At 38.0% G+C, this 487,587-nt stretch overlaps 1 protein-coding gene across 1 annotated transcript; it reads right to left on the reverse strand.

Annotated features, from left to right (window-relative positions):
• Positions 1-125,689: 125,689 nt before the first annotated feature.
• On the reverse strand, positions 125,690-482,632 carry LOC150085660 (protein Skeletor, isoforms B/C-like). The gene is made up of 13 exons (XM_090373427.1): positions 482,571-482,632; positions 435,288-435,425; positions 277,165-277,237; positions 258,149-258,329; positions 230,652-230,754; positions 213,504-213,646; positions 212,574-212,697; positions 196,272-196,385; positions 180,416-180,607; positions 160,218-160,414; positions 142,754-142,814; positions 133,708-133,871; positions 125,690-125,926 (listed from the first exon to the last, which is right to left on the reverse strand). The coding sequence occupies exons 1-13, from the start codon at positions 482,623-482,625 to the stop codon at positions 125,780-125,782; spliced, it is 1,692 nt and encodes a 563-aa protein (XP_090229553.1). The 5' UTR covers positions 482,626-482,632; the 3' UTR covers positions 125,690-125,779.
• Positions 482,633-487,587: the final 4,955 nt, after the last annotated feature.

Here is a 487,587-nt window from a genome sequence, read left to right on the forward strand (position 1 = left end):
TGAGCAAACCATAAGCACCATCTCCCTCAACAGTTAAGAACCACGCAGCTCTCTGAGCAGCTTAAACTGCAGCGTTTACCAGACATCATTGCCTGGAAACGATTAATAACCACAATCGAAACGATGACTGGCACGATATCATCACCATGCTTCTGGCAGCTTTGTGAGTGGCACATCCCGCCATATGCATTAGGAGGCACAAAATCCTTGAGAATGAAGACCAACAGACTGAAGATGGCCGACAGGTTTATACCCGCCAGTGCGTTAGAATCAATTCAGTGCCTAACACGTATAGGAATTGACCTACTAAGGTCAATTTCAACAGGATCTAGAAAATTTGGGCAGATGGGCTGAGAAGTGGCAACTGAAGTGTAACATTGACAAATGCAAAGTACTGCATATGGGTAGAAGTAACTCCAGATGAACGTGCCAACTGTGTGATACTATACTTAGGGTTGTATAAAATGAAAAATACCTGGGAGTAATTGTGCAGTCAGATATGAAGTTTTCTGAGCAGTGCAGACAGGCTGCAAGAGCAGGTCATGGGGTTTTGTCAATGATATAGAGCAATTTTGCAAGCAGGAAAAAGCAGGTGATTATCCCTTTGTATAAGGCAATGATCAGGCCACGCCTTGAGTACTGCGTACAGGTCTAGAGGCCTCATTTAGGAAGGATGTAGATTTGCTTTAGTGTGTATAGAGAAGGGCAACAAGATTGGTGGGGGAATGAAGGAATTCTCTTACCAAGAGAGGGTTAAGTTCTGCAAATTGCAACGGCTGGAGACTAGCACCTGCTATGTAATCTACTTGAGGTGTATAAGGCCTTGAATGGGTTGAGCACGCTGAATTCTGATGGGATTCTTCCACTTGCTGAGATTACGAACCTAAGGGGGCATAAATTCAAATTGAGGATAGACATTTGTAGAATAGATGTGCGGAAATTTGCCTTTAGACAGGGGATGTTTAATTGCTGGAACAAACTTCCATATGTCGTTGTGGAAGTTGACAGCTTAAATAAATTCAGGGAGAAACTGGACAAACTTTTTTTTTTCTTTACTTTTTTTTTTTTTTTTTTTTTGGCTGGTGCTACATAAGCTCATACGCTTGCTTTCTTGTATCACGTACCCCTATTACTATTACTATATCGCGGTCTGCAAAATATTGAAGTAAATTAATGTAATTTTGCATTTTCGTGTTTTTTGTTGCTGGTTCCAGGGAGCTGTTCAAATTTAGCTTGAAGATCTGTGTTATTTCCATCCGCGTAGCAGTTTAGACATACGGCACTATGTCATACAGATCGCTTGACGTTCAAAAACGTCTGTAGCTTAGGAGCTCAATGAGTGTTTTTATAAACAAGCCGTGTTTTTTGCCCCATCACGTGGACAAACAGGTACAGAATTATGTGATTATAGCAGCTTTATGAATATAGTTTAAATTTAAAAACAATTCCTATAATTACAGTTTTAGGCAAAAATTTTTGAAGCAGAATAATTTCAAAAATCAAAATGCAAGTTGCACCCCAACCGCTTACTTCTTTCCGTAATCCGGCACTGAGTTTGATGCTTTACTGAAAAATGACATATGCGAAGCAAGCCTGTTATTAAAATCAGGACAAAATTATGATGATTTGATAATATGTAGTTTGCTAATCTTATATTTAAAAGAATATCTAAAAAGACTTACCAGATCATTCTCCACGAAACGAATGAAAGACGCCCTTTCAACCTCCACTAGCTGACCTACCCTGTCGAAGAGTGCAATGCTGAACTGAAAAAAGTTGCTTTTCCGAAGATTTGATGGAGGATACTTTTCAAATACAGCTTTTCCAAGACTCATGCTAGGGAAGAAAACACATTTTTTTAAACGCAATGAAAAAGAGTTATAGTTTACAAACAGTAAGTTAAAATTCACAATACGTTCACTTAACGACTGGAGACATTTCTGGATTCTTTGTTTAACAATATATACAGAGGATAAAATTCCCCTGTACATATTATTCCAAACTTCTACTATTCTTTCATTGGACCGGATAATAAGACTTTAACACGGAATCCAGAACGTCACCAGTTGTTAAATGGTTGTAGTATGTGGCAGAGGTCTGCACGGGTCCGTGCAGGTAATATTTTTGATAATTATTATTCTCGGGTAATTATTTTGGATTATTATTGTTATATAATTATTAATATTGAATTTTGAATCTCAGAGTTTATTTTTTTATTATTATGAAACTTCAAAGTAATGCTAGCGATTTTATTTATATAAAAAGTTTCAATCGGGAGATAAAAATCGATTCTGGAAATTGGTTCTTTGAAAAAAAAAAATTGCCCTCGAGTCGCGTCGGGCCGTCTAGACTACGGACTGAGCCTGGTAAAAATAAAAAAATTTAGGCCCGTGCAAACCTATAGTATGTGTTTTTTTTTTTTTTTTTCCTTTTATGAAAATCCCAAACACGAGAGGTATTAGAAAATATAGTACTTAGTACCTTGTTTGGGTTGGAGGTTGAGGAGACGAAAGAAGATATTTGTTGAGATTGGACTTGAACTTCTGAAGACTAATTTCCAGGAAATACGTGTGAAGGAAGGTTTTTCCAGAAAACAGCAGTTGAATGAATAAACGAGGAGGATGAAAAGTTGGTTCTGTAAGTTTGAAGTTGGACAGTAAATGGATGTTGGCTGGTGGCAGCACGTGTTCGGACTGTTTTCAAAGAGAGAGAGCGAGAATTATAGAAGCCAGTTCAGAAGAACACTGCCCATGGAATTATCTGTAGAAAAGGCATGCAGCAGAAACAGTACGTCTATGAGACAGAGAGTGGAGAGAATCTGTTAGAGAGGAGTTACTAATTAACCTAACTGCCCTCTTCTGAATGGAATCTAGAAGCCTCAGAGAGGTTTTGGGGGCACCGCCCCAGATGTAGGAACAATATTTCATGGTAGGGCAGATTTGCGATTTGAACAGAGTGAACAGCTCTTTGTAAGAAAAGTAACGCAGAGAGCGAAAGAGAAAACCAAGTTTTTTAGTTGCATAGGAAGCAATATTTGTAATGTGTTGTGCCAAGAGAGAGAGAGAGAGAGAGAGAGAGAGAGAGAGAGAGAGAGAGAGAGAGATTAGAAGTCAGGGTAATCTCCAAAAGAGATATATCATTTTGCCTAGAAATCAGAGTGTAACCAATGAAAAACATACGAGCAGAAGAATTCTTTTTGCGAGATATAAGACAAGACTGAGTTTTAGAACGATTGACATCAACTAAGTTGTCTTTGCCCCACTGGAGAATTACTTGGAGATCGGCATTTAAGGAATTGGTAGCGGATATTCGAGAAGTTGAAGCTGATTGAGGAGGGCAAGGTTTTTCAAAATGGAAAGTAGAATGCAATGTGCTATCATCGGCAAACCTATGGATAGGATTTCCAGTCAATGGAAGAAGGTCATTAATATACAAGAGGAAAATAGTGGGGGAAAGAACTGAACCTTGTGGAACACTAGCATTAGATGGAGAAGTTAGAAGACAGAGAGCCGTGTACCATTACCCTCAGTGAGCGATCAGAGAGAAAACTGGATATCCAATTACAAAAAACAGTTGGCAAACCATAAGATTGGAAGCTTGTGTAGAAGGCCTTTATGCCAAACACGATCGAAAGCCTTTGAGATATCAAGAGCAACTGCTTGCGTTTCACCAAACTTTTCCATTGAATTTGTCCATATTTGAGAACATAAGCCAGAATATCACCAGTGGATCGACACTGACGGAATCCATACTGGCGATCGTTGATCAGACGGAAGGTTTCTAGGTTGTTTAACAGTTGGCGGTTAATTGATTTCTCCATTATTTTACAAAGAGTAGAAGTAATTTCAATGGGACGATAATTGGATATAATTGGATGGGAGGGACTTATCACCCTTTTTAGGAACTGACTGGTTATGAGCAAATTTCCGAGGAGAAGGAAAAACACCTTTGGAATAAGAAAGTGAAAAAAGGCGGCAAAGAACAGAATTAAGTTCAGGAGTACAGGTTTTGAGAACAAGTGGAGAAATACCATCAGGAACTGGAGCTTTCTTAGCATCGAGATTTGTCAAAATCCTTCTGACATTCTTTTGACGGAAGACCACAGGAGGCATGGAATGGACCGTGTTGGGAATGTTGGGAGGTGTTTTACCAAGATCATTAATACATGAGTTGGAAGAAAAATGGGATGCTAGCAGGTCGCTTTATCCTTGGCTAAAGTGACAACAGAACCATCTGGTTTGGACAGAGGTTCCCGCAGAGATGGGTAAAACTTGCGGCCAATAGCTTTGGCAAGAGACCAGAATGTTGGGCTACCATTAGGGCAAGAAGCAAGTTTTCTACTCTTAGCCTGTTCAAAATCTAGTCTGCACTGATTGATAACTGCTTTACAATTGTTGGGAGCTTTGGTGTATGCAGAAAATGAAACTGAAGAATTGGAAACAAGCCAATTACTATATGCAATGTTCTTCTCTTGAACGGCCTTAGCACATTTATTGGAAAACCAAGGTTTAGATGAAGGAGACGAGATTTTAAAGTGGAGTGTGGAATAAAGGATTCCATTCCTGCAAGAATTATTTCACTGACACGATCTGAGCAAACGTTGAATATCAGAAGTTTTGAAACAGTAATCCGACCAGAGAAAAGAAGAAAAGAAATCTCGCAGGTCATTCCATTTTGCATTCTTGTAATGCCAAACAATACGAGGTTGGGAATAGCCATGAGATAAAGGCTCCATTGGAGAAGAGACAATCACCAAGTTGTGATCTGAGGTACCTAAAGGACCACTCACTTCGACGGTGTATTTAGAAGGGTTGTTTGTGAGAAAAATATCAAGCGTGTTGGCTGTATGGTTGGGATTGTCCGGTATTCTTTAGCTAAATGAACAATCTGTGCAAGGTCATTACGAATTGCAAAAGTCTCAGCATCTCGACCAGCTGGGTCGGTGTAAATAGAAAACGGAAGCCAGCTGGAGTTGTGAACATTAAAATCACCAAGGAAAATTACCTCACTGTTAGGAAAGTTGGACTGGAGAAAGTCAAGTTGCAAAGAGAGAGAGTCAAAGAGCTCCAAGTGATTAGTGGAGTTGGGAGAACTGTAGGGACAACAGATGAATTGGACACAATGAGGTAGAGAGATTTTAAGCAAGAAAAGCTCGAAAAGAAGAGATTCCAAATTACAAAATTCCAAATCTCTGACAGGGAATATCGGAACAGACATATGCACAAATACCACCTTTGATGCGAAAAGAATCACACAGCGAATAATTTGGGCATCTGAGATGAGCAGAAGTTGAATCAACCGATAACTGAGATTCTGTCAGAAAAAGTACATGGGGTTTGGCAGACTGCAAGTGGAAATGGACATAGTTGAAATTAGAATTGAGACCACGTATATTTGTGAAATGAACTAGGAAGTGGTTGGGAGGTTTAGATCTTTTCGCATATAAGCTTACTCTATTAGTTTGAGAATTTATGGTGTTTTCAATAGTAAGGAAAAGTGGGGGGGGGACATGCTGTATGAAGTAATGAAATTTTTGGATATGGCGTACACATGGTAAAAATATACCCAGATTCTTGACATAACGTGGTCTCGACAATCTCCCCACCTCACATACACACTGCTCGGACTCCCTCCAGTCACTATCTGGCAGAATAAAGGTAGCAAGGTTATCCACTAGCTGATCCAGAAGCCTCCTAGAGTTACAGAACCAATTGGTTCTGTCCGGTGTACTAACTAGCGGCTGGCCTCCCGTTTTAGAGCTGTACTCTCGAAATGTAAGGAAGATTTGATCTCGCCATGATATTCATCATAACCTCAAAAGTCATCAGTCATACTGCATGATGGGAGAGAGTGGGAATGGTTGAAGGCCATAGTTACAATTCATAATTAGTAAGCTAAATTTCTCACACAATAAAGTAATTTACCATTTCTACACGCAGCCAGCTGCTATGATGCCATTTCCTAACTAGGAATTAGCATCATTAAATATATCTGATATTGTGAATACCTTCACAACGAGTTACCATGATAGTGCACTATCTGGGATGAGGAATGCTTCACCAGTGGAGAAGACTTTTGTTACTTATTCTTGGCGGACACCACCACCACCCAGACAGCACCATTTCGGAGCTTGTTGGCTCTTCATCAGTGGGTGGGCAGGTACCCTGGTGATGCCCTTATAGCCCGAAAGTGCTGTATAAAGTTATTTAACCATTGGCGATATTTCCGGATTCCGAAAGGGAGAATTAACATGAAGGAATGGATACAGGTTAGATCAAAAGATAACTCTTAATTCCTTAATAATATTTGTAGTTTCAGTGGAAGAACTACCTATAATCTATACGTTAGAAAGTGATGGTCTAATCATACGATTAGGAAACAAAAGCGGCATGTTGTTTGTTGTTTGGTTTTCAGGAGCATTAGCAACGAAGGCCATATTGCTCCGGGAATATGCGGTGGTCATTCCCTTGACCTTTCCAGATCGTCCGTATTTGGTGGTGACAGGCTCGAACCCCGGTCTAATCAAGAAGCGTGTGCTCCTTCCCACCTGGCTACGGCGGCGCCTCAAAAGCGGCATGATTTATATTTAGAAAGATTTACAAACAGGTGGTAGCTCACAGATTTTGTTTATCGTTCTCCTTTTTGTTATTCAGCAAAAGAGAATCGAAAGAAGGCTAAAGCTTCACATCATCCGTAGATAGTTGTCACTGGAATATGGACGGATAAATGACAATTACTAAGCAGTTAATCAAGCGGATTCAGTAAGGGGTGAACGCAAAATGTAAGGAACACAAATGGATAACTGAGCAGAATCAGACACTTGCTGTTGACAATGTAAAGCGCATACATAGGACGCATGCAAACGTTCGTCGCATTGCAAGACAACTGCATTCATAAACGTTTGCCAACCTCGTGCACGTGCTTCCCTGTCTAATGCATAACCACTCCCAGCATCATTTGATGTTCCATTGTAACGTTTTTTGTATATTAATGTTAGCTGAAGAAGGGATACATTGTCCTGATATAGTTTGTATATTTGTAAAGAGTTTAGTGTTTTGTAAATATTTGTATAGTTTATAAATATTTTTGTTAAATATTTTAGTTCTGCAAAAGGACTTTTCCTAAGTGAGCTATGTAAACGCAGGTAAATAATTATATAGTGATATTTATTCGATGTTGAGAATTCCACGTGGTGAGGGTGGGGTAGCCAATGGGAGAGTAGGAATGCGGGTCACGTGGTACAATTGGGCGGAGCAATTGCATCACTACAAATTCCATAGGTCATTACATAGGTCGTTTCCTGATTACATATTGATCAAAGTGTAAAGCATATTTAGTGTCAAACAGCACCAAGGGTTCCTCTGCGTTGCTTTCATTGTAGGTGTACCAGTTCACTGGGAAGACCAGAGATTTAAAAATGGATGGATATTGTATGAGTGTAGTGTTGTGTATCGTTGTTCTTGTATATTGTATGAGTGTAGTGTTGTGTATCGTTGTACTTCTTGTATGTTGTATGAGTGTAGTGTTGTGTATCGTTGTACTTCTTGTATGTTGTATGAGTGTAGTGTTGTGTATCGTTGTTCTTCTTGTATATAAATAAATAAAATAAATTTTCTGTTTATACTCCGGGACGACCACACGGCCAAAGGAGTTCGCATGATAGAGTGAATACAAGAAACAGCACCGTATTCAGTAGTCACGGGCTTGAACCCCGGTCACTCAAGGCACGTGTACTTAGTCACCCGCGCGCTTGACCACTTGTATGAGTATAGTGTTGTGTATCGTTGTTCTTCGCTAGATCCCTGCTGGGGCCCAACGTTGTCCACACTATGCCTCGTGGAGACAGACTAGGTACACCAGTATTTAGATATTTACTCTGGCAGGTCCTGCCACCTAGTTTCCTGAGATTTCAGTGACTAGGGCCAATGAAAAAAAAAAAAAAAAATATATATATATATATATATATATATATATATAATATATATATATAGGGGTGATGGACGCTAGACTCTAGTTAGGCCGAAAGGAGTTCACGTATGCGGTGAGTATTTGGGCACTTTTAAAAATTTTCCATTGTGTGGGACGTTTGCTGGCGATATAGGCAGAGTAGGGAGGGAGGCTGAAGACTGTATGGGAAAGACAGAAGTATGGGGACGATAGAGACGCGACCCCAAGGCAGAACAGAGTAGTGTAGAGTGTGTTTAGTGTCAAACGGCACCAGGGGTTTCCCTCATTTCCGCGTGCTATACATTTTGGGTGTGAAACAGAACCCTGTCAATGCCAGAAGTTTAAAAGTGTATGGATTTTGTATATATATGTAGTGTCGTGTATCGTTGTTTCTCAGGTCATTTAGCCGCTGGGCCCCTAATGGGACCCAACATTGCCCCAGTCAGCCACGTGGAGGCAGACCAGGTACACTAGTATCATAGTTATTTACTCTGGCAGGTCCTGCCACCTAATTTCCTGAGATTTCAGTGGCAAGGACCTAAAAAAAAAAAAAAAAAAACACTATAGATAGGAGTCAGCCAAAACGAAAGGAGTACTAGTTGGGCGATTCGATGTTATTAAGTTTTTGAGTGTAGGGCTCAAGCAATTTGGAGTTGACTCAGACGCTAGTTGTAAGTTAGAGAAGGGGAGGGAGACTGAAGACTGGGGGGAAAAGATAGAAATACGGGATCCGTAGAGAAGATAACCCCCCAAGTCAATGGAGCAGGCCCATTCCCCACCAGAGTGAAAAAATATAGGGGCGGATGGGGGGGAGACCAGGGTAACCTCCCCTTCCGCCCAGGGAGGCAAAGGATCACGCAAGGGAGCATAGCTAGGAGTGTCCTCCCTTAGCCATGCTCATAGCTCAGCTGCTGGTGGTTGTCATTCCTGGGACGAACCAAGGAAGGAGTTTCTCTCTCTCTCTCTCTCTCTCTCTCTCTCTGAGAGGACAGTCATATCCAGGAAGTTTCTTGTTTTGATCTTCAATGGGTGGTGTTTGGGTGCCTAACCCGTCTAGCAGTGAAGACAGACTGCGCAAACTCAGTAAAGGCGGCGTAGCGCTGCTCGTCCATTATAATCAGGTACTCACAATGCCGGTGATTATCTTGTATTTTAGTGGCAAACCTTAGCCGGAACGCTTCATATTCATAGCAATCATACATTACTTGATCCCACGTTTCTTCAACCCCACAGTGACACAATGGATCATCTTCTGTGCATAGGGATTTTAGCTTCCCTTTAAAGGGTCCGTGGCCTGTCAATAGAAATGTAGTATGGATGCCTGGTGGGGAGGAGACTTTGGACTGATGAGGTTCACAGAGGGAATGAACTTTTTGTTTATTAATCCTTTATTGGTGGTGTTCCGTGTCTCTTGCCAGGTCCTGTACTTAATTTCAGAGATTCTCTTCCTTTCCTGTTTGGGGTTGTTTATCAAGGTTAAGAGTGATGCCTGATGTTTCGGTGGGAATACTCTTTTTTCAACCGTTGATACAGTCCTCCTCTAGGTGTAGGGGTATACATCCAGCTAGCACCTGTAGAGCTGGGGTGCTTACTGTACGGCACGCTCTTGTTACGGTAAGGAATATAGAACGCTGTATGGAGTCTAGTTTACGGCGATTTCGGTCGAAGGAGTCCCTAGTACACCATACTGAGGCTCCATAGCAAACTATTGGGACAAATATGGCATTATAGATGAGGGCCAGAGTCCGGCGCTTAAGACCGCAATCTGTACGGCTTATGCGGATGATCATGGCCGAGTATTTTTTATTTTCTCTGACATATATTTCAAGTGAGGGTGGAAATTTAGCTTCATATCTAAGACGATTCCTAAATATTTGATTTCAGGGTATAATCTTATGGAGGTGTGGTCAATTTTGATAACCGGTGGTCTTCGTAGTCGGAACGTTCCCTTGAAAAATATAGATTTTGTTTTCTCTCCCGAGATCTTTAGTCAGTGGATGGCCGCCCAATCCTGGAACTTAGTTAATTCGCAATTTGCACGCTCCTCTAGCTCAGCTCTTGTGTCACCATGCACCACCACCAAAACCAAATCGTCAGCAAACGCAAGGGGTTGAGTCATCCCCAAGTGCTCCCAAGGAACTCGTCCAGGACGATGGACCAAAAGAAAGGCCCCAGGATCGAGTCCTGGGGAGAGCCTCGGGCGACCTGGTTAGTGACAGATTTGTACCTGGTACTAACCTGGACAGTGCGGTGTCTCAGTTACTCCTTGACACAGCTATAAAGGTTGAGTGGTGCTTTGGCTGGACGGAGTCTTCTGAGAATACTTGGCCACCACAGCCAATCAAATGCTCCAACAAAGTCAACTGTGATGATTCTCATAAACCTTGTGTGAAACACAAGGTTTATGAGAATCATTTAGTAGCTATCTCGTTGTGCTTGTCGACAGGTTTGAAAGTTCCAGCGGACAGACTAGACAGTGTTGTTAATTGTCCATTGTATGTTATTTATTGTTTTCTTGGTTCTCAGGAATTCAGAGACTCTGAGCATATTTTAAAAAAAAAAAAAGTATTGTATATATCTGTTTAATATAATAATTACTGTTTCTCGGTGGTGGTGAGGATAATTTGTGGAAATTCTCCACTAGTAATTCACTTGTCGACACCCACTGGTGTTGCACTACATCCGGTGGGTGCGGGACTTGTGCATTCGGCAAAAATACGTAACGTAAACCCGAGCTTAGAGAAGGGCACCGGGCAGCAGCTGTCTTATATTGGCGGTGGTAAAATACCTCGCACATGTTTTTAGGCTAGGTTTGTTGAGGTTCTACTCCAAAAAAGATGAACTAGGTGGAGACAGGCTTTTGCCTAGGGGCCACCCTTGACTTATATTATATTTGATATAATATAAGACATTATATTATATCAAATATAATAAATGTCTTATATATGTGTAATGAGAATGTTAATGTATATAAAATTGTATATATATCTTCATGTAAGTATTGTATATATATATATGTAATAATTGTGTGTACTAATAAATGGAAAGTCTTAAAATTATAGGGTAGATGCCATCAATCCCAGAAGCCTTACTGGCCTGTGCACTCGAAAGTTTTTTCATTAAATAAATATGTGAAATTTCAACATCATTAATTACATTTTTTTTCAACTTCACTCCCATAATTTCTCATTGACACAAAGGGTTTTTCTTCTGTTAATATCGATGCAAAGTAACTGTTGAGTTCATCTGCAACTTCAGCTGAGGTATCTAACACTATCCCACGTCCATTACATAAGGGTCCGAACTGGTTTGTACTTCTCTTCTTTGCATTTATATATGTGAAGAATTCCTTATCCCCACTCTTTGCCAGCGATTTCTCATAATCTGCCTTTGCCAGCCTTGTGGGGCACTATTACAGATCAATTTATAGCTGTTATAGGCTTCAGTACTCTTTATTGCTCTGTAACTTTTCCATGCCGTCTTTTTCTGCTCAAGTAATCTGGCAACTTCATTATTCATCCAACTTGTAATCCTCCTCGTGAAGTATTTTTTAATGGTATATAAGGACGTGATTAATGTTTTAAAGGTATGCCATACTTCAGTTGTATTCGCTCTCTGTGAGATATCTACTCAGTTAATAGAGGCCATGTAGCATCTTAAGCCCTCGTAATTTCCTTTCCTGAAATTATAACCCATTCCTTTGCCTTTAACTACAGCTGCCTCTCTCTTCATCGTACACCGTAGAACTCCGCGATCATTCCTGTACTGTCAGCCCTATTGTGTCATCTGGTTCATGTGTGATGATCAGGTCTAGAGTATTCCCAGAGTATTCTATTCTAGAGTATTCCCAGAGTATTCTATTCTAGAGTATTCCCAGAGTATTCTATTCTAGAGTATGCCCTGAGTATTCTATTCTAGAGTATTCCCAGAGTATTCTATTCTAGAGTATGCCCTGAGTATTCTATTCTAGAGTATTCCCTCGTACTTTCCCTGACATGTTGATACAAATAGCAATCATCTAGTTGATTTAAAATATTTTGTCCCCCATGTGGAGTTTCCTTCCTATTTGCTGCAATCAATTAGAGGCAAATTAAAATCACCCATAATAAGACATTCACACTTACTTGCCCATTACATTTTCATGTAGAAGCTCACATCACAATGTTCACAATCATCTAGCGTGTAGATTACTCCCACTCTCATTATACCTTTGCTTCCAAGTATCTCACACCATACAGATTCTATACTAGCATGCGAAACGTCTGAATTTGGGAAAGCTTTCGTCGCGCTCAGGCTGCTTTTGATAAGAAGCATGACCCCGCCACCCTTTCTATCCTTCCTAAATACATTATACATACTGACTGAAACTCATCGTCCCCTATCTCCGGGAGGCACCAGGTTTCATAGAAGCCCTATTATGTCAGCGTTACTTGTCCTAACTAGCAGTTCGTATTCACTCTATTTATTGACGACATTTCTTACATTATTGTATAAACAATTATGACTTAGTGTTCTTTTATACAGGGTGTCTCAAAAATACACGGCATAACTTCAGGAATGAGTTTCTCATATGTAGACAATAAAAATATTTTATATCAACATAGTTCCGGAAATGCTTGGTTCCCGAATTATTAACCGGAATGTCTTATCTCCTGCAGGTGATTTCCTTCATCACAAGGTACTGACAAAACTGGTGGTCTTCCATTCCGACTCAAATCAGGAGCAAGCGGATATGCACTTTATTACGGTTTGGGGGACGGCAATGCTGTGGAGGCTCGTCGTTTGTACTACGAAAAGTTCCCAGAACGAAGATGTCCAGACAGGAAAACGTTTGAAGGTATCCATCTCCGCCTTTGTGAACATGGGACATTTACACCTCGTGCTGCCGACAGAGGACGACCAAGATCTACGACTCCTGAAGTAGAGGAGGAGATTCTGGATGTTGTGCATGCCACTCCTGGAATCAGCACACGCAGAATAGCAATGCAACTGGCTGTTCAACTTGGACTATTTGAAGAGTGTGGCAAGAACACAAACTGCATTCTTACCATCTGCAGTGGGTACAGGCCTTGTCACCAGCAGATTACCCTGCGCGAGTAGTGTTCTGCCAGTGGTTCTTGCAGCAGTGTGGTACAACTCCTCACTTTCCTGCCTTAGTGATATTCACAGATGAAGCACAGTTCACACGAGAAGGAATCCAAAACTTTCACAATCAGCATGTATGGGCTGAGGAAAACCCACATGCAGTTCTTCCATCACATCTCCAACAGCGGTTCAACCTCAACATCTGGGCGGGTATTTTTGGTGATAAGTTATTTGGGCCTCATGTACTTCCAAACAAACTCACAGGGCAGGCGTACAGAAACTTTCTGGAAAACAACATGCCTGATTTCTTGGACGACACGCCACTGATCATTCGTCAACAAGCACAGTTCATGCACGATGGCGCTCCCGCACATTTCAGCCACCTAGCCCGCAATTACCTGGCTCGGAGGTTTCCTGGTCTGTGGATAGGTAGAGGTGGACCAACTGCCTGGCCTCCACGCTCAATTGATTTAAACCCACTAGATTTCTTCTTGTGGGGCCATTTAAAGTCATTGGTGTATTCTACTCCGATGTAGCTGATGTGGAAACTTTCCGCAATCGAATTGTAGCAGGTTGTGAGACAATACGAAACATGCCAGGAATTTGGCATCGTCTTCGCGAGTCCATGAGATGTCGATGTGAGGCCTGTGTTCAGGCAGAAGGTGGATATTTTGAACAATTAGTATAAGGTGATGTGAACAGTTAAGTGTCATAGACAAACCTTCAAAACTCGGAAAACAAGCATTTCCGGAACTATGTTGATATAAAATATTTTTATTGTCTGCATATGAGGAAGTCATTCCTGAAGTTATGCCGTGTATTTTTGAGACACCCTAGAGTTAACTACCCTGACACACTCCTTAAAATTTATTTAAGATCGCTTCCCTGGCATTAACTACCCGCTCATTTGAAACGTTTCTGCCCTCGGAACATTTAGCTAATATTTAAAGATTCACGGGACAAACAAAGTAATCAAAAAAAAAAGATAAAGCTGGTATTTAGGCAATATAATGAGGAATATATCAAATATGGATTTGTATACTCCGATAATTCTTCTCTTCCTAGACCCATATGTCTTATTTACCTAGAAGAGTTACCGAATGAAGCAATGGTATCAAGTAAACTACTTCGGCAACCTTACCAAGGAACATCCATCATGTGAGGAAAAAGATTTGAATGTTTTTTAAGCGTCTTCAAACGTGAAAGAGGAAACAAAGTTCTGTTATGAATTCGATTACAACAGTATCAAATCGAATTCAACAGGCTAGTTATAAGGTCGCCCAGTTGGTAGCCAAATCCAAAAATTGCAGAATCGCTTATTTTACCAGCCTGCATTGAAATTGTTAACACTATGCTTGGTGGGAAAGAAGCAGCAAAGGAAATTTAAAAAGTGTCACTTTCGAATAACTCTATTAGTAGACGCATTGAAAGCATCAAATGACATAAAAACAAAATTAATTCAGAGAATTATCGAATATAAAAAAATTTCATTGCAAATTGATGAATCTACAGACTTTAGTAACTGTTCTCAGTTAAATAGCACTAGATAGAATAATTGAAGAGAAATGCTTGAAAGAACATTATTTATTCTGCAAAGAGCTGCCAAATCACACTACTGGAGATGAAATATTCAAAGTGGTAAAAAAAATTGCTTAAGCTTGTATCAGGGTGGTTAACAATACATGACTATGATAATGCAGCTGCAATTACTGGAAGAATTAAAGGTTTTACATGAAGAGTTCGTTCTGAAAACCCGGAAATTCAGGTAATACATTGTTTTATTCACAGAGAAGCTCTCATATCTAAAAGTTTGCCAGTGGATCTGAATTCCACATTACATGATGTTATCAAGATTGTGAATTTAATAAAATCCAAGTTGTTAAAGTCATGTCTGTTTTCAGCCTTTGTGAAGAAATGGGATCGAAATATCACTCTCTGCTATTTCACACTGAAGTACGTTGGCTGTCCAAAGGAAGAGTTTTATCAAGAATTTATGAGCAAAGAGAAGAGTTGAATTTTTTTTTTTTTTTTTTTTGTGAATAATTCTTATTTTGCAGATTTAATGAAGGATAGTTATTGGCTCCAAAAACTAGTATTTAGTATTAGTAATGGCCACATGGTGCAAGGAAGTCTATGGCTTAGCGCAAAATAAATAAATAAATAAAATATATAATAATAAAATAAAACAACAAAACTACACAAAATAATAAGAATAAAAACAAATTAATAATAATAAGAAGAAAATTAAAAAAACAACAGAAAAGAAAATGGATGACCTAATGCATTTCCCTCCTCCCTTAGGTAATTATCCAGCTGACCTTTGAATTTCTCGAGACTGTCAATCTCTAGCTTACTTAGCTGATATTTTTGAGCACCTGAATGAGTTAAATCGAAAATTGCAAGGATCACATGAAAACATACTAACGTGTACGGACAAAGTTTATTGATTCAAAGAAAAAATTCAACTTTGGGAAAATGAGGTTAAAAACGGATCACTAATGATGTTTAATCGGTGTTATAATTTAAATCCTAATAAAGAATTATTGGGATTAGTAGAGCAACATTTGTTTTTACTTGAAGAAAAACTTCATCACTACCTGATGTAAAAAAAAAAATTGATTAAATTCGCAATCCATTCGCATTATCCCTAGCATTAGATTTATCAATAAAAGAAAAAGAAGAGCTGTTAGATTTAAGAAATCATCGCACCCTTCAAGCACAATTTAAAGAAATAGAGTTATCCGAATTTTGATTAATGGCGAGAAAGGAGTTTCCTTCTATGGGAAAAAAGCAATTGACTCTTCTTCCATTTGCTGCTACCTATTTGTGCGAACAAAGTTTCTCGTCGATGTGACTATCAAGAATTCATTAAAAAGTCTGGATTAGGAGTTACGCGTAGCCAATTTCAAGAAAAAAACCTGATATAAAAATGTTATGTTCACAGAAGCAAGCTGAAGTTTGTTTCTCATTAAAAAATTTTGAAAAGATTTTATTTTGAAGTTTTGTATGAATTTAGTATTAAATACAGTTTTTAATATCTTCCGTAGTATTTATATTTTACTTTTCTTATCATAATTACATATTAACGCAAATGTAATAAATTTTCTCACAAAGTCCTTACCCCAAAATCTGCTCCACAAAAATTATAATTTTCCAAGTGTTCCATGGCGCGAAAAAGGTTGGGAAGCACTGCAGTAGCGCATCTAGCATCGTCTATTTTAGGCGGTGCCTGTGGCAAGTGCCTCACTTGCGCACCGCTAGCGCCGGCTGTGTGTTGTCGCTAGAGGCCACCTGCTATCTAATGAGGGAGTATTTAGTCCTGAAAGCGGTTGTCATAGCAGTCTCAGCTTTTAAATAAGTGGCTATTTAACCTTTTGGAGAAGCCATCTGTTTGAAAGTAGTGCAATACCAGTACAACTCATTGCAAATGCAAGTTTATTCTGCGTTATTTGTGCAGTTAAAAATTTATTGCCCCCCCCCCAAACGGATTAGACAAGCTTGTCCTGCCAACTTATAAAGAGAAACATGGCTTTTTTTTTTTTTTTTTTTTTTTTTTTGCGATTGCCGGATTGATTTCTTAATATTTCAGATTGTAAAATGTTGATTTTTTTAAATTAGAATATGCCGTATTTTACAGGGTTTACTGTACTATGCATTTTCATTACAATATATATAATTATTGATAAAAAAAAAAAGTTAAAACGACAATAACTGTAACTAATATGTAAATAATATTTATGAGTCAATGCAGTTGCAAGCAATCATGCAATACACCCATAATGTCTAGAATATTAAGGATAATATAAAGAACCATTAGAATAAGTAAATCAATCCAATAATAATACCATCAGGGATCTAAGAAAACGCAAAAAAAAAAAAAAAAAAAAAAAATTTATATATATATATATATATATATATATATATATATTATCGCTTTTTACCGACAATCTAGATGACTTCAACTGGGGCCAACCACCCAGAATGAAGGCAAAAAACGACAAGAAGTTCTTTGTTTCTGTGATGATCAATATATGCTAAGTAATTTAAATCTAACCAAATATAAACCAGAATAAACCGGATGTAAATCGAATATAAATAAATCGAAAGAAGATAATAAAAGTTTAAAAAAAATTTGAAATATTAGAATCAAAGGTAAGAAATATAAGTAAAATATAAATGTAAGCATATATTAATCATCGTTGACCCGACAGAGAACGTAATTTAATGATTACAATAAGATTAAATATATAATACATACTACATATTGACCGTATCTAGGACATAATGTAATAGTCGTCAAAATAATATGTGGTGCCCCCTATGTGATGGATACGGTAAAAATAAATAATTAAATTAACGCATAGAGAAACATGCAGACAGTAAGAAGAAAAACTAAAGGAGTAGGAATAATAGAACCTGAACTCCATAAAGGCGAAAAATAGTGGTATAGATAAGAAATAGTTTCTCCTACGTCCTCGGATTGCCCTAATAATTTCGGAGAAATAAAAGTAAAGAGTGTAGGACAGTTTAAAGACATTACAAGATATAAGTTGTGGCTCGGGTATGCCCGGGATCGCAAACCCGTTCCTATAGTAGGACCCTGAGCTGAATTTGCATGTTATCTCAGCGTGAACTTAAGTAAATTTTTAAATGAATTTAACTATATATATTAAAAAAAAAAAAAAAAAAGAAATGATACACTGTAATTTGCAAGCCGGTGGATTTTACGCCGTAAGACACCAAGAATGCAAAGTGTATCCTATTTACATATATACATGGCACTAAATATAACGATTATATTGAAAATTATATTAAAACAATAGGTTCATTAAAACAATAGGTTTTCTGAACCTATTGTTTTAATATGATTTTCAATATAATCGTTATATTTAGTGCCATGTATATGTGTAAATAGGATACACTTTGCATTCTTGGTGTCTTACGGCGTAGAAAACTTGTACCCAACGGCTTGCAAATTACAGTGTATCATTTCTTTTTTTTTTTTTTTTAATATATATAGTTAAATTCATTTAAATTTACTTAAGTTCACGCTGAGATACATGCAAATTCAGCTCAGGGTCCTACTATATGAACGGGTTTGCGATCCCGGGCATACCCGAGCCACAACTTATATCTTGTAATGTCTTTAAACTGTCCTACACTCTTTACTTTTATTTCTCCGAAATTATTAGGGCAATCCGAGGACGTAGGAGAAACTATTTCTTATCTATACCACTAATTTTCGCCTTTACGGAGTTCAGGTTCTATTATTCCTACTCCTTTAGTTTTTCTTCTTACTATCTGCATGTTTCTCTATGCGTTAATTTAATTATTTATTTTTACCGTATCCATCACATAGGGGGCACCACATATTATTTTGACGACTATTACATTATGTCCTAGATACGGTCAATATGTAGTATGTATTATATATTTAATCTTATTGTAATCATTAAATTACGTTCTCTGTCGGGTCAACGATGATTAATATATGCTTACATTTATATTTTACTTATATTTCTTACCTTCGATTATAATATTTCAAAATTTTTTTAACTTTTATTATCTTCTTTCGATTTATTTATATTCGATTTACATCCGGCTTATTCTGGTTTATATTTGGTTAGATTGAAATTACTTAGCATATATTGATCATCACAGAAACAGAGAACTTCTTGTCGTTTTTTGCCTTCATTCTGGGTGGTTGGCCCCAGTTGAAGTCATCTAGATTGTCGGTAAAAAGCGATAATATATATATATATATATATATATTTTTTTTTTTTTTTTTTTTTTGCGTTTTCTTAGATCCCTGATGGTATTATTATTGGATTGATTTACTTATTCTAATGGTTCTTTATATTATCCTTAATATTATATATATATATATATATATATATATATATATATATATATATATATATATATATATATATATATATATATATTTGTATTGTTATCGTGTCTTGCTTCTTTCTTTCTTTTTTTTTTTGTTGTAAGTATAAACATTGCGGTTGGGTTTGTGGGCAGTTTCAGTTACTCATTAAGTAGTGTGGGTCTAATACAATGAACCCCGCACAGGATTCTATTCTACCCTTGGCTACTCTTAAAAATTCAGTTTTCCCTTATTTTAAATCACTTTTTTTTCGCAAAAAAAAATAAAAAAATATATATATAGTGGGCCTCGACTCATAATGACATTGAACGCCGATATTCTCAAGAACCGATATACCTTCCATATGATCTTTTATTTTAAGGACCGATGATATTTGCAAGTACCGATGGCGTTCCGAAATAGCTGTAACGATACATGGGTGGAAATTTTCAGACGCGTGGTGCACGGAACATCGCTCGTATGATTGTTCTCAACAAGTTACCGTCTTTTTTTTTTATTATTTTTAAGTTTTTATGTATTCAACAACTTTATTTTTCAATGCGTGACGCACAGAACATCACTCGTACGATCGTTTCAGATCTATGAACGATCTGAAACTTAAAAAAAAAAAAAAAAAAAAAAAAAAAGTAGCATGTCCTCCTTGGACAACATGTTTCCACACAACTCCTTCCAAATATTTAACAGATTAGCCATAGACGCTGAGAAACTTTGCAAGGACAGAACCTACAGATCTTCCATTCTTGCAGACATGTATGCCTTAGTCATGCTCTAGGTGGACTCTCTGTGATACCGCAATATCCATGCTTCGATGTATCCGGATGCACTTTTATTTGTTGTAACTTTATGTTTTTGTACTTGTAACTTTATGTTTTTGTATTTGTTATGACTTTATGTTTTTGTATCTTCACCAGTGGCTGTTTAAGGCCGTATATTGTATCTGGCTCTGTATGCAAGCATATGTCTGTATTTTATGTTTTTTCTCTGTATATAACTCATGTCCTCTAGCTGCACAGCTGTAAAAGGACATTTCTTCGGAAATAAATTGATATTAATAATAATAATAATAATCCCATCAACCAGTGGCTGTGCTGCGCGCTTTAAAGCCAGCAGAGGCTGGTTTGAGCGCTTCAAAAAAGGGCAAATATCAAGTGTTGAAAGGCATGGAGAGACATCCAGTGCTGGTAAAAAAAAAAAAAAAAAAAAAAAAAAAGCAGCTGAGACCTTTAAAATTGAATTCCAAGAGTTTGTTGATCAGGTGGGTTATCTTCCCCTGCAGGTTTTTAACATTGACGAAACAGGCCTCTTCTGGAAGCGAATGCCCAGGAGAAGGTACATCACTAAGGATGAGGCTAGTTTACTTGGACGTAAGCCTATGAAAGATAGGCTTACTCTCTTGTTGAGTGCAAATGCCTCTTGAGGTTTTGAGCTGAAGCCTTTGCTTGTGTATCACTCTAACACTCCAGAGCTCCCGCCATTCCTTTGTCAAAAGGTCGACAAAGGAAGTGTTTTGGCACAGTAACAAGGCCTGGGTTACAGAATATGTCTTCAATGAATGGGAGCTCGAAGTTTTTTGTCTTTCAGTAAGACAAATGTGAGTTATTATTATTATTATTAGCCGTATGATGCAATAAAGCTTGAGATTTATGTTGCACCAGCCAAAAAAGATTCCCGAGTTACCCCCGGTTTGCTAAGCCCATACTCATCAGAAGTGAGTTGAGTTTCAGTGAGTTATCTTGAGAAAAATAAGCTTCCTGTGAAGGCACTGCTCCTGCTGGATAATGTTTCAGGCCATGATCCCACCTTGTTTAATTCCTTGAGGCACAATTTCACTTTGTTCAAGTCAAATTTTTGCCACCCAAACCACTCTTCTTCAACCAGTGAACCAGCAAGTGATTGCAAACTTCAAGAAAATCTACACCACGATAATGTTCGCAGGTTGCATTGAAAATGCTGTCATCCTCAAAGATTTTTGGAGGTCGAAGTTCAACTTTCTGGATTCTATGAGGCTGAATATAAATTCTTGGAATGATTTTTCTGCCAGGTGCTTAAATTAAGCCTTGAGAAACATCTGGCCTTTAATTATAATTATCCATAACGATGGATTTGAAGATGATGGTGCTTTGACCAATAATATTATCACTCCTGAAACATAAGGTGGAAACGTAAACTAATAACATTACATGAACAAATAAAGTGAAAATTAAAAAATAAAGTGAGATTTCACATAATTCGGAAATGGGTGCTTACTAGGGGTCGCCGCTAAATTTCTTTTAATTGGCTTAATTTCTAAATTATTTTAGGAACGTTGCTTCAACACTACCCTTTTCTTCTTTTCCCTCTCCGCTATATTTTTATGTTATTGTTATTTTATTTGGTTCAGTTCATTTTCACTCTACTAGTTTGCCATGCTACTGGCAATATCCTATTTTAATTTAGTTTATTATACGCAACATGTAGTGGATTGTGCTTTTTTTGCTGCCACTGATGTTAGCTTTTCTATTATTTTTCAGTAATTTTTATTTCTCCATTTAATTTTTGGATTAATTTGATCATATATATATATATATATATATATACAGCAGACTCTCGATTAACCGGGACACTTCAAGACCAAATTATTAAAAAAAAAAAAAAAAAAAAAAAAAAAAATCATCAACCAGAAATCAAAATATTCAAGTAATAACTAGAATAGGTATAAACATATTTTGCGAGTCGTAAATAAACGACAAGCGGAATTATAAGTCGTCATTGGGAGATTAGAGTAGGCCGCCGTAGCCTAGTGGTCAGGCGCGCGGGTGCATAAGTATACGTGCCTTGAGTGACCGGGGTTCAAGCCCGTGACTACTGAATACGGTGCTGTTTCTTGTATTCTGTCTATTTGTGAACTCCTCTGACCGTTTGGTCGTCCCGGAGTATAAACAGAAAATTTATTTATATTATTTTGCAATCCCCGCTGTCTTCACACCCGCCGCTCAACAAAAAAAAAAAAAAAAAGAGAGAGACCAAATGTTTAGTTTGTTTTAGTGCGTCGCATCGATTGTTGTGTTCCGTTGCTGCGCAAAAGGACAGATTTTGTTTCGTTATTTATGTCAGGGATGTCGGAATTTTTTTTTTTTTTTTTTTAGTAAATTTTTTATTTTTTTTTTTTTGTTTAGAAATCGCGAAAATTATGGGTAAACGCAGAAGAGTTGCGTTTTCAGTTAAACAAAAACTTGAAATTATTCAGAAGTTTGAAAACGGTGTATCTGTTAAATATCTGAGGAATTATAATAAGGATGTATCAAAATGGCCAAACATTAACAAGTATCGCGCGGAATTCAGATTTGCCAATAATGATATAGTAGTAATATGTTATTAGTCATTCCCGAGTTACGTAAAACTCGACGAAGTTAGAAGTCCTGGAATGCATCTCTTACGTATGTGGTACTTTGTATTTTTTTGGATTAACCAGGAAATCGATTATCCGGGATTTGTTTTTTACCATCTATCCCGGATAATCGAGATTCTACTGTGTGTATATATATATACACACACACACACACACTGGTGTTCAAAGAAGGCGCATCACTTAGGAATTTCACATTTCTAACCCTTTTTCGCGATGGTATGTTACATTAATGACTAGCATCACAAATAGAAATATAAACAAAAGATATTTATTAACATTTAGTTGAACCGCCTCTGGCCCTGATGACAGCAGCACGCCATCAAGGCATTGACAAGATCAATTTCTGAAGATAATCAACTGATAGTTCGTAGTTCCAAACACGAATTATGAAGTTCACGAAGGGTCTTTGCTTTCTTTCTGGCAACTGTAGATTCCACACGATGTCAACAGTTCTCTATAGGATTCAGGTCCGGGCTGTTTCCTGGCCAGGTAACAGTTGTAATGGACCGTTCTTCCAACCATTTTTTCACCTGTAACAAATGTGAACATATTACTGTCGAACCTCTAATGCAGAAATAAAGCTAAGGTAATTACAGAAGTGCCTACTTTCACTTTTCGCCCGATGACAAGGAGCAGAGTCATCCTGAAAGATGCAGTTACTTGGCAGGTTGAAATGGTCTCTAATGGTTGGCAGAAATTTGCCTTTCAATATAGCCATGTATCCATTGGCATTTATGGAACCTTTTATAAACTGCAGGTGATACGAAATGCACCCCCATATCATTTGGCTGGTAGAGTTCACTGTAGACATCACACAGTCTGGATGGTATTCTTCATGTCTATGGCGAGTCGTTTGTCTTCCATCAGAGCCATGCAGGTTATATTTCTTCTCATCCGAGAAAATAACTGACTTCCACTGCTCGGGGGTCTATTTGTAGTTACACCAAATTAATCGGGCCTTTTTCGTTTTTTGTGTGAAGAGGGATTTCTTCTTAGGACCACGGGCTGCAATTCCATTTTTTAAGAGGCTTCTGACTATTACTACACTTGCTACCACTCCTGTATGTTCTTCCCATTCTCTTTTCAGACGAAGAAGCTTTACGGTTTTTAAAGTATAAGCGCTTCAAAAAGCGGTCCTGTTTTGGCGTAGAGACTCGTTTGCGTCCGGTTCCTTTCTTCCTATCAGCAGAACCAGTATTCTTGATTTTGGAAAGAAATCTACTCACTGTCGACTAGTAAAGCAACAATAGCACTCATTTTTCGTGGCGGCAACTGCATGTAACTCGCCATCCTGACACAGCCAAGGAATGACTGCAACTCTTGCAGAGCGTGCTCATATAGCTGAAAGTAACAGCTGATGCAATATTACATCACCTACGCGTGTCAATGTTATCTGATGCAATCTGTAAGAAATATTGCCATATACTTACGTTATTCCTGACGACAGTTACAATTTAAGGGGCTATGCACTTTCTTTGAACACCAGTGTGTGTGTGTGTGTGTGTGTGTGTGTGTGTGTGTGTGTGTGTGTGTGTGTGTATATATATTATTATTATTTTTTTTCTCTCGCCTTTTTCCCATTATTATGTGGGGTCAGTGTTTTTTATTTATTTATTTTTTTTTTTTTTGGCATGCAATTTTTACGGCCGGATGCCCTTCCTGACGCCAACCCTCACCCTTTAATCGGGCTGGGAATATGCGCTGGTCATTCCCTGATCTGCCGCATCTTCCGTATTTGGTGGGTAACATATATATATATATAATCTATCATCTCTCCGCCTCTGTCGGGGGCGCCTCCGTAGCCAGGTGGGAAGGAGCAGCAGCAGTGCGTAGCACACGCTTCTTGATTAGACCGGGGTTCGAACCCGTCACCACCAAATATGGAGGATGCGGAAAGGTCAAGGAATGACCACCGCATATTCCGGAGCAATATGGCCTTAGTTGCTAATGCTCCTAAAAACCAAAACAACAACAGCCTCTGTCGGGTCAGCCATGATATACATTAGCATTACGATTTACCTGGCTTCCGATCATTAACAACAAACTAAAAACCGGGTATCTTTTTACCACGTGCTACGTATATTTCATGTTATAAACTTACTTTGCCTTATTTTTTTCTGCATTTTGATTGATTTTGACGGCTGATCCTCGTTAACGACGTTGAAATCATCTGAAGTACTGCACGAAATACTTATAATATTTTTGACTTTTTGTGTTGCAGGTTCGAATTGTATTATTTTATGACTGCCTTTCCATGTTATCTAACCCGTAGATTGATTACACTACCTGCAGTTCTCTCTCCTCACTAAAAGCATAACCTCCTATATTTCTTTTATTTATTTTTAGTCGTTGGGTGCCTTCTACTCTACATAGTAGTAACCCAGCTCTATATTCCTCTTATTACAACTCCCGTACCTATTACTTCTATTCTATATATATATATACCGGGTGTTTCAAAAGTGATGGTCAGTAATTTAAAGATGAACTGCACAGACTACAATATGCAAAAAAATGCCCAGTAAACATGGGTCCTTGAATCGTTTTCGAGATATTGCACATTTCTAGTTGGGATCCACCACTGACAAGGTGAACTGTACAGAGTTGGGATCCACCACTAACTTGTTTCTTTAGGTTAGATTATGCTCATTCTCTCCCTTTCCCCCTCTCTCAATGCTCTGAGACATAGCAGGCATACTAGTACTTGTCAAAGGATAGTCAATATGGAAAGAGGTTACAGCAACGAAGAGTATGCAGACATGCACTTCATGTATGGTAAAGCCAACGGCAGTGCACTCGAGGCTGCACGTTTGTACCAAGAAGCATTTACCCGCCAAAGGCAGCCCAACAGGTGCACATCAAGGTACATCAACGCCTTAGAGAACATGGGCGCTTCGCACATGTAGTACGAGCAGGTAAGCCCAGAAGCATAACACCTGATGTTGAGGAAAGGGTGTTAGAAAGAATATGTATGTGTGTGTTTTATGTAAGGGCGTCTCCTAGAACAACGTTCATCTCCGCCTCGTTGCACTCTTCATTTTTACAGACTGTTAAAGTTAGGCCATATGTGTGTAGTGAGGGGGGGAAACACGAAAGTAGAAGGGGAAAAATTTTTTCATCCCCACTCGGGAGAAAATGATAGAATAGAAAAAAATTGTTAGTGAGCTTATGTGTGTGTTCTGTGGTGTAATGTTGTGTTTTGGCTACCTAGAAACCGCAATCACCAGGACAGCTGCCTCCAGGTACTCGTCCCTAGCCACAGGAAGGCAAGGATTCCCTTGCTACTAGCTGGCCCCGCTGGGAGGAATTACTAACTGGATGAAGAGGAAAAAGGGGGGGTAGGATGAAAGGGGAGGAGAGGATCTCTCAGCTCAAAGTGTACCAAGGTATAGTGCGAGAGAGAGAGAGAAAAAAAAAGAAGAAAATGTAGCTGTTCAGAACTGGGGAGCCCCAGTTCATGTCAAAGCGCGAGAAAAAAAAAATAAAAATAATAATAAATAGAGAATGGAGGAATTTCGACAAGGAGGGTTGCTCTACAAGAGCGTGTACTGAGCCATAGCAGTGTGGCGAATTCTACATCGCCAATTACTGTACCCCTACCATATCCAGCGTGTACAAGGTCTTAGCAACAGACTACCCTCCCAGAGTGAACTTCTGCCAGTGGACGCAACAACAGTGTCCTGAACCCCCAATTTTTAAATAACATTTTGTTCAGTGACCAAGCTGGGTTTTCTCGTGATGTTATTTTTAATTTTCATAACTGTCACGTTTGGTCCGACGAAAATCCTAATGCAATTCACGAGTCACGACATCAGCAACGTTTCTCATTGAATGTCTGGCAGGACTACTAGGAGACCGTCTAATTGGACCATATTTTCTGCCAAACAGGCTAGCAGTACCTTCAGTTCCTGCAAAATGTTCTGGAAGAACATTTTGCAGGAACTGAAGGTTCTTCCAGAACATTTTGCAGGAACCTCCTTTGATGATGATAATGTTCCACTTCAGTACATGTGGTTTATGCATGATGGTGCCCCGACACATTTTGCTCGAGTTGTGACTCTGTATCTAACTAGGAGGTATGGTCAACGGTGGATAGATAGAGGTGGGCCTGTAATGTGGCCTCCTAGATCTCCAGACTTAAATCCTATGGATTTTTGTATCTGGGGTCATGTAAAAAGCTTGATGTACACTTCTGATATTAACCCAGTTGAGGAATTGCAGCGTCGGGTTGAAGGAGCCTTTCAGCAAACCAGAAATGACCCAGGAATGTCTGAGAGGATTCGCAACTCAATGCAGAGAAGACTACAAAACTGCGTACGGATGCAAGGACACCTTTTGTAGCACGGAGCAATATGGCCTTAGTTGCTAATGCTCCTAAAAAACCAAATAACAAACAATCAAACAAACCTTTTGTAGCATCCTGTAATATGGAAAATCCTGTGGTGTTGAAACCAAAAATTAAAAATGTATTATCTTATGTTTAATAAAACCACCCTTGGCAAAGGATTCACAGCTTTTTGCTAAACTAGTGCTCCTGTAGTCAGTGGCGGATCTTAACAGAAAATGTGCATTATCTCGAAAACGGTTCATTTGCGGCCCGATGTTCACTGGGACTTTTTTGCTTATTTTAGTTTGTACTTTTCACCTTAGGACTGCTTGGGTAGCACAGTGGTATCGTCACCGTCCTCCCCACACCGGGTGGAAAAGGCCCCGGTTCGAATCTTGTCGACGACGAGAGGAACTTTAATGGGCTTTTTTCACTATGTGGTTGAGTTAATCAGTCAGTCTCAGGCGTAGACAGCAAGGTTTTCCCCAAGAAACTGGGGTTTTTCGTCCAGAAAACAGAAAATCGACCATAGAACACACGCAATTAACAGACATAAGACACAGCACAGCAGATGAATTTAATTATTCGGGTGGCCTAAAAAAAAATAATAGTAATGTACTTTTCACCTTTAAATTATTGACCATCATTTTTTGAAACACCCTGTATGTAACAAAGGGTTGGTGTTACCAAGAAACTGGAGACGAGGCACCTGCGAGGTGATCTAATTGAGGTGTATAAGGCCTTGAATAGATTGAGCAAGCGCAATGCTAATGGCATTCTTCCTCCTGCTCAGATTACTCACCTGAGGGGGCATAAATTCGAATTGAGGAAAGACAATTGTAGAATAGTTGATTCAATCTGTTGTATTGGAGGTCAGCAACTTAAATAAGTTCAAGGCAGAACTAGACAAACATTTGGAGTGAATGGATGGGTGAAATGTAAAGGGTTTTTATTTTTTTTTTGGTGATGCTATATAAGCTTGCTTTCTTGCATCATATGCGTCTTCTAATACTAATGATAAACTTGCCGTTTTTAATTTTCTTTAATTAATTTATTTGATAAGCTTGCCATTTTATTTTTTAAATCATTTCATTTATTATGTTTTATTTTATGTACTTATTTATTTTTTTCCTGTTTTAACTGAATTTATATTTAAAAAAATGTTCTGTTTATATTCCGACACAACCACTAGCAATAGTGATCAGAGGAGTTTGCAATTAGTCGTTTCGACAATGAATACAATTGTTTTTTAATGAACAGTATTTGGCCGTTGCGCTTTCTGGAACTGCTGCCGCTCCAAAGCGTGGTACTCTTGCACTTCACCAGTTGTGTACTTCGGGCCAGACATGTTTTCTTAGAATTCTGCTTGCGTTAGTGAAATATTTTTCACGTCCATTAGCCAAATAGTTCCTTCACTTATCCATAAATTAATTCTTTGAAAGATGCGATGCGAAATTTACCAAGTCCAGTCTCATTATTAATACTTGTCTACAATATTTTTTTCTTTGATATTACTTTTCATTTGGATGTACTACCTTAGAATTAGCTTAGATTCGAGTATGTTTATATACGTTTTATAGACTTTCCAAATGTAAAGTCATATAAATTTGAATGGAAATGATAAAAATATGCACTAAATTGAGAGAGGGGGGGGGGAAACTCGCATGTACGTACGTTTAGTTGATGGATTAAAGAATTGATGCATTAAAACAATTACTTACGGCGCGGCGCGATTTATATGTACCGATTAAACGCATCTAAAAGCTTAGATACGGTAGTGAATGGAACTAGTGTTTAGAGTTCTCCCAGCCCCTATCTTCCCCACGCCATATGTATATTCTCGCATATGCGAGAATATACATATGGTCGGCCATAGTCATGCGATTGGCGAGCAATGGATGGAAATCATTAACGTTGAAGCTCCCAATCTGGCAAGCCACCCGAAAATCGGCAAATTTAGTTCTCGGATCGAGGTTTCGGCTCTGTTTTTACCATGCTCCAACGATACTGATAAATTTATGTCATGGAATTGTCTGCTCCGTGGATAACGTTAGCAACTCATTGATAAGCGATGGATTTCAAGTTTCACGATTCGTACATAAATCATTAGAGTAGTGTGTACTCACACTATTCTGACACCCCTGTGACTTAGAAAAAATGAACCATACCTACCATCCACATGTCAGGAATAAAATCAACTTGTGTGAACACTAGCAACTGATCAAGAAATGTAGTAGATAGGTCAAAGCGTTGAGTTTAGTGAGGAATTCAGTAGTTAATCTGGTCGTGCGATCGCAGCAAAACTACAGTGTATGGGAGAAGTGAAATGAAGTTTGTGTGATGACACTAAATAATACAGTTCGCATAAATTCCACAACCGCTGAGTGAATTAAAAGAAGCGATGCCAATTTAGGTAAGATTGATAAGATTAAAAGATCATAATCTCTATGAAGAAAATTTATAATATTTTTAAGTTCTGTAGAATAAAATGATCAAATTTGTTTAGATGCGTAATAAGTTTTTGCATATTCCCATAACGAGTTTATTCACATTCAAAGTGTGCAGTTAAGTGTCGAACAAAACAAGTAATTATTAACGTGTATTCCAGACGTAAAGCTAAAAGTACATGGAGAGCCAAATAAGCGGAATTTCTGTTTGGAAAGTCAAGAGAATTAGAGAGGAAATTATAAACTTCACAACGATAAAACATGAAACTAAAGGCACCATAATTTTTTTTTTTTTTTATAATTCACTCAGTAGAGTAGTGTTAAGTCATTGAAATTAGTAATATATCAAAGGTGCGTGTTGTTCAGAGGTACCCAAATGTGCCCCCGGGCACACTTGGTTTTTTGGGGGACGCTTATTATTTTCATGTTTTTTTATTTATTATTTTTAACGAAATATGGACGAACTATCCCACTAATCCAAGTACGGAGCGTTTTTTATTTATTTATTTATGATTCGTATTTATTTCATGGAGATTAAATGTACTAATTTATAAAAGCTCTGTATATTCATAACTAAATTTAATGTCAAATCTGTTTATTTGTGCTTATTCTGGAACTTGGGGGGCCTTAAATTTAGGGCCTTAAAATTAAAGGGGCTTAAGTGTGGGAACATAACTTCCCTGCAACCTGCCCTTCATCTTGAAAATGGTTCTCTGCACATTGATATGCTTCCCAGCTGAAAGGGCGCCTTCGTGGGCAGGAGCAGCAGTGCGTAGCACACGCTTCTTGATTAGACCGGGGTTCGAGCCAGTGACCACCAAATGCGGAAAGGTCAGGGAATGACTAGCGCCATATCTCCGAAGTAATATGGCCTTAGTTGCTAATGCTCCTAAAAACCAAATAACAAATAAACCCAACTGAAAATCGGTTAGTCCCACATAGCTAACAGTGACTTTACTTACTGTCGCAAACTTTAGTTCAGCGGTGTCATAAATATTAACGGTGCTACATATTTATGGTGCTACCACAGCCTGGAAACGTTCGAATAGACCAGTGGTGCCAATCTGCGGGCCGGATATGGCCCGCGAATAATTTTTATACGGCCCACAAGAAAGTGAACGCAGTTGAAATTTTGTTAATTTCAAGAACCGTGTACATTCGACGCTAAAATAAGTGGAAATAAACGATTTTAAAGACTGGCACTCTTTGCGGCGAATATGTGTTGAAGTTACGAAGCCACTTGTTGGTGTCGCGAATTCTGTTTCTTTTATCTATTCTATGTGTGAAATATGCGCATGCTCGGCCAGAAGCGTCTGTATATACGAGGTGCTATCAAAATGTTCCGAGACTCCAATTATGGTGCGCCTTCTGCTTGACACTTGGTGGCATGCACGAAAGTATGCGCAGTACACAGAAAATGTAATACACTAATTTTTCTTGAATCGCCCAGTGCGACCCGCGAAAGAAATCTAACTTTTATTATGGTCCCTGTACGAGAAAAGGTTGGTCACCACTGGAACAGACAATAGAAATTAACGGGGAGAGAGAGAGAGCGGAACGGCTCTCAGAAGCTGGTACGCAACTCCCGCTAGTCCTCGTAGAACAAGTTTGCCCGAAGTAGTGATCTTAACTCCACTGAACACTTGAGGTGAACCGGAACGGACCAAAATATTGTCTTACTGTTACCCAAAAATTCATTCGGTGGATACAGTGTGTAAATAAGGCTAAAGGTTGGTTGCAATACCTTTTTTTTTTTTTTTTTTAATATAAGGTTCTTTGAAACATTGTCCAGAGTTATGAATAACTGAGTAATTCATAGCTATGGACATGAACTGTTTACACAAAGTGAACCCTATATTGTGAGAGATTGAAATTTACCCAAAGGGCAATGAAGAGCTTTTAGGATCAAGGCTGAAATCCAAGGATCTTCTGGTTTAAGGAACAGTCTTTTCATAGCATAGACACTGTGAGGGGAAAAAAAAAAAAAAATTCCCCATTTTTCTGAAGAAGACTCCATTATAAATACTGTATATTGCAGCAACATTCCTTTTGATTATGAACTTGTTTGGAATTTTCTGCAAACCAACGAAAGTGGAGGCTACTTTTTGACTCGTCGAAGCAACGTCTCAAAGAAGTTCTCCGTCATAATGGAAGCAAGTATGCATCCATTCAGGACATTTTAAAGAAAACTACGAAAATGTTAAACGTTTTTTTTTTTTGTTTATTTTATTTTTTTTAAAAAAAAAAAAAAAAAAATTCAGTACAAGGATCATATGGCTGGCTAGTATGTAGAGATTTTCAAAGTTATTGATGCTACTCGGCCAACAACTTAGTTATACAAATTGACACTTGGTGGCATGCACGAAAGTATGCGCAGTACACAGAAAATGTAATACACTAATTTTTCTCGAATCGCCCAGTGCGAAAGAAAGAAAAGTGGCAACCAAGGCAGTCCTGACACCAAGTTCAAAGGACATTAAACACTAGCCATTAGGCAGATCGAAACAAGATACTGTTTACCTCCTTAAAACTAAGTACATGAAACAGTTTGCCCAAGCCACGGTTAAAGAAGGAAATTGGACTGCAAGCTGCTGCTGGACTTCGTATTTGAAGAATCCATGAACCAAACTGAAAGACGCTTGGACTGGCTTTAAAAATGTAGTACATGTACTCAGTTTTTTTTTGGGGGGGGGGGAGCAGTAAACATCGAGATTGAGTGCACTTTTATCTCAACTATTATCAGAAAATTTAGATAGTATAATGAAGAGCTGGGAAAAAAATTAAAGATGTAAAAGAAATGGGAGGAAAACGGCACCAAGGAGATGGATGAAAGTTGTTGGTGGTTGTTTTCCTTTTCGGTTAGATACTAAAAAAGAGAAACAACTACTGAAATTAGCTGCCCGAGGAATTAAAAATGCGTAAGTTTTAATCCACTTTAGTGTATGAGGAATCCAGTTCACGGGCGTCAGTACTTGACAGGAAGACGTAGGTAGCCTTTATTGTTTTTATTTTATTTTTTTTAAATAATAACATTTGTAAAATCTCTAAGAATACAATATATACAAAGGGTACTAGGAAAGTTTTGCAATACAGCTTTGTTTATTTAATTTTTTCAAAGTAATTTCCTCTACATTCAATACACCTCTCCATCTTTAAACCAGTTCTGCCAAGTTTCACTAGGGAGTAAAGCACACTCGTTGTCCCAAGCCCGTAGAAGGTCCTCATCACTGGAAAACCGCCTCCCTTTTAGCTTCATTTTCACATGCGGGAACAATGCAAAGTCGCAGGGAGCAAGGTCTGGGCTGTAGGGAGGGTGCTCGAGAAGTTTCAGTCCTGTCGTGGTCAAATATTCGGTGCAGGCTTTGGCGCGGTGAGCTGGAGCATTATCGGGATGGAGGTACCAGGTGTCCATTCTTGACTTTGGCCGCAGGTTCTTCATAGATCCAATGACTTTAGGCAGGCATTGTTCAGTATACCACTTAGCTGTGACTGTCTTCTGCGTGTCCAAAACGTCACGTTCCACAATTCCACTCGATTTGAAAAATACAGCTATCATTTTCTTCTTTACAGATCGGGATTTTCTGACAATTACGGGTGTTTCGTCATCATCAAAGACCCAAACTTTGTTCTGAGCCTTGGTCGGCAGATCGTAATAGTACAGCCAAGTCTCGTCACCTGTCACGATGTTGTTCACATACCGAGATTGTCCCTTATCAAACTTTTTTAACATCTCCCGGCACCAAGTCACACGTCGTGTCATCTGCTCTTCAGTCAGTTGATGCGGCACCCAAAGAGAACAAAGTTTCTTCACGTGCAAATGATCTTGCAGAATCGAACGAATTGCTGGTGCATTTAGGCCCAAAGTATCCTCTATCTGTTGGTAGGTCACTCGCCTGTTTTCGTCAAGCATTTTCCTCACAGCAGTAACGTTTTCCTCCGTAACTGACGTTCGTGGCCTTCCCGGCCTCTCAGAATCGTCCAGAGTGAAATTTCCCCTTTGGAATTCTCTATACCACCTGAATATCGTTGTACGATGTGGACAATTATCATCTAGTGCAAGAGTCATTTCTTCTAAGCACTGGTCTATGGTTAAACCACGCACGAAATTATACCGCAAAACTGTCCTTATCTCATTTCGTGACCACGATGCCATCGCAAGCACTTTACACTCTCACTACTAATGAATAACTGAGCCCATCGAATTGGCGCGGCGGCTACTATGCACGTATGAACATGTCTCAACATGCAGCAACAAGCAGCTTCCTGTGATTCATTGTTGCGTCATATTGCAAAACTTTCCTAGTACCCTTTGTATCAGAAGTACCTCCTGAGATATATATTTCTCTTATTTGTAAAATATTCTGACGTGATAGAGCAAATTAAGTAGCTTTCAAAATTTTCAGTAAAAATGTAATTCGAATTTTTTATCAAAGTAAAACATTGTAATTTTCTTAAAATGCAGATTAGTGTAGTGGTTCTTGTCCAGATAATTGTTTGATCCATGATCATGGAATTACCGGACCCCAGTGTCTAAAAGATATTAGAGAAATTGGAACAAAAAAAAAAAAAAAAAAAAAAAAAACACAACTATCAGAAGAAAAATGGGAGGGGAGCATAGGATTGATATATGGTGTCAGAGGAAATCTTGTGAAGTTTGAAAGATCTGGTAATAACCTATCTAGTAGGAAAGGAAAACCACTTAGTTACTCGTAAACGAGAGAGAGAGAGAGAGAGAGAGAGAGAGAGAGAGCGCGCAATTGGTACAATTGATACTGTACTGTTTGACGATACAGTGTCAGTGGCACAACTGTCAACTTCCAATCGAAAACCTCTTAGTATTATCGTGATTCTGAATAGACTGAGATAAAAACCTTCCTGTTACTGTAGGTGCTACAAATAAGAACGGCCCGATATATATATATATATATATATATATATATATATATAATATTAAGAATAATAGAAAAAGTAAATCAATCAAATAATAATACTATCAGGGACTTAAGAAAACGCAAAAAAAAAAAATTATCGCTTTTTACCGACAATCTAGATGACTTCAACTGGGGCCAACCACCCAGACTGAAGGCAAAAAACGACAAGAAAAAAAAAACTATATATATATATATATATATAGTTCGATATTACTGCAAAGACAAATAGGACGTTTCTATTAACTCCGAAAAATTTTCGCTCCAACGAGTTAAATTCCCAAAATAGTGCCCAGTTACTCGTCTGACAAGTGAAATGTCGTCTCATTACCGGGAAACAGCTTGTTCATAATCGTGCCACCATTAGACAAGTTTCCGAATGAAAATTTGCCGTTTCACTTTGATTTTTATTGGCACGATTCACCTTATCCTCTAGATCATTTTTATTCACTATACCGTTTCAATTTGTGAATCTGTATTGGTGGGCAGTAACACTGGGTAGGTAACGCTGCCCGATATGCAGTAAAATGAAGGTACAGTACTGTACTTTCATAGCTTGCTAAAACCAGTTGTTTTTGATATGTTAATTGCCCAATAGCTCGCTGACTTTTTTTTTTTTTTTTTTCAGAGTGATTGCTTAGTGTTTTCAATAAGTTCTTCACTCGTGCAGACCCAACTATCGTCTCAAAACGCTTGTACCAACCCAAACAAACAGTGGTTTACTTGGTGAATCCTTTCGTACTTTTTTTAAGCTGGAAGTATCGTGGCACTGTCGCAACAGCTTTAATTTCATCAAAAGCTAACACAAATAGCGATATTTCGGGCACTATGATTTAAATTTATTAAGCTCCTTTCGTACTTATTTCTTTCTGGGATTTGAAAACAATTGAAATAAACTTATTAACGTTTCTGTTGTGATAACGTAATATGCAAATAGAAATTATGTATTTAGTAAACGTATGATGAAAGAAAAAAAATAGAGCAACGATTCTAATAAATTTTATTTTTGAATTTTCATTGAATAATTGTTTTTCTTCCCCCCCCCCCCCCTCCCAAAGTCTTTAAAAAACCAGAGGGTATACGGCATATACCATCCACTACAGCCCTGGGTACACCTTGTCAGCAGGTTGCGGGCATGGCCAAATTCGGAACGGATTTTGCCAAGCAAAAGTAGTTTGTTTTGTAGGCTTTACGGCGCAAGGGCAGCATGGCCATAATGCGTCGCAAAAGAAGTGTGGGTTATTAATAATCTTCATTTTTGCATAGTGAAAAAAGGCGTAGCTTAGGTTAGTCTACGCCAGTAATTCGGGACGGATTCAAGCAAAAGAAGCCACTTCCTTCGGAGGTGTACCCATAAACTGGAGAATAACTCATTTTCCTAATTAGCATACGACAACAAACATAATTTTCAGAGCTTCAGCTACAATATATGGATAGCCTATGTGATATGTATAAATAATTTCCGGATTTATATTGGTCTGATTTCAATGAAATTTGGGATGGCTCGACAAATCTGTCTTAAAACAACCAAATATAAAATTTCATGAAAATCCATAACATGCCGATGACGGACAGGTATGGGGACAGACTAATAGGCGGTTTAACGCATATAGGTAACAAAAATGTAGGAAACGATATGACAATTAACTATTTTGGTACATTTTTAAAACTTCCTTTTTTTTTTTTTTTACCAAGCGAATTTGTATGGGCCACATAGTGCCGTTTATAAGTTTCTTATAAACTTTCTTTCCTTGCGAACCAACGTTTTATGCACAGGTGAACTTAAACAGATAATTCGTTGTACTGAATTTTTCGCAAAACTATTTTGACGTTCTATTTCAAATGAGACTTTCAAAAGCACTAATATAATAAATGAAGTCTGCCAAACAGAAATATTTTTATAATGAAATTTTCGTTAAATTGGTGTTCGTTGTTGCGGGATTTTACTGTATTGTCTCTTGTTGGCTATAGCTATTCCAACTACGTGGAATTAATTGCTAGCATTGTAATAGATCAAATATCTTTTGAAGATATTACTCAATTTCTTGGAATTTTTTTTTTTTTTTCCTTAAGGAAATTTCCGATTTTTGTTATCCCATTCACCCCCAACCCTCGCTCACTTCATTAAACACATTCAGTTAGTTCCTTGGTAGCTGTTGGTGGGGGTTCATTATAGCAGTACGAAAAATGTATTGTGGAAACCCGGTTAATTGCATAGTTGTATATGCAGTGTCCCCTTTGTTCAGGGGCAATCCCAGGATTTTCTAAAGGAGGGGTTAGAGCAGTGATTTTTGCCGTTATGTTTAATAACGGTACCCTTAAGTAATTTATTTTGTGGCACCCCTACTCAATTTCTTGCTTGTTAGATCAGATTCTCTCTCGATAGTTATTATAAGGATGTAACTCTTTGTAATAAAATAAATACTTAAAACTAGGTTCAAGTAACTTAAAACCCAAATTACGTGGCACCCCTGGAATGTTGTTGTTGCACCCCAGTTGAAACCCCCTGGGTTAGAGCATCGTTCCGTTATAAAGCTTTAACCATGTAGCTGTAAAATAATCCGCATTATTTTGATCAAGGAGAAGGGGCTATAGCCCCTTAAGTCCCAACCTGGGACTGCTCCCGACCACTAATTAAGTTCATAGTGGGAAAAACTTTTCTATTCTTAATATATTTATTTTACAGTTAACGTATGTACGCGGTCGGAATTATTAATGAGCACAACGCCTGGACTCTAGTTGGATCTGCTACCGCAACAGTTTCTCACTGTCCCGCGGAACACTAGTGTTTCGCGAATAATCATAATCAAAGAAAAAAAAAAATATTGCATGTTTGTAGCATACACCACATGGAGAAATATGCGTAGAGGTAATGACACCTACAAAAAGGTAGTGATCTAGTATGGCAAGTATGCCATTCGTATGCGATTTAGCCTGGAGTACACGGGTTGAAGGAGAGGAAGCGAACCGATATTATAATTAAACTCACTTCCTTGTATAAATATTTTTTGATAATTATTAGTATTTCGAAATATTACTATTAAAATAAATAACCATGGATTTGTAGTTGAAAAAAAGCAACTTTAAAACGAGAAGCAAACTACTTCTAGTAATGCAACTGTAGTCTATGAAAACGAACACAATATTGTCTCACTTCAAAGTGAGGATGAAAAATCCAGCGTTTTGTTCCCCAGAAATCCGAAGTGAAAAAACGGGAACCAACTAATGAAAGACCAAAACGAGTGTATAATGACAGTTATTTGAATTTCGGCTTTACATGTGTTGGAAATTGATGCACAGTGCGCCATATGTAATAAAATATTAGCAATAGTTCTTCGGCTATCGCTAAACTTGTGTTCCGTGAATATGTTGTGAGATTAAGTGTTCCGTGACTAAAGTTTGGAAAACGCTGTTACCGTAATCCAAGAACTCATTCGCACTGCTCGACCTTACCCCTCTTCGAGAAAGGGGACTTTCTTAGTCATGTTCTCCGCCACGAATGAGTTACATGGGGAATATAAAAGGTCGTCCGTCGCAGTAATTCTGCACGGTAAGCTGTTGAGACTTTTTATCCCCCCCCCTTAACATTTTCTGGAAGCCAAAATATAAGCTAATATGTATCGAGCATACAGACTCAATTTTGTTTTAAATCTGCATACTTTGTAATGGTAAATTTTGATGATGTTTTGTTAGTCGATCACAATGTTTTATTATTAAGAATAATAAAACAGTATTTTGATTTGGGGCTCCTCTTGTACATTGCTTCTCAAACTATCTGTAATGAAGGACCAGTTTCTTTTATTTCCAATCCGTCGCGGACCGATACTTTTGTAAAATATCAATCAGTGGGCCGGTAGCGGACGAATCGTCGCAGAGCGATAACGTCCGTGAAGAACTGGAACCGGTACCAAACAGTCTGCGAACTGCACTTTGAGTAGCACTGCTCTAGTAAAGCTGTTAATAAATAATTTTTCTGTTTATACTCCGAGACGACCAAACGGTCAGAGGAGTTAGCAAGGTAGATTGAATACACGAAACAGCACCGTATTCAGCAGTCACGAGTTTGAACCCCGGTCACACAAGGCAAGTGTACTTATGCACCCACGCGCCTGACCACTAGGCTACGGCGGCCTCCATATCCGAAATAGTTTTCATAATGTTATCTTATGTGCAGGCTACCTGTCGAATATCGCAGATTTATTTTATTTTATTTATTCATTTTTTTTTTTTTGTTACTTGTTGGCGCATTGGCATCAGTGGCCATAATGCACCTCCCAACGTTCTTGAATTTTCCTGTTATCCAAGCCCGAGGCGGGATTCTAACCCGCGATCTTTGGATTGCCAGACAGGTACCCACCTGGATAGCCCGGTCGGCGATGCATTTTATATATATTCACTTGGTTGCGGTGTTATTACAATCTCCTCAACGTACCGAAGAATCACCAAGTATCTACGGAGGTTGCCCCAGGGTTCAGTCCTTTTCTGTGGAACATTGTCCTAGATGAGCTCCTTGAACTGGACCTAGGTCCTGTAGCTATACAGGCGTTTGCTGGTGATGTGACCATCTCCATTGAGGCTGACAGCAGAACTGGGCAGCCCTACACAAGCTAAGACTCTCACCCCCAAAAGACACAATCCATTCTACTGAAGGGATCACTGCAGCCTACTAGAAACCCCACTATCAAACTTCAAGGCCAAACCATCAAGCTAGTTTCTACGTTAAAATACTGGGAATAGTACTTGACCCTAAGCTCACTTTCTCTCTGCATCTTGCACACCTCCATGCGAAAGTGAAAAACTACATTGCTCTCATTGCACGGGTGAGTCGTCGTGATTGGGGATTGAATCGACACACCCTTAAGGTTCTGTACAAATCAATCTTCCTTCCCTTCATAACGCATGGATCTGGGGTCTGGTTTCGCAGGGCAACTCTTTACAACAACAAACGTAAACTGGAACCATCCAGCGCACCATCCTTACTATTACAAGGGTGCTGCACAGTTAGCAACCCAGCCCTTCAGGTTCTTGCGGACGTCCTTCCGCTTGATCTGGAGGTTATTCGGAGGGGGCTCCACTACTGTCTATTCAGGGGCATACCAGCAACTATCCTTGGACACTCCATCAATAACCCGAATGAAATCAGGCAGGAAAAGAAATAAATTGCCATCCTACTTCAGACTTGGCAGGACAGATGGACTGCTACCGACAAGGGCCCAATCACCAAGAAATTTATACCTTATGTGAATGCTGTATTTTCCAAATTGGTTCTCTCCTGGTCTTTATACCACCTATCTCATTACCGGACACGGATCAATAAACCACAAACTAACATCCATGGGAATTATTGACAACCCCTACTGTGCATACGGTGAAATAGAAGACTGGAACCATCTGGTATATACCTGTCATTATTATGAGGACCTCCGCAGCATCCTGTTTACTCGTATACAAGATAACCCTCAAGGAAATGAACACTTCTTCATCACAGAAGAAAACTATTATTATGAGTTTACCAAGTTTGCACAAGCCCTCTTGCCGACCCGGCTAGCCGGGTGGGTAAAGCGCCTGCCTGGCAACCCAAAGGTCGCGGGTTCGAATCCCGCCTGGGGCTTGGATCAAAGTACTGCAAAAACCTTGGGAGGTGCATTATGGCCACAGAAGCCGATGCGCCAATAACTACCAAAGGGGGGGAAAAAAAACAAGCCCTCTTCACAAGACGGAGCACCGTATTGCCAACGCAAAATAGGAACACTCCGAACATCTGATCCTTGCCTAACTGGCAAACCGATCTTAATCTGGATAGGATCAACTGGCGTACGGGCCACCTGATTCCTCAGTGGCAACTTACACACAGCTCTCTTGCTGTGTCTTATTTATCCTCCTTCCCGGGTACCCCTCTCACCTGATGGCGCTTATTGCTCCATTGATAACCTGGAGGATGTCTTTGCCTACATCCTCCATATTTCTGCGTACACTCTGTATGTCCCAGACTACCGTTTTGTTTTGTCTTGTCTCCGTCCAGGAAGCCTTGGCGGAGACAAGCTAGAGAATAATGGGCAGCCTGGCTACCTCCTAGTGGTGTGTGTGTGTGCGGGCAACGTGGAGTCCCACCAGGGGCCCTGCGGCCAAATGTCTGGACACACAACAGAACCTAACGCAATATGTCATACACAACACTTTTCTGGCATGTACTGTATTTCTTCACAGCGAACATATGGCGCAGATGTGGGAAACCACAGATGGCGCCTGACCATAATACTATGCACACTATGTAGTTCATTTTCCCGAAATCTCAAGGGTTCTGCACACATTCCTATTTGGAATGTGGAGTTCAAAAATTTAATTCATATGTAGATACAAATAAAAAAAAAAAAATTAGATTGTTCAAATTTACAATAATTAGACAGTTTTTTTTTTTAGTTGTCTCTTACAACATAAACATTTGGCAGTAGTTTGTCAGTATACTGGGGCCTTCCACCTTTCTTGGCTATATTCTCCATGGTAATAATATCGTGAAGAAAACTTTCACCGTGTTCCTTATGAACGTGCCCAGCGTTATCTGGGAAACAGTCTGACTGGTAATGAAGTGTATTTTTAGAGACATTCCGACCTAGATTTTGATAAATTTTGTAATAAATTCTCGATCAACTCTTTTTTTTTTTTTTTTGCTCCTTTTGTTTCCCGAGGAATGGTCCAACATATTGGAAATCCAAGTTCCTCGTACACGCTGCATTAATTGTGTGGAATTTATGAAGAGTTCGTTTCTTGTGTGATCTCTTAATTTGTCAAAATAATTATTTTTAATAGGGGCATTATAGACTATTTGTAAGATTGATTATGTAATCACCGCACGCAAAACCAAAGCTGTTCGGTGAATGAACACGCTGATGTGACCTTTTCTAAAAGGCTGACAGCTAGGGGCGGGCCCTTCCGAGTGTGCACCCGTGCGCTTGAAAACCTGACACTTGCATCCACACAAATGAAGAAAATTTTAAAGGGGCGCCAAATTTCAATTGGCACTCGGGCGCCACATACCGTAGGAGCGGCCCTGTCGACAGCAATTGGTGCAGAAAACCATTAGAGCAAGAGTATGCAATTAACTCGCATACACTAATTTCCACAGATTTGTCTCTAGGAAGTTTTTCCTTTTATACATTCATCTGATATTTAGAGATCAATTGGGGATAGCACAATCTAGAAACTGACCATTGCATCAATGACTAAAAACGCGTCTGACTAGAACTTCGCAATCAACGCCCCAAGTAATATGAACAGATATAAAAAAAAAAAAGACAGCGCATTCGAAATCAGAATTAGAAAATTCACCAAGTCCATTTTTCTATTAAAAAAAAATTCAAAATTGTTGTTCAATATAATTATACCAGACAGTGAACTGAAAACACAATAGGTATAATAGACCTCATGTAAAAATAGCGTTTACGAAACTGGTAAAATATAGATCAGACACACTAGTGAATGGAAACATCAGCTACTACTTCGAATGTAGTCTCAGAATTTGGTTGGTCCTCGAAATCAAAGTAATGCATAAGGTTAAGAGCGTTAGCTCTTTGACACTGAAGCATGCGCTTGCAGTTTATTATTTCAAAGTTAATTCATAAAAAAAAAAAAAAAAAAAAAAAAAGTGCAACTGAAGTGCTAAACATGATTCTGAATTCGAGCGTGTCGAGCTTAAAATCGAGAGCCCGCATAAGAATTTTCGAATGTCGCATTTTTCCATAAATAAAATACAGTAATGCCGTAGTTTAGGCCTACTTGGCGTTGCCCAATGCAGGCCTGACGTAGCAGAGTGGTCATTAGCTGGAGTGCAGTAGCACGCGCTCTTTGAGTGGACCGGTGTTCCAGCCCGTGACTGCTAAATACGATAAATATTTGTATTGATTGATTGTGAACCGGAGCATAAACAAGAACATTGTTGAAATAATACATTTTCTGTTTATACTCCGGGACGACCACACGGTCAGGGGTTCACAAGATAGAGAGAATACAAGAAACTGCCCGATATTTAGCAATCACGGGCTTTAACCTCGGTCACTCAAGGCACGTGTACTTATGCACCCTCGCGCTTGGACCACTTGGCCACGCCGGCACTAACTCGAAAATATTCAAGTTAGCTTGTCAACAGTGTTCGTATCGTCAAAATTAGGAAATAAAGATGAAAAAGGAGAGTGCATACTACGGACGAACTTTCAAAAAGGAATTGAAGTTCGGTGGAAATGCTGTTCATGAAATTCGTATGATATTTTAACTCGTTTACATCTTCTCTGCGTTTATTCGGGCATGCAGCTACAAAAAGTAGTAATAAATAAGTGAAATGTTTAAATTGTAATTTTATTTATTTGAATTCTTATTTTATACTTTGGAATTTACAACAGTGAGCATTACATCTCTATGGGAATATGGCTCGCCGTGCACACTCATCAGAGAAAAATTATTTCTTTCACATCTTTTGCTTTCTGAAAAGAGCGTACCGTTTACTCATAAGATTATTTGGTACAATTTCCGTGTGCTGAATCCGTTTAAAAATGTTTAGTAATCGTTAATGCACACAATTAGCGGCAAGTTAATGGAAGGTGTGGTAGCAGACTGTGATAGAAAGTATTCCCTGGCCTTGATACATCCCTGGGGAGTTATTCCTGACCTTGGCGAAGTGAAATAAGAAACTCAGAATTAACGTTCGATACTATAGGAATTACAAGGTATAATTTTCTGCTGTACTTCATTGCTGTTCCCTTTCAGAGTATTCTGTTTAAATCTTGACTGCTTGGAGAAGCCAGCAGAATGAGTTATCCAAAAAAGAAGTATAATATAAGGCGCCAGACACCGGCTAACTTCGAGGTAATAAAGAGATGAGGTGTAAGACGAATATGTGAAGTACAATACAAGTATTTGAAGGGACTATTTACTGAAAAAGCAATACAACTCCGCCTGAGATCTGTTAACCAGCTCCAATTTGAAGAGACTTTTTTTTTAAGAATTCTTCCCATCTCGGACGGGATTTTTATGGAGGCGGAGGATATGGAGCCTTGAAAGAATGTAATTTTCGATAGTCATCACTTCTCAAAAAAAGTTCTTTTAATATATCGGATTTTCTCCAATGTACCATCTTGCACTGTGTGTGTGTGTGTGTGTGTGTGTGTGTGTGTGTGTGTGTGTATGTTCCAATTATAATAAAATAAGTAAAGAGCTGCAGTTTATTTCCCATAAAGAATAAAGCTTTTACTTAAAAAAAAAAAAAAAAAACTGTGTAGAAACCGGTACAGTGAGACTTCGTCTTACAGTTGATAAAATAAAACCTCGTTTATATCGCTAATATCTCAATCAGTAGCCCGTCAGTATGGAATATAAACAGTAGTTAAGGTAATAAGCATGTCAGTTGGGCTGGGTTGTTGTTGGGGAAATAATTAAACAATCTTTTACTATATTAAAACATTAAACAGAACAGAAAACATCCAACAATTGATAAAGACAAATTTGTACTAACGGTACTGTTTAGTCAGTGATATTCAACCTTTTGTTGGCATGCGTCCTTCGGTTTTCTTGACAAATATTGTACTGTATATCCTTTATTATACATTTTCATGTCTACGTTGCACTTGATTAACACAAATTTGCAATATAGATATTAAATATTTTTCTAAATCTTTTAATAAAGTAAATTTCATATGCCAGTACCACCGTTTTGAATGTTATTGGTCTATATAGTATCTGGGATATATACGTTTTTATATAACTTTTCTCAAAGGCTGATGTGGAAGGGGAGATTTAAATTTATTTTTTTTTTATAGTTTAATATAGTATAGAGTGATTTTGTATTTTTTTTAACAAACGCAGAGCGTGTAATTATTAACCCGCGTGGTATCCTACAAATACATTGTTATTTCAAAATTGTTCGTTTTGATCTTTCGATAATGTAAAGGCTCCAAATGGAAATTTTTTTTTTTTTTTTTTTTTTTTTTTTAGACTGAACGCTTATCAGGAAAATATAACGGTATATAAGCAGTTAAATTTATCCGACTTTGTCATATGGCGAAACGGAATGGCGTTCATCCGATCCATGCACTCTATTTTAAATTTTACAATATTATTTTGCTGATTGTATAGGCCGATTTTTTTAAAAAATGAGTTCTCCGATTTTAAAACAGCGGTAAGGATGGGGGATGGGGAGAGATAAACACTCTAAGACTAACCAAAGCGGGCTAGGCATGCAGTGACGTCACGCCTCGAAACTCAACCGGAAGGGTACTAGCCTGTAAAGATTAACCCACATTATTTAAGTTTCGTAATTTTTTTTTTTTTTTTTTTTTTTTTTCCCCGTCCAGCGCCGCCCTGATCTCTTGTTCCTTTGTCACTAGGCCAGAGTTTCCCAAACTTCCTCGGTTCACGGCACCTTAGTGTCTCAGTAATTTTTTTTTTTTTTTTTTTCCACCGGGCATTTAGGCCAAAAGTACCTCAATCAGTAGCCCATCAGTATGGAATATCAACAGTAGTTAAGGTAATAAGCGTGTCAGTTGGGCTAGGTTGCTGTGGGGGAATAATTAAACATGATCTTTTACTATATTAAAACATTTATACAGAACAGAAAACATTGAACAATTGATAGACAAATTTTGTTCTAACGGTATTATTTAGTTCTGTTGAACCTAACACTTCTGTTTATTAAGTAGTTAGGTCCAAACAACTTAATTTATAGCAAAATAATACACATAAATTGAAAGAAAATATTTCATTCTTAAATAACCACAGTTACTTACTAATTTTTCCCCGGAAAATTTAAAATATCTCACGGCGCCCCTGTGAGTTCGCGGCGCACAGTTTGGGATACGCGGCACTAGCCGTCAAGTTTAAACTTGTAACATAACTTCAGTTTGTTGAATCATTCATGAATCCCCCTTCCCACCCAAAAAGGAAAGGACGCTCAATTTGAAACACTTATTGATGAAAATCATACTGGTTGGGAGCAGGATCGTGCCGAGCCATTTTAGTACCTGAGGCAAGAATAAAAAAAAAAATTGTGCCCTTCCCTAAAATATAAAAAAATGACTTTTATTTAAAATACATTTCGGCTAAGATTTAGTACTCGGTGCACCCTCTCCACACTCGCCGACACGGCAGTGATTGACGGGTGCTGACTCCGCCCAGTGTCACGTGTTCTCCTGAACATACGGAAACATCTGGCACGCGTGCCACGCCGTGCGTGTCACCCGTGTTATGAATTTCGCTGTTAGAAGTGTCACGTGGTGTTAATACTTGATTAGCATATTATTTAATTTTATCGATGCGTAATTCTAAAGCAAAAAAAAAAAGTTTTTTTTGGTTTTGGAAAAGGCTGAATAATACGTATATCGGGGGTGTGGGGGCAGACGTCCCCACAGAAACGGGGAGTCTGGGGGCAGAGCCCCCCAGAAAAAAAAAACTATTTGCGTATTCGATTGTTAGTGACTTACTGTTTGGTTTCCCATGGTTGAGACGGGTGGCTGTTGTATTGGGTGTTTTTTTTTTTTTTTTTTTTCCCCTGCGAAATATTAGTTCGAAAATGTTGGGTTGTTTTGAAAATATAATTCGATTGATGAGGTGAGTGGTTTTCTGTCGTTTTAGCATTTCTGTTGGGCATCAGCAATTTTCAGTGTTGCCCATGGTGTTAATTTTTTATTTTAGATCAGTGATTATTAGCTTGCTTGTGATTAATTTTTTGCTTTTAGCATTTCTGTTGACGGGCATCAGCAATTTTTAGTGTTGCACGTGGTGTTAATTTTTGTTACAAATAATACTAATTATCAAATGCACGCGGTGTTGGAAAAGGCTGAATAATACGTATATCGGGGGTGTGGGGGAGAAGCCCCACAGAAACGGGGGTCTGGGGGCAAGCCCCCCCAAAAAAAATGATCCCCCTATTTGCGCTAAAAATAATTGCCCTAAAAATATAGCTTAGATTGTAACATATAGCTTAGAAAAACGTGCATTTTTGTTTGTTTTATTTTTAATAATTGTTCATTTGCCGTTCCTTTTCTTTCGCGAAAATTACCTTTCCCCCCCCTCCTTTTTTTTTTCTTTTCGGTTGTATCCGACTTATTCAAATGTCACGTGATATTTTGTGATCCACGAAAACCGTATTTTTGTAACTTGAACTTCTGAAATTATTGGATTTATCCTGTTTTCAGCCGCCGTATTTGTTGCTCTGCCACCCGCCTGTCACCTAGTACCGTTTGCCGAGGAGAATGCGGGAACGCAGTGAGTGGGCGGAGTCACAATCCGTCAATCACTGCTTTCCCCCTCTTCTCTTCGCCGCCATTTTGAAGGGTGCACCGAGTATTAAATCTTAACCAATATTTCTTTTGGCGCCCCCTTTTTTCCAGCTTTTAACCTGAGGCAGGTGCCTCGTTCGCCTCGGCACTGATTTTGGGAGCTAAACTGAAAAGTATCCGGACATCTTTTCAGGCAATTGTGCTATTAATGAATAGTCCTTGCATCTATTAATGAATAGTCAATTCTAACATGCATTTTATAGATAAATACACTTGTGTATAGGACAGGTAGTATACAAGCACTCATGCTTTTTTTAAAGTAGAAAAGAGCGTTATTAACTGGATACTTTATTCTGGCAATGTTTTATTTTTCTCTCGAAATCCCAGCTGCATGCAGATAAAACAAATGTAGCTATCGAAATTTGCAAGTCGATATAATAAAGCTCAAAATATGATGTAACTTACCTTTGATTCATGGTAAGATGAGCCCACGATACTGGTATTATTGCTGTATTTGAATTCTCTTCCTTCATATTAGCCAGAAGTGAATTATCACTGGAACTGAACATAACTCTGCTCTCTAAAATTTCGTAATTTTACTTCACAAGAAAATCCTGGGATTGTTCACTTATATCGCAAGATACAGTTTTCATTACGAAAACTACGATTTTGCATAATATAAAGTTGATATTGTGCACTTAAAAATATTCGGTAACTGTTTTTGACGAATAGGAACAGTGTGCTAAAGTTAGCGTCCCTCCGGGATATTTTCTGATGGTGTGGAAACAAATCACGTCGGTTGTCCCTCTAACTCCTGCGATTCTGGCTGCGAACTGTGATCATTTGACTTTGCGCACAACCTGACACCGTAAATCTCAAGGGAGGTCTCTGTTCCAGAGGCTACAGCACATTGGTAGCTTTCCCCAGGGTGTTGATAATACTCGGATGTTTATTGGCTACATCGTTCTGCAGTCCACCTACCTTTTTATTTATAGCCAATAGGTTTACTAAGAAACGCAACCGATACTATCGTTCTCGGTTGCCAATGTAACCATTTCCATTATTATTACTAGATTAGCTAATACTGTATTTAATAATACCGCGAGAGCATAAATACTTGTGTTTTTTTTTTTTTAATTTTTTTTTTTTTGTATAGAATACCTGCAGTGTATCTAATTGATTTAGACAAATTGTATTGTCATTTATGGTTTGTCCCTGTCATTACCTCCTGTATGCATAAACTAATAAATTTTCTGGTTATACTCCGGGACGACCAAACGGTCAGAGGAGTTCACAAGATGGACAGGATACAAGAAACAGCATCGTATTTAGCAGTCACGGGATTGAACCCCGGTCACTCAAGGCACGTGTACTTATGCACCCGCTCGATTGACCACTCGGCTACGGCGGCCGATAATACAGTAATAATAAAAAGTAGAATGAAACTACTTTCTCTGTAAGGCAACATTGCATAAAAATATGCCCATATAGATAGGTTTTTAAATGAAATACATTACTGAAGTAAAACAAAGCCATATATTTAAGTTCAAGTGAATGAGTGTAATGCCACTGAAATTAAAATATAATTAAGTTTTGTTTATATCATAATTTAGCTCCCAACGATATTAGAATATCAGTAAATTAAGTTACGAAGCTAAGAGTGGAATGTGGGATTTTTTTTTTTTTTTTTTGTATTTTTCTCTACCTTGTAACCTCTTACAACCGTGTGGTCATCCCGGAGTATAAACAGAAAATTGGTTTTTTTTTTTAAATCGTCACAATGTTAATCTCCGATAATAGAGCTATTTTATTACAGCAGTAAGTTGCAACTTGGCAAGCTAAAGAATTACTGAAAGGAATTTGAAGAATGTTGTCTAATACGAGATGCAATGATTGATTTATATAAGACTAGTTGCTTCTACTGTATGTTCTAGCATATTTGTTCCTGAACAAATATGCTAGAATTCAGAACAGGCATTTTAAAATATTAAGCAGAACATTCAGTTGCTTCTGTTGGTCAATCATTGTATCTCACATAGGCAACCTTCAAGTTATCCTTGTCAGTAATTCAGGAACTTACGAAATTCCAAAAACTTTGCAACGTTTTATTCTGTAATAAAATAAGCCCATTATCAGTGATTAATATTATGGTGATCGATTGTGAAACATTTCAGTAGTCCATTTGAACACAGCAGTGAGGAAACAAGACAGTAGAAATATTGACTTAAATCGTGACGCACCTAAACTAATTATCCGAAGGACATTTGTGGTCGCCAAAGTCTGTTGTGGCTAACCGCGCGCTTGTCAACAAGCTGAAAAGACAAGATATACAACTTAACTTGGCTATTATCCCCCGAAGGAGCTGTCGGTGATATTTTCTTGGCAACACCCTTCTCCATTAAAGGGTGGTTTGTGTTAGAGCGCTAAACGGTGCTATAAAACACTTAGTTTGCGGGCAGCTCTCTTAAACGATACCACTTAACGGGCACAGCTTTCTTCCAAGACAGTGCGACCTTCAAGAAGCTGGTCTTTCTTTTACTCAGTTTTTCTCGTTTCCTAAATTAGGTTTTAATTCTGTGGGAAAATTAGGAAGGTAGTCCTAGGTGCAAAACGTTTTTACACCTAGAAACCTTGACTTCGTATCCGTCATTTACACCGTGAATTGTTATTAGGTAATCACTACCTGCATTTGCTTCTGCGTTGATGAAAGGTAAGTTCCCTCAGCATGAATTGTTGAGGAGGCTTCCATCCTGCAGTGGGTTGATAATGGCTGCAGTTTACTTTTTTTTTTTAAGGTAAGAATTTATAGAAATAGCCAAAACTCAGAACGCCATTTCGGTTTGTTACAGGAATCGTACGTACATGGTTCTTGAAAATAAGAGATTTCATTATCGGGCGTTTCGGTTCGTAAGATTTTCCAATTGAACCCCCGGGATTATCTCAGTTTGAAAATTGTCGATGATTCGCCAAGCCACCACTGCAGACTACGTATTACCAGCAGTGGTGGCTTGGCGAATCAGAAGGCACTTGGAGAGAAGAATTAGTGAGAGCCATCCCCACCTCCCGGGGAGCAAACTATATTTAAATCTTTTAGGCTAAAAAAAAAAAAAAAAAAAAATTCTGTTTGTACTCCGGCATGACAACCAAGTCAGAGTTTACAATAAATCGTCAATACAAATATTTATCGTATTTTAGTAGTAACGGGCTTGAACCCCACTGCACTCAAGGAACGCTCCTGACCACTAGGCTACGTCAAGCCAGATTTAAGTACTTCCTACTGTAAAAGGACAACCTAGCATTTGATTATCCGAGAAATCCAATTAACTGGTATCTAAGTGGGCCGGTCAACCAACTTCGAAGGAACAGTAACGAGAATACTTAAGTTATTTTAGAATTAAGGTTCTTTTGTAGGAAAAGTGGCTCACTGATAATTAGCGTTTGGGGAATTTTTATTTTTTTTTTTTTAGTCACTTGGTTCTTACATGAATTAAGATTGCTTATAATCATTGATATAATGCATTTTAATTATTTGTAAACAGCGTCTGTACAACAACCTTTTTAACCATTTTGTATCTGACCGAGGGGGGGGGGGGGATGTTTGAAGATCATGCATTGATGACAGCATTATATTGTATATTTCCCTACACTGGATGGAAAAGGCCTGCATCCGAATGACGCGAGGAACTTTTATGGGCTTTTTCGCTCCGTGGCTAAATTAATTGGTCTAGGCTAGGATGGCATTCAAGGAATGCGAATGAATTTCTTTTTTCCCAACTAAACAGCCAAACCAATCAGAGGACAATTTACAGACCTGATACAAGAGTATGAGGTAATGCTCGGGTTGCCCTAAAATAATTAAGGCTTTTTATATTATAACTCTAATAAAGCTTGGTTCGCATGTACAACATGTGCGGGAGCTTGAGGCATCTCGAGCCGTTATATCACTCCCTTGTCGGGCTTCCCTCAAATAGTTGGACATCGGTTTAGATGCTAGTCTAAACTAATAATGGTAAACAGTTGAACAAACTTAATTTCTATTAAAAAAAAGAAACTCGGCTAAATACCAGCACAACATGTAAATCAGCATGTGAATGCCGATTTATACACTTAAACAGATGTAATACACAGCGCAATATGTACGCTAATTGGTACATGAATCAAAATAACAGCAGCATCTAATTACTTTTCGTGGATTCTGAGATCCCAGAGTAAATCTTATTTAACATTTAAATAAGAGGGGCTTAATTTTTCAGTCGGGATGCCCCCCCCCCCTTCCACAGGTGCGAAGCTCTTCGCCGCTACTGGTGCGGTTTGTCCAACTTGCATAGATCAAATCTTTTCCTCTGCTAAAAGATGTTCATCGCTTATACTTGTATTGTGAGTTATAATTGAAACATTTTACGAAAGGGACTTCTCGTTAGTAAAATATCTTATTTTTAATAATATAGTATGTATATGATTATTACCGATGCGTTTGACGGAACGGCTCTGGTCCGTTTCAAGTCCTGGACTGTGCTAAATTCTTTCATTATAATTCTGGATACGAATGCTGTCAAACTAATATTCAGGGAAAAGTTTTTTTTTTTTTTTTTTTTTTTCCATTTGCAACTCATAGGATGTGACATTTAATGGGAATTCATTATTATTCCCCTCCCATTTCAGATATTCTTTTTATTCAGTTAAGAAGTTAGGTAAATAAGAGAAATGTAATACTGACGCTCAACAATGAATGAGTAGAATCTTTGTTAATTTTGATAGGAGCCAGAAAAACTTAATTTTTTTTTTTTTTTTTTAACAAAATTTCATCCGCCTTATACAGTTTACCTGTGTGCTTCTGTTAAATACAGGTCAGCTACCACAACTGGTTTTTACTATTTTCACTACCGTGTTTTGGCTCGGAGTTTTACACGTGAGGTGAGCATTCCCTCACAAATGTCGCTAGTTTATTAGCAGTGAACATTAAAATTGGAAGCCAATGTTAGAATTGGAAGTTTATAAGCCACTATTTGCGTCTATTACACCAGATAGGTGTAATAGACGCAAATAGTGGCTTATAAACATTGTTTGGAACTATTTCTTTCTTTTCTAAGACCAACGAGTAGATTAATATAGATCAGCGTTTCTTAAGTGATTGGCTGTGAAGGAATTTATGGCTGAAAAGTTTAAGGGTACGAGTAGAGATTTTCTTATTTTTCCAGATGAACAATTTTCCAGAAGAAAGGGCAGAAGATTTAAGTCCTGCGGGTAACCTTTATTCACAGGGCGTGTCCTCCACTCGCTTAGTGGAGTTTACTCCACCTAATAATTTTGAGGATTCCTTCCTCCAGACCTCAATATTTCTTACCCTGGAACGTATAATAAATGCAGCTACACACAGCAATAGTAAATACTTCCTTATCTCCATCGACTTTGCCAGCCGACCGGGCTAGCCGGGTGGGTAAACTGCCTGCCTGGCAACCCAAAGGTCGCGGGTTCGAATCCCGCCTCGGGCTTGGATCACAGTACTGCTAAAACTTTGGGAGGTGCATTATGGCCACAGAAGCCGATGCGCCAACAACTAACTAAAAAAAAAAAAAAAAAAAAAAATCGACTTTGCCGGGGCATTTGACTCACTTTGGTGGCCAAGTGTCCTAGGCAGACTCCGGGAGGCAAACATTCCCAGCAACTTATACCAATGCATTAGAACCTATCTTTCGGACAGAAGGATCTCAGTATCTACACCCTATAGCCAACTCACCCGGCCGGTGTTCCGGGGATGCCCACAGGGATCAGTCCTGGGGCCTCTCCTCTGGAACTTGGTGTTGGACGGCTTCCTCAACCAGGATCTAAACGGAGCAGATGCTCAAGCCTTCGCAGATGACCTGATGCTGGAGGCGGACAATCGTGCACAACTTGAGGCTATTTGCAGACAGGGCCATAGATACCCTCCAAGAATGGTCAAAAAATGATCACTTAAGTATATCACCTTATAAGACATCCTCAAGCCTTTTAAAAGGCTCCCTTGATATCAGGAGGCCACCTCAGATAAAAATAGAAGGAAAAACCATAAAACTGACCACGGAATTAAAATACTTAGGAATCATCATCCTTGACAAAAATCTTTCATTCACCCCACACATCGTATATCTACAAAAAAAATCAAAAACTACTCAGCCCTCATAGCAAGAGTCTCGCGAAAGGATTGGGGCTTAAGGAAAAGAACCGTGATCCTCTTTTACAAGGCTTTCTTCATTCCAGCCATCAGCTATGCAGCAGGGATCTGGTTTAAAAAAGCAACCACTGCAGTCAACAAAAGAAAGCTAGAAACGATACAGCGCAGCATCTTACTCACAGTCTCCAAGAGCATGCTGCACAGTCAGCTCACAAACACTGCAGGCCCTTGTGGGACTCCTACCCTTGAACCTGGAGATTGTCCGCTGTGGCATGCTATATCAACTATCAAGAGGGAACAGTGTAATGTAACTTGCATTGGCTTCACCACAGACCCGACCAACAACAGCAACGCAGAAAAGAAACGACTAACCAAATATCTTCAACAAACCTGGCAGTCCAGATGGGCGGACTCAACTAAAGGTGAGATAACCCGGAAGTTCATCCCGGACATTACCCAAGTGTATCCCGAACAGCCAAACTGGTTCTCACTGGGGCACTACACCACCTTTCTTCTAACAGGGCATGCCTCTTTGAATGCCAAGCTGTCAACTTTTGGCATCAGGGATTCCCCATTATGCCACTGGAGAAAGCCAAACATGGTCACACCTAATGCACGATTGTCTCCTCTTTCAGGACATCAGATGTCATTTCATCACAAAGATACGCTTTAATCCGAAGGAACGGGAACACCTTATATTACATGAGAAGGAGCACTACAAGGCCCTCTCGTGCTTTGCACATGAGCTGTTTACCCGGCTAAGGGCAATGACCCAGGCTTGATGCAGGACCTAACTACAACTCATCGGACGGGACTTTGCTCCCACGAACATCACAATCAAACACAGACACCCTGTCAACTGGACCGACAGCGCATGTAATTTACCCAACGAACTACCCTAGAATGTGACAATCACCATATGCAGGAGTAACAATACTGCATCGACGCCCAGATAACAGAACAAACAGTGAAAGTGACCTTTTCCTGGCGCACTATAACCCTGCTGTTTTTGCGCCACAAAAAAATCAAAAATCAAATCATCGAAAGTGACCACATACCAACAGTGACCACCCAAAATGGAAATAGAAGGACCATGACCAAACTGGATGAGACCTTGATCCCATGACCAACTCAGGCATTCGACCGATCTGTGAACAAGTCGGTAGAGACCTTGTCCCTGGATGTACTTCCTGGTGGGGCCAGTGTTGTGATGCTGTCCTGAACCTGCTGGCCTAGCCACCACTCTGCAGCTAGGCTGCACACACGCCATATTGGCGACCTGTGCCGGCTCCCTTGCCCGGCCCTTTCTATCCCACCCCGGCAGGGGGAGGAAACGGTCATACTGTTTCCTCCCCTCCACGCCACCCCCCCATTCTTCCTTCTGGCAGGGCATGGGCATGCCCTGCTGACACCAAATTGAGGCCTCCTACTCTATTGGCCTTATCCTTCCTCCTTTAACCCCCCCCAGTCTTCATTCTCCCCCCTCTATCTTTACACAAGCGAATTCCCCCCCCCATACACATAAATTCAATGAATCCAAATTAACTTACGCCCATATTTCGGTCTATCCTTATTCAAGCGACATCACCCTACGCAATCGAGAGATAAAAAAAAAAAGTAAAGTGCAGCCATTATCAACCCACTGCAGGATGGAAGCCTCCTCAACAATTCATGAATCGAGAGATATCACACATATGTGGGGGGTAAAAAAAAAACCTTTTTTTTTTTAAGGTCCTAGCCACTGAAATCTCAGGAAATTAGGTGGCAGGACCTGCCAGAGTGAACGAAAGACTCTCGGGTACCTGGTCTGCCTCCATGGGGCGTAAGTGGGGCAACGTTTGGCCTCAGAAGAGATCCAGCGGCTAAATGGCCAGAGGAACAACGGTACAAAACACCACACTTCAATAATCCATACACTTCTAAATCTCTGGCCTTCCCAGTGAACTGGTACACCCACAATAAAAGCAACGCGGAGATGGGGGAAACCCCTGGTGCCGTTAGACACTGAAAACACTTACTTCACAAGAGTACTTATGGCGCTGTTGTGAGAAACCACCGGTGGCGCTCAATTCCCAAACACAGTTCTGTACTGCTGTTAGTAGGCGATGCATGGCATCCTCCGTACAGCTGCCCTGCTTAAAGCCATACTGATTATGAGTGATATCCTGCTTCCGTATAGTATAATGATATTCTATTATAAATTAATCTTTCTACAATACAGGGAGGATGGCTGTTGGTCTATAAGATTTTGGATCTGTGTGGGAGGGTTCTTGAGAATTACCCGAGTACTGCTTTTTTCCAGATTGTAGGCAATTTTCCTTCAGTCATATAATGCTTTGGAAGACTATTAGTTTATCAGGTGCAATCTCAGCATTTTTTTTTTTTTTTCAACTTCTAAGAGGTCGAATTAGGACATTTGTTCTTATTTTTAATTAAAGCTGTTTCTAATTCTGCTATTGTAAATAGAGGCTCTGTTAGCATTTTCATATCCTGTGTTTTCTTTAATGATGCCAATCTGAGCCTCAGTCTGGATAATACTAATATGTATTGTTAACAGACTCTGTCCAACACACGGTTGGGGTTCCATCTGGTTTTAGTATAATTGTTCTTACACATGAACATCAGCTTTTGTCGTCTTTCCTTCACTTTTCTTTTTTCCTTTCCTGCAAGAAGCTAAAAAGAAAATCAACGCTGCATGCATGTTCATTAATATCTCATAGCCATTACAGAAACTACTTTCGTATCAGGTGTTTCCACTATTTTGTCCACCCGTGTGTATATGTTATTTAATCTTACACCACCCAAGGAACTTCGGGGCAAATGCCTCTTAATACAGTACGAACTCTATAGAACATAACTGCGCATTTCTTATAAAAATAATCTTAAAACAACCTTAAAGTTTTTTTTTTTTTTTTTTTTTTTTTCCTCCACGAAAAATAGTTACTTTCGGTTATTATATACATTGTTCAGTCGAAATATTATGACCACCCCTGTGGTTTAGCAATTGGCGGTTCCGTCTGGTGTCGCGATGAGAACCCGTAAATGTGATACTGTAGGTTAATGAAATGCAGTCCTAAGCTGGATTTCCAGAAACCAATCTCCTCTATGACTTGCTATCCTTTCGAACTGGAACCCATTTGAAGTCTCTTCAGAAGCTGTTGCCACACAATACTAGAGTCCTTCGAACAAATGGTCGTCTTCTCATCAGTTAGCGATTGGCCTCCTATTAGCGAATGTATGTCTAACTTGGACTAATGTATTTTGTTTAAGCGTGCAGTTATGTTGTAATAACGTTCGTATTATGAGACATTTGTCCAGAAATATCTTGGATGGTTTAACACACCCCCACACACGGGGTACAAAATAATGGAAACACCTGATATGAAAATTGTAGTTTTTTTGTACTGCCTGTATGACGTATTTATAAACATGCAGCAATGATTTTCTTTGTTTCTCGCAGGAAACAAAAAAGAAAGTGAAGGAAAGACGATAAAAGCTGATATTCATTTATGTGATATGATGAAAGATACATGAAGAAAATGATTGAACTGTCTCAATTACAAAGAGTTCAAATTAATTCAAAATTGTTGGTACACGTTTAGCAGGGGCATCGGTGACTAAAACTGCCGCTCTGTTTAATGTATCCAGAGTAACCGTGTGTAAAGTGTATTGATGTCTAGCGGCACCAGGGGTTTCCCCCATCTCCGCGTTGCTTTCATTGTGGGTGTACCAGTTTGCTGTGAAGGCCAGTGATTTAAAAGTGTATGGATTATGGAAGTGTGGTGTTTTGTACCGTTGTTCCTCTGGCCATTTAGCCGCTGGACCTCTGCTCAGGCCAAACGTTGCCCCACTTACGCCCCGTGGAGGCAGACCAGGTACCCGAGAGTCTTTAGTTCACTCTGGCAGGTCCTACCACCTAATTTCCTGAGATTTCAGTGGCTAGGACCTAAAAAAAAAAAATTACACATATGTATGATATCTATCGATTACGTAGGGTGATATCGCTTGAATAAGGAAAGTCCGAAGTATGGGCGTAAGTTAATTTGGATTCATTGAATTTATGTGTGTGGGGTCATTCACTTGTGTAAAGATAGAGGGGGAGACTGAAGACTGGGGGGGTAAAAGGAAGAAGGATGAGGCCAATAGAGTAGGAGGCCTCAATTTATTGTCAGTAGGGCATGCCCTGACAGAAGGAAGAATGGGGTGGTGTGGAGGGGAGGAAACAGTATGACAGTCTCTGCCGGGGTTGGGTAAAAAGGGCCGGACAAAGGAGCCAGCACGGGTCGCCAATATGTATAAGGCATTCCCTTGTATAAGGCAATGGTCAGACCACACCTAGAGTACTGTATACAGGTCTGGAGGCCTCATTTCAAGAAGGATGTAGAGCTGCTGGAACGAGTACAGAGAAGGGCAACAAGATTAGTGAATGGAACAAAGGGGTGCTCTTACGAAGAAAGACTTAAGTTTTGCAAATTGCAGTGCCTGGAGACTAGGCACCAGCGAGGTGATCTGATAGAGGTGTATAAAGCATTGAATGGTTTGAGCATGCTCAATGCTGATGGGATTCTTCCTCTCGCTCAGAATAATCACCTGAGAGGGCATAAATTCAAATTGAGGAAGGACAGATGTAGGATAGACGTGCGGAAATTTGCCTTTAGCCAGCGAATGGTTGGTTGGTGGAACAGACTTCCATCCCTTGTCGTGGAAGTTGATAGCCTAAATAAGTTTAAGGCTCAGCTGGACAGGGATTTTGAACGAACAGAAGGGTGAAGTGGAAGTGGTGTGTGTTTTTTTTTTTTTTTGGCTGATGCTGCATAAGCTTGCTTTCTTGCATCAAATGCCTCTACTAATGCTATGGCGTGTGTGCAGAGTGGCTAGGTCAGCAGGTTCAGAAGAGCATCACGACACTGGCCCCCACCAGGAGGTACATCCAGGGACAAAGTCTCTACCGACTTGATCACAGATTGGTTGAGTGTTGGTCATGGGATCAAGGTCTCATCCAGTTTGGCCGTGGTCATGGTCCTATTTCCATTTTGGGTGGTCAATCTTGGTATGGGGTTACTTCCACTGTTTGTTTTGTTGTCTGGGCGCCGATGGTGGTTGTCACATCCTAGGGTAGTTCGTTGGGTAAATTACATGCGCTGTCGGTCCAGTTAACAGGGTGTCCGTGTTTGATAGTGACGCTCATGGGAGCAAAGTCTCGTCCGATATCGTGGTACTCTGATCTTTCTGGTTCAGTTGACAAGGTAATGGCACTCATGAGAGCAGAGTCCTGTCCGGTGAGTTGTAGTCAGGTCTGCATCAGGCTTGGGGAAGTTGGGTCATTGCCCTTAGCCGGGTAAACAGCTCATGTGCAAAGAACGAGAGGGCCTTGTAGTGCTCCTTCTCATGTAATATAAGGTGCTCCCGTTCCTTCGGGTTAAGGCGTATCTTTGTGATGAAATGACATCTGATGTCCTCAAAGAGGAGACAATCGTGCATTAGGTGTGACCATGTTTGGTTTTCTCTGCAGTGGCATAATGGGGAATCCCTCATGCTGAAAATTGACAGCTTGGCATTTAAAGAGCCGTGCCCCGTTAGAAGAAAGGTGGTGTAGAGCCCCAGTGAGAACCAGTTTGGCTGTTCAGGATATACATTGGGTAATGTTCGGGATGAACTTCCGGGTTATCTCACCTTTAGTTGAGTCCGCCCATCGAGACTGCCAGGTTATTTGAAGATATTTGGTTAGCCGTTTCTTTTCTGCGTTGCCCTTGTTGGTCGGGTCTGTGGTGAAGCCAATGTAAGTTACACTGTTCCCTCTTGATAATTGATATAGCATGCCACAGCAGACAATCTCCAGGTCCAAGGGTAAGAGCCCCACAAGGGCCTGCAGTGTGTGTGTGAGCTGACCGTGCAGCATGCTCTGGAGATGGTGAGTAAGATGCTGCGCTGTATCGTTTCTAGCTTTCTTTTATTGACTGCGGTGGTTGCTTGATGATCGTTAAGTGAGCGGGATACCACTTGCATAATAAAGCCCGAAAATATGGGCGAACGGTAATTTAGACAGAAGTTGTGTGGGGCATTCGCTGGCGTAAAGATAGTGGGGGGGGGGGTTAAGGTAGAACTATGGGGATGATAGTGTAGGCAATCCCAGAAGTCAGTGAGGCAGGCCCGTGCCCCACCATTATTTTATTTTTATTTATTTATTTATTTATTTTTGTGCTTTTGTATGGGCGGCTCCTAGAACAGAAGTTCATCTCCGCCTCGTTGCTCTGTTCAGTTTTTATAGACTCTGTAAGGGTAAGGCCGGTGTGTGTCTTATAAAAATAAATAATTTTTTTTTTTTTTTTTTTTTTTTCCAAACCGAATCCACACAGGAATATCCCAGATTGGATGAAGATAGATGAAAAGGAAGGGGAGAGAGGGAAAAAAAAAAAAAAAAAAAAGCTTTTCATCCCGCACGGGAGAAAGTGATAGGAAAGAAAAACTGTGTTTGTGAGCTTATGTGTGTGTGTTCTGTAGCGTGATGTTGTGTTTTGGCCTATTGGCTACCTGGAAGGAGTGAGCACCTGGACGGTTCCTCCAGGTACTCGTCCCTAGCAGAAGAAGGGCAAGGCCTCCCCTACTATCTGCACGCCCTCCTCCCTGGGGAAGAGTTCCCAGGGAAGAAAGAAAAACTTGTATAAGATGAAGAGAGGGAAGGAGTAAAGAGGAGAAGGACTGTTCCGGCCCAGGAAAGTCCCAGTCCAGGATGGATAGCTAGAACAACAACGCAAACAAATAAATAAATAAATAATAATAATAAAAAAAAAAAAAAAAAATTAGTGTGAGAGAGGAGCTTTCCTGGTCTGGGGAGCCCCAGCCCAGGTCAGAACGCGAAACCATGCCCCACCAGGAGAAAGTAGTGCGCCGGGGTATCGTCCCCCACCGGCGCAGAGGAGGGGTAGAAAGGTACCAGGCAAGGGAGCCCAGTGCGATCGCCAACAGGCGTCTGCAGGCAAACTATACATGACACCACCTGCTGGTGGTGTCATGTGAGAGTTGTCATCCGTGGGACCGGGGTCTCGTCCGTGTTAGTCCTTTACCTTAGTGTGGTTTATTTCCTAAGTCTCCCATTCCTGAGAACTGGGTCTTGTTCACATATACCCAGCTAGTGGGGTGTCCAAGTTTTGGTAGTCATTCCCATTTGTCATTCATGGGACATGGGTCCTGTCCATGTTAGTCTACTTTGGTATAGTTAGTTTCCTGAATTTTCTATTTCTTGGGGGTGGGTCATTTCTGGTGTCTCTCGGTCTAAGCGAGCTGAAGAACAATGTTCGCTGGTTGTAGTGGGATGCGGCGATTTGGTTTCTTCTCCTCGCGAACAGTGCCTGTGCTTAATCCGAGAACGCTTGATACTCCTCCTTCGTATCGAAAGTGATGTCTGCATTCACCAAATATGGAAAAACAATCTGGTAACACGAATTGTGACAGAAAATTGAAGCTGACTGAAAGAAAGCGCCGGACACTGAAAAGCTCTTGAAGTCCGAAAACAAAAGTACTCCCTCAAAAATAACTGCCAAGCCACCCGTTACTGATGGCAATGCTAGAAAGAGGATGCAATCGGTTCTTCCAGTCACAGTTCCTTGAGGAGCTGTTGTGGCCACCAACAAATTTTTCCAACGACATCGATCATATGCTATACGAGCGGCTTCGAAAATGTCACGCCGAAAAGTTCACTGATCCCATCCTTCCACCTAGTTGGAAGTCTTCCTTTAACAGCAGTTTTTGGAGTTGGTTTCTGTAGCGTCAGATATTGTGGTGGTATGCCATTGCCTACCACATGGCCGGCCGATTTTGTAAGGGGCCAGACTTTAATCATAGGAAGAGTTCATGCATCCCACGAGAGGCTCTTGAAGAGGAAAGAAAGACAACAGAGCCCCGCTTAGTGTAGAAGGCCGATTACAACTGTTCTGTGAGGCAGAAGGCTGATTACAAGTTCTGTGAGGACAAGCTCTACAGAAAGGAATGCCTCAAGAACTGTTACCAACTATTGAACCTGTTACGATCTCCTACACCTGGACTTTTTGCCTGCTGCATTTTTTTTTTTTTTTTTTTTTTTTCATATTTTTATTTATTTTTTATTTGAAACGTATGTAAGTTCAATTATGTAAATATCTCGGGTCGAGCACGCATGCACTCTTGTACATGTGGTTCCTCGCACCTCAGTATGCAAATGTCTCGCCCTCCTGGTACACTGCCGTCCCGGGATGAACCACCGTTTCTTGTGGTTAATAAACGGATAATAACTGGTTTTCGCCTGGTTTCCAGAGGTCGTCTATGTATATAAACGGATATATATTATTCATTAGATTCTCACAAGTAGTTATCTTCAGTCAATGAATTTATTCATAAGGTGACGCTATTATCTCTTTTTCTTTCTTCGATGTCTAATTAATGCCCAATATTTCCAATTATGTCGAGTATATTTTGAATAACTTTCTCCCAAACCATAAAGCATGCAACGTTTCCTTACTATAAGCATATTTTCATGCTGATTCGCAGTCTTAATCCCAAATGAATACATTTCTTACGTTTTTAAAATATTCGTTCCTGTATTTCAATTTATACTCCTTTCATATGGCATAATCGCGCTATGCAGCGGTTACCGTTAAACTTATTTTGAATTTTAGGAAGCCCGAGGCTTGTGCTGGACACACAGCGCCTGGGTATGCCAAGCCCATACTCACTAGATATGAGTCCCTATAACATGTCTAATGAATCCTCTGTACCATCTTCTGTATGGTAAGATGTATGCAATGGGTTAGGAGCACCAAAACTGAAGTCTGATTGGAAACAAGTGATTTTTCAGAGGATGATCGTTCACATTTTTCAAACAACATCAGAAGAGTTTACGTTTGGCGGATGCCCAAGGAAGAGAATCATTGTGACTGTCTTATGCCATACGTAAAATATTGGAGGAGGAGGATCATCAGTGGTTTGGGCAGCACAATCTTGGTATTCTTGAGGTCCTGACATCACCCGGAACGAGTAGGTTCTGACTGATCAGGTTTATTCCATAGTGCAATCGTTCATTTTCCACAAATGATGACATGTTTAGAGTTAATAATGCTCCAATGCACAGCAGATGTGTTCATTCTTGGTTTCAGGAGCATAAACTGAGGCTAAGCATCTCCTGTGGTCTGTGGAATCACCAGACTTAAACGTTATTGAGCCACTGTGGGCATATTTGGAGAGGAGTGTTAGAAGCAGATTTCTTTCACCTTCATCATTCATGGTGCTTGAAACAATATTCTTCCATGTAGAATGGTCCCATATTCATCTTAAGACAGTTCAAGATTTAAACTAGTCTATTCCAGTAGAATAGATTCAAAAAGTAAAGTATGGCCAGGCACCATATTAGTGCATATGACTCTTATTAGAGGTGTTCCCATTATTTTCTCTCCTCCCCTCGTATATATACACGAGGGCATTTGAAAAGTTCGTGTCTGAGTATGAGGAGTTTATTTGAGGAGTTTGGTAACATGTTACTTTTCAACATTTGAACCCTCACTTTTGGAGTCGGTACACTTTTGCCACCGATGCTGCAATAAGTTTGACTCCAGCTGTGAAGAATGTTTTCTGGGTAACTACAGTGCATTTGCAGTGAGCCCATTAACACGCTAGACTTTGCCGCAGAGCAGTTTTCTTCACTTGTTTTCTCTTGCGCTTTCACTTCAGCAATGACGTCATTCGGTGGGGAAATGGATGCTAGCCAGGTATATTTGTGTGTGTATTTTTTTTTTTTTTAAAGGGGATGATTTCAAAGCAGCACGCATGCAGTGCAGCCATGGCAATGACAGACCTTCGAGCAGGTGTTGTCCTTTGAAAGGGGCATTTTACATCGGCGTTTCTCTCTGTTTTTACGAAGACGCCTTACAAGGTCTTCATACTATGCCCTTGTGACTCTCTGGCCTTTCTGAAGGTAATCTGCTAGCAACACTTCATCAGCATAAAAAAAAAAAAAAAAAAAAAACATCCAACCGAAGACGTCACCTTTTGCTAGCAGCAGAAGGAATCGATTTGACTATTCTTTGAAATGGGGAGAGCAGCTGTTTCCACAGTTTGGACTGCTCCTTTTCCTCTGGCTGAAAGTAATCGACCCACGACTCATCCATGGTCACAAACTTAGCAAAGAAATTTGCTGGATAGGCTTGAAAACGATGTAAATGTTCTGTGGGCTCGACAACTTCGGGATCCATCGTGTTGGTACCCTTTCTTGGCGAAAATATCTGTTATGTACACACTTTCAGATGAGATGTTCAATACGCTTGCAGTGAACCGAACTGTCAATCGTTTATCACCATATCATGCACGCTGCTGTCAGTTCTGGACTGAGGCTGTTGCAAGTCTTTCACACCGTGGATCATAGACTTTCCCACCCCTCGTTTAAATTCTGTTGCCTACCTTGGAATAAGAGGGGGCATCCTCCTCCAATATTGTAACCATATCCTCAGAAATTGCTTTTGGCGTAAGCCCCCCGCCCTAAAAATATTAAATTGCATGGTGATTGATTTTGTCCCTGTTTCCTCATTCATACAACTTTGACTTTAAAACCTGTAATTAAAAAAATTGTTAAAATTGCACAAAATTTGGTGGGTTACTATTTGAAGTGTAAAATACAGAAATTAACACAATCCTTTCATACGCAAGCCAGGAAATAACCTAAAGGGTGCTTTGAAAAAAGGTTAAAGTAAACTTAAATATACTTTTTTATTTTTTAAAAAAGAATAAAATCGGGGAGAAAACAAACGCAAAACTTATTTGCGTTTGTTTTCTATTATTATTCTAAACTACACAGGTAAAACGACGTCAAACAATTGTATTTATTGGTAGTGGAATTAAACATTTAGTGATTTTTCTACCATACTTTGGTGACCGAATATTGAGGTCAAAATTTGGCTGTCGGTTGCGAAAACGTTCTCAGAGTTGCAGAAATGATAAACGCAATCACTGGGCTAGTTCACCAGGTGGGCAAAGTGCCTGCCTGGCAACCCAAAGGTCCCGGGTTCGAATCCCGCCTCGGGCTTGGATCAAAGTACTGCAAAAACCTTGGGAGGTGCACTATGGCCACAGAAGCCGATGCGCCAACAACTACCAAAAAAAAAAAAAAAAAAAAAGGCTAGTTCACTTTTTGCCCTTTTTATTCTTTGCTTAACCTAGACTTTTTTGTGTTTTGCAATACATTATTTGGTGTTAAATAATGTATGCATCGAACCAAATGTTCAGCCAAGTAGGACGTATACCCTGTTCAAAGTCTGTTACAATCGCACGAACATGAAATCTAAATAAGAAAACTTCTTGAGAGGCTCAAAGGACGTTTTGTATGTTGCTTCTCTTTTGATTAGGTAGCAAACAAAGTGCTATGGGTATGTTCATTTTCAAGAACATGCAGTCTGTAGCTATAACTTCATGCAATACTGGATTTCGCAGTGCACAGCCAAAAATACTCGTGACTTTTTAAAACTAATTTTTCGATATGTGAAACAATCTAGGAGTAATAAAACTTGTCCATTTTCGGATGGTGATCAACTTTAATATTTCGTATGTGTAAATATAATCTATGTAAAATGTTTCATCCATGTAAATCTTGATACATTTGCACAGAAACTACTATTGGGTTTGGAATAAGACTCCACAAACATTATTTATCGAAAATGAGCAAACTTGAATCCCCTTTCGGTATCAGCAAGTTCACTTCATCCAATTTGGCCAAGAACTCAAGATTGTCGAGTAATGGTGTTTGTTTGTTCTTTGTTTCCATGGTTATACGATTAATGTTTTGATAAATACAAGCAACATTTTCTGTGATGTCTATCTAAGCTTTTGCGTGCTATTTAATAGCTGCGATGATTAACTTTCGATAATTGCTGTAATATCCTCTTCTGCTTTTTCTCTTGGCAACGCTTAATGGTGTTTTTTTTTTTTTTTATTATAGTTGTGTTGGGTGTTGCTTCGAATAATTAAATCTTCAAGTCGTGAAAGTATATTTTTTTTTTTCAGAGCGAAAAGTACTCGTGACTTTTTAAAACTAATTTTTCGATAATGTGAAATCCTCTACTACTAGCAATAAATCTTTCCAGTTGTCGGAAACTGGTCAAATCACTTCCATCATAAACCCTTCCACTGACTTCGTGACACTATTACTTGAGATAATGGTGTGTATGTGTTTTATGTAAGGGCGGCTCCTAGAACAAAGTTAATCTCCGCCTGGTTTCACTGTTCATTTTTACAGAATCTGTTAAGGTTAGGCCAAATGTGTGTAGTGGGGGAAAAAGGGGGGGGGGGATTAAATAGAAGAGAAAGGGAAATAGAGGGAGAAAAAAATTTCATCCCGCTCAAGAAATCTTCATCCCCACTCGGGAGAAAGTGAAAGGATAGGAAGAAAAAAAAATTGTTAGTGAGCTTGTGTGTGTTCTGTAGTTTAATGTTGTCTTTTGGCTACCTGGAAGTGCAATCACCAGGACAGCTGCTTCCAGGTACTCTTCCCTAGCCGCGGGAAGGCAAGGCCTCCCCTATAACTAGCTCGCCCCCCCCCGAAGGAAGAATTCCCCAGGGAGGAATTACTTACTGGGGGAAAGGGGGTAGGATGTGCGAGGAGGGACATCTCAGCCAAGAGGGTCCCGTACCAGGATGTAGTGTGAGGAGAAAATGGGAATGTGGCTGTCCAGAACTGGGGAGCCCAGTTCGTGGCAGAGCGCGAAAAAAAAAAAAAGTGTGGCTGTCCAGAACTGGGGAGCCCAGTTCGTGGCAGAGCGCGAAAAAAAAAAAAAGTGTCTAGTATGGCAAGAGGGCCATAACAGTAATATAATCTGCTGCGACTACTTCTGCTTCAGTGATTGGTGTCTTCTTGGTTATTGCTATTCGCTGCGAGGTAGAGCGTTTTTCTTTTCGTGAAAACATCTTTAGCAAAAGTCTGGAATGCTTCAAGGGTTTGTGGAGGAAGTTGTTGTCCAAGTGTGTCCGGGGTGAGATTTGGGAGACTCTCTCTAAATAGCCGTTCTCTGTGATCACAATATTCTGGGCATGTGAAGATTATATGCTGCCAGTCCTCGCAACCCCCGCAGAAACATTGATCTGTGTTAAGTAAGTTTTGCGTTTATTGATCCGTGTCCTGTGACTAAAAATGAGGCTTCAAGGGATAGTGAAAACCAAGAGTACCCCTTTCTGGTTGTTGTGAATTTCACATCGGGGGAATGGTAATTTGTGGTCCAGTTTTCAATTTTCAAATGGGATTAGAGAGTTGAAGATACTTTAAAACAGTGCTACTAAAAGTGTGGCCCGCGAACTGTTTGTTACCGGTCCGCAACGAATTGGAAATCGGTCGCGGACGTTACCAGTCTCCGACGATTCTTCTGTTACACGTCCTGTCCGCGGCGGATTGGAAATAAAACACCCGGGTGTAAAAGGCCCGGGTTCGAATCCTGTCGATGACGCGAGGAACTTTAGTGAACTTTTTTTTTTCACCCCGTGGCTGAGTTAGTCGGTCTCTGGCGTAGATAGTATGATTTCGCCCTCCCAGAAACTAGGGCTTTTTCCTTCCAGCAAAACAGGCAAATCGGCCAGAGAACACACGCAATCTACAGATACAAAATATAGGTTTATGTATTAAATTACGGTAACCCTAATATAATAATTCAAATTTTTGAATTTGAAGGTATACTCTGTGCTTATTAATCCAATTTCACAGGGTATACGGCATATACCCGAATGTGTCTATATTAAACAATAATGAAACTAAGTATTGCCTAATAATCAAATTCTAATAAATTTTTATTTTTTAATTTTCAGTAAATATTTTAATACTTTTTTTTTTCCAAGTCTTTCAAAAACCAGAAGGTATACGCTATTCACTAAAACAAAAAAAAAAAAAAATATATATATATTCAGAGGGTATACAGCGCATACCCTCCGATACAACCGTGACTGCTTTAAAACATTTACTTCGCAATCTTCCTATAGGGCTGGCGAAAGTACTGTACCGACTCCGTGGGGAGGGACGACGACTGATGTGGTTAAAGATCATGTGGGGGGGGGGGCCGTTCAGCAGTCTTTCGGGACAGCCCATAATTTATAATTTCGTTTTTGTTTTGGAATTGCGAATTAATGATAAATGTGTAAGCTGACATTATTCCATGAAGAAATAAGCCAATATCTGGGTAGAAATTCATTCCCAGAGAATGAATTCATTTCATTTAGTAACTAGATTATTGAACATGGATACGAGTCTCCGAAAATATATTAAGGGATTGCGTGAACAAAAGAGTGACTGTCACTATTGTAGCGCACAGCACGACTTTCCAATTAAGAGATTAACTCCGGTCTGGTGTCACTAAAAACGGCTTTAGTGAAACTAGTGATGATCTTCAAGTTACACTAACACTGGAATAGAGGCGATAATGCTTTGAACCCTTGGAGGAAAAGGTTGAGGTAAGCTTTCCGGAACGGAGTGTTGGTGAAAATATTTCTTTACGTAGAATAAAACGTTCAGCTCGACAGTATTTTTAATAATAATATCATTATTTAACTTAGTTATTTTCCTTAATTTGTATTGCCGTCAAAAAAATTCTCTGCAACTGCCACAGCATTACTGTGAACCTATATAGGAACAAGTTACATAATGTAATGTACGCAAGCGTCACATTACAGCCACGTTCGATCTTTTCCTTAAATTTATCGAATGTTCGATTTCTGTGATTAATAGAAATGAAAAATAAGGAATTAACTTGTGGCCAACTACTACTGTACTTACAAATTTAATTCCTTGAATCAGATTATTTTACGATCTGATTGAAATGTGTAGGGCGCTGAAGGGGATTGAGAAGATTTTAGAACACTGAAATAGTTTGTACACTGAAATAGATTGTTTTCTGAAATGACAAAGGTAGCGAGTCTGGCTAAGTTCAAATCAGAATTGAATGGTTACCTTGAGGAATGGGAATAGTATGGGTTTTTTTTTTTTTTTTAAATATTATTAGTGCTGATGCACTAAAACTATTCTTCCTGGCATCATTTGGCCTTAGTAATAATAACTAAATGAATAAAAGCAGTTCTTTTCACTTCACACCACATAATATTCACTCAAACTTTTTTTTTAATGTAATTTATTAATATCCACGAGAAAATAAGTAAATGTGAAACGTAATTCACGTTTCTGCTGTACTTAATTTTTTTTTAAAAAAAGTAACAGTTCGTTAATCATATACGAATTTGATAGTATGTATCAAAGCTACGATGCTCAATACGTTCTACGTTGATATCAATATACGTAGAACGTATTGAGCATCATAGCTCTGTTACATACTATCGAATTCGTATTTTAAACTCTTATTGACTATTTCATTCACATCTTTCTCTCCATCTCACATACTCCGTAATTTCCATTCCTGTGATCACGATGAGGCCGCCGTAGCCTAGTGGTCAGGCGCGCGGGTGCATAAGTACACGTGCCTTGAGTGACCGGGGTTCAAGCCCGTGACTGCTGAATACGGTGCTGTTTCTTGTATTCTGTCTATTTGTGAACTCCTCTGACCGTTTGGTCGTCCCGGAGTATAAACAGAAAATTTATTTATTTATTTATATACGGTCGAAAAGCACGAAAAGTACTTCTCCAGTGGGACAAAGACAATTTAGTTGATTTAAACCCTTCTAAAACTCAGTCTTGTCTTATATCTCGCAAAAAGGATTGTTCTGCTCCTATGCTTATCTTTAGTGGCACTCCGATTTCTAAGCAAAATGATACCTCTTTTGGGGATTACCCTGACTTCTAATCTCTCTTGGCACAAGCACATTGCAAATATTGCCTCCTCTGCATCTAAAAAAACTTGGTTTTCTCTTTCGCTGTCGGCATTACTTTTCTTCCAAACAGCTGCTCACTCTGTATAAATCGCAAATCCGCCCTGCCATGGAATATTGTTCCCACATCTGGGGTGGTGCCCCCAAAACCTCTCAGGCTTCTTGATTCCATTCAGAAGAGGGCAGTTAGGTTAATTAATGATTCATCTCTAACAGAGTCTCTCCACTCGCTGTTTCATTGACGTACTGTTTCTGCTGCATACCTCTTCTACAGATACTTCCATGGGCACTGTTCTTCTGAATTGGCTTCTATAATTCCCACTCTCTCTTTCAAAACAGTCCGAACACGTGCCGCCACCAGCCATTTACTGTCCAACTTCAAACCCGCAGAACCAACTTTTCTTCATCTTCCTCATTTATTCATTCAACTGCCGTTTTCCGGAACAACCTTCCTTCGTATTTCCTGAAAATTACAATCTACAGAAGTTCAAATCCAATGTCGACAAATATCTTCTTTCGTCTTCTCAACCTTCACCCACGCACGGTACTAAGAACTATAGGTTCTAATACCTCTCATGTTTGGGGTTTACATAAAAAAAAAACTCTCCTTCAGGAAGGAAAATCGTTTTTCAAAATTTACGTTAATTTTTTTTTTATTTTGTTTTCAGTTGGTGTTTTTTTTTTTTTTTTTACCGTAGTCATTTTGAGTTAATCTTTTATTCTTTTTGATTTTCTGGAGAGTATCATTGGGAAGTGTTCAACGTATCAGATTTCTCTTATTCTTCTACAAATGTTAATCACACTCGTAGTCAATTTATAAGAAAACAAGCTGTTGAAAACTTTTTTTTTTTTTTTTTTTTTATGCGAAGAACTTTCTTTTGCGCCTCTGCCGTATTACTTTTTTATTCTTCCAATTAGCTCACTGCAACGCAGTATCCCAGTGCTTCAGCTACAATTTCTATACAGTGTATAGAAAAACCATATGCCAGTATGAGAAAAAATGAAATAACTTCCGAATTTTTGTGTGTCCAATTTTGATGGAATCGCTCGACAAATATTTCTCAAGAGTTAAAGATAAATTTCATGATAATCTGCCCAGTAGAAGTTTGAATTGTTACATGCGGATGGATGGACGGACATGGTGATGACAGTGGTCTCAGTTTTTAAATTCTGTACAGTGGGACCAACTGTTGTTGTCCAACAACAGTTGGACAACTGTTGTTACCAACAGCAGATTAAGTGGAAGCATTCAAGGAATTAATCTTGGGAACTACTAGACGTTTCATACCTAATTAAGAAATTGTTCAAGGTTTAGGCCTAAATGGTTGTCAAATGGACTAATGAGAATCGTGGCAGAGAAGAAAAATATATATGGGATGCATATACATTATCGGGCGACACAAAGCCTAAAGCAGATTACGAGAAATCTTTGACAAAAGATGTTAAGAAAAACAGCAAGGATTTCTTTACTTATATAAACTCCTAAAAGGAAGGGGATTGGTCCACTTGACATCATCGATGGCTTGTCTGTTGATGATCCTGCTCAGAAAGAAAAACTGAATGAGTATTTTGCGTCCTCATTCACACATGAGGAATTATTCAATGAGGGGAATGCCAGAAGTTTATCAAACTGTTAACAGAGAGCTAAGTGATTTTATAATAACTGAGAGCAAAGTGGAGGAGAAATTTTTCAAGTTAAACATAAAGGCAGATGGAATTTATCCAGTTATATTAAAGGAGGCGATAAAGGAAGTAAGCAAATCCTTAGCCATAATTATGAGAGCATCCTTGGACTCAGGGGAGGTCCCCATGGACTGGAGATGTGCAAATGTACCCCAGTTCACAAAGGGGATCGAAGGGTGACATGAGTAATTACAGAACAGTTAGTTTAACTTCTGTTCCCGGTAAAATAATGGAGTCACTGGTTAAAGATGCATTGCAGGATCATCTATACAAGACTGCAGCAATAATTCACACAGCATGGGTTTGTTAAGGGAAAGTCTTGTCTGACCAATTTGATTGAATACTATGTGGTTACAAAGGAACTGGATGAAAAAAATAATTTTGATATCATATACTCGGATTTCAGGAAAGCTTTTGACACTGTTGCGCATGGAAGACTATTGTACAAATTGGAGCAGAATGGTAGTAAGGGTAAGTTGCTACAATGGATAAGAGTATGGTTGAGTGGGAGAAGACAGAGGGTGGTAATCAATGGGTGCTGCTCTACGTGGAGTAATGTTATTAGTGGAGTCCCACAGGGTTCGGTGTTGGGCCCACTGTTGTTTTTGTATATTTATCAGTGATCTTGATGAAGGTATCTCAGGTTTAGTATCGAAGTTTGCAGATGATACAAAGGTTGGCAGGGTTCTTAATGGCAGTATGCTACTGCAACAGGATCTAGAAAATTTGGGCAGATGGGCTGAGAAGTGGCAACTGTAGTTTAACATTGACAAATGAAAAGTACTGCATATGGGTAGAAGTAACTCCAGAGGAAAGTACCAACTGTGTGATACTACACTTAGGGTGGTATAAAATGAAAAAGACCTGGGCGTAATTGTGCAGTCAGATATGGAGTTTTCTGAGCAATGCGTACAGGCTGCAAGAGCAGGTCATGGGGTTTTGTCAGTGATATAGAGGAATTTTGAAAGCAGGAAAAGGTGATTATCCCTTTGTATAAGGCAATGGTGAGGCCACGCCTTGAGTACTGCGTACAGGTCTGGAGGCCTCATTTAGGAAGGATGTAGATTTGCTTGAGCGTGTACAGAGAAGGGCAACAAGATTGGTGAGGGGAATGAAGGGATCCTCTTGCCAAGAGAGGCTTAAGTTGTGAAAATTTTGCAGCAGCTGGAGGCGAGGTGATCTGAATGAGGTGTATAAGGCCTTGAATGGGTTGAGCACGCTGAATTCTGAATGAGATTCTACCACTTGCTCAGATTACGAATCTAAGGGAGCATAAATTAAAATTGAGGAAAAACTGTTGTAGAATAGATGTGCGGAAATTTGCCTTTGGCCAGGGGGTGGTTAATTGCTGGAACAAACTTCCATCTGTCGTTGTGGAAGTTGATAGCTTAAATAAATTCGGGGAGGAACTGGACGAACATTTAGAGGAAATGGTTGGGTGAATTTTTTTTTTTTTTTTTTTTTTTGGCTGATGCTACATAAGCTCATACATTTGCTTTGTATCACATGCCTCTATTACTATGACAATAAGCACTTTACACATACAGGAACGCCTCTATTACTATGACAATAAGCACTTTACACATACAGGAACGCCTCTAAAAATTGGTAGCGTACCGGTAATGCATCAACTTTGAGCGCTAGTTGAGACTATTCTGTTCTTGAAAGTTTTCAGCTCCCAATATGGTTGTATAAATGTCCATTATTGTATAGTTTCGGTGTTTGGAACTGACATACGATTGGCTATGTTTTAGTAGTTTGGTAAATTTGCGTAGTAAATTTGCTAGAACTTTGTACAAAAATGGAAGAATTGCAATTCACAAAATGCACTTATTGACAAAATTTAAAAGGTGAAATTTATTTACAGTCTCTCATACAAAAGTAGATGTTCAGCAGTCATTTCATGTTGGTCATTCCATATTCTTTATCCAAGTAGTTTCCTCAGGGGGTGTTGTTCTATAGTCGAAGTAAGCTGTGCGCTTCAGAGTGGCACTTGCTTTCGGAGTATTCCGAACTGTTTTTATAAAAATTTAGCATGACAGATAAACCAATCTCTATTTAAGAAACCATTTTCTTCTAAATTTGTTAAATTATGTCTAATTGTTATTGGAATATACTCATTTTCTAACCTGTCATTAATTTTTCTTTTTAAGTCAAGTCAAAATGTGTTTTGCAACATCAGAAGTAGTTACTCTATCTCCTTCAATTCTCTTCATTGTATTATGGAATAATGATGCTAGCTGATGAAGAAGCTTCAGCCACAATTCTGAATATTCTTCAGTAAAAAAAGTCTGTTTAGTATTGTTATCTCAGGAAAAGTGTCCAACACTTCCTGAGATAAGTAAGGTTTCAAGGGTACAAATTTTAAAACTCTTTCACTGTAAGGAAAAAGTGACCACCTTGTCTTAAATAAGAGCACTGTAAATTTGATTCTTATTTTATGTATAGTAGACTCTCGATTTTCCGGGATAGATTGTAAAAAAACAAATCCCGAATAATCGATTTCCCGGTTAATCCAAAAATACAAAAGTCCCCGACATACGTAAAAGATACGTTCCAGGACTTACTTAGTCGAGTTTTACGTAACTCGGGAATGCCTAATAAAATTGCTACTATATTATTATTGACAAATCTGAATTCCGCGCGATACTTAATGTTTGGCCCATTTTCATACATCCTTATTAGTTTAGTTTAATTTTCTGATCCAAATCGATGGCTTTCCTTTTGTTGGTAGATTTATTAGTACCGCTGTCACTTATTCTTAGTCGGCACCATGATAACGGTCAAAATGATTTTCTGAAAAGAACTTCACACAGGGTTAAACAATTTGCATCTTCCCGGTTACTGGGCTATTCTGTTCTTGCATCTAATTATAAACGGGTAGTAAACTCTATCTTATTGCATTTTTGATAATACCGATAGCTGGAATTGTGTGGGTTTTTACGTTTATTGTGTTCCCCTTCACTGAAATCTTGTAATATTTAAAAAAAAAAAAAAAAAAAAAAAAAAAACCATAAATTGTAAGTCTTCTCTTCTTTCCTATTTTTTTGCTTGTTACTCCGTATCTCATTTGTGTGTGCCGTGATCGTTGTTATTGATTGTTTATTTTATTTATTTATTATTTTTTGTTTGTTTTAAACTTACAATCCTAAAAAAAATTTGCGTAAATCGGGGACTTACTGTATCGAAAAATGTTCAGTAACCTACCTAAAAAAATATGGCTATAGATAAAAAACGAAAACTTACCATGCACTACTCGCGTGTCCAATACGATGTTTCCCTTTATTTTTTGCGATGTCGATTTTAAATCTAATAGGTTATTTTTTTATGATGTTGCGTATGGTTTGGTCACCAACATTATAATGGTTCCTTAGAGACTTAACAGATGCATATTTTTCAAACTTTTGAATAATTTCAAGTTTTTATTATTATTATTAAATCTGTTTATTGCCCTGCCAAAGAGCCACCCTCTGGACAGCTAGAAGCTAGGGGGTGATATTACACACAGAGGTTAAGACAGGGACATGTGCCTGGTGGTTACATGGGGCCCATGTATGCTTAACCCGACAGGTACAGAACTTAGTGTTTATTATTTTACATAATTAAAAGAATTAAAGGATATTATTTTCTCAAAATTGCTATAAATTACATAAGCATGAGGGAAATATACAAAATATAAAGAAATGAGGCAGTCCTTCACCGGTTGTTACACGTGGTATTTCTTAAATCTTGAACGTAATAGTGCAGCCAGGCGTCTTTGGAGTAATAGATTCTAAGTAAGAGAGGACCAGTGATGGCTTCACCTATCTTTAACGGGATGCATTGTGGTGGCATTTTCCTTCTGGTGGCGTCTCATAAGTTTTTATGTTTGCATATGTGTTCTTTAGTTTCTGACGTCTGTATGAATGCTGTTCGCAGAATCTATCCAGGGCGATGGCTAGATTGTTCATCAAATCTACCGTGTTTCCTGGGAACATGCGTCTCAATCCTTTCAGGTTGTTCAAGCTGATTGTGAGTGGGAGCCTTGGGTCCATTTTGATTCCTTCCCGCAATGCGTGGAGTTTTTATTAAATCAGTGATGTCAGGGGTGTCGAGTCGTCTTGTGATTAGTCTGGCAAGTGTAAGAAGGTTTGCTGCCACAATCTGTTGTTTCCATGGGGTGACTTCCAGATTTATGTAGAACTGAGCCCTAGAAATGGTGTATTGGTTGCCTGTCCGCCAGTTGAGCCATTTCAGGAGCCAGTATTCCAGGCTGAGGAACTTGTTGAAGTGTGTTGTGGGAGCAGAGGACCAAATGGTTGCGGCATAGAGAGGTATAGGATAGACACATCGGACAACATATTTCTTTACCAGGTCGGCGTCATGAATTCCCGTTAGTTCCTGGCGGATCGCCCACATAGCGGAGTACATTTTTGTTTTTGTGTTCAGGAGGTGAGCCTGGAATGTTAGCCCATCATCCCACACTAATCAGAGATCTTTGTGCGTTTTAACTTTCTGAATGGGTGATCCATTGATAGTAAGTTTAATGTCATTGCGTGACTTCTTCCAGGTGATGGACATTTGAGCTGTCTTTGTTTGGTTAATCTGTAGTCCGATGGAAGCCAAATATTGTTGAAGGTTATGTATGGTTTTATTTGCCTGTAAGGTAGTGCTACAAACCTGAGTTTGGTCAGAGGATGTAATATAAAGTTTCAGGTCATCGGCGTATGATTGGAAGTCAGTTTGGGATGCAAGGAAGGGCTCCAGCGCTGCGGCAAATAGGGTTGGTGATAGGACTCCCCCTTGCGGGACACCCCTATCAGTAATGCAAGTTGTCTGAAATCTGCGATGTGATATGATGAGATGTCAATGCTCCAGGATTGATTTAATGATACGGAGAATCCTTCCAGTGATGTTAAAGTACTTCCGGAGAATAGTGATTAGAGCTGTTATATCTATTTTGTCATAGGCCGCTTTTATGTCAAAGAAAATAACATCAAGCTGTGTCCTGTTGTTGAGGGCTTTCTGGATTCTGGTAAGGGTGTCTAGGAGGTTGCTGTTAGATCTCCCCTTAATCACAGTGTGGAGGTACGGAGGCCTGTGATTGAAACAGTGGTCTGCAATGGTGGGCTGGATTGCTTTTTCAAATATCTTTAGGAACCCACAGCCGATGGCAATCGGCCTGAAATCTTGAGACCGCTTGGGGTCCCTGCATTTAGGGACTGGCCGCACAAAGTATGTGTTCCAGATATTTGGAATCTCCCCACTTTCTAAGATTTTGTTAAAAATATGGACTAGTGGGTCTATAATATATGTACTGCAGATTTTGATTAGAAACAGAGGAAACCGGTCGGGACCCACAACAGCTTTCAGCGGAAGTTTTTTGATGACCTCCATCAGATGGTTTCGGGTTATGGTTATGAGTGATATTGGAGGTTTGAAGAGAGGGCCAAAAAGTGTAACAGGGGGTGGAACATGTGACTGGTCGGTCTGTTGAAAAGTAAGCTCAGTCAATTCTTTAAATATTTCTTCCTTCTTTTTGTTTAACTGAAAACGCAACTCTTGAGTTTACCCATCATTTTTGCGATTTCTAAACAACAAAAAAAAAAAAAAAAATACTATAAAAATTCTGACATAAATAACGAAGCAATTTCCTTTTGCGCTGCAACGGAACACAAAATCGACGCGACACACTAAAACAAACTAAACATTTGGTCTTTTTTTTTTTTTTTTTTTTTTTTTGAACGACGGGTGTGAAGATAGCGGGGATTGCAAGATAATAAGGTACACTACTCTCCCAATGACGACTTATAATACCTCTTGTCGCTTATTTACGACTCGCAAATATCTGTTTATACTTATTCTAGTTATTACTTGAATTTTTTTTTTTAATTTCTGGTTGGGTTTTTTTTTTTTTTTTTTAATTTGGAGTCTTGCAGTGTCCCGGTTAATACGATCCCAGTTACTCGAGTCTGGTGTGTGTGTGTGTGTATATATATTTATTTATATATATATTTATTTTTTTTTTTTGAAAATGAGAATGGTATTTTAAGTGAAGTTTAGATAATATCGTACTTGCTTGACTTGATGCGTGTCTCCGATGGACATTAAACTTTTCCAGCGAAAAAGAAAATGTGATTAATATTCACAAACTAAAATGTAATAAATTCTAGTATTACAAACGTGAAACGCACTGAGATATCAAGAGAAAAACATTAAACTCAAACGATGTTTTTGTGTTTACATCGGATAAGAAAACCGAAGTACAGTATACAGCTAGTCTACTCTGTCAATATTCGAAGTTTTCGACTGCGACTGACTGTTGTTTAAGAGGGGAAAAAATCGAATAATACTATACATATTTATTCTTAGTTTCACATTTTAATATACATTTCTGTTGCAAATTTCTTTTATTATTAATATTTGGGTGTTTTTTTTTTTTTTTTTTTTTACACGCCTCGCATCAACTTTATCTCCTACTATCCAACTTTCCAGTGTATCTGGATTCTATGAAATTTCTAGGTGAAACTTTACTCCACTTTTTCCCCTTGCGGTGCTACAAAAATAGCTGAGATTCCTCGAGCTTATACGTACTGCCAATTGTTTTAAAGCTCTCGTATTGTCAATGGGACAGCGAAATCGAAAATTCTCTAAAAATGAGGACAAGCAGAACAGATTGTGAGAATGTGGGACATTTTCCAGGACACACGACCATGTGGGATAAACTGTCGAAATCTGAGACTGTTCTGCCTAATCCGGGACGGTTCGCTACCCTACACATGATAGATTTAAGTTGTTTTTATTGTAATGAAAATTTCAATACAAACAATTGGACGACCAGTGCCGCCCCGTGGATAACAGGCACCTTTATTCAAAGTTATATTTCAGCGCCCCCATAAAACAGAATTTGCAAATTAAAATGAAATTAATTTCAAGAATTTAATTTTCAATTACATATGTATACCTGTCTCACAGTGGCACCACGACTATTCGTCAATCTCCAATTGTCATGTAGAGGGGGGAAAATCCTCTTAATCACATCGGCCTGCAGTGTAAATGTGTATTTACCAGGCCTCTCTGCCATCAGGTGGCAGCCACCAACATGGGCAAATACCAGTCGAAGCTCGCCCTAGCACAACGAGCCGAACCTGGGTCTACTCTTATGTCAGTGCTAACATAGCACCAGAAAATCCTGCACCCACCAGTGGCCGTGCAAAACCGGCAGGTGCCCGCAAAATCCCGCTCCCAGGGCGCCCACACCCAGAGAGCCAGCAAAAAAAAAAAAAAAAAAAAAAAAATCAGATGCCAGCAATCCCGCTCATCAATTGCAATGTGCACATTTAGCTAGCATGTACGTTGCAACTGAGCCAGCATAAAAACAATAAAATAACAAAAAAATTATCAAAAAAATCGCAACACAATAATACATTTTGGACTTTGCCATATATATATATTTTTTTTAAGTTAATGGAATTTGTGGGAAATTTATAAAATACTCTGCGCGTTGCTACGACAAATATTCATCCAGATATCGATTCGCCGATAAAAAAAAAAAATTAAACAGTATCAAATCTCTCATTAAATATTTTAAAATTAAAATATTGCAGTTTTTGTTACTGGAATTGTATTTTGTTACTTTAATTGTATTTTTGAATTTGTATTTCAATTTTTCTTTTAATAAAAATTGTTATGTATAAATATTATAATCAACTGTTTTTGACAATTTTTCCACCAGTTATACTTTTTTTTTTTTTTTTTAATCCTAAAAATCGTGGAAAGCTTAAAAAAAAAAAAAAAAGACCCGCGTGTACTTCACAGAAATTTTATTTGGCCCGCCATTTATAAAGGTTGCCCACCCCTGTTTTAAAACTTTTGATTCTAAAACAAAACGTTTTTAGCAGGTACTGAAGCAGTTTTTTTTTTTTTTTTTTAAACAAAACCAACTTTTTAAAAAAATAACTCTGATCTTATGGATTTCTTGTTTTTGATACTACAGCGCAGAAAAAGAATTATAGGCAGCTTTGTGTTCTTTTCGTACCTTGTGCAGCTCATCGAAGTTTCTCAGTCTCTCGTGTAAGCAAAATATTCAACAGGCGGTTTCCAAGAAGCCATCGATCATTCCTATTCTTACCTTCCTGTTTGTTCTGTAGTTATCTCCTGTTTCTTTAGCGTGCGATCATGCACAACGCAAAGGCGATCGAACCATAATGGATTTAGAGTGATAATCACATTTGTGCAGGAGGCTTCTGTAAAGGATTTCCAGGTGAAGTCGCCTCCAGCAGCGAAATTGAGAAAATCCCCCCCCCCCCTCAAGAAATACAAAAGAAGCGTTCTAGGATCTGTTCAGTGACAATGAGTGCTTAGGTGACTTTTGTAGTCTAGTTGACTTTAGCACGTCATTGTTCCAACGCGATATTTGGACTTTTGTGTGCAAATAGCCAATTTCCCGTGTTTCTAATCTGAAAGTTCAAAACAACTTGCTAGTAGAAGATAACAAAATAATTTCCATCCTTTTACCCATTTTAATTACTTTTTTTTTTTTTGATTATTTGCTTAGGAACGTTAATTTTCATGCTCTTTCCTCTCAGGAATAGTTTTCGATATTAAGAACGCTGCAAAATTTAAAAAAAGAAAAACGAATTTATTAGACCAAATTCCAGATTGTCACGTATGACAGACACAGGTCATTGCACAAAATTTAAAAACTGTCTGAGACTACAGAATGGTGACCATTTTTAAAGCTAATGCATTTAACAGTAGTTACATCTTTAAGTAAATCCTATATTATCACTCCCACCTAGTGGTTCTTTTAAGTGCAGATAATTAATGCATGAAAGGTCACTACTGATAATCAAAGCAAGAGCATTTCTTTCACTTGTTGCATCTCTAACATGTTAATGTAGGAAACAATCTTCATATATAAATCCATAAAACTCTTGTTAGTGTGTGAGTGACCAATCCACAAGTTATTGTCTGTGGCAACCTCAAGGACCTCTCTCAGATACGCCAGACAAGCTGTACTTACTACCTGGGAGTCTAAAACGCTGATCGAACTAATTCGGGTGACATTCCAGTTAAGTGGACCCAATTTCGGCGACGTCCGGATGGTCTGTGACATTCAAATCCTCTGCTTGCATCTTCACGATGGTGGGACTCAGAGTAGTAACATACAGAGTGGACACTCCCATAGACGACAATGGCAATTCCGGCTAAATGTTAAAACGCACAGACAGTGGAGGCCTCACTTTCAGGGCATAGAAACAGGCCGGAACATTGCGAAGAAATTCGCAATGTTCCGGCACCTTCTAAAATTTTGTTATTGCGTTGGACAATATGAATTCGCAGATTATTAATATATAATTTTTATAATTGTTATTCCGATCCAAAAAAAAAAACAGAACGGCGGATGAATACCAAACCGTAACATATTAACCCCAGGGGCTCACATCTGGTGATATGGGCTTGGCACACCCAGGGTCCTGAGCTGGATATAATCATTCTTCTTTCTAGGTGATTTTTCTCTCTCTCTCTCTCTCTCTCTCTCTCTCTCTCTCAGGGTAACTCAATTTTTTTTTTTTTTTTTTGGCTGGTGCACAATAAGCCTCAGGCTTCCTTGCACCATATGGCTAATAATAAGAATAACGTTTCGGCAAATTTACATAAGCGGTTAAAGTAGCGGTGTGGTAACGTGAAATGCCGCAGTTTTCTCTTTCCGCGATTCGAATCCCATGTTTTCACCCCCTGGTATTTTCTTTTTCCTCCCCACTTATACTTTCAATTCATTGCTCTGTTAAATTATGGAAATTTACTTGTTTTCACCTAAATAAAATTATTTAATTAGTAATAAATTATATTTTTATAAGTCATGGCCAAACACCCATAATGTAGCTTAAGATGCCATTTGCAATAGACATTAATAAATACACTTTTTATTTACATTACTGGGTTCAGGTGGCTAATTATAGCAGGTTTCAGTACAATGAGGCCAGTACACCTGTCTCACTGTATTGAAACCTTTTATTTTCACCCACCTCAATCCAGTAGTGTTTACATAAAATTCTGTATTTATTAATGTTTATTGCAAATGGCACACATCACTGTCATCTTCATATCCTTCTTGGATGCATTTTAGGCAATGTCTGGTCATTATATTTTTAAATATTACTTTTTTTGAACCTTAACTCTATAAATTTACATCTGTCATTTTCGACTGATCTCAACTGTTGTTTTTTTAGATTTCGATGTAATGAATGAAGTGAACTGCTTTTAACTTCGGTTCTAATTTTTAATTAATTCTTTTCCTTTATTTATTGTTTTATGTCTAGCCTCCTATGAACACTGCATCATTTCCTTGCTAACCAGAGCCACTAACTTTTTTTTTTTTTTTTTTTTTTTATACACTTCACAGAAATACAAAATCTGGAATGAATGAAAAATGTGGAAGACAGTTCTCTGACTAAATTTCGACGTGTTTTTTTTTTTTTTTTTTTTTTTTTGCTGGGTTTGTTACTTTCTTTAACAAAAGGAATTTAGCATTCTTTCATTTAGATCATTATTTGAGTTAGCATTACAAAAAAAAAAAAAAAAACCCACTATATAATTAATTCTTTCCATTCGTGAATTCTCATTTCATATGAAAGATATATTTGGATTAAGCGTAGTCCAATGTAAATTGAATAAGTAATACCTTCACATGAAATGTCCTGTAATATATAAAAAGAGCATGCTGATTTAATTCATAAATTAAAAGCAAGACTTTTAATGCCCAGTACAAGAAACAAATGAATTAATAATAAAAATAATGACCCAACATAATCCAGACAGGCCTATCAGTTGTATCCTAACGATATACAAGATTATGACCAGCTGTAACCAAGAGGTTATCATGCCACTTGAAGAGCCAGAACATAATAGCCGAACGTAGTGTATAGTGTTAATTGTATGGTGCCAAAGACCCTAGCAGCACCAGGTCTCCCAGAGAACATATACAAGGAACTCCAGAAAGTTGCAATCCTGAATACCTGTAGGCAGAGCCGGCCCGAGGGGGGTGCGAACGGTGCGAGCGCACAAGGCCCCGAGTTTCTGAAGGCCTCGCGCCGCGGACTGATTTTGCAAAAGAAAAATGGTTTCATTTTTTTTTTTTGTTTTAATACTGTTGCAAAATCTAGCGACATCGCCATAAAATGGCCATATTTTTAATATACATAAGAAATAAAATGTCAATAATCAAATTTATTTATTTTATGTTATTAACATTATCTGAAAGCCCGCCAAGAATTCTCTAAAGAACACGGAAAAATATATTTTCTTTTAAATATATTTAAAATATCTCTCCTTACAAGTCGCTCAGACGTACGATTATACAGGGTGTTTCAGTTAAACGTTTCAGAACTTCTAAGAGGGGTAGGGTACATCCTGACAACTCGAAATCATATAGCAATGTGGGGTCGGAAATGCTTTCCTGAAGCGGTGTTGTACACAGAAGCACCATAAAGAAAAGAGACCGTAAGTGAGAAATCGTTTTAATAATACATGAAAAGAAGCAAAAGGTACATGGATTAAAGTAAGTGTTCGAAGTTTCTTCCACGGGCTACAATGCACGCCTCACATCTCCGACGCATGGACATCCGAACATTCTGGAATACTCCAGACGAATTTCGAATTTCTTCGGCAGCTACTGCGATTCTTGCAACCAGCTCCTCAGCATTGTCAACAGGGGTGTCATAAACTAGCGATTTCATATGACCCCAGAAATAAAAATCAAGACATGATAGGTCGGGTGACCGAGCAGGCCAACGCACGGGACCACCACGTCCGATTCACTGTTGACCAAATGTGACATCCAGGTAGTTACGAACATCTCCGCTATAATGGGCAGGGGCTCCATCTTGTTGGAACCACATTGTCTGTTGCGTCGATGCAGAAATCTGTTCATCTCTCAAAAGTTGTGGCAATACTTGCTGCAGAAAGATCAAGTAGATAGGTCCGGTTAGATGACACGGTAACAGGTAAGGTCCGATGAGGTGATCTCGCAGGCCAACGCACGGGACGTGGTGGTCCCGTGCGTTGGCCTGCTCGGTCACCCGACCTATCATGTCTTGATTTTTATTTCTGGGGTCATATGAAATCGCTAGTTTATGACACCCCTGTTGACAATGCTGAGGAGCTGGTTGCAAGAATCGCAGTAGCTGCCGAAGAAATTCGAAATTCGCCTGGAGTATTCCAGAATGTTCGGATGTCCATGCGTCGGAGATGTGAGGCGTGCATTGTAGCCCGTGGAAGAAACTTCGAACACTTACTTTAATCCATGTACCTTTTTTGCTTCTTTTCATGTATTATTAAAACGATTTCTCACTTACGGTCTCTTTTCTTTATGGTGCTTCTGTGTACAACACCGCTTCAGGAAAGCATTTCCGACCCCACATTGCTATATGATTTCGAGTTGTCAGGATGTACCCTACCCCTCTTAGAAGTCCTGAAACGTTTAACTGAAACACCCTGTATGTTGCCAGCGTTTGCATAGTTATCGCACTCTAAAGGCTATATACCATAGTTATCGTACTCTAAAGGCTATATACCACGGACTAGGTTTTCTCTGCCCTTTTTCGCTTTCTACCTTCGAGAGATCGAGCGAATTCGAAATTATTCAAAAAGTCGACTTAAATTTTCTTCTGAGAAAATTTAAAGTTAATAATATTGGTTTGACCAAAGCACTTATCCTGCAAAAGAATTCCAAAGCACAATATATGCCCTGCGGAAGCCATAATTTAAATTTAGTTCTTGGAGACATTTCAAAATAATCTTCTCTTGCAAATTCATTTTTTTTTTGAGACTTTACAAAGCATATATAATATTTTTGCAAGTTCTGGTATATATTAAAAGAGCATGTCAAACATCTTACTCTAAAACCACTGTCAGAAACGAGGTGGGAATGTCGCCTCGAAAGTGTGAAATCTGTGAGATACCAAGTACCACAATTTTCTCTAGCTTTGAAATACCTTCAATCAATCGAAAATAAACTTACTTCATTTGAATTTTTATTAAGTTTGGTCATTTGGTATGACATACTGAATGAAGTAAATATTGTGAGCAAGATATTTCAAAATTCAAATATAGATATCGGTACTACAAATTCACATTTAAAAGGCCTTTTAAATTTTTTTTGAACAGTATCGGGAATCGGGATTCAAATCTTCTTTAATAACTGCAAAGGAAATAGCTGAAGAATTACGAGTGACATCTGAATTTAAGAATCAAAGAACTGGACGAAAAATAAAGCAATTTTGTTATGAAGGAACCGATCAGCCTATTTCATCAGGCGAAGAATATTTCTGAATTCAATATTTTCTAGTCATAATCGATAGTGCGATTATTTCTTTTAAGAAAAGATTCGAAATTTATCATGAACATGAGACATTAGCATTAGTAGAGGCATTTGATGCAAGAAAGCAAGCTTATGCAGCATCAGTCAAAAAATAAAATAAAAATAATAAAATAAAAAATAACCACTTCCACTTCACCCCTCTGTTCGTTCGAAATACCTGTCCAGCTGAGCCTTAAACTTATTTAGGCTATCAACTTCCACGACAAGGGATGGAAGTCTGTTCCACCAACCAACCACCCGCTGGCTAAAGGCAAATTTCCGCACGTCTATCCTACATCTGTCTTTCCTCAATTTGAATTTATGCCCTCTCAGGTGATTATTCTGAGCAAGAGGAAGAATCCCATCAGCACTGAGCATGCTCAAACCATTCAAGGCTTTATACACCTCTATCAGATCACCTCGCTGGTGCCTAGTCTCCAGACACTGTAATTTGCAAAACTTAAGCCTTTCTTCGTAAGAGCACCCCTTTGTTCCATTCCCTAATCTTGTTGCCCTTCTCTGTACTCGTTCCAGCAGCTCTACATCCTTCTTGAAATGAGGCCTCCAGACCTGTATACAGTACTCTAGGTGTGGCATGACCATTGCCTTATACAAGGGAATAATCACCTCCTTATCCCTGCTAGAAAAATTCCTATATATCATTGACAATACACCATGAGCTACTCTTGCAGCCCGTCTGCACTGCTCAGAGAACTTCATATCTGCCTGCACAACCACCCCCAGGTCCCTTTCATTCTCTACCACTGTCAGTGTAGTACCACAGAGTTGATACGTTGCTCTGGGGTTGCTGTTTCCCATATGTAATACTTTACATTTGTCAATGTTAAATTTCATTTGCTATCTCTCAGCCCATCTGCTCAACCTTTCCAGATCCTGTTGCAGCAGCGTAGTGTCCTTGACAACCCTGCCAACCTTCGTATCGTCTGCAAACTTGGACATTAAGCCCGATATACCATCATCAATATCATTTATAAATACAGAAAACAATACTGAACCCTGAGGGACTCCACTAATAACATTAGTCCACGATGAGCAGTGTCCGTTGATTACCACTCTGTCTTCTCCCCCTGAACCACCCCTTTATCCATAGCAGCAATCTGCCTGCTATGGTTTTTTCTATAATTCGGATAATATTCAAAAATTGACTGAAAACGATCTTCTTAAATGTTGCAAAGACTTAAATGCGACCTTGCAAAACGATATTGATTGCATTGATTTTTTTTTAATGAAATCAAAATTTGTCGTCGAGTTTTGCCTTCCAGGATCACAATATTACAATATTTACTGAAAAATAATTTATTTGAATTGTATCCAAATTTTGTTACTGTTCTGAAAATTATATTAACCTTACCAATTACCGTCGCATCTGCAGAAAGATCTTTCTCAAGATTGAAAATAATAAAAAATTACTTGAGATCTAGCATTTAGTCAAGAACGATTTACCTCCTTAGCCATTTTATCTATCGAATCCGAAATAGTCAAAAAACTAAAATTATGATGATCAACGAATTTGCTATAAAACATGTAAGAAAATGAAACAAAAGTCACATATTGTGACCTTATTCGATTAAGTCGCATACCAAATTGTATTTTATAAGTATATGAAGCAATTATTTTTCTTATTTGATTTATTAAAGATTTTTTTGTGATTGAAATGTTAAGTTTATTAAAATAATTTAATTATTTATCATTTTCATGTAATCCTTACTAAACCAATTTGTGCAATGTAATAAATATCAAAATGCAATAAATTATTTTGTTGTATGAATTTGTATCAAGGCCCCGCAAGTCAACTTTGCACCGGGTCCCGCTTTTGTTCGGGCCGGCCCTGCCTGTAGGATAGTCAGAGTTCCTAGATCTACAGTAACACGACACATAACAGCCACCCTGTGCACTTGGTAGTATACCTGTCGTGGGGTAGATCCACTCAATCAGTAATAATGTAAGAACAACAATACTACTAATAATAAAGCACTGTGTCCCAGTCCATAATCCAATCATAGATTTCATAATCTGTAGGGATGACATCACATATTTTGAAATGAAGTATTGCACTGAGTGGGATAAAGAGTTGACTTCACTTGATTGTTAATGACACAGAGAGCATTGCATTATATAGCTTCTCAGACACAAGAGCATTGTGACCCTACATAACACTAGCAGCTATATTGTAGGTGGAATTAAAACCTACAATAATCCCTTTTTCCGGGATTATTGTAGGTGGAATTAAAACTGAATTTCACAGCATTTTATTTATTCACACATTTTTTATATATAAACTACAAATTGAAACGAATTCAAAACTTGCTTTTCAGAAACTTAACATGTTCTTTTTAAACCTTGACAGACTAGTGACTACATTGTTAAACAAAAATTTATTTCACTTTAGTTTATTTTGAAACTGATTTGGCAATTGACATGTAATATGAATGTAAGAAACACAGGCAATTTACACTTTTATCGCTGAGTCTAGTTCTAAGTTTGGTTATAAAAAAAGTCCTGCAGCCGAAAAGGACCTTTCAGCTTCTACACTTGTTAGTGGTATGGATTCGAGAGCTTCAGCTTCATGTTGAGGGTCTTTAGAAACACATTGTTTGTTTATTTTTTGATTTGACGCGCCAATTTCTCACAAAGCGTCTGCTGTCTTTCGCTCTCACTGTCACTCTTTCTCGGAGTCGGAATGTGACGAATTAGATTGCGATGATTCAGAAGAGGAAAACCCAAGAAGAGTTATTATTCGTTTTGCTGTAACCAACAAGGCTGACTTGCTTGGAAATGGTTGTAACTCGGTTTCTACTATTTTTCTATTTCTTTTATAATATGTTTTTCCAGTTTTTATATACTTCAATAATCCAACCAAAGCCTTTTGCCTTCTCTCGTTTATCCTTAAAATTAGTGCTTCTTGAACTTTTCTCTCGAAAAGATAGAATTTTGCTCAGAAAGTTCTTGTATGATGAAAGAAAAAACTCCCTCTGCAGTAAGAAGCGTCGTATCACGACTGCAAAGGTTTTGCGATCCGATTTCGACGGGTTTCAACGCACGCACAAGCTCATTAAGAGCTATATACTCTACTTCAGATATTGGATTTTTCATGTTATAGTCAATCATTGTTTTTTCAATTTGTTATTTTAACTGTAAGAATCGTTCTACCATGGCTACCAAACTGTTCCATCTAGTTTTAGAATCGGGTACTACTAGGCTTAAATTTTTTTGTTTGAATGATTTAACATAATTCTGAAGAGTATCATTTTTCAAGGGAGACTTTCGAACCATTCGCACAATCGTTCTAACTTTATTAATGATATTAGCTATGTTTAATGCACCGGAGAATAGGTCATCTCTGAAATCACATTTTTGTTCCTTATCAGGATTGCTTTCGAAGCTTAGATTTGAACCGTAATTTTCCGTTTCATCCTCTTCTAAATCTTCCTCGCTGTCTTCAGTTGTTTCTACCTCAATTACACCTTCCGAATCATTCAGTCTCTTATCGCATATTGCAAGGTGATGTTCACAATCTATCAACTGTCCGAATTTCACCATAATAATCGCCCCCATCCGTTACGCACGCAACTATGATGCTATATTGATAATTTAAACTCCAATAACTTCTGTTTTACTTCTTCAACCATTTCTTGAGCGTTTATTCTACCATTAATAGCAATCATTCATAGATTCCAAAATTTGTCTTTATCTTGATGAACATTGATATTTAAATATCAATGTTCATATTATACTGTTATAATGTTCAATATTATACTGTTTATACACTAATTGCATAACATGATTGAGATTTTTAGGAAGAAGCAAACCTTTTTCACTGAATGCTTGCTGAATAAATTCACTTTTACATATGGCACTGATCGGAAATCCATCTACAGCTACAAGCTTTGCAATGATTTCTTCTTTTGTGTCTTTCTTTAAAAAACTAAACAATGTTGGCTGAGAATGAACACTTTTTAAACATTTCGAAGAGCTTTCTACAGATTCATCCCCTGCAGAACGTTTGAGGTTACAATCATTTGCCGACGTAGGCTTCTTAATAGAATGTTTAGTTTTTAAATGCCGAAGCAAGCCACTTGTAGAAAAACCTCTACATTTCAGTATTGCTCCACAATGACTACACTTTGCTTCTTCATTATTATTACATTTAATGAAGTACTACCAGACGAATGTTTTTGATCTCTCCATCGTCACAAAATATTAAAACAATAAAATATATATAAAGCGGCTTAACTGCGAGAGGATAATTCTAGGACAAATGACATGTATAATCGAGAAATGACGACGACATTACAGAAATATGTAAGAAAGTGCTGGCCATTCGCTTTCTGCTTTATATATATATTGGAAATGTAATGTATGAAAATAAATATTTTTCTAAATTAAAATAATACACATCTTTATTACTGACGATATCTCAAATTATGAAGAAACTATTTATCTTGCCAGCGCGCGATGATCGCATATATATATTTATAATGTGTGTGTAAGACTGTTAGTATTGATTATTAAAGTTAGTAATTCAGACCGGGAAATCACGGAATAAAGAATTTCCCGGGATAAAGCCCGCAGCAAAAATCAACCGGGATCTTGAAATCCCGGGAAACAATCCCTAATGATGACACTATTGGAACATTTGTATTATACAGCTCCTTAGCCACAACAGCAATGTGACCCTAGATAACAGCAATAAGACTCCCAGAGAAAACTTACATACTCATGCTGACTTTCCACAACCAAAGCCATGTTGATTTTTGATGTATGTAAGGCTTGAAAAAATTGAAAACTTGTTTATGCACTAATGTGTCAAATAGTTTAAAAAGGTGTTTTTTTTTTTTTTTTGCTGGGGAGTGGTCTGTATAAGATTTCATCTGAAATCTTATACAGATCACTTGTCACCTCTTTTGACATACCAGAAGTATGTTAACCTGATTGAAATGATTTGGGTAAATGCCCAATCTCAGATATAAGTTTCAAATATGAAGCATGATAGTAGTAACAGTTTTTTTTTTTTTTTTTTTTTTTTTTCCCTTCCCAAAATACGGTTAGTGAGTCATTTGGGTCTTTTTGTATTGTCATTTTTCATATATATATTTTTTTTTTATGAGAACCCCAAACACGAGAAGTATTATAACCTATAGTACTTAGTACCGTGCTTGGGTTGGAGGTTGAAGACGAAAGAAGATATTTGTTGATATTGGACTTGAACTTCTGTAGATTGTAATTTTCAGGAAATACGCATGAAGGAAGGTTGTTCCAGAAAACGGCAGTTGAATGAATAAATGAGGAAGATGAAAATTTGGTTCTGTGGGTTTAAAGTTGGACAGTAAATGGCTGGTGGCGGCACGTGTTCGGACTGTTTTGAAAGAGAGAGCGGGAATTATAGAAGCCAATTCAGAAGAACAGTGCCCATGAAAGTATCTGTAGAAGAGGCAGGCAGAAACAGTGCGTCTATGAGAAAGCGAGTGGAGAGACTCTGTTAGAGACGAATCATTAATTAACCTAACTGCCCTCTTCTGAATGGAATCAAGAAGCCTGAGAGAGGTTTTGGGGGCACCACCCCAGATGTGGGAACAATATTCCATGGCAGGGCGGATTTGCGATTTATACAGAGTGAGAAGCTGTTTGGAGGAAAAGTAACGCCGAGAGCGAAAGAGAAAACCAAGTTTTTTAGATGCAGAGGAAGCAATATTTGTAATGTGCTTGTGCCAAGAGAGATCAGAAGTCAGGGTAATCCCCAGAAGAGATATCATTTTGCCTAGAAATCGGAGTGTCACTAAAGATAAGCATAGGAGCAGAAGAATCCTTTTTGCGAAATATAAGACAAGATTGAGTTTTAGAAGGGTTGAAATGAACTAAGTTGTCTTTGCCCCACTGGAGAATTAACTGAAGATCGGCATTTAAGGAACTGGCAGCAGATTTTCGAGAACTTGAAGCTGATTGAGCTGGACAAGGTTTCTCAAAATGGAAAGTTGAATGCAATGTGCTATCATCGGCAAAACTATGGATAGGATTTCCAGTCAATGGAAGAAGGTCATTGATATACAAGAGCAAAAGAGTGGGGGAAAGAACTGAACCTTGGGGGACACCGGCATTAGTGGAGAAGTTAGAAGACAGAGAGCCATCTACCATCACCCTCAGTGAGCGATCAGAGAGAAAACTGGATAACCAATTACTAAAAACAGTTGGTAAACCATAAGATGGAAGCTTGTTTAGAAGACCTTTATGCCAAACACGATCAAAAGCCTTTGAGATGTCAAGAGCAACTACTTGTGTTTCACCGAACCTTTCCATTGAATTAGTCCATTAGTAAATTAATAAGAGGAGTATACCTCAATATAGTACGTGGAACACTTCCGTATGATACCCTCCAGAAATTAAAACGGAAAAAACGAAAAAATCGACAACTTACCGGTACATTAAAGTAAAATATAAATAATTAAAAATAATTAAATAATCAATTTAACACAATTCAAAATCAATTCAAAACAATTAAAATTCAAATTAACGTAATTAAAAGAATCTAACGAAAATATTCAAAACGATTTTCCTTCCTGAAGCTGACAATGCTTTTCGACCGACTGTCGTGATCACAGGAATGAAAATTATCGAATCAGGCTAAACCTGCAACTTAAATAGTGATTGTGTCTTCGCGCATGCGCGTAAAGGTCCACGCATCGGAGATCAAATATGGCCGCCGAACATTAACAGAATTCTCGTGTAATTTAATTTCAACGGTTTCTGCAATTAATAGTCGCGTATAATTACGTTGAACGTTAAGTATTTTGGCCTCGTTAAATAAAAAAGTATGTTTTTCGTTAATGGCATGAAAGGCTAATTCTGACGCTGCTGAACGAGAAGCACGAACAGAGGCTTCGTGTTGATTTACACGGATATTAAGAGAAAACCGCGTGGAACCCTGATAAGACGAGTCGCAATCACCGCAAGAAATGTTGTATACTAGATCATTAATTTGTGTTGCGAACGCCGAAAGAACCGAGCGATTGTTCAGTATAGTGTGTAACTTCCGTATAGGCCTAGCTATAATTTTAAATTCGGTATCTTTAAAGAATCTGTTAAGCTGTTTGTGCCACTGTTCAACATATGGGACAGAAATAAAGTATTTTTTGATATTACTATTGTTGATTGGTGCAGTATTTTGTATCCTATCCTTAGCTTGTACCCTAATTCGATTTATTGTGTTAATGGGATAACCCCTGTTCAAGAATCTGCTAGTTAATATTTGTATTTCTGAGTCTAAAGCAGAATCCGTCGTTGAATATTTATAGGCATTTAGAAATTGATTAAAGATAATCGATCTTTTGTAGGTGAACGGGTGGTAGCTATTATAATGTAGAAGCATACCGGTGTTTGTGGGTTTTCGATAGATGCTAAATTGTATTTTGTTCGAGTCCCGGGTAAGCGTGAAATTTAGAAAGTTTAATGACTTAGTATCCGTATCTTCCCTTTCCAATGTAAATTTGAGTCTAGAATGAATATTGTTAAACGAATGTAAAATATCTTGGATAGTACTACTATCGGTAATAACTAGAACATCGTCTAAATACCTCCCATAGTATGTGATACGGGGACGAAAAGGTGTCAAATGTATCTGCTCAATCGTTGAGAGATAGATCTCTGACATTAAGCCACTCAGGCTCAAACCCATTGGTAATCCAAAAATTTGTTTGTACACCTTGTCTCGAAAGGTGATGTAGTTAGCCTCAACTAATAGTTTAATTAAGTGAAAAATCTCCTTTATAGGCAGCTTATTATTCTCATTAGATGTTACATCATTATATACGAATGTAAACGTTGAATACACATTAGATATTATTTGGGATATGTTAAATAAAAACTCGACACCGATTAATTATACGAAGCTGCCTATAAAGGAGATTTTTCACTTAATTAAACTATTAGTTGAGGCTAACTACATCACCTTTCGAGACAAGGTGTACAAACAAATTTTTGGATTACCAATGGGTTTGAGCCTGAGTGGCTTAATGTCAGAGATCTATCTCTCAACGATTGAGCAGATACATTTGACACCTTTTCGTCCCCGTATCACATACTATGGGAGGTATTTAGACGATGTTCTAGTTATTACCGATAGTAGTACTATCCAAGATATTTTACATTCGTTTAACAATATTCATTCTAGACTCAAATTTACATTGGAAAGGGAAGATACGGATACTAAGTCATTAAACTTTCTAAATTTCACGCTTACCCGGGACTCGAACAAAATACAATTTAGCATCTATCGAAAACCCACAAACACCGGTATGCTTCTACATTATAATAGCTACCACCCGTTCACCTACAAAAGATCGATTATCTTTATTCAATTTCTAAATGCCTATAAATATTCAACGACGGATTCTGCTTTAGACTCAGAAATACAAATATTAACTAGCAGATTCTTGAACAGGGGTTATCCCATTAACACAATAAATCGAATTAGGGTACAAGCTAAGGATAGGATACAAAATACTGCACCAATCAACAATAGTAATATCAAAAAATACTTCATTTCTGTCCCATATGTTGAACAGTGGCACAAACAGCTTAACAGATTCTTTAAAGATACCGAATTTAAAATTATAGCTAGGCCTATACGGAAGTTACACACTATACTGAACAATCGCTCGGTTCTTTCGGCGTTCGCAACACAAATTAATGATCTAGTATACAACATTTCTTGCGGTGATTGCGACTCGTCTTATCAGGGTTCCACGCGGTTTTCTCTTAATATCCGTGTAAATCAACACGAAGCCTCTGTTCGTGCTTCTCGTTCAGCAGCGTCAGAATTAGCCTTTCATGCCATTAACGAAAAACATACTTTTTTATTTAACGAGGCCAAAATACTTAACGTTCAACGTAATTATACGCGACTATTAATTGCAGAAACCGTTGAAATTAAATTACACGAGAATTCTGTTAATGTTCGGCGGCCATATTTGATCTCCGATGCGTGGACCTTTACGCGCATGCGCGAAGACACATAATCACTATTTAAGTTGCAGGTTTAGCCTGATTCGATAATTTTCATTCCTGTGATCACGACAGTCGGTCGAAAAGCATTGTCAGCTTCAGGAAGGAAAATCGTTTTGAATATTTTCGTTAGATTCTTTTAATTGCGTTAATTTGAATTTTAATTGTTTTGAATTGATTTTGAATTGTGTTAAATTGATTATTTAATTATTTTTAATTATTTATATTTTACTTTAATGTACCGGTAAGTTGTCGATTTTTTCGTTTTTTCCATTTTAATTTCTGGAGGGTATCATACGGAAGTGTTCCACGTACTATATTGAGGTATACTCCTCTTATTAATTTACTAATATCATTATCAACGTAGAACATATTGAGTATTACAGCTCTGATTCATACTATCTAATTGAATTAGTCCATAAATGGGTAACATAATATTCTTATTATGTTAAGAATAACATAATATTCTTATGTTACCCATAATTTTTTCAACATAATAATATTCTTCAATACTGAGTTTTGGTCATCCTCATTGATCAACAGATCTCATCTAAGAAATGAAACCAAAAGGCTCCATATCAGTAGTCTCAATGCTTGACAAATACTTTACAGTGTGGAATTAATCAGACAATAGAATTCGAACTGAATTATGGAGCTATGTTATTTATCATTAAGGTATGTGTAGTTCAGAATGGACAGTTAATATAGTATTGATCAATTAATATTGCTCTGATACAAGTGATCTCTAAAATAAGAGAAATCATAACACAATTTTCCCAAGAAAAATCAAATCACGACAATTTTCCCCTCTATCTTTTACAGCACATGCTTAACATTTCTCATTTACATGTGTTTAACATGTTTCAATAGTTTTTAAAGGGAGTTTCATGCTTGACTGGATAGACAAGCCAAATTCATATTTTTCACTTTTTTGTTTTTTCATAATTTAAAAGATAGACTGAATAAGCACCTTTTGTGCATGTGCTTGGTACTTCTGGTCCCCAAACCACTGAACCAAGTCAATAAAACTTTTTTTAGCATAAAGATTTTGTAGAACTTTTTCCTTATGAAATAACAAATAGCCTTCAGAAAAGCAAAATATTTGATACACTTCTCATTGTATTCAATAATTCCTTTGATAGCCATTTTAACTCTCTCTCTCTCATATTAACATTAATACAACAAGTCCATATCATGATCTTTTGGGCCTAATTGTAAATCTTTACATGTTTCACAAGTATTGCTCTTTAAAATATTTCTAGCTAGGTAACCTGAGACATATGCCAATAAATTTTCATCATAAATATCCATATCCTCACAGTACCTGGGCTTTAACTCTTTCACTTTGTCAGTGATACTGGCTGACTTGACTGGATTTCAGAAAACAGTAAAGATGTTACGACATATTTCATGAAGTTTTTTTATGGAATAATCTATTTCATAAACTATTATTTCAATTAATATCAACACACTATTCATATAAATTAATGTAATAAGTAGACTATGTATATTTTAGTGCAAATGCATCATTTATACACAGCTTATTATAGATTAGCAAATTTGCAATAGCGGCATCGTTTAAGTTACATCTCATATTGTGAATACCTTCACGACGAGTTGCCACGACATTGCACTACTTCGGATAAGTAACGCTTTACCCGAAGGAGAAGACAGATGATAATAATAATGTAATAAGTTATGAATTAGTTATTATTTATTATTATTAGCCATATGGTGCAAGGAAGCCAGAGGCTTATGCTGTACCAGCCAAAAAAAAAAAAAATTTCCGAGTTACCCTGAGAGAGAATCAGAAGTAGAAAGGAATCACCAAGAAAGAGAAGAATGATTATATCCAGCTCAGGACCCTGGGTGTGCCAAGGCCATACTCGCCAGATGTGAGCCCCCGGGGTTAAATTAGCTATTCACTTTTTTTTAAACATTTCCAAGTTTCTTATTTATTGGTTTGAAATTATTGTTTTTCTAAAACTTTTGATTTAAATTTAGTAGTATAGCATTATTTTGTGATTTTTCTGATTAATCTGGTGTATTTATTCTTTACTCGGCCTTGTAATTACATAAAAGTATCGGTAAGGGTATCAAATCCATGTGTTACCAGTTGCAGCTCCGCTGAACGGGAAGTTTTTTTTTTTTTTTTTTTCAGCCGCTTTATTGACCAACTGAGACATCAAATTATTTTATATAAGTAGCTTATAGACCCAGTCAGGATCGTTAGTTTATTCTGAATTGAGACGGCGAGATTTGGAAGTTAATACTTAAGTGTCCGTAGATTTACCGTTCGTAACTTGCGCCATTGTTATACGATACAACGTTATATCCCGAACTAGATAGCGTTATAGTAAAAATATAGACTCATTTATATTTTTGTAAAAAATATGCACAATATTTTTGTAAATGATATACATACAATTATGCTATACATATTATGACTTTATCTTAAGAAAAATACATACAGTAATCACTTATTTTCTTCTGCACCTTCTTCCGGCTGATAATTTTGTTTTCAACATTTGTTTGGAGTGAAGAAACCATCGAAAGTCCTTCAGTATCTTCTTCAGCGGCAAAAAACATTTTTAAACGATTGATTTGTATGAGCGCTTCTTCTATTTTCATCGGTGGTTCGTCGTTAATATGTTCTTCGACAGAATGACCTCCTTCCATTTCTACATCCTCATGAGGAACGTCTTGAAAAATATCGATGATAATGTCGTTGATATCTAGAGCACCATCTTCTGTAGTGAGGTTCGAGTCTATATCTTTATAGCCAGGGTCACTTGTAGCGGAAGTATCGTACATTATCAATAGATGTTGAAGTTCTTGTTCTTCTTGGTGCTCCACATTGCTGTTCACAACTTCAATTTTTCCGTTTGAGAAGTCAGACTTTACAAAACAGTTCACGACAGTTTTTGTTTTCTAATTGCGTTTACTGAAGAGGAAATCCATTGAATCGCATCTAGGATGCCGAGTTGCTTTGCAAGGTCACTCGCACATGTTACATCGTTCATGTTCGCAATGAGATGTCTTAAAACACGTTTTCTGTAGTGAAGTTTAAAATTTATTATCCCTTGAGCCGAGGGCTGACACTCTGCAGATGTGTTTGGTGGCAGAAAAACGATTTGAATGTTGGGCAATTCAATGTTCGGGTGAGATGCAGCATTATCCATGAAAAGAATAATTTTTCAGTTTTGACGAATCATGTTTTGGTTAAAGTGACTTATCCGTTCGCCCATGATATCTCGTGTCATCCACGCTTTTTTATTAGACTTCCAGTCAACGTTCAAAAGATTCAACTTTATGCCCTTGAAACAACGAGGATTTTGTGGTTTTCCTATAACAAGAAGTTGTTCAAAGTCTCCCAGCATATTTGTACACAATAGTACAGTCAAGCGTTCCTTAGAAATTTTTCCGCCCTGGCACTTTTCGTTTTTTAGACTGTTTTTTCAGGAAGAGCTTTAAAAAACAACCCTGTTTCGTCTCAGTTGTAAATATTCTTGGCTTCAAAATCACGACATAAATCTTCCAATTTGACTGTCCACTCTTTTACAACCCCATTATCAACAGATCCACCTTCACCACTTACGGTTTTCCAAGAAATTTTATGCTGAGTTTTGAACTTGTCTAGCCATCCCACAGAAGCTTTGAACTCATTTACTCCCATAGATTTCGCAACCTCCAAAGCCTTTTCCCTAATAATAGGCCCATTAATGGGAATTTTTTTAGCGCGTGCGCGACAAAACCATTCATACGTAACATACGTCATACACTCATACACAATTTGAAGTCCAACAGTTTTCGGGAATGATTTTTGAACCTGATCATTTACGTGTTGCAAAATTGTTTGAGCAGTTCATTTTTTTTCTTTAGGATGTCGCTTACCTGCGTCTTCCCGATTTTGAATTTTGCAGCGAGATTGCGAACACTATGTTTTTTGCCGATCATACGCATTAATGAGTTCGCTTTATCTTTTAAAGTTAAATGTTTACGAGAAGACATTGTGCACTTCACACGACACTGAACAAAACTGAAAACTGAAAAGACGAAAGGCCGACCATATTCTCCCCCCCCCCTGCACACACCGAATTCATCAGAAGTTTTACACGTGCCTTAAAATTCTTGAAAAAGGGTTTAGAACCGCGACATAAACCTTGATAAAATTCAGAGAATCGGAAATAGAAAATAAACACACGAGGCAATACGTGAGAAAAAAGGGCCGTGAGCTCGCGAGCTGTCCGTTATGGGGAGATCAAATTAAGTGCTAATCTAAACGAAACAGTGCAGATTGCCTGTCCGCGTCCGTTACAGAGAATGTCCGCTAGACAGAAGCTGAAAACACGTTAAAACCAATAGAGGAGAGTTGGGGAAGTTGAAAATGTCCGTTAGAAGTTTCACTGTATAATATAATATTGTCAATTAATCAGCAAAATCTATTAATTTTGTTAAACTATGTTGTCAATTAAATTAAATTGTACTTTTAACTAAATACATATAACGACTTAGATTACAAACGTAACATAATTAATTAATACATAACTTGATACTTAAGTTATATAAACGGAACTTGTAGATATTTGATATTGAAAAATATATATAGCGTTATAACTGTGTTGGGATACAAGTTTAGGGTTATAACTTTGTACTGAATTTTTATTGAAATTAAATAGAAATCATGACTCAGACTAGAGCAGCAAAGCAAAAGGCTCAAGCTAATGTGAGTGCTGTGGCTCAGAGGAGAACTGAGGGGGGGGGGCAGTTGCCCTCTGAATCACAGCCTTTTAAAATGCACTGCTTGCATGATGTTTGCGGATCAGTCGGGTACGGGACATGATATTGCCATGGGGATGTGTGTGTGTGTGATGCAAAGAGTGTAACGAAATCAGGCAACAACTCAGCGTTGTTATGGGCCTATATGAGAGCTTGAAGGACAGGGTGGATGCCCTCGGAGGATCTAAAGTGAGCGGCCCATCAAGCTCTCAGCTGCCCACATCAACGCCAGAGCTTACACTTGGTCATCATGCAACACAGCGGCAATCTCCAAGGCAGAATGCACTGGTCCCACAGGAACTAGTAGTTGTTGGTGACTCTTGTCAGGGAAATGGGGAACATGCTTTGTAAAAAGGATAGGTGGAACAAGACTAGGGTATGCAGTGAGGCATGTGAGGGCACAAGGTAGGCCATTCAACTATTAAACTGATGTTCATTGTTACTGCATGGACATGTGTAGTTTTGCCTCCAGCAGTTATCTAGACTTAAAACAGTTGTCTCTAAGATGGTATACCTTTGCAGCAGTTCATGGCTCTTGAATTACACAATATATTAAGTGACTCTAAGCAGAGGCGGTGGTGAAGTATCAGGACTGGTAGATCACTTCGTAGTTCTGCTTAGGATTGAGATCATGGCGGGTCGACCAAAAGTGTTCCGCGATTGCGGACTTGTCGGTCTCAGCAAGGCAAATCGATCTGTTGCGTTCTGCAAGGCGGTCTTGAAGACATCTCGAGGTCTCTCCTATGTAGCAGCTGTCACAATCTTTGCAGTGGTGTAGTATACTGCTATGTGGTATATACTACACTGCTGCGTAGGAGAGGTGTGATCTGAGTCTATGTTGGAAACTAGAGAACATAACTTTCTACCAGGCAGCTGCATGCATTTTATGTGGTATTCTTGGAGGATATTTGAGATCCGGCCCGACATGCCTGGATAGTAGAGAATGTGGGCGGTAGGCACATTATTTTGAGTTGATGACGGTCTTGGGTGGTGTGAGCTCCTGCACTTGAAATAAGCACTTGTCCAATATGTGGGTTGGGTAGCCACAATTGAAGCAACATTGCTAGAATATCTCAATTCCTTGTCGGTGTTCATCCAGTTCACTCTAGAGTCAGAAGTAGACAGATCTCTCCCATTCTTGGAAGCCCTGCTAAAAGGTGTGGGCCCACACTAAGAAACCGGAGTATACCATAAGCCAATGTCGTGCAGACAGTTCACAAACTACAGGATCTGGCCATGCCCCTAGCCATCTCAACAGCACTGCCTGCACTCTATTCTCCAGGGATGGAGCCACTCCAGCACAGATGAAGCTAGGTGCAATGAGATTTCCGGAGTGAGGACAGACTTGATCAATTGTGGCTATCCACAATTGATCAGACAGTTATGTTAATAACTCCTCTCTAACCGTCTCTCCACTTGCTGTCTCATAGACATACTGTTTCTGCTGCATGCCTTTTCTACAGATACTTCCATGGGTACTGTTCTTCTGAATTGGCTTCTATAATTCCTGCTCTCTTTCAAAACAGTCCAAACCCTTGCCACCAACATCCATTTTATGTCCAACTCCAAACTCATGGAACCAACTTTCATCTTCCCCATTTATTTATTCAACTGCTGTTTTCTGGAACAACCTTCCTTCATATGTCTTTCCTGAAAATTAGTCTACAGAAGGTTAGTCTAATGTCAACAAATATTCTCTCGGCTTCTCAACCTCCAACACAAGCACAGTACTAAGTACTATAGGTTCTTATACTCTTGTGTTTGGGGCTTTCATAAAAAAAAAACTAGAGCAGCAAAGCAATGTAAACAAAGTAGCAGGAGTGCTGTGGCTCACGGGAGTACAAAGGGGCAATTCTCCAATGCATCACAGCATAAAGAAATGTGCAGTTTGTGAAATGTTTGCGGACTTTCTGGGATGGGATGTTGCCAAGGGGATTAATTTTTTCCGTGCTTGATGTAAGCAGTGTGAAGAAGTTAGGCACCAACTCATTGTTCTTATGGGTCTTTATGAGCGCTGGAAGGACAGGGTAGATGCACTCAAAGACTTGCATTGGGAGAACCATCAAGCTCTCAGCTATCCAGATGAATGCCAGAGCTTGCACTTGATCATCTGGCAACACAGCGGCAACCTTCAGGGCAGAATGTGCTGGTCCCACAGGAGCTAGTTATTGTTGGTGACTCTATTGGCAGGGAGATGGGAAATACATTGTGCAAAAAGGATAGGTGGAATACGACCAGGGTATGTCTGCCAGGGGCAAAAGTTGATGATATTGTAGAGTAAATAACATCTTTTAAGGGCACAAAGAGTGATGTTGTACATGTCAGCACTACCATGAGTCTTTTACACGGTAAGATCTGCAGACTTACTTAACGAGTACAGGTAAAGGTTGGAAAAAAGTCATGAGTTAGGGTTAAATTTGATGTTCAAAAGCTACAGTTGAACCTTCCAAATTTAGTACCGTCCATTTTGCAACACTATAAGGAAAAATGGACAAATCCAGCAAACTATGAATTATGCGGACATTTGGATACACTAAATGACGTTATGATTACATTTTTGTCAACAGCAGTGGCACAGCAATTTTCATTTATTTTTTTATATAAATGTCAGCCGGGGGGGGGGGGGGGGACTGATCTAAAGAATTGGGGTGGTTCAAAATGTAAATGGAGGTCATTAATTATTGTGAAAAGATTAGATTATAGGTAATTTAGGAAAAGGCCTTTTGCTTTGGGTTCCATAATAAAGAATACTGCCACATCAGAAAGAGCAGGAACTGAAATATTTAATAGGTTAGGATACAAAATCTACAAATTATATAGATAAACAGGAGCTTTTGGGACGATAGGTCACTTCATCAGCTAATGTTATATATATATACTGGTGTTCGAAGTAGGTGATGCACTTTCTTCATTTGTAGAGGCATTTCTTTTGGCATTTGTAGAGGCATACGATCAACTACCTGCTGGCTGAAGGCAAACTTCCGCACATCTATCCTACAACTGTCTCTCTCCTCAATTTATGCCCTCTCAGGTGATTATTTTGAGTAAGAGGAAGAATCCCATCAGCATTGAGCATGCTCAAACCATTCAAGACTTTATACACCTCAATCAGATCACCTCGCAGGTGCCTAGTCTCCCAACACTAATCTGCAAAACCTAAGCCTTTCTTCGTAAGAGCAAACTTTTTTGTTCCATTCACTAATGTTGTTGCCCTTCTCTGTACTTGTTCCAACAGCTCTACATCCTTCTTAAAATGAGGCCTCCAGACCTGTATATAGTACTTAAGGTGTGGCCTGACCATTGCCTTATACAAGGAGATAATCATCTCCTTATTCCTGCTTGAAAAATTCCTGTATATCATTGACAAGACACCATGAGCTACTCTTGCAGAACATCTGCACTGCTCAGAAAACTTCATATCTACCTGCACAATTACTCCACATCCTTTTCATTCTCTACCACTGTTAATGTAGTACTACAGAGTTGATACGTTACTCTGGGGTTATTGCTTCCCATATGTAGTACTTTACATTTGTCAATGTTAAACTTCATTTGCCACCTCTCAGTGCATCTGCTCAACTTTTCTAGATCTTGTCGCAGCAGTTTACTGTCATTAACAAGCCTGCCGACCTTTATATCATCTGCAAACTTGGAGCCTGATATACCATCATCAGTATCATTAATGAAAACAGACAACAACAATGGACCCAACACTGAACCGTGGGGACTCCACTTAACATTAGTCCACGAAGAGCAGTGTCCACTGATTAACACTGTCTTCTCCCACTCAACCATCCCTTTATCCACAGCAACAATTTGCCTCCAATGCTGCACTGCTCCAATTTGTGCAGCAGTCTTCCATGTGCAACTGGATCAAAAGCCTTTCTAAGATCCACATATATGATATCAAAGTTATTCCCTGCATCCAGTTGCTTTGTGATCACATCATATCCAATCAAATTGGTCAAATTTCTAACTCTTTTTTGTGATGGTATGTTACATTAATCACTAACATCACAAATAGAAATATAAACAAAAGATATTAATAGTTAAGGCAAAGCTAAGTAATATTAGATAGGTGGAATAGTATGCAAAGTATTCCAAAATGAGCATTTCCAACCTTTATACAACAGTCTTGGTTATTGTCGGTGACTCTATTGTCAGTGAGACGGTAATATAGTATGCAAAAATGATAGTTGGAACAGGACCAAGGTATGTCTGCCAGGGGCAAAAGTTGATGGTGTTGAGCAGATATCTTTTAAGGGCACAAAAGGTGATATTGTTGTACATGTTGGAACTAATGACCTTAAGAGTAAGAGATCTGCAGATTTACTTAACAAGTACAGATCAATGGTGAAAAAAAGTCGCGAGTTAGGGTGAAATTTGAAAGTGTCTGCAATTCTGCCCAGACATGATAGAAGGGAGAATATAACGAGAGCAATTTGGCCCTAAAGAGATTGTGCAAGGCTCATGGGGGAGAATTTTCTAGCTTGCTGGGATTCAGATTAATAGATTAATGGTAGCCACAAGCAGAGGTGAGGTACTCAGGATTTCAAGGATAGCTGGGAGGAATGGAACAAGTAAATACATGGGTCATGTTAAAGGCTGCAAGAGTAGCTCATGGTGTCTTCAAAAGGTGACACAAGTAACTATGGACCTGTTATTTTAACTTGTGTTCCAGGAAAAATAATGGAATCACTGGTTAAAGAAGCATTGCAGGATCATTTAGACTAGACTGCAGTTATAGTTCAGACACAGCATGGGTTTGTTAAGGGGAAGTCTAGTCTGACAAATTTGATTGGATACTATGATGTGGTGACAAAGGAATTGAATGCAAAGAATAATTTTGATATATACTTGGATTTTAGGAAAACTGTTAATACCATGACATGTGGAAGACTCGTGTCTTAATATTCATGTCTGTTGGATCCGCAGCCACATTAAGGTCAGGGGAAATGGTTCTGTAGACAAACACACCCAGTAATCAGCTCCTCTAGAGACTACTGGCAAGCAATATGGAAGAAACAGATTTCACAATGGGCAGGATTGAACAAATTGAGATTAAGCTGTTAGTTATTTGGATTTAGGAGCTTTAGCACCTAAAGCTATATTGCTCCAGGGATATGCCGTGGCCATTCCCTGACCTTTCCTCCGTATTTGGTGGTCACAGGCTCTAACCCCAGTTTAATCAAGAAGCATGTGCTATGCACTGCTGCTCCTGGCTATGGAGGCACCTGAGATTAAGCCTGTAATCCATTATGGTATAGCAGTCAAGTCTGTGTGGTAATCATAAAGAGGATGTTGTTTTAGCTCATCTATGCATAAGACATAGCTGAGTCATTGTTATATCCACTTTTCTGCTGAAGGCTGATGACCCTCCCTCTGAGCACTGTAATACCATTTTAAGCACGAAATAGGTTTTTACCTCTTCACGTTTGTTCAAATTTTATCCATTATCATTTATGTTTTAGCATAGCATTTACCAAAATGTGGTATGCAAAATGATTTTAGGTGGTATATGAATGTTTTTTTTATTTTAACATTTGTGTATTGACCTTAAGTTATATTAGAAAACATAACTGGCATATCAAAACTATGATTTCGCAGATATTACTACAGCTGTGTATGGATGATGTTGATCACTAATATGGATTCTCATTCTGAATTTTCATGTGCATTGCTATATTCTTTTCAGTGAAACGCCACTTTTGGAAGTTGATAAAACCATTAACTATTTTTTTTTTTTTTATCCCATTGTGAATCATTGATTTTTAAAAGCAGGTTTTTGAAAATGTAAAGGTTGACCACTGTGATGGAAATAGGGTAATAGTGGAGATTGTGATAAAATCAGGTCATATCTAAAGACAGGACTATCTGAAGAAATCAAATGTTCTAAGGTGTGTGTGTGTGTGTAGCTTTAGTTTTCAAGAAATATGTTAAGAATTTATGTCATTTGGTAGCAAAGAAATGGATACAAAATGAGACATGATTACATTGTAATATAGTGAATATTTTTATAAAAGGAAAAAAATTAAAAATGCATCAATAAAATCAGTTCAAATAGACATCAATAAATAAGAGTTCCTCAAAGAAAAGAACCCTTAAATATCACACAGTGCTTTCATTTATTTACTTATTTCCTATTTACAATTTTATCAGTTTCATTGTTCTATGAACACATACTTTATAGAGATGGAATACACAAGCATCTTAGATGCTTGTCTATATAAATAATAACAGAAACAATTTTTTTTTTTTTTTTTTTTTCATATGTTATTCTTTTAAGGCTTTAACAGTTTTGCCAGATTTAGAATACTCCATGTCTTATTAGCTGACACAACATTATTATTAATATAAACTTTTCAGTCATTTAAAAATATATGTCCTTCTAGTAGTTTCAATTTTTCAAGTGATTTATTTTGCTGCTGGCTGCTGGTAAGCAGTTTACTGTGTAATATAATATTTGTACAGGCATTGCAAATTTTTGTTCTGTAAAACAAATTTGCAATGTTTTTTGCAAATTTCATATTTGCAATGGAATTTTGTTTTTACTTCCTTTTTCAAACTCCAGTGGTTATATAGATTGATTTTCATATTGCAGTCTTCAGAATCTTATAATTCAGTCATGTGCGAATAATTTTTCTACCTTGATCTTTTTCTTGTTATTAATATGAATAGCTTAACGTATTACTATGTTTTAAACTACAAACTGCCTGTATTTTCATGCTATAAAACGTTCATAGGAAAGATAATTCCATTTTTGAGATTTAGCAGTTCAAAATTAAAATACTATATTTCCATATTTTTTATAAAGAAACTGCAGCAGGTAAAAGTGAACAAAGCACCTGGTTGATGGAATATATCCAGTTTTACTAAAATAAACTGTAAAGGAGGCAATTAAACCTTCAGTTATCATAACAATATCATCTTTAAATTCAGGTGAAGTACCTGCAGACTGGAAATGTGCAAAGGTATCTCATATTCACAAGGTAGTTCAAAGGGTGAAGTGGGAAACGACAGAGCTGTAAGTTTAACTTCTGTACCAGGGAAAGTAATGAAATTAAAGAAGTAATCCAAGATGGTTTTGGCAGGAGTTTGGCAATTACAGTGTGGATTTGTTAAAGGGAGATAATGTCGCACCAATGTGATGAGCTGCTAAGAGGTTGTTAAAAAGGAGCTAGATGCAAAGAATAATTTTCTTTTTGGCATAATCTAATTAGATTTCAGCAAAACCTTTTTATACTCTAAACATCTAGGCTTGTTATAAAAAGGGTAACTAAGTTGTAGGAAACAGTATTTATCAATGGCCATTGCTTACATGGACTAATGTGATAAGTGGGGTTCCACAGAGCTAAAGTTGGGCCCCTTATTGTTTTTAATATTTATTAATGTTACTGAATTAAGTATTTCAAGTTTGATGTCTAACTTTGTTTATGATATAAAGGTGGGCACAGTAGTTAATGACAGTAATCAGGGTACAGCACTTAGAAAGGATCTAGATAAGCACAGCAGATAGAGTGGAAATGGAAGGTAAACAGTGATAAATGAAAAGTACTGCATTTGAGTAGTAGTAAGACAAGAATAACATAAAATTCGAGTGGTATCAAATTGAAAGTAACGAAGTATAAAACAGATCTAGGGGTAATTGTACAGACCAACTTAATCCTCTGACCAGTGCAGACAAGTACTAAGACAGTACGTGGTATTCTATCAATGATAGTAGCCGAGTGGGCAGGAGTGGGAGTGCAGTAGCACACGCTCTTTGAGTAGACTGGGGTTCAAGCCCCTGCCTGCTGAATACGGTCGATCTGCCAACCCGCACTGGACCAGCGTGGTAGATTATGGTCCATTTACCTCAACACAAATTGTTGAGGAGGCTTCCATCCTGCAGTGGGTTGATAATGGCTGCACTTTACTTTTTTTTTTTTTTTAACTTTGCAGTGGGAACAAAGAGGTGATTGATTATAAATTAAAAGGTAACCTGCAGCCCTTACCAATCCACTGCAGGAAGGAAGCCTCCTCGATGATTCATTTTGAGAGTGGGTTGGCAGATCAACCATATTTAGCACTCAGGGGCTTGAACCCTGGTATACTTAAAGAGTGCACTACTGCTACTGACTACTTGGCTGTGGAGGCCTTTATACCATTAGGTGATTATACCATTGTATATGGAAATGGTTAGGCCACATCTAGAATACTGCATACAGGTTCGGAAAAGTCCTTTTCAAAAGGACATAGATCTATTGGAAAGGGTATAGAGAACAGCAACAAGATTAGTCAGGGGGACAAAAGAATTCTTAGCAAGAAATTGTCTCTGGCATTTGCATAATGACCATACTACTAAGTGTATAAGGCTTTAAAAGGTTTAAGTAAACTAGATACTGATGTCTTTACTCTTTCTGAGATGAAACCCACAAGATGGATACATTTAAATTGGAAAATAGTTGCAGAACAGATGTGAAGAAATTTGTATTCAGCCAAAGAAATTGTTGGGATAAACTTCCACCTACTAGTGTGGTGGTGGATAGTTTGAATACATTTAAGGAAGACTTAAAATCAAATCTTATTTTATTGTTATTATTTTGGCTGGTGCTATATATAAATTTTGCCAATACTAATTTTATTTTAATTTATTTTTTTTTAAATTAGAGCACCCTGTATTTACAAGCTTATAATGCAGCTGGAGATATTTCTTCCAAAAAATTTTTTTTTTTTTCTATTTATCTCTTAGTTGACATAGTTCTAAGCTAGTGTTGTCTAACCTTTTTGATAGTTGGTGTCTTATTTTTAAAAAGGCACCACCAGCTTTTAAAAAAAAAAAAAAAAAAGGGAAATAAGTAAATATTCATGAGAAATAAGCCTGTCTATATTTCTTTCCTGCTTCTTACATAATTAGCTATATAGAAAAATATATGTGCAGTTTTCCACTCAAAAATGTTAATTTGGAGAAATTATATTTATTAATCTAATTTCATACAACTTCACAAATTACAGGCAGTATTTTGTTATTTTCTGTGATTTGCCTTAGTACAAAAATATGAATATGGTATCCCTTGTTTTTATCTGACTGTTCTCCCTTAACATTACATTTGACTATACTTTATTTATATAAATACTAGAAGAAAGGAGATGAAACACTGATCCACTAGATAAGAACGGTTTGGCTCAAGTTACTGTATAGATATTTTGTATATCAAGTAGACTGTCGAAATAATGGCACCCCAAATAACAGCACCTTGAGATTGGATCTATACATAGACTTTATGCACTGTACAGTGACTGTTAAGTCGTTGGTTGATTCATGGTGCATTCAGGGTGTATTAATGGCAGAATATAACATTGGATTGTCAACATGGCTTTTTTTTTTTATGTGCAGTTAATAAAATTGCATTCTTAATCTCTATTTCTTATTTGGCCTCATTATTTCTGCATTAAATAAATTAAAAATAACTTTTTTTGATAATGAAAAAATCGAAATAACACCACCTTGGATCCAAGGTGCCGTTATTTCGAAAAGTTTTTCATTATTTCAAAAGTCTACTGTACATTCACATATGAGAAATTTTTTTAAAGGTGGGAATGCTGAAAGTTCATCAGATTCTAACAGGGAACAAAATTATTTTGTGATAACTGAGAGGAAAGTGGAAGAAAAATTGAAGCTAAGCATAAATAAGACATCTGGGACAGTGGGATTTATATATAATTATAGTGAGAGGCAGCAAAATTTTTTTTTTTGGCAAATTTTTAGTCATCATTATGAGAGCATTGTTGGATTCAGGGGAGGGCTTAAGACTGGAAATGTGTGAATGTATCCCCAATTTACAAAGAAGATCAAAGGGTGAAGTGAGTAGTCTATAGGCCATTAGACAAGAATGCAGTTATATGGTAGTCACAGCATGTGTTTAAGCGCCAATCTGATTGGATACTACGACACAATAACAAAGGAGTTGGATGCAAAAAATAATTGACATCATATAACTCAGATTTCAGAAAAGCTTTTGATACTTTGCACATAAAATACTGCTGTTCAAATTGGAGCAGTATAGTGTTAGGGGTAAGTTAACGGAATGGTTGATTGGTACATGACTTAGTTATCAATAGACACTGCTCCTCTTTAACTACTGTTATTAGTGGTTTCCCAGGATTCAGTGCTGGTCCCAGTTGTTTTCTATATTTATTAATGATAGTGATGAAGGCTTATCTCATCAGGCTTAATATTAATGTCTACATTTTACAGATTATATGAAGGTTGGCGAAGTGGTTAATGATGATAGTAATCAGGGTATGCAACAAGGTCTAGAAAAATTAGGTAGATGAGCTGAAGTAGCAGTTGAAGTTAAATATTGACAAATGCAATGTACTGCATATGAGTAGCTATAATTCCAGAATAACATCCTAACTGTTGGGTACCACATTCAGGATAGTGGAGAATGAAAAAGACCTGGGAGTAATTGTGCAATCATACATAAAGTTCTCTGAGCAGTGCAGATAGGCTGCTAGGACAGTAATATACACAAGTTTTTGCTGGCAGCAATAAGGAGGTGATTATCCCATTGTATAAGGCAGGGGTTAGGCCACATCTTGAGATCTAAAAGCCTCATTTTAGTATGTTGAAATGGGTATGTTACAAGATTAGAGAGGTGGGGAGGAAGAGGGCTCTTATCAATTCTGCATATTGTAGTGTCTCAAAGTGCTTAGGTACTTTTCAAGGAGATTGATTGAAGTATTTAAGGCTGAGTCGATTGTGTAACCTAAGTGCTGATGGCATCCTTCCTCTTGTTCAGATAACACCCATGGGGGGACATAAATATAAACCGAGGAAGGTTAGAGGTGCAGAAATTTGGCTTTGGCCAGCATTGTAGTTGATTGCTGGAACAAACTTCCTTCTGCTGTAGAAGTGTGAGTAGGTTGAATAAATTTAGGGATGAACTAAACAAATGATTAGAGGGTTAGCCAGGTGATGTGGGTTTTTTTTTTCTGATGCTGTCATGCATCATTTAGTTGCTATAATTCCACAGATTTTACCTGGTGTGTCAGGGAGTGAAATTTCTCAGTTTCCACATTTAGTTTTATTTCCCTTTTTATACATTAGTGCTGTGGTTCTCAATCAGCAGTTCGGTACCTGTGGGGGTACCTCAAGCAGTACCAAGGGGATACCGTTGACGTTGCATCTAAAATGGTGGATTTTCATGTGCTTAGTTGTTAGTAAAATAATTATCAGCTAACTGAGAAATTTTACTGAGTTTGCAGTGTATTTATTTCTACTAGCCTAGAACTTATTGTGTTTTGAGAAAACTAAATCAAAACTAAACTGTCCAGCCTATCATAGTGCCATGATTTCTTGTGATTTCTCCATAAAAAGAAGTTGTGATTTCTCCATAAAATCACTTGTCAGTTCGTGTATTTTTGTCTAGTTTAATCCTTAGCAGTTTTTGTTATCCTAAGTGTAACTTCTGGTTAATGAAAGGATGTCATGTGCTATTTTAAAAAAAACAAAACTTTATTTTGTAAGTAGTATACTGCACTTCATGAACAGTAGCTCTATTCCCCTCCAGAGGTGTGTTTGTTATTAGTGTTCCACTGAAATATTATTTTATTGCATCTCCAGCTGAAGGGAGAAACTAGGTGTTTACAGTAATTATTCACTGACAAGTCCTGTTATTAGTGACAAATGGGCCTGGAGTACTGGGGTCCATAGTTTAACAGATATTTATTTAAAGTATACCCAGTAAAATAAAATAAAATAAAATATTTCCAGAAGCTTTCGGAACTCGTGTCCCTTTCTCAACTGACAGAATTTTTAAATACATTACAAGCAAACTGTGGCACGTTACTCATTCGTCATTGTTGTAGCACGGACGTGTGCTGCCTTGCGCCAGTGATCATCCATCAATAAAACGGTTGTCTCCAGGATTGGATGTATACGCATGCCTTTCTGGCGATTTAATGCCTTAGGGTTGTTCATTATGTTTAGTGACTCTAGCCATAGGCGGTGGCGAAAGTGTCGCGCGTGGTCCACTATCTCAAAGTCGCGCTTGGGGTCAAGATCGTGGTTGGTAGCCCAAAAATGTTCTGCAAGCGCGGACTGGTCAGTTTCGGCAAGCCGGATTGCTCTGTCGTGTTCCGTGAGGCGATCCTGGAGACGTCTCGATGTCTCACCTACGTAGCAACTGTTACAGGCCCTACAGGTGATACGGTACACTACATTGCTGCGTAAGACAGGTGTGACAGGGGTCTTCACACTGGAGACAAGTGAACGTAGGTTCCTACCTGGTAATTGTACACATTTTATGTTGTAACTTCTCAGGATCTTCGAGATACGTCCTGACACTCCTGGATAATACGGAATGTAGGCGGATGATATGCCGACTTGCTTCGGAGGTCTTGGGTTGGAAGTAAGTTCTTGTGCCTGTAACAAGCATCTGTTTAGTACATGGGATGGATAACCGCATCTGGTTAAGTCCGCCTTCACACGGGAGATCTCGTTACGTCTAATTGTGTCGGTGCTGGAATGGCTCCAGGCCCTGGAGAACAGGGTGCGGGCAGTGCTACTGAGATGGCTTGGAGCGTGGCCGGACCCGTAGTTGGTGAATTGACCGCACCACATGGGTTTGCGGTATACTGAGGTCTCTAGATGTGGGCCTACGCGATGCACTAGCACGTCCAGAAACGGGAGCGAACCGTCCACCTCTGATTCTACGGTAAACTTGATGAAATTGGATAGAGAGTTGAGGTATTCTAGTAGTACCGTTTCAGAACCACGTGGTATTATGGTAAAAATATCGTCGACATATCTACACCACGTTGTAATAGGTGTAGGTGGGTTCTGGTGTATCTGCTTCTCCAGATCTTCCATGGCGATGTTAGCTACTACGGAACTGACAGGGGCACCCATAGCAGTGCCATGTACTTGTTTGTAGAGTGAGTCTTCAAAGGTGAAGATGCTGCTAGAGAGGCATAGGTTGAGGGCGGTACAGATGTCATCAGTGGATAGTGACGTCCTGGATTGGAGGCTTAAGTCGCTCTCAAGGAGCCTTCTGGCGCAGTGCACGGCCTGTTGGACGGGAATCGAGGTGAATAAAGAAACCACGTCAAATGATGCCATGACAGAGTTATCAGGGATTGAAATGTCCTTAATGGTGTTAATGAATTCACTGCTGTTTTTAACGGTGTGAGATGTATTACCTATAAGAGGCGAGAGGAGGCTCGCGATGTGTTTGGACAGTTCATACGTTGGGGCACTGCAGCAAGACACTATAGGTCTGAGAGGAATACCCGGTTTATGGATCTTTGGTAATCCGTAGAATTGTGGTAGTTGGCAGCCAGTAGCACGCAGAAGATGGTGAGTCGCGGTCGGGATCTTCTTATCTTTAAGCCATGCGTGGACAAGTTTATTAACATTTGCTTCCAGACGTTTCAAGACTTTAACGGGAGGATCAGGTAGAGGTTCATATACGTTAGGATCGAGTAATAGGGCCAAGGCTTTCTCTCGGTAGGCTGATCGGTCCAGCACAACAGTCCGGCGCCCTTTATCAGCAGGAAGTACAACGATGGAGTTGTCTTTTCTTATAGATGACAGGGCGGCACGTTGGCGGTGGTTGAGGTTTGAGCACGTTTTTCGAGTGTTGCGGAGGACTGCGGCAGTCTTGAATCGGATCTCGTTGGCAGTTTCTTCGGGAAGGTTGGTAATACTGGCTTCTATGCCCATAGCGAGCTGTGTGATGGGAGGTTTCGATGGTATAACGGCGAATTTCATACCGTTTGATAAAACACTCAGCTGCTCATTGGACAGTTGTTTGTTACTTAGATTCAAGACGAAAGAAGTCGTGTCGTCTGAACGAGTGTTCGTCTTTAAGGAGTTAGTTTCTATGCTCAAGTTTATGAACTTGCGCTGTTGGCGTAAACGGTAGGTATCCGAGGTCTGACTAGCCCGATGGCAGATGGTATGTATAAGGTTTGTAAATACAATAGGCGAGACCTTACCTTGTATGTGTTGTAACAGTCTGGACTTGTTGTAGTCAGCGTTCCTGATTTCACGGTGGAGATGGGATATCCATAAATTTAACGTGCGCAGGCTGAAGTTAAAGCAGGCACGATCCATATGAGAGTTGTGGAACGGGGCTTTGTATCGGAACCCTTTAGGTATAATTCGATTGCTTTTGCATCTGTGGGCGAAGCGTAAATGTTGCCTGTAGCGAGCTATTGAGAGGAAGCACTTTTGCAACTGTGCACAATCGTTGTAGGTATTATGGCCATAAAGTGATCGAATAGTGACAAATGGGCCTGGAGTACTGGGGTCCATAGTTTAACAGATATTTATTTAAAGTATACCCAGTAAAATAAAATAAAATAAAATATTATACCCAGTAAAATATTATTTATTTTACTGGGTATACTTTAAATAAATATCTGTTAAGTCCTGTTATTTACAAAAAGTACTAATAACGAATATGTCAAAGCAAATATACAGGCAATTTTGTGCTGGAGCAACATGGTGGTTTTCCCACAACTATTTTTAATTTTTATGTCACACAGTCTAGTCATGGATAAATTTTTAGTAAGAGGAACAAAGAGAAAGTTAGATTCTATGGAGAGAACAGAAAATCCTGACAAAAGATGTGAAGACAAGGAGATTGAGAACACCTCAGTATGACAGACCAAGTGGCGAGCGTAATCATGACAATTTGCCAAGCCAGTCTGAGCAAATCAATTCCAGATTTAAAAAAAAAAAAAGTCATTATTAATATGAATATTTGAAATATGGGCTTCTGTTTACATATTTTTAATATGTGAACTCTGTTGATGAGCGATTTTGAAAGAAATCATTGAGACTTGAACAAGTCCATTGCTTATTTCGAAGAGAAAGTATTACATTAAAAGAAAAAAAAAAAACAAACTTTGTTGGTGAAATATATTTGAATTGTAAAAAAAGAATTATTAGAAGCATCTGAACGTGAGCTATTATATTGCTGTCAAGGAGATGTTCATACTACTTGTGAAAATTTGATAATGCCATGTGCTATTGACAATATTTAGACCCAATAAATCAGCAAAAATAAAATGGGTGCTGCTTTCTAATGACACTGTAAAAAATTTTACTTTGCTTAGCCAACCTCAGTGAATTCATTTGTAGACTTAAGTTGTCGCTCTATTTTTCCTTGCAACTCAATGGGAGCAATGATGTTAGTAGCCTAGCTGTGCTTAGTATTTGTTCGATATCTGTATAATGATGAGCTGTGTGAAGACGCTCTTATGTGACAATTTGAAAACCACACTGGAGCTGCTATTTTGGAAAAAATTGGCAGCTTTTTTTTTTTTTTTTTTTTTTTTGTACTTGTGAACTTTACTGGAAGAAGTGTACAGACTGTGCCAATGCTATGCAGGGTCCCACTTCAGGTCTTGTTCCAAGAATCAAGGCAGTAGTACATCCTTCCTGTTCAAGTAGTTACTGTGTACTATACAGGGAAAATTTAGCTGTGAAAAATATTCTTCCAAAACTAAAGATATATTTTTAAGACACTAACAGAAATCTTCAATTATGTAAAATCTAGTGGCTTAAATACAAGGTTGGTTTTTCTTTCTTTTTCCAGCATTTGCAATGAAATGGGCAGAGACTGACTGCTTACTTTTTTACACTGAAGCACATTGGCTGAGTCTAAAGTGCTGATGAGCTTCTCTGAAATTGATGTTTCTTACTGATCATAAAGCTTGAAGCCACAAGAAAAGCAACTAGAGATAAACTGCAGAGTTTCACTGACTTTGTCTAGTGATTAGAATTCACAAGGGGTTCCATACCTTGCTAATACATTTGACAAAGTGAGTGCAATGAATGAATCTGCCTTAGTATTAGTAATGGCCGCATGGTGCAAGAAAGCCTATGGCTTATGCTGCACCAGCCAAAAAAAAAAAAAAAAATCCAAACAAAACAGTGATAAAAAAAAAAAAAATAATTAATAAAAATAAAAGGAAATTAAACCTATCATCCTATGCGCTTCCCTTACCCGAAAGTACTATCCAGATGACCTTTGAATTTCCCCAAACTGTCGGCCTCTACCACCCATGAAGGCAACTTATAACAGTAATTTATAACTCGCTGGCTAAAATAAAACTTCCTGCAGTCCAATCTAAACATTTCCCCCCCGTAACTTGAATTTATGTCCCTTGGTTCTAGCATCATTTATAATCTTGAAAATTTCGTCCTCATTCATTTTACTGATGCCTCTCAGAGCCTTAAACACCTCAATCAAATCTCCTCTAAGGTGTCTAGTTTCCAAACTCTGCAGTCCACATATTCGAAGTCTTTCTTCCTAAGGACACCCTCTTGCCGATCTCACCAGGCAAGTTACCCGTCTTTGCACTCTTTCAAGAAGCTCGATGTCTTTCTTTAGGTGCGGTCTCCATACTTGAACACAGTATTCCAAGTGTGGTCTAACATAAGCATTATATAATGGGATTATCACGTCTCCATCTCTACTTGCAAAAGTTCGATAAATCATCGATAGGACACAATGGGCCTTCCTTGCAACCTGTTTACAATGCTCAGAGAATTTCACGTCTGACTGTATCATAACACCCAAGTCCCTTTCCTCCAGTACTGGGTTTAGTTGAACTCAACCAAGTGAATAAGTTATTTTGGGATTACTGTTTCCCAGGTGTAATACCTTACACTTTGTTGGATTAAAGCATAGCTGCCATTTTTCAGACCATTCCTGAAGTCTATCTAGGTCTCTCTGAAAAAGCTCAGCTTGACAGTGATCATTAACTACTCTACCAATTTTAACATCTGCAAATTTAGACATCACGTCCTCTATCCTTTCATCGATGTCGTTCATGAAAATTAAAAACAACAGTGGTCCTAATACTGATCCTTGGGGAACTCCACTTCTTATATCAACCCAATCTGAGGAATAGCCATTTATCACAACCCTCTGCCTCCTGCCCTGAAGCCATCCTTCTATCCATCTAAGGATTTTCCCAGTGATTCCAACCTGTTCCAGCTTATAAAGCAACCGCTCATGTGGGACTGAGTCAAAAGCTTTGCTGAAATCTAAATAAACAATGTCGAAATTATTTCCTAAATCCAGCTCGTGAGTGACCCTTTCGAAATAGCGAACCAGATTTGTTAAACATGATTTTCCCTTTACAAAACCATGCTGAGTATCCTTGAGAATTTCAATTCGATCCAAATGATCCTGAATTCCACCCTTGATCATTGCCTCCATGATTTTCCCTACTACTGAAGTCAGACTGACAGGTCGATAATTTCCAACTTCACTTTTAGAGCCACCCTTATGTATGGGAGATACATTTGCACTTTTCCAATCCAAGGGAATCTCCCCAGAGTCCAGTGATGCTCACATAATTAGCCTCAATAGTTCAATGCACTCACTTGCCGCCTCTCTTAAAATTGTAGGGTATATTCCATCAACTCCAGGAGCTGTACTGGTCTGTAGGCTCGAAAGTTTTTTCATTAAATAATCTTGCGAAATTTCAATATCATTAATTACATATTTTTTAACTTCGCTCCCACGATTTCCCATTGCCCCAAAAGGCTTTTCATTTGTAAATATCGATGCAAAATAACTGTTGAGTTCATCTGCAATGGCAGTTGGTGTATTTATTACTATCCCCTTTCCCTTACGTAAAGGTCCGATCTGGTTTGTCCTGCTCTCCTTGACATTTATATGTGAAGGATTTTTTATCCCCCCCCACCTCTTTGCTCTGTTTGCTAGTGATTTTTCATAAACTGCCTTTGCCTGTCGAACCTTTTCTGTGGCTCTATTACACATCACCTTGTAGCTGTTATAGGCTTCAGTACTTTTTATTGCTCTGTAACTAACCTTTCCATGCCACCTTTTTCTGCTCAAGTAATGTGGTAACTTCACTATTCATCCAACTTGGAACCCTCCTCGTGGAGTTTTTTTTTTAATGGTATATACGCATTCAAGGCATCTGTGATTAATGTTTTAAAAGTGTACCACAGTTCAAATGTATTCATTTTCTGCACGATATCTACCCAGTTAATAGAGGCCATGTAGTACCTTAAGGCATTGTAATTTCCTTTTCTGAAATTAAAACCCATTCCTTTGCCTTTTATTTCTGCTACCTCTCTCGTCATCATCCACCGTAGAACTCCGTGATCACTTCCTGCTACTGGTTCCTCTACTGTCAGCCCTGTTATGTCATCTGATTCATTTGTGATGATGAGGTCTGGGATATTCTTTTCTCTAGTACTTTCCCTGACATGTTGATACAAATAACAGTCATCTAGTTGATTTAAAAATTTTATTCCCCATGTCGAGTTTCCTTCCCATTTACTCCAATCAATTAGAGGCAAATTGAAATCACCCATAATAAGGCATTGACGTTTACTTGCCCATTCCATTTGCATGTAGAGGCTTTTGTCATAATCTTCACAATCACCTGGTCTGTAAATGACTTCAAGGTAAAAACACTTTTTTTCATGGTTAATGATAAAATCCCTGCATTCAAAGATATTTGCAGAGTCAAACTTATAGAAAGCAGCAAATTGATCGCCTCACACAGTTAATCTTTTTGAAGAATATTTTCCCATCAATACGGATACTGAAAATTTAAAGGTAGATGGCTAATTTTTCCTTGAAAAACTTGCACCCTTCTCTCCAATCCACAAAAGAACTGATTCTCTTGTAACCTCACTCCAAGTTTTTTTTTTTTTTTTTTTTTTTTAATCTACACCTTGTTTCCTTTCTATACTTGATATTTTCCACGAGTTTTTTTCAATATCAGTAATAGGGATAGTATATCCAAAATTGCCCTCAGCTGCACCATTTTAAGCTTATTTTCTTTGGCTAATTTCATTTAGCAAATCAAAGTATTTAATCCATACTTCTAAAATATCCTTTTCTGTTTCAGTATCACCCATATCATTTCTAATTACCTTAGCTATGTTCTCCTCTCACCTGAGCATTTTTACTAAATGCTAAAAAATATTTGCACTTCCCTGGTATTTCTTTTTTTCTTTGCTGAACTCTTCCCAAGATTTTCCTTTAATCTCCTTCATATCTTAACCCTTTTAGCTTTCTTTTCTTTATCATAATAGGGATTTATTAGTATTATTCATTTTTTTTTTTTTTTTTTTTATAAATAAAATTGTCTTCTACCTGCCTGTTAACTTCTTAGGTCCACCACTACAGCATTCTCATACTTTTGTCTTTATGGGCTTTTTTCCATTTCTCTTATTATCCCTTATTACTACTACTAATTGAAGCTATTTATCTAGTAGTGTGTTCCAACTTATTGGTAGTGATGCAATCATAAGTGTGGAATTCTACGTGGGGTTAAGTAAACTAAATCCTGACGTCATCTTTCTCAGACGAGGAAAAAAAAAAAAGGGACACAATTTAAATTGGAAAAAGATGGTTGCAGGATACATATGGGGAAATTTGCATTCAGCCAAAGAGCAATCACATGGAATAAACATCCACCCAGTCATCTTCAGCCATTATCAATCCACTACAGGATAGCCTCTCCAGCAACTTTCCAGTTCCTTCTGTTTTGTGCAATGGCCATCCATTTACTACCCATAAACTCATGAATTTCATCTGTCCATCTCCGTCGTCTTCCAGGTATTCTTCTAGTTCCTCATGGGTACCATTCTGTTATTCTCTTAGTCCATCTGTCATGTCTTCAAGCTATTTGTCCTGCCAAGACCATTTTAGTTCTTTTGTTTTGATAAGAATGTCCTTTACTTGAGTTTGCTGCCTAATCCATGTGTTTCTCTTCTTATCTAACAGTCTGATTCCCAATATAATTCATTCCATTCTTCACTGTGTAGTTCTCAGCTTCTCTTCCATTGTTTTGGTGAGTGCCCAAGTTTCACTTCTGTAAGTCATGGTAAGTAGTATACATTGGTTCATTATTTTACGTTTCAGACAAATTGGGATATTGCTCCTCAGTACGTAACTATTTCCTGAATGCCTATCCATTCAAAATTTATTCTTCTCTTGACTTGTCCCAGATAAGTATGACTCCACCTTTTCAATTACTGCTCCTTCAATCATTATATCCCTTTCTATGGCATACTTGTTCATCATTACTTTTATTTTAGCCATATTCATCTTTAGTCCAAAATCCTTACTAACTGATTAAAATTTTCCTCTAATTCTTTGGGATTGTGGCTTATGACCACAGTGTCATCTGTAAATGGTTTAGATACTCTCCATTCACATTGACTTCTTTCTGCGACCAGTCTAATCTTCTAAAAGCTTCCTCAAGGGCAGTAGTAAACAACTTCGGAGATATTGTGTCTCCTTGTCGAACTCCTTTCTCAATTTTAAATTTGCTACTGTCTTTGTCTAGTCTAATAAAGGAGGTAGCAATCTCATATTTTCTTCAAAATCATAATATATGGGGTATCTATGCCTTTTCTTTCCAGTGCCCAAAACATTGCCTTATGCTGTATGGAGTCAAATGCCTTTTCATAATCCACAAATGCCAGGCATAATGGTGTTTTATATTCATTTGCTTTCTCCATTAGCTGTGATATTACGTGAAGGTGATCCATAGTTGAGAATCCTGTCCTAAAGCCAGCTTACTCTTTTGGTTGATTTTCATCAAGTATTCTTTCTTATCTGTTAGTAATGACCCTTGTGAACAAACTTGTAGATGTGGGATAACAAGCTAATTGGTCTATAATTTCCAATTTCTGATTTATTTACTTTCTTATGCAGCAAAACTATGGTTGCATTATTCCACTCCTTAGGCATTGCACCTTTTCTAATGCATTTTGTGAAGAGTCTTGCCAGTTTTTGTGCTATGTCTCTTCCTCCCAATTTTAACAACTCTACAGTAACTTCATCTTCCCCTGGCGCTTTCTGATTCTTCAATTTCTTCAACACATGTTCTACCTCATCAGGAAGGATATCAGGTATGTTGTATATGTTACTAATTTGTGATCCATCTTCCCCACTGTTGGCATCATTCCCTCACTTCTTGTATAATTCTCTATAGTAGTCTTCTGCTATTTTAATTATGCCTTCTCTGCTATTTATAAGTACACCATCGCTATTCTTCACTTTCAGCTCATGGCTGCTGATTTAAGTTTGTTTTCCCTTAATGCTTGTTCTACTTTTCTTGTGTTAAATCTTATGTCCTCTCTGAGTCTCTTTCTAATGGCTTTGCATAACTCAGTATACTCAATCCACCCAGTATTGGTGGATAATCTGAATGAATTTAAAGAAGTGGATAATCTTAACATGTAGAGGTGGATAATATGAATAAATTTAAAGGTTTGGACAAATTAAAGTATAGTGTTTTTTTTTTTTTTTTTTGACTGGTTGCTATATTGCTTCCTTGCGTTGTGTTGCCAATGCTATATGGAAGAATATTAAAAGTCACAATGTATGTATTGCTAATATTTAAATTTAAGTGTTATTATTTTTGGTGTACAAAATACACCACAATAACAGATAAACGGTTAGGTTATATTAATTGGCTGCTTTTTTTAATCTAGTTGAATATGTAGTGTGACATTTTGTTAGCACTGTGATGTGTGACTTAAATGTTACCTATTGTTTATTCTAGGCATATGATTTTCAATGGTTCAGATCAAAGTGCTGCTTTTTTTATCATCTGAAATCATAAATTTTACATAGTTATTGTTTTACTAATCATTGAACTCTAAATAATTAATTTTCTGTTCCTTATTGGAAAGTCTACAAACAATACCTTACTAGAAGTATAAAAGTAGTTTCAATAATGGTGAGGATTTTAAATATATGACTAGTTAATGTCTTAAATTCTGACAATTTTTGGCAGATCTCTTTCATATGTTTAAATTTTGGCAAGTGTAAGAAAAATTAGAAGTATTCTGGAATTTTTAAAACTTCAATAACAGTCACAAAGTGCACTTTTTTTACTTTGTGTGTGTTCATTTTCAACTATTTGAAATAGTTTATTATATTATTTTAATAAATTATAAAGGTGCAAATATTGCTGTTTATGTCCCAAGCTAGCGTAATTTGCATTAGCATATGGTATAATATTCATTTCAACAAAGCCTTGAAGACAATAACTTTTTTATTTTAAGTGAATTTGTTAATTTGTTTCAGATACACAAGTAATACATTGTATCTCTTTCATCCCGTCTCTTAATTTCATATGTTCATGCTCAAACCCCTAACTTTCTTCTTTAAACTTTATTTTATGCCATCGTTTAGTTTATTTGTCTTGATGAGTTTCATTATAATCAATAATTTGTTTATTATGACTTGTTATAAGATTATTTGCATTTAGGTTTGTTAATTGGTTGGCATCAGAATTTATTTTATTTATGTTTGTTTATTTTAACAATAATGACCATGGCATATACAAGGTGTGGCAATAAAGTTCCCAGACTGGTGGTGTTTTGGTTGTTCGATTATTTTGAAAAATGAAGTGATATTTTGTAGTTCAAACATCCTCCAAGAGATGGTGGTACAAGATTATCTCCAATAGACTGACTGGATGCAACTAACAACCAGTTTTTGTTGTTAATCTGTGCCATAATTTTACAATGGAGCAAAAACAATCAAATTTGCTTTAAACTGGGGAATCTGTAACAGAAATGTATGAAATTATCAAAACATTTGTGATGAAATGTTAAGTCAGTTGAATGGTATAAGTGGTTCCAAGTCTGATGCGAGGATGTTTGCAATGACCCAAGAAGTGGATGTTCACTATCCTCTTGATGAGGACAGAGTTGCAAAAGTTTGAGAAATTGTAGCAAGAAATCTTAATTTGACCATCAGAATGAATGCTGATGAGTTGGATATGAATAAGGAGACGGTTATTCAAATTCTGCATGAAGACTTGGGGAAAAGGAAGGTCTATGCAAAATCTGCACTGGATAGCCTTATGGATGAGCAGAAGCAATGAAGAATGTCATTAAGCGAAGACTTTGTCCACACTTGTCAAGACAATCCTAATTGTCACTGGAAATGAGTGTAGGGGGTTTCAGTCTGACTCAGAGAATGCAGTGGAATTAAAATCTTCATCAAAGCCCAAAATGTTTTTTGTTTCGTCCAGCATCAAGGTGATGCTGGACAAAACAACATGAGAGTTTGAGTACGATAGTTTCCTGTGCGGACGTGCCTTTCTGCCGCTACTGGAACAGAAGTTTTTTTCTGATTTATTTTCTGCTTTATTAGTTTAAATTGACATATTAACTTATTTCTAGAGTAGCTTTATATTCCTATTTACGGTACTTAAAGTTAAAGTAACTTAGATAGAGATTTGTAGGTATTACTTAGTATCGGAAAGGGTATCAAATACACGTGTTTACCGTTCATAAACAGCCGCCATTGTTACGTGAAAATTAATCTGTAAATCTATTAATCTTGTCGAACTTCATTGGCAATTAAATTGTACTTTTAACTATACATATAACCACTTAGGTTATATATAACCACACGGAACATACATAATTAGTAAAAATAAATAATTACTACATAACTTGATACGGAAGTTATATAAAGGGACTTCGTAGATAACACTCGTTACTGAAACGCGATACAGCATATCCGGAATTCGATAGCATTAGCTTATATAGTATAGTGCATAATATAATATTGTCTATTAATCTTGTTAAACTTCATTGTCAATTAAATTGTTCTGTTAACTATATATATATATAACGACTTAGAGTACAAACGTAACAAATAATTAATACATACTTGATACGGAAGTTATATAAAGGGAACTCGTAGATAACACTCGATACTGAAAAATAAATATAGCGTTATAACTGTGTTAAGATACAAGTTTAAGGTTTTAATATTGTTCTGAAATTGTAATTTTACTGACATTTAAATCGAAATCATGACTCTGACCAGAGCAGCAAAGCAAAAGGCTCAAGCTAATGGGAGTGCTGTTACTCAGGGGAGAACTGAGGGGGGGGCAGTTGCCCTCTGAATCACAGCCTTTTAAGATGCACTGTTTGCTTGATGTTTGCGGAGCAATCGGGTACGGGACATGATACTGCCATGGGGGATGTCTTTGTGTGTGCACGATGCAAGGAGTGCAAGGAAATTAGGCGACAACTCGGCATTGTTATGGGCCTATATGAGACCTTGAAGGACAGGGTGGATGCCCTCGAAGGAAATAAATTGAGGGGCCCATCAAGCTCTTAGCTGCACACATCAACGCCAGAGCTTGCACTTGGTCATCTTGCAACACAGAGGCAGCCCCCAAGGCAGAATGCGCTGGTCCCACAGGAACTAGTAGTTGTTGGTGACTATTGTCAGGGAAACGGGGAACATGCTTTGTAAAAAGGATAGGTGGAACAGGACCAGGGTATGTCTGCCAGGGGCAAGGGTTGATGATGTTGTAGAGCAGATATCATCTTTTAAGGGCACAAAAGGTGATATAGTTGTACACGTTGGCACTAATGACATTAAGAGTAGGAGACCAGCGGAATTACTTAACAAGTACAGGTCACTGTTGAAAAAAAGCCGTGAAGTAGGGTTAAATTTGAAAGTGTCTGCAATTCTGCCCAGACACGATAGGAGGGAGTATATGATGAGAGCCTTGTCGATCAATTCGGCCCTGGAAAGATTGTGCAAGGCTCAAGGGGTAGAATTTTTTTTCAGCCTGGAATGTACTTGTTAACAGGAGAGATTGCTTCTACAGGGATGGGATACACTTAAATAGAAAGGGTGCAAGAATATTTGCTGATGCTATCGAGGCAGTGTTAGGTGGGTCGGAAAACTGCTAGCTTGGGGGGAGACAAAGACCAATAGATTGACAGTAGCCACTGGCAGAGGTGAAAGAGATTCTTGCACTGCTTCTATTGGAATGAGCAGAAGCCTGAAAAACAAGATGCAGGATATTTCAGAGACTGCTGGAAGTCATTGTGATACAAGTAAACACATGGGTTGTGTTAGGGTAGGTAAGAATAGAAACAAGTGCAGGTATACTTGCGTGTACACCAATGCTAGGAGTTTAGTAAATAAATTTGATGAATTTGAGGTATTGCTCAAAACATCAAAGGCAGATATTGTTGGGATATCAGAGACGTGGTGTCACACAGATATAAGGAATGCAGAACTGGAATTTGGGGAGTACAATGTGTATAGAAAGGATAGACAGGACAGGAGGGGAGGAGGGGTTATGCTATTAGTTAAAAAACACATAAAATCCAAGGAAGTGAAGCCAGTCGACATTGATGGACAGGGCAGTGTCGAGTCAGTTTGGTGTGACATAAGCATAGGTAAATCAAAATTGAGAGTAGGAGTGTGCTATAGGCCTAATGACTCTGATGAGTATAATAAGATACTGTACAGGGAAATAGAATGGGCCAGTAAATCAGAGAGTCTTATAATGGGGGATTTTAATTTCCCAGATATTGACTGGAATTTGTGGGTTGGTCACTCGCACACTAGCAGGGCTTTTGTGGATTTATTGGATGATTGTTTTCTACACCAGCATGTTCGAGAGGCAACTAGAGGGAGTAATACTCTTGATCTGATTATCAGTAGTGATTCTTCATGCATTAGGAATCTGCAGATAAAGGAACCACTGGGTGGCAGTGATCACAGTGTGCTGAAGTGGGATTTACTCAAGGAGGTAACTACCATCAGAGGCAAAGGGAAGGGTTTTTGCTTTCGTAAAGGCGACTATGATGGTCTGAGACAGTATTTAAATTCTATACAGTGGGACCAACTGATGATGTTACCAACAGCAAATTCAAAATGGGAAGCATTCAAGGAACTAATCTTGGAAGCTACCAGGCTTTACATACCAACCAAGAAATATTGTTCAAGGTTCAGGCCTAAATGGTTGTCAGATGAACTAATGAGACATATGGCAGAGAAGAAAAATGCATGGGATACATACAAATTAATGGGTGACATGGAAGCCTATGATAGATATAAGTTGGTCTGCAACCAAGTCACAAAGGAGATTAGGCAGGCAAAGGCAGATTATGAGAAATCCTTGGCAAAGGATGCAAAGAAAAACAGAAAAGAGTTCTTTACCTATTTAAACTCAAGAAGGAAAGGGATGAATCAGATTGGTCCACTGGATGTTGATGGTTCAACAGTTGAGGATCCTGCTCAGGTGGCTAACAATCTAAATGAGTATTTTGCATCTACATTCACACATGAGGAGTTATTCAGGAAGGGGAATGTCGTAGGTGAAGTAAACATTGGCAGTGAGCTAGATTATTTTCTAATAACTGAGAGGAAAGTGGAGGAGAAATTGCTGAGGATAAACATAAAGGCACCAGGGGTGGATGGGATCTATCCAGTTATATTAAAGGAGGCAGCAAAGGAAGTAAGCAAACCCCTAGCCATAATTATGAGAGCTTCTTTGGACTGAGGGGAGGTACCCATGGACTGGAGATGTGCAAATGTAACCCCAATTCACAAAGGAGGATCAAAGGTGACACAAGTAATTATAGACCTGTTAGTTTAACTTCGGTTCCAGGAAAATTAATGGAGGCACTGGTTAAAGAAGCACTGCAGGATCATCTGGACAAGAATTCAGTTATAGCTCAGACACAGCTTGGTTTTGTTAAGGGCAGGTCTTGTGTGACCAATTTGATTGGATACTCTGATGTAGTCACAAAAGAACTGGATGCAGGGAATAACTTTGATATTATATATTTGGATCTTAGAAAGGCTTTTGATACTGTTGCGCATGGAAGACTGCTGCACAAATTGGAGAAGTGTGGCATTGGAGGCAAATTGCTGCTATGGATAAGGGGATGGTTGAGTGGCAGAAGACAGAGAGTGGTAATCAGTGGACACTGCTCAACGTGGACTAATGTTATTAGTGGAGTTCCTCAGGGTTCAGTGTTGGGTCCATTGTTGTTTTCTGTATTTATAAATGATATTGATGATGGTGTATCAGGCTTAATGTCCAAGTTTGCAGACGATACCAAGGTTGGCAGGGTTGTTAAGGACACTACTGATACTATGCTGCTGCAACAGGATCTGGAAAGGTTGAGCAGATGGGCTGAGAGGTGGCAAATGAAGTTTAACATTGACAAATGTAAAGTACTACATATGGGAAACAGTAACCCCAGATCAACGTATCAACTCTGTGGTACTACGCTGACAGTGGTAGAGAATGAAAAGGACCTGGGGGTAATTGTGCAGGCAGATATGAAGTTCTCTGAGCAGTGCAGACGAGCTGCAAGAGTAGCTCATGGTGTCTTGTCAATGATATACAGGAATTTTTCTAGCAGGGATAAGGATGTGATTATTCCCTTGTATAAGGCATTGGTCAGACCACACCTTGAGTACTGTATACAGGTCTGGAGGCCTCATTTCAAGAAGGATATAGAGCTGCTCGAACGAGTACAGAGAAGGGCAACAAGATTAGTGAATGGAACAAAGGGTTGCTCTTACGAAGAAAGGCTTAAGTTTTGCAAATTACAGAGCCTGGAGACTAGGCATCGGCGAGGTGATCTGATAGAGGTGTATAAGGCTTTGAATGGCTTGAGCATGCTCAGTGCCTATGGGATTCTTCCTCTTGCTCAGAATAATCACCTGAGAGGGCATAAATTCAAATTGAGGAAGGACGGATGTCGGATAGATGTGCGGAAATTTGCCTTTAGCCAGCGGGCAGTTGGTTTGTGGAATAGACTCCCATCGCTTGTTGTTGAAGTTGATAGCCTAAATAAATTTAAGGCTCAGCTGGACAGGTATTTCGAACGAACGGAGGGGTGAAATGGGTGTAGTGGTTGTTTTTTTTTTTTTTTTTGGCTGATGCTGAATAAGCTTGCATCATATGCCTCTACTAATGCTAATGCTGATCCTGTGTTTCAATGGACAGGGTGAAATTTACAAGGAATGTGTACCTGAAGGGGAAAGTTAATGCTGATTTCTATGTACAGACGCTTTAATGGCTGTTGAAGCACATTTCCTGGGTCTGGCTGCAATTTTGAGAGAAAGAAAGCTAGTTCTTGTTGTATGACAAAGACTCTGCCCATTCTTCACTTGTTGTGAAGATATTTCTGATGAAATATGGCATTGTACAGATCAACCAGTCATCCTACTCTTTCAATCTAGCACCAGCAGACTTCTTCCTCTTTCTCAAAGGAAAGATTTTAGGATGTTGAGGACATGAAGAACTGAACATCTCTTTTGATGTCTTTTCAGAAACTTTTAGAATGGTTTAATAAATAAGTGCATTCAATCAGATGGTGACTACTTTGAATAAAAATAAAACCATTTTTGAACTGTTTCCATGTTCCCTTAGTTAATTTTTCATTTTTTTCTGAAGCAGATTATATAGAAATGTCCATTGATGTTTACACAAATGGATTCCTTATCTTTGATTTAATTTTTTTTTTTTTTTAACATTTTCACTGTGAGAACTCATTCTTAAAATGGGAAGTCATGTTTTTTCATTACTGGAAGTATATTGGTACTTACTGTTTTAAACTAACTTCTTGTCTGGATTTTATTTGAATTTTACTTAGCTTAAGCAGCAATATTCATCCTTCCCAGGTATGATAATTCTAATATAATTCTCATTAGCACGTGGTATAATAGTGTTCATTTAAAAAAAAAGTCTCAGACATAAACCACCTTTTCTTTTGGTGGTTAAACTGACATTGTTATAAGATCCTCTGAATATTAACAAGTTGCTAGGTAAAGACCAAGTTTTGAAATTAAGTTAACACTTTTCTAACTTTTCATCCAGTACCTTACATAATTTCAACCTATACAGTAATAATTATGCCTTGTAACTTACTGTAAAATTATTACAGCAATCAACACACCCAGATTTGTAATAAAGATGTGAAGTAACACTGATGCGGCATTAACAGCAAACTGTGCTATGGAACCAGCATTAACAACGTGAATTTTCCATCCCAGATTTCTGTGAGTGAAGCACTGCAAAATAAGAAAACACATTAATCACCCAATATTTGAGTAAATCATTGTAGTAATTACAAAGTACGTAAAATATAAAAAATCACTTTTGCTCATCTGACAAGCAGTACATTTGAGATGGCCAGAAGTGCCAGTATTTTTTACAATTGGAGCCTTGTGACATCTGAGACAGATCTCACAACAAAAACTAATTTTCCTTTTTTGTCATATGATTAGTCAAGTATTCAGGTTAGGCACCATAATAATAAAAAGTCGATGGTTCCAAGCATTGTTTTTTCTTTATCGGTGCATTAGTCTGTTCAAAGAATACTTAATTTAAATGGTTACACAGGTCTTTGGTTTGTATTATTTTGTCAACTGGCATTTAATCTAACATTTTAATTCATTTTAGGGAAATTTATAAGGTGGCTGTCAGTGTGGGTGGTCCCTGGCAAAAACCAGGGCTGGATTAAGAAAGTTTTGGGAACCTACCCACCTACAATAGTAAGTGTCAAAGGAAATTTTAAGAAAGTGAGCATTTTTACTGCAATGTACTCTTAATACTAAATTACAACTTGTAAAGCAACTTCTCTAATTCTGCATTAGAGATGGATAAACAAATATATTCTTAATGCAATCTCAATATTTGAAAATAACTCACCTTTTGAGAAAATACAGTTTTTAGTTTTCAATAATTTCTTAGAGCTAGTGTCAAAGTTTGACCTTTAATCAGTAAATATTTAATTCTATAATGTAAGATTTAAATCAAGTTCTTTGAAGTATTTAAAAAATATATGAACAAAGTGGTTATAATTAAACTGTGTCATGTTAAAGGACTCTAGATAGAAAATGTGCTAAAAGTACAGAGCTGAAACTTAGAATGGGTTGTAGTCAGGCAATGTGTGCAGGGGTGGAAGGTAGGAATATACAGCTTTGCAACATTTATTTAGACTCCAAATGGTACACATGTACAATGTCAAACTGTTCAATACACATAGCTGCCAACTCTCAGGATTTATGATGGAGAATTAGTTTTGTTTTGACTCTATTTTGAACCATTCTTTGCCGTTGTTTTGCAAAAACACTACTTTTTTCTTTTCCCAAAAAATATTAATCTGAATTTTTTCTTATAGCATATGGCCATTATAAACAGCTGGAGAATAGTTTGCCATCATTGCTAAGTCAGCAATAAAGATTAATGGAAGAAGATCTTAAAGTTTATTAAACAAATTTTCATGGAAAATAAATTGTTTTCTGCAACTTGCATTGTCAACAGTTGACGAATACAAGAAAGAACACCACCCTGTCAATAAATTAGTAAAGGTTGCCTTCCTTGTCAATCACAATTACAAAAGACTAATAAGGGACAAGTACAGAAACAATGTCATGAGTGTCAAAGCAAAGTTTTCAGCAAAACTTTATATACACTTAAAAAAAAAGTTAAATTGCATTCACAGACAATGTTGAAGCAGATCTACTATTTAAACATCGGTACATCACTGGCATAATTAATGTACCACTGAGGTGAGTTGTAGGCTGATATGATTCAAATGAAGTGTTACCCCTTGAAATATTTACATTTTTTGCAGAAGCTATATGATTTTTTTCTGAATAGATTTGGTAAATTGTGGACTTAGTTTGGTGACCAGCTTACTTTGTTTCATGAACCCAAAGGCCAAAGTGTGTTTTCTTATAGCAGTCAAGTTGGCTAGCTTGAACTCCATATAATATACATATCAAGGAACCAACAGAGTTTTCAGAAGCATAAGTTTAACTTTATTTAACTTAAATGTTATCATATTTGGGGATCCAATTCATCCAATATCAAATATTTTTGAACCAAAATGAAAGCAACTGATTTTGAAAAAAAAAAAAAAAAAAAAAAAAGAGGGAGAAAAAAAATTTTCAGTATTAAGAAGTGCACAAGGAAGGATGAAATAAGTCATTCTTGGCATTTCAGCAGTCCTTTGTAGCACTATTGCATGACACACAAAATATATATATATGTGTGTGTGTGTGTGTGTGTATATATATATATATATATATATACACACATGTAGGAGGTGTAGGGGGCACAAAGACGAATCGGAATCACATAGCATTGCAGGGTCCAAAATGCCTTCATCATGCGGGAGGTTGCGTGAACAAAGAAGCAAAGAAAAAGAACAGAAACAGCAACTCGTTAGTGTAACAGAAATCATTTTAATGACGTTTTACATTGGCAAAAAGCCATGCTACAGAAGGAGTTTGACCAGAAGCAGTTACACAGGCTTCACGGTGTCGCCGCATGGAATCCCTAACGTTCTGGAAGATTCCCGGTATGTCTTGAATCTCCCCGGCAGCTACAGAGATGTGAGAGAGGTCTTCAACTGAATCAATGGGGATCTCGTACACCAATGTCTTCATTTGACCCCAGCAGAAGAAGTCCAGGTATGATAGGTCTGGCGATCTAGCAGGCCAATGAACCGTACCACCACGACCTATCCAATGCTATCCAAATGTAATGTTTAGGTGTTGGCAGACGTCATTGGTGTAATGTGGGGGAGCCCCATCATGCTGGAACCACATTGAGCGGCGCAACAACTGAGAAACATGTGCTTCTTCAATAAGTTCGGGCAGGACTTGCTGTAGAAAGATCAAGTATGCCCTACCGTCCAGACGAGGGGGCAGAAGGTACGGTCCAATGAGGTGGTTTCCACCAATGCCGGCCCAAACATTGACAGAGAAACGGCGTTGAGTTGCACGTTTTTGCGTACCATGGGGGTTCTCCAAAGCCCACAAATGGGCGTTATGTTGATTGAAGGTTCCATCTCTTGTGAAACTTGCCTCATCCGTGAACAATATGGATGCAGCAAATGCGCTGTCTGCCGCACTCTGTTGAAGAAACCAAGTAGCAAAAGTCCTCCGGAGTGGATAATCCCCAGGCTCCAATGATTGGACGCGTTGCAGATGGTATGAACTCATTTGGTTTGTTGACAGTATCCTCCATACAGTGGATTGGGAAATACCCAATCGTTGGCCTATCACTCAAGTACTCATACTCTGATTGCCTTCTGCAAGACGTAGGACATTCTCCTCATTGTCTGGCATCCTCGTCATTCGCTCTCGATTCATGGTACCTCTCGTGAAACAACCAGTCTCACATAACCTTCTGTGCACACGTGTAAAAATTGTATGATGAGGAGCACGCCTGTGCGGGAAACGTTCCTGGTACAAGCGCAGAGTGGTGTGCCCGTTACAGTCCGCAGCTCCATACGCGAGGTGCATGTCGGCCAGTTCAATGTTTGAATACTCGTCCATCCTACTGCCTCGGGAACCAGTTTGCAAATGCTGACTTCCAGCGGGATTGCTGTTCACGCAACCTCCCGTTCAACGTACTCTACTGCATGATGAAGGCATTTCAGACCTTGCAATGCTGTGTGATTCCGATTTGTCTTTGTTGAGAGTAGGAGTGTGCTATAGGCCTAACGACTGATGAGTACAATGAACAACTGTACAGAGTAATAGTGGACCAGTAAATCAGATTGTCTTATAATGAATTTTTTAACATCCCAGATATAGGCTAGAACTAGTAGGTTGGTCACTCGTACACTAGCACTACTTTTGTGGATTTACTGGAAGATTGTTTTCTACAGCAGCATGTTCGAGAGGCAACCACAGGGAGTAATACTCTTGATCTGATTATCAGCAGTGATTCTTCATCCATTAAGAATCTGCAGATAAAGGAACCACTAGGTGGCAGGGATCACAATGTACTGATGTAGGATTTACTTAAAGATGTAACTACCACCAGGAGTAAAGGAAAGGGATTTTGCTTTCGTAAAGGTGACTACAGTGATCTCAGAAATTTTATACAGTGAGACCAACTGAGGATGTTACAAACAACAAATTCTAAATGGGAAGCTACTAGGCTTTTCATACCAATTAAGAAATACTGTTCAAGGTTGAGGCTTAAATGGGTGGCAGAGAATAAAAATGCATGACACGCATAAAAATTATTAGGAGACACAGATGCCTATGGTAGATAAGGTAGTCACAAAGGATGTTAGACAAGCAAAGGCAGATTACGAGAAATCTTGGGCAAAAAATGCAAAGAAAAACAGTAGACTTCTTTACTTATGTAAACTCTAGAAAGTATGAACCAGAGCTGTAATGCTCAATACGTTCTATGTTGATATCAATTTTTCTAAAATAATAAGAGTTTACCTCAATATAGTACACAGAACACTTCCGTATGATACTCTCTAGAAATTAAAATGGAAAAATCTAAAAAACTTGCATTAGAGTAACAAATAATTAAAAATCAATTTAACGCAATTAAAAATAAGAAAATTAATTAAACGAATTTAACAAAAAAAATTGCAAAACTATTTTCCTTCCCGAAGCTCACAACACTTTTAGATCCTATGTTGTGATCAACATGAGGTCGAAACAACAAAGGAATGAAAATTACCGAATAGGGGTGAGTATTTGTCTTCGTGCATGTGCTTTTACACTCACAAATTGGAGATGAGATGTGGCCGATGAACTTTAAAAAAGTTTTGTGTAATTTAATTGCTATGGTTTCTGCAATTAATAGTCGTGTTGGACACTAAGTATTTTGACCTCGTTAAATAAGTGTTTTTCGTTAACGGCGTGAAAGGCTAATTCTGATGCTGCTGAATGAGAAGCACGAACTGAGGCGGCATGTTGATTAACACGAACATTCAAAAGAAAATGCGTCGAACCCTGATAATACGTGTCGCAATCACCGCAAGAAATGTATACTAGGTCATTAATTTGTGTTGAGAACGAGGAAAGAACTGAGCGATTGTTCAGTATAGTGTGTAATTTCTGTATTGGCCTGGCCACAATTTTAAATTTGGTATCTTTCAAGAATCTGTTAAGCTGTTTGTGCCATTGTTCAACATATGGGACAGAAATAAAGTAATTTTTTGATATTACTATTGTTGGTTGGTGTAGTATTTTGTATCCTATCCTTAGCTTGTACCCTAATTTGGTTTATTGTAGCAAGGGGATAACCCCAGTTTTAGAATCTGCTGGTTAATATTTGTATTTCTGAGAACAAAGCAGATTCAGTTATTGAATATTTGTAGGCATTTAGAAATTGATTAAAGATAATCTATCTTTTGTAGGTGAACGGGTGATAGCTGTTATAATGTAGAAGCATACTGGTGTTTGTAGGTTTTCGATAGATGTTAAATTGGATTTTATTCGAGTCCCGAGTAAGCTTTAAATTTAGAAAATTTAATGACTTTGTATCCGTATCTTTCCAATGTAAATTTGAGCCTAGAATGAATATTATTAAATGAATGTAAAATGTCTTGGATAGTACTATTATCAGTAATAACTAGAACATAGTCTAAATACCTCCCCATAGTATGTGATACGGGGTTGAAAAGGCGTCAAATGTATATGCTCAATCCCATTGGCAAACCAAAAATTTGTTTGTACACTTTGTCTCAAAAGCTGATATAGTTGGCTGGCCTCAACTAACAGCTTAATTAAGTGAAAAATTTCCTTAATAGGAAGCTTTGTATAATTGATCGGTATAGAGTTTTTATTTAACATATCCCAAATAATATATAATGTGTATTCAACATTTATATTTGTATATAAAGAGGTAACATCTAGTGAGAATAAATTGTCATTATAGCCAAGTCTTCGATCTTTAAGGTTATTAAATAATGTATCGTAGTTCTTAATCCCAAATTGTATCACCTATCTAAAGGGTTTTATAATGCTATATACATGTGTAGCTAAACATGAAAATGCAGAGTTTCTGTAGGAAACAATAGGCCAAATAGGAAATCCAGTCTTGTGTAATTTTACCTGACTGAAAAGTGGAAGGATATTGTATGTTCTGGCCTTCAATTCCTTTAACTGCGCCATAGCAATGTAGTAATTTTTTCGTATTGATTGACTAAATTGGTAAATAGTGCCGGGTCCACTTCAATATAAGTGGAGGTATCTGAAACAACTGATTCTAAGTTATTAATATAATTATCGAGTATTACCACTGTATCTCCTTTATCTGCCCCTCCGTATAATAATGTCATTATTTTTCTGAAGTTCACGTAAAGCTGAACTGTCATGTGTATTCAATTTAGAAAGTCGCGTTTCTTTTATGTTATTCACCACTAATTTGTTGAATAAATAAATCTTTTTGTGGAACATTAGAGTTCAATATCAATTATGCACTGTTTTTTAGGTAGTTTTCTATGTGGTAAATTATAATTTAATCCTTTGGATAAAAGTGAAATCTGGTCCTGCGATAGCATATAAGAGGAAAGATTTGTAACCTGTTATGTCAGTTCATTGAATGCTGGGCGAAGGGATCTTCACCCATCTTGTATGCACTTTGTTGCAAGCCTGCAACAATATGTTATAATTCGTATGAACGTGTCTTGACCCTCCCGATAATGTTTGTAATTTGTTAACGTGTCTGTTTTTTTTTATATCCGAGGCCTGTGCTTCCCATCTATGGAGGTCTTCAATACAGACCAATCGTTAGGATGTAGATAATTTTTTAATTTACCGCGAAGATTCCTAACTTGGGAAAGGTATTTTTGTTTATTAGTATATTGAGATTTTAAGGTAAGTTTAATGATATTATGCGATGTAGCAAGTGCTAGTTGTTTTATGCCCGAAATTTTTTGATTTAAATTGACCCTAGCAAACTTCGGAGCGATGTTGTTTTGAAGGCAATATTTGCCTTAACAAATTACAAACATTATCTGGAGTGTCAAGACATGTTCATACAAATTCTAACATGTTGCAGGCTTGTGACCAAGTGAAAGTTGGGTGACCCCCCCCCCCCCCCCTTGCTCATATGAGACACATAAGGTGGGGAATAAATTCAAATTGAGAAAAGTTTGCTTTTAGCCAGCGAGTGGTTGATTGCTGCAACAAACTTCCATCTGTCATTGTGGAAGTGGATAGCTTAAATAAATTCAAGGAGACTATACAAACTTCTGGAGGGAATGGATAGGTGAAATTGGGTGGTTTTTTTTTTTTTTTGGTTGATGCTGTATAAGCTAGCTTTAAGGTATCATATGCCACTACTAATGCTAGTGTAATGATCTTTCAATACAGTTACACAGTGAATTTCTGTGTGTTTGTTATTACTCTTTTGCAACATCTTCCCGGGATTTGTATGTTGTGTAGCTTGGTAACACAATGGTTCCTTTGGCCAAGACATATCATTCTTATGTTATTGTAGGATGTGTAGTATGTAAACACTTTATCTTGTGATGTTAGGCCTGATATAACCAAGTGGTCAGAAATGAGTGTAGCAGCATGTGTCCTTTGAATGGACCATGGTTCAAGCCTGTGTGATTACAATAAATCATAAATACAAGTTGTTAATGATATTTAGTAAAATTCTCTGACCTGGTGGTCATGCTAGAGTATAAACAAGATTTTATTATTTTTTTAAAATTTGATATAGTTGAATTTTACTCAGATAATATAAAGATCACTTGTATTTACTTTATCCTTAAATAATGAGATAAAGTTAACAGAGACTGATTGAAAATACATTCAGGATATGGGCAATCTTATCTCCAGAGATATGTTATTGGCATAATTCTTTCATTAAATGCCATTTTCCTCTTTATCATACTCTGCATTGACTATTGTCCATTTTTAAATTGCAGCTCTTGATTAGCCATTTTCCATTCACAGGCCTTTAACTTTGTGCTGCTCAATTTTAGCCACCCTATACATCTTATTTTAGTGTGACTTATTATAAATTTAATATTAATTGAATTTGCGGTTAAAAAAAAAACAGAACAACCAACCTGATAATATACAAGATTTGGAGTATCTTCATCTGGAGTCCAGAAAAACTGGCCAGCTTTGCCATCCTTACATTTAAGTTGCAGTGTATTTTTATATTCTTCAAAGGTCATTGCTTCAGCTGATTTATCGACTGTTTTATGCTTCCATTCACAGAAGTGTCCAACTGCAATTAAATATTCATTTATTTGGTTTGATATGAGATTTTGATAAGTCATGAAAGATGTCAATTCCATTATGTTATTATATTCCATAAAGTTTAGTACAGCCCTTTTTTACTTAATGTTTATTACACTTTTTCATATTTCATTTTAAGCTAAATTATTAGCAGCACAGGAAATTACTTAAAAATATTAATTGATACACTTGCATTCAAAATAAACTTACTTTCCTCTCACCCACCATCTCATGACTAGTGGGGTTGCTGTTTATCATTCATTTGAAGAGCTCTGGTCTGGGTGCAGATGTAGTAAAAGTCCACTGGGTAATGTCTTTGTATGTGCTCTATGTAAAGGGTATGAGGATAATAGGTGTGAACTCTGCATTGTTATGGGCCTTTCTGAGAGCTTGAAGAACAGGGTGGATACCCTGGAAGGATTTAAATTGGAGGGCCCATCAGGCAACACCCCAGACAGAATGCACTGGCCCACAGGAGCTAGTTTTTTTATCAGTGACTACTGTCGGGGAAATGGGAAATATAGTGTGCAAAAAAGATAGGTGGAATAGTACCAGGGTATGTCTACAAGGGTAAAAAGTTGATGAGACTGCTTCTACAGGGATGAGGGTTCCCTTAAATAGAAAGGGTGCACGAATATTTGTTGATGCTAGCGAGACAGTGACAGGTAGGTTGGAAAACTGCTAGCTTGGAGTAGATACATGGATTGACAGCTCCAGGCAGAGGTGATTCGTGCGATTCTTCTATTGGAACAAGTGCAGCCTGGGGAAGCAAGGTGCCAGGGATTTCAAGGATTACTGGGAGTCATAATATGTGGTCTGCATTAGGGTAACTAAGAGTAAGGACAGGTGTATGTACACCAATGCAAGGAGCATAGTAAATAAATTTGATGGATTTGAAGTGCTGGTCAAGATATCAAATGCTGACTTTGTTGGGATATCACAGACATAAGGAATGCAGAAGTTGAATATAGGGATTACAATGTGTACAGTAAGGATAGGAGGGGGTTATGCTCTTAGTTTTCCAGTAATAAGCATTTGCCATATAGTGCAAGGATGCCTCGGGCTTTTGCTGAACTGGCAAAAAAAAAAAAAAAAAAAACCCAACCCACAAATCTTCCCACCTCACACAGATAAGTATTATCCAGTTGACCTTTGAATTATTCAAACTGTCAGTCTCAACAACTACGAGGATAACTCATTCCAGCTATTCTTAGTTTGGGGGGAGGAACTTCTTACAATCTAATTGTAAGAAGTAATTAGATTGTAAGAAAACTTCTTACAATCTAATCTAAACCTAAAGTCCTGTAATTTGAATTTATGAACCTTCTTCTGGAATTCTTTAGAACAGTGAGAATTCCATTCATTCGTTTTTACTAATCCCTCTCCAAACCTTATTAACCTCAATCAGGTCACCTCTGAGGTGTCTATTTGCCAAGCTCTATAGCCTGCTTAATCGTAGTCTTTCTTCATTCGGTAGTCCTGTCCATCTCACCATTCAAGTTGCCAGTCTCTGGAGCCTTTCAAGATGCTCTGTCTTTTTTTCAGATGAAGTCTATACTTGAATGCAGTATTCCAAATGTGGTCTTACAATTGCTTTATACAATGGTATTATTACTTCCCTATCTCTACAGGATAGCATTCGATAAATCATCGCTAGGACACCACGGGCTTTCCTGGTTGCCTGTTTACAGAATTCAGAAAACTTCATTCATATCTGCCCGTACTGTAACTCCCAGATCCCTTTCCTCCTACTGTTTTTAATTCAACCCCATGAAGTGTATAATTTATTTGTGGGTTGCTAGTCCCTAAGTTGTAAACCTTGCATTTAGCAGCATTAAAAATAGCTCCTACCTCTCTGACCATCTTTGAAGTCTGTTCAAGTCATCCTGAAGGAGCACTGCTTGGCACTGATCGTTAATGACTCTGTCAATCTTTACACAATCTGCAAATTTTTATATCCCACCTTCTATCCCTTCATCAATCTCATTTATGAAAATGAGACAACAGTGGTCCAAGAAGCGATCCTTGAGGGACCCCACTCCTCACCAATATACATTAATCACAACCCTCTGCATTCTGCCCTGCAGCCACCCAGCAATCCATCTTAGAATCTTAGCAGTGATCCTAACCTGTTCAAGCTTATACAGTAAACTCTCGTTCGTGAGGAACAGAGTCAAATGCTTTGCTAAAATCCAAATAAACTACAGTAGAACCCTATTAAGAAGTTTTCCAAAGGAGTGGAGGTTTAGAACTTTTTATGAGGGGAAACCTCTTAAAAGGGAAAATGAAACGATACACATACATAAAAGATGATTTTTAAGTACTTCCAACTATAACACTTGAAATATAAAAATATAATGTAATCAGTATAATTAATATTTGTAGCATTAAAATAATGCCAAGGAAGGACTAATTATTAGGGCCAATATGGTTATTCTTTAAAGGATTACCAAAAACATTAATGGTAATCTACAGAAATAAAGTCTGCTTTCAACATACCTTAAAAGGTTACAATAAAGCACAGCAACAATCCACTAAGTCAGTGTTTCCCAAACTTTTTTTTGCTCACGAAAAATAACCACTGATCCTTGCATCCTAGCTCACTTACATGTGGGGCATCAGGACGAGGGTATTCAAAATTAAAAATTTATATCTCAGATGTGATTTATTATATATTTACAATCTTTTTCAGACTGATAAATAACTGAATAATAAACTGTCTCTATTTGAGTAGACTATCAATCGTACTAGTGTGAAGAATGGTGTTTTTCCCATCTCACAAAGACCTTTAAAATTAGGAGTGATTACAGACAACTGTATTCTCATGTCAGGTGTGACGTCCAGTCTGTAATGATATTTAGATTTTGTTTTAAAAAGAAAGTAAAATTCAAAGTAGCATTACAGAAATTATCCACAGATCCCCTGGAAACTGTAGGGCACAGTTTGGGAACCACAGCACTAAGTAATTCAGAAATGTAGAGAACCATCAAACCTTAATGGCAAATGCTTCACTGTGCTTCACATGGTTGATGCTATCCAGTTATGGATATCAATGAGAACAATTGCAGTATGTCACTTCCATTATATCAAAATGTTTAATATATTTTTTTAAATTTAAAAATAAAGATTTCTGTACTTAAAAAATTTAGTAATAAGTAAATTATCATTATAATAATACACTGTGTATTCTTTATCACATTCTTTTTATGCAGGAAAGCTTTTTACCTGGGAAACTTCTTATGCAGGAAAATAATACATTACAATATATAGAATATGAAATAGGAAAAAACTTGTGTAGGAATTATGTCGAAATTATTCCTTAAATCCAGCTCATGAGTAATTGTCAAAGTATCCTACTAAGTTAATTAGGCATGATTTACCCTTAACAAAATCATGTTGTGCGTTCTTCAGAATGCCATATCTATCTAAATGTCTCTAGCTTTCACTCTTAATTACTGCCTCTAAGAGTTTTCCTACCATGGAAGTTGCACTAACTGGTTTCTAGTTACCCACTTCGCTCCTAGAACGACTTATGTATTGCTGATACATTGGCACTTCTCCAATCCAAAGGAAACTTCCCTGAGTCCAAAGATGCCCTCATAAATAACTTCAGTGGTTCATTACACTCCCTCATGCTATCCCTCAAAATTACAAGGTATACAGCATCAACTCCGGGAGCCTTACTTGCCTTTATGCTCAAGTTTTTCTAATAAACAATCATCTGTAATTAAGACAGTACTAATTTCATATGGCTTGGCCTCACTTGCAGAGCCTCTTCTCAGCATGAAGAGTCTTTCGTAATAGTAATAGAGGCATGTGAGCTTATGTAGCATCAAACAAAAAAACTGAATTTATTGAATCCCCTTGAATTTATTTAAGCTATCAACTTCCACAACGACAGATGGAAGTTTGTTCCAGCAACTAACCACTTGCTGGCTAAAGGCAAATTTCCACACATCTATTCTACAACTGTCTTTCCTCAATTTGAATTTATCATCAGTAAAGAGAGATGCAAAGTACCTGTTCAATTCATCTGAAACATAGCTGGGTTGTCTAAGGCTTTCCCATACACCCAGTGCACTAGGGTCCAATCTAATTAGTTTTTTCTTCCTTGTATTCACATACGTGAAATTCCTTGTTCCCGTTCTTTGCTCTCTTAGCCAATGCTTTCTCATACACAGCTTTGGCCTCCCTGACTGTATCTGTGGTACTATTCCAGATCCACTTGTACCTGTTATAGGTGTCAGTACATTATACTGCTGTAACTGTCCCATGCTGTCTTTTTCTGCTCTGTGACCAGACAGCTCTGCATTTATCCATTTCGGCATCCTCCTGCAATATTTTCTTAAAGGTATGCACATGTTCGTGGCTTCTGTGATTTTTGCTTTAAAAGTATTCCATAATTCAAATGTATTTGCCATCCCTCGGCAATCTGCCCAATTCAGATGCCATATAGCACCTTAAACTGTCAAAGTCCCCTCTTCTGCAGTTAAAAGCTGTGCCTTTAACTACGGAAACATCTTTCTTCCTCTCCAGCTGACAATTGCATGATCACTTCCTGACAATAGTTCCTGTACTTTAAATGCTGTGATGTCATCTGAATATTATCACCCCTAGTACTTTCTCTAACATTGTAATTCTGCCCAGACATGATAGGAGGGTTGGTTTGTTTAAGGACTTTATGGCACATTAGCATCTAAGGCTATAATGTGCCAAGTCAACGACAGGAGGGACTATATACTGAGAGACGTGAGGGAATCTGCAAAAAAAAATTAAGAAGCACATAAAATCTAAAGCAGTGCATCCAGTTGACGTGGGTGGCCAGTACAATGTTAAGACAGCTTGGTATGACATCAGCACTGGAAAAGCAAAAATGAGAGTAGGAGTGTATTATAGGTTTAACAACTCAGATGAGTACAATGAACAGTTGTATAGAGAAATTGAGTGGGCAGAGAAATCATAATGTATTATAATGGGAGATTTTAATTTTACAGATAATGAAAATTGGTTTGTCACTTGCACACATTAGCAAGACTTTTGTGGATTTTTTATTGGATGACTGTTTTCTACAGCAGCATGTTCGAGAGGCAACCAGAGGGAGTAATAATCTTGATCTGATTATCAGCAGCCATTATTTGTGCATTAATAATCTGCAGGTAAAAGAACCACTACTTGGCAGTGATCACAGTGTATTGATATGTGATTTACTTAAGGCTCTAGCTATCATCAAGGGAAAAGGGAAGGGTGTTTACTTTTGTAAAGGTGGCTACAGTGGGCTCAGACAGTTTAAATTCTATACCATGGGATTAACTGATGATGTTACCAACAACAAATTCTAAATGGGAAGCAATCAAGGAATTAATCTTGGAGACTACTAGGCTTTTTATACCAATTAAGGTTTACGCCTAAATGGATGTCAGATGAACTAATGAGACTTGTGGTAGAGAAGATAAATGCATGGGATGCATATAAATTATAGGTGCCAGAAGCCTATGGCAGATATAAACTAGTCTGTAATCAAGTCACAAAGGAGTAGGCAAGCGATGGCAGATTACAAGAAATTTTTGGCAAGGGATGCAAAGGAAAACAACAGACTTCTTTACTTATGTAAACACTGGAAGGAAGGGGATGAATGAAATCAGTCCACTTGATGTCAATGGTTCAGCTGTTTAATGATCCTGCTCAAGTTGCTGAAAAACTGGATGAATATTTTGCATCTACATTCAGACATGAGGAACACTTTAGGAAAGTGGGGACTAGTGGTTTATTTAACTCCAACAGGGAGCTAAATGATTTTTTAATAACAGAGGAAAGTGGAAGGGAAATTGTTGAAGTTAAATGTAAGAAAGGGACCAGGGGTGGATGAAATTTATTCAATTATATTAAAAGAAACAGCAGAGTAAGCAAACCCTTAGCCATAATTATGAGAGCATCCTCAGGTGCCATGAGTAATTACAGCCAGGTTACTTTAACTTCTGTTCTAGGGAAAATAGTTACTGGTTAAAGAAGTAATGCAGGATCATCTAGACAAGACTGCTATTATACTTCAGACACAGCATGGGTTTGTTAAAGGGAGATTTGTCTGACCAATTTGATACTATGATATGGTCACAAAGGAACTGGATGCAAAAAATAATTTTGATATCATAAACTTGGATTTCAGAAAAGCTTTTGTTACTATTGCACATAAAAGACTGCTGTACAAATTGGAAGAGTGGCATTAAGGGCAAGTTGCTGCTATGGATAGAGGGATGGTTGAGTGGGAAGAGAGTGGTAATTAATTCATCTGCAAGTTGATTTGATTGAGGTGTATAAGGCCTTGAATGGTTTGAGCAGGTCAATGCTGATAAGGTTCTTCCTCTTGCTTGGATTATGACCTGAGGGGGAGGCATAAAATTCAAATTGAGGAAAGACAGTTGTAGAATAGATGTGCAGAAATTTGTCTTTAGCCAGTGGATAATTGAATGGTAGAACTTCCATCTGTCATTGTGGAACTTGCTTAAAAAAAATTCAAGGATGAATTGGACAAATGTTTGGAGCAAATTGATGGATGAAATGGGAAGTTTTTTTTTTTTTTTTACTGATGCTGTATAAGCTTGCTTTCTTGCATCATATGACTCTGCTAATGCTAAAATCAGTAGAGGCAATATTTCATTATCATAACATGTAGAATTAGTATAAGTAAATCATGAACAGGCACAATATGGCCCAAAAGGTGCCAAACCCCCAAATACAACAACATCCACTGAAATCCTCTAGCAGTAAAAGAGGGGAAGGCAACTGCACAACAAGGTCATGAAGGTTTAGGTTTGCCTGGAGGATGTCAGTTCCAGGTGGGAAATAGAGCACACAGTTAATAAAAGTCCTACTGTAACACAAATTGCAATTGTTGGTGTACCTCAAAGTAGTACAAATTGGAATGGGGTCTGGTTGGCTACACGGATAGTGGCTCCCATGGGCAGGTCCAGTTCCATCCTTACAGATAGTGGTAATGGTATGCAAAATAGGGTCTTCATTTGCCTTTAAATATATTCCTGCAAACAAAAGCAAACTGGTTTATAATTTGGAATCCATGACAACTCTACTGTAAAATTTTACTTCCCCCCCCTCTTTTTTGGGGAAGTATGGATGCTGCTCTGTGTCCATTTCCTCCTCCACAGAGTACCCTTTGGTATCTCCTTTACCACCATCTATTTTTTCTTAGGTTTCATGGGTTACTTCAGGTTTTTGTATAGGGGATGCAGAAAGAGGTACTGATATAGAAGTTGCAGCTGACTGTTTTTTCTGTGAAGGTTTTTGGGCTTAATAAATAGTGTGTGATGGGTGTAAATGACTTCAGGAAGACCATTCTCAAATGATCATTTCACTTTGTCCTAATAGAACATCTCCCCACAACCTTCTGTGCATATGAAGGTTTATCAGTATTTACAGATTCCACTACTTTTATTGCCTTCTAATGTGGTATGATATGTTTAATTCTTCCTTTAATCTTTGTATCTCTTTTTCCTTCTTTCCACCACTGGAGTGATCTCCTTCGCAGTTAATACATGTTTCAGAGCTGAACATACAATAAATTTGTCTTCCTTTGCTTCACATCAGGCATCCACTACCTGGCAAGCAATATATTTACTCGGGAGTGGAAATGCCAAATGTCCATACTTCTGGCCAGGGCTTTTTTTTTTTTTTTTTTTTGCTGAAATGTGCCAAAACAGGGGTTCTGAAGATAATAAATATTTTTATTTCAAAATAAAAATTATTTGTTATTACTAAAACCATTTTTTTTTTTTTTTTTTTTTTTTGGCATATGTTAAACTGTGGTTAGACCAGCATTGATGTACAGTGCTGAGATATGGGTGATTACAAGGGCCCAGGAGAAGAAGATGGAAGAGGTGGAGATGAAGATGCTAAGATGGATGTGTGGTGTGATGAGGGACAGGATAAGAAATGACTACATCAGAGGTACGATTAAGGTGGGCTTCTGAGTAAAAAAAAAAAAAAAATGCAGGAATCTAGGTTGAGGTGGCTTGGACATGTGGAACGAAGAAGTGAGGAGTATGTGGGGAAGAGGTGCAAAAAGTTGGAGGTGAAGAGGGGGAGACCTAAGCTGAGATGGAAGGACAAGGTGGCAGAGGATTTAAGAGGGAGGAGAGAGGAAGCCCAGGATAGGGAGGAAAAGAATTAAGGATGGAAATGCTGACCCCATATAAATGTGGGAAGAAGGCGAAGATAAAGAAGATTACTAAAACCATTGCCACATTGTGCATCAGCAGAGAGTTAAGCTAGATGCACAGCTTGAGTTTGTGACTCCTCTGTTGAAGTGTACGCTTAGCATTAGCATAGGCACATGATGCAAGCCCCCCTCCCTCAACGACACAAAACAAGAAAAGGGAGGTGCCTTCACCTGTCAATTATCAGTCTTCCTCGCTTTCGTTGAAGTACCTGCCAGTGTATACTATAATGGACTTCAGCCAATATCGCTATGTAATTATTTACCTGCATTTACATAGGTCACTAAGGAAAAGGCTTTTTGTTTCGGGTTCCATAATAGAGGAATATTGTTGCATCCGAAAGAGCAGGACTAAAATATTTAACTGAAATATTTACAAACTATACAAATATTTAAAATATTTACAAAATACTAAACTACAGATATTACTAATATACAAAAATGTTACAATGGAACATCAAATGTTAGACACTGAATCACATGCACGAGGTTGGTGAATGTTATGGAGGCAGTTGTCAACAATTAATTAATTGCAATTGTAGTGACGTAATTGCCTTGCCCTCTTCTCCCATTGGCTCAAATACATATCACTAGAAGGAAAACTTTTTTTAATGTATAGGTAGATAATAATAGGAGAAACTCACCTCCAGTAGGTTTTGAATTACCACTGCTGTCTATTGTTATTCCAGCATATACCTTATGATTCTAGAAAAATAACAATGCATACAAAGTTATTAACTTTCCTGAAATAGTCTAACAACAGAAAAAAGATTCCACAAGAAATAACAAATTATATACGTAGTGCTTCACTGTTTACTGATCTTGAGTGTAATGTTCTACCAAGACCAAACAAAAGCCAATTAAAATTTAATTGGGGAAAAATATCATTAAGTCCTTTCAGTTTTATGAATTAGCAAGGATATCAGAATAAGGTATTGTGTTCATGTAAGAAACCCAGATGAAAATGTAGATTTAGTAATAGCTTTTATTAGTATATTATTGAAATTCTCTTAAATGCACGTATAAACAAAGAGAATTTTGATAAATATTTAAATAAGTGAATTTTTTTTTTTTTTGTTTTTTTTCAGAATGGCAACATACAAGGTTTGATCAAAATGTACAATCTTACAATTCTTGAATGCATAGTGGTAGCTAAAAGCTTGTAAGTGGGGATTACAGTGACATCTTTTAGAGAATGTGCACACCAAGTTTTAACTCATTATATACCAGTCTAGTGGAATGCTGCTGCTTTTAGTGAACACTTTCATTTGTTGCACATACTGAAAATAATGAAATTTGAACAATGTGCAAACATAAATTGTATACTTGGAAAATGAACCATGGAAACATATGGAATGCCTGCTACCATTTATGGAGATTGATGCTATAATGGCAAAAAAAAAACTAAAGTGGTTTTAAATGGACTTAGAGGAAAATTTTTTTTTTTTTGCTTTTAAATGAAGAAATAAGCAGTCTCCCTGAACACAAGTTTAGTTTAACTTGTGTTCCGGGTAAAATAATGGAATCACTGGTTGCAGGATCATCTACACAAGGCTGCAGTAATAGTTAAGACACAGCATGGGTTTGTTAAAGGGAGGTCTTGTCTGACCAATTTGATTGGATACTATGATGTGGTCACAAAGGAACTGAACGCCAAAATAATTTTGATATCATATACTTGGATTTCAGGAAAGCTTTTGATACTGTTGCACATGGAAGACTGCTGTACAAATTGGAGAGGTATGGCATTAAGGGTAAATTGCTACAAAGGATAAAGGGATGGTTGAGTGGGGAGATGACAGAGAGTGGTAATCAATGGACACTGCTCTTCGTGGACAAATGTTATTAGTGGAGTTCCCCAGGGTTTGGTGTTGGGCCCATTGTTGTTTTGAATATTTATCAATGATATTGATGAAGGTATATCAAACTTAATGTTAAAGTTTGCATATATGATACAAAATTTGGCAGGGTTGTTAATAACAGAGTAATGACAGTATGTTGCTGCAAAAGATCTGGAAATGTTGGATAGACAGGCTGAGAAGTGGCAACTGAAGTTTAACATTGCCAAATGCAAAGTACTGCATATGGGTAGCAATAATGAAGAGAAACATAACAACCGTGTGGTACTACACTCAGGGAAAGTGAAAAAGACCTGGGGATAATTGTGCAGTCAAATATGAAGTTTGCTGAGCAGTGCAGAGGGGCTGCCAGGGCAGGTCATGGAATCTTGTCAATGATATATAAGAATTTTGCTAGCAGGGACAGGGAGGTGATTATCCCGTTATACAAGGCAATGGTCAGGCCACACCTAGAGTACTGTGTACAGGTCTGGAGGCCTCATTTTAGGAAGGATGTTTGTTTGTTATTTGGTGTTTAGGAGCATTAGCAACTAAGGCCATATTGCTCCGGGGATATGTGGTGGTCATTCCCTGACCTTTCTGCATCCTCCGTATTTGGTGGTCATGGGCTCGAACCCCGGTCTAATAAAGAAGTGTGTGCTATGCACTGCTGCTCCTGCCCACGGAGGTGCCTAGGAAGGATGCAGAGTTGCTAGAATGAGTACAAAGAAGGGCAACAAGATTGGTTAGGGGAACAAAGGGGTGCTCTTAGCAAGAAAGGCTAAAGTTCTGCAAATTGCAGTGACTGGAGTGTAGGCACCTGCGAGGTGATCTGATTGAGGTGTATAAGGCCTTAAATGGGTTGAGCAAGCTGAATGCTGATGGGATTCTTCCTCTTGCTCAGATTAAGAACCTGAGAGGGCACAGTTTTCAAATTGAGGAAAGACAGTTGTAGAATAGATGTGCATAAATTTGCCTTTAGCCAGTGAGTAGTTGATTGGTGGAACAGACTTCCATCTTTTGTTGTGGAAGTTGGTAGCCTAAATAAATTTAAGGCTGAACTGGCCAGGCATTTGGAATGAATGGAGGGGTGAAATGGGAGGTGTTTTTTTTTTTTTTTTTGTTGATGCTGCATAAGCTTGCTTTCTTGCATTGTATGCCTCTGCTAATATCAGTGAAGTCTGTGCCATCATTCAAATATTGAAGCAGTGTGTTTGTTTCATCTGAGCTGTTTGAGCAAGCTTTGAATCGTGCATTTTTAATTAAAAAATAATAATAATAATGAATAATAGAATGGGTCTTGAGTGTATGGATATGACCGAGAGAAGGTTCAAGCTCCTGATGGAAATGATATTGTCACAGAGGCAAAAAAAAAAAAAAAAGGCACAGATGTCTTTACACATTATGGTCATCCTCAATGTATTTTTTGAGAGCAAGGAGATGGTACTGTCAGAATTCTTTCTGTGAGGTTGCACTATTAATGCGGCCTGTTAGCTTCACGGAGTAGTGTTTATCAGTGTGAGCTCAGTTATTTTTGAGATCATGTTAAAGTTGTGCTGAAAAGTGAGTAAAATATCTTCGCACAAGTATTTGAATAATTCAGACTTATTTTGTAATATTTGTGGAAGTTATGTAGTCCTCGAGCAATGACAAGATATTAGACTTTGTAAAAAATGTGCACAGTATTGTGTTTATTTTGGAGGGCAACTTTGTGACCAAGATAAACAATAGGATCTATGTTGAGGGATTGAGATTGTGGAAAAATGGTAACAAGAAAGCTATGCCATTTGCAGTTCCCATGATTTAGTGGAAGCCTACAAACCACTGACTGTTACTTTTGCTTAGTCAATGTAGAGGGATATAATGCAAAGAGTAACAAGAGCATTGTGTATCCTAATATTCCACTGCCATTAGACCAGTCCAAGAAGGAGATAACCTGCCAATTCCATACCCTCCACTAATATTGGAGGGCATTGAATTGGCAGATTACATATATTGGAGTATGTAGCAGCAGAGAGTGCTAAAAGTGAAGATGAAACTGCAGTCTACATGCCTGGAGACAGAGTCCTGCCCTCAAATGTTTTCACATCATGAACCCAATGGAGGAGAAGATTTTATAGCTCCGGCAAACGGATAAGTCTTAGCTATATTTTTGTCATTTTATTGACCTAATTTTCATACTAATTTATTTTCTAGAAGTAGCTTTTTAGTCCTATTTATGCTCCTTATTTTTTGAATTGAGATAGCTATTTTGCAAATTAATATTTAGTATCTGTAGAGCCTTGTACTGTTCGAAACTTGCTGCCATTGTTATAGTATTAGACCAATACGGAATAGCACAATGTATAGCCCAAACTTGATAGTACTATATTAGGAATCTGTTAGCTTAGTATAGTATTATCAATTAATTAAATAAAATTTATTAATCTTATTAAATTTCATTGTTAATTAAATTGTACTTAAATGGAATCATGACCCAGACTAGAGCAGCAAAGCAACGAGCACTGTGGCTAGGGGGAGAACCAAAGGGGACGATTCTCCAATGCATCACAATCGAAAAAAATGTGTGAAATGTTTGCGGAACTTTCTGGAACAGGACATGATCTAGCCAAGGAGGATGTCTTTGTGTGGGCTAGGTGCAGAGTATGTCAAGAAATTAGGCAGCTATGTTTGTTTGTTTGTTAGTTATTTGGTTTTTAGGAGCATTAGCAACTAAGGCCATATTGCTCTGGGGATATGCAGTGGTCATTCCCTGACCTTTCCGCATCCTCTGTATTTGGTGGGCACGGGCTCGAACCCCGGTCTAATCAAGAAGAGCATGCTACGCACTGCTGCTCCTGCCCACCTGGCTATGGAGGCGCCTTTAGGCAGCTACTCAGCATTCTGATGGGCATCTATGAGAGTTTGAGGTGTAGGGTAGATGCCCTTGAAGAAATTAATATAACGGCCTATCATGCTCTCAGCTGCCCAACTCAATACCAGAGCTCACTCCTGTGCATCAGGCAACACAGCAGCAATCTCCAAGGCAGAATGCGCTGGTCCTGCTGGAGCTAGTTATTGTCGATGGCTCTAGTGTCAGGGAGATGGGAATATATTATGCAAAGAGGATAGGTGGAATAGGACCAGGGTATGTCTGCCAGGGGCAAAAGTTGATGTAGAGCAGATATAATTTTTTTAAGGGCACAAAATTAATATTGTTTTATATATAATGACTTTAAGAGTAAGAGATCTATAGATTTACTTAACAAGTACAGGTCAACGTTGAAAAAATGTTTGAGTTAGGGTTAAATCTGAAAGTGTCTGCAATTCTGTACAGATACGATAGGAGGGAGTATATGATGAGAGACTTGTCAATCAATTCGGCCCTGGAGATATTGTGCAAGGCTCATGGGGTAGAATTTTTTCAGCGTGGTCTGTGCTTGTATCAGGAGAGACTGTTTCTACAGGGATGGGATACAATTAAATAGAAAGGTCGTAAGAATATTTGCTGATGCTATGAAGGCAGTGTTATGTGCGTTGGAAAACTGCTAGCTTGGGGGATTCACAGACCAAAATTAACTGCAGACAGAGGCGAAAGTGATTCTCGCACTGCTTCTGTTACAATGAGCAGCAGCCTGGAAAGGTGCTGGGAGATTTCAAGGACTGCTAGGAGTCATCATGGAACAAGTAAATACATGGGCTGTGTGTGTGTTAGGGTAACTAAGAGAAAGAACAAGTTCATGTATACTTGCATATACACGAATGCTAGAAGTATAGTGAATAAATTTGATGAATATGAAGTGCTGGTCAATACTTCGAAGGCAGATATTGTTGGGATATCAGACATGGTGTCACAGATATAAATGGTGCAGAATTGGAATTTGGGGTGTACACTGTGTACAGGCAAGAGGTTATGCTATTAGTTAAGAAACACACAAAATCCAAGGAAGTGAAGCCAGTTGACACTGGTGGACAGTGCAATGTTTATTCAGTTTGGTGTGACATAAGCACTTGCTACATTATAGACCTAATGACTCTGAGTACAACAAACAATTGTGCAGAGAAATAGTGGGCCAGTAAATCAGAATGTCCTGTAATGGGGAATTTTAACTTTCCAGACTCTGACTGGAACTTGTCAGCCGGTCACTCTCACACTAGCCAGGCTTTTGTGGATTTATCGGATGACTGTTTTCTACATCGGCATGTCCAGGAGGCAACTAGAGGGAGTAATACTCTTGATCTGATTATCAGTAGTGATTCTTCATGCATTAAGAATCTGCAGATGAAGGAACCACTAGGTGCCAGTGATCAGTGTGCTGAAGTGAGATTTACTTAAAGAGGTAACTACCATCAAGGGTAAAGGAAGGGTTTTTGCTTTTGTAAAGGTGATTACAGCGGTTTTAGATAGTTTTTCAATTGTGTACCGTCGGACCAACTGATGTTACCAACAGCAAATTCTAAATGGGTAGTCTTGGAAGCTAATGGGATTAATCATGGAATTAATATGCACAAGCAACCCAACAAAGTCTTTCTATTGCCACCCAGACTGACATAACAGCCCCCTACAAACATTTCATTTGCCAGTTGGGCCAGGTCCATGCTTAATGCTAAGCCGCAACCTGCCAAACAAGGAAGCAATACACCAATTTCAGTCCTACTGAATATACTTGCAACTACTAAAAAAGCAGACAAAATCAGCACCAATGGAACAGGTCCAGACTAAGAAACAATTCCCCATGGATGTTGACAACAAGACAGAAACAGATGAAACTATGTTGTTATTTGGTTTTTAGGAGCATTATCACAAAGGCCATATTGCTCCGGGGATATGCGGTGGTCATTCCCTGACCTTTCCATATTTGGTGGTCACGGGCTCGAACCCCAGTCTAATCAAGAAGTGTGTGCTATGCACTGCCACTCCTGGCTACGGAGGCACCTGAAACTATGTTCGTCTTCATGCAGAGGAAGACATGGATACAGAGCGATCCATCTTCCCAAAAAATATGGACAAAAAACTGAATGCTACAAACAAACTGATCAAAACTCCAAAAACTATGTAATGCATCACAAACTTCAATGGAACTGTAGAGGCATGCTAATACTGGCAACTTATGACTTGATCAATAGATATGATCACTTGTTTACAAGAAACCAATTTAACACTACAGGTAACTCACTCAATCAAAAACTTCAATGCAAAGCAAAGACAGGAATACTGCAAAAACCACACATGGGAAAATTTCCTCTAGACTTTCTCTCTGTAGACTAACTTGGAAGCTGTTGCTATGCGTGTGGCTCTTGGAATAACACTAATTCTAGTTTCAGTATATCTTCCACCAAATAGTCCCGTCACTCTAAAAGAACTAGAAGATCTTATAGCACAAGTACCAACACCCATCTGTCTCTTGAGAGACTTCAATGGGCATCACCCATTGTGGGGCATCTAATTGCATGGATCAAAGAGGACATCTGATTGAGATCTTGCTGAATAATGGCCATCACACTTATGTTTATCTACTGACATGATCCACTTCAGCAATTGACCTGTCAATCTGTTCTCCCATACTGTTCCCCAGTATGGAATCTGCAGATAAAGGAACCACTAGGTGGCAGTGATCACAGTGTGCTGAAGTGGGATTTACTCAAAGAGGTACTACCATCAGGGGTAAAGGGAAGGATTTTTGCTTTTGTAAAGGTGACTACAATGGTCTGAGACAGTATTTAAATTCTATACAGTGGGAGCAACTGATGTTACCAACAGCAAATTCAAAATGGGAAGCATTCAAAGAACTTATCTTGGAAGCTACTAGGCTTTACATACCAACTAAGAAATATTGTTTAAGGTTTAGGCCTAAATGGATGTCCGATGAACTAATGAGACATATGGCAGAGAATAAAATGCATGGGATACATATAAATTAATGGGTGACATGGAAGCCTATGATAGATATAAGCTGGTCTGTAGCCAAGTCACAAAGGAGATTAGACAGGCAAAGGCAGATTATGAGAAATCCTTGGCAAAGGATGCAAAGAAAAACAGAAAAGAGTTCTTTACCTATGTAAACTCTAGAAGGAAAGGGATGAATCAGATTAGTTGATTGAATATTGATGGTTCAACAGTTGAGGATCCTGCTCACATGGCTAACAAACTAAACGAGTATTTTGCATCTACATTCACACATGAGGAGTTATTCAGGAAGGGGAATGCCAGAGGTGAGGTAAACTCTGGCAGTGAGCTAGATGAATTTGTAATAACTGTGAGGAAAGTGGAAGAGAGATTGTTGAGGATAAACATAAAAAAGGCAGTCTGGATGTATGGGATCTATCCATTTATATTAAAGGAGGCAGCAAAGGAAGTAAGCAAACCCTTAGCTATAATTATGAGAGGTACCCATAGACTGGAGATGGATGTGCAAATGTGACCTCATTTCAACAAAGGAGGAGTTTAACTGTGAGTTTAACTTCTGTTCCAGGAAAATTAATGGAGGCACTGGTTAAAGAAGCACTGCAGGATCATCTAGACAAGACTTCATTTATAGCTCGGACACAGCATGGTTTTGTTAAGGGAAAGTCTTGCCTGACTAATTTGATTGGATACTATGATGCAGTCACAAAAGAACTGGATGCAGGGAATAACTCTGATTTTATATATCAATTGGATCTTAGAAAGGCTTTTGATACTGTTGCACATGGAAGAATGCTGCAAAAATTGGGGCAGTGTGGCATTGGAGGAAAATTGCTGCTATGGATTAAGGGGTGGTTGAGGGGGAGAAGACAGAGTGGTAATCAATGGACACTGCTCATCGTGGACTAATGTTATTAGTGGAGTCCCTCAGGGTTCAGTGTTGGGTCCATTAGTGTTTTCTGTATTTATAAATAATATTGATGATGGTATATCAAGCTTAATGTCCAAGTTTGCAGACGATACAAAGGTTGGCAGGGTTGTTAAGGATACTACTGATGCTATGCCGCTGCAACAGCATCTGGAAAGGTTGAGCAGATGGGCTGAGAGGTGGCAAATGAAGTTTAACATTGACAAATGTAAAGTACTACATATGGGAAATAGTAACCCCAGAGCAATGTATCAACTCTGTGGTACTACACTGACAGTGGTAGAGAATGAAAAGGACCTGGAGGTAATTGTGCAGGCAGATATGAAGTTCTCTGTGCAGTGCAGTGCAGATGGGCTGCAAGAGTAGCTCATTGTGTCTTGTCAATGATATACAGGAATTTTTCTAGCAGGGATAAGGAGGTGATTATTCCCTTGGCAATGGTCAGGCCACACCTTGAGTACTGTATACAGATCTGGAGGCCTCATTTCAAGAAGGATGTAGAGCTGCTGTACAGAGAAGGGAAACAGGATTAGTGAATGGAACAAAGGCTTGTTCTTACGAAGAAAGGCTTATTTTTTGCAAATTACAGTGTCTGGAGACTAGGCACTGGTGAGGTGATCTGATAGAGGTGTATAAAGCCTTGAATGGTTTGAGCATGCTCAATTTCGATGGGATTCTTTCTCTTCCTCAGAATAATTACCTGAGAGGGCATAAATTCAAATTGAGGAAAGAGATGTAGGATAGATGTGCGGAAGTTTGCCTTTAGCCAGCGGGTAGTTGGAACAATTTCCATCCTTTGTTGTGGAAGTTGATTGCCTAAATAAATTTAAGGCTGAGCTAGACAGATAATTGGATCGAATGGAGGGGTGAAATGGGAGTGGATTTTTTTTTTTTTTTTTTTTTTTTTTTTCTGGCTGATGCCAAGAAAAAAAGAAAGCATAGGCTTGCTTTCTTGCATCGTATGCCTCTGCTAATGCTAATATCGAGGCAAACAAACCAACACTGCACCTCCAAAGGGAAATATTACTCCTCATCTATGCAGCTAGAATTAAAAGCCTTCTCAATCAACTGCTACTTTTCAATCCTGAATGGATAACATTCTACAACAATAAACCCACTGAAATTAAAAACCATCTGGCATTACTCTTTAAGAGTTGATGCACTGTTGGAATTTACATTTTGAAAACACGCTTAAAGAAACCAAAATACCTGATCTGCCCTGGTCCACATACCTAACTAACTGTGACACCTATTTCCAACATGAACCATGGGGGAAAAAGTCTTTGGAAAACTGTAACATCAAACAACTGCTGCAGGTTATGCTTCTTGCAATGTGCGGAGCTGCATAATATATACTAATGGCTCAAAATCATATGCCGCTGTGGATGCTGCAGCAGCCTTTTCCTCATTCATAGTATCTGTATCTCTTCTGAATGATGTAGCAGTTATACTGCAGACCTGTATGCAATCCAGCTAGCTACAGACAACATCAATATCCATCTCAACGCGAGTAGTTTAATACTGGTTTTGAGACTCCACGAGTGCGCTGTCTGCAATAAGTAATAAATTCTCAACCCGACACCCCATAACAAAAGATATTCAGTCTCGTCTAAATCATTTGCAGAATAAGAATCGTGCTGTAAGCTTCTGTTGGATTCCAGGACATGCTGGCATCACAGCATGTCCTGGAACATGCTGTGATGAAACAGCAGACCACGCAGCCCAGCATCTTACGAGATCTGACATATCTGTAGAGACCAGTGGTTAAACTTTTGGAAGACACAGATGAACAAATTATTTGAAATTAAACATGAACCACAACTATGGAAATCTAGCTTCAAGAAAAACAGACATGAAGAGGTAATTTTTGCAAGATTGTGCATAGGGTGCACACACACACACACACACACACCTGACCTACCTGTTCCTGCTTATGGGCAATGACCCTCCTATATGTGCTCAGTGTTTAACACAACTGACAGTTCGACATATCCTCTTAGACTGTTAATTTTATTCTCACATTGGAAATACTATCTTCTGCTCTCTGATTCAAATGCATGGAACCCTTATCACTAACCTACCTGTTGGGAAACAATGCTAATCTAGATGAGCTCTTCACCTATCTCAAACAAACCAGACTATATGAATATTTCTAATCTCAAATAAAGGAAATTTCCAGCATCTATCCAAACACAGGAATAGGCATATTTTGGCCTAAGTTACCCTTGTGCAGATAAACTTATGCCAACCAACCATAAGAAACAAAACTTAAAGAATGGAATTTTTTTTGTGGGTCCTAACATAAGGATGACAAGCACTTTGAAAGAACAATGAAAGCTTTTGAAAAGAAGAATGGACTCTTTAAGGATGTTAACAATTTTTTACAAAATAACAAGAATCTCAATCAACTTAAACAGTTGGATTGTAACATGAGTTTGAAACTTTTGTCTCTTTCGTTTACATCTGGACCATTTCCCTAAAAACATTGGAGCTGTTCTGCAACAAATACAGGGAACAATTTTATCAGGATGGAAAGGAGGTTCAGGGAAGGTTGAAACATCAGCATGATGCTGATTACTCTGGATGTTTCAATGGTTTCTTCCCAGAAGTAATACATAAAAGAACGGTAGAAAAAAGTCTTTCAGAACTGATGTCAATTTTAATTTTTATTATAGTGCCTAATCTGTATACCTAACTCATGAGGAAAAATGAAATCAAATTTTTGTACTTTTTTTTTCTGTAAGATGCAATCCACATGTCGCGAGGCCTAATTTTAAAAAATCTCACTTCTGGCCACGAGAGATATACTGCATGTCTGTGACATACTATTTGTTTACATTTATACTACTTATTTCTCCATTTGAAATGAATACGTGAAGTTGCATGGTGCTGAATAAATAGTAATTCTTTACTTATAAAGAAAAACATTCAAGTAAGGTGCTTACTTGAATCATCCTTTTGATAGAATGGCCAGTGGGAGCTATAAGTCCTACCTCAGAGTGCCCTATCTTATTCCACCTGTCAGGTGACAGATATAAACCAAAGGAGTAGTAATATGTAGACAAAGGATTTTTTGTACAAAGATTTTGGCGAGCTAACACTATTATTTAAAAAAATTTTAATGTAAAAGTTTACACAAATGCAATACTAATTTGAGTATTTACCATATTTGACAGCATATAGGATGCACCCCCATTTTAGAAAGGAAAATTAAGGGAAAAAAGTTTTTTGGTGGGCCTGTTCTCTTCCTGTGGTCATGATCGGGTTCTTCCATCCATTTGTTCTACTGTTCTCTCATATTTTGCTTAAATGGCTTGTTTATGGACACATCCAAAGGCTGCAATTGGCTTGCCAGTCCACCAGGAATGACAACTACCTGTGTATTCAATTCCCTCACCCTCTTTTTAATGACTTCAGTTCTATGGGCTCTGAACTGGTCCCAAATGAGAAGAGATGGTTTCCTTCAGACACCACCAGGACCAGCTTTTATTATGTGAGAATTTCCTTGATCACATGTCCATATTTTCCACTATCCTGGAAAAACTGCTGAAATTTTCAAAAGTTTGAAAGCTTTTCTTCTAGTATAGAGCTAAGATGAAGCTCTGCAAAATTTCATTAAATTTGGTCCAAAGGATTTTTGTACTTTTTAATTTATCTTCAAAAAAAAAAAAAAAAAAAAAAAGTGGATAAGTTTTCATAATGCTTTTCACATGATGGTTTTTCATTACAAAATTTTTGGAATAACTCCAGTAAAAACGTTTTTAATGTCAAAAATGGTAGTGGTTTTGTGCCATAAGCACAGCAGGCCAAAGCTGGTCTGCGCTGTTCTTTATTTTATTTCAGTCACCCACAATGATTACAATTCATTGTCGTGATTATAGTCACTTCACACACAATTAAAGTACACTACTGTACATGGAGACACACTCAACATCATGAAAGACCATACAGAACTAACTGGCCTACTGGTCGTTCCACCTTTTTAAAGGATCGGCGAACTATTGGAAACCTGGAGAAGAATCTTGAAGCTTGCATTACCTTCTAAGGCTTTTCCTGTATTCCCTGGCTTTTGAAACTTCTTGGAACTGATTCCAAAAATGAAAATATTCTGACCAAATGGTGAAATACAACCTACCAGCTTGCCTCTATGCCAATAAGGGAAGGCTCACTTCTGCATATAGGATGCAGGGCGATTTTTAAAGGCATTTTTTCGGAAAAAAATTGTGTCGTATATGCCATCAAATACGGTAGTTGTGCATAAGAATTTTTATAAATTTTAATAATTTATAAAAAATAATTAAATTTTAATAATTAATTTAATAATTCACATTTAGTGAAGTATTATGCTTTACTGTATTTTTCAGAACTGTCATAAGTTTTCCATCCAGAAATATAATGAAGGAAACATAAAAATCATATATGGGATCACATTACGCAGCCCTCTTGCTTGAAATATCTGTATGATGCAATGCAGAATGAGGAAACATTTGCATCTCGCTGAGCTCTATCAAATTTAACAGTGTGTGACATGGGTGTACCAGTCTCAAGACACAGCAAAAGCACGAAGGGGAGACACTGTTGTCACATCTCTTATCAGTTAATGTGTTAAAATATAATATTTTCCTACTCATAAAAATTCACTGTGTGATTTAAAAAAAAAAAAAAAAAACTTACTGGACACTTTCCTTTTCCAAAAAAAAAAAAAAAAGTGTCCAGTAAGTTTTTTTTTTTTTTTTTGGAACAGGAAAGGTGCCATGTAAATGACACTGTTGGTCTTTGAAAAGGGAAATGTCTGTGCAATGCAAAAAAGAAAACCCACAACTCTTCACTTTAGACCAAAGACCTAGAATTTATTTCAAGAAATCTTATGTTCTTATGCATCTACATGAACTGTCACTTTGTGTTAATATTCTTTTATTTTCTTCACCTCTGAGTCTTGCCCATTTTATTTACAAAGCAAGTACACAAACTACTATTTAGATTAAAAAAAACAAAAAAAAACCATTTTCTTTAAAAAGTAAAGAAATCATGTTTTCCTTTTCACAATTTGCAAAAAATTCTTACATGGTAATAAAAAAATGAAAGAAAAGGATATGAAATTTAAAATTAGTACGCAGGGAACCTAAGGATTATATGAGAACTTAAATCATGGCTAAATACATGAAGAGAAAACAAACAGTGCTGCGGCAAAGTCTGAACTGTCATGATGTGCTCACTGCCTATGCATTCTACGTGTAGCCATGGCAGTGCACAGTTTTTCTTTTGTATTTAGCCAAACCACAATCTATGACACGCCTGTGCAACTGAACTTAGTTAAAATGTAAGGAATTCATTTATTCCTGATCACCAAATCAGAGCTTAACTCCACATAAGGTTTGAGCTTATATTGGGTGGTAATAAAATAGATTTTCCTAGTCAAAACGGTTAGAGTTAGTGCTGTGAAAACTGGTGGGTATGTCATTTAGAGTATGGGGAAGCGATTTGTAGAAGAAGAAAAAATAGTTCAAATTTCTGCCACCAGGGGAAAAACGGCACTGCACATATGCAAAAGTTGTCATTTACTTCAAGACACACTGCTTATGCAAATGACATCCTGTTAGATAAAAACAGAAAGGCCAATGCAGCTTTCAATAACCATGGCTCTTACAAAAAAGGAATGTGCTCTTTTAGTAAACCTGTTCTACCAAAATAATAGTAACAATAATGCAGCACAAAGTGAATATCAGAAACTTAAAGGTTTGTGTAAAGGACCATTGCTGTCAGTGGGGCTTTGAAAATAAAGAAATCTGAAGCAACTGGGGAGTTAGATGTAATTCTAGGCAGGGGACGACCACATATCAGAACGGAGGTAGTGGATGAAGTGGTGGTTGCAATGGTCAGAATGTGAAACAGTACCAGTCAGCAGTGCCAGAGGTGTGTCAAGAGACTTGAACCTTCCTTAGTCTACTGTGCGTGAAGTTCTTTGAAAAATTTTATGCTGGTTCCTATACGATTCATGTAGTGCAAGAGCTAAAGTCTTGCGATCAGCAACACTGAATGGATTCTGCTCTACGATTTCTGGCTCATATGGAACTTGATGATACATGGACTCAAATGAGGCACATTTCACTCTTCATGAGGCTGTAAATTGCACAAAATTGCCGAATATGGGGAACTTCTCGTCAATCTGCTGTGCATGCAAGACCACTACAATGTCTCCATACATTACAGTATGGTGTGGATTCACAGCCGATTTATAATCGGACCTTTTTTCTTTGAAGAGTCCACATCTCATGGCCCTGCAAGGTGTAACTTGTGCACAGTATTGTGCTCTTCTAAGAGATCACATTATCCCGCTCTGCAAGAAAGGCTGTAGTGTTCATGCAACATGGTGCCCCTCCCCATTTTGGTCGACAAGTGCAGGAATTGCTCTGTTCAACATTCAGAAATGATTGCATCATTTCTAAAGACTTTCTGCAGTTCTGGCCAGCCTGATCACCAAATCTCAATCCCTGTGATTTCTGTCTATGAGGATACCTGAAAGACAGAGTTTACCGTGGCAGCATACAGACACTTGTCGATTTGAAAGCAAGCATTAAACACCATTTAACCAACATCCCCAATGAGATGCTACGTGGAAGTGTGTCACACGCACTCCTCTGTTTTCAGAATGTCAAGTGAAGGAAAGCACATAGAACAATATCACTAATTTCTAAGTTCTGAAATTAAAATCTAATCCTAAGTTAAGTATTCCATCTCATGTTTACAGTGCCAATTTCTCTACTGCCGTGGAAATTTGAACTAATTTTTTTTTCAAAGCGCTATCTCTAACTGTTTTGACACTCCTGAATAGGAAACTTATTTTATAACCACCTGGAATTTTTGAAATTTACTAGTTAGAGTGATTTCTATTACATTTCATGGAGTAAATGAAATTGGCTCTGCAATCAGCCATCCTTACTTTTACAGTGACGATTTGAACTCTGCTTTGGAGTTCATTTGATAACGAACTTTAATATGATAGACATGAAAATCATGTTGAAAATATTATCAGAAATAAACTAAAAAAAACAAAAAACTGCTGATATGAGGAACTGATCTAATTTTTACATATAGCATACCATTTTGTAGTGTAGTAGAATTTATTTGTAGCATGGAAGTCACTGAACAAGACTCGTTTTTCAATATTTAAACTATAAGATTTTCACTTTCAGTGTTGTGCAAATATCTGTTATCGTTTTTATCTTCTGCTGGCAAACAAACTTTCAGCAACTGTTTTCTTTGAAAAACGTTTCTTATAGTTTATTTTAAAATACAAGCTGTAAAACTCAGAATTTCTCTTACTTAAATATGAATTGTATACTAAAATAACCTAGTAAATTTATTTTTAAATTTTAATTATTCAGTAATTATAAATGACAATAACAAACAAAAAATATAACATATAATCATAAAGACATATACAATAAATTTGAATATTTATCCCGGATGTGTAACAACGGTTGCACTAAGCAGGGATGAAACCCAATTTGATTACAATGTACAAACACCATTCAGGTAAATCAACATATATTTAGATAGTCAAAAGTATCACTCTATCTAACATGGATCTTAGTATTAGAAGTGGCAAATGATGCAAGCAAGCAACCTTTTAGAGTCATCAGCCAAAAAAATTTTCTATCTCCTCCAAGAATTTTAGTTCCTCCTTGAATTTATTTAAACTACCCACTTCCACAACAGATGGAAGACCTCCTGCAGGCACCTAGGCTCCAGATGCTGAAATTTACAGAACTATAGCTCTTTTTTTGGTAAGAGCACCCTTTTATTCCCTTCTCGTTTTCCCTTTTCTGCACCCATTCCTAAAATGAAGCCTCTAGACCTGTATACAGTACTCAAGAGGCAGCCTAACCATGGTCTTGTACAAAGGGATAATCACTTTGTCCCTGATAGCAAAGTTCCTGTATATCATTGACAAAACCCCTTCAGTTGTCCTGGCAGTCTATCTGCACTGCTAATTAGAATCAGATAACTTCATATCTGATTCTAATTATAGTAAGCAGTATAATATGACATTTATTAATAATACAGTTCATATTATACTGCTTAGTAAGTGGGCTTGCCACAAGTCATTCTCAAACCGAGAAATGACAGTTTACATTAAATCCTGACAGTTTTTTCCAATTTAAAAATAAAACAGCAGTTAGTTTTTTTTTATGAGATTTAGTGCAGCTTTGTGTAAAGTGTCACTTTTTTCAGTAATTTACTTAGTAGTAAGAATGTCAGTCTACACCAAATAAGAGAAAATTCAAATATTATTGTATGCTGCTTCTGTGAAACTGAAAACAAAGTGCAAACACTTCAGAACAGCTCATAGCTTACAGAGATAACCAAGCATGTAAAAGATCACAAAATAGACTTCACTAAGTAAGATTGATATTAAATTTTACTGCGGCAACAGAGTTTTGTGACACCTGCATTATACATGCTAAGGGTTGTTAAAAATGTGTCATTTTGGCATATTATAATGGATCCCAGGCTGTGGATCCATTATAACAAATCTTTAGCGTAAAATTTTATGCGAACACACTTTTTACATAAAATTCTATCAGCATGTGCACACACACACACACACGATGGTTTGTTTTTAAAAAACTAAATATTAAAATTCAGCAACCGAAAATAGTGAACTAGCTAAAATAACTTCAACATAAGCAAAGAACACATGAAACCATGAACCAAGTATATACCTTTTATAGTGCCAGTGTGCTGATATCACTCAGTTGTTCATTTCATGTGCTTTTCCTTTTAGAGAGCTCATTTATTGACTGAAATTCAATGGATCAATATTTGTATTGAGTTATAAAAATTGCAGTTTGTTTTGACACAAGTTTGTGTTTGGGTAGTGAACTTGTCAAACAATCATGCTAGAGCATTTTATTGTAATTACTGTTCAACAAAATATGCAAATGGTAAGTGGAGAACAGTCGTTCTTTACTCACTGTTTGTACTTTTGTTAAAATATTTTACATATTATCATTTAGTTTTTGCTGTATTGAATTTTAATATAGATAAATGAATTTTATGTCCAGCTCTTTTATAGTTATACTAATTAAACTTATTACAGTTTTCTGAGATCTAGAAATAAGATATGTTTCTTGACTCACTACTTTATTGTTTATGGTTTTATGACAAAAAAAAAAAGACCGTGTCCATTTTGATACACTACATTTTAAAATATTGTAATGTGAACAGCCTTGAACTACTAATTATGCTTAACTCTGTCAATTTGTTTATCTGATGTGTGCCTACACAGGCACCCATGAGGAAGGACAATATTATTACTGACTGTCACTGTCACCAACAGATTTTTTATTAGAGGATAGTAATTTTGAAATTTCAGTTCAAATGAACTAGAAACTGATCTTTGTAGTTTCATATAAAAAAAATTTTTTTTTTTTTGTATATTTTTCTTTCCTTACCTCTGATCCAAGCTCACCAAGAAACTGGCCTCCTCCACCTTCATCATTATTTGTGATGTAAAAGGGGTGGTAATTAGCTGAATTGGTCGGGTCATCACCTCCTTCTACAATAAATGTATAATTTATTCCTCTCACCACAGTAATTTCTGGAATAAGTTTTTCATTAATCCACCAAGCAATACCCCATGACTGGTGACCTGAAAATGCATAATAATGATTTGCTAAGAGTTTATACACAGACACACATACACAGTGTTTCAAAAGTGATGGTCAATAATTTAAAGGTGAATTGTACAGACTAAAATATGCAAAAAAAAAAGCCTACAAACATGGGTCCTTAAGTGAATCATTTTTGAGATATTGCACATTTCTAGTTGGGATCCACCACTGACTTGTTTAAGTTAGGTTAGGTTAAGTTATGCTCATTCTCAACGTTTCCCCTCTCTCAATGCTCTGAGACGTAGCAGGCATACTAGTACTTGTCAAAGGATAGTCAACATGGAAAGAGGTTACAGTGATGAAGAGTACGTGGACATGCACAATGTATGGTAAAGCCAATGACAGTGCACTAGAGGCTGCACGTTTGTACCAAGAAGCATTTCCCCGCCAAAGGCAGCCAAACAGGTGCACATTGATCAGGGTACATCAACGCTTTAGAGAACATGGGTGCTTCGCACATGGAGTATGAGCAAGTAGGCCCAGAAGCATAACACCTGATGTTGAGGAAAAGGTGTTAGAAAGAACATCTGTAAAATCCTGTGGTGTTGAAACCAAAAATTAAAAATGTATTATCTTATGTTTAATAAAACCACCCTTAGCAAAGGATTCACAGCTTTTTGCTAAACTAGTATTCCCATAGTCAGTGGCAGATCTTAACAGAAAATGTGCATTATCTCAAACGGATCATTTGCGGCTCGATGATGTTCACCAGGACACTTTTTTGCTTATTTTAGTTTGTACTTTTCGCCTTTAAAATTATTGATCATCATTTTTGAAACACTGTGTGTGTTTCCAATATACACAGTGCATTCCGGTTAATTGGGCCACCGGTTAATCGGGGCAGCTGCTTATTTGGAGCAAATTATGAAGAATAGAAACAAAACAAATATTTAGCCTGAATTTGTTCCGCTTATTTGGGGCAACTTGCCGCTTAATTGGGGCAATGAAGGTCTTGATTGAACAATAAACTATATTTAGATGGCGCGCACAAACATCTAAATATAGTTTATTAGGCCTGACGTAGCCCAGTGGTCAGGAGCGAGAGTGCATAGCACGCGTTCTTTGAGTGGACCGGGGTTCAAGCCCGCGACTACTAAATACGATAAATATTTGTATTGGCGATTTATTGTAAACTCTACTGACTTGGTTGTCATGCCGGAGTATAAACTCAATTTTTTTATTGAACAAACTAATTTAGATGGTTCGTAACAAAGAGATCATGTGGGCAGCAGCGGAATCAGTTATTGCGAAGCCGTGCTGTACAGTGGTTGTTTTACATTTGTTCTGTGTTGTGGTAATCGGATTCTGAAGAAATTTTGCTTGCAGTTGTTTACGATCACACTAGGTACATATGTGTACATCTTGTCAGTTAGAATAGATTAAAAACTGTACCAAACAGTGCACTGATTTTGGTTTCCCCCTCCCCTTTTTTTCAGTACATTTAAGACCCCTGTGAAGATGCCACGTAAAGATTTGTCACTTTCAGAAAAAAATCGATATTCTTACAAGATAAAAAGTCAACCTCCTAACATCAGTCATCATCAGCTAGCGGAGATAATAAAGGTGCCAAAATCTACAATTTCACGACTGCTACAGCAACAAGAAAAACTTAGAGAGGAGTGGACATTTGCATGTGGATTTAAAGAAAACATCTCATAAGCCAAAGAGGGAAAGCAAAGATCCAGACATCGAAGATGCTTTGAATCAGTGGTTTTCCACTGTATCTAACGAGGAATGCTTGTAAGCGGCCCTATGCTAAAAAACAAGTCAAGAGTTGGCCAAAAAGCTAGGTCACGTAAATTTCAAAGCGATGGATGGTTGATTGTCTCGATGAAAGTGTAGACATGACATTAGTTACAAAAAAAAAAAAAAAAAAAAACACATGGCGAGAAGGACAGTGCTGATGCTACGAGTGCTGAGCAATGGAAATGTGAAAAACTGCCAGAGTTGCTTAAAAAATTTAGTGGGGATGACATTTACAATGCCGATGAAACAGGTCTATATTATCGTGCTACGCCGAATGGTTCCCTCAGCTATCAACACATAACACTGTCTGGTTCAAAGAAAGCAATGGATCATGTAACAGTGTTGTACTGCTCAAACATGTCAGGAAATGATAAACTCAAACTTTTGGTTATTGGTAAAAGTGCCAAACCTCGTTGTTTCAAGGGGCTTACAATAGGCAGTTTGTCAGTTTCTTATTATGCCAATAAGAAGGCATGGATGACCATATATATTTTTACGCAATGGCTAATGAACTGGGATGCGGAACTGCAACGGAAGGCCAGAAAAATTCTGTTGATATTGGACAACTGCACTGCACACTCTAATGTAGCTGGTATAAAAATATTGAACTGGAATTTTTACCCCCTAACACCACATCCCTGATACAGCCTATGGACGTGGGAATTATAAAAAATTTTAAAACGTATTATTGCGGAAAGCTGGTTAATCACATCCTTGAAGCAATTGAGGAAAATCTGCTGACATCATCTTTGAAATCAATAGAGGTTAGTGCAAAAGTTTCAATGTTAAAAAGCTGTACAATTTATCGCCGATAGTTGGTGAGTAATAACCAGCAAAACAATTTGGAATTGTTTTGCTAAAATGTGGTTTCATGACTAATTGTGATTCAGATGCGATAAGCTGTACAGAAAATGAAATGGCTTTGGAACTGCAACAGGTCCAAAATTGTGAAGAATTTTTAACGATTGACGATAACCTTCAATGCCACGATGAAAATGAAGATTATGAGGAAACGATTATTGAACAAATTGCAGCAAAACACTGACACCAAAAGACCAAGAAAATGATGACGATGATATACGTAAGCGAGTGACTAACCAGGATGCCAGGAAATGTATCGCTGAATTGAGATGTTATTTCATGCAGGAAAGCAATGAAGCCAGTCCTTTATCAGCATTAGATACCTGCGCCGACTTTGTTTAATTGCAGTCCATAAAGAGAACACGTCAGGGTACACTTCATAATTTTTTCAAAGTAAGAACCCTTAAGTAATGTGTAACCTTTGCTTGACATGGACATTATTCTGTACTGTATCTTCATTTTACACATGTACATTTTGTTTGCTTTTAGCTTTAGTTATTTTTAAATAAATGTTTGTACCAATATAACTTAAATACAGTGTGCTTTCTTTAAATACCACATTCCCTTTATTTTATTCATACCTTTTTTGCCTCCGTTAGAATGTGCTTTTCAGCTCATTAAAATTTCGCTTAATTGGGGCAAAGTAATCTGTCCTGATGTGTCCCAGTTAACCGGAATCGACTGTGTATATATATATATATATTGGAAATATTTAAAATGACATTTAGATTTAAATGTTAAATGAAGGTATTGGCTTCTACATTAATGCTATTGTCTGGGGACAATTAGACATTATACATGCATGGGTTATACATGTACTTAACTTATTTTTAAATTATGGTACTACTTCGGAGCATCAGGTTTGTTGTGACCCCGACCAACCCGCTAGTTATATATAAAGCTAGCCCTGGTATGGATAGCCTTATATATAACAATGATACATATAAAAAATTAATGTAATTTTAAAGAAAGTTGGAGAAAATTAGCAAAAGTTAGTGAAAATGAACATTCTTCCTCATGGCCATACCTCTGCTACTTCCTTAGGGGCTTTGAGCAGACATATAGCCATACTAGAGAAATGCATTATACATACCTGTTTCTGTAATCTCTATACCAGTTTTGCTAGGTTAATTACTTGGTGGATAATTTGGAATTATAGAGTAATCTTATTGAATATATGTACGTAATTTTAAATAAACAGGGTGGATTACATATATTACAGCAAACTGTGATAGGAGATTCAAAGCCCTATGGGTATGTAACAGATTGAAATAACATTGTATCTCACCTCCATGTCCTGTGGTGGTCAGTCTGAATATGTTCAATTTTCCCGCTAATTTAGGTTTTATGTGTGTGTGGTACTATTTATTGCACAGACAAACCAGGTTTTATCCATGGCGTGATAGTTAACCTTGCCGTAGGCAAAATCTCATGCTTTGCATTCCTGAGTGTGGGCTGGAGTTGATTGTATATTTTTGCTTGTATTATTGTGGGAAGCAGATACAATATGATATCAAATCAAGCTAAAAATGATGGAAATAACTGACATGGCAGTTATTAAAATAAAATAATAGATATTAAAGTTAAACATGTTATCCATAGGGTGTGGACTGGCAACACTTTTCAGAGGCATGACAGCCCTGTATGTGCCCTTGGGGATAAATATTTACAAATATATATACAGCCTCTTTCATGGTGAATATTAACTCTGTGGTTCTGTGTTTGTGAATAAATCTCGATTTAGTGGAAATGCAATATACCTGTATGGTGATGATGACCTGTGTAACTCTGCTAGTGGGGATTTTGTTTTTGGACATCCAGGTACCATGCGGATAAGTGTCGAGCCACACCTATGCGCAATTAACCTGGAGTTATGTGGAAAAAATCTTTTCCATGGAACATAAACACTAATTAGAGCTATAAATTGGCCTCCATTTGAAACCCAGGTTAATTGCGCATAGGTGTGGCTTGACAATACCTGGATGTCCAAAAACAAAATCCCCACCAGCAGAGTTATTAACACCATGAATGTAAATACACAGGTCATCATCACCATACAGGTATATTGCATTTCCATTAAATAGAGATTTATTTACAAACGCAGAACCACAGGGTTAATATTCACAACGAAAGAGGCTGTATATATTTGTAAATAGTTATCCCCAAGGACCCATACAGGGTTGTCATGCCTTAGAAAAGCGTTGCCATTCCACACCCTACGGATAACATATTTAATTTTAATATCTATCATTTTATTTTAATAACTACCATGTCAATTATTTCCATTTATTTCTATCATTTTTAGCTTAATTTGATATCATATTGTATCTGCTTCCCACAATAATACAAGCAAAAATATACAATCTCACCAAGTTTTAAATTACAATCAACTCCAGCCCACTCAGGAATGCAAAGCATGAGACTTTGCCTATGGGAAGGTTAACTATCATGCCATAGATAAAACCTGGTACGTCTGCGCAAAAAAATAGTACCACACACACACACACACACACACAAACCTAAAGTAGTGGGAAAATTGAACATTTTCAGACTGATCACCACAGGATATGGAGCTGAGATACAATTATATTTCAATGTTTCATACCTGTAGGGCTCTGAATCTCCTATCAGTTTGCTGTAATATACATAAACCACCCTGTTTATTTAAAATTAAGTACATAAATTCAATAAGATTACTCTTATAATTCCAAATTATCCACCAAGTAATTAACCTAGCAAAACTGGTATAGAGATTACAGAAATGGGTATGTATGTATAATACATTCCTCTAGTATGGCTATATGTCTGCTCAAAGCCCCTAAGGAAGTAGCAGAGGTTTGGCTATGAGGAAGAATGTTAATTTTCACTAACTTTTGCTAATTTTCTTCAATTTATCCAGCTTTCTTTAAAATTACATTAATTTGTTATATATTTTTATATATAAGGCTATCCATACCAGGGCTAGATTTATATACAGGGTGTCTCAAAAATATTGGTACAAATGTTTAGGGGAGGTAGGTAACATCTAAAGGAATGTGAATCACATAGGAACCCATAACCGGAAACATCACGGGAAAATAGTAGCAGAGGCACAAGAAGCAGAAATGACACAAGACAGTAATTAGTGGCAAACATTTATTTGACATAATATTAACAATGGAGTACGAGATGGATGCATTTCATGATGTTACAACAGATGCTCGAAGGTTCCACCATGAGATGCGATGCATGCGTGACACCGATGCAGAATGGATTGGCAGACACGGTCGAACACACCTGGAGTTTCTGTGACCGTAGCAGCAGCAGCGCAGACGAGTCTCTCGTGGTGAGACTCATCTGCGCTGCTGATGAGTCTTGCCACGAGATCCATTTCTATCTCCACAAGCGATTCATACACGATAGATTTGAGGGCTCCCACAGAAAGAAATCAAGGCTCGATAAATCAGGTGAGCATGGGGGGGCCAGGCAACGGGTCCACCACGGCCAATCCATCAACGCCCAAAATGCCTGTTCAAATGGTCACGAACACACCTTCCATAATGGGCAGGCACCCCATCATGTTGAAACCAAATGTCGCGTCTCACATTTTCTGGAACGTCGTCAAGTAACCATGGTAGAACTTGTTCAAGAAAGATCCGATATTTAGCGGAGTTTCATGCGGGATGGTAACAGGTATGGGCCGACTAAGCAGTCACTGACCATACTTACCCACACATTTATTGCGAAGCGATGTTGTGCCGCATGGGGGCGCACACCGTGTGGGCCCCTCTGCTAATCCATACACTAGGTGCATATCTGCCAGCTCACAGTTCGTATATCGATGCATGCTCTTCGTGCGGCGACTACTGCTTGAATGAGTAAACCAGAAATGTTCCCTCTCCCGAACTGATGAACGGCACCGTGTACCGACTTACAGTGACGTTTCCTGTTATGGGTTCCTATGCGATTCACATTCCTTTAGATGTCACCTACCCGAACCTTAACGTTTGTACCAATATTTTTGAGACACCCTGTATAACTAGCAGGTTGGTTGGGGTCACTGCAAACCTGATGCTCCCAAGTAGTACCATAATTTAAAAAATAATAATGTATAAATAAGTTAAGTACATATATATAATTAAAATTCACATTTTACTATTTGCTTACTTTATCACATCACTGATATTTCAGCCTTAATGTCATAATGATAGTCTGATGTAAGTTTTATGCATAAAGTATATTCTTTGGTGTCCATACCTTAAAGAAATAAAACAGTGGAGAAAGTGGACAGAGGAAAAAATGACTAAAATGCAAATGATCTGATAACTTTGTTTTTATTTCCTTTCTTTTTTGAGTTGAATAAACAAAGTTTATTTAACTGTCAACAAACAAATACAAGTTATAAAAATGATATTATTTATCAAGATACATTTTAATGTATTTTCAGCTGTCAAATAATTTTGATGGATGCATCTTGACTCTGAACTCTTGTTAGAGCAGAACAACCATTACTGTGAATTATTAATGCTAAAGAAAATACTGAAAATGTTATTGCTAATAAAGTTTGTATGCTTTGTGTTGGCAGCATTCAAGGTAATAATGACATTATAATTTAACTAATAATTCACTATTATTATTTTTCTATAGTCTGCATCTGTGTCTCTGTTTCTCCAGAGACACAGATGCTCAGATTTTCAGTTCAGGCCATTCAATTCACCTGATAGGCAGAATGGGAGAGGGGATAGTTGAACAATGAATATCTAATCATCATAATAGATGTTAGCTTACTTAAAAAGTATATATTAAGGGAGAAAATCTTGCTTAAAACAGCTAATTTTGCTTTGAGGTAGCTAATCTTGTAGACAAGGGTATATACAAGGATGGATATAACACACACCTTATGTTATGTTGTGTAATTCTGTATGATTGCCTTATGCCCTGAGGTATGTCTCCTGAAGGCAGAAATAAATTAATCTGAACTGGAAAAATCAGAAGTTCAACGTCAATATTTCTATTGAAGTGTCAATGGTTCAACTGTATGAAACAGTCCATTTTTTTTGGATTTGATGGTTCATTTGTTTCCAAAGGGTGGAGGAGGATTCTCTTTTTTCAGTTTCTTTTTTAGTACACAAATAAACTGCAGATTATTCTCTCTGTATCAAGCAGAAAGTGATTTGTGCATGAAATTTTTGTAGTTATGTTCCAATACTGGAAGATTAATATAAAAGGGGAGGGGAGGAAGAAATTCCAATATCACAGAAAGTAAAAACAAAATTCTGATCATTAAAATTACATGTTAAATGATTTGGACAGTTTGAGCATAACAACAAAAGTCAAACAAATACAAAGTTTAAACTGTTAAGAGTTTCATATTTAATTTATGGCTAATATGTAATGCCGTTTCTGTTATCAGAATGACTCTTACTAAATATGTGATGTGATAAAACATGTGAATCTAACTTCGATTAAAATTTTCCTCTTACTCTGCCAGATTCAAGGTTTCATCATTATGTGATCATTTATGAAACAAAATGTTTCAACAATCATGTAAAAAATAAAGCAATTAAATTTTATATATATAAAAGGAAGATAGTTTAAGGCTTTCTTTACAAAAGATAATTAGAGAATTCCTCTCTTAAACAAGTAGTTAGTATTAGCATTAGTAGAGGCATATGATGCAAGCTTATGCAGCATAAGCCAGAAAAAAAAACAAAAACTTCCACTTCATCCCTCTGTTCCTTCGAAATACCTGTCCAGTTGAGCCTTAAATTTATTTAGGATATCAACTTCCACAACAAGGGATGGAAGTCTGTTCCACTAACCAACTACCCGCTCGCTGGCTAAAGGCAAATTTCCGCACAATCTATCCTACTTCTGTCTTTCCTCAATTTGAATTTATGCCCTCTCAGGTGATTATTCTGAGCAAGAGGCAGAATCCCATCAGCATTGAGCATGCTCAAACCATTCAAGGCATTATACAACTCTATCAGATCACATCGCCGGTGCCTAGTCTCCAAACACTGTAATTTGCAAAACTTAAGCCTTTCTTCGTAAGAACAACCCTTTGTTCCATTTACTAATCCTGTTGCCCTTCTCTGTACAGCAGCTCTACATCCTTCTTGAAATGAGGCCTCCAGACCTGTATACAGTACTCAAGGTGTGGCCTGACCATTGCTTTATACAAGGGAATAATCACCTCCTTATCCCTGCTAGAAAAATTCCTGTATATCGTTGATAAGACACCATGAGCTACCCTTGCAGCCCGTCTGCACTGCTCAGAGAACTTCATATCTGCCTGCACAATTACCTCAGGTCCTTTTCATTCTCTACCACTGTCAGTGTAGTACCACAGAGTTGATACGTTGCTCTGGGGTTGCTGTTTCCCATATGTAGTACTTTACATTTGTCAATGTTAAACTTCATTTGCCACCTCTCAGCCCATCTGCTCAACCCTTCCAGATCCTGTTGCAGCAGCATAGCATCAGTAGTGTCCTTAACAACCCTGCCAACCTTTGTATCATCTGCAAACTTGGACATTAAGCTTGATATACCATCATAAATATTATTTATAAATACAGAAAACAATAAAGGACCCAACACTGATCCCTGAGGGATTCCACTAATAACAATCCACGATGAGCAGTGTCCATTGATTACCACTCTTTCTCTTCTCCCCCTCAACCACCCCTTTATCCATAGCAGCAATTTGCCTCCAATGCCACACTGCTCCGATTTGTGCAGCAGTCTTCCATGTGCAACAGTATCAAAAGCCTTTCTGAGATCCAAGTATATAATATCAAAGTTATTCCCTGCATCCAGTTCTTTTGTGACTGCATCATAGTATCCAATCAAATTGGTCAGGCAAGACTTCCCCTTAACAAGACCATGCTGTATCCGAGCTATAACTGAAGTCTTGTCTAGATGATCCTGCAGTGCTTCTTTAACCAGTGCCTCCATTAATTTTCCTGGAACAGAAGTTAAACTCACAGGTTTATAATTACTTGTGTCAGCCTTTGATCCTCCTTTGTGAATTGGGGTCACATTTGCACATCTCCAGTCCATGGGTACTTCCCCTGAGTCCAAGGAAGCTCTCATAATTATGGCTAAGGGTTTGCTTACTTGATTTGCTGCCTCCTTTAATATAACTGAATAGATCCCATCCACCCCAGGTGCCTTTCTTGTGTTAATCTTCAACAATTTCTCCTCCACTTTACTCTCAGTTATTACAAGATTATCTAGCTTACTGTCAGAGTTGAATACACCTCTGGCAGTAAGCTAGATAATCTTGTAATAACTGAGAGTAAAGTGGAGGAGAAATTGTTGAAGATTAACACAAGAAAGGCACCTGGGGTGGATGGGATCTATTCAGTTATATTAAAAGAGGCAGCAAAGGAAGTAAGCAAGCCCTTAGCCATAATTATGAGAGCTTCCTTGGACTCAGGGGAAGTACCCATGGACTGGAGATGTGCAAATGTGACCCCAATTCACAAAGGAGGATCAAAGGCTGACACAAGTAATTATAAACCTGTGAGTGAATGTCGACGCAAAATATTCATTTAGTTTGTTAGCTACCTGAGCAGGATCATCAACAGTTGAACCATCGATATCAAGTGGACCAATCTGATTCATCCCCTTCTTTCTAGAGTTTACATAAGTAAAGAACTCTTTGCATCCCTTGCCAAAGATTTCTCGTAATCTGCCTTCGCCTGCCTAATCTCCTTTTGTAACTTGGTTACAGATCAACTTATATCTATCATAGGCTTCTGTGTCACATGTTAATTTATATGTATCCCAAGCATTTTTCTTCTCTGCCATATGTCTCATTAGTTCATCTGACATCCATTTAGGCCTAAACCTTGAACAATATTTCTTAGTTGGTATGTAGAGCCTAGTAGCTTCCAAGATAAGTTCTTTGAATGGTTCCCATTTTGAATTTGCTGTTGGTAACATCATCAGTTGGTCCCACTGTATAGAATTTAAATACTGTCTCAGACCATCTTAGTCGCCTTTACGAAAGCAATAACCCTTCCCTTTACCCCTAATGGTAGTTACCTCTTTGAGTAAATCCCACTTCAGCACACTGATCACTGCCACCTAGTGGTTCCTCTATCAGCAAATTCTTAATGCATGAAGAATCACTACCGATAATCAAATCAAGAGTATTACTCCTTCTAGTTGCCTCCCGAACATGCTGATGTAGAAAACAATCATCCAACAAATCCACAAAAGCCTAGTGTGTGAGTGACAAACCCACAAATTCCAGTCAATATCTGGGAAATTAAAATTTTCCCATTATAAGACTCTCTGATTTACTGGCCCACTCTATTTCCCTGTACAGTTTCTTATTATACTCATCAGAGTCAGTAGGCCTATAAGCACACTCCTACTCTCAATTTTGATTTCCCAATGCTTATGTCACACCAAACTGACTTGACACTGCACTGTCCAGCGATGTCCACTGGCTTCAATTCCTTGGATTTTATGTGTTTCTTAACTAATAGCATAATCCTTCCTATCCTGTCTATCCTTTCTGTACACATTGTACTTCCCAAATTCCAGTTCTGCATTCCTTATATCTGTGTGACACCACGTCTCTGATATCTCAACAATATCCGCCTTTGATGCTTTGAGCAATACATCAAATTTATTTACCAAACTCCTAGCATTGGTGTACACGCAAGTATACATGCACCTGTTCTTTTTCTTAGCTGCCCTAACACAACCCATGTGTTTACTTGTGCCGCAATGACTCCCAGCAGTCTCTGAAATATCCTGCATCTTGTTTTCCAGGCTTCTGCTCATTCCAATAGAAGCAGTGCAAGAACCACTTTCACCTCTGCCAGTGGCTACTGTTAATCTATTAGTCCCTATATCCCCCCAAGCTAACAGTTTTCCGACCCACCTAACACTGCCTCGATAGCATCGGCAAATATTCTTGCACCCTTTCTATTTAAGTGTATATCGTCCCTGTAGAAGCAGTCCCTTCTGTTAACAAGTACAGACCAGGCTGAAAAAAATTCTACCCCTTGTTAAAAGAGTTTGGTGAGTCAAGCAAAACATTGCCAACAGTTGAATACATTGCATCTATCACGGTAAGATGAACACCAGTGAATGTTTTTCATCATCCTTCAGATATATTTTATGGAGCATATTCTTATCCAAATCTTGCAATCTGAGGATCTGTTACAGCTATAATTCTATACTTATAGCATTCTCTCTCTGCAACTCTTAATTAGTGCCTTAGTTGAATCAAGTCTTTTACTCTGAGTTAACACTCTTTACTTGATTGACATTTCTGGTCCCATTTTACTGTACATGCTGATGTAGAAAACAATCTACATCCTCTTCCTTCCTCTCTGAACTTGTCAGAACTAATAGTATAAAAACTATTTACATTCAGGACCATATCTCAACATTTTCTTTACACTTGAATAGTCTTCTCCTTAGAATTCAGAAGGAATCCTGCCATGTCTGTTTTCACAGGATTATCCTACGAATAATACTTCACAAGAAGTGAAAACATTATAGAGCACAATTAAAAATTTAGATGGCTTATATGTAGCCAACTTTTTCTTTATTAATTCTATAAACTGACATATGTATCCAGAGGTATAATGTCACAGCAAACAGCTAGAATATCCTTTATCCCATTAATTCTCTGGATACTAATGAAGATTGTGCACCATTGTCCAAGGGCATTGTCCACTACCACATCATTAACTGAAAATTTGTGGATATATATACAAATATTTAGTCCATTTTTAACATCTACACGTGATTTATTCAGCACAAAAGGCAAACCAGTTGTTTCTGCTGCTTAAGGGTTTTACAATTCAACGGCATTAAAGGCCATGCATGATGTGTCTTTCTAGATTTCTCAATGTAACTCATATTTTGTTAGATTTGTTTATCAAATTGGATTTACTGAATGGAATTACAGTTCTAAATTTGCATAGTAACCTAATATCTGTTGAAGGCTAGTAGGTGCATTCTGATTATTACATAAACTCTGGAAGCATAGCAATCTGGAATTTCTGAATTAAGGGCATACCAAAAGAATGTGTTTTACTGAAAGCTGAACTTTGCATTGAGCACAGGAGAAATATTTTCGTTAGCTAAGATGTGATAATGCACAAGATGTGTGGCCATTTTCAATCTAGCAAGCAGTATTTCTTTGTGATTTTTATTTTTTTTTATGCTGGATTACAGTGGCATACATTCCGGGAATGCAAGTCATGCACTACATGACCAGTAATGCTAAGCTGTTGCACTACTTAAATTTTTATTCATGTGTTTTTAATAGCAAAAAAATTTAACTTGCTATTTAAATTCAAATTGTTTGTTAAAAACAATATTCAATATTTTAAGCCCCTTTTCAAATAATAAAAGTAAGAATTTCTTACCGTTATTTATTTTTGTATATGTCTTACTAAGAAATATACAAAAATTCCCTTCTTGAGGTTTTGGAAAGCTAAAATTTCCCTCTGCAAACCTCAAAAAAGCTGAAAAATTTTAGCATGACTCATGTACATAGAAAAGAACTGTCAGCTGCATGATGACGTCACATATACACAGCAGAATACTGGCCATGTCATGCTGTTATTAGATATCTTTCTTTACAATGGCTTTTATGATGGTATGTTGTGCTTTGGTCAAATAGACAAGGATGTTTTAATAAATATGAATTTGATTACATAACCCACAACGACTGAAGTGTTTATTGTCCCAGAACTTCTGAATAATAGTTTTTCAAAGAGAATTTAAAGAGGGGAAAAAAAAAAAAAAAAAAAGCAATAGTAATAAATGGGGCCAATACCAAATTTGCTTACTGAAGGTGAGAATTTTGTTTGTCACTTTCAGAGTAGCATATATGGGGGGGGGGGAAACATGGTTGACTAGAAGTGCAAAATTAGATAAGCTGTTCTGCTGTTCTTGCTATTTCCTTCAAAAAAAAGTTTTGAATGAAAAAGAATTATAGTAATTTAAAAAATTTACATAATGGCTTGCACACACGATCGTGGATTTATCTGAAATCATTTGGTAATGTTCACATAGAACTGAAATTGGATGAACAAAAATTATTTCGTATACAGCAGCATAATAAAAAGGTTGGCAAAAGATAGTCTGTCTTTGCAGACTATCTTTTGTAGATATGTGTTTGTTTGTTATTTGGTTTTTAGGAGCATTAGCAACTAAGGCCATATTGCTCCGGGGATTTGCGGTGGTCATTCCCGACCTTTCCGCATCCTCCGTATTTGGTGGTCACGGGCTCGAACCCCGGTCTAATCAAGAAGCGTACTACGCACTGCCACTCCTGCCCACCTGGCTACGGAGGCACAGTAGATATATGCAGTTATATTCCTAGGTTATCAGAATTGTCATTTCGTGGTCATTCTGAATCTGATGTTTCCAAAAATTGTGGAAATTACGTGGAACTTGTAAATTTAATCAGTCAATATGATTGAAAGATTAGCAAATCATTTAAGTACAACTACAGATTTAGACATATTTTTATTTTCCTCAACTTTGATCAGATCAAAGTTTTCCATTTATGTACTATTTCTCAAAGGCAAATCCCAGTAAGCCTAGGTTCATTAGTCTTTGATTCATATAGTGTTGGCCAAAGAAGTTGGTCAAGATATACTCCAACAGGGATGGTATGGAAGGCTTTATATTTTTGTAGTGTCTTGGTAGAGTAGGCTTTGTCTTCTAAGGTAAAGTGGGGGGTCATGTGCTTCTACGTACAAGCTGTGAACTGGCAAAGTTCTTTAAGCACATAGTGCAGATTGCTGTGTTGCATGGTGTCGAGATCAAGATACTCTTTTTAGCTGAAGCATATGCTACAGCTCCACAGTCTGATTGTGACCAGACTAGAGCACGGTACAAATTCAGCAATGACTGCTCGTCAGCACCCCAAGATGTTAAGGATACTGCACAAAGGATTATTTAATTTATGGAGGTAGGTAATGTGCCTATTAAAATTTAGTTTAGTGTCAAAAACTAAACCTAATAGTATTATGTAATTTGAAAGGGTTCTAGATGAAGAGACTGCAATTTACAGAAGTGTACTGCTGAAGTTTTCTCTTCAGTTAGGCGATCCAACTTTCAATTTTAGTTATTGCCAATTGTAGTTGTCTTTTAATGTAGCCATATTTGACGATTGACAAGAAATAGCCTGTGTGTGTGTGTGTGTATATATATATGTTTGTAGTGTAGATGGAATGTTTTGAGTTATGTTGCTGGTACATAATGCAAAAAGAGTTGCACTTAAAATTGATCCTTGAGGTACTCCTTCATGCATGTGAATTATGGACACAACATTCTGGAACTGTATTTGAAAGATCTTGAGATGGAGAAAATTTTGAATGAATTGAGGCAGGTTATCTCTCAGTCCAAGTCTTGGAGGATTCCATATCTCCAGGTGGTGTCAAATGCCTTATTAAAGTTACCATTACTGTCTTGTTTTTTTAACAAAACCATTTTGAGTGTTAGCTTCAACTTTAATGTAGATATCAGTTGTATCAGACCTGTTATGGCAGAAACCAAATGGGTGGGCTGATATAGCATCCCGATCTGCAGTGATCCAGGTGAGTCTTTTGTGAACCATCTTTTCTACGATTTTTTCTTAAACAGCTGGTCAGATATTGAGGACTATCTTTCCCCAGTTTTGCTATGGCTACCACTACTGACCAATGCCATTCAGGATAAACATTCTATTTTAACGATTCTGTTGTAAAATTGCAGTAGTGTGGATATGGAGTTGGAGTTAAGGTGGCGAAGCATTATGTAATAAATACCATCTGGTCCACAGACCTATTTCGAGAATTCTGGATAGCTTCACTGAGTTCAGTAGCAGTGAATGGTATTTATATGAATATGATTGATTAGTAGCAAAATTAATTTTATATTGTTCCACAGACTGCTTTGTGTGACTAAATGTCTTCATAAGAGCAGAGGATGAGGAGGAGGCAGCAAATGTTTCAGCTAATGTCTGTGCAATGTCGATTGGAGAAGAAATGTCTTTTCCTTTCCAAGACAGGATTGGGGAAAAAGTTTGCTGATACTTTCAACTAAGGGTGTGGATCTTTCTGCAGATGGTAGAAGCAAATTGAATCCATGTATTCTGTTTTGCCCTTCCTACAAATTCAGTGAGCTTCAGCTTTTATATAATTGTTTATAAGATTCTTTATTGTAGAATTTTTTGTGAAAAATGTTCCATGCTTTATTTTGCTTCCTTTTAAGCAAGAAAGCAATCTCTTATCCACCAAGCATTATAGCATTTGTTTGTTAGTATTTGATTTTGGTATTGTGCTGGTAGCAGTTCCAAGTAGATATTCTATTAATAATTAATAGAAACCAGTAAGGATCAAGTGACTATCAAATTGGATTATATTAGAAAATTGTTTCCAGGTGGCTTGATGAAAATCCCAGGTAATTCAATGGTTGCCGGCAGCCGGCATAGTCTGTATCTATCTGTATTTTGCAAATTATAGGATACTGTCCACTCAATTCCGGGATAAGTGGACAAGGAACATATCGATGAGTCGAGAGCAGAACTAGATTCTGTGGGGAGGTGAATACACCTGTGTTCAATTAATGTTAGCTGATGATTGTCAAGTATAATTTGATGATCTGCCCTCTGATCCATGTTCAGAGAACCCCACAAAGGTTGATGGGCATTTAGATTACCTAGAAGGCATACAGGGTGGGGCAGTTGGTTTAGTAAATTGTCAAGATCTGTAATGGAGCATGATGTTTGGTAGGATATAAATGGAGACAAGAGTGAGGGTAATGCCAAGAACAATGCACATGGTTACTGCCATGCAACTAAACACCCCCAACTAATGTCAAATGTCATCTAGCTTGGTGTCCTAGCCTTAGACCAAGCTAGATGATGTCTGGCATTAGTCAGAGTGATTAGTGGCTTGTAGAGATGGCTGTAAAGCTGTGGTAACCCATATATGTAACAGCCTGTACATTGTACTGGTAGTGTTGTGTCCCAGTCATTTCAGTGAGGGCCTGCGCGTGTGTGCTGCGACAACATAAATTTTCATTCTGAGCAGACATTTCTTTGCAAGGTTCTCCTGTCATGTCCATCAGCTTTGGAGGTTTTTCTGGGTCATTGCATGATGGTTTCAGTCTGCTTCCATTTATGGATCACATCACCAATTACTGACCTTGGGTTCTTCAGTGCAGTTGAAATGCCATGTACAGACCAATTGCTTATGTGGCACCCTATTATCATTCTCCATCGTAATTTGTTAATTCCATTGATTGTGATATCTTGTATTCACAATCATACTACTATCTCCTCAAAGGTCTAACACTTGGTGCTTGTGTAGGATGTGATCAACTATCAGATTTTTTCATTGTTCATTTAACTAGAAAAGCTGCTTATCTGGAAAGGAAATAAAATTCACTGGGCGATGAACAATACCACACAAGCTTGCTCTGTGATATGGGATGGGGGAAATCAAGTTTCTGGGAGAGGATATCCTACATGTCTTAAACTAACAATCGTGTGAATAAAAATACTCTAAGATTAACTGTCTCCATGGGACTCAAATCCATACTACTGAGCCATACCATACATGCTTAAGTATGGCAGAATCAATCACTGTGCTAGGCAAAATGAAAAGTTTTCAAATATATATTGTAACATTGATTTATTTATGTATGGCAAGCATATTAGAATACATATTAGAATAAGAGGAATCATAAATGAGTTGTTAAATAACTCACAGGCAGTCCCCTATGTATGGAAATCACCAAATGGCTCTTTAAACAATGGAAAAAACCTTTTAGTATTATTAGTAGTATAGCAAATGATGCAAAAAAAACAAAACAAAAAAAAACACCAAGGTTATAAAAAAAAAACAACAAACAACAAAAAAAAAACAACAAAAAAAAAAACAACAAAAAAACCCAACACTTCCACATCAGCTGTCATCCCATCTAACAATTTGTCTAGTTTTTCCTTGAATTTATTCAAATTACTCACCTCTACAACACCAGATAGCAGTTTGTTCCAACAATTAGTTACTCGCTGGCCAGTCATTCTTTCTCAATTTGAATTTTTGCCTCCTCACGTGGGTGTAGTCTGAGTAAGAGGAATGATTTCATTGAATATTTTAAAACACCTCAATTAGATTGTCTTGTAGGCACCAAGTCTCCATTGGTAAGAGCACCCTTTTGCACCCCCCCCCCTGCTAATCTCATTGCTCCTTTCTGTATCTGTTCCAAAAAATCCACATCCTTCTCATAGGTTTCTTGGCCTGTATGGATTACTCAAGATATGGCCTGATGATTACCTTACACAATGGGATAATCACCTCCTTAACCCTGCTGGTTGGCAAAATTCCTGTATATTATTTTGGAATTACTTCTATCCATATGAAGTATCTTACATTTGTCAATATTAAACTAATTATCACTTCTCAGCTCATCTGCCTAATTCGTCTAGATCTTGTTACAATAGCATACCCTGATTACTGTGAATAATCATCCTGCAAACCTTCGTATCATCTGCAAATTTAAGACATTAAGCCTGATATGCCTTCATCAATATCATTAATAAATACAGAAAACGAGTTTAGCACTAAACCCCACTAATAACATTAGTCAAAGAAGAGCAGTTCCCACTAATAGCCACTCTGTCTTATCCCACTCAACCATAATTTTATCTCTAGTAGTAAAACTGTTCTTAATGCCACACTGCTCCAGTTTATATAGTGGTCTTATGAGCAACAGTATCAAAAGCTTTTCTGAAATCTAAGTATATGATTTCAAAATTATTTTTTGTATCCAGGTTCCTTTGTTATTGTGTTAAAGTAAACACTCAGATTGGTCCGACAAGGTCGTCATTTAACTAATCCATGCTGTGACTGCAGTATAACTATATTCTTGTCTAGATGGCCCTGCATTACTTCTTTAACAAGCAAGTCCATTACTTTCCATGGAAAGTAAAGTCAAGCTAACAGGTCTGTAATTACTCATATCACTCTTTGTGAACTGGGAATATGTTTGAACATCTCCTGTCTTTAGGGAACTTCCCTGAATTCAAGGATGCTCTATAATCATGGCTAAATGTGCTTACCTCTTTTGCTATCTCCTTTAATATAATTGGATTTTACCCCAAGTGCCTTTTTTTATATTTATCATCAATAATTTCTCTTTCATTTTACTCTTAGTTATCACAATATCATTGAGCTCCCTGTTATAATTTGATACATGTCTGGTATTCCCCATCTCTAAAAATAATTCCTCATGTGTGAATGTAGATGCAAAATTTAGTGTGTCATCAGCGACCTGAGCAGGATCATCAGCAATTACAACCATTCATATCTAGTGGAACAAGGTGATTCATCCCTTTCCTTCTAGTGTTTACATAAGTAAAGAAGTCTTTGCTGCTTATCCTTGAAATATTTGTTAAAGATGTCTTGTAATCGGCCTTAACTCACTTAATCTCCTGCTTCATCACAGATTAGTTTATATTTGCTCAAGGAATCTGTATTGGATAATTGATATGCATTCTTCTCTGCCACAAGTCTCATCAGTTCAACTAATTTCCATTCAGGTCTAAGCCTTGAGCAGTGTCTCTTAGTTTGAAAAGTCATAGAAGTTATTGGTCATTCAAGAAGTCTAATAGCTTCTATGGTTACATTCCCGATTGCCTCCCATTTAGAATTTGCTGTTGGTAACTTCATCAGTTGGTCCCACTGCATAGAATTTAAAAACCTGGCTGAGACCAATTTATGTAGTCACCTTTACAAAAGCAGTCTCTTGCCTTTGAGTAGTTGCATCTTTAAGTAAATCCCATGCAAGTACACCTGTTTTCTTTCTTTATAACTCTAACAGCTCATGTGGTTGCATGTTCCTTGAGGATCCCAATGCCTTGCTTTCCATGCTATTGCATGTTCCAAAGGAAGTAGTGCAAGAATCACTTACACCTTTGCCTATGGCTGCCTTTAAACTATTAGTCTGTGTATTCCCCCCCCCCCCCAAGCTAGCAGTTTGTTGACTCACCAAACTATATCAATAGCATCAGCAAATATTCTTGCACCTTTCCATTTTAAATGCATTCCATCCTTGTAAAAACAGTCTCTGTTAACGAGCACAGACCATGCAGAGAAAAATTCTACCCCATGAGCCTTGCACACTCACTCCAGGAGGGCTGAACTGATTGAGAAGCCTCCCATAATGTAATCCCTCCTATCGTGTGTGGGCAGAATTGCACATAATTTCAATCCTAACTCAACTTTTTCTTAATATGATCTGTACTTCTTAAGTAAATGCTCAGCTCACCTTTGCTGGTTTAGCCTATCTGTTGCAGAATGTATGGGAAAAAAGTTCATGTTTTATAACATATTATTAGTAATTTGTATAATACTTACCTGTTATTGCAGTATAACCTTTATTACCTCCAGTTGGTCCAATCTGTGCTCTAAAAGTAGTAACTCCAGAGATGATTTGAGGAGGCCATGCCTTGGATGCTGTTTCTGCATTGCTCAGCATTTCTTTCTGATTATATATGGATTTGCATTTATTATCAGGTGGGTTGCGTCCAAAATTTATTTTTTTTGTATCTAGAAAAGTGAAACATCTCACATTAGCAATAGTATTATAATACAGTTTCACTGAGGTTACATATGCAAATACAGAAATAGATAAAAATTACTGTTTTGTCAATATTTTTCTGCTTGCCAAAATGATGAATAAAGTTTATATTAAAAGTTCATAGAGTTACAGCCATTTTACTAATTTTTGTGGTAATTTCCACCCAAAAAAAAAATTCTGTTGTAAAATTATTGAAGATACTGAGCAGTTTTCTTGCCACAGCACGTATTCAAAATGGCCTTGGACAATGACACTTGCAGCACATCTTTGTGCTGAGTGTCAAACATTCTCAGTATTACCAGGAGTGTTTTGAACTGTATGATTAGCCAGTCACAATTCATTTGCATATACTTTTTCCATTTCTAAATAGAAATGAATAGACTAGAGCTCTTAGGCATCCTTGCATGTAAAAATAGTAATAGAGGCACATGATGCAAGAAAGCAAGCGTATGAGCTTATGTAGCATCTGCCAAAAAAAAAAAAATTCACACAATTATTCCCTCTAAAAGTTTGTTCAGTTTCTCCTTGAATTTATTTAAGTTATCAACTTTCACGACAGATGGAAGTTTGTTCCAGCAATTAACCACCCGCTGGCTAAAGGCAAATTTTCACACATCTATTCTACAAGTCTTTTCTCAATCTGAATTAATGTCCCCTTAGGTTTGTAATCTTAGCAAGTGGAAGAATCCTAACAGAATTCAGCATGCTCAAGGCCTTATACACCTCAATCAGATCACCTCTCAGGTGCCTAGTCTCCAGCCATTGCAATTTGTAGAACTTAAGCCTCTCTTGGTGAGAGGACCCCTTCATTCCCCTCACCAATCTCGTTGCCCTTCTCTGTACATGCTCAAGCAAATCTACATCCTTTCTAAAATGAGGCCTCGAGACCTGTATGCAGTACTCTAGGCATGGCCTGACCATTGCCTTATACAAAGGGATAATCACCTTCTTTTCCCTGCTAGAAAAGTTGCTGTATATCATTGACAAAACCCCATGACCTGCTCTGGAGCCTGTCTGCATTGCTCAGAAAACTTCATATATGACTGCACAATTACTCCCAGGTCTCTTTAATTTTCTACCACCCTAAGTGTAGTACCACACAGTTGGTATGTTCCTCTGGGGTTACTTCTACCCATATGCAGTACTTTGCATTTGTCAATGTTAAACTTCAGTTGCCACTTCTCAGCCCATCTGCCCAAATTTTCTAGATCTTGTTGCAGTAGCACACTGTCATTACTGTCATTGACAGCCCTGCCAATCTTTGTATCATCTTCAAACTTCGACACTAAGCCTGATATACCTTCATCAATATCATTGATAAATATACAAAACAACATTGAGCCCAACACCAAACCCTGTGGAACTCCACTAATAACATTAGTCCACGAATAAAAGGAAAATAAAAATCCATGGGATTCAAGTCTAAGCACAGAGGTTAGGCATGCCTTGACCTGTCTGACAGGCATTGACTAGCTTGCAATTTGTATTATACATAAACCACATGCAGGCAGATTATTTTCCAAAAAAATCTATGAAAAACATTGCTACCACGTCTACAGGGTAGTAGATGAACTCCATTCAAATAGTCACCAATGATACTAGCCATTATGTCAATGGAAAAACTGTTGCTATCATGCATGTTCTCACTGATACACATATAGCATTAATTAAAATGGCATGTCATCACCTATATATGTAGGTTTTGGTTTGATCACCAAAGGAGCAATATATGTGCTTACCATTTTCTTTACTGTTTACTGTGCAGTGTAATAAAATATCACAAAGTAATTTTTTTTAAAAGAACAAGTAGAAATGTGCATGCAGAAATTTGCCTTCACCCAGCGAGTAATGAGTAATTGATTTTGGAAGAAGCTTCTACTTAGTTCAATAAATGTAAAGGAGGATTGAATAAATTATTAGAGGGGATTTGCAAATGAAATGAAATGAATAAAAGAGTCCCTCTACTCCTTTGGCTAATGCTGTAAAAGCTTGTTTTCTTGCATCATTTTGGTAATAATACTAATTTTGTTATTCAAACTTCTCTTATCCAAATAGTTGTTTGCCAATATTCTGCCTTATCCACTGGAATATAAGCTAGCACTAATTCTGAGTAATAATGAACACTGCCAAACTCTCTTTTTCCTTTTTTTTAAACCCAGTTTTGCAGGAAACATTTCAAAAACATCTGTATGCATAATCAATGTAATTTTTTATAAAATTTTCCTTTTCCAAATCTTAAAATCCTAAACCAGTGTTTTTCTTTTTCTTAACTACAACCTAGACATGCCAACTTTTTCCACTTTCTTAGATTATAACCAAAGAAGTTCTGTACCATTTAAATTTTGAAGTATGTATTTAGGTTTTCCGAAGAAAACTTACTTATCTGGGATTGCACTTCTAACAGGTGCACCTCCTCTCAGTTTGTACCAAACCATTTAAATTTAAAAATTTAAATATCAGTCAGAGTGACATCAATGTCTATTTTTGTATTCCTTAAGTACCGATTTTACTTTTGGCCTTCAGCAGTGATAGTATCAGAATTAGAGAAATGTGGAGATATAGTCATCTAATTAACAGATATAGTTTCCTTTTATAATGAGTGCACTTGCTTTTCCAAGTATAATTAATGTAATCCCCTGTGAAATTTATATGCAGCAAACTGGCTGTGCTATGCAGAATCCTTTGCAGAAGCAACAGACTCTTTGTAATAGTGAAGGAGACATAAAACCATGTGGGCATTTGATAACTCAAGGCAGTGAAACATTAGTTTTCTTCAAGGTATAAGTTTCACTTGTTACAGAAGATTCTTTGTATTTGTGGGTGCACTGCTCATTTTATCTGAGCTACTGCATTAGGAAAATGATAATGGTCAGAAAATAGTATATATTATTACAACCATGAATCAGAGATTTTTAATGCATAGCTCACAAGCTACATGGTCTTGATAATAATATCAGGCATTTCCTGATTACATAGATTTCCTCTAAAGGTATTAATTTTCTTTTAACACAGGGAGGGAGGGATAATGAAATCTTTTACAGCTTTTGGTAGAAGGGTTTGGTGGAAGTTTAAGTTCAGGAAAGTGTGCAGTGTTGTCCAATAAAACAGGAGCTACTAGGTAGCAATTCTGAGAGATAAGAGAATTAAAAACTTCAAGATTGTTGTAATTATGAGTTAAATAAAAGGTTCTTTATAGTGAGTTTTCCATTCATATTTAATATTTTCCTAATCTATCTATGATACTTTTAATTTTAAATGACTCACAGTTGACAAATTGGCATATATACATATTGTATAAAATCACTTTATCTAAAAAAAGTGAAAAATTCCCTGGTACAACAGTTCACAATGAAGAAAGTATAAAGAAACTGATAGAAACTGGGGAAAATTATATATAAATTTAAACAAATTCTAAGTGATGAACAATCAATGTAACACACTTATTGAAGACAGTTGTACTACTATAAATTATAGTCTGTTCTCAGTGACAGTAGTGGTTTGCCACATATTACTCATTGGAGAGGTCTAGGATCAACTCACATTAATGACTGGAGGAATTTCTAAAGGTCACTTCAATCTCAGGCAGAGGGAGTAGGATTTCCTCTACGAGTCATTCTAGATTTTTTTTAGCTTGCACACAACAAGCAAATTGATCCATGGACACACGCTTGTACAGACATAATACATGGTGGAGCAATGTGGTCTAAGTTGCTGATACTCTTGAAACCAATCGCCCCAAAAACAGGAGGTTATACTTTTCTTCAAATGAGAAGAGGCACGACCTTGACCTTTCTCTCTTGGAATGTGTTCACAGCTCTGGGGCAGATTCAGGATTTGAGAAGGGAGGGGGAGGAGACACATATCAGTGATATCACACTGGATGACAAACATTAATTTTCCATGTATCTTTTTTTAAATATTTCAGGCTTAATTATTAGGTTTTCAAGAGTGAAAAAATATCTCTTGAAAGAAATTTGCTACATGGGGGAAAGAGGAGGGGCTTGTGCCCTTTGTAACCATAGCTGGATATGCCCTTGAGAAAGGCAGAATATTGTAGTCCATAATGGGAAGGGTTTTCAGTGATACATCTTTACAAATGAGACATTACCTTAATGCAGAAGGTCAAAATTGAGCACTCGGGTGCTGCAGATCCTTGGAAAACAAATAAAAATAAGCAAAGTAGGGTTGAAGGACATTCTTCTCTTCACAGGATCTGATTTACAGATAAACTTAATAGCAAAGTTAAATCGACTATGAACATGATAATTTATTTTTTGAGTAGAAATATTATTCTGAAAAATTATTCAAAAAAATTCTCACATGACAGCATTATAAACTTGTAAAGGATGGTATGTGAAAACTAGCAAAAAAAAAAAATAAAATAATAAAATAAATAAATAAAAATAATATATACATACAGCAGAACCCCGTTAATCCGGACTTTCTGTTAATCCAGCCTGGATTTTCAGTCAGGGGAAAAATTCTATCGAAAAAAAAAAAAAAAAAAAAAATTCTGTTCACTGACATTTCGAAGGGAGTTTAAAATTTAAAACAGTAAAAAAGATAAGAAATCAATAACAAAGAACACCGCACGCACAAATTGCAACTAACATGATACGTGCAAGTGAGTAGGGAGTAACAAGTTATGAAACTTATAAAATAGGAAAGAAGAGAACGTTCTGAAAAATTTATGTTTTTGATATGACTGAAGATTTCATGGAAGGGGGAACACATTTCACCATAATAACGTAAAAACCTACAGAATTCCAGCTGTCGGTATTATCGCAAATTCAATAAGATCGTGTTTACTATCTGTTTATAATAAATTGCACTAACAGAAAAGCCTAATAAACAGGGGACTGCTAATTGTTTTTACTGTTTTATGGTTGTGACCTCCAGAAATCTGACCAGACTGTGGTATGGTCGGAGACAATCGTAGGGTAATCTCGAATGCTGGCCTATTCAGTTGACAGCTGCAGCTAGCATTGTTCACACGTACACCTTACTTCAGTTCTTTAGTGTGTTTTTACTTGTGTTTTTATTTTATTTTTTTATTTTTTTGTAGTTTTGGGTTAATGTGCTTTTTTGCATTGATAAGGGGGAAAGTTTAAAAAAGACCACTCTCGATATAGGGTGGCAAAACAAACTGTTTCGATTGGAAAAGAAATAGGAAATCAATCAAACTTTTGTGAAAAAATGATGGCCAAAGACAGCTTAGGAAATAGCTACCATTAAGCAGGCAAAAAATGAAAATTTGGACAAGGCCTTATACATTTATTCCTCTGTCAGGCCCAATCCTTCAATCAAGGGCTCAGCCTTAACGAAAAGTTAGGAGGTGACCAGTCTTTTACTGCGAGTTTGGGGTGGTTATCAAGGTAGAAGGAGCGTCATGGAATCCGACAGCTCGGAATTACAGGTGAGTCTTTCTGGTGATTGTGTTGCAAGCGAAGAATTTAGAGTACAGTTTCTCAAATTTATTAGTGAAGAAAGTATAGTTCCATCCCAAATTTTTAATGCTGGCGAGACTGGTTTATTTTTCAAAATGTTACCCAAAAAAACACTTGCCTCAAAACTTGACTCTTCAGCTAAAAGATATAAATCGAGTAAGGAAAGAGTGACATTGCTTTTGTGCCGTAATGAGTCCAGGAATTTAAATTTACCACTTTTAGTCATAGGAAAATCTGCTAAGCTCTTAAAAATGTGAACTTAAATTTCCCCCCAGCTAAGTAGATGTCACAAAAATCAGCTCGGATGAGCTCAGCTCTTTTTATAGATTGGTTTTTCATCTCATTTGTTCCCTTAGTTAAAAAATGTTTAAAGGATCAAGGACTGGAAGAAAAAGTAGTTTTATTTATTGAAAACGCTCCAACCCACCCAGCAGAAGAATAACAGATTTTTTTTTTATTTTACGAACACCCCAAACACGAGAGGTATTAGAACCTATGGTACTTAGTACCATGCTTGGGTTGGAGGTTGAGAAGACGAAAGAAGATATTTGTTGGCATCAGACTTGAACTTATGTAGACTGTAATTTTCAGGAAATACGTATGAAGGAAGGTTGTTCCAGAAAATGGCAGTTGAATGAATAAATGAGGAAGATGAAAAGTTGGTTCTTTGAGTTTGAAGTTGGACAGTGAATGAATATTGGCTGGTGGTGGCATGTGTTCGAACTGTTTTGAAAGAGAGAGCGGGAGTTATAGTAGCCAATTCAGAAGAACAGTGCCCATGGAAGTATCTGTAGAAAAGGCATGCAACAGAAACAGTACGTCTATGAGACAGCGAGTGGAGAGACTCTGTTAGAGATGAGTCATCAATTAACCTAATTGCCATCCTCTGAATGGAATCTAGAAGCCTGAGAGAGGTTTTGGATGCACCGCCCCAGATGTGGCAACAGTATTCCATGGTAGGGCGGATTTGCGATTTGTACAGAGTGAACAGCTGTTTGGAAGAAAAGTAATGCCAAGAGTGAAAAGAGAAGACCAAGTTTTTTAGAAGCAGAGGAAGCAATATTTATAATGTGCTTGTGCCAAGAGAGATTAGAAGTCAGGATAATCCCCAAAAGAGATACATCATCTTGCATAGAAATTGGAGTGTTACTAGAGCAGAACAATCCTTTTCACGAGATATAAGACAGGGCTGAGTTTTAGAAGGACTGAAATTAACTAAGTTGTCTTTGCCCCACTCAAAAATTACTTGGAGATTGGCATTTAAGGAGTTGGTAACGGATATTCGAGAAGTTGAAGCTGATTGAGCAGGGCAAGGTTTCTCAAATGGAAAGTGGAATGCAATGTGCTATCGTCGGCAAAACTATGGATAGGATTTCCAATCAATGGAAGAAGGTCATTAATATACAAGAGGAAAAGAGTGGGGGAAAAAACTGAACCTTGAGGGACACCAGCATTAGTGGAGTAGTTAGAAGATAGAGAGCCATCTACCATCACCCTCAGTGAGTGCTCAGAGACAAAACTGGATAACCAATTACAAAAAACAGTTGGCAAACCATAAGATGGAAGCTTATTTAGAAGACCTTTATGCCAAACACGATTGAAAGCCTTTGAGATGTCAAGAGCAACCGATGCCTCCGTAGCCAGGTGGGAAGGAGCAGCAGTGCGTAGCACACGATTCTTGATTAGACCGGGGTTCGAGCCCGTGACCACCAAATATGGAGGATGCAGAAAGGTCAGGGAATGACCACCACATATTCCCTGAGAAATATGGCCTTAGTTGCCAGTGCTCCAAAAAACCAAATAACAACAACAACTACTTATGTTTCACCAAACTTTTCCATTGAATTTGTGTAATGGGTAATATAAGACAGAATATCACCAGTGGATCGACACTGTCAGAATCCATACTGCCAATCTTTGATCAGCGGGAAGGTTTCTAGGTAGTTTAAGAGTTGGCGGTTAATCGATTTCTCCAATACTTTAGAAAGAGGAGAAGTAATTGCAATGGGACGATAATTGGATAGGAGGGATTTCTCACTGTTTTTAGGAACTAGCTGGATATGAGCAAATTTCCAAGCAGAAGGAAAAACACCTTTAGAATAAGAAAGTGAAAAAAGACGGCAAAGAACAGGGAGTAAATTCAGGAGCACAGATTTTGAGAACAAGTGGAGAAATACCATCCGTACCTGGAGCTTTGTTAGCATAAAGATTCGTCAAAATCCTTCTGCCATCCTTTTGACGGAAGAGCACAGGAGGCATTGAATGGAGCCTGTTGGGAATGGTGGGAGTTGTTTTACCAAGACCATTAATACAAGAGGTGGAAGGAATATGAGATGCTAGCAGGTCAGCTTTATCCTTGGCTGAAGTGATAACAGAACCATCTGGTTTTGACAGAGGTGGGAGCAGAGATGGGCAAAAGTTGCGGCCAATAGCTTTGGCAAGAGACCAGAAATCTCGGCTAACATTAGACAAGAAGCAAGTTTTCTATTCTTAGCCTGTTCAAAATCTAGTTTGGACTGATTAATAACTGCTTTACAATTGTTGTGAGCTTTAGTGTAGGCAGAAAATGAAACTGAAGAATTGGAAACAAGCCAATTACAATATGCAATGTTCTTCTCTTGAACAGCCTTAGCACTTTTATTGGAAAACCAAGGTTTAGATAAGGGTCGAGATTTTAAAGTGAAGTGCGGGATAAAGGATTCCATTCCTACAAGAATAATTTCACTGACACAATCTGAGCAAACACTGACATCAGAAGTATTGAAACAGTAATCTGACCAAGGTAAAGAAGAAAAGAAATCTCGCAGGTCATTCCATATTGTATTCTTGTAATGCCAAACAATACGAGGTTGGGAATAGCCATGAGATAAAGGCTCCATTGGAGAAGACACAATCACCAAGTTGTGATCTGAAGTGCCTAAAGGACCACTCACTTCGATGGTGTATTTAGAAGGGTTAGGTGTGAGAAAAAGATCAAGCATATTGGTTGTACGGTTAGGATTGTCCAGTATTCTTGTAGGGAAATGAACAATCTGTGCTAGGTCATTAGTAATTGCAAAAGCCTCAGCATCTCGACCAGCTGGGTCAGTGTGACTAGAAAATGGAAGCCAGCTGGAGTTGTGAACATTAAAATCACCAAGGAAAATTATCACACTGTCAGGAAAGTTGGACTGGAGAAAGTCAAGTTGCAAAGAGAGGAAGTCAAAGAGCTCCAAGTGATTAGCAGAATTGGGAGAACGGTAGAGACAACAGATGAATTTGACACAATGAGGTGGAGAGATTTTAAGCCAGAGAAGATCGTAAAGAGGAGATTCCAAATTACTGTCTCTAACGGAATATCAGAATGGACATATGCATAAGTACCAGCTTTGAGGCGAAAGGAATCATACAGCAAATAGTTTGGGTAACTGAAATCAGCAGTAGTTGAATCAACTGATAACAGATTCTGTCAGAAAAAGTACATGGGGTTTGGCAGACTGCAAGTGGAAATGGACATCGTTGAGATTTGAATTGAGACCATGTATATTTGTGAAATAAACTAGGAAGTGTTTGGGAAGTTTAGATCTTTTCGCAAACAAGCTTTCCCTATTAGTTTGACAATTCATGGTGTATTCAATAGAAAGAAAAGTTTGGGGGGGGGAACATGCTGTATGAAGCAATGAAATTTTTGGATATGGCATACACATGGTAAGAATATACCCAGATCCATGACATAACCTGGCCTCCACAATGCTCCCCCTGCATACACACTACTCGGACTCCCTCCAGCCACTACCTGGCAGAGTAGAGGTAGCAAGATTATACACTAGCTAATCCGGAAGCCTCCTAAAGTGTTACCAATAAGTTCGATCTGTTACTAACTAGCGACCGGCCTGCAAACATCGTTTTAGAGCTGTACCCTCGAAATGTAAGGAAGATTGGATCTCGCCATGATGTCCATCGTAGCCTCAAAAGTCATCAGTCATACTGCATGATGGAAGAGATGGGGAATGGTTGACTGGAACTTAGCTCTGGAGACTAAATATGGGTTCCACCACTTCAAGTCTCCAATAAGCAAAGTGGTGGTATTGCACTGGTTGATGAGAGTCATCTACCGCCTAGTATTGCCTGATAACACAGAGGGGCGGCATACCTCCATATGGTGTGGGCGGCACACCTCGACCCCTTGGTGGTCACCCATAGTGCTTGTGCATGGAGGTGGCAGTCCTGATTTGAAAATATTGGAATGAACACCTTTTGAAATATTAATAATTGCATGCTCATTTAACAATGTTAATGACCAAATAATAGGCTTCTTGATTACTAAAATTAGGTTTTTTCCAAAGAAAGCTCCTGGGGATATATATATGGCCAAAATCATTAAGAAAATTTGGACAATTGAGCACACACAAATTATCAATATATCTAAAAAAAAGAATATCCTGGGGAAAAGAGACTTCATACCATTAGAGATATAAGTTAGCAATGATAACATTATGCAGAACTGCCTGTTGGCTTTCCTAGAATTTGCTGGTAAACCATGTCAAAGTCAAAGTTATTGAAGAGACAGAGATTGAAAAGACTATTCTAAATTGTGGCATTGTATTTTTATATTTAAAGTACATTTTCTGTGGAACCTATTCAGATTAATACTGGTGAAAAGACTATGGTTGCTGTTATTATTGGAGGTTTTATGGCAAAATGGCAGCTAAAGGCCATTATGTGCCAGCTAATGACGTTACGGGAATGTAAAGTATCCACACCTTAACTAAGTGTAATTTAAGTGTAATTTTATTATTAGCTAAAATGCTCAGGGTAGGTTTAAGTAATTGTACTAATGTTTTTTCAGGTCATCATCATAAGCCATTTTCAATTCATTGCAGGATGAAGGCCTCTCCAGCAACTTTCCAGTCATGGTGGTAGTATACATTGGTTCATTATTTTACATTTCAGACAAATTGGGATATTGCTCCTCAGTATGTGACCATATTTCCTGAATGCTATCCATCCAAAATTTATTCTTCTCTTGACTTGCATCCATTTATCATTATTACAGCTAATGACTTGTCCCAGATAAGTATTTGACTCCACCTTTTCAATTACTGCTCCTTCAATCATTATATCCCTTTCTTTCTGTTCATAATTATTTTTGTTTTAGCCATATCTTTAGTCCAAAATCCTTACTAACTCTGCATAACTGATTAAGATTTTCCTCTAATTCTTTGGGATCATGGCTTATGACCACAAGGTCACCTGCAAATCGTAAATGGTTTAGGTACTCTCCATTCACATTGACTCCTTTCTGCGACCAGTCTAATCTTCTGAAAGCTTCCTCAAGGGCAGCAGTAAACAAGTTCGGAGATATTGTGTCTCCTTGTCGAACTCCTTTCTCAATTTTAGATTGAGAAAATTTTTCTTCAAAATCATAATGTATTGGGTGTCTATGCCTTGTCTTTCCAGTGCCCGAAACGTTGCCTTATGCTGTATGGAGTCAAATGCCTTTTCATAATCCACAAATGCCAGGCATAATGGTGTTTTATATTCTTTTGTTTTCTCCATTAGCTGTGATATTACGTGAAGGTGATCCATAGTTGAGAATCCCGTCCTAAAGCCAGCTTGCTCTTTTGGTTGATTCTCATTAAGTATTCTTTCTAATCTGTTTAGTTATTATGTTATTTTTGGTTTTTAGGAGCATTAGCAACTAAGGCCATATTGCTCCAGGGATATGTGGTGGTCATTCTCTGACCTTTTCGCATCCTCCGTATTCGGTGGTCACGGGCTCGAACCCCGGTCTAATCAAGAAGCATGTGCTACGCACTGTTTCTCCTGCCCACCTGGCTACAGAGGCACCTAATCTGTTAGTAATGACCCTTGTGAACAACTTGTAGATGTGGGATAATAAGCTATTTGATCTATAATTTCCAATTTCTGATTTCTCCTTTCTTATGTTACCCATTTATGGACAAATTCAATGGAAACGTTCGGGGAAACACAAGCAGTTGCTCTTGACATCTCAAAGGCTTTCGATCATGTTGGACATAAAAGTCTCCTAAACAAGCTTCCATCTTATGATTTGCCAATTCTTATCCAGCTTTTTCTCTGATCGCTCACTGAGGGTGATGGTAGATGGCTCTCCATCTTATAACTTTTCCACTAATGCTGGTGTCCCCCAAGGTTCAGTTCTTTCCCCCCACTCTTTTCCTCTTGTATATAAATGACCTTCTTCCATTGACTGGAAATCCTATCCAGAGTTTTGCCGATGATAGCATGTTGCATTCCACTTTCCATTTTGAGATACCTTGCCCTGCTCAATCAACTTTAACTTCTCGAATATCTGCTACCAATTCCTTAAATGCCGATCTTCAGGTAATTCTCCAGTGGGTCAAAGGCAACTTAGTTGATTTAAACCCTTCTAAAACTCAGTCTTGTATCTCGCAAAAAGGATTCTTCTGCTCCTATGCTTATCTTTAGTGACACTGATTTCTAGGCAAAATGATATATCTCTTTTGGGGATTACCCTGACTGCTAATCTCTCTTGGCACAAGCACATTACAAATATTGCTTCCTCTGCATCTAAAAAACTTTGTTTTCTCTTTTGCTCTCGGTGTTACTTTTCTTCCAAACAGCTGTTCACTCTGCACAAATCTGCCCTACCATGGAATATTGTTCTCACATATGGGGCAGTGCCCGCAAAACCCCTCTCACGCTTCTAGATTCCATTCTGAAGGGGGCAGTTAGGTTAATTAATGATTCCTCTCTAACAGTCTCTCTCCACTCACTGTCTCATAGATGTACTGTTTCTGCATCATCCCTTTTCTACAGCTACTTCCATGGGCATTGTTCTTCTGAATTAGCTTCTATAATTCCCGCTCTCTCTTTGAAAACAGTCCAAACACATGCCGCCACCAGCCAGCCAACATCCATTTACTGTCCAACTTCAAACTCACAGAACCAACTTTTCATCTTCCTCGTTTATTCATTCAACTGCCGTTTTCTGGAACAAACTTCCTTCGTACCTATTTCCTAAAAATAACAGTCTACAGAAGTTAGTCTAATGTCAACAAATATCTTCTTTCATCTTCTCAACCTCCAACCCAAGCACAAGTAGGTTCTAATACCTCTTGTGTTTGGGGTTTTCATAAAAAAAAAAAAAAAAAAAAAAAAAAAGTAAATTCAAGTCATGTCCCTTTTATGTCTAAATCCTTCCTCACAATCCTCTGGAGTTTAGCATATAATGTTCTAATCTTAGTTTTCAAGTACTTGACATGCTCCATAAAGAACAACCGTTCTAAAATCAAACCTAGATATTTTCTGACTCTAACATATTGATCTGGATCATCCAGATCAATATGTTAGATATTGATCTGGATGATCTCCGTATGCCACTCGGCTACGGAGGCCGTGACAAAGGATAATACTACTCACTATTACCAGAGCATGTCACCCAGTAAGCACACCTGTGCTACAGTAAGTGCCCTGTTCATACTTAACTGCCCTTTTAATAACATTTGGACAGTTTTATTTTTGGGATATCTGCAATTTGTTGAGCCTACTCCAGCTTTCTAATTTGATTAAAATCTCTTTGGATTTCTTTTCTATCTCAGAATGAGAATTTCCAAAAACAAGGATCATTAAATCATTAGAGTATCAAACTATTTTTATACCTTCCATTTGTTGAATCAAAAACTCGTCAAGACAATGCTCATACAAAGGGACCGATAACCGAACCCCGAGGACAATCTCTGTACTTCTTTCTCAACTTTAGTATACAAAGTCTTCACAACTTTCCTACTATGGAAATAACTTCTGAAAACAGAATATAACTTCACCGAATGTTCTGTAACTCTAATCTAAGCAAGGATGCCCTCCCACCATAACCTCTCAAAGGTGCCTTTAGAATCAATAAAAATGCCTAAAACACACCCAACCACACTGCTTGGGTCAAGCTATGTATAGCATCCTCTGTCCCAACACCTTGTAAAAGTGTTGGGACAGAGGATGTGTTGGGACAGAAATTTTCCTTATAAAAGGTAACACACGAGTGGTTGTAGAACAAAGATCAAATGCTGTCCTCCTGCAGCTACTTTAGAATCAATAAAAATGCCTAAAACACACCCAACCCTTTATTGGGACAGAGGATGTTGGGACAGAAATTTTCCTTATAAAAGGTAACACATGAGTGGTTGTAGAACAAAGATCGAATGCTGTCCTCCTGCAGCTACAGGAGTGGGCACAAATGCACACGCTCAAAATATCGCCTGAAAAACCAAACAAATACTTCGAAAAGGGAGGCACCTCCATAGCCAGGTGGGCAGGAGCAGCAGTGCGTAGCACACACTTCTTGATTAGACCGGTGTTCGAGCCTGTGACCACCAAATACGGAGGATGCGGAAAGGTCAGGGAATGACCACTGCATATCCCCGGAGCAATATGGCCTTAGTTGCTAATGCTCCTAAAAAAAAAAAAAAAAAACAAACAAACAAACAACAACTTTGAAAAGGCAACTTGGACATAAAAGACATCCACAAATCAAAATTCACACTACTACTAAATGGTAACAGCCTAAAATACCTTGGAGGGGTCTTTGATGCAAATTTAACTTTTTATCCCCATTTGACCTACTTGGCAAAGAAAGCGAGAATTTATGCAGGTATGATTGCCAGGATCAGTTGAGCAGACTGGGGCTCAAAAGAAAGACCCTGGCAATCGTATACTGTACAATGTTCTTACCTGTTATCACTTATGGAGCCGGTGAGTGGTTCACCCGGTCAGCCATAGTAAGAAATAGGAATAAATTAGAATTAATACAAAGGATAATAAAAAAAGTAAAGTGCAGCCATTATCAACCCACTGCAGGATGGAAGCCTCCTCAACAATTCATGCTGAGGGAATGGACCATAATCTGCCACGCTGGTCCAGTGCGGGTTGGCAGATCGACCGTATTCAGCAGTCACGGGCTTGAACCTCGGTCTACTCAAAGAGCGTGTGCTACTGCACTCCCGCTCTTGACCACTCGGCTACGGAGGCCGTGACAAAGGATAATACTACTCACTATTACCAGAGCATGTCACCCAGTAAGCACACCTGTGCTACAGTTGCTGGCCAGAGCTCTCCCACTTTACCTGGAAGTAGCCAAAAGAGGCTTATATTATAGACTTAAAAGGGAATACCCACAGAATTTCTGGGGAAAGCCCTTGATACAGCCAACACCTTCAATGCTGAAAGAAAAAGAATAGCCACAAAGCTCCATGAGCTATGGCAAACAAAGTGGGAGCAGGAAACCAGAGGTCTGGTTAGCAAAAGGTTTCTGCCATGGGTGGCAATGGTTAGCCCAAAGCCACCTAAGTGGTATGCCCCTAGACTTTTTACAACATTTATATTGACAGGTCACTAAAGGAAAGTGTAGGGTCAAGATGTGACATAAACAATGATTAAGAATTATTTTGCAAAAGCAGGTTTTGCCAAAATGGCGATTAACAGTGATGAGAGGGATGAACTACTACAAGATATTGAGCAATCTTGGGAAGAACTCCAAGTGAGAGGTTTGATCAGTGGAGAAATTGTTCTTGATGAATTTTTAGGAGTTGATAATGATGTCACAGTAATTGAATATCGAGTGACTCCCACATTTTGGAGAGTATTCAAAGATCTTGTGACAATATCGACGATGAGTTGGATGAAAATTAGGGCAATATTAAACCTTTCAAACATGAAATGTTGGCAGCATTTGAAAATTTTGCATTGAGACCTTCAGTGTGAAGAAAATGTTGCAGAAAATATATTTGGGTGTTTAAACAAATGCAAACATTTTTATGAACAATGTACATTAAAATCCTATGACCAACAAAAAAATTACCAAATATTTTATGAAATAATTAATATATTAGTACACTTCTTAAAAGTGTACTAATATATTTTGCACATCATGTAGGTACACTGGTCATTTCTTAATATGTACGTATTAATAAATTAATTGTTTTAAAATTTATTAATTTTCACATATTTCTGATTATTTCCCATCTTTTACTATATTTCTGAATATTGAATTATGGTAATTTTCATTGTTGAAAAGGTCATATTTCTTTATCACACTATTTCTGCTCAGTGAATTTTTTCAAGTGAATGATCAATTTCATTATATAGAGGTCTGACTGTATTTATACATCAACTATATATACACAACGTTTTGCAACAAAATGTCACTTACTTTTTGTATAGTAAGCACTGTGGTATCCAGCTTCTTTTAAACTGTTAAGGTTTCCTATTGCTGCCACTATTGTTAATGATTCAAAAACAGCAATGGACAAATCTTGCTCATCACCTACACATAGAAAAGCATCAGTGGATAAAATACTACAGTAAAAATTGCTAGCACTGCAAATATGAAAGAAATAGTTATAATTTTATCATTATAATTCACCTGAACATACACTATACTTTAAAGAGTATTCAGCCACACCTATCTGTTACTAAAGAAGTAAGTCCAACTGACTATATGCAAAAAAAGTAGTAGTTATGAAAGTCACGGGAAGTAACACAGATTAAAGAAGCAGTACAGACTGCAATACAGAGCTTATAAGTTTCAAAGAGGTTTGATTGCCAGATGGCTTATTAGTCATTTGTTGCTGCTACTGCAATCTATTTAAATCTTTAAAGAAAACTGTAGCAACATGGCAGAAATATGAATGAGAGTAAAAATAACATTCAGAAAAAAATTTATAGGCTATGAACACATGGAGTGGAATCAGCAATTCCTGAAGAAGATAGTTTCATCATCCCAACATACATCTCTTCAGTAGTATGAGGTGCTATCCAAAAGTTCCCAAAATTTGAATGTTGCACGGGAACTACATCTAGTACAGACTTGTGGCACTAGGTAACACTGCATGCATCCTTTGTGAATCAGTGTGTCATGTGGCTTTGGGCTAGATAGTCATTGAATATTTATGCACAGTTCTTTGGTGGTGTATTTCATGCAGTTCGTGATTGTTGCGATGGCTGATGTGTGAGAGAGCAATGTGCTTCATCAAGTTTTGTTTCCTTCTTAATGATACAGCAACAGAAACCCATAAGAAGTTGAAACAAGCTTTTGGTGACAATGCTTTAGGCCAGACGTAGACCCACTAATGGTTTACTGTTTTAAAAACAGTCTAATGTCGGTTGATGACGATGATTGCTCTGGGCATCCATTATCGAGCACCACCCTGGAAAATGTTGCAAAAGTTTGGGCGGCAATCCGTGAAGGCTGCAGGCGGACCATCCACGATATTTGTGGCATTGTAGGACTTTTCAGCAGATTTTGTCAGATGTGTTGAACATTTGGACAGACAACTTGAGTAGTCGAGACCCGCTAATTTTCGTATGCTAATAATTTATTGTAATTTTTCCTTGTAGAGGATCTGCGATCTCGTTATGGATTTTTTGAAAAGGGCTAGTATAGGCTATTTTTGAAAATTTTAAAGGAATATTAAATTTTAGGAATATTATATATTTTATTTTAAGGCAGAAGAATACTCTTACCTGGGGTTTTCTTCAGGAACGGCTGCATCTGGGTGAGGTGTAATTCCGAAGGTGTTGAAATTGTAGCCGTTCCTGAACAAAAACCCCCAGGTAAGAGTATTCTTCTGCCTTAAAATAAAATATATAATATTCCTAAAATTTAATGTTCCTTTAAAATTTCTGAAAATAGCCTATACTACCCCTTTTCAAAAAAAATCCACAAAGTTTATTTCAAATCCAATATGAGATCGCAGATCCTCTACAAGGTAAAATTACAATAAATTATTAGCATTTGTCCGATTTTATGAAAATTAGTGGGTCTCGACTACTCAGGTTATCTAATAAAGTTTCAAGACTTTAGGACCTCCACATATTTTTGTACTCTACGAGTTGAACGTGAGAAGGATTGCGGCCAAGTTCGTGCCACGGTTACTGAGTGAAGACCAAAAGCAGCATCATATGGAAGTTAGCACAGGTCTTCAAGAATGGGCTAGGACTGATCAAAACTTCCTTTCTATGGTCATCACTGGTGATGAGAGTTGGGTTGGGTACATGGGTATGACCTAGAAACCAAGCAACAATCATCCCAGTGGAACAGCCCATCTTTGCCCCAACCAAAGAAAGCCCAAAAAGTGAGGAGCAATGTGAAGTTCACATTGATCTGTTTATTGGACACTGATGGGATTAACCATATGGAATTCGTCCCTCCTGGCCAGACTGTCAACGCAAAGTTCTACTGCGACATCCTGAGGCGATTAAGGGAAGCTGTCAGGAGGAAATGTCCAGAGAAGTGGCACACAAAGAACTGGGTCCTTCGTGCCAGCCCATACATCTCTCACTGTGGTGCAGTTTTTGGCATCCAACAACATGACAATCGTCGCCCCCACCCCCTTATTCACCAGACTTAGCCCCCTGCGATTTCTTCCTCTTTCCCAAGAATGAAAATCAAGCTGAAAGGTCAAAGATTTGACAGCGTAGAGGATATCCAAACCGAATTGCAAGCGGTGCTGAACACTATGACAAAGAAGGACTTTCAGGAGGCATTCAAATCATGGAAGAATGGGGTCGGTTTTTATGCTCTCAATGGGACTACTTTGAAGGTGACGGAAGAAAATAAGATCCAAGGTGAGTCTAATTTATTTTATAAATATATTTCAGGAACTTTTGGGTAGCACCTTGTAAGTTCAGAGGACAAGGCACAAACAGGCATAATTGTGGAACTTTACAGTTCTACTACTTTGGTGTACACTGATAGAGGACAAGTCAAACACATTCAAGTTGGACAGATGAATGAGAATGGTCAGAGTATAAACAGTTATGACACTATATATAGTATTGTAACTATTTCAGAGTATATAGTTATACTGTACACCAACACAGTACAGGTAATCCTCTTATAACACAGTTATTTGGTTCCTACAAAATCTTGTGTAATGCAAAACTGTGTTATACGGGACTAAGAACCAGTACAAAAAGGGGGGGGTTACATTCCAAAAGCTAACAAAAATACACCATATTTTTTTTATAACTATCGGAAACTAAATTTTTATAATAGTAGTAACTTAAATAGTAATAACTGAACAAACGTCTTACCTTACAAACTGTGAAACATATATGTCAGATAATGTACTTTCATTTAATTTTTTTCCTCTTCATCGCTACCAAGCACAATCAAACGAGAACGTTTTCTCTGTTGCTGAATATCTTCACCTTCTGAACTTTCTTCTGCAGCATCGATTTCGTGTATCTTCTCCTCTCTTTAAAAAATCAGTAATCTGGGTTTGTTTGCTTTTTCTTGATAGATCTTTGTAAATTTCATGGTATGGAGCTAAACATTTTTGAAGCTCTTTTAAACTTTGTGTTCCTTTCAGTTGAAGGATCTGCATTCAAAAAATATGATTCTAATTGCTCAGCTAACTTTATGCCTTCCCATATGCATTTTAGTCTAAAATTTGGAACTTCAGAATTTTTTTCTGCACTATCATCCTCTGAATTGATTTGATTTACTTCTGATGCCATTTCCACCAAATCCGCTTTGCCGGCCTCTTTTTCTACCAGTAATTCGTGAATTTCTTCAGTAGTCATATGATCAAAACCTTCCCCTCCTACCGACTTAGCAAGTTCTACTATCACACCAATTCTATTTTCTACCGGTTCAACCATATTTCCTGAATGAACTGACTCTGGCCATACATTTTTCCAACATGCATTTAATGTTGATGGTTTTACTTCCTTGAGCGATAAAGCCATGATTCCAATACGTCCACAACTGAAAAATGTTTCCATGCCTCCATCACTTCAATAGATTCGGAATCAATTTCTTTCCAAAATCCATTGTAACGATTTTCTGATGTAATGCGCTTTAAAGGTAGATAAAATGCCTTGATCCAATAGCTGAATTAATGAAGTTGTATTAGGTGGTAGGAACATTACTTCACAACGTTTGGATGACTTAAACCTTTTGGTTGGCCTGGCACGTTATCCAATAGTAATATAACTTTGAAATCTAGATTTTTCCGCTTTAAATACTTTTCCACATCTGGCACAAAACAATTTAGAAACCATTCTTTAAATAGATCGGTGGTTGCCCAAGCTTTTTTATTCGCTTTCCAATATGCTGGTAACACATTTTTATTTACACCTTTCATTACACAAGGATTAGAGGATCTATAAACCATCATAGGTTTTATCATGTAATCTCCTGATGCGTTACTGCACATCAGTAATGTTATACGATCTTTTGATGCCTTAAAACCTGGTACAGTTTTCTCTTTTTTTGAAATAAATATTCTGTTTGGCATTTTTCTCCACCAAAGGCCTGTTTCATCGGCTTTGAAAACTTTGTGGTGTGTGTCCGTGGTCTTCAATAATTTTTTAAAATTCCTCTGCATACTTCTTCGCAGCTTCCTTATCAGCTGATGCACTTTCCCCTTGAATTCTTATGTTATGTAACGAGAAGCGGTTTTTAAATTGCTGAAACCAACTTTTACTGGCAACAAACTCTGGGTTAACAGAAGATTCTCCATTTTCTTTTAAATGGTTATAAATTTTGAGTGCCTTTTGTTTAATTACATTTCCGTCTAATGGGATCAGTTTTTTACTGTTATCAGCAATCCAAATGCTGAGTGCTTTTTCCATTTTCTCAATTATTGGTGCTCGGGGACGAGCTGTCATATTTGCGGAAATGAAAGATCCTGTAGCAACAGCAGTTCTCATTTTCTGTTCATTTTTCTTTATGGTCTGGATTGTTGCTTCATTTAAATTTAAACTTTTTGCAATGTATGATACCTTTTCCCCTTTTTTTTAAAACTATCCAAAATTTGCATCTTTGATTCTAAAGAAATAAAGTTTCTATTGAGCACTGATTTTTTGCTTTCCACGGACATAATTTAGGGCTGGAATTTAATTCACAACAAAGAACAAAGTTTAGTAATACATACCCGGAAAAATTAATAAACGATCAAATAAAAACCAAAATAGCCTTACAAAAACTTTAAAAGTCACAAACTTCATGCTTCGAAGTCAATTTTTTATGCTGTCAAACAAGCAGAGATCCTAACCCAGGGATCTTCCAAAAAATACAGTGCACCTTCGCTTTATGATTGGTTCACTGTAATCAAATCACTTTATGATGGACTCTTCATAATAAAATACCGTTTTAAATGGTGTTTCTAATAAGCGAAAATAGGAGGAATATTATTCACAGGCTATAAAAGTAAAGATATAAAGCAAAAATTTAATTTTATTACCTTACCAATTAACAAAGTTAAAAGATACGTGAAAATCGGTAGAATGTTTTCCAGTAAGCAAAATAAAAATAAATTTATGCTTACGTATATAGCTTAATTAATATGTACTGTAATATGTACATACTAATTGATATTTCTGTTCACTGACTTTTTCTTTTTGTTTTAAAATTTAAAACAGTAAAAACGATAAACAATTAATAACAAATAAAAGGGCACGCACAAGTTGCAAGTGACATACGGAGTAATGAGTTTCTGAAAATTATGTTTTTATATGATTTAATATTTCATGGTAGGAGAAACACATTTCACCATAATAATGTGAAAACCCACAGAATTCCAGATGTCTGTACTATAGCAAATGCAAGAAGGTTGAGTTTACTACCTGTTTAATAATTAGATTACACTAACAGAAAATAAAACGGAAAATGCGTATTGTTTTATGGTAGTGACCGCCAGAAATGTACTTTAGAAAAATATCACACGCCGATAATGACTAGTGAATCAGCAGTGGGGATTCACAAAATGGAATGGAAATGTTGAAAAATTACATCCAACATAATAGAAGGGTTTTCTCATCACAAAAAATCGAAAAAATACCGTGTTATACGAGATTTCCCGCAATTCTCAAACCATGTTATGCCACATTTCCCACAATTCTAAAAGTGTTAGAGCGAAACTGTGTTATATTGTGCAAGGCTCAAGGGGTAGAATTTTTTTCAGCCTGGTCTGTACTTGTTAACGGGAGAGACTGCTTCTACAGGGATGGAATACACTTAAATAGAAAGGGTGCAAGAATATTTGCTGATGCTATCGAGGCAGTGTTAGGTGGGTCGGAAAACTGCTAGTTTGGGGGGGATACAAGGACTAATAGATTGCCAGTAGCCACTGGCAGAGGTGAAAGTGATTCTTGTACTGCTTCTATTGGAATGAGCAGCAGCCTGGAAAACAAGATGCAGGGTATTTCAGAGACTGCTGGGAGTCATTGTGATACAGTAAACACATGGGTTGTGTTAGGATAGATAAGAATAGGAACAGGTGCATGTATACTTGTGTATACACCAATGCTAGGAGTTTGGTAAATAAATTTGATGAATTTGAGGTATTGCTCAAAACATCAAAGGCAGATACTGTTGGGATATCAAGACGCAGTGTCACACAGATATAAGGAATGCAGAACTGGAATTTGGGGTGTACAATGTGTACAGAAAGCATAGACAGGATAGGAAGGGAGGAGGAGGGGTTATGCTATTAGTTAAGAAACAAAATCCAAGGAAGTGACGCCAGTTGACATCACTGGACAGTGCAGTGTCGAGTCAGTTTTGTGCATGTATACTTGCATATACACCAATTCTAGGAGTTTGGTAAATAAATTTGATGAATTTGAGGTATTTCTCAAAACATCAAAGGCAGATACTGTTGAGATATCAGAGACGTGGTGTCACACAGATATAAGGAATGCAGAACTGAAATTTGGGGAGTACAATGTGTACAGGCAGGATAGGAAGGAAGGAGGGGTTATGCTATTAGTTAAGAAATACATAAAGGAAGGGAGGTGGGGTTATGCTATTAGTTAAGAAACATAAAGGAAGGGAGGAGGGGTTATGCTATTAGTTAAGAAACACAAAGGAAGGGAGGAGGGGTTATGCTATTAGTTAAGAAACACAAAGGAAGGGAGGAGGGGTTATGCTATTAGTTAAGAAACACATAAAGGAAGGGAGGTGGGATTATGCTATTAGTTAAGAAACATAAAGGAAGGGAGGAGGGGTTATGCTATTAGTTAAGAAACATAAAATCCAAGGAAGTGAAGCCAGTCGACATCACTGGACAGTGCAGTGTCGATTCAGTTTTGTGCATGTGCATGTATACTTGCGTATACACCAATTCTAGGAGTTTGGTAAATAAATTTGATGAATTTGAGGTATTTCGTAAAACATCAAAGGCTGATATTGTTGGGATATCAGAGACATGGTGTCACACAGGTGTAAGGAATGCAGAACTGGAATTTGGGGAGTACAATGTGCACAGGCAGGATAGACAGGGTAGGAAGGAAGGAGGGGTTATGCTATTAGTTAAGAAACACATAAAATCCAAGGAAGTGAAGCCAGTCGACATTACCGGACAGTGCAGTATCGAGTCAGTTTTGTGTTACATAAGCATTGGGAGATCAAAATTGAGAGGGAGTGTGCTATAGGCCTAATGACTCTGATGAGTATAACAAGAAACTGTACAGGGAAATAGAGTGGGCCAGTAAATCAGAGAGTCTTATAATGGGAGATTTTAATTTCCTAGATATTGACTGGAATTTGTGGGTTGGTCATTCACACACTAGCAAGGCTTTGGTGGATTGATTGGATGATTTTTTTCTACATCAGCATGTCCGGGAGGCAACTAGAGGGAGTAAAACTCTTGATTTGATTATCAGTACTGATTCTACATGCATTAAGAATCTGCAAATAAAGGAACCACTAGGTGGCAGTGATCACAGTGTGCCCAAGTGAGATTTACTTAAAGAGGTAACTACCACTGGGTAAAGGGAAGGGTTTTTGCTTTGGTAAAGGCGACTACAGTGGTCTGAGACAATATTTAAATTCTATACAGTGGGACCAACTGATGATGTTACCAACAGCAAATTCAAAATGGGAAGCATTCAAAGAACTTATCTTGGAAGCTACTAGACTTTACATACCAACTAAGAAACATTTAGGCCTAAATGGATGCCAGATGAACTAATGAGACATGTGGCAGAGAAGAAAAATACATGGGATACATATAAATTAATGACTGACATGGAAGCCTATGATAGATATAAGCTGGTCTGTAATCAAGTCACAAAGGAGATGAGGCAGGCAAAGGCAGAATATTAGAAATCTTTGGCAAAGGATGCAAAGAAAAACAACAAAGAGTTCTTTACATATGTAAACTCTAGAATGAGAGGGATGAATCAGATTGGTCCACTGGATATTGATGGTTCAACTATTGATGATCCTGCTCAGGTGGCTAACAAACTAAATGAGTATTTTGCATCTACATTCACACAGAAGGAGTTATTCAGGGAGGGGAATGCCAGAGGTGAATAAACTCTGGCAGTGAGCTAGATGATTTTGTAATAACTGAGAGGAAAGTGGAGGAGAAATTGTTGAAGATAAACATAAAAATGGCACTCGGGGTAGACAGGATCTATCTAGTTATAATAAACAAGACAGCAAAAGAAGTAAGCAAACCCTTAGCCATAATTATGAGAGCTTCCTTGGACTCAGGGGAGGTACCCATGGACTGGAAACGTGCCAATGTGACCCTGATCCACAAAGGAGGATCAAAGGACGACACAAGTAATTGTGTTGCCCTGGAACACACTTCTGTTCCAGGAAAATTAATGGAAGCACTAGTTAAAGAAGGACTGCAGAATCACCTAGACAAGGCTTCAGTTATAGCTCGGACACAGGATGATTTTATTAAAGGGAAGTCTTGGCTGACCAATTTGATTAGATACTATGATGTGACCACAAAGGAAGTGGATGCAGGGAATAATTTGATATCATATATTTGGATCTTAGAAAGGCTTTTGATACTTAAGAAAGAAATACAGTATAACCCAGTGAATGTATTTATTAACACAAATATACAGCAGAAGCTTTACATTCACACAGGAGGAGATGACAAAAATTCCAAGTGTATTACTGTTATGAGGGGTATTCAATAAATTATCTACCTAAGGTACTTCCCATAATTATATTTTAATGATTCATGATTTATCATGTTCTTAGATATCTCAACTTGAATCATACTAATTTTGATCCCATTACGTTTTTAGGTTGTGCTGCTGTAACAGAAAGGAGGAAGACTCCTGTATTAAATTATGGATTTGATGAAATTGGCACATTGTTCAGTTAAAGTTTTTCACCAAAGAAGGAAATGTGCCAAAGGCCATTCATGAAATCATGGTGGCTGTGTAGGGCAACAATGCACCTTCATAGTACCAGTGAAATTCTGGTAAAAATAATTCAAGTGGGGTAGAGAGTCATTAGCATTAGTAGAGGCATATGATGCAAGAAAGCAAACTTATACAGCATCATCCAAAAAAAATAAAAAAACCCTTCCCATTTCACCCATCCATTCATTTCAAATGTTTGTCTAGTTCTGCCTTGAATTTCTTTAAGCTATCAACTTCCACAATGACAGATGGAAGTTTGTTCCAGCAATCAACTACCTGCTGGCTAAAGGAAAATTTCCACACATCTATTCGACAACTGTCTTTCCCCAATTTCAGTTTATGCCCCCTCAGGTTTGTAATCTGAGCAAGAGGAAGAATCCCATCAGCATTGAGCCTGCTGAATCCATTCAAGGCCTTATACACTTCAATCAGATCTCCTCGCAGGTGACTAGTCTCCAGATTTTTTTTTTTTTATGTAAACCCCAAACACGAGAGGTATTAGAACGTATAGTACTGTGCTTGGGTTGGAGGTTGAGAAGACGAAAGAAGATATTTGTTGACATTGGACTTGAACTTCTGTAGACTGTAATTTTCAGGAAATACGTATGAAGGAAGGTTGTTCCAGAAAACGGCAGTTGAATGAATAAAAGAGGGAGATGAAAAGTTTGTTCTGTGAGTTCGAAGTTGGACAGTAAATGGATGTTGGTTGGTGGCAGCACGTGTTCGGACTGTTTTGAAAGAGAGAGAGCGGTAATTATAGAAGCCAATTCAGAAGAACAGTGCCCATGGAAGTATCTGTAGAAGAGGCATGCAGCAGAAACAGTACGTCTATGAGAGAGCGAGTGGAGAGACTCTGTTAGAGATGAATCATTAATTAACCTAACTGCCCTCTTCTGAATGGAATCAAGAAGCCTGAGAGAGGTTTTGGGGGCACCAAAACCTATCTCAGAATATTGTTCCCACATCTGGGGTGGTGCCCCCAGATGTGGGAACAATATTCCATGGCAGGGCGGATTTGCGATTCATACAGAGTGAGCAGCTGTTTGGAAGAAAAGTAACGCCGAGAGCAAAAGAGAAAACCAAGTTTTTTAGATGCAGAGGAAGCAATATTTGTAATGTGCTTGTGCCTGGAGAGATTAGAAGTCAGGGTAATCCCCAAAAGAAATATATCATTTTGCCTAGAAATCGGAGTGTCACTAAATATAAGCATAGGAGCAGAAGAATCCTTTTTGCGAGATATAAGACAAGACTGAGTTTTAGAAGGGTTGAAATCAACTAAGTTGTCTTTGCCCCACTGGAGAATTACCTGAAGATCGGCATTTAAGGAATTGGTAGCAGATTTTCGAGAAGTTGAAGCTGATTGAGCAGGACAAGGTTTCTTAAAATGGAAAGTGGAATGCAATGTACTATCATCGACAAAACTATGGATAGGATTTCCAGTCAATGGAAGAAGGTCAGTAATATAAAAGAGGAAAAGAGTTGGGAAAAGATCTGAACCTTGGGGGACACCGGCATTAGTGGAGAAGTTAGAAGACAGAGAGCCATCTACCATCAGCCTCAGTGAGCGATCAGAGAGAAAACTGGATAACCAATTACTAAAAACAGTTGGCAAAACATAAGCTGGAAGCTTGTTTAGAAGACCTTTATGCCAAACACAATCGAAAGCCTTTGAGATGTCAAGAGCATCTACTTGTGTCACCGAACCTTTCCATTGAATTAGTCCATAAATGGGTAACATAAGCCAGAATATCACCAGTGGATCCATACTGGCGATCGTTGATCAGACGGAAGGTTTCTAGGTAGTTTAAGAGTTGGCGGTTAATTGATTTCTCCATTACTTTAGAAAGATTAGAAGTAATTGCATTGGGACGATAATTGGATGGGAGGGATTTGTCACATTTTTAGGAACTGGCTGGATATGAGCAAATTTCCAAGCTGAAGGAAAAACATCTGTGGAATAAGAAAGTGAAAAAAGGTGGCAAAGAATAGGAGTAAGTTCAGGAGCACAGGTTTTGAGAACAAGTGGACAAATACCATAGGGACCTGGTGCTTTCTTAGCATCAAGATTCATCAAAATCCTTCTGACATCCTTTTGAGGGAAGACCACAGGAGGCATTGAATGGAGTGCATTGGGAATGGTGGGAGGTGTTTTACCAAGATCATTAATACACGAGTTGGAAGAAAAATGGGATGCTAGCAGGTCAGCTTTATCCTTGGCTGAAGTGACAACAGAACCATCTGGTTTGGACAGTGGTGGGAGCAGAGATGGGAAAAAGTTGCAGCCAATAGCTTTGGCAAGAGATCAGAATGCTCGGCTACCATTAGGGCAAGAAGCAAGTTTTCTACTCTTATCCTGTTCAAACTCTAGTTTGGACTGATTAATAACTGCTTTACAATTGTTGCGAGCTTTGGTGTAGGCAGAAAATGAATCTGGAGAATTAGAAACCAGCCAATTACGATATGCAACATTCTTCTCTTGAACAGCCTTAGCACATTTATTGGAAAACCAAGGTTTAGATAAAGGACGAGATTTTAAAGTGAAGTGTGGGATAAAGGATTCCATATCCGCAAGAATGATTTCACTGACACGATCTGAGCAAACGTTGACATCAGAAGTTTTGAAACAGTAATCTGACCAAGGAAAAGAAGAAAAGAAGTCTTGCAGGTCATCCCATTTTGCATTCTTGTTATGCAAAACAACACGAGGTTGGGAATAGCCATGAGATAAAGGTTCCATTGGGGAAGAGACAATCACCAAGTTGTGATGTGAAGTGCCTAAAGGAACTCTCACTTCGACTGTGTACTTAGAAGGGTTGTTTGTGAGAAAAAGATCAAGCGTATTGGCTGTATGATTAGGATTGTCCGATATTCTTGTAGGGAAATGAACAATCTGTGCAAGGTCATTAGTAATTGCAAAAGCCTCAGCATCTCGACCAACTGGGTCGGTGTGACTAGAAAACGGAAGTCAGCTGGATTTGGAACATTAAAATCACCAAGGAAAATTACCTCACTGTTAGGAAAGTTGGACTGTGGAGAAAGTCAAGTTGCAAAGAGAGGAAGTCAAAGAGCTCCAAGTGATTGGTGGAATTGGGAGAATGGTAGAGACAACAGATGGATTTGACCCAATGAGGTAGAGAGATTTTAAGCCAGAGAAGATCGTAAAGAGGAGATTCCAAATTGCCAAGTCTCTGACAGGGAATATCAGAATGGACATATGCACATGTACTACCTTTGAGGTGAAAGGAATCATACAGCGAATAATTTTTGGCATCTGAGATGAGCAGTAGTCTAATCAACCGATAACTGAGATTCTGTCAGAAAAAGTACATGGGGTTTGGCAGACTGCAAGTGAAAATGGACAATGTTGAGAGTAGAATTGAGACCACGTATATTTGTGAAATGAATTAGGAAGTGCTTGGGAGGTTTAGATCTTTTCGCAGATAAGCTTGCTCTATTAGTTTGACAATTAGTAAGAAAAAGTGGGTGGGACATGATGTATGAAGTAATGAAATTTTTGGATATGGCATACATATTGTAAGAATATACCCAGATCCTTGACATAACGTGGCCTCGACAATGCTCCCCACATACACACTACTCGGACTCCCTCCAGTCACTATCTGGCAGAGTAGAGGTAGTAAGATCATACACTAGCTGATCTGGAAGCCTCCTAGAGGTTTGGTCCGGTGTACTAACTAGCGGCCGGCCTGCGAACACTGTTTTAGAGCTGTACCCTCGAAATGTAAGAAATATTGGATCTCGCCACGATGTTCATCATAACCTCAAAAGTCATCAATCATACTGCATGATGGAAGAGATAGGGAAGGGTTGACCGGAACTTAGCTCTAGAGACTAAACATGGGTTGCACCACTTCAAGCCTCCAATAAGCAAAGTGGCGGTATTGCACCGCTTGATGAGAGTCATCTACCACCTAGTACTGCCTGGTAACATAGAGGGGTGGTGTTCCTCCATGCGGTGTGGGTGCCACACCTCGTCCCCTGCTTACGTTGGTTCACACCTGGGTGGTCACCCACCCAGGTGTGACCTGGACCTCCATGCACATACTTGTGTATGGAGGTCATACCCAGGATTACTAACAGTCCCACCATTGTGAGGTGCAAGCAGAGGCATTGGCTGTCACAGACAGATTCCACAATTTGAAGAACTTAAGCCTTTCTTCATAAGAGCACCTCTTTGTTCCTCCTCACCAGTCTTGTTGCCCTTCTCTGTACTCATTCTAGCAACTCTACATCCTTCCTAAAATGAGGCTTCCAAACCTGTATGTACACAGTATTCAAGGTGTGGCCTGACCATTGCCTTAAACACGGGGATAATCACCTCTTTATCCCTGCTCGCAAAATTCCTATATATCATTGACAAGACCCCATGACCTACTCTGGCAGTCTGTCTGCACTGCTCAGAAAACTTCACTGCACAATTACCTCCAGGTCTTTTTCATTCTCCACTACCCTGAGTATAACACCACCCAGTTGGTACATTTCTCTGAGGTTACTGCTACCCATATGCAGTACTTTGCATTTGTCAATGTTAAACCTCAGTTGCCATTTCTCAGCCCATCTGCCCAACTTATCCAGATCCTGTTACAGCAGCATAGCTGTTATCCTCCCAACCTTGTATCATCTGCAAACTTTGACATTCAGCTTGATATACCCTCATCAATATATATTCGAGTCCATCGAAGGTGATCCATGTCCAGGGAGGCCTGTTACAGCGATCACTACAGAAATGTACCAAGCTGTGGAAACCCTTGTCAGCATGACAGACGTTTAAAGGTGTCTCAAATCTTTAGGGAATATGATATATCTGAGGGATCAGTTATAACTATCCTCCATGAACATTTGGGGATGACTAAGTTCTGTGCAAGGGGGGGGGGGGGTCCCTATATTTCTGACCCCCGTGCAGAAGCAATTCAGAGTAGTGTTGTGAGAAGAATTGAGCTTTACAGAAGGGATCCTGAAACTCATCTCCAGAAATGTTGATGAAACATGGGTTCATCACTGGGATCCTGAGACCAAGCAAGAATCAATGCAATGGAAGTACAAGGGTTATCCCGTACCCACAAAATTTCTGATACAACCTTCATTTCGCAAGATTATCGCCATTGTTTGGGATGCTGAGGGGACTTTGCACATTTACTATTTTGAACACAAGCAGACATTCATGGGGAGTCATATACATCCCTAAGGGTTGTTATAAAGGAAACACACAGTGGAAAACTTTCCAGAGGTGCGCTGCTTATTCACGACAAGGCACCAGTTCACAGATCACATCTGTTGCTGCTTCTTTGAGAGACTGAGACTTTAGAGAACTTACCCAGATCTGGCCCCCAGTGACTATTTCCTGTTTTGACACCTCAAGAAAAACATACTTGGATGCCGCTCTACTGATAATAATGAACTGAAGTCTGCTGTTTTTGCATTCTTTGATGGACAGGACAAAGAATTTTATTTGTCTGGCATTTCCTCACTGTCAACAAAATGGAACAAGTGTATTGAAGTTTAAGGGAGTTAGATTGAAAAATTAAAACAGATTTTTGCCTCTATCTCATTTCATAGGTAGGTAGATAATTTATTGAATGCCTCTTGTAAAATGCTTTCATGGAAATGTTAAGTACTTTTGTTCAGAGACTTTAATTCTTGTTTTATAAATTTTTTTTTTAAATGATGGCAACTGTGTCAGAAGTGATTGATTCAGGTGGCCAACCAGGAATCATCGTCAACTAACTCCCATTCTCTTTTGAACTCTGCCGACCATCTTCAAATAGTATAAATGGGTGAAAGATCCCTAACACTCTAGTCATTTTTTAATGAAATTCTTTAGCATTTCATTTCTGAAAGATGCTCAGGTTTCTTGATATTCATTCTTCTTACACCTACCAACATAAAAAATAAAATTCTGTAAACTGCATACATCCATGTACAATTTTTTTCATATTATTCTAATAAGATATTAAACTATCAAAAAAAAAACCTATTCTGTGATTTATTAAAACATTTAATATACCCTGTTCTCAGAAATTTTTGATCATCCCATCCCTCGTTATTACAACTGTTCTTTTCTGATAGGTCGAAAGATTATTCAAATTTTTTCTGTCAAGTAAGTTTCCGATCTCTCTAACCCTGACGACTGGAGACCTATATTTGGTTTCTTCCACAATAAACTTACGCTCATGACCAGATATATTATTAGTAAAAATGATCATCTACCATTACTAACCTTCTTACCCCATTACTAACCCCACACTTGTTTTTTGTCAACTGGAACCTCTAATATGAATGTTCAATTGGATCTAATTTTTCTTGATGTTTCAGTTGCATTTGATATTTTGAACTCCTTTCCACTTATCTCCCATCTTACTGATCACTATTCCATATCTGATCACCTTGCCTTCTTTGTGATTTCTGTTTTTGAAAGAGAAATAATTCTACCTTAAGGTCTTCTACTACTACAAGTAGTAGTAGAAGACCTTAAGGTAGAATTATTTCTTCATTAAGGTCTACTACTACAAGTAGTAGTAGTAGACCTTAATGAAGCACAACTAATCTTTCACTAAAGTCTACCACTTTGCTTCTTTTGGCTAATAGCAGTACCTCTAAATCAGTATATCTCTCAATTACAAAAAAAGATATTCTCTTTTTCACTACTACTACTCTGTTTTATCCAGAGTAAAAATTCCACAAGTTTCTGAACATAAGAACTTGAGCATAACTCCATTGCTAAACTCTTATTTCAAGCATGTATTCACTAGTTTAAAATAAGAATCCAGAGGGTTCTCTGTGCTTAGATAAAATCTCATTTGTAGTGAAGTTATTGAAATCCCTTCTGAACTAAAAATGTTTAAGGAGTGACAACTGTAAAATACCCATGTGTCAGTTTAGGTCTTACTAGAATACCCACATATTATTTTGGGCTTTGTCCTCAGATTAAGTTCACCAAAGTCACCTAACTTAATTAATTGTCCAAGAGACTGAGCAAAAAAAAAAAAAAAGCACACTGATTATGAATTGCATATTTTATTTTTCTTACTTCTATGGAATCAGTAGTACTCAAAGTGTGGTTGTACCCCCAGAGATTCATTCTTCTTAGGCAAATGTGAAAAACATTGGAAGAACAATGCAAGCACTCTGCAGGCCATTTAGATGTCAAATGAATCATTAGAATAAACCCACTAAGATGCAAGAATTAGTAGTAAAAATTTTTGTTTTTATTCTGCATCAATTCACATTTGCTAGAAATATTTATATTAAATGTAGAAATTAAAAATAAATATTCAGAGCGAATATTTATATCTAGATCCTAAATACCTACTTGCCATCAAAGGTCTTTTGTATGCAAGTTTCAGTATTCCATTAAGCTTCTGGAAGAAAATTAACTCTGCATTTTGGGATCCACCAAGTTTGGTATCAGGACAAGCTCCAGAACTTCGAGAACACTATTATAATAACAAAATAAAAAACATAAGAAATGATGGAATATAAAAAAATTATATTTGTTAGATGCATAAATATAACTGTTATAAAGGTGGGAAAGAGAACAAACCACATCACATACTGTAAAATGCACCCACATTTTAGAAGGCAAATTTTGATTAAAAAATATCTGAAGGACAAATTCACAAGTGATTACTAAATAAAATTTCACCATAAAATGAAGATTTTACTCTACTCTGCTACTATCACTAAGTGTTAAGATTGTTATGGTCTGAACTTTCACTTTATCCAAAGAGTGAATCTTCCTTAGTGCCATCACAGTCATTACTGATTCACATTTCTTGAAAAACATGGAAATTGTCTCATGTTTCAAGAATTCCCACTAATTTTTCACCAATTTTCATACCTGGGAAATAGGTGGTCACTTCATTCATCCTGCTGGTGTCAAAAATCATGATTTGGTTCCTCCAACTCTTAGACATGGATACTTTAAAGTAGGGCTGGCCAACCTTTTCCTACAGCAAAGATTTGGAAATTTAAAAATCATGTGCTATCAGGGGGTGGTACACAACACATTTCCAAATCCAGAAACTACTGGAATCAACAACCCTTTTCCCCTTACTAATCCATGCCTGGTGCCACTAAATGTTTTTTCTAACTACAAAAAGTAATTGGATGCCAGATATTTAAATGCGAAAAGGGAAAAAAAATTGTATTTATAAAATAAATTTAATATAGGTAAATGAATAAAAAAAATCTATGCCATGAGCAGCTCATTTTTTAACAGTATAATATGTTTATGACTCACCTGAGCTTTGCTGGTAAGATAGTAATCAACAACTTCAGCTTTATTATTTTCTTTATCAAAATAAGCTAATACAACATCAGCACCAATCATTTCAGCTCTCTCTTCATTTCCACTCAAACCAAAGGCAATATATTCCGTGTCTTCTGTTGAAAGAGGAGATCAGAAAAGAAATTAATATTTTATTTACTGCAATTATTGAAAATAATATCTGATTAGAAAATGCAGACTGTCTTTAAATGAAATAGTTATGGTGCAACCTGTTTTTTTGGTGATAATTCTGCAAGGTGCACATGATATGGAAGAAACTTTTTTTAAAGCATTAACAATTTAATTTCTTTTCAAATAGCAATTTTTAGGCACGTTTTTAAAAGCACCTATTTTATTCACAATGTTTGTCCATATGTAATAACTCTACTCCCGATGGACAGGTTTTCTTGAAATTTTAAATTTAGGTCTTACGAGAAAGATACGTTGGGCCATTCCTCTTTTTTTTTTTTTACATAAAATATTAAGTTCTCTATATAGGGAAATTCTGGAATGTACGATCGAAAAAAAAAAAAGTTCAAATGAACAGAGTTTCAGAAATACTTTCTTACCAAGTTACAGCCACATTTATTACTCTTGGTGGTTAATCTGAAGTTGTAAAGGTATTTAAGGCATTCATTATTTACTGCCTTAAATATCTTTATGCTTTAACTTCCACATCACAGAAGGCATTAAAACAGCTCCATGAAGCAGTGATATAAGCATCAATGTGCCTTAGCGATGACTAAAACTTCAGTTGCTAACTGCAGTTGAATAAATTACAGCTTTTGGGTGTCCAGAATGTAAAAATCCACGGAATTCAAATCTGGTGGATGTAGAAGCTACTCAGTTGATCTACCTCAACCACTTTGCCCTATCCAATGGCTAGGATAACAGTTGTGATTGAGATGTAAGGTGGGGTAGTCCCATCATGCATAAACTGCATGTATGCTCTTGTTTGTAATGGTGCACCTTTCAGCAATGCAGGCAGATTATTTTACAAAAAATCTATGGAAATGTTGCTACTGTTAGTCTAATGGCAGCATATGAGGTCCAATCAACCCTTCCCCATCTCTTCCATTATGCAGTATGATTGATGTCTTTTGAGGTTATGATGAACACGATGGCAAGATCCACACTTCCTTACATTTCGAGGGTACAGCTCTAAAATAGTGTTCGCGGCCCGGCTGCTAGTTAGTACACCAGACCGAACCTATTGGTAACTGTCTTGGAGGCTTCTGGATCAGCTAGTGTACAATCTTGCTACCTCTACTCTGCTAGATAGTGACTGGAGGGAGTCCGAGTATTGTGTATGTGGAGGGCATTGTCGAGGCCACGTTATGTCATGGATCTGGCTTTATTCTTACCATGTGTACGCCATATCCAAAAATTTCATTACTTCAGCATGCCCCCCCCGCGCAAACTTTTCTTACTATTGAATACACCATGAATTGTCAAACTAATAGGGAAAGCTTATTTGTGAAAAGATCTAAACTTCCCAAACACTTCCTAGTTCATTTCACAAATATACATGGTCTCAATTCAAATCTCAACGATGTTCATTTCCACTTGCAGTCTGCCAAACCCCATGTACTTTTTCTGAAAGAATCTCAGTTATCGGTTGATTCAACAACTGCTCATCTCAGTTGCCCAAATTATTCGCTGTACGATACCTTTGTGCGTATGTCCATTCTGATATTTCCTGTTAGAGACTTGGTAATTTGGAATCTCCTCTTTTCGATCTTCTCTGGCTTAAAATCTCTCTACCTCATTCTGTCAAATTCATCTGTTGTCTTTACCGTTCTCCCAACTCCACTAATCACTTGGATCTCTTTGATTTCCTCTCTTTGCAACTTGATTTTCTCCAGTCCAACTTTCCTAACAGTGAGGTAATTTTCCTTGGTGATTTTAATGTTCATAACTCCAGCTGGCTTCTATTCTCTAGTCACAAAAACCCAGCTGGCTGAGATGCTGAGGCTTTTGCAATTACTAACGACTTCCCACAGATTGATCATTTACCTACCAGAATGCCGGACAATTCTAACCATACAGCCAACATGCTTGATGTTTTTCTCACAAACAACCCTTCTAAGTACACGGTCGAAGTGAGTGGTCCGTTAGGCACCTCAGATCAGAACTTCGTGAGTATCTCTTCTCTTTAATGGAGGGGATGACCTGCGAGATTTATTTTCTTCTTTTCCTTGGTCAGATTACTGTTTCAAAATTTCTGATGTCATCGTTTGCTCAGATCATGTCAGTGAAATTATTCATACAGGAATGGAATTCCTTATCCCACATTTCACTTTAAAATCTCGCCCTTTATCTAAACTTTGGTTTTCCAATAAATATGCTAAGGCTGTTCAAAAGAAGAATATTGCATATCGTAATTGGCTTGTTTTCAATTCTTCAGTTTCATTTTCTGCCTATGCCAAAGCTCACAACAATTGTAAAGCAGTTATTAATCAGTACAAACTAGATTTTGAACAGGCTAAGTTCTGGTTACTTGCCAAAGCTATTGGCTGCAACTTTTTCCCATCTCTGCAAACACCTTCTTATCAGAAGCAGCCTGAGTGCGACGATAGCTTTCCCGGATTCAGACATTTCACATACTAGTATAGAGTCTGTATGGTGTGAGATAGTTGGAAACAAAGGTATAATGCGAGTAGGAGTAATCTACAGACCAAGTGATTGTGAAGATTATGACAAAAGCCTCTACATGCAAATAGAATGGGCAAGTAAGCGTCAATGCCTTATTATGGGTGATTTCAATTTGCCTCTAATTGATTGGAGTAAATGGGAAGGAAACTCGACATGGGGAACAAAATTTTTAAATCAACTAGATGACTGTTATTTATATCAACATGTCAGGGAAAGTACTAGAGAAAAGAATATCCTAGACCCTCATCATCACACATGAATCAGATGACATAACAGGGCTGACAGTAGAGGAACCAGTAGCAGGAAGTGATCACGGAGTTCTACGGTGGATGATGACGATGATGAGAGAGGTAGCAGAAGTAAAAGGCAAAGGAATGGGTTTTAATTTCAGAAAAGAAATTTACGATGCCTTAAGGTACTACATGGCCTCTATTAACTGGGTAGATATCACGAAGAGAATGAATACATTTGAACTGTGGTACGCTTTTAAAACATTAATCACAGATGCCTTGAATGTGTATATACCATTAAAAAAATACTCCACGAGAAGGGTTCCAAGTTGGATGAATAGTGAAGTTGCCACATTACTTGAGTAGAAAAAGGTGGCATGGAAAGGTTACAGAGCAATAAAAAGTACTGAAGCCTATAACAGCTACAAGGTGATGTGTAATAGAGCCACAGAAAAGGTTCGACAGGCAAAGGCAGTTTATGAGAAATCACTAGCAAACAGAGCAAAGAGGGTGGATAAAGAATTCTTCACATATATAAATGCCAAGAAGAGCAGGACAAACCAGATCGGACCTTTACGTAAGGGAAAGGGGATAGTAATAAATACACCAACTGCCGTTGCAGATGAACTCAACAGTTATTTTGCATCGATATTTACAAATGAAAAGCCTTTTGTGGCAATGGGAAATTGTGGGAGCGAAGTTAAAAAATATGTAATTAATGATATTGAAATTTTGCAAGATTATTTAATGAAAAAACTTTCGAGCCTACAGACCAGTAAGGCTCCTGGAGTTGATGGAATATACCCTATAATCTTAAGAGAGGCAGCAAGTGAGTGCATTGAACTATTGAGGCTAATTATGTGAGCATCACTGGACTCTGGGGAGATTCCCTTGGATTGGAAAAGTGCAAATGTATCTCCCATACATAAAGGTGGCTCTAAAAGTGAAGTTGGAAATTATCGACCTGTCAGTCTGACTTCAGTAGTAGGGAAAATCATGGAGGCAATGATCGAGGGTGGAATTCAGGATCATTTGGATCGAATTGAAATTCTCAAGGATACTCAGCATGGTTTTGTAAAGGGAAAAATCATGTTTAACAAATCTGGTTCGCTATTTCGAAAGGGTCACTCACGAGCTGGATTTAGGGAATAATTTCGACATTGTTTATTTAGATTTCAGCAAAGCTTTTGACTCAGTCCCACATGAGCGGTTGCTTTATAAGCTGGAACAGGTTGGAATCACTGGGAAAATCCTTAGATGGATAGAAGGATGGCTTCAGGGCAGGAGGCAGAGGGTTGTGATAAATGGCTATTCCTCAGATTGGGTTGATGTAAGAAGTGGGGTTCCCCAAGGATCAGTATTAGGACCACTGTTGTTTTTAATTTTCATAAACGACATTGATGAAGGGATAGAGGGCGTGATGTCTAAATTTGCAGATGATGTTAAAATTGGTAGAGTAGTTAATGATCATTGTCAAGCTGAGCTTCTTCGGAGAGACCTAGATAGACTTCAGGAATGGTCAGAAAAATGGCAGCTGTGCTTTAATCCAACAAAGTGTGAGGTATTACACCTGGGAAACAGTAATCCCGAAAAAACTTATTCACTTGGTGGAGTTCAACTAAACCCAGTACTGGAGGAAAGGGACTTGGGTGTTACAATACGGTCAGACATGAAATTCTCTGAGCATTGTAAACAGGTTGCAAGGAAGGCCCATGGTGTCCTATCGATGATCTATCGAACTTTTGCAAGTAGAGATAGGGACGTGATAATCCCATTATATAAGGCTTATGTTAGACCACACTTGGAATACTGTGTTCAAGTATGGAGACCGCACCTAAAGAAAGACATCGAGCTTCTTGAAAGGGTGCAAAGAAGGGTAACTCGCCTGGTGAGATCGGCTAAAGGGCATCCTTATGAAGAAAGACTTCGAATATGTGGGTTGCAGAGTTTGGAAACTAGACACCTTAGAGGAGATTTGATTGAGGTGTTTAAGGCTCTGAGAGGCATCAGTAAAATGAAAGGACAAAATTTTCAAGATTATAAATGATGCTAGAACTAGAGGACATAAATTCAAGTTACGGGGGGAAATGTTTAGATTGGACTGCAGGAAGTTTTATTTTAGCCAGCGAGTTATAAATTACTGGAATAAGTTGCCTTCATGGGTGGTGGAGGCCGACAGTTTGGGGAAATTCAAAGGTCATCTGGATAGTACTTTCGGGTAAGGGTAGCGCATAGGATGATAGGTTTAATTTCCTTTTTTTTTTTTTTTTTTTAGTAATTATTATTATTTAGTTTTTTTTTTTTTTTTTTTCTTTTTATCATTGTTTTGTTCAGATTTTTTTTTTTTTGGCTGGTGCAGCATAAGCCATAGGCTTTCTTGCACTATGCGGCCGTTACTAATACCTCTGTCAAAACCAGATGGTTCTATTGTCACTTCAGCCAAGGATAAAGCTGACCTGCTAGCATCCCATTTTTTTCCCCAACTCATGTATTAATTATCTTGGTAAAACACCTCCCACCATTCCCAACATATTCCATTCAATGCCTCCTGTGTTCTTCTGTCAAAAGGATGTCAGAGGGATTTGGCAATTCTTGATGCAAGAAAACTTCAGATGGTATTTTTCCACTTGTTCTCAATAACTATGCTCATACAATTGCTTGGAAATTTGCTCATATACAGCCAGTTACTAAAAAGGGTGACAAATCCCTCCCATCCAGTTATCGTCCCACTGCAATTACTTCTACTCTTTCTAAAGTAATGGAGAAATCCATTAACTGCCAACTCTTAGAAACCTGAAGGTTTCTAATGTTTTCAGTCTACCTAGAAACCTACCATTTGATCAATGATGGCCAGTATGGATTCCATTACTGTCGATCCACTGGTGATATTCTGGCTTATGTTACCCATTTATGGACAAATTCAACGGAAAAGTTTGGTGAAACACAAGCAGTTGCTCTTGACATCTCAAAGGCTTTTGATCGTGTTTAGCATAAAGGTCTTCTAAACAAGCTTTCATCTTTTGGTTTGCCAACTGGCTTTTGTGATTGGTTATCCAGTTTTCTCTCTGACTGCTCACTGAGGGTGGTGGTAGATGGCTCTCTGTCTTCTTACTCCTCCACTAATGCTGGTGTCTCCCAAGGTACAGTTCCTTCCTCCACTCTTTTCCTCTTGTATATTAATGACCTTCTTCCATTGACTGGAAATCCTGTCCACAGTTTTACTGATGATAGCACATTGTACGCCAGTTTCCTCGCCCTACTCAACCAGCTTCAATTTCTTGAATATTCGCTACCAATTCCTTAATTGCCGATCTCCAAGTAATTCTCCAGTGCGGCAAAGACAACTTAGTTGATTTCAATTCTTCTAACACTCAGTCCTGTCTTATATCTTGCAAAAAGAATTCTTCTGCTCCTATTCTTATCTTTGTGAAGACACTCAAAGAGATTTTAGGCAAGAAATCTCCTCTCAAGAGATATATCTCTTTTGGAGAATACCCTGACTTATAATCTTTCTTGGCACAAGCACATTACAAATATTGATTCCTCTTCATCTAAAAAACTTGGTTTTCTCTTTTGCTCTCGCCGTTACTTTTCTTCGAAACAGCTGTTCGCTCTGTACAAATCGCAAATCCATCCTACCATGGAATATTGTTCCCACATCTGGGGCGGTGCCCCCAAAATCTCTGTCTTCTAGATTCCATTCTAGAAGAGAGAGCAGTTAGGATAATTAATGACTCATCTCTAACAGAGTCTCTCCACTCTCTGTCTCATTGATGTACTGTTTCTGCTGCATGCCTTTTCTACAGATACTTCCATGGGTACTGTTCTTCTGAATTGGCTTCTATAATTCCCACTCTCTCTTTCAAAATAGTCCGAACACGTGCCACCAGCAGCCAACATCCATTTGCTGTCCGTTTGCTCAGATTTTTTTCCAACGTTTGCTCAGTTGGTTACAGGATTCAACTGCTGTTTTCTGGAACAACCTTCCTCCATACCTTTTCCTGAAAATTGCAGTCCACAGAAGTTCAAGTCTAATGTCAACAAATAACTTCTTTCATCTTCCCAATCTCCAGCCCATGCACAGTACTAAGTACTATAGGTTCTAATACCTCTTGTGTCTGGGGTTTACATAAAAAAAAAAAACACTCAGTAATGGTGAACTTTTGCTGGTGCCTAGATTAAATGATCCAATGGGAATTTCCCTCTGTTTACAGGTACTAATTACTAGTACTGCCCATAGGCATCAATGAAAATTAGTGATACTACCCCTAGCAAACTATGCTTCATCTGTAAAGAATGAAAAAAGTGAGACTCAGTACACTGCTGCATAAATCACTGGTAGGATGTAGAGGGCTGCAAAATCTTTTGCTGAGGGGTCTGTGCTGCAGATGATTAAGCTATAGGTATTACTTGTGAAGGATCCTTCAGACTGTTATCACCATACTTTAGTAAAGTGATAATATTACTGTACAGATTGAAGTGATAATATTATTAAAACATTAAAGAAAAAAAGAAATACTAAACCACATTACAAATACAGCTGGAGATCATGTGTTCATGCTGCAGGAGGTGAGTGTGGATAGCCTTGTTCTGTCTTCCTTATTTTATTCCAGTTTATCTCATTTTTATTTTTAGGTTGGCTTAGTATATAGGAGCAGAATGGCAACTTACTAAGTTTAGCCCTAGAAACACAGGAGGAATCTGCTGTGTTTGTAATGTGAGTTATGATCTGCCAGACAGGATCAAAAGATATTAGATATCAAAAAGCACATTCAAAACATAATAACTATCATTAATTCATAATAATTTTATTTTTTTGTTAAAAAGAATTAAATAGCCAAAAAAATATACCCTGTTCATTTATAATGGAACCTATATATATATTGACAAAAGGTTCATTAACTTACACTTGGAAACTTGTGTTTTCACACATTTTGGCCTCTCTCACCTTGTGAGAGAAATCCTCATGTGTTATTCTGATGAGGTGCCTAATACTGCAACTAAATAATACTTCTCAAGAAGAGAAGTATTATTTAATAATGTATAATGTAGCACCCGTTCCAGACAGTTGTTCCAGTAAGCACTGCAAATAACCATTTTAAACTACTAATTTTCACAACACCAGGTGGAAATTTATTCCAACAATCAATCGTTCTTTGCTGAATGCAAAATTTTTGTACATCTATTCTGCAACCAGCCCCCCCCCCCCTTTTTTTTTTTTTTTTTCCAATTTAATTTATGTTCCTCCATGTGCACCATCGAAAAAAGGATAACAATGACATTGGCATTTCATTTACTTATCTGTAGAGAGAAAAAAATGAAAAAGTGAAAATCAGCACACTGCAGAATAAATGCTTTTAATCATCCCTTTATCCATTTACCCTTTTAAAGCTTCGATTACACACTTCAATTGAGTCACCACACAGATGAGCAGTTTATAAATATTGTAATTTGCAAAACCCCAGTCTTTCTTGGTTAGAAGAACTCTTCCAACAGAACTTCTCTCCTAAAATGAGGCTTCCAGACCTGTGTGGTATTTCTGATGTGGCCTAACCATTGCATATGCAATGGGATAATCAACTCCTTATCCCTAGTGGGAAAATGTTCCTATATATATATATATATATATATATATATATATCAGTAACAGATGAACCTAATGAGCTATTCTAGCAGTCTGTTTGCACTGTCAGAGAATTTCATGTGAGACTGTACAATTACTTCTAGATCATGTGGACTGCACAACTACTTCTAGATCTTTTTCCTCATGAACTACCTTCAGTTTGGTGCTACCCATATTTATGTTATTCTGGGATTACTATTATCCAAATGCCATACCTTTCATTTATTAATGTTAGACCTCAGTTGCTACTTTTCAGCCCATCTACTCAGTTTATGTGGGACCAACTGATGTTGTTACCAACAGCAAATTTAAAATGGGAAGCATTCAAAGAACTTACCTTGGAAGCTACTAGGCTTTACATACCAACTAAGAAATATTGTTCAGGGTTTAGGCATAATGGATGTCAGATGAACTAATGAGACATATGGCAGAGAAGAAAAATGCATGGGATACATATAAATTAATGGGTGACATGAAAGCCTATGATAGATATAAGTTGATCTGTAACCAAGTTACAAAGGAGATTAGGCAGGCGAAGGGAGATTACGAGAAATCTTTGGCAAAGGATGCAAAGAAAAACAGCAAAGAGTTCTTTACTTATGCAAACTCTAGAAGGAAGGGGATGAATCAGATTGGTCCACTTGATATCAATGGTTCAACTGTTGATGATCCTGCTTAGGTAGCTAACAAACTAAATGAATATTTTGCATCGACATTCACATATGAGGATTTATTCAGTAAGGGGAATGCCAGAGGTGTATTCAACTCTGGCAGTAATCTAGATAATCTTGTAATAACTGAGAGTAAAGTGGAGGAGAAATTGTTGAAGATAAACACAAGAAAGGTGCCTGGGGTGGATGGGATCTATCCAGTTATATTAAAGGAGGTAGCAAAGGAAAGGAAATAAGCAAACCCTTAGCCATAATTATGAGAGCTTCCTTGGACTCAGGGGAGGTACCCATAGACTGGAGATGTGCAAATGTGACCCCAATTCACAAAGGGGGATCAAAGGCTGACACAAGTAATTATAGACCTGTGAGTTTAACTTCTGTTCCAGGAAAATTAATGGAGCCACTGGTGAAAGAAGCACTACAGGATCATCTAGACAAGATTTCAGTTATAGCTCGGACACTGCATGGTTTTGTTAAGAGGAAGTCTTGCCTGACCAATCTGATTGGATACTATGATGCAGTCACAAAAGAACTGGATGCAGGGAATAACTTTGATATTATATACTTGGATCTTAGAAAGGCTTTTGATACTGTTGCACATGGAAGACTGCTGTACAAATTGGAACAATGTGGCATTGGAGGCAAATTGCTACTATGGATAAAAGGGTTGTTGAGGGGGAGAAGACGGAGAGTGGTAATCAATGGACACTGCTCATCGTGAACTAATGTTATTAGTGGAGTCCCTCAGGGTTCAGTGTTGGGTCCGTTATTGTTTTCTGTATTTATAAATAATATTGATGATGGTATATCAAGCGTAATGTCCAAGTTTGCAGACGATACAAAGGTTGGCAGGGTTGTTAAGGACACTACTGACGCTATGCTGCTGCAACAGGATCTGGAAAGGTTGAGCAGATGGGCTGAGAGGTGGCAAATGAAGTTTAACATTGACAAATGTAAAGTACTACATATGGGAAACAGCAACCCCAGAGCAACGTATCAACTCTGTGGTACCACACTGACAGTGGTAAAGAATGAAAAGGACCTGGGGGTAATTGTGCAGGCAGATATGAAGTTCTCTGAGCAGTGCAGACGGGCTGCAAGGGTAGCTCATGGTGTCTTGTCAATGATATACTGGAATTTTTCTAGCAGGGATAAGGAGGTGATTATTCCCTTAAAAAGGTATGGAGGCCTCATTTCAAGAAGGATGTAGAGCTGCTTGAACAAGTACAGAGAAGGGCAACAAGATTAGTGAATGGAACAAAGGGTTGCTCTTACGAAGAAAGGCTTAAGTTTTGCAAATTACAGTGTCTGGAGACTAGGCACCGGCGAGGTGATCTGATAGAGGTGTATAAAGTCTTGAATGGTTTGAGCATGCTCAATGCTGATGGGATTTTTCCTCTTGCTCAGAATAATCACCTGAGAGGGCATAAATTCAAATTGAGGAAAGACAGATGAAGGATAGATGTGTGGAAATTTGCCTTTAGCCAGTGGCAGTTGGTTGGTGGAACAGACTTCCATCCCTTGTTGTGGAAGTTGATAGCTTAAATAAATTTAAGGCTCAGCTGGACAGGTATTTCGAACGAAAGGAGGAGTGAAGTGGAAGTTTTTTTTTTTTTTTTGGCTGATACTGCATAAGCTTGCTTTTTTGCATCATATATATGCCTCTACTAATGCTAATGTTAATACTGTGTACTGGTCTGGAGGCTTCATTTTAGGAAGGATGTAGAGTTGCTAGAACAAGTACAGAGAAGCACAACAAGATTGGTGAGTGGAACAAAGAAGTGCTCTTACCAAGAGCAGCTTAAGTTCTGCAGGTTGCAGCATCTGGAGACTTGGCACCTCTGAGATTATCTGATCGAGGTGTATAAGGTCTTGACTGGTTTATGCAGGCTCAATGCTGATGGAATACTTCCGCTTGCTCAGATTAAGAACCTGAGGGGGCATAACTTCAAATTGAGGAAAAGCAGTTGTAGAATAGATGTGTGGAAGTTTGCCTTTAGCCAGCAGGTAGTTGATTGCTGGAAGACTTCCATCTGTTGTTGTGGAAGTTAAATAAATTTAAGGCTGAACTAGACAAACATTTGAAGTGACCGGATGGGTGAAATTTGAAGGTTTTTTTTTTTTTTTTTTTTTTCCCCCTGATGCTATATAAGCTTGCTTTCTTGCATCATATGCCTCAACTAATGCTAATTGCAATTATAATAAAACTTGAATCTGCAAGGTTTTTTTTTTATAATTGGAGTGGTTATTAATGTTTTTTCTTTTAGAAGAACTTAAGAATGGTTATATTTATCATATGTTTCTAATCCTAAAGATTAACCACTTAACAGTTGGATATTTCTCCAAGAAAATGTCTAAAAATTGTCAGGTTTTTAATTTGACAATTGGAAACTGTTCCTAATCTGCATGAATGGAGGCAAAAAAATGTTGAATTGCTCTGTTAATTTATTTACTGATAGCATGTAGATGTATATTTAAACTTAGTCATTCTTATATTGGTCTCCCTTCTTTAGAATTGGGAACTATGTTGTGTGCATACAAGGATAAGTAAGTTTGAGTTGTTGCTGTTATGGGGGTTTGACACATAAGCTGTTTTGGCCATAATGCGCCTGTTCATTTATTATATATAGAAAGGAAAACATTTGAAGTCAATAACATCTGACATCAGAACGTAAAGTTAGTGATGGTTCATGTTGTTGTTGTTTGGTTTTTAGGAGCATTAGCAACTAAGGCCATATTGCTCCTGGAATATGCGGTGGTCATTCCCTGACCTTTCCGCATCCTCCGTATTTGGTGGTGACGGGCTCGAACCCCGGTCTAATCAAGAAGCGTGTGCTACGCACTGCTGCTCCTTCCCACCTGGCTACAGAGGCACCTAGTGGTGGTTCATGAGCATCATTGTAGAGGCTGTTGTACTGGTGATGTTATGAATGCACCAAGTGGAATCCTCAAAGCACTGTGTTGAATTGGATCAAGCCAGCATAATACATACACTCATTCTAGCAGAATCATAGATGGGAGCTCCACAATCAAGATGGGATTTGATTAATGCCCTGTACAACCGAAGCAGAGAGGTACGACCTGCACCCATGTTAGGGCGGATAGAGCTCTGAGTACGTTTAACTTTTTCAGACAGGAAGTACATACATTTTTCATATGGTCTAAGTAATTTAACTTGTTGTTAACGGTTAATCCTAAAAATCTAGGCGCCTCCGTAGCCAGGTGGGAAGGAGCAGTGCGTAGCACATGCTTCTTGATTAAAAACCGGGGTTCAAGCCCGTCACCACCAAATACGGAGGATGAGGAAAGGTCAGGGAATGACCACCGCATAACCCGGAGCAATATGGCCTTAGTTGCTAATGCTCCCTAAAAAAAAAACCAAACCAAACCAATCCTAAAAATCTGATGTTATTAGTGACTGGAATGGAAACAGAGATTTGCAGTTCAGGATCCAGATGAAGCTTGTGATGTCTACAAAAATGGATAGTAACTGTTTTCTGCTGTGAGAGTCGATAGCCATTGAGGCTGGCCCACTGCTGTATTTTATTTAGTGATATCTGAAGCTGTGGTTCAATAGATCTCATGTTTTGGGAATGGCAGGAGATGGAAAAGTCATCTGCATAAAGGTTGGTCCCTAATGTATTTGGAAGTTGTTTAGTGATAGAATCTATTCTAAGTGAAAAACAGTACTGATAGTTGTGTAGAGGGCATGTTGGTATCGAACTTGAAATGATCTAGTGTGTAGAAAATTTTTTTCACAAATATAGGAAGCTTGCCCCGTACACCAAGAGAGTAAAGATCACTAAGTATGCCATGCCACCAGCTGGTGTCAAAAGCTTTCTCTTTATCTACGGATACCATTACTAGATGTTCATGTTTAACAAAAGCATTATGAATGGCAAATTCGGCCTTAACCATGAGATCCAAGCATGACTTGTTTTGATGAAAGCCATATTGACTACGGCTCATTAGATGTTCTGATTCAATGATCCAGACGAGTCTACTGTGGACTATTTCTTCAGGGATTTTGCTGAGGCAGCTTGAGAGAGATATTGGTCTATAGCTATGGGGGTTGGTTGGATCGTTTCCAGGCATTAGAAATGCACAGTAGACTGATGCCAAGGCACTGGATAAATATTTTCTAAAATTATATGGTTGTAAAAAACCAGGAGAAGATGCAAAGCTTTGTCATTAAGATGTTGAAGCATGATATAATAGATCCCATCTGGCCAGGTAGCACCATTGCGGGCTGTTCTAATAGCATGCAAGAGTTCAGAATATTGCAGAGATCCTTCAATTTGTTATATGGCAGAATGAGGGTGGTTTGGAAGTTAAGAGAATGCTGTTCTGTAGTGTTTTTAAGTTGCTTGAAAGATGTAGTAAATGCTGATGCTGCTGAGATTTCAGCAAAAGTATTGCCCAAAGTATTAGCTATATCCAAGGGACTAGATAGATCTCGCCCATTCCAGGAGAGGATTGGGGAAGGTACAGTAGAAAACTTAACAGAAAGCTGTCTAATTTTTTTCCATATTAATTTGCTGTCAGTGTTTCTGTTAATGCTCTATGCAAAACGAGTCCAGGATTCTTTCTTGACTTGCCTTCAAGTGAAACGTGCTTTTGCTCTTAACTTCTAGGCGCCTCTGTAGCCAGGTGGGAAGGAGCAGCAGTGCACAGCACATGCTTCTTGATTAGACCGGGGTTCGAGCCCATCACCACCAAATACGGAGGATGCGGAAAGGTCATGGAATGACCACCGCATATCCCGGAGCAATATGGCCTTAGTTGCTAATGCTCCTAAAAACCAAATAACAAACCAACAGCTCTTAACTTCTTATAATTAATGAGATTGACTGTGGTTGGACACTGCCGAAACAAATTCCATGCTTTCATTTTTGGTTTCTTTGCATTTGTGCATTCCTCATTCCACCAATAATTATAATGTTTTTGGCCTGGGGATTTGATAATGGTATTGTGTCTTTGGCCACATTTAGGAGATGAGATGTTATGTATTCTGTCACATTATCAATAGGCTGGAGTCGGATTTCTTCTGATTCGAGAGAGAGAGAGAGAGAGAGATTGACGACCAAAATTTTGCCCAGTTTGCTTGGGCAAATTTCCATTTCCTGCAGGGTTGAGCTAAAGGGATCTGTGCTGTCATAGTGTTGCATACAATTGGGATGTGATCACTACCCATGGGATCATTTATAAAGTACCATTCTATAGTCAGGACCAGTACTGGAGAACAAATTGAGAGATCTATTGCTGAAGTATGTCCAGTTGGGAGTTGTACATGAGTATGTGCACCAGTATTGAGTATGGTGAGGTTTTGTGCCTCTAGAAAGTTTTCAATGAGTTGACCCCATCTATCTAATTTAGGACAGCCTCATAAGGGGTGGTGCTTGTTAAAATTCCCTTATATACACAGAGGTGGAGGTATCTGTGTGAATAGATCTGCAAGATCTTTTAAAGGGTAAGGTGTGGTGGTAGGTAGATTGAAACTAGTGTTACTGCTATATGGAGAGTTATACAAACAGCAACAGCTATAGATATGTTTAGTTGGGATCTTTGAATTTATCAAGATGTCATACCACCATGGGCAGCATTAGCTGTATTACGATATCTTCGATAAAGGCAATAGTTCTTTATCGAAGGAGAAATTTATGGGGTTAAGTAAGTTTTCTGTAGACAAAGGGCAACTGGAAAGTATTGGTTAATCAGATCTTGGATATCATCTGTATTGCAACAAAAGCCTTTGCAATTCCATTGTAAAATACAAGGCATTATTTGTATTTAGTTGATGACACAGTATTGACTGCTTTTTGGAAGTGACTGGCTTATAACGGTCCAACTTTGGTTTATTTTTTTTGGAAAATCTGGCTGACCAGTGTCCATTTCTTTTTCAGCATAGATTTCTAAAGTAGCATCTTCTTGTGTGGATGTGCAATCAGTGTCCACGGTTGTCCTGAATATTTTTCATTACATTTTAGTTTGTATTATGAGATATGGTAGCTCTCATTGGAGGAGGAGATTCCGCTGGTATTGTCACAGGAGTATTATTTACCTGGTCACAGAACTTGGATTGTTGGATCACAGAACTTACGTATACTTGGTTGTTGCTCAGAAAGGACATTTCTAGCCCAATCAGAAATTGACTTATTAGTTGGAACTGTGACATCAGTTTGAGTGGAGAATGTTTGATACTTTTTTAGAGCATTGGCATAGGTCATATTTTTGTTTATAGTAGGTGCAACTAGTTTTCTTGCTTCTTGGCAACTGACTTTGTTCTCAACCTTGTATTTTACTATTTTTTTTCTTGGTTTTCCACTTTTCACGTCTTAGAATATACAGGATGGTCACCTTTGCAATTTGGGTTGGTCATTTTTGTAGCTATACAATTATTCTGTATGTGATCTGAGGCCCACAACTGGGGCATACAGGAACTCCTCTGCATACAGTTTGTGAGTGGCTATACTTTTGGCAAAGGGTTGGAAATGTAGGGGCAGATGCAGCAAAGTAAATAATCTGCTTTTACAGAGGTGGGTAACTTGTGTGTGCTGAAGGTGAGAATAATATTTCTAGTAGGTGTAAGTTGATTATCTTTTTTAATCATTATTCATCTTGCTTCAATTACATGTTGTCCCTGCAGCTCTTGGGTTATTTCTTCCTCCATGACATTTAATAGATTGCAACTGGATATGACACCCTTAAATGAATTTAGGGTTGTGGGAAGAGATATTTTTACTGGAATACCAGCAAAGCTTGTAAGTTGAAAAAGCTTCTTCTGATTGCAGTCTCTTAACTGTCTTGAGAGTTCCTGCAATACCTTCCAGATGTTTCTGTATGACAAAGGGAGACAATTTACTCATAGGCTGACTAGAGAGGGAGTGGAAGATTAAGAACAATGGGCAGGGTTGCTCTATCTGATCAGTCTTTTGTCTCTTTGGATTATCATTTTCCATGTCTAGATAGTCTGTATTTGTCATGTTTGCTCCTTTTAGCCCTTGGCAAGAGGACTTTTCTGCCAAGGTTTCCAGCCCCCGCCACGGGGATGCAGGAGCAGTGCTGCTAGGAGGCCAAGCAGTTGAAGTTAGTTGGTTAGAGAACTATATGGATAAATAAAAAAAGGTGAGTCTCCTTTTTGTTTGTTCTAACTTGTGGATTTTCAGGTATAGAATGGTTTTAAAAATAAGACTGTTTACAGAAATGTAGGAACTTAAAAAAACTTTAATCGCCTTTGAAGAGCACTCTATAAATCGCAGAAATATCACTTGGCCTCAAAATATGCTTGACACCCGGGGCTGTAAGTTTGAGTCACTCTTTAATTTTAGTTATTGGCATGCTGAGTATTAACTTTCAATTATTGGCATGTGAATAGTGCCCACTGTACTGGGACAAAGTATATTATAAGCCCAAGAAGAAATTTTTATTATATAAAGGAGGGTTATATTTGTAATGGAGTTGAGTGATTTTTTAGGAAACTCCCATAACTTCGATATACAGTTTAATAAATTGTCTTTGTAGGGTATCTAATGCTTTTTTTTTTTTTTTTTGTAAATCCAATTGGTATTTCCATTTAGGGTGGAGCCACTATGCATATTTTTCTTCTATTTTGGCTAATAAATGATAATTTATTATAATTATCATTTATTAACTAATAAATGATAATAATTTATATATATTCTTCCATGCATGCCAACAACATATGAACTGCCATTGTTGTATGGGCCAAAGCATACAATATTCAAGCTCTAGCAGATTCCATGGTTGGGTGGGATAAAGCTGGATTTCAGTGATTTGAGTCACTATGCCACTAATTCAATGTACCAAATTTACTGATACCCAAAGGTTGTGAAATCACTATATAACTGAGAACTGTGTGTGTGTGTGTGTGTGTGTGTGGTAGAAATACATGCTGGTGCAAATACTAATACTGTATACTTACCAATCTTAGCTATTAGTTGGATGTAAAGATAATCGCCAACAGTCTTCCACTGCACCTGAAGCTTATCTGCAAAAATCTCTTCACAGTTTTCAAACTGTGCACTCTAAAATTAAAAAGGTAAATAATCATTGAGATTGTAAACGTCTTAAGTGTTAATAAGGATAATAATCTTTTGCAGTAAATGTAATGGAACAATAATAAATTTTTGCTGATGATCATAGAAATTCCTAAAGGATCAGAATTTTCCTTCATTCAAACCCCCCCCCCCCCTCAAAAAGAGGAAAAAAGCTTTGGCTTTTCAGAGTGGTAAAGGTCAGGGTGTTAAAGAGGAAGATTTATTTTTTTCATAAATGCAGAGAACTTTTGCATATTTTGTAGCAGTTCCATTACTGTCTGAAAACAGATTCAGGTGTACCTTAAGAAACTAAACTAAATCAAATAAATAAAATATAAAAAATTTTAGTATCATGTGCATTCATTATCTTCTTTTTCAGTAATAAAATGATTGACAATGAGCTCTACAAAAATATAATTCATAAAAACAATCACAGCTGTGCAGAATGTTATTTAAGTATTATGATCTAATAAGTGATTAAAAATTTTGGTTAGTCTTTACAATCTGGTACCCCCTTCCGACTGATTGTTATGTGTAGCAGTGATTGACATGCCTAGCACCCACTATGGTTAATCTTAGTGGGTGCTTTACCCCTCTTGCCGCTGTTAATAGAATCCACTGTTTTAAATAGGAATTCATTTTCTGATTTTAAAACAGTGGTTTTAAAGGGAGAGAGAGATAAGCACCCCAAGATTAACCATAGCAGGCTACACATGTCAATCACTGCTACTCAGCCCGATCAATCAGAAGGGGTACCAGATTGTAAAGACAAACCAAAAATTTTTGTAAAAACCTAACAATATATAATATTTCCGTAATAAGCTATTAAATTTCACAAATTTTTACTTACACTTTAAATGTTATGTGTTACTTTAAATGTTTCTTTGCCTTTTTCAGAAGGTTATTACCAGCTTAACTTCAAAAACAATTACAATTAATGTAAAATTGCCCAAGTCTTCTCTATAGAGCCACAGGTTCCAAATCTGGGAATAGCATGATCTGGCAATCTCTGTTTTCCTGGCTGAAAGTCTCAGACTAAAGGAAATCTACTAGATAAATAAGTTAGTGCAAAGCATCATTTTAGTTCATAGTAAATTACAGAAGTTGGTGAAATTGTATAGTTTTTGTTTACATCTCATATTGTGAATGCCTTCACAAGTTGCCTGTTATTGCACTATTTCAAATAAGCAACACTTCCCCAGTATATAAGACTAATGTTACTTTTTACTTATGAGTGGTGGTATATGCCGAGAATAAGTAACATTACTCTTCTCTACTGGGGAAGTGTTGTTTGTTCAAGATAGTGCAATAAAAAACAACTCATTGTGAAGGCATTCAAATATGAGATATAACAAAAACTATGCAATTTCACCTACTTTGGTGATTTACTATGAACTAAAATGATGCTTTGTACTAACTTGTTCGTCATACGTTCACTGTATAGATCAAACTTTTTTTTTTTTTTTTTGCAAAAAAAAAAAGGTTGATCTATACATCTTTTGTGGAGGTAGTTACAATAAAATCTGTATTAAGAACCACCTACTTTTTTAATCCAATTAATTTGGCTCTTTTTTTTAAAGTTTACATGGCACAGTAATCTGTAAAGAAGCAATAAAGGTGTAAAGTATTTCATTATGTAGATCATGAAAACAAAGCCTACAGAGGCATAAGTAACTATGTCACATCACTTTTATTGGCGCACGAGATGTACACGAGATGCTAATTATGTAAACAAGCTGTTACTTAATTTAGTACTGTTCTGCAGATTGGTTTTTCTGTAAACAGTGTCTTGATATGGAAGCACATTAGCTATAAGAAACTGGCAATCTGAAAGTTTATTTTTCAAGAACTCAAAAATTAAATCTCTCTCAATGAATTTCCCATTCAAAATGAGAAATTCATTTGAGAGATGTTTAATTTTTGTAAAAAAATGGGCAATTCTTGAGATTTAAAAGATGAGAAACAATGTAGATTTGTATAAAAATAAACATGTAATAAATGGTAAATATATTGGTATAATTTGTGACTTTCTAACCCTAAACATATGCGTTTTTATCCTTGTTTAGGATTTTGTACCTAGCATATAAGTCATCTTTAAAATTTCAGACGATTTTTAGCCACTTCAGCCTTATACATCTAAATATATGGGATATTTTACAATATAGTTAGTAGAAATAACAAAAATAAAATAAATTAATTTGCTTTCAAAATATACTGTACACAGTTAATGAACCAATGCCACAAGCTTCACACAACTGCTTCAATTCTCATTACCTATAATATATAAAGAATACTGTCATTTCTGAAAGAGCAAAAATATTTAATAGGTTAGGATACAAAATATACAAATTATATAAATAAACAGAAGCTTTTGGGATGATGGGACCCTTCATTAGCTAACATTATATATACAAATACATTACAATGGAATATCAAATAATGCTGGGTGGTGTCATGTGTTAGACAAATGAAGCATGTACATGGGATGTATTCTCAGCAGCAAGTGTCTGACTCAACCCAGTAACCCATTTCATGTTCCTTCCATTTAACGTTCACCAACCTCGTACACGTGCATCACTTGTCTAACACATGCCCACGCCCGGCATTAATTGATATTCCTCTGTAACGTATTTGTACACTGGTGTTCAAAGAAAGTGCATCACACCTTAAAATTGTAATGTCGTTGGAATAACGTAAGCATATGGAAATATTTCTTACAGATTGCATCAGATAAGATTGACATGTAGATGATGCCATAATATTGCATCACCTGTTACTTCCAGCTATATAAGCACGCTCTGCAAGGGTTGCAGTCATTCCTTGCTTGTGTCAGGATGGTGAGTTACGTGCAGTTGACACCACAAAGAAAGATTGCTATTGTTGCTTTATGTGAGGAAGGATGTTCTTCACCTCATATTGCTTATAGTGTCTTGTAATCAGTCAACAGTGAGTAGATTTCTTTCCAAACTCAAGAATACTGGTTCTGCTGATAAGAAAAAAGGAACCGGATGCAATCGAGTCTCTACACCAAAACAGAACCCCCGTTTTGAAGTGCTTATGCCTTAAAAACTGTAAAGCTTCTTTGTCTGAGCTAAAAAGAGAATGGGAAGAACATACAAGAGTGGTAGCAAGTGCAGTAACAGTGAGAAGACATCTCTTCAAAAATGGACTTGTAGCCTGTCATCCTAAGAAGAAGTGCATCCTCACACAAAAAATGAAAAAGGCCCGATTTAATTTGGTGGAAGTCAGTTATTTTCTCAGATGAGAAGAAATTCAACCTGCATGGCTCTGATGGGAGACAAACGATTTGCCGTAGATGTGGTGAAGAATACCATCCAGACTGTATGGTGTCTACATTGAAATTCCCTACCAGCCAAATGATATGGGGGTGCATTTCGTATCGCGAAGTAGGTCACCTGCAGTTTATAAAAGGTTCCGTAAATGCCAATGGAAACCTGGCTATATTGGAAGGCAAATTGCTGCCAACCATTACAGACCATTTCAACCTGCCAAGTAACTGCATCTTTCAGGATGACTCTGCTCCTTGTCATCGGGCAAAAAAGTGTAAGTAGGCAGTTCTATAATTACTTTAGTTCTTTAATTCTTATTTTAATTCTTTAATTCTTTAGTTCTTTAGTTCTTTAATTACTGTTACAGGTGAAAAAATTGTTGAAAGAATGGTCCACATCTCTTCGCTGGCCAGGAAACTGCCCGGACCTGAATCCTATAGAGAACTGTTGGCATCGTGTGGAATCTGCAGTTGCCAGAAAGAAACCAAAGACCCTTCATGAACTTCAGGAAGCCATAATTTGTGTTTGGAACCACAAACTATCAGTTGATTACCTTCAGAAATTGATTTTGTGAACGCCTCGATGGTGTGCTGCTGTCATCAGGGCCAGAGGTGGTTCAACTAAATATTAGTTTGCACCTCGTGAACTTCATTTTCTTTTTCATTTAAAATGATAAACTGAAGCAAACTGAGGGTTTCTAATAACATTTCAGCCATAATTGTTATGTTAGCATTAGCATTAGTAGAGCATATGATGCAAGAAAGCAAGCTTATACAGCATTAGCCAAAAAAAACCCTTCCCATTTCAACCATCCGGTCACTCCAAATAGTTGTCTAGTTCAGCCTTAAATTTATTTAAGCTATCAACTTCCACAACAGATGGAAGTCTGCTCTAGCAATCAACTACCCATTGTCTAGAACAGTCGTTCCTCAATTTGAATCGATGCCACATCAGGTTGTTAGTCTGAGCAAGTGGAAGTATCCTGTCAGCATTGAGCCAGCTTAAACCATTCAAAGCCTTATACACCTCAATCAGATCACCTTGCAGGTGGATAGTCACCAGATGCTGCAACTTGCAGACTTAAGCCTTTCTTCATAAGTGCATCCCTTTGTTCCTCTCACCAATCTTGTTGCCCTCTCTGTACTCATTCTAGCAACTCTACATCTTTCCTAATATGAGGCCTCTAGACCAGTATACAGTACTCTAGGTGTGGCCTGACCATTGCCTCATACAAAGGGATAATCACCTTGTTTCTGCTAGTAAAATTCCAATATATCATTGACAAAACTCCATGGCCTCCTCTGGCAGCCCATCTGCCCTGCTCAGAGAACTTCATATCTGACTGCACAATTACCGAGGTCTTTTTCACTCTCCACTTCCCTGAGTGTAGTACCACAGAGTTGGTACGTTTCTCTTAGATTACTGCTACCCATATGCAGTACTTTGAATTTGTCAATGTTAAACTTCAGTTGCCACTTCTCAGCCCATCTGCCTAACTTTTCTAGGTCCTGCTGCCGTAGCATACTGTCTTTAGTGTCATTAACAACCCTGCCAACCTTTGTATGATATGCAAACTTGGACATTAAGCCTGATATACCTTCATCGATATCATTGATAAATACACAAAACAATGGGGGTCAGCACCAAAACCTAGGGGACTCCGCTAATAACATTAGTCCATGTAGAGCAGTGTCCATTTATTAGCACTCTCTGCCTTTATGACCACATCGTAGTATCCAATAAAATTGGTGAGACAAGACTTCATCTTAACAAGCCCATGTGGGTCTGAACTATTGCTGATGTCCTGTCTAGGTGACCCTGTATCACCTCTTTAACCAGTGACTCCATTATTTTCCCCGGAATAGAAGTTAAACTAACAGGTCTATAATTATTTGTGTCACCCTTTGAACCCCCTTTGTGAATTGGGGATACATTTGCACATCTCCAGTCCATGGGGACCTCCCCTGACTCTAAGGATGCTCTCATAGTTGTGACTAAGGGTTTGTTTACTTCCTTTGTTGGCTCCCATGATATAACTGGATAGAATCCATCCACCCTCTTTGCCTTGCTTATGTTTAATAACTTTAATAACTTCTCTTCCACTTTCCTCTCAGTTATTACAAAATCACTTAGCTCCCTGTTAGTCTGATAAACTTCAGGCATTCCCCTCCTTGAATAACTCCTCATGTGTGAATCAGGGCTCCCACTCACTAATTTTAAAAAAACTTAGATTGCAACTTAAATAAACCCAAAAAAAACCTAGTTTTCATCATATAGTATAGCAACACAAATAAGATAAAACTTGGCGCCTCCGTAGCCAGGTGGGAAGGAGTAGCAGTGCGTACCACACGCTTCTTGATTAGACCGGGGTTCGAGCCCGTCACCAACAAATATGGAGGATGCGGAAAGGTCAGGGAATGACTACCGCATATTCCGGAGCAATATGGCCTTAGTGGCTAATGCTCCTAAAAACCAAACAACAACAACAACAAGATAAAACTTACCATGCATAAATATCTTTTATTTAATTGTAATCAGAATTTTCATCCCATTCAGTTCCCTCCACATTTATTTTTTGAAGTTCTTTCATTTTTTTCAAACGTTCTTCTTATCTTTTATGACAAGTTCCTTGTATGACTTCTTTTACCAATTCTGATTTAGGTTTCCATATATAGCAATTTCGATTAGATCTATTTATCGCCTGTTTTGCCACTAGTCGATCTTTCATAGTTTCTGGTTTAAGGGAGTTTGTGGCTTTTGTTTTTATATGTTTTACTTGGGAGAAGATTCTTTCTATGCTTGCCGAAGAGTGAAGTAAAATAGTTAGACTGGTCATAAAGTTAGATAAAATCTCATATTTAGAATTATTAAAGCCATCTTTTACATTACATAACAGATACCAAAACTCAGGGATGTTTTTGTAAGAGAGATCTAAATCTTGATTTAAACGAAATGATCTCCATTCATCATCTAGAAGATCTATTTTGTCTTCAGAAACAAGGTGAGGGAACTGCATTGCTAAATGGAAAATTGAGGATGGCGATTTGGCACAATGATGTATCACTGCTGGGCCAAGAACATTGAGACTGGCGATAATTCCATTGTCATTTAGAGGAAATCTTTTTCTGATTTCCATACAAAGTTCAACAAGAAATTTTAAACAATCATTTTTAAAACTGCTTTCACTGTGACCAAGCGGTGTTGAATTTAATAAGGCCATACAACGGCCTCCCAAATATATTTTATTCAGAGGCTTATGATTTATTGCATTGCTTGGATCAATTTCAACCAGCTTTGTACAAAGTAATGACTTCTTTTATGAAAAAACTAAGAATATTTTTATACTCAATTAAAACCATTGAATGAAGTAAGTGCAATCTGAAATGCTCAGATTGAAATTCAATATTCAGGCAGTTTATTTTCTCCAGTACATATCCTAAAAACAACAACATATGCTTAGTTCCTTTGGTGATCATAGTATTGTAAATATTCCGTCCACCATCGATTTTGTCAGTTTTTGATTGAGACTGAAAATAAAGAACTGTTTGTTTTTGTTTGTTATTTGGTTTTTAGGAGCATTAGCAACTAAGGCCATATTGCTCCGGGATATGCGGTGGTCATTCCCTGACCTTTCCGCATCCTCTGTATTTGGTGGTGACGGGCTCGAACCCCGGTCTAATCAAGAAGCATGTGCTACGCACTGCTGCTCCTTCCCACCTGGCTACGGAGGCGCCAATAAAGAACTAATGCATCCCACTGCTCAATAATAATTTTTATTACATTGCCATGGGATAACCAACATGTTTGTGCTAATTTGGGGATTTTATGCTTAGCAGTATCTACAACATCTTGAATCATTTTGAACTCGTTTAATCTTTTATTACTACGGGAAAAATAACAAGAGATATCTTTTATAAATATTTCTAGATATGATGGGTAGTACTTGACTGAATGACTAGCACATAATGCAAAAGAATGGCAAACACATCCCATTATAAATACTGATGGTACATCCTTTTTTAGCAATGACTGGAATCCACTCTTAGTACCCATCATAGTGGCACAATTATCACTTCCAAAGCCAACGAGATTACTTATTTGAATGTTTTTTTTCAATGAAAAGATCTTTTACATCTTGATAAAGCCCTTCTGAAGTACCATTTTCGACACAAACAGTGTCAAGTAATACATCTACAACATCAAGTTTTTGAATATCAAAATATCTAATAACAACAGCTAGAACTTGCGATAAAGATAAATCTGTACTTTCATCTATTATCATTGAAAACTTGTTGTTTCTGCATATGTTAGAAATGTATATTTTTTCATGATAGGCTATGCCATCTTGTATAAGATAAGAGACTTTAGTCGCCTTTATCTGAACTTGTTTTGCAATATTGCTATTATGAAATGCTTTCTTACATGCTTCTATAAGGTGATCACATTGCGCAAATGGAATATTATGCTCAGAAATTAGTGCAGCAATTGTTAACTCTGCCTTTGCTAATTCTTCATTCTCTGTAGGTTTACTTTTTGTGAAGAACGTGTCTAACGTTGAACTTGTCTTAGCAATATTTGCACTTTTTTTATGTTTAACTGTATTTTTATGTGCTAGTACCATCGATTTATTGGCATTCTTTAATTTCATTTCACAACAAATACAGTAAGACACACCTTTTTCATTACTGACTTCTTTCAACCAATCCTTTAATTCCGGATCTTCTAACCATTCATTCCTAAAATTTTGAGTATACCACCGTTTACTCATCTTTCTCTGTGGGGAACAAGTTTCAGACATTGTGAGCAATTTGTGGGTATGGCTAGTTAGCAGTTATCTTATTTAAAAATGTTCTATAAAATAAAAAATAAAGCACTAATCCATTAACATAAAATAGAAATAGTCACTACAATTTAAATTTATTATATCACTGTATGTAGTATACACATAAATTTAAAAATCACACCAAATAATGCAATAATACCACGAACGATCATGAAAGACTGTGCAGTAAAGACCTCCTTCCGCCTGCTCAATAGGCTGCGCATACATGTTAGTAACACGAACAAAAACCATAGTGTAGAACCCTGTGAAAACTTTGAAATCCTTTTACATTTGTAGTATTTTGTATACAAGCACTTGAGATATTACAAATTATGATCAGTATTGTTAGAATATACAATTAAGAAAATTGTAAACTGTTATTAAATGTATTAAATTTTATTGTATTTACAAGAAATAAAAATAAATTTTGACTTAAAATTAAAAATTACTGAAAAAACCCAGATAATGAGATATTTTTGTGAAAAAAATCTATCAACCCAGATGACAATCAAAAAACCCAGATCTGGGTGGAAAAACCCAGGCATGGGAGCCCTGGTGTGAATGTAGAGGCAAAATACTCATTCAGTTTAACAGCTACTTGAGCAGGATAATCAATAGTCGAATCATCTATGTTAAGTGGACGAATCTGATTCATCCCCTTCCTTCTAGAGTTTACATAAGTAAAGAACTCTTTGCTGTTTTTCTTTACGTCCTTTTCCAAAGATTCCTCTTAATCTGCCTTCGCCTGTCTAACCTCCTTTGTGACTTGATTACAGATTAGCTTATATCTTCGTTGGCTCTGTGTCACTTGATATATAGAATTTAAAAACTGTCTGAGACCTCTGTAGTCACCTTTATGAAAACAAAATCCTCTCCCTTTACCTTTGATCGTAGTTACATCTTTAAGTAAATCCCACATATGAGAGTGACAGTGATCACAGTAAACTGTGATCACTGTCACGTGGTGGTTCCACAAAAGTTTTTCTAGCAAGAGAGCGACCAAAATGCAAGCTCCAGTCAATATCTGGAAACTTCAAATACCCCATTAAAAGACATTCTGATTTACTGGCTGATTGTATTTCTCTGCACAACTGTTCATTGTACTCATCAGTCATTAGGCTTATAACATATTCTTATTCTCATATTTGGTTTTCCAGTGTTTATATCACACCAAACGGACTCAATGTTGCACTGTTCATCTATGTCAACTGGATGCACTTCCTTAGGTTTTATGTGTTTCTTAACTAACAGTATAACCCCTCCTTCCTTCCTACCCTGTTTGTCCTTTATGTACACATTATACTCCCCAAATTCCAAATCTGCACTGCTTATATCTGTGTGCCACCATGTCTCTGATATCCCAATAATATCTGTTATTGATGTCTTGATCAGCACTTCAAATTTATCAATTTTATTTACTATACTCCTAGCATTAGTGTACATGCAAGTATATATGCACTTGTTCTTACTCTTAGTTACCCTAACACAGCCCATGTATTTACTTGTTCCATGATCCCTCCCAGCAGCTGTTGAAATCCCCAGCAACTTGCTCTCTAGGCTGCTGCTCATTACAATAGAAGCAGTTCAAGAATCACTTTCGCTTCTGCCAATGGCTACCGTCTTTCAGGCTGTGAATCCCCGCCACTAGCAGTTTTCCGACCCACCTAATACTGCCTTGATAGCATCAGCAAATATTCTTTCAGCCATTCTATTTAAGTGTATCCGATCCCTGTAGAAGAAGTCTCCTGTTAGCAAGGGCAGACCTCACTGAAAACACTTTTACCCCGTGAGCCTTGCACAATCTCTCCAGGGCCGAATTGATTGAAAAGGCTCTCATCTTATACTCCCTCCTATCGTGTCTGGGCGGAATTGTAAACACTTTCAAATTTAACCCTAACTCGCAACATATTTTTTCAGCATTGACCTGTACTTAAGTAAATCTGCAGATCTCTTACTCTTAAGGTCATCAGTGCCAACGTGTACAACAATATCACCTTTTGTGCCCTTAAAAGATGATATCTGCTCTACAATGTCATCAACTTTTGTCCCTGGCAGACATACCCCGGTCTTGTTCCACCTATCCTTTCTGCATACTATATTCCCTGTCTCCCTGACAATAGAGTCACTGACAATAACCAAAACTGTTATATAAAGGTTGCAAATGCTCATTTTGGAATATTTTGAGAGCACCTGTCAAATATTACTTAGCTTTGCCTTAACTATTAATAAATAGTTAAGAGATTGCTAAGAGAGTCAGGAGAGATTGCTTCTACAGGGATGGGATACACTTAAATAGAAAGGGTGCAAGAATTTTTGCTGATGCTGTCGAGGCAGTGTTAGGTGGGTCGGAAAACTGCTAGTTGGGGGGGATTCAAGGACTAATAGATTAACAGTAGCCACTGGCAGAGGTGGAAGTGATTCTTGAACTGCTTCTATTGAAATGAGCAGAAGCCTGAAAAACAAGATGCAGGATATTTCAGAGACTGCTGGGAGTCATTGCGGTACATGTAAACACATGGGATGTGTTAGGGTAGGTAAGAATAGAAACAGGTGCATGTATACCTGCGTGTACACCAATGTTACACGCAGGTATACATGCGTGTAGCATGTATACCTGCGTGTAGGTATACATGCTACACGCATGTATACAGGTATATATATATATATACAGGTATATATATAATTTGAGGTATTGCTCAAAACATCAAAGGCAGATATTGTTGGGATATCAGAGACGTGGTGTCACACAGATATAAGTAACGCGGTACTGGAATTTGGGGAATACAATGTGTATAGAAAGGATAGACAGGACAGGAGGGGAGGAGGGGTTATGCTATTAATTAAGAAACACAAAGTCCAAGGAAGTGAAGCCAGTCGACATCGATGGACAGGGCAGTGTCGAGTCAGTTTGGTGTGACATAAGCATAGGGAAATCAAAATTGAGAGTAGGAGTGTGCTATAGGCCTAATGACTCTAATGAGTATAATAAGATATTGTACAGGGAAATAGAGTGGGCCAGTAAATCAGAGAGTCTTATAATGGGGGATTTTAATTTCCCAGATATTGACTGGAATTTGTGGGTTGGTCACTCGCACACTAGCAAGGCTTTTGTGGATTTATTGGATGACTGTTTTCTACATCAGCATGTTCGTGAGGCAACAAGAGGGAGCAATACTCTTGATCTGATTATCAGTAGTGATTCTTCATGCATTAAGAATCTGCAGATAAATGAACCACTAGGTGGCAGTGATCACAGTGTGTGTGTTGAAGTGGGATTTACTCAAGGAGGTAACTACCATCAGAGGTAAAGGGAAGGGTTTTTGTTTTCGTAAAGGCGACTATGATGGTCTGAGACAGTATTTAAATTCTATACAGTGAGACCAACTGATGACGTTACCAACAGCAAACTCAAAATGGGAAGCATTCAAGGAACTAATATTGGAGGCTACCAGGCTTTACATACCAACTAAGAAATATTGTTCAAGGTTTAGGCCTAAATGGTTGTCAGATGAACTAATGAGACATGTGGCAGAGAAGAAAAATGCATGGGATACATACAAATTAATGGGTGACATGGAAGCCTATGATAGATATAAGTTGGTCTGTAACCAAGTCACAAAGGAGATTAGGCAGGCAAAGGCTGACTACGAAAAATCCTTGGCAAAGGATGCAAAGAAAAACAGAAAGGAGTTCTTTACATATTTAAACTCAAGAAGGAAAGGGATGAATCAGATTAGTCCACTGGATATTGATGGTTCAACAGTTGAGGATCCTGCTCAGGTGGCTAACAATCTAAACGAGTATTTTGCATCTACATTCACGCATGAGGAGTTATTCAGGAAGGAGAATGATGTAGGTAAACTAAACATTGGCAGTAAGCTGGATGATATTGTAATAACTGAGAGGAAAGTGGAGGAGAGATTGTTGAGGATAAACATAAAAAAGGCACCTGGGGTGGATGGGATCTATCCAGTTATATTAAAGGAGGCAGCAAAGGAAGTAAACAAACCCCTAGCCATAATTATGAGAGCTTCTTTGGACTCAGGGGAGGTACCCCTAGACTGGAGATGTGCAAATGTAACCCCAATTCACAAACGAGGATCAAAGGCTGACACAAGTAATTATAGACCTGTTAGTTTAACTTCTGTTCCAGGTAAATTAATGGAGGCACTGGTTAAAGAAGCACTGCAGGATCATCTAGACAAGAATTCAGTTATAGCTCAGACGCAGCATGGTTTTGTTAAGGGCAGGTCTTGCCTGACCAATTTGATTGGATACTATGATGTAGTCACAAAAGAACTGGATGCAGGGAATAACTTTGATATTATATATTTGGATCTTAGAAAGGCTTTTGATACTGTTGCACATGGAAGACTGCTGCACAAATTGGAGCAGTGTGGCATTGGAGGCAAATTGCTGCTATGGATAAGGGGATGGTTGAGTGGCAGAAGACAGAGAGTGGTAATCAATGGACACTGCTCAATGTGGACTAATGTTATTAGTGGAGTTCCTCAGGGTTCAGTGTTGGGTCCGTTGTTGTTTTCGGTGTTTATGAATGATATTGATGATGGGATATCAAGTTTAATGTCCAAGTTTGCAGATGATACAAAGGTTGGCAGGGTTGTTAAGGACACTACTGATGCTATGCTGCTGCAACAGGTGGAAAGGTTGAACAGATGGGCTGAGAGGTGGCAAATGAAGTTTAACATTAACAAATGTAAAGTACTACATATGGGAAACAGTAACCCCAGAGCAACGTATCAACTCTGCGGTACTACACTGACAGTGGTGGAGAATGAAAAGGACCTGGGGGTAATTGTGCAGGCAGATATGAAGTTCTCTGAGCAGTGCAGACGAGCTGCAAGAGTAGCTCATGGTGTCTTGTCAATGATATACAGGAATTTTTCTAGCAGGGATAAGGAGGTGATTATTCCCTTGTATAAGGCAATGGTTAGGCGACATGTTGAGTACTGTATACAGGTCTGGAGGCCTCATTTCAAGAAGGATGTCGAGCTGCTGGAACGGGTACGGAGAAGGGCAACAAGATTAGTGAATGGAACAAAGGGTTGCTCTTACGAAGAAAGGCTTAAGTTTTGCAAATTACAGAGTCTGGAGACTAGGCACCGGCGAGGAGATCTGATAAGGCTTTGAATGGTTTGAGCATGCTCAATGCCAATGGGATTCTTCATCTTGCTCAGAATAATCACCTCAGAGGGCATAAATGCAAATTGAGGAAGGACGGATGTCGGATAGATGTGCGGAAATTTGCCTTTGGCCAGCGGGTGGTTGGTTGGTGGAACCGACTTCCATCACTTGTTGTTGAAGTTGATAGCCTAAACAAATTTAAAGCTCAACTGGACAGGTATTTCGAACGAACGGAGGAGTGAAATGGGAGTGGTGTGTGTGTTTTTTTTTGGCTGATGCTGAATAAGCTTGCTTTCTTGCATCATATGCCTCTACTAATGCTAAATATCTTTTGTTTATATTTCTATTTGTGATGCTAGTCATTAATGTAGCATACCATCTCAAAAAAGGGTTAGAAATGTGAAATTCCTAGGTGATGCACTTTCTTTGAACACCAGTGTATATATAAAACGTTAGCTGATGAAGGGATCTATCATCCCAAAAGCTCCTGTTTATCTATATAATTTGTATATTTTGTATCTTAACCTATTAAATATTTCAGTTCTTGCTCTTTCGGATGTGGCAGTATTCTTTATATATCATGGAACCTGAAGCAAAGGGCCTTTTCCTAAATTACCTATAATCTAATCTTTTCACAATAGATAATGACCTGCATTTACATTTTGAACCACCACAATTCTTTGGGCCAGTTGTCTCTCTCCTTTTTTTCTTTCTTTCTTTTTTTTTTTTTTAGCTGACATATTTATATAAAAAACAAATGAATGAAAGTTGCTGTGCCACTGTTGTTTATAAAGATGTAATCTTAAAGTCATTTAGTGTGCCAAATGTCAGCATAATTCATAGTTTGCTGCTGGATTTGTCCATTTTCCTTATAGTATTGGAAAATGGACAGTAATAAATTTGGAAGGTTCAACTGTCATGTGTTTGAACGTCTCACTCAGAACAGCACACCCGTATTTTTTGAATGATTGTTTAGAGGATATATGGCATGCAGGTACCAATTTTAATAACTGCTAAACTTCCAGATTTACAATGGAGACTATCTTTCCCTTTATTTTCTTACCTTCTTCCCCACCTTTGCCATTCTCTTGGTCACAATCCTAATAATTTTTCACAGTCTTTTTTCACACACATGTAAAATACAGTTTCACTATTAAATTTGAAATAAAAAAATTTCATTTTGCGTGGAATGTGTGAAATGAAATGTTAAATATATATATATATATATATATTTGACATTAAATTATATTTTCTTTGTGCGTGTGTGTGGGGGGGAAACTAATTTTTATTTTAGCAATGTCTTTCGGTAAGATGCCAAAGAAATATATTGTAGTATTTGTGATTACATGTACCCAAGGTTTTCTACGTATTGTAGAAATCTGGAAAAGGTAATATATTTACTTCATGTATCTTATTTTGTACATATGTTTTTTTTTTTTTTTTTTTTGTTTCAAGTTATGGGAAACATCATATAACCATGCGTTTATAAACAAATAAGCATAAGGACAATATGCAATACATAGAAAGACATGCAAAAAGAGATGTTGTATTTCTAAGTGAAGATGATAGTGTCATAAATGCTGAATGTTTATCTGCATCATTTATCTTGGAAATTCTACTCCTGAAACATGCTGGTCATGCAGGCATATTGTTCAGAAAGGTGTCTTCAAATAGAGTGAAATAGTAAAAAATATAGATGTGTAAGGGGGAAAACCAGCAGGCAATTTTGGTGATATCAGACAGGCAAAGTGGGTATAATTTCTTTGAAAAGTGAGCCATTTTTAATATCACAGATAACAGTAATTAAAGAGATTCCAAACTATAAAAGCAATGGCATCTTAGCGATTTCCGGGTAAATCACGATTTCATCATTTGCATGTTGTTGTTGTTATTTTGGTTTTTAGGAGCATTAGCAACTAAGGCCATATTGCTCCGGGTATATGCGATGGTCATTCCCTGACCTTTCCACATCTTCCGTATTTGGTGGTCATGGGCTCGCACCCCGGTCTAATCAAGAAGCGTGTGCTACACACTGCTGCTCCTGCCCACCTGGCTATGGAGGCACCCATCATCATTTGCATAACCTGTGGCATGTGCTCCAAGGTTGTCCCTAGTGGATAATCATAGCTCACCTGGCGATTCTTTTCTTTGTCACCATTGTATAGAGTATACCAATCTAAAGTTAAAATTTGGTGCACTGCTAGAAGAATTTGAGTCACTGAAAAAGCGGGTGCTTGCCCTAGAAAATAATGTAATTGGGAGCTTGTCAGGGACTCACGGCTCTAGTAACCTACCAAGCAATGCACTCCCGATTTGGGACCCAGAGCAGAATAACCAAACTTCTCCGGTTCAGGAGGATTTAGTTCTATTAGGAGACTTCATTGTCAGGGAAATATTTTTTGTAATAAGGATAGGTGGACAAGAACCAGGGTATGTCTGCCAAGAGCAACAATTAATGATGTCACCAACATATTGTCAGATTTTAAGGGGGTAAAGAGAATATTATCATTCACATGGAGACTAATGATATTAAGCACACACGATTTGTTAGACAAATATAGGACAATTATAAAGAAATGCCGTGAGTTAGGTCAGAATATTTATGTGCCTGCAATTCTGCCCAGGCATGATAGGAGGGATTATATGCTCAGATCCTTGTGAATCAACTCAAGAGGACTCTGCAAGGCTTTTTTTTGGTGGGAGGGGGGGTTATCAGCTTGGCCGGCAGTTGTAGCTAGAAGGAATCTGTTTTGTAGAGATTGTGTGTGTGTGTGTGTGTGTGTGTGTGTGTGTGTGTGCGCGTGTGTGTGTGTGTTATGGGGGTTTAACGGCGCATAAGCTGCTGTGGCTATAATGCACATATTCACATGAAAATTCTAAAACAAAATTTAAGTGTAGCTAAAAACATAATATAGGCATAACAACTTGGTTGTGTTTACAGAGATATTTTAGAATTTATCATATAGTCCAATTATTTTCAAATAAGAGAAAAACTCGTTGATGTTTGCATCATCTCCAATAATATGTTGTAATGTCATTGGTTCTCGTAGATTTCTCAGGGAACACAGGCCAGATGTTCTGTCCTGTTGATAGTGAGGGCAGTCAATCAGAATATGTTTGACTGTTAAATTTTCTGAACAGTATGGACATTGAGGAGGATCTTCGCCTTGGAGCAGATGGAGGTGGGTCAGATATGTATGTCCAATAAGTGCCCGTGCAAGAACCACTTCTTCTCTTCGCACTGTTTTGGTGCTAGAGTGCCAATGCTTTGGATCATGTTTCAACTGGTAGAGTTTATTATTGGTTTGGGTGTGCCATAGCTCTTTCCACTTCACGAAACATGCTGTTTGTATGATGTGACAGTAGTCAGAAGCTGGAACCGAAATGGAGGTTAAATCAAAAGTTGATGGATTTTTAGCAGTTTCATCAGCAAGTTCGTTACCCTTTATCCCCGAATATGCTGGGATCCAGCAAAAGGTCACTGATTGATGACATTCTTCAATTTGTAACAGAAGTCTTCCGATTTGATTTAACACAGGGTGAGCCTTGTAGGAGGAGTTTTGCATTGCGGTTATTGAGCTGAGAGAGTGTGTATACAACATATTTTATAGATGGGTAGAGATTCAGGTTGTTTTATTGCATTGCTAATTTTATTGCATGAAGTTCTGTGGAGAAGCTGCTATACTCAGGTGGAAGGGCAGCCGAAATGATAGTAGAGAGAAATACTGCCGCTGCTCCAATGGCTGAATGTGATTTGGAGCCATCAGTATATATGGGCAAAAAATCAGCGTATTTCTGAATACGGCTTGCATGGAGTTGTTTCACATTGAGTGTTGGTAGACGATTCTTTCCCCACTTGTGAAGATAAGTATCAAAATATAACTGAGGAGGGGGAATCCATGGCGGTTGGGAGTAATTCATTAAATGTTGCCTGTTGAAAATTTGAACATTCCAACTCTGCATTAATTCAATAAGGCATAAGCCTGCCGGTCTTATTTTACTGGGTTTATTTCTATAGAGGTTTTGTTGTGGTAGATTAAAGAGGTATGGCTGAATAGGATGATGACAGCAATTTTGTATTCGGGCTGCATACTTTAAGAAGCAGCAGCATTTTTCTGCGGAGGTAAAGGGGGAGGCTCATCAGCTTCGATGTACAAACTATGAGTAGGAGATGTCCTGAAAGCACCAAGTTCAATCCGCAATGCGCTATGCTGTATAGGATCCAGCCATCGTAGTGTACTCTTACGGGCGGAATCATAAAGTGGAGCACCATAATCCAATCGGGGTCTGATCAATGCTCTATATAAGAGCAACAAAGATGTACGGTCTGCTCCCCAAGACAAGGCAGATAAAGCTCTTAGTATGTTCAGCTTCTTGAGGCAGGATATATGCACAGATTTAATGTGCTCAAGGAAATTTAGTTTCCTGTCAAGGATTAATCCCAAAAATCTGATGTTGTTAGTCACTGGAACAGTAAAGTTTTGCATCTGAAGTTCAGGATCTGTATGCAATTTCCATTGATTACAAAAGTGGATTGCAACAGTTTTCTGCTGTGATAGACGACAGCCATTTAACTCTGCCCACCTTTGGACTTTATTCAAAGATATTTGCAGCTGCCGTTCAATGGATCTCATATTCTGAGAATGGTAAGAAATAGAGAGATCATCGGCGTAAAGATAGGCCTCAACAGTATTTGGAAGTTCTTTTGTGATGGAATCAATTCTAAGGGCAAAAAAGGTTGCACTCAGTACAGATCCTTGTGGCACTCCTTCTTCCTGTAAAAATGTCATAGAAAGCGAGTTGTAGTATCGTACTTGGAACGAACGAGTCCGGAGAAAGTTCCTGATGAATATAGGAAGGTTGCCTCGTAGACCTAGAGCATGGAGGTCACTGAGAATGCCACGACGCCAGGTAGTATAAAATGCCTTCTCTATGTCTATGGAAACCATAAGATGTTCATTTTTTAAAAGGCATTACGAATTGCAAACTCAGCTTTGATCATGAGATCTAAGGAGGACCTGTTCTTTCGAAAGCCATGCTGATTATTGCTAATTAGTTGTGTTTCGATGATCCAAACAAGACGATTATGGATCATTTTTTCAAGTAATTTACCTAGGCAACTGGATAGAGAAATAGGTCTATAACTGTTAGGACTGGTAGGATCTTTACCAGGTTTCAAAAAGGCAAGAACTGTGGCATGATGCCAAGAGCTGGGATAAATGTTTTCCATAAAATCCGGTTATAGTAGACCAGCAGTATTTGTAAATTTCTGTCACCAAGGTTTTGTAACATAATGTAAGATATTCCATCTGGCCCAGCGGCACTGCTGCGTGTTGTTTTAATGACATGTAGAAGTTCATGATATTGAAGAGGCTGGTTATACAGAAAAAAAAAAAAAAACTGAGGTTCAAAAGTTGATGGCTCATTGTTCAGCCTTGGTCTTTTATTTTCTGAAAAACCAGAGAATAAGTTGATGCCGCTGAAACTTGACATAGCAAATGCTTTGGGCAAAGGTTTTGCCCAAAGCATTTGCTATGTCGTCGGCAGCAGAGAGTTCCTGCCCATTCCATGAAAGAATTGGTGAAGGGGTGGTTGGAAATTTTCCAGAAATCTGCCTGATTTTCTTCCATATTAACCTGGAGTTAGTGTTTCTGTTTATGGTAGATGCAAACCGAATCCAAGAATTTTTCTTGGCTTCTCTTTGAATGCGACGTGCTTTTGCTCTTAGTTTCTTGTAATTGATAAGATTAGCTGTGGTTGGGGATCTACGAAATAAATTCCACGCTTTATTTTTTAACTTCTTAGCTATTGTGCATCCTTGATTCCACCAATAGTTAAGGTGCCATCGGGATTGGGGATTCGACAACGGAATTGAACATTTAGCTGCAGATAGTAGGTGTGAAGTGATATAATCTGTGGCTTCATCTATCAACTGTTTTCGTATATATTGCCCATCCAGGGTGACAACTGATTGAAATTTGACCCAGTTGGCTTGAGAGAACTTCCATTTCCTGCAGGGTATGGCTAATGGTGGTTGCGCAGTGAGCAGATCACAAATAATCAGAAAATGGTCACTGCCCATGGGATCGTCCATAACAGACCATTCTATGATTGGAAATAGAATTGGGGAACATATTGATAAATCGATTGCAGAGGCTTGTCCAGTTGGTAGTTGTATGTGAGTAAGGTTAAGAACAGTAAGGTTTTGCTTATCCAGAAAGGTTTCAACTAAGCGGCCATGTATATCTAATTTTGTCGATCCCTATAAGGGGTTGTGGCCATTGAAATCATCCAAGAGACAGACGGGGTACTAATTGCATTAGCAGGTTTTCAAGATCTTGGTAAGAGAAGGTATGACTTGGTGGGAGATAGACTGATACTAGTGTTAAAGCAATCTGGGTTATCAAACGTACGGCGACAACTTTAATTTCAGTTTGCAAAACAATTTGCTTGGTCGGGATCTTTGAACTGACCAAGATGGCCACGCCCCCACGGGCAGCATTTGAAGTGTTTTGATTGTGCCGATAGATGGCATATTTCTTTATTTCTTTATGTTGGTGGAAATTTGAGGAGTTAGATAGGTTTCCTGTAGACAGAAACCACTGGAGAGTAGCGGTTAATTAAGACTTGAATATCATTAAGGTTGCTATGAAATCCTCTACAATTCCATTGTAGAATATAAGGCATTACTGATGTTTAGTAGAAGAAGCTGCTTCTGACTGTTTTTTAATGTGACTGTCTTATGACGTTCAGGCTTTGGTTTGTCTTTTTTTGAGAATAATGGTCGACCAGTGTCCATTTCTTCTTCCGCATATATTTCTAAGATCGGTTCTTCTTGTCTGGATGAGTCAATTGTATCCATAGACGTTTCTTGGATATTCTTTTTTCAATTTGTGTTACGATTATTCGATATAGAAGAAATCACTGGGGGAGGAGAAGGAGATGTAGCTGGTACTGTAAATGCAGTATTACTTGCCTGTTTCAACTATTTCGGGATATTGGACTGTTGCTGAGAGAGAACAGTCCAAGCCCAGTCAGAGATTGAGGTGTTTGAAGGGACTGTAACATCAGTTTGGGTGGCCGCTGATTGATATTTTTGTGCAATATTGGCGTACGTACGTTTATTCGTATTGGGAGTAAGTAATTTCTGTGCTTCTTGAAAGCTTACTTTATTTTCTATCTTATATTTAACGATTTGCTTTTCAGTTTTCCATCTGTTACTTGTCCTTGAGTAAGCAGGATGGTTTCCTTTACAGTTGGGGCAAGTCATTTCTTTTGCCAAGCAGTCACTTTGGGCGTGGTCAGCAGACCCACAATTAGGACAAACCTGGTTTCCTCTGCACGCCGTTTGAGAGTGGCCATACTTCTGGCACTTAAAACATCTCAATGGGTTAGGAATATATGGTCTAATGCGGCAGAGTAGGTAGCCTGCTTTTATCGATGGTGGTAGATTTGGCGTGTTAAAAGTTAGAATAATATTCCTTGTAGGTGTGAGTATATTTTCTCTTTTCACCATAATTCTTTTCACAGCAATGACATTTTGATCTTGAAGCTCTTGTGTTATCTCCTCCTCCGTGACATTCAATAGATCCCAGCTGGATATAACACCCTTAGATGTATTTAGGGTAGCATGGGGAGAAACTTTTTCTGGAATTCCAGCAAAGCTTGTAAGTTTTAGCAGTTTCTCTGAATGTCTACAGTTCACTGTTTCCAATAGAAGGTCGCCTGATTGTATCTCTTGACTGTCTTCTGGATAAGGAACGGAGAGAGCTTACTAAGAGGCTGATCTGCAAGAGAGTGCATTATAAGAAATGCAGGATAAATTGTCGCTGAGGAAGTGGTTTTCAACCTTTTGGGTTGCGATGTGTTATGGTCAGTGTCTAACTCTGGCCAAGAGCTTGTCGGCTCTAGAGGCGGAAACGTATTTTGGTCCATGCTTGCTTCTTTTGGCCCTTGGCAGATTAGCTTTTCTGCCAAGATTTCCGGCCCCGCCACGGGGAGGCAGGAGCAGTGCCCGGTGTGACTAAGCGTAAAGTAGTAAGTGTTAGTAAAAGAAATATGAAAAATAAAGAAAGGTAGCTTTCCTTTCTTGCTCTGTACAAGTACTTTTGTAACAGTAGCTGATATTAAATAAATAAATTTCTTAAGGGCAGGAAGTTAATATAACTCTAAATCGCTTTTGGATAATCGCACTTTAAGCACAGAGAAAACGCTCGATCACAATCGCTTGGCACCCGGGGCCTGTAGAGATGGGATACATTTAAACAAAGGTGGTGCAGGAGATTTTGCCAGTTTCTTTACGGTTCAGGGAAACTGCTAGTTTGGGGGGGGGGGGACAAGGATAATATAGCTACGCATTTATCTGATAATATTGGTCAAAGTAATGCTTGCACATACCTCAGTTCTTGTTTGTTACCACAACAGATCATATTAGCAAGACGTTCTGAGGGCAGAAATGTTTCAAATGAACAGGTAGCTAAAGCCAGGGAATCAAGCTTAAATAACTTCAAGGGGTGTCAAGGCAAAGGAATGGGTTTATACTTTCAGGAAAGGAAATTACACCAACTTAAGGTGGTGCATGGCCTCTATTAACTAGGTAGATATCTCACAGAGAGCAAATACAATTGAATTATGGTACACCTTTAAAACATTAATCACATAAGCTTTGAATGCGTATATACCATTAAAAAAATATACTCCATGAGGAAGATTCCAAGTTGAATGAATAATGAAGTTGCCATTTTACTTAAGCAGAAAAAGACAGCATCAAAAAATAATAGTGCAATAAAATCTACTGAAGCCTATAACAGTTACAAATTATAAATAGTGCCACAGAAAAGGTTAGGCTGGCAAAGGCAGATTATGAGAAATCCCTAGCAAAGAGTGGGGGTAAGGAATTCTTTACATATATTGCTGTTGTTGCTATTGGGTTTAACAACACAAGGGCTGCTGTGGTCAAATTGTGTCTGTTGATAGTTTATGTAGAGGCAACATATTGTTATAGATGTTAAATTATATCCTCTACAGGCCAATACATTTTAAATATGTTAAAAGTTTGTCTATATTTGCTTCATTTCCTATAAAATGAGATAGATCATGTGAGGTATTCAACATGGAAAGTGAAACTGAAAGGTGGTTAATCAGATGGTTGAATGTAAGGGATAATCAACCAGAAAATGACAGACTAAGTTTTCCTTGACACTGTGGTTGATTTTCTCCCAATAATAGGAATAGGTGAGTATGATGAGTGTGTTCAATTGAGCCTTGCCAATACCACTTCCTCTCATCTGTTTCGTTGGAAGCCAGAGAGCCACAGTTAGTTAGTTAGTTAGTTATTTGATTTTTAGGAGCATTAGCAACTAAGGCCATATTGCTCCGGGATATGCGGTGGTCATTCCCTGACCTTTCCGCATCCTCTGTATTTGGTGGTGACGGGCTCAAACCCCGGTCTAATCAAGAAGCGTGTGCTATGCACTGCTGCTCCTTCCCACCTGGCTACGGAGGCGAGAGCCACAGCTTTGGTTCTTGTTTTATCTGGTAAGGTTTATTGTTGGTGTTACATTTCCAGATCTGTAACTATTTATTGTAGCATGCTTTGCATATCACAGGCTTATAGTCAGTGTATGGAACCTGAGAATGTTGTGAGAGAGGCGGCTGAGGATGTTTAGTGGCAAAGTCAGCACTTTCATTTTCCGAAATGCCAGAATGGCCAGAGATCTAGCAAAAACTGATTGACTGATCTGACACACTGCAAGAGAATAGCTGGGAGTGAATATGTTTTAATGTAGGATGAGAGGAAGAGAAATTCTTTCTTATAGCGGAGACAGCACTGAGGGAGTCAGTGTAAATTATAGCAGATGACATGGAAAGCTCTATAATCTTACTAAGTGCTAACTTTATGGTGTATAATTTAGCAGTGAAGATGCTGCAGGCTAATGGTAGTGAGGTTGTAACTGTAAGTGAAGGAAAAACTGTTGCAGCACCTACCGTAGTTGCAGTTTTTGATCTGTCAGTGTAGATTTTACAGGCATGTGAGTTTAGAGTAGAGTGAGCCGAGTGCAACTGCCTGATATTGCAGGGTGGTATATTATTCTTTCCCCATTGAAGAAGATGTACATCATAAGAGGCAGAAACATACATCCAAGGAGGAACAGGTGCACTTGTGTCCTGAAAAATATCATTTAAGTTGATATCCCAACTCTGGAGAAGCTCTCTAATCCTGAGTGAGGCTGGCTGATTCTCATTTGGCTTACTCTCATAGAAATATATAAATGCAAAGACAAACCAGATCAGACCCTAATGTAATGGATGTGGGATAGTATTAGATACCCCAGCTGATATTGCAGATGAATTCAACAGTTACTGTGCATCAATATTTACAGAAGAAAAACCCTTTATGTCAATGAGAAATTATGGGAGTGAAGTTGAAAAATATGTAATTAATGATATTGAAATGTCACATGATTATTTAATGAAAAAACTTTCGAGCCTACAGGCAAGTGAGGCTCCTGGGGTTGTGGCATTTACCCTACAATTTTAAGGGAGGCAGCAAGTGATTGCATTGAATCAATGCGGCTAATTATGACTCAGGAGAGATTCCGCTGGATAGGAAAAGTGCCAATGTATCGCCAATACATAATGGTGGTTCTAATAGTGTAATGAGAAATTACCAACTGGACATAGTGGCATAGTGTTTTGTGGAAGGCACCACCAGTGGTGCCTTCCACAAAATACTATGCCAGGGTACTTTGTGAAGAATTACATAATCTCTGTAAAAGTCAGAAAAAGTGTAGTGTCTGGTTTGTGACAGAGTAGTGCTATGTTCTGTTGTTCTGTCTCTGGCTGCTTGGCCACAGGGCTCCTAGGGGAACCCCATATTGCCCGCTACCACCGCTGGGAGGTGAGCCAGATTGCCCATTATACTCTGGCTGGCCTCTGCCAGGGTTGCCTGAGCTTCCTAATGGAGACCAAGTAAAAAAAAAAAAAAAAAAAAAAAAGGGAGAGCAAGAGGAATGAATTTGAGTGGATTGACAGGGGAGAATTAATCCACCCTAGTTTAGGCGGAGTAAGGGAAACCGTGAGGGTTTAAAAGTCACAGGGAACAAGTGCCCCTGTGTAATTGCCATTGGCATAGTACTTGAAGATCCTGCACTGTGGTGAGTGCCAGCAATCCCGCACCTAGATCAGTGCCAGCAGTATATCCTACCCATTTTGGGTTTGCAATAACTTTTAAATCCCACACTCTGAGGAGTGCCAGCATCACTCACCTTGGATGGTGCCTGCAATAAATCCTACTCTATTCGGGTTAGTAGTCCTTTCTGTGTTGTTCTGGGGGGGGGGAAATGGAGAGTTATCCCACACCAGTCTGGGTTAGTTCTTGGGCTCTGAGTTCTGCAATCTTAGCTCGCCTGTTTCCTGCACGTAGGTGATTAATGCCTTCTATGTATCTTCCTCGAGTAGCAGAGTGAATTCTTGATTGTGAGGGTTCCTCTATATTGTGGTGAGGAATTTAAGCCTAATGTTGTCGTAGCTGGGGCACTCATACATGAGGTGCTCCCAGGATTCCTCTTTTTCGCAGTGGCAATGTGGATCATTCTTGATTCCCATGGCCATCAGATTTTGTTGGAAGGATCCATGCCTGGTGATGATAAAGGCCACATGGAGACCAGGCGAAAACCAGGGTGGAGGTTCTGGGTGAGTTGTTCTTATAGATGGAAGGAATCGTTTTGTGATGTCTCCCTTTGTTGTGGTGTCCCAGTCATGTTGCCATATCTCTTGTAGACACTGGGTTATCTGTTTTCTTTCCTGCCCAGGGCCGTTTGTGAAGTTGAAGGTTAAGCAGTTGGGGTTGGAACTCCCTTAAGTGATAGAAGTGGTTTAAAAGAGGACTTTTCTAAGTATAGTAGCTGGCATCCATTTATTACCTGCAGAGCAGGGGTGCTGATAGTGTGGCACGCCCTGCAAACTGAAAGGAGAATGAACCTCTGGATTGAATTCAGCTTATGTTTGCTTCTTGCTAGGATGGTTTGTCGGTGCCAGATGGAGGCACCATAACACACAATTGGGTGAGCTACTGCAACAAGATCTAGGAAAATTTGGTTGACAGAATGAGAAATGGCAGCTGAAGGCTAACATTGACAAATGCAAGAGTAGCAGTAATCCCAGAGTAACTTATCAACTCTGTGGCACTATACTCAGGATAGTGGAGAATGAAAAAGACCTGGGGTAATTGTGCAGTCAGATATGAAATTCTCTGAACAGTGCAGACATGCTGCCAGGGCAGCTCATGAGGTTTTGTCCATGATATACAGAAATTCTGCTAGTGGAGATAAGTATAAGGTATATCCCTTTGTATAAGGCCAAGATTAGGCTGCTTCTTGAGTACTGAATGCAGATCTGCAGGCCTCACTTTAGGAAGGATGTAGATCTGCTGAAACGGGTGCAGAGAAGGGCAAATGAATTGTAGAAGGGTGCTCTTACACCTAGAAAAGCTTCAGTTCTGCAAATTGTAGCATCTCGAGATCAGGGACTGGTGGATTTGTTTGTTTGGAGTTTTTGGCGCATTAGCAGCTACGGCTATAATGCGCCATGACTAGGTAATATTTAAAATTTTTTTTTTTTTTTTTTTTTTTAATTCTCGGTGACCTAATTAGTAAGGCCACCATGTCCAGATATATAATAACAAAGATATAAAAAATAAATCAATAAAAACGTAACAATAGTATAAATTAAATACAATTAAAAACTTTTATTAATTTAAAATAGCTAAAAACAGCAGACACGTTGTCATTGTCAGATAAAATCTGACTGAGTGTATACGGCTCAGTCAGATGATTAAAAGCGGTAAGACGGATATTGCTAAAAACTGGACAGTCAATTAAAAGGTGTCTAATCGTTAAAATTGTGCCACAGGACACACACATAGGAGGGTCATCAGCCCTCAGCAAAAACGAATGAGTTAAATGACTATGTCCTATGCGGGTCCGGGCAAGAACAACTTCCTCCTTACGATTCCTGCGCAGACTAGACTGCCACGGTTCAATTACAGGCTTTATACGATATAATTTATTTGCAGTCTGTCTATTCCACAAATCCTGCCATTGGGAATGTATCTTTTGATGTACTATTTGCCTGTAGTCTGTATAGGGGACTAACAGGCAGCGGTTATTATTGGGAATTGCTGATTTGGCTGCGGCGTCAGCCAAATCATTTCCCCTAATCCCAATGTGGCTGGGAATCCAGCAGAAGCGGATGTCATATTCGCGTTCATGGAGAACGTGAATCTTCTGCTGAATGCTAGACAGAACTGGGTGAGGATTATATCTCACAGATATTAAAGCCTGTAACATGCTAAGAGAGTCAGAATATAAAATGAACCGTTGGTATTGGTATTTACTAATATGATCCAAGGCTAACTCTACAGCGTGCAGCTCTGCAGTAAATATGCTGCATTCAGAGGGAATCTGCTCTGATATAGTGCTGTCTGTAAAGACAGCAGCAGATCCCACATATGATTCCGACTTCGAACCGTCTGTGTAGACTGGCGCGAAGTCAGAATAGGGGACTGGTGGAGGGATCTGATTAAAGAGTTTAAAACCTTGACTGGATTGAGCAAGCTGAATGTTAATGGCATTCTTCCACGTGCTGAGACTACACACACATGACGGGACATAAATTCAAGTTGTGGAAGGATGGTTGCAGGATAGACGTGTGGAAGTTTGCCATCAGCTAGTGGGTGGTTGATTGTTGGAACATGCTTCGATTTGTTATTGTGGCAATGAATGGTTTGAATAAATTCAAGGAAAAACTATGCAGATTCTTAGAGGGTATGGATGCGTGAAGTGTGCAAATTTTTTTTGGCTGATGCTATATTAGCTTGCTATCTTATATCATTTGCAATTACTAGTACTACTACTACAACCATATAAGAGGGACATGAAAAAACTAAGAGCAGACTGTGTATCCAGTTACCATCTGCAAAGTATCACTTTTGTTTTTGTACATAATGTTTTGATTTTTCATTTTTGTGTGTATGATAAAAGGAATACCTGTATTATGCAAATATATAAACTACAGTGATGCTACAAAGAATCTCTACTGTGAATATTTTTTATAGAAAACATACCTCAGCTTTTAATGTTAACAAATCTGCAGGTGCATTCAGATTTTTAGGAATCATAACATTACCAAAATTCTGAGTGTAAGTAATGCAATATAAAGCAAACCAATCAATGTCATGTATAGTTAGTTCTTCAGGAAGTCTAAGGACAACATCCTTGCCTTGATAACCTTTTAGTTTCTGTAAGCTGGAAAAAAAGATTTAAATTATCTTAGTGTGGCATTCTACCAAAACAGAAGTGTAATATTTCTGTTTGTTAAAATAAATATAAAATATTGATTTTAACAAACATGTACAAATTATCTGAACAGTAAAGGATGAGGCATCATACTTTATTATTGAAAGCATGAAGTAATTACTTATAAACCATTATTTCATTTGTTTAATATCATAAGATTCAAGAAGAGATGTGAAAAAAAAATGTTGTGTTTTTTAAGAAAAGTGTAATCATTTCATTTGTTGGGTTCTGCTATTAAGTAAACTGGTAGTCTAATAAATATTGTACCTACTCTAATAGCAATGATTAAATTGAATTTGAACAGTTTCTTACCACTTGAAAGTATTGCTGTTAACTATAACAAGTTTTCATTATATGAAACTACTGTTACCATAAAACTTAAAAAATAATAAATAATTGAAAATTCGAAAAAAAAAAAATAAAATAAAGAAATAGTGTCTAGTCAACACAGGAAGTGATTTTATTTTTTAATTTTACTGAATTTCTTTACTTATTCATAATGGTGGCAGTAGTCTTAACAAGCAAAATGCAAAATGTATAGTTAACTAGCAAGACTTTCATGTGGTAAAAAAAAAAAAAGAGTGATTAATTTCAATAAAAATTGAAAACATTTGTTCATCATGAACTCATTCTTCAAGAGAAAGTCCCAATGAAAATGAAGGAAGAGCCCTCTTGGAAATATAGTAATGAAATTGACTTCATACTGACAAACAATAAATTGATATTCACTGAGTACTCAGTCTTGAACCATTTTAATGTTGGAAGCAACCATTGGTTAATGAGAGCAAAAATCAAAATTGACTGCAAGAAAGAATGAAAGAAATTGGTAAAGTCAACTATTGAGGAATTGTCAAAACTTTGAACTAGAACTGCCCAATTGTTTTTGTGTCCTGCAAGACCTCCCTGACACAGATATTCAACTAATAATCACAAAGTCATTGAAACTATTGTAAACACTGCCTGTGCCCTTGTACCTAATTAAAACAAGAAAAACCATCAGAATATCAAAAGAAATAATTGCCATGATGAAAACGCAACAAGAAATAAAGCAAAGTGGTAACATAAGAAACAAGGTAGAATATGCAGAAAGGGCATAAAAGAAGAAATGCACAAGTTCAACATTGATCTCATCAGAAGAACACTAGAAGAAAATCAAGGGATAAAGAAAGCAAAACGAAAAATGGTTACACACAAGGGACAAACATTCACTTTGAAGCTTGAGGATAGCATAACAACAAAAACCAAAACAAGAGGAAGAATTTATTGAAATCTTTATAAGGATAACAACTGGATTTGACATCAGATGCAGAAGCTGTACCAGAAATTTTGGTAGTAGAAGATGCTATAAAATCAATGAAAATGGTAGAGCAAGATCTGGTAAAGTCTGTTGAAATGTTGAAAGCTGGAGGTCAGCTGATATGTAAAACACTAGCCAAACTATTTTCAAAATGCCTTCTACTTAACAAAGTACCTGTAGCATACAAAAATGCAGAAGCCATTCTAATGCACAAAAAAAAAAAAAAAAAAATGACAAGGCAGATTTAAAACTACTGACTAATAAGCCTATTGCCAGTTGTCTGCAAGGTTTTTACAAAGATACTTTCAAGAAGAATAGGCATGTTATATTACTGAAAATGCAAGAAATTTTCAGCACATAACATCCCATTTCTTTACATGCAATGAACAGTTTCTGAATTCCATCTTTGTATATGAGAGACATACAGAGCCAGCCACAAACTTTGCGAGGCCCTGTACAAGGTGAGACAAACAGTCTAGGAAGTTCAGACAAAAAGATGGGGGGGATTAATCAATGTGTCAAATTTCCATACTTATTACATATTTATTTCATGTAGGAAGGATATAAGAAAATAACGTGATATTATGATCATTATTTAATATACTGATAAATAATAAACAATTGACTAGAAATATCATGTGCATTTTCATTACAAAAATAAAGAAAGAAAAACAATCAGTAATGACCCAAACAAACAATTATCCAAAAATATCAATAAATTAGTTTTTTCTACCCGAGATAAACAGTACCTTATATTTCATTCATAAGCGTGTTTAAAGTAGTGGCTTTTCTAACAGTTAAAAAAAAGTAAGGAAGATTGCGATAAAAGTCCATTATGTGTCATAATTTCTGTCATAATTACACACTGATTACCGTGATTATGAGTCATTTTTAACCAATAATCTTCAACTTTGGAAAATAGTAATGTCAAATGGTAGAATTTAAATTATACAGTCTTCATTAGGTTATGCCATGCCATTACAAATGTCAAATATTTCTTTCAAACTGTTTTAATTATGGGCGTAGAAAAAATATTATATGCAACTCAAGTAAAAAGTGTTTTATTAACTCATACGAATTTGTGAAATAATACACCACTTTTTACTCTTGTTGCATAAATAACTACAGGGTTATCAAAAATTATTGAAGTGTGCCACTTCATAGAAATATGACATGTGCCACTAACTTGATATAAATCCATTATCAATTCAGAATTATAGTCATAAAAATGACTGATAATCGTTACAGAAATAAATAAAAGAACCCTTCTAAATATACTCAGTAACCAAAATTGTAAACGATGTAACGTATGGCCAAAGTTGAATGATAAAATTAATTTTTGACATTACTTTGATATATGCTGTCATTTTCGGAAAGCAGTTTGGATCAACTTTACGAAAACAGAATATAATTTTAATAACATTGTGGATAATTTGTTGTCACATGACTATCATTCATTTATGATCACCCTGTATTTATTTATCACATATTACTGCACAAAAAAAGGAAATAAATAAAACCACATATACATTTTCTTGGTCCTTTTTGCCACAAAATCACTCACTATATCATCGCAATTTTTCATTTTGTATTCTATGGGAAAAATATGTAATATTTTTTTTTTTGCAACCACTGCTTTGTGTTTTTAAGTAATTATTTATGTGGTTTTTTAAAACTGGATCAAATTTGGAAATCAGTTCCATAAGGCCAAAGAAATATCCATTACTGGGGTTGACAAGTTTGTCACTTGTTCCTCTTAATACTAAATTGTGCTTTGTGAAGTAGATAATTCCTCCAATAATTCTGGCAAATACTTGACGTAATTCTTCCGTCTTTTCTTTTATAAGTTCTTCACTTTTTGCATCTAGTGATGTTCCCTTAATTAAATTTAGTTCCCTTTCAATTAAAGTATTCAAATGGTTTGGTTTGGGGTTTATTGGCGCATCAGCAACTGAGGCTATAATGCGCCAAATACCGGTCATATATAAAAAGTGAAAATATTCAGTGACCTAAGTAGTTAGGCCACCATGTCGAGATATAAAAGAAGTAAAAGTACAAAACATATGAACAAAGGAATGCCAAATGAATTTTAAATTCGATTAAAAAGGTTTACTGATTTTAAAAAGTTAAAAACAGCAGACACATTGTCATTGTCGGATAAAATCTGACTGAGTGTATAAGGCTCGGCCAGAGGACTAAAAGCGGTAAAATAAAAATCACGTTCGTGTCTAAAACGTGGACACTCGGTGTCCACGTTTTAGACACGAACTAGGTGTCTAAAATAGGTGTCACAATTCTCACACATAGGACAGTCATCTGCCCTCAGCAAAAAAGCATGTGTAAGATGACTGTGTCCTATGCGGAGCCGAGCTAAAACAACTTCCTCTCTGCGATTCCTGCGCAGACTAGACTGCCAATGTTGGATTACAGGCTTTATCTGATAGAGCTTGTTTGTGACTTGCTCATGCCAGGATTGTTGCCATTGGGACAGTAATTTATCGTGTATTAACTGCCTGTAGTCTGTATAGGGGACTAACAGGCAATAACTGTTGTGGGGTTCAGGTGACCTGGCCGCAGCATCTGCCAGTTCATTTCCCACTATCCCAATGTGGCTTGGAATCCAGCAGAAACGAATGTCAAATGAACACTCAAACAAAGAATGCAACGTCTGCTGAATCCGGGTCACAAATGGATGAGGATTATACCTCATACCCGATAAAGCCTGCAGTGTACTTAGAGAATCAGTGTACACCATACACTTTTGATACCTAGGGGTTTTAATGTGGTCCAAGGCTAACTCTATAGCATACAACTCAGCTGTATATATGCTGCATTGTTGGGGAATCTTTCCAGATATAGAAAGACCTGGAAAGATAGCAGCAGATCCAACAGACAACTCCGACTTCGAGCCATCAGTGAAGACAGGCAGGAAGTCGGAGTATTCGGCCCGGTGGGCAGCATAGAGTTGGTGGTAGATAGAAGATGGAGTTATGGACTTACCCCAATTTTTAAGGGAGAAGTCGCACGATGGTAGGCGAGCATGCCAGGGTGGAAGTGGTTGCCTTGGTGACTGGGCAACATTGTCTACCATGATGTTGAGCTCTCTGAGCAGCTCTCGGACACGGATACCAAAAGGCCGATTGGCAGTCTGACGAGTGTTATATAGGTTTTCCCATCGTGGCTTGAAAACGGATGTCCACGTAGGGTTGTCTGGCAGGGATTTTAATTTAAGCGTATATTTTAAAGACAATTGCTTTCGTCGAAATGACAGTGGCGGTTCAGTTGCTTCAACATATAAACTCTGGACAGGGGATGTTCTAAATGCTCCAGTAGCGATACGAATGGCTTGGTGGTGAACTGGGTCCAGCCACCTAAGTACACTGTTTCTAGCTGATGCACACACTTGGGACCCATAGTCTAGTTTAGATCGGACAAGTGCACGGTAGAGGCTGAGTAAAGTGGAGCGGTCTGCTCCCCATTTATTTGAGGAAATAGAGCGTAGAAGATTCAACCCTCTTGTGCACTTTGTCCGCAGTTGACGAATATAAGGTAAAAATGTCAACTTCTTGTCGAAAATGAGCCCCAAGAATTTTGTCTCGGGTGCTACTGGAATGATGTCTTGTCCGAGTTTTAGTTCTGGTTCAGGGTGAAGGTTCCGTTTGCGACAAAAGTGTACACAGACTGTCTTCTGTGGCGAGAACCTAAACCCATTAGTCACTGCCCAAGAGTTGACGTGGTCTGTGGCATGCTGCAATTGCCTTTCAATGACCCTCATATTGCATGATTGCAAAAAGATGCTAAAGTCATCTACAAAGAGGGACTGTTTACGGTTGGAGGAAGTTGTTCAGTTATAGAGTTAACTTTGATTGCAAAAAGCGTAACGCTTAAAACTGATCCTTGTGGAACTCCCTCTTCTTGGCAGAATGGCCGGGAGAGGGTAGATCCTACACGAACTTGGAAAGACCGGTCTGTAAGAAAGTTTTTGATAAAGTGGGCAACATGTCCTCTAAGACCAAAGTTATGTATGTCTTTTAGAATTCCATATCTCCAAGCCGTGTCGTACGCTTTTTCCATATCAAAGAAAACCGACACCTGGTGCTCACGTTTCAGGAAAGCATCACGTATAGATGTTTCCAAGCGGATTAAATGGTCAAGTGTTGACCTGTTCCTTCGGAAGCCACACTGTATCCTGGAAAGGAGGTCGTTAAATTCTAAATACCACAAAAGACGAGCATTGACCATTCTTTCCAGGATCTTGCACAAGCAGCTCGTCAGAGCGATAGGACGGTAATTTTTTGGTATTTTTGGATCCTTTCCTAGTTTCGGAAAGGGAAGGACGATTGCCATATGCCATGAGTCCGGAAATGTCTCTTCAATATAGATTCTATTATAGAGACAAAGCAAACGATCCATGGATTCCGATGAAAGGTGTTTGATCATCTCATAATGGATGTTGTCTGGCCCAACAGCACTCGCCTTGGATAGTGAAAGTGCTGCTTTCAGCTCCCATTGTGTAAAGGGCTTATTGTATTCCTCGCAATTGTTAGAGGAGAGCTTCAGGTGATGTTTCTCTGCTCTTTGTTTGACTGCGAGTAATTCTGGGGGGTAGGATGTTTCTGAAGATACTTCAGCAAATGTCTCCCCGAGAGTATTTACAATTGCAGTTAGATCTGCAATTGTACATCCATTATGTTCCAGGATCGATGAAGGGTGCGAGTTGTATTTACCCTTCATTTTCCGAACTTTGTCCCAGATGACTTTGGGATTGGCGGCCCGGGTAAGGGAGGATGAAAATTTGATCCAACATTCCTTTTGGCTCTGACGTCTAATGTACCGTGCTTTGGCATGTGCACGTTTGAAGGCTATTAAATTACCTGTGGTGGGGTAACGACAAAATATTCCCCATGCTTTGTTTTGAGCCTTCCTAGCCTGCTGTGCATTCTCCATTCCACCATGGTTTTGGAAAACGTGGAAACCGGGATGATGTCCTTGAAATTGCAACTGCTGCTGCCTGGACTATACTTTCTGTGATGTGTTTTACTGCCTCATTAATTGGCTCCTGGCCAACCATAGTGGTATTAAACGTTGCCAGATGTCGAAAGGCATTCCAGTCAGTCTGATCAAGCTTCCACCGCGGTAAACTAAATGGAAGACAAGGTCTACCACTAGTTAGGATGATTATCACGGGGAAGTGATTGCTTCCATATGGGTTCTCCTCCACCTCCCAAGCAAGTGAAGGAAGGAGAGAAGGGGAGCAGATAGAAAGATCAATGGCAGAGAAAGTACGGGTAGGCATGTGGAAGAAGGTGTTTATTCCCACATTTAGGAGGGAGAGAGAGAGATCATTGTCATTGAGCATATGCTCTATGACTCGTCCCCTTCCATTGATGTCAGCACTACCCCACAGAGTGTTATGTCCATTGAAATCCCCAAGAATTAAACAAGGGGAAGGCAATTGCATGATAAGATCATCAAGGTCTTTCGGGGGGGGGATGTCAATCCCAGGTGGCAAATAAACAGAGCAGACAGTTAATAAGAACCCCACTGTAAGGCGAATTGCTACAGCTTCTATGCTAGTTGTAAGCTGCAAAGGCTGAAATGGGATCTGGTTGCCGACGAGGATTGAGACTCCTCCGTGGGCAGGACCATCCACAATTCTATCCTTACGAATGATGGTAATGTTATGCATGGTGGGGTCATCATTTGCCTTTAAATAAGTCTCCTGTATGCAAAAGCAAACTGGTTTGTGCTTTTGCAGGAGTGCCTTGATGTCGTCAGTATTTTGCCGGAATCCACGACAATTCCACTGTAGGAATTTAGCCATTATTTGGACTTGGTGGGTCCATCAGGCGGCTTCCGAGGTGCTGAGGGCTTAATTTTGTCAGTCTTGGATTTATCTTTCCTGGGAAGTATGGACGCTGTCCTGTGTCCATTTCTTCCTCAGCGAAGAGTTCCAAAACTGACTCATCATGTACCTCCTTCTGCTCGACATCCATGTTTTCCTGGGTACTAGGTGGTACTTCCCCTTTCTTATTCTTTTCTTTTGCTACTTGTGGAGCATTAGGAGGTACCGATATAGGAGTGGCAGCTGATTGGTCTTTCTGTGCAGGTTTTTGGGAGCTTAAAAGAGAACGTGCGATGGGTGTAAAGGATTCTTTTGGAGGGATGGACATGTCCATCTGAGTTCCAATGGAGCATCTCCCTGCTACCTTCTGGGCATAGGTAGGTTTGTTGATGTTGAGAGGTTTAACCGCTTTCCTTGCTTCCTGGTACGATATGTTTAGCTCTGCCTTCAGCCGTTGAATTTCTTTTTCTTCTTTCCACCTCTGGCATGCTCGTGAGTAGGCTGGATGTTCTCCCTCACAATTAATGCAGGTGGGTTTTGCGGCTGAACATGCTGTTGTTTCGTGGTCCTTTGCACCACATCGAGCGCATGCAAGGACTCCACGGCAGGCCATTTGAGAATGTCCATATTTCTGGCATTTAAAACACCGTAAAGGATTTGGAACATATGGACGTACTGGACAGTTGATGAAGCCAGCTTTAATCTCATCAGGAGGTTTGGGCGAGTTAAAAGTCAGGATAATGCTCCTGGTTTTAACAAGTTTCCCATCCCTACGCGCACTAATTCTTTTCACGGCAATAACTCCCTGTGGTTTCAATTCTAAGCAGATTTCCTCCTCGGTTACGTCGAGAAGGTCCCATTCCGAAATGACACCTCTCGATGAATTGAGTGTTCTATGTGGTGTCACTGTTATGGGTACTCCTCCGATTGATGTTGCACGGAGTAGCTGCTCAGACTGCCTGTCAGTTTTGGTTTCAATTAAGAGGTCTTCAGAACGGAGCCTCTTAACTGATTTGGGTGACCCTGCTAACCCATCTAACCCTTTCTGTATGAAGAAGGGCGACATTTTGCCAATCGGTTTTTCAGTGGTGGAATGAATAATTAAAAATTTTGGAACAGGCCCTGATGATATTTCTGTTCGCTGCCTCTTTGTAGCAATACTGCTATCAGTATCGTTTTCTATAGTTTCAGATAGGGACGGGGTTGGGGTCCCTGAAGGAATATGTTTATCAGGATTCATGAAGTTTTTTAAATTGTTCAGTGCCCGGGCTCCCCACCCACCACGGAGCCCAAAGGGACGCCCACTACCCGGCATGCAATAAATGCGCGAGTGGGACGCCAGGGCTACCCAGACACTATACCCGCACCGCCGCCAGCCCGAATCCTGTCCTCGGACCGTGAGGGTAGGGGCATGGCATTGACACGGCTGACCCTCGCAGGCGAGCCTACTAGCCGATTGATCCTAGCCGGGCCTTCCAGGACCTCCCATCTTGTTGAAGCAGGGGCCAAAGTGGTGTATTGAAGCTGGGCCCCTCAACCACCAGGATCCCCCTTTCCGAATTTCCACGGGTCGCAGCGCACGGCAAACATGCCGGATTCCATTGATGTAAGCCTGGAACCTGGGCTGTGGGCGTTGGATCCCAGTGATGCTAGTCTGGAAGTCCAGCAGCGTCACTGGGAGGTCCCCTCACCACATAAAGGTGCCCACGTCGAGGGGAAAGTATTCAAACATTTGCAATGAACTGGTGACCATTCATGTTCTGGAATTATTGGATTTAGGTGAGACCAATCATTAAATCTTTTGCTACAAAAAGCGAATAGGAAAAGAGTTTACAGACAAAACGCCATATGAAGTCTGAACTTTATGAGTATATTAACCACCGTCGTTGTTGAATTTCACCATTCTGCTTTGTATAATAGTACTTGGTAAAGCATCTTCCATTGCTATTTTGTGGAAAATTATCAATTTAATTTGAACTGGTCCTTTTTTTAATTATTAATGTTCTCATCTGGTCGGATATTATATATTTTGGCCAATTTGCTGGATCTTCAATAGCAAAATTTTCATTGACACCAACACAGGATTGGGCTTCAGAAGCTTCATTTTTGCCTTATGCTTCATTGTGTTCTTTTATTTATTGATCTCCTATTTCTTCTCCCGTGTGTTCTTTTATTTCTTCTTCTCTCATGTGTTCTTTTATTTCTTGACCTCCTATTTCTTCTCCCATGTGTTCTTTTATTTCTTCTTCTCTCATGTGTTCTTTTATTTCTTGACCTCCTATTTCTTCTTCACTGGCGCAATATGGCCTAAGTAGCCCTTGCGCCAGAAATAACCATACCAATACCAATCTTCTTCACTAGAAACTGCTACAATTGGTGTCGTTGGCATAGTCTTGACACTGAGCTTTTCATCATTGCTCGATATTTCCAAATTTGATACAGTAACAAATTTCAATATTGCATTTTGCAATTTAGATGCTTCTTGTTTCTTTGCCAATTTTTTTCTTTTTTCAGATCCACTAGGATATTTACGATTCTGGTCTCTATCTCGCTTGCCCATTTTACTGTAAATGCAAAAAACATTTTTTAAATTTTCATATAACATATACAATAATGTTATCTCGCTTGCCCATTTAACTGTAAATGCAAAAAACTTTTCTTCATATAACATATGCAATAATATTAAATCTTGTCCAAATGCGTTTTCGATCATCACGCTCGTGGTATAGTCGTTCACAGATTAAATAATTTATTAAACATAAACATAAAATAACACTTAAACTTACCAAATTATGACAATCTATATATGGAATATATGTGGAACGAGGCAACCATCAGAAGAGGAGCCACACTGGTACAAGAGAAAATTTAAATAAGCACTATGAATAAATAACGAAAGACAGGTATTTAGTAAACCAAGTGCAAAACTTAAGCCACTTTGGAGGAGTCGCTTAAAACACAAAATATTCTTCAAAAGACACCATCAGCTGAGCTGACATATGACAAGTATAGACCAATCAGGGCATTGGCCATGTATCAGTAAGCACCAATTACCACAAAGCCAACATATCGACTAATCAGAGACAGCCACATCAAACAAGAATAACTCTTTCATTTCTTGTTGATTTTGTGCAAAACCATATAATTTATACTAATTACTTCATTAACCATTTTGTATTATACGAGCGCGCAGGGCCTTGGGTAATTTTCCTGGTTGCCCATGCCTCAGGCCGGTTCTGGAGACCTATGGCTTCCCAAAATGTTTCCACAAAGCTATTTCAAAAGCCTGCATACTTTTAGTTCTAATCTATTGTGGCATTTTCCAAAGTTTTCATCCCACAGAAGCTCTCTGATTTGAGCTCCACCCAAAGATTCCCCCTCTCAATTTCACAGCAATGCTATCACTTAAATAATTAAGAAATTTCCCATTTAAGTAAGGAAATCCTCTCAAATTGATCCTACCTATCACTTTGACAAGACTCTTCATCAGAGCAACTAATGGAACATTTAGTTATGAACATCTCTATTCCACCATTCATTCCTAGCTCATGTTGCTTCTTTTAGGCCAGTTATGTCTGATATAATGGTCTGTGGTAGAACAGCTGTATCACTGACTAGACAACTATTTTGTGACCCTCCTTGCATGCCCATATACATACCAATGACTGAGATTACCAAAGGTATTCTATTAATGAGAACTGTATTGAATTTCTTTGAGTAATGTCTTCATAAACAATAGAGTCCAACCAGAAAAAACGTAACTAAGTTTAATAGCGCTAAAAATAATAATTGAGATAAGTAATTAATTAGAAGCTTTCGAGATTAGATATCTCTTCATCAGCTATGGAAATACAAAAAAAACAAAAAACATTACAAATGGAATGTGTTGAGTGTGGTCATGTTGGACAAAAGGGGAGTATGCACGAGGATGTGTACGTAATGCTAAAACATTTACTGGGCAGGACTAGGTGATTGTTATTGTTGTGAATTCAGGATGCGCATGAGTGGAGAATCAGCGTTTGTCACATAGCAACACTAGAGCCTCCACGTAGCAACACTAGAGCCTCCATGACTCAAGCCACAGTCATTGATGGTAAAGGCGTGATTGATCAACAACCTCGGTGTCACATCTGGGAGTGAGGTCATGTTGCATTGACCAATAGTGCTCTGCAACTGCAGAGTCAGCTGATTGAATGGCCCTTTCGTATTCTGAGATGGTTTGGTTTGGTTTTTTGGTTTTATTGGCGCATCAGCTACTAAGGCTATAATGCGCCAAGACCAGTATTCTGAGAGGCGGTCCTGGTGCCTTCTGACAGTTTCCCCCACATAGCAGCTGCAACAGTTGTGGCAGGTGATGCGGTATATCGTGTCACTGTGTAAAAGAGGGGGATGGGTGTCTTCACCCTCGAGAAAAGAGATTGCAATCCTCTACTGGGAAATTGCAGGCACTTTATCCGGTACCTACATAAGATCTTAGAAATGTGACCTGAAGTGCCCAGGTAATACAGGGTGTAGGTGGCAGAGATTGTCTCGTCACTATGGGGGAGGGCGGCCTTGGACATTCCAAAAGCTCACGGGCTTGTAGATCACACTGTCCAAGACACAGGTAGGACGGCCCCAGTTGGTGAGGTTGGCTTTCATTTTAGAAACTTCGTTATGTCTGATGTCTGAGCTCGAATGAGTCCAGCCCCAAGAAAGTAATGTGTATGTAGTACTGAATAGGTGGCAGGGCATGCACTGACCTGTAGTTGGTAAATTGGCCAGCACACATGGGCTTTCGGTAGACCGAAGTTTCCAGATGTGAGCCTACGCATTGCACCAGAACATCCAGGAAGGAAAGGGTGTTGTTTGACTCTAATTCTATTGTGCACTGGATGAAGGGAGATAGGGAGTTGAGATATTGTAATAGTTGTGTCTCTGAACCTCGGGGGATAAGAGTGAAGACGTTGTCGACATATCGACACCAAAGGGTGACGGGGACCAGCAGGTTGAGGAATATGTGTTCCTCCATCGCAATATTCATAACGACTGAACTGGCTGGGGCACCCACAGCCGTGCCATGGATTTGCCAGAAAAGGGAGTCAGCAAATGTAACCATGCTGCCGGACAAGCACAAGTTAAGGGCAGTACAAATATCCTCTGTGGACAGTGAGGTTCTGTCTGGTAAGCTGGTGTCACTATTCAAAAGGTGTCTGGGAAATACGATGGATTGCTGCACAGGTACAGATGTAAATAAAGAGACAGCGTCAAAGGAGGCCATGATCTTGTCTTCAGGGATGATGAGGTCTTTGATAAGACCCAAGAATTCTTCACTGTTCGAAACAGTATAACTGGTATTTCCTACTAGGAGTGTTAGTAGTCGGGTGACATATTTTGACAGTTCGTATGTTAGAGAATTGCAGCAAGAGACAATTAGTCTTAAAGGAATGCCTGGAGCTTGTGCATCTTCAGTAGGCCATAGAATTGGGGGAGCTAGCAGCCCGTGACATGTAGTTGACAACATGTGTGGACTTCAATAAAATCTTGCCAGACTTGAACCAATCATTATCTAACTTACTGACCCTAGATTCCAATCATTCCAAGATTTTGATGGGAGGATCCTGCACTGGTTCATAGATGTTGGGATCGAGTAGAAGGGAGAGAGCCTTGCGTAGATATTCAGGCTGATCCATCACAAATGTATGGCACCCTTTGTCAGCAGGTAGAATGATGATGGTGCTGTAGTATTGAATTAAGGACCGCATGCTGGCGATGGTTGAGATTAGAGGCAATGGGGCAGACAAGTTGAAGAATTGAAGCGAATTTCATTCACAGTTTCCTCAGATCAGAGATGCCTCCACCCCCATTGCAAGCTGTGTGATAGGAGGTCTATGCAGTAGAATGCCAACTTCATACCGAAGGTGAGGTGTTCGGTCTGCTCACTAGATAAGTCTTTGCTGCTGAGGTTTAAGACAAAGTGAGAACTGTTCTCTAAGGGACTCTTGAGTGCTAGATGTGTGGGCCTCTCGGAGTAAGCCCTCGAACCTATGCTGCTGGTGCAAGCGGTAAACCCTCAGACTTGTGAATGGCCTTTGAACATAAAGTAGGTTGGAAAAGGTTAATGAAGAAACCAAACCTCTGAGTTCTTCAATAAGTCTGGACTTGCTGAACGGTGGCTCTCTGCAGCTCTAGGTGTAAATAGCCAATCCATATTCACAAGGTTCGAAGGCCAAAGTTGAAGCAGACACACTTCATATGGACATGATTGAAGATTCCATGTAACAGAAGCCTTTAGGGATGATACGATGTGACTTGCATTGGTGAGAAACGGAGGTACTGTCTGTTACGTGCTATCGAGATGAAGGATTTCTGTAGCTCCACTGTAACACTGTATGTATAAGGGCCATAGGTAGAACAAATAAAACTTAACAGGCCTGTGGTTCCAGGCTCCATAGATAAACAATCTCCCTATCTCTCTTCATCCAGTTCACAATAGAATTAGAGTCAAACAACACCCTTTCCTTCCTAGATGTTCTGGTGCAACGAGTAGGCTCACATCTGGAAACATCAGTCCACTGAAAGCCCATGTACACTGGCTGTGCACTGGCCAATTTACCAACTACAGGTCAGTGCATGCCCCCCCCCTGCCACCTATTCAGTACTGTATGCACACTACTCTCACAGGCCTGGATTCATTCGAGCTCCATGGGCGTCAGACAACAAAGTTTCTAATATAAAAGCCAACCTCACCAACTGTGGCTATCCTACCTGTTACTGTCAAATATTAGGAACCTAACATTCACAAATGTTAAATTCCTAACATTTGAGAATGTTAGGTTCCTAATATTTTACGGAAACCTTATATTTCAGAAACATGATAACACAAACAAGAACCCTGTGTTAGAAGAAACTGAACATCTTTAAAGCTACCTCACCTATGGGAGGGCTGATGCAACTTCGATCAGATTAGGTTACATCAAGTTTTAATCGCATTCTGTTTGATTATGGAGCTCCAGTATATGATTCTGCAAGAAAGTCTGTACTAACATTTCTTTTCCCAGTCCAACATAGTGCTTCCACTGCATCTTAGCGAAAAGTGCTGCTCCTGAAATATGCAAAAAAAAAAAAAAAAAGCCTTCCTTTACATGCCATCTGGGCATATCTTTGATCCTTGATACATATTCTTCTTCAGAAACAACCCTAATGAAAACAACAAGATGGGTATTCCACTATTGCTATCAGTTCTTTTCAACCAGAATAACTAATGACAACAATGGAATATCCATCTGGATAACATCAATCAAGATGTAAACACAATTCACGTGAATAATATGCACATCTTCATGTGACATCTACTTTTGTAAGTGAGTTAAACATTCCCAAGTGAAAGTCTGTGAAAACTACATGCAGCCTATGCCTCAGCTGATGCACAACTCTGCAAATGCAGTGGTCTTTCCCAACATCTACTGTTTCAGTCTTGCTACCACAAGAATGCAGTGTTTAAACAGCCAAACTTTATGCTATTAAAATGGCTTTGATTGTGCTTGTTAACTTTTCTGTCCACAGACCATTATTTGTACAGACTCTTTAAGTGCAGTGATGGCCCTGCAAAATTATTTCCAAAACCACATCCACTATTAAGACAAATCCAAAAAAAGAAGCAGAAATTGCAACTGAGGAAATTCAGCTTCCGAGAAAATAAACTGGCAAGAGCCAGAATTGGTCATATTCATTTACACATTACCTTTTACTGCACAGAGATGATCCTTCACACTCTTTACATTGCTACTGCTCACTTACTGTAATACATATACTTGTGGTTATGGGCAAGAATTTCTTCCTTCTGATTCCTTGCTAAGTTAATAGCACCTCTAAACTTAACCACATTATTAGAGGTGGTGCCAATTTATAGGAGCTTTCTCACATTTAAAAGCAATCAATTTATATAACTACTTCTAAGTGTTTCCTTTCCTATGCTCGTCACTCTCAAAAGTTACAGGCACAGTTTGGCCATAATAGCCCTTTGCCATTAAAATTTCCACTGCAACAACAACAACAACATAGTCACTTCAAGCTTCCAATAAGGAAAATGGTGGTACTGCATTTCCAAGATTGAAATATACAAGTAACCAATTAATTCAAACAAGCAACTATCAGTAAATCTGTGGTTGCAACTATAATGCAAAGCTTCAGTTCTATTATAATAGATCTGTTTGCTTAAATGAGTAAGGATTAATTTTTTCTGAAATTCTAAAAATGGAGAACAGATTGACAAAATACATAAGAAGTGAGATACTTCAGTGCTTTTAGATATCATGGAAACAGGAATGATTTTACAAATTAACCACTGGAAAATAGGGAAAATAACTCTTTCAACACTCTCTGAAACATAAAACTAATACATCCAAACAAAAGGAATTGAACAGATATCCAATTTGATACAAAAGTTTTGAATTTGACAGAAAGAAGCAAACTATGAATTAAGCATAATGACTTCTTTAAAAATTCTGAGAGGTTAATGATTCTGCAGATAAAGGAACCACTAGGTGGCAGTGATCACAGTGTGCTGAAGTGGGATTTACTCAAAGAGGTAACCACCATCAGGGGTAAAGGGAAGGGTTTTTGCTTTTGTAAAGGCGACTATGATGGTCTGAGACAGTATTTAAATTCTATACAGTGGGACCAACCGATGATGTTACCAACAGCAACAAAATGGGAAGCATTCAAAGAACTTATCTTGGAAGCTACTAGGCTTTACATACCAACTAAGAAATATTGTTCAAGGTTTAGGTCTAATGGATGTCAGATGAACTAATGAGACATATGGCAGAGAAGAAAAATGCATGGGATACATATAAATTAATGGGTGACATGGAAGCCTATGATAGATATAAGCTGGTCTGTAACCAAGTCACAATGAAGATTAGGCAGGCAAAGGCAGATTATGAGAAATCTTTGGCAAAGGATGCAGAAAAGAGTTTTTTACCTATGTAAACTTTAGAAGGAAAGGGTCAGATTGGTCCACTGGATATTGATGGTTCAACAGTTGAGGATCCTGCTCAGGTGGCTAACAAACTAAATGAGTATTTTGCATCTATATCCACACATGAGTTATTTAGGGAAGGGAATGCCAGAGGTGAATTGAACTCTGGCAGTGAGCTAGATGATTTTGTAATAACTGAGAGGAAAGTGGAGGAGAAATTGTTGAGGATAAACATAAAAAAAGGCACCCGGGGTGGATGGGATCTATCCAGTTATATTAAAGGAGGCAGCAAAGGAGGTAAGCAAATCCTTAGCCATAATTATGAGAGCTTCTTTGGACTCAGGGGAGGTACCCATGGACTGGAGATGCGCAAATGTGATCCCAATTCACAAAGGAGGATCAAAGGCTGATACAAATAATTATAGACCTGTGAGTTTAACTTCTGTTCCAGGAAAATTAATGGAGGCAGTGATAAAAGAAGCACTGCAGTATCAGCTAGACAAGACTTCAGTTATAGCTCGGACACAGCATGGTTTTGTTAAGGGAAAGTCTTGCCTGACCAATTTGATTGGATACTATGATGCAGTCACAAAAGAACTGGATGCAGGGAATAACTTTGATATTATATATTTGGATCTTAGAAAGGCTTTTGATACTGTTGCACATGGAAGACTGTTGCACAAATTGGAGCAGTGTGGCATTGGAGGCAAATTGCTGCTATGGATAAAGGGATGGTTGAGGGGGAGAAGACGGAGAGTGGTAATCAATGGACACTGCTCATCGTGGACTAATGTTATTAGTGGAGTCCCTCAGGGTTCAGTGTTGGGTCCATTGTTGTTTTCTGTATTTATATATGATATTGATGATGGTATATCAAGCTTAATGTCCAAGTTTGCAGACGATACAAAGGTTGGCAGGGTTGTTAAGGACACTACTGATGCTATGCTGCTGCAACAGGATCTAGAAAGGTTGAGTAGATGGGCTGAGAGGTGGCAAATGAAGTTTAATATTGACAAATATAAAGTACTACATATGGGAAACAATAACCCCAGAGCAACATATCAACTCTGTGGTACTACACTGACAGTGGTAGAGAATGAAAAGGACCTGGGGGTAATTGTGCAGGCAGATATGAAATTTTCTGAGCAGTGCAGACAGTCTGCAAGAGCAGCTCATGGTGTCTTGTCAATGATATACAGGAATTTTTCTAGCAGGGATAAGAAGGTGATTATTCTCATGTATAAGGCAATGGTCAGGCCACACCTTGAGTACTGTATACAGGTCTGGAGCCTCATTTCAAGAAAGATGTAGAGCTGCTGGAACGAGTACAGAGAAGGGCAACAAGATTAGTGAATGGAACAAAGGGGTGCTCTTATGAAGAAAGGCTTAACCTTTGCAAATTATAGTGTCTGGAGATTAGGCACCGGCAAGGTAATCTGATAGAGGTGTATAAAGCCTTGAATGGTTTGAGCATGCTCAATGCTTATGGGATTCTTCCTCTTGCTCAGAATAATCACCTGAGAGAGCATAAATTCAAATTGAGGAAAGACAGATGTAGGATAGATGTGCGGAAGTTTGTCTTTAGCCAGCAGGTAGTTGGTTGGTGGAACAGACTTCCATCCTTTGTTTTGGAAGTTGATAGCCTAAATAAATTTAAGGCTCAGCTGGTCAGTTATTTCGAACAAACGAAGGGGTGAAATGGGAGTGTTTTTTTTTTTTTTTTTTTGGCTGATGTTGCATAAGCTTGCTTTCTTGCATAATATGCCTCTTCTAATGCTAATGCAGTGTACAACCGGATTTTTAAAGGAATTTGAAAATGCTTTAGTGATAAGCTGGTGTTAGACAAAATATATCTCTTAAGGTACTAATAGATGAGAGTATTAGAAATGTACAGTCGTGCTGAAACTTAATGCTTATTGTAAATTAGCATTCTAATTTAAATTCTAATGAAAGAAAACTGAAGTTCAGTTCATTGAAGTCTATATCTCTTTTATTTAAATGCTTTTCAGTATTCTAATTGACATGTTAGTTTACTCACATAAGTGATTTTTATCATTTATCTTCTTTGCAGAAAAGTAATTCCTGGAAGATACTGAGATGAAACTCAAGAGCTTCAGCCCCAAGTGGTTATAATAGAACTGTTAATTTTGTATGTTTATCATTCATCATTCTCAAATGAAAACTTAAATCTTTATTTAGATTTAAGGGTGAAATTCAATAAAATGTTATTTAAAAAAAAACTGTAAATTTTGAACTATTCCCTGCAAATGGTTGTTATTCTATTTCATTATACTTTAAGTTTCAGGAGAGGTGATTAACAATCAATAATGTTGTGAGCTATGTTAATTCTGATTATTTATAATAAGTTAGACAGAGCAACAAACTGAAAATCTCTTATTTAATTTGGTATTTGATTCTTTATGGTATTGAATTTGAATACAACACTGGCTTACACATACAGAAACATATTAACATCTCATTTTATATCTAGGAACTAAAATCAAAATTATTGCAGCAATTTGGTTTTAATTAAAAAAAATTAACAATAACAATTTTGTTTATTTCATAACAAAATTCAAATTAATTATTTCTACATTAAAATTCAGTTTAAACAAAAAAGGGGTATAGGGGAACAGGGATAAAAAGCTAAATTACGAATATTATATTATAGTAAACTGACCTTCCATTTTCATCAGGTACCTTTGTTCCCATATAATTTGGTTCAGATCCTTTTCCAACTAAAAAAAATGCATCTACACACAAAAATAAAAAAATATATTGTTATTTAAAAATTCAGATAGGAAATCTATTTGAAAGATTCAATTTCTTAAGGGAAATTTAATTTCAAATGCATATGATTTTTTTATTTAATTTTTTTAAGTGATATAACTAGTGAATTGAAATATAATTTTACAAAAATGAAAATGAAATGCAATTATTAAAACTAATAATATAATTAGTAAATTGAAGACTGATCTTCAATTCATTAAATCTCCTTAATTGCACAACTTTTGAAGGAATAAAGTTAATAAAAAAAAAAAAAATTAAAAAATGTGCTTGTAGACTGAATAAGTTGTCTTTAATTTTCTAATTTTTTAGGCCAGTTTATGGCCTTAGATCAGACATAGTATGTGTCATTGCCACATGACCTTGGCACTAATTCAATAGTATTTGGCTGTATGTTATTTATAGGATTCAAATGGACCTTTTCAAATGGGTGGCCATCATTACGGTCAGCTGTACAGAGATACAGGTTGTTGTCTCTATATTAATTTAAGAAACACTGATTAAAGAGTATTAGAATATCTGCAAATACAAACTGGAAATGCACAATTACCTCCCTTACCTCTGCTACATCAGTGCATCACAATTAGCTAAATACATGTACAATTAGCTAAATACAAATACATGTTTTCACTTCTAATACATTCTGCCTGATAAGTGATTTTATCATTTACCTTCTTTGCAGAAAAGTAATTCCATACATTATTCATAGGCTTCATTATTTTTTCATATTGTCACTAAGAAAACTTACAGAAAATGTAATTCAGAAAAGTAACCTGTAATAGAAATGGTCATTCACTTGGTATTACTGTTAACCCACACTAGAATTAAGTAGTACTGACAAAATGAAGTTTTAGTTTCATATATTTATATAATATAAGATCATTCCACAGCCTATCGACTTGTATCAGAAGGACATATCCCATTGCATTCTAAAAAGTTTTACAATACAAGTAACCCTCATATAACACAGTAGTTTGGTTCCTACAAAATCTCGTGTAATGTGAAACTGTGTTATACGGGGCTAAGAACCAGTACAAAAAGGAGGGGTTACGTTCCAAAAGCTAACAAAAATATGCCATTTTTTTTATAACTATCGGAAACTTAATTTTTATAGTAGTAATAACTTAATATTTTAACTTTATTTTTATAATAGTAGTAACTTTAATAGTAATAACTGAACAAACTGTGATACTTATATGTCAGATAATGTACGTTCATTTAATTTTCTTCCTCTTCATCGCTGCTAAGCACAATCTCTTCTGCAGCGTCTAGATTTCGTGTACCTTCTACTCTCTTTAAAAGTCATGAACTGCACTCTCCGAAGTCACAATTATTTTTTATGGTCTCAAACAAGCACAAGTTCAATAGCACAGAACCTAACCAATAAGCAATTAATAACAAAGAAAACGGCATGCACAAGTTGCAACAAACATGATATGCACAAGTAAGATACGGAGTAATGAGTTTCTGAAAATTTATTTATGTTTTTTATATGATTGAATATTTCACAGAAGGGGAAACCATTTGACCATAATAACGTGAAAACTGACAGAATTTCAGCTATCGGTACTACAGCAAATGCAAGAAGATCGAGTTAACTACCCGTTTATAATTGATTACACTAACAGAAAAAGCCCAATAAAATGGAAACTACAAATTATTTTTATTGTTTTATGGTAGTGACTTCCAGAATGCGCTATAGACAAATATCACGAAAGTGATAACAACTAGCAAATCAACAGCAGGGATTCACAAAAAAGGAATGGAAATGTTGAAAATTTCATCTAACATAATAGCAGGGTTTCCCCAACACAAAAGCTCAAAAATACCATGTTATGCAAGATTTCCAGAAATTCTCAAACCGTGTTAGAGTGAAACCTTGTTGTAGAAGTACTGTGTTGTGCAAGGATTGCCGAAATTTATCAATCGTGTTAGAGCAAAACCATGTTATACAGGGGTTGCCTGTGGTTCATTTCATGGTAAAACTTTAGCATTAGTAGAGGCACATGAAGCAAGCTTATGCAGCATCAGCCAAAAAAAAAAAAAAAAAACAAACAAACCCACTCCCATTTCACCCCTCCGTTCGTTCAAAATACCTGTCCAGCTCAGCCTTAAATTTATTTAGGCTATCAACTTCCACAACAAGGGATGGAAGTCTGTTCCACCAACCAACTACCTGCTGGCTAAAGGCAAACTTCCACACATCTATCCTACATCTGTCTTTCCTCAAATTTCAATTTATGCCCTCTCAGGTGATTATTCTGAGGACGAATCCCATCAGCATTCAGCATGCTCAAACCATTCAAGGCTTTATGCACCTCAATCAGATCACCTTGCACGTCCCTAGTCTCCAGACACTGTGATTTGCAAAACGTAAGCCTTTCTTCGTAAGAGCAACCCTTTGTTCCATTCACTAATCTTGTTGCCCTTCTCTGTACTCGTTCCAACAGCTCTATATCCTTCTTAAAATGAGACCTCCAGACCTGTATACAGTACTCAAGGTGTGGCCTGACCATTGCCTTATACAAGGGGATAATCAACTCCTTATCCCTGCTAGAAACATTCCTGTATATCATTGACAAGACACCGTGAGCTACTCTTGCAGACTGTCTGCACTGCTCAGAAAACTTCATATCTGCCTGCACAATTACCCCCAGGTCCTTTTCGTTCTCTGCCACTGTCAGTGTATTACCCCGGAGTTGATATGTTACTCTGTGGTTACCGCTTCCCATACGTAGTAATTTACATTTGTCAATGTTAAACTTCACTTGCCACCTCTCAGCCCATCTGCTCAATGCTCAACTTTTTTAGATCCTGTTGCAGCAGTGTACTGCCATTAGAGTCCTTAAAATCCTGCCAACCTTCGTATCGTCTGCAAACGTGGACATTAACTCCGGGGGCTCACATCTGGGGAGTATGGGCTTGGCACACCCAGGGTCCTGAGCTGGATATCATCATTCTTCTCTTACTTGGTGATTCCCTACTACTTTTGACTCTCTCTCTCTCTCTCTCTCTCTCTCTCTCTCTCTCTCTCTCTCTGTCTCTCTCTCTGTCTCTCAGGGTAACTCGGGAACTTTTTTTTTTTCCTGGTGCAGCATAAGCCTCAGGCTTCCTTGCACCATATGGCTATTAATAATAATAATAATAATAATAATAATTAAGCTTGATATACCATCATCAATATCAAGGCGCTTCCGTAGCCAGGTGGGCAGGAGCAGCAGTGCGTAGCACACGCTTCTTAATTAGATCAGGGTTCGAGTCCATGACCACCAAATACGGAGGATGCGGAAAGGTCAGGGAATGCCCACCGCATATCCCTGGAGCAATATGGCCTTAGTTGCTAATGCTCCTAAAAACAAAATAACACAACAACATCAATATCATTTATAAATACAGAAAACAACAATGGACCCAACACCGAACCCTGAGGGCCTCCACTAATAACATTAGTCCACAATGAGCAGTGACCATTGATTACCACTCTCTGTCTTCTCCCACTGAACCATCCCTTTATCCATAGCAGCAATTTTCCTCCAATGCCACACTGCTCCAATTTGTTCAGCAGTCTTCCATGTGCAACAGTATCAAAAGCCTTTCTAAGATCCAAAATATGATATCAAAGTTATTCCCTGCATTGCATCTAGTTGCTTTGTGACCACATCATAGTATCCAATCAAATTGGTCAGGCAAGACTTTCCCTTAACAAAACCATGCTGTGTCCGAGCTATAACTGAAGTCTTGTCTAGATGATCCTACAGTGTTTCTTTAACCAGTGCCTCCATTAATTTTCCTGAAACAGAAGTTAAACTAACAGGTCTATAATTACGGTGTCGCCCTTTCATCCTCCTTTGTGAATTGAGGTCACATTTGCACATCTCCAGTCCATGGGTACCTCCCTCGAGTCCGAAGAAGCTCTCATAATTATGGCTAAGGGTTTGCTTACTTCCTTTGCTGCCTCCTTTAATATAACTGGATAGATCTCATCCACGCCGGATGCCTTTTTTATGTTTATCTTCAACAATTTCTCCTCCACTTTCCTCTCAGTTATTACAAAAAATGATCTAGCTCACTGCCAGAGTTCAATTCACCTCTGACATTCCTCTCCCTAAATAACTCCTCACGTGTGAATGTAGATGCAAAATACTCATTTAGTTTGTTAGCCACCTGAGCAGGATCATCAACAATTGAACCATCAATATCCAGTGGACCAATCTGATTCATCCCTTTCCTTCTAGAGTTTACATAGGTAAAGAACTCTTTGCTGTTTTTATTTGCGTCTTTTGCCAAAGATTCCTCATAATCTGCCTTTGCCTGCCTAATCTCCCTTGGGTTACAGACCAGGTTATATCTATCATAAGCTTCCATGTCACCCATTAATTTATATGTATCCCATGCATTTTTCTTCTCTGCCATATGTCCCATTGGATAATCTGACATCCATTTACGCCTAAACCTTGAACAATATTTATTAGTTGGTATGTAAAGCCTATTAGCTTCCAAGATAAATTCTTTGAATGCTTCCCATTTTGAATTTGCTGTTGGTAACATCATCAGTTAGTCCCACCGTATAGAATTTAAATACTATTTCAGACTACCGTAGTCATCTTTACAAAAGGAAAAACCCTTCCCTTTATCCTGATGGTAGTTACCTCTTTGAGTAAATCCCACTTCAGTACACTGTGATCACTGCCACCTAGTGGTTCCTTTATCTGCAGATTCTTAATGCATGAAGAATCACTACTGATAATCAGATCAAGAGTATTACTCCCTCTATTTGCTTCCCGAACATGCTGATGTAGAAAACAATCATCCAATAAATCCACAAAAGCCTTGCTAGTGTGTGAGTGACCAACCCACAAATTCCAGTGAATATCTGGGAAACTTATAAGTTATAGTATGTCTTAAAGTACTGTTTTATTGGACTAAATTAAAAAAAAAAAAAAATTCAAAAAATAGCAAGGGCTTAATTTTTCAGTACTCACCTTGATCGATCTGCAACTGTTATGGTTTGAATAGCAAGAGGTGACTAGCTTTAAGGTGATTGGTTCTTAAATTAAGGGGTTAGTAAATAATAATTATAATGGAAACGGGATTAAAATATGCGCAAGGAAGTAGAAGTGCACTAACTCCGTCCTTGATTGTCATTAAATTGGGATTCTAAATAGTGGATAAGCCAATAGTCGTAGCGAAGGATTTTTGTTAATAAACGTCTTCAGTTGGCAAGTTAAGTGAAAAGGGAATGTGTACTGTATTTAAAAAGAATTTTGTAATCCCGTGATGCACTTTGTTGCTTGCGGGAATCTCAGATTGGTGAGATTCCAAACCGGAGAAAGATTGAAGGGGAGTTTCGCATTTATAATATTTAGATCGGAGTGGTGACGAAACCATTCTATAATGATGGCTTCGAATTGTAAAATTTTGTAACTGCTTTTTAATTTTAATATGGTAATAGCTGAATCAACTAAGGGAGTATGATTGTTGGAGTGTGCATGTAAAGTAAGTTCAGTGCTAGATTGTCCATTTCTGAAGCTATTGTAGTGATAGTATGCTCTGGTATTGGATTGAACCGAATTTGGTTGTGGTACTACCAATGTAACAAACGTTACAATTGTGTTGACATTTTATTAAATAAATAATTAATATTATTCATTTCGCTTGTTGGATATTTATGTGTTTCCTTATATTTATTGAAAAGTGATCCAAGTTTGTTATAAGTGGAAAAAATAAGAGTGATGTCTATACCTGCAAATATTCGCCGAAATTGTTCAGCAAGATTACTATGATAAGGAAGGACAAGACGTGTTTTACTATTTATGATGTGTTTTATGGGGTTATTGATATTTTTTGCGATGGAAATGGTACGTTGGATTAATTTTGGAGGGTAATTTCTGGCTATGAATTTTTTTGTGAGATATTGTAACTCATTGGATAGGTCGTGTTGTGAGGTGCTGAATTTAATGGCGTTGTAGATTTGGTTATAGAGAACGGATTTTTTTATGTTGAAAGGGTGGTGCGATGTAAAATGTAGGAATGAATAATATTATTTATTTAATAAAATGTCAACACAATTGTAACGCTTGTTACATTGGTAGTACCACAAGCAAATTCGGTTCAACCCAATCATCCAATACCAGAGCATACTATCACTACAACAGCTTCAGAAATGGACAATCTAGCACTGAACTTACTTTTCATGCACACTCCAACAATCATACTCCCTTAGTTGATTCAGCTATTACCATATTAAAATTAAAAAGCAGTTACAAAATTTTACAATTCGAAGCCATCATTATAGAATGGTTTCGTCACCACTCCGATCTAAATATTATAAATGCGAAACTTCCCCTTCAATCTTTCTCTGGTTTGGAATCTCGCCAATCTGAGATTCCCGCAAACAACAAAGTACATCACGGGATTACAAAATTCTTCTTAAATACAGTACACGTTCCCTTTTCACTTAACTTGCCAACTGAAGACGTTTTTTTAACAAAAGTCCTTCGTTACGACTATTGGCTTATCCACTATTTAGAATCCCAATTTAACCCAATTTAATGACAACCAAGGATGGACTTAGTGTACTTCTACTTCTTTGCACATATTTTAATCGTGTTTCCATTATAATTATTATTTACTCACCCCTTAATTTAAGAACCAATCACCTTAAAGCTAGTCACCTCTTGCCATTCAAACCATAACAATTGCAGATCGATCAAGGTGAGTACTGAAAAATTAAGCCCTTGCTATTTTTTGAATTTATATCTGGGAAATTAAAATCCCCCATTATAAGACTCTCTGATTTACTTGTCCACTCTATTTCCCTGTACAGTTTCTTATTATACTCATCAGAGTCATTAGGCCTATAATACACTCCTACTCTCAATTTTGATCTCCCAAACTGACTCGACACTGCACTGTCCAGCGATGTCGACTGGCTTCACTTCCTTGGATTTTATGTGTTTCTTAACTAATAGCATAACCCCTCCTACCTTCCTATCCATCTTGTACACATTGTACGCCCCAAATTCCAGTTCTGCATTCCTCATATCTGTGTGACACCACGTCTCTGATATCCCAACAATATCTTCCTTTGATGTTTTAAACAATACCTCAAATTCATCAAATTTATTTACCAAACTCCTAGCACTGGTGTATACGCAAGTATACATGCACCTGTTCCTATTCTTGGCAACTGTAACACAACCCATGTGTTTACTTGTACCGCAATGACTCCCAGCAGACTCTGAAATATCCTGCATCTTGTTTTCCAGGCTTCTGCTCATTCCAATAGAAGCAGTGCAAGAATCACTTTCACCTCTTCCAGTGGCTACTGTTAATCTATTAGTCCTTGTATCCCACCAAGCTAGCAGTTTTCCGACCCACCTAACACTGCCTCAATAGCATCAGCAAATATTCTTGCACCCTTCTATTTAAGTGTATACCATCCCTGTAGAAGTGGTCTTAGCACATTATAGCCTTAGTAGCTAATGCGCCAATAAAATCAAAACCAAACCAAATCCCTGTAGAAACAGTCTCTCCTGTTAAGAAACACAGACCAAGCTGAAAAAAAATTCTACCTCTTGAGCCTTGCACAATCCTTCCAGGGTCGAATTGATCGACAAGGCTCTCATCATATACTCCCTCCTATCGTGTCTGGGCAGAATTGAAGACACTTTCAAATTCAACCCTAATTCATCGCTTTTTTTCAACAGTGACCTGTACTTGTTAAGTAATTCCACTGGTCTGCTACTCTTAATATCATTAGTGCTAACGTATACAACAATATCACCTTTTGTGCCCTTAAAAGATGATATTTGCTCTACAACGTCATCAACCTTTGCCCCTGGCAGACATACCCTGGACCTGTTCCACCTATCCTTTTTACATATCATGTTGCCAGTTTCCCTGACAATAGAGTCACCAACAACTACTAGTTCCTGTGGGACCAGCGCATTCTACCTTGGAGGTTGCCGCTGTGTTGCGTGATGATCAAGTGCAAGCTCTGGCATTGATGTGGGCAGCTGAGAGCTTGATGGGCCCCTCAATTTAGATTCTTCAAGGGCATCCACTCTGTCCTTCAAGCTCTCATGTAAGCCTATAACAACACTGAGTTGTCGCCTCATTTCCTCACACTCCTTATATCACGCACACACACACAAAGACATCCCTTGGCAATATCATGTCCTGTACCAGATTTCTCCGCAAACATCAAGCAAGCAGTGCATTTTAAAAGGCTGTGATTCAGAGGGCAACTCCCCCCACCCTCAGTTGTCCCCTGAGCTACAGTACTACTACCATTAGCTGCTCTGGTCTGAGTCATGATTTCGATTCAATTTCAATAAAATTTCAATTCCAGCACTAAATTATAACCCTAAACTTGTATCCCAACATAGTTATAACACTATATGTCTATATATTTTTTTCAGTATCGATTATTATCTCCGAGTTCCGATATATAACTTCCATATCAAGTTATGTATTAATTTATTGTGTTACGTTTGTAAAATCTAAGTCGTTATATTTATTTAGTTAAAAAGTACAATTTAATTGATAATGAAGTTGAACAAGATTAATAATTTTACTGATTAATTAATAATATTATATACTATACTATACTAAGCTAACGCTATCTAGTTCGGGATATAGTGTTGTATCGTATAACAATGGCGGCAAGTTACGAACGGCAAATCTATGGACACTTAAGTATTAATTAACTTCTAAAATCTCGCTGTCTGAATTTAGAATAAACCAAGGATCTTGTCTAGGGCTATATGCTACTTATAGAAAATAATTTAATATAACAATCAGTCAATTAAGTGGCTAAATATAGCTAAAAAACTTCTGTTCGTTTGAGCTGGAAAACTTGTAAAACTCATGGATTGGATACCCTTACCGATACCAAGTAATAACCTACAAAATCTCTATCTAAATTAAAATTTAAACTAAATATCGTAATTAGGAATATAAAGTTACTCTAGAAAATATGTTAATATGCCAATTTAAACCAATTTAAGTTAAATTGGCTTAAAAGTCAATTTAATAAAACAGAAAAAACTTATCTATTTTCTGGAGCCGTAAAAGCTTCGCCTGCACAAGGCTACTCTCATTCCCCAATTCCAAACAAATACACAATTAAGTTCTACAACCTTCCAAAAACATAAAAAAATCTGTTATATAAATCAGCGAAAAAGCTTCATCGAGTTCATAGGCTTACTTTAGAAAATTCTCAAGAGCATAAATGGATTATCTCCAGCTTAATTTGCTGCTTAAATGAAAAATCACAACAGTTGTAAACGAATTATTAATAACTCCATATTCCATTTCAAAAAGGTTAAGAGTAGGTTGTTGTAGAATTTTAGGTCTATGTTGCATCTGCAACTTAGACTATATTGCACTGGTCTTATGCACTAGTGAATGTATCCCCAGTTCACAAAGAGGGATCAAAGGGTAACATGAGTAATTACAAACCTGCTAGCTTAACTTCTGTTCCAGGGAAAATAATGGAGTCACTGGTAAAAGAAGTACTGCAGGACCATCTGGACAGGAGTGCAGTTATATTTCAGTTATAGCATGGGTCTGTTAAGGGGAGATCTTGTCTGACCAATTTGATTGGATACTATGATGCAGTCACAAAGGAACTGGATGCAAAAAATTATTTTAATATATACTTGGATTTCAGGAAAGCTATTGATACTACTGCACATAAAAAGATCTCTATACAAATTGGAGCAGTGTGGCATTAAGGAAAAGTTATTGCTATGGATAAAGGGATGGTTGAGTGGGAGAAGACAGAGGGTGGTTATCAATGGACACTGTTCTTCATGTACTAATGTAGTTGCATTTGGTGCTGGGCCCATTGTTGTTTTCTGTATTTCATAATGATACTGATGGGGGTATACATAGTTATACATGATGGCAAACACATGACCATACATGACTCTTGTCATGTATTTGTCACAGAGTTACTATGCAGGTTTGGGGGGGAGCCTCCTGTGCCATGTGAGAAGAAACACTATATTATGTCCTTTCTGTACACTTTGTACTCCCCATATTCAAATTCTGCATTCCTTATATCTGTGTGACACAATGTATCTGATATCCCAACAATGTACATATTTGATGTCTTTACCAGCACTTCAAATTCATCAAATTTACATTAAAATGTAAATTCATCAAATTTACATTACTATGCTCCTAGTATTGGTGTACATGCAAGTATACATGCACCTGTTGTTATTCTTAGTTACCCTAACACAGCCCATGTATTTACTTGTTTCATGATCACTCCCAGGAGTCCTTAAAATAATTGACACATTGCTTTAAAATGCGCTCATAATGGTAATCAACTTCCAGAGTGGAAGTGGAAGATTTGAAAACTATTGGTAAATAATTTGCACAAAACTCTTCAACATATTTAGAAGTAATAACTTCAGTACATTGATGTGAGGTAAGTCAGATTGAACTGTATGACACTATTGTCATACATCATGAAATGCAACATTAATTTTGCATTTCTTTCTATGCACTGCACACCATCCTTTTCCTTATTTGTTTGAAAATGTCTGATTACACTGCATTTCCTACCACTTGAAATTAAATTAATTTTTGTAACAGTTCATATGACTGTTGTAACAAGGCAAATATGTTACCTTTTTTAAGATTTTAGAATACATGGAAAATCTTGCAAATATGTATTCTGAAATTTTATGTTACATTTCTTTTACATCTTACTGAAAGACATTGTTAAATGGCTTCACACTAAACAAGTAATGTGAAACAACTGCATATAACAGAGAACAAAGCTATTATCCTGAATTTCTATTTTGCAACATAAACTACCACAGCACACTTGATGGCCAACTATGACAGTACAATATTCACTATTTTGTATTTTACTAGTTAACATGTTGTACTATCAAAATAATTTAAATCATAATGAGAACATTAAAGAGATCTTTTGATTTATCAGAACATGAAAATGTTTACGTGTGATAAATGGAAAATGTCTGAAGAAAAAAAAAATCCATCAAGATGTCTTTCTCTGTTGACTCATTTGATGCCAATAATGTCAATTTTTAAGGAAATTATTTACAGTTTAGTTGCATATAGGTTATTATGAAAATGTTTCTGTTAAAGTATAACTTCAGTACAAACCCGGAGCAGCTCCATCATAATGAAGGTTGGAAATATAAATTGTTTTAACATCTTTGATAATTACTGGTCCAGACCTAACTCCATGAGCTAATGATGAAAGGGATCCCAAATTCCTCTCCTTAGGTAGATCAATGTCTTCTGGTATTGAAATGTACCCAAAGTTCACCTACAACACAGAAAAAAAAAATAATAATAATAATATTACAATAAAGCATTTGAACAATGATGTTGAGCATTTGAATAAATGGCTAAGCAGAAGTAGTAGTAGTAGAGGCATGTGATGCAAGCAAGTTTATGTAGCATCAGCCAAAAAAAAAAAAAAAAAACCATTTCACACCCATTCCCACTAAAAGTTTGTCCAGTTCCTCCTTGAATTTATTTAAACTATCAACTTCCACAACAACAGGTAAAAGTTTTTTCCAGCAATCAACTACCACTGGCTAAAGGCAAATTTCCACACATCTATTCTACAACTGTCTTTCCTCAATTTGAAATTATGTCTCCTCAGGTTTGTAATCTGAGCAAGAGGAAGAATCCCACAGAATTGAGCCTGCCTTAACCCATTCAAGGCCTTATACACCTCAATCAGATCACCTTGCAGGCACCTAGTCTTCAGAGCACTTAATCCTTTCTTGGTAAGAGGACCCTTTTGCTCCCCTCAACAATCTTATTGCCCTTCTCTGTACTCACTCAAGCAACTCTACACCCTTCCTAAAATGAGGCCTCCAGATCTGCATGCAGTACTCAAGGCGTGATCTGACTATTGCCTTATACAAAGGGATAATCACCTTGTTTTCTCTACTAGCAAAATTCCTGTATATCATTGACAATACCCCATTACCTGCACTGGCAGCCTGTCTGCACTGCTCAGAAATCTTCATATCTGACTGCGCAATTACCCCCAGGTCTCTTTCATTCTCCACTTCTCTGAGCATCATCATCAGTCATTATCAATCCATTACAGGATGAAGGCCTCTCTAAGTGAAGTACGACACATTTGGTACGTTTCTCTGGGGTTACTTATAGAGTACTTTGCATTTTTCAATGTTAAAACTTCAGTTGCCACTTCTCAGCCTATCTACTCAATTTTTCTAGATCCTGTTGCAGTAGCATATTGTCATTAATCTTTGTAACATCTGCAAACTTGGACATTGAGCCTGATATACCTTCATCAATATCATTGATAAATATACAAAACAGCAATCAGTCCAACACCGAACCCTTTGGGACTCCACTAATAACAATTGTCCACAAAGAGCAGCATCCATTGATTACCACTCTGTCCTCTCCCACTCAACCACCCCCTTTTATCCACTGTAGCAACTTGACCTCAATACCACAATTTCAACAGTATCAAAAGCTTTCCTGAAATCCAAGTATATGATATCAAAATAATTTTTTGCATCCAGTTCCTTTGTAACCATATCATAGGGTGCTTACACGTAGAACGCAGGTGACCGCTTACTTGGAACCAGCAGCGATACGCAGCTAAAGCTTCTCACTGGGTATGAACACATAGAAAGCAGTGACTGGTGCAACTTCTCACTGGGGTAGGTTTTACGGGCGCTACTGTATTGTGGAACGTTAATCCCTTTAGCTCTCAGGTAAAACCGCTACCGTAAAATTTTCGATTATCTCTTCTTGCAATTCAGTGGGTGTCCCGTAATTTTCAGGTGAAAACTTATCAAAAGATAAATAATTAGGGGAAAAGAGAGGGAGTGGGTTGTTTACTAATGCCCATTGCAGGACATTCGATTAAATATTCGTTGGAATGAGCGCTGAAATAATTGAAAGAGGAAGGGAATAATGTTGCTGCAGGGGAAGAATTAAAAATTTATCGAAGGGAAAAAAAAAACGCTAAAGTTGCGAAGTGTTCAGAAGTTACTACACATAAATATGCGTTATGTATTAATAACAGTTGAGGAGAATGAAAAAAAAAAAAAAAAAAAAAAAAAACTGGAAAGATGAGAGGAGGTAGCATAGCTAAAAATCGAAAAATGAATAATTTTATTCTCTTCCCTCCCTGTTGGTTTGATCATTATGTATAATTTCACAATTTTCGCTCTTCTGTCTTGCCATGCCATTTTTTTATCATTATTCTCATTTAAGTTTATATCTCAAGCGTCATGTAGAGGAAAATGCTTTTTGCTGCCTCTGATGTATGTTTTACCCTTTTTTATGTAAGATTCAGTTTCTAATTATTTTTCAATTATAAGTATATATATATATATATATAAATTGAAATGAAATGTATATTTATTTTCTTGCCCAATTATCATCTTTTTCTCTGAAAAATTCCTTAAAATTCATAATTTGGTCATATAATCTAATATCATCGATTTTCGATTATACAGTCCACACAAAATATTTATAAAAAAAAAAAAAAAAAAACCCAGCGTAATACAAATATTAACCAGGTTATATACTTCTGTACCTCATACCATATATATTTAATATAAAATAGATTTCATATATACGTATATAAAAATCAAAGTATTAAAGATATTTTATTGGATTTATACGTTATCGTTATATATACACACACACACACACACACACACACACACACACACACACACACACACATATATATATACATAAATAAATTTTCTGTTTATACTCCGGGACGACCAAACAGTCAGAGGAGTTTACAAGATACACAGAATACAAGAAACAGCGTATTTCCTTCCAACATTTCTCCACAGCATTCCTGTTCGAATGTAGTTTTTCAGTTTTATCCCATACTGGTCGTCGAAGATAAACTTTGGAAATAAGAGCTTCAATGTCCATGTTGCAATGAATGTGTGGCGTCGACAACCAGGGAGCTTAAATAAAAATTCATTTAAGCAAGCAGGTGGGTCAGCACAACCAGCACTAACCAATTCCGATACGTTTTTGCGGACCCCCACTGTCTCGCATGACTTGGTGGACAGGGGGGATGAATCGCATTTTCCATTAACGGATTAAATTTGGATGATTATCAGTGATTTTTAGGTATAACTTAGTAATGAAAATCATACAACATACATTTTTCATATTAATTAATTTTCATTTAATGTTAACTGCAGAAGGAAAACCGAGATTAATTAGAAGGGAGGAAATATGAACCGGTGGGTGTTATCAGTTACTGTCTTCACTTAAAATATAATGCATATTTTACACACCGTGCAGGCTGCAATTTGTTGTACAAAGCAAAACAATAAGAAACTTTTTTAAAAAAAGTTTCTTATTGTTTTCAATGATAATAAAATTTAATGTGATGTTTTTAGAAACTGAAGTAATGAAAAGTTCAATTTAGATATTCCAAAACTATTTCTTCGTTGTCATAACGATTATTTATTTAATTTTTTTTTCAAGATTGAAAACAATAAGGAACTGATGGGCATACCCAATGTCTGTACATTACGGTAGTCAAAATTTTGAATATCATAATTTATGTAACGAATTGGAAGTTTCTAAATATTTAGAACGAATAGAGAAATGCTGTTTCCATTTCGAATAATAAAAACACTGACTGACCGACTATTTCTACATACGGTATTTATTAGCACTTTACAAATAAATATAAGAAGAAAAGAAAGAACTGTTGTTACTTTGAGAAAATAAAAAAATATAATGGTATTTTTTTTATTATTTTATATATATTTTCAGCATTTCTCCATGGTATTTAATGCAGTTTGACACTTTTATCCCATATTGCACGTTTAACATAAATCCATAAAAGTCAGTCTGAAATCAAAATTTCAGTATCCATGTTTAAAACTTTTGGATTACAAGTTTTTTCTACAGCAACAGCAGTTCTAAAAATTGCCTGAAGGCCAGATTAATATCAGAGGTGTGAACAACGCGTACCCAGTTGAGTGACATCTGTACTTCCCTGAGACCAGCAAGCTTAAATTGTTGAGGTAAGCTGGGTGATTAAAACAAGAAGCGATGCCGCTGTCCACACGCTCTTATTGTATGCACTCCCATTGACTTACATTGTTCATTTAGGCTGCTGTTTCCAAGTAAGCAGTCACCTGTGTTCTACGTGTAAGCACCCATAGTATCCAATCCAGTCAGACAAGGCTTTTTCTCAACAAACCCATGCTGTGTCTGAATTATTACTGCAGTCTTGTCTAGATGACCCTCCAATAATTCTTTGACCAGCAACTCCATTATTTTCCCTAGAACAGAAGTTAAACTAACAGGTCTGTAATTACTTGTGTCACCCTTTGATCCCCCTTTGTGAATTGGGAATACATTTTTGCTTTCCCAGTGCTTATGTCATTTGCATATTTCCTTTTGCACAGTGCTTATGTCATTTGCATATCGGTGAGTGGGCAGATACCCTGCAACACCTGGCATACCTGCCCACCCATCAATGAAAGGCCAAAAAGCCTTGAAACGGTCACCAGGAGGAGTCTGATATTCACGTAGTTTCCGAGAATAGGTAACAACACCTTCTCTACTGGGGAAGCATTGCCTATTCGAAGAATTTATGAGTTTTTGAGTGGTGTGAATTGAAGGAGTTACTGTCCCTTTCATTATTCTACACCATTTCTTTTCTTCTTCCACTCCTACTATAGTTTTCCCTCTACATTTTGTTTTTCTAAGTCTAATAGGGACAAGTGGATAGTAGAGTTATTATCCCACACATATACAAACAAGCCTTGAAACGGTGATGTCTGGGTGGTGGTGGTGGTGGTGGTGCCCACTGGGAATAAGCAACAATAGTGTTACTTATTCGAGGTAGTGCAATACATGGCAACTCGTTGTGAAGGAAGAGCACAATATGAAATACAGATGAAACGATGCCCTTCACACTACTAACATAGTTTTTTTGTTTAAGAGTTGTCTATGGTATGTTTACACGAATATTATATAGATTATTATAGTCTTAAAGATATGATGCCTTGTTGCATTTAATTTTACTTAAATAATGTTTTTCCGGAAGCAAAAACATTTTTTTGAAAGAATAAGACAGGGCTAGGTTTTAATCCTGTCAACATTTGACTTTCAAAAGGATGGTGCTCATGTATTTGTAATCAGGAGGAAAACAGGTTTTTGAAACAAAATTGGTGAAAAATGGGAGATTTTTTTTTTTTTTGCAAAAACACAGAAGTGCTTCTCAAAAAACAAGAGGAAAACACAAAATATTGTTTTACCAATACAGTATATTTATCAATACAGTATGCTTTTAAAAATTAGCTAACCTAACATTTTTCACAGTTTGTGAATTTCTGAATGAATATTCTATTAGACATCAACTGATTCTGATTGCTTCAAGAAAGATACTGTTGTAGACTGTTTTCTTCAGATAAAGTCCAATGGAACTGCTTGTTAGACTTAGTTTGTGAAACATTGTAAATGTTGTCAGGAGAACTTCCAGTGCTTTACCAGAAAGAGAAGATCTGAACTCAGTTTTTGTTTTTCTAATCTGGATGGATATTTTCTCATATTCAGCATTACTGAGGAACTGTTAAAATGCCAAGCATGATTTGGGAAAATTTGTTTTATTTCAAGTTTTGCTATACATTTGTCAGTTCCACAACCAAAGACCACTATACATTAATTCTTTCTTCTTTCCTAATAGCATCTGGGGTTTGCATATTGAAACTGGCAGACTGAGGCTGTAAAACATCTATTGCTTCATCTTCAATGACAACAAAAAGTAATGAAAACTTGCCCAAAAAAATTCAAATTTGAAAATGATGTACTATCAATTGATGAAATTTGTGCTACCTCAACATTTATAAGAACACAATTTTTCAATGGGAAGTTATGTGCCGTGTAGTTACATGCTGCCATAAAGTACTTCCTTACTGAACAAAAGAACAGAATCGTCTCTTCTTGTTTCTGACTCTCCATGACCTTAGGAATAGAAATGTCTATGACTTCTGGCTTAGTCTGCTATGGTAATAAATTTCCTAAATGGAAGTGGAAGATTTGAAAATTCTTGGTAAAATAAACGTAGTAGTAGTAGTAGTAGTAGTGGCATGTGATGCAAGAAAGCAAATTTATGAGCTTATGCAGCATCAGCCAAAAAAAAAAAAAAAAAATCCACACCATTCCCTCCAAATGCCTGTCCAGTTCCTCCTTAAATTTATTCAACCTATCAACTTTCACAACAACAGATGGAAGTGTGTTCCAGCAATTAACCACCCGCTGGCTAAAGGCAAATTTCCACACATTTATTCTACATCTGTCCTTTCTTAATTTGAATTTATGCCCCTTAGGTTCGTAATCTGAACAAGTGGAAGGATCCCATCAGAATTCAGCGTGCTGAACCCATTCAAGGCCTTATACACCTCAATCAGATCACCGCGCAGGTGCCTAGTCTCCAGCCACTGCAATTTGCAGAACTTAAGTCTCTCTTGATAAGAGGATCCCTTCATTCCCCTCACCAATCTTGTTGCCCTTCTCTGTACACGCTCAAGTAAATCTACATCCTTCCTAAAATGAGGCCTCCAGACCTGTACGCAGTACTCAAGGCGTGGCCTGACCATTGCCTTATACACAGGGATAATCACCTCCTTTTCCCTGCTAGCAAAATTCCTATATATCATTGACAAAACCCCATGACCTGCCCTGGCAGCTTGTCTGCATTGCTCAGAAAACTACATATCTGCCTGCACAATTACTCCCAGGTCTTTTTCATTTTCTACCACCTTAAGTGTAGTACCAGACAGTTAGTACATTTCTCTGGGGTTACTTCTACCCATATGCAGTACTTTGCATTTGTCAACGTTAAACTTCAGTTGCCACTTCTTAGCCCATCTGCCCAAATTATCTAGATCCTGTTGCAGTAGCACACTGCCATTACTGTCATTAACAACCCTGCCAACCTTTGTATCATCTGCAAACTTCGACACTAAGCCTGATATACCTTCATCAATATCGTTGATAAATATACAAAACAACAGTGGACCCAACACCGAACCCTGTGGGACTCCACTAATAACATTAGTCCAAGAAGAGCAGCACCCATTGATTACCACCTTCTGTCTTCTCGCACTTAACCATCCTTTTATCCATTGTAGCAACTTACCCTTAATACCATTCTGCTCCAATTTGTACAATAGTCTTCCATGCGCAACAGTGTCAAAAGCTTTCCTGAAATCCAAATATATGATATCAAAATAATTTTTTGCATCCAGTTCCTTTGTAACCACATCATAATATCCTATCAAATTTGTCAGACAAGACTTTCCCTTAACAAACCCATGCTGTGTCTGAATTATTGCTGCAGTCTTGTCTAGATGGTTCTGCAATGCATCTTTAACCAGCGACTCCATTATTTTACCCGGAACAGAAGTTAAACTAACTGGTCTGTAATTACTAGTGTCACCCTTCGATCCCCCTTTGTGAATTGGGGATACATTTGCACATCTCCAGTCCGTGGGAACCTCCCCTGAGTCCAAGGATGCTCTCATAATTATGGCTAAGGGTTTGCTTAGTTGCTTTGCTGCCTCCTTTAATATAACTGGATAGATCCCATCCACCCCAGGTGGTTTTCTTACATTTAACTTCAACAGTTTCTCTTCCACTTTGCTCTCAGTTATTACAAAATCATTAAGTATCTTGCTGCAATTTGATAACCTTCTGCCATTTTCAAACCTTAATAATTCCTCACGTGTGAATGTAGATGCAAAATACTCATTCAGTTTGTTTGCTATCTGAGCAGGATCATCAACAGTCAAACCATCGATGTCAAGTGGACCAATCAGATTCATCCCCTTCCTTTTAGAGTTTATATAAGTAAAGAAATCCTTGCTGTTTTTCTTAGCATCTTTTGCCAAGGATTTCTCGTAATCTACCTTCGCCTGCCGAACCTCCTTTGTGACCTGATTACAGATTAACTTATATCTGCCATAGGCTTCTGAGTCGCTTAATAATTTATATGCATCCCATGCATTTTTCTTCTCTGTTACGAGTCTCATTAGTTCATTTGACAACCATTTAGGCCTAAACCTTGAACAATATTTCTTAATAGGTATGAAACTTTTAGTAGCATCCACCATTAATTCCTTGAATGCTTCCCACTTAGAATTTATTTTTGGTAACATTGTCAGTTGATCCCACTGTACAGAATTTAAAAACTGTCGGAGACCACTGACTCGCCTTTATGGAAGCAAAAACCCTTTCCTTTACCCCTGATGGTAATTAAATCTTTAAGTAAATCCCACGTCAGTACACTGTCATCACTGCCACCTAGTGGTTCTTTTAAACATTCATTCAATGTATTTAAGGCATAAATACCAATTACCAGCACAAGGATGTGAGATATATTGGACTGAAGAGTATGTTCAAATTTTAAACACTGACATAACATTTAAAAGAAACAAGCAAATTGTTTTTATTCAAGACAAAAGAGAGAAACATGAATGGACTTTCTGCACACAAGTTATGATAACATGCTTCAAATTATCAGCTTGCTTGGCCTTTTTAAGTTTGCAATTCAGAAGTTCTTTTTTCTTGAGTTCATGAATTTGCCTTCTTTCAAAACCTTTGGCTCATGAACTGGATTTGAACACCAGTCAGTGCCACTCATTAGTGACAGCTCATCATATTTTTCAATTTGGTAACTCTGAAAAGTGCTGATTTTGCTTTTCTAGTGACTTCTTAACTCTTCTTTAAACAGACTTGTCAAAGGTTGCCATTATTTTACCAGTCTAGTCTAGTTACACATTTAACCAAAGAAAGTCAAATGTACATACATACTTGAAAATCATATTTTCTGTGGCATGCAATATTTGAAATTGTTTAAGTCTGCCTTTCCTTCTTAGCATTTCTTTCTAGACAGTAATGAATTTCCACCAAGTAGCCATACATTCTCACAGGAAAGCATACAGATCCTTTTTCAGCATACAAATTAATAAGAGTGCAAAGAGACCTTATTATCACTGAGTGCTCAATTTCCTTTTTTAATATCATACTTGCTACTTCATACTTGCTACTTTGGTTAAATGTGTAACATTAACAGGTGCATTATCAACACCAAGTGCCAGACTGTTTTTTGAAGGAATTCCCACATACTTTGTAGAGCCACCTTCCACTGCTGGCCCTGAGAACAAGCTGCTTTCAATTTGGCAATTTTTTTATTATTATTATTATTACAGAAGGTTGCCAAAAGGTGGCTCTGAAAAATGTCTCATTTTTCAGAGCCACCACTGCCTCTTATTTCCCTATCTGTGCAATTTGCAATTCCACTAACAATTCTTATTGTTTTCATTCTTCAAAAACATTTTTTTGCTATTAGGAAACATTTGCAGATAAAGGAACCACTAGGTGACAGTGATCACAGTGCACTGATGTCGGATTTACTTAAAGATGTAACTACTATCAAGGGTAAAGGGAAGGGTTTTTGTTTTCATAAAGGTGACTACAGTGGTCTCAAACAGTTTTTAAATTCTATACAGTGGGATCAACTGAAGATATTTATAACAGCAAATTCTAAGTGGGAAGCCTTCAAGGAATTAATCTTGGAAGCTATTAGGCTTTTCACACCAACTAAGAAATGCTGTTTAAGATATAGACCGAAATGGATGTCAGATGAACTAATGAGGCTTGTGGAAAAAAGAAAAATGTGTGGGATGTATATAAATTATTAGGTGACACAGAAGCCTAAGGCAGATATAAGCTAGTCTGTAATCAAGTCACAAAGGAGGCTAGGCAATCGAAGGTTGATTACAAGAAATCCTTGGCAAAGGATGCAAAGAAAAACAACAAAGACTTCTTTATGTATGTAAACTCTAGAAGGTTGTTATTTGGTTTTTAGGAGCATTAGCAACTAAGGCCAAATTGCTCCAGGGATATGCGGTGGTCATTCCCTGACCTTTTTGCATCCTCTGTCTTTGGTGGTCACGGGCTTGAATCCCAGTCAAATCAAAAAGTGTGTGCTATGCACTGCTGTTCCTGCCCACCTGGCTATGAAGGCTCCCCAAATCTAGAAGGAAGGGGACAAATCAGATTGGTCCACTTGATGCTGGTGGTTCGACTGTTGATGATCCTGCTCAGATAGCTGACAAACTGAATGAGTATTTTGCATCTATATTCACACGAGGAATTCTGTAAAGAAGGGGAGGACAGAATTTACTAAACTCTAACAGGGAACTAAATGATTTCGTAATAATGGAGAGCAAAGCGGAGGAGAAATTGTTGAAGTTAAACATAAAAAAGGCACTTGGGGTGGATGGAATCTATCCAGTTATATTAAAGGAGGCAGTGAAGGAAGTTAGCAAATGCTTAGCCATAATTATGAGAGCATTCTTAGATTTAGGGGAGGTCCCTATGGATTGGAGATGTGCAAATGTATCCCAAATTCACAAAGGGGGTCAAAGGGCGACAAATAATTATAAAGCTGTTAGTTTAAATTCTGTTCTGGGGAAAATAATGGAGTCACTGGTTAAGAAGTGATGCAGGATCACCCAGGCAAGACTGCAGTAATAGTTCAGACACAGCATGGGTTTGTTAAGGGGAAGTCTCATCTGACCAATTTGATTGGATACTAGATGTGGTCACAAAGGAACTGGATGAAAAAAATAATTTTGATATCATATACTTTGATTTGGGGAAAGCTTTTGATACTGTTGCACATGGAAGACTGCTTTACAAATTGGAGCAGTATGGTATTAAGGGCAAGTTGCTGCAATGGATAAAGGGATGGTTGTGTGGGAGACAGCAGAGAGTGGTAATAAATGGACACTGCTCTATGGGACTAATGTTATTAGTGGAGTCCTCCAGGGTTTGGTGCTGGGCCTATTGTTGTTTTTTTTGTATTTATCAATGAAGGTATATCAGGCTTAATGTACAAGTTTGCAGATGACACAAAGGTTGGCAGAGTTGTTAATGACAGTAAAGACAGTATGCTACTGCAACAGGATCTAGAAAAGTTTGGCAGATGGGCCATGATGGCATTTGGCAGATGAGAAGTGGCAACTAAAGTTTAACATTTACAAATGCAAAGTACTGCATATGGGTAGCAGTAACCCAAGAGAAATGTACCAAATGAGTGGTACTACACTCAGGGAGGTGAAGAATGAAAAAGATTTTGTTTGTTATTTGGTTTTTAGGAGCATTAGCAACTAAGGCCATATTGCTCTGGGAATATGCGGTGGTCATTCCTTGACCTTTCCGCATCCTCCGTATTTGGTGGTGACAGGATCGAACCCCGGTCTAATCAAGAAGCATGTGTTACGCACTGCTGCTGCTCCTTCCCACCTGGCTATGGAGGCACCTGAGAGAATGAAAAAAGACCTGGGGGTAATATGCAGTCAGAGCAGATTATGGAGGTGATTATCCCCTTTTATAATTCAATGGTCAGGTCATACTATGAGTACTGCATACAGGTCTGGAGGCCTCATTTTAGGAATGATGTAGAGTTGCTAGAATGAGTACAGAGAAGGGCAACAAGGCTGGTGAGAAGAACAAAGGGGTGCTCTTACCAAGAGAGAGTTAAGTTCTGTAAGTTTCAGGATCTGGAGACTAGGCACCTGTGAGGTGATCTGATTGAATGGCCTTGAATGCTTTGAGCAGGCTCAATGCTGATGGGATACTTCCACCTGCTCAGATTAAGAACCTGAGGGGGGCATAGATTCAAATTGAGGAAAGACAGTTGTAGAATAGATGTACAGAAGTTAGCCTTTAGCCAGCAGGTAGTTGATTGCTGGAACAGACTTCCATCTGTTGTTGTGGAATACTTAAATAAATTTAAGGCTGAACTAAACAAACATTTGGAGTGAATGGATGGGTGAAATGGGACAGTTTTTTTTTTTTTTTTTGCTGATGCTATATAAGCTTGCTTTCTTCCATCATATGCCTCAACTAATGCTAATGCTAATTTCTGAATGACATAACTGCATGATCAATGCAGCTCAGAGGAAGATTATGTTCTATGACAAAAGATAAAAACAAACATTTGGCATGTATGATATTGTCACCATGAAATGTTTCCAACTAAACACTGTAATTAAGATTATTTGTTTTGCAAATGTCTGATTACATTATTTTTCATACTGCTTGAAAATGAAAAATCATATCTACATACAAAGTGTTACCTTTTTTAGATTTTACAATACATAAAAAATCTAGCATATATGTTTACTGAAATTTTACAATGGATTTCTTTGAGGGAACCTTACTGAGAGACATTGTTGATTAGCTTCACACTACACAAGTTAAATTACCATACCTAAGAGAGAACAATGTATTTTATTGCAAATTTATATTTTGCAAATTCTGCACACCCAAAGGCTAATTCATTAATGACAATAAACAGAAATTCATAAAAGTTTATGAAAAAAATAACTTTTAATATAGTTTTATTTTTTTGTGGAAAGAAAAAGGCAGAAAAAAATGAAGGTTTGAAGAATGACAGAGAAAATCCTTTGTCATTAACTATATTACAATGATGAGAGCAAGAAGGATCAAATCAAGTAAAAAAATCTGATTTTCTGTCATAAATCCAGAGTTGGCAGTTATGATATGGGATGCTTTCATATGAGAAATTTTAGGTTATCACCTTTTCCTGAACTTTATATGGTTATGAATTATACTCTTGGAAAGTGAGCTTCAAGATTTCTAGGGATCTTGAACTCATTAACAGAATGAGAGACCACTGCAAGTGTTGCATGACTGCTATAGGTAATCATATCCCTTACAGAAGTTATCTGCAGGATACTTATTTCCAGGTATGCATAGCTGATTCGCATATTTCAGAAATGACATGCTTCCCATAAGTTCATACATAGTATTGTTACATCATATTATAATTTAATTCAAAATTTCACTGACTTGTATCAATTATTTGTCTAACTGTTTCCTTTTGTCATTTATTGCTTGACTTCTTTTCACCAGTGTATATTAGTACTTTAGCAAAAGTAGATCTCAGTAGCAAAACTTAAGCTCAAATTATTTGGTTTGGGGTGACTTTCCCTATCAGGTAAAAAATTGAGTTGAAATCATATTCATAATTTTGCCAATGACAGTGTGACCAACACTGGGTTACAGAGATACCATGTCAATGTCTATAGGATGCTGATCTAGATGTAAGTCTCAAGGTGGGGGGGGGGAGAGCCTAGTTAACTTTAATTCCAAAACTCAATTCTGTGCTATTTCCTGCAACAAAAATTCTGCTATAACAGTGCTTACCTTCATCAACAGAAAACATCCAGATGTCTAGGCAGATGTACATTTAATTTGGATTAAACTTTCTTGGCATAAGCATCTCACAGATAATTTCTTCATATACATCCATGGATTAAACTTTCTTGGCATAAGCATCTCACAGATAATTTCTTCATATACATCCATGGATTAAACTTTCTTGGCATAAGCATCTCACAGATAATTTCTTCATATACATCCATAACTAGGCTCCCTTTTACTCATCTGTGTTTTCTTTTGAGCAACTGAATTGAGTATAACTCTCAAAATTGTTCTATCAAGGAATACTGCTCCTTCATCTGGGGAACATCCTTAAAACTTTTCAAAAATTAGTCAACTTTATCTAAAGAGAAAAGTGATATTAACAAATGATCTCAATCCTGTATTATGCTATTATTTTTATTGCATGCTTTTATTGCAGATATGTCTAAGGTACTGTTCTACTTTAAATTACATTAGTAAAATCCACCTTTTTTTTCAAAGGACATCCAGTCAATGTCCATTTAGATTCAGTTTCACACTTGATTGACTAACTTTTTTTCTTCTTATTTATTCCTCATATATCTGTTCTTTGAAACCATCTTCTGCATGCATTTCCTGAAAATCATCACCCTGCAGCTCAAAATTTTCAGAACCCATCAACATACTACACTCTGTTCACTCTAACTTTAATTTTGATATAAATGAATATATGTGTTTGAGTAAAGCCCTTTGGTCAGTTGCTAAAAAATACAGTGATACTTCAGCAACTGACTGATGAGTTTTACTCAATAATGTATATTTCTTGATGTCAGGATTTAAGTTAGAGAACTAGAAATCTTAACCTACAGTACTGTAGTGTATTGTTGGGTTTTATAAATACTAAAAATATAAAGAGTACTACAGTACTACTTAGCCGGGTGGTCAGGAGCGGGAGTGCAGTAGCACATGCTCTTTGAGTAGACTGGGGTTCAAGCCCCTGACTGCTAAATATGGTCGATCTGCCAACCCACACTGGATCAGCATGGCAGATTATGGGTCATTTTCCTCAGCATGAATTGTTGAGGAGGCTTCCATCCTGCAGTGGGTTGATAATGGCTGCAGTTTACCTTTTTTTTTTTTTTTTTTTTTTTTTTTTACTGTACTACTTTGAACTGGTGACCCAAGCACAGTCTTTCAGTTGAGCTGACATTTCAAAAAATAAAAATCTCACATACCCAAGACAATCAAGTTCCTGGATTGGTGCTGTTGCAGTCATATTCGATGAGTTTGAAAATAAACAGAAGTGGTATGTTGTAGTTCAAACTTCCTTCAACAGCTGGAAACTGTCCAGTAGGCTGATAGGTTTCAGGTAACAACCAGTTTCAGTGGTAGCATTAATGTCCGTGTCATGATTTTGCAATGGAGCAATGAACGAATATTAAATTTTACTGTAAACTGGGAAAATCTGCAACAGAAATGTATGTAATGTTAAAAACTGTTTATGGTTATTTAACAATGGTACTTCTTTCATTTTCTCAACCTTTAACCCGAGCACAGTATTAAATACTATAGGTTCTAATACCTCTCATGCTTGGTGTTTTCATTAAAAAAAAAAAACCTTGTCGTACCAATGCATTTATGAGTTACAAAAGTACAAAGTTAAAACAATCCAAATTTCCTTGATTATATTGTCACTAGAAATGGGTGTCGGCTGTTTCAGCATGACCTAGAGATGAAGTGTCAGAGCATGCAGTGGACTTGAAAATCATCACCAAGGCCCAAAAAGTTTCATTTACAGAAGTCTAGGATCAAGACAATGTTGATCATGTTTTTCAATCAACAGTGTGATTCACAAGTAATCTGTACTTGAAGGGGAGAAAGAATCGATGCTCATTCTATATAAAGGTGCTTCAAACACGACTGAAACACATTTCCTTGGAAATGTGTTTCAATAGTGTTTGAAAGTGGAAGCTTACTAGAAATATGATTCCTCAGTAAAAATTACTGCCAAAGTCTTCAGGAGATGTTTATTCATGTTTAACCTATGCATATAAATGATAATTTTGCTGTGGCTAATAAGGGCTTTCAATATGCATACCATCCTATTTAACTCATTCTGGTAAAGACAAGCTTTGGTGTGGGTTCTTGATGAGCCACACAGAGAAGCAATTTTTCTTTATATGTTGGTATCGCTGGAGGCTGTTCCACCCAAATGTACACTGTCATCAACCTCTGCCAGGGGCAAAGGTTGATGACAGTGTACAGTGGATGTCATCTTTTAAGGGCACAAAAGGTGATATTGTTGTATACATTGGCACTAATGATATTAAGAGTAGGAGACTGGTGGAATTACTTAACAAGTACAGGTCACTATTGAAAAAATTCCATCAATCAGAGTTGAATTTGAAAGTGTCTGCAATTCTGCCCAGACACGATAGAAGGGAGTATATGATGAGAGCTTTGTCGATCAATTCGGCCAGGGGGGGTAGAATTTTTCTCAACCTGGTCTGTGCTTGTTAACAGGAGAGACTGCTTTTACAGGGATGTGATACACTTAAATAGAAAGGGTGCAACAATATTTGCTGATGCAAACGAGGCAGTGTTAGGTGGGCCAGAAAACTGCTAGCTTCGGGGGGGGATACACGGACTAATAGATCAAACTTCCTTCAGTTGTGAAAGTGATTCTTGCACTGCTTCTATTGGAATGAGCAGCAGCCTGGAAAACAAGATTCAGTGGATTCCAGAGACTGCTGGGAGTCACTGCAGTACAAGGAAACACATGGGTTGTGTAAGGATAGCTAAGAATAGGAACAGGTGCATGTCTACTTGCGTGTACACCAATGCTAGGAGTTTGGTAAATAAATTAGATGTATTTGAGGTGTTGGTAAAAACATCAAAGGGAGATATTCTTGGGATATCAGAGACGTGGTGTCACACAGATATAAGGAATGCAGAACTGGAATTTCGGGAGTAAAATGTGTACAGGAAGGATAGAAAGGTAGGAGGAGTTATGCTATTAGTTAAAAAACACATAAAATCCAAGGAAGTGCAGCCAGTCGACATCACTGGATAGTGCAGTGTCGAGTCAGTTTGGTGTGACATAAGCACTGGGAAATCAAAATTGAGAGTAGGAGTGTGTTATAGGCGTAATGACTCTAATGAGTATAATAAAAAAACTGTACAGGGAAATAAAGTGGGCCAGTAAATCAGAAAATCTTATAATGGGGGATTTTAATTTCCCTGATATTGACTGGAATTTGTTGGTTGGTCACTCACACACTAGTAAGGCTTTTGTGAATTTATTGGATGATTGTTTTCTACATCAGCATGTTTGGGAGGCAATTGGAGGGAGTAATACTCTTGATTTGATTATCAGTAGTGATTGTTCATCATTAAGAATCTGCAGATAAAGGAACCACGAGGTGGCAGTGATCACAATGTGCCGAAGTGAGATTTCTCAAAGAGGTAACTACCATCACAGGTAAAGGGAAGGGTTTTCGTAAAGGCGACTATGGTGGTCTGAGACAGTATTTAAAATTCTATACGGTGGGACCAACTGATGATGTTGCCAACAGCAAATTCAAAATGGGAAGCTGTTTGTTTGTTATTTGGTTTTTAGGAGCATTAAGCAACTAAGGCCATATTGCTCCGGGATGTGCAGTGGTCATTCCCTGACCTTTCCGCATCCTCCGTATTTGGTGGTGACGGGCTCAAACCCCGGTCTAATCAAGAAGCGTGTGCTATGCACCGCTGCTCCTTCCCACCTGGCTACGGAGGCGCCAAATGGGAAGTATTCAAAGAATTAATCTTGGAAGCTACTATGCTTTACATACCAACTAAGAAATATTGTCCGAGGTTTAGGCCGAAATGGATGTCAGATGAACTAATGAGACATATGGCAGAGAGGGAAAAATGCATGGGATACATATAAATTAATGGGTGACATGGAAGCTTATGATAGACATAAGCTGGTCTGTAACCAAGTCACAAAGGAGATTAGGCAGGCAAATGCAGATTATGAGAAATCTTTGGCAAAGGATTCAAAGAAAAACAGCAAAGAGTTCTTTACCTATGTAAACTCTAGAAGGAAAGGGATGAATCAGATTGGTCCACTGGATATTGATGGTTCAGCTGTTGATGATCCTGCTCAGGTGGTTAACAAACTAAATGAGTATTTTGCATGTACATTCACACATGAGGAGTTATTTAGGAAGGGGAATGCCAGAGGTGAATTGAACTCTGGTAATGAGCTAGATGGTTATGTAATAACAGAGGAAAGTGGAGGAGAAATTGTTGAAGATAAACATAAAGAAGGCACCCGGGGTGGATGGGATATATCCAGTTATATCAAAGGAGGCAGCAAAGGAAGTAAGCAAACCCTTAGCCATAATTATGAGCGCTTCTTTGGACTGGAGATGTGCAAATGTGACCCCAATTCACAAAGAAGGATCAAAGGGCGACACAAGTAATTATAGACCTGTTAGTTTAACTTCTGTTCAGGAAAATTAATGGAGGCCCTGGTGAAAGAAGCACTGCAGGATCATCTAGATAAGACTTCAGTTATAAAGCTCGGACACAGCATGATTTTGTTAATGGAAAGTCTTGCCTGACCAATTTGATTTGGATACTATGATGTGGTCACCAAGGAACTGGAAGCAGGGAATAACTTTGATATCATATATTTGGATCTTAGAAAGGCTTTTGATACTGCACATGGAAGACTGCTGAACAAATTGGAGCAGTGTGGCATTGGAGGCAAATTGCTGCTATGGATAAAGGGATGGTTAAGTGGGGGAAGATAGAGAGTTGTAATCAATGGTCACTGCTCATCGTGAACTAATGTTATTAGTGGAGTCCCTCAGGGTTCAGTGTTGGGTCCATCGTTGTTTTCTGTATTTATAAATGATAGTGATGATGGTATATCAAGCTTAATGTCCAAGTCTGGAGACGATACGACGGTTGGCATGGTTGTTAAGGACAGTAATGACAGTATGCTGCTGCAACAGGATCTAGAAAAGTTGGAAGAAAAGTAGTCTAGAAAAGAAAAGAAGAGGTGGCAAATGAAGTTTAACATTGACAAATGTAAAGTACTACATATGGGAAGCAGTAACCCCAGAGCAATGTATCAACTCTGTGGTACTACACTGACAGTGGTAGAGAATGAAAAGGTAATTGTGCAAGCAGATATGAAGTTTACTGAGCAGTCTGCAAGAGTAGCTCATGGTGTCGTGTCAATGATATACAGGAATTTTTCTAGCAGGGATAAGGAGGTGATTATCCCCTTGTATAAGGCAATGGTCAGGCCACACCTTGAGTACTGTATACAGATCTGGAGGCCTCATTTCAAGGAGGATGTAGAGCTGCTGTACAGAGAAGGGCAACAGGATTAGTGAATGGAACAAAGGGTTGTTCTTACGAAGAAAGGCTTAAGTTTTGTAAATTACAGTGTCTGGAGACTAGGCGAGGTGATCTGATAGAGGTGTATAAAGCCTTAAATCGTTTGAGCATGCTCAATGCCGATGGGATTCTTCCTCTTGCTCAGAATAATCACCTGAGAGGGCATAAATTCAAATTGAGGAAAGAGAGATGTAGGATAGATGTGCGGAAGTTTGTCTTTAGCCAGCAGGTGGTTGGTTGGTGGAACAGACTTCCATCCTTTGTTGTGGAAATTGATAGCCTAAATAAATTTATGGCTGGGCTGGACTGGTATTTCGATCAAACGGAGGGTTGAAATGGGAGAGTTTTTTTTTTTTTTTTTTTTTTTTTTTCGGCTGTTGCTACATAAGCTTGCTTTCTTGCATCATGTGCCTCTACTAATGCTAATGCTGAAATTGGCATGACCATAGGTAAGTAGTCAGTGATAAGTACAGGGCACAAGTACATTCAAATCCCTGTGATACTATAAAACATGGTAATAATCTCTCTCTCTCTCTCTCAAATTGCAGACCCTATATGTTCATCTTGGTTGTAAATTGGGATTACTTTCCCATGTAAATAGCAATTTACCTTGACCTCTGTTTATATCATGTTTTGCATTCCAGTTTATGAGCTTAGTCTTTCTCTAACACTCCATATCAAATTACTTGCTTGCACGAATCATACTTCTCTCTAAATTGACTGAGTATTTATTTTATTATGACTAGGTACTGTTTGTATGTAGCACTCTTAAGGATATTACTTAATATAAATTTAAAACAATTACTTTCTTTATTGAAGACTAAACAATCACTATACTTACAGAAAATTTTCTACACCACACCCCAAACGATCTTATTTCACTGATCTTTTTTCCATCTGGTAAAGTAATGGCCAAGTTTCTGTTTGTATATTTTCCCAATACCTGTGTTCTAGTAAGGGGAGAAAAAAGTACTCACTCAAGAAGTAAATGACACTAAACATATAAAACATTTAATATTTATTTAACATTATTAATCTTTGCAAGGCCAAGATTCATACATTTTGTGTTTATCACAAATAATTACATACTGCTTGCTCTCTCAAAGCTGTTTACTCCACAAACAGCTGCACTGACTAGGAAAGATTACAGTGAAGAACAAAATCCATAAGTGAGAAATTATGATGTTAATTAATATCTCAATTTTCAGTTAATATTTTCTGATTTAAATGATAGTAACACAAATGCAGTTAAGTTTCACGCTGTTCAACGACATAAACATACATCGAAAATTGTCCAAACAATTATCTGAATAACTGATAATTACTTAACAGTTAGCATACTGCAGAATATCTGAAAAATTATTTTCTAAAAAGGAATATCTAAAAAGGAATTAATTTATGCCCTCCCTCCAACTCTTATGAGATCTGTATGCTCTTGAACAACACCAACTCTTTATTCAGGTCTGGTTCAATGTTATAATATTTCATTATGACAGATGGTCTCTCTCAGAGTTGAAGTCTAACACTGCTGGCCTGTAGTCAACAATATTTAACTATCTCATTGAAGTAAAAATTAACTAAGTAAAAAGGCCTTAAGGAAGATCACAGCAAAGTTCACTGATCACATTGCTGACATTACACATGTACAAAATTCACACACCTTTAAACCTTTTGGCATTGACAGTGTTCTGTTTCACACCAACAATGTATACTACATGGAGATGGAGGAAACCCCTTGTGCCGTTTGACACTAAACTCACTCTACACTCTAATCAACCACTGCCTGAGCTCTGGCAGGTTCCCCTCGGATTGGAAGGTCATCCTTGTCAGGTTCATTCTCAAAAATTCCACCAAGCAGCAAGAACTCCCTGATTCTTACAGGCTTATCGCCTTGCTGTCCATCCTCAGCAAGGTGCTGGAATATCTCATTTGCCAAAGAACTGAAATCCACTACAACTCTGCAGAACTAGCCACTTCCAACCAGTTTGGTTTTAAACAAGGCAATTCCACCTTAGACACAATTGAAAATATTATGAATCAAGCAAACAACTGCAACTATAAGTACTTCCTAGTAACATCTATTAACTTCGCTGGGGCATTCAATGCCTTGTGGTTGCTACGTGTCCTTGGCTGACTCCAGCAAGCCAAACTACTGGGCAACCTCTACAGATGCATTAACAGCTACCTTGCCGACAGGAAGATCACTGTAAAAGCTCCCTATTACCAAGTATCAAGGCAAGTTCACCGAGGCTGTTGCAGGGCTCTATCTTAGGGCCCCTGCTCTGGAACTACATGACAAATTTCTGAATATTGACTTGGGAGAGGTTTGTTCGCAGGCCTATGTGGATGACCTTATCCTGATGCTGGGGAACAGACTCCAGGGCGCTCCTGAAAACCCATGCCAATCAAGCCATAACAACCCTACAAGTCTGGGCAAATCACAATCAATTGTCCATCTCACCAGCAAAGATCTGCTCCGTTCTGCTGAAGGGATTACCTGCTTCAACCAGAAACCCACAAATCAGAATCCATGGCACAACTATAAAACTGCTAAGCCAAATCAAGTATTTTGGAGTCATAATAGAAAGAAACCTATCCTTCCTTCCCTACCTTACTCACGTTCAGAAGAAAATAACCAACTATACTGCTCTGGTGGAAAGGGTGACCCAGAATGATTGGGGCTTGAAGAAGTGCACCCTGTCACTATTTTACAAAGCCATCTTCATTCCTGCCATAACCTACACCTCAGGAGTCTGGTTCCCCAAGACACTGACTGCTGTAAACTGCCGTAAACTTGAAAAAACTATTCATAGAATGATCCATTCTATTAATGATAAGAAGGGCTTGTAGAACTGTATCTATGCATGCCCTGCAGGTCCTGGTGAGTATACTTCCACTGAACCCGGAAGTCATCTGCACCAGTGTTCCGTAGCAACTCTCTAAGGGTAAACTGCAAACTATCCTGAACTTTACATCTGATCCATATAACAACCACAAGGCAGCGAAGAAACGACTTGCTTCCCACCTGCTCCAAGCCTGGCAGGCGTGATGGTCGGAATCCACAAAAGGAGCCTAAAGTACAAGCAGTCTATCCAGCAAGTCCTCCCTGGTTCTCCCCATGCCTATATACTACGTATTTGGTGACAGGTCACAGCTCGATCCAAGCAAAACTAACCACCTTCCTCACTGATAATCTGCTCTGTCACTGTGGGTCCCAGGAATCCTGGGATCATCTAAGGTATTACTGTTTGCTTTATGAAGACCACTGGATTCTCACAATGAAAATTCACTACCTTCCCAAGGATCAGGAATTTCACATCCTGGAAAATGAACATCACTACAATGCTTTCTCGGAATATGCACGAGAACTCTTCACCAGACAAAGAACTCTTCCTCAACCACAGGTCCAGATTGCATAGTTCCACCCTCTGGACTCTCAGTGATTCACCTTCAGATGGTTGAATCCTACTTCCCTCAAAGCTGGGATCTCTGCATGCATTTCCTGAAAATCATCACCCTGCAGGTTAAAATTTTCAGAACCCATCAACATACTACGAGAATAGGTGCATGGTCACTGTGGCGCAGTGACCGTGTGCCTATTCAGGTTGGAATTTGACATCTATAAACTCCTTTCACAGCTAGATACCACCAAATCATCATGGTTGGGACCCTGTCCCAGGAATGACAAGACAGCACATGACTTAGCAAACTAGACTACTTACCATGGGCAGCACCATGTCCCATGAATACCCTACCTGGACTTGATTCTTCGAACTAGACTCTACTCTCGCCAGTGTTCCACCATTCTTTGGCGATCTGATCTGGACCCTTTCACCCAGTTCTCTTCACATCCCCCCTTTCCTGGGTGGGGAGGGGACAGTCATCTTTCTCTTCCCCACCCCCCTCTTTTTGCCCCACTGTCCTTTCTGGGGTCACCTTCCTTATTATCCCCATATTTCTATCTTTCTCCCCAGCCTTCAGTCTTCCCCCCCACTCTAACTATTCTGACAGCACACGCCCCTAATTTAACCATCTAAATTCCACTAGTGTTCAAAGTCAATTTCACCTTCGTTTCAATGTCATTTGGCCTTATTTTAATCATCTAGCGCAAACCCAATTTTTTTTTTTATAGGCTCTAGCCACCGAAATCTTCGGAAACTAGGTGGCAGGGCCTGCCAGAGTAGTAATAATATAAACTTCTGCTGGGTGCTTGATCTGCCTCCTCATAGCAGAGTGTGGGCAGTGGGGTCCCCACGGCTAAAAGGTCAGAGAAGCAACATATGATGACATTACACAATAGAACAATACCCCCCCCCCCATACTTTTTGAAAAATCTCTGGCCTTTACAGAGTTCTGTGACACAAAAACAGAGTATACAATATGGAGATGGGGGGATCCCCTTAGTGAAGTTAGACCCTAACCACTTTACACTTTAATCTTGTATGTTGAAATTATTGAAAGATTAAGGAAGATGGTCTCTACCAAAACTGCCAGCCTGCAGTCAACACTATTTAACTACTTCACTGAAGTAAAAATTAACAAAGTCAAAAAGCCTTAAGGAAGATCACAGCAAAGTTCACTGATCTTGTATGTTGAAATTGATTAAGGAAGATGGTTCTTCCTTAATTATTTCTAGAATATATATGTAAGTAAATTTATGTAGAGCACTGAAAAACATGTAATACATATAAGGTATGATCAAAAAGTTTGGAAATTGAACTAATATTTAGTAAATGATGGGGCTTACTCTGACCGTTTGGTCGTCCCAGAGTATAAACAGAAAATTTATTTTATTTATTACTCACTATTCTGACAGATCTCCTTGTCACTATATATACTAGTGTATATAGCGTTGAGTAGTTTCCTTGACATACTGATTCCAGTGCTTCAATACTAATGGTTCCTGTGTTACATTCTGAATAATTTCTTTAACAAGTGAAATCTGTGACCTTTCAAATAGAGCTTTAAGCTTGGGAGGGAAAAATTACAGGGAGCTAAATCTGATGGGCATGGCACATGGTTGATGCTTTGCAAGAAATTCTTGAATGCAAAGTGCAGAGTGTGCAAGGGTGTTGTCATGATGCAGGCAGAAATTTCCCAAAGCCCATTTTCCCAGCTGATTTCCTCAAACAGCATCATACAATCATTATAGAGCCATTCCCAGTTCAGGACTATACAGGACAAATTCATATTGAACAATGTCCTGAAAGTCAAAAAATATAAGCATGATTCTCACATTTGATCATTATCTTGTGTTTTTGAGCTTTGGAGAATTCATACTTTACAAATGAGAGTACTGTGCCTTTGTTTCTGGATCACCAACCATGATTTGTAAACAGAAATGATGAAAGAAAGTGTGGGTTAGTGTGTCACATTCCCAAATCTTTTGTTAAAATTGATTGACATGTTCTTTAAGGAATACTAATTTCGCTAAAAACTTTGTGGATAACATTGCTCACTCCTGATTAGATTACTAACATGAAAAAATCACAGATTTTTGAAGTTGAAGAGTAAGATCACCTTCAATGGACAAACAAACTTCTTTAAACATTCTGAATCACTGGAAAGTCTTCAAATAACACTTGGTATGTTTATGTTCTCTGAAAGTTTTAAATAAAACCATTGGCTGCAACTTTTGTCCATTTCTATTCTCACTTCTGTCAGAACCAGATGGTTCTATTGCAGTGTTTCTCAACCTTTTCTTTGTTGTGGCACACTTTTAAAGATGCTAAAATTTTGCAGCACACTACAATCACTATTATACTCATATATATATATATATATATTATAAATAAAAATTATAAATACTATATATATTATAATATTTATAATATATATATAATATTTATTTATATACATATTCACAAACCAGAAGTTAATTAACCTTATTTCTGTTGGGTATACTTAAAGATACACTTATTATTTGTTTTAAATGCTTTTAATGTTATTTTTTGAACATACATGAATCGCATGAAAATTAAAAGAAATGATTTAAAGGAAAATATGTATAAAATTAACATATTTAAATATAAAAACAATTATACAATTATTACATTTTAATCAGTGAGACGGTTGGGTTTGATGGGAGGTGCACAGTTTTTAAATACGAGGATTTATTGTAGATAGGCTTACTCTCAGCTCCTTTTCTACCGCCTTTAGTCTCTCTTTCTCTTTATATAATCTCATTTAAAGTGGAAAACCCTGTTTCGTACAAGTAGGAAGTGGGGAAATGGCAATAAAATTCTAATTGACTTTTTGAAATTCACATGGATATTAATTTTGAATTTTTCTAATATTTTAATTTGCTAATATTAGTGTTATTAAAGAATTTCCAGCGATTGGTCACTGCGGATCTCGTCAGCCAATTCTTCTTCCTCTTGCAAATGAAGTTCTAATGTCGGAAGGTTTCTTGTTGCAGATGAGTCTCTTACCCACAAATATTTTTGGTATCAAGAGATGGGAGGTAATGCTCAATTTTGTCTTTAGCAGTCTAAAGTTTTGCTTATTACATTAATTATTTTAGTATAATTCATTTTGGTAGTCAAGGGAAACAATTCTAATTTTTTTTTTCATTTACATATTTTTCCCATATACTCAACTTTTCTTTAAAGGTAAACAACTTGTCAGTAGAAGTGAGTAAATTTTCCACTGAGACTTGAATACTGATATTTAATTTATTAAGCTGCACAAATAAATCTGCTACAAAAGCTAATTTACAGCACCAAATTTCATCACTTAAATAATCACAAAATTTTGATGGCTCCAGTGAAAACAATATGAGCATTTCCTCGTACAACTCGTCCATATGCATAAGCACATTTCCTTTCGATAGCTATCAAACTTCAATAGGCATTAAAGAAAAATGATCAGACTCCAGTTCTTCACATAATTTTCCAAAAACGTGTATTTTTTGTGGTCTAGTTTTGATATAATTCACCATTTTAACCGCTTGATCAAGTTTTAAATTGGGTACGATTGTCTTTGCTACTAGAACTTCTCATATGAAACAATGTGTTGTAATAATATTTGAATTGCATTGTTTTACTAAGTTTATAAATCCTTTTAGTGCTCCTGTCATCACAGGAGCACTATTGGTACAAATGCCAACCCACGACTTCCATAATATGCCACACTTTAGTAAATAATTTTTCATTACTTCGAAAATATCATGGTCGGTTGTTCTTTCAGTGAGTTTGTCACAAAAAAAAAAAAAAAAAAAAAAAAAAAAAGATTAATAATTGTGTCGTTTTCGATAAACCTGACAAATGCTATTAATTGGGCTTTCCCAATAATATCTACTTGCAATGCAAACAGTTGCCCAAAATTATTAATATGCTGAACAACTTGTTCTTCAATATCATCGGGAATTTCTTTTATATGCCTGCTGATTGTGCTGTTTGAAAGTGGTACTGTTATAATTTTTTTTACAGCATCCTCTCTCAAAATACTTTTCACAATTACCTGACATGCTGGTAAAATCAGACTTTCTGCAATCAGGTGAGATTACTTTTTTTTTTTGCCACCAGCTGGCAAAAAAAAAAAGGCTACTAAATAGCCAGCTTCTTACGTTTTATCAGATATTTTAGTCATACTATAAAATTCTGTGGTTTGTTTTCTAGTAGAGGCCTGCAGTCTTTTAAAATATTCCATAGTTTTGGATGATAAATTCTCCTGTTTTGTAGAAAAATTATGCTGCAATTTATTTACTCGGCACCAATAATTCAATTGACAATTTTAAACCACACACCACACATAATCAGACCAGGGTATGTCTGCCAGGGGCAAAGGTTGATGACGTAGAGCAAATATCATCTTTTAAGGGCACAAAAGGTGATATTGTTGTACACGTTGGCACTAATGATATTAAGAGTAGGAGACCAGCAGAATTACTTAAAAAGTAGAAAAAAAGCCGTGAATTAGGGTTGAATTTGAAAGTGTCTGCAATTCTGCCCAGAAACGATAGCAGGGAGTATATGATACTCCCTGCTATCGTTTCAGTTCGATAGCAGGATCAATTTATAGGATCAATTCGGCCCTGGAGAGATTGTGCAAGGCTAAGGGGGGTAGAATTTTTCTCAGCCTGGTCTGTGCTTGTTAACAGGAGAGACTGCTTCTACAGGGATGGGATACACTTAAATAGAAAGGGTGCAACAATATTTGCTGATGCAAACGAGGCAGTGTTAGGTGGGTCGGAAAACTGCTAGCTTGGGGGGGGGGATACACAGACTAATAGATTAACAGTAGCCACTGGCAGAGGTGAAAGTGATTCTTGCACTGCTTCTATTGGAATGAGCAGCAGCCTGGAAAACAAGATGCAGCGGATTCCAGAGACTGCTGGGAGTCATTGCAGTACAAGGAAACACGAGTTGTGTAAGGATAGCTAAGAATAGGAACAGGTTCATGTCTACTTACGTGTACACCAATGCTAAGAGTTTGGTAAATAAATTTGATGTATTGGTGTTGGTAAAAACAACAAAGGCAGATACTGTTAGGATATCAGAGACGTGGTGTCACACAGATATAAGGAATGCAGAACTGGAATTTTGGGAGTAAAATGTGTACAGGAAGGATAGACAGGATAGGCAGGTAGGAGGAGTTATGCTATTAGTTAAGAAATACATAAAATCCAAGGAAGTGCAAGCAAGTTGACATCACTGGACAGTGCAGTGTCGAGTCAGTTTGTGTGTGACATAAGAACTGCGAAATCAAAATTGAGAGTAGGAGTGTGTTATAGGCATAATGACTCTAATAAGTATAATAAAAAACTGTACAGGGAAATAGAGTGGGCCAGTAAATCAGAAAGTCTTATAATGGGGGATTTTAATTTCCCAAATATTGACTGGAATTTGTGGGTTGATCACTCACACACTAGCATGGCTTTTCTGGATTTATTGGATGATTGTTTTCTACATCAGCATGTTCGGGAGGCAACTAGAGGGAGTAATACTCTTGATCTGATTATCAGTAGTGATTCTTCATGCATTAAGAATCTGCAGATAAAGGAACCACTAGGTGGCAGTGACCACAGTGTGCTCAAGTGGGATTTTCTCAAAGAGGTAACTACCATCAAGAATAAAGGGAAGGATTTTCGTAAAGTATTTAAAATTCTTTAAATTCTGAGACAGTATTTAAAATTCTATACAGTGGGATCAACTGATAATGTTACCAACAGCAAATTCAAAATGGGAAGCATTCAAAGAATTAATCTTGGAAGCTACTGGGCTTTTCATACCAACTAAGAAATATTGTTCAAGATTTAGGCCTAAATGGATGTCAGATGAACTAATGAGACATGTGGCAGGGAAGAAAAATGCATGGGATACATAAATTAATGGGTGATATGGAAGCCTCTGATAGATATAAGCTGGTCTGTAACCAAGTCACAAAGAAGATTAGGCAGGCAAAGGCAGATTATGAGAAATCTTTGGCAAAGGATGCAAAGAAAAACAACAGAGTTCTTTACATATGTAAACTCTAGAAGGAGAGGGATGAATCAGATTGGTCCACTGGATATTGATGGTTCAACTATTGATGATCCTGCTCAGGTGGCCAACAACTAAATGAGTTTGTTGTGAATCTACATTCTCATATGAGGAGTTATTCAGGGAGGGAATGCCAGAGGTGAACTAAATTCTGTTAGTGAGCTAGATAATTTTGTAATAACTGAGAGAAAAGTGGAGGAGAAATTGTTGAAGATAAACATACGAAAGGCACCTGGGGTGTATGGGATCTATCCAGTTATATTAAAGGAGGTAGCAAAGGAAGTAAGCAAACCCTTAGCCATAATCACGAGAGCTTCCTTGGACTCAGGGGAGGTCCCCACGGACTGGAGAAGCAAATGTGACCCCAATTCACGAAGGAGGATCAAAGGATGACAAGTAATGACACAAGCTCGTTGTTATCCAGTTGCCTCTTCTGATTTCCTTTCACTAAAAAGTTATCCATTGTTAATAACTTCTAAAAAAAATTAAAAGTTACTTCTAAAAACTAATACAGTTAATCGAAAATACCTGTTCTATACGAATTAACTGAATATGACATTTGACAGATATAAAAACACAAAGGGAATTTCTTACTATGATGCTTACAAGTTGCACTTATACAACTGCCAGGTGCCTGGGTGAGACGAAGAAGGATCAAAGGATAACACAAGTAATTATAGACCTGTTAGTTTAACTTCTGTTCCAGGGAAATTAATGGAGGCACTGGTTAAAGAAGCACTGCAGGACAAGACTTCAGTTATAGCTCGGACACAGCATGGGTTTGTTAAGGGGAAGTCTTGTCTGACCAATTTGATTGGATACTATGATGTGGTCACAAAGCAACTGGATGCAGGGAATAATTTTGATATCATATGTTTGGATCTTAGAAAGGCTTTTGATACTGTTGCACATGGAAGACTGCTGCACAAATTGGAGCAGTGCAGCATTGAAGGCAAATTGCTGCTATGGACAAAGGGTTGGTTGAGTGGGAGAAGGCAGAGAGTGGTAATCAATGGACACTGCTCTTTGTGGACTAATGTTATTAGTGGAGTCCCTCAGGGTTCAGTGTTGGGTCCATTGTTGTTTTCTGTATTTATAAATGATATTGATGATGGTATATCAGGCTTCATGTCCAAGTTTGCAGATGATACAAAGGTTAATGACAATATGCTACTGCAACAGGATCTAGAAAAATTGGATCTAGCAACAGGATCTAGAAGGTTGGCAAGGTTGTTAATGACACTAATGGCAGTACGCTGCAGCAATAGGATCTAGAAAAGTTGAGCAGATGGGCTGAGGTGGCAAATGAAGTTTAACATTGACAAATGTAAAGTACTACATATGGGAAGTAGTTAACCCCAAAGTAACGTATCAACTCCGTGGTACTACATTGACAGTGGTACAGAACGAAAAGGACCTGGGCGTAATTGTGCAGGCAGATATGAAGTTTTCTGGGCAGTGCAGACAGTCTGCAAGAGTAGCTCATGGTGTCTTGTCAATGATATACAGGAATTTTTCTAGCAGGGATAAGGAGGTGATTATCCCCTTGTAGGCAATGATCAGGCCACACCTTGGGTTCTGTATACAGGTCTGGAGGCCTCATTTTAAGAAGGATGTAGAGCTTTTGGAACACGTACAGAGAAGGACAACAAGATTTGTGAATGGAATGAAGGGTTGCTCTTATGAAGAAAGGCTTAAGTTTTGCAAATTACAGTGTTTGGAGACTAGGCACCTGCGAGGTGATCTGATTGAGGTGTATAAAGCCTTGAATGGTTTGAGCATGCTCAATGCTGATGGGATTCTTCCTCTTGCTCAGAATAATCACCTGAGATGGCATAAATTCAAATTGAGGAAAGACAGTTGTAGGATAGATGTGCGGAAGTTTGCCTTTCACCAGCGGGTAGTTGGAATAGACTTCCATCTTATGTTGTTGAAGTTGATAGCCTAAATAAATTTAAGGCTGAGCTGGACAGGTATTTGGAACGAAGGGAAGGGTGAAATCAGAGCATTTTTTTTTGGCTGATGCTGCATAAGCTTGCTTTCTTGCATCGTAAGCCTCTGCCAATGCTAATGAAGGTTGAGGACAATCTTGGGTACCAACATATGAAAATCCCATTGCAAAATAATCATCATATTTACAACATGTTTTCTTTTTTGATGTTGATGGTTGCTCATTTTTGTTTTTGTCATTTTCTCCAAGCTCGTTGTTATCCAGTTGCCTCTTCTGATTTCCTTTCACTAAAAAGTTATCCATTGTTAATAACTTCTAAAAAAATTAAAGCTACTTCTAAAAACTAATACAGTTAATCGAAAATACCTGTTCTATACAAATTAACTGAATATGACATTTGACAGATATAAAAACACAAAAAGTACTTGAAAAACACAAAGGGAATTTCTTATTATGCTGCATACAAGTTGCACTTATACAACTGCCGGGTGCCTGGGTGAGACTCTCAATTAATAAGAATGCCCGAATAAAGGTGAACAGATCTAATACTAGGATTCAAAAGGTTTATAAAGGATTAAAGGTGAACAGATCTACTACTATCAAAAGGTGAATAAAGGATTAAATGTGAACAGAGCTAGTACTAGGAATCAAAATGTGACATCACATTGACCCCTGGAAGGGGCTGGGATTGGTGTAGCATAAATAAACAAATTTTTTATTTCAATTCATTTTTATTATAAAACTTGGATTTATTCAATTTTTTTTATTTGCAATTTCCATGGCACACCTGAAGCATACTCATGGCACACTAATGTACCACAGCACACAGGTTGAGAATCACTGTTCTATTGTCACTTTAGCCAAAGATAAAGCTGATCTGCTAGCATTCTACTTTTCTTCTAACTCAAATGTATCGATGATCTTAGTAAACAACCTATTATCACTTCCAGTATATTCAGTTCAATGCCTCCTGTGATCCTTTGTCAAAAGAATGTCAGAAGAATTTTGAACAGTCTTGATGCCAAGAAAGTGCCAGGCCCTTACAGAATTTCTCCACTTGTTCTCAAAATCAGTGCTCCTGAGCTTACTCCTGTAACATGTCACCTTTTTACAATTTCTTATTCCACTGGTGTTTTCTCTTCTGCTTGGAAATTTACTCATATCCAGCCAGTCCATATAAAGGGCAACAAATCCCTCCCCCCATCCAATTACTGTCCCATTTCCTTTACTTCTACTCTTTTCAAAGTAATAGAGAAATCCATTAACTGCCAAAAAACCTTCAGAGAGTGAGTTTGCATCCAGTAGTTCTCAGGTTCTTAAAGCTGATTTCTTATGTAAATTTAGTATTATTATTAGCAATGGAATTTGATGCATGAAAGCAAGATTATACAGCATCAATATAAAAAAATAAATAAATAACTAACACTTCCCATATCACCCAACCATTTCTTCTAACAATTTGTCTATTTCTTCCTTGAATTTATTCAAACTACTTACTTCTATAATGTAGGATGCAAGTCAACAATCAACTATACACTGGCTAAAGACAAATTTCTTTGGATTCAGAGAGACCTCTTCTGAATCCAAGGATGTTCTCAAAATAATAGCTAAAGATATAATGACCTCATTTGTTTCCTCCTTTAATATAACTGGATAGATCCCATATACCCCTTGTACTTTTTTTTTATATTTAACTTCAACAATTTCTCTTCTCCTTTCTTCTTGGTTATCATATAATTATTCAACTCTCTGTTAGAATTTGATACTCTTCTGGCATTCCCATCCCTAAAAAAATTCCTCATGTGTGAATGTAGATGCAAAATATCTATTCAGTTTGTCAGCAACCTGAGCAGAATCAACAGTTAAACTATTTATATCTAGTGGACCAATGTGATTCCTCCTTCCTTCTAGCTGTATGTTGTATGTTATTTGGTTTTTAGGAGCATTAGCAACTAAGGCCATATTGCTGTGGGATATGCGATGGTCATTCCCTGACCTTTCCGCATACTCCGTATTTGGTGGTGACAGGGAGCTCCAACCCTGGTCTAATCAAGAAGTGTGTGCTACGCACTGCTGCTTCTTCCCATCTGGCTATGGAGGCGCCTCTTCCTTCCAGCGCATATATATATATATATATACAGTGGTACCTTGGTGTGCGAGCATAATTCGTTCCAGAAACGTGCTCGTAATCCAAAGCACTCGTATATCAAAGCGAATTTTCCCATAAGAAATCATGGAAACCCAGTGATTTGTTCCAAAACTCAAAAATATTCATATACTGTAAAAATGATTAATACAAAATACATACATACCTTTTCATATTTTTAATATTTAAATTTAATATACATAAAGCAATCAAATTTATGGTAGGACGACTTTCACTGTCACTAACAGAATCACTGCTATCTGTTGACTTTTTCTTTTTGTGCGACTTTAACAAGGAACCTCTCCAATGACACTTGCCTCCTCTTGAGGATTTCACGGAAATATGACATTGCATTGTCGTTAAACAGATTCATCGCTCGCACTATTACAAAATGAGGAGGCACTCTTGATACACATAAACAAAGCTGCGCGCATGTAGCAATTGAATAAACAACACCATAAAGGCAGAGATACACTATTAACACCTCACATTTTACTAAAGCACATTTCTAGGGGGTTACTACCATAAAACAATAAAAACAATTTCCAGTTATGTTCCTGCTAGTGGAATCTGTTATAAACTGGTAGTAAACTCGATCTAATTGCATTTGCGATTATACTGATAGCTGAAATTGTGTTGGTTTTTACGTTATTATGGTGAAATGTGTTTCCCCTTCACTGATATATAAAAAAAATACATTTTCAGAATCTTCTCTTCATTCTTATCGTGTTGCGTTCGGTTGGGGTGATTCTGCGTTCGACTGCCATTTCTTGTAAACACAAAGGCGAATCGTGCATAAGCGAATTCGGTTCGTGTTATATAAGCTATCGTTCGCGTATTTATAAATCGTGTATGATCGAATTCGTGTAGTGTGAACACGTGTTATACGAGGACTGATTGTACTCGTATTGCAAGACCTCGCTCGTTTATCAAGTTAAAATTTATTAAAAATTTTTGCTCGTCTTGCAAAACACTCGTAGACCAAGTTACTCGCAATCCAAGGTACCACTGTATATATATATATATATATATATATATATACAAGTAAAGTCTTTGATGCGTTTTCCTTGAATGTTTTGTCAAAAAAGAATGCAAATACTTTAAAAATTTCTCATAATCTGCCTCAGCTTGCCTAACCACCTTTGTAATTTATATGCATCTAAGCATTCTTCTTCTCTACGATGTGTCTCAACAGTACACCTGACATCCATTTAGGTCTAAGCCTTGAACAGTATCTCTTATTGGTATCAAAAGCCTCGTAACTTCTACGATTGTATCTCCAAATGGTTCCCGTTTAGAATTTGCTGCTGATAACATCATTAATTGGTCTCACTGCATAGAATTTAAACTGTGCAAGACCACTGTAGTCACTTTAATAGAAAAAGCCCTTCCCTTTGCCCTTGGCAGTAGTTACATCTAGATTAGTCCAACATCAGTACACTACAATCATTGCCAAACAGGTCTTTTATCTGCTGATTCTTAATACACAGAGTCTCTGCTGATAATCATATCAACGGTATTGTTTTCTCTCATTTCCTCTCTATCATGTTGGCATAGAAAACACTCATCCAATATATCCACAAACTTTCTTGCTACTGTGTGAGTGACCAATGCCCAAGTTCCAGTCAATATCTGGAAAGTTAAAATCTCCCATTATAAGACATTCAGATTCTCTTCAACTGAGAACAAAGTGAAGTAGAAATTGTTGAAGTTAAACATAAGAAAGGCACCTGGGGTGGATGGGATCTATCCAGTTATATTAAAGGAGGTGGCAAAGGAAGTAAGCAAACCCTTAGCTATAATTATGAGAGCATCCTTGGACCCAGGGGATGTCCCCACGGACTGGAGATGTGCAAATGTGACCCCAATTCACAAAGGGGAATCGAAGGATGACACGAGAAATTACAGACCAGTTAGTTTAACTTCTGTTCCGGGTAAAATAATGGAGTCACTGTTTAAAGATGCATTGCAGGATCACCTAGACAAGACTGCAGCAATAATTCAGACACAGCATAGGTTTGTTAAGGGAAAGTCTTGTCTGACAAATTTGATTGGTTATTATGATGTGGTTACAAAGGAACTGGATGCAAAAAATAATTTTGATATCATATACTTGGATTTCAGGAAAGCTTTTGACACTGTTGCATATGGAAGACTACTGTACAAACTGGAGCAGAATGGTATTAAGGGTAAGTTGCTACAAATGATAAAAGGATGGTCGAGTGAGAGAAGACAGAGGGTGGTAATCAATGGGTGCTGCTCTTCGTGGACTAATGTTATTAGTGGAGTCCCACAGGGTTCGGTGTTGGATCCACTGTTATTTTGTATATTTATCAATGACATTGATGAAGGTATATCAGGCTTAGTATCAAAGTTTGCAGATGATACAAAGGTTGGCAGGATTGTTAATGACAGTAATGGCAGTGTGTTACTGCGACAGGATCTAGAAAATTTGGGCAGATGGGCTGAGAAGTGGCAACTGAAGTTTAACATTGACAAATGCAAAGTACTGCTTATGGGTAGAAGTAACCTCAGAGAAACGTACCAACTGTGTGGTACTACACTTAAGGAGGTAGAAAATGAAAAAGACCTGGGAGTAATTGTGCAGTTAGATATGAAGTTTTCTGAGAAATGCAGACAGGCTGTCAGGGCAGGTCATGGGGTGTTGTCAATGATATACAGGAATTTTGTTAGCAGGGTAAAGGAGGTAATTGTCCCTCTGTATAAGGCAATGGTCAGGCCATGCCTTGATACTGCGTGCAGGTCTGGAAGCCTCATTTTAGGAAGGATGTAGATTTGCTTGAGCATGTACAGAGAAGGGCAACAAGATTGGTGAGGGGAATGAAGGGATCCTCTTACCAGGAGAGGCTTAAGTTCTGCAAATTGCAGCAGCTGGAGACTAGCTGCAAAGTGGGAGGTGATCTGATTGAGGTGTATAAGGCCTTGAATGGATTGAGCACACTGAATTCTGATGGGATTCCTCCACTTGTTCAGATTAATAACCTAAGGGGGCATAAATTGAAACTGAGGAAGGACAGATGTAGAATAGATGTGCGGAAATTTGCCTTTAGCCAGCGGGTGGTTAATTGCTGGAACAAACTTCCATCTGTCGTTGTGGAAGTTGATAGGTTAAATAAATTTAAGGAGGAACTGGACAAATATTTAGAGGGGATTGTTTTGTATTTTTTTTTTTTTTTTTTTGGCTGATGCTGCATAAGCTCATATGCTTGCTTTCTTGCATCACATGCCACTACTACTACTACTACTCTAAATGTTTGTATAGTTGCCCGTTGCACTCATTGCAACCATTATGGCTATGAAACATTACTACTGTCCTTTTTATTTTCCCAGCACAAACACATTGCACTGGCCACTGACATCAGCTGGATGCACTGTTCTAAGAGCATAACAGCTCCCTCTCTCATGACCCCATGTCTCCGATATCCTCATAATGTCTGCACTTGATGACCTAAGCAGTACATACAAATTCATTTCATTTATTTACTATGCTATTGGAAGAACCATAGCAGGCCCTGAAATCCCTGATACCCTGTTTTCCAGGCTGCTACATATTTCAATCGAGGCAAATCAAGATTCACTTTCACTTCTGTTTGAAGCTGCTGTAATTTATTGGTCAGTGCATCATCCACACCCCAGGTAGTAGTTTTCCAACCCACCTAACACTACCTTGATAACATTAACAAAAAATCTTGCACTTCACCTATTTAGGTGTACCCCACCCCTGTAAAAATAGTCTCTTCTGTTCACAAGCACAGACCATGCAGAGAAAAATTCTACCCATGAACCTTGCACAGTCACAGTCTCTTCAGGGCCAAATTGATTGGCAAAACTCTCATCATATAATCCCTCCTATCGTTTCTACACAGGATTACAGATACTTTCAATCCTCTCAGCTTTTTCTTCAACATTTCTCAGTACTTGTTAAATAAATCCCCAGATCGCCTACTCTTAATATCACTAGCATCAATGTGTACAACAATATCACCTTTTATGCCCTTAAAAGATGATAGTTGTTTTACCATGTCATTAACTTTAGCCCCATTTTTTTCCTTACTTTTTTTTTTTTCTGGGCTTAACTATCCAGAAATTATCCTCATGGATGATGCATTGTGTTTATTGGCTCATTTGCTTTCATTTCTTTCATGCACATTTAATTTCATTTCTTTCATGCACGTTAAGCCAAAATTTAATGGTTTCTTCAAAGCAAAGTATTTTCATAATGACCAAAAATCTAAAATAAAAATGAATTTAAAGTGGTTTCCAGGGTGATTTTCAAAATACCTTATCATAAATAAACCATCAGAGAGCTATTTTTAAAAAAAATTAGAGTCATAATAAAAAACTTGTGCATTTAATTAATTATTATACACATGATACACATTTAATTAAAAATTTTGGCATTATTTGTAGTGCAGTGCACTTAAGGACAGATCAGTATGACATTAACTCGGATAACCTCATGAGTTGCTATATTTTCTAAAAATATCTAGGCATGCCACCACTGACTCGACAAAATCCACACTGATGTGCCATAAATGATTCCAAGGACAGTCTGTGATATACAGCAGATTTTACTGTTTCAACTATCAATTTAATTAAAAATTCTGAGGTTAAATAATAAATGTAATAATAATTCTTTGATGGTAGGCAGTGGGTTAACTGAACTAATCTGAATTAATGAATTAATCCAATAATCAAGGAATTTCATCAACTAGCCATTAATTTACAGAATTCATATATTACATAACTATTTAGAAGTACCTTATTTTTGTGGCATTTTTATTGTAACACCTTGTTATCTAACCATGATAATTTAGGAAAATTACATGTCAATTATACTATTAATGAATAGTATTTTTTTTTTTTTTCCACAACTGACATAGAATTAAGCATATTTATTTATAAAAGAAAAACTTACATTCCTAATTCATCGGGTACAATAAAGCCATCAGAACCAAGTTCTGTCTTATTTCCAGCCCAGAAATATGCATCTGAAATAAAAAAATTGTTTTGTAATTTATTTTATATGACATACAACAACAAAAAAAAGCAGCATCTATACAATAGAATCAAATTTTACCGATATAGAAACAATGTTTCAAAAGTTCCAGGAATGAATGCATTTAATTAATGAAGTCAGCATTCATATATTTCTGAGCAGTCTCCTCCTACATCAGTAAATGGTTAGTAAATTGATACATAGTATTAGGTCAGTAAATTGAGCTCTGAAAAGCACTATCTGAAATAATTTTAAACAGCTCTGGCAATTGTTTGAATGTCAACTTATGAATTATTTTTCTTTGCTTCTTTGAGCCAGGGAAACAAAAAAAAAAAAAAAAAAAAAACACAGTTAAGTGTTGACAGATCTGGTGAATATAAATTGCTAAAATGTCAAATTGTTCTACTGCCAAAAGCTATGGTATGAGTACAGTTATACATAGTAGCAAATCAATATGCAGGAGCTGTCACTTTTCTTATACTCACAACTCAGAATGTCCATAATTAATGATCATGCATAAATAAAACGAAATACTTAATACTTTTGCTGAAAGTGTAGCTCACAGTTTCTTGCAAGAACAAAATGATAAACTAGAATCATTATAAAATGTCATACATACTGCCATCATGCAGATGACTATACACTTAATTATGCCAAACAAGATAAAGCTGCATCACCACAAACTTAATGGAAAAACGAATTATAAATTAGTCAAGTTGTTACTTGTTCTCCTATTACTGATTTATACTTAAGTTTTCTAGTTAAAAAAACAAACAAAACAGAAATTCATTTAAAATAAGAGAAACACATGTAACTCTTCAGCAGTTACATCAGGTTTCAAAACTTTTAAGGTTGCATGGGATCAAAAAGAACCCCAATTTTCGAATGCTAATAATAGCATGTGTATTTATAAATTTTTTTTTTGAAAATTATTTTTTTCTAATTATTTTCATCTATGTTCGCTGTAAATATGGCACCTCCGTAGCCAGGTGGGCAGGAGCAGCAGTGCGTAGCATATGCTTCTTGATTAGACCGGGGTTCGAGCCTGTGACCACCAAATATGGAGGATGCAGAAAGGTCAGGGAATGACCACTGCATATCCTTGGAGCAATATGGCCTTAGTTGCTAATGCTCCTAAAAACCAAACAACAACTGTAAATACAAAATTTCAATATTCTTAAACATCATAGTTATTGAGTATCTAAAAAAATTCTTAATTATGCCATTCTTGGCAATTTTTCACACTTAAGTTTAGACACTTATAATGCAGCCTTCCAAATACAGGTTTCTGAATGAATTTAGTATTCTGGCCAATATTACTATATGGACAGTACAAGTAAATTATCATATTCATAAACACAGTAGTTATACCAAAAAAGAAAAAAAATCACATTTAGGTTTTTTTTTTTTTTTTTTTTTTTTTTTTTTGTTAGTTGTTGGCGCATCGGCTTCTGTGGCCATATTGCACCTCCCAAAGCTTTTACATTTTCTACTCTGATCCAAGCCTGAGGCGGAATTCAAACCTGCGACTTTGGACTGCCAGGCAGGCACATGTTTTAAAGGCCCATGTAACCACTTATGCTATAAAATACTTTCATAACATAAGTGGTTACATGGACCACTAAACATTCATCTAGAATATTTACCAGCTGAATGTTTAGTGGATTATAGATTGCAAATGAACAGTTCACTATTTTTTCAACCATCTAGTCACTGATTCCTCTAAACAGAAAATATCCATTTTACAACTATAATACTTGTTTAAAAAAAAAAAAAAAGTAACCAAGGGTTTATGCATGCCAACACTTTAACATTCAGATTTTACATGCTTTTATACCATGACTAATATTGGTCAAGAATAAATTCAGATTGTACAACTAAAATATCATAATTGTAGCTATCTGAGAGGGAGAAAAAAAAAACAGGTATGTTCATAAAACAAGTCACTGGACAAATGATTAAAACTTATCAGACAACAGCATATGAACATTTTTCATTATTATCATATTTTCATCCTGACCAATTGTGCTATGATAATCTCTTTAAATCCATACAAGTTAGTGCAATAGCATCATTTCTGTAAGTAGCCAACTGCTTAAGCATGAATTGGCATCATTTAAGTATATCTCATATTGTGAATACCTTCACAACGAGTTACCATAATATTGCACTACCTCGAATAAGTAATGCTTCATCATAGGAGAAGAATATTGTTATTTATTCTCGGCAGATACCACCACCACCACCACCACCACCCATAACGGCACCATTTCAGAGTTTACTGGCTCCTCATTGGTGAGTGGGCAAGTGTGTTGCAATAATAACAACCCAGTTGCGAAGTATAACTCTACAATATGAGAGATGCCTGATGGTGTAAGTTCTGGTGAAAGTAAGATTATAATGTAATTTAGGGCTAGAGCAGCCTTTCTCAACCTTTTTACCCCGGAGGAACCCTTGAAATAATTTTCAGGTCTCAGGGAACCCCTGCATAAAAATTATTATATCTATAGTTCATGGTACATGAACATGGTCAGTAAGTTGTAGATATAATAATCCAATAATAATATTGGATATAATATTTTTATAATATAATATATTATAATATAATATAATAAAATAGTATAATATTTTTCTGTGAATCTGTTTATTGTGTGGTTCCCTCTCCCCACAAAGGATATTAACTCAAATGCAAGACAGTAGTGTAGGTAGAGGAAACTTCATTTTCCTTTTTTATAATTTCCTACTTGATTTTAGTCTGTATGTGCATAAAAATATAGGCTTTATAGGCCTAGATATGCATAAAAAGTGTTATTTTTGAAACTAAAAATAAAGAATGAAATTTACCTCTTTAATGTGAAACCTGTGCTTGTTTTTTGCTGCACAAATACTCAATTCTGGGTCGAACTGGAGATAAGCACACATGAATTTCATCTTCAACTGAAATGAGATGATTTCTTTCCTTGCTCTTGATGCCCGTTATTTTTTTTTTTAATTTTCTTTTAATATTTTAGGGGAGGGCGCAATTTTTCATTCTTGCCTCAGATACTAAAATCGTTCAGCACAGCCCCGCTCCTTTGTGAATTGGGGTCACATTTACACATCTCCAGTTCACTGGAGATGTGTAAATGTGACCCCAACATGGGTACCTTCCCTGAGTCCAAGGAAGCTCTTATAATTATGGTTAAGGGTTTGCCTACATCCTTTGCTGCCTCCTTTAATATAACTGGATAGATCCAATCCACCCCAGGTGCCTTTCTTATGTTTATCTTCAACAGTTTCTGCTCCACTTTGCTCTCAGTTATTACAAAATTATTTAGCTCACTGCCAGTTTAATACACCTCTGACATTCCCCTCCCTGAATAGCTCCTCATGTGTAAATGCAAAATACTCATTCAGTTTGCTAGCTACCTGAGCAGTTGAAACATTGATATCAAGTGGACTAATCCAATCCATTCCCTTCTTTCTAGAGTTTACATAAGTAGAGAAGTCTTTGCTCTTTTTCTTTGCCAAAGATTTCTTGTAATCTGTCTTCGCTTGCCTAACCTCCTTTGTGACTTGATTACAGACTAGTTTATATCTACCATAGGCTTCTTTTTTTTTTTTTTTTTTTTTTTTTATGAGAACCCCAAACACGAGAGGTATTATAACCTATAGTACTTAGTACCGTGCTTGGGTTGGAGGTTGAGAAGACGAAAGAAGATATTTGTTGATATTGGACTTGAACTTCTGTAGATTGTAATTTTCAGGAAATACGTATGAAGGAAGGTTGTTCCAGAAAATGGCAGTTGAATGAATAAATGAGGAAGATGAAAAGTTGGTTCTGTGGGTTTGAAGTTGGACAGTAAATGGATGTTGGCTGGTGGCGGCACGTGTTCGGATTGTTTTGAAAGAGAGCGGGAATTATAGAAGCCAATTCAGAAGAACAGTGCCCATGGAAGTATCTGTAGAAGAGGCATGCAGCAGAAACAGTGCGTCTATGAGAAAGCGAGTGGAGAGACTCTGTTAGAGATGAATCATTAATTAACCTAACTGCCCTCTTCTGAATGGAATCAAGAAGCCTGAGAGAGGTTTTGGGGGCACCACCCCAGATGTGGGAACAATATTCCATGGCAGGGCGGATTTGCGATTTATACAGAGTGAGCAGCTGTTTGGGAGAAAAGAAACGCCAAGAGCGAAAGAGAAAACCAAGTTTTTTAGATGCAGAGGAAGCAATATTTGTAATGTGCTTGTGCCAAGAGAGATTAGAAGTCAGGGTAATCCCCAAAAGAGATATATCATTTTGCCTAGAAATCGGAGTGTCACTAAAGATAAGCATAGGAGCAGAAGAATCCTTTTTGCGAGATATAAGACAAGATTGAGTTTTAGAAGGGTTGAAATCAACTAAGTTGTCTTTGCCCCACTGGAGAATTACCTGAAGATCGGCATTTAAGGAATTGGCAGCAGATTTTCGAGAAGTTGAAGCTGATTGAGCTGGACAAGGTTTCTCAAAATGGAAAGTTGAATGCAATGTGCTATCATCGGCAAAACTATGGATAGGATTTCCACTCAATGGAAGAAGGTCATTGATATACAAGAGGAAAAGAGTGGGGGAAAGAACTGAACCTTGGGGGACACCGGCATTAGTGGAGAAGTTAGGAGACAGAGAGCCATCTACCATCACCCTCAGTGAGCGATCAGAGAGAAAACTGGATAACCAATTACTAAAAACAGTTGGCAAACCATAAGATGGAAGCTTGTTTAGAAGACCTTTATGCCAAATACGATCAAAAGCCTTTGAGATGTCAAGAGCAACTACTTGTGTTTCACCGAACCTTTCCATTGAATTAGTCCATAAATGGGTAACCTAAGCCAGAATATCACCAGTGGATCGACACTGACGGAATCCATACTGGCGATCGTTGATCAGACGGAAGGTTTCTAGGTAGTTTAAGAGTTGGCGGTTAATTGATTTCTCCATTACTTTAGAAAGAATAGAAGTAATTGCAATGGGACGATAATTGGATGGGAGGGATTTGTCACCCTTTTTAGGAACTGGCTGGATATGAGCAAATTTCCAAGCAGAAGGAAAAACACCTTTGGAATAAGAAAGTGAAAAAAGGCGGCAAAGAATAGGAGTAAGTTCAGGAGCACAGGTTTTGAGAACAAGTGGAGAAATACCATCAGGACCTGGAGCTTTCTTAGCATCAAGATTCGTCAAAATCCTTCTGATATCCTTTTGACGGAAGACCACAGGAGGCACTGAATGGAGCATGTTAGGAATGGTGGGAGGTGTTTTACCAAGATCATTAATACATGAGCTCGAAGAAAAATGGGATGCTAGCAGGTCAGCTTTATCCTTGGCTGAAGTGACAACAGAACCATCTGGTTTGGACAGAGGTGGGAGCAGAGATGGGCAAAAGTTGCGGCCAATAGCTTTGGCAAGAGACCAGAATGCTCGGCTACCATTAGGGCAAGAAGCAAGTTTTCTACTCTTAGCCTTTCAAACTCTAGTTTGGACTGATTAATAACTGCTTTACAATTGTTGCGAGCTTTGGTGTAGGCAGAAAATGAAACTGAAGAATTAGAAACAAGCCAATTACGATATGCAACGTTCTTCTCTTGGACAGCCTTAGCACATTTATTGGAAAACCAAGGTTTAGATAAAGGACGAGATTTTAAAGTGGAGTGTGGGATAAAGGATTCCATTCCTGCAAGAATAATTTCACTGACACGATCTGAGCAAACGTTGACATCAGAAGTTTTGAAACAGTAATCAGACCAAGGAAAAGAAGAAAAGAGGTCTCGCAGGTCATCCCATTTTGCATTCTTGTAATGCCAAACAATATGAGGTTCGGAATAGCCATGAGATAAAGGTTCCATTGGAGAAGAGACAATCACCAAGTTGTGATCTGAAGTGCCTAAAGGACCTCTCACTTCAACCTTGTACTTAGAAGGGTTGTTTTTGAGAAAAAGATCAAGCGTATTGGCTGTATGATTAGGATTCTTGTCCGGTATTCTTGTAGGTAAATGAACAATCTGTGCTAGGTCATTAGTAATTGCAAAAGCCTCAGCATCTCGACCTGCTGGGTCGGTGTGACTAGAAAATGGAAGCCAGCTGGAGTTGTGAACGTTAAAATCACCAAGGAAAATTACCTCACTGTTAGGAAAGTTGGACTGGAGAAAGTCAAGTTGCAAAGAGAGGAAGTCAAAGAGCTCCAAGTGATTAGTGGAGTTGGGAGAACGGTAGAGACAACAGATGAATTTTACACAATGAGGTAGAGAGATTTTAAGCCAGAGGAGATTCCAAATTGCCAAGTCTTTGACAGGGAATATCAGAATGGACATATGCACAAGTACCACCGTTGAGGCGAAAGGAATCATACAGCAAATAATTTGGACATCTGAGATGAGCAGTAGTTGAATCAACTGATAACTGAGATTCAGTCAGAAAAAGTACATGGGGTTTGGAAGACTGCAAGTGGAAATGGACATCGTTGAGATTAGAATTGAGACCACGTATATTTGTGAAATGAATTAGGAAGTCCTTGGGAGGTTTAGATCTTTTCGCAGATAAGCTTGCTCTATTATTTTGACAATTCATGGTGTATTCAGTAGTAAGAAAAAGTGGGTGGGACATGCTGTATGAAGTAATGAAATTTTTGGATATGGCGTACATGTGGTAAGAATATACCCAGATCCTTGACATAACGTGGCCTCGACAATGCTCCCCGCATACACACTACTCGGACTCCCTCCAGTCACTACCTGGCAGAGTAGAGGTAGCAAGATTATACACTAGCTGATCCGGAAGCTTCCTAGAGAGTTACCAATAGGTTCAGTCCGGTGTACTAACTAGCGGCCGGCCTGCGAACACCGTTTTAGAGCTGTACCCTCGAAATGTAAGGAATATTGGATCTCGCCACGACATTCATCATAACCTCAAAAATCATCAATCATACTGCATGATGGAAGAGATAGGGAAGGGTTGGCCGGAACTTAGCTCTAGAGACTTAACATGGGTTCCACCACTTCAAGCCTCCAATAAGCAAAGTGGTGGTATTTCACCGGTTGATGTGAGTCATCTACCACCTAGTACGGCCTGGTAACATAGAGGGGCGGCGTTCCTCCATGTGGTGTGGGCGCCACACCTCGACCTTTGCTTACGTTGGTTCACACCTCGGTGGTCACCCACCATGTACTTGTGCATGAAGGTTATACCCAGGATTACTAACAGTCCCACCATCGTGAAGGTGCAAGCAGAGGATTTGGCTGTCATAGACCGTCCGGACTTCGCCGAAATTGGGTCCACTTTGACTTGAGTGTCACCCGAATATCAGTTCCATCAGCGTTTTAGACTCCCAGGTAGCAAGAACAGTTTGTCTGGCATATCTGAGAGAATGTCTGTGACCAACCTCAAGGCTTCTGTGTCACCTGTTAATTTATATGCATTCCGTGCATTTTTCTTCTCAGTCACAAGTCTCGTTAGTTCATCCGACATCTATTTAGGCCTAAACCTTGAACAGTATCTCTTAGTTGATATAAAAAGCCTAGTAGCTTCCAAGATTAAATCATTGAATGCTTTCCATTTAGAATTTGTTGTTGGTAACATCATCAGTTGGTTCCACTGTATAGAATTTAAAAACTGTCTCAATAATTTGAGTAAACAAAAATAATAACAATTTACAGTGCAGATTAATTTAAATTATTATTTAGTAATAAAACTTTAAATTAGTCTGCACTGTAAATAAGTTATTTTTGGGATCTGCTTATACCGAACTACTATATTTAGGGTATTTTTAATAATTAATATTTCAAATAGACAGGTAAGAAAACAAATAATTTTAATAATGGTCACAAAGCTGAATATCACCAAATTGCTTGAAGGCCCCAGAATAGCAATTATTGTTGTTCCAAGGGCCCTGTGATCTCTAGTTACTTGACTGAATTTTAATTTCTTCTCTATCAGTTTAATTTCTACATTATCTGGCCTTTACCTAATCAGGCTAAAACTCATAACTTCTCACTCTCTTCTCTAAAGCCCCATTGCACATCCAGCTGCACCTGGGGCCTTATTGGTATGCAAAGGACAACAATTGGTACAATTAGAACTCAAACAATCTCCCAAAAACTAAATAAAATTTACTGCCTTTCAGATTTCAATACTGAAATTCATCTTCATAAGAAGGTTTTCAGGTTTGGAAGGAGCTCTCGACCCTACTAAAACCAAAAACATAGGATTGATATTGAAATCCAAAATGTAGCCAATTTTATTTAGCTTTTGGGACTGTTTGGGGTCTAATTGTACCAACTGTCTTTTGTATACCAATAGTCTTAATTTTTAAAATATTTCAATTGGAAATTGTCTATTAAATCTTTCTTACTTAATTTTTTTTGATTTTTTGAAAATAACAGGTGTAAAACACACAGTATATTTTATTAAAAAAATAAAAAGTTATGCACAATAATTGCTACAATCCAGTCAGAAAGGATGAAATATTGGTATTTTTCACATAGAATTCAAAAAACCCAAAAATTTTTTGATATTAAAAAGAAATCTCTGTGCCTATCAGTGCAATGGAACGATGTTTGTTATACTTTGGGTGCCACCACTTCTGGATTAAAATAGGCAAGGAATTGTTTAAAACTGCATTTGTAATGCCATTATTTTAATATTACAATGAAAAAAAAAAAAAAACTACTAGTAAAAAAATGTTTTTTTAAATCTATATTTTACAATACATTTATAAAATATTAAAACATACTGCACAAGAGAAATCTTTCAAGAAAACGAAAAATTTTATGGGAATGGACATGATATACCCTTTGTACTGAGTGCACTTGTAACCTCGGCATATTAAGTATAGGGAATGCTAAAAATGACAGTCACTACCTGATTTTTTCTATGATCATACATCTTCACTCCTAACACAATCAATGATAGGATGCAGGACAAAACCATTCCAGAAGAGAAATTAACTCGCTGTTGCTGTGAAGGATGTTTTTATTTTTAATTTTTTCTTGCTTTTTTGTATAAAGCACTACAATCTTTCCCACTGTACATCTGATATTTTCAGTGTTATTTGCATGGTTCTAAATATTCCTAGAATGTTAACATTGATAATCTCATTTAGATACAATTTTTTCAAAAGAAAAATGAAATTAACTGATATTTGAAAAGCAGTAATGATTATTTTTATAACTTTTTATATTTTGTAAGTTTTTGTAAATATCCAAAATTTTTGATTATTAGTAAAGTCCCATGAGAGCCAAAAAAAAAAGTTTACTGTATGTTATGTGTATCTGATTTAGTTTAATTTAACTGAGCTCAGAAGCTTTTTAACCTAGTCCTATGGCAAGTTTCACAAGTTTTTGAAATGCTATGTCCTTTGGTTCCTTCATATGCATCAAGGTCATGCTTGGCAAGCTGGGGCCAAAATGGTTAAATTATTATTTATATACAAATTTTTTTTTTTTTTGCAACTTATTTTACAAATTGTGCACCATTTGCAAGAACTACCAGCAGAAGGGGAAAGAGTGTCTCAGTAAACTGTACACTTCTGTTAACTGCTTTCCAAATATTTCTTTGAATTCAATAGTGTAATGTTCAATAGTTACAAATTCAATATTACACTATACTGTTCCTATATACTTCTCTTTGCATGCATATTCTATAATTTATCATATCTTCAGTTTGTTTTTCATAATATTCTATTATGAGACTTTCTGTAATCAGGTTGCTTTAGCATATAAGCTCTGGACTGGAGATGTACGGAATGCCCCTAGTGCAGGACGAAGAGAATAATAATTTTAACCAATAATAGCTTTAACCACTGCAAATTGATATACCAGTGATTCTTTAACTGAATGCTGCAGAGCATGAAGGTACCACAAACTTAGATCTCTGATTTATGCTAACACCTGATTTATCCAATCACTTCCAAAGGCAAGAAAAGATTTGAGACCATTACTGTATATCACATAAAGTAAAAAAAAAACCACTGAATCAGAGTTCTGCAGTGTTCATATTTTCACAGTACTCGCGTACCTAAATTTTTAACATTATTCTTGGAAATTATACATCAAGAATTTATTTTAAACTGTGTTAGCAACCCATAAATTATGCACAACCAAAAGTTTGCTAAAGGCATCTAGGTAATTTTAAACAATGTTAACTAAGTGAGTTTAAAAAGTTTTATTTATTTTTTTGTGCATTCAGTTGCATTCATCCCTAATTTAAAGTTCTCGTTAACCTTTTATTAATTATTAGTTATTACATGTTTAGAGGATAATGACAATCACTCGCTAAGTAAATTAATTGTGCTGGAAATTAATTTGATCATATTTCTCAGAATGCTTTGAGGGCCATAATAAAAAAGTTTTTCACATGGCATTTATCTCTCAACATAGCGAGTCTATTCTTATGAACTGCCCAGTTCTGAATAGTTTACCTGTCACAATATGACAGATGGGATAGAAACGTGGATCCTTGAGTGCACATACATACATATATAAGAAAATATATATTTTTCAAGTTTACAAGTAATTTTTAAATGATGTGCAAGTTTAGCATTAGAATTAGTAGAGGCATACGATGCAAAAAAGCAAGCTTATGCAGCATCAGCCAAAAAAAAAAATGTATGAATTATCTTAAAATTCCATAATCTCTAAAGAAGAATACAAAACTATTTTTGAAAATCAGAGGAGACCACACCTGTCAGCTATTTTTGTCTGATTTTGGGTTAGGAAAGTTGAAATTCTCTAGAATTCAGATCTAGAATCCTCATTTTAAGCAATACATATATACCTGTAGAGAATATTACTCTATCAAAAAAGGAAGTAGAAGAGTTTTTATAATTTTTTTTTAAAAAATTCTGATCTGTTTTTTTTTGCCATTCATTCTAACGTTGGGCAACTAAGTCAGGCTGACCGGGCTAGCCGGGTGGGTAAAGCGCCTGCCTGGCAACCCAAAAGGTCGCAGGTTCGAATCCCGCCTCAGGCTTGGATCAAAGTACTGCAAAAACCTTGGGAGGTGCATTATGGTCACAGAAGCCAATTTGCCAATAACTACCAAAGAAAAAAAAAAAAAAAAAAAACTAAGTCAGATAAGAACAAATAATATTTAAAAGCATTTATGTACAAAGTTTTAATTTTGTACATAATATTCTCATTTAAATTTTCAACATTCCATGCAGATGCACTCCACAAAGCTGACCACAATGGCAAACTTACAACTCTGAGCACATGAATTTGGCAAGTTCCCACCTGAAAACCCACTTATATTTTGAAACCTCACTTGTGAACGGTTCAATAAATAATATTATGAAAAATTATCTCATTAATAAACTTTTTGCCTTATTCATACATGTAAACAGTATAATACTTGTACTTGCCTGGTCCTTGACCATCATAATTGAATCCAACTAAGTAAAAGGTATTGTCACTTGAAATATATACTGTTCCTTTTACATCATGGGCATTAGTTTTTAAACTGCCAATATAGTAGCCATAGTAACTTTCACCTGGAATACTTCTCTTTCCTAGACAAAAGGAAAAAAACATTTTAATGGATTGATAAATCCTTAAAATACAGAGCTTCACGAAAGTACTTTCATTTTAAATACATTATAAGATTACAGGATATAAAAATATAATGCCGAAAGGATGATACACTTTCATATGTTTGTTGTGAAGTAACCAATGAGCCTAGAATCAGGTAATATGCACCAATCATTAGAAAAACTCTAAGTTCAATTCAAATTGACAGAAGAAAGTGTTAAGTGCTTTTGTTGCCAAGGACGACTTTGTTAAACAAATGTTGACTCCACAAAAAAAAAAAATTCAGTATCCTGCAGCTTGCAAAGATGAACTGTATGACAGTGGTGCAACGGCTGTGCTGTAAGTTTCAAAATTGATCCATCTACTACAATGTTTACCATTGGTATAAGCAAATTGAAGAAGGCTGCTATATCTGCAAAAGGAAAAGCAATGGTCATCCTCATTTTTCAGAAGAGAATGAGGACTGAATTTAACAAGCCTTCCGTGGAAACTGACATACCAAAGCAGTCACAAGTTACAGTTTCACAAGACAAATGTATGCATTCTACAATTATCCATGAAAGGTTACGTGTTGCATGGTATAATTCCACTGACAAAGTTAAATGGTATGATTTCTCTGTACGTGTGTAAGCTGACATGGAAGATGAATTGGCAAGATACTTGAAATGCCACCTTACTGTGTAGTAGTTTAGGTGAATAGCTTAATAAACTGTATTTTTAATTTCATGTGGTATAAGAGTAGTATTAAATATAGTAATAATATTAATGGAAAACAATCACATAATGCCCTTCCCTAACTATATAAGCAATAATAATTGCAGGGTTGTTAAGGACACTAATGACAGTACACTGCTGCAGCAGGATCTAGAAAAGTTGAGCAGATGGGCTGAGAGGTGGCAAATGAAGCTTAACATTGACAAATGTAAAGTACTACATATGGGATGCAGTAACCCCAGAGTAACATATCAACTCTGTGGTAGTACACTGACAGTGGTAGATAATGAAAAGGACCTGGGGGTAATTGTGCAGGCAGATATGAAGTTTTCTAAGCAGTGCAGACGGTCTGCAAGAGTAGTTCATGGTGTCTTGTCAATGATATACAGGAATTTTTCTAGCAGGGATAAGGAGGTGATTATCCCCTTGTATAAGGCAATGATCAGGCCACACCTTGAGTACTGTATACAGGTCTGGAGGCCTCATTTTAAGAAGGATGTAGAGCTGTTGGAACGAGTACAGAGAAGGGCAACAAGATTAGTGAATGGAATGAAGGGTTGCTCTTATGAAGAAAGGCTTAAGTTCTGCAAATTGCAGCACATAGGGAGTAGGCACCTGCGAGGTTATCTGATTGAGGTGTATAAGGCCTTGAATGAGTTGAGCAAGCTGAATGCTGATGGGATTCTTCCTCTTGCTCAGAATAATCACCTGAGAGGGCATAAATTCAAATTGAGGAAAGACAGTTGTAGGATGGATGTGCGGAAGTTTGCCTTTCGCCAATGGGTAGTTGGTTGGTGGAACAGACTTCCATCTTTTGTTGTGGAAGTTGATAGCCTATATAAATTTAAGGCTGAGCTGGACAGGCATTTGGAACGAATGGAGGGGTGAAATTGGAGCATTTTTTTTTTTTTGGCTGATGCTGCATAAGCTTGCTTTCTTGCATCATATGCCTCTACTAATGCTAATGCTAATTCACTTAAGCAGTAAAGTGAATTGCGAAATGTGTGCATCATGGGCACCAATAATCCACATCACACTGCATGAATGAAATTTGCCAAAAGAGAACTCTTTTATGTAATTTCAGAAGGGGAGATCTATGGTCTGTTTTTATTCATGGAGAGCACAATCACCAGGATATGATGAACTGGCTTTTCCCTCAGTTACTTGTACAACTACTTTATCCAGCAGGATGGTGCTCTGACTTATTTTTATTAAAAATTTTGTCATTACTTCAACAAACTCTTCCACATGACTAGAATGAACATGCTACCAACTACTAACCTTCAAGGTCTCCAGACTTCACCCCTTGTTACTTTTTTTCACCTTAGGGAGTATGCTAACTACCCCTTGCCACATGAATTAAGACAACAGATAATCACAGTGGTAGTAGCCATAAACAGGAACATGCTGGAGAAAGTATGGCAGGTTGATTATTGACTTGATGTGCTGTGTGACACGGGTGCCCACGCTGAAAGTAAATAACTACGGTATGAAACCTTGAGTTTTTCTAACAATTGGTGCATATTACATGATTGCAGGCTCACTGATTACTTCACAATAAACATGTGAAAGTGTATCACTCTTTTTAAATTGTCCAGTATAAGTAGCAACAAGCACATTATTATCACCCACATTCATGATATTTTATTTTTCTGAAATTAGTAAAAATTATGACTGAAATTTGAGAGTGCGAAATTGATATTTATTTCATTATAAAGAACTTGAAAGCTTCTTTCTAAAAAACACACTAAAAAATTTTAATTCTTTCATTACTTTAGCATTAAAAAATTACACATTATTATTATTAGTAGTAGTACTAGTGGCAAATGATGCAAGAAAGCAAGCTTATATAGCATCATCCCCCCCACAAAAAGCTCAATACCTCCCATTTTACCTGCCATCCCTTCTAGCAGCTTATCTGGTTCTTCCTTAACTTTATCCAAACTACTCATCTCTACAACACCAGATGTGAGATTGTTCCAACAATCAATCACCCTCTGGATGAAGGTAAATTTCTGCACATCTGACATCAGCATCGAGCGTACTCAATCTTTCAAGACCTTAAATACCTCAACCAGATTTGTCACACGTGCCTAGTTTCCAGACACTGCAATTTGCAAAACTGAGGCCTTTTGCTCCTCTCACCAATCTTGTTGCCCTTCTCTGAACCCATTTTAATAGATCCACTTCCTTCCTAACATGAGGTATCCAGACTTGTATGCAGCACTCAAGATGTGGCCTTATCACTGGGATAACCTCACACAATGGGATAATCATATCACTGCTGGCAAAATTCCCGTATACCACTGACAAAATCCCACAAGATGTCTTGACGCCTAACTGCATTGCTCAAAGAACTTCCCATCATCACTCTTTTTTTTTTTTTTTTTTTTGGTAGTTGTTGGCGCATCGGCTTCTGTGGCCATAGTGCACCTCCCAAGTTTTTTGCAGTACATTGATCCAAGCCCGAGGCGGGATTCGAACCCGCGACCGTTGGGTTGCCAGGCAGGCACTTTACCCACCTGGCTAGCCCGGTCGGCCCATCATCACTCATGCATAATGCTTGAATCACTGTGCTAAGTCTAAGAGGCTCAAATTTTGCCAAATTTATTGCTATTGTGTAGAATAGAGCATAGAGGCAAGTTTTGCTATTCCATTCCATTGAAAGGAAATAGAATTAAACTGTAATTACCATATAATCTCACATATTGATATGTGAGATTATATTTTTTGTAAGTTTTCCTAGCTACAGATGAGCTATATTAATGCCACATGATATTCTACTAGTGAGGAAGAAGTGAAATCAAGTAGAAGTAAGTCAGGTTAGCATAGATAAGATATAGTTAAAAAAAACAAAAGAAGTTTGATTTATGTGCTAGAGATAGGTGAAATTTTATGGATGGTGTTGTGCACAAATTGCAGTTATCATTTAATGTAAAGAAATACCCACCACTTGTTACAGATGAGGAGTCTGATACTGGGAGGCACACATAGGAAAATCTACAGAAGTAAATATGCCATCATTCAAGGTCACACTATATAAAACATACACTGCAAGCCAGATGACAAAGTAGGTAAGCAAAATTTTAGACTGAGCCTGTTTTATAGTATAGGCTGAAAGACAAAGATGTCTCCTGAAGAACTATCATGGAAAGGCTGTTTCACATGGTCCTTGAGGTTGTCACAGACATTCTCTCAGATATGCCAGACAAGCTGTACTTGCTACCTGGGAGTCTAAAACGCTGATGGAACTGATATTCGGGTGACACTCAAGTCAAGTGGACCCAATTTCGGCGAAGTCCGGACGGTCTGTGACAGACAAATCCTCTGCTTGCGCCTTCAAGACGGTGGGACTGTTAGTAATCCTGGGTATAACTTCCATGCACAAGTACATGGTGGGTGACCACCCAGGTGTGAACCAACGTAAGCAGGGGTCGAGGTGTGGCGCCCACACCACATGGAGGAACGCCGCCCCTCTATGTTACCAGGCAGTACTAGGTGGTAGATGACTCACATCAACCGGTGAAATACCACCACTTTGCTTATTGGAGGCTTGAAGTGGTGGAAAACATGTTTAGTCTCTAGAGCTAAGTTCCGGTCAACAATTCCCTATCTCTTCCATCATGCAGTATGATTGATGACTTTTGAGGTTATGATGAACGTCGTGGCGGGATCCAATATTCCTTACATTTCGAGGGTACAGCTCTAAAACGGTGTTCGCAGGCCGGCCGCTAGTTAGTACACCGGACTGAACCTATTGGTAACTCTCTAGGAGACTTCCGGATCAGCTAGTGTATAATCTTGCTACCTCTACTCTGCCAAATAGTGACTGGAGGGAGTCCGAGTAGTGTGTATGCGGGAAGCATTGCCGAGGCCACATTATGTCAAGGATCTGGGTATATTCTTACCATGTGTAAGCCATATCCAAAAATTTCATTCCTTCATACAGCATGTCCCACCCACTTTTTCTTACTACTGAATACACCATGAATTGTCAAACTAATAGAGCAAGCTTATCTGCGAAAAGATCTAAACCTCCCAAGGACGTCCTAATTCATTTCACAAATATACGTGGTCTCAATTCTAATCTCAACGATGTCCATTTCCACTTGCAGTCTGCCAAACCTCATGTACTTTTTCTGACAGAATCTCAGTTATCGGTTGATTCAACTACTGCTCATCTCAGATGCCCAAATTATTCGCTGTATGATTCCTTTCGCCTCAAAGGTGGTACTTGTGCACATGTCCGTTCTGATATTCCCTGTCAGAGACTTGGCAATTTGGAATCTCCTCTCTTTGATCTTCTCTGGCTTAAAATCTCTCTACCTCATTGTGTCAGATTCATCTGTTGTCTCTACCATTCTCCCGACTCCACTAATCACATGGAGCTCTTTGACTTCCTCTCTTTGCAACTTGATTTTCTCCAGTCCAACTTTCCTAACACTGAGATAATTTTCCTTGGTGATTTTAATGTTCACAACTTCAGCTGGCTTCCGTTTTCTAGTCACACCGACCCAGCAAGTCGCGATGCTGAGGCTTTTGCAATTACTAATGACCTAGCACAGATTGTTCATTTACCTACGAGAATACCGGACAATCCTAATCCTTGATCCTAATCCTACTCCTAATCCTAATCCTACAGCCAATATGCTTGATCTTTTTCTCACAAACAACCCTTCTAAGTACACGGTCAAAGTGAGAGGTCCTTTAGGCACTTCAGATCACAACTTGTCTCTTCAGGTCTCTTCTCCAGTGGAACCTTTATCTCATGGCTATTCCCAACCTCGTGTTGTTTGGCATTACAAGAATGCAAAATGGGATGACCTGCGAGACTTCATTTCTTCTTTTCCTCGGTCGGATTACTGTTGTTTCAAAACTTCTGATGTCAACGTTTGCTCAGATGGTGTCAGTGAAATTATTCTTGCAGGAATGGAATCCTTTATCCCACACTCCACTTTAAAATCTCGTCCTTTATCTAAACCCTGGTTTTCCAATAAATGTGCTAAGGCTGTTCAAGAGAAGAATGTTGCATATCCTAATTGGCTTGTTTCTAATTCTTCAGTTTCATTTTCTGCCTACACCAAAGCTCGCAACAATTGTAAAGCAGTTATTAATCAGTCCAAACTAGAGTTTGAACAGGCTAAGAGTAGAAAACTTGCTTCTTGCCCTAATGGTAGCCGAGCATTCTGGTCTCTTGCCAATGCTATTGGCCGCAACTTTTGCTCATCTCTGCTCCCACCTCTGTCCAAACCAGATGGTTCTGTTGTCACTTCAGCCAAGGATAAAGCTGACCTGCTAGCATCCCATTTTTCTTCCAGTTCGTGTATTAATGATCTTGGTAAAACACCTCCCACCATTCCCAACACGCTCCATTCAATGCCTCCTGTGGTCTTCCGTCAAAAGGATATCAGAAGGATTTTGATGAATCTTGATGCTAAGAAAGCTCCAGGTCCTGATGTATTTCTCCACTTGTTCTCAAAACCTGTGCTCCTGAACTTACTCCTATTCTTTGCCGCCTTTTTTCACTTTCTTATTCCAAAGGTGTTTTTCCTTCTGCTTGGAAATTTGCTCATATCCAGCCAGTTCCTAAAAAGGGTGACAAATCCCTCCCATCCAGTTATCGTCCCATTGCAATTACTTCTACTTTTTCTAAAGTAATGGAGAAATCAATTAACCGCCAACTCATAAACTACCTAGAAACCTTCCGTCTGATCAACGATCGCCAGTATGGATTCCGTCAGTGTCGATCCACTGGTGATATTCTGGCTTATGTTACCCATTTATGGACTAATTCAACGGAAAGGTTCGGTGAAAACACAAGTAGTTGCTCTTGACATCTCAAATGCTTTTGATCGTGTTTGGCATAAAGGTCTTGTAAATAAGCTTCCATCTTATGGTTTCCCAACTGTTTTTAGTAATTGGTTATCCAGTTTTCTCTCTGATCGCTCACTGAGGGTGATGGTAGATGGCTCTCTGTCTTCTAACTTCTCCACTAATGCCGGTGTCCCCCAAGGTTCAGTTCTTTCCCCCACTCTTTTCCTCTTGTATATCAATGACCTTCTTCCATTGATTGGAAATCCTATCCATAGTTGTGCCGATGATAGCACATTGCATTCAACTTTCCATTTTGAGAAACCTTGTCCAGCTCAATCAGCTTCAACTTCTCGAAAATCTGCTACTAATTCCTTAAGTGCCGATCTTCAGATAATTCTCCAGTGGGGCAAAGACAACTTAGTTGATTTCAACCCTTCTAAAACTCAGTCTTGTCTTATATCTCGCAAAAAGGATTCTTGTGCTCCTATGCTTATCTTTAGTGACACTCCGATTTCTAGGCAAAATGATATATCTCTTTTGGGGATTACCCTGACTTCTAATCTCTCTTGGCACAAGCACATTACAAATATTGCTTCCTCTGCATCTAAAAAAACTTGGTTTTCTCTTTCGCTCTCGGCGTTACTTTTCTTCCAAACAGCTGTTCAAATAGCAAATCCGCCCTGCCATGGAATATTGTTCCCACATCTGGGGTGGTGCCCCCAAAACCTCTCTCAGGCTTCTTGATTCCATTCAGAAGAGGGCAGTTAGGTTAATTAATGATTCATCTCTAACAGAGTCTCTCCACTCGCTTTCTCATAGACGTACTGTTTCTGCTGCATGCCTCTTCTACAGATACTTTCATGGGCACTGTTCTTCTGAATTGGCTTCTATAATTCCTGCTCTCGCTTTCAAAACAGTCCGAACACGTGCTGCCACCAGCCAACATCCATTTACTGTCCAACTTCAAACCCACAGAACCAACTTTTCATCTTCCTCATTTATTCATTCAACTGCCATTTTCTGGAACAACCTTCCTTCATACGTATTTCCTGAAAATTACAATCTACAGAAGTTCAAGTCCAATGTCAACAAATATCTTCTTTCATCTTCTCAATCTCCAACCCAAGCACGGTACTAAGTACTATAGGTTCTAATACCTCTCGTGTTTGGGATTCACATAAAAAAAAAAAAAAAAAAAAAAAAAAAAACATACCAGGAAAAGTGGCAGTCTATTTTTCTTTGCTGTTTAGTATTAGACTTGGCAGAATAGCTAGGTTTATGCAAAGTTACACAACTAAACTATAAGGTGTTATTCTTTTGTTCTTTTTTCTAGGTATAGAACCCTTATCAGCCAAACATGTGAGGAAACTTAGATTTTACTTTATCCTCTCTCCCCAGGCATGAGGAGATACACAATGTATAAGCCAGTCATCACCTGTTCATTGTATAGCAAAAAAAAGACATCATGCTTTAAAATACAGTAAAAGCTCAACCCAGAATGTGAGAGATTAGGGCATTCTGATTATCTATATTTTTTGGTTATTTGAACATCTCAACAATCAACCTAGGAAGAACCAATGGATAACAATGGTAAAAGTTGAATTTTGGATATGTACCCATATAAATAATATTGTAATCAACAAAAAGTAAGGATAAGATAATTAAACAAGTAAAAATATTGTTGGTATTTGTTGATATAGAATGTGTAATTGCAAAAATACAAAACTATAGTATTGAATTCTCACAAGCCAACTGGAATGACCAAATCACAATGGCAAACTTTTTATGTGGCAGGCTCCACCAAGTAGTAATTATTTTAGTTTTGAATTTTTGTATGTTACCTTATTTGTACACGTGATATTTAAAAAAAAACTGATATTATAGTGAATGTGCCTTTCTTCATGTACTGTAATACATAAGTGTTCTACAACAATTGGAAATAAATATATGTTAACACAACATTTACTTAACGTTTTATTAATTTTATGCCAAAAAAGAGATGTGGACTGACTTTTTTGACATAATAATAAAGTTGACAGTTAAGAACAAATTTAACTAATCAAAAAATGTAGCTTTCACAATCTATATATGCTTCAGCAAAAATTGGCAAAAGGAATTTTTCAAATAAACATGATGGGATTCCCTGAAGAGGTTAATTTAACAACTCATTTCAAAGTTAATCCTATTGGTTTAATTATACAAGCAGAATGCAGCCTCATTTTGTATGAAAGTAGCAGTTTTGGTCAGGCAAGACTTTCCCTTAACAAAATCATGCTGTGTGCAAGCTATAACTGAAGTCTTGTCTAGATGATCCTGCAGTGCTTCTTTAACCAGTGGCTCCATTAATTTTCCTGGAACAGAAGTTAAACTAACAGGTCTATAATTACTTGTGTTACCCTTTGATCCTCTGTGAATTGGAGTCACATTTGCACATCTCCAGTCCATGGGTACCTCCCCTGAGTCCAAAGAAGCTCTCATAATTAGGGCTAAGGGTTTGCTTACTTCCTTTAATATAACTGGATAGATCCCATCCATCCCGGGTGCTTTTTTATGTTTATCTTCAACAATTTATCCTCCACTTTCTTCTCAGTTATTACAAAATCATCTAGCTCACTGCCAGAGTCTAACTCACCACTGGCATTCCCCTCCCGGAATAACTCCTCATGGGAGAATGTAGATGCAAAATACTCATTTAGTTTGTTAGCCACCTGAGCAGAATCATCAACAGTTGAACCATCAATATCCAGTGGACCAATCTGATTCATCCCTTTCCTTCTAGAATTTACATTCTAGAAGGAAAGGGATGAACTCTTTGTTGTTTTTCTTTGCATACTTTGCCTGCCAATGATTTCTCATAATCTGCCTTTGTCTGCCTAATCTCTTTGTGACTTGGTTACTGACCAGCTTATATCTATCGTAGGCTTCCATGTCACCCATTAATTTATATGTATCCCATGAATTTTTCTTCTCTGCCATATGTCTCATTAGTTCATCTGGCATCCATTTAGGCCTAAACTTTGAACAATATTTCTTAGTTGGTATGTAAAGCCTAGTCGCTTCCAAGATGAATTCATTGAATGATTCTCATTTTGAATTTGCTGTTGGTAATATCATCAGTTGGTTCCACCATATAGAATTTAAATACCGTCTCAGACCAATGTAGTCGCCTTTATGAAAGCAAAAACCCTTCCCTTTACCCCTGATGGTAGTTACCTCTGAGTAAATCCCACTTCAGCACACTGATCACTGTCACCTAGTGGTTCTTTTATCTGCAGATTCTTAATGCATGAAGAATCACTACTGATAATCAGATTAAGAGTATTATTCCCTCTAGTTGCTTCCCGCGCATGCTGATGTAGAAAACAATCATCCAATAAATCCACAAAAGCCTTGCTAGTGTGTGAGTGACCAACCCACAAATTCCAATCAGTATCTGGGAAATTAAAATCCCCCATTATAAGACTCTCTGACATACTGGCCCACTATTTCCCTGTATAGTTTCTTATTATACTCATCAGAGTCATTAGGCCTATAACACACTCCTACTCTTAATTTTGATCTCCCAATGATTATGTCACACCGAACTGACTCGACATTGCACTGTCCAGCGATGTTAGCATTAGCATTAGTAGAGGCATTTGATGCAAGAAAGCAAGCTTATGCAGCATCAGCCAAAAAAAAACAAAAAATAACCCCACTTCCACTTCACCCCTCTGTTCGTTCAAAATACCTGTCCAGCTGAGCCTTAAACTTATTTAGGCTATCAACCTCCACTACAAGGGATGGAAGTCTGTTCCACCAACCAACCACCCGCTGGCTAAAGGCAAATTTCCGCATGTCTATCCTACATCTGTCTTTCCTCAATTTGAATTTATGCCATCTCAGGTGATTATTAGTATTAGTAACGGCCGCATGGTGCAAGAAAGCCTATGGCTTATGCTGCACCAGCCAAAAAAAAAAAAATAAAAATAAAAATAAAAAAAAAAATAATAAAAAAAATATATAAATCCGAACAAAACAATGATAAAAACAAAAAAATAAATAAATAAATAAATAACTAAATAATAATAATTAATAAAATAAAAAATAAATAAAAAGGAAATTAAACCTATTATCCTATGTGCTTCCCTTACCCGAAAGTACTATCCAGATGACCTTTGAATTTCCCCAAACTGTCGGCCTCTACCACCCATGAAGGCAACTTATTCCAGTAATTTATAACTCGCTGGCTAAAATAGAACTTCCTGCAATCCAATCTAAACATTTCCCCCCGTAACTTGAATTTATGTCCCCTAGTTCTAGCATCATTTGTAATCTTGAAAATTTTGTCCTCATTCATTTTACTGATGCCTCTCAGAGCCTTAAACACCTCAATCAAATCTCCTCTAAGGTGTCTAGTTTCCAAACTCTGCAACCCACATATTCGAAGTCTTTCTTCATAAGGACGCCCTTTTGCCGATCTCACCAGGCGAGTTACCCTTCTTTGCACCCTTTCAAGAAGCTCGATGTCTTTCTTCAGGTGCGGTCTCCATACTTGAACACAGTATTCCAAGTGTGGTCTAACATAAGCCTTATATAATGGGATTATCACGTCCCTATCTCTGATTGCAAAAGTTCGATAGATCATTGATAGGACACCATGGGCCTTCCTTGCAACCTGTTTACAATGCTCAGAGAATTTCATGTCTGACCGTATCGTAACACCCAAGTCCTTTTCCTCCAGTACTGGCTTTAGTTGAACTCCACCAAGTGAATAAGTTATTTTGGGATTACTGTTTCCCAGGTGTAATACCTTACACTTTGTTGGATTAAAGCACAGCTGCCATTTTTCTGACCATTCCTGAAGTCTATCTAGGTCTCTCTGAAGAAGCTCAGCTTGACAGTGATCATTAACTATTCTACCAATTTTAACATCATCTGCAAATTTAGACATCACGCCCTCTATCCCTTCATCAATGTCGTTTATGAAAATTAAAAACAACAGTGGTCCTAATACTGATCCTTGGGGAACCCCACTTCTTACATCAACCCAATCTGAGGAATAGCCATTTATCACAACCCTCTGCCTCCTGCCCTGAAGCCATCCTTCTATCCATCTAAGGATTTTCCCAGTGATTCCAACCTGTTCCAGCTTATAAAGCAACCGCTCATGTGGGACTGAGTCAAAAGCTTTGCTGAAATCTAAATAAACAATGTCGAAATTATTCCCTAAATCCAGCTCGTGAGTGACCCTTTCGAAATAGCGAACCAGATTTGTTAAACATGATTTTCCCTTTACGAAACCATGCTGAGTATCCTTGAGAATTTCAATTCGATCCAAATGATCCTGAATTCCACCCTTGATCATTGCCTCCATGAATTTCCCTACTACTGAAGTCAGACTGACAGGTCGATAATTTCCAACTTCACTTTTAGAGCCACCCTTATGTATGGGAGATACATTTGCACTTTTCCAATCCAAGGGAATCTCCCCAGAGTCTAATGATGCTCGCATAATTAGCCTCAATGGTTCAATGCACTCGCTTGCCGCCTCTCTTATTCTGAGCTAGAGGAAGAATCCCACCTCTATCAGATCACCTCGCTGGTGCCTAGTCTCCAGACACTGTAATTTGCAAAACTTAAGCCTTTCTTCATAAGAGCACCCCTTTGTTCCATTCACCAATCTTGTTGCCCTTCTCTGTACTCATTCCAGCAGCTCTACATCCTTCTTCAAATGAGGCCTCCAGACCTGTATACAGTACTCTAGGTGTGGCCTGACCATTGCCTTATACAAGGGAATAATCACCTCCTTATCCCTGCTGGAAAAATTCCTGTATATCATTGACAATACTCCATGAGCTACTCTTGCAGCCCGTCTGCACTGCTCAGAGAACTTCATATCTGCCTGCACAACCACCCTCCAAGTCCCTTTCATTCTCTACCACTGTCAGTGTAGTACCACAGAGGTGATACGTTGCTCTGGGGTTGCTGTTTCCCATGTGTAGTACTTTACATTTGTCAATGTTAAACTTCATTTGCCACCTCTCAGCCCATCTGCTCAACCTTTCCAGATCCTGTTGCAGCAGCATAGTGTCAGTAGTGTCCTTGGCAACCCTGCCAACCTTTGTATCATCTGCAAACTTGGACATTAAGCTTGATATACCATCATCAATATCATTTATAAATACAGAAAACAATAATGGACCCAACTATGAGCCTTGAGGGACTTCACTAATAACATTAGTCCACGATGAGCAGTGTCCATTGATTACCACTCTCTGTCTTCTCCCCTTGTGCCTTGCACAAGGGGAGAAGATAGAGAAAGAGAAAAAGAGAAGATAGAGAAAATTCTACCCCTTGAGCCTTGCACAATCTTTCCAGGGCCGAATTGATCGACAAGGCTCTCATCATATACTTCCTCCTATCGTGTCTGGGCAGAATTGCAGACACTTTCAAATTCAACCCTAATTCTCGGCTTTTGTTCAACAGTGACCTGTACTTGTTAAGTAATTCTGCCGGTCTCCTACTCTTAATATCATTAGTGCCAACATATACAACTATATCACCTTTTGTGCCCTTAAAAGATGATATTCGCTCTACAACGTCATCAACCTTTGCCCCTGGCAGACATACCCTGGTCCTGTTCCACCTATCCTTTTTACAAAGCATGTTCCCCGTTTCCCTGACAATAGAGTCACCAACAACTACTAGTTCCTTCGGGACCAGCGCATTCTGCCTTGGGGGTTGTCTCTGTGTCACGTGATGCCCAAGTGCAAGCTCTGGCGTTGATGTGGGCAGCTGAGAGCTTGATGGGCCCCTCAATTTAGTTTCTTCGAGGACATCCACCCTGTCCTTCAAGCTCTCGCTGAGTTGTTGCCTGATATCGATACACTCCTTGCATCACGCACACACAAAGACATCCCTCATGGCAGTATCATGTCCCGTACCCGATTGCTCTGCAAACATCAAGCAAACAGTGCATTTTATAAGGCTGTGAGTCAGAGGACAACTGCCCCCCTCATTTCTGCTCTGAGCCACAGCACTTCCATTAGCTTGAGCCTTTTGCTTTGCTGCTCTGGTCTGAGTCATGATTCTATTAATTTATTAATTAATTATAATTAATTATGTTATGTTATTAATTATGTTAAATATAATTAATTATATTACGTTTGTAATCTAAGTCGTTATATGTATTTATTTAAAAGTACAATTTAACTGCTAACGAAGTTCAACTAACGCTATCTAGTACGGTATATAACTGGCTTCACTTGCTTCACTGTTGACTGGCTTCACTTCCTTAGATTTTATGTGTTTCTTAACTAATAGCATAACCCCTCCTCCTTTCCTATCCTGTCTATTCTTCCTGTGCACATTGTACTCCCCAAATTCCAGTTCTACATTCTTTATATCTGTGTGACACCACGTCTCTGATATCCCAACAATATCTGCCTTTGATGTTCTGAGCAATACCTCAAATTCATCAAATTTATTTACCAAACTCCTAGCATTGGTGTACATGCAAGTATACATGCACCTGTTCCTATTCTTAGCTACCCTAACACAACCTATGTGTTTACTTGTACCGCAATGACTCTCAGCAGTCTCTGAAATACCCTGCATCTGTTTTCCAGGCTGCTGCTCATTTCAATAGAAGCAGTGCAAGAATCATTTTCACCTCTGCCAGTGGCTACTGTTAATCTGTTAGTCCTTGTTGTTGTTGTTATTTGGTTTTTAGGAGCATTAGCAACTAAGACCGTATTGCTCCGGGGATATGCGGTGGTCATTCCCTGACCTTTCCACATCCTCCGTTTTTGGTTGTCACAGGCTCGAACCTCGGTCTAATCAAGAAGTGTGTGCTACCCACTGCTGCTTCTGCTCACCTGGCTACGGAGGTGCCATTGGTCTTTGTATCCCCACAAGCTAGCAGTTTTCCGACCCACCTAAAACTGCCTCGATAGCATCAGCAAATATTCTTGCATCCTTTCTATTTAATTGTATCCCATCGCTGTACAAGCAGTCTCTCCTGTTAACAAGTACAGACTAGGCTGAAAAAATTTCAGCCCTTGAGCCTTGCACAATCTCTCCAGGGCCGAATTGATCGACAAGGCTCTCATTATATACTCCCTCCTATCGTGTCTTGGCAGAATTGCAGACACTTTCGGAATTGCAGAATTGCAGACACTTTCAAATTCAACCCTAATTCACAGCTGTTTTTCAACAGTGACCTATACTTTTTAAGTAATTCTGCCGGTCTCCTACTCTTAGTATCATTAGTGCCAACAAGTACAACAATAATTTCAAATAACTGACGTTATTCCAGCAGCCCATCCAACAGTAATAGTGAGAAAATCAAGGAACGTTTCTCTGACATCTATACATTTAGGTCTATTGTCATACACCAAGCTTAGTTGATCCATTTTTGAGATATCTTGCATTGTATCAGCAATGATGGTTGTTGTTGTTGTTGATATGGAGGTTTGATGGCGCATAGGCTACTTTGGCCATAATGCGCCTCAGCAATGATGGGAAAATATTGGGCTTCTATAATATCCTAAGTTAATTGTTTTCTTAAATGTTGGCCCAAGCATTCAATAACTTCATTCTGGATTTTGGGACTTAAATAAGTAATGCTTCCGGTCGGTAAATTCACAACCTGTCTTATAATTGGGTCATATTCTGCTAACAACTTTACATCTGGCAAAAAATTTTCAACATAGGTATCACTTAAAATTTTCTGGATGACGCCTTAAAGCTAATGAATTTCTTGACAATTTTAGGATTATTTTAACACCCGTTCTAATACTTTTCTCCAAAAATTATATTGTTCATGCAAATTTTCTTCCATAATTCTATCAAGTCCTGTATTTCTTTTTCCTTTTCCATGTTTCTTCCGCAATGCATGCATCTATGTGCTTACAGCTATTTTCATGGTCCTTAATTTTAGAAGACAAATTTTGACAATCACTGATGCCTTTCGTCCAGCTACATCTAGTTCCAGAAAACATCTAGCATGGCCCGTAACATACAGAATCCAGTTTTTTGGAGTATCACAACCATTGCCTGTTCATTTTTAATCCAGATTTACTAATGGCTGAGTAGTATTTTACTGAAAATGATTTATTTTTGTTATATTTTGGAAGTGGTCCTTTTGGCTTGCAAGCACCATATTTTATAATGAATGTCTTCATATCTGCTGTTAAATTCCCTGGATAGTTTGCACTGTCAGTGGGGTAATTCTCTTTTTTGATAGTGATATTTTCAGTCTTTCAACATTGAAAAAACTTAATTTACTTGGAGGTAGATGATCTTGAGGATCCTTCTTCTTCAAGTGTTTTTTGAATGTCATTCTCTTGCTCAACCTCAATTGATGGCTCTTTTCCCATTTGGTTGGTGTCAAAAGTTGTAGATTGACTTGTCGTTGATATTAATTCTGTTTCTGGATGAGCGAAATACGAAGTCAATTTTATAATATTTTTTAACTTCTTTTGTTAAGAGCTTTGTCAGCAGCACTTTTTAATCTGCTTTTAAAAGCATCACTTTTATGCTTTTTCTCCATGGTTAATTCAAAAAATAATTATAAAATTTTTATACTGAACTAAATAACAAAATACTAATGAAAAACAAAATAACACTGGATATTAGCACAAATCTAAAATTACACTTATAAACTTTCAGCATGGCTTACTTCAGTTATGTTTTCAGCTGTTACATAGCAGAATATATCATTCCTAAACTCAATAACCTACATTTTACCACCACTAATGCTAATCCATTAGTGCTTTAAAAATGGATGCACACTATCATCCACCTACTAGTTATAATGTCATGAGTCATTTGTGAGATGACTGGGGAAAAGTAAAGAACAAAAGTAAACTACAACCTTTAGATACTTTAGTTTTGGTTTGGATCTAACCGAAACAAACAGCAGTATCTTATCTGCTTTTCCCTTTTTGGCACTTCAGACTTAGTGACTATTTCTTTGTCTTTGTTTATATAAAGAAAAGCAGTTTATATAAACATAACACATTGAGTGGAAATTATGAATGCGTTACCTTACTATGGGAGAAGTGCTAGAGTTCAGAGTTGTGTTGCTTTCTATGGTGGCCGAATTAGCAACTGCAAAGCAGCCAGGGACTTTTTTTTTTTTTTTTTTTTTAATTGAGTAAAAACATACATTTTTACTCAATTAAATTTTTTTCTGTTTCGGGCAGAAGGGCAGTCAGGGAACCCCCTTTTGGTCATGGACCACAATGCACCGCATTGCCTGCATTAGCATAGTTATGCTACTGGCTGTTGTTCTACTGTATGTTGCTGTGACTTTTTTACACTTGGCACAACCAAACATAAATGGAATGTTTCCTATTCTCAATGTCTTCAAACTAACAAAGCTTAACAAGGATAAATTTATTAGCATTAAATACAGCTCTTTTCCCAATGCCATAATTGTGATAAGCTTCTCTAACAAACAAATTATATGCTATATTAACACTAAGTATATTAAAATGAAAGTGCTTTTTGAAATCCCTTTCAAAGTGATTTTGCATTTCAAGGGATGCTAATAATTGAAATGTAAAGGTTTAACTTAAGTATGCTTCCTCACATCATTACAGAAAAAAAAAAAAAAAGCTTCTTTTCTAAGGCATTCCTCACATTACACAATTAATCTGTTGTTCAAAATCATTGCAGAAGATGAAAACACATCACAAAAATTATTTATCCACAGAAAATAAAATAAAGCTGAATTATGTTCTATATCAGATTACTGGACTTTTTTTTTTAATTCAAGGAAATATTGCTTCAGGGGAGAGCACAAGTAAATTTCACAGTATAGTATAATTACAGAGAACACTAGCGAGCAAAAAACAAACATACAATGTGCTAGCTTTTGTCAGATTGTGCAAACTTCATGTTACACCGTTAACAATTTTTGCTATGATAAATATTATTTCATAATATGTAAAAGGTATTTCATAATATGTACTGTCATTTACAAAAATTTATTCTATTACTCTTCCTAAATATACAGCAAGTGACAAATATGGCGGCCAGTTTCCTTACCCCACTTTCAGAGGTAAAAGTTTACCTCTGAAAGTGGGGTAAGGAAATTAGCTTTTCATTATTATTTTTTTAATGTACCTCTAGTTCAGGATAGTAGGAGAAAATTTTGATTATACAATATTTACTTTTGGATGTCTTACTCTTTAGAAATATTTACTCTGTAACTGAATGGACCACAAAAGCAAATATAGTAGCTCAGTGGGTTCCAAAACTTATATAACAGTGCTCCCCCTTTAACACTTAACAACACATTCACTGCTTCACCTTCTTAACTTTAAATATTTGAATTTAACATGAACATACCCTCACTCTGGAGGGAAACACAGCTCCAAACTTTGCAAAACACCACTGCAGTAGCTGCTTTTCCTCTAAGAGATATGGATGTTTGCCTTTGCCCAGTTTCTGTTCTAAAATTAATTTTGGCATAAAATGTATTTTTGGATCTGTTTTGGGGTGATGATCACACTTCAAAACTATGGTATAATCAGGGGCAGTATTTTTTGTTTTTCATGGTGCAAAAACAACTATGATTATAATGTGCCACGTCACTTTTTTTGTTGTTTTTTTTTTTAGTGTAGCTAATATACCAAGATACTTCTAGGGAGATTAATGACATTTAATATTTCTGGTTTACAAGTGAAAGTTAATTCTATTCCTCTGATATAAATAAGTTTCTTACCTTTCGTAACTGTGCTAATATGTTCAAGGAACACAGGTACATCAATATTTTTGGGTATCATAATGTGCCCAAAATTTTCTTCATACCTTATACAATAAAGTCCAAACCAATCAATATCAGCTGTAGTTAAATCACCAGGTAGCTTTAAAGTAATATCTTTGTTTTGATATCCTTTCAGTTTCTGCAATCTGGAAGGGGAGGAGAGTAAAAAGATGCGTACGCATTCTAAATATATATATAAAACACTTATTTTAAATATCAAAAATACCAGATCAGATATACACTAAGGAGAAAAAAAAAAATAATAATAAAAATGATCAATTCTTTAAATGTGTAAATAAATATTTTTGAAATTTAAAATGGAATGTAAACTCCTCTAACTCACCAGTTAGTTATAATTTTATCCTAAAATGATCCATTATTATAGAACTGTATACTCACTTATTAAACAAGTTTAGAATAGTTCATACACACACGCAAAATTCTGAGTGCTTCGAGTAGCTGCACAAGTTCTTGAGTAGTTTTTTTACTTAATTTACATTAAAATTTTCTACATTTATCTTCTTATGCTAATAATATTACTGATTAATTTCTTTTTTTTTTTTTTTTTCCCTATTGCCTTTAGCCAGAGGGTGGTTAATTGCTGGAACAAACTTCCATCTGTCATTGTGGAAGTTGATAGGTTAAATAAATTTAAGGAGGAACTGGACAAACATTTAGAGGGAATGGTTGTGTGAATTTTTTTTTTTTGGCTGATGCTACATAAGCTCATATGCTTGCTTTCTTGCATCACATGCCACGATTACTATTACTATGTGAAAAATTATTTCTAGTGTAGCTAATATACCAAGGCATTTTAGCATTTTTTTTCAAGATTTTGTGAAAATGGTTTCTGAAGATTATTTAAAAGCAATAAGTATTAAAATGGGAAAAAAACAGTTTACAGTTTTTTACCTTCAATTTACTACCAAGCTCATAATTTAAAACACAAGGGTTGTCTACTTTTTGTGTAACACAGTTAATGTAAACTAAGTTAACCCATTCAGTTCCACACCCAAGTATACTTGGGGAAACAATGTTACCACTTGTGTCAAAGTAAACTCAAGGTAACAACCCAAAAACTCAATTCAAAACCCAATTATCCTTGCTCCTGATAGTGTACATTTTGCTTATCAATGAAAGGCAAAACCTGTTCTAATCACACTTTTTAAAAGGAAAGGAATCTATTTACAAAAAAAAAAAAAAAAAAAAGCAGCTTTTGCTTAATCTGTAAACAAGTTGGGGGGGGGACTGCATTTCAAAATGGTAATTGGACTGCTGGGGAGGTGCCAAAATTACAATTTGGCACCTCATGTAGTATCTCATGGCAATGTAAAATCTGACATAAGTCAGATTTTATATTGCCATGGGGCAAGCACTTTGATAGTTCTTCATAAAAAAAGGCTCAAGAAATTTTGAAAAGACAATCAAGTAGTGTATGCACTGGGAAAAAGAACCAGAATTTCACGTGAAATTGCATATTTATTTTTCAATAAAAACTACTTTTTTAATAGATTTAAATCTATACTCTATTTCTGGAAAAATAAAATAAATATTACTTTGAAAATAAATATTCAGATGAAAAACTTCCATCCAATGCACTCAGTATTTCAAATTTCAAAAAAAAAAAAAAAAAAACTTCTCTATTGATTACTGATTCCAGAGATGGTTTTTTTTTTTTTTTTTTAAGTCCAGCTATAAGCATGTAAGGTTGCGATTTTTCATAGCCAAATGCCTCAATTACAGAGCAATTACTTTTTTTTGATATCATACAACAACCTTTCATTATTCTGCAGATTATTAACAATTACACAATTGACTGTCCTGAAATTTGGAAATTTGTGGCACAGAAAATTCCAAGGAAATCCTCAAGAGCAAAACCAACACTTGCCTCCTCATTAACCGGACTGCATACATTTGAGAAGCATTTTCCATTTAACATAATCTTTTTTGTAAACTCATTTAATTTGGAATCTGCCTTAATAACACACATCTTTTCTGTCTCTCCATTCAGATTTTACACTATAATGATATTTTGCACTAAGAGGATTTTAGTGAGTTACATTTACTCTATTTCATAGCTAAATTCATTTTTAACAGATTTGGCTAAACCTGTCTTTCTTGTACTGTTGTGATGGACTTCTCTGTATCTTGACTTGAAGGGAATGAATGGATACTGATTGATGTACCATATCAATGGTTTTCAACCGGGGTGCCGCAACAACATTCCAGGAGTGCCACGTAATTTGTGTTTAAGTTACTTACACTTATTATTTTTTTAAATTTATATATTTATTTCATTATAAAAAGGTGTACAGTATCTATATAATTGATGTTTATTTAGTACCTCTATATAAAGAATAAAATTATTATTATATATATATATAATTTGTTGTTGTTGTTGTTATTTTGGTTTTTAGGAGCATTAGCAACTAAGGCCATATTGCTCTGGAATATGCGGTGGTCATTCCCTGACCTTTCCGCATCCTCTGTATTTGGTGTTGACAGGCTCGAACCCCGGTCTAATCAAGAAGCGTGTACTACGCACTGCTGCTCCTTCCCACCTATATATAATTTGTATTATGAATTGCTCACTGCACTCGTTTCTTTTGATAAAATAAAATAAAATTCTTAGAGAAGCTTTCAAACTCTGTGTGTGTCTCTTTCTTAGCAATAACTACATAAATACATTACATATGGAAATCAAGAATGGTACCACGTGGTCATGCTAGATAAACAAAGTGCGTGCACGAGTTTTATCTAGCAAGATCCCCCATCTCTTCCATCATGCAGTATGACTGATGTCTTTTGAGGTTATGATGAACGCCACAGCGAGATCCAAACTTCCTTACATTTAGAGGGTACAGCTCTAAAACAGTGTTCGCAGGCCAACCACTAGTCAGTACACCAGACTGAAACTATTGGTAACTCTCTAGGAGGCTTCCAGATCAGCTAATGTATAATCTTGCTGCCCCTACTCTGCCAGATAGTGACTGGGGGAAGTCAGAGTAGTGTGTATGCAGGGGGCATTGTCGAGGCGATGTTATGTCAAGGATCTGGGTATATTCTTACCATGTGTACGCCATATCATTACTTCATTCAGCATGTCTCTCCACCCCCAAATTTTCTTACTGTTGAATACACCATGAATTGTCAAACAAATACAGCAAACTTTTCTGCAAAAAGATCAAAACCTCTCAAACACTTCCTAGTTCATTTCGCAAATATACGTGGTCTCAGTTCTAATCTCAATGATGTCCATTTCCACTTACAGTCTGCCAAACCCCATGTAATTTTTCTGACAGAATCTCAGTTATCGGTTGATTCAACCACTGCTCATCTCAATTGCCCAAATTATTTGCTGTATGATTCCTTTTGCCTCAAAGGTGGTATTTGTGCATATTACTGCCACAAGAAAATTACTGCCACTCACAGTTATTTAATTTTAGAATATTCTAAAATTAAATAACTTATATTTTAGAATGTTCACTTATTGGAATATATGATCAAAGCATAATTTATTCATAATGTTAGAGATAATTTAGATTTTTACTTGTGATAAACAATAAAGTATGTAAGTAGCAAGAAATTACTTTTCAGTACTTTATTCCAAAGTCCCATTTCTTAGAATTCATTTGTCACTAAATAAAAAAAATTAATTATAACATGTCTATTTGAAGTATAACATACACTTAAGCCAAAACATTATGACCCCCCCTCTCCATGAGTGGATACATCCCAAAGCACCCAAGATGTGACAGTGCAACTGGTGCAGCACATATATAGTCATGGCATGGGTAGTGCCTGCCAGTTTGCCAGCACAAAGCCTGTGCACAATGGGGAAAGGGAAGGACCTGAAAGTGATTGAATGGGGAATAATTTGTGGCACTAGGAAGGTGGGAGCCAGCATCTCATCAACTACAGGCATTGTCAGCTGTTCAAGGGCCATGCAGTGCAAGTATGGTGAGAATGGTCTGAAGAGGGACACACAATCACCCAATGTACTTGGATAGGAAGATCTCCATTTGTTGACAGTTCAGGTGAATAGCCATTGGCATCCAGACAACAACCAGCTCATGAGCCTTCAATTAACAGCAGACTACACCAAGATGCACAGAGAAATGTTTCCGAGTACATCACCCTACGGATAGACCTATGAAGTAAATGATGTGTTCATGTGCTCATATTAAACAGCTGTCACTGATACCTCTGACTGCAGTGAGCATACAGCATCATTCCTGGATGTTGTACGACTGGAAAAGAGTCACCTGGTCTGATGAATCAAGGTTCCAGTTTCATTATGCTGATGAACAGGTACATATTCAATGGTGAACAGGTGAACAGCTGCAACCAGACAGCATGGTTGGACAAAAACAAGCTGGTGATGGTTTGGAAGATGTTTTCATGGAGATCAACTGGGTCCCCTCATCCTCATTAAACACACCCCAACCACCAGATTTTACTTTTGGCACTGTTCTAGGCCAGTGTTTCCCAAACTGAGGTCCAAGGACATCTGGGGGAGGGGGTCCATAGACCAGTTCCAGGGGATCTGCAAAACAGTGGTTGACCACTATATATATACAAATTTGTATATATAATTGTTTGTTTTGTTATTTGGTTTTTAGGAGAATTAGCAACTAAGGCCACATTGCTCCAGGGATATGATTTGGATTTGGATTTTATTGGTGCATTAGCAGCTTTGGTTATAATGCGCCAAGACCAGCTCCAGGGATATGAGGTGGTCGTTCCCTGACCTTTCCGCATCCTCTGTATTTGGTGGTCACGGGCTTGAACTCTGGTCTAATCAAGAAGCTTGTGCTACACACTGCTGCTGCTCCTGCCCACCTGGCTACAGAGGTGCCCTATATATATAATATATGCATACATTATATATAGGGGTCTGCAAACTTTTTTTTTTTTTTTTTGAAGGGGTCCGCAAAGTTTGATTTTTGAAGGGGTCTGCAAACTTTTTTTTGATGTTTGAAAGGGTCCATAGATCTCGGTAGTTTGGGAACCACTGTTCTAGACCAAGTTTTTCCCTACATGACTGTGTATCCAGGTGGAACTAGGCTTTTTCAACAAGACTGCCCTGTGTTACAAGGCCCACACTGTGCAGGAATGGTTCTAGGATCATGTGAAAGCATTTCCTATGTTCTCCTGGCCACCAAATTCCCCCAACATCATGCTATCAGTCATTTGTACCAAATTCTGGGGCATCCTTCTGTCCAGTTGGTCCAAGATATCCAAGGACATTTTCTGTGGTCTTGTGGAGTCGATGCCACGCCAGATGCAAGCAGTATCATGGTGAAAGACAGCCCAACACACTATTAGTCAGGTGGTCATGATGTTTTGGCTCATGAGTGTATTCCTGACATTTATGCAATATCAGAAATACACTAAAGACCTGCAATATATAATGAAAAAAGAGAAGCATTTTTATAAAATGCTACTGAGGTTAGAGAAGGGCAAAACTCCAGGGGGAAATGACATACAATGCCTACCATGCCGACAGAATATGACAAAAGAGCCCTACAGAGAATCACTGGCTCACAGCACAAACAGGCCCTCAGATGACTGGAATTTATGTCACCACAAGTACAGTGCCCAGCATTATATGATATGGGTTACCACAGTCATGTAGACATGCACAAGCCATTAATCACTAACTAATGCTAGACACCATCTAGGTTGGCGTAAGGACAGCTATCTTTAGAATTTAAACCAATGGAAAGCCATTCTTTGGAGTGATGAGACATGGTAAATGGTCTACTAGTGTGATAGTTGTGCCTGGACATGGTAGATGCCTGGTGAAGTACCTGTCAGTGTATCAATATAACAATGAAGTTTTGCAGAGGCAGCATGATGGTCTGAGGCTATTTTCATGGTTTGGACAGGAACCATTCGTTGTTTGGGATGAAACCATAAATACTGAGGTCTATTTAGATGTCCTGGACAATAATGTTGTAAAAGGTCTGTACCTATTTCAGCAGGACAATGCTCCATATCATACTGAACACGTTGGGATGAGCTGGCCAGCCTAGAGTCCTGACCTGACCTTCATCTTATAGAGGATATCTGGAATGAATTGGATCATCAGGTGCATGTAAGGAGAGACATGCCCAAAGTACAGAGGGAACTGGAATTGGTTGATGCTTTGAAGGTCAAATGGTGGAAAATATTGGAGGTCAAAAAACTGGTGGAGAGTGTTTCCAGACTAGAAGCTGTTGTAAGGGCTAAAGGTTTCAGAACATTTGTAGATATGTAGGTGTCCAGATTTTAATGAAAGGGCAGCACAATTCAGTTGTTTAAAATTTGTTTAAAAAGGCTGAGAGTATCAAATCATTGGGAATGATAATGAGAGCACCATTAAACTCTGGAAGATCGCTTTGAACTGGAGAAGTGCTAATGTTTTCCCAATCTGCAAAGGTTGGTTTTAAAGGGAGTTGGGACTAAACCTTTAGAGAATTTCATCAAAGTCTGTGGGTAAGGATGCCATTCAGAACCATCTCAACAAGAATGGCATCTTGAATAGCTCCCAGTATGGATTTGTTAAGGGGAAGTCATGCCTGACCAATCTAGTAAATTAATATGATGTGGCAATTAAACTGCAGGATGCAGGTAACAATTTTCACATTGTATATCTATATTTTAGTAAAGCTTTCAGTACCATCCCTCATGGAAGAGTGCTATATAAATTGGAAGAAACTGGAGTCAATGGTAAGATCCTATGCTGGATCATAAGCTGGATAAAAGATAGAAGGTTGTTATAAAATGGTTAATATTCAGGGTGGGATAGTAAAACAAGTAAGGTCCCTTGGGACTCAGTGTTAAAAATTTGAATCAGACAATAACAGTAGTAGTAGTAGTAATAGTGGCATGTGATGCAAGAAAGCAAGCATATGAGCTCATGCAGCATCAGCCAAAAAAAAAAAAAAAATCACTCAACCATTCCCTATAAATGTTTGTCCAGTCCCTCCTTAAATTTATTTAACCTATCAACTTCCACAACGTCAGATGGAAGTTGTTCCAGCAATTAAACACACGCTGGCTAAAGGCAAATTTCTGCATATCTATTCTACATCTGTCTTTCCTCAATTTGAATTTATGCCCAATAGGATTGTAATCTGAACAAGTGGAAGAATCCCATCAGAATTCAGTGTACTCAACCGATTCAAAGCCTCATACACCTCAATTAGATCACCTTGCAAGTGGCTAGTCTGCAACCGCTGAACTTTGCAGAACTTAGCACTCTTCATTACCCTCACCAATCTTGTTGCCCTTCTCTGTACACGCTTAAGCAAATCTACATCCTTCCTAAAATGAGGCCTCCAGACCTGTACACAAGACCACGCCTTAAGTACTGTCATCAGTACTCAAGGCGTGGCCTGACCATTGCCTTATACAGAGGGACAATCACCTCCTTTTCCCTGCTAGCAAAATTCCTGTATATCATTGACAAAATCCCATGAAATTCCCTGGCAACCAGTCTGCATTGCTCAGAGAACTTCATATCTGCCTACACAATTACCCCCAGGTCCTTTTTGTTCTTTACCACTGTCAGTGTAGTACCACAGAGTTGATATGTTACTCCGGGGTTATTACTACCCATATGTAACACTTTACATTTGTCAATGTTAAACTTCATTTACCACCTCTCAGCCCATCTGCCTAACCTTTCCAGATCTTGTTGCAGCAACATAGCATCAGTAGTGTCCTTAATAACCCTACCAACCTTTGTATCGTCTGAAAACTTGGACATTAAGCTTGATATACAATCATCAATATCATTTATAAATATAGAAAACAATGGACCCAACACTGAACCCTGAGGGACTCCACTAATAACATTAGTCCACGATGAGCAGTGTCCATTGATTATCACTCTCTGTCTTCTCTCCCTCAACCATCCCTTTATCCATAGCAGCAATATTCCTCCAATGCCACACTGCTCCAATTTGTGCAGCAGTCTTCCATGTGCAACAGTATCAAAAGCCTTTCTAAGATCCAAATATATAATATCAAAGTTATTCCCTGCATCCAGTTCTTTTGTGACTGCATCATAGTATCCAATCAAATTGGTCAGGCAAGACTTTCCATTAACAAAACCATGCTGTGTCCGAGCTATAACTGAAGTCTTGTCTAGATTATCCTGCAGTGCTTCTTTAACCAGTGCCTTCATTAATTTTCCTGGAACAGAAGTTAAACTCACAGGTCTATAATTACTTGTGTCAGCCTTTGATCCTCCTTTGTGAATTGGGGTTACATTTGCACATCTCCAGTCTGTGGGTACCTCCCCTGAGTCCAAGGAAGCTCTCATAATTATGGCTAACGGATTGCTTACTTCCTTTGCTGCCTCCTTTAATATAACTAGATAGATCCCATCCACCCCAGGTGCCTTTCTTGTATTTATCTTCAACAATTTCTCCTCCACTTTACTCTCAATTATTACAAGATCATCTAGCCACTGCCAGTGTTTACTTCATCTATGGCATTCCCCTTCCTGAATAACTCCTCATGTGTGAATGTAGATGCAAAATATTGATTTAGTTTGTTAGCTACCTGAGCAGGATCATGAACAGTTGAACCATCGATATCAAGTGGACTAATCTGATTCATCCCCTTCCTTCTAGAGTTTACATAAGTAAAGAACCCCTTGCTGTTTTTCTTTGCATCCCTTGCCAAAGATTTCTCGTAATCTGCCTTCGACTGCCTAACCTCCTTTGTAACTTGGTTACAGATCAACTTATATCTATCATAGGCTTCGGTGTCACATGTTAATTTATATGTATCCCATGCATTTTTCTTCTCTGCCATATGTCTCATTAGTTCATCTGACATCCATTTAGGCCTAAACCTTGAACAATATTTCTTAGTTGGTATGTAAAGCCTAGTTGCTTCCAAGATAAGTTCTTTGAATGCTTCCCATTTTGAATTTGCTGTTGGTAACATCATCAGCTGGTCCCACTGTATAGAATTTAAATACTGTCTCATTCCATCGTAGTCGTAGTACTGATGGTAGTTACCTCTTTGAGTAAATACCACTTCAGCACACTGTGATCACTGCCACCTAGTGATTCCTTTATCTGCAGCTTCTTAAAGCATGAAGAATCACTACTGATAATCAGATCAAGAGTATTACTCCCTCTATTTGCCTCCTGAACATGCTGATGTAGAAAACAATCATCCAATAAATCCACAAAAGCCTTGCTAATGTGTGAGTGACCAACCCACAAATTCCAGTCAATATCTGGGAAATTAAAATCCCCCATTATAAGACTCTCTGATTTACTGGCCCACTCTATTTCCCTGTACAGTTTCTTATTATACTCATCAGAGTCATTAGGCCTATAGCAGACTCCTACTCTCAATTTTGATCTCCCAATGCTTATGTCACACCAAACTGACTCGACACTGCACTGTCCAGCGATGTTGACTGGCTTCACTTCCTTAGATTTTATGTTTCTTAACTAATAGCATAACCCCTCCTCCCTTCCTACCCATGCATTTTTCTTCTCTGCTACTAGTCTCGTTATTTCATTTGACAAGCATTTAGGCCTAAACCTCGAAAATATACTTCAAAATGGCTTGGATTGGTTGCATATATTGTCAAAAAATATGCAACTATCATGTCAGATTGAATCAGAACATTTAGGCATTCAATCTGACATGAAATTATTTTATGTAGTGTAGTGTAGACAGGCATCTAGGTTGGCACATGGTATCCTGTCCATGATTTATAGGACCTTTACTAGTGGGGAAAAGGACATCATTATACAAGATAATGGTTACACTGCATTTGGAATATCTTATTCAGGTCTCAAGAACACACCTGAAATAAGACGTAGAACTTCTGGAGAGAGTTCAGAGAAGTATCAGATTAGTGAAACTGAAGTGGTTTGAGTAAACTGAATGAGGAAAGTCTGTTCTCCTTCAAAGAGAAAATAAGAATCAGAGGATGTAAGTATGATATCTCAGGGAATAACAGATAAATGGATCTCGTGACATTTATTTATGGGCAGCGGATTGATTGTCAAACACTGAAATAAGTCATCTCACAATGTGGAAGAGACAGTGAGTCTGCTAATTTCAGAATCAGATGTTTACTTTATATCACAGGTTCTTAAACTTTTTTTATTATCCACAACCCCTTTTCAAAGACAAAATTATTAGCGATCCCTAGCAGTACTGGTTAAGTTAAGTTAGGTTTTTTATACTCTAGTCACTAAAGTATAAAAACTTAACACTAGTCTAGTGTCAGTTTTTAAACAGTTTTAAATAAAATGAGAAATAATGAACATATTTATTGCAAAAAATGCACACATGCAGTTTAATATCGATATAATATTGGTGTAGATACATCATAGATAACCGGTGGTAGGCATTATTTGCACTGTATCTCATATTGTGCTCTTCCTTCAAAACGAGTTGCATGGTATTGCACTACCTCGAATAAGTAACACTTCACTAATAGAAAAAGACTATTGTTACTTATTCTCAGTGAGTACCACTACCCAGATGGCACTGTTTCAAAGCAATTGGCCTATCATCTGTGGGTGGGCAGGTACCCTGGTATTGCAGATATGACAACCCAGTTGTGAAGATAATCACACAATATGAGAGATGACAAAAGGTTTAGATGATAATATTGAAAAATAACTAAATGCACAAGGTTTGATTTGATTTGATTTTGTTTTTTGTGGCGCAAAAACAGCAGGGTTATAGTGCGCCAGGAAAAAGTTAAAATATAAAAAGGTAAGACTGGTAATTTGTAAAAAAGTTACTTCGTCTAAAGGTGCATACAGTCATAAAATCAGTTCAATGAAAAAAGCAAATTGTATATTTCATACGAGTGTATACAAATTGATCGACTTTAAAAATTTAAAAACTGCTGACACATTGTCGTTGTCATTTAAAATCTGACTGAGTGTATACGGGTCAGTCAGATGGGTAAAAGCAGTAAAACGAGCATTTATAAAACTGGAACAATCACATAAAATGTGTTCGACGGTTAAAACGGTGTCGCATTGCTCACACATAGGAGGGTCATCAGCCCTCAAAAATGCACAAGGCATAATACGTTAAGAGTAAGAGTTTAATATCTATATAATATTGGTGTATATGCCATAGATAACTCTTAAGAAACTACGATGGTCACGTCTGCAATACCAGGGTACCTGCCCACCCACTGATGATAGGCCAACAATAATCTTCTGTATTAGTAAAGTGTTACTTATTCGAGGTAGTGCAATACCACGGCAACTCGTTGTGAAGGAAGAGCACAATATGAGACACAGAGCAAATGACATAGTTTCTTAAGAGTTATCTATAGTGTATCTACTCTGATATTATATAGATATTAAACTCTTACTCTTAACGTATTATGCCTTGTGCATTTAGTTATTTTTAAACACATGCAGTTATATTTAATATTATATAATTAATTTATTATAGTTTACATATGCATATAAAAACAAAAAAATTAGAAAAGGTAACAGTTACAAATAAACAGTAATAAGCAAAAAATTTAATGAGATGGATGAACTTGCTTATTTTGACACAATAATCCAGTCTCGGCTTAATATTGGATAGCACAGGTCTCATGGCAATTTCATTTCCACGTCGTTTAGTCAAGAACGTTGTTTCATTTTTATTACAACTAATGTTGAAAATGCTGACTCACATAAATATGTGGTTGCAAATGGTAGGAGAACAGACAGTACTAATTCAGAGAGTACTGGGTATTCAAACCTTAATGCTAAGCCAAAAGACGTTCAAGGTTTGTTTTGAAAATTCAAGTTTAAGATTTGGATCGCTCAAAAGCTCCGCAAATTCTTCCTGAGCATTCATTGAGAGATGTTGTACCTCTTCTATCTGTACACTGAAAGGGTTCTGTACCCACTTAAATTGGTGGATGCTGAAATATGGTTGAAAATATCTCCTGAACTTTTCTTCCAGGCACTCCAAATGATCAGTTATAATCTTCTTGATCATATCACTGCTCAAATTATTTTCAGTAATGAAATTGTTTGTATGTGAAAACATTTCAAGTGTGTTATTTTCTACCTTAGCTATCCATATGTTTATCTTTTTCATAAACGCTTGGATTTTATAGCACAAAATAAAGATATTTGTGTTCTCTCCCTGCAAGAGACATACTCAGTTTGTTGAGCTCCTCAAATATATCTGACCTATAAGACAGTTTGCAGAGCCAAGCATTGTTGTTGTGAAAAAGATCTGATAAATCTAAGTTTTTTTTTTTCTGACAGAAATAGCATTACCTCACTTTCAACTAAATTAGTCATCTCAAAGCTCTTCCCCTTGATAGCCACCTAACTTCTATACACAATATAAGTTTTTCATAGTCAGAGCCAAGACATTTGCATAGGTTTGCAAAAAAAGGCAACTATTATGTGTATAAATAATAGTTGCCTTTTTGCAATTTCAATGAAGTTGATAACGTTTACTGCAGCTTGTAAGACTGTGTTTAGATCTGCAGACATTTTCTTAGCCACTAATGCTTCCCAGTGAATGAGACAATGCATAAAGGAAATATGACCATTAGTGACAGATTTAACTTTGGCTAGAAAGCCTACATACTTTCACGTCATTGCTACAGCACCATTTGTACACACAGCAACACAATTACTTCATTATAGACCTTCCTCAAAAAATCCATCCACTTTTAAAAAAATATCTTCATCACCAGTTGTATGTAAATCCATTGGCTGACAAAAAAGTCAGTCCATGCATACTGACATACAGGTTAGTATGCAAAAACCTACTAAAGTAGTTAAAATTGACATCATTTAAGTATATCTCATATTATGAATACCTTCATGAGATGCCATGATATTGCACTACCTCGAATAAGTAACACTTCATGAATGGAGAAGGCTACTGTTACTTATATCACCACCAAGATGGCACCATTTCAAAGCTTATTGGCTTCTCGTCGGTGGGTTAGCAGGTACCCTGGTGTTGCAATGATGACAACCCAGTTATGAAGTATAACTCCATAATATGAGAGATGTCTGATGGTGTGTAACTAGTTATCAGACTAAAATCAGTTAGGACAAGTATTCACAAAAAAACCCATTACACTGTAGTCCTTGCATTTTGTGCAGATGGATCAAAATTATCTCCAATGTCAATTTTCAAAATAAAATTAATTCTAAAGACAAGGTACCACAAGGAGTCATTGCACATTTTCACCAAAAAGGCTGGATGGATGAGACTGGGATGAAAATATGGACAGAATGAGCATTGGAAAAACAAAACATGGCATTAAGAAGAAAAAAAATGCACTGTTTGTTTTTCACCAATTTAGAACCCATCTTATGGTGGCAATACTGAATTGCCTGTAATACTTGGAGGAGTGACATCTCAACTTCAACCACTAGATGTGTCTATCAATAAGCCATTTAAAGTTCAGCTGAGAGAAGAATGGAATAAGTGGATGACGGACAATAGCAATAAAGAGTTCACCAAATCTGGCAAATTAAAGAGAGCATCTAACACAGAAGTGTATGAATGGGCCAAAACAGCATGAGCAAATATAAATCAGGATATTATAGTGTAAAGTCTTTTAAGAAATGTGGAATCAGTAATGCTTTGGATGGTAGTGAAGACAACTTAATACACTGGTGTGCAAAATTTAAGGACCAGTCAAGTTTTCACCTGTAGCTTCTCATAGGAGTGGCCTGGATAAGGCAAAAGCATACCAAAGGAATCTCGTGAAGTACAGAAATGATGAAGGAAACAACACTGACACAACAACAACGGAAACAAAATGGTACAGAGGGACTTTATTCAAAAATGGCAACATAGCACTGGCTGCCATGATACAGATGTATCACTGCCAAAGATGTAACAAAGGTAAGAGGTGATCTTCAGTAGGAGATATGGCCACCCCTAATGTCGATGCAGGCTTTTCACCACCTGTCCATACTTAGAACAATGTTGTTGATAAGTTCTTGTGGTACCATCGTCCATTTCTTTATCATCAGCGCCATCTTCAGCTGGTGAATATTTTCTGGTGGGTGTGGACATGCCACTAGGTCTCCCCAGAGCATCCCATATGTCTTCGATGGGATTTAGATTGGAGGAACGGGCAGGCCAATCCATATGAACAATGTCCCCACTTTCCAAAAGCATATCAACAGCTGCAGTGCAATGGGGTGTGGTGTTATCATCCATAAACACGAACTCTGGGCCAATGGCACCTCGGACCAGATGCATATCAGGAAGGATTACCTCAGTACAGTACCATGCACCGGTTAGTACCACCTTATAATATCTGGAGTTGTGTACGTCCATCCAAAATAACGCCTTCCCAGACGAGAACACCTCAACCGCCACATTGATCCCTTTCAGTAATGTTTACAGGGTGATACCATGTGCCAACTTCTCGCCAGATTAGCAGACATCCAGAATTGATGCTGAGACTGAATCTACTCTCATCAGTAAAGAGTACCTTAAGTAAAGATTTTGTGGTTGTAACCTTTAGAAATAGTGTTGGTCCTTAAGTTTTGCACACCAATGTAGGTGAAGATGATTCAGAGGAAGAGCTTTAGGAGGTTAGTGATCAACAATGGGCTGAAGATACTGCAAACTGAAGGTGAAATCAGGATTCAGAGGAATATTTCTTGGGATTCACTGGTCATGCCAATGATTAATATATCTATAAAAACTTATTAGGATTAAGATTTTATTTTATTTTTGTTCTGTGATATAGAAAAATAATTAAATTTAATAAAAGTAAACTCGAATTCAAGGTGCATCTTATACAAGGGCATATTTTACCATATTTTCCGGTATATCTTTTACACCAGAAAATAAGGTAATTAAATCACCCAAATCAGCAAGCGTCTATAAATGATTGAGCAAGAAGTGCAAAGAAATTACTGCTATCCAAGCCCCTAACTTGAACAGCAACAGTTTCTAAAGGTGTTAGCAGAAAGATAGGTCTAGAGTGCATTCTGGAGTTCACTAACAATACTACTCCTCCGTAGACTATATTAGAGTCATTCCTATCTTTCTATATATTATGTAATGTTTTAGGAGTCAGAATTTTTTTTTTTTTTTTTTTGATTTGTTAGTTGTTGGCGCATCGGCTTCTGTGGCCATATTGCACCTCTCAAGGTTTTTGCAGTACTTTGATCCAAGCCCGAGGCGGGAATCGAACCCGCGACCTTTGGGTTGCCGGGCAGGTACTTTACCCACTCGGCTAGCCCGGTCGGCAGGAGTCAGAATCTGACCACTCATAGATGTGAGGGGTCAGATCCTGTAGACATACTTATATTCATCAACAATGTCATATACATCATCTACTTTGTTTGGAGTCCATGGCAGCTTGACTGAACAAACGCATGCATTATTTGGGTTTATCAGGTGTATTTGTTTGCTAATGAGATGTAGTTTGTTTGTGCCTGTCTACTTTTGTTTTTTTAGTTTTTGGGAATAACGGTCTGCCAATGTCCATGTCTTCCTCCGTGTGAATTTCAAAAACTGGATCATCCTCATGTGATTGTTTGTCTATGTCCACGGTATCAGTACTAGATTTTCATTTATCTCTTTCAGATTTTCTTGTTAGTTCTGCAGGCAGCTATACTGTGTTTTTATCTGAAAATATTGTCAGTGGTGTCTTTACTGAATGAGTTGCATGCTGCTGGGTAGATTGTTCTCTTAATCTTGCCTAGTCAAGTCATATATTTAAATGCTTTGAGGAGTTGAAAAATTGGTCTATATTATTATGGAGAATTGCTTGATTTGCTTCTTGGGATGGCATCTTGTGCTCAACTTTGTACTTTTATATTTTCTTTTCTCTCCACTACTGGATACACTCATTTGAGTATGCTGAAAGATTTTCCTGAGAGTTTGGCCATCATTATGTTTCAGTAGTAATGTTCTTTTGAAGCACAGGTGGTTACATGTCTGCAGACTGCTTGAGAATGCCCAAATACTTGGCATTTAAAACACTGGACTGGGTTCCCAACCCAGTCCAGTGTTTTAAGATCTATAAGCAGCATGTTTGCTGTTGTTCACGATCCATTTAGCCCTGGGGGAGCGATTTTCTTCTCCCAGATTTTGCCTTACATTCCTAATGTAAAGCAAAATTTTGCATGTTAGATATCCAGCTTTTATGGTTGACAGATTTGGTGTTTTAAATGTAAGAATGATTGTCCAAGTAGGAGTCAGTATTCTATCTCTTTTTTGATGACTATCCTTTTAGCACCTTGCTCACTTTAACATTTTTATAACTTTGTTCTCGAATGATCTCTTCCTCAGATACATTAATGAGATCTCGCTCTGCCAATTCCCCCTAGAGTAGTTCAGAGCAGCACATGGAATCTTTGTAGAAATTCCACCAAATTTCGAGATATATGTTTTTAATCTTTATGAGTTTTAATGTTCACTCATCTCTACTAGATTTCCAGACTGTAGTCACAGAACCTTTTTTTGAGGGCCAGCCACATTTTCAAGACATTTCTGTATTAAAAATGAGGACAGCCTACTCAATGGATGGTCTGTCAAGAAGTGCAGCAGTATGTATTATAAAAAAGAGAACAGAGCTTTCAGTGCCTCTTTTTTTCTGTCTCATTGGATTAGAAGCTTATTTCATCTCTATTTCAAAGAATCAGAGTCCCAAGGTCTATAAGCAGCATGTTTGCTGTTCACAATCTATTTAGCCTTGGGGGAGCGATTTTCTTCTCCCAGATTTCCAGACCCACCACGCGAAGGGAGGAGTGGTGCCACCAAGTGGCACCACTGAGTGACCAAGTGGTTGATAAAGTTAGTATAGTTGTAAGGCAAAATAATGAAAAGTAAGGTGGATTTCCTTTGTACCCAAATGAGTAAATGAAAGAGAAAATGGCACTAGCAAAAAAAATACAATATATCACTTGGAATGAGCACTTTCCTTTACAATACACAAAGAAAACTGCTTGTCATTTTGGGGTATTTTAGTATTAGAAGAGGCAAATGATGCAAGAAAGCAAGCTTATACAGCATTGGCAAAAAAAAAAAAAATTCCCATTTCAACTATCCATCTCCCCCTCCAATACTTTTGTCTAGTTTGTCCGTGAATTTATTCAAGCCATCCACTTCCACAATAACTTATGGAAGTTCGTTCCAGCAATCAACCACCTGCTGGCTAAAGGCAAAATTCTGCACATCTATTCTGTAACCATTCTTCCTCAATTTGAATTTATGCCCTGCCATGTGCGTGTAGTCTAAGCAATGTCTGAGACGGCAATTCATTCACTTTTTCAGTGATTTAATTGCCGTCCTTACTGTGCTATCAACTTCATGATCTGCATGTGAAGTTATTTTCTAATAAGGACAACTCAGAGTCACTAAAGAATTGGTAGAGGAAATACCATGAAAAATTTGAGAATTATCTGTATTCCATTAGATATTAAAGTCAGAGTGAAGTGTTTGGATTTTCATTATTCTCCATTTTGATTTACCTGTGCACAAAATGGCAAAAAAAAAAAAAAAAAAAAAAAAAAAAAAACCCTTAAAAATATAAAGAATTCTAGATACCTATTATTTTCATCTGGCACTTTCACTGCACCCAAACTGTGCGGTTTCACTCCTTTCCCAACTAGAAAAAATGCATCTGTAAAATAAATTTTGTGGTTGTTATTCTTTTGTCAACATTTTTGAATATTATATCTCAATGATCTCAATGACTGCTATAATTTACTACAAGAATAAGTGACAGTGATTTGTCCAATAAAAAAAAAAATTTAGCTAGCCATTTTTTTCTCTCGTAACATAAAATTATGAAAATATTTAATAAAGCAGATACATGGACAATCAAGAATTGGTTGGATTAGTATGGCCTGTTCATGTATATTCACAATGACATTGATTCATCATTGGTTGCTTAAGTCTTGTAAATAAATATAAATTAAAACTTATAACTGTTTATCATAGTTAAAATTGATATAAATAAAATAATGAAATGAAATGAAATATATTATTATACAATTAAAATACTGGACAGTAAATATATATATGAAACACACAGATCATATCTTCCTCAGCCTAATCATCTCACATCTGGTAGCATGCTCGTATACACTGAGTGATCACTGAATTATGACCACCCCTATGAAAACTGAATGTGACCCGTTGACCACGTAAGGTATGAGAGTGCAGAGTTAGTCGACCTACGTAGCATAGATAAGGTGTCAGAGCTTCAGTAGGTAGTAAAATTCCGAGTGTGATGGGTAAAAGGAAAGATTTATCGGACTTTGATAAAGGACAGATTGTGGATGCTTGACGACCTTTTGCCTCAATTTCCCAAATGGTTGAACTGGTGGGGTGTTCAAGAGCCACCATAGATAAGGTGTACCAGGACTGGCGTCGAAATGGTCAAACAACGACCCGATGGCAAAAGTGCAAAGGTCAGCAAAAGGGTAGTGGCATGTGATGCAAGAAAGCAAGCATATGAGCTTATGCAGCATCACAAAAAAAAAAAAAAAAAAAAAATTACAAAACAATCCCCTCTAAATATTTGTCCAGTTCCTCCTTAAATTTATTTAACCTATCAACTTCCACAATGACAGATGGAAGTTTGTTCCAGCAATTAACCACCCCCTGGCTAAAGGCAAATTTTCACACATCTATTCTACATCCGTCCTTCCTCAATTTCAATTTATGCCCCCTTAGGTTTGTAATCTGAACAAGTGGGAGAATCACATCAGAATTCAGCGTGCTCAACCCATTCAAGGCCTTATACACCTCAATCAGATCACCTCGCAGGTGTCTAGTCTCCAGCTGCTGCAATTTGCAGGACTTAAGCTTCTCCTGGTAAGAGGTTCCCTTCATTCCCCTCACCAATCTTGTTGCCCTTCTCTGTACATGCTCAAGCAAATCTACATCCTTCCTAAAATGAAGCCTCCAGACCTGCACGTAGTACTCAAGGCGTGGCCTGACCATTGCCTTATACAGAGGGACAATCACCTCCTTTTCCCTGCTAACAAAATTCCTGTATATCATTGACAACACCCCATGAGCTGCCCTGGCAGCATTGCTCAGAAAATTTCATATCTGACTGCACAATTACTCCCAGGTCTTTTTCACTTTCTACCTCCTTAAGTGTAGTACCACACAGTTGGTACGTTTCTCTGGGGTTACTTCACTGAAGTAAGGAAATTTCTCAATGATCTGCTGGATCCTTGAGGCATCTCTTTTTACATGGATGCTACACAAAATGTAGCTTTCAGCTCAATTATTGTTGAAAATGTATGGGGGAATAATATAAATCCTCACTCAGCTTCTACCATAGGTTATGAGAAGTAACAGAGACAGGGGAACTCATATTCACTGTCTTTAAATCAGTGGGGATGCACTGTGACAAAAGGCACCTCCGTAGCCAGGTGGGCAGGAACAGAAGTGTGCAGCACACACTTCTTGATTAGACCGGAGGTTTGAGCCCATGACCACCAAATACGGAGGATGCAGAAAGGTCAGGGAATGACCACTGCAATCCCCGAAGCAATATAGCCTTAGCATTAGTTAGTAGAGGCATTTGATTCAAGAAAGAAAGCTTATGCAGCATCAGCCAAAAAAAATAAATAAATAAAAATAAATAAAAAATAACCACTTCCACTTCACCCCTCTGTTCGTTCAAAATACCTGTACAGCTGAGCCTTAAACTTATTTAGGCTATCAACTTCCACAACAAGGGATGGAAGTCTGTTCCACCAACCAACCACCCGCTGGCTAAAGGCAAATTTCCTCACGTCTATCCTACATCTGTCCTTCCTCAATTTGACTTTATGCCCTCTCAGGTGATTATTCTGAGCAAGAGGAAGAATTCCATAAGCATTGAGCATGCTCAAGCCATTCAAGGCTTTATACACCTCTATCAGATCACCTTGGTGGTGCCTAGTCTCCAGACACTGTAATTTGCAAAATTTAAGCCTTTCTTCGTAAGAGCACCCCTTTGTTCCATTCACTAATCTTGTTTCACTTCTCTGTACTCGTTCCAGCAGCTCTACGTCCTTCTTGAAATGAGGCCTCCAGACCTGTATACAGTACTCCAGGTGTGGCCTGACCATTGCCTTATACAGGGGAATAATCACCTCCGTATCCCTGCTAGAAAAATTCCTATATATGATCGACAATACACCATGAGCTACTCTTGCAGCCCTTCTGCATCTGCTCAGAAAACTTCATATCTGCCTGCACAACCACCCCCCTGGTCCCTTTTATTCTCTACCACTGTCAGTGTAGTACCACAGAGTTGATACGTTGCTCTGGGGTTGCTGTTTCCCATATGTAGTACTTTACATTTGTCAATGTTAAACTTCATTTCCCACCTCTCAGCCCATCTGCTCAACCTTTCCAGATCCTGTTGCAGTAGCATAGTGTCAGTAGTGTCCTTGAAAACGCTGCCAACCTTCGTATCGTCTGCAAACTTGGACATTAAGCTTGATATACCATCATCAATATCATTTATAAATACAGAAAACAATAATGGACCCAATACTGAACCCTGAGGGACTCCACTAATAACATTAGTCCACAATGAGCAGTGTCCATTGATTACCACTCTCTCTCTGTCTTCTCCCCCTCAACCACCCCTTTATCCATAGCAGCAATCTTCCTCCAATGCCACACTGCTCCAATTTGTGCAGCAGTCTTCCAGTATCAAAAGCCTTTCTAAGATCCAAGTATATAATATCAAAGTTATTCCCTGCATCCAGTTCTTTTGTGACTGCATCATAGTATCCAATCAAATTGGTTAGGCAAGACTTACCCTTAACAAAACCATGCTGTGTCTGAGCTATAACTGAAGTCTTGTCTAGATGATCCTGCAGTGCTTCTTTAACCAGTGCCTCCATTAATTTTCCGGGAACAGAAGTTAAACTAACAGGTCTATAATTACTTGTGTCGCCCTTTGATCCTCCTTTGTTAATTGGGGTCACATTTGCACATCTCCAGTCCATGGGTACTTCCCCTGAGTCCAAGGAAGCTCTCATGATTATGGCTAAGGGTTTGCTTACTTCCTTTGCTGCCTCCTTTAATATAACTGGATAGATCCCATCCACCCCAGGTGCCTTTCTTGTATTTAACCCCGGGGGCTCACATCTGGTGAGCATGGGCTTGGCAAACCCAGGGTCCTGAGCTGGATATCATCATTCTTCTCTTTCTTGGTGATGCCTTTCTACTTCTCTCTCTCTCTCTCTCTCTCTCTCTCTCTCTCTCTCTCTCTCTCTCTCTCTCTCTCTCTCTCTCTCTCTCTCTCTCACTCACTCACACACACACACACACACACACACACAGGGGGGTAACGCGGGAATTTTTATTTATTTATTTTTTTTTTTGGCTGGTGCAGCATAAGCCTCAGGCTTCCTTGTACCATATGGCTAATAATAATAATAATAATAATAATAATTTATCTTCAACAATTTCTCCTCCGCTTTACTCTCAGTTATTACAAGATTCTCTAGCTTACTGCCAGAGTTGAATACACCTCTGGCATTCCCCTCACTGAATAACTCCTCATGTGTGAATGTCGATGCAAAATATTCATTTAGTTTGTTAGCTACCTGAGCAGGATCATCAACAGTTGACCCATTGATATCAAGTGGACCAATCTGATTCATCCCCTTCCTTCTAGAGTTTACATAAGTAAAGAACTCTCTGCTGTTTTTCTTTGCATCCTTTGCCAAAGATTTCTCGTAATCTGCCTTCGCCCAGCTAACCTCCTTTGTAACTTGGTTACAGATCAACTTGTATCTACATAGGCTTCTGTGTCACGTGTTAATTTATATGTACCCCATGCATTTTTCTTCTCTGCCATATGTCTCATTAGTTCATCTGACATCCACTTAGGCCTAAACCTTGAACAATTTTTCTTAGTTGGTATGTAAAGCCTAGTAGCTTCCAAGATAAGTTCTTTGAATGCTTCCCATTTTGGATTTGCTGTTGGTAACATCATCAGTTGGTCCCACAGTATAGAATTTAAATACTGTCTCAGTCCATCGTAGTCGCCTTTACGAAAGCAATACCCCTTCCCTTTACCCCTAATGGTAGTTACCTCTTTGAGCAAATGGCGCCTCCGTAGCCAGGTGGGAAGGAGCAGCAGTGCATAGCACATGCTTCTTGATTAGACCGGGGTTCGAGCCCATCACCACCAAATACAGAGGATGTGGAAAGGTCAGGGAATGACCACCGCATATCCCGGAGCAATATGGCCTTAGTCGCTAATGCTCCTCAAAACCAAATAACTAACTTGAGCAAATCCCACTTCAGCACACTGTGATCACTGCCACCTTGTGGTTCATTTACCTGCAGATTCTTAATGCATGAAGAATCACTACTGATAATCAAATCAAGAGTATTACTCCCTCTATTTGCCTCCCAAACATGCTGATGTAGAAAACAATCAACCAATAAATCCACAAAAGCCTTGCTAGTGTGTGAGTGACCAACCCCCAAATTCCAGTCAATATCTGGGAAATTAAAATCCCCCATTATAAGACTCTCTGATTTACTGGCCCACTCTATTTCCCTGTACAGTTTCTTAATATACTCATCAGAGTCATTAGGCCTATAGCACACTCCTACTCTCAATTTTGATCTCCCAGTGCTTATGTCACACCAAACTGACTCGACACTGAACTGTCCAGCAATGTTGACTGGCTTCACTTCCTTGGATTTTATGTATTTCTTAACTAATAGCATAACCCCTCCTCCCTTCCTATCCTGTCTATCCTTTCTGTAGACATTGTACTTCCCAAATTCCAGTTCTGCATTCCTTATATCTGTGTGACACGTCTCTGAAATTCCCACAATATCTGCCTTTGATGTTTTGAGCAATACCTCAAATTCATCAAATTTATTTACTAAACTCCTAGCATTGGTGTACACGCAAGTATACATGCACCTGTTCTTTTTCTTAGCTATCCTAACACAACCCATGTGTTTATTTGTACCCCAATGATTCCCAGCAGTCTCTGAAATATCCTGCCTCTTATTTTCCAGGCTGCAGCTCATTCCAATAGAAGCAGTGCAAGAATCACTTTCACCTCTGCCAGTGGCTACTGCTAATCTATTAGTCTTGTATCCCCCCAATCTAGCAGTTTTCCGACCCACCTAACACTGCTTCGATAGCATCAGCAAACATTCTTGCACCCTTTCTATTTAAGTGTATCCCATCCCTGTAGAAGCAGTCTCTCCTGTTAACAAGTACAGACCAGGCTGAAAAAAAAATTCTATCCCTTGAGCCTTGCACAATCTTTCCAGGGCCGAATTGATCAACAGGGCTCTCATCATATACTCCCTCCTATCGTGTCTGGGCAGAATTGCAGACACTTTCAAATTCAACCCTAATTCACGGCCTTTTTTCAACAGTGACCTGTACTTGTTAAGTAATTCTGCCGGTCTCCTACTCTTAATATCATTAGTGCCAACGTGTACAACTATATCACCTTTTGTGCCCTTAAAAGATGATATCCACTCTACAACGTCATCAACCTTTGCCCCTGGCAGACATACCTTGGTCCTGTTCCACCTATCCTTTTTACAAAGCATGTTTCCCATTTCCCTGACAATAGAGTCACCAACAACTACTAGTTCCTTTGGAACCAGCGCATTCTGCCTTGGGGGCTGCCGCTGTGTTGCGTGATGACCAAGTGCAAGCTCTGGCATTGGTGTGGGCAGCTTAGAGCTTGATGGGGCCTCACTTTTAATCCTTCGAGGGCATTTTAGTTGCTAATGCTCCTAAAAGCCAAACAACAACAACTGTGGCAAAATCCAGTGAATGGTAAGACATGGTGAGGGGGTTTCAACAGAGGGGGTTTCAAACTGGAAAATGAAAGGTTACCAGTGAAGTGTTAATGCAAACAGACATGAACAGTCCACATGACAGTTATATGTGAGATGCTACCAGACTGGAAATTTTTTTAGGCTGAAGAAGATAATCTAATGTTGAAAGCAATCATTTTATATATGTTTTTACTTTTCAGTATTTTAATTGTATACTATTATATCAACTTTAACTATTTTAAATATTGATTCTACAGTATTTATATTTATTTAGGAAACCAGTAAATAAGTGCTAGTAAACAAAGAATTGTCTTCATTAAAGATTTTTAAATACAATCAGCCAGTGTTTGAAAGCATTGGGTTCTTTCAGTTAGGTTACTATTATTTAGTTCGCTCATCCTTTCTAGCATTGGAATGATTGAATGATTCCATAATGAATTATTTGAATGTAATCAAAATAATCAAATAATCTGAAAATCAAAATAATTAAGCACTCTTCCATGCCTACACTAGTTTTTCGTGTTTTAGTGTTATTCAAATGTAAAATCTCAGTCTCTCTCTCTCTCTGTCTCTCTCTCAATCTCTCTCTCTCTCTCTCAGCTTTATAGACAGGATAATCGACACAGTTCACTTTCCTACCAGTTCAGAGAATATCACAGTCATTACACATGCTAATCTTGCCCAAGACTGACTAACTCAGCCACAGTAAGAAAAAAGTCCACAGAAGCTACTTGCGTCAATGGCACAACTACAGTTGCCACCATTTCAAAATCTTTAACTTTGAGATGATGGAGAAGAATAGTCCAATCCTGAAATTTTTAATGTAAAATACACATTTTTATACAAATTCATAATTAAAAAAATTAATTTGTTAAATGTCATATTTTAAAATATTTACTAAAAGGGGTTGTGATAACTATTTCCTTAGACCGATTTCTAGTTTCCAGTTTAAGACCTTCCGTATGAGTTCTGTAGTTTAAATTATTGCAGTACATCATAAATGTATGAAAGAGTTTTGTAAGTTACATTTTAAAAGCTGGAGAAGGTTACAACAAAACCCAGAACCCAAATATAGCATGCTGCTGAGATTCTGGGTTAAACAAGAGGTGGTAACTCCAGGTATAACTTATAGCTAATATATCCTTCAGAGCTTTTCATTATGCTATGATTGTCCCATGCTACTTTTTTTTTTTTGCCACCTTAAAAATCAGCCACTTCTTTATTTTTCTACTTTGGCATCCTTATTATATTTTCTTAATGGTATATAGGCATTCATGGATTCTATTATGGCTGCTTTAAAGCTATTTAATAATTTGCTTATGTTCTCTCTCTCTCTCTGCAACCCCCCCCCCCCACCAATGCCTTTGGCACTAGTGGTGAAAGAGAATACAAGCAAATTACACTGGTAAACAAAACAACAAACCTTTTTTAAAAATCTATATGTGAATGCAAGAAATGGAGTTTCAGCAATGTACGACATCCCATTTCTTTATGTGAATTGAGCAATTTTTGAATTCCATCTCCACGTGTGAGAGACCTGTAGTTATCCAAAAAGTTTCAAAAAGCCATTTGAAAGCCTGCCATGCTTTTAGTTCTAATATATCAAAGCATTTTTCATAGCTTTCATTCTGAACAAGTCTCTGATTTAAGGAATTTCTCAAGTAATGAAATCCTCTTGAATTCCCCTTACCCATCACTTTTGCAAACCTCTTCATTAAACCAAGTTTAACGTGGAGAGGTGGAAAGGAAATCTTCACTGGCTCCACTAACAAAAAATACTGCACATTACCCATTCCTGGCTCATATATACATACTTCTTTGAGGCCAGTCACATCTGTGCTAGAATGATTGTCTCAATGGCACAGGAAATAACAATGTTTTGTGAACCCTGCTTTGAGGTCACAACAGATATCCTACTGATGAGTGCTATATTGAACTGCTTTGAGTAGTGTTGTCATGTCAAAGTACAACTCCTTTTAGATGAACAGAGTAAGCAATGGGGATGGATGACTTTAAGTTTCTGTTATGCAAGAGAACAGCTTTCAGACTTTGCTGCGAGTAGCTGACAAAGAGGATCCATTTCAGATGTAGTGTGAATTCTCTAAAAACTCCATTGATATCATGGCAGCATCAGAGCAGAATGGCACCAAAACTTGGTTTTTTTTCTAATTATGAATAATTATGTTCTTTTTAACAAGTGTTTCTGCTTTAGTCTCAAGGCAAAATGTTTGGCTTGATCTTTGGAGAGGGCTAGATCTCTAATGAGATCATTCAACTCACCTTGGTTAAACATCTCCAGCACAATGTTTAGTCCATTCTACAGAATGGACTAAATTGGCAGAATGGAATAGACAGAATTGGCATACTGTCATTGTGAGGGACTGGTCTCATCTCTGAATCCAGGCTTGGATAAATAATCTTGTGCTTATTCTTCATTGAGAATCCACTTACATTCACATTATAAAAGTAACAATCGCCATTGTGGTCTTTTGATCCCTCCATATCGTGAATATAGCAAACTTGGCTTTCCAATGACTCACATAATCCATTTGAAGCCATTACACAGCATGCAAAACCTAAACAAGTCCATGTGACTGGTTCAGGTTTGCATGCTATGCAATTTAAAATTTACAAAATGTTGTAACAGTAATTCTTAGTTACTTTTATTATTATTATTGGATGGACTTCTCAGGGATCTTAGGATGTCAAACCAGGGGATCCTATTCCACTCAATGCTTCAATAATGTTTGAATCCAGTGCTGCTTCATGTAGTTTTCCAGTTGTAGAAGCCATATACATCTTACACTGTCACACCAATCTGCCTTCATGGCTAACATAGTGGTTATAATCACTGTCTTTCCTGACCATGTGGAAAAAGGTCTGAGTTTGAATTCAATGACACAAGGGACTTTTACAAGATTTTTGCACACCATGGCTAAGTTAGCTGGTCGTGGATGAGAACAGCATAATTTCCTGGATTTTTTTTGTACGGCAAACAGACAAACTAAAAAGAGAACATTCAATTTATGGACATAACACACTATGGGGATGGTGTACAAGCTTCAGTTCAGATAACTCTAAAATTGGAAATGTTTATTTTTATTTTAGTCCCCATTGCCTGAAATTAAAACCTCATGCCCTTACCTTTAAAAACCAAGAATGCACTCATAATCCATCTTAGCACTCCATGATCATATCCTTGCTAAGAGCTCCATATTTCAATTCTATGCTACCATCAAGATCGTCATTAGGTCCAGAATATTCTTGCCCCTAGTGCTGATATATATATAACAATCAGTTAGTTGATCTGAAAAGTTTTTCCCCTATTTTGAATTTTCCTCTCAATAAGTAAGAGAGGGAGTAAAATCTCTCAAAATGAGGCACTCTCACTTACTCTTCCTTATAATTAAATATTATTCTCCAAAAGACTGTAGCTATTACACACAAACCCAGACTTTTGATTATAGAAATTGATTTACATAATAACAACTGTAGTTATATTTTTAAAGTGAATTATAAAGTGAGTTATGCTGAAGATTTTCTTTAACATCGTTTGGTGCCTGTGGTGAATGGCATATATGGCCACAGCCACATTTGCCATATCCTAGTTATACATCTAATCAGAAATATCACTTAACATTTGAGCATGTACGTTTCTATATTTAATGTTGGCAAATATGAGAGCTTTTAGATATTTGACACTGTTTTAATACTTTTTTCATACTTCTTAATAACTTGCATTATCATTTTTAATTTTCTCAGTACAGATGAAACCTGTCTCAAATCTTCCCCTTTTATCTTTAACTAGTTGTTTAAGGTCCTTTGCTAGGATAGTCAATTATGCTTTGATTCAATTATTCTTCCTCCAAATAAGCTTTGTGGCTATCTTTACACTGAATACTGTTTATAATTAAGAGTGTACATGTGCACAATTCCAGCTTTTAACTATTACTGTAGGTTTACCTTTCTTTCAAGTTTTACTAACATATCTTTTTGGATGCACTTGCCACTTCTTACCCTATTGTTTAAATCTCTGCCATTTCTCTTCTTTCCTTACCAATAGCTTCTACTGCTTTTACTAATATATTAAAGAACTCAATTTCATCTTATTTAGGGCCTTCAATTGGGTCATATATATGCACACATGATCCCCCCCCCCACAAAATTCATTGCCCAATTTTCCATCTTAAATTTGCTCACTTAACTCTACTGGGAAATGCTTTCCTATTAACCTTTCTTTCAAACTTGTCTTGCAACATATCTTACTTCTAAGATAAATTACCTTATAATTACAATTTTAGCTAAAGCTCCATGCATTCATCCCACTGGTTTCATAATACATGCTCTTTCTGATATCATAAACCTAATTCACCTGCTAATTCCATTTCTTTGCCATTAAGCTTCTAGTGTTGATGATATACCTTCTTCCTGATAATTGTTCCAGTATTATAATTAGCACTGTGTCCTGGTTCCCTGAGGAGTAACTGTGGTTGCTTGTCAGAGAACAACAGATCATGTTACACTGTTGAGCTGGGCAATATCCCAGCTCAACAGTGTAACATGGTTTCTACTGTTTGATCCTATCATAATGATAAGATTCAGCCTATATTTTTCCAACTTAGTTGGTTCAGCAGCCATATAGCTAGTCCCCTATCCCTACTAACGGATTATGAATATACTACGAGAACACATTGAATCAGAATCTAAAATGGTCCCCCTTACCCCAAACTTAGCTTAGAAGAAATTGGGATCTCTTCCTGGTTAGATAGCCTCAGATCCTTCAGTATTAAAAAAAAAAAAAAAAAAAAATTAAAGAAATCATCATACCTTAGCCAAGTGGTCAGGTGCGAGGATGCACAGTACATGCACTTTGAGTGACTGGGGTTGAACCCAAGTCACTCAAAGCCCATGATCTACTAAATGCGGTGCTGTTTCTTGTATTCTCTCTATCTTGTGAACTCCTCTGACCATGTAATCATCCAGAAAATGTATTTATTTATTTTAAATATGAACTGTAATCAGTGAGATATGAATAATAATCTACTATTTAAAATGTGACCTACAACCAATTTTCAGTATTATAAATTCTGTGACATGCAAAAAAACCAAAAAAAAAAAAAAACAGGTTTACCCCCCATCCCATTCTAGTAAAGTCGATTTCTATAAGAGCACCAGTGACAGAAAATGCCTTATATTTCTACCACATGAGTTAGTAAACTGGAGGGGGGAAATGAAAACATTAATTTCATAGAAAAGGATTTAGTTGTTATGGAAGTTTAATTGAGGAAATGAAGATTTAAAAGTTTCAATTTTTAGAGTATTTTAGACTTTATAGTAAAATAAATACAACAAAGGAATAAGTGTTGAAAGTCAATAACTTTTAAGAGGAGATCATAGTTGTTGAAAAATAACATTATAATAGGGGAAAAAAAGAAAAGAAATACCATCTTTACAACAGAAAGATTTGGAACTGCAAACCCCTGAAAGAATTTCCACTTAATCTAGAATTCAAATTTAGTTTTTATTTACCAATAAAAATTACGTTATACTATACACTGAGATAGCATTGCATTAAAAACACCTACTTATTATTTAGTTGAGGGAACTTTAGCAGACAGCATGATCTTAATACAGCAGAGATTCCAAGGGAAGTATTAGACCTTACCTGTGGAGGCTGACTACAAGTATGGTAGTCTATGCTAATCACATTGCATCCCAGAGTTGCCATGTAAATAGAAGTACTGGATCCAGGCACTGAAAAGCCTTTTCCACAACATTCACAAATGTTCAATTGGGATGAAATCAGATGAGTTTGGTAGCCAGGGAAGGACAGAGAACTTGCTGGAAAGCTTACTGAACCAGTCCAACACCATTGTTGTTCCGTGACACAAAAAGGCATCCTTCAACAGGAGTGTTGCCTTGTTACCGAGAAAGACTGCCATCATACACAAGTGCACATGGTCAGAAAGGTTGAACCTGACAAGTATCCAGTGAGGCATGATTGACATGTACAAGGAGCTCCTAGGAACTTCCCATAAAGCCATGCCATTATGAGGTCACCCTCTGTACAGTCCCCTTTGAATTTCAAGAGGCTTAAGTTGAATACATTATACGATCTTTCTCTACAGTGCAGCTGAAACCACGATTCATCAAACCATGAAGCTCATTTTCAGTCATCCAATTCAGGTGTGTCTGTTTATGATGGGCTATCAGTAGGATTATTTAGGTGGACAATCAGTGGCAACAGCACAACTGTGCTAATGGCTGGTGCATGTTACATGTTAAAATGGGGTGAGCAAGTGTAGTATTGCACAGTCAGATGCTCCACTGCAGAACATCTGTTTTACTGGATGTTTGTTTGTTATTTGGTTTTTAGGAGCATTAGCAACTAAGGCCATATTGCTCCAGGAATATGCAGTGGTCATTCCCTGACCTTTCCGCATCCTCCGTATTTGGTGGTGACGGGTTTTACTGGATACCATGGCAAATCTTCCATGGTGTTATTTGGTGTTATTCTACGGTTGATCCATTCTTGATACATGTGAGACATGGCTATGTCCAAGAATTTGGCCCAGCTAATATGCCCCAAAAAATCAGCTCCAGTGAAACTTAGCTAGGTCACACCACCAGCCCATTCATCATATACAATACCAGTCTACTGAATGTCATGATGCATCACATACAATACCAGTCTACTGAATGCCATGGTACATCACATACAATACCAGTCTACTGAATGCCAAGCTTTGCCCTTAATACAGATTATGTTAGATATCACAAATGGAGTTAGACATGGGGGATGTTCCTAATGCAAAGTTATCTCAGTGTAAATATAAACTATGAATGACAAACATAAAATATCTTATGATATCCCAATGATATATTTCTCTGTGAAACATTTCTTTCCATCATTATACAAAACAAAATAACTGTTTAACATGCTGAGATAGGTTTTTTTATTTTTTACATATCAAAATGTTTAAGAGTTCAAAAACTCACCTGGGGCAGCACCATCATAAGAAAGTTGAGATATGAAAATTGTCTTTGAATTTTTTATAATTACAGGTCCAGATCTTACACCATGGGCAAAAGATCGAAGAGGTCCAAGATTTTCTTCATGGGGTATTATTAACCCATCTGGTATCGTAACACAGCCAAAATCCATCTGTGATACAGATATATAAAAAAAGTGGAAATTCATGAAGAAACAAATTTAACCATACTGTGGCATCTTCAAAACGATACTGTTATCTAATTATAAAATTTCTATGGGATTTGTTTCTAAACCAAGAAAGAATACACATATATGAATTGAAGTTTCAATGTATTTTTTCTAATCTAGACCACAAGTTTAAATGCTGCTACGATTTGTAATGGGCACTATTTCCATCGTCTGTTACTCTATACCCAAACTTTTATACCTTGCAGCTGTTAAAATATTTCATGTTCTTCCCTTCCAGAACAATTGGAAATAAACAGATTTGACATAAAATTTAGCTATGTGTACACATATTTTTATCTAATGTTATCATTTTTATGAATCCCTGATCAGACGTATAAAAATAGCTTAAAAAACCACTTTATTGTAATCAGGAATTCAGTTTATGTTATCACCCTTCTATTTTAGCATAGTTTACACATGCTGTTGTTGTTATTTGGTTTTTAGGAGCATTGGCAACTAAGGCCATATTGCTCCGGGAATATGCGGTGGTTATTCCCTGACCTTTCCGCATCCTCCGTATTTGGTGGTGACGGGCTCGAACCCCGGTCTAATCAAGAAGCGTGTGCTAAGCACTGCTGCTCCTTCCCACCTAGCTACGGAGACGCCTAGGCTAAGAAGTGGCAACTGAAGTTTAACATTGACAAATGCAAAGTATTCCATATGGGTAGCAGTAACGCAAGAGAAATGTACAACTGTGTGGTACTACATTCAGGGAGGTGGAGAATGAATAAGACCTGGAGGAAATTATGCAGTTGGATATGAAGTTCTAGGAACATTGCAGATGGGCTGCAGGAGCAGGTCAGGAGTTTTGTCAATGATATATAGGAATTTTTCTAGCAGAGACAAGAAGGTGATTATCCCTTTGTATAAGGCAATGGTCAGGCCACACCTTTGAGTACTGTATACAGGTCTGGAGGCCTCATTTTAGGAAGGATGTAGAGTTGCTAGAACGAGTACAGAGAAGGGCAACAAGATTAGTGAGAGGAACAAAGGGGTGCACTTATGAAGAAAGGCTTAAGTTCTGCAAGTTGCAGCATCTGGAGACTAGGCATATGTGAGGTGATCTGATCAGATCGAGGTGTATAAGGTCTGGAATGGTTTAAGCAGGCTCAATGCTGATGGGATACTTCTGCTTGCTCATATTAAGAACCTGAGGGGGCATAGATTCAAATTGAGGAAAGACAGTCGTAGAACAGATATGCAGAGGTTTGCCTTTAGCCAGCGGGTAGTTGATTGCTGAAACAGACTTCCATCTGTTGTTGTGGAAGGTGATAGCTTAAATATATTTTTTTATTTTTGGCTGATGCTACATAAGCTTGCTTTCTTGCATCATATGCCTCAACTAATGCTAAATAAAATAATTTAATTTATAAAATAAGGGTTAGTATTTATAAATGAAGTAAGAACTAAAATTTGTGTTCTTTCTTGTTCACACCCATACTTTCTTTCATTCTTTCAAGCATTCATTTCTCTTATTCAATTCCATTTTCTCCACACTGCATCCCCAGGCCCATTAGCTTACTATTATTATTCAGCTGGGGTGCAGTTCTGGCTGTTAGTCCTGCATGCCAGGGAGGCATGCAGTGGGTGTGTTGGTGTTGTTGGTAAATAAGTTCATTTGCATTAGTATGTATACACTAAAAATATTTAACAGGTGTAGTTTCATACTCTCATTTACATTCATACCTTCATTCACTCTCTTTTGTTTCCATGCTGGATCACTCTCTTATACCATAACATCACAATATTTACCTTTCACCATAGTTTCTATTTCACCCTAGCACATTCACATAATTCTTTCACACTCGCTCATTCATTCATTTCATTCATCTTTCTTTCATTCTACATTGCATCTCCTTGCAACAAACTTTCTAATGTTATTCGATTGAGTTGCTTCCCTGACTACCTGTTCATCTCCCCTCCCTTTATATTTACTTAGTGAGTGTGGGCTCCCAGGTTAATCTCACAGCAGGATAATCCTGGGGGGGGGGGGCTCAGTCATCAGTCAGTTTTGTCTTGTCAGGTATCTTTCAGGATGCTGGTTACAGCTACCCTGTTAGATTATAATGTCATCATCTGGGCATGGTGGGAGACATGGGCAACTTGACTTTGATTGTTGCTTGACTGTGGGGGAAACTGTGCTGCCTGTTTCTGCATGCTTCATCTAATTTCAAATACTTGTTGAGTAAAGTTTGTGAGTGCTTTATATATATATATATTCTCATGTATAATAAATTGGTGTTCCTGTTCCCTTGGAAGGGGGCCAATTTCAGCTATTAACTGTGTTCTCTGAATTTCATAAATTGTACATTCATAAAGGATGTGGGCTCAGTCTTCACTCTCACCACAGGTACAATTTGGTTAATCAGTTAACCCTAAGGAATTTAGTTCTGCCTTTAGGGAGCAATGACCTGTCAGTATGAAGCTTGTAAAAAGTCCAGGGATGTACCACTTTGGTGGCTTTGGACTAACCACCTGTGGTAGAAACCTTTTTCTGCCACCTGTGGTAGAAACCTTTTGGTAACAGCACCTCTGATTTCCTGCTCCCAATTTGATTGCCATCACTCACGGAGCTTTGTTGCTATTTTCTTTCTTTCAAGGGCTACCCCAAAAATTCTGTGGGTATGCCCTTCCTGAGTCTGTAATATAAGCCTCTTTTGGCTACTTCCAGGTAAAGTGGGAGAGTGCCAGCCAGCACCTGCAGTGCTGGTGTGTTCACAGTGCAACATGCCCTGGTGATAGTAAGAAGTACTGTTCTCTAAACTGTCTCTAATTTTTCCTGTTTCTGACTATGGCCATGAATGTAAACCATGCACTGGCTCCATAGGTGATGACAGGCAAGAACACTGCTCAGTATATGATTGCCAGGGTCCTTTTGAGCTATCAATCAGCCCAACTGATCTTGGCAATCATGCCTGCATAGTTTCTCAATTTTGAAAACTAAAATACCTAGGGGTATTTTAGTTTTCAAAATTGAGAAACTTAAGTAATTACAGACCAGTCAGTTTAACTTCTGTTCCGGGTAAAATAATGGAGTCACTGGTTAAAGATACATTGCAGGATTATCTAGACAAGACTGCAGCAATAATTCAGACCCAGCATGGGTTTGTTAAGGGAAAGTCTTGTCTGACAAATCTGATTAGATATTATCTGGTTACAAAGGAACTGGATCCAAAAAATAATTTTGATATCATATACTTGGATTTCAGGAAAGCTTTTGATACTGCTGCGCATGGAAGACTACTGTGCAAATTGGAGCAAAATGGTATTAAGGATAAATTGCTACAATGGATAAAAGGATGGTTGAGTGGGAGAAGACAGAGGGTGGTAATCAATGGGTGCTGCTCTTCGTGGACTAATGTTATTAGTGGAGTCCCACAGGGTTCGGTGTTGGGTTCACTGTTGTTTTGTATATTTATCAATGATATTGACGAAGGTATATATCAGGCTTAGTGTTGAAGTTTGCAGATGATACAAAGGTTGGCAGGATTGTTAATGACAGTAATGGCTGTGTGCTACTGCAACAGGATCTAGAAAATTTGGGCAGATGGGCTGAGAAGTGGCAACTGAAGTTTAACCTTGACAAATGCAAAGTACTGCATATGGGTAGAAGTAACCCCCGAGAAACGTACCAACTGTGGGTACTACACTTAAGGAGGTAGAAAATGAAAAAGACCTGGGAATAATTGTGCAGTCAGATATGAAGTTTTCTGAGCAATGCAGACAGGCTGCCAGGGGATGCCAGAGGTCATGGGGTTTTGTCAATGATATATAGGAATTTTGCTAGCAAGGAAAAGGAGGTGATTGTCCCTCTGTATAAGGCAATGGTCAGGCCACACCTTGAGTACTGCGTACAGGTCTGGAGGCCTCATTTTTAGGAAGGATATAGATTTGCTTGAGTGTGTACAGAGAAGGGCAACAAGATTGGTGAGGGAATGAAGGATCCTCTTACCATGAGAGGCTTAAGTTCTGCAAATTGCAATGGCTGGAGACTAGGCACCTGCATGGTAAATCTGATTGAGGTGTATAAGGCCTTGAATGGGTTGAGCACGCTGAATTCTGATGGGATTCTTCCACTTGTTCAGATTACGAACCTAAGGGGGCATAAATTCAAATTAAGGAAAGAGATGTAGAATAGATGTGTGGAAATTTGCCTTTAGCCAGGGGGTGGTTAATTGCTGGAACAAACTTCCATCTGTCTTTGTGGAAGTTAATAGGTTAAATAAATTTAAGGAGGAACTGGACAAACATTTAGAGGGCATGGTTGTGTGATTTTTTTTTTTTTTTTGGCTGATGCTGCATAAGCTTACACACTACTTTCTTGCATCACATGCCACTACTACTACTACTATTTCCGAGTAATTGCTGTCCAATTGCTCTGACAAGCTGCTCAAATCCTAGAAAAGATGGTGAATGCCCATCTTATGTGGTATTTAGAAGCAACTGACCTCCTTTCCAAAGTTCAATGTGGTTTCCGAAGGATCAGGTCAACACGTGACCATTTTATGACTGGAAACATCTATTCGAGATGCTTTCCTTAAACACGAACACCTGGTGTAAATTTTCTTTGATTATTTTAGTTCTGATACCAATTTTACAGTTTTTCCATTAATTTTAATTTGAGTGGGTCTCCTTTCAAAAGTATGGATTTAGTTTTTTCAGGTGATATCCTGAGCATGTGCATTTATGCCAACTCCTGCAGTTGCATGAGGGTGGCAATTGATCTTTGCTCTACAACCACTCTTGTATTTCCTTTTACAAGGAGGATCAAGTCATCTGAAAAGACTAGGATTTCCACTGGGCCCAGATCCAAGGCCAGAAATTCATCTAGAACAATTGTACAGAAGTAAGGGCCAAGGATTGAGCCCTGCGGGCAACTTTATTCACAAGGCATGTCAATTCATTGAACCTTGTGTGAACCGAGACACTTCTGTCTTTGAGATAGCTGTTTATTACCTGATAGAGGTTTTGGGGAACATTTGTCTGGCAGAGCCTCCTAAGGACACTGTGCCAGACTGAGTCAAATGTTCCAATAACTCTATTGAAATTGCCAACATATATTTTTCCTCTGTATTTTGTACTGCTGTGAGTAGGTGGTGCATGACATACTCGCTAGAGTTGCCCTGCTTAAATCCATACTGATTATTTGAATGGTATCCTGCTTCAGTGTAGTAGGTTGAGATTCTATTGTAAATTAATCTTTCACATGCTTTCTCCATTACTGGAAGTAGAGCTATACATCTACATGATTTGGGATCCATAGGAGGTTTCTCAGAGTGCTTTAATATGAACCTGAGCACAGCTATTTCCCAAATTTTCCAGAGGGAATTTTTCCTTTGTCAGGCAGTAATAATACTGATTTTTTAGTTTATCAGGTGCAATTTCAGCAAATTTTAATTATTTCCACTTCTAAGGAGTCAATTCCTGGGCATTTATTGGTTTTAATCAAAAACAATAAATGCCTAGGAATTGACTTGTAATTCTTCTGTTGTAAATAGAGGCTCTATGTTGGCATTTTCATGGTGTGTATTTTCCTTGATTGTCCCCTGAGTAGAGGAATAATCCCCAGCCTCAGTCTGGATAATAGTATCTAATATGTTCTTAACAGATTCTGCCCATCACAGGGTGGGGGTTCCATTCACCATCATTTAACTGTAGTTTTTATCACATCTCTTGGCAGCTTGTTGGTGATAATTCTGTACACAACTCCCCATGGGTCGGTGTTGCCAGATGTCCCCACTAAGTGCCTCCAAATTCATTTTTCTTTTCTCTTATGCAGGGCTGCCGCAACCCTATGCCGCCAGTACGCGAAATCTAATTTGCCGCCCTAAAATATTTGGATTAAAAAATAAAATAAGGTGTAAATAAAATAGCATTCATTTAATAAAAGAGAAAATAATTACAAAATATCTCACATATAATATAACGAAACAACAAGCAAAAATAACAAAATCATTCTGAAATTCTGGAAATAAACTTTAAATTCTAAATCACAGTAATTGTATTCTATCACAATAATAAAATAAAAGGAAAATTATAATTTTTTAAAAAAAATTATCCAAATTTATGTTTCCTTGCTTTAAGAAATGCAAATTTATTAATTATTTCATTTATGTTTATTTTTTTCCAAAAGGTCATTTTCTATTGAAATTATTGCCAAATTAGAAAGTTGTTGTTCAGACATTGTTGATCTTAAATAATTTTTGATTAATTTTAATTTTGAAAAACTCTGTTCACCTCAGGCAGCTGAAACTAGTAAAGTTAGAAAAATTCTTAGTGTAACTGCTACATTTGGAAAAGTATCTGTAAAAAAAATGCCTCCTCATTTTTGCCCTTTTTATACTGAAATTATACCAATAGACTGTCAAAAATTCTTACTGGGGAAAACTTGTAGTGCCCTCATACAAGTGTTTATGGCAAAAATCACACCGGCCTCTGGCCCACTGAGGTTTCCCCAGTAAGGCCAGTCCGCTTCTGTCAATAGAGGAAAAAAACAAAATTATGAAAAGCTTTGAGCGAAATGAAAGAATATGTGATATTCGCATATTGCTAAATAGAAAATTTTGCTATAAAGAAGTTTGTTAATTAAACAGAGGTCCTACTTGTATATGTCAAAAGTTTTTTTGGCGCCCTCTTGATCTGCCACCCATAAGCAATGCTTACCTCGCCTACCCACTTGCAGCAGCCATGCTCTTATGAGCGCTGTGTATTGGTTCCTGAGAGTCCTGTAGGAATCTCTCAGTGCTTCCATCTCATTTTAGGGCCAACATGTTCTAGCCCTCTGGAAATGTCTCCTTGCCTGGTGTACCATTCTCCTGAGTATAGTCAGTTCAGGGGACCACTTGCTTCCTGGTTTTTTTCGATGGAATAGACAGGTTTGATGTTTTCATGATCATTTCTGTCACAGTGAGTGCAAAGTCATCCAGGCTATAGTTGTTAAATCTAGACAGCTCATTTTCCTGTTTTGGCAGCTCTGCTGCTGTTGTAAGTTCAGTGAAGATCTGCCATGTTGCTTTCTTAATGTTGAATCTTCTGGTGTCAAGTAATGTCTGCTGAGCTATCCGTGGCTGTCTGTTTAGCTTAAAAGTTATTGCTCTGTAATCTGATGTGATCCAGGATGGCTGGACACACCCAGGCTGGCTGGGTGTGTCCAGCCAGCAATGTCACTCTCCCACATAGTACTGTAGGCAAATTATGGGGCTGATTTAGTACCTGTAAAGTAGAGGTAGCTATATATTCTAAGTATTTGGCCATTATGGGGGTCTGCCTGCTCTGTCTTCTGCATGGCTACACCATAAGGATGACTGGCAGTTGACATCATCAGCCATTTTCAATCCACTGCAGGATGAAGGTTTCTCCAGCAACTTTCCAGATCCTTCTGTTTTGTGCAATGGCCATCCATTTCCTGCCCATGAACTCTTGAATTTCATCTGACCATCTCTGTTGTTGTCTTCCAGGTTATCTTTTAGCTCCTCTTGGGTTGTTGTTGTTTGGTTTTTAGGAGCATTAGCAACTAAGGCCATATTGCTCCGGGAATATGCGGTGGTCATTCCCCGACCTTTCCGCATCCTCCGTATTTGGTGGCGACGGGCTCGAATCCCGGTCTAATCAAGAAGCGTGTGCTACGAACTGCTGCTCCTTCCCACCTGGCTATGGAGGCACCAGCTCCTCTTGGGTACCAGTTTGTTATTTTCTCAGTCTATCTGTCATATCTTCGAGCTATGTGTCCTTTTCAGTTCTTGTAATAATTCGTTCCGTTCTTCGCTGTGTAGTTTCCAGTTTCTCGTCCATTCTTTGGTGATATTTTCATGATCGTGAAAACATGGGCATTCACCATGAAAACATTTTCATGTTTTCACGGTGAGTGCCGAAATTTCATTTCGATAAGTTGTGGTGAGGAGTATACAGCAGTTCATTTACATTTCAGACAAATTGCGATATTGCTCCTCATTATGACTATATTTCCTGAATGCTATCATTCAGGAAATATAGTCAAAATTTATTCTTCTCTTGACTTCCAGCAATTTATCATTATTATAGCTAATAACTTGTCCAAGATAAGTATATGAATTCACCTTTTCAATTTCTGCTCTTTCAATGATTATATCCTTTCCTGTGTCATACTTGTTCACCATTACTTTTGTATTAACCATATTCATCTTTAGTCCGAAATCCTTACTAATTCTGCATAACTGATTAAGATTTTCCTCTAATTCTTTGGGACCATGGCTTATGGTCACAATGTCATCTGCAAATTGTAAATGATTTTGGTACTCTTCATTCACATTGACTCCTTTCAGCGGCCAGTCCAATCTTCTGAAAGCTTCTTCAAGGGCAACAGTAAACAACTTCAGAGAAATTGTGTCTCCATGTCAAAACTCTTTTCTCAATTTTAAATTTGTCTAGTCTAATAAAGGAGGGAGTGTTCTCATATACTTTCTTCAAAATCATAATGTATGGGATATCAATGCCTTGTTTTTCCAGAAACATTGCCTTATGCTGTATGGAATCAAATGCCTTTTCATAATCCACAAATGTCACGCATAATGGTGTTTTATATTCATTTGCCTTCTCCGTTAGCTGTGATATTACGTGAAGTCATCCATAGTTGAGGATCATGTCATAAGCCAGCTTGCTCTTTAGGTTGATTCTCATCAAGTATTCTTTCTATCTGTTAGTAATGACCCTTGTGCAATGGCAACTTATAAATGTGGGACAATGAGCTAATTGGTCTATAATTTCCAATTTCTGATTTATCTCCTTTCTTATGCAGCAAAATTATGATTGCATTATTCCACTCTTTAGGTGTCATGCCTTTCCTAATGTATTTTGTGAAGAGTCTTGCCAGTTTCTGTGTATGTCTCTTCCTCAAAATTTTAACAACTCTATAGTACTTCATCTTCACCCAGGGATTTTTGATTCTTCATTTTCTTCAATGCATGTTCTTCCTCACTGGGAAGGATATCGGGTGTGTTGTATGCATTGCTAATTTGTGATCCATCCCCCCCCCCCCCCGTCTGGCATCATTCCCTGCTCCTTATATAATATTTATAGTAGTTTTCTGCTATTTATAAGTACACCATCACTATTCTTCAGATTCGGTATCATTTATCTTTCTGTAATACTGCTCATAACTGTTGATTTAAGTCCTTTGATGTTTGTTCTACTTTTCTTGTGCTAAAACTTCTCATGTCTTCTCTGAGTCTCTTTCTAATGGCTTTGCATAACTCAGTATACTCAATTTTGTTCATGTCAGTGTTTACCTTGCTCTTCATTTGTCATCATCAGTTCATCACGACAAATGTTTCATGACTAATTTGTTATTCTTTGAATTTCTTTTTACCTATAAGTTTCTTGGGCTTTATCACATTCAGAGAGTTATTTTATTCCTCTTCAATATCTTGGTCCTGATAGGTCTGCAGAACCTTAATTTGTTCCTAAGTTGCAGTACATACAGCAGGCCCTCATTATAACATGGTTCGCTTTACGCTAATTTGCTATAATGCTGTTCTTATATTAAAACCTGTATCTCACTATAACGCTATTTTACTAAGGCACAGATTGAATTTTTGGCAAACCCTGCTTCAATCCAGTACATTTTTAAGCCTTTTTTTTTTTTTTTGGTAAAAGAAGAAAATAGCTACCGTGAAATTAACTAATTATTTCTACTCTATGTACAAAATTGAAACTTTCAATATGCGCTATTTTCTTGGTGGGGATTTGATGGTATCACACAAAGTTTCAAGGGAGAAATTTTTTTTAGTACACAAGCTGAAAAAATTCACCATTCAGTGTCATATGCCGTTACAAAGTCTGCATTTCCTGTTCTGACCTGTAATATACCCTATTGAAAAATAGATTTACTCCCTATCTCTTCTTTTGTTTTACTGTGGAAACTATAACTTGTGAAAAGGTTATTTCACAAATCAACCAGATGAGTGTTAAATGCGGTGCTGTTTCTTGTATTCTTTTATCTTCTGAACTCCTCTGACTGTGTGGTCATCCCGAAGTACAGAAAATTTGTTTGTTTTACTGTCCAAATGGCCATATGTACTCCACTCTGTCTTCTAAGCTGCATTGCCTTGAGATTATCAACTTTGGGAATATTGGCAAATATATCTGTTAGAAGCAGTTTACATTCCCCCACTGTAACAAACTACTTTCGGTAACATTTCAGGCTAGTAAATCAGAATGTCTTATAATGGGGGATTTTAACTTCCCAGATATTGACTGGGACTTGTGGGTTGGTCACTCACACACTAGTAAGACTTCTGTGGATTTCCTGTATGATTGTTTTTTGCAGCAGCATGTTCGAGAGACAACCAGAGAGGGTAATACTCTTGATCTGGTTATCAGCAGTGATCATTCTTGTATTAAGAATTAGCAGATAAAGGACCACTAGGTGGCAGTGATCACAGTGTACTGATGTGGGATTTACTTAAAGATATAATTACCATTAGGGGTAAAGGAAAGGGTATTTGCTTCCGTAAAGGTGAGTATTAGTATTAGTATTAGTAACGGCCGTATGGTGCAAGAAAGCCTATGGCTTATGCTGCACCAGCCAAAAAAAAAAAAAAAAAAAAATCCGAACAAAACAATGATAAAAACAAAAATTAAATAAATAAATAAATAATAATAATTAATAAATAAATAAAAATAATAAAATGAAATTAAAAATTAAATAAAAAGGAAATTAATCCTATCATCCTATGTGCTTCCCTTACCCGAAAGTACTATCCAGATGACCTTTGAATTTCCCCAAACTGTCGGCCTCTACCACCCATGAAGGCAACTTATTCCAGTAATTTATAACTCGCTGGCTAAAATAAAACTTCCTGCAGTCCAATCTAAACATTTCCCCGCGTAACTTGAATTTATGTCCCCTAGTTCTAGCATCATTTATAATCTTGAAAATTTTGTCCTCATTCATTTTACTGATGCCTCTCAGAGCCTTAAACACCTCAATCAAATCTCCCCTAAGGTGTCTAGTTTCCAAACTCTGCAACCCACATATTCGAAGTCTTTCTTCATACGGACGCCCTTTTGCCGATCTCACCAGGCGAGTTACCCTTCTTTGCACCCTTTCAAGAAGCTCGATGTCTTTCTTTAGGTGCGGTCTCCATACTTGAACACAGTATTCCAAGTGTGGTCTAACATAGGCCTTATATAATGGGATTATCACGTCCCTATCTCTACTTGCAAAAGTTCGATAGATCATCGATAGGACACCATGGGCCTTCCTTGCAACCTGTTTACAATGCTCAGAGAATTTCATGTCTGACCGTATCGTAACACCCAAGTCCCTTTCCTCCAGTACTGGGTTTAGTTGAACTCCACCAAGTGAATAAGTTATTTTGGGATTACTGTTTCCCAGGTGTAATACCTTACACTTTGTTGGATTAAAGCACAGCTGCCATTTTTCTGACCATTCTTGAAGTCTATCTAGGTCTCTCTGAAGAAGCTCAGCTTGACAGTGATCATTAACTACTCTACCAATTTTAACATCATCTGCAAATTTAGACATCACGCCCTCTATCCCTTCATCAATGTCGTTTATGAAAATTAAAAACAACAGTGGTCCTAATACTGATCCTTGGGGAACCCCACTTCTTACATCAACCCAATCTGAGGAATAGCCATTTATCACAACCCTCTGCCTCCTGCCCTGAAGCCATCCTTCTATCCATCTAAGGATTTTTCCAGTGATTCCAACCTGTTCCAGCTTATAAAGCAACCGCTCATGTGGGACTGAGTCAAAAGCTTTGCTGAAATCTAAATAAACAATGTCGAAATTATTCCCTAAATCCAGCTCGTGAGTGACCCTTTCGAAATAGCGAACCAGATTTGTTAAACATGATTTTCCCTTTACAAAACCATGCTGAGTATCCTTGAGAATTTCAATTCGATCCAAATGATCCTGAATTCCACCCTTGATCAATGCCTCCATGATTTTCCCTACTACTGAAGTCAGACTGACAGGTCGATAATTTCCCACTTCACTTTTAGAGCCACCCTTATGTATGGGAGATACATTTGCACTTTTCCAATCCAAGGGAATCTCCCCAGAGTCTAGTGATGCTCGCATAACCAGCCTCAGTGGTTCAATGCACTCGCTTGCCGCCTCTCTCAAGATTATAGGGTATATTCCATCAACTCCAGGAGCCTTACTAGTCTGTAGGCTTGAAAGTTTTTTCATTAAATAATCTTGCGAAATTTCAATATCATTAATTACATATTTTTTAACTTCGCTCCCACAATTTCCCATTGCCACAAAAGGCTTTTCATTTGTAAATATCGATGCAAAATAACTGTTGAGTTCATCTGCAACGGCAGCTGGTGTATTTATTACTATCCCCTTTCCCTTACGTAAAGGTCCGATCTGGTTTGTCCTGCTCTTCTTGGCATTTATATATGTGAAGAATTCTTTATCCCCCCTCTTTGCTCTGTTTGCTAGTGATTTCTCATAAACTGCCTTTGCCTGTCGAACCTTTTCTGTGGCTCTATTACACATCACCTTGTAGCTGTTATAGGCTTCAGTACTTTATGTCTGAGTTTTAAAAACTGTCTGAGTACAGTGGTCTCAGACAGTTTTTAAATTCTGTACAGTGGGATCAACTGACGATGTTACCAACAGTAAATTCTAAGTGGGAATTTATTGTTTCAAGGAATTAATTGTGGATGCTACTAAAAGTTTTATACCTATTAAGAAATATTGTTCAACGTTTAGGCCTAAATGGTTATCAAATGAACTAATGAGACTTGTGACAGAGAAGCAAAATGCATGGAATGCATGTAAATTATCAAGCGACTCAGAAGCCTATGGCAGATATAAGCTAGTGTGTAATCAGGTCACAAAGGTTAGACATGTGAAGGCAGATTACGAGAAATCTTTGGCAAAAGGTGCTAAGAAAAACAGCAAGGATTTCTTTACTTATATAAACTCTAAAAGGAAGGGGATGAATCTGATTGGTCCACTTGATATCGATGGTTCGACTGTTGACGTTCCTGCTCAGATAGCAAACAAACTGAATGAGTATTTTGCATCTACATTCACACATGAGGAGTTATTAAGGTTTGAAAATGGCAGAAGTTTATCAAATTGTAGCAGGGTGCTTAATGATTTTGTAATAACTGAGAGCAAAGTGGAGGAGAAATTGTTGAAGTTAAACATAAGAAAGGCACCTGGGGTGGATGGGATCTATCCAGTTATATTAAAGGAGGCGGCAAAGCAACTAAGCAAACCCTTATGAGAGCATCCTTGGACTCAGGGGAGGTCCCCATGAACTGAAGATGTGCAAATGTATCTCCAATTCACAAAGGGGAGTCAAAGGGTGACACGAGTAATTACAGACCAGTTAGTTTAACTTCTGTTCTGGGTAAAATAATGGAATCGCTGGTTAAAGATGCATTGCAGGATCATCTAGACAAGACTGCAGCAATAATTCAGACACAGCATGGGTTTGTTAAGGGAAAGTCTTGTCTGACAAATTTGATAGGATATTATGATGTGGTTACAAAGGAACTGGATGCAAAAAATATTTTGATATCATATATTTGGATTTCAGGAAAGCTTTTGACACTGTTGCGCATGGAAGACTATTGTACAAATTGGAGCAGAATGGTATTAAAGGTAAGTTGCTACAATGGATAAAAGGATGGTTGAGTGGGAGAAGACAGAGGGTGGTAATTAATAGGTGCTGCTCTTCGTGGACTAATGTTATTAGTGGAGTCCCACAGGGTTCGGTGTTGGGTCCTCTGTTGTTTTGTATATTTATCAATGATATTGATGAAGGTATATCAGGCTTAGTGTCAAAGTTTGCAGATGATACAAAGGTTGGCAGGGTTGTTAATGACAGTAATGGCAGTGTGTTACTGCAACAGGATCTAGATAATTTGGGCTGATGGGCTAAGAAGTGGAAACTGAAGTTTAACCTTGACAAATGCAAAGTACTGCATATGGGTAGAAGTAACCCCAGAGAAACATACCAACTGTGTGGTATGTTTACCACACAGTTGGTATGTTTACTTAAGGTGGTAGAAAATGAAAAAGACCTGGGAGTAATTGTGCAGTCAGATATGAAGTTTTCTGAGCAATGCAGACAGGCTGCCAGGGCAGGTCATAGGGTTTTGTCAATGATATATAGGAATTTTGCTAGCAGGGAAAAGGAGGTGATTGTCCCTCTGTATAAGGCAATGGTCAGGCCACGCCTTGAGTACTGCGTACAGGTCTGGAGGCCTCATTTTAGGAAGGATGTAGATTTGCTGGAGCGTGTACAGAGAAGGGCAACAAGATTGGTGAGGGGAATGAAGGGATCCTCTTACCAAGAGAGGCTGAAGTTCTGCAAATTGCAGTGGCTGGAGACTAGGCACCTGTGCGGTGATCTGATTGAGGTGTATAAGGCTTTGAATGGGGTTGAGCACGCTGAACTCTGATGGGATCCTTCCACTTGTTCAGATTACGAACCTAAGGGGGCATAAATTCAAATTAAGAAAGGACAGATGTAGAATAGATGTGCGGAAATTTGCCTTTAGCCAGCGGGTGGTTAATTGCTGGAACAAACTTCCATCTGTCGGTGTGAAGTTGATAGGTTAAATAAATTTAAGGAGGAACTGTACAGGCATTTGGAGGGAATGGTGTAATTTTTTTTTTTTTTTTTTTTTTTGGCTGATGCTGCATAAGCTCATACACTTGCTTTCTTGCATCACATGCCACTACTACTACTACTACATAAAGGGTAACTTCCTTGTTTGATTTTACTGTATGGGACTTCTCAGAATAAAACACCTATTGTTACTGTCTTTGTGCCACTTCACATTATTTCCAGATGGAATATTGACAAGTACTCCATCCATTTGAAGCAGAAAATATTCTCCACGACTCACACCATAATTGATTACAGTACTTTTCGTGCAATAAAGGATTACAAAAAACACTTGTTGTCATTGTCTTCAGCTCACTTGCCAGAGGGATTCTAGTCATCATTCAAGTACATACAATGTTAGACATACAGACAGTTTACTGCACTCGAACATCGTATCGCAATTAGTGCAATGCAGTTACATTTTCAGAGAGTTATGGCAGATAAGAATGAAAAAGCAATGTCTGGACACAGTACAAAGGCTGGAAAGATAAGAAAAACATTGAGCTTGAAAATTAAATTAGACATTTTTAAAGAGAATTGATTCTAGTCAACGACAAGTGGATGTGTGCAATAATTTAGGACTGGCAGGTTCAACTGTAAGAACAATTATAATAAATAAAGAATCAATTTCAGCAGCCAGAAAAACAGCTGTTCCCCTGCATGCAAATAAATTGACGGCTAGGCTGGCTATTATGATTGAAATGGAGAAACTTCTAAATAATTTTATTGAAGATAATATATTCAATGCAGAATTCCATTAAGTTCAATTATCATTAAAGAAAAAGTGAAGAGCCTATATGAAGATTTGAAGAAAGCTCACCCCAAAAAAAATGTGGAATCATTTAACGCTAGTAAGGGCTGGTTTGATATACATAGCAATACAGGAAGAAGTCGCGAGTGCAGATCAAGGAGCCGAAACTTACAAAAAATAATTTGTTAAAATTATTGAAAAAGGGTGTTTTACTGCTCAAGTTTATCATAGATGAAATAAGTCTTTTTTGGAAACGAATGCCTAAAACAAGTTTCATATCGAAAGAAGAAAAAAACATGTCAGGTGTCAAAGCGGCGAAGGAGCAGTTGACTTTGTTGTTGGGTGGTAACGCTGCAGGGGATTTTAAATTAAAACCCCTTTTAGTTTACCATTCGGAAAATCCAAGGGCTCTAAATCAAACCTATCTCTAATCTGGAAGGCTAATAAAAAAGCTTGGGTAACCAGGCCACTTTTCATTGATTGGTATGCTTTTCATTGATTGGTATTCTTCTGTCCCACAGTGGAAAGATATTATGCAAAAAATAACCTTGATTACAAAGCAATTCTGATCATGGACAATGTGCCAGGACACCCAATCAAAGAGAGTTTAAAAGACTTGAACAATCACATAAGTTTTTTACATGCTTCCAAATACCACATCTTTGATCCAACCAATGGACCAAGGTGTAAGTGTCACATTTAAAGTGTACTACATAAGGAACACCTTTTCCCAAGCTATTAAAGCCATCAACACTGAAAATGTACCGAGCCTAAAGGAGTTTTGAAAATCCTATAACATTAAAACTGCCATCTACAACATTTCAAGTCCCTGGGATGAAATGACTCAGAAAATGATGAATGGAGTGTGGAGGAAAGTTTGGAAGAATTGCGTAAAGCATTCCCAGGAACATGATGATTCTGTTGAAAATGTTAAAATGCAAATTATTGAGCTTGGAAAAGAAGCAAGATTAGACGAAATTGATGATGACAATGTAAAAGAGATGATCAACAATGACAGGGATGGCCTCTATAATGAAGAACTAATGGAAATGATAAAAGAACAAGAGCTTGCTATTGAGGAAGAAGATGATCAAGATACTAGAGATGAAGAACCAATGAAGTTGCTGACTGCAAAAGGACTTAGTGAAGCTTTTGAACACTTTGGAAAAATGTGTGATTATTTCTAGGAGAATGACCCTGACTTGGAACGAAGTGCCAAGGTAATAAGAAATTTGAAGAAAGAAATGAATCCCTACATGATGTTGAACAACAAGAGGAAGAGGGCCAAAGCAGAACCCAAAATTGACACATTTTTCAGTCTGAAGATATGAAAACTCGAGAGCATAGGGCCATCATATTAATAAATTCATGATTTTAGTTAGTTAATTACCACATAATTATATACGTATGTAATGTAGAATTTTTATGTGTACAAAAATTTGAATATTAAATATTTTTAATCGACATTTGTGCGTATTTTCAATACCATTTATTATTGATTAGGAAATATCCTATAGAATAGACTGCAACTCATAAATACATATATTACCTCAGGGGAATATGGTGCTTGCTTAGTGCTGATTCAGTTAGAGCTCTGTTTTTCAGGAAAGAAATATCATTGTTAAGCAGGGGTCACCTGTAATGCTTTTTCTTCTCTTCTGTTATCTCAAAGCCCTTCATGTCATTTACTCGAGTTCGTTTTTTCCGTTCTTTTCTTACATCTATATCAAGTGTGCATCTTACTATTCTGTGATCACTTCCAACATTTACCTTGTTTAGGATGGTAACATCATTCAGAATATATCTTCTGTTAGTGAGGATGAAGTCAATTTCATCCTTTTCTTGAAAAATGTGTTTATTACTGACATTCCTCGAGATTCTGCAAATTCCACAAGTCTTTCACCAATTCCAAAATTTCCTATAGTTTCGATTTCTATGGTGTTTTGTCTCTTTCCAACCTTAGCATTGAAGTCCACCCTAATGATGATGTAGTGAGATTTCAGTGTACATTTCTTCAACCTTTTCATCATCATGGCTTGATGTTGGTGCATATATCATTATCATTATAACCTTCAGTTTGTACCTCTTAGAAATCCTGAGTAGTAGTAGTCTTCACACCCTTGCCGATGTACCTTTGAATTCCAAAATGTTGTTTTTTATATCTTTACACCCCAGAAAGCCAACTCCACCTTCGCTCCTTTCACTGTTTCCATTGGTGTACAGCAGATTTCCACTTGATAAACTTTTAAGTGATTTGTTTCTCTTCTTGTTTCAGCCAAGAAGATGATATTCCAATTCACATTTTCTAATTCCTTTTCCAGCTAATATCCTATCTTCATCGAAGAGCGATCTTACATTGTAACAGGCCAAGTTCAGTTTCTGTGCATGGCAGCCTGGTCGTAGCCAGAGATTCTCTGCACCCTCTGCTTCCACTCTGATCCTCTCACTGCTGTAAGAGGAAGAGTGAACACTGCTAGGGATCATTTGTTTTGTCATGTTGCCCTATTTAATAAAGTGCTGGAGGGTTTGGTCTTTTCCTTTTCACGCTGACCAGGTGTCAGCGTGAAAAGGAAAAGCTTGAAGAGAACCACTCTGCATGTCCATTGCCACCAAAGTGACATAACAGCACACCTTCTCGTCACCAACGAGAAGGTGTGCATGATTAAATTTTAGGGGAGCAGGCTAACCAGACTTCTCCTAAATCTTCTAAAATAGAAAGATATTGAATTCATCAGTGTTTTAGATTGTGTCTGATAACACACACAATGCCTGTTCCCTTTTAAGTTGACATCAGCACACAATTATGTTAACATTTGGTAAAAGAGCTGTAACTGTTTGTAGGTTTTGAATGTCAAGATTTATACATTCACCTGGTTTAGAGTAGAATAAAATAATGTAAAACTGTTCTGCTAGCTGCTGTTCTGATGTGAGCACACCCACCCACCGGGGAGCTGAGATGATCCATCTTTCTGACAGTAAGGTCAGTATATTTTACAACTATTGCAGTAGAAGGGATACTTATAGTGTGTTCTTTGATCTTATAGCCTCTTGGGTATCCCTGAACTCTACCCATGCATGTGTAGGATTCTTGGAGTACTACCAAGATATCTATATGATTTTCCTCTAGCTTTATCTGATCAGCAACTGTACGCACTCTTTGAGCATTGAGTCATCTCAATCTGACCCATAATTGGTTCTAGATTGGATTAATTTGATCATTTTCTGATAACAGGGGTATTTTACATCCCTGATACTGTGCAAATAGTCAGACAGTCTGGCTGAAGTGCAAGTGACACATGCTGGCTGCTGATTTTTATTGTTGCAGGTTTTTAAAATCGTGGCCAGTGACAACACAGTGGCCACAAACAGGAGTTTTCTGGCTACAATCCCTAGCAGTATGTCCATACTTATAACAATTAAAGCACTTTTGAACAGGGAAATGCTCCCTGAATCTATAGCTGGGCCAGCCAGCATAGATTCTCAGTTGTCCTTTTATTTGTTGCCATATTTTTGGTGAAATCTCAGCTATTATGTTGAGCTGCCCATTTTTTCTGCTCTTAGTGCTTCTCTTTAATTGAAATTGCTCAGCAAATTCATCAATTGTCATTGTATTTTTGAAATTTTTGTAGTAAAAATCAATAATAAGTTCTCTTTCAGAGGTACTTTTCACAATATCAAAAATTATTACATTGGGATTTCTCCCCTTGGGTTTCTCAGGTTGTAATCCTAGCTTTTTAACTTCTGGGTGATTCTCTACCTTTTGCAAGTCTTACTGTCCGTGGTGGCTACCTCTATTAAAACCCCCATAGTTTTTCACTTTCCTCATGTTGTTAACCCTTACCTCTTTTAAATGAGACGAGCATTATGATGACTATCTTTTACAGTCTCACTGCCCTTTAGGGTGGAGTCACTCTTGGATTTTAATATTATTATTACATTTCTTTTGTTTTAGGTTTTTCCTTTATTTTCTCATTTGTCTGTCTTAGTTGATTAGTTTCATTTTTGTTAGCCCTTGCTACCTGGGCATAACCGAGAGTATTTAGTTTATTTTAACTTTCCTTTTCTTCATTTACAGTGTCAACTTTTGATTACAGAACTCTGTTTTCTGTGTTGAGTTCTATGAGTCTGTTCTAATATAGAAATACAGTTCATAATCTGCAACCTTATGGCAGATGTGATCTTGTTGGTCTACTTATGCATTAAATCCTCCAGGTATAGTCTGACTTCTTTTATTTGCTTGATAGGGTCTTCTATTTCATTGAAAGTATCAAGTTTTCTTTCTTCCACTGTTTTTGTCACTTCTGGTTCTGTGCTGTCTTTGTCATTTTCTGGCTGATTTTTCCGCTTCCTGGCCCTTTTTGTACTAGAGGGACAAGTTTCTAAATCATTTTTATTAATTTCTTCATTTTTGGGGTTTCTATCTCTGAGTGCTCCCTCAAACTCAGGGAGGTGGGTCATCTAAATCAATATAACAATCAACGTTTAAAGATTTTTGGCTTTTTTCAAGTAAATTCTGGTCTCTAATTGCCTTGCCGTCTTATTATTATATTGTTGTTGCTCACATCTTGGGGAATATTTGATATATTATTTAAGTCCACGAACCTATTCAAAACTAAGTTATTTGACTTTTTCTTTTGGGCGGGAAATCGGTTTTTTTTCGGCCATTTTAAGGTCGTTAACAAAGAAATGTCCTTCAAAGGTTAAGTCTAAGCCTAGTTTTGACTTATATTCACATTCCCTGCCATTAATAATGCACTTACAACTATTTTTTTTTTATCAATGAATGATCAGTATTTTTCAACTTCTAAACGAACAAAGTAACAATGTTGGCAGCAACATGCTCGCTACGCCGATTATTGTATCAACCGAATTACTTCCAAATTTGTTTAAAAGTTGAAAAAAATGCAAAACTAATTACTAAAAATATTCTCTCAGCTGGTTTACTTTACTTCTGCTCATCTGCTTCTTTCTTTAAAACAATGAAAACCACTATATGAAATCCAAAAACTACCGCAATTGCATTCCACCAGATTCCGCTGTCTACAATTAAGAAGAGCTTTGTGCAGATGCAACTGTTCACCTCCATGAATGCACACCCTCAATTTGATTGGATACTATGATGTGGTCACAAAGAAAATGGATGCAAAAAATAATTTTCATATCATACACTTGGATTTCAGGAAAGCTTTTGCTACTGTTGCACATAAAAAACTGTTGTACAAATTGGAGTAATATGGCATTAAGGGAACGTTGCTGCTATGGATAAAGGGATGGTTGAGTGAGAGAAAACAGAGTGATAATCAATGGACGCTGCTCTTCGTGGACTAATGTTATTAGTGGAGTCCTCCAGGGTTTAGTGTTGGGACCATTGTTTTCTTTATTTTTTACTGATATTGATGACGATATATCAGACTTAATACTTAATGTCTAAGTTTGCAGATGATACAAAGATTAGCAGGGAAGTTAATGACAGTAATGAAGGTATGCTGCTGCAACAAGATCTAGAAAAATTAGACAGATGGGCTAGACTGTCAAGTCTGCATATGGTAGAAGTAATCTCAGAATAACGTATCAAATATGTGATACTACACTCATGGTTGTGGGAAATTAAAAGGACCTAGGAGTAACTGTGCAGTCAGATATGAAGTTCTCTGAGAAATGCAGACAGGCTGCCAGGACAGCTCATGGGGTTTTGTTAATGATATACATGAATTTTGCTAGCAAGGATAAGAAGGTGATTATCCCATTATATAAGGCAATGGTCAGGTCACATAAGGTCGCATACAGGTCTAGAGGCCACGTTTCAGGAAGGTGTAGAGCTGCTGGAATGGGTTTTTGTTTTGTTTTGTTTGGTAGTTGTTGGCACATCGGCTTCTGTGGCCATAATGCACCTCCCAAGGTTTTTGCAGTACTTTGATCCAAGCCCGAGGCGGGAATCGAACCCGCGACCTTTTGGTTGCCAGGTAGGCACTTTACCCACCCGGCTAGCCCGGTCGGCTCTGGAATGGGTACAGAGAAGGGAAACCACACTAGGGAACAAAGGGGTGTTCTTACCAAGAAAGGCTGCAAATTGCATTTGGAGACTAGGCACCTGCAAGGTGATATGACTAAGGTGTTTAGGGCTTTGAATGGCTTGAGCAAAGTTAATGCTGATGGGATTTTTCCTCTTGCTAAGACTATGCACATGAGGAGACATAAATTCAAGTTGAGGAAGGATGGTTGCAGAATAGATATGTGGAGGTTTGCATTCGGCCAATGGGTGGCTGATTGCTGAAACAAGCTTCCATCCATTGTTATGGAAGTGGGTAGTTTGAACAAATTCAAGGAAAAAATATACAAACTATTGGAGAGGAATGGATAGGTAAAATGTGATTTTTTTATTTTTTTGGCTGATCTTGTATAAGCTTGCTTTCTTGCATCATTTCTGAATAATACTAAAACTTTATCTACTAGTGAAGTTAAAATTAAGCTACAAAAGTTACCAGAAAGAATTAAACTTGGCAGAAATAATTTAGAAAAGTTAAGAATTAAATTTACAAAATATTATCAATATTATCAACTTTAATTTCACAAAATTACTGAAACTAAATTTTAATTTTAAACAAACATTTTGTTTATCAGACACCTGACCTTAATTCCCTTTAGTTAATCACTGGAGCCAACTTAAAACATATCTGCTCTTTGAGTGCCTACACTAGAATTATAATATTCAGGTTTCAAATAACTTCCTGGCACTGTAACCAACACTTACTGTTTAAACAATTTAAGACATTTCTCTTGCTGTCTTATCATGGGCTTGCCTCTTCTACAGGAACATATACACTTCCATCCTCACAAAAATTTTTCAAAAGGGTAATGAGTGCTTTAGTAGAGCATGAACCAGAACTCTTCTTTATCTTTCTCTCCCTTCTACAGATTTTAATTCAGGGATGAAAGAAAAAAATATATATAATAACAAATTTGTTTTTTTTTTTTTTTAGGAGCATTAGCAACTAAGGCCATATTGCTCCGGGATATGTGGCGGTCATTCCCTGACCTTTCCGCATCCTCCGTATTTGGTGGTAATGGGCTCAAGCCCCGGTCTAATCAAGAAGCGTGTGCTATGCACTGCTGCTCCTTCCCACCTGGCTACGGAGGTGCCATAATAACAAATGATAAGGCTTACACATTCTTTAATTGTTAGAGTATTTCAGAGCAAATCAGTTCACTCATGGATCATTGAGCAATCAGTTCACTCATTAGCTAATCATGATGATTAGCTAGTGTTGGTCTAAAAGAATAAATTTTTCAGTTTACACTCTGGAATAGCTACACAGTGTCAGGAATTTACAGTTATTGTCAACTCAAGCACATGTACTACTCACATTTCACATTTCTGAGGATTTATGGATGCAGTAGTAAACATGGAAAGTTTTATGCCTACCTTGTACATACCAAGAGATAACAGAATAGTGAGAGTGAAACAGTTCAAATGTATTGTGGCCATCATTCACAGTTACACAATCACTCTTTGATTTGCAGATATATTTTTCCTTTATACTGACAAATTCTTCCTAAATCGGCAGTTTGTATTGCATGCTACTGGTGACTGTCAGCACTTCATGGTGGTCAGAGTTTTAATGGACAGTGCCAGCCCACTAATGAGTAGTGGTAATTAGATTAATTAATTTAGAAATTAGTGCTAATGGTCTACAATGCAATATGCTGACCAGCACAAACATGTTAAACTTATCCAGATTAACTAGTTTAAAAAAATAAATTATATTTATCCTTTACAGACATTTTAAGAAACATAAAAATAAAAAAGCAACTTATTTGCAAAATCAATTTGGTATTTTTAATAAGTGTTAAACATGTCAGAAAAGCTAAATTTCCTACATGAATTAATTAAAATTAGTTGTTTGATCTAAACTTTTTAATGTACAAGAATATATAATTTTAAAATTAAATATATATTATGATAATTTCAAAGTTTATTTCAAAATTTTATTTCAGAGCATATAATTGATATCAAACAACTTGAACTAACCATACATTGTTCACACCATACACAAAACCACTTTACGTCCTTAACAGTCTTCCCATTATTGAAAGAAACCGTGATATCTTCACTGATATACTGTCGAAGGGCTTGTTTCCTGGGAAAGAAAAGAAGAATCACAGATTATTTATGAAAAGCAAAGAATTTGAATATTTCATTTGGAGATCAAAGCCTCAGCACAATTCTTCAGCAGAATTGCAACCAGCAAGAATTAATGCTATGGTCTTAATACTCAAGAGAGAACAAACTTCATTAGCTGCACTTTTATTAAAGAAGTCAAGAGTTATAAATATAAAATAATAAAAGCTATAAGGTCTATTAAATATATTGATAAACTTGTTCTCAGAAGTCAAATAAAATAAAACACACTGTTGTACCACATGAGGATTTATTTAACATTGTTTATTACAATGTTACTCCACCAGTCTACACTTAATACAGGTCAGTTTTGCTACAAGGTTCTGCAACTACATTCACACATGAGGAGTTATTCAGGGAAGGGAATGCCAGAGGTGTATAAAACTCTGGCAGTAAGCTAGATAATTTTGTAATAACTGAGAATAAAGTGGAGGAGAAATTGTTGAAGATAAACATAAGAAAGGCACCTGGGGGTGACTTAAATCTATCCAGTTATATTAAAGGAGGCAGCAAAGGAAGCAAGCAAACCCTTAGCCATAATTTGTGGGAAATTTACTTGTGTCAAAGGGAGACACAAGTAATTACAGACCAGTTAGTTTAACTTCTGTTCCAGAGAAATTAATGGAGGCACTGATTAAAGAAGCACTGCAGGATCATCTAGACAAGACTTGAGTTATAGATCGGACCAGATACAGCATGGGTTTGTTAGGGGGAAGTCTTGTCTGACTAATTTGATTGGATACTACAATGTAGTCACATAAGAACTGGATGCAAAGAATAATTTTGATATCATGTATTTGGATCTTAGAAAGGCTTTTGATACTGTTGCACCTGGAAGACTTCTGCACAAATTAGAACAGTGTGGCATTGGAGGCAAATTGCTGCTATGAATAAAGGGATAGTTGAGTGGAAGAAGACAGAGTGGTAATCAACAGACACTGCTCTTTGTGGACTAATGTTATTAGTGGAGTCCCCCAGTGTTGGGTCCATTGTTGTTTTCTGTATTCATTAATGATATTGATGATGTTATATCAGGCTTACTGTCCAAGTTTGCACATGATACGAAGGTCGGGAGGGTTGTTAATAACATTGTTCCCTTCTCTGTACACACTCAAGCAAATCTACATCCTTCCTAAAATGAGGCCTCCAGACCTGTACACAGTACTCAAGGCGTGGCCTGATACAAAGGGATAAGCACCTCCTTTACCCTGCTAGCAAAATTCCTGATTATCATTGACAAAACCCCATGACCTGCTCTGGCAGCCTGTCTGCATTGCTCAGAAAACTTCATATCTGACTACACAATTACTCCCAGGTCTTTTTCATTTTCTACCATACTAAGTGTAGTACCACACAGTTGGTATGTTTCTCTGGGGTTACTTCTACCCATATGCAGTACTTTGCATTTGTCAAGGTTAAACTTCAGTTGCTACTTCTCAGCCCAGCAACCCAACTTTTCTAGATCCTGTTGCAGTAGCACACTGCCATTACTGTCATTAACAACCCTGCCAACCTTTGTATCATCTGCAAACTTCGACACTAAGCCTGATATACCTTCATCAATATCATTGATAAATATACAAAACAACAGAGGACCCAACACCGAACCCTGTGGGACTCCACTAATAACATTAGTCCACGAAGAACAGCACCTATTAATTACCACCCTCTGTCTTCTCCCACTCAACCATCCTTTTATCCATTGTAGCAACTTACCTTTAATACCATTCTGCTCCAATTTGTACAATAGTCTTCCATGCGCAACAGTGTCAAAAGCTTTCCTGAAATCCAAATATATGATATCAAAATTATTTTTTGCATCCAGTTCCTTTGTAACCACATCATAATATCCTATCAAATTTGTCAAACAAGACTTTCTCTTAATAAACCCATGCTGTGTCTGAATTATTGCTGCAGTCTTGTCTAGATGATCCTGCAATGGATCTTTAACCAGCGATTCCATTATTTTACCCGGAACAGAAGTTCAACTAACTGGTCTGTAATTACTCGTGTCACCCTTTGACTCCCCTTTGTGAATTGGGGATACATTTGCACATCTCCAGTCCATGGGGACCTCCCCTGAGTTCAAGGGTGCTCTCATAAGGCTAAGGGTTTGCTTAGTTGCTTTACCACCTCCTTTAATATAACTGGATAGATCCCATCCACTCCAGGTGCCTTTCTTATGTTTAACTTCAACAATTTCTCCACCACTTTGCTCTCAGTTATTACAAAATCCTAATTATAAGAGCATACTTGTATTCAGGAGAGGTCCTTGTGGACTTGAGATAAGCAAATGTATCCTCAATTCACAAAGTAGTGGACCAAAAGGTGACATGAGTACAGCCACTCCCCAATTAATGTAAGGTTTGCATTCCGTGGAACGCTATGCAAGTCAAGTTTTACGTAAGTCGGAATTTCCCTAAATAAGCATTTAGGGAAATTCCGCACTCGCAACTCTGAGGGCTGAATTTGATAGAAGCAAAAAAGAAATGTTCTACGAACATGCAAATAGAATTATTTGTTCCATTTTTTTTTTTATCTCATGTGCAGGAAAATTACAAAAGAGTACAAATTTACAAAAATTTCAAAATTATAAAATTACAAAAGGAGAGAGGAGACAGGCATAACCAGCAAGTTTTACCTTTCGAGCAATGTTGCCAGAATTAACTCTCCAGCTCTCATGCCGCTGTGGAAGTTGAGGGCTATGGAGATTTAGAAGGGGTTTTTTCCAACACATCACAAAATTTCTCTGCAGCTACAGAATCAGCACTTCACTGCATACTTTAATGTTTTGGAAACCAGCACGATGCTTGAACCTATTAATATCTTAACCTTAATATCTTAATAAATACTTCTTTCTTTTGCTTGAATAGCCATTAGATTCAGGGGCACTTGCTTCTGAATCTGATTTTCCCTTCATATTATTAATAGCTTTTCTATCTTCGACATAGCACCTGAACGCTGTTTTGTGGTCACTGTTGGGGGCGGAGTGGCCCTGGTGTGAAATACATTGATCCTTTAACATGTTCTTTTATACGCGCACTGTCTCTTAAAATAGTATTCACTGTTGAAGCAGTGAGACCTAATTCCGTGCAATATATGACAAAGTTTGTCCTGCTTCGTACTTCTTAATTAATCATCCTCATTTCTAAATCAATTTTGTTTTGTTTCGTTTCCTAGCACTGCCAGCACTTGCACTTTCCATTGGTCACTTTCCTTTCATCATTTTAATAAGTAAATAGGAATGATGAGAAGATTCGGAAAATTTATTTGTTTTTTATATGATTGAAGATTTCAGTAAAGGGGAAACACATTTCACCATAATAACGTAAAAACCTACACAATTCTAGTTATCGGGATTATTGCAAATGCAATAAGATTGAGTTTACTACCCATTTATAATTATATGCACTCAGAAAATCCCAATAAACCGGAAAGTGCAAACTGTTTTTATTGTTTTATGGTAATGGCCTCCAGAAACTTGTTTTAGAAAAATATCACAAAGGCATTCAAAATTAATTCTTATAATGGAACATATAATACCGATAACAGTGTAGTGCAATTTCCATTATAAAAATTCCCTTTTAGAGAGATAAATAGCTTAGTTATATAGTGAAAATTTCAACTTCCGAGGTCTTGGAACGAATTACAAAAAAAAAAACAATGTGTTATTGGGTTCACATTACGATATTTTCATAATATTCCTACGGGATGCAAAATATGTTTCCACTGAAAAAAAGCCGTGAAATAGGGTTGGATTTGAAAGTGTCTGCAATTCTGTCCAGACACGATAGGAGGGAGTATATGATGAGAGCCTTGTCGATCAATTCGGCCCTGGAAAGATTGTGCAAGGCTCAAGGGGTAGAATTTTTTTCAGCCTGGACTGTACTTGTTAACAGGAGAGACTGCTTCTACAGGGATAGGATACACTTAAATAGAAAGGGTGCAAGAATATTTGCTGATGCTATCGAGGCAGTGTTAGGCGGGTCGGAAAACTGCTAGCTTGGGGGGAGACAAAGACGGATAGATTAACAGTAGCCACTGGCAGAGGTGAAAGAGATTCTTGCACTGCTTCTATTGGAATGAGCAGAAGCCTGAAAAACAAGATGCAGGATATTTCAGAGACTGCCGGGAGTCATTGCGGTACAAGTAAACACATGGGTTGTGTTAGGGTAGCTAAGAATAGAAATAGGTGCATGTATACTTGCGTGTACACCAATGCTAGGAGTTTAGTAAATAAATTTGATGAATTTGAGGTAGTGCTCAAAACATCAAAGGCAGATATTGTTGGGATATCAGAGAAGTGGTGTCACACAGATATAAGGAATGCAGAACTGGAATTTGGGGAGTACAACGTCTACAGAAAGGATAGACTGGATAGGAAGGGAGGAGGGGTTATGCTATTAGTTAAGAAATACATAAAATCCAAGGAAGTGAAACCAGTGGACATCGCTGGACAGTGCAGTGTCGAGTCAGTTTGGTGTGACATAAGCATTGGGAGATCAAAATTGAGAGTAGGAGTGTGCTATAGGCCTAATGACTCTGATGAGTATAATAAGATACTGTACAGGGAAATAGAGTGGGCCAGTAAATCAGAGAGTCTTATAATGGGGAATTTTAATTTTCCAGATATTGACTGGAATTTGGGGGATGGTCACTCACACACTAGCAAGGCTTTTGTGGATTTATTGGATGATTGTTTTCTACATCAGCATGTTCACGAGGCAACTAGAGGGAAGAATACTCTTGATTTGATTATCAGCAGTGATTCTTCATGCATTAAGAATCTGCAGATAAATGAACCACTAGGTGGCAGTGATCACAGTGTGCTGAAGTGGGATTTACTCAAAGAGGTAACTACCATTAGGGGTAAAGGGAAGGGTTACTGCTTTCGTAAAGGCGACTATGATGGACTGAGACAGTATTTAAATTCTATACAGAGGGACCAACTGATGATGTTACCAACAGCAAATGCAAAATGGGAAGCATTCAAAGAACTTATCTTGGAAGCTACTAGGCTATACATACCAACTAAGAAATATTGTTCAAGGTTTAGGCCTAAATGGATGTCAGATGAACTGATGAGGCATATGGCAGAGAAGAAACATGCATGGGATACATACAAATTAACACATGACACAGAAGCCCATGATAGATACAAGTTGATCTGTAACCAAGTTACAAAGGAGGTTAGGCAGGCGAAGGCAGATTACGAGAAATCTTTGGCAAGGGATGCAAAGAAAAACAGCAAAGAGTTCTTTACTTATGTAAACTCTAGAAGGAAGGGGATGAATCAGATTGGTCCACTTGATATTGATGGGTCAACTGTTGATAATCCTGCTCAGGTAGCTAACAAACTAAATGAATATTTTGCATCGACATTCACACATGAGGAGTTATTTAGCGAGGGGAAAGCCAGAGGTGTATTCAACTCTAGCAGTAAGCTAGAGAATCTTGTAATAACTGAGAGTAAAGTGAAGGAGAAATTGTTTAAGATAAACACAAGAAAGGCACCCGGGGTGGATGGGATCTATCCAGTTATATTAAAGGAGGCAGCAAAGGAAGTAAGCAAACCCTTAACCATAATTATGAGAGCTTCCTTGGACTCAGGGGAGGTACCCACAGACTGGAGATGTGCAAATGTCACCCCAATTCACAAAGGAGGATCAAAGGCTGACACAAGTAATTATAGACCTGTGAGTTTAACTTCTGTTCCGGGAAAATTAATGGAGGCACTAGTTAAAGAAGCACTGCAGGATCATTTAGACAAGACTTCAGCTATAGCTCGGACACAGCATGGTTTTGTTAAGGGTAAGTCTTGCCTGACCAATTTGATTGGATACTATGATGCAGTCACAAAGGAACTGGATGCAGGGAACAACTTTGATATTATATACTTGGATCTTAGAAAGGCTTTTGATACTGTTGCACATGGAAGACTGCTGCACAAATTGGAGCAGTGTGGTATTGGAGGCAAATTGCTGCTGTGGATAAAGGGGTGGCTGAAGGGGAGAAGACAGAGAGTGGTAATTAATGGACACTGCTCGTCGTGGACTAATGTTATTAGTGGAGTCCCTCGGGGCTCAGTGTTGGGTCCATTATTATTTTCTGTATTCATAAATGATATTGATGAGGGTATATCAAGCTTAATGTCGAAGTTTGCAGACGATACAAAGGTAGGCAGGGTTGTCAAGGACACTACTGACACTATGCTGCTGCAACAGGATCTGGAAAGGTTGAGCAGATGGGCTGAGAGGTGGCAAATGAAGTTTAACATTGACAAACGTAAAGTACTACATATGGGAAATAGCAACCCCAGAGCAATGTATCAACTCTGTGGTACTACACTGACAGTGGTAGAGAATGAAAGGGACCTGGTGGTGGTTGTGCAGGCAAATATGAAGTTCTCTGAGCAGTGCAGACGGGCTGCAAGAGTAGCTCATGGTGTATTGTCAATGATATATAGGAATTTTTCTAGCAGGGATAAGGAGGTGATTATTCCCTTGTATAAGGCAATGGTCAGGCCACACCTAGAGTACTGTATACAGGTCTGGAGGCCTCATTTGAAGAAGGATGTAGAGCTGCTGGAATGAGTACAGAGAAGGGCAACAAGATTAGTGAATGGAACAAAGGGGTGCTCTTATGAAGAAAGGCTTAAGTTTTGCAAATTACAATGTCTGGAGACTAGGCACCAGCGAGGTGATCTGATAGAGGTGTATAAAGCCTTGAATGGTTTGAGCATGCTCAATGCTGATGGGATTCTTCCTCTCGCTCAGAATAATCACCTGAGAGGGCATAAATTCAAATTGAGGAAAGACAGATGTAGGATAGACGTGCGGAAATTTGCCTTTAGCCAGCGGGTGGTTGGTTGGTGGAACAGACTTCCATCCCTTGTCATGGAAGTTGATAGCCTAAATAAGTTTAAGGCTCAGCTGGATAGATATTTTGAACGAATAGAGGGGTGAAGTGGAAGTGGTTGTTTTTTTTTTTTTTTTTTTTTTTTTTTTGGCTGATGCTGCATAAGCTTGCTTTCTTGCATCAAATGCCTCTACTAATGCTAATGCTATTTTTTGAAGTTTGCACCGGCTGGCAGAAACTTATGTAAAGTTGAATTTCCGTAAGTTGAGTATTATGTAAGTCAGGGAGTGGCTGTAATTACAGATCTGTTAGCTTAACTTCTGTTCCACGGATAATAAGTCCTGGAGTCACTTATTAACTAAGTAATGCAGAATCATATATATATAGAGAAATGAAGTTACACTGTTGTCACAGCACAGATTCGTTGAGGGGCGATCTTTTGTGATCAATCTGAGTGGACACTATGATCCAGTAACAAAGGAACTGGAAGTAAAAAATAATTTCGACATCATACAGTTAGATTTCAGTAAAGGTTTTGATACTGTTGCACATAAAAGACTGCTATATAAAGTGGAGTAGTGTGGCATTAAAGGCAACTTACTGCTATGGATAAAGGGATTACTGAGTGGGAGAACACAGAGTGGTTATCAGTAGACACTGCTCTTTGTAGAATAATGTTATTCATGAAGTTCCTACTAATAATATCTTGCCTTCAGCCAGTGGGTAGTTGATTATTGTACAAACTTTCATCTGTTTTGAATGTCAGCAGTTTGAATAAACTGAAGGAAGAACTAGACAAACTATTGAAGGGGAGGGACAAGTGAGCTGTATAAGCATGCTTGCTTGCTTTGTTGCATTATTTTACATTACTAATACCAACATTTATTCTAATAAAAATCTAAGTGGTCTACAAAACACAGTGCAATTGCTTGTGTACTTATTTTTTTTGCTCATAACTTCTTGAGAATTGATATGCACATTCTGTATAGAGCAAAAAATTACTCACGATCCTTTCTCATCTACAACAGCATATCCATCAGGAGAAGGTTCATCTGTCGATCCTGCTCGAAAAAATGCCTCTGGAAGTAGAATATATTTTAATACAATTATTACTAAATAATAAATGTTCAGGAATTTACTCCCTCTCGAGAATAATTTGAAATATAAAATACTGAAAAATAATGGGAAAGTAAAATCATACTTAGCTATTACATATGTGCAAATGATATTTGAAACGAAAAGTTTTAATATTTTATTATCCCCCTCCACACACACTTTTATATATACACTCAGTGATCACTGAATTATGACCACCCTATACATAATGGGCTATGCTGCATAGCTCACAGTATAAAATACTAAACATCTTCGTATGCTACAGCAGTAGTAATTTGCATCTAGTCATGCAAGTCAAAGTGATAAAGCAGCAATTATGGGATGCAGTAAAGGTATCACAGAGTTTCAAAATGGGCATGATTGTGGTAACTTGTGCAATGAATGCTTCCAGTATCAGAAATGGCACATCTCATCTGTTGCTCACACAGCCTACCATGGTTAAAACAGTGTCAAACAGATCAAACCACCTTCCACTAACAGAAAACTGCAAACGATTATGCAAGGTAGATGTTTGTGGTGAGTGACATGTGCAGCATGTTATATAGGCTGAATGGCGTCATTACGACCAAGTAAGGATCATCCTTCTGATTTAGTATGTTATGGTAATGAACTTCCAAAATGGAAGTGGAAGATTTAAAAACTGCTGATATAACAAATTTGCATATAACATTCTTCAACATATCTAGGAGTAATGACCTCAGTACAGTGATGTGAGGCACACTGGATTGAAGAGCTGTTGGAAAATTTGAACTTGGGCATAATATATAATATTGTGATTTGGCATAATATTGTGATTCAGAGGTTCTTTTTCTTGAGGAGTTTATTAATTTGTCTTTCAAAATGTCTTGTAGATCATGAACTAATTTGGATTTCAGTCACTGCTACTCATTAGTACTTAATAAAAATTCAGGGAAAAAGTCTCAGACTGCAAGAAAATTTACAAACATATAAGTTAGTGCAAATGCATCATGTCTATACACAGTAAATTCACTGAAGTTATAACACTGGCATCATTTCATTACATCTCATATTGTGAATGCTTTCACGAGTTGCTTATTCGGTTATACTTCAAATAACTAACGATTCTCACCATTTGGCATCTCTCATATTGTGGACTTAATTTCATAACTGTTGTCATTAGGGTAACTGATGAAGGGTCAAATGTCTGGGTGGTAGTATCCACTGAGAATAAGTAACGATAGTCTTCTCTACTCATTACTTGTTCAAAGTTTAACTGAAAAGGCAACTCATTGTGAAGGCATTCACAATATGAGATGTAATGAAATGATGCCACCACTACTATCAACTTTGGTTAATTTACTGCATATAAACATGATGTATTTGTACTAACTTATCTTTGATCAGTATTCATATGACCACTTCTAACCTCTCTTTTTTTAAATAGAATTTCCAAAGACTGTCACTGTTTTATCAGTCCAGTTTCGCATTTAACCACGGACAGTCAATGAGTACACCCGTACTTAAAAATCTCCCCCACTTTGATGGCATGCATAATCTGTAGCTCGATAAAACACTGAAGCTATTTAAATCTACCTTTCCTTTTAACATTTCTTTTCTTTCTAGAAAATGAAAGAATTATTTCCACTAAAAATTGAACTCAACGCATCAATTTAAACCCTCTAGCATTCAGCACAAAAATTAATGAGATGAAAGTATAGCCTATTACCACCAAGTGCCGAATTTTCTCTTTTAATAGTCTTGCTACTCTAGCTACCATAACAGATGTTTTATCAACTTTGAGTTCCAGATAGTTTTTAAAGGAATGCCACATGCTTTCAGTCTGTTCAGAAGAAGTCACTGTTGTATCCTGTAGAATCACTTTCCAATGCTGGTGCTTAGAGCAAGCTGCTTCAATTTGAAAATTTTTTTTAAAATGTCTTTATACTTATTTTATTGCAAAAATATCTCATTATATTTTATTTATCACTACTTGAAATTGAAAAAATTACATATATATGTAATATATATGTATATATATCTATATACTGTGGCAGATTCAGGGTAGGGGCACGTGGCCCCTTTTGTTTTTCAGAGAATATACACCAATTGCTTAAATTCCCTTTGGCTACAATTTTTTTTTTTTTTTTTTCCGAATAAAAGAGAATAGGCCTGTGGCACTGGTTTCCATAGTTTTCAAAAGAAGAGTACAGTAGAATCAGTGGATACGGTACCTAAATAAATTTAATATGGTAAAGAAACTTTCAGGGTAACGAACCCCTTCCTCAGCTAGTACATACAGAAATGTAAACATAACATAAAATTTTAGAATTGGAATAAACTAAATAAGCAGTGTGTGTTCAGATTGCTGTGAGGGTGTTCAATCACAACTATGTCAGAGCAGGTGATTGTTGTTGATACCCGGCACATATATGGGGTGACTGCCAGCATTTGTTGTGCTTTAACACTACAGACTCCAAAATTCTGTGTAGTCTTGTACCTCTATTGCGATTTAAAACTTTGTGACAGCTAGATATGTTTAAGGACTTGAACCGTAGGTGGTGATGGTAGTATCACCACTACTATCACCTTGCTGTCGTGGCTGGGATTGAGATCATGATGATATTTTCACCATCATCCCCTAAGGTTCAGATGCAACTCTCCCTATCCCCCTTCATCCAGTTCACTTTAGAATTGGAAGCAAACAAGACCCTTTCTTTCCTGGATGTCTTAGTAAGATGGGTGGGTCCTTGTCTGGAAACCTTGTTATACCGGAAACCGATGTGCTGCGGGCAACTGACAAATTACAGGTCAGTGCATGCCCCTTGTCACCTGAATAGCACTGCACATGCTCTACTCTCTCGAGCTTGGAGTCATTCTAGCTCAGAAGAAGCCAGGCGCACTAAGGTTTCTAGGGTAAAAGCTGACCTCACCAACTTTGGCTACCCAGCCTGTGTGTTGGACAAGTGCTCACTACAAGCACAAGAACTTGCAACTCTCCCAAGGCTCTCACCCACTCATGACAGCAAAACGGTATCTACTGCTTATATCCCATATTACCCAGGCACCTCAGATCAGATTTCTAGGTTCTTACGGAAGTACTGCGTGAAGTGCTTACAACTTCCTGGTAGAAGTTTGTGATCTCTTTGGTCTCGGCAGTAAAAGCACCCATTGCCCCTCTCTTACACAGTGGATCACTTGCCACGATTGTGGCAGCTGCTATGTGGGGGAAAACTCCAGGACCGCCTCACAGAACAAGATAGATCCATCCGCCTAGATAACTCTATGCACTCAGCAACTGCAGAGCATTTGTGGTCAACTCAACATGACCTCAATCCCAGCCGCGACAGCAAGATGATCAACCAATCTTAACACTACTATCACCGCCAATGGTGATAGTAGTGTTGACAGTAGATAATTGTGACAGGAGTCCCTAAACATATCTAGCCATCACAAAGTTTTAAATCGCAGTAGAGGTACAAGACTATACCCAATTTTGGAGTCTGTAGTGTTAAAGCACGAAAAATGCTGGCAGTCATCCCATATATGTGCCAGATACCAACAACAATCACATGATCTGACATAGTAGTGAATGAACACTCACGTTCATGTGTGCACTCTCACAGCAATCTGAACACGCACTGCTTATTTAGTTTATTCCATTCCTAACGTTTTATGTTATGTTATGTTTACATTTCTGTATGTACTTGCTGAGGAAGGGGTTCGTTACCCCGAAAGTTTTTTTACCGTATTAAATTTATTTAGTTACCGTATCTACTGTACTCTTCTTTTGCAAAATTTTTTTTTCATTGTTAACATAGGATTTTAGCTATTTTCAACTGACTACAGTTGGCAACACGGATATTGATGTGATTGCCATTCTAGTTCAAGGGTCACGCAGTTTTGTTGCTTGCAATGTTGTTTGGTTGTTTGTAATGTTGTTTTCAAAGTAATTTAGAGTTTAACTGCATGCCTGTGTCTGCCAGTCACATTATATTTCAGTATTGCATTTGTTTTGTTCTGTGCATTATTTTGTGACTTGTTTGTGTGTGTATATATATATATATAGATAAACTTATTGTAATAATTTTTATCATTAATTACAGATTTACAGTTATGGATAAAAGATGAGCAGAGAAACAACATACTCTTAAGACATTTTTTAAAAAGTTTCAAATAATGAAAGCAGTGTTGACAAAAATGCAGAGTTCGAAAGCAGAAGTGATAATGTGAATAATACAGGAGTTGTTTTATCACAAAACGCTTTAGAAATCCACAAAAGCCTTGCTGTGACCTGCCCCCAAATTCCAGTCAATATCTGGGAAATTAAAATCCCTATTAAGACTCTCTGATTTACTGGCCCACTCTATTTCCCTGTACAGTTTCTTATTATACTCATCAGAGTCATTAGGCCTATAGCACACTCCTACTCTCAATTTTGATCTCCCAATGCTTATGTCACACCAAACTGACTAGACACTGCACTGTCCAGCGATGTCCACTGGCTTCACTTCCTTGGATTTTATGTATTTCTTAACTAATAGCATAACCCCTCCTCCCTTCCTATCCAGTCTATCCTTTCTGTAGACGTTGTACTCCCCAAATTCCAGTTCTGCATTCCTTATATCTGTGTGACACCACATCTCTGATATCCCAACAATATCTGCCTTTGATGTGATATAGATGTGATCCAATCTGCTCTTTATATTTATATTCACCTATTTCCATCATGGTTCAGATCATCCACAATTTCATTTTCCAACAAATCAGTGAAATCTTCAATTTTGCTTGGAATCACTTAATAAACTAAGGGCACCCCCCCCACTGACTTACATAATACTCGACTTTACGTAAGCTTTTGCAGGCCTGTGCAAACTGGAAAAAATATGGAAATGTATTTTGCATCCCACAGGAATAAATGGAACTATTGTGAAAATATTGTAATATTGTAACCCAATAACACATTGTTTCTTTCTTTCTTTTTTTTTTTTTTTTTTGGTAATTTGTTCCAAGACCTCAGAATTTGCAATTTTAGCTATATAACTAAGCTATTTATCTCTCTAAAAGGTTATTTCCATCTGGTGAGTATGGGCTTGGCACACCCAGGGTCCTGAGCTGGATATCATCATTCTTCTCTTTCTTGGTGATTCCCTTCTACTTTTGTCTCTCTCTCTCTCTCTCTCTCTCTCTCTCTGTCTGTCTCTCTCAGGGTAACTTGGGAACTTTTTTTTTCCTGGTGCAGCATAAGCCTCGGCTTCCTTGCACCATATGGTTATTAATAATAATAATAATATATAAATTTATGTCAAATAAGCACAGCACAAAAATCACTTTAAACTAAAGGATGTAAAAACAAAACACGCGGCCAACACTACTATTTAGGAAGGGCTACGCAGTACGGCTGAAGAATGCACTACACTTTTATCGTTATCATATGTTCGGTTATAAGAATAAATTTTGAACGCCTTTGTGATATTTTTCTAAAGCATCTGGAGGTCACAACCATAAAACAATAAAAACAATTTGCACTTTCCGGGTTATTGGGCTTTTCTGTTAGTGCAATCTATTATAAATGAGGTAGTAAACTCTATCTCATTGCATTTGCGATAATACTGATAGCTGGAATTCTGTGGGATTTTACGTTATAAGGGTGAAATGTGTTTCCCTTTCACTGAAATTTTCAATCATATAAAAAACCTAAATAAATTTTTAGAATCTTCTTTCATTCCTATTTACTAATTACAATGATGAAGGGAAAGCAACCAACAGAAGTACAGGACATTTAGGACATTTTTTAACCAAAGTTTTCTCCAAAATTTAGCAAAAATTGATGACTTTTAATGATTCTATATTCATGTCTTTGATTTTTTACAAAATCAAATTCAAAAACTTTCACCTATATCATTGCTGTAGACTTTATAGAACCTGTTAATCTACAAGATGAATGAAGGATGTTACATGAAAAAATCATGTCTCCTTCTTTGAGTTTCTCCACAACTGGAATGTAAAGAAGCATTATCCAGAAGGAGTACAGTCTAGTTTTTCTTCGAGTGTTTCTTTACAGAACATTCTGTGTCATTCTGATGCAGTCAATCCACACTGTATTTTTTTTTTTAACATTATTAAATATAAAGATTAACAATTTATACTTCTTTAAAAGCTGTAGATTTAGTTAATTTACCAACAACAAAAGTGGAAATTTGTGAGTTTCAACAGTTGCAGGTGGTTATCATGATTCTCCCTTCAGATTTTTTGTATTCTGATGCAGCAGGCTCTACTTTTTTGCCACTGTTGTTGAAGGTAACATCTTATAATTCAGACATGTTCCATCCATACTGTAGTTATTCTCCATCAATTTTTCTCTTTTTATAAATGACTTTAACCCTTCTGTAAATTTTTGAGCAGCAGGCTATTCAGCAGATAATCTCTTCTTGCTAATACTCAATACATGACATTTTTCCTGACATCCATGCCACTCCAGGGGCTCACATCTCGTGAGTATGGGCTTGGCACACACCCAGAATCCTGAATCATCATTCTTCTCTTGCTTGGTGATTCCCTTCTACTTTTCCCTCTCTCTCTCTCTCTCTCTCTCTCTCTCTCTCTCTCTCTCCCCCCCTCTCGCTCTCTCTCTCTCTCTCTCAGGATAACTCGGGATTTTTTTTTTTTTTTTTTTTGGCTGGTGCAGAATAAGCCTCAGGCTTAGCATTAGTAGAGGCATATGATGCAAGAAAGCAAGCTTATGCAGCATCAGCAAAAAAAAAAAAACCTCTCATTTCATCCCTCCTAAAATTTATTTAGGCTATTAGCTTCCACAACAAAAGATGGAAGCCTGTTCCACCAATCAACTACCCGCTGGCTAAAGGCAAATTTCTGCGCATTTATTCTACAACTATCTTTCCTCAATTTGAAACTGTGACCCCCTCAGGTTCTTAGTCTGAGCAAGATGAAGAATCCCATCAGCATTCAGCTTGCTCAACCCATTCAAGGCTTTATACACCTCAATCAGATCACCTCACAGGTGCCTACTCTCCAGGCACTGCAATTTGCAGAACTTGAGCTTTTCTTGGTAAGAGCATTATGGTAAGGGATTATCACCTCCCTGTCCCTGCTAGCAAAATAAAGCTTCCTTGCACCACATAGCTAATAATAATAAATAATAATAATAATCTGTCACTTGCTATAAAACTTTCTGCATCATCATCATCAATCTTTTGATGGTAGGCCAATCCCTTTGATGCTGCTTTTATGGGTCAGTGAACTGGAGGTTCCATATCGTCTACTATCTCTAATTTTGTTTTCTTTAAAGTGGGGCAAGAATTAAATAACACTTGTGAAACAAACTGGGTGCAATATCCTTCTACAATTTTTATGATTTTTGTCCAAAATGTTACAATTGCCTTGCCTACCCTTAATTCAACAACATTTTTAGAGCTTACTCTGAGTTTTTCCAGGGCATTCAACTTAGCCTTCATCAAACAACTCTTTTGTCACCTATTCATTAATTTATGTAATATTCAATTAGATTATACATTGTAATTATCATAGCAAATTTTACTGGTGCAAACCACAGCTTGGAACAAACACACAACCGGCATCTCTGGAAACATAACTCAACAGATGGACAGGGTGTACCACAGTAGTAGTACACCCTGTCCACAAACAAACTAGTAGAGTAAGCCTTGTGTCTCAGTTTGCAGATTACTGTCATTGACCACCCTACCAACAAAGGTTGGCAGGGTGGTTAATGACAGTAATTAGAGTATGCTACTGCAATAAGATCTAGAAAAATTAAGCAGATGGGGTGAAAAGTGTCAATCGAAGTTTAACATTGACAAATACAAAGTACTGCATATGGTTAGCAGAAATCCCAGATTAACGTAACAACTAAGTAGTATCACACTCGGGTAATGCAAAAGACCTGTGAGTAATTGTTCAGTTGGACATGAATTTCTCTTAGAAGTGCAGATGGGCTGCTAGGACAGCTAACGGGTTTTGTGAACGTACAAAAATTTCACTAGACAGTTATAAGGCAATGGTTAGGCCACATCTTTGAGGAGTACATGCAGGTCAAGAAGCCTCATTTTTGAAAGGATGTGGATATGCTGAAATGGGTGCAGAGAAAAGCAACAAAATTAAAAAGGAGTATAAAAGGGTGCTCTTATCAGGAAAGGCTTCAGTTTTGCATTGTGCCATCTGGAGACTAGTCACTTACAAGGAGATCCAATTCAGGTGTTTAAGGCTTTGAATAGATTGAGTAAGCTCAGTGCTGATGGTATTCTGCCTCTTGCTCAGACTATACATGTGATGGGGCATAAATTCAAACTGAGAAAGGATGGTTGCAGTACATATGTGTAAAATTTGCTTTCAGCCAGTGGATAGTTGATAATTGAAACAAGTTTCCACCTGATAACATGGAAGTGGGTAGCTTGTATAAACTTAAGAGCTATACAAATTATTAGAGGAGATAGACAGGTGATGTGAGAAGTATGTTTGTTTTATTGGCTGCTATACAATCTTGCTTTCTTGCATCATTTGCCACTACTAACACTAACTCAGCTGATGCCCCTGCCCAGAATGCAGAGGCACTTTGAGTGGGCCGAGACAGTATCAGGCTGAAGGCTGTAAGCCTATCTGGCAAGTGATCAGACAACTGTGAGTAATAACAGGGATTATGAACAGATTAGAAGGCTTTGAATAGATTGTCTTTTGTCACCTATTCATTAATTTATGTAATATTCAATTAGATTATACATTGTAATTATCATAGCAAATTTTACTGGTGCAAACCACAGCTTGAAATGCTGTGGTTTGCACCATTTCTCTGAAATGCTGGAGAGGAAGTGGTGGTGAACTAATGCCATCCTGTGTGAGTGTATGTGTTTGTGTGAAGCACTGTTGGAGATAAGAATTTCTCTGTGACTTTGTTCTGTTGCATCTTCCAGTGTAATTTTATGCAGCTACTTGTTTTTTAAGTTGTTAGTAAGCACCTTCTCATTTTTGAAGATTTAGTCTGTTAAAGGCTTGAGGGGCCCTGCAGGCTAAGTCTTCAAAGTTGGTGGTGACTACAGCTTTATGTTCTGCCTCCCACTAGGTTTGCCAGCTTCTCATTACTAGGTTTTACATGTCTTTTTCTTTAAACAAGTCACTTTTGATGTTCAGGTGGATGTTCAAAATTTCTACTGGACTCTGCTTTCAAAGATGGAAGCCAAAACCCAGGGGCAAGATCAGGAGGTTAAGGGAAGCTGTTGACAAGGGTCTGCAATGCAGGGATAGCAAAAGTAACGTGCCCTGGCCATTGGAAGCAGTATTCTTCTTTGATATTTCTACATCAGTTTTTAAATTTTACTTTAGTCATCTTTGCACACCAAATCAGGATGGCACACATGAAGATGCATGCAGAATCACAGTTGTGTAGTGAAATTACTTTTCTCTTAATATTCCCATTTGTCTAGGTTATTCTCACCAGCACGAATAAACTTAGACCTTTTCGGAAATATGCATTAAATTTTGGATAAATATTAATTTATAGTCATATTTATTATCATAAATATTACTAGAAATATTTATTTCTAATATACTAGATAAAGGGCCTCCGTAGCCAAGTGGTCAGGAGCGGGAGTGTGGGAGACCATATTTAGCAGACAGGGTTCAAGCCCTTGTCTGCTAAATATGATCGATCTGTCAACCCACACCGGGACAGCGGGGCAGATTATGGTTCATTTCCCTCAACATGAATTGTTGAGGTTTTCATTGTGCAATGGATTGGTAATAGCTACTGCTTACCTTTTTTTTCATTTTGAGTATACTACATATTTGTTTGGTGGTAATGTGGGGAATAGATTGGAATGCTAAGTTTCTCATTTAGTAACCTTTGTGTTTTTGCTACTGAGACCATTAATTTGCATGTTTTGCAAATTAATTCGAGTTATTCACAGCATAAAGTTGTTTTAAGTCCAGAGCAGGAGTCTGTGCAGCTCAAGCTCAACAAATCATCAATATATGTGACCATTTTAATATTTTCAGATTCTTTAAGTCATTTGTCAAATACAAGTTTCCAAGGAGGAATCCCAAGGCAGAACCCTGGGGCATCTTCGAGTAACACATTTCTATTCTATTCTGTGCAGGGATGTGTGTGCTGTTCTGTCTATGAAATACTCTCTTATTACCCTGAATATATGTTGGAATGGTAATTTTTTGTAAAGCCCTGAAATATGTTTTCCTTCCATATCTGACTGAAAGTCCCTAGAAGTTGCAGTGCACTTTAGTACAGCATCTGGAATGTGAGACATGGCTGTATGTGCATCTTTCGTGTACAAGGCCCAGCTTGAATTCGAACTGGCAGAGGGTATGCATGTTTCAAAACTTTAAAGATTGGTTATTAATCCGCATTAAATTCTTTTGTACATCTTCCCTAAATTTGAAAGGCAAACAATCAATTGTTAAGCTGCAGGGTCTGTTTGTTCCTTATGTATGCTTTTCCTTTTATGTATGATACATCTTTGTGTATGATTTTCAGCAGGGCCTTACAACAAATTGCTGGCAAGATTCTCTCCTCTAGGCTCTTCTTATACAGTTTCTTAATATCAATCACTTTATACAATTTCTTAATCTCAATTTTCCCTTAACCCTCTGATGGGAACAGCTCAGGATGAAATACGCCACAGTCAATTTTTTTCTAACTTAAACAAAATCTATATAAGTGACAGCAATGCCAATTCATGAAATCCTCAATTAGCATTAGCATTAGTAGAGGCATATGACGCAAGAAAGCAAGCTTATACAGCATCGGCCAAAAAAAAAAACCGGCTCCCATTTCACCCCTCTGTTCGTTCCAAATACCTGTCCAGCTCAGCCTTAAAATTATTTAGGCTATCAACTTCCACAACAAAAAATGAATGGAAGTCTGTTCCACCAATCAACTACCTGCTGGCCAAAGGCAAATTTCCGCACATCTATCGTACAACTGTCTTTCCACAATTTGAATTCATGCCCTCTCAGGTGATTATTCTGAGCAAGAGGAAGAATCCCATCAGCATTGAGCATGCTCAAACCATTCAAGGCTTTATACACCTCATTCAGATCACCTCGCAGGTGCTAGTCTCCAAACTTAAGTGCTAATCTGCAAAACTTAAGCCTTTCTTTGTAAGAGCAACCTTTCGTTCCATTCACTAATCTTGTTGCCCTTCTCTGTACCCGTCCCACAGCTGAGTTATAATTATGATAATAATCATAACTCTGTACCCGTCCTACATAACCCGTCCCAGGGGAGGTTTTTTTTTTTTTTTTGTTGTTGATGTACAAGCTTTCTTTTAATTGTTATTTGCCACCATTAATACTAATAGTAAAACACGTATAAAGTATGGGAGAGGGGTTTTTATTTAAAAAAAAAAAATTTAAATGTACACTTCTAATATAAAATATGAATTATTTACAGCTGTGTTCATAATAAAGGGTATTATCAAAAAGTGAACAATTTTAAGGTTATTAATGGCATACCAGGGTGTTACAAGAAATCTGCATGCCCACTTAATTAAATCCTATGTGCACTTATTTTTTAATTTTTCTAACTACAATGTCCACTTTTTGTGTAATTTTTGGTTCATCATTGTATGCAGTCCACTGACTATTTAGTTGTCTGATCCTCAACATGTCCATTTAATTCCTGTCATCAGTGATAATCATTCTTTTCAAGATTTTGTTAACCAGTCACCCAATTTGAAGTTTCTGTATTGCCATTTTGTTTTATCTTGCAATATGACAAAGCTTACCCACAGCAATTTATAAACAAGTCCCCAAGAATTTTGAATTGGCTATGGGAGGGAAGGTATGAATGAGAATTCTCCATGGCTTTTGTTTTTGTCCTTTTATTGTTTTAGTATATCTTAAGGCATTTCTAACTACTGCTTGGTGCAGCAAATTGCCAAGAGGGGTATCCTTCTGGAATTGAAAATGCAGATGACATTAAACAGATTAAATGGAATGATAGAATTTTGCATCTAGGAGTTACATTCTCAAACTAGCATCTGGGTCTTAAGGTCATTATATATGATGTAGATCTAGAGGTCACATAGGAAGAGTTGCTCACAGAGCTATTTGACAGAAATCTCAGTCATGTGGGCATCAGCAAGTTGGACATGGAGAGCAAGATATTGTTGCAATTTTAAAGTACTAATAGAGCAAGAACAGGCAGAAACTGGATATATGAAGTTTCTGGCCACATCCACAGGTATTTGTTGCAGCAAGGCCAAGCATATATTGGCTTGATGTCCTGCCTTTGTTACCAATCCCACTTGATAACTATTTGTTACCAATGCCAATCATATGGTTACACTGTAAAGACATGTAGGCACAGCTAGCCAGTGTGTAGTCATTGTGGTCAGTGTGGACATAACATGCGGCAGACTCCAGAGGCAGCTATGTTGTGCATGTCCAGGGGGGCCAGAAGTCAGATCACTCGGTACATGATAGAAAGTTTCTGGAGTTTGAAAAAGCTCATAGACTAGTGGCGAAGAGAGAGAGAGAGAGAGAGAGAGAGAGAGAGAGAGAGAGAGAATGGCTCTTGGCTTGACTTATAATGGCAAACTGAAGTAACAGATGAGGGGAATATTGGTATGACAGGCAATTTGATGAATGTGTATTGGACATTTGGTGTGATGAACATGTGGATGATTTGGTTATGAATAGAATTGGGCTTCGCATTATTCAGGTGAATGGGCAATGGTCATGACTGGTTGTGGATGAAGTGAGGGGTGCATGTAACACTCATCAAATTGATATTGCTTGCACGCAGGAACCGTATGAATTGGAAGGAAGGGTGCTGAAATTTTTCTTTGCAGCCTAAGTTATTTCACGTAATCAATGACAAATGTTATCTGCAGTGGTTGTATTCAACAATAACCTAATGATCACAGCTCTAGATTCTTTCTGCAATTTTTATGGCACCTGCATTTATTGAGGATGATTGGCAGAAGTTTTATTTGGTTTGCATTTATTGTAGGCATGATGATGATATTGCTCCCGATCACAATTACATGGAAAGGATATTGGATTACCTTAGGGGAGAATGTTCTTTTTTGCATGAATAGTAACTCAAAGAACGAACTGTAGTATTCAGTTTAGTGATGATACGGGACATGATTTGGAAGAGGTCATTAATCAATGGGATCTGGTTTTGATAAACATGATGTCACCATACACAACATTTTGGATGGTCAGCGGTGAGTCTAATATAGATGTTAGTATGTCTCATGGTTCTGGATGGATTAATGACCGGGCTGTGGAACCTGATTGGGTATCATGTAACCACTGAGTGATCAGATTTCTTGTAAGGGTGCCATATTAGAATCATCAGACTTTTGTTGCTGTCCAATTGCACCATTTCTCTTTGCATTCTGCAGACCAGACCAAGTTTGATGAGGAACTTCATTGTGTTTGGATCAGAACAATACTAACTTCAGTGAACTCAATGGGGCAGAAACTGCAGAAAGGGTTCAGCAGTGGTTATATTGTGCATCTGTGGCTTTCATGAGGTGAAGTCAGGTTAAACATATACTAGTTAAGTGGTGGACCAGACAGCTGTCAGAATTACAGCAGGAGTAGCATATTGTATAAGAAGAAATATCAGGAGGGTAAGTGCTGGGGCAGCATGTGCCTCCAGCAGCTAAAGATAGAGTATCAGAGATGAAATGACTCTACAACTGAACTACTGTAAGGAAAAATATAATGCACAGAAGATGCTGATTCAAAACAGTGGCAATACAGGTCCTTGGGGGTTTGTATATAAGTTACATACAAATAACATGAAAAGCCTGGCAAGAGATGTAGCTTACTTGATTAAGCAGGATGGCTTTGCGACTAGGACATGCAAAATTTCTGCAATTTTGGAACATTTGGTAGAACGGAGGAATGTTGTTGGGGAGGATCAACGGAACTCAAGAGTTCTATGAAAAAATTAAGATTGAAAATGATGCTTATGAGGGAATAGGCGATGAGGCAGACTTCACCATGAAGAAAATGAAGCTGGATATAGGAAAGATTTGGAACAATAAATGCCCATGGTTGAACTTGACAGAAGGTGAGGCCATCAAGCTTAGTTTGAGAATTTTTCTGTCACAGTTGCTAGGAATGTATAATGCTTGTCTTTTATACATTTGGGAAGATATTTTCCCAGTACCTTGGGAAGATGGACTTGTGAAATTACTTATGAAATCATCAGGCAGACCAAAGGACTGCATAGTTATATCACCCAGTTGCATTGCTAAGTGGGGTTGGTAAAGTTTATGAGCATCTGTTGGCTGTGCGGATAATGAACTGTCTATGCAATGATTACTGTATGTCTGAGAATCAGGATGGCTTTGTAGCAGGAAAGGGAATGGATAATGCACTGAAGCAGTTGGTATCCACTGTATGGAACTGTGAGAAGCAATACTGCTTGGGTATGTTTGTGGATTTTATGGGTGCATTTGATACCATTCAGGACAGTGTGGTGATGATTTTGTGTCAGCAATATCACCTGCTATACAGAAAAGACCTTCTTTGCATTCAACTTGAATGTAAGGAAGGTCTTTTCTGTATAGCAGGTGATATTGCTGAAAAAGTGTATAGCGTGCAGAATGGTTTCCAATGAGGCACTTCAAATAATAACTACAATATGTCCCTGACATATGTAACATATGTTCCAGGACTTTTTACATAAGTCAAGTTTTGCACAACTCGGGAATGACTAATAAAATATTGCTACTATATCCTTGATATGCCAAAATTACAAAAACCACACAATATCCTCAAAAAATATGAAGAAAAATAGTTATATTTTTTATATTTTAGTTCTATATGAAAAAATAGTTATATATTTTTAATTAGTTCAATTAAAAACTTTATCTGGGGAGGTGAAGTAGCTGGAGTGGCACATAAGAAAAGAAAACATAAAAGGAAGAAAAAACGCATGTTATTGTAATGTAAACACTAATATGTATTTCATAGCCTTGGTTATTATAGTTGACTTCATTGGTACTGATCCCTTCACTGCTTCTCACATTCTATCTTTGTCCTTTATTATTTGTCAGTGTTCATTATTGACACTGACAAATCTAAATTTCGTGCAATACTTGTTAATGTTTGACCATTTTCATACATCCTTATTATTTTAATTTTCTAATCCAAATCAATCGCTTTCCTTTTCTTGGTGGATTTACTAGTACTGCTGTCACTCTTAGTCAGCACCATGATTACAGTCAAAATGAAATATTTTGTAAAGAACTTCACAGGGTTATGGTGGAAACACTATTATCACCTCACACAAGCTCACATTTTACTAAAGCACATTTTGGAGGTCACTACACCATAAAAGAATAAAAACAATATGCAGTTTCCAGTTTATTAGGCTTTTCTGTTATTATTATTATTAGCCATATGGTGTAAGGAAGACTGAGGCTTATGTTAGTGCAATCTAATTATAAACGGGTAGTAAACTCAATCTCATTGCATTTGTGATAATACCGATAGCTGGAATTCTGTGTATTTTTACATTATTATGGTAAAATGTGTCCCCCCTTCACTGAAATCTTCAGTGATATAAAAAAAACATAATAAATAAATTTTCAGAATATTCTCTTCATTCCTATTTTTTAAGCTTGTTACTCCATATCTCACTTGTACAATTTATGCGTGCTCCGTTCATCGTTACTGATTGCTTTTTTTTTTTTTTTTTTACTGTTTTAAATTTTACAACCTAAAAAAACAAAAAAAAAGTAAGTCCAAAGTTATAAGTCATGGACTTACTGTACATGCATGCCACTAGATTTGTTCACTGTCTTATGCAGCATGTGCTGCTACTACTTGCAATGGTCAATCCCATATGAGAGGTTAGCTATCAGAATATAGCATAATGCAGACTATAAGCAATAGAAGAAATACCTATAGAATTAACTTATGATGATCTGGCAGGAGAAATGGACTAAGAGCGAGAAGGGGAAAATGACTGGTAAATTCTTTCTGGGTGCCAGATGGAGGCAGAGATGGAGGTTTGTTGGTTTAGCCCTCACTTTACACACCACATTTCTCTTAACTGGCCATGGGTTCTTTTGTGGTAAATTGTATGACTTAGATATCAGTGACCGTCTCACTTGTGTTTGTGGTGATAAGGAAGACTGGGAACGTATTCTTTGTGTGTGTGAGGAATATGAGGACCTATGGAGACACAGCAGTGTTTCTGCAGGTAATGGAAAGAAAGATGGAACCTGGGTGCAAGGCATAACTGGTGACCATCAAAGAAAACTTTCAAGCTTTCCATAAATTTGTGGGACAAATTTTCAGCAGACAGCGTGTGCTTCTGGAGTTGGAGTAGCATTTGTAAGAATTTCTGCAGAAATTCTGCAATTTCTGCCAAACCATAAGTGTTATGTGTGGCTACTCAGATGTGGAAGTGGTCGGTGGTGAATTATGGTGGCAAATGATGGATGGCTCCTCTTGGATTGGAACATGGCTCGGCATTTCCTGGTGGGGCATGCAGGCTTTTCAGATAAAATTTCAGCTGTGTGCATCTCCTTGTGATGCACACAGCTTGGTTCCAGGGTTATTACTCAAGAATAATGTTTTTGCTCCTGTGTCTCCTGATGGTATACTGGGCTGGATAACTACATGGGTGCATCACATCCAGCTCTTATAAGATTATGTCTCTCCTTGCAGTTCATGATCACTACTGCTTGCCTGAGTGTCTCCTGGTGACATTGGCAGTTGAACACTATTTCCTGAACTGTTGTTCTGAGAAGGTGAGATCAGTCTTAGTTGTCTGCTGCACTCTTGTTCTCAACTTGTATCTTTGGCTGCTATTGTTATTTGGTTTTTAGGAGCATTAGCAACTAAGGTCATATTGCTCCAGGATATGCGGTGGTCATTCCCTGACCTTTCCGCATCCTCCATATTTCGTGGTGACGGGCTCGAACCCCAGTCTAATCAAGAAGCGTGTGCTACACACTGCTGCTCCTTCTCACCTGGCTACGGAGGCGCTGTCTTTGGCTGCTTTGCAGATTGGAATCTGGTGGTGGTGGTGGTGGTGCAGTGACTGCATTGCTGGTTTTGGATGATTTCTACACAACTTGCCAGCTGGGTTAAAGGCATTTAATTCTAACCAATCTTTGATCCAGGAGTAAAAATCACTCACTGGATGGAGCTCAATTATTATAAAATAACTAGTGTTTTATTATTATTATTATTTACACATTATCAAACAGTATTTAACCTTATAAGTGTGCAACTAAACTAAAAATAGTGTTTACAAGGTTCATTCTATGTTATCATTAACAAGAAAAAGTATTGCACAAAATAAGTTAAGAATTACAGGAAAAGAAATTACATCAAAACTCTTATTACTTTTAAGTGTTTTGTGTTTAGAAGTTGTTATAATGCATATAAATTAAATTGCACTTACCAGGTCCTTGACCATCATAACTGAAACCAACCAAATACAGGGTATTTTCATTGGCCAGGTAAACTTTTCCGCTGACATTATGAGCTTGTGTAATGAAGTCACCAATATATTTCCCATAATACTTTGCACATGCAAATTCTACAAAAATAGTTCAATAAAATGCATTATTATAAAAGTTTAAAAAGAGAAATTTTTTTCTAATTGATCAAACCAGTTTTAAACATATTTAAAACATTTTATAAAACTTTTTTTATAATTTATTATTGCAATAAGTAATATTAAAGAATTTATTCCATAACTGACTACGAAAAAAAAAAAGTACATTTGAAAATGAATTTAAAAACAAAATTATGTTTAAGATTCTTAGTAAGGAGAGAGTAAGACTTTGGATTTCCTATTAATATTTGTTTTATAAACCAGGATCTAAAGCAGAAGTATCCAATCTACATGCAGCCTACACATTCCTTTACATTGTGTGGCCTGTTTGCCATGTAGGCAGCCCAAAGTGTTATACATTCCTCAAATAAGACAGTAGGCTTTGTGATATGCTAGTCTAAATTGACACTAGTATGTCAAAAAATCTAGTTTCATGTTGACTTTTGAAAATGTGTTTTTAGTAAAACAAGTAAAATTCTATTTTTCCGTATTGCTTTATTATGTTTTATGTATCTTCCTCAGTATTCAAAAGTATTATTATATTCATATAATAAAAATATTAACAGTGTTTTATAATTATTGGATTTTTGTATTTAATCACTAATATTTAAAAAAATAAAATTTTTTAATGAACATCCCAAACACAAGAGGTAATAGAAGCTATAGTACTTAGTACCATGCATGGGTTCGAGGTTGAGAAGATGAAAGAAGATATTTGTAGACATTAGACTTCAACTTCTGTAGATTATAATTTTTAGGAAATATGTATGAAGGAAACTTGTTCCAGAAAACAGAGGATGAATGCATAAAACAGGAAGAAGAAAGGCTAGTTATGTGAGTTTAAAGATGGACAGTAAAAGCATGTTGACTGGTTGCAGCAAGTGTTCGGGCTACTTTGAAAGAGCGAGCAGGAATTATAGAAGCCAATTCAGAAGAACAGTTCCCATTAGAAAAGGCATGGAGCAAAAACAGAACATCTATGAGACAGAGCGTGGAGAGATTCTGTTAGAGATGAGTCATTAATTAACCTAACTGCCCTCTTTTTGAATGGAATCTAGAAGCTTGAAAGAGGTATTGGGGCACCCCCAGATGTGGGAACGACATTCCACTATAGGGCAGATTTGTGATTTGTACAAAGTGAACAGCTGTTTAGAAGAAAAGTAACGCCAAGAGAGAAAGAGAAAATCCAGTTTTTTAGATGCAGAGGAAACAATATTTGTAATGCACTTATTCAACGTAAGATTAAAAGTCAGGTTAATCCCCAATAGAAATATATGCTTTGGAGCCTAGAAATTGGAGTGTCATCAAAGATGACACTCCAATTTCTAGGCTCCAAAGCATAGGAGTAGAAGAATCCTTTCTGCAAGATATAAGACAGGACTGAGTTTCAGAAGGATTGAAATCAACTATGCTATCTTTGCCCCACTGGAGAATTGCCTGGAGATCAGCATTTAAGGAATTAGTAGTGGATATTCAAGAAGTTGAAGCTGTTTGAGAAGGGTAAGATTTCTCAAAATGGAAGGTGGAATGCAATCTGCTATCATCAGCAAAAATATGGATAGGATTTCTAATGGAAGAAATCCTATCCATATTTTTGGATAGGATTATGGAAGAAAGTCATTAATATACAAGAGGAAAATAGTGGGAGAAAGAACTGAACTGAACACAATTGGAATGTATTTAACAGGGCAAAATGGTCGCCAAAACCGGAAACTACGTAACGTACCACAGGAACGCAGGAAGAGTGATGCCAACAATGATTGGCAGGAACACAACACTGTCTTTGTCATTAGGGAGTGGGAGGTGTTTAGGTTTGATTGTGTCTTTTGCTGTTTTATCATGTGATTTTTAATCTTGATTACATTTTGTGCTTTTAGATACTTGACTTTTCAATACTGGAAAAATAGTTTCTTCGTTCTTTTCTCAAATTTTTCGTGCATTTTACCGGAAAGATATTGATTTTTTTTGTAAGATCAGTTGATTTTATTTGTTTTCTTTTGAAAAATAATTTTGAAAGGAAAAAGGCAGTGATTCACTTCTCCCAGAAAGGTCATGTGGCTGATTCCAGAACATGCGTTTCTGATTGTTTCACTGGATTTTAGTGGGAAATGCAAAATTATCGTACTGTTTAGTCATTCGTGCTGCCCTCAGTGCAGAATCGTCTCCATTTCCACTGATGCACTTTGTGTAATGGAAGAAAAGATTCCAGCAGATTTGCTGGTAGCAAGATCGTATCTAAGGTACGGCTCGAAGAGAGGGATTCCCCCAACTGGCATCCGGTTGGGCTGGCAGATGATGCCTGGAATATAACAGCTGAGCAGAGGAGGATAAATGATGAGCTGGAGTTCACATGGCAGAACCAATGGACCTCTCCTGATAAAGACAACAATTTTTTGCCTTTAAACCCTCCATTCACACTGTGAGCCAGCAAATGCCTTGGCTCCGGTTTGGCCTGGCTCTCTGCTGTGCCCTGACCAAACGGCCTGAAATCAATGTTGCTTCAGTTGGGACTGGCAACCTCAGACCTGTGCTCTTGCGGAGAGCCAGAGACTGGTCTACATATCATGTTGGATTGTCCAAACTATACTGATCTCCAAGTGAGGCTGGAGAGAGGGACGCTCGCTCTCACCCAGGCTAATTTGGGGGAGATATGTCTCTAAGATATGACTATTTTGTTGAGTTAATTAAATATGTCAAAGAGGCCTGGGCGTTGATGAAAAATTTGCTAGATAGCGCAACCTACCTCCTCTTGGTCGGGGTAGAGATGCCTTCCCCATAGCAAGACTAAAGGTTGAGTTATTGAGTTGTGTTAATTTGAGTTGTATAACAACATGACTAACAACTAACTTAGAAAAGGTTAAAGCTACACTCACAGCTGAGAACTAGTTGCATATGGGTGAAAGTCCAGGTGGCAACTAGGATAAGCTCTAACACAAATGACAAATACCCTGTTATTACAGGACCAGCCAAACTCACACAGGCCCACAGCACTTCTCTCAGTTTTTAGTAAACTTTTTGAGCACCTACTGTGTAATAGAATAGTCACCCACAATAACAATCGCCAAACCAATATGGATTTAAAGAGGGCTCCTCCACTGTGGATGCACTGGAAAGAATCAGTCTGGCAGTCTCTGCTGCCAGAAACTCCATCAAAAAATATTTCCTGATGATCTTAATCAATTTTTCCAGGGCGTTTGACTCACCTTGGTGGCCAAGTGTCCTCGGCAGACTCCGTACAGACAACCTGCCACAAAACCTCTACTACTGCATCAAGGACTATCTCTTTCAAAGCAGCATAACAGTTAAAGCAACATACAGCTCGGTTTCCCCGACAAGTCCACAGAGGATGCTCAAAGTGAGTCAAACACCCCTTGTAAATATCTCGGCATTATACTGGATAGAAATCTCTCCTTCACTCCGCACCTGACCTACCTTACAAAGAAAATTCGCAACTATGCTGCACTAGTAAATAAAATGTGACAACAAGATTGGGGCCTGAAAAAGCATGCCCTCTCTCTTTACTATGGAGCTGTTTTTGTGGCCATTATAAGCTAAGGATCTGGGGTCTGGTTTCATTACAAAGCTATTACGGCTGTAAACAGGCAGAAACTAGAAACAATGCAACGTGCCAACCTTACCATTATAAGGGCCTGTTGCACCGTCAGCACCCATGCTCTGCAGGTGCTGGCTGGTGCACTTCCAATGGAATTGGAGGTTATCAGACATGGGCTGCTGTACAGTCAATCCAAGGGGAGATCCACCATGTGCCTTGGATTCGTAACTGATCCTGCCAACAATACCAAATCAGAGAAAAAGCAACTGACACAACACTTAATGCAGACTTGGTAGTCAAGATGGACTAATTCTACTAAAGGATATATTACTAAAAAATTCATCCCTGAAATTTCCAGTACCTACCCAGAGTCACCTTTGTGGTTCTCCCCTGGCTTGTACACCTCATTCCTACTTGTTGCAGATCAATCAAAGGAAAATTGGAAGTGCTGGATATCATTGATGACCCCCTGTGCCATTGCGGCTACCCTGAAAAATGGGACCATCTTATGTACAACTGTGAAATCTACGAGGATATAAGATGCACTCTTCTCACAAGGACACAGTACCTTCCAAAAACCCTTGAGCACCAAGTACTGAAAAACAAAGAAGACTTCGCTCGCTTTGCCCAGGACCTGTTTGAGAAGCTGAAAACCCTGTCTAGGTCAAACTTTTAATAATCAGGCAATCACTGGATCTAAAAATCTAAATGTTACTTGGACTTGTCTCAAAGAAAATAAACTGGATTTGACTCTACCTGCCAAATGGCGACCTATGCACTGCTCCCTTGCACTGTCACTTTTGTTCCCCTTCTTCCCCCTCTTTTGCCTGATGGAAACATCTCCATCTCACCTGAGGATAGCTTCACTGTTGTCCTCAAGGCTCATCCTATCTCCCTAAACTATATCCTCATTTTCCTAACTTTTTTTTTTTTTTTGTAGTCTCTGTCAGAAAGCTCAGGCAACCCTGGCAGAGACCAGCCAGAGATTTTGGGACTGCCTGGCTACCTCCCAGAGGTTAGTGGTGGGCAACATGGAGTCCCATCAGGGGCCCAATGGCAAAAAGCCAGATGACAACACAACCCAACATTACACTACATAAAACAACATACTAATCACACTTCTGGCTTTCACAGAGTACTGTTTTACTGCACAGAGTATACAGTGCAGCAGTGGGAAACCACCAGAGGTGCCTCTAACCCAAACTTTTCATGGTTTTGAAAAGGATGTCCCTTTTGGAAAACTATCAAATACAAGTATTTTCGGTGTGGATGTTTCATGAAATGTACCCGCCAGCATGTGAGCACTGATGAGGCGAGTTATTTTTGTTTTCAAGTTGTTTCTTGATGATTTGATTTTTTTCTCAGTAATTGTACAAATTTTAAGCATCATGTTCTCTGTATAGCACCAGGGGTGTGGGGGCTGCTGCCCCCACAAAAGGGGAGGTTATTTATTTTTTTTTTTATTATTAGCCATATGGTACAAGGAAGCCTGAGGCTTATGCTGCACCAGCCCAAAAAAAAAAAAAAAAAAAAAAAATCCCAGAGGTACCCTGAGAGAGAGAGAGAGAGAAGTAGAAAAGAATCACAAGAAAGAGAAGAATAATGATATCCAGCTCAGGACCCTGGGTTTGCCAAGCCCATACTCACCAGATGTGAACCCCCGGGAGGTCAAGTAATTTCTGTTGATGTGCAAGAGCAGTTATTGTTAATGCTTGTAAAACCATCTAGTAATGTACGGCCACAAAAACGGAGTTTGGGGCACAGCAGCTCCACCAAAAAAAAAAAAAATTCTCCTGGCATGCACGAGCAATTCTCGTTGTTAATGTTCGTGACATTGTCTAGTAAGGTATGGGCTTAAAAGTGTGGGGGGTTAGGAAATGGCAGCCCCCAAAATTTCTCTTGATTTTTTTGTTCCTTGTTTACACATAATTTCCGTTTCTTTTTCTTCATTTCAGCTCCAACATCATGTTGTTATGTCACGTGATAGTTCTTTTAATGAATTTGTTTTTTTGCCATTTCTTTTTATTCATTTCAGCTCCTATATTGTTTTGTTGCCATGTGGCAACCTCTAGAACAGCATTTCCCAAACTTTTTTAGTCACAGAACACTTATCATCTCACAATATACTGACGGAACACTTATATATTTAAGGAACACTTACAAAACACAAGTCTAGCGGGAGCCAAAGAACCGTTTGTAATATTTTATTACATACGACGCATTGTACATCAGGAGCATCTTTATTTCCAACACATGTAAAGCCGAAATTCAAATAACTGTCATCATACTTTCGTTTTGGTCTTTTATTAGTTGGTTCCTGTTTTTTTCACTTCGGATTTTTGGGGAACAAAAAAGACTGCGATTATTCATCTTCACTGAGGTGTGACAATAGTGTTCGTTTTCATCAACCACAGTTGCACTACTAGAAGTACTTTTCATCTTGTTTTAAAGTTCCTTTTTTCAACCACAAATTCATGGTCATTTACTTTAATAATAGTATTTTGAAATACTGATAATTATCAAAAAAAAAAATTTAAACAAGAAAGTGAGTTTGGTCATGAAATCAGTTCGCTCCCCCCCCTCTCCTTCAACCTGTGTACTCCAGGCTAAATCGCATACAAATAGCATATTAGATCACTACATTGCTACTTTTTCATAGATGTCATTACCTCTATGCATACTTTTCTATGCAAAAGTGTGCCTAAAATGTTTTGCAGTCTATTTGATTATTAGTATATTAATAACTGAAAAAAAAAAATAATGTTAAAAATTATGATACAAAAGTGGTGTCCGCTACAAATATGCAAAATTTATTTATTTTATTTTTTTAATTATAATTACAATTTTTTGCAGAACACTTGTTCTAACCCCTGGGGCTCACATCTGGTAAGTATGGGCTGGGCACATCCAGGGTCCTGAGCTGGATATTATCAGGCTTCTCTTTCTTGGTGATCACCCTCTACTTTTGACTCTCTCAGGAATTCTTTTTTTGGCTGGTGCAGCATAAGCCTCAGGCTTCCTTGCACCATATAGCTAATAATAAAATAAAAACATCTCATGGTACCCCCAAGGGGCTCACATTGAGTATGAGCTTGGCACACCCAGGGTCCTAAGATGGATATCATCATTCTTCTCTTTCTTGGTGATTCCCTTCTATAATAATATCCGACTCTGTGTCTCAGGGGTAATTCAGAAATTTTTTTTTTTTTTTTTTTTGCTGGTGCAGCAAATGCCTTAGGCTTCCTTGCACCATACGGCTAATAATAAACACTAGTTTGAGAAATGCTGCTCTAGAAACATCGGAGGCTTGGTTCTGCCTCTTCCGCTGCACCAAAAGTATATACGTCACGCGGTTTGGCGGCCATGTTGCCCCGTTTAGAACATTATTATTATTAGCCATATGGTGCAAGGAAGCCTGAGGCTTATGCTGCACCAGCCAAAAAAAAAAAAAAAAAAATTCTCGAGTTACCGAGAGAGAGAGAGAGAGAGAAAGGAATCACCAAGAAAGAGAAGAATGATGATATCCAGCTCAGGACCCTGGGTGTGCCAAGCCCATACTCACCAGATGTGGGCCCATTTTACCTTTATTTGTATGAATGAATGAAATAAATTCTCTTCGATTGTCAATGGGAAAATTTTCATACAATGTTTGACAATTGAGTTCTAGCAATGAGTTAATTTAAACTATCGTTTAATCCCTACTGGCGGGTTGTGTCTCTGTTATGATATGACTGAGACAAGGAAATATGCTAAGCACCTTCTAAAGAAATGACAACTAGTTATATTATCTAGCTATTTTACCAAGGGAACTTATTAATTGGGCATCTTCTAACCTGCTTGTAAACACAAAAAGGTATTTACTTTGTAATATGTGTTTCCGCCACTCACTTTACAAAAAATGTACAAATATAAAATATATCTTATTCCTCATTTATTTACTCTGGGCAGATTTCAGGTATCTCCTTTCTCTGGCCACAGATCTAGTTTCCTCAGGACAACTATAATGTGTGACTTTCCAGGTACGGTTAATAAATTTTTCTCTTAGAGAGAGAGGAAAAAAAAAAAAAAGAAAAGAAACCGTAACATATTCTTGTATAATCCATTAGACCAAATAAACGAATTATAAAAACTAACAACACATGAATTATTTAAACTGTTTCAACTGACATATGCTTTCATACTTTTGAACTTTGCTAAAACTAAAAATGATAAAACGTTTAACTTTAGTATCCTTTTGTCTGTCTGAATGCAATGCAAAGCAAAACTCTCCTACTAGCTTTACATCAATTTTCGTATCAAGCATTTCGGCTCTTATTATTATTATTATTATTATTACTCATATGGTGCAAGGAAGCCCGAGGCTTATGCCGCACAAGCCAAAAGAAAAAAAAAAAAAAAAAATTAAAAGAAGAAAAATATACCCCAACCTCTGTTAATCGACAAGGCCAAGTGAGAAATCCTTTTCAAATACAATAAATGAAGAGAGATTGGCACATTCTTCCTATAACATAGTCCTCTAAAATTTGAACACATTCAAAATGCCGTTCATCCACGTTTTGGACTCCTTTAAGTTGAGTTTTCATAAATTCGCTGGCTTTTTTCCCTTTTACCAACATTAAGTTCTTTATCCGGATCAGGGTTAATTTAAAATATCATATATTGCTTTCCCTGCAGATAAATTTCATCCTGGAAACTAAATTCATAATCATCATAAAAACGAATTATTTTTAATTTATATGCCTTTAATACATTCTGTGTCCAACATCACCTCTAGAATTCATAGGTCATTACCCTCGCGAGTTATAATTTAGCATTTTATTGCAGTTGCAGTGAAACAACGATGCACAGTGCTATATGCTATTCAACTATGCTGAATCTCTGTAACAACAAAAAATTACACACACATATTTAAATACAGTATAACATTTTGCTTCTCAAATATATAACATTTGAGAAGCAAAATAAGTAAAAAAAAAATAAAAAAAAAACAGATACCTTATTTATTATACAAACCACACATTAATTTTATATATATATATGTTATTATTTATTTATTTTTATTTTTTGGATGATGCTATACATATAAGCTCATACGCTTGCTTTCTTGCATCACATACCTCCATTATTACTACTACCTACTACTACTACTATGTCCAAAAATTTCATTGCTTCATACATGTCCTCTCCCCAGCACCATGATATATATTTACCCCCAGGGGCTCACATCTGGTGAGTATGGGTTTGGCACACTCAGGGTCCTGATCTGGCAATCATCATTCTTCTCTTTCTTGGTGATTCCCTTCTACCTCTCTCTCTCTCTCTCTCTCTCTCTCTCTCAGGGTAATTCAGAATTTTTTTTTCTTTTTGTCTGGTGCAGCATAAGCCTCAGGCTTTCTTGCACCATATGGCTAATAATAATAATATCATGAATACTTAAACTGATAAGAACAAGCTTATATGTGAAAAGATCCAAACCTCCCAAAATATTCCTCATTCATTTCACAAATATACACTGGTGTTCAAAGAAAGTGCATCACCTAGAAATTTCACATTTCTAACCCTTTATCGCGATGGTATGTTGCATTAATGACTAGCATCACAAATAGAAATATAAACAAAAGATATTTATTAATAGTTAAGGCAAAGCTTAGTAATATTTGACAGGTGCTTCCAAAACGAGCATTTGCAACCTTTATACAACACTTTTGGTAAACACAACAATTATGACTGAAATGTTATCAATTTGCTTCAGTTTATCATTTTAAATGGAAAACAAAATGAAAATTTCACCAGGTGCAAACTAATATTTAGTTGAACCGCCTCTGGCCCTGCTGACAGCAGGACACTGTCGAGGCATTGGCAAGATCAATTTTTGAAGATTATCAACTGATAGTTCGTAGTACCAAACACGAATTATGACTTCCTGAAGTTCACGAAGGGCCTTTGGTTTCTTTCTGGCAACTGCAGATTCCACACGATGCCAACAGTTGTCTATAGGATTCAGGTCCGGGCTGTTTCCTGGCCAGCTAAGAGTTGTGGACCGTTCTTCCAACCATTTTTTTTTTTCACCTGTAACAAATGTAAACACATTACGTCGAACCTCTAATGCTGAAGTGCCTACTAACATTTTTCTTTCGTCTTGAAAGATGTAGTTACTTGGTAGCTTGAAATAGTCTCTAATGGCTGGCAGCAATTTGCCTTCCAATATAGCCATGTATCCATTGGCATTTACGGAACCTTTTATAAACTGCAGGTGACCTACTCTGCGATACGAAATGCACCCCCATATCATTTGGCTGGTAGGGAATTTCACTGTAGACACCATACAGTCTGAATGGTATTCTTCACCACGTCTACAGCGAATCGTTTGTCTCCCATCAGAGCCATGCAGGTTGAATTTCTTCTCATCAGAGAAAATAACTGACTTCCACTGCTCGGGGGGTCCATTTGACATGCTTCTTACACCAAATTAATCGGGCCTTTTTTCGCTTCTTCTTATGACGGCGGGTTACAAGTCCATTTTGAAGAGGCGTCTTCTGACTGTTACTGCACTTGTTACCACTCCTGTATGTTCTTCCCATTCTCTTTTCAGCTCAGACGGAGAAACTTTATGGTTTTGAAGGCATAAGCGCTTCAAAACGCGGTCCTGTTTTGAACTGTCAACTGATTACGACACTCTATAAGCAATATGACAGGAAGAATATCCTTCCTCACGTAAAGCAACAATAGCACTCTTTCTTCGTGGCGTCAACTGCACGTAACTCGCCATCCTGACACAAGGAATGACTGCAACCCTTGCAGAGCGTGCTTGTATAGCTGAAAGTAACAACTGATGCAAAATTACTTCATCACCTACGCGTGTCAATCTTATCCGATGCAATCTGTAAGAAATATTGTCATATATACTTACGTTATTTGGACGACAATTACAATTTTAAAGGGTGATGCACTTTTTTTGAACACCAGTGTATATGGTGTCAGTTCCAATTTCAGCGATGCCCAGTTCCGCATATAGTCTGCCGAGCAACACTTACTTTTTTCTGACAGAATCCCAATTATTAGTTTCCTCAATCAGTCCTCATTTTAGTTGTCCTAATTAGTTTGCTGTTTGAATCCTTTCACTTGAAAACTGGTATTTGTGCTTGTGCCCGCTCTGATATTAGTACAGTAATAGTAGTGGCATATGATACAAGAAAGCAAACTTATATAGCATCAGCTAAAAAAAATTCTATTTCAACTATCTATCTCCTCCAATGAGGAGATATGGACTATTATAGGAGATATAATTGTGAAATGGACAGTTTGAATTAATTCAAACTGTCCATTTCACAATATCAGATTGAAGGTTGTTCCAGTGATCAACCATTTCCAACTATCCTTCCTCAATTTTAATTTATGCCCTCTCATGTGCATAGCCCGAGCAAGAGAAAGAATTCCATCGGCATTGATCTTGCTCAATCCATTCAAAGGCATGAACACCTCAATTTACTCATCTTCAGGTGCCTAGTCTCCATATGCTGCAATTTGCAGAACTGAAGCCTTTCTGGGTAAGAGCATCCTTTGTTTCCCTAACCAATCTCGTTGCCCATCTCTGTACCCGTTCCAGGAGCTCTACATCCTTCCTAAAATGAGGCCTACAAACCCGAATGCAGTACTCAAGATGTGCCTTATACAATGGAGTTAGTCCTATCCATATTCAGTACTTTGCATTTATCAATGCTAAACTTCAACTGCCATTTCTCAGTCCATCTAATTTTTCCAGATCTTGTTGCAGTAGCATACCATCATTACTGTCAATAACCGCCCTGTCAACCTATGTATCATCTGCAAACTTGGACATTAAGCCTGACATACCTTCAACAAAACCATTAATAAATACAAAAAACAATGAGTCAGCACTGAACCCTGTTGAAATCCACCAATAAAATTAGTCCACGAAGAGCAGTGTCCATTGATAACCACTCTGTCTTCTCCCGCTAAATCATCCCTTTATCCATAGTATTAATTTGCCCTTAATGCCACACTGCTCCAATTTTTACAGAATCTTTGATGTGCAACACTATCAAAAGTTTTCTTGAAATGTATATGATATAAAAATTATTAATATTATTTATTTTATTTTATTTGCATCCAGTTCCATTGTGACTGCATCCTAGTGTAACCAAAAAAAAAAAAAAAAAAAAAAAATGGCCAGACAAGATTTCCCTTAACAAGGTTCTGCATTACTTCTTTAACCAATGACTCAATAATTTTCCCTTGAACAGAAGGTAAACTAACAGGTTTCTAATTACTCGCCACAAACTTTGACCCTTTTGTGAATTGGGGATATATTCGCACATCTCCAGTCCACAAAAAAAAAAAAAAAAAAAAATTAAACTATTATATTAGGGCAACCTAGAAAGCAACTTTAAACTACCCATATGTATTGGGTCTGTAAATTGTGTGTTCTGTGGTCGATTTGCCTGCTTTTCTGGACGAAAAATCCCTTTTTTTTTTTTCCGGGTAAAAAAACATTGCTATCTACACCCGAGACCGACTAACTCTGCCATGGAGTGAAAAAGCCAATAAAAGTTCCTCGCTTCATCGACGGAATTCGAACCGGACGTTTTCCATCCGATGTGGGGAGGACAAAAACAATACCATTATGCTATCGCGCAGACCGTCTCCAGTGAACCGAGACTTCTCCCGAATACAAGGATTCTGGTATTTTTATGGCTAAGAGTTTTCTTACCCTCGTGAGTAATACAGTTGGTAAAATCGCCACCCACCCTACGCCGAGTGGAAAAGATCTGAGTTCGAACCCCGACAATGACCTGAAAAATTTTTATAGGCTTTTTTCACGTGGCTGAGTTAGTCAAGCTCAGGGAAAAGCAGTATGGTTTCCCTCTCGTAAACACGGGTTTTCGTGTAGTAAACAGAAAATTGACCACAGAACACACGCAAAAAAAAAAAAAAAAAAAAAAAAAATTGTATTAGGGTCAATCGATAATTCCTTACATATACCCATGTGTATTGTGTCTGTTAATTGCATGTGTTCTCTGGTCGATTTGCCTGTTTTTTGCTGGACGAAAAAACCTTGCTATCTATGCCTGAGACTGACTAACTCAGTGGAGTAAAAAAAAAGCCTATTAAAGTTCCTCGCGTTATCGACAGAATTTGAACCAGGGCCTTTTCCACCCAGTTTGTGGGGGGGGGAACAAATTGTGATATTAAGGTCCCTTGTAAATGATTACATCTACCTATACTTATTTTGTCTGTAAGTTGTGTGTGTGTGTTCTCTGGTCAATTTGCTTGTTTTGCTAGACGGAAAAAAAACCCAGGTCTGGGGGAATAACCTTGCTATCTACGCCTGAGACCCACTAACTAAGCCACGGAGTGAAAAAAAACCCACTAAAGTTCCTCGCGTCATCGACGGGATTCGAACCCGCGCCTTTTCCACCCGGTGTGGGGAGGACGGTGACGATACCACTGTACTACCCGGGCAGACACCCAGTATGGGGTGACGTCGATACAACTGTGCTACCGCGCAGACACATCATACATGTGGACATGTGTATATGTAAGGGCGGCACCTAGAACGTTTGTTCAACTCCGCCTCGTATCTCTGTGAAGAACAGTATCACTACAGATGGGCCAGATGTGTGTGACGTCAGTTTGTGTGTATTATGTGTGTGTGTTCTGTTGTTCTGTTCTGGCCGCTTGGCTACCCAGAAGCATCAGTCACCTGAACAGATGATTCTGGGTACTCGTCCACACCACGGGAAGGTGGGCCAGTCCCAGTAAACACGTACCGTCTCGAAAGAGACTCTGACCCACCTGGTGTTGTCAGCAGGTGGGCCAGGAACCTCTGGTCAGCAGGTGGGCCAGGAACCTCTCCTCTCTTCCCTCTGAAATGGGCCCCCATTCCAGAGGGAAGAGAGGAGAGGAAAAAAAAAAAAAAAAACTACCCGTGGTGCAAGTTGTAAAAAATAAAATAAAATAAAATAAAATAAAAAAAATAATAAAAGTAATCCATTGTAATATATTATAATAATACAGTAATGTATTTATGTATGAGAAAAGAAAAAAAAAAAGAAAAAGAAAAAAATAATAATAAAATAAAAAATAAAATAAAATAAAAATTGATAGTATGGCAAATTTAGCAAAAAAGAAATAAATAAATAAAAATAAAAATAAAGTAAAATAAAAAAAAAAAAAGAAAAAGAAATAAAAAATTAGAATTTAGCCTTTCCCTTTACAAGAGTGAAACCTAGGCTGTAGAATTGCTTATCTGGTTTTGATTGGCATACAAGGTCTTTCACCGGGTAAAGATGCCAGATGCAAAGGCCTGCAGGGAAGAAAGATTGTCTAGAGTCTGGATTAGTTGATCCACGTTGGTTGGGGAGAAGTTCAGAATTTTTCTCCGAAGTTGATCTCTGAGATCCTCGTACAGGTCACAGTCAAAAAGAAGGGGGTACCAGTTTTTCTTGCCTCCACAAAAGCATAGGTCGGTAGCGAGAAGCCCCAGTTGGTGCAGCTTTTCATTCAGGGAGCCGTGGCCGGTCACCAAGAAGGACGTTTCAAGGCTGAGAGAGAACCAGGATCTTGCAGTTTTGGTCATCGCAAACTTTACCTCGGGGAGGAATCTTTTGGTTACTGCGCCTTGTGGCGACGTATTCCACCTGGTTTGCCAGATGTTGATCAGTTCATTGTAACATCTTGATTTTTCACGTTTATCATCTGCAGTGAGATTAAGCTCAATATCCAGAATACAGGCTGGTATTTTTTTTCTGATTCTGAAGCAGAGCCCACGGAAGATTGTAAACAAATCAAGCGGGAGAGTTCCCGCAATTACCTGAATAGCTGCCGTGGAGACAGTCCTGCATATACGGTGAGTGGCCAGAATCATTCCTCTTTGGATGGAGTTCAGTTTGTTTCTCATTTTTATAATAACTGCACGGTGGAACCACACTCCGGCAGCATAAGTTACAATGGTTAGGAATACTGCTTTGTAGTATAGCGATAATATTCTCTTAGACAAACCCCAATCACTTCGAGAGACTCTGAGGATGGAGGCAGAAAAACCTTTAACTTTGGTGCTGAGGTGTTGGAGGTGTGGGAAGAAGCAGAGTTTGTGGTCTATGGCGACTCCTAGGACCCTTGCTTGTGTAACTAAAGGCAGTTGCACACCAGAGATCTTGATTTGCGGGGGTCTCCGCAGGTCAAGCTTGTTCTTGAAGATCATCATTTTGGATTTAGCTGGATTTATGTGGAGCTTGTTTAACCTGGTCCAGATGAAGAGATTGGACAAAACGTGGTGAGCATTAGCTTCCAGAGCAGAGCATGAGTTTCCAGACACGATAATGGTGAGATCGTCCGCAAATGCTACAATTTTTGTGTTGTCAAAGGAGTTACCAAGCCAATTTTGGAGAACCATGTTCCAGACCAGAGGCCCAAGAACAGAGCCCTGAGGACAACCCCGGTAGACAGGTCTTGTGATCTGAAGAAATTTTGATTTAACTACTACAGAACGCTCTGAAAAGTAGTTCTGGAACAGCTTGTATAAATTGGAAGGGCATCTGGCGGCACGGAGTCGTTCAAGGGCACTTTTCCACCATACAGTGTCGAAGGCTCCTTCGAAGTCGACAAAAATAGCTAATTCATATTTGGAGGTTGAGTTCTCCAGGTGCAGGACCAGATCAAATAGGGCTTCTTCGCAGGAGCGGCCTGGTGTGAAGCCATACTGGGATGGGGAGATTAAATCCTGTGAAAGGAACAAAGTGGTAACTCTTTGGGCCATTAGCCGCTCTAATATTTTTCCAAGGTTAGCCAATAGTGCAATAGGCCTGAAGGACCGTGGTTCAGTTGAAGGCTTATTTGGTTTTTTAATAAGCCGGAGCAGTGCCTCTTTCCAACACTTAGGGAACTGGCTCTCTCGTAGACACTTGTTAAACAGCAGCAAAAGGTGTGATGGTCTTAATTTGTAGAACCTGAGGATGAAAACATATTCAATAAGGTCCATGCCCGGACATTTCCTGGGATTGATTTTTTTCAGTATTGTATCCAGCTCCAGCATGGTAAAGGGGTCAGCTAAGGACTGAGAACAGTAATTAGCATTTTGTGCTCGAAGATCAGCATGTTCGGGAAGGTCTTCCAAGGGGTCATCAGTTGGGAAAAGATTGTCCAGAATGAGATTGACCGAGTCGTGCCAATTAGTTGATTCATTCGTTCCTACGACCACAGACCCTAAGATGTCTGAGGTGAAAGTCTTCCCCCTTGTAATTTTGTAGAAGAGCCCCCAGGGATTTGCATTGCCAGAGTCCTTAACAAAGTTGGTCCACGTTTCTTTTTTTCTGTTTGCTATTGCTTTTGTGTACTGATTCTTTTTAGTGATGTAGTCATTATAGAGTCGGGCAACATCTGGAGGAGGCCATCCACGATGCCGTTGGTACTGTTTACGGGCGTGATGGACATCTTTACGAAGTTTACTGAGTTCCACTGTCCACCAAGAGCAGATCCTGGGAGTGAATGTCTTCTTCTTGGCTGATATGTATGAGGCTTTAGTTATGGATTGCTGAACGAGATCACATAGTTCGGTGGCCAAAGCTGTGTCAAGGTGGTCCAGCATAGAAAGACACATCATACACGCAATTTACAGACAGTATATACGGAGCAATACGGCTTTAGTCACTGATGCTCCCTACAAAAACAACAAGAAGACTTTCCTTGCCGCCATCATTTAGCTCCCCGGAAGAGTTTTATCAACTTCTGGCATCCACTTCCCTAAAGAATTCCTCATGGGGGAATATAGATGCACAATGCTTATTCAGTTTTTCAGTACCTGAGGATGATCATCAATAGTTGAGCCATCGATATGAAATAGACCGGTGTGATTCATTCACTTCCTTCTAGTGTTTACATAATAAAGAATTCTTTGATGTTTTTCTTTTCATCCTTTGCCAAAGATTTCTCATAATCTGCCTTAGGTTGCCAACCTCCACTGTGACTTGATTACAGAATAGTTTACTATATATCTACCATAGGCTTCTTGTATCACCTGATGAATTACATGCATTCTTCTTCCCTGCCACGAATCGTATTAGTTCATTTGACATCTATTATTTCTAAGCCTTATACAGTCAGTATGAAAAACCTAGTAGTTTCTATGATTATTCTCTTCAAAAAATTTTGTAATTTGGTATCTTTCCTTTTAGATCTTCTCTGACTTAAAATCTCTCTACCGAATTTTGCCAAATTCATCAGATTGTGTCAGTTAAATAATTGGTGGGATTAAATTATTTATTCCACACAGCAATGTAAAATTTCGTCCTTTGTTTTGCAATAAAGGTGCTAAGACAAGACAAGACAAGACAAGACAAGACAGTTTAAGACACGAATGCTGCATATCGCAATGGCTGGCATCCAAATTTTCAGATTCATTTTCTGCCTACACTAAAGATTGTAACAATTATAATAACTGTTATTAATCAATCCAAACTAGATTTTGAACAGACTAAGAGTAGAGTCGCAATAGTCCAGCATCCTACCATGAAGAAAGGCTTAAGTTCTGCACATTGCAGCTTCTAGAGACTAGGCACCTGCAAGGCGATCTGAGTCAGATGTAAAGGCCTTGAATGGATTGAGCAGGCTTAATGCTGATGGGATTCTTTCTCTTGCTCAGATTACAAACCTGAGGAGATATAGATTCAAACTGAGGAAAGAGAGTTGTAGAATAGATGTGCGGAAGTTTGCCTTTAGCCAGCGGGTAGCTGATTGCTGGAACAAACTTCAATCTGTTGTTGTGGAAGTTGACGGCTTAATTAAATTCAAGGCAGAACTAGACAAACATTTGGAATGAATGGATCAATGAAATGGGACGGGGGTTTTTTTTTTTTTTTTTGGCTGATGCTGTATAAGCTTGCTCTCTTACATCATGTGCCTCTACTAATGCTAATGCTAATCCCGGTCTCTTACCAAAACTATTGGCCGCAACTTTTGCCCATCTATACTCCTACCTCTGTTAAAACCTGATGGTTCTCTTGCCACCTCAGCTAAAGACAAAGCGAACTTACTGGTGTTCTACTTTTCTTCCAACTTTTGCATTGAATCTTGATTGACCATCTCTTACCAGTTCCTATTACAATCCACTCAGTGTCTCCGTCTTCCATCAGCAGGATCTCACAAGGATTTTGAACAATCTTGGAGCTTTCTAGCATCCACGATTTTTACACTTTTTTTTTATTTCACTCTTACCAAAACTATTTTTAATTCCACTTAGAAATTTGCTCATATGCAGCCAGTTCCTAAAAAAAGATGAAAATCCCGCACACCCATTTATCGTCCCGTTGCACTTACCTCTGCTCTTTATAAAATAATGAACAAATCTATTAACCGCCAACTCCTAAATCATTTCGAAACTTTTTCGCCTGATCCTAACACTGCACACTATGCATGTTCCCCCTTCCACTTCTTTTTTCACTCTGGTGGGGCATGGGCCTGCTCCACTGACTTGGGGTCAACTTCTCTATGGACCCCGTATCTCTATCTGCGCCCATCCAGTCTTCAGTCTCCCTCCCCTTCTCTAAGTTACAACTAGCGTCCGAATCAACTCCAAATTGCTTGAGCCCTACACCCAAAAACTTAACATCAAATCACGCACTAGTACTCCTTTTGTTTTGGCTGACCCCTATCTATAGCGGTTTTTTTTTCTTTTTTTATTAGATGCTTGCCACTGAAATCTAAGGAAATTAAGTAGCAGGACCTGCCAGAGTAAATAACTCCGATACTGGTGTACCTGGTCTGCCTCCACGGGGCAGAGTGGGGCAACGTTGGGTCCCATTAGGGGCCCAGCGGCTAAATGACCAGAGGAAGAACGATACACAACACCTGGTCTACCTCCACGGGGAAACGTTGGGTCCCATTAGGGGCCCAGCGGCTAAATGACCAGAGGAACAACGATACACGACATTACACATATACAAAATCCATACATTTTTAAACTTCTGGCATTGACAGTGTTCTGTTTCACACCCACAATGTATAGCACGCGGAGATGGGGAAACCTCCTGGTGCCGTTTGACACTAAACACACTCTACACTCTGTCAACCCTTCCATTTGTATCTCAAACTATTTGTAGTCACGAGGATTTTATTTTTCAAATATCCTCATGCGATCATCAGTGTCGCAGGCAAGATTAAATTCTTTAGCAATACTATCAGTTAAAAATGATGTGGCTGCAAATTTGGATTTTACCAATGTCATTAATAATTTTCTGATATAAAATCTAGGAAAGGAATGCATTAAAGGAATTTCGTTTGGCACTCGATAAAAATATGACATTTGGTGTTAATAACAAAAAATTCTTAAATATTTGTTTTGTATTTTTAAATATCTTTGATGTAACTTGTTGTAATACAAATGTAATGTAAAATCTATATTTATTCTGTAAACATCTAATATTATGCATTGTCAAGCGTCAGTCTGTCTCCAAATCCTTCCGCTTCCAGATGGGATACCGTTTTGAAATTTGGTATAAATATAGGTAATTGGCTACAATCCTATGTGCATCCCATTTCTTTCACATGAGCGGCTGAAATGTAATTATATAAACTATTATTATTATATAAATTAAAGGCCAGCGTAAATGTCACCCACTGCTAGTATTTTGATAAATGTCCTTATAAAAAATTGACTCTTTTGTAAAATTTTTATTGTTATTATTTTAATATGACAATTAAAACATTATTGATATTCTAGTTGTCTTTTTTTGTGTTTACATTTGTCTTTTTAACTTATCTCTAGCAAAAATAAAAATATTAACTCAATAAAAACATCTTAAATTTTTTCTATCTGGAAGGAGGCACAGAAATGCCACCCCGCCCGGGGTACTAAAACACCTCGGGCCGGCCTGTACTGTACAATCACCCCTAGATCTTTTGTTCTCCATCGCCTCGGGTGTGGAGAATGATAAAATACCATACCACCTAATAGGTATATTATTCTAGGTTTACCACTGTCCACATTCAGCCATGCATTTATCAGTGTTAAACTTTAAATGCTTCTCAGCCAAGCTGCCTAAATTTTGTATACCTTGTTGTAGTAGTATGCCTTAATTCTTGTCATTAACTATCCTGGAAAACTGAGTATCACTGCACACTTAGATGATCAGCTTGATAAGCCTTCATCAATCTCGGTAATAAATATTTAAAACAGCCATTGATGACCACCATCTGTCTTCTGCCATTCCATCATCCCCTTATCTTAGCAATAACTTCCTCTTCATGCCACAGTGCTCTAATTTGTATTGCAGTCTTTCACATGGATCACTGTTAAAAGCTGCACTGAAATCTAAGTGGATGATGTTAAAATTATTTTTTGCATTTTGTGCGAACCATAAAAAAAGCTAAAACCAATGATTTCTGCATCAATTTATCAAATGCAAAACTAAAGTCAAAACTTGGGAGTTAAACCACGACACACACACACACACACACACACACACACACACACACACACACACACACACACCTTAGAAAAAATTCTAAGCTATGAACAGAATGAAAAATTCATCACAATATATACTTACTCACATACACTGTGTTGCCACTTTATTAGGTACACCTATCTAGTAGCCTGTTGAGCCTCCTTTAGCCTTAAAAACAGTCTGAATTCACCTAGGCATGGATTGAACAAGATGCTGAAACGTTGTGCAGGAATTGATTACTGTGCAGACACGAGTGTGTCACGCAGTTCCTTGAGATTCGATGGAGGCGTAGGCCTGCAGCGAACAGCCCTTTCCAGCTCATCCAAAAGATGTTCAATAGGATTGAGATCCACGAACTGAACGGTTCACTGCAGCAAAGAAAAGTCATTGTCATGTTCCTGGAACCATTCCATAGTGATTCGGGCTTTGTGCACCGGCGCATTATCCTGCTGGAAGTAACCATCTGACTGAGGATAAACTGTCAACATGAACGGATGCACTTGGTCAGCAACGATATGGCATTCAGCCGTGAATCTATGGGTATCAATGGACCCAATGTGTGCCAAGAAAACATTCCCCACACCACCTTGCACAGTAGTCATCAGACATGACGTGTCCATGGATTCATGTTGTTTTCGACAAATTCTGAGCCTTCCATCAATATGATGCACCAGCATTTTCTGACCTGCTGTTGGAAGAGTTGCAGAGAAGAGTGAACGATACAAAAGAAGTATCCAGAATGACAAAAAACGTGTCAATGAGCAGTTCCCCTTCACTGTAAATTTTGTATATTTTATTTGTTCTAATTGTATGTTACTGCCAATAAAATTATTCGTTTGTAAATATCTACATGTGTCTGAATGTCATTCCTCAGTATAACTACTACAGAGAAACGTTTTAAAAGTAACTACTAGACTGATGGCAATAATACACATTGGAAAAGTCACACAAAAATAACCAAAAAAAAAAAAAAAAAAAAGATTTTTATTTTTCAGCTTTCAAATGCAGTGAGAAGCTCTGACAAGGACTTTTCATTTTCAGGTACTAGAAGATCAGAAAAATCAGATTGTTATTTTTCAGCTTTCAAATGCAGAGAGGAGAATAAACACTAAGTACATTTCCATTTGAAAAAAACATTTTCATTTTCAGGTAGCTTCCAGCAAACGGAGCCAAAAGAAGAATCTTGGTAAGTTTAACGGGGACAAAAATTATAACTTTAGCATCGCAAACGATCTTCACCTGTGTGCCGGCGTTGGGCGGACAGGCCTCGTTGTCTGCGCACCAGACAACTCCACGCAACAATTCATACCACCATCCACAATTCAAGGTACATACCTAATTACACATTCACAAACATTTTTTGATGTCACAGACTGCTATCTTCAACTACAACCTTTACTCTCATTCTCTCAAGGAATCCTGTAGCCTAGAGGAAAAGCACCGAGCCACCAGCCACACAAACCCAAGGTCAAAACCACCTCAAGAAAATAACATCAGAAAATACCACTAACATCTAAGGACAAAAAATAAAAATAGTAGAAACTAAATTTTTCACTCCCACACAATCAATGTTTTGAACAACGGCACTTCCGCTCAATTAGTCATGCTCGTTCACATCGCATGGTAACAAGACACCTGCTCAATTAGTTACACTCGTTCAGATTGCATAGTAATACACCACTTCCAGTCAATTAGTTATGCTTGTTCATATCCTACTTCAAAACTACTGATAACCGGCCAGGGTTTGAATCCCATCGATGACACGAGCAACTTTTGAGGCTGCCTTAGTGACTTTGCTGCTATCTGCTAATAAAAATTCTCCGAGTGCGTGTTTAATCTTGGTCATTGTTGAAAGTACCACCGAGGTTTCTAAAGACTCTTCTAGGTCCAAGCCTTCAGTGAATAGTGTATTTTGCACGAATTCTTGTACATTAGCCAAAGCGTTGGCAACTGTGTCTTTGCTTTGATCTTTGTTTTGATTTGGATTTTTATCCAGGTCAGAACTACAGGGATCAGAAGCAGATGAAATAGATTTATCATCTGCCGAATTATCCTGATCACTTCTTGTTATTTTTAATATTATGAGATGTTTTTTCCCAGCTGATTTAGTAGGCTTATCTGCAACCAACGAAGACAAGTCTCCATTAGAATCAAGCACAGGTGATACACTAGAATCCATAGTGTTGTGTTGATGAATGAAACAGTACACACAAAATATATAATTTAAAATAATATTCCAGTCTTCCCTGAAATTAAAATATTTTGTATCACTCCAATTTGAATTTATCTTCTTTCAAGTTATTCTTCTGGTCTGGATCCTTGTATTCAAATTACTAACCAATAACCTTTCAAAAAATAACAATATATAAAGTTTTTATATACTGGGAAACTATGGTCTGTCTAACCAGCTGGATGAAAAATTGCATGAATTTTTTGAAATTGCAAAGTAATGTTTTCAAAAATAGCCCAAAAGAGCCCATATCTAATTTATATTTCTATGTAGTGGTATGAGAATACTGTCCACTCATACACTATAGCACTTTGAGGGTTTTATATTTTCTATTTCAATTATATTATTTTGAATTATTCTATGTAGATGGCGCTACAGACAAGATGGCCACTACCAAGAAAGCTTTTTAGCCCAAGCAAGTCGTTTCTTCCTCATTTATTGGGTAAACGCAGGCGGCTTCTTCTTGTTGGGCCGATAGGCACGGAGACTACCTTCCGAAAGTCGTCTTTGGGCCGTTGGTGCATTTGTTTCAACGCCATCTCAAAGTCCAATTTTAGATCAGGAGCACTAGCATGGCGATTACGAAGTTTTAAATATCGATCTTGGGAAGGCGTAGTCATTCTCTTACGGCCTGATCCAGGTCTTCACTTCACATCACCGGTTTCACGCTTTAATTTTAGCACCCGGGATACTGTTGACTGGTGGCAGCCTATTTTATCAGTGATAGCACGCGTAGAAAGCCCTTCCTGGGACAGAGCAACAGCTACACTTTTTTTTTTTCTTAGTGTCAACTGAACATGTGGAGCCATGCTTACACCTCCTCAAAACAGGATATTAGTGAGTGTGTATACTCTTCCAAAGCCTTATTTATAGAAACGGCTGAGGCAAAACCTTGCAATTACTGTGTAATGCAATAGAAGCGTTATCTGACGCAATACCTTTGCTTTGCCACAAACAAAATGACTGTAATAAAAAAAATATCTTATACTTTTCACTACACGTGTTACTTTTTTTAAGGTGATGCAGTTTTTTTGTCCACCATTGTATATAATGACAATGATTTCAAAAGATTTACAGCATGTTGTAAATTCGAATCTTTACTTTGAAGAGTTTCAAATTCGTTCGCAAAAATATTTTTCTCTTCCACTTTCAATTATTATCATAGTCTGTGAGAAGCTTTAGCTGCATTTCGCTGCTAGTTCCAGATAAGCGGTCACCTGCGTTCTATGTGGGAACACCCTTAAGCATAAGGCTGTCAGGGGCGCTGGTTCCACACAAGGAAATCTTTACTTTCTCAATTAACTCAACTATTTAAGGAAGAACTAAATATAAAATTTCATAAAAATCGGTAAAATCATTTTTGAAGAAAACGTAATTTTTGAAATTAAACTTCAAGTTCTTTGACCTTCAGGTAGAAAGTCAGTTTCCGATAAAAATCACTTAAAAATATTAGTAAAAAACAGCAATGAGTTTTTCAAACAGTGATTTTGGGGCCTCCTTCTCATCGGGGGCCCTAAGCAGATGTCTTTTTTGCCTATTGGGTAACGCGCCCCTGGTTCCTAAAACTTTACAACCAACCAACCGAGAAATAAGTATGTCAAATTACAGCCACGGATAAATGTCCATTTCAAGTTTTCAGGCTTGAACACAACACATAATAGAGCCCTACCACGACGCACTTTCGTGTTGTATCTAATCATGCAGCTAGAATAAATACCGTACATCCTGGATTAACTATTGTACAAGGCCGGATTTAGAGGAATGCAGATGCGCTGTGGTGTCGTGATAATTACGGCGCAAAGGATTCTTTTGTTTGGGCGTCACTTGCGCTGCTAAGCAGGGGTCGGAATGAAAATTCCTCTTCATTTTCTTTTCTATCGCTATTTATTTCTATTGATATTCAGTTTCTGTTGTAGTGTTTTTTTTTTTTTCTCATTTTAAATTTAATAAAAACAGTTCTTTAATAATCGTACACCGATGATTTGATCACCATATTACTGTATTGAATTTCATAAGAGATGAAGTCCAGAGAACTTTTAAAACTGAACATTTAATACAACATTTAAGTGATAAATAAATTTTCTGTTTATACTCCGGCACGACAACCAAGTCAGTAGAGTTTACAATAAATCGTCAATACAAATATTTATCGTATTTAGCAGTCACGGGCTTGAACCCCGGTCTACTCAAGGAATGCGTGGTATACACTATCGCTCCTGACCGCTGGGCTGGCGCCTCCGTAGCCAGGTGGGCAGGAGCAGCGGTGCGTAGCACACGCTTCTTGATTAGGCCGCGGTTCGAGCCCGTGACCACCAAATACGGAGGATGCGGAAAGGTCAGGGAATGACCACCGCATATCCCTGGAGCAATATGGCCTTAGTTGCTAATGCTCCTAAAATAAAAAAAAAAAAAAAAACGCTGGGCTATGTCAGGCCTAGTAACTACAGTGATCAGAGATAGAGAACTGCGGTAGCAAGTTGCAGGAAAAAGTTTAGTTACTACTGGAAACTACTGCACTTATTAATTGTTTTATACATTTTTTAAGCAATAGAATAAACGGAGAAGATGTTAAACAGATTATAAGTGTTGGATGTAAATTGTTTAGCAAAATCAATAATTTCTATTGATAGTTTAGAATTTACCTTATCATTTTATAACTCATTTTATATTAATAGTTTAGAACTTATAATCTAATCAGAATTCAAAATAATATGCTAATTTTGCTATTTTCATACAAAGATAGTACATTTTTTGGTGTAATCGAACTTGATTATTATTCGGAGCATTAGCAAGAAGCTACCAGTTACATTTTTCCAAATGAAAACCAATGCAGCTATGTTTGTCTCTAATGGGTCGATAGTTAATACTACAATGCAGGTACCTGGTAATATTAACTATGGTAGTAAAAGTGATCGCCACTAGATTTCTTTTAGGAGACATTCACAAATTACGCTACGCAAGGAGGAAATCGTGAAATGTTACAGTGTGCTAAAAGTGGGAGAGACAATTAGAAAAGTAAAAAAAAAAAATGAAATTTGTGAAGAGCTTCTAAATAAAAAAAAAATAAAAAAACACTATTCCGATCTGTCATGAGAACTATTGCTTGGTAATTCCGTCAAAGTATATTAATCAATAACACAACAGGTCATTGCTCCAGACAGCAGAACGGATTGCCATAGCAACCTAACTATAATAAACATTTACCAAAAATAGCCTCTAACTTCAGAGAAATGTTAATAATTAACAATTTAATTATACAAATTCTGACGGTTTGTTGTTTGGTTTTTAAGAGCATTAGCACCTAAGGCCATATTGCTCCTGGAATATGCGGTGGTCATTCCCTGACCTTTCCGCATCCTCCTTATTTGGTGGTCACGGGCTCGAACCCTGGTCTAATCAAGAAGCGTGTGGTACGCACTGCTACTCCTGCCCACCTGGCTACGGAGGCGCCTGAAAGGCCCCCGTAATTTATGTATTATTTATTAATGAAATGGCAGTGCGTACTATATAGGCGGATATAGCGCGTGCGCGGTAGTGTGAGGCTGCCTGCAATCGAGCTCCGTTAAAGTTAACGGTTAGTGCAGTTTTACTGATTTGATTTTCGCGAATGATATATTAAATGATTCGTCTTGTGACGAGCTGTCCGTTCATGGTGTCAAATCGTTTGCATCTTCCTCTGATTCAAATGAATTTGAAAGTGGTAACTGCAGCTTCCCTCGTCCTATACTGAAGAATACCCGTCAACACTCAGTCGCCATTCCTTTCCTGCACCAAGGTCGCCTTCTTCCCTCAGACCATCCGCTGCTTCATCTAGGACAGATCTACTTGGAACGTCAACCCCACCAACCTCACTCTCCTCAAGGTCATCTTATTATTACTATAACTCTTTCATTGCTGCAACCACAGAGTAGTAACTTGCAACTGCGCACCCTGATTGTTAGGGGACAATTCGAAAAGTCACGGCAAATATTGTTTAAGTCTGTTTTTCGTGCGCTTTTGTTTTCACATATTTCCATATTACTATGGAGCAACTTAAGATTTGTTCAATATGCAACGATCAAATTGAATACTTCCAGATTTGTAGCTCACTATTCTACAATCATGCATTCATTAGTAGGACCTTGTTGTAATAACATTAAATGTTACAAAAAAAAATGTCGTCACAGGCTAAGGCAAGCTTTAGGTGTATTATTTGTAAGCTCGCGCAAGATAACATAAGTAGTAAAGAAGACCGAGAAATGTCTATTAACGAGGCTCAACTTTATAAATAAATAAATAAATTTTCTGTTTATACTCCGGGACGACCAAACAGTCAGAGGAGTTAACAAGATAGACAGATTACAAGAAACAGCACCGTATTCAGCAGTCACGGGCTTGAACCCAGTCTTCTCAAATGGCATGTATAACTCCTTCTCATTGCCATACTCAATGCTGAATGATGCACCAACACCAGGGTTCAACTTAAATATCGAACAGGAGTTTCTCGCTTTTGTCACTGACTTTAAAGAGCTTAAGAGAGACCTATAGTCACAGGGACAATACCTTGCAAATCAGATTAGTGATTATACGACAAATGGTCTGAGATATTTATTTTTCAAAAATCTGTGCCAATTGGGTAAGACACGCTATATGAAAAGTTGCAAGGTGTGCTACATGAACCTTTCGGTTGTGAAAAGCGCAATCTTGAATCAACGAATCAGAAAACCATCAATGCAAGACAACACACGGAACTACCAATAAACTACAACTCGGGAGAGATCCCGAAAGCTGCATCGAGTGATCACATTGACATCGATGATACAATTGCTCGCTTGAGTTGAATTGTTTCAAAAACGCAAATCCTTGGCTTAAAAAGTCAAGAAATGGCACTCGCAGGCGACGGCCAAATTTCTAATGATGCTAACGATCCATCGATTATCGACTCCTTTCAAATACCTTTGGAATTACTAAGCAAGAATAACAAAAATAACATTATTCCAGAAATTTCTAACGGGTCTCAGTACAAGAGAGATATATCCACACATACTACAAAAAAAAGAAGGCGTTCCTGATTCGCCTATAACAATTCCAGGAAATCCACCTCAAAACCCTAACAATGAAAAAGGTGTTAGACTTAACTGTCGTCGTGGAAGTTAAGGTAATAAATTCAAGGAGAAACAGGACAAAGTTTTAAAGGGAAGGGATGTCTGAAATTGTTTTTTTTTTTTTTGTTGCGGCTACTTAAGCTCATACACTTGCATCACATGTCTCCATACTACTACCCGGTTTCTTGCATAATATTCTGCTTTTATTCTTGCATAATATCACTACCCGCTGCTTACTCTACCGAATGAACGTTAGTGACTGAGTTAGCATCGTTAGCGCCATTTAGGAAGTGACGTTAATTGCGTCATTTCCGTAAAAAAATTCGTTAATAATTAATTGCGTCATTACCATTACCGTAAGAAATTTTGGTACCAATTCGTTTTACTCTAATGCCGCCATAGATATTTTCACATCGAAAATTATTTTTTAGGATCACCCAGAATGTTAATTCAACTACCCATGTGTATATCTGTAAATTGCGTCTGTTCTCTGATTGATTTGCCTGCTTTACTGGACGAAAAACCCCGGGTTCCGGAAAAAAAAAGACCTTGCTAAATTCGGCTGAGACAGACTAACTGAGCCAGAGTTAATAAAGCCCATAAGAATTCCTCGCGTCGTGGAAGGAATTCGAACGCGCGCCTTTTCTACCCGGTGTGGGGAGGACAGTGACAATACCACTGTATTACCGCGCAGACACATAAAACATTAAAAAACCAAACCAGACTATTATATTAGGCCACCCGAATATTTAAATTCATATGATGTGCCAAATGGCTTATGTCTTTTAATTGCGTGTGTTCTCTGGTCAGTTTGCCTGTTTTGCTGGACGAAAAATCCCAGTTTCTTGGGGGGAGAAACTGGGATTGCTATCTACCTTGCTATCTACACCTGAGACCGTCTAACTCAACCACAGAGTGAAAAAATCCATTAAAGTTCTTCGCGTCATCGACAGGATTCGAACCCGGGCCTTTTCCACCCGGTGACAAAGCATTAGATCGACATAATGCATTTTAATTGTAATTTTTGTGATAGGTACAACTGAAATATACCGTTGTGGGTAGCAAAGTTGGTAGGATTGCCGTCCTTCCCAGCCCGGGTGGAAAAGTCCTTAGTTCAAGAGTCCCGTCGATGACGTGAGGAATTTTTATGACCTGAGTTCGACTAACTTAGCCACAATGTGGTTAAATTAGTTGGTCTCAGACGATGGTAGCATGGTTTTTCTCTGTCGATTTTCTCTTTGCCGGACGAAAAACGCGAGTTTTTCGTCCGGCAAAGAGAAAATCGACCTTAAAACACAAGCACTTTACAGACAATATACATGGATCAATATGGCCTTAGTCGTTAATGCTCCTAAAACCCTACAAGAAAAACGGACTAAACTGTACAGTATGTATTTATTTGCACTCTGAGATTTGAGTCTTGTTCCGGTGAGCTACACTTTCCACCCGACGCCCTTTGTTCTTACTGGTTTTGCGTGTTTCTAAGTTTGAGTGTTCAGACTGTTTATCATAATTGAATTGGTCTTCTTCAGTTTTGCACATAACGTTAGTTCATCCTCTGTTTGGTTACACTTGTGCTCATAAAATTTCACCCCTGATTCCGAGGTTCTAGTGCTCGCATTTTCCCCCCCCGGTATTTAAGGCGGATTCATTAGACACTTCTCGATCTCAAATTCTCGAGCTTCCTATGTTCTCATTCGCATAACCAGTTTCCGGGTAATTTTTGTCTGGTGTTGTAACGATGTGGAGAGCTAAGTTCGTCGTGTTATTGGAGGTGATTCCGTTATTGCCATTTATAAATGTACATCCTTTTTCATGTAACTTTCAACATACCTACCCTACCAACATCAGTGAAAGCGGGATTCCTGAATTGCCAGGTAAAGTCATACATCCCCAATCCAATAAGACAAGTGTCAAAAGTATGGCCATTCCCAAACAGTATGCAGAGGTCAAGCTGTTTGTGCCACATGCTGCTCAAAAGATCATAATGATAAAGAATGTCATATACAGTCTCCTCACTGTCAAATTGCAAAGGAAATCACCCTGCCTATTCCAGAGACTGCAGTATATGGAAGAGAGAGAGAGAGAGAGAGAGAGAAGCAAGTTAAGAAATACAAAACCGAACATAAGGTCATATACCAAGAAGCCAAAAAGCAGATACCACTACTTCCAGCAGTGAGATCATATGCAGCAGCAGCAGCGGCAACTACAGTACAGAAAACAAAGGTAACTGCAACATAGACTGATATCTCAATCCCACCTAACATCTCAATAGCGGACTGGGCACGTAACCACCTTTTACAAATAAAACCAAAAGTTGATCAGGCAATTAATACACCCATTATAATCTCACCAGATGCTGAAGATCCAACTCTAACAAGCAGTACAAATCCCACCAAACCTGTAGAAAAAAAAAAAAAAGAGAAAAATACTGACAATATGGAAATCGATGAAAAAGGGCAAGAAGATGATGAACCAGTCCTGGAACTTTATACAACTGATGCCATGGACACTGGGGGGCCGACCAAGCTTCCCTAAAAAAGAAAAAAATCAACAGATCGATTCAAATAGGCAGCCAATCGTAAGTCATCTGAATCAGTTTCTAAATCCAAATAATGCGTACACTTCTTCAGTGGAATTGTCGTGTCATTCGAAGTAACCTAAACGATATCAAAGATCTTATTTCCGTCAATGCTCCGGCAAGTGTCTGTTTACAAGAAACAAACCTAACTCCGCAAATAAGTATTTCAATCAAGTACTACAATATACACAGGGTGTCTCAAAAATGCACGGCATAACTTCAGGAATGAGTTCCTCATATGTAGACAATAAAAATATTTTATATCAACTGTCTTATCTCCCGCAGGTGATTTCCTTCATGACAAGGTACTGACAGAATATGGTAATTTTCCATTCCGACCATGTACTCAAATCAGGAGCAAGCGGATATGCACTTTATGTACGGTTTGGCGGACGACAATGCTCTGGAGGCTCGTCGTTTGTACCACGAAAGGTTCCCAGAACGAAGATGTCCAGACAGGAAAACGTTTGAAGGTGTCCATCGCCGCCTTTTGTGAACATGGGACCTTTACACATCGTGCTGCCTACAGAGCACGACCAAGATCTACGACTCCTGAGTAGAGGAGGAGATTTTGGATGTTGTGCATGCCACTCCTGGATTCAGCACACGCAGAATAGCAATGCAACTGGCTGTTCAACGTTCGACTATTTGGAGAGTGTTGTGAGAACACCAACTGTATTCTTACCATCTGCAACGCCTTTTCACCAGCAGATTACCCTGCGCGAGTAATGTTCTGCCAGTGGTTCTTGGAGCAGTGTGACAACTCCTCACTTTTCTGCCATAGTAATATTCACAGATGAAGCACAGTTCACACAAGACGGAATCCAAAACTTTCACAATCAGCATGTATGGGCTGAGGAAAACCCACATGCAATTCTTCCATCACATCACCAACAGCGGTTCAGCCTCAACATCTGGGCGGGTGTTTTTTGGTGATAAGTTATTTGGGCCCCATGTACTTCCAAACAAACTCACAGGGCAGGCGTACAGAAACTTTCTGGAAAACAACATGCCTGATTTCTTGGATGACACGCCACTGAACATTCGTCAACAAGCACACTTCATGCACGATGGCGCTCCCGCACATCTCAGCCACCTAGCCCCCAGTTGCCTGAATCGAAGGTTTCCTGGTCGGTGGATAGGTAGACCAACTGCCTGGCCTCCACGCTCCCATGATTTAAACCCACTAGATTTCTTCTTGTGGAGCCCTTTAAAGTCATTGGTGTATTCGACACAGTAGCTGATGTGGAAATTCTCCGCAATCGAATTGAGGCAGGTTGTGAGACAATACGAAACATGCCAGGAATTTGGCATCGTCTTCGCGAGTCCATGAGACGTCGATATGAGGACTGTATTCAGGCAGAAGGTGGACATTTTGAACAATTACTATAAGGTGATGTGAACAGTTAAGTGTCATAGACAGACCTTCAAAACTCGGAAACCAAGCATTTCCGGAACTATGTTGATATAAAATATTTTTATTGTCTACATATGAGGAACTCATTCCTGAAGTTATGCTGTGTATTTTTGAGACACCCTGTATAGGCAAGATCGTAAAACCAAAACAGCTCATGGAGGAGTTGCCGTTTTGGTCTAATATTCCATCCAAGTGTATTTAGCTGCAAACCCCTTGAAGCAGTTGCAGTACGCATCGTGACTGGAATTACATTGACCATAGTTTCTCTCTACCTTTCACCTAATCGTACGTATTCACTGCAAGATTTGGAGGACTTAATTGAACAATTACCATCTCCATTCTGTTTGATGTGCGACCTAAATGGGCATCATATTATTTGGGGATCACTTCATACAGACAAAAAGAAGACAGATGTTCGAAAAACTTGTAGACAGCAGGAACTTAACACTCTTAAACACAGGTACATGTCCATTTACCAACAGGGACTACCTCCGCAATTGATCTCGCCATCTGTTCCCCAGCTCTCTTTCCTCTACTCGACTGGTCTGTTTCTGATGATCCCTACAACAGTGATCATTATCCAGTTGGTGCCACCTACAAGCAAATGACGTACTGCAATCTGTAAGAGGTACAAAATGGAAATTTTGCAAAGCAAACTGGGAAAAATACGAATGTGCTGCTTCTTTAGATAAGAAAACTATAAGACATTCTGATATCAATAGTGCTGTTACTTATGTCACAAATCAAATAATCTCTGCAGCAAATATTGCAATACCAAAGACAGCTAACCAGTTCCATAAACACTACAAGCAGTGGTGGAATGAAGAATGCTTGGAAGCAAAGAAAGAAAGAAATAAGTCTTGGAATCAATTCAGAAAGTTCCCCACCACCACTAATCTCATAAAATATAAGAAAGCCAGAGTAAAAGCACGTTATATACGCCGGAAATCTCAGAAAGAGTCCTGGATATCTTTTTCAAGCAAAATTAATAGAAATACGGACACCAGAATTATCTGGTGACCGTATTTCTATTAATTTTGCTTGCAAACCGTCCTTAAACCGATCATAAGCTGGAAAGGTCATGACATAACTGAACCAGAAAAAATTGCAAATCTACTACGAGAAACATTTGAGAAATTGTCAGCAACAACATCATACAGACCAATCTTTCAAACATATAAAGCTCAAATCGAAAAATACAAAATTAATTTCCATGCAGCTCATGAGATTTCATACAACCAACCCTTTACTGTAAATGAATTGCATAAAGCCCTAGCCAAATCTAGGCAAAGTGCAGCAGGTCCGGATGGAATCCGCTATCAAATGATTAAACATCTCACTAAAAATTCTTTATGCATGCTCTTACTGCCATATAATAGGATACATATCCAGACTCTTGGCGACATTCGTTTGTACTGGCCTTTTCAAAACCTGGGAAGAACCATTCAAACCCATATAATTATCGCCCCACTGCCCTCACTAGCTGTCTAGGTAAAACTTTAGAAAAAATTGTAAATAATCGGTTAACATGGTTTCTTGACTTCCATAACCTCCTTAGTCCTAGCCAATAAGGTTTTCGGAAAAACAGATCAACAATAGACATAATGACAAAAGCCGTTTGAAATATACGCAATGACTTTCTCTGAAACGAACACCTTCTAATAATGATATGCCTTGATATTGAAAAGGCGTTTGATACTACCTGGAGATATGTTATCCTTCATGAATTGCACAAATTAGGACTTCGAGGCCATCTACCTTGAGAATTTCATGTCTAAAAGAACTTTTCAAGTCCGCTACAATCATATTCTGTCTCTAATATGCAATCAAGAACAGGGGGTCCCCCAAGGCTCAGTCCTCAGTGGAACCCTTTTCGCTATCAATATGAACCCTATAACAGAAGTTATAGGGTTGACAGGGTTTGATAGCGAAAAGGGTTATATGCAGACGACCTCACAATATCATTTAACTCACAGAATATGTGGACAATCGAGAGGCTGCTTCAATGTGCTATTAACAAAATAGAGTCCTTATCCATCTATAATAGATATCGAATCTCAGTACAAAAGACAGTGGCAATACACTTCTGTATAAAACGAAAGATGCATCCTGATCCAGAACTAAGAATAAGCAATCAACAAATCCCACTCAAACATAGTATCCGAATACTAGGACTAATCATGGATCACAAATTAAATTTACTAGAACACATAAAATATCTACGTACAATGTGCTTAAAAAAATTAAACATTCTACGAGCTGTATCAGCCATGACATGGGGAGTTGATCGTTATTCACTTTTGCACGTTTATCGTGCAATGATAAGATTATAGATTACATTATGGTTCTCCCATTTACTCCTCAGCTAGGAAAAGTGTGTTGAACTCGTTAGATCCAATTCATCACAGTTATTGTTATTTGTTTTTTTTTTTGTTTTTTTTTTAGGAGCATTAGCAACTAAAGCCATATTGCTCCGGAGGTATGCCGTGGTCATTCCCTGACTTTTCCGCATCCTCCGTATTTGTAGTCACGGGCTCGAACCCCGGTTTAATCATGAAGCGTGTGCTACGCACTGCTGATCCTGCTCACCTGGCTACGGAGGCACCCTTCATCACAGTGCATTACGTGTTGTTTCCGGAGCCTTTCGTACCTCACCTGTGTATAGTCTATACACAGAGATCCATGAACTCCCATTCAATCTTCGTAGACAAGTCCTTCTTTTGAACTATGCTGCGAAAGTTCAAAGCCTTTCCTGGACATCCAACATGGCAATATCTGTATAAACCGAAACGAGAAACCTTATATGCGAACAAACCTAACACATGCAAACCTGCAGGCATCCGACTAAAAGAAATACTCTCACAGTTGAACTTACGAATGAATAAAATCTACCAAGATACCCCCCACATCCCTTCCACCGTGGGAAATCAGTTCAGTTGACTGTGACATGGTCCTCATAAAATGGAAACAGAACAATATCCCAAATCAACACATAAAACAGCTACATTCCTCTTATGTAACGCAATTCTCTGACTATTCTCATCTGTACACTGATGGATTCAACACGGATGCATACGTTGGTGCTGCAGTCATATTGCCAAACAGCATAATTTCACAGTCTCTTCAAATAGAGTGCAGTATCTATAGTGCTGAATTGTTTGCAATAAGTCTCGCCTTAGATCACATTGCCAAACCTTCTCTCATAAAGAGTATCATTTTCACAGAGTGATTAAGTGCAATATATGCTTTACAGACAGAAGATCATTCATCTTATCTGTATGTAAGAAAAAACCTTTCCTTTTTATCACATCTTAGGGAAAAAAAAACCAAAGAGTCAGATTCACTTGGATTCCTGGACATTCTGGAATACTCGGCAATGAACGTGCGGATGATGATGCAAAACGTCCGTCAAACGAAAATTCTCACTTCTTGCATAAAATTCCACTCAATGACTTTAAAAACGTCAGTCGAAAAGCCTCTGAAAATATATGGGCACAGACCTGGAAATCTCAAACAAACAATAAATTATACCAAATCAAACAGCAGCAGAAATCCTGGAAATCAAGTTTTCGGTCAAACAGACACGAATAGGTTATCCTCGCCCGGCTTCGCATCGGCCACACACATTTAACACACTCTTACTTCCTAATGAAAGACGATCCTCCACATTGCTCACAGTGTCTGACCACACTAAGAGTGAAGCACATCTTCATAGAATGTCCACGATACCAAATTACCCGCCAATCAGCTTTCAAATCGCATTCAAATGAGCCATTAAGCCTTGAGCTCATTACGGGAGAAAAATCAAACATCAGTGAACTCTTTTCATACCTCAGTTTAATAAACCTAACCAATCTTATCTAAGATGTCAAATCAGTAACAGCATAACAGGAAATAACAAAACTTGAACAGGCGCAATATAGCCGAAGCTGCTCTTGCGCAATTAAACCCCAAACAACAACAACAACAGAGCACATATGAGCGCCAAGAAGGAGTAGTGTGCGGTGCGTGTTCGATAAGTGGATTCAATGAAGGTCCTCCATCCCCCCCCCACACCAAACCCGGACCAATGAAGAGCGCTGCGAAAGCAATGGACAAGACGAACTCAAGAGGACTTCACTACCAACTCTGCACCAGGCATGGGGCATAAGAGACCACAAAGATTTTTTTTTTTTTTTCAGGAGGAAAAAATTATGAGAGGGAATATTCAAAACAATGGGTAAAAAATGGGCATTTATTTTATCTTGATGAACCATTCTTTTTGTCCGTTCCTTATTTAACTGGTCCACTTCTATAACCTGAAAAACCGAGACTAGTCACTGGGGGAATCCTACTACTTCCGCCTGAGATTGGCTAACTCCATCTTCGATTGAAGAGAACTTTAGAAATTCTTCCAGTCATAGACTGGATTTGAACCCTGACTTAAAACGAATGAAAAACCGAAAAATAAGTATACTGTCAGTATACTAATTTTATAAATTATAAAATTAGTATAGTGGTAGTCATGCACGAGAATAAGCAAGCCTCATTCTGGTACATCACTACAAGGGAGGCAGATCGCGGAATATTTATTAGGTAGTAATGTGCGGAATGGATCGGACGACTAGACAGCCATCGCTGTCACGGCCATAGTGTTTATAGCGTGTTACCGCTGCAAATAAAGATGGGGCCAAAATTGTTGCGAGCCACTGAGGCCAACTACTGGCTGTAGTTGGCCACTGAGGGCATGGTTTCTAGCGTCATTGGTTATTTTTTCCCTTCTGAGTCGGTTTGGTGCTATGGTTGGAATGGGAAAAGAGAAAGTTGCAGATCTTGGAGGAGTCAAGAACGATAATTTTTTTTCTCAGTGAACTCATGCAACTGATATGAGTGCTCTGTGACTCAAATGGAGGTCATCTGATGACTTTCGCGAGCATTCTTTGAGATACTTCATAGCTGTAGATGTTCGATGCTCAAAGAATCAGTGAATCATTATCAAGGAATGTGAAAGACGGGGTACTTATGATGGCATAATGATGTAATTGACAAGAGGTTTTAAAGGAGGTAAATTTTGCATGTTCTAGTTTGCCAAAAATGACGGATGCGTTGACCGTATCTAATGCTAACTATGTATAAAGGGAATGATATGTGACCAATCATACTCATTCTGTATGTTGACTGTATCTAATGCTATTAATCAGCATTAGTTAAACGCTCAGTACGTCATTTTCGCAAACTAGAACGTAAGTTTCGTAAAGAAATCAAGTTCAAAACACGCCTGAAATTCCTAGATGAATTTAAGCATAATAATATCCCACCAAATGGGCTAATTCTCAAAGATTCTACCATTTATTCCCATTCAAAAAAAAAAAAAAAAAAAACCTTCAAACCGCGCAAAACAAATTCATTATATCTCTAACGCGGCAACTAAGAAAAGACGCACTTTTATAATAAGGGCTCTTGCTTCACTTGTTAAAGAAATACAACAGGTAATGACAAACGAAGACTACGGTCTAGCAATTTCTAGCATTAATAGCCGTCCAGCTACACATCTTTCAGGTTACAAGAATCAATTCCCCACACATTAACCGATATTAACCAAAATCTCCCCAAGTCTGAACTTAATTTAAACAGATCAGCGATCAACCTAAGTAACAAACCGCATTACCGGTAGAAGAAAAGATTCCAGAAAAGGGCCTCAACTTCAGAGCCACTCTCACATCACCTCATACTTCATCGCTTAATTTTTTTTTTATTTTTTGGCTTACCCCTATGAAAGCTTACCTCCAAGAAATTAACAGATCCAGCCGCAAGTAACTACATCAAATTAGTAGCCATTCAAACCCTGAAGAACAGCAACCATGAAAAGATAATTCTACAAAGGAAAAACACCTTCAAAGAAAAACAGCAACCATAAAACTCCTCAAGTGAGACTCATCCATTCATACCACTAAAGCTGACAAAAGAAATGTTGTTTTCCTAATTAATCTAGATAAGAACATTTGCAAAATAAAAGAACACAAAAAAAATTTCAGTGTGTGTGTGTGTGTGTGTGTGTGTGAAGCGCCATAGCAAAATAACCCTATTAGGCATTAGCATATTGCGTGTATTCTTCCACAGTTTCTTGAAAGAAAGACTCCAGTTTCTGGGAGAAAAACACCAAGTAACTCCGCCTGAGAAGCTCGCATAGCTGGCACGGTGCTTACAATCATCGTCCTTCCCCCACGTGTAAAAGGATCGGTTAGAATCCCATTAATGACACGAGAAACTTTCATGGCCTTTTTCATTCCGTGGCTGAGTTAGTTGGCCTCATGCGTGGAACAAGGTTCTCTCCCCCGACTCAGAAATGCCCCGTAGGTAGCACAGTATAATGAGAACGGTATAATCATCCTCCTTCCCAGACCGGGTGGAAAAGACCTGAGTTCGGGTCCCGTCAATGATGCGAAGGATTTTTATGGGTCTTTTTCACAATGTGGCAAAGTTTCTGTCTCAGGCGAGAGTAGCACGGTTTCATTTTTCAGGAAATTCGGATTTTTTTATCCAGAAAACAGCAAATCAACTACAAAACTACTCACGCAATTTACACAGACATATAATAACATATGGAGAAACATGGCCTAAGTTGCTGCCCACCTAAAACCCCACAACAAAAACGACAACCCCACAAATACTCGGGTTTTCGTCAGCAAAACAGGTAAATCGATCACAGAACACACAATTTATCGGACATAATACACACAAGGCCTTAATTGGGTTGTCGTAATATGACAGTTTTTTGTTTAAACCTGGCTGAGACTGACTAATTCAACCACGTTGTGAAAACAGCCCATATAAGTTTTCACGTCATTAACGGATTCGAAATCAGGTGAATCCACCTGATTTCAAACACACCTGACGATTACAAACACTTTGCTACTCGCGAGGGGTTCATATGGGGTGTTGCTAACTCTCAGGGTTACATCAGTTGGCGGTCTGGTTTGAATGTCGTCATCAATTGGCTGTGGTTCTTGTTAGGTCATGGCTCCGGGTTGATCGATTTGATAGTCAGGACCAACACAGGTGTAGATAGCAAGGTTTCCCCCTCAGAAACTGGGGTTTTTTCGTCTAGCAAACAGAAAAATAGACCAGATAACACACGCAATTTACAGACAAAATAAATATGGGTGAACGTAATCTGTAGGTGTACTCTCTTTTACTCTGTGTACTATATATATATAATTGTTTAATTAATTTATATATATATTTTTTTACCACCTACTGTTATTTTATTTTGATAACTATATGTTACCCTTGGGCCTCTGACTGCATATACAATTCCAGGGATTTTGGGTTAGCTAGAACAGAGTGAGACAAACTGACAAATACACATAGTTAATTGTAACATGTTTAATACAAGGGTTCAAACTCATGCACATACAAATTTTACACTAAACGTCCAATACAGGCAAACTCCACAGGGATGTACCGTTTCAAAAGTTCTTACTAAATCTCATTACCAAGAAGAATAATTTACAGTTCTTTTAAGACATCAGTTGGGTTTTATCCTTCCACTTTACTGGTTAATCATGTCATTCGCAGATAGGAGTACAGAATGCCTTATTTTGTCATTCTCTTCGCCCCAGGGACTATATCTTGGCTAGGTATAATAATGATAAACAATACTAACAATTAAATTTCCCCTTCTCCAGGTTAGGCCAGCTCCTTGGTTTTAGGACGCCTTTCCATTATGGTCTTCATTTCGGATTCCTTTGTTCTGTATCTCCAAAAAAAAAAAAAAAAAAAACTCACCGACCAACTCTCTCTCCGTTTCCCGCCGAACAAATCCTTATATATCCCATTTGGTCATAAATTCTCCCCCACTCCTTATTTTAATATAATCCCTGATTAATTCCTTCGTCCTTGACCTTCTCCGTATATTTCTCCTGGCTCGGACTTTTCCGAGGAATTCTGACCTGACCTTCTTTCTATACGTCGAAGTCCACCGTACTTCTGAGAATTTTGTCTCGCCCTTAAGCACTTTCCTAACGATTTATACCTGATCCTATTATAATCATTCGTTGGCGTGTTTAATTAAATGTTTACTGAATCAGTCTAATTTGTAAGAATATATTCTAATGTTAAATGGATATATATTATTATTATTATTTTATTTTTTTCTAGTAAGCCAAACAAATCATTCACAGGGTGACCTAATATCATAATTTGTGTTTTTTTTTTTTTTTTTTTTTTTTTTTGTCAGGACAAACAGTCTGCGCGAGTAGCACAGTGGTATCGTCACTATCCTTCCCACACGGGGTAAAAAAGGCCCGGGTTCGAACCTCGTCGATGACAAGAGTAACTTTAATGGCTTTTTTTCACTGTGTGGCTGAATTAGTTGGTCTCAGGCGTAGATAGCAAGGTTTCTTTCCCAGGGGATTTTTCGTCCAGAAAAAAAAAAAAAAAAAACCCAAATCGACCAAAGAACACACACGTAATTTAGACATAGTACATACGAGGGATTTCCGAAAAGTAAGGTAACACATTTTTGACATGAACACACTTTTAAATTCGGTCCGGTATAGTGGGGTCTCTACAAAAACTCTAGCGACCAAAAAAATGGCAAGATTTGTCGCGATTATATCTCGTAAACTATAAATGATAATCTAATGATTTAAATTTTGTTCGATAGAGGGCTTATGTCCGTATCTAAAATGGTGGGTGGTGGGAGTATGCAGGAATAATCAATGCACAGTTTTACTGTGCAACGTTGGAAAAACTGAAAACCAACATTCGAGGCAAACGACCAGGACTCCTGACAAGCGGCGTGATTTTGTTGCCCGACAACGCAACTCCACACACTGCCTACACCATTCATGAGTGGTTGCGCCGTAATCGTTGAGAAACTCTGTCACATCCCCCCTACAGCCTAAACTTAGAGCCTTCATCTTCCATTTGTTCGGACCTCTGAAAAAACACCTTCCAGGAAAGCATTTCACCACGGATGAGAAAGTTCAGCCGTTGCGATGTTCGTTACTGCGTGTGGGCAAGGACTTCTACAGTACTGGTATTCATAAACTGATCCATCGTTGGGACAAGTGCATCAAAAAAACTGGAGACTTTGTGGAGAAGTAGTGCATGCTCACTTATACTGTGCTGCCACTTTATTAGATACACTTATCTAGTAGCGTGTTGAGCCTCCTTTAACCTTCAAAACAGCTTGAATTCGTTCAGGCATGGATTGAACAAGATGCTGAAAACGTTGTGCAGAAATGGAGTACAATGCAGACATGAGTGTGTCAAGCAGTTCCTTGAGATTCGACGGAGGTGTAGAGCCTGCAGCGAACAGCCCTTTCCAGCTCATCCCAAAGATGTTCAATAGGATTGAACTCCGCGAATTGAACGGTTTACTGCAGCAAAGAAAAGTCGTTGTGATGTTCTCGGAACTATTCCATAGTGATTCGGGCTTTGTGCACCGGCGCATTATCCTGCTGGAAGTAACATCTGATTGAGGATAAACTGTCAACATGAACGGATGCATTTGGTCAGCAACGATGTTTAGGTACGATGTGGAATTCAGAAGTAAATCTATGGGTACCTTGCACAGTAGTCATCAGACATGACTGGTACACGGATTCATGCTGTTTTCGCCAAATTCTGAGCCCTCCATCAACATGATGTACCAAGAACTTCGACTCGCCAGACCAAGCAACTGTTTTCCAATTCTCGATAGTCCAGTGCTGGTGTTGCTGTGTCCACAAGAGGCATGCTCTCTTGTTCTTCAATGATGAAAAAGGTACGCGATGTGGCCGTCGGCTGTTGTAGCCCATTCGCGACAAAGTGCGACCAGTGGTCCGCACTTTGTCTGCGCATCAAGGTTGGATTCTGACGTGATGTGCGACATTGTGGCACCTCTGTTTGCTTGCACAATTCTAGCCATCCTCCTCTGACCTCTCTCATCAACAAGAGATTTTCTTCCACAGGAGAGGATGTTTTCTGTTCGTTGCACCATTCTCGATACACCCTTGAAACTGTGGTGTGTGCAAAGATCAGGAGAACTGCCGTTTCAGAGATGCTTTTTTCCAGCACGTTTTACACCTTCGAAGTCCGTTAGATCACTCCTTTTCCCCATTCTTGCTACGGTTTGTATGCTTAACTGATACTAGAAAGGTTGTTCTGCTGCATTTATATCTACAACTGTGGTCATGTGACTTGCAACTTGTGGGACAAACCATTTGTGTGCACAGCAGAGGTGTACCTAATAAAGTGGCAGCACAGTGTATTTCTTTGTGTGTAATTTCAACTTCGTATTATTAAACATCATCGAGAGAAAAAAGGTGTTACCTTACTTTTCGGAAACCCTTCGTATACGGGTATAATAATAAAAAAATACCGGGGGGGGGGGCGCCGCAGTCCAAGTAGTCAGGAACGAGGGTGCATTAGTACACGTGCGTTGAGTGACCGGGGTTCAAGACTGTGAATGCTAAATACGGTGCTGTTTCTTTTATTCTTTGTATCTTCTAATCTCCTCTGACAGTGTGGTCGTCCCGGAGTATAAACAGAAAATTTATATCATTACAATAGTGTTTTTTTTTTTTTTTTTTTTTTTGTCGGGACCAGCAACTAAACAACACACGCGCTATGCAAATATAGCACTACACTCATTTCTGGCCATTGTACAGAGTTTTGTGTATCATCACATAGAACCATGGTAGAGTTGAACTAATGTTTATGGGCCGCCTTACATAAGACAAATCACATGTCGGGACTAGAAATTGTTTCAGCTGACATCTAGTGTATGGGTTTTAAAAGTGAAAGTGAGTTTAAAGTAGGATAACTAACTTTTAATTTTGGAGAATCGATGTTTTTAGTTATCTCTTTATTTCTTGCCTTCTTGACAGTAATCTTCAAGTATTGCTGACACATGTTGTCTATTTTCGGCTGAAGAAATAGAAATAGCTGTAGCATATACAGAGTGTCTCAAAAATACACGGCATAACTTCACGAATGATTTCCTCATATGTAGACAATAAAAATATTTTATATCAACATAGTTCCGGAAATGCTTGGTTTCCGAGTTTTGAAGGTCTGTCTACGACACTTAACTGTTCACATCACCTTATAGTAATTGTTCAAAATGTCCACCTTCTGCCTGAATACAGGCCTCACATCGACTCGTTAAAACGATGCCAAATTCCTGACATGTTTCGTGTTGTCTCACAACCTGCCTCAATTCGATTGCGGAGAGTTTCCACATCAGCTACGGTGTCGAATACACCAATGACTTTAAATGGCTCCACAAGAAGAAATCTAGTGGGTTTAAATCAGTGAGCGTTGAGGCCAGGCAGTTGGCCTACCTATCCACCGACCAGGAAACCTTCGATTCAGGCAACTGGGGGCTAGGTGGTTGAGATGTGCGGGAGCGCCATCGTGCATGAAGTGTGCTGGTTGACGAATGATCAGTGGCGTGTCGTCCAAGAAATCAGGCATGTTGTTTTCCATAAAGTTTCTGTATGCCTGCCCTGTGAGTTTGTTTGGAAGTACATGGGGCCCAAATAACTTATCACCAAAAAACACCCGCCCAGATGTTGAGGCTGAACCGCTGTTGGTGATGTGATGGAAGAATTGCATGTGGGTTTCCCTCAGCCCATACATGCTGATTGTGAAAGTTTTGGATTCCGTCTCGTGTGAACTGTGCTTCATCTGTGAATATTACTATGGCAGAAAAGTGAGGAGTTGTCACACTGCTCCAAGAACCACTGGCAGAACACTACTCGCGCAGGGTAATCTGCTGGTGAAAAGGCGGATGGTAAGAATACAGTTGGCGTTCTCACAACACTCTCCAAATAGTCGAACGTTGAACAGCCAGTTGCATTACTATTCTGAGTGTGCTGAATCCAGGAGTGGCATGCACAACATCCAAAATCTCCTCCTCTACTCAGGAGTCGTAGATCTTGGTCGTGCTCTGTAGGCAGCACGATGTGTAAAGGTCCCATGTTCACAAAAGGCGGCGATGGACACCTTCAAACGTTTTCCTGTCTGGACATCTTCGTTCTGGGAACCTTTCGTGGTACAAACGACGAGCCTCCAGAGCATTGTCGTCCGCCAAACTGTACATAAAGTGCATATCCGCCTGCTCCTGATTTGAGTACATGGTCGGAATGGAAAACCACCAGATTCTGTCAGTACCTTGTGATGAAGGAAATCACCTGCGGGAGATAAGACATTCGGGTTAATAACTCGGGAACCAAGCATTTCCGGAACTACGTTGATATAAAATATTTTTATTGTCTACATATGAGGAATTCATTCTTGCAGTTATGCCGTGTATTTTTGAGACACCCTGTATACTTTGATTTTGGATATGATCATCAGGTTGGATAATTGGGTTGGATAATTGGGTGATATGTTATTGGATTAGGCCGACGACTATACGACACCTGACTCATCTTTTGGTTTGTTTCTGTGTTTTTAAAAGACAGGGAAGAATGGTGGTGAGGATGGCTTCAAGGTGATCGATTTCTCGTGAATGACAGGCAACAAGGACGTTTTAAACCTATTGAGCCTCCAGCCATCGTTACTATCCACAGGTGAAGTCCGCTGGGCAGCACAATGTTTATAATCACTGTCCTCTCCAAGCCTGGTGGGAAAGGCCAGGGCTCGGATCCGGTCAATAACGCGAGGAACTTTAATGGGCTCTTTTCACTCAGTGGCTGAGATAGTCGTTGTCAGGCGTGGACAGCAAAGTTCCCCCCCCCCAACCCCGGAAAACTCAAGTTTTTTCGTTCAGCAAAACAGGCAAATCGGCTAGAGAACACGCGCAATTTATGGACATATTACACATGGCAGATGAGCTGGCTCATGGGTAGTCCTAACATTGCAGTTTTTAATTTTATTATTTTTTTTTATTTTATCCCCAGGTGGATAGGATATTCTGCAATGCTGGATGTATCGATGTGGCACATTTGTTGATTTGTTACATACAGTAATCTTCCGATTTATGAATATCCAATCTTTGGAACAAGATTTCTTGGGAGCACAAATTCGATTCACGAACTACAAAGCTCGACCTCAGCAATGTATAACAGTGTACACTTGCAGAGCCATATGTTCATGCCCAATGCATAAACATATGCATACGTCTTTGCTCACTTCCAAGTGTCTTTCTGTTAACATTCTTATCACGCCTATTGCATCCTTTGTTCCCTTTCTGCTCCTGAAACCAAAATTTTCTTCCTCCCATCCTTCTTATCATCAATCTATTTAATTTAATTTAAATAAGTGCTGTTTTAGAATATAGTGGACCTAGAGGCGAATTTACCGTGAAGCTCATGAAGCTTAAGCTTCAGGGCCCCTTCAAAGGCCCTGGCAATGTGTTCACATGGTCATATGTTTTTGTAAATTTGCAAAAGAAAAATATTTTAACCGCAATCGGTTAAGACGGCTGTCTCTTTCCATTCCTACTTCCTCTCGTGACGGGTGGCGTTGGATTCTGCTAGCAAAATTCTTATATATCATTGACAAGACTCCATAACCTGCTCTGGCAGCCTGTCTACACTGCTCAGCGAACTGAATATCTGACTGCACAATTATCCCCAGGTCTTTTTCACTCTCCACTTCCCTGAGCGTAGTACCACACAGTTGGTACGTTTCTCTTGGGTTACTACTACCGGTACCCATATGCAGTACTTTGTATTTGTCAATATTAAACTTCAGTTGCCACGTTTCAGCCCATCTGACCAAATTTTCTAGATCCTTCTACAGTAGCACACTGCCATTACTGTCATTAACAACCCTGTCAACCTTTGTCTCAACTACAAACTTCGACATTAAGTCTGATATACCTTCATCGATATCATTGATAAATACACAAAACAACAATGGGCCCAGCACCGAACCTGGAGGACTTCACTAATAACATCAGTCCACGAAAAGCAGTCTCCATTTATTACCACTCTCTGTCGTCTTCCACGTCAACGATCCCTTTATCCATTGTAGCAACTTGCGATTAATGCCATGCCGCTCCAATTTGTATAGCAGTCTTTCATGTACAGCAGTATCAAATGTTTTCCTTAAATCCAAGTATATGATATCAAAATTATTTTTTGCAATCAGTTCCTTTGTGACCATACCATAGTATCCAATCAAATTGGTCAGACAAGACCTCGCCTCAACAAACCCATGACGCGTCTGAACTGTTACTGCAGTCTTGTCTAGGTGATCCTGCAATGCTTCATTAACCAATAACTCCATTATTTTTCCTGAAACAGACGTTAAACTAACAGGTCTACAATTATTTGTGTCACCCTTTGAATCTCCTTTTTGAACTAGGGATACATTTGCACATCTCAAATCCATGAGAACCTCTCCTGAAACCAAGGATGCCCTCATAATTATAGCTAAGGGTTTGCATACTTCCCTCGCTGCCTCCTTCAATATAACTGGATAGATTCCATCCATCTCGGGTGCCTTTTTTCTCTAACTTCAATAATTTCTTCTCCACTTTGCTCTCCATTTTCTCACAAAATCATTTAGTTCCCTGTTAGAGTTTAGTAAACATCTGTCCTCCCCTTCCTTACAGAATTCCTCGTGTGTGAATGTTGATTAACCTGCTCAGATAGCTGACAAACTGAATGCAAAATACTCATTCAGTTTGTCAGCTATCTGAGCAGGATCATCAACAGTCGAACCATCAATATCAAGTGGACCAATCTGATTGATTCATCCTCTGCCTTCTAGAGTTTACGTAAGTAAAGAAGTCTTTGTTGTTTTTCTTTGCATCCTTTGCCAAGGATTTATCGTGATCAGCCTTCGCTTGCCTAACATCCTTAGTGACTTGATTACAGACTGGCTTATATTTGTCATAGGCTTCTGTGTCACCTGATAATTTATATGCATCCCATGCATTTTTCTTCTCTGCCACGAGTCTCATTAGTTCATCTGACATCCATTTATGTCGAAATCTTGAACAATATTTCTTAGTTGGTATGAAAAACCTAATAGCTTCTAAGGTTAGCTATTAGGCTAATAGCTAACCTTGGAAGCTATTACCCTAATAATCTCGTTTAATTACGATTAATTAATTAATCATTTGATTTACGATATTCTGAAATATTTTTTTATGGAATAATTTTTTATTATATAATTTATAAAGCTGCCCCTTTAAATGTCTTTGGTTGAATCCACCGTTTTGTGTCGTACTTCCTTCATTCTATGGAAAAAAGTACACGAGCGTCGAAATAGAAAATTTTGCAAAACAGAATGCTCGTTAATAAAATTTCTTATTTTTCTTAATCAGGTATGTACATATGGTCGTCCTGGAGTATAAACAGAAAATTTATTTATATTACGGATGCTTTTAACGAACGAAAACCTTATTCCGGTGATATACCAGTCCATTCAAAGCCCTGAAAGCACACATTCTCTTTCTGTGAAATTCTAAAGAAACCCATACATGCACCCCATTTCAAAAGATAATATAATGGAAACAACAGAACCTCGGCTGGGAGTTGTGACGGACCCTAGCAATTGTCTAACTTGTGTAGTCATAAATTTGGCCCTTCCTTCAGAAATATTTTTAAATTGTACATAAGTTGCTTTCGTTTCATATTAAAGTTAAATCAGAGGACGAACCTTATATCACTCAGACACCTTGTTAAACCATAAATTGAAGATCATTAAAAGCTCACTTTTGGTTGTGTAATCTTGCTGCACCACGCGAAAAGTTTGGGGATATCTTAACTGTTTGGGAGAAATGGGCGAAGATTAAATCACGGGGAAGAGGTGGATGGGAGTTACTAAGCATACGCACAGCGTAATGTAAACGCAAAGCTTCTAAACATACCTGTTATACAAGAAGAGACAAATAACACGGCTACCGGTATCCAAAACATAACCATCACTGTTCTCTTTTCGAACAAATGAAACTAGCTTTGGTGCTCAAAACTGGTTTCTTCTGTTTTATATGACCTAGAATCTAGCGCCATCTAACGAGGACACAGAAACAAAACTCAGACTTTGATGGGAACGAAGCCCGTAGACTCTCAGCAGTAGGACAGAAACGAGAGCACATTTCGTAAATATAAATGTATTGTAATACAAAATTTTAACCGCGTGAAAATAATGATTTTGTTTTTACTTCCTGGTGGAGTTCATAAGGTTACATAGAGCAACGCAACCATTGCTACATGTAGCAATAGCAATGCAACTATTGCTACATGTAACCCTTTTAGACCAACTAACAGTACTTTAAGGAACATTTAATGTATATAAAGCAAATAGGATAAATATATAAAGAATATCAAATAAATATATAAAGAAATTTTCAATGGTGAGTCCTTCGGAGAGGCGAGGTTCATAATTAAACAAAAATAAAATAAAATCCGTATTCTTAAAATTCTTAAACACTTTGAAGTGGACTTTACTAGGAGAGAGAGAGAGCGTAGCGTAGCTACACAAACATTATTGGCTGCCGACGGTAAAATTTCCAAAGCAATTTAATAAATTTATTCAAAAACTGTCCCATTATGTAACTTACTCTATTAGGTAGCCCATAATGGGATGGTGTTTCTTAGATCAACTTTGCTACGCCAGAAATTAAAGAAAACTGAACACTTTTTTTTTTTTTTTTTAAATCAGTTGTAGTGTAAATATATATTATCTAAATTTCGTAATTACAGATTAAAATGTCGAAGTGTAATGCCCAATTTGTCGATCCTTGTGGATTAACTCAATCTAAAAGCCTTGTGGATTAACTCAATCTAAAAGCCTTGTGGATTAACTCAAGACTTGAAGGACTCTGCAAGACTTTAGGGGGAAATTTCTATTAGCATGGCCCACACTTGCAGGTAGAAGGAATTTGTTTTGTAGAGACGGGATACACTTAAACAAAGGTGGTGCAAAGGTTTTTGCCAATATTATTGAGGATACCTTAAAGGTTCAGGAAAACTGCTAGTTAGGGGGGATGTGGGTAATACTGACACGCGTTTATCTGATAATATTGGTCAAAGTAACCCTTGCACATACCTCAAGAGTTCTTATCTGTTACCCCAACTGGACATATTATCTAGATGTTCTGGGGGCAGAAACGTTTCAAGTGAGCGGGTAGCTAATGCCAAGGAAGAGAGCCTAAAACACTTCAAGGGTTGTGTTAGGGTTGTTAAATATACAAGAACAAGAACAGTAAGTCTTAATTGTTTATATAGTAATGTTAGAAGTGTCGTCAATAAAATGAGCGAATTCGAACTGCTGGTTAAAACAAGTAACGCGGACATAATAGGGCTTACGGAGACGTGGTGCCACCCGGAAATTGGGGATGATGAGTTTCAGTACGCCTTGTATAATGTATTTAGGAAGGGTAGGGTAGATAGAAGGGGTGGTGGGGTAATGCTTCTTATCAGAAGAAGACTAAGTGCGACGATAGCTTTCTCGGATTTAGACGTTTCACATGCTAGAAGAGAATCTGTATGGTGTGAGATGGTTGGAAACAAAGGTATAATGCGAGTAGGAGTAATCTACAGACCAGGTGATTGTGAAGATTATGACGAAAGCCTCTACATGCAAATGGAATGGGCAAGTAAGCGTCAATGTCTTATTATGGTTGATTTCAATTTGTCTCTAATTGATTGGAGTAAATGGGAAGGAAACTCGACATGGGGAACAAAATTTTTAAATCAACTAGATGACTGTTATTTGTATCAACATGTCAGGGAAAGTACTAGAGAAAAGAATATCCTAGACCTCATCATCACCCATGAATCAGATGACATAACAGGGCTGAGAGTAGAGGAACCAGTAGCAGGAAGTGATCACGGAGTTCTAAAGTGGATGATGAAGAGAGAGAGGTAGCAGTAGTAAAAGCAAAGGAATGGGTTTTAATTTCAGAAATGGAAATTACGATGCCTTAAGGTACTACATGGCCTCTATTTACTGGATATCGCGCAGAGAATGAAGACATTTGAACTGTGGTATGCTTTTAAAACATTAATCACAGATGCCTTGAATGCGTATTTACCATTAAAAAAATATTCCACGAGGAGGGTTCCAAGTTGGATGAATAGTGAAGTTGCCACATTACTTGAGCAGAAAAAGGTGCCATGGAAAGGTTACAGAGCAATAAAAAGTACTGAAGCCTATAACAGCCACAAGATGATCTGTAATAGAGCCACAGAAAAGGTTCAACAGGCAAAGGCAGTTTATGAGAAATCACTAGCAAACAGAGCAAAGAGGGGGGATAAGGAATTCTTCACATATATAAATGCCAAGAAGAGCAGGACAAACCAGATCGGACCTTTACGTAAGGGAAGGGGATAGTATTAAATACACCAGCTGCCGTTGCAGATGAACTCATCAGTTATTTTGCATCGATATTTACAAATGAAAAACCTTTTGTGGCAATGGGAAATTGAGGGAGCGAAGTTGAAAACCATGTAATTAATGATATTGAAATTTCGAAAGATTATTTAATGAAAAAACTTTCGAGCCTACAGACCAGTAAGGCTCCTGGAGTTGATGGAATATACCCTATAATCTTAAGGGAGACGGCAAGTGAGTGCATTGAACCATTGAGGCTAATTATGCGAGCATCACTAGACTCTGGAGAGATTCCCTTGGACTGGAAAAGTGCCAATGTATCTCCCATACATAAGGGTGGCTCTAAGAGTGAAGTGGGAATTTATCGACATGTCAGTCTGACTTCAGTGTTAGGAAAAATCATGGAGGCAATGATCAAGGGTGGAATTCAAAATCATTTGGATCGAATTGAAATTCTCAAGGATACTCAGCATGGTTTTGTAAAGAGAAAATCATGTTTAACAAATCTGGTTCGCTATTTTGAAAGGGTCACCCACGAGCTGGATTTAGGGAATAATTTCGACATTGTTTATTTAGATTTCAGCAAAGCTTTTGACTCAGTCCCACATGAGCGGTTGCTTTATAAGCTGGAACAGGTCGGAATCACTGGGAAAATCCTTAGATGGACATCAGGATGGCTTCAGGACAGGAGGCAGAGGATTGTGATAAATGGCTATTCCTCAGATTGGGTTGATGTAAGAAGTGGGGTTCCCCAAGGATCAGTATTAGGACCACTGTTGTTTTTAATTATCTTAAATGACATCTATGAAGGCGTGATGTCTAAATTTGCAGATGACGTTAGAATTGGTAGAATAGTTAATGATCACTGTCAAGCTGAACTTCTTCAGAGACCTAGATAGACTTCAGGAATGGTCAGAAAAATGGCAGCTATGCTTTAATCCAACAAAGTGTAAGGTATTACACCTGGGAAACAGTAATCAAAAAATAACTTATTCACTTGGTGGAGTTCAACTAAACCCAGTACTGGAGGAAAGGGACTTGGGTGTTACGATACGGTCAGACATGAAATTCTCTGAGCATTGTAAACAGGTTGCAGGAAGGCCCATGGTGTCCTATCGATGATCTATCGAACTTTTGCAAGTAGAGATAGGGACGTGATAATCCCATTATATAAGGCTTATGTTAGACCACACTTGGAATACTGTGTTCAAGTATGGAGACCGCACCTAAAGAAAGACATCGAGCTTCTTGAAAGGGTGCAAAGACGGGTAACTCACCTGGTGAGATCGGCAAAAGGGAGGCCTTATGAAGAAAGACTTCGAATATGTGGATTGCAGAGTTTGGAAACTAGACACCTTAGAGGAGATTTGATTGAAGTGTTTAAGGCTCTGAGAGGCATCAGCAAAACGAATGAGGATGAAATTTTCAAGATTATAATTGATGCTAGAACTGGGGAACATAAATTCAAGTTACGGTGGGAAATGTTTAGATTGGACTGCAGGAAGTTTTATTTTAGCCAGCGAGTTATAAATTACTGGAATAGGTTGCCTACATCGGTGGTAGAGGCTGACAGTTTGGGGAAATTCAAAGGTCATCTGGATAGTACCTTCGGGTCAGGGAAGCGCATAGGATGATAGGTTTAATTTCCTTTTCTTTTATTAATTATTATTATTTATTTATTTATCATTTTTTTTATCATTGTTTTATTCGTTTTTTTTTTTTTTTTTTGGCTGGTGCAGCATAAGCCATAATCTTTCTTTCCCCATGCGGCCATTACCAATACTAATACTAATCTCGTTTTTGGATGTTCCATGTGCAATAAAAATATTGGGGTTAGTGTTAAGGGACAGAGAGTGGAGTGATCGCGAAGGACAGAATTTAGCTTTTAAATTTAGAAGGGATGAGGACATCAAATGGAAACTGTTCTATTTGCAGACTGCACAGAGACAGAACATGCAACAACCTGCTTCTGGAATAATCTTTGGGAGAGATTCCCCCAACCCGATTATATCACCATGGTGATCGGTCGGAAGCTGACATTAGTCGGACGCTGATGATCGGCAGGAAGCCGGTGTCAGACCGCTAGTTAGGGAACTATCATGGAGCATCTTTCTGCCCTGCCGCCAATAGAGGAAAAGGCTCCCTAAACCTGTGGTTCGCAGCTGGGTACCGCGTATGTTTCGTAAGAGTGCTGGGAACTGTCTGCAAGTTTGCTTTTTTATGCATTCAATAAATTCATAAAATTACGTTAACAATCAATAGAAAGAACAAAATAGTAACTGAACTGCTATTCTGAGAAAGTTACCTGAGTTGAAAGACAGACTTCATGGAAATCACCCACTTGGCTCTTTAGTTCGGATAACTGGTCATCTGGAAAGAGCTCATAAAGCTGATTTAATTATTTTCTTACATTTAAAATTACCTTTTCGAAGTATACTTCTTCGAAACTATGACATGATCAGTGCAATTGCACTACCAACGTTATAGTTTATCCCTTACTACGTAGTTGAGTTTTAAGACAAACTGAGGTTTGTATATTAGGCATCATT

Source organism: Mastigoproctus giganteus, chromosome 5 (genome assembly GCF_048544385.1).
Source record: "Mastigoproctus giganteus isolate SK-2022 chromosome 5, ASM4854438v1, whole genome shotgun sequence".
NCBI classification, from domain to species: Eukaryota; Metazoa; Arthropoda; class Arachnida; order Uropygi; family Thelyphonidae; genus Mastigoproctus; species Mastigoproctus giganteus.

What these genes read in the sequence shown, in the direction of transcription:
- LOC150085660 (XM_090373427.1), bottom strand. Translation starts at nt 482,625, where the DNA reads ATGGTTATGTTTTGGATACCGGTAGCCGTGTTATTTGTCTCTTCTTGT. An exon ending in TGTTAACATTAAAAGCTGAG is followed by an intron (nt 230,755 to 258,148) that starts GTATGTTTTCTA and finishes TTTTAATTTTAG; the next exon opens with AGTGCACAGTTTGAAAACTG. An exon ending in TAATTCAAAACCTACTGGAG is followed by an intron (nt 133,872 to 142,753) that starts GTGAGTTTCTCC and finishes ATTTAATTGCAG; the next exon opens with TTGGACACTTCTGTGAATGG.